This window comes from Cyprinodon tularosa, unplaced genomic scaffold (genome assembly GCF_016077235.1).
Source record: "Cyprinodon tularosa strain WSP-4 unplaced genomic scaffold, ASM1607723v1 ctg359, whole genome shotgun sequence".
Taxonomy (NCBI): domain Eukaryota; kingdom Metazoa; phylum Chordata; class Actinopteri; order Cyprinodontiformes; family Cyprinodontidae; genus Cyprinodon; species Cyprinodon tularosa.
In genome coordinates, this window is record NW_024039073.1 from 3,103 (window position 1) to 510,475 (window position 507,373).

The following is a 507,373-nucleotide window of genomic DNA, read 5'->3' on the forward strand; positions in this document are numbered from 1 at the left end:
ATGAAATCTCAGCTGAGTACAAAACATAGAGAAGAAAACAAGAAAGGGAAAAAGAAGAGAGGGACTAAACACAGAACAAATAATGTATGTTTATTCTACTAAAATTTCTGTATCTGTATAATGGGTTTGTTTTATGTCTTCTCAATTCACAGGGCCCCCTGCCTGTTTTGGCCCGGGCCCCCAAATTTCCTAAATCCGCCTCTGAATGTGAGATGGCTTCTTCATACTTTCTAACAGCAGGAGGAAAATTCTACCGTTGCCGTGGTAACCATCCTAGTAACCAGGCGCTGGTTGATATTAACATCGCGCGCTCTGACCGTTAAGACATTTATCGGCACTTCGAATAGACTTTGGAGAAAAACACAACAGTTTTCTGTAACCTGTAATGGAAGAAGGCAAAATAATGTCCGACGTTATGGAGACGATGTAAGTAAATGACCTTAATATTTACTACAAGTTATGTGTTAAATGAAAATCTACTTAATTCATAGTATTTCATACAAACGTTTACCACATTACACTAAATTTATCGGAATGTTACATGTTTTGGCAAAACAGTTTGGGTACCTTTCATTTTTACTTATTCACATTTATGGGAACCTAAAAAGATGAGTAACAGTGAAAGATGGAGGTTTGTAACTGGCACATTGAAACAGATTCACCGTTATTAAAGCAGAATAACGTCTGCTAGCCCTTAGCTAAATGAGGGCAAAGCTAAGGACGAAGCAGCATTTTAAAACATTTAGATTAGTTTGGCTCTACGTCAGGAACTCGAAGAGGTCACAGCAGAAAAAGTTTGTTATTTGGAGCTGATATATAAACTCTTGGAGTGTTTAGTGAACTTATTAGGAGCATTTTAAGTGTAAGCTAACAGTAGCTAACAGAAGGTTGGTAGGGTTTTTCAAGAGAAAGGGGAGCCGTTAGACATTCCGGACGTACCTTCCTCCGCTGCAAGCTGGTCAAAATTAAAGCGCCAAAAAAGGAGGATTCTTGGATACAGTTATAAGAGCAAGAGCTAAGAAGTGACGGGCAGCACACGTGGGCTTGTTTTCAACGGAAGTTAAGTTGGAAAAAAAAAAAACTGGACAGGCATTACCCATAATGCACCGCAAGGACGCAGACCGAATGATGTGAAATAAACTTTACAGGGGGTTCAGGGTTTAAAAATATATGGTTTATATAAAGCAAGAATATCTAATTTAGTTTAAATTAAAAGAAAATACACGTAAGCCTTTAAAGGTTCCCATCCTCCCCAGTAATATTTAAAAAACACGGTTGTTTTACAGAAAGTTTGCAACCGTTCTCTATTTCAGTGATGTGTTTCTCTGTATTTATACTGAATAAAATTTTATAATAAAAATGTTTAAAAAATATTTTCAGATGATGAAATAATAGTGTTTTAAGTTAAACGGAGTATTTCTTCTCTGTGTGACGTCACAATAGGCTCACAGACTAGGCTGTGATTCAATTCGATTAAAAAATATATATTCGTCTTTAAAGGGCGTTAACCAAAATCATTCTCATCTGTCAATATTGCACCAAATCCCATTTTACATATTCTTTTAATAGTTCTCTAATTTTTTTCTAAATGCTTCTGATTTGCAAAGCATCCAAGCATTGACTCTAATTAATCACATAAAGGCAGGATCTGATCATATTCTCCTTTCATTTCTGGGAAATCTTTAGGAAATTACAGTAGAAGAAGCATTTCTGTGAAGAACGTTAACTGGAATGCATTGGCTAAAAAAACACATTGATTGGTAAAAGGATTTGATCCTGAATCCACAACAACAGCTGATACCAATCATGGCTTTAAAGAGTTTAAAATATTTTAAAATCTGTTTTATGGATTTTAGAGGCCTAGGAGGTTTTGACCAGCAGAAAGATTTACTCCTCTTTATTGTGAATCTACTGACTGGATTTGATGATGTTTAGTAATATTAGTACGGAAGAGGATTTGGGCCACTGGGGGAAAAAAAAAGTTAACCGATTTTTAGATATTATTTCAGTTTAATATTGGGGAAAAAGTCAGAATTCTGACTTTAATCTTAGAATTCTGATTTGTTTCTCAGAATTCTGACTTTTGTTTCTCAGAATTCTGGGATTAAAGTCAGAATTCCAAGAAAAAAGTCTGAATTCTGAGATTAAAGTCAGAATTCTGACTTTTTTCTTAGAATTCTGATTTTAATCTTAGAACTCTGATTCGTTTCTCAGAATTCTGACTTTTTTCTCAGAATTCTGGGATTAAAGTCAGAATTCCGAGAAAAAAGTCTGAATTCTGAGATTAAAGTCACAATTCTGAGATTAAAGTCAGAATTCTGACTTTAATCTCAGAATTCTGAATTTTTTTCTCAGAATTCTGACTTTAATCTCAGAATTCAATTTTTTTTCTTAGAATTCTGATTTCAATCTTAGAATTCTGATTTGTTTCTCAGAATTCTGAGGGTTTTTTTCCCTCAGAATTAACGTCAGAACTCCAAGAAAAAAGTCTGAATTCTGAGATTAAAGGCACAATTTTAAGATTAAAGTCAGAATTCTGAGAAAAAAATTCAGAATTCTGAAATTAAAGTCAGAATTCTGAGATTAAAGTCAGAATTCTGAGAAAAAAAGTCAACATTTTGAGATTAAAGTCAGAATTCTGACTTTTCCTCATATCATAATGAAATAAAATTAAAAAAAATCTGTTCACTTTTTTTTTTTTTTTCAGTGGCCCTAATCCTCTCCCGTATACTAGCGATAATATATTCCCCATGTACATTTTAAAAAGCCGATTGTTATAGAAATTGTGAATCGGGAGGACCGGAAGTGAGAGTGAAATTGACGCCTCCAATGAATGGGCCAGCAGCAGTAGCCAATAGGAGCAGAGATGGTCATCTATAAATTTCCATCTGCAGTCAGGCTGCTCGGAGAGCTGCTGGGAGGTCGCTGCTGTTGTCTTTGCTCTTCAGTCAGAACCATAGGGATCTTACTGTCAACTAATAATAATAATAGCAGTAGCATCCAAGTCCAAACACAACAGGTAGGAGAATCCGTTTGATTTTATTTCTAAAACCAAGGATAAACTTGTCTTTTATCTCTTTATGAGGAATCTCAGAGCGCCGCTTACTTTGAATATTTGTAAAAAATATGTGTTATGCGGTTAATGTAAAAAAGTAGTTGTAATAATCAGGATGTGGAATCATATGTTAAACTGCACATATTTGGATGTGATTGAAGGAAAACCCATCCTAGTCTAGCCTTGAGCTGTAAACTTGAGACGGTCTGTGTCGCTGCTCTTCACCGCCTCTCCCCTCCATCACCCGCCCAGGGAAAAGCCATGCCTTTCGGAAACACGCACAACAAGATGAAGCTGAAATTTTCCTCCGAGCAGGAATACCCGGACCTCAGCAAACACAACAATCACATGGCAAAGGTCCTGACTCCTGCCATCTACGAGCAGCTCAGGAGCAAAGAGACGCCCAGTGGATTTACTCTGGATGATGTCATTCAGACTGGGGTTGATAACCCAGGTAAACCAATCTATTTAAAACATTTCTGTGCCTATCGAGGTTAATTGGCGGTGCTGTGTGCCCCCTGCAGGGAGCATTATCACCAGTTCTTGGACTATGACCTCAGTGAGATAACGTAGAGCCAATGGTGTGCCGTTTAATCCTAGCTGCCATCTTCCATTGATTGCATGCATAATTCCATAACACTTATTCATTACAGCAAATGCCAAACAGATGTTACAATTTATGAAAAGCAGCTGTTTGTAGATTCCAGCTGCTTATAGGCGAATGATGTCACCCTGTGTAAGACTTAGATCTCCATAGTGTAGAAAGGCTGCCCTTATCTTTAGATCCTGTTTCTGATTAGCTCTGTCAAAATGACCAGGTTGACCCAGAAATGGTCAACAGCTGAGGAGGACTTTCCAGATCTCAGTAAACACAACAACTTCATGGCTAAGGTGTTGAATCTGGAAATGTACAAGCGGCTGAGAGGAAGGATGACGCCAAACGGCTTCACCATTGATGGTGTCATTCAGACAGGGGTTGATAATCCTGGTACAGTAACAGTTGAACCCTTAGGACTGATCAAACACTTTTAGTTGGACACAATAGAACCTTTTATACTGTATAAGATTTTTTTTTTGTTTTGCATCCTTTATCTTTAGGTCACCCTTTTATTATGACTGTGGGCTGTGTGGCTGGGGATGAGGAGACATATGAGGTGTTCAAAGAGCTGCTGGACCCTGTGATTGAGCACAGACATGGAGGATACAAACCCACAGACAAGCACAAGACTGATCTCAACCCAGAGAACCTGAAGGTACTTCAGAGCTGCTGCTCAATGTGAAAAATGGATTTGCTGGGTGTAACTGATTTTAACAGATGTGGCCTGTTTGCCACATCAGGGTGGTGACGACCTGGACCCCAATTATGTTCTGAGTTCCCGAGTCAGAACAGGACGGAGCATACGTGGTTTCTGTCTGCCACCACACTGCAGCCGTGGAGAGAGGCGGGCTGTGGAGAAGCTCTCTGTTGAAGGTAAACTGGAGAGAGAATCTTATTGTCAGGATGGTATGAACCTACAGTATAGAGGAAGCAGTCACTGTCAAACACACAGGAATCCAGGAATGCTCACTGCAGTAGAACTGGCTGAGATTTAATGTTGAAAGTGGACTGCCCTCTAGTGGGAGCAGTTTGAACATGCACTGACCAGATTAACACCTCATAACTTTAGGTGTGACATGAGAACCTTTTACCTTTAAAATAAACAAAAGAATTAACCTTTGGTATGCTTGAAGACTTGTATACAGGTCTGATTTTATAAGCCCTAATCTGAGCCCATTGTTTCATTTGATTTTGGATGTTTTTCTAATCTAACGGCAGCTCTGGACTCTCTGAGTGGAGACCTGAAGGGGAAATACTTCGCCCTGAAGAACATGACTGAAGCGGAGCAGCAGCAGCTCATTGATGATCACTTCCTTTTTGATAAGCCGGTGTCTCCCCTGCTGCTCGCCTCCGGAATGGCCCGTGACTGGCCAGATGCTAGAGGGATCTGGTAAGCCTTCCCGTTATGCCTTCAGTGTGTAAACTCTGCAATCAGCCAGATATCAGATCCAGCTAAAGCCCCCTGGATCAGCAGGCAACAGGTTCATTTATTCATTGTTTAAAATCAAAGTGGCACTAGAGACTGCACAGTGGTAGTCTGCAGTCATGCTGACACTATGAGGGTTTTATGAGTTATTTCAGCCTGGAGCCTTTCTGCGTGGAGCTAGCATGTTCTATGATTTCTAACTGATTCCTACCACCGATCAAAGCACAATAGTTAGCTCATATGTCGGCCCATATAGCGGTTTTATGCTCTGTGTCATTAGCCATTTGGCAGCTACTCAGCAAAAACGATCTAGAATTAAGTAAAACATTTTGAAATTAAGTGTATTTACTCATAATTTGAGTAGGTAAATAGGATGAATTGCCAATGGAATGAGATCTTTTACTCTTAAAATAAGATAATTGGATATTATCCACTTGAAATAAGACGATACAATTCCTTTTTTTTTTTTTTATGTAAATTGTCCTGTTCCACTGGCAAATAGTCTAATTTAAGTCCCCAATTCAAGAAAAAAATGCACTCATTTTCAGAAAAAATAACTTCTTTAGATCTACTTTTTTGGCATTGTAATTCTATTGAGGAGTCTGTTACCATCACATGGGTGCAATGAATGTATTCACAGCCATTTTATTTCAAATGAAATGATTTCTGAGGATGGGGAAATCAAAAGACTCTGAGGCCTGTAAGGTAGACAGAGAAAGGTGTTAGATTAACTCTCGACAATCTTTCCTTACAGTCGCTCATTTTGTTGCTCAGTACTGACAGAATTCTGAATGACGATGAAACAAGCGTTCTAAACAGGGTTCTGCAGTCTGTATCTCAGATGAGCTGGGGTGATGCAGGAGAGCAGTAAGTCGAGGAGCGTCTAAAGCGATTAAAGCATCTTCGACAACGCAGCCAGGGGTTTCCGCCCCTGAGGCTAATTGATGCTGAAGCTTAGTGAAATACACCAGTTCCAAGAACTGCCTGTTTTGGTAAAATCCTAAATCATTATCTTGAAAATAAGTTTCACTGCTGCTCATTATTTTGACTATGAATTCAGATAAAGGCTGTGATTTGAGGGTCTAGCCCTGCTCCTCAGGTGTTTCACTGCCTCCACACCTGACCCGAATGAAAAGGTGATCAACAGGCTTTTGCAGCATTTGATGGATGCCAAGGAGATAATGCAGTCATCTTTACGCAGCTTAAGGATCAGCAGAACTTCACATGATCCAAACTCTGGTTCACATTGTTTAGATATTTGCACATATAACGCCACCATCGTCTATTAGTAAAAGCAATAAAATTGCTGACCGGTTATAGCATTGATCATTCAAAACTAATTCAGCAGGTACCATGTTTCAATTCTGACAACGCTGCAAGTTCAGTTAATATTTTACCATTTATTACAGAGTTTAATGTTTTCTTTAAAATTTGTCTTTTTTTTTCTGATCTGTTTATCTTTAGGCACAACGATAACAAGACATTCCTTGTGTGGGTGAACGAGGAAGACCATCTGCGTGTGATTTCTATGCAGAAAGGCGGCAATATGAAAGAAGTGTTCTCTCGCTTTTGCACAGGTCTCACCAAGGTCAGTGGGAAAGTTCAGAACCGACGCCTCAGATGGCTTTTTATCAGGAGAAATGATGAATTCCTCCCTGTTCACAGATCGAGGCTCTGTTTAAAGACAGGGGCCATGCATTCATGTGGAACGAACACCTGGGTTACATTCTGACCTGCCCCTCCAACCTGGGCACTGGGCTGCGCGCAGGAGTGCACGTGAAGCTGCCTAACATGAGCAAACACGCCAAGTTTGAGGAGGTTCTAAAGAAAATGAGGCTTCAGAAACGTGGGACTGGTAAGAGCCCCACCCCCCAGTTCTTTACAAACTAATATTACTGTGCACCCCCATACAGTACATCAGACTAACATCTGTCCCCTCTCAGGTGGCGTAGACACGGCTGCCGTCGGCGGAATCTTCGACATTTCCAACGCGGACAGACTGGGCTTCTCTGAGGTGGAGCTGGTGCAGATGGTGGTTGATGGGATCAAACTGCTGGTGGAGATGGAGAAGAGGCTGGAGAAAGGCCAGTCCATTGATGACCTGATGCCTGCCCAGAAGTAAAGCAGCCTGAAGCACAGTGCCCCCCCCCCCTCCATTTTGTTCCTACCTTCCCTCTAAACTCCACCCAGTGAAGGATTGACTGCACTTCATGTTTCTGTGTGAACATCTGTATTTAAGATCTGAAATGTAATAAAAATGGTTTGGTTCAAGTAGGAATTTGTAATTATTAACCGTAAAGACTTTAACAGCGCTTAAGATCTGCCTGAGCTGAAAGGGTCCCAAAGTTACTGGATGTTTGAATTAAAACTTTTATGGAACATTTCTGAGGATGAACGTGACTGAAATTAAAAGCAAAATCACTCAGATATTAAAACAAAACTATAATTTCCATGAAAGTTAATGATTCTGGTTTGCAAACTGAAAACGTCAAATTAAGTCACTATGATTATTGCAAATGGCCAGAGTTCTTTAACGCCTCAAATGTTTCACTAAAAACTTTGGGCATAAATCTGCAGACAAGCTGCCTTAACATCAACCAATCAACATGGCTGAGATTCAAGGGGAGGTGAAGGACTTCTAATCACTCCCTCAGATAAATCTTTTTTTCTTTCCTTAAAATCACTGATTTCCTGTAGACCATGATTCCTTTAACAGGTTTTAAACATGACTTTTGTTAAAATGACTCTTTAGCCTTATCAATCCTATAATCATGTTCTGCTTCAGATGTTTTGTGCATTTTCCAGCCTCTGGGTGCACATTGTGGTAGTTGGCCACATCTGGGACGCTTCCTGTTTTCTCCAGATGTAGCTCTCACCATAGTTTACTTTTGAAAGGATTTAAGGTCTGTTGAGCAACTTGTTAGGAATTTCTAGATTCTTCAAGTTTTGGTGCCATTTAGTGGAAAAACTTGATTTGATAGTGAAGTTTATAAATAGCTTTTTGATCTGAACTATATCCCTTCCAAATATAAAATTCACATTCAGGCTCTTTAACAAGATATGCATCCCCAAAGAAAACAAGGTTAAAGGTTAATCATATTGGAAAAGAGTTTCTATACACAGGATTGAAAAAATAAAAATGTCAGGTTGAAATTTGCTTAACCCTTTAATTTGATAGTTTAGCCATTGAGCTACAAGTCATTAAGGGCTTATCTTTAGCTTCCTCCAGAGGGGATGACAGGGTGACCAAATATCTAGTAATTTTATCAGATTATGCTTTTTAATTGAAGCATAATCTGACTTGATGTACGGTTTAAAAGCAGAGGATCAAACTCATTTAAAGGTGTGCTCATCTTAAAACAAAAATGACTAAAACTTGTCTGCTGGTTCCGGTCCAAACACTAGCGATGAGACTGCGTAAGTTGACAGATGCTTTAATGGAGACATGAGTGAACCTTAACCATGTGGGCGTTAACACGGACTACCCATAATCTCTAATTTTTAAACAAAATACAAAAGAAAAAAGTGTTGCAGTGAAGCCATCTGGAAAGCAAGATACAGTATTTACAAAAAAAAAAAAAGGGATACTTTAACCATGAGAAACAAAAGGTGAAATAAATAAGACCAGAATTGCTTTTTTTTTTCTTCTTTTTTTCACATTCACAGCATGACAAATCATATTTAACTCGGTAATGGCGACCCCCAGCGGTCAAAACAGATATTAGTAGATAATTCAGTAATTATTGCCAAAAAGCCTTTATCTATACATTATAATATTCAATACAGACTGTGTTTTGTTTAAAAAAGGAGACATTTGGAAACTGCTACTTGGATGATTGTACAGCTTAAATACCTCAATATATATTTTTAATGTATACTTAAGTCCTTTTGTTCATAGTTTTAACTCGTTGGCAATTTTGGAAGCAATGTTTTTAAAAGCGATTGATGTCCCAGATATCCTTTTGAAGCGGACGCCGTTAAGGGAGAGACGTGGCAGCTTGCAGACCTCCATCTCCCACTGGACCAGGTTTTCAGCCTGCCCGTCTCCATGGACGCAAAGAAGCAGGAAACTCTCTTGCTGTTCGTAGTCGCAGTTGTTGGCGTCGAGCACCTTACGAATCTCCCTCATGATGTCGCAGGGCTCCATGGAGCTGGTGGTTCTCATACTCCAAGTGAATCTGAGGGAGCGGGGTTTACCGTCTTTAATTTCCCCTTTTTGATCCCCAGGTACATGGCGACTGTTGGGAGAAAAACAAGGACAGGTTTGCTTAGATTAACAGGATCATTTTTGCCTTTTATAACGTTGAATCAGAACCTGAGATTCTTCATCTCAGTTTACTGTCGGGTCAGATTCGGGTTGCAGCACAAAGCCTTACCTTGACAAAATGTAGTGAAGTTTTTTACTTCATGGAAATAAAGATTTGTGTCTGTTTGGCACTTATAACAACTTATTAAAGTTTAAGGCAAAGTTAAATCACTTTTTTTTTTAATATAATTTTAAATTAGTGAGAGTTTTACTACATTTTGTCTGACTTCCAAACAAAGGGGAAGTAAAAGCAAAAGAAAAGACTGAAGCCATCTTTGAAAAACCCAGAAGATCACTGCAGCTGGCTTTACTCTACAAACATCCCAACACCGACAGTTAAGCCCAAAATTATTCAAACACTGACCCACTTATAAAATTACTAGTTTAAAATAGGAAATAACAGCATAAATGACAATATAACCAAATCAAAGGAATACTTTGATTTTTGAATACTGTCCCTCAGTAATGAATAAATAACTCCAGCAGCATTTCAGCATCCATCTCTTGCCATTTTTAGCTTCCTCCACAGATTGAAGGGGACTCTAGCTCCGTGCCTTCGAGATGTTAACATTCTTCCTTTCAGAAAAAACTGATTACTTAAAATCTAAATCTGAAAGGTACATTAATTATTAGCCCTTTAACTGGATTCTATCTCATCCTTTAAACACATTTTTCTTACAGCATAATTTGTGTTTTTTTAAAAGACATTTAACATTGCCACCAGTTCAGCTGCGTCTTGGAGAGATTCTATATCCTAACATTTAATGAAGTAAAGATGAGAAAAATGCAAACCATATCTGAAGGTATTTATCATGCATTAAGCTCACTACAGCCGGTAAGATTAAAGTTAATATTCTGATTGCTCAATCTCACAATAACTGAGAAAAAATACTTTTGACCATCATGCAGTTTCATAAAATATTGACTTTTAATCTGTTGGCAGTTGCAGTTTCAGTGCATAACTTTAAGATCACCTGTCTGCTATTTCTGACATTTGAATATTAAAATTAGCCAAATATTAAAGATAAACGAGACAAAGCAGAATAATGAAAAACTCAGTATAAGAACTACAAAAAAAAATCAAATGAGATTCTAAACTCAACCGTCGCATCATGACCAATAGACTCAACAGACTCACCTGTTTGGATTATATTATTATAATCTACTATTGGATTATATATCTAATATTAGTTCAATGTTTAACACATTTTCTCTTGTGTTGCTTTAGAGCTCTTGTTCTTATCTTGAGTGGTGCTACATAATTTAAATCTACATAAATTAAAAATTAATTTATTCCCAGTCATCCAGGTCATAGTCATTCCAAAAAAGAAAAAACAAAACAATCCACTTGACTTTGTTTCCAAGTTTGAAGAAGTTTCGCTTCCCATCCAGGAGTTCGAGGCTTTATAGAGTAACCCAACAAAGCCTTGATTTGGCTTAGAAAACATGCAGATTAAACTGGACGAATTGGGTCGCCCCTTTGGAATGGGGGTCGTTTGGCTTCTTTATTAGCCTGCAATGCCCCATACCCTGCAGGCTAACAAAGAGGCCAAACGACCCCCATTCCAAAGGGGTTGACCCGTTTGTCCAGTTTAATTTGCATGTTTTCTAAACCAAAACAAGGCTTTGATGGGTTACTCTATAAAGCCTCGAACTCGACGCTATTCCTGACATTTTGAATTGAAAAAGCTTCCTGGATGGGAAGCGAAACATCTTCAAACTTGGAAACAAAGTCCCGTGGATTGCTTTGTTTTTTTACTTTTTTGGAATTAAATCTGAATCTTTTCCACCTATAACAAGCTTGAGGAGGAAAACTCTATATAAAGATTTATAAAAGGTATAAACATTCTCTATTTCACATATAAAATGTAAAAACTTAAATTACAACAATTATAAAAATGCTAACCTTTTCTGCTTTTTTTTCCCCATTTTAAAAATCTAAGCGGTCCTCAATAGTTTTCTGGGTTTTTCATAGATTGAGGAAGACTTGCAGCTAATTTATTGGTAAACTTCACATTTTTTGACCGACATGCAGTGTTAACAGAGCAGCACCTTTATGAAGCCATGCAACCAAAACGCATTGATAGCACAGCCGACTCAATCCGAGGCACAGCTTTAATAACAAGGTGCTGCAAGACATTCAGACATTCAGCGAGGCCAGTCAGAGGGAATCCAACACATATCCAGGTAAAGCAACTTGGATCTGATGCTGCAGACAGACAGACGGAGGCCTGCGCCCCCATAAAGATAGCAGGAGATACACAGGAAGCAGCGGGAGAGGGGGGGCAGGTATCCTCACCTTGAGCCCTCAAGTCTCCCGTTTCTCTCAAACTCGGATGAGACTCTGAGACGCCATGAGAAGATTCGACAGGAAGGCATGGCAGAGTCGGTGGACAGGGGGACAAAAGATTAAAAAAGAAGAAAAAAAATGTGGATTGTGTTCAACAACAAAAAAACAAAACATTTTTAAACATTTTCAGTGAATGGTGCGAAGAGAAAGTGAAGGAACGTGGAGGACGGTGTGAGCCACCACCGGAAACAAAAAAAAAGAGAGAAATGGAAAAGCAGGCTTCCATTAACATCGGTGGGAAATGAAAGTAAGGATTGTTGAACTCAAACCAAGAAAACACAGAAAACACAGCAGAAATGTTTCAACCCAAAACAGCAGCAACCAAGCAGGTGGGATGAAAGTAAAGGCAGAGAAGCTGCTAAAATCTCTCCAACAAGATCAGATTATCGCCGGATTTTAATGGGATTGGGATTAAAAATGAGCCGACTATTCTAAACGTGGGTAAAAAGTAGCAGATTTAGGAATAATTGGAAAAGTCGGCGAGCAGATGAAGACTTTTTGGTGGAGGGAGACTCGTCAGGTTCGCAGACAGCAAACACTCACAGAAACACAAAGTTCACAGTCAGCGAGTCGAATGTTCAACAACATTCTGTTCCTGTGACTAAAGCTGAACTCCCGGAACACAAACGCTCCGACATCTCATCCACAGGAAGGAGGAAAAGACTGCCGCTCCATTTTTTTTACCGTACATTTAGTTTGAGCAGCTTTTCATTGAATAACTTTAAAAAGACAACAGACTTTAACACGTCCATGATAAAAATAAAACAAAAAAACAGCTGCGATTTTAATTCATTTGATTTCTGTTTTTATTAAGACCAAATGTGTTTTATTGGTCCGATTGTCATATTTGCTTTAACTTAAGTAGAAAATCACGATAATAAATAAAATGGCTTAAAAACATTGATCTGAGTGTATATAATGTTTTTCTCACTGATGCACCTTAGATGCTTAAATGTTCTTATTCTTTTTAATGTTTTGTGAGATATTTAGTCATGATGCTCCAGGAACCTCAGCTGGTTAAAGAATCAATGCTTCAGCCATTTCTCACATTAACTGCCTCGGAGAGGTTACTGCTACCAGGATCCAGAACATTCATCAGAGTGACAATGGTAAGAAGATTCAACTTTAATGGTTTGCAGTATGACTGAGATGTAAAACGAGGTCGGAGGAAGCACAGAGGCTGGAGGTGAACAGGGCGCTTTAGTTTGGCCAGTGTAGGAACCTGATCTGCTCGGGCCCCCGCCCCTTCTTATGACGTCAACATATGGCAACCCAATTTGGACAAACTGCGTTGCACCCGTTTCTTAAAGATCAAATCTCTTTTTGATTCCCAACATATTACCTGCATTTGCTTTTATTTTACATTTAATTGGCCGTCTAAAGTAGCCGAAAGTAGAATTAAAGCACTGTCTTCTAAGACTGAGCTCTGCCATTTACCCAGAGATGGGAAGTAACGAAGTACAAATACTTTGTCACTGTACTCAAGTAGATTTTTCTGATATTTTTACTTTACTACTTATTTTTATGGCGACTTTTTACTTCTACTCCTTACATTTTTACAAAAATATCTGTAGTTTCTACTCCTTACATTTTAAAAATTGGCTCGTTACTTTAGTTTTGAATCATTTCAATGGAGTTACCGTTATTATTTTTCACGTCGTCAATACCAAATTCAATCTAATTGGATGGGAATCCACGTTGCATTTGACGCACCACTACAAGATGAATCGACAGATTCGGCGGTATTCATTCACGGCAAATCATTGCAGCTTGGTGGCGGTGGCGTTAGCATAGTAGCATGGACGACGAGATGATTGAAAATGAACACAACGGAGATCTAGTCCTATTGGCAGACATCCATTTAAAATGTAGGCAACGGCATGAAAAAAGTGGTTTCTACTTTTACTTTTATACTTTAAGTAAATTTACAAGCCTGTACTTTGTTACTTTTACTTGAGTAAAGAAGTTTAATCAGTACTTCCACTTTTACCAGAGTATTTTTTAACACAAGTATCTGTACTTTTACTCAAGTACGGAAAGTGAGTACTTTTGCCATCTCTGCATTTACCAAAGTGATAAAAAAAAGTTTCAGCTTATTTTAATTATTTTTATTAAGATCTGAGGGCAGAGGACAAATGGGACATCTTAAAAATGATTTACGTAGAGATTTTAGACGAATAAAACAGTTATTCTACTTATAGGAAATGAGCGGTTGTTGACACAAATGTAAAAGTAGTGTTGCTTAATGTGGCTAACTAATCGAGCTAAAAGAGGCTAACCTGTTAGCTACTGAGCACAGCGCTAACCAGCTCTCCCCCTTTATATCATGCTCTAACAGTTGCTTTGTTCACCATAAACAGATTCTTTTTCAGTTTTGTTATCGATCAGGTAAAACTTCTTCGGTCATTAGACACGCTAACGCTACAGATGCTCCCGACTCTGCACAGTGAGGCTGCTTGATGTTAGCGTTTTCTAGGAAACCACAATGTTAGACATCATGTAGCATCACTGGCATAAGCAGGACCCGAGCAGATCTGGCAGCTACACCGGCGTTAGCTGCTTTACCTTTCATAGCTCAGCAGTTTGGTTTGTTTCGGCCAGTAGACGTTACTTTGCGCCCCACCATAGGGATAACATGTTAGTACGGTGGAATAGATAACGAGAAGGCTACAGGTGTTGAGCTTAGTTCATGTGTCCATCTTGTTAGCGGACCAGTGTCGCGCAAACTAAAATACAAAAATACATTTGATTAAAGTTTTTTTTTTTTTTTGATAAAACTTTTTACATAAGGAGGAGGCGGTTTTATGGAATGGAAATTTCAATAAATTTAAAATAAAGCGGAAGGCAGTAGGAAGACGATGGTGTAGTGTCTTCATTTATGGAGTGATTTCCATCAAAACACCCGGTAAAATTAGGTGTTTTTTGGTCTCAGCCTGATGTCCAGTGTTTAGCTAAATTTCTATTACAAACATGCCTCAATATAACGTTGCCTCAGAAAGGTTTAAGATTAAGAAAAAAAAAAAAGAAAAAAAACATGGATCTGAAATGGGCCATAAATCACACATTAGTGAATCTGTAATATTTATTTTTAGACTTTTGGTTATAGTCTTTAATTTCTTTTCTACTCTTTGTACACTTTTTCTCACAAAACCTTTACATCAAAAACGGATTAAAAAGCAGTTTTCTTGTGGTCTTACTTCAACGTCTCAATGTTTGAATAATGTAAACAAAAAAAAGCCTCCACTGAGCTTCCTGCTCCTCTGACAGCACCGGCTCCCTTCATGCACTTACAGCGTAGAGGAAACAAGACGTGTAAAGGACTCAGAGACTCGGAACCATTAACATTTAAAGAGGACAAGTGAACAGACGGGACGGACAGCAGGTCCCCAGGCAGTCAGAAAGGCGCAGAGAAAAACACTACATGAGGAGCAACGTCTGAAAACCAGACTTTTTTTTTTTGCCATTTCCTGAGGGACAAATTGAGAGATTGAAACAGCCCTTACTCTAGATCTCCATCCTCCTACAACTCTCTATCTTCTGCTCGAGAATCTGAAAGAAAGAAATCCGAATCTGAGGAAACTGAAACACGACAAAAAAGAAGGAAAGAATATTAAAATGGATGGCAGGAGAACAGGCCAAAAAAGAATAACAAAGCATGAGAGGGCGATGAGAAAAGGAAAAAAAGAAAGAATCAGAGAAACTGAAGGGCAGAAGACTTACTAAGGGTCTTTCCTCCCCGGGTAGAAGGGTTGGCAGGCCCTGTTTTGGCTATCTGCCGTTTGGCCGGGTCAATACTGACCCTGAGCAGAGAGGAAGAGCAGCAAGAGGTCAAAGTTAAGGACACAAGAAGGTAAGAAAGACAAAAACACAGAAGCTGTGAGGAGAGGAGTGAAGGTGGGAGCAGGAGGTGATTCAACCTAAAACGTCCTGAGGAGGAAAAAAAAGGATGAGAACTCACTGATTAAGGCCCAAGATGTGAAGAGTGGGACGGAGACTCAGAGCTGACGAAATTTAGTAAAAGGTTATCAGACAAGTCGAACTGTGGAAGGGGTGAAACAGTGACGCGTCCACGCAGGACAGACTTTCAGACCTTTTACTACATTTTTTCATCTTGGAGGCTCCAGAGAAATGAGAACATAAAAAGTGAGAAGTGAAATGAAAAGAGGACAGACAAACAAAAATCCCTGGATGATGATGAAGTTAGCAGATTGATATGAAATCAGCCACCAGGGGGTGCAATAAACCCCAGGACAGCCCCTGGTTTGATCCGGAGCTCAACAGTAGCTGAACTGGTGCAGATAATGGGACTAAATACTGTATGCCAAACATGACAATAGAACCGGTGTCCTGTCAGATGAGCATACCCCGTCAGACCAGCATACCCATGGTCAATATCTGTTTATCCCTTTAGTTCTGTATGGAAAATGGACTTAAAGCTACCTCAAGGGGCATATATCCCTTTATTCATGTACAAAAAAATGATTTAATTACTTACTTTTTGGTGTTTTTTGAAGCGTATGCCGTTCTCACCTTCCATTGTTTTGTTTTTTTGTACATGACTAAAGGGATACACGCCCATTGAGGTAGTTTAAAGTCTTTTTTTCACACAAAACTAAAGGGATAAACGCAAAGCTGACGTCTTGCGCATGCGTATTGACTACGGGTATGCTGGTCTGATGGGGTATGCTCATCTGACAGAACACCGGTTACAGAACTGAAAAGTTCCTGATCAGACCTACGATCCAAACTGTGAAACACGGACCCTGACCCACAAAGGCTCGTCTTCCTTCTCACCTGCAATCACCTTGTGGTCAAATGTTGGATGGTGGAACTGGTACACTAGTGCCTACATGACTTTACAGCAGAACGTAGGACAGACGGGATAAGAATAGGGGCCAATGTGGAACAGTTTGATCAGAACTGGATTATCCTCAAGCTGAGGGTTCTGCAGCAATTAGAATGTTGTGCATGCAAAAATCGTCCCATGAAGCCTCAGCTAAACCCCTCACTAGTGCTGTCCAACAGAACTAAACCAACAAAATCCTGTTTAATTTGGGAGAAGTTATATTCCTCAAAAACAGCCAATTCTAAAGTAATTCTGACAGCAGATATTTTATAGATTATACTCGTTAGATGTAATATTTCTAAAACTGGGCTCGGAGCAAAACTGTGTCCAAAGATCCGAACATCCCGTCTGTATTTGTACCCCTTGACCTCTTTTTTTGTCCCATTTTATTTGATAGACAAACAAAAGAAATGGTACATTTTTAAGAGGAACCAAGAATAAAATGGTTTCCATGATTCTGGCATGGATTTTCTTAGGCCCCCAAAGGCCCCCGATTCTGTCACATTAGGTCCCACCACGCATTCACAGGATGATCAGTCCCAGAAATTCCCCAGCACTGGAAATACGATCTAGAAATACGTAAAAATTTCTTAAATTTAGTGTATTTACCCTTAATCTGAGTAGGTAAATTAGACTATTTTCCAATGGGATGAGTATTTTTACTCTTAAAATAAAATACTTAGATAAAATGCACTTGAAATAAGACAATGCAATTGCGTTTTCTTATTTTATATGTAAATTGTCTTGTTCCATTGAATAAATGTCCCTTTTACATTCTCAATCCAAGAACAAATGCACTTATTTTAAGAAAAAATGACTTATCTAGATTTAGATTTTTTCCAGCGTGAACGTTAATCTGCGTTCGCTGCTATGAAGCTGTTTACCTATAAGTGTTCTGTACTGCTGAGCTCCTGCCACGGGGAAAGTGCAGTGTTTATTGAAAGTGTGTCTGAGTCCTCTTCGCATGCTGGACCAACTTAAATGGGGACCAACCGGGCTGGTTTAACTTTGTATGGTTTTCCTCACAACCGCGTCCCTCTTCCTTTCTAACTCATGACCCCACCATCCAATTGCTGTCTAGGTCCGTCCAAACGGTCTTGGTCTGCCTCAGTCTGAGCTAGTTGCAAAGTTGCAGAATCGAGCGCTTTGACCAGCTCCATGCAGCCATCAGGCGCCAAATCATGTCTGGTGTGATCTGGCCTTTATTCTTTTTAAGTTCTCTGCTTTAAACCATCAGCTTTGCGCCCCTAATAAAGTCTTCCATGGAAAAGGTCTAGACAGAGGTCTGGGTTTTGACTAGGCCATTCCAGCACACATTCCAGCCGAGTCATTGTTCTGCAAACCTCCATACTAGTGCTCAAGTCTCTGTTTTCTTTCAGGACTGCTCTAATCATCTGCCCACAGCATGACGCTGCCACTAACGGGTATCACCATGAGGGATGTTTGTTCAGGGAGATAAGCCATGTCAATTCTCAATTTTTAATGCCGTTTAATTTCACTGCAAAATGTTCCCTCCAGCTTCGATATTGTATGGAGAATAAATCACAACCATGGATTCCAGGTGACCAATGAAAACAACTGGTTCAATTCGATTTTTTTAAAGGGGCATCAAAGTAGAGGGGTCTCAACAGAAATGCATCCCATGGTGGACAATATTTTTATTTGTAAAGCATTTTGATTAATGTGCATCATCATTCTCATTGGAAATACAAACAATTTGGCACAAGGTTATCACATAAAACTAAAAGAGTTTAAGAAGAGTGAATGATTAAACATAAAATACTCTGATATTTAACCTGATCAAAACAACTGACTGACAGGAAAAATCTATAAAAATGAGGAAGACTTCAATCCCGGTGTAAAAACGATGATTATTGCAGCATTTCAGCCTCAGACCAGCTGTTTCCGCAAACGCAGGACTTTGAAAGAGCAGTTATTGATTGGAGAGTTGAGTACACATGGGATCCTTTTAGTCACAACCTAATATTTACTTTATTAGTGCTGGATAGATTTCCTAAGTCGATTCAACTCAATTCATCTGATTGCTTTTGATTTCAGCAGAACTAATGCTGCCAATAATCCACAAATGACTAACTTGGAGCACTAGTTAAATATAAATATTTACATTCAACATTGAATGCTGTGCAGCAACATTAATCATACAGCTTTATTTAACATGACCTGACCAAAACAAAAATGGCGCCTATGTGACAACAAACACACTAAATTAAAGACATTCACACTGGTTCCTTCAAGTGTCAGACAAAGTTTTGTTCAAATGAAAAAAAGGGGATATGAGAGCCTAATGAAACGATATTCGGTCATTTAAAGGAGTTTAATGATTGATTTGATTTGTTGAAATCCAGCCATAAAGCTGCTAATGGTACCATAGTACATCCAAGAAGAGCAGCTCTGCCTGCAGATGTAAACTACATGTTCCGTTTTACAGGGAGGGGCCTTTATGAAGAGAAGGGAAACATTAAGAAACGACAAGGATTTGATGTTGGTGGATTCGAATATAGAGAAAAACCAACAAACCTTTACAGAAAAGAAATAATCCTTATCAGAAAGGTTAAGAAAAAAGATGTTGCTGATGTTTCGTTTTTCTATTAAATCTATCCGAGTATAGGATTGTTTCTGTATACAGCAAATAGTGCAGCAGAAAACTGTTTAAAGCACTCGTCTGTTAGGGACCCCATGCATGCTGACGAGCGATTAGTGACAAGCTGCTTTGTTGTTGCTGTTGGTTCATCAGCTGATTGGTTGGCTCTTCCAATCAGCCTTCAGCCACTCAGACTAACGGCAGCCACACAGAGCATTTACACACATGGCTTCCCTCTGATTAACGCCAAACTGAGGACAAACAGGTTTTTATTTAGAGGATTCCCAGGAACATTTTTTTGCTGTCTTTCTGCAGAACAGTCCGTTCTCTCAAGAACCAAAATGGAAAACGGCCTAAATCTGTTTGAAAGCCATGTGTGTAGATGCGCCCAAAAAAAAAAAAGAATAGTGTTAGTTTGGTGCCAGCAGCCCCACTTAAAAAACAGAAGAAGAATCACAGCTTCTCAGTGAGACTGATCTGGTTATTGTTGGTGCAGAACGGAGTACAGTGCAGGAGTCCTACCTTTTGGCAAACCTGAATGACATGTTTCTACAACAAAGTCAGACAAAGAAACAGTGAAAATGGTGAAAGAGAAAAAGGGGGGGGCATGAAGAGGCTGAGTGAATGAACAAAAAATGTGGTGATTGGAATCAGTGGTTGGATCAGTGAGGAATCATTTCCTCCTGCTCCGTCTAATGATTTCACTTCCTGGTGGGAGTGACGTCGCTGACCTGGCTGCTGCTTCCACTGCTTCTTCACTCAGAAGCAGCAGTTAGTTTTTATAAAAACAAACGTGGTTACGCCTTTCTCACTCTTTAAAACAGGCACAATGTCTGGATGCAGTTCTTTAACATTATTAAGGGCTCGGCACACAGGAGGCGAAGTCCTTTCATAGCTTATGGAAGCAACAACCGTGATCCTCCGCCGTCCTCCGGCCAGGTCGGCCTGGATGCGTACATGTGGGCTCGCTACACACAAGTTCAAAACGTTCCTGCTTTATTGCCAGCACAAAGCACTACAATCAATCAGCAAGCTGCAGTCTGCGGGACATTTAAGCCTCGTGAATCTTCCCTGTTCCAATATGTCCTCATCCTTGTTGCCTCGGCTGTCAGAATCCGTCTAACTTGTTAACCAATCAAATCTCTGGGAGACGAGTGACTGAAAAGCGTGATTCCAAACATTGCTGCCATTACAGCGCCCTGTGTGTCGGGTCTCACAAGGTGCAGATGACTCCCATCTATTGCTGCTGTTTGTCTCTGAGTGTCGAGCTCATTTGTAATTTGGACAGAAACCTCAAAGCAAAGATCTTCTCAGTGATCTTCAGCCCCGTTTCCAGCCAATAAGGAGGGTTTATATTCAGCTGATGAATTGAACGAGGAATTGAACAAGGAATTTCCTAACTGCCAGGACGCCAAATAAAGGAAACCCGTTGGTGAGTGTACAATGTAGAGCCTTGCCAAAAATACTAACACCCTTTTAGGTTTGTCACATATTCTTACAGCAGTTCATTGTAGCGTTTGCTAAGAACAACTACATCTTATAAAACTAAAAAAATCTAAAAACTGTTGTCCATCCCATTTACTTTGACACCCTGAATAATCTACAGAGCTTAGTGTTAGTCAACAGTCCACCTGTATGTGGTTTCATCTCAGTTGTTTTGTAAAAGCTTAATGCTACGTTCAGGCCGCACGTGCTAGAGGCAGCAGAAGAAGCCAGTTTACATGCAAAGAAAATGGTTGACGTGCATCAAGGCGCAGCAAAAGGTCCTGCAGAGGGCCATGATCTTCTGAGGATCTGACGTGTGCAACACGGCTGCTGGAGTTGAACTCCAGCAGTTAAAAAATTGAACGTTTGCTGCTCGACGTGCCACATCAACCAATCAGAGAAGCTGATCTGGGAGCTGGCAGGGAGACAGACAAAGCACTGCTGATGCAGAGCGCTATGATCACTCCGCTAAAACAGTTTATTAATGTCTAAATTAACTTTAAATGTCGAAACCTGCCAGCAAAATATGTTTGATATAATTATTCTGGTGCCTGCAGTTTGGATTACGTATGTGAAAAATGCCTTCCAGCCGCCGTGAACAGTAGCGGAAAACCACAAAGAGGCGAGCGGGTCACAGGCTGCTGTTAAATGGGATTCCCGGTGAAAGCGCACCGCCGGTATGTGGGGGTCTGAGCGGCTCTGTCAGCGGAACAATATTTGAAGGCAGGATGGTAAACTGGATGAACTGACAGCACAGATGAAGTTTTCAGGTGGACTTTCTCAATTAAAAACATATTAAAAAGACTTTTTACCCACTGATCACAGAAAATATAGCTGCCATTGTTCCAGGCAAAGAAAGGATATGGTAGCTCCGCCCAACGCGCAACAGACCCACAGCAAAGATGCTTCAGCCGTGCGTCAGAACTAAACTTGTACAAGCATCAAAATGAAGCAGCACGTGCGTTTTGCTGCTTCTGCTGCGTGCGGTCTGAATGTAGCATTAAAAGGTTCGTTAGAGAAAAAAAATAAGCAAACAGCAACGCTAGGACTGAGGGACAAAGCAGTCAAGTCGCTGTAGGGGTTTAAAGTAGATTTAGCTTCTAAAACAATATCCTAATCTTTGAACATCTCTCAGTGCAGATGGGTCCATCTCTTCAACTGAAAACTATGAAACGAGTAAATGAATTAGAGAAGGAGCCGCAAGGCCTCTGGTGACTCTGGAAGAGTTGTAGAGTCTCAGCTCTTCTTGTCCTCCAGAAGTATGTCTTTTATGGTAGAGAGACAGTTCATCCATCTAATCTGATTTAATTTTCCTTATTTATAGAAAACAGATAAGTTTTTTTCTTCCTTCCACTTTATAAAGATGTCCTAGTTTGTTTTGTCGTGATATAAAATCCCACTAAAACTCACTGAAGGTCACAGCGAAAATGTATGAACAAGTGGAGGGGTGTGAATACTAATGCAAGGCACCATACATTTTATCATAAAACTATTTCCAGCGGACGCTCCGTTTCCATCTGCATCCAGGTTGATCTATTGAAACCTTTGATGGGTCGATATTGATGCTCTGATTCTCAGTCTTTGGTTTTTAATCATATAAACTGAAGCTCCTTCAGAAGTCAAGACTTGCAGCAGTCAACCAGGCAGCGACGCATATGATCAGATTTATTGTAAATATTTGAAAAGCAATCACAATAATAAGAACTGTTAAGGGTTCCCTCACCATTGATACTGGCAGGATAATATGCTCAAAAATCACATGCGGTTATTGTCTGCAAAAAGGGTTAGAAATAAATCCTCCATTTCTCCTAAACATTCAAGTTGCTAAGAAACACTTCAAAACATGTAGAAGCAGAAACGTGGATTAAAACCACCCGCTGGAAAATCTGAGTACGATCACCTACCTGCGGGTGAGTTTGGAGGTGAGCTTGGTGAACAGGTTGCTTGTTCCACGGCTGCGGGTTTGGGACAGAGGGGTGGCGTCGTGGGAAAGGGTGGGGGAGGCCGGCGGCCCGTTGTACGTGGCCGTGCGGCGGTCTCTCAGCTGGCCGCCGTGGAAGGTGCTGCGGCCAGATGTGCCCCGGGGGAAACGGAGGCGGTCGGGCGTGGTTGCATTGCTGATGCTGTGAGTTGACGCCACTGGGTTCTTCTGACCCCCTGGGGAAACTGCAACACTGTGGAAGGAGGGAGAGAAATCAGTCTGAGGAGGTTACAGATTAGGCCGTGTTCATGTTTTACCAGAGGATAGCAGACGATGTGGGTCATGTCCAAAATAAACACTCCATCCATTTAGTGGAGGCCTGGTACCAACATCTAAAAACCAACCTACCTGCATCAACCTTCTCATTTTAGGTAAGACTGCAGCTTATTTCTACTACATGGATTTTCAATTTGGTTTTGTGAAAATGGTGACTGTTATTCTAACTGCATTACACCTCAATTTTTGGCCTTTCTCAGTTTATAAAAAACATTAACATTAAATCCCTGAACCTGTGATGTTGGGTCACAAAACGAAAATCTTCAGAGCTTCCCGCCATAAACATAAATCCATAAATGAGCAACAATGAAGGGGAGACTTGCTGCGGCTCGGACTGAAGGTTGGGGAAGGCAGGAGAGATGAGAGTCGGCCACCCGGTAGGAGGCGAACAGAAAGGGGGGAGTCCAGGCAGAGAGGAGGAGGGCTGAGAGCTCAGAGCTGAAAACTGAGGTGAGGAGCAGAGGTGGTTAATGTTTACTGCAGAAGCAGGGGATCGTCTGAGGAACGGTGGGATCATGGAACATTAGCCCAGGGGTGTAAGCTTTGATCAGCTGGTTCCACAGTCTGGGTTGATATTTTCTCTACTTAATCACAGAGATTAAGCCAAATTTAGAAAAATCTGAATTCTCCGTTGGATCAACATTAGAATCCATGTTTTTCTCTCCTCCTACCGTGAGCAGCTGCTTTCTTGTTTCAAAGCAGGTGTGAAATAACAGCCCATGTTAAACAGGAGTCTACAATCATTAAAGAAGGAAAAGTGATTTTAAACTGCAAACATTTATAAATTATTCCATAGAAAGAATCTGACTTTATATTTATATTAAAGCTGCTCACCATACGCTCAGTACTATAGCACCTTTACTGGTCTGACAAAAAGAAAATATACATTTATTTCCTACTAACCAAAGAAATTATCTGAAAACTGTGCAAATTTCAATCAGAAGAATTTTTACCTTTATTTTATGAACATATAGGATTAAAGGTATCCTGGCCTAAACAAGAAATACTTCTGCTACAAAAACATATTTTTCATATTTAACTAAGGAATAATCAAAAAAGGAATCCAATTTAAAGAAGCTGAGGTTTTGAACTTAAACAGTCTTATTTGTGAGATCTTAAAGTTCTCCAGTTTTAGGAAAAGCAATAAATGCTAGACAGTTTCTTTAGGTTGTTTAGATCATAAAGCCAGCTCCTTCAGACTCCAGGCTGAACAGTCTACTGGCCTGCAGAAACCTGCATGGCCTGGGAAAAGAAAGTCCTACAGAAACCAAAGCTGATGCTGCACGGTGTCATGCGTAAGGGGAGTCGCATACGCTGGAAGAAATGCGTTAAAGTGACCTTCTGATACCTGCTGCTCTGATCAATGCTGTGAGCAGCGATTGGATCGTTACCTCACAGGATATTAAAGGCTGTCATTCTGGAAATGGGGGGTATCAGCACACTGGACTAGATGTCAAAGTTTAGGTGCATGTAGAAATAGACACTTTCAGCAATATAATGCAAAAATGAGTCACATGAGTGAAAGCTGATTACAGTCAGCAGGTTGGATTTGCTGACGTTCCAGTTGTCTGGGACAACTGGGCAGCAGTGGAAGATCTTTACGTGTTTGGAGCAGAGAACAAATAGTCTGAGCTACGTCTCTGCCAAGCATAAAAAGGCACAGATCTTTTTAGTGATGTTTCAAATGATGCCATGAGGCAAACATTTTAGAGCCGCATGAACAATGTTCTGGTTTACTCAGTTTTCTTTAGAAATGAAGTATTGCATTAGTTGCAGGGTCACCGTGTTAAGCTGGCTGCATGTGAGGGTTAGCGAGGGCAGAACGGGGTCTGATGCATGAAGGAGACAGACAGGGGGGGACTGGAGGCCCTGCTGTCTTACTTGGCCGGGCAGTGGTCCAGAGCGTAGTAGGAGTGGGGCAGGGTGGCCCAATCTGCCTGAGAAGCGTACAAAGGGTTGAAGGTTTGATACCTCTGCTGTACCGAACTGGACGAGGCACCGAACACGACGGCCGCAAAGGCAGAAGAGGGGCTAGTGGCGCAAGCCATCTCAGTCATGCTGGGCATGCCCAAACCAGGAAGGAGGGGGGAAGAAAAAGGCCCAATCACAAACAGGCAGAAAAAAAACAAACATGAGAAATGGTGAAAATAAAAACAAGAAAAGGAGGAACGGAAGAAGAAAAAATTCAAGCAAAAGATCTGACATTTGTGATGGGAGGTTTGACCAAATCTGTTGTTTCTTCCAAGATGAAGCTCTCACCTGTTCTCCTTCCCGTTAGGGATGACAGAGAGGCGGTCTGCGTTATTTCTGTCGCTGCAGACGTACGTGTTCCTCCTGGTCATGCCTGCTGAAGCAGAGTTATTCTGCAAAGGAAAAAACAAAACAAACAAAGACGTTTGAAATTTCACCAGCAAAGGTCTCCATTGTGAAGTGGTTTAAGCCTTAGGCTATGGTGCTGGTTTGAATCCCAGGAAGGGCATCCAGCATAAAAACCTAGTCTGTAAGCAAAGTTTTATTAACTTTATGAGGCGACTCCTGAATACTGGAGCAGCTAAACGAAACAAACCAATTTAAGCAGAAAATTTTTTTAAAAATAAATCCCTGCCATCAGGATCCACCTCAGTTGTAACTGAAACATTTAGCAAAACTTCAAAAAATAATAATTAAAAAAGTATTTTTGATGATTTTTAACAGTATTTTTTTTTTTACTTTATTTTTTATTAAAAAGAATATAAACATTCCTTGACAACATCACGATGATCCTGCACAAGGCAGGAAAAAATCCCCAAAAAGAAAAACCCTTTGGGCCCACAAAGCTTACATGACTGAAAATAAATAGTAAATAAATAAGTGGGCATTTAAGACATTACAGCATACTGTCGGAATCACCTCAGTTGGAGAGGTATCTTGTTTTGGGCAGCCACCTCTTTACAAAAACATCAGATCTTAGTTGTAGTTGAGCAGTTAAAGCCTCCATTCCATACACCTCCCCCAGCTTCCATTTCCTGATGTTTGTTTTCGAGGGAGGGAAATTTGGATTTCCAGGAATCTTCATAGCCCTTGAGAGAGCCACTGTTGCTCTTATTCCCTTTTGGACTGTAGACCATACTTTTAAGGTGTGTTTCAACCATAATTTTTTAATTTAAATCCCTTTTGGGACTGCTTATTTAGAAACACAAGAGTGGATAAAGGTATTGCTGATAACAAATTCTGCTCTGTGTTTACCCATCCTGAATCTATCATCTTTGTATGCTTGCCCAGCATATTAAAGGCTGATGTCAGAATCCCAGCTTAAACAGGAACAGAATTCTAAGAAACCATTTTCTTCTCACTCAGGCAGCCGTCTTTGCTTAAAGTACAAATAAAACTAATGGACTGGGTTAAAACGGCTTCCTTTCAGAATCAGAATTACTTTATTAATCCCCAGCAGGAAATCCTTTTCTTGCAGTGCAACCATACAGAATAGAGAAAAATAAGATTGTAATTACAATCCAATGACATGAGCTCTCTGAGGAGGATATAAAGTGGCTCTTTTAAAAAAAAGAAATGTATTCCGACTGCTGGATATAAAAGAGGAGAGAAATTAGTGCAGTTTCTCTTCAAACAGCCATGAAATTGATAGTATTTTTTGGCAGACATTTTCAAACCATCTTGTAGTTACAGAGGAGGTACATAGTCGGCCCTTTCTGAAAAGACTGTGGGTTACTTACGCTCGGACCGGTGGTGGCCCCTTTCTTTCGGTCAGGGATGTCGGCCTTGTTGGGGTTGTTGGCGCTGCCCAGCAGAGGGCTGGAAGGCTGACCGCCTCGGCTGCCGGCGCTGCTTGGCTTCCGAATCGGAGCCCCGCCCTCCTCCTTCACACTGTTGTCCCCTGTGGTGGTCTGGCTTCTCTTTGGATGCGCCATCCCTGATGGTACGTTCTGACCAACTAATGAGGGAAACAGAAGACAAAATGGGTTTCTTTGAGAATTCTGACAATATTTTGCAAAAGTTTTCAGTGAAATGTTCAGGCTAGAAACACAAACTGGCACTAACAATTTCTTGAGGCATTTTTCAAAAATGATTATATTATATAATTATTATAATTCAAATATCTTAATCTAAACTTTTCCACTCCAGCTCTGGCTGCGTTCAGAGTCTCTGTCCTGATGGAAGAAGAACCTCCATGTAATTTACTTTGCATTTAACTCGATCCTTCTTCCTATTGACCAGATTCTTTCTACTTCTGATACAAACAGCCTCTGCTCCCCATTATACTTAAAACGTGTGGGAAATAAAATATATTACTTTAAAGCAACATGTTAAACATTACACACTTTTTAGACAGATTATACCATGCTGTCGAGTAAACCTTTAATTAACCAAATATAAACTTGTCTGCCAGTTTTAAAGTGATTCTAAAAAGAAAAAAAGAACTGATTGACAATGAATAAAAACCTCTAGAAAGTAAAATGTTTATTTATTTCATAAACCAGCAGCATTTTTTTATTTCTTCCTTTATAGGTTAGAAAACAATCAAAGCTGAAATCAAAGTTAACAGCTGTGACACCAAGGCAGCTCAGTTGTGCCAACACTGCAGAAAGTGAACTCAAATAACATTTTATTTGAGTAGAAAATTATCTGCAAATGGAAAATGATTTTTGCACTTTATCCTAAGAGCAGTATATCTACTTATCTAATGCTAGGGACCAGGACCTGCTCAAACAAAGGCAGAGAAGAACAATTTCTTTAAGAAGTTTTTTACTTCTATTTAGACCAATTTGTGTTTTGCAGAACTTTGGTCTTAGGTTAAGACAAATGGAAGAAACTAAAAGGAAAATCATGGAAGATGTATTGAAAGCCTTGTTCTCATTAAAGCTGTTGGTTGGATATATCTAAAGAAGGAGAAGGGTGTAATAACCCTTTAATAATCAGAACAGCCGTTAACCCACACAGCCCAGGACAAGTCCACATCTCAGACGGGTAAAGCTGAGCTAAAAGCAGAGGATGAGGGACGCTTGGCTACCTTATGGTTAGCATGCTGATAGACTGACATTTATAACTGACATGTTCTGCTTCTTTAGGGAAACTAGTCATAGTCAGTTGTCCAAAAGAAGCAGCTCAGGATTTTGCTTTATAGACCAAATTTCCATTAAGTTCTCCTCCTGATCTTTCAAGACTTTCCCTTATCCTTCTGCTACTCCACTCTATTCTACATGGTTTGGTTCCTCTTCCTACTGATTCATTATTAGGAAGGGGCCAGTTAACACAACGGTGTTCAAACATAAAGGATGATTCCTTTAAACCCTTAGGTTATATCCAACAGCAGGAAGCTTTATTTTACCAAGTGGAATTGAGTGAAAAGTGGGCAAAACAAATGCCTAAAATGTGCAATTATAAGTAACCTTTTTCTAGAGCAAAACGAAATGTAATTATTAGCTAATTAAATAAATAAGAAAGTTAACTATTCAGGATACAAAAAAAATCGTTTCATTCATGCATTGCAAGTTTTCAATACTTTTTGTTTGTAAGCATGTTCAGATTATGCACAAAATGTTATGGTCAAAACCTGAAGCAGTTGGGGCTTTACAGCAGGATTGTATATGTATTGACCTGAGCTGCTGCAGCACCTGGCTGATGCAGCTGTGGACACGCCTGGTCATGCCAGTCAAATTCAAAGCATCAACCTCAACCCGTTGGTCCGGTCTTAATTATAACTTCATCTAGTAAAGACAGAACATCCTGACAAAATGCTGAGTTTCTTGCGCCATCAGAGAGCTTACAACCTGCACAGTTTTTCTGCAGGTGAGAACAAGCCCAAGTTAAACTGTTCCTGCAGCTTGAGGTGCTTTGCTCAGGTGAGAGCTCTATGGCTGCTGCACCGTCTCCATGTTTAAACTGTGGAGGAACCGCTGCCTGAACGAGGAGAAAATGGTGAAAGGGCGAAACAGTCGGTATAGCAGCTTTAAAGATGCTGTGTCAGCAGCATAAACACAAAAGCGTATGAACTTCCAAGGGAGGATTAGGAGAGCCCACCTGCCCCCACCCATCTTCACCACCTTCTACAAAAGCACCATAGAGAGCGTTCTGAGCAGCTGTCTCACTGTGTGGTGTGGAGGCTTCAGCGCCGCAGACTGGAAGAATGTAAGAAGAGTGGTGAGAACAGCAGAGAAGATCACCACGACTCTTCTTCCCTCCAATAAAGACATTTCATCCCAGCGCTGTGTGTCCAGAGCCCGTAACATTATAAATGACCAGTCACACCCCCAACATGGACCTTCTTCCCCACCGCCATCAGACAGCTGAATGTTGTAAAAACTAAATCATGTCACAGACTCTGCAATAAACTGACCATACCAATGTGTTTCTCCCACAATGTTTACATTTGATCACTGCTGCACTTTCAGAAAAGGGAAATGTCATGAGAGCTGTAAAATGTAATTCCGTTTTGTTTATCTGTGTATACAAAATGACAATAAATGTTGTCTAAGTAAAGGAATTGCAGGTGGGCTACTTCGCCAATACTGCAGTGGGTAATAGGAAGAAACTAACAATAGTAAAAGATTGTATGTAACTTAACAATAAAGCTGTATTTCTTTGTAAAGATTGTAAAAGGAAAATAAATTCTTGGCCATAGATGGAGGGGACTGGTTCAGGCCCCCCCTCTAATCTTGCCTGGCACCACTGACCCTGTTGTTCCTGGTGTATATCACATTTTTAAAGGCATGCATCATTTTTATCTTCATAACAAGGTTATTGATTTGTTAAACCTTTAAAGACAAAGATCCTAATCACAGGTGGGAGAGGGAAGTAGATCCACTAAGAGTATTGACACCCCCTGATTTACCAGTTCTCTGAGGCAGTGATATTTTCATTTACCTGATGCTCAACATTAGAGCCCAGAGTTGAGAAAATGAACTGTAGTCTGCTCACCTTGTTCACTGTACCGCCTTTGCTTGTGGTTGGAGGAGACGCTCCTCTGCACTTTGAGGTGGGACGGTGACTGTCCATTCAGCTCACTGCTAGGTCTTGGTTTGGCCAGAGACAGATTGCTGCTGGAGGCAGAGTCACTGGGCTCCAGCTAAGATTTAAAACATTTATCACAAGTAAAGACATGCAGAACAGATAATACTTATCAGTAAGGAGCCAAATGAGAAATAAAGCTGTGTGTTTGTACCTCAGAGGCTTTCCTGCCCAGCAACAAGTAAGTGGCTGTGACCTCATCATACTTCATCTTGGCCAGAGAATCCTGGATCTCATCCAGGTTATAGCCCATACCCACCATCACATCTGCATGAAAGAAAAACATCAAGGGATTCATTTACAAAAAAAATAAAAATAAAAAAATCTGCCGTTTAAAAGGTAAACTTTGGTTTTCCAATAAAAAAAATTCAAAAAGCAGAATTTTATACTTAAAGGGAAAATGTTAAAAATAAGAGCTGGGCTACAACTTGTTTTTAATCATCATTTTGACTCGGACCAACCATTACGCTGCAAAAATTCGGCCAATTTGTAAAAATGATGTTGGCCACTCATCATATCTACCTCATCATAGATCTGAAAATCCCCCACTGTCAATGCTGTGAATTTTATATCTGCAAGCAGGTATTTCTATGTTTCTCTTATATTTTCTTATATTTTATCGTTTCAGGCGGAATCATTACTTTTTCGCAAGATTTTAAATACGCTCCGCAAGACTTTAATACAAATGAACACTGCTCTAAATGAATGTATAAAATGAGAGAATACAGGACAAGTTTGACTTATTAAACATTCTGGTATGGGTGGCATTTTGAGGTACAATGTTTTTGTATTTGTTGGCTCTGTGCAGCTAGCTGTATTCTGTAAACCCTTTGTGGAAAACAGAAAAAACAAGACTCTAAAAATCACATTCAAGTTTGTTTTTTGTGACCAACTGTAGAAAACTTCATAGGGTATGAAGGACGGCACAGTAGCAAAGGTGTAAAATGCATCCTTCATGGATCGCCGATGTGTTCAGATGTCCTGCCAATGTACTCTATGTCCCATAGGCTGTTAGCATAAGCAGTGGTAAAGCAAAATACTCTTTATATTTATACTCTTTGGGGTAATACATGCTCAAACTGCAGGTTAACTACACCAGGAAACTATCAGTGGATTTGCTCTCAGTAAAATCAGCCTTCCTGTGTGTCCAGAAAGAAGAAAGGAGCGAGCTCTGCTTCTCTAACCAGGCAGATCTGGATCTGCCATCTTCCTTGGCTTGATCTCATTTTTCTCACTTTCATCCTCCAGCTCCTCTCACACATCAGATTCTTTCTCAGCTTCACAGTTCATCTCAGCTGTAAAGCTGCGAGTTGCTGACTTTGAAAAAAGGGGCTTGTGAAAACTATTCAACAAATTTGATATGATAAAAGAATAGATATTTTAACAAAATAAACCCAACAAAAAAAAGGTTCTTTTTTCATGTGTTTTACTAAAATCAGACACAAGGAGACATCTTGCCATATGCATTAAAGCTCCTCACCGTTAAAGGGGAATTTTAAAGTCCTCTATGCACTGACCTCATTTTTACCCAAACCTTCACGAATAAAAAGTCCTGGTCTGGGGGAAGGATAACCCTCAGATTGTTAAGAAGTTGAGTATTGAAACAGAAGCACAAAAATCAAAGGGAGAGGTGAAAACTGATGAAAACTTCATATATCACAATATCTGAGGAGCATTGCTGTACCTGGAGACAATGCCTGAATTCTGGACATCAAGTTAAACTCCTGCTGGCTTTTACCAAAAAGGTGGAAGTTAAACAGATACTATTCAGTTAGATGTTATGCAATAGTTCCTATTTGGTTCATCTAAGTATTCCATTTGTAACTGATGAAATCAATTTAGCTGAGATTACAATTTAGCTTAAAAAAAGAAAAACGTTATCAGTTTAACTTTTATGTCTCACATTAGGGCAGAAGAAAACATAATTTTTCAGTCTCTTCTCCGGTGGAAACAACTTCCCATCTTAATCCATGAGGCAGACAACCTGTCAACTTTCAAAACTTAAAACTTTCTTTTTTTGACAAAGCTGATAGAGTGGCTCAGGTTGTCCAAAGCCATTTCTACAGTTATACTGCTATAGGCTTAGACTGCTAGAAGACCACTTCCCTCCTCACTTTTCTACATTCCACTCCTATTCTCTAATTCTGCTTTTTTATTTAGATAAATCTCTAACTTTATTTATTTTTTATTTTTTTTTCCACATCATAACACCTTCATCTGGTCTGGAGCTGTTTAGCTCTGACATGACCCTGAAGGAGGCTTCAGCTGGGATGCTGCTGCCATCAACAACTATAATTTTAGATGATAGGACTAAACACTGAAAAACAAGGCCCACTTTGGTTCTCTTCTAGATATGGGCTCAGCTTGTACTTTGACCAACTATGAACCATCTTCTTTCCCTCTGACTCGAAAACTGGCTTCATCAGCTTAACCGTCTTTCCTGGACAAACAAACCTATGGAGCTAGTTTACCATTACCGTCTTTAACATAGAAAGCATATATGGATCAGTGCTTCAATGTTCCTTTGGTATGTCTGCTTCATTTAAAGGAATTTTTCATTTCCACTGTCACTGTGTGCATGCTCAGAGCAAGGGATTGCTGCAGAGTCAATGACATAATGCCAGCAAATGTCGACTGTCGCCATATGCTCATCCAGGAGGAGCGAATCCTGCAAAGTTAATGACTGGGTGCAATCAGCTGTGTTTCTTTAAATAGAAAAATGTAATCTGTCTGAATGATCTAATAGAATCAACTCCTTAATCTGAACTGAATTTAAATCAAATTGTGAATTATTCTAAATTTTGATTAGTGAGTAAAATATTTTCACCCCTACATATATAGACAATATCTCTAGCTGTAAAATTCGGAGTATGATCAGTATTCAGGAAGTGTAACCCTTAGCTTTCTTCCTCTTGGTGATGGCCAGTACACACTGACATGTTTATGTACAGCCAACCACAGCTGCTGTTATGTAAGAGCTTCCCCTTCTATTTCCAGCTTCTATGCAGGATGTAATGGGAAGGCTTCTGTCCTTCTCTGCATGCAGCAGCGCGGCTTGTGTTCATTTATTCATCATCATGTTTCATCTCTTCTTTTTCAGCCCTTTAGCAATGAAAAATGAACGCCCTCTCGATTTGAAGCGATAACTTTACACATTTAAACACGTTCAAGCTGGACAGTAACCAGAGCCAATACGAATTAAAGTCTCACTTTAAAACCCAGCAGAGCAGCATTTGTTTGTCAGCATGGCTTACCTATTCTCTTCTGATCCGTGATGTCAAGTTCTGGTTCAGTGTACGGCTTCAGCTCGTCCTCTTCAAATCCAGAATTGATCCATCGATCCTTCATGATTTGCTAAAAATCAAAGGGAGACAGCTGTAGTCTGATTCATTGCATATTCATAAAGATTACATATATTTTTTTACATGCAAATAGTAAAATATTGTGACTGTACCCATAAATACACATTTAATCTGTCTTTTTGATGCATTTGACATTTTACTAAAACCTTTGCAGAAACACAGATGTGGCATCAATCACATTCAGATGAGATAAGTAAAAATCTGCATCTATATTGAACTCAGATGGATCCCATTAGGAAGCAGCGTTAACTTTAATTCCAGGTAATCAATGGCTCTCTGGGGTTTTGATAAGGGAATATCCCAATCAACCCGTTCAGCTTCTGACGTAACTGTCCCAGTTAAGGTCAATGAAGCCACATCCAGAGGAGACAGACTGACATCCAACAATCACACCAGCTACAAATGCATTTGTTCTTTTACAACAAGCTCCACAAAATTCTTCAAGACTCCTTCACTGAAATATAAACAACGTCTTTATGAAACAAAGGAAATCTGCCCAGTATGTTTCTGCCTGGGTTGATGTGATAGTTACTCAAGATTTTGTTTTGTTTTTGTCCGTTTTTCATCAGATGATGCATATGTGCTTTACTTTGCATCTCTCAGATGATCCAGCAGAGAAGCTGAAAAATTTGCAGCAGGAAAAAACACTTTGAAACCTTCATAGTTATAAAAGTGAAGTTACACTTATTGGTATCACTAAAGTAAATCTTAGGGTCAAGAGAAGTTCATGATATTTGCTGTTAAAATTTAAACATATTTTACTTTCAGAGCTGTATTGTCTGACATTCATGATCAGTGCATTGGCTTACGAAAATTAAACCCTGCAAATATATTAAATATATGCTGGAAACACAAAATGCTGTTTTTCTGTTGTAATAATTTAAGCTTATTTCATCAAGCACTGAGGATTAACATGTGGTGGTCTGAAGTCATTTCTATTTTTTTTCTCAGATGATCAGATGTAAAAAATATGTAAAAATCTAAATCTTATTTCAACTTTACAAAATAAATGATCCAAATTTTTGAAATATTATACAAAATTTTATTCTATTTGGGGGAAAGGAAGTAAAACTTCATTTTTATAAACTTGATGACTGGGGCTTGGTTGGGAGATGAGTCATTTAAAGTTGTGGGTTCGATTCCAGCTTTTTCTAATCACATATTGAAGTGACTCCTGTGTTTGGGGGAATTCTAGAGAAGTCGCTGCTTCAACACATCTGATCCCAAAAGAGCTTATCAGCAGAGGAAGACTGAGTTTAAGTTCACCAACTTTTCAGACTCTGAAAATAATGGTGCCACAGACGGATGCCCTACAAATACACAATTTCGTTCATCATCATAGTTTGAGGGAATAGTTTTTTTTTTTTAAACAGATTTCTTTGTTACATTTAATCTTTTTAAATGCTTTTTAATTATCCAAGGGGAATTTAATTATTAAATTGTGTATTTTATAATTCACTTGTGTATTTACTGTAATATTGGATCAATTTAAATATAAAGTAGCATGTAAAATTTAAAATCTACCAATTCCATCGTACATTTATTTATTTTGCGATAAGTTTTTCTTTCTACATAACTTCACAATAAGCATGTTTTTTGTTGCTAACATTTGGTGTTGGAAGCTGAAGGATGATTTTTTTCACAGTGGTAACAGCGATGGGCTCAAAGGTTTAATCATGACATTTAAACTGAACATTTCTGTAGCAGAAAATTTCACCAAACTGCTGGATCCTCCAGTAACTGTTAACAGAACAAATTAAAGCCCAAACATTTTCCAGATTTAAAGCAACAGTAACACTGATGTATGGTGGCAACCCTTGGTCTGTGTTTGAGCTTGCAGCATAAAACTATTCTTCAAAAATCAGTCCGATATAAAGGAAGGAGCAGACTGCACAAACAAATTCAGGTTGGAAAGATAACAGAAGAACTGAGATGTATTATTCATATATACAACATCCAAAAGGAGGAGGAGTGTGGGCCAGAGAGACACAGAAAACAGGACACTGTGGGCGTTAGAGGAGATGATGCATGGGCAGAGAGGAGGAGGGGGGGTAAGATGGCATTCTGCAACGTGCTACAGGGAGAGGATTAAGAGCTAGGTAGGATATTTACATTTTCTGCGTCCACCCTCACCTCGAGAGTACCACGCTTAGCAGGGTTGAGGACCAGGAAGCGTTTAAGGAGGTTCTCACAGTCCGTGGACATGTAGAAAGGGATGCGATACTTTCCTCTGAGAACGCGTTCACGAAGCTCCTGCACAAAACAAATGGAGGCGGTTAAAAAAAATAAAAAATAAATGAAAATATTAAAATCCATCTGGCTTCAAATAAAAAAAATTAACTCCTCAAATAGATCATCTAGACCAGACTGAATTTATTATAAGATACTATAGCATGCTGTAAATAACAATGATCTATTAGACACTCCACACTCTGTTCACAGCATGAAACTCAATATAATTAAAAAATATGCAGTTTAAAAATGATTATAAAAGCCTGAAAGTCAAGGAGTTTTGAACCCAGCAGAAGGATTAAAATAGATTTGATGAATAATTGTCCATTAGACCGTCTATGGAGAGACATACCATGAGACACACACTATGTGAGGGGATCTCAGCTCAGGTATTCTATTTATAAACCCTTTCATCGAGCTTTAAAAGCATCAGGATAATTTCTGACAGCCTGCTGGGAAAACATCAGAACATCAATTCTACTGCATCAGGCACGAATCCTGTTTCTAAATCAGTGACAAGGTTTGTAGACTCTGTGTGCTGCGATGGTTCAGATACATTTCCAATACTAAGAGGTGAGGTCAGCAGCAGAGAAGCTCAAATCCAGCGTGGTTTATCAAGAAAATCTAAAAAAAAACAAAGTAAACTGATACCCAAGATGTGCTGTGCTTTAATAACAGAATGAAATCAGATAAACATTTTTAGCAGGCTGCCCTAAGAACAAAGGAAGCATTAGACACAATCTTAGATCTCCATTAGCTGAAGTGGTGCAAAAAAGAAAAACCCAACCTAGGCTATTTGACCATGAAGCCAGTAATGAAAGCTTGAGGTCAGTCGCAGCATGAAAATCCTACCTTGAGATTCTGTCCATCAAAGGGCAGGGAGCCGCTGACCAACGTGTACAGGATGACCCCCAGACTCCAGACATCCACCTCCGGCCCGTCGTACTTCTTTCCCTGGAACAGCTCCGGCGCTGCGTACGGCGGAGAGCCGCAGAAAGTATCCAGCTTGTTGCCCAAAGTAAACTCGTTGCTGAAGCCAAAATCGGCTATCTTTATGTTCATGTCTGCGTCTAGCAGCAAGTTCTCCGCCTTTAGATTAAATGAAAAGGAAAAACATTAAATGCTGCCCCTCTTTATAAAACACTATATTTCAGTTTTTTCTTAAACAAACACAAAAAAATTACCACAAATTAATCTAACTTTCAACTTCAAAATTTCTCAATTTTTCTACAACTCTGTAAACAGATCTAAATGAGCACTGATCATCCTGGCTGTACCATCAAGATCCCTGTGCAGAAATAGAATAATAAAAGCTATAAAAAACCAAAGTCAGGGGAAGTAGATGAAGGAAGACACTTTTTAAAAGGAAACCATTTTGATTGAAAGGTTTTCCAGCTGTTCCATCAAGCTGCTGGAAGAGTGAGAGAGAGCTGAAGGCTTTCCACTGAAATGCATAAAGAGAAGCTGCCATGTTTGATCCTTTTGAGCTTTAACCAGTCTTAACCAATGATGCACCATCTACAAAGACACAGCTGCTTACAATAAAGTGGCCTCGTTTTTTTGTTTAATTTTTAATGACATTATATAAAGAGCTGCATTTTTCAAGAAACTAGTTTGCCTTCAGCTTAATTTCTCCTTTGTCCATCTTTATAATACACACCCAGGGACGTATCCAATCAGTGACCATCTTAAGTGACTGAGATCTATTTGTGGCTTTAAGCTCTTTTTGTGCAATTCCAGACAAGGAATCAGGACAAATGTGGTTGAGGAATCTAAACCTGAAGCTACAACCGACGGTCCTGTTATAAATCAGCTAAAGGGTCAGGCCCTCAACTCAGGCTCTGGATGATCAGCTGACAAAAATCAGTCATGACTTAAGGTTCCACATGTAATAAATTACAATAAGTCAGTGAATGACATCCAACTGTAATATCAGACTGCAATCTAATCCTATAGCAGAAAATAGCCACTTATACTCAAAAACAATTATCTCACTCTCAGCAGATTCAGATCGACCAAGTTGTGTTTCTATCTTTCATCGGATTACAGTTGCATGAATCAAAGATTGCTCTGGTCCACAGTCAACAACACCCGCCGTTGCTAATTTATGCACCCCTGGCAGCAAATGCTTTTACAATACAAACAATTCAAGTTTAATCCAAGTTTTCAAAGAGAAATTATAATCCAGAAAAAGCTGTATCTGAAAATCAGAGCGAACTAGACATGAGTCACAAACATCTTAAAGCTGGACCTCTAAATAAAACTAGAGTTTTCAGGTTAACAATTCCCCTGAAATACTGTTTGTCATCCTTTATCTGCATTCCCATTTCTCTTTAAGACTATGACCATCAAATTACATGTTGGAGACAAAATGTCCAGTGAGCATAACAGACTGGATTTGCTTAGAAGTTCATGCAAATCTTTCCTCAATGCAGAAATACAGTCATCAGGAAAATTAGAACACCTTTAAAGGGATAGTTCGGTATTTTTGACATGAATCTGTATGGCATCCCCATCACCAGTGGCATGCAATCACACTGACTTACCCCTGGCAGCGTCCTGTGAGCAGAGTTATCGTCCAGTTTTGGTCAAGCCGAAAGTAGTCCGTCAGGTTTTTAGGAACAGCGAAATAAAACTTTTCTCTTCCCAAAACATTATGTGTTCAAAAGAGCGATATTTTTGCATCCCAAAAACTTTGTAGTGGAAAAAGTCACACGTCGTTATCACTTGGTCCTATTTTCTCTCTGTTCGTATCAGTGCGCGCCGTCATTCAGACAGCGAGAACCTGACAACAGCCATGTCTCCCTCCGCCCAGCTAGGCGGAGGAAGACATGGCACATAATGTTTTGGGAAGAGAAAAGTTTTATTTCGCTGTTCCTACTTTCGGCTTGACCAAAACTGGACGATAACTCTGCTCACAGGACGCTGCCAGGGGTAAGTCAGTGTGATTGCATGCCACTGGTGATGGGGATGCCATACAGACTCATGTCAAAAATACCGAACTATCCCTTTACAGGTGCTGGTCATAAAATTAGAATATCATGAAAAAGTAGATTGATTTCAGTAATTCCATTTAAAAAGTGAAACTTGTATATTATATTCATACATTACATACAAACTCATATATTTCAGATGTTTATTTTGTTTAATTTTGATGATTACAAATGACAACAAATGAAAATCTCAAATTCATCATATCAGAAAATTAGAATATTACTGAAGACCAATAAAAACAAAGGATTTATAGAAATGTTGGCCAACTGAAAAGTATGAACATGAAAAGTATGAGCATGTACAGCACTCAGTATTTAGTTGGGCCTCCTTTGGCCTGTATTACTGCAGCAATGCGGCGTGGCATGGAGTCGATCAGTCTGTGGCACTGCTCAGGTGTTATGATAGCCCAGGTTGCTCTAATAGTGGCTTTTAGCTCTTCTGAATTGTTGGGTCTGGTGTATTGCATCTTCTTCTTCACAATACCCCATAGATTTTCTATGGGGTTAAGGTCAGGAGAGTTTGCTGGCCAATTAAGAACAGGGATACCATGGTCCTTCAACCAGGTACTGGTAGCTTTGGCACTGTGTGCAGGTGCCAAGTCCTGTTGGAAAATGAAATCTGCATCTCCAAAAAGTTGGTCAGCTGCAGGAAGCATGAAGTGCTCTAAAACTTCCTGGTATGTGGCTGCGTTGACCCTGGACCTCAGAAAACACAATGGACCAACACCAGCAGATGACATGGCACCCCAAACCATCACTGACTGTGGAAACTTTACACTGGACTTCAAGCAACGTGGATGAAGTGCCTCTCTTCTTTTCCTCCAGACTCTGGGACCTTGATTTCCAAAGGAAATGCAAAATTTACTTTCATCAGAGAACATGACTTTGGACCACTCACCAGCAGTCCAGTCCTGTTTCTCTTTAGCCCAGGCAAGACGCTTCTGACGCTGTCTGTGGTTCAAGAGTGGCTTGACACAAGGAATGCGACAGCAGAAACCCATGTCTTTCATACGTCTGTGTGTGGTGGTTCTTGAAGCACTCACTCCAGCTGCAGTCCACTCTTTGTGAATCTCCCCCACATTTTTGAATGGGTTTTGTTTCACAATCCTCTCCAGGGTGCGGTTATCTCTCTTGCTTGTACACTTTTTTCGACCACATCTTTTCCTTCCCTTCGCCTCTCTATTAATGTGCTTGGACACTGAGCTCTGTGAACAGCCAGCCTCTTTAGCGATGACCTTTTGTGTCTTGCCCTCCTTGTGCAAGGTGTCGATGGTCGTCTTTTGGACAACTGTCAAGTCAGCAGTCTTCCCCATGATTGTGTAGCCTATAGAACTAGACTGAAAGACCATTTAAAGGCTTTTGCAGGTGGTTTGAGTTAATTAGCTGATTAGAGTGTGGCACCAGGGGCCATCAATTTTGAACCTTTTCACAATATTCTAATTTTCTGATATGATGAATTTGAGATTTTCATTTGTTGTCATTTGTAATCATCAAAATTAAACAAAATAAACATCTGAAATATATGAGTTTGTATGTAATGTATGAATATAATATACAAGTTTCACTTTTTAAATGGAATTACTGAAATCAATCTACTTTTTCATGATATTCTAATTTTATGACCAGCACCTGTAATATCCTGTTTTTGTTTAACTTACTGGGATATTTACTACCTAAACTGGAAAAACAAGTAGAAATAAGTTAAAATTTTATTTTTATTTATTACCCTTAATTTGAGTAGGTCAATTAGATAGTTTGCCAATGGAATGAGTATTTTTACTCTTTTTAATAAGATAATTAGATAAAATGCACTTGAAATAAGACAATGCAATTGTGTTTTCTTATCTTAAATGTAAATTGTCTTGTTCCATTGGAAAAATGTCTACTTTTCCTCCTCAATCCAAGAACAAATGAACTTATTTTAAGAAAGATTTTCTTTCCAGTGTAAAATGGCTAAAATTGGATAAAAGTTAATCAGGCACCCATGAGTAGATCATCCTTTCTAACAAAGTTCGCCCTGAAAGAGTGAGAAAAACCGGCACGTTGACACTGAAATGAGCCTGAGGCTTTCAGACAGAAAGCTGTAAGAGTTTAGCATTTTTAAATGGAATTAGTTAAGGTTCCAGTATGATCCGAAATCAGCCTTTTTTTTACTGTATGAAGAAAAAACTAGAGGAGGATAAAGTTAAGGATATCAGAGCAATATCGCAATAATCGCAGACTGGAAGATGCTAAACTCGATCTACTACCCTTCAGTAACAATAGGACATATAGCACGGCTCTTCCTACAGTTACAATGTAAAAAAGGAAAAAAAAATGTTCTTAAATTTAACTTGTTTTGAGCAGGTCAGACTATTTGTCAATTGAATAAGATAATTGACATTGAAAATAAGAAAAAAAACTAATCTTAGAGGGGTGTATGTTGTCTGATTTTCTTGTTTCAAGTACAAAAATACTAATTTTATTGCCACATCAGCTCTTTACCTGCTCAAGTCAAAATTAATTGTGAAAAAAACGTATGATCAGAATGAGAGGAGTGGCAGCCTAGTGGTTAGGGCATTGAGCTTGGGTCCCAGAGGTTCTGAGTTCAAGCCCCACTCCCACAGACTGCCACTCTGGGTCCCTGAGCAAAGATCCTGAACCCCACACTGCACCCTAAGAGCAACACAATGGCAGCCCACTGCTCCCAAAAGGAGATGAGTTAAATGCAGAGTTCATTTCATTGCTCTGTACTTGTGAGCTGTAAGCTGTAAGTTTACACAAGTTTATATTTTTATGGGATGTCTGCAACATTTGGTGTCCAACAAAGCCATCCAGAACAGACTAAATCCCACCAGACAGTTTAAAATTGAATTAATTGACATCAATCCAACACAGCTTTTAAGAGAAAAAACAAGACCTGGTCAGCTGGGTTGTTTCTTTTAACTATGACGCTGCTGCTTTTATCATATCTTATTGTTTTTACCTGTACAGAGTCCTTGAGTGTTTTAAAAGGCAATTGAATAATAAAAAAAAAAATGTGTTAAACATCACTGAATCCTCTTTGAACTTTACTGAATCAGATTAGACTTCAGGAAAATGAAGTGAACTGTGCAACATGACAGTGACCAAGAACTAGCTTAGATTATAGATACTGATAAACCAGGTGGGCTTTAAGTCCAGGAATCCATGCAGTGGGTGATTTATTGCTCCCTTTACTCAGACTGACTGCTGGTGGGCGGATGGAAGCTTCTTAAACCAGATGGGATGACAGAAACCATTAGAGGCTGGGGTATCCTAACTTCATCCACACTTCCTTGATCTTTTGTTAAACTTGAGGAGGATATCCCACAACTGTATTCCCTGTGCATTTAGAGAAGGCAGAGCAGCCTCCTGTTTCATCAGCTGTTCATGGATCACTGATGATGCTCCACAGAGGAGAGGATTCAGCAGAGCACAAATGCTCAGCGTCTTTTGGCTGAATGACATCCACAGATACACCGTTTTAAATCACCAAAGATGAATATTTAAACAAGGGGAGCACAAAGGGAGTGGCACAGCAGCGAAGGACACGTGAGGAAGGCCAGAATCGACTGAATGCGTACAGACCCCCCCCCGGCTGAAGTGCAGTGATCCAATTCAGAAACGGGAGTGGGACTGGAGAAAAGCCGTCAGCATGCAGGTTTTTGGTATGAAGGCGTGGTGAGTTTGAGTTATAAAACTGAACACGCAGGAATGACGTCTGCTCACTACACTCTGACCTTTTCTACAAAATGAGTCAGACATAATTAGCCTGCATGGGGGGCACTATTTTTAAGCTCTACTACTGTTGAAGTGCATTTTCTAATCATTCATCTCTAAGAATTAGTATCCTGCTTTTAAGGAATATATCAATATGATCAGATAGATTTCAACTTTGCATTCAATTCTGTAAAAACTGGCAGTTTTTTTGTTTGTTTTTTTACGTGGCCTTTCTGGACTCACCTTCAGGTCTCTGTGAACAATGTGCTTCTGGTGGCAGTACTGCACAGCTGATACAATCTGTAGAGGAGGGAGAGGAGCAGCAATCAGCACAGTGTTGTCATGTTTTCAGACAGAGATAAAGGATGTGGTAGAGAGTGCGATGTGGTCGACGCCAACAGGAAAGATAAAACGCATAGAGGGAGGAGCTTAAGACACAAGAAAGGTGAGAAAATATGTTTTCCTACAGGCAGTAGCTGCTCATCACTGTAAAAGGATTGCAAGCGAACTGTATTCAAGCTGCTTGAACATTTTCATTACTATTAAACTTTAATGGATTGTTCTGGGTGTTCATAGGCGAAACTGACATAACTGTGCCGAACTGTAAGCAGAGGGAAAATAAACCAACCAGAATTTATAAACATTCAAATCTATCATGTTTGTTAAAGCTCTAAAAAGGCATCCTGAGTCACTATGCTTTCACTCACACAGCAGGACTTAATGATCAATTCAGGTTGATTCAGAAGTATTTTGCTCTGAGGAGGTTGGTTCTTTTTAGTTTTATCAAAAATGGTGCTTTTAAAGGGGCAACATTTTCACTTTTTTGTATCAAACGTATTATTTAAGAACAAGACTTTACTAATGGCAAAAAAAGACTAAGGAAGCAGAAAAGGATGATGTATTTAATGATTTATTGTATCGGTTATGTAATGAAGACAGAAATGATGAAAAGTTATTTTCAACCATGACATTCGCTAAACAAAGCTTGCTGCTCATTTTAATAAAAACCAAGCTGTTACTGAAATAAACAAACATTCTTATTGGCCGCTTGTTTACGATAGCATCTACTTTATTTTTTTCATGCTCTCCATGTGTTTTTATTTAGCACTTATCTGATTTACTATGTAGCCCTTTTGGATTTGTATAAATATAAAGTGTATTACAAATCCAATGTATTATTATTACTATTTAAACCACATAGGACATTTGCCCTTCTTTTGTAAAAAATAATGATCAGATTTGATCAACCTGGGGTGAAAAAGTGGAATTTGGGTGGTATTTTCCTGCAGTGGGAACATGACCTACTTTAACTTATGCCCCATTTACACTAGCCCTCTGAAACCGATCCATGCCGAGTTCGGACCGAGCTTAGATCAGTTAACCGTGCAGTGCTTGATTCTTACGACCATTTACACACCACATTAGCACGGTTCATCGACTTCTATCTGCGCTCCAGGATACAACGGCTTTCAAGGCGGGAATTACACAAACAAAAATGGCGCCGCCCATAACATAGAGGAACTTCCGCGCCTAAATAGCATCGTCTGCCCAAATTTCAACGAGAGCCTCTGTTTTAGCATCATCCCAGGTCGCACAGCACTTTGTTGATGCTATTTATTGTTAAAATGCTGAGAAGAAGCTTGTGCCGTAAACAGGTGAAGAGGTCTGAACTGCAAAACTGGACGCGCCGGAAAACCCGCGAAATTAGTCAGCTGACTGTTAATAGGAGATGACGCATAAGAAAAATCAACCTAGACTCTCTTCACACTTTTGTTATGGATGTTCAGTTATCATACAAAAATCCTGGATTGGCTTGTTATCCCTGCTCATATTTCCATCGTGATGGAAGCTTGTCTGTATGAAGTAATTATCACTTTCCTTTCCAAATAAAATAAAAAAAAAATAGATTTGTCTGTGCTCTTTGTTATCACAGAACCGAGCCCTACTGATGATCTGGTACTAGATTTAGCATGGTACGGTTGTGTCTGCCACGGTCCAGTTCAGTTGCGTTTCATTTACACTCAGTTATCTTGGCTAACGTCCTCGGACTGTTCTTGGCATGGTTTCAAAAGGGGCTCAAAGCTGGTCTTTAGAAGTTAGTCTCCATTGGATTTCATCTGAGAGGGAAAGTTTTAAAAAATGTCTGATTAAAAAATAATTAAATAAAGATTAAATTGATAGCATATATGCTGCTGGGAGGTGAACTTGGTGCCTCAGTCTAAAGTCTCATTTAGCCTCTAGCAGGCCTTAGTCCTAGGAGAGACTCCCCTGTGTCTTTTGAAGAAAAGAAGTCCCGTCAAATGATGCTGAATCACCGTTTCTCACAATGAAGAGCAAAACACTTTCTACACAGGCCAGAAAGAGATCTTTGGCTGCATAGACCAACATCTTCTGCATATTTGCCATGTGACACGCATGAATGGTGAAAACCTGATGAGGCTTTTATTTACACGGCCTAACCCTCCCTGACCCTTTGTTTACTCCATCGAGTAAACAAAGCAAAATCAGGAATCGGAAAGGTGAAATAACTTTTTTTTTGTTTTTTTTCCACATGGGCATTGTCACTTTAATCTTAAATTTAAAATAATTGTTGACTGCAGATGTGTCTAGTAGCTCTCATTGATTCTGCTTGTAAAGCGGGGAGAATGGCGCTAGGCTTTCCGCACCGTGACTTCACTGCTGGAAGATGTCAGGAGTGAGGTGTTACTATATTTGGTCTGGCCGCTCCCAGACTCCGTGATCTCAACGAAAAATATCGTTTTCATTTTTTTTTTACTGATTTACGCTGAATTAATTAAATCACGTAAATAAATCAAGATTATTCCTTGCTGACCGGACTTTTCCTAACATGCAATAGATTTATTTTTTTTACTTTGTACCCACTTTTAGTCTTTATAAAACCAGCAAAAGGAAAGCTTGTCGAACTGGTTTTCATGAATGTTTCATTAATGACGTCGCTGGGTTTATTCAGTTAGGCTCTGGGCCAGTTTCTTCTCTTTGTGGAGCCGTGTTATGGGTAAGAACTGTTTAAACATCTCTGTTCTGCCTGCCGTCCTCTGAGACAGGCTGCAGAACAGGGTGATGTCTGAAGCAGAGTCTAGAGCAGAGGTGTGAAACCAGAACACTGCAGGGGAGGAAAGTTAGATACCTGTCTAAATTTAGCTCTGGCCTCTTTTTCCTTCATTCTCCCGTGTGCAACCAGGTAGTCAAACACCTCACCTGTGAAAACAGACAAAAAACAAAACAAAAAAATCAGAAACTGTTTGATGAAAAGTAGAAAAGGATGGAGATGAAATCAAAGGAATTATGACTGCTAAAGCTGAGGAGATAAAAATAACTTTTTTATGCAGCTGGCATGTGCATGTTTGAGGGCATTTCTTGAGCTTACTGACGCGAGCTAACTGATGCGTCCTCCAAACTGAGCCCCCCCCCCTGAAGGCACAAAGCTGCTGCAGAGTTCCAGAAGCAGACGCTTCTCCTCTTCACACATCTACACACCCACTGCACCGCAAAATACGACCAAATTTCAGCTGCACCGGTTTGTATGTCTGACGATCAGTAAAGGCCCAAACGTGAACTACAGAACCTGCCAAGAGGTTCCTTCCTGGATGCTTGAAACATGAATTAAGCCCTCTTCTCGCCCATAGATGACCTGCAGAGGCGATCAGTGTGTGTTTTTGTGCTGGAAAGCTTAAAAATCTGTGAGCTCTGACTCAAAGCCAAAAACAGTGAGCTAGCTAACACCAAAATAAAGCAGGCCAGCTGAAAAGATCATCAAGGGGGATTCAAGGAGAGAAAAGTTAGCAAAAAAAGGGTGATAACTGGTACCAGTATGCACAAATCTATAAAATTAACATGCTGCCATGTAATTTAACATGCAGGATGTAACCTATATTAAATCTTGAACACACTAAACTTTTGGGTCTGAGCTCAAGGATCCAAGGAAAAAACTATTTACAGATACGGCAGGCTGCCTTTTCCTGCCCCACATCTCGAAAATAAAGAATGTGAACAAGTTGTTTGAGAATCAGAAACCATTTTAATAAAGTAACCATATTCTGCAGCTGCCAGTCATTAGGTGAACATGTTGGGACTGAGATTTCTGCTCACACCTTAAGACTAAACCTTGTTGGAGGGTTTTCTTTTGTGAGCAGCTTACTCCAAGGCAAATCACAGATTGTCAATTGGATTGAGGTTTGACTTTGACTCGGCCACTCCACGCTGTGAGCGTTCCTCTTACTCCATGTATGTGTTTGTTCAGCAGTATGCTGCAGGTCATTGCCCTGCAGGAAGGTGAACCTTTGTCCAGGTCTCACTGGCAGACTGACGGCTGTTGGTCATGAATATTTGTCTATTTGTCACTCTCCATTTTCCACTCAGCTAAAACCAGTTTCTGCTTCAGAAAAAAACTCCCCACAGCATGATGCTGCCGCCACCATGCTTCATGGTGTGGATGGAATTGTTTGGGTGATGGGATGTTCAGGGTTAAAGTCAGAGCTCCTCCCTCATTCATTTGAAGAGCAGTCCAACCTGCCCTGTTATTTCTAACACTAATGTACAGCCTTTTCCCCCATAAAGCTCAACTGTACCTGACTGTAACTGTACCTGTACAGACTATACGGCGATGATTCCCCACCCTGTTCCTCAGGGACCCCTGCCCTGCACGTGTTAGATGCATCTCTGCTCCCGCACACCCGATCCAAATGTTTGATCTTCCTCTGCATGCCATCAAGTGCTGCAGAAGCCTGTTTTTCACCCCTTTGTTTACGTTAATGGCGTGGCATCAAGGTGAAACCCAAAACAAGTTCATAGCACCACAAATGACAGGCCAGGAACATTTGACTCTTATTCCTGATACTCAGGTCCTGCAATGATTTTAAAATTCTGATCAAAGTTGCCATCTTGTTATGCTTTTGGCACTTATTAATTCCTTCTCAGTCAAATCAAAGATGCTGTTGCACAGCATGGGCTTTCATTGTTGCATTATCAATTGCAGACACTTGAATTAAAACATACTTTAACAATAAAAAGGAAAAGAAATAATGCAAAAATGAAAATCTCTCTTACAGAGAACCCTGGGGTGCTCTGGGTGCAGACTAAATGCTTTGGGCAATATTTATAAAATGACTAAAAAAGGTTTGTTGGTAAATTATACTTTAACAGTTTGGGAGCACGACACTAAGTTTGTGAACTTTGTGTGAGCGGTGTAGCTTCTCCTTTACATTAAAGACCTCTTGGAGCAAAGCAGGAGCAACAAGAACAGATTTTTTTTAGGGAGAAAGAAAAAAAGCAGGAATTTAACCAAAATCATTCGTTTTGCTTCAATCTTGTTTGAAAACCTTTAAAACGCTGAATTCATGTTATCCATCTGTCTGAGAAAATAATGATGAAATGCAGCTCAGTGAGCGGAACAAAGGTCTAAGGCTCTGGAATCAGGAAGGTTTAATACAGAACACATCATGTAAGACATGCAGTTTACTTTAGAGGCAAATCCTGCTGATATGGAAGATATTTCTTTTTATATATTTAATGAAGCAATTTAAGGTTGAAACGCTTATGTAAACATTTAGTCTCACCTCCACTGGCATACTCCATCACAAGGTAAAGTGTCCTCTCAGTTTCAATCACCTCGAACAGCTTGACTACAGACAGAAGGAAAAATAATGAATTCAATCATATTGAGAAACAGGCACAGAATGAGGAAATGAATTCATGAACACGAACAAGAAGAACACAGAATAAAAAGATGTCGCGCAGGCCTTGTGTGTGGGGGTGTGTGGTGATAATGGAAGCATTGCATAGAGGAGGGGGAAAAAAAAATCAAACATCAGAAGTAAAAATGTTTTTAATGCTTCTGATAAAAGCCTGCGTAGAAAACGGCTAAGAGTTCTGCTAAATATAGAAAAGGTGGGATATTAAAAAAAACGGAGATGAGGAGGGAAGGCTTTTTTTCATCATAACCCTTCTCATCCCACCGATGAAATTATGAAGCGAGCAGAAAGGAAATCAATGATTAATCATCATAGAATCTCATTAATGATTCAAAACTATCACTGAGCCAAAGACTCAGAGAGAGAGATTGCTGCTACTCCTATATCGATAGTCTTTCATTTATCTTCTCTTTGCTTTTCCTTTCAACCTTCCTTCCATGTTGGAGGCGATACTCATATCCCCTTAACATGCAAATCCTTTGATTGACCCAGAGGCTTTGCTCTGATCCAGCTGCAGCTGCAGTAACACAGCTGTGCACAATTACTGATTTTTACTGGGTAGAAAAAAAAAAAAGACTTGATCATTGCTCACTTTGGCTTGACAGAAAGATGCCAGATCTGCTTTGGTCCTGCGCATGCCAGTGACGCTACGCTACATGATTGGCTGTACGTTGCCACATGATGTAAAACATCAAACCGAGTCGGCATTAGCATGACCAATGAAGTTTTACCAGATCAGTAACAAAACTGAAACAAACCTGTCTATGGTGAACAAAGTAGCTGTTAGACCATGATATAAAGAGGGAGAGCTGGGTATGCTGTGGTTAGCTGTGCTCAGTAGCTAACAGATTAGCCTCTTTTAGCTTTGTCAGTTAGCCATATTAGGCTACGCTACTTTTAAATTCGTGTCAAAACAACCGTTTGTTTTCTACAAGTAGAATAACTGTTTTATTTGTCTAAAATCTCTACTAAAGTCATTTTTTACGATGTCCCATTTGTCGTCCTCTGCTCTCAGATCTTAATAAAAAGAATAAAAATAAGCAGAGACTTTTTTATTGGAACCTTGTTAAATGGCAGAGCTCAGTCTAAGCACACAGTACTGTCCTTCAAGACAATGATTGTTTTCTACTTTAAATATATAGGTGATATATAGATATGTTAACACCAAAAGAGATTTGATCCTTAAGAAACGGGTGCAATAGAGTTTGTCCGAGTGGAGTTGCCATATGTTGACGTCATAAGATGGGGCAGGACCCCGAACAGATCTGGTTCTTACAGCGGCCGTCTGAAAATCCTTCACCTGCCTGCAAAGCACTCTGTGACCGAGTCTGAAGAGTTTAACAGTTTTCACAGAGCTTTTCTCATGTTTATGTGCAAACAACAAGAAAAATATGTTTAAAGGCTCATTAAAAGTCAGTTTTGGTCTAATTTCAACGCTGGCAAGAATTCTGATATAAACAAAATATAACTACAAGGGGTTGGAATTTAATTGCATTTAAAATATAATTGCAATTTAACAAAATGTCATTTTTAAATTGCGCAGCCACCCAATCTTAGTAACAATACATTAAAGAGTAAGACACTACATTTCTATCTCCAGCCTTCCTTTGGGTGTAGTATGTACACCTAAAGTAGATTTGCTGCCACAAAGAAGGGAAAAGAAAGTTGCAACTAGAATGTAGATCCATGCACGCAAGTAGAAGTAGGCGACTTTCCACACGGAGGTCATTGTAAAGTCTAGGAACATAAAGTCTAACTAAGCTTTTAAAGTCATGAAAAAAAATAAAACCTTAGGAGTGAAACATCTACAGGCTGCTGATGAGTCCAAAGAAAATTTAAATAAAAATCTCAATTTTGGTTGAACATAAACTCAATTTAGATCTTTGTTAAGATCATTCAGCCCCAATAAGTAGAAAGGTTTATTAGGAATTAAGTAAAATCATTGTATTTTATCTTTATCATAAAGGAACCTACAGATTGCATTTGGAGTTTTGTTGACTCAGACATGATTGTTTAGGTGAACCCAGATTTGTATTGACTATGACACAAATAAATATTCCAATAAGGATTTCCTTCAGAGCTAATTATATAGAAATGCTGATTATTATGAATATTTACTGATCTCTGACATAAGATCAAAATCTTATAATCATTTGATGATGATGATCTTTTCATTTGTCCAAAAATGGCAAAACTTTGCTTTATGTCACACCCATTTTTCAGTCATTAGAGAAGCTAAAAGCGTGCCCATGGTAACAGGGCTAGGAGGATTGTTTATTGGGGTTCTTAAATCTTATTTTATCAGATGAGTTAAAGAGTCGCCCAAACAGGTTAAAATCTGCATTATTTAGTGAAATCATGTTAACTTGAAAAAATGATGATAATTTCAATTTTCTATAAATGCACACAACATCTGGATTTCTGGACCATTTCAATGTAATCTTTCAGAGTTTTGTCAGAGATCCACTTACCGATGTTGGGATGATTTAAGATCTTCATTATTCTGACTTCCCTGAAAAGCTGCAAATAACAGAGAAAAATCCAGTTAGACTCCATATTGATGAAACCAGGCCTGGAACAAAAACACCAAAACACTTAGTGGGTATTTTGCTTTTCTGATAAAGTGCTAAACCAGTTTAAATATACCTTTAACTAGAATCACCAGAAATCTCAATTCAATTAAATTCAGTTTATTTCTATAGCGCCAATTCACAAAACACATCATCTCAAGGCACTTTACAGTTCAACCAGATCATCCAGTCAAGTTGATTCAAAGTTTTCTATCTAAGGAAAACCAGCTGACTCATTGATTCACTGATTCTAATGCAATTCTTAACATCCCTCACAAATCTGAGAGCCATATAAACCAGATGGTATTCATATTCCCCAAGACACCAAATAAAACGCAGCTGATTAAACATTTATTCACTGTTAATCTTTTTTAGATTATTAAATTGCCCTTTAATCAGATAAATGTATAAAATCTATAAAAACCTTTAAGGTTTGTGATATTTTATTGAGTGAGCCTGCAGTATTGGATGGGTTAAGCTTTTTAAGCAAATACGTCAACATTCAGGGTAAGTAGTAAAGCAAACGCAGCAAAAAGTGTTTCCCCATTCAGCCATACAGCCAAGCAGCACTGCAGCATGAATTATTGACCAGCTGTTAACTAAACTAATGCACCGCCATTCCATGAAAATCTAAAAAGGTTTACATTTTTTATGAGGTCCTGCCCACCATGATGTGGTCAGGCGTGCTGATGAACGAACCAGTGCAAAGGAAGCTGGAAGACCCATTGAGGAGGGGAAAAAAAGACAAAAAAAAAAGGTTTTAAATGGATGAACAAAAGGTTTCTGCTTCTTTTGGCTGTCAAACAGGAGATAATAAGTACGCATTTTTGGGGACTTTCAAACAGACGATTGTTTCTTCTAGTAATTTGATGTTTGCAGAGCAGCACCAGGTTGCTGTCAAACTAGGGGTGGAACGGTTTATGAAAACCGTCCGATTCGATTCGCGTGTGTTGCATTCGGTTCATGCGAAATGTTCTTTAAAGAAGATTTTTTTTTAATCAAATTAAATCAGAAGAAACTAAAACTTTCCTACTTCATTCTGGATAGAGCATTTGACAGACATTTTCGTTTTTAATGTTTCGATGCAAAATCTTTATATATTTTATTACAAGTTTGCTATAATTACTGCTATAAGTTGGCTTCTCTGTCAGCTAATGGCATGTTTTAGAGTCTCTATACTCCAGTTAACGATTAATTGATTACTAAATTAGTTGATTATTTCAATAATCGATGAATCACGATTAATCCGATTGTTTTATTTTATTTTAGTTGCCTTTAAAAATTGTGAGGAAGGTAAAAGTCTGACAAGTAAAGCTGATCTAAATGCAAAGTACGGACAAAAAGCCAATGTGACAGACTTTCATGTCATGTTTAAGTCCCAAAGCAGACAAGATCTGAAGCTCCACCCCTGAGCAAAGGAAACAGTGTGTTTCCCTGTGATCCAAAGCTGAAATGAATTCTGCATTTAGTTTGGAAACCAAGGTCCCAGAGTTTGAAGGGGATCTGAGTTGCCATGCAGTCAGGTTTTGCTGGTTTCAGTCTGCTACATTTGATCAAGTCAGAAGTTAGGACAGCTGTTTACAAGGACATTTTAGATGCATTCCTGCTTCTCTCTTCCAATAAGCTTCAAAATGCTGCTTTTTTTTTCCCCTCACCTGGCCAAGGCACCAAAAGCACTCAAATCTGTTTTATGTCCAGAATAACACGGACAGACTGGCCAGCAAACCTGCCTGTACCCACAGACTGCTGATGGCTTATCATCAAGAAGAAGATTAAAGACACCAGAGCTAACAGAGATGAGATACGGCAGCCTGTGCTTTCTGAACACCTCAGCAGAGCTGCAGGCTGATTTCCTTCATGCCACGCAGCACAGATCTATTTTAGATTAAATGTAGGGCTACAAATCACCATTATTTTGCTAATCGATTAATCAGTCGATAATTTTTTTCCGATTAATTGATTAATAATCAGAAAGCAAAAGGTTTCTGAAAGATGATTAATTACAGAATTAGCATTTAGTTCTGAGCTTTATATAGTAGTCTTCAAACTTGGAAACCAAGTCCACTGGATTGCTTTATAACTTTATGACCCGGATGAATGAGAATCTTCACCAGCATAATATTCACCAGCAATGATCTGTTAATTAAAATCTAATCTAATCCCTAATATTATCAAGCACTGAATGAGTTCACAGTGCATACATCCTATGTTTCTGTATGAAAACAGAACATTATATATAGTATTTCAGCATTTCCCCACATTCTGACCCTGAGGAAATCCCAAAGGACTTGGAAATGTGTCTTCTATCTGAGCTATATCATTCAGAGAACGGTAGAAAGGATGGCAAAAAGTGCTGGCAGGGGGGCTGAGCAACAGGCAGAGGTCTACTGACAGATTCAAACTCACAAATGTTCTGGGACGCCTTCTGTCCAAGTTCTGCCTAAAAGGCTGACAGATGGCGATGAACGGCGGGGGCTGTTTTCATATTCAGTGATGCTTCAAACATCAGGTTGCCTTAAAGTATAAACAAGTCCAATTTCAATTTCTGGGCAATATGCGATCTGTGATGCATTCTGACCCCAACAGGCTGTAAAGAGTTTAGATCCTGGGGAAAAGGTTTGTTTCTGTCAATAAAATGATTAATAATTTACATGAGAGGGGTCTTGATGCAGACCTGCACTCTTAGGACGCATCTTTGCAGACCTGCACAATGCGCTCTCCTGCACCTTCAGGACCGGTAGTTTATTCTGGATGTTTCAAGAGGAGCCTTCAAGAATGGCTCACATATGCCTCCAGATTTTATTTGAAGACATTTTTTTGCAAGGTGAGTTCACACTTAAATGTTCCTTTTCCCTAATTTTCCCAACTTATAGACCATGTTTCATCAAAAAAAAATTTTAAACGCAGCACATCATGTTGTGAAATCTGTTTCGACAATAAAAATACTTCCAAAAAAATTACATAAATTTGAGATTTTAAAGTTGTGTCTCCTGTCTACCGTTTTCTCTGGTGTCATGAGAAAAAAAACTGAAGTTATTGGCTATTTTGTTCATTTATCTAGGTATTCACGATTTCACTGTGAGAATGAAAAGCTAATTAAATAGAAATCACACAGCCTCCATTGGCAAATCTATGTGGTCCAACAGCAAAGGTAAGAACGGCACAAAGAATACTAAAAGAATAAAGAATATATAATGTAATACTTGCAAACACGTATAAGAGACGTCGTTATAGAACAACAACGTTAATGTTATTTTGAAATTATCCATACATATATCTCATTACACACATGAATAGACAAAAACATTTCAAATTTGAAAGACCAGGGAAATAAACACATAAATGTCAAATATGTCTGGTATACAAGCTTTTACGTTTACTTCACTTTTACTTTGAAAGGCTTTGAATAAACTTACAGATCTGACAACGTAGGAGACCTCACAGTGCAGGTCTGCAACTACAGGTCCCGACAGTGCAGGACGGCAGCTAGACTCATGATTTACATAGAGACACACAGATGTATCTGGGCCTGTTTGACCATTCAGATGCAATAGAACTGAAGTTTTAAACTTTTAAAACTTAGTTACAAATGGGCTCTTTTTTTAGTTTACACCATGAAAGTTGTAAGGAAGCAGCTGTTCCGACCGTTGCATTTCCGAATTCTTCCGAGAATAAAGTGAATGTGATTGGTTGCTTATCAAGGGGGCGGGATTGTTGTGGTGGAAGGTTCACAAGCAAGTTTGGTTGTGTCCGGTTTGTCGGAACCATCTTGCTAACCAGTTAGCAACTTAGTGCTAGTAGGTTGCCAATGGGAAATTACATTGGTACCAAATAGCACTAAATTGGTGACCTAGAAACGACACTGTCAAGGGACGCTATGGACAGCAGGAACATGCAAGAGAAGTAGAGTTTTGTGTCAGAGGTCGTTGATGAGTCTCCTCCGTCATACATTTTTTTATTTAGGGGAGGAAAGCGGGGACGAAGATGTTGTGGAAGAGGACGCCAGGGCGGCAGAAGCTTGGTTTGGTGTTGAAGGCTTCCAGCCGTACATGTTTGAGCCCTTGCCTCGCAACACTGCCAGTTCTGTTAGCTCTACGCCTGCTGAAGACACAGACGTCCATCCCACTGAACACTGGGATGGAACTCAATGGTAAAAGAAAGGATTCTTATTTCAACCTTTGCGTATATTAGCTGCGACATATAAATCAAGAGGCTATGTCCGAAAAAATTTGATTAACAGATGACCGATTGGCCGAATTTCAGTGTACAAGCTGACTTATAACAGACTGGCCTGCATAAAATACCGGAAAAAAAAAATACATATATGATTTTAAGATTTTTTTTTATAGAAATGTTCAAACTTTTTGGACAATATGATAAAGAGTACATTTATATACATGTTTAAACCAGTAAGGTTTGTTATTTAAATACGTCTTCCCTATGACTTTAAAAATGTACATGAACTGTGTTTGCTTGTTTATTTATTTTTATTTTTCAGGGCATAAAGTAGCTTTAAGTTATAAGGGAGTTTCTTCCTGTTAAAAGGGAGTTTTTCCTGTCTGCTGGCGCTACAAACATGCTTAGGGTGAGAGATTCCCTTTGAGTCGATGAGTCGATCCAATCAACTGGTTTTCCTTAGAAAACTGTAAAGTGCATTGAGAACTTGTTGTGAATTGGTGCGATATAAATTAAATGAATTGAATTAAATATCTGGTAGTTATGAAACAGCCCATTTTTATTTTATTTTCAACATTTTTTTTTTAACTGTACTAGCCTCTGTGTGACAAATATGACCTGATGATGGATATCATCTGTGGTTAGTTGTGCTCACAGTATGATAGTTGCAGGAGCTACTGTAAGGCATCAGATATGAGAAACAACCCGTCTGCAAAATTACAGGATGATGCAAGAGTGTTAAAATGGTTCAACAGACGGAGCAGAAGATTTGAAGAGCAAAACAACAACCTTATTTTATCAGGGTGATTTCAAAGTCAGGACAAATCTTCCATGTTCCAAAGCGAACCAGTAGAGCGAGTCCGACCGGATCAAACTGGTCAATCGAGTCCAACAACTTTCTTTAGCAGTCTGTTAGCTCTTGTTCTGTACTGGAAGAGTTTAGCGTGTCTTTGACTTTGTCTATGATCCAGAGACAAATTTAAGCAGCTTTAAATCCACTCAAATACATTTTAAAGTACATCTATCCCCCATTTAGGAAGTATAACCTGTTCTACTTTATTTCCTCATCATAAAACTCTTATCAATACTTTCATACATAAAGTAGAGATAGTTAACTAGGACCCATTTAATGTGTCGGCTATTTTAAACCAAACTTTAGTCTTTTGGTTAACGGAAGATTCAGGGTTCTCTAAACCAAACCTTTAGAGTAATAATTTTCCTTTTTTGTGCAGTCAGGTCAGGTTTAAACAGCCGACAGCGAGTCCTCCCTTCTTTTACCGCTGCTGAGTTTTACAGGTAAAAACCTGTTTTTTATTATTGTGCAAAAGTTGAGCTTCAGAAAGGGGTGGATGTCAGCTGACGTATGGCTTCATTCTCGGAGAAGAAAAAGTCAAGGCTATGTTAAAAAAAATAAACAATGCAGGAGAATAAATAAACATTCTTCTGAGTTATCAAGGAAATGATCTTTTAGCTGGTTTGCGGCTGTTCTTTTAACAGGAAGTGCAGTCCATCTCTGATGAACTTCGCTTCCACTTCAAAGGTTTGACAAGTTGGTTATTGTTGAGGTTCGTCAGTTCATGGCTTTTCACTTCTTTTCTTCTGCAAAGTTCACAGAGAAGCATGATGCGCTGTATTAGCTTTAAACGGCCTGGAAAGGCTGGCTGCCTGATTGTTCTGTCAGTTTCAATCTGATGCAACTTCATCTGTGAACTCTGGTTTTAGTTGGGCTTTAAGCAATCAGAAGGTATGACCCGTCGTGCACGTAAAGCCCTGTAGAAACTTACAGCTCACCACTTGCTTCCTTTATCACTCAGCAGCAACCTTGAGTTTCTGCACAAAACACTTGAGGTCATATAGCAGAACAGGAAGACCTGCTGTAAACACTGGCTGTGCACTGATGTACCTCTGAGTGCAGGGAGATTTTTTTTATGATGGAACTTGATAACCAATGCTTCCAGAAACGATTTAACTTAGATGGAAAACCGACTACCTGAACTGGTCTCATGGTGACGGCCAGAGAAATGACAAATGGAAAAAGTTCGGCTTCCTCTGCCTGTAACTCCATCTGATCCGAGGTTTTCTCCAGAAATTAGTCTGAGGTGGTTCTGTGCTTCACCAGGAGAAACTTTCCGCTGCCAACAAAGACCTCAAGCTTACTAAGAGAAAGAAAACATGCTGCTCTGACGGATACTGAGAAGGCCCGTTTCTTTTAGGCAAATCCCATTGTTTACAAAAGTCTGAGCACAGCCTGGATCTTCCCAGCACGCAGATCAAAACCTAAATGGGACCGATTTTGGGGGTGGGGGAGTTAGGGGAGGTCCCAGTAAACTGGTTTCATGCGTTACTGATGGTAAATAGATGTTTTGGAAAGAGGTCAGCAGGATGAAGCAAAGTCACAACATTAAAGTGAAACTAGGTCACAGACCAGAACCAGTCCTCCAGATGCAGTTAAGCTCAGCTCATCTGACTATGATACATGTTAGGATCTGTATAAGGCACCTTTAGGAGAAATAACAAAACAAAGATGATGTCATCATCAGTGGATTGTTGTTTCTTTTTTTTGGAATGATGTCATTGAGTGGCGGCCTAGTGGTTGGGGTATTATGCTTGGAATCAAAAGGTTCTGAGTTCCCACAGACTGCCACTCTGGATCCCTGAGCAAGACCCTTAACCCCACACTGCTCCCCAGGTGCCGCACAATGGCAGCCCACTGCTCCCCAAGGGGATGGGTTAAATGCAGAGAGTGAATTCTGTTGCTCTGTACTTGTGACAATAAAAAAGCTGGAAATGAAGGGGATGTATTAATACAAAAGCATAAAAAATAAGCATGTGCACTCGCTAAACTAAAGGGCTGGTTATACTCTCGCAGCAGCGTGTCGCAGTGAGCTTGTCGCAAGTATGACGCGGACATTTTATTGTTATGCGCAATATTGAAGCGTGGTCTGCGCAAGAGGGACTATAACAAACTAGCTGTGGGTCTGGATACGGCCGAGGCGGTGAGGAAGTGGGGGCAAGTTTGTCCGACAATGGAGTGACATGAGGACCAAAAAGAGCGGGGATCCAGGTGGAAAAAAGAGATGCTCATAGTGTAGAGCAGGCATCCCCAAACTCGGTCCTCAAGGCCCCCTGTCCTGCAGGTTTTAGAGGTTTCCTTGCTCCAGCACAGCTGATTTTAATTGAAAGCTGATTAACAGGCTTTTGGTCTACTGAAATCATTATAACCAGCTGTGCTGAAGCAGAGAAACCTCTAAAACCTGCAGAACAGGGGGAATTGAGGACCAAGTTTGGGGATGCCTGGTGTAGAGTGTAAGAAGCTTTGGTCAAGTCCTCTGACTTGAAAACGTTGTATGCAACCACATTGAGTTTGGTGTATAAACTGTCCAGTAACATGAATCTGTACCTTTGAGAAAACCCTTAGAATTCCTCCAATTCATAGAGCGCACATTAATAGACAAATGTAGAGCGTGGTGAGGAGGACCTTCTCATGAGCATAACAGTTTCGTAAGCAGAGAAAATGCAGAAACCGAAAAAGATCCACTCCCTAAAGAGTGGAGTAAATGAGCACAGCAACCTCTTTAATCATAAAATTATTAATATGGATCTCTTTGGAAATATTAGCTGAAGTGTAACAATAAAAAAAAAAATACAGACTTCTAAGTGTGAAACGTTCACTGCATTAATGCTTCTTTTCCCCCATTGTATTAACAAACATGCAGACTATAGTCGGTTAGTGGCACTGGATTTAATTTAATGGTTGAAGAATGGGGACAAACAGCTGCACGTCACACCATTCACATTTTAAATGTGATTAAAAAATCTAATCCATCTCCTTTTTTTTTTCCATTGTTATTCATCACTACTACTGTTACGCTTTGAGTCATAACATAAAACCCCATTAAATCCACTGAAATCTGCAAGTTTTACATGACAAAATGGGGAAAACTTTAAAGTGCACTGAGCTCTTCTGCAAGACAAAGTCCACAGTTCTCATAATCTCAGAAAGCCAAAAACATGTTGACTAAAAGGTTCAAAAGCTCCCACACCGGGCTCAGTTTGGTACTAATTACTGCTTTGATGTGTTTTCTATAAAGGCAGCTTTTACATCAAGCCCCTCAAATAAGATGGGAACGTTTGTCTTAATTTATCAAGTTATGGATTATCTTCATCCTAACAGAATAAAGAACATCCAAGTGTGGACTCACTCTACACAAAGAAGCAAAATGTATATTTTCTTTTTTGTCAGTCAACCTTTTTTTCCACCATAAAAAGTACTAGAATTAGATCTTTGTGGTTAGAAACGTTTAACCTTTGTAGGGGGAATCGTGCTGATTTGCATTCAACATTTAGTGGGTTTAATGTTACCAACTGTGCTAATATTGGCTTAATGTTAGCTTACGTCAGATATAAATAGCAGGGCATCACAGACATTAATGGGTCAACATGGGGAAATTCATTCCCAACGACGACTGCATTTCAGCTGGAGTTACATAATGCTCCTGTAGAGCAGCTGGATCAAAACCACAGACATCTGCCTCTTTTAGGGTGAACCTGTGACCCGATAAATCAAAATACTAATAACAGCAGCTATATAAGGATGAAACTTTTTTTTTTTTGACTGGATCAAGACAGTTTTTTTATTTTTTTTATATTAGCACCGAACAGTTAATCGTTTTGGTTTCTGATCAATGTAGGTTAAGTGTTGTTTAAAACTTCAGGAGCGAATCGAGGCTGACAGACTTTAGCTTAAAGCCTCCTCTGTTTACATTTCATTAAACCTTTGCACTCCCTTCTTGACCCTTGACATTGATCAACACCCCAGCTTCAAATGACAGATGTGTCATCTCAGAATATTCAACCCACTGGCAAAAAGAAAAAATAATGTCCTCTTGTCCTCTATGAGCCTTCAAAGCATTTACATGGTCACATCAGTTCAGTCCAACTCAGGTTGGCCGTTTCTGATCCATCACAGCCCATTCTGACATTCAGCCATGTGCTATGATGGATTTAGGGATTAAATCAGATTCCATGAAATTATTACTAACAAAAGTTTGCTTAAGTACAGAATAAATAGGTTAGATAACCACAGGCCTGTTTGAATGTTAAGTACATTTTTGAAGAAGAAGGTAAATAAGCTGGTTGCAAGTTGAATTAATCCAGTTGTAGTGATTTTGAAAACAACTATGACGTGTAAAGAGAAATGAAAGGTAGCATTTAGAATGCTGCTTAACAACAGACACAAAATCTAAATATTTTATTCCACTTTTTGCATAGCTGGAGACTATGGCAGCATCTCCTCAAAAAGCTGAACTAAGATTTTAAGCTGCATTAAAATACAGAAACAGAAATTCTGTAGAACATGGGGCTAAGGAGACTGCTCGACATGCCCTATAATCAATACTATGACGCTAATTAATAAAAAAAATAAAAACTAGGGCTGCAACAATTACCGGTTTTTGGCCGATAACCGATTCATGATCTTTACAATGCCGACTCAGATTTTGACCAATAAAGATTTCTTTTAGAACTGACACCGCCAGTTGTTGTAAGAAGATATTTCAATCGTATCCTACTGGAAAAAAAAAATAAAAATTATTGCACATGAAACTAAAACTTCTGAAATAACTAAATATAAATGAAATTCTAAGGCACTGACAGTTGGTGGTTTTCAGAAGTTTACAGAGGTAGATCAGATTGGATTTACATCCAAGTATCGGCCGATCACCGATCCCCCAAATTTAAGAAAATCGAGGACGATCAATCGACTGGACGATAAATCAGTGCACCTCTATAAAATAATATTTAATAATTTTTTCCACCTCTAGTAATAATGTTAAATATGTTATCAGCATCGGCCCCTCTTGCACTTTTTTACATTTGGAAACAAACAAAACCGACATCTGAGACCTTTTTATTTAGGTGGAATTCTATGTTCAAGCCCTGATCCACAAAAACAAAAAAAACGTTCCCCTCTAACCACGGTGGGTTAGAGGGGAAAATCTAATTTCTGCTAAATCCAAACTAGGGCTGGACCATTAACCATTAAATACATTTGCAATAAGAAAAAAAAAGAAAAGGTACAACTTCTGAATCGCATTTTATTTTCCATATCACATTTAACAATAGACCAACTCTCTCACTCCAGCCTTTTAGGACGAAATTGTTTTACCTCTGAAGTTTTGAATCAGTTTTTGTCAGTTTTCAATGATGTGTGAGTGCGATTCTTTTTGTTTTTTTTAACATAAAAAAAATCTTGTGGAAAGATCATTTTATACAAGAATTGATATCTCTTAGGAAAAAGCAGCTTGTCAATAAATCATTAGATTAATTTATTATTCTACTGATTAAACATGAGTGACTGTTTATAAACCTTGGGATTAAAACCGGCATAAACTACTCAGCTGATTCACTCTGAGGATGGATTACTTTCATCTCCCCAAAAATAGGAGAAAAATAATAAGAAAACAGAAACATCAGGTTTGCATCTAGATAAACATGATTTCAAGTATTCAAACATGGCTTATTGGAGGATCAACATGCCCCGCTTCCTTAGAATACACATTAAAATATGTCAAATACTTTGTGGAACAGCGGGAAGAATAATTTAACACTTTTAGAAGTGAAAAAGCAGTAACCTAAAAAACAAGGACCGACATAAAAGCATCACGCTCTGTGTTTCAGCGGCATTATGACTCAGTGTATTTGTGTCGGCGTGGTGTCACAGCGAACGCCAAAGGGCCCGGGGCCCCGAGCTACAAAGGCAACAATCAATAGAGCTTTGGAAAAACCGATGGAAAAGCACTGAGAGACGAGGGGCAGAGAGGAGCTGAGAGGCGGGGCCAGCTGAACATCAACATCAGCCGCTTTCCGCCGCACATCTCTGTGACGGTTTGAAAACCAAGAGTCCGAGCTGCACTGATTTCACCCAATCCTTCAGGAGTCAAACAGGCCTAACACAACATAAGACTGCCTTCATAAGGAGTATAAAACCTAAAAGATTGACCAGAGCTCATTTTTAACTCACCGACTGTTTTTCACCAACAAGCAAACAAGGATCATCATGGTGTGTAAAATGAAAAAAGATGCACCTCCTCCACATATCTAATTTATTATATATGACAGAGTATTAGGGCCAGGCTGGGTTCTTTTAAATTCTATTAAAGTTGTAATGTCACGAGAATAAAGTCTTATTATGAGAATAAAGATGAAAAATGACATGAGTGAAGTCATCATACCACCACCCGTTTCGGAAAGAAAGTTTCGAGGTCCGACCTGCATGAGACGGCCAGAAACACCAAACAGCAACCTGAGTCCACCTTGACATTCTGCCCGATTTGATGCCGGTGCTAAAAGATTTCACTTTGACCAAACGTTGCCAAAGTATAACTTCAATGATGCTCGACATTCCTCATTTTAGTGAAGAAGGTGCTTTTTGTAAGAATTGTCATACAATACAACTTTATTCCCATAGCGCTACGACCCTATTCCCGTAGCGCTACGACCCTATTCCCGTAGCGCTACGACCCTATTCCCGTAGCGCTACGACCCTATTCCCGTAGCGCTACGACCCTATTCCCGTAGCGCTACGACCCTATTCCCGTAGTGCTACGACCCTATTCCCGTAGCTCCAAGACTTTATTCCCGTAATGTTGCGACTATTCTCGTTGCGACTTTATTCCTGTAATTCTGGGACTTTATTCCTGTAATTTTAGGACTTTATTCCTCTAATTTTAGGACTAATCTCGTTGCGACTTTATTCCTGTAATTTTAGGACTATTCTCGCTGTGACTTTATTCTCGAAATAAAAAATAACTTAATAAATGTCTAGCCTGGGCCTAATGCTCCGTCATAATTATACTTTCAAAAGTATTTAGACACATTTTCTAATGTTAAAAACAGAAATATTAACGTCTGTCATTGGGATGTTTAGACCAAATTTAAAGAGTCATATTTATATGACGTGCATTTATTCTAATAAATCCAGCTCTACTGCGATTCCCTAACAGGTTTGTTCATAGAAGATTAGAGAAGAAAGGCAAAGACTGAGGAAAAGGTTAGAGGTCAGTTTTTTCAGCATCGTGAGGTTATAATGAATCTCAGCATCCACAGAGCTGTGTGGGTAAACTAAAAACCATGCAACCCTCATAAGGTACATCCTCCAGAGTTCCTCACCCCTGCTGTGGAACATGGTAATGGCAGCATAATGCTTAGGTTAGAGAAGATGGGAATGGGGCCAAATATGATGCGATGCTGGAAGAAAAATGGCAAGAAGCCAAAGAGGACTTCATAATGGGAAGAACATAAAGCCTGAAGTTGTAACCAATGCCAAAAAATGTGAATTTACCAAGTAGGGTTGTCACGATACTAAACTTTTCAACTCGATACCGATACTAAGGAAAATATTCGATACTCGATACCATTTTCGTTACCACAAGGATAAAAACAAAGAATCCGAAATTCTACAGAAATATTTTCATTAATAAATAAAATACAGTAAAGGTTGTATGCTGTGCACTATATTAAGCAAGCTTGATAAAAAAACTTATAAAATTAAAATTAAGTGTTCCTTCCTTGGCTATGCTTTGCACACATAACAATGAAACTAGCCAAACCGGTTAAGAAACAAAAATAATTCTCAGCAGCTGCAGTTCTTACAAAAAAAAAAGTCTGAAACTGAAAACTGCGTAGAATTATTCAATCACACAGTGTTCAGAAAGTTTATTGTCCTCTATTCTGCACTCTAGATGAATGACTGCTTAGGTGCCACTGGTGGTGCGACTGTATCGATACTTTTAAAAACGAGTATTGTATCCGGATACAACTTTTCAGTATCGATACTTTTGACAACCCTATTACCAAGAAACACAAAACCCATTTGGTTGCAAAACTACCCATGAAGAAAATAGTTAAATTGCTTTTTTTTTTTCTTTTTTTTTTTTTTAAGTTATGGATTTCAAAGTCTTGGTATAATTTCTTTATTGATTTGTTTCCCTGGTCATCTGTTGGTCAGTGCCCCACATGCTCTTTTTTAAACCCCCACTTTTCCTTAGATAGAAAACTTTTAATCAATTTGACTGTAGGATCTGGTGAACTGTAAAGTGCCATAAGATGGCATGTTGTGAATTGGCGCTATATATACACTATATTGCCAAAAGTATTTGCTCACCCATCCAAATTATTGGAATCAGGTGTTCCAATCACTTCCATGGCCACAGGTGTATAAATTCAAGCACCTAGGCATGCAGACTGTTTTTACAAACATTTGTGAAAGAATGGGTCGCTCTCAGGAGCTCAGTGAATTCCAGCGTGGAACTGTGATAGGATGCCACCTGTGCAACAAATCCAGTCGTGAAATTTCCTCGCTCCTAAATATTCCACAGTCAACTGTCAGCTGTATTATAAGAAAATGGAAGTGTTTGGGAACGACAGCAACTCAGCCACGAAGTGGTAGGCCACGTAAACTGACGGAGCGGGGTCAGCGGATGCTGACGCGCATAGTGCGAAGAGGTCGCCAACTTTCTGCAGAGTCAATCACTACAGACCTCCAAACTTCATGTAGCTCAAGAACAGTGCGCAGAGAGCTTCATGGAATGGGTTTCCATGGGCGAGCAGCTGCATCCAAGCCATACATCACCAAGTGCAATGCAAAGCGTCGGATGCGGTGGTGTAAAGCACGCCGCCACTGGACTCTAGAGCAGTGGAGACGCGTTCTCTGGAGTGACGAATCGCGCTTCTCCATCTGGCAATCTGATGGACGGGTCTGGGTTTGGCGGTTGCCAGGAGAACGGTACTTGTCTGACTGCATTGTGCCAAGTGTAAAGTTTGGTGGAGGGGGGATTATGGTGTGGGGTTGTTTTTCAGGAGCTGGGCTTGGCCCCTTAGTTCCAGTGAAAGGAACTCTGAATGCTTCAGCATACCAAGACATTTTGGACAATTCCATGCTCCCAACTTTGTGGGAACAGTTTGGAGCTGGCCCCTTCCTCTTCCAACATGACTGTGCACCAGTGCACAAAGCAAGGTCCATAAAGACATGGATGACAGAGTCTGGTGTGGATGAACTTGACTGGCCTGCACAGAGTCCTGACCTCAACCCGATAGAACACCTTTGGGATGAATTAGAGCGGAGACTGAGAGCCAGGCCTTCTCGTCCAACATCAGTGTGCGACCTCACAAATGCGCTTCTGGAAGAATGGTCAAAAATTCCCATAAACACACTCCTAAACCTTGTGGACAGCCTTCCCAGAAGAGTTGAAGCTGTTCTAGCTGCAAAGGGTGGACCGACGTCATATTGAACCCTATGGATTAGGAACGGGATGTCACTTAAGCTCATATGTGAGTCAAGGCAGGTGAGCAAATACTTTTGGCAATATAGTGTATATAAACAGATTGAATTGAATTAACAAATTTCTTTATTGGTTTGTTTCCTGGTCATTTGTTGTCAAGTGCCCTTAATGAACTTTTTTAAACCCCTACTGGTTGAAGCAGTTGCTTCTACTGCTGTGTTTCTCTTCTGAAATATGGCAATGAATTTCTTTATTTCAACTTTTTGTAAAACTAATTGCCCTCTGGGACATGAATAAAGCTCATTCTGATTTGACATTCATCCTGGTTTATACTTAATTTGAAAAATAACTAACACTAGAAACACCAAAAATAGTTAAATAAGAGGAATGGCAGACGGAACTATCAGATTAGGCTCTAACCGGAACCCTCCACTGGACGAGACAGAAAAACCAAAGTTCCAAAGCCTTCACACCGGCCCAGAAGAACTTGCTCCACAAACAATTCAGAGGAAAGAGATTCTGCTTAAAAAGAGACAATACAGTAAATTACCTTCTGAAGGCTGTTTGGGTTCAGCTGGGTCTTGTCTATTATCTTAATAGCCACCTGTAGAAAAAGAAAAAAAAAAAGGAAACTTGGATAAACAGGAGGAGGTGGAAAAGCAGAATACTTTTGTAATTAAAAACAACAGGCACAAAGGAGAGCTCAGAAAAGGAAGGAAACTTTTACTGAATTTAGAGGCCTTCTGAAAACATAACCGGTGTATAAGGACACCATGAGCTGCTTGTTGGGGTCTTAAAAGCTAAAATAATCATTTTCAGCAGCAGCCTTGCTGGAGTTACTGTATCAGGTTCACTCAGAGCCCTGGATGTGTCGACGGATCGGAGACAACAAACGCTCTGAGAGCAGTTCGCGCAACACTAACAGAGTCTGCCAAATGTTGCAGAACTTCCAGAAAAGTGACAGCACTCATGTTTAATCCAGAACCATCGGCAATAAAAGAACAAAGATTACAGACCTACGGCTGGCAGAGACAGAGTTATGTCTCAGTTACAGACGGGTCGCTATCTAAGGTCCAATAGCCGTTTAAATCACACCATTACAGCATGAACTCAGTGGGAGTCGGATAAAGGAACTCCTGTTTGTTTACGGAAAGTTTTACACCAAGCGTCATTTTTCCCTATTCGGTGTTTGACTCATGGATTCAAGCAAACAGATACACACATCCCAAATTCTGGAATTACCAACATTACATTTTTACGTTCATTTTCAATATAGACAATTCTGGTTCCAAATTTCTAATTGTTTTAATAATTCAATTTCTAGATTATTAATGTAACTTAAACATCAATCTCTTCTGCTTTCTAAATTATTCTTTACATTCATTATTTCACTTTCAATTTATTTTTGATTGAAATAAGAAAATATATTTAAATTACAGGTTGACTTTTGATGAGAAAACTTTGGGACTAAATTTTTATATTTAATCAAAGCTTGAATTCTATATAATACATTTATAAATGCTTACATCTGCCCACCAATATACTGCATAATGCAAGTAACCTCCAGTTAATTCTTTTTTCAGCTTTTTATTTTGACAATAAAACCTCTCGTTCTTACTTCTCTGCCGGTGAGGATGTGCCGGGCGAGTTTGACTTTGGCGAAGTTTCCTTTGCCGATGGTCTTGAGCAGCCGGTAGTTTCCGACATGAGGCTGCTGCGACTCGTCCGAGCTGCGGGATCGCATGCCGGTCCGACCCGAGCGTGTGCTAAGCTCCTGGCGCCCATTGCTATGAGACGTGTGCTGTGGAGAGAAGAAGCGAGTTAGACAAAGTCGGCACATTCAGATATTACATTGGACCATCTTTATACAGCAAGTATGAATCAGGAAAAGGTCAAATTATTATCTTTATTATTTGTGGTTTTTAGGGAGATTAATGACCAGGGACATTAAATCATCAAAGCATCTCCATTTACACATAGCAGCAGTGAATCGTCACTTATAACGGCTTTAGATTCTACCAGCAAAATTGTTTTTATGACCAGAGCCGGACCATTCTCAACCTGCGCAGCCCAGATCGCTGACCAACCGAAAGGAAACTCAAAATTCCGGTCAGTGAATGCACCATACTTGGAGCTAACATTTCATGCTGAACTCAACAATCTTTGGTTGTTATGAAACAACTCAAATTGAGCCATTTCTATGATCCCTAAGGTGTAAAAACAAATTCAACTGAAAACTAGAGTGTAAGAAGGTAATTAAGAAAGAAATATCTGGTTTATTCAACCTGTGGAAGAGAGCAGATGAAGAAAATAGAGAAAATAATTTGATTAATTGCTTACTAAAACAACTAAAAGCTGCAACTCTAGTTTAATTTAATTAACTCAGCTATCTTCAGTAATCAGCAGTACTATAGAAATGTAAGTATTCTCTACTCATTAGTTACAGACTGTGTTAATGAACTAAAAGTGTTCTGTAGCTTTTCTTAAAACTACACATCACTTGTAATTAGAGATGTCCCGATCCAGGTTTTTGCACTTCCGATCCGATACCGATATTGTTTTTGGACTTCCGATCCGATACCGATACTGGCCGATACCAGCCTATCCGAGCATGTATTTAAGTTTAAGTTAAAATATTTAGCCTTAGGTGTAAGACTCATGTTGAAAAGGGTTTTAGTACTCTTGATAACATCTAGCCAGCTAAATTAGGTGAGATTGAATAAAACACTATGCTTGGTAACAACAAACTTACCTTTTTATTAAGAGATAAACACAAACTGGACAAAATTATGAATAGCAATCTGAAATTGCACAGTGAGCAGTAAAACCGTAAACAGTTAAAGGTGCAAGTATTACTGTAAGTTTTAATAAAAATGCAAAACAGGGGAACACTGGCGCAAAATAGTGGAATGGATCGTTTCAATCGGCCAAACTGGAAAATACGGACCGGATTTTTTTTTTAAAACTGGATCGGCAGTCTGGATCGGCATTTTACATGCTTTGCCGATACGCATTTTTTTGCCAATATCGGCGTCCCGATCCGATCCACGTATCGGATCGGGACAAGCCTACTTGTAATGGCCTCTTTACAGCAGCATGAACACAAGAATCATCATGTCAAACACATTTCTCACGTTGCTATTGTGCTTCTCAGCACCAATGTGAGCGATATTCGTATCGTAAAGCACTGTTTAGAGAGCGATAATCGTTGGCCTGGGTTATGAAGGTGCATTTTTTTTTATGCTAATGTAATATTTAGACAGTTGAGCAGAGTCTCACGGCAGCAGATGCAGACACCCTGGATACATGACATTTTCTAAAATGCTAAAAGTCCAAATGGTCCAAAAAGAAGAAAATAGGTTGCATGTTTGCATTTTAACATTGACAAATATCATCACCATTGTAAGGTTTCCTTATGTCATTCAGCTGTAATCAAACGTATAGTAGAGAAATGTCCCCTTATATAGTATATCCACCTCTAATTCGCCTCGGATGTGCTTCATTTGATGCACAGCATTCAAAGCTGATGTAATGAAGCCATTTTTTCCCCACAACAAAGAAAACAAACTTGTTTGGATGATTTTTTTAACCCTTAAGTCTGAGATAAGTTTACAGCAACGCTCTAATGTTTCAGACAGAACGTCGGTGTTGCTTTTAATTAGACAACAGTCCCAGTTATTCACACTGGATAGGGTTGTGTGAAAGACAACCAGAACACGTCCATTATGCTGCCTTATGTCAACTTTTTGTCAGTGGATAAAAATACACTAATGATTAAAATTCCCTTTTATTTGTTAAAATAATTAAAAAGTTATTTTGTCTCTTGGTTCCTCTTAGGAAGAATGACACTGCTAAATGCTACAGGGAGACCTGAGGCGCATTTAGTTAAATCTGCTTTAATGGAAAGGCATGTGTGTCTGAATTAAAGTTAAGGGTCAATCAATTAATCAGTCTGGGTAAACAAGGCACCATCATGTAACCGCTGAGCCGACAGCCACAATGAGCACACCTCTGGGAAACTTGATGGTTATTCAATCTTGGCTCCAATCATTCATATTTAGGCTCTGGTGTTTTGGTGTCAGTCCCAATGTTTTAAGGCTGTGTGTTAGAAGAAAAAAAATCCTTCACACAATTTATGGATGCAGACAAAAAAGGAAATAAGAGAAAAGGAAACGACATAAATCTGCCAATTAGCTTTATCATGCTACCTTAAAAGAAAGAGCTCACGCTGCAAAAACAATATAAAAAAAATCTTAAATAAAGGTATTTACCCTCAATTTAAGTAGGTAAATAGGATGATTTGCCAATATAATGAGTATTTTTCTATTTTTCCTTTAGACAATGCAATTGTTTTTTCTTATTTAAAATGTAAATGTTCTTATTCCATTCGCAAAGTGTCTCACTTTCCAACTTAATTCAAGAAAAAAAAAAATCACTTATTTTAAGAAAAAATTACTTATTTAGATCTAATTTTTTGCAGTGTACAGTTTGAACAAACCCACCAGCTGCTCTGTTTTGTTAGCATCCATCCTTTTGACATTAAAAATAAAAAAATCAGAACAGATACTCTTTGTGTTTCGGTATCGATCAGCCAACCAACCCCTGATCAATAGAGGAGGGAGTCTCTGCCCCGCCCGCAGCTGACCCCCTCCTACCTAACCTAATTAGCTCTACAAACACTGAAGCTGTGTTCAAACCTGGTATTAACATGCGTCTACAGGAACCACGTCCCATTTACCTGATTTCAATGCTAATCAACAAACAGGGTTGTCACAAAGTGGGCTGAACAGCAAACTGGATTTTCTTTGCTGAGAGTCACTGATTCATTCAGTCAATTAAACTGTGTTAATATTCAGATCACCACAAATAAGATTCACTTGATCTGCATTTTAGTGGCGTTTGCTACTGAAGCCTTGATGAATCTAGAAATGACAGAGGATGACTTTTATGCAACTTAGGAGAGCTCAGCAGTTTTACCTCCAAAAAAACAGGTTAACAGAAATTAAATTGCTGGCTTTTATTGGGCAAATGATGCAGCGTGAAGCGAGTTTACATTTAATTAATTTCGATACAGAATCTTCTGCAAATCTAAACCAGTTAAATCAAAGAGTTTAAGGCCTTTATGAGCACTGTGATTTTAAATTAAAGATACATAAACGGAAATAAATAACTTGTTTGACAGCTGAAGTTAAAGTATTTTTACTGAGGTTTTGTTCATGTCAGACCTTGTTAAGCTGACATACTTTCCTAGAAGAGCTGCAGGTCGATAAACCGGCAGCTCCGGCTCATTTCACATCAGTGAACACATTTCAAACAAACTTATCGGATGGTTTTTTAGTTAATTTAATAACAGAACAGTTCTTATTGTTATTATACTGAAAGGCCTAAAATCAATTAAATGTTCCTCCTGAGCCACCATACACCCCAAAACAGACAAAACACAAAATCTTTAGACAAGAATATATCTTAAAATTTAAAAAGGAAATAAATCATTTTAAGAGGACGCTTTAAAGGCTGATGTGTTTTTTATTTTTATTTTTTATTTTAATGAATTGAGATAAATGGTTAAAATGCTTAAGTCTCAGAAATAATTTCATTTAACTACATATTTTGTTAAAAAAAACAAAAAGTTGCCTCCATTTATTTATTTTTTGACCAGGACACCTGGTGAAAAAATAATTAAAGTGACAGCCAGCTGGTACAGATTATTTCCTGGAGTTATTTGGCAAAGTTGGTAAAAGAAAACCCAAGTAAAGAATAAATATGACGTATTAGGCCTCAAATTAGAGATGATTAATGTATTTAATTTAATTAATAAGCAGTATCGACCACATTTCATAAGAGAAAAATCAGCACAAAAGTATCGGTGGGAGAATCAGGACATATTAATTAAAGATCTACAATTTACATTCAAAACCAATAAGGAAAATCTGGATGTATTTATGAATATTTAAGGCAGTGTACTGATGTTAAATAAAAACTGTTATACAACTGATATTTCTCTGACAGCGATTTCCAAATTAAAACTCATCCTTTACTGTATCTCAGGACAAACTGCCCTCCGGTTTTTCCATTACTGCAGACTAAATGCGTCAGGCAGCCTAAGGAGGGGGAAAGAAACCATTCCTACGCTAAAAGTCAGAATTCAACATTCCTAAGTATGTTCACACCTTGACGTGTGATCAGATCTCTAAGGATGGTTATCAGCACTACATCCGTTCTGTCTTTGTGATAAGGCGAGAAATCGCAATAATACAACAGAAACTTCCCAAAAAAGAATCTTTAAATACATACAGCAAATTAAATAAAAGTTATATAGGATAAAAATAACTTTGAAGGACCTGCAGTTCTAGCCTAAATCAAAATAGGGAAAGATTTAACTCGTTACTGAAAATGTCAAAAAATCTATTCTTTAAAGCAAACTAGACCAAAATAAGGTCAGATTAACCCTGAACTTAACAGCCAGATGGTTTCTGAGTCGGTACAGGATTATTTCTGGTGTTCATACTGTCCAATATCACTGAAAACAAATAAATTACTCTTATAGGATAAGGTCACTGTTCTAAATTAAAGGAAAAAAGAAATGAGTGATTAAACAAAGAAAACTTGCTGCGGCTACAGCTTCAATAATGTCTAATTCTAACATACGACACAAAAAGTTTTCCCAAAAGCGCTCCGGTTTCATTTTCCAGCTCGTAACTTCCTGATAGGAGACTGAACAAAACAAACAACATTCCTTGTTAAAAGTCCTTCCTTTCTTTGGGAGAAGTTACTCACAAAGCTGCGGTGCCTCCTGGCTCCCTGGGATCCTGTCATGCCTCAGTCCTCTGCCACACCAATGATGTCCAACAATACCAGACCTCCCAACTCTCAGAGCCCCAGTAACCACACAGGAGGAGAAAGGAGCTCCTGCCCAGTCAAGCCCACGGCAGACACACCCAAACCAGAAACTGGCCGACACACTTTCAAAATAAAAGCTGCCTCAGCCGTGTTGAGAACATGGAGTCCTGTGTTTCTTTCTCACTCCCACCATCTAAAAAAAAAAACCGCTTGAATGAACTTCTAGCTTAGTTGACTAAAAAGACTGGCAAACAAATCATTAGTTCTCACTGAATCAATTATTCTGTGCTGTTCTGTTTGTGCTCAGAGCGTTATCTCCCGCTGACTCTGTGCTGCTACCAACAGGAGTCATAAGACCGGCCAGGTCACGTGTAAATATTGTCTGCTTGCAGCCACAGAAAAGGAAGAATAAAATAAAGCAAACCTAGAAAGACTTTAAGGATTTCTACAGCAGCTCATTGGTCGGTTTCCAATGAAGGGGAAAATAAAAAACACTGGAAATGAAAAGGAAAAGGGAGCTTTGGAATTAAGACAAATTACACATTTGACTTCCTTAAAACAATTAATGTATTTGTGTTTATGATCAAACACAAAGCTAAAAAGTGACTTGTTTTGGAGGTTTTTTTTTTGCCTTCAAGTTTTTTATTATACCAAACTACAAATAAACTGCAAATAAAATGACTTCAGGCAGTTAGAGGCATTTCTGTCTCACCTTTTTTTGGTGAAAGACCAAAATATGTGAATAACAATCAGTTTAATTATACAGTGCCGATACACAACATTCATCAGATTTAATCAGACAGACTGAAGGTTTTCCATCTAAGGGAAATCCAGCTGATTGCATCCAATAATTGTCGGTGCAGGTTTCTCTCCTCCTCTGGGAGCATGTAGAGACCGTAGATATATGCATGCATTGTGATTCTTTAGCAATCTCTCACAAAAAGCACGCATGTAGGGACATTAGAGAGGAAAACCTCTTAAAAGGAAGAGAACCAGGCTCAGGGTGAGCGGCCTTCTGCCGACTGAGGTGGTGACAGAAACAGACGTATCACAGGAACATAGTAGTACTGATCTATGAATGCATTCTATATTAGAAAAGGGAAGATTAAGCCATCTCTTTAGGAGGCTCTGTCTAGGAAGGAAACAGTGAAGCTGATGTGCTCCGAATTTTTTCAAATTAATAAGAATGAAAGAGAGCACATCCAGGTAGTCACAGTAAAACTTGAGCCACAGCTATGCCTAGGAGAGAAACGGGACCAAACACTGAAGAACAGGCCCAACTATCATCCCTCTTTGTTTCTCAGCCAAACAGATGATGCTTACATTAAACATTAGCCTACCTCCAACTGGGGCGTTAGGACATGGAAAAAAAAATGCTTCGATGCTGGCCACACCACCTCAGCCCTGGCTCTATGTTAGGCGTTTCTGTTAGAAAGTCAAGCTCTGCAGCAATTCAGATTTTTGGAGGTTCGAACAGATCGTGCTGCTCCGTAGTTAGCTCTGCCCATCATCATATAATCACCTCAACTTTATTTACAAAGCCGTTTCAAACAACCACAGCTGCTAGAAAAGGCTATACGTGTCAGGTAAAGTTCAAATTACATAAAAACAACACAGAAGTTTAAAGGAAGAAAACAACTATAACAAAATAAAACCATATGAAAACAATTAAACAAACAAACGCAAAACCAGAGAGAGTCATGCTGTGTTAAAAGCCAAAGAATAAAAATAGGTTTAAAGACGAGTTTTAAAAGTAGACAGTGAAGATGATTGTCTAATGAGGAGGGGGAGCTCATTCCACAAATTTTGGAGCAGCAAGTGGAAAAAGCTCCGTTTCCTCTGAGCTTCCGTTTGGACCTCGGTACCTGCAGGAGCAGCAGGTCAGCTGATCTGAGGAACCGAGTGGGAGCAATGGAAGCTTCTCCATCCCAAGACACCCCAAGGACAGAGTGATGGTAAATTAGGTTTACTGACAGTTAAAGGTTTAACCAACAGTGTTATATTTTGCATGCTCCTACCCCATAATAGGCCAGTTTTGGTCTTCTCTGACCAAAACATTTTTAATTTCACATTTCTGGTGCACTGCACATGGCTTCTTGCAAATGGGTCTTCTAATGGCTTTCCACCCACCACCTCTACATACGGCCAGATTTGTAAATAATAGTTCAAACATCTACAGATCGTTCCACCTTAATGGTGAATCTCCTTTTTAGTTACCGTGGGCCTGTTGGATGCTTCTCTGATTCATACTGTCCTATCCCAGCCTCTATGGCTACGTTCACACTGCAGGCCTTTATGCTCAATTCCGATTTTTTTGTTAAAATGTGAACTGTATTCATACAACCCAAGTGTCCTGCATGCGCAGTAGAGGACGTAATGATGTCACAGGCCAGCGTACGCTGTGCTTACGGAAGTAAACATGGATGGTAGTGCTGGGGCGAATCTAGTGATCTTTCCCAACCTTAAAAACTCCCTCTTTTTATTATGGTTAAACATAAATACTGCTCTCAGCATTATCATGTCATGTTTGTTGTTTTTCTTGCCGCTTCTACATAGCAAGATGCAAAATAGGGACCTTTGTCGGGTATCAATGGCGTTCAGGTCGGATTAATTCGACCTGGCCGTTCAGACACATGTTGGTAAAAACGCATTGGGGAAAAAAAATAATAAAAAATCGGATCTGTGTTGTTCAGACCGTCATGAAAAGATCAGATCCAAGTTGCATATGGGTAAAAATCGGATTTAGGTCACTTCAGGCTGCTCAACGTAGCCTAAGTTTACACCCGACCATGACAGCCATAGATGTACAAATTTCTCGTTCTTTTGGCCAAAACAGTCAAATCAAAAGTACTCAAGGGCCAAAAAAATACAATAAAAAATGTTTTTTCCTTTTTTTTTTTTTTTTTTTAAGTATTTTGTAAAGGACTGTATTATTCTTTTTTTTTTTTTTTTAAACCAGCACTATAAATTGTCACCATCTAATATTTTAAACAAAAAAAAGGTGGATTTTCTGTGGAGCAGGATGTGTAAAGCAAAGTGGATCATAACCCTTGCATATTTGTTTGAGCCAGATAAAAAAAAAATGGTTCAGAAAATGCTTTCTGTATTTGGTAAATTTAAATAGATATTATATATATTTTTTTACTGTTAAATATCTTTAAAGTGGCCTTTTTATCTGACTGACACTTCATTAATTCGGCACTGATGTATCTATAGGCTTTATCTTTATTTTCCTGAATTTATTTTTGGGGCGGAAGTTCCCGCGCTGTTTGGCGCTGATTTTTTTAGGATAATCGGCATCCAGTTCAAATCAGACACCAATAGCAAAGCCACGTAAGGTTAAAAAAGTAAAAGCAAAAAAAAAACTTGTTAAGTATGAGCACGAAATACGAGAACAAGCAGAAGGGTGCTGCAGTTTGATGGTTTGGCCACAGGTGGCAGTATCATTTAAGAACTCTGCAATGCCTCAAAGGAACTGACTTAAAATCAAGTGCTGGTTCAAAAAAAGTTAGAAAATGTGTAAAAATATAGTATAGATTTGGTCTTTTTTTACTGTGAAAGTGCTTGAAAGAGCATGTAAAACAGAATAAGTTCAAGTTGAACAGTTCAATTTGGGCATTTATTCGATGATTCTCATGTGTTCATTCTAATGTTCATGTTGCTCTGAAAAAATCATAAATTAGCTGGGTTTACACCCATGATAAAATTACTCCTGGGTGAATCACATGCATTAAATATTTGACAACTAAAGAGTAATGGATAAACTGCTTTGTTTAAAGGTGCCAGAGTAAAAGGTGTTGAATACAAATATATAAAAGACTTCTCACATTTCTATTTGTAGAAAAACAAATGAAGCATAATTTCCCTCCAAGTTAAAAGGCAATATTTGTAAAAAAAAAAATAGAATAAGAATTTTTTTTTTTATGTAAAGCATGACACATTCTTCAAGCAAGATCATTCTGGATGGATTAAATAATTCATAGAGATGTCAGTTAATAAATTTAATATACCATCCCCTATCAAACGAATTAAATAACTATACTTGAAACTATTTCAACTGCTTTACTTTAATTTTGAAACTACTTTCCGGAAGCACAAATGTTGGTTTCATCAAAGCCAGCTTGACAGGTTTGTTTCTCACAGGGGGATTCAAACAGTCACGAAGGGGTGGGGTAAAGGGGGCTCTATCTGGAAGCTGATTGGATTGAACTTTTGAGTGATAGGTCCGCCAGCCAATGGCCACCCGATACATAAACTACTGTTGCCTGCCAGAATCAGCAGGCAAAGTACTTTAGTTTTGTTCGTGTTCAGGCCTAAATATCCCGAGTGGACTCTTGCAACAAAAAAAGACTAATTATTCGGAAGCATGAATAACATGAAGCTTGGACTAAATAAAACACATCTATAGGAGCTGATTTGACGAAGAACTTATACTTGTTTACGGTTTCCAATGAAATTATAATTCGCACAGTGGGTTTATTTTCTATAGCGTATTCAAACAACAAAAACGATGGAGTCATTTATTGGCAAATTTGAGAAATAAGAAACATCCTGATTAAAAAGCCATTCTACTTACACTTTCCGTCACCTTCTCGTTGACCGTTGGTAAAGGAGTTTTTGTTGACATCATTTATTCGGTCTTCCCTGACCAGCGAGGTCAAAAACACCCTCCGTCCTGAATCCAAACCCAAGAAAAAAAGGTTCTTATTGCTTTGCTGTTCAGGTCTCTGAGGAAAAACAGGCTCAGCATGGATCGTGACAATTTTCACCCCCAGACCGGACGTGTTACAGCCTGAGATATTCCGCGACGTAAAATAAAACACTTGTATTTAGTGTTAAATCCACAGATTAAACATGATCCTACTGTAACCTTTGTTCAACTCGACAAGTAAATTGCAGCCCGTTTTTCCGTTCGGGCTTCAGTCAGTGAAGCTAACTAAACTATCATGAAGGAGATGTCGGACGTCACTTCCAAAAATCACCAGTCTTTTTTTTTTCATCCCAACAAAAAAAAAAAAAAAAATGCCTCGCTTTACAAAAACGACATGGCCTCAAGTGGTTTCGACGGTTGATTGGCAGTCGATTTTAAAGGGTCTGGATGACCGAAACGCTTTCCTTTTGCTCGGTTTCTTCCATCTCCAGCGGCCAAAGTGAAGCGGGTCTGTCTGCTTTAGGTGGGACCAAAATGGCTACTCAGCGGCTGGGCTGGATTAAGATGCGTTCACGGACATCTCGATTTCTGGGATATCAGAAAATCTAAGATTTGATTATGATAAAAGATTATATCCTATGTTGCCTTCACTATGAAATGTACATAATCATAAAAAAAGCGAATCATTTTTTTTTATAAAGCCACATTTAATAGATTTGTTTCTGAAATGTTCTCACCTGTCACTTGGGGAGATTGCTGCAACCATATAAAGTAAAACACAAAAACCATACAATCAAAAAAGTCTGATCACTTGCCATCTATGATGTCACTTAGGAAGAGTGCAAGAAGCTTTATTTTTACAGCCTTCTTTTTAATGTAACACAATCAAAATTTACAAAACAAAACAGTGAAAATTTTAACTAGGCCTTTGCCATGTTGGTCTATGTAGCACACTGAAGTTAAAGTAAGTTACATCAATTTTATAGAAGAAAGAAAGAAAGAAAGAAAGAAAGAAAGAAAGAAAGAAAGAAAGAAAGAAAGAAAGAAAGAAAGAAAGAAAGAAAGAAAGAAAGAAAGAAAGAAAGAAAGAAAGAAAACACACCAACTTAAGGGAAGGATATTATACAGTTCATTTTTACATTTAATTTTTGCTTTTGTTCTGACAGCTTATTTATTATGCATATTTTAAAAGGCAAACACATTTCAATTGGTTTAATGAAGTTTATCTCACATTTAAAATGTAGCATTCATTCACAAAAAAAACAAAAAAAAAAACAATCAATGGTCCAAATTCATGTTTAGAAAATAGGTGCTTTATAACTGGTATACATTTTTAACCATCTTCATTAGAGCAAAAGTTAAAATATTCATTAGTTGATGGTGATAGCACACTGATAACTAACCAATCCAACTGACCTGCAGTGGGATCTGTTTGTCAAATAGCTAAATTGATTTGAAATTATACTCTTTGATGGAGCTGACTGCAAAAAGGAAGTGACACCATATTTAATGCCGGTTCCATAAGTTCTGGATTAATAAAGGAAAGGAATAAACAGCAAATCTCTAGGTTTTTCACTGCCTACCACAGAGTATTAACTGATTATTTCTATGTCCAAGCTCGGATAAATCAATGATTGCACTATTCCAAATCAAAGTTAGGTAAATGGAATCGAGCATGAGTATCAGAATCAACCAAAATGCTAAACTTTAGTAAACCCAAACCAGGAAATCAACTTTGATCATAGACTGCTCAAATCATAATTTGCAGTTCAAACTTTAAAGCACGATTGTATATAAATTATATACAATCGTGCTTTAAAAAATGAGAAAGGCCAATTGTGATGGTGCAATATGCTTTAAATGTTGAGAGTGTGATGACCCTGGTGTAAGCAGTTCATGGAGTTCAACAGAGGGTGTTGGGGGGATTGCGACCTCTGAAGCGCCTCCCTGAGGATAAGAGTTTGAGAGGTCTCTGAGCAGCATGTGTGGGGTCAGCAGAGATGTGCAATGCTCTTACAGTGGGACTAGACATGTCACAGATGAATGGAATTTCAGTCCCAGTGATCCTCTCTGCAGACCTATTTGCTCTTTGCAGTTTGAACCCACCATGTTTGTCGATGAGACAAAGCACACAGATAGATGTACACTGAACAGTCTGAATGATGACCCTGTAGGAGAGGACAGCGGCAGCTCCCTGCTATCAATATCCTGTCCAATAATTTTCTACTCTTCCATTTTAAAAGTAAAATATCCTGATCAACAATGGCAAAATTTTTAATATAAACTAAGAAACTGTTCAGTTCAGTTTGGCTGTGAGAAATATCAGCTGTGCTGCTGCCATCAACACCTCTGTTTATTGATGTTCGAGATCTGCCTGTTTTTCAGTGTAGTCCTGTTTCTCTGACTGTGACTGGCTGGATGTGCTCTCTTTAACCTGGCTGTGTGTTTCCTGGACGGAGGCGCCTCTTACAGTTGCCTTTTGTATCCATCTCCTTGAACCCCAGTGGGCCTCCGCAGATGGCCGTTCACACTGAGCCTGGTTCTGCTGGAGGTTTCTTCCTGTTCAAAGGGAGTTTTTCCTCTCCACTGTCGCAACAGGCATGATTAGTGTGAGGGATTGCCTTCGAGTCAATGAGTCGATGCAATCAACTGGTTTTCCTTAGATAGAAAACTTTGAATCAGTTTGACTGGATGACCTGGTGAACTGTAAAGTACATTGAGACGACATGTGTTGTGAATTGGCGCTATATAAATAAACTGAATTGATTTGAACTCGAAAACTCAGTTGAATTATATTTGCTATCAGTGCTAATATTGGCCACCTCTATTAATATAAAATAACTACTTCTAATAACTACAGCTTCTTTATGTCATTTTCTCCAATGTTGTTACCCCATCAGATGATAATAGAAGAGTTCACATAAAAAAAAAATTATTTGGTATTTTCCTTTCATTTTCCTTCTAAACTTTCCTTGGTTAAAAAAAAACAAAACAAAAAAAAAAAAAAAAACCCTAAAGTACTGACAGCTGATTAACTGTTTGAAAGGGTGCAATCAGAGAGAATATTAAGTTAAGTGCAGTTTATTTTGTTGTAAGGACTGAAAATAAAGTAATTGATACAATTAAGAGCAATAAATAGAAAATATTTTAATTATCTGAATTCATTCATTAAATTAAAAACTATAAAATTATTTTTACATTGTAAATACTTATTTATGATAGAAAAGAGGAAAAACTTTCAGTTAAAATGTACACATTTTACTGTATATTACCTTCACGTCCATGTTATAAAAGTATCAGAAGATAAAAGTACCTTTAAAACTAGAATGATTGTGTAAGAAAAGGATACTAATTTTAGTAAAACATTAAATGTGTTTTTTCTTTACTCAGTTAAGTTAATAAGTATGTAGAGCAGCAAAAACTTGTTTACTTAAGAGTATTGATGCTTCATGAAAATATAATTTAAGTAAATGTACATTGCAGAAAACCACTAAAAGTATCCTTTTGTTTAAAATGATACTTACATAAATGTAACTACCACCTTAGGAAAAATCTGATAAATTCCAAGTTTTGTTTGTTAAAATTGAACCATTGGTGAAATGCAAAACGGAATCAGGAATCTTTCTACATGCAGTCTGGAGGTGCAAATACATTTTACCATTGTGGAAAACAGTAATATATCACAGTGGAAAGTGAATAGGTGAGGAGATACTCATGTCACCCAGACTATGGTTCACTGGGGAACCAAACAGTGATGGCTGAGAAACTAAAACACCAAAGTAAGGTGATACAGGTGGGGGTGTCACAGCTGCTGCAGTAATCCTCAGATAGACGAATCCCAATCCGCTCGGAATGTTAAAAGCTGGTTGGAATTAATGTTGGAAATAGTTTCATATTAACAAATTTTAGCCAAATTAAAAGAATATCTTAGAACAAACTTGATGGTCACTCATGCTGAGCCTGGTTCTGCTGGAGGTTTCTTCCTGTTAAAAGGGAGTTTTTCCTCTCAACCTTCGCTACAAGCATGCTTAGTGTGAGGGATTGCTGAAGAGTCGGAGTCGATGGAATCAATTTCTTTTCCTTAGATAGAAAACTCTGAATCAATTTGACTGTATGATCTGGCGTGTTGTGAATTGGCGCTATAGAAATAAACTTAATTGAAAATGTTATGCTCTTAATTTGATATGCGCTGACCTCGCTGTTTTCTATTTTGTTTTTACACATTTTTTGTTTTTGTTGTATTTTTTTAATTTTTCTTTCTCTACTTATTCTGAAACAAATAAAAACCTCAATAAAAAAAAGTTTAACCTTGGTGAGATTGAAGTTATTCACAAAGCACCTGAGGCCTAAGAAAGCTCTTTAATTAGAAAATAATACTGAGATTGACCTGCAGTGAGCCAAAGAGTCTTATGAAGGAAAGAAACAGAGAGAGCTGATTGGTCAATTCACCATGTAAACAGTGAAGCTAATGAGCCTAAACATTTTAGTATTTATATAATAACTAATGTGGAGATTAGATAAACCTGATCAACCGAATAATGCTGCATTCATTAGTTTAAGAAGCAGGATGAATTAAAGGTGTGTCTCTAGTGATGTCATTTAATTGAGGATAAACAAATATCTTATCCTAAAACTATTTAATATGGAGGAACTTCAATTTATATAATTCAGTTTAGTTTATTTCTATAGTGCCAACTTACAACACTTGTCATCTCAAGGCATTTTACAATTCCAACAGATCATCCAGTCAAATTGATTCAAAGTTTTCGAAGGAAAACCAGTTGATTGCATCGACTCATTGACTTGAATGCAATCCAAAACACTAAGCATGCTTGTAGCGACAGTGGAGAGGAAAAACTCCCTTTTAACAAGGAGGAAATCTCCAGCAGAATGAGGCTCAGTGTGAGCGGCTATCTGCCAAAGTCGACTGGAGTTCAAGGAGACAATCTTTTAAATCGCTCTAAAAACGTTTTAAAAGATATCAAAAGTATTGTTTTATATCATAGCAGTTTTTTTTTTTTGAATGCAGATGGCAGGGTAAATAGGACCTACTTAGTTTTAAATATAAAAGAAATAGTAATCCAAGATGCAAATCCCTACATCCTATATTCATCATTAGATTTTACTGCTGGGGTTGGTTTCGTCAGTCTTTTATCCGACGGCACTTGAACGCCTCCTGAGCATGTTTAGCTGAACGAGCGGAAACTGACTGACCCCGGTCCCACAGGACTACAAAGTACCGAGGACTGGCACCAGCCAGCAGGAAATGGTTGTTTGCTTCAAAGGAAAACGCATGCACTGCTCTTCACTCCCAGCATTGGGAAGGAGAGGCCTTTTGTTATTTTATATATTTACATTTTTGTATCTGAGGTTTAGTTGTACTGTTGATTTGATTCCTTTACTGTAGGACTCCCTAGAGCTACAAGCCACTCTATAACGTTTCATGCTGAGTTTTCATTAGTTATAAAAGCATTTATAGAATATAAATTAAAATCACACAAAACTAGACTTGGCCATTTGTTTCCTCCCTAGAAATGTTCTCAATTTGTGCAATGACCAAAATACAGGTGTTATTTTCAAACATTTAACCAAAAAAATCACTTTTAAAAACATGCAATGTGGAGCCATTTCTAGAGCTGCTCTACCAGTGACTGATGGTAGCAGCTTTGCTATCATGTAGAAAATCAAAACCATTGAAATGACACGTATAATGCATTCAGTAATACAGCTTCTTAATGGCTCTCATTACCTTCTCTGAATTTAGAATTAAAAATTAAGCGACTTTCAATAGTTCCTCATTGCTATTTAAGTTCAAACCATTTTTTATCAAAAACATTCAGGAATAATCCCAAACTTCCCAGTCCATACAAAAGTTAGGATTTCCTTTGAAGCATCACCACAACAGAAGACATTTTCAACACTATACCCACTGATCAGTCCAGCATGATGGATAGCAAAACATTCTTTATTGACTGCAAAAATACAGGGAACTCCAAACAAAGAAAGAAAAAGTGCAGTGAAAAAGATCCCATAACACCCCCTTGATTAAAATCCCCCAATCGACTTCATTTAATGAACTCAACACATTGCAGAATTACAGAGTTATTGTGTAGCAGGTGAAGCACTTTACTATATCATGCCATTAAGCCAAAGGGGTTTGCAGAGGGCGGGGAGGGAAAAGGAATCAATAAGGGAAAAGCTGAGCTCTATAGGTTTTACAGGGCTGTTAGTCGAAGCCACAACGCAAGAGGAAAAGCAGCAGCATCCGAGTCTTAGATTGCATCAATGTCGATGTCGTCCTCTTCTTTCTCTGGCGTCTCTGGTTTCACGGTCTCCACTTTGAGCTCTCGGGCAGATTGTGAATACACCACCTGTTGGAAGAAAACACCAAAACTTTTTACCACACTGTCTAAACCACTTTCAACACACTATGCATCAATTCACTGTCTGCACCCACATTTAGTATCCATGTAATACTCCCTTTCTACTGGCATAAATATCCAGTACTGGACACCATCATCCAGTACACAATCAACTAAAACATGAAAAACAGCCAAAGGGTAAAATGACCGGGAGGCTTTTCAATTACCAAACTTTACTTGAATGGATTTCTGTGGACCTGCATAAAAACTGGAAACAATCACCTTTAAACATCACATGTAGCCCCCCCCCATCCCAAAAAAAAAAATTTTAATCAAGTGGCAGCTTGGAGTGTTGAGGTTTTGTCAAAAGAAAGCTAAGCCATACTTCAACGTTTTCATCGTCTTCCTCTTCATCCTCCTCTTCACTGCCCTCGCTCTCTTCCTCTGCCTCCTTCAGCCATTTGACAAAAGGAGCAGCCTTGGCGTGGATCTCTTTGGCAAGTTCCTTGGAGACGTACTTCTTGGAAACCTTAAATTTTTAAACAAAAGCGGGTCAGAAATATCCCATACAAGAAAAGGATTAAAGCACAACCATAGTTCCACCTCTCTGAGGCGCACAGGCCCATTTCCTACAGCCTTCATTGACACGAGTAGAAACAGTGAGCACTCATCACACTAACCCTTTCAGCCCAGGCAAAGATGACATCCTCTTCCAGCAGGTCAGCATCATACAAGTCTTTGAGGATGATGGCGACGCGTGGCAACAGCTGAACCTGGTGGAGCTTCACGACACACTCAAAGCCTCCCAGAAGATACTTCTGAGCTTTCTTGTTGTTGTGGCAGAACTGAAGGAAATTAAATGACCAAAAAACAAAAAAAAGATTTATAAAAATTAATGCTCAAAAACAAAGTAAATATTTTTAAATCCAACATGACCAGGATATTTTTTTTAATAGCTTAAAATATCGAATTCCTGTGACTGATTGTGATGCACAGTCTGACATTTTTAATCACCTGCCTAGGAAGAAGTTCATTCATAACTCCAGGAGTACAGAAAACAGAGTGCCTTCAATGAATCCCATTGATAACCACTAGGTGGAAGCACATTCTGAAACTTTTCAAAACCCCAAGGTAACAGTAAAAGCCAATGCACAGGTCCTCACAGGGATATATTCAACTCCTCAACATTACCACTGTGTTCAGATTAAGTCCTTTAATTTACCTTCCCTTCATCCATTATTGCTGCTCCATTGATAAACCTTTTGGGATAATTACTAATGAACAGTTAAAGATCTCTGAATTAAAAAAGCTGCCGATTGGGAGTGGTGGCCTGGTGGTTAGAGCATAGAGCTTGCAATCCTGAGTTTCTGAGTTCACTCTGGCTCTCTGAGCAAGACCCTTAACCTCATACGGATCTTCAAGGGGATGGGTTAAATGCAGAGGTAAATTTCTCCAACGTGAGATCAATAAAGTTCAATTATTATTAATACAGCCTTACACTAGACTCAGAGAATAACCTAAAGAACTGACCTCATCTTTGAGTAACTAAATTTGAACCAACATTACAGACGGAGCAACCAGATCTTCAAACAGAAAAAGAAAGAAAGTCCAGAAGCAGAGAAGCTACGACTCTGCCTCATCTAACAAGTGAGGTGGAGTCGTTTAAACTGCTCCTGGTAAACCGTGTTAAAACAGAGCTTCAACAACATAATGTCTGAATCACACAGAAAAATAATCGTGCTGATTTCAGGCCGTTTTTAGGTCTGTTGTGTTTGCAGTGTGGCTTTACACCAAAGATGTTCTATCCATTATTTTCGTTGTCAGATGTGAGGTCTCGTGGATTTTATCATTTTTCATATTAGGACTAATGTTTCATGAGAGTTTAAACAGCAACATACCCTCAGGAAGTGGCGCTTGTACTTCTTGATCTGGTCACGGATGTTCTCGTTGAAGAGGAGCTCACTGAGGATGAGCGGCCCCATGGCCTTTACATCCAGACGCTCTGCCTCTGCCAAGATTTCTTTATCGGCACCATCAATGGTTCCACTCTCCTTCTTTTGCTATTATAAAAAATAATAAAACATGATGAACTGCTGCCAATAAAAGGCATTTTTTATTAATCCAGCTAAAATCTATAGTCAGAGTGGTCTTACTTTCACAAAGCTGTAGAACAAATTGACCCTCTCCTCCAGAGGTTTCTCCAGGTCCTCACTGAGTGTGAGATTCTTGGCATGGTCACTAATCTCTTCCATTCGACGCCTCTGTGCCTCCTCAGTCGTCTCCTCTGCCCAGTCCTCGTCGTCATCGTCTCTATCCTGGGTACAGAACGAAAGAAAAGCAAAAAATGATTGATAATAAACGAGATCAGCATCCCAGAGGAATGCTCAAACTATGGTTTTGCTGCTGAAAATGTTATCAAGTTGGCTTCTGACCAAAGTTTTATTTTTATTTACAGCATTTGTGTTCAAAGATCTTGTAAGTAGCGCTTCGACCTTTACACCAGAGCTATTATCCGTTAGCTCTGCTTTCCACTTAAGGGGCCAAATGTTCTGCACAAGCCTAAAGTAAAGAGTGGCAGGATGTTGCAAAGGGAGAAGGTACAGGTGGGTCATCTCATCCGTCATAAAAGGTATCAGATCCCTTCCCAACAGAGGGGATGAAGGTGAGGCGACAACCATGCCAACAAACACAAATCAGGGCTGACGGAGCAGGGGATTTCAGAACTGGAGAGGTCCTTCAGGAAAGCCTGCTAAACCCCAGGTGAACTCAAGGGTCATCAGACCGTTTCAGGCTATACAATTTTCACTGCTCCCGTAAAGATCAATACGAATTGCCCATATCAGTTAGAACTTTGATTTCATCAGCGTTTGCCTTTTTTTTTAATGTCATTTTAAATAAATAAAATGTTTGTTTTTTTTTCTGTTGCAAAAGTTATTTTTTTGTGAATATTACACAACTGTGGGACACTGGAGAAGAATTCCATTTCATTTTTCCAAACATAGTCATTGCATCGCTATTACACTGCAAAGCTTCTAAACCTTCACTTGTATGTTTCTTCATTTCTAACATGATCTTCGGTTTTTGATTTATTCATCTTCTAAAACGGTCATGTTGAGGACAGCAAACGCACCACAGCCTCAGGGGCGTCGATGTTGTCCTGGTTTCCAGCCTCGCCGCTGCCAGAGCCATTTTCCTTGTCCTTCTTGCGGTTCTTCTTTTCTTTCTCTTTCTTAACAGATGCAGAACCGCTATCATTGCTCTCTGTAGTTGGGAGGGGGAAAAAAAATCAAAATAAAACAGGGAACAGGTTTGAGACAAGGATTTCCTTATAACTGTTCATCCTGTGAGCTAAATGTGAACAGCTTACCAGGTGGGTTTTTGAGAATGAACGTGCAGAGTTTGTGTCTGGTGTCTAGCATGCCGCGGTATCCACAGGCCTTACAGGAGTTGCCGATTGTTTGTTTCTTAGGATTGACATGCTGTAAAGATGACAAGACGATCATGTAACGGGATAAAATTGGGACATACTTGTGCATACAGTGCTTCGACTGTTCTTAAATTTGAACTAATTCCCAGCTTTCCATTTGACGCCCCTCTAAATGCTCTTTAAAGTAGCAGGAAGTCACCTACCAGGTCAGTTTCAGGGTTGTCACACTCGGGACACAGCACAAATTTTCTGATGAACCCATCAAGCATATCCTGCAACTTGTTCGCCTCATGGGATCCGTTGACAATGTAACGATCGTTTTTGGTATCAAACTGGGTCTGAGCACCGAGTTCACAACCAAAAAACTTGGTCGGATCTGCAGAGAGACAAGGCCAGTGAAATAGGAGTTATTTGAATTATTCCCATTATAAACAGCTAAATATATACATTTGTTTAATTCTAACCAGTTACTCTACTGAAACAGATGTTTTTGCAATATTTTACTTAATATTGAGACGATATTGAATGAGCTTAAACCCTATTTTACGCAGTACTCTATCATCATTATGTCCTCTAAACTCTTCTTGAGCTTTCTGATGGAATTCACCAAGATCCACATTCCCTGTCAGTTAATCTGACAAAAAAAAAATATACCTGGAAATGAGAGTGAGACCAAATCTAACCCAGCAAACATTGTGAAAAGACTATCCTTAACTTTGTTTAAGAATAAACTTTAATATTTATATAATGATCACAGTACAGTTTCTCAGAAAATTGCTGTTAACATTGTTAAGTTTACTTCTGACATTTGGTTTAAGTGACAATTACTTGGGATAATTTATATTTTTCCCAAATTTCACTTAAACCAACTCAAAACTAGATTAATTTCTCCATTTAATTTAAAATTTAGACCTGTGGGCTTAGGGATTTTAAATGCTGTATTAAACCGCTTTAAATAAAGGATGAACAATATTGTGATTTTGGCCGATATTCGATATGCCGATATTTTAAAACTCATGTAGCCGATAACCAATATCGATACCGATGTTAAAGCTGGACAAAAATAAGCAGTCATTGAAAATAGCAGTTTTGTTATCCATTTCTGACACTTTGAAAAAATAATATACTCAAATATATTTTCATATGCTGATATCAAATAGATTTTTAAAAACGTGGTATCGATCTATTTTACTTTCAAAATCTCGTGAAATTTCATCGTTCTGTTACAAACTCTCGTGATATTTTTCAAATTCTTGTGAGATTTTGTTAGTAAAATGGATCGATACCGCGTCAATATGTCAACATATAAAAATATGGCAAAATTCGGGGGATTTCGTAGCATAACGATGACATATAGCAATATTTCATTAGTAAAAGAGATTGATATGGTGTTTTTAAATGGCAATATATCAGCATATGAAGATATTGTGATCCAATGTGATTTCTGAACAATTAGTTGATATTTGGATGAGTTTGGTGATTTTCCCCCCTGTTCGGGTGAAGTAAGGTAACATAATGGATTGTTTTGAGGGTTCGATAAGAACATTTCTAAGACATCTATATAACAAAGGTCTACAGCTTTTGTTTTAGCAATTAATGTATCAATAATTTTATAAAAATGCTCTTTCCGTAATTTTGTCATCTTCCTTCGTTTGCGCCTTAAACTACAGAGGAAGGACTTTATTTCAGCAGTGAGTTTCTCATCCAATATTAATTAAGTAATTTTTCCATCATTTGAGACCATTTGTTATCCTTTTACCAAAAGCAGCATTAAAATACCCCTGTAACATAATCAGACAAAATAAGGTCTGCAAACCCCATTTAACATTACTAGCCCCAAATATATACTCACACGTTGGAGGCCTGTTCAAAGCCTTTGCAACATCAACCATGTTGACAATGACCGTCTTGATTCCATTCCCTTTGCCTTCAACCTTAAAACAAAAAAAGAAACAGAACAGGAAAGACGAATAATTTTTTTTTACTGGAATTAACAGCACAGCTGCAATATTTCTGTAGTGGCTTTGGAACAGCTGTATGCTAAAATCAGGATAAACTGATGAATACCTTGGCAATCAGACGGGGCATTTTGTAGCGATAGAACTGGTCTGACACACTGCGGTTGACATTGACAGACATTTTGGCTGGATGTTTGTACTATCAGTAAGATAAAAGGATCTTGGTTGGGGATTTTTCGGGATCTTCTGTCTGGAAAAGAGGGGATGACATAAACGACTGCAAGCGTGCTCGTTCTCTGACATGAAAAATGTCGTGCCGCTATGGCCGCAAGCTCCTTGCTTGAAGGCTAGATTTCCACCACACAGGTTCCAACGGCTGCGCAACAGCTCTGAAAGAAGAGAGGAACAGGCATAAATATTTTATAAAGATAACCAGTCCTCTGCTCTAAATAACCTGACTGAACAATCAACATATGAAGGAAGCAGTAAAAGGCATAGTTTGAATTACATTCGGTTTTGGTGCAAACAAGCTCATAAGGAGCAGTTTAAAACAAAAATGACATAAGTGCTCATCTTAATACATCAAGGTCTATTTTTAGGAAGATCAAAAAAAAAAAAAAAAAAAAAAAAAAAGGATTTCATTATTTGTCATCAATTTTATAAAGAACAGTGTGTGTGTGTGTGTGTGTGTGGGGTGGGGGTTGGAGACTTTAAAACTTAAGAATTTAATGTTTAATTGAATTAAATCTAGAAGTATGTAGTTACCCCTAATTATTAATGGGTTTTTTTCCACTTGGGCTCCAGATTCTTAGTTTTTTCTCTACCAAATAATCCATAATGGCTCTAAGCACATCTCCAACTACCATTTCCTGAAGCTAAGGCAGTCTGTCTTTCATTACAGGGTGAACTGATTAATCCAGGTGTGTCTGGCCAATGCCTTCATGGTTGAGGTCAGGCACACCTGGATTAATCAGTTCATCTAGTAGAGAAAGGCAGCTCCTAGGATTTATTTTCTACCAACGCCATCTAAGAAAATGTAAAGAAACCAGTAGTTATAACTCCCTAAGCTCAATACAAACACTTAAAACTATATTTCAGGAAATGTAACAGTTTAGTTTATTTTCTTCATAAATCAATCTATGATCAGGGTTTATACAGGAATGAGTAACTAATGCTTTTTAATGCTCTCAGACATTATTTAGATGCCATCAACAAGTACACATGACTCATATAATATATATATATATATATATAAATAAATTTCCCCCCCAATTCTCCAGCTTTTTCTCCTCTTCAAGCTTCTTTTCCTAACATACAGCTTTACGATCAACCCGAAGCAGTTCCACGAAAACACGTTATATCTGATGAAATTGTTTTTAGAAACAGTTTAGTTTTTTTTTTACATTTCAAATGCCACGATAATCACATTTAATTCATTTTAATGCCAATTAAGGCCTTAATTAAAAAACTTAAACCTGTATGATGAATGTTTTGTAGCTATATGCAAACAAAAAATTATTAAATCCTTGAAGAAAGATTGCTTAAGAGAACATGAAAATAATTTTTTACAGAATGAAGATTAAAACGTCACAATAAATGTAAAAAAACAAATAGAAAACCGTAACAAAGGCAGGCATTTTAAATGAAAAAGTAAACCAAACCCTTGTGACATTCAGCCTAAACCCCTCTTTGTGACAACAATAATGGATTTGTGTAAGCCTTTTGTTTTTTAATGTTGGGGCCTCTTTGCGTTTGACATGTCAGGCCTTCTGCTTTAATAGGTCAAAAACACGAGGCCTGTCAGCTGGCAGACAAGCATAGCTCCACTGATAGCATCAGCGGAGATCAGTCGGAACTGGTTTCAACCTGACAACTCACTATTCTTAAGTGGAGAAAAAAAATCAAATTCCTCCCGTTAAAGTCAAGTGGTTTCCCAAAAATCAGAGATCAAACATTTCCAATGAGGGCTAGCAGCTAGCCAAGCTGGCGTCTTGGTGCAGAGTGCGTCATAAAGTCACTGCACACGAGTGACGAGACCAGGAGAAGCCATTTTGAAAAGTGGAGGAGAGGAGCGGGAGCATTGCTCAATATTTCATTAAAAGCTAATCATATATGGCACTGTGATAAAAACCGTAGAGATTAACTTACACAAAACTACAAATAGTTAAAGTCGAGCCCACAACTTACCGTTTCTGCAAAACAAAGACATAAACACAACGCTGATCGTCCAAATGCCGCAGTGAACCGTGGTCGATAGCTGGTGCTGTATCGATAGCGGCAGCAGGGAATCTGAGATATATAGTTTTTTCAAAGCTTAAACACCCTGAGGCGTCCAAACGGTGCTGGTTCAGAGACAGAGGGGAGCTTTCTGGAACGTCCTCGGTGTCCGGGAACCTTTTATGAGAGAAAACAACCAATGACCATTAACAGCGGACTGAAGTGACAGCAGCTGCGACAATGAGCTACATTGTCTTCTCAATATTATTCATTAAACATTTCTATAGTTCATCTGACTAAGAATGGTTCTTTATTTTAAATAAAGGGAGCAGTGGAAAAATGTAGTCTAGTCGGAGCCCATGGTTTCAGACAACACATGGGTTAAGGCTAACGTAATAATTTAGTAAAGTCTATAAAATACAAAATAATATACGTCTTTAACAATAAGTTAATACAGCAGGATTTTTTCAGCCGGTAATGTCGGAGTCCGTTATCGCTTACCGAAATACACTCGTTACCCAAACGAAAGGCCAACTGACGCCACGCAGCTAAAGCTAACGCTGTTAGCCGAACGACGTCGACGCCATTCAGAGCAGATAACTGGGATTAACCCACCGCTCACGACGCCGTGTAGCTAGCTTCAGTGTTTAAGTAGCATTGTACGCAATAAAATCAAATCTAAAAACGGACTAATAGAGAAGATTGGTAGACGGTAATATATTCATCATACCTCTCGAATGTTCTGCGACATGCAGCTTCGCCTCTTATGTCGACAGTCGATTTTTTTTTCAACCGACAAACGTTAATAGTCGAAATGGATTTAGCATCATCCGGTATTTTTTCTTCGCAGTAAAAGCCTACTAAAAAATAAATATATACATATACCTCTGACGCATTTGGTCTATATTTGATATCATCAAAAACATCAGAGTACTAAGATAGGTAAACAGAGATAGAAGTTTTTCAAACTATTAATAAAATAAGAAAAGGTAAAATTAAGCTGGAGTTGTGATCATCAATCTGAACGGCACTTGTACGATTTGCGTGGGATTTATTTTGAAAGGATAAGAGGAAGTAGTATCTAGCTTAATTGCGTTTGTCATCCGTTTGGTGTTTACATAGATGTTAAACAAGTAGATGTCGTCTGTATTAGTCACCATGCTAGCAAGCGTTCGTCAAAATCGGCGCCATCTTGTGCTGGGGTGCCCACCACTGATTTCTATGTATTCATTCCTGAAACAGCAGCAAAGCAGCAGAGGACTACCCAGAAAAAACAAAAAAGAAACTCTAAACAATATCTGCTTTAAGAAGAGCATTTTTATTTAAAATCAAATAGATAAATACTTTTAAGAATGTATTAATGAATCAAAAAAAAAAAAAAAGAAAAGAAAAGAAGAAATTATGCGAAGTAAATATATGAGAAGAACAAGAAGTGTTACACTTCACAGACAAAAATGAATATTCTCTATTATGGAGGATAAATTTATTGCAAATAGTACATTTTATTTATTTATTAATTACCAAATGTGGTCCAAAAACACCTTAGAGACTATTCTGTCTCGCTGAATTCAGTTAATCGGGTTTGCTAGGTGTTAATGACATATAATTTTAATGTCATATACAGCTATATTTAGTTGATTACAATATGATTGGTTGTGAGATTAAAAATACCTTTTTGGAAATGAAATGTAATCAGGTAAGAAACATCTTTCACCATGCCCTTAATTTACTCAAATCCTTTTTAATGGGTCTATGTTAATATTCAAATACAAACTGTTTTTATAAAACAGACGTATAGGTTTGAAAACAGAAGTAAAATTTGATTCATTTAGAAAATAAGTAACTGTATATATATTTTAAACAATATTTAGATATACTGAATATGGTTCATGAAAACTGGACAAAGGATTGACCCTGTTTTACCACCAAGCTATTCAATAAATACTCTGAACTCAGACACAGAATCTAAACCAACCCTTTCTTTTTATTTGTGTATAAAATAGACAAATAAATAAAGAAATAAACAAATATGCAATAAGGGATGTCACAATAAACAAGTATACTCAGGAGAAAAGACAAACACACTGACAAACATCTATCTATCTATCTATCTATCTATCTATCTATCTATCTATCTATCTATCTATCTATCTATCATGTATATATATATATATATATATATATATATATATATATATATATATATATATATATATATATATATATATATATATATATATATATATATATATATATATATATATATATATATATAAAGTCTAATCAGCTTAAACTATTGCGACCCCCCATACAGTGCCTCCGTTGACCCCCCTAGGGGTGGTGGACCCCCTGTTGAGGACCTCAATTTTTAGTTGGGAACAGATTAATATGTTTTGTGTGCATTTTAGGATTTAATAGTATTTAATAGAAAACATTAAAGTCTGGCTTTAAAAAAAAATAATTTTCAATTTAGAATCTAAACCAACCCATTGTTGTTTTATGTATGCATCATACCTTCAGGATAGAGCCCGAAATGATGCGTACAGAAATGCCACTCACAATATGGCGGAATTATTAAGTCCACTTCCGCGACGCTCCTACGTCTACTTACGTAACGTGCGTAGGCGCTTCCGCAACCGGACTAGCAACTAAACAGCAACAGACAAGATGGTAAGTATGAAATGTCGAAAGGAGCAGCATTTCCGTCATTCAGTGGGCCTACTCTTCCCTTGGTTTATTATAGTAAAGCCCTTTTCAAAGTACAGAGGGTGAAGTTGCGTCCTTGCGTCATTCTAACGTTTAGTTTTAGGATACTTCTACTTTAGCTCGATTAAAAGATGGATCGACGATCACATGACATCTGGAGTTTTTTGTACAGTAGAAATCTAATGGTCCAGTTTTAGTTATCCATTTACAAACAGTTTATTTGCACGATGCCTTCTTATTTAGATATACTTGCTGTATTTTTTTTTTTATCGCAGCAGTTTTTCTCTATATTTTTAACCAAGTAGATTAGCGCTAAAACGGCTAGCCAGCTAAAGGCTGCATTTTGTTGCTTCTAGCATGTGAACACATACTGTACCTTGCCAATAGTAGACATATAACCTACGGAAGGTGTCTTCCTGTTTTATTTATGAACTCCTCCATCATTCATTCATGATTCCTTTTCATTTTCAGGCTGTAATTGTTTTCACTTTTTAACAGAGCCAGCCCAGGAGCTTAAAGCAAAGCTTCATTTTGTGGCATCAGCTTCCAATGATGCTGCCTCAATAATCTTGCCTTTAAAATGTAAATTCTTGATTACTTGTGCATTTATTATGAATTTTTTCTTCCATATCCCAAAATATTCAATTCACATAATTTATTAAACAAATTGTTATTTCTCAGGCTGTACTATATTAAACACTGGAACTCCAATAGGCCTTCTTTATGCTCTAGCTGCTGAGGCTTAAAGGAAAAGTCCGCTTATAGTCAGGATTCACACTTTTTAAAGGTAGTTTAAATATGAGATTATTAAATACTTTTTCATTAATGATAAGTGTTTTAATTAAGAGTAATTTAATTTGAATGTACTTTACTGGACACATCCATGTTTGTCAAAGAACACTACTGCCACCTACTGGTTTGTGACGTCACGTTGCAGTATCGGCTGCTGATCAAGTCCCAGTGCTGTATTTGGTGTTTGTCACAACACGCTATTATCTAAGTCATCTTGAAAATATTCTTTTTTGAAAAGTTTGCCACATATTACGTGTTTTTTCCTCTGGCCAGAAGTTCGATGGCAAATCCTCCCTCTTCAAGTTGGCAATCCAATGACGAACCCGTGGTGGAGGATCATGTATCACAAAGATGAAATAACTAATGCTTTTAGCCAATGTATTACAACATCTAACTGCCATGCACGTGGGCATTGTCAGTTTACCTATAGCTCTGGTGAATTATAATGATAAAGTCCTCTGGAAATCTAAAATAATTGTTGATTGTAGATGTGTCTAGTAGTTCCCATTGAATTTGCTTGTAAAGTGGGGAGAATGGTGCTAGGCTTACCGCACTGTGACTAGCCTGATAAACTAGACTAAATGTGAGATTAAATGTGTAATTTAGTCTGGCCCCGATGAATCGGAAGATTGCTGATGAGAACAACCTGTTGTTTTTCAAACCATGTCTATGCCTATTGGCCAACGCTCTGACCAATGAGCTCAACTGACTGTGACGTAGGAAGTGCGACAGGAAGCTGGTGGGGGAGTGTAATCAAACAGACTGTTGATAAAACGGTGAATATGTCCTTCTTACAAATGAATGAGCATAGAGCCTCTTCCTGCTCACGCTTCAACAAAAATCCCAAATCTAATCCTTCCGAAACTGATTCCAAAGGGGAGTTAAAAGAGTTCAATAATTGTTGCCATCTTCCTTGTTGCGCTTTCTCCTGCATTGTTCAGCTTTGTCATCACGCCCTCAAAGCCCCGCCCGCTTTGCATCCAAAAAAAAAAAAAAAAATCTCTGAGTTGTGATTGGCCCGCCAGTTCTAGGGCCTGGGGCATTGATCAAGGCTAGGCCGCTTGCAGGCAAAAATGATTTTGGCCGCTGGGGCTAGTTTACTAGGCTACACCGTGACGTCACTGCCGGAAGATGTCAGGAATGAGGTGTTACTATATTTGGGGAAAAAATGTCAGGTCCCGGACTGAGAGATCGCAACGAAAATTATTACTTTTATTTCGTTACTGATTAACTCTAAATTAATGAAATCGCCATGAGCCTATTAGTTTTTGGTATAGATAATGATCCATTTACTATTCCTTGCTGACTGGACTTTTCCTTTAATAAATGGAATAAAGTGGGGGGGAATAGTTTTTTTATCAGATGCTTTAAGGAAAGATCCCGGGAATGTTCTGCACCATGTACTTTTATTTTATGTTTTGATGTTTGATTAGTTGTTTTACAATGAGGAACATAATCATTTATTCACCAAACTACTTTGAAGTCTCAATATGAATTAAACGTACATAATCGGCAGAAATAAATAATGGACTAGCAACATCTTGAATAAAATAAAACAGCAATTTGAAGTTTGACATCTGTTGTGCCTTGGGCTGGCTCTGTTTATTTATTGAGTTTAATTTTTTTTTAAATGTGTCTGCATGATTATTTGTACTAAACCTCAGCAAACGATCAGATTAGCTTCAGCACATAATTTTGCCTCGGCTTACACCCAGGTTCCTATGTTTATTTCAGCTTAGCATGATCACTAACTGTCAGCTATTAACAGATGTCTGGATCACTTTGCCATTTTGTTTTTGATTTTTCATTTATTTGTCTTTGAATTATTCATTAATTAATCTGCTGACTTAATCCATTCACTTTTTAATTTGTTCCAACTTTTCTTCTGTTTATTTTTTTTACCCCAATCTTTGAACACGTCCTGTGTTGTTGTACACTTGCACCTCCTCCTCTCTTCCCTACTTTCCCCCTCCACTCACCTCACCTCCCACCTCCACCTCTCTGTCCCTGTCTCCAAACATCCAGGCTGGTCACCGGGTAAGTCTGCTCGCTTTATGCTGGATTCTTGTTTTTCTGATCATCCTTCTGCTTTGCGCTCTAACTGGGGATGGAATTGCGAATTGGTGTACATCTGACATTTTTTTTTGCCTTTTAGCACAATTAGCTGCTGCTATTTCATCAGCTGCTATGAAGCTAACTTATGCTGACATAGACTTGATTTGGTCTGGTGTGTTATTTCAAACATGTAATCCAGACAAAAAAGTGTTGCTACTCCTAGTAAAGATGTTTAAATGGCTTTAAGATAAATTAATCTCCCCCAAAAAACCCTCTGTATCCCACCTGCATTAATTATTGCCACTCACAGGCCAGTTTATTTTAGCCACCGGTCACTTTGCTGGAAAAGGAATCCTACATTCATACAAAAAGGCAGAAATGTAAGGGAGGTAAATAAAATCTATTAGAAGATATTTTCATGGTTAGATGGGAGTCATGACAACACAACTTTACCAGGGTGCCAACAAATTTGCCTGCATCTGGAAAAAAAAAAACATAGCTAGATAAGAAAACAAACCAGATATTAAACTAAACTGAAGGTTAAAGATCCTTAAATAGAAAACTTTCTGACCTGTTTAATCAAACGCTTTATTACCGTGAGGTCCGAAATTTGAAAAGTGCAATATCGGATGAACATCATGATGGCAGGAGTACAGGAGTTTTTGCTCCAATGCTTTCGCCAGGTCAAATAAGGTTACAGATGCTAGCGGCTGAAATCCGCTCCATCAGTACGGTGATCTTGATAGGAAGGAGACCCAAAGCAGATACAGGGCCAACTGGATGGGGTCATTAAAATAGATTTGATCTCCTCCACAATCCAATCTTTGGCAAACATTATAAAATCATGCATGACTCCACCAACTACTACTAACCTGGAAAACAGAGACGGCTTTCACAAAGGTGGGCCCCATTTCTGCTTTCGGAGGATTTAGGAGAAAAAGTAGCACCTTGATGTTTTGGATAAAATGTTCTTTAGTAACTTAATCAGCATCTCTGTTGAAGGAGTTTTGCAGCCATACACCTGGAGCATAAAGACATTTCTTAAGAGTTGCTTATTTATGCTCATGTATATAACAAACAATTTCGAACCTGCAACACTTTTTCTAAAGAGAGACAACAATTAATATGTTTAACTTTGAGAGCTGCGTTCAGATCAGACTGTTTAAAGCTGGAGGCTGCAACCTTTCCAATCCAAAGAACCATATCTATACATTAGATCAGCTAAGTGAAACTCATGTAGAACTATAAACATCACACGTACTAAACTAATGCTGCTTTTAATGTCACTTCTTTTTTTATATTTTAAAAATAAAGAATAAAATAAGTTATAAATATAAAATGACAAACGATGCATTTATCAGGATGTTAATTATGATGTTTAATGATATAAAAAAACAAAACAAGTTTTCAAATTGAACAAAAATATGACCACCTCCATTTGCATTCTGCTCTGGATAGACCGAGCTATTCTTACATTACAAAAAAAAAAGTAACTGCATTTTAATTGTTTTTACATTGTAAAACAATGTTTGATTAAGAGCAAATTTGAAAGGTTCATAGATCTGCATGTGGCTCCAAAACCAACGATTGCAGATCCTTGATATAGGAAAAAAAGTAGGCCATATTTAGCAGACAGACGGTCCAGAAATTTTAGAGAATAAATCATGTACCGCTCCGCATAACAACAGGTTTTCTTCACATTTTAGTCATTTCATGCCCTGACTTTATGTCGTAATGAAACAAGGCTGTGTGCTGTTTAGCCCCGACCTTCTATTAATTCAAACCTGCCATCAGACTGATTCTTTGAAGTGATTTTTGCATGTTTTGCTTATTGTCTGCAGTAAAATAATGGTTTCTGCATCAAATTATTAATATCTACCTGCTAGAGGTTGTTCGGTTTTCCGGTTTTATCAGGAGGCATCATTGTCACCTTTCAAGAAGATTAACAGATTAACAATGAGAGACAAGTCGAGACCAAAGTGGGGGTTTCACCATCTGATTATAACTCATTGTTTATGCAAATGCTGTTTGATGATGCCGGAGGGAGCCAGCTTGTTTACATTGGCTGATTCTGTACAGAGAGCCTAAAAGAAATTGCACAGCAGGTTCTGATAAATGCTTATGCAGAATTAGAACCAAAATATGGAACCTGAACTTTAATAGAATTATGTTTAGTTAAAACACTGAGAATTTTGCTTGTTGTACCAATTTATTTATGTATTAGAAGTACTTATATCTAGAAGCAGTTTCCACATACCTAATTACTCTGGATTTTTGCTTAATGAAGATGTCAAGAGATTTATTTACTGGTGGTAAGATATTGATTTTAAATTAAATCTCCAACTAAAAAGGCCCTGAACTATCCTTCTTTATCCACTTTGCTTATATGTGTTTATCATTTCTTGTTTTGGATAGAAATATACGTCTTTTTTGCTGAGTTTCTGAAGTCCAGCTGTGCATTTTCTGTTGATTCCTATTTCTTCTTTGGGCTTTTTAAAAACTCAATAAAAATATATCAATTAGAGGCCAGCTGGAATTCAGACACATTATTGTTCAGAACTGTTCTTGTAAATGTTGCTGATTTGAAAGCTTTCAGTCAGGTGTTTATTCGCTTTAATTGGTTAAGATACTTTTATATTTCTCATGTTCTTTTAAAAAATAGCTGAAGAAAGTAACCCTAACTAATGAAGGTGTGGGGCGGTTATTGTGGCTATTATTTCCTGCTCCTGGATTGACCTCTGGCACCATGCAGGGCTCTGTTCTCTGGGTTTTTTTTTATTTCACAGCTTGTTTTTGGGTGACTAACTGTTTTTTGTGTGTCTGTGCAATGTTATTAGTTGGTTTTGGTGTTAGGTGACCTGCACATTCCCCACCGATGCAACACGCTGCCAGCTAAGTTCAAGAAGCTGTTGGTACCGGGGAAGATCCAGCACATCCTCTGCACGGGAAACCTTTGCACCAAGGAGAGTTATGACTACCTGAAAACTCTTGCCGGCGATGTCCACATAGTACGGGGAGACTTTGATGAGGTCTGTACTTTAATTAAACCACATTGATTAGAAGAACTTCATGATAAAATTGATCTAAAAATAAATCAAATAAATGGCTTGAAGAGAAACAGGAACATTAACAGAGAGTAAAGTTCATGCTTTTAAAAAAGACCTTCCCTCCACAAAATACATTTTATTCCCTTATAATCACAGACATTCTACGTATTGGGATTTTACACCCTAAATGCCCAAAAAATCTCCTTTTCCTTTAAAACTTTGGCTTAGTCTGATTGGACTGAGAGCTTCTATGAGCATCAGAGATTTTTTAGGCATTTTTGAAATTCTAAGTTTGATTTAAATCCTGGACCTTTCTAATTTATACACTTTGTTCCATTCCTTCCTAGCTTAGGGAGACTTCCCTTAGCGTCTTAGCACCACCTCTGTTTAACTGTGAGGATGAGGAGTTTAGGGTCATTGTAGCCCCTCTTAAAAACAATATTTTAAAATAAAAATAAGATTAATAGGGGTGCCCAAACCTTTTGATATGACTGTAAAACTGATCTGAAAATAAAATCCAAAATGAAAAATTGGAGAAAAAAAAAAGAAATTTAAAGAAACAAAATGTAAAACATGAATTGCATCAGAGAAAAAGCAAAGTTGCTTGCTAATGTTTTATTAAAATGATATTCAAACATAAATCTCATGATTGCTTTTTTCTTTTTCAGAATTTTATGTACAAAACGTGTTTTTTTTTCAAATTTCCACAAAACATTTTTTTGCAAAGTTCACTTATCACTTCTGTAAATAACAGAGGGAGACAATATTTAATTGATTTCAGAGTTTTTTCTGGTTAAATTTGAGCTCTTTACTTGATTTTCACTTAAAATCAAAGCTCAGAGGCTAAACACTGCTCATGATCTCCTTCGTTTCCATGTTGTTTTCACAGAACCTGAACTACCCAGAGCAGAAGGTGGTCACAGTGGGCCAGTTCAAAATTGGTCTCATCCACGGCCACCAGGTCATCCCTTGGGGCGACATGGCCAGCCTGGCGCTGCTCCAGAGACAGCTGGATGTTGACATCCTCATCTCGGGACACACACACAAGTTTGAGGCTTTCGAGAACGAAAACAAGTTTTACATCAACCCCGGCTCTGCTACCGGGGCCTACAACGCACTGGAAAGGTAACTGTGATTAGACCTCTAATATATGTGAAACCTACTTATTTTTTATTTTATTTTTTTTAAAGAATCTGGTCCAAAATTGAAAACGTCCCTCTTTTTTTACATTATTTTATCCAGTATCTTGGGATCAGTTCCAACATTCAGGTTGAAACCATATAAGTTAGACAGTGGATCCAGTTGGTGTTAGAAAATTTACACATTTATCTCAGTCATCCATTAAAAATTGACATGACCCTAAAGTCTGACAGATGTCAGAGGTTGGCTCTGTGTCATGCTGCTGCGCTACAGAGCTAAGAGGAATTACTGCAATTATTTGGGCTTCTTTTTGCGATGCGATGGATTAAAAAGAAAAGGCAGCTGTAAAGGAGTCTGTCTCAACCCCAGTTAAAGTATAATGTGACTTGGATCTCTACTGAACCCAGTTAGCACATAATCTGGCTTAGAAAATCCTAATACCAAACCCTAATTACTATAGAAATAGATTAAACCACATTAAATGTTAAATTTAGAGATAATAGCTCTAAAATGTAACATAGATATTAATAAACCAGGTTCTATTACCTGCATTTTTCCATTGTAGCTGTTAATCTTTTAGGTGTAACATATCTAATGTTTTGTGTGTTTCAGAAACATTATCCCTTCTTTTGTACTAATGGACATCCAAGCATCCACAGTGGTGACATATGTATATCAGCTGATCGTAGACGATGTCAAGGTGGAGAGAATCGAATATAAGAAATCCTAAAGGAGGTGTACGGAGGAGGAATGTCAGAAGAGGAGCTCTGTGTATCGTTTCATTCCTGTCCAACAGGGGGCAGCACCTCCCTCAGTTCACCACAGTGTTAATGCTGTAGCAAACTGTGTATTATATTGTTTATATGTCATCTGCATTAACTTTTATGCGAGCTACCAATAGAGAATACAACCATGTCATGTATTGCTATAAAAAAAAAAAGTAATGTTTTTTGTTTGAAATTTTGCTTTTCACAATTATTAAATCCTGTACATGTGGCCAACAAGCCTGTAGGTTTTTGTGGTATGCCTTATTCATTCACTTCCACAATAAAATTGGAACTTCCTCCAATTGTCTGGTGTTTTTTTTTTTTTTTTACATTTTCCCCAGAAATTACAGTGAAGGGTTACAAGAATGAATTATTTGTGGACGTTTAATGATCAATTTGAGCTTTTGTCCTCAGGTTCATCGAGGATGCAACAGGCAAAGTTTTTTAGCAGTAGGAATTGAATGTAGATTTGAATTTAATGTAGGTGTTGCTCTAATCCATTTATTGTAAATATTGAACATAAAAACTCCAACTGATCAAGCAACTGATGAGCCCCCACCCCGTGTGCTCTGAAGTTTCTGGAAAAGTCAAAATAATTAAATGTATTGGAGAAAGTAATGGTCCTCAGGGATTCAAGTATTCCGCCTCTGGGCCGGATTTCTGTCTTGTAGCAATTGCTTGTCGGTAAAAAAAAAAAAAAATCACTCGCATAAATTTATATTTAAATAAAAGACAATCAAAGGCCCTCTTACAGTATGTTTGTCAGCCAATGGTACTAAAGGAGTGCTCTATATATAGATATCTATATCTACAAGATATTTTTTAGTGACTATTTTTTCAAGGAATGTTGTGCTCTACTGATGTTTGACAGTTTTAGAAAATACAATCCATGTTATGTTTAGAATTATTGCTGCTTCTTATGAATAATAAGCTGAGTGAATCTAAGGACCCAAGACGTATTGCTCCGCTTTCATATTAAGGCTTTAAAGAAATAAATTGCTGCCGTATTCCTTTTAACCCATTCATCTTAGAAAGCTTCTTTTTCCTATTTAATCTGCAGTGATGGTTTTTAGCAATGCAATTATGTGAACACAAACCTGCAGCAGGATTTATCTCCTACTTCTCCACCCTTGGCCTCAGTCTTAGTCACTGTTGTATTCTGGCTGCATGAGAGGGCTAATCTTATTTAAAGAAGAAATAAAACAAAATGCCACAGGTTCTTTTGTTGTACTAAGAACATTTAAATATATATTTTTTTACCTTACATGAAAATAAAAATACATTTTGCATCAGATGTTTCTCCTCTCTGTGCTTGATGGAGATTCTACTGCAAACCTGATTGTTTATTATCTGACATATTGTCAACGTGTGTGTAAAATAGGCAAGGCAAACAATTACACTATGGTTTGCTGGAAGCAAAGAAGCCATTTATGAATAATATTCCCAAGAAAATCCTGGAATAAGAGTAGTTCTGGTATCTAACCGTTAGGCCAAGATGCCATGGATCACAGTTGTGGGTGCTATAATTAAAAAGCAGGTTTATCGCTGACATTTTGGTGTGTCCAAATACCTTATTTATATATATAAAACAAAAAAAGTAAATTCCTTTATTGTTTCACTCTTCGTATTTGGGGAGCAGTGGGCTGCCATTGCATGGCTTTGTTGTTTTTAAGGGATGTCGGCAGATGATGTGGAGGATGTGATGATCAGATGGAGCTTCAGCAAAGGAATAACCATCCTTTGGACTTCAGCACATTTCCACAGTGTCTTGATTTGATCAGATGCAGTTTATTGGTGCCGGTAATGATTAGACAGAGTGGATGCTGTTAAAAGTTCATGTTCTTTAAAACTTGCTTTATGTTTTACATTATGCAGCATTTCCAAACATCTACTGGGGCATCCTCGCTGTGAATCATAGTTAGCTTCTGCTTCTCAAACAGGAAGGAGGCATATTCTGTTTTTAAATGGTATTTGACATCTCTATTCATGGGTGATTATCAGTGTTTCACATTTTTATTCTATTCATTTTATTTTTTCATTTATTTGGTAGCACAATGAGTTTTCTGTTTTATCATATTTTTATATTTTTTATAATGTGTAGGAAAACCCACAGCTTCAGTTTATTCAGTCAGTACTTAATACAGCAGGGACAATAAATTATTTGAATATATTTTTTTGTTATTTATATATATATTTACTTTCTATAGAAAATTAATTCTTAATTAAAAGTTATTCAAAATTGAGACCAGCCCTGGTCTTCAGGTTATTTTCCAACCGGTAAATTATGGAACCAGAAATATTTCAGGCTTTGCTGAAGGAGGTAGATCTGAAGGTAAGCTGGAGCAGAGCTTTAAACCATGGACATCTAAGTTTACAGGAGGACAAGCCATAGTATTCCCCATGCTTGTATGGAAAGAGCATCAGAAATTGCTTTAAAAATGGTAATATTCCTTCTGTATGTTTTTCTTTACGTGTAGAACATTCTCGCACAGCTGTAGACATGTCTACATTAAAAAGTGCTGTTTATTCCAGATGTGATGTTGCCAGAAGCCAATTGCACTATTTAATTTATACACCTGATTTTGAAGGTAGTCGATTTCAACTCTGCTGTATTTTCTGTTATTGTAACAACAAGCTATATATATAAATTAACTATAAAAAAAGAACAGTAAGCCAGTAGAATAAATGAAACATGGACATTAATGAATAGTAATAGTTTATTCCTATACATTTTTTGTTGACTGTTTCTTTTTATTAAAGGTTCCTTTTGGATCTGGATTCCTGGAGGTTGTTCCTTCATCCCAGGACTTCTTTACTAACAGCACCACAGACGCTCCTATGAACATCCTTGTTTTGGACAATTTTAATTTTGAGTGCACTCAAGGGTAGTTTCCATTTTGGACTTTGAACTGAGTTTATTTTTATTTTCCCTGAGATCTTAGAGGAAGGTTCAGTCATTTCCATGTTCCTATTGTAATTGATGTTGTTGATATTCATTAATCTTATACTAATTCAGATTTTTTATTGGAGTGTGGATTTGATGCGGGACAATTAAGATGTATGAATCAGTGTGTGAATGGATGCGGGAGTGACTGAATGTAGTGTAAAGCACTTTGGTCAAGTCTCCTGACTTGAAAAAGCGTTATATCAGTACAGGCCATTTATCATTTACCATTATTGCAGTTCACACAGGAGATTACATATTTGGAAATGTGATCAACCACGCAAAAGAATTGGATTACACAAAAAAATTAGAACAAGGGCCGAGGTTCCAGATGTTGATTTTAAGCTGCTTTATTTATTCCAAAACCAGTTAAATGTGAGTTTAGGATCATCAATCCATTTAAATCCATTTCCCCTTTTTGTCTGATAGAATATAGAGCCGGAAATATTAAGCTGTTTGCCTTTGGATTCGCTAAACATTTAGTTCCTACTAATGCTTTATTTTTACATTCATCTTTAATTATCCTCCCATTTTTGTTTGTTGGCTTAGTGTTGATGTGTCACAGATTGTCTATAAGGTAAATAAAATCAGAAGAACTGCAGGAGGAACGTCTCACTGTCCTTTCGTAGAGCTAATTTGTTCCGACACCGCAAGGTGACAAGAAAACATTCAGTTAAAATGAGCTGTCAGGTCAGTCCCCCCCGACAGAGAAATAATAAAAAACCTGCTTAAGCGCTGTACTATAGTCATAACTCTTGCTCAAGTTGACTTCAGTTTGGTTTATTTATAAAGAACAAATTTACAAAAAAGACAAACAGATCTTGTTCACGCAACATGCATCAAACCTTTATTATAGTGAGAAATAACAGGTGACAGAATCATACTTTAACAGAAACAGACCCGGTAGGGGGATTTATTATAATTCAGTCTTGTAAAACAGAAGGAAATGTAATCTAAAGGCAATTAACATGACAGCTTTAATACAGAAACAAGTAACAGAAATCAACACAAACAATATCAAATTAATCACAGACATCTGGTTAGATCCTATTTACAACATCATAAAGATAAATCCAGTTTAATATGGCGTTTAGAGGAACGTCTTTAATCCAAGGAAGCTCAGCCAATCACATCCAATCGTTCATTTTGCAGCAGTCCCTCCTCCTGAGCAATGAAGCGGTGACAGCAGAGGAAAACTAGCTTTAAGCAGGAAGCAGGAAGTTCCATGTCAGCGCCCTTCCACTGTGGCCGAGTGGGTCTTTAACGAGACAGCAGACGTCCAACAAACAGAGGCTCCGGTCCAAGGAGAAGCTGAAATTATGTGGAAAAGAAGAACAGGAGTTAGTTAAATGTCTGTGACATTTAAACACATAAACACAGGGAGAGGCGTAAATTAACCTAGAGAAGAGGAAAAAGCACAGGGAGAACCTAAAGTTAACAGCAGCGATAACTGTAGAAAATAGATGCTTGGAGAAAATGCTGCTGATTTGTTGGAGTCTTCATTCGGTTTTATCAGGGTAGTTTCTCTGCTTTAATAAGTTGTAAAAAAAAACCTTCAAAGTTCAACCAGGGCGAAATCCTCCCATATTGGATTAGAAGCTGCTTCTTAAAGTCGTAGGGAAGCGGCTGTTCCAACCGTTGCATTTCTGAATTCTCCCGAGTGGTGCACAACGTTACACAGGGGAATGTCGGCCTAGTGGTTAGGGCATAGAGCTTTGAATCCTGAGGTTGTGAGTCTGATCCCCCACTCCTACAGACTGCCACTCTGGGTCCCTGAGCAAGACCCTGCTCCCCAGGCGCCGCACAATGGCAGCCCACTGCTCCCCAAGGGGGTGGGTTAAATGAAGATAATTAATTTAGTTGCTGTACTTGTGACAGTTGAATTCTATTCTAAAGTAAATGTGATTGGCCGATTATCAAGAGGGCGGGATTGTTGTGGCGGAAGGTTTGCAAGCAAGTTTAATTGTGGCCAGTGTCTCGGAAGCATCTTGCTAACCAGTTAGCAACTTAGTGCTAGTAGGTTCCCAATGAGAAATTACATTGGGAACAAGTAGCACTTAATTGGTGACTTAGAAACGACACTGTCAAGGAACGCTATGGACAGCAGAAACATGCAAGAGGAGGAGAGTTTTGTGTCAGAGGTCATGGATAAGTTTCCTCCGTCACACATTTTTTATTTAGAGGAGGAAAGTGGGGACGAAGATGTTGTGGAAAAGGACACCAGGGCGGCAGAAGCTTGGTTTGGTATAGAAGGCTTACAGCCGTACATGTTTGAGCCCTTGCCTCGCAACGCTACCAGTTCTGTTAGCTCTACGCCTGCTGAAGACACAGACGTCCATCCCCGTGAACACTGGGACGGATTTCAAGGAATGACTCTTATTTCAACTGTTGCATATATTAGCTGCGACATATGAATCAAGATGCTATGACCAAAAAAATTTGATTGAGCGATGACCGTTGACATATGAATGGCTGAATTTATGTGTTCAGAATGACGTATAACTAACTGGCCTGCATAAGATAATTCTAAGACAGGATTTGTTTTTTTAAATAGAAATTTTCTAAATTTTGGGACAATATGGTCTGATAAAGAGTACATTAATATACATGTTTAAGCCAGAATTATTTTAAATTTAAATAAGATTTCCATACACCTGGGTAACCAATTAAAAATCAGTGTTGTCCGAATAAAGAAAATCATCAACCACTAAAGGTCCGGAGACATTTTTAATTATAATCTGTTATCTTAAACAGAATTTAACACAGAAATAAAATGAGGTTTTTATGCATCCGTGTTATACATTGAACTTTTAAATAAAAAATATAAAAGAAAATAGAAAATTGTTCCATTCTAAATTCTAAAGTGTTTTTTGAAGTAAAGAACAAAAATCATTCAGTTTTGGCATAGAGACAATTTCCTGTCATATTAAATTAAGCGTTCATTTCCGCATGTTTTGCGCCTGAATTTAATAATAATATAGCGCATGCTCTCCTTGACCTCAGAGAAAGTATGAGTGGAGGATGACAAGAGGAACAGCGGAGGCTGTAGGCTTTGCTTTGCGCAGGAGGTCTGGAGCGGAGATGGACGATGTGGGATTTCGGGGTTAAACACTGTTGTCGGACAACATACAGTAATTTATAAATGTTTTAAATCAGGTTGGGTCCAGATTAGCCAGCAGGTGGGTCTGGATCCGAACCGCGGTCCTCTAATCCGCTTTTACTGTTTATCTGTGGTCTAATGGAAAAGTCAGAACTTCTGGTTCTGGTAAAGGTTTGGTTACAGAGATACAAATTTAGGTGAACATCTATTTAAGATGAAAAGATAATGATTAAAGGTTAGACCACCTTGATGGGATAATAATAATAATTGAACTTTATTGATCTCACATTGGAGAAATTAACCTCTGCATTTAATCCCCATTTGGGTCTGTTTCAAGTGTCTTCACTAATACTGATTAACATCTGGAAGCAATAAAGGTTTGTTACCTTCTCTCACTGGGTGTAGCAGACTGATGGTTTAGCTGCAGGGTCTTCACCGTCTTTCAGTCCAGGACACCAGAATGCTGGAGACAAATAGAGGAGCCATGTTTCTCCTCCTTAGCGGTCTATGTACTCCATCTTCTTCTTCAGCTCCTTCATCAATGAAATCAAAGCGTCATCAGAGTCTTAAACTGTCTGCATGTGATGCCTCTCTAGTCAGACAACAACCAACATACCTCCAAACACGTGTGGATGGACTCTGTTCCAATGCTATCCGGCTGCTAGAACACTGCTTCCATGTTCAACCCGCTTTCCCTGCAAAAAGAAGCCAAATTAATCTGCAGAATTTCCTCAACACCAACTTTAAATCTGGGGCAGGATGTTGTTTTCATAGTAATCTTGGTCTTTCTGTGTTTTACTAACTGTTTTTAATGGTCTGGAAAGCTTGAGTTCATGTTAATAAAGGCTTACTCCACATGTTTTCTGTTCCAGTCTTTCTCTGTCCCGTCCTCAGGTGGGGACAGGGAAACTCCTCACCATCCTGGATGTCCCGGTTCCTCACAGGAGCTCTGCTTTTGGACGTCCAAGGTATCTGAACAGACATGAAAAAACTAAGTGAGGCAACCTGAAATGTTGACTTTAATGATGGATTATTGTTTCTCCATACTGGACATGCTCTCACTTTTTGTAAAGGTCAGCAGATCAGGTGATCCTCCTCTGGTTAGGTCGCTGTAGATCTCATCAGCATCTTCTGAAGGCCCAAACCTTGTAGCGGCTCGGTCCAACATAGGATTCAAAAAACAGAAGAGATCCACTGCGGTCAGAATAGGCCTTGAACATATGGAGGTTTCTTTCCCTCAAACTAGGCCTGAAAACTAACTGACCAGAGGAACATCTAGAACATCTAGAACTAGATCAATTCACAGCTGAAAGCAGTCCTCTGCCTCAAACTGGTTTGCAATCAAGTATTCCCACCAAGTATCATCTCTTTGCCTTCTAACCAACATCACAGAGACCATTTCAACTGATGAACTGGTCTCTGGGTCTCTCAAGTCCTTAGAGTCTGCTCAGATGTCTGTGCTAAAGGAAAATCTTAACATCTAAAACTTATATCAAAATCTAGCAGCGGGGTAAAGAAAAGCCATGGAGCAAGTCGCCACCTAAGGCATCCCTAGACCTGCCAGACTCCTTAACATCTAAGAAACTAAATCTAGCAGCGGGGTAAAGAAAAGCCACGGAGCAAGTCGCTACCTAAGGCATCCCTAGACCTGCCAGATGTAAAAACCATCAATAAATTCTATCTATGTGTGACTGTTTCCAGTCTTTCAGCCTTTCCACCTTCACTCATCATCAAATCAGCAAGAAAATACATCCAGCTTCTCTTACAAGATGATCCAAAGGAAGATGGTGAAGGTTTGGTTCCTCTGCTAAATCCTCATCTTCTCTTCATCATTAGAAGTAGTTGAAGGAGTTAAAGGAAGGTTCTTGATGATATGATTTTCTCAAACATCCCTCTCATGACATGGCCTCTTCCCAGGGAGCTCCTCTTCAGGATCTTCCTCTCTTCTCCTCCTCCTGGAGACGCGGTCTTCTTGGCACTCCTCTGGCTCCTCGTGGTTCCATGGGAATCTTAAGACGGGGGAAATCCTCTGGGTGGACCGCAGATGTGGTGGAAGGTGGTCCTCGTCTTCATCATCTTCCTCGTCTTCCTCTCTTCTCCTCTTCCTGGAGACGTGGACCTCTTGGCACTCCGGGGACTCCTCTGGCTCCTCGTGGTTCCATGGGAATCTTAAGTCGGGGGAAATCCTCTGGGTGGACTGCAGATGTGGTGGAAGGTGGTCCTCCTCTTCATCATCTTCATCCTCAGAGCTTGTGGTGTCATACCCGGAGAACTCACTAGACACCTCAGGAGACTCGCCAGAAAAAGACCTAACCTCCTCAGCCTCAACCTCTACATCCTCAAAATCCTGCATCTCCAGCTCCTCATTCTCCTCTACAACTTGTGCTTCGACCTCTGCCTCCTCCTCATCCTCCACTTCATCTACATTCTCAGCAACAGCTTCCTCCTCCTCCTCATCCTCCAATTCATCTACATCATCAGCAACAGCTTCCTCCTCCTCATCCTCCCCATAATCTACATAAACAGCAACAGCTTCCTCCTCCTCCTCTTCATCCGCATCATCAGCAACAGCTTCCTCCTCCTCCTCCTCCTCCTCCTCCTCCTCCTCCTCCTCCTCCTCCTCCTCCTCCTCCTCCTCCTCCTCCTCCTCTATCACCTCCTCCGCAATCGGGTACAAGTCTCTCCTCCTCCTCAACCTCCTCATCCTTATCCTCAGTCTTCTAAAGATAATATTATTACGGTAATTGAAATTACCCTGATCCTGGATCCAGAACCGGGGCTCTGGGGCAGGATCAGATGGAAGCAGGGCTTTTGGAGCTGTGAGGAAAAACATTAGACCAGGAACATTAATTAAGGAACATAAAATAGAAAAATAAATAAATGCTTTATTTTAGGTTGCAGGATGTGCCTGTGTGAGTTTGTCAGGTTTAAGTAGATTTAATCAATAAGAACATCGATCTGTTAGCTGAAAAAAAAAAAAAAAAAGGACCATATTTCTGATTTAACCATCCCACCGAGGACCAATTGTTGTAAAGGGAGGACATTTTGCTGGTCCTCACCAGCTATCTTGCTGAAAAAACTACAATATCTTTCAAATCACAAGTCTACCATTAAATTGTAAGTTTGTTTTACATGTAAATATTTATTTCACCGTTTAATAGAGTTTAGAATTTATTTTCAGAATATTATCAATAAATAAATGGTCCATTTATTTAGTTTATTTCTACTACATTTCCTGCAATTAGACTCTGCTCCCCCTAGGGGGCATGCACCCCCCTTTGGGAACTACTAACCTAGAGTATGCATTTAGATTAGTTCAGATTAAAGGACATTTTAAATAGTCAGGAAACATTTTTTTCCATTAAACCCATACTACTAAATTAGAAATAGATTTGAACCCTAACCCTAACCCTGGCTGATTTAGTTATATAATCATAAATCTTTGAAGTTTATTTACTATAAGCAGAAAATGATCCTAATTAACAGAATAAGGGCTTAAAAACAGGCTTTAAATCTCAGATCTATAATTTTTGCAGAATCAGAACCTCAGCTTATCTAACTTTTATGCAAAATGTTAAATGCAAAATGTTTACATATTTTTTACAATCTTGTCATAAGTCCTGCTTGAAGTGTGTTGCTCTGTCGGCTAAAAGCACATTTTAGTGGCCCTATACTCCAGTTAATGATTATTCAATTACTAAATTAGTTTACGAATATTTAAATGATTGATTAATATGATTAATATTTTCAGCCCTAGATAAAATACATGAAATGGGCTACACAGAGTAACTACAGCCCATTTGTAAAACTTGTATAGTGAAGTTAATATTTTAAATGTCAGTGTCAGTTCCTATTATGGTTCCAGTGCACACGTAAATATAATACATTTATTTACCGTCCCTTGAATGCATTATTTTGCATGATCCATAGAGCGCATATTAGATAAAAAAAATAAGGGTGGGTTAACCTCTGCACAATTCTATATCTTCATAAGAAAACAGGATAAATCCACATATAAAAGACACATTTGGACTATGTTTGGTTAAATAGGCACTGTCTTAGTCGCTGGTAAGTTTAAATGCAAACTTTTTTAAAGTGAAAAAACGTCCTAATTCCACATTCATTAGAGCCAGTGATGCTTTAAACATGGATAAACAGCATAAATATTAAACGACTTATAAAGGACATTTAACATGATATATTATCAAGCCAAACTGTTTATTTTTAAGATTTGTATGAATGTAGCAAGAAATGCTGCTGTTCTCTTTGAACAAAATGTGCCCTGATGCTCACATTAAGCATATTTTTGCAAAGGACCAATGTCATCAGACCAATAGTGTCCCTAACAAAGTTGAAATCAAACCTAAGCCCTTGCCATAAAAAGTTGCTTAATGCATTCTACTAAGGTATCCATGGAGACCAATATGTTTACCACAGCATGTTTTAAAAATTTAAAAAATACCGTCCTTTTCAAGTTCCAATGTATTCAAAAAAAACGTTTTATCCTAAAATATATATTTTTTGTACTTTTTCAATCATTTCCACATTAAATTCATCAAACATTATTCTCTGAAACCAAAATTTGTTTTTGTTTTTTTTTGGTATCATTATATCTCATACTCAAAAATATCCTTTTTTTTCTTTTTTTAAATACAAAAAATAAACAGTTTGGCTTGATAATATATCATGTTAAATGTCCTTTATAAGTCGTTTTATATTTATTTGATGTCATTTCACCAACATATCCATATAGAGCTAACATATTTTCAGGGCATTTTTTAAAAATCATAGCCCTATCCCATGTAGTTTTTAAACATTTCACATAAAATTCAACAAAGATGTTTCTCCTAAACACAAATTGTTTTTTTTCCGTATCTCTGTAAAAATTAAGTCGACTAAAAACACTTTTGATCTCTGAGATGTCACAGATGCTAGCAGTCACAACTTCATGAATTTTTAAAAATGTCTTATAATTTTTTACGTTACATTTTTTTTTTAAATTAACATAACAAAAGAGTAAACATAAACCTTCCAGGTGATTCTCCAAACAGGTGTCCTCCTCCGATGGGATAGTCATCTTTGGCAGGTATCAAAGCGCAGACTGCAGCAAGTTCAACCTCCAGGTTAGAAAGTAGCGGTCAAAAATGGCAGCGACGTTTAGAGACGCGCTCCGTTTCCGTGGCAGCGGGTGAGCGTGCGCACGCACGCACGTGCGCGCGCGCGTAGAGAAGAACAGCTAAAAGTGAGTTCAGCACTTAATAAGGCAGAGAAACGATTTGTAAAGCTCACTTGCTGCTTTCTAAAGTTTTCTACCATAGTTTGAAATATTGTTCAATAAAATTTGAATTTGGAAAGAAATTTAATTCTGAATGAGAGAGGTGCTTTCTTCCAATTGCCGTTCCGATTTGCGTCCGTGTACACGTCCATTCAGATCTATGGAGTAAAATAATCTCCACTGTGGTGGACGAAGTATTCAATAGTAGTACTTGATACTATTAGTAAAATCTTATTCAACTACAATTAAAGGAAGAGTCCGGTCGGCAAGGAATAATCAATGGATCATTATTTATAACTAAAACTAATACATTTGCAGTGATTTAATGAATTTAGCGTTAATCAGTATATATATATATATATATTTGTTGCGATAACTTAGTCTGAGGGTGGCCATTTTTGCCCAACACCTCACTCTCAGTAACACCTCACTCCTGACATCTTCAGTTACGTCACGGTGCGGTAAGCCAAGAGCCATTCTTCCCACTTTACAAGCAAAGTCAATAGGAACTACTAGACACATCTGCAATCAACAACAATTATTGAAGATTTCCAGAGGACTTCACCATTGAAATTCACCAGAGCTATAGTTAAACTGACAATGCCCACGTCCAGGAAAGTTGGATTTTGCAATACATCGGGTAAAAGTGAATCAAAAATTAGTCATTTCACCTTTGGGATTCACAATCCTCCACAGACGGGTTCGTCGTTGGATTGCCAACTTGAAGAGGGAGGATTTGCCATCGAACCTCTGGCCAGAGAAAAAAACATGTTGCCAATGTAGCCAACACAAACACCAGATACAGCACTGGGACTTGATCAACAGCTGATACCGCACTGTGACGTCACAAACCAGTAGGTGGCAGTAGTGTTCTTTGACAAACATGGATGTCTCCAGTAAAGCACAATGAAATCAAAATTACTCTTAATTAAAAATACTTATCATTTATTGAACAGTATGTAATAATTAAATATCTAAAGTACTTTCAGAAGTTTGAATTCTGAATATGAGCTGACTTTTCCTTTAAAAATCACTCGGTCAAACATCTACTCAAGTTGAAGTATTGAAGTACTCAGTTTTCAAAATATTCCAACACATTCTCACTCCCAACTCTTGACATTTGGACTCTTGCTCAGGCTCTCTCTGCGTCCCATACCAACGCAATGGGTAGAACTTTCAATATTTGACGCGCAGGGCGCTCCAATTGACTGTTATAGCCCTATATGGAACGAGGAGGATGGGTCCATTATAATTTTCTGAAAGGTATAAAAGAGTGTATCCCCAGGTTACATCCAATTAAATATGAAAATGTTGTTTCCCTTTTTTTCTGAATTTTATACCTTGATTTTACCTTCCACTTTGAATTAATCTATTTTTTCCTTTCTTTTTGTTGTTTTAACAAAAACATGGTTTTACATGGAAAAAAATGGACAAATAAATCAAATGTTCTAATATCAGCACTTTTCTGTATACATTTCAGAGCGATTTTAAATAACTTTATAACTTTCAGAAACCCCTTGATGTAATGATGCGTAGAACCACCTGCTGCTCATTCTACACCACCTGTAAAGGACTTCAGCATAAGAATGCCATAAAAAATAAAGAAAGCTCTCATTTAAAAACAAAGCAAAAATAAAACAGGAGAGTCTTGATTCTCCTTAAACGTTGACTATTGAACAGAGGTTTAATGTTGAATCTATTACCACAAACAAACTACAACTCTGATTTGAGATGTCATCTGAACAACTTGGTCACATGGTTACAGCTAACGCTATAGGGTAACATAACATCTGCCCTGACTTTCTCTCATTAAAACAGTGGCGTCCAAATGAAGTCATGAAGGCTGCTATCTTGCATTTTGAAATTGCATTTCAAGAAAAAAAAACAGAAACAGTGGATTACCAAACTTAGCTGAGCCAAAAGTAACTATTTAACAGCAGCTTCCTAGAAATTGAGTGAAGTAGAAAGTATAAAATTTGACGTCGAAGTGTAGTGGAGTGAAAGTTATAAGTACCCCACCAAAAAAAAAAAAAAAGTAAAGTAAAAATGCTCAAAAACATACTTAAGTACAGTAATCAAGTAAATGTACTTTATTACTTTCCTCCACTGGATATAACGTGGTCTGGACATAGTTACCCCTTTTTAATCATTCTGCTTCATTCTATCTCTATTTTCCCGCTCTGCAGAATCTGTTAGTTCAATCTCTAACGTTCTGCTTTCTCTGCTTTTTTCATAGTAGCTTCATCTGCTCTGTTCCTGTTTGGCTGTGACTCCATCCTGGAGAGAAATATCAGCTGAGCTGCTGCCATCAACACCTCTCTTTATAGATGTTGGAGATCGACCTGTTTTCCAGTGTAGTCCTGTTTCTCCGACTGTGACTGACTGGATGTGTTCTCTTTATTGGAGCTCGTCTGCCTGGCTGTGTGTTTCCTGGATGGGGCCGCCTTTTACAGTTACCTCTTGTATCTCTGCTTCTGTCTACTTTGACCCCAGTGGGCCTCGGCAGATGGCCGCTCACACTGAGCCTGGTTCTGCTGGAGGTTTCTTCCTGTTAAAAGGGAGTTTTCCTCTCCGCTGTCGCTACACGCATGCTTAGTGTGAGAGATTGCCTTTGAGTCAATAAGTCGATGCAATCAACTGGTTTTCTTTAGATTGAAAACTTTTTTGACTTGTGTTTTGAATTGGCACTATATAAATAAACTGAATTGAATTGTATTAATTCAGTGATTTATCAGAACCTCTGTATATAAAGCATTAGGACTGAAGCGCTGCTTTGTCTGCAGTGATGTAGCCTGGGAAACCGCAGCACCTTATATTGATGGTCTTGTCTCTGACTCAACCACATATGGACTCACTCTTGAACACTGAGACTCAGGCTTTTATGTAAAGACTAAAGCTCTGGAAATATGATATTCTTTTTTTGATGTGAAATGGGAAATTTCAAGCTGTCTCTCACTTTAAATGTGACTTGAGATGCATGAATCAATTTGATAAACAATTATCCTAAATTAACAATATATTTGATTGTTGTTTATTACACATTTATATTTTATTCCCACGTGCACAAAACACATACTTTATTATCCAATTTACAAATAAGTTATTCTTATGCTTGACATATTGATTTAGTTTTGTAAAGTTATCTGCAGCTGACTTTCATTATATGTTTTAGAGAAGTTGTTTAAAAGTTTACATTTTACGTCTGATTTGAAGAAATATTTAATAAAAAATAGAATATTTTAGCAATGAGTGCATTTATTAAAGCTCAGTGTTTAATATTTTGTCGTTTTTATGGTATTATTGATCTTTCAATTTGAGAAGAAATTTTTATTATTTTTACATTTTATTGAGATGTTGAATAAGAGGCTTTGGTCACAGTCTCAGCTAAGATGGTTTGAATAAAACACTTGTTCTATTAATCTTTATCTTTGGCAAACATAACTGCTTTTATTTATTTCATTTTTATAGAAAACATTATTCCTCAGTATGAGTGTCACACCTTATATTTTATGCCCATTATATGCCACTGCTAGAGAACTGACATTATTGTTAATCTAATGTCTGCACTAAAGGATATCCACTCACCTCAGCATAATAAAAGCTTAAAGTGGCTCCAAAAGCAGATTAGATCAACCTCTTTTTTTGTTTATGGTTTAGGGAGGTCATATTTAAATGTCAAATCATTCTGAATGAACCTGTTTATTCGAGAAAACCACCGTGAAAAAGTATCGGAGGGACACGACCGCTCCCAGCTTCCGTATTGAACTGAATTGTGCTATAAAAATAAACATGCCTTGCCCTATTTCAAACAAAAATCTTCTTATTTAATCTGAAATTTATCAGCATCAACAAAAGGATTGCAGTGTACTGGCCCCTGGTGGCCCCTGTAATGAACCGCCCATGTGCACTGGAAAAAAAAAAATGTTTTTTTTTTCTTAAAATAAGCTTAAAAATATTCATTCCATTGGCAAACTATCTCATCTATCTACTCAAATTCAGGGTGAATACACTTAATTTAAGAAATGTGCACTTATTTCTAGATGTTTTTTTCCAGTGTGTGTAGTTTTCCTCTGGTCACCTAGTGATTCCTACTTGAAAATGTAAATAATTTTTTATTCAACTAAAATAAATAAATAAATAAATAAATAAAAGTTTACCTCTGGTCACGTGGTAGGCTTTGCGCATGCGCGGCTCGGAGTAAATATGGCCGCTGGAGCCATCGGCTTGTAGAGCAGCAGAGACCAAAACAGCCGCTGATTGCTGCAGAAACCACCCACTGCCAGCCGCTGCCGATTGGGCCAGGATGTCTGTGGCCAACGCAAAGCACACTGTTCTGGATCCGGTAAGAGTGGACCTACATGAAGCGCCGCAGCTGCTTTAATCTATTTATAATCTCAGCTGCTTTAATCTATGTATAATCTGCGCTCAGGGTGTTAGATCTGGGATGTTGCGCAGAGGTGATGCTGTCAGTTTAGGTGCATGCAGAGGTTTCACCTTCAGCCTGCTCCTCAGGTGATCCCATACACTGGTCCCATACCTGGAGGCCTGCAGCCAGGGGAGATCATCATCATCCAGGGTGCTGTGCCACTAGATGCTGACAGGTGAGACTCCTCATCACCCCTGTAGGTCTGCCTGATGTGTCAAAGATCTGTTTAGGTTCATTCATACAAGATGTTTAAAACTCTACAGAAATTACATTTTTCTTTCTTTAAATCTTCATTCAGCAAAGATCCATTAAGATCCGGATCACAAATGAGATCTGGTCAAGAGTGGGGGTGTGGTGGTGGCCAACAGACCAACCAGAACTAAATGAAATATTGAAGAAACTTGAATTAACAGAAAATTTGAGCTATGAATTTATAATTCCTCCTGCTGTTTCTATTGTAATAAGTAAATTCCTATTTTATGCACACTTAATTTATGGACATTCAATTGGCTAAAATCACTCTTCAGTATTTGATTGCAAGGAAAATGGTAATAACCCTAAGTAATTACTTCACATTTTAACCATAAGAGATTCCAGCTTTAAGGGGTGCTCTTAACCCTTTATAGGGCAAGTTACAGTTTTTGGTCGCTTGCATACCCCTTGGAGCCACCTGTCCCTGAGTAAAGTCTAGAAGCACAAGATCTATCTCCAGCCATTCAGCATAGATACTGCTACATGGCTGCATATCTTATTTTGGCATTTGACCAATTAGATGAGCCCTTGGATAATATATTACCTACTGTTAATTAAGTTAACAAGTCAAGAAAAAAAGTTTAAAGTTAATTGAAAAGTTAAAAAGTTAACAAGCCTTGTAAACTATTATATCTAGGTTTATAAACTAAAAAATTAAAGTGCCAGTATCAGCATTAATACCTCTAAGGTTAGGTTGTACCAAAAAAAAAAAATTTGTTTCTTTCACATTTTTTTATTAATTTCTTATAGAAGCACTTTTGTTATTTTACTTAATATATTCGGGCAAGTTGGCATTTCTTGTTTTTACATAGACATTCATTTTTTGCCATTAATATATCCATATTTTTTAATGTTACAAAGGTAATAAGGTCTTGTCCTGGATCCCAATAACACTATTGGCTTGAAATTATGATTTTCAAAGCATTTAACTGAGTGGCCTATAAAGAGTTAATGTTTACATGCTTCATCTTTGATTATGATCATATTTTTTGGGCTTTTGTGATCTATTTTTTTTAAATTAATTGCAGATATGGATTTCCTGTAAATCAAACACATATCAATTCATTACATGTAGAATAGAAAATATAATGGGCCGTTAATTCTGTTGATTTTATGACTATTTTCAGTTTTCTAAATACTCCATAAAGGACTTTTCCAGTGTGTAAACATCCACAGATCTTATTTCAGCTCTTCGGTGTTGTCTTTTATTGATGTCAGAAACAGAGCAGCAGCTGCAGAAAACAGTAGTTGCTAAATGCTTGCTGTTTTAAAACAAACAGTAAAACTCTGAGCCTCAGTTTTTTTTTTTTTTTTTATATGTTGAGTGGTGGCCTAGTAATTAGAGTTTAGTGCTGGGAATCCTGAGGTTGTCAGTTCAAATCCCATTCCCATAGACTGACACTCTGATCGCTGAGCAAGACCCTTAACCCCTGATAATTCTCCGGGTGCCCCACAATGGCAGCTCACTGCTCCCCAAGGGGATGGGTTAAATGCAGAGGTAAATTTCTCCAATGTGAGATCAATAAAAGTTGAATCATTATTATGAGTTTTGAATGTCTGTATCCGTCTGACCAGGTTTTTAATTGAACCATCTCCAGGTTTCAGGTGGAGCTGTCATGCGGTTGCAGCACCAAACCCCGCTCGGACGTCGCCCTCCACTTCAGCCCTCGTTTCAGCGACGCCCCCCGTGTGGTGTGCAACTCCCTTCTTCAGGAGGAGTGGGGTACAGAGGAAGCTCTCCACCAGCTGCCCTACAAACGCGGTGCCCCATTCGAGACCATCATTCTAGTGCACAAGAATGGTTTTAAGGTGAACCAACCTGACCTTCCTTCAACTTTACAAACAGAAGCTTATTGTGTTTATGGCTTTCCCTGCAGGTGGCAGTAAATGGGAATCACCTGCTGGAATACAAACACAGAATTCCTCTGATCAGGGTCGACACCTTTTCTATTTCTGGGAATGTCAGGGTCCACGCAATTGGCTACATCCCAAACTCAGTAATTACATTTCTGTTTCTAATTTTCACACCTTTTCCCTTTTTTTTTTTTTTTTTTAATTCTAAATCATTTCTAAAAACCTCCTGTTTTTTTTTTCCATTAGGCAATATATTCAGAATCAGGTGATTTGGTGAGTTTCCTCTTCGATTTTTAGCACCAGATTTTTTCCTAATTTCTTAAGATGCAGTAAAAACGACAGATTACACCTCCTGAATGCACTTGGAGAAAAACCGACTTTGTTACAGTTAACATCTTGGTTTCAGGGTCTTCCTTACAAAGGCAGTATACTCAACGGACTGAGCCCAGGGCAGCATATCACCATTAAAGGACAGGTCAGCCTGTATCCTCACAGGTAATCACATTTTCAGATTTTTCACACTACAACTGATAACTTCAGTGTTTTACTGGTAATATATGATGAACACAAAGTAGTGCACAATTGTGCAGAGTAATTACTGTTGGTTTAAAACACTAAAATAAAGCTTGCATAAAATCCATCTTACATTGAAGTTAACTTCAGATAGGTGTTGCCAGATAGAGTCAAGGTTTAAAAACCGCCACATCACACAACAACCCGCCCAAATTACTATATTGTTATATTAAGTGTGTGAACATGAACACACTTTAGTACAACTTAATTAAACATTACATGTCAAATCGCTACAATCCAACAAAATCTTCCCAGAGTTGTGAGATGAAGCTTCAAGAGGCATTGAAACCTCTGATCTCTATTGATTTATTGTTGGTAGTACAGGGTTTAAGTAAAGCCACCAGCCGCCATATTGGTACTCCCTAGTTTGACGAGTCGCAGTGTAAACAGTATGCGCTGAAGCATCGAACAAAGATGATGATCTCATTTTCATGGAGACTTAAGACTTTAAAATTAAGATAAATTCATCACTTTGACAAACACTGGCTGTTTCATTTCATAAGTAGATTACTTTAACTTATAATAAAAAATAGACACATCTCATTGCATAGTCCTTATGAAGTCAGTGGAGTCTATAAATCATGTAATATAACTTATTATACAAATCCATCACAATAAAATGTATGTATTAATGGAGCATAATAATACAGATGTGCCAAAAGTGCTAAATTGATTATGTACATGTAAAATACATTGTTATGGTAATCCATTAATTCAATTCAGTTTATTCATATAGCACTAATTCACAACACGTCATCTCAAATTGATTCAAAGTTTTCTATCTAAGGAAAACCAGTTGATTGCATCGACTCATTGACTCTAAGGCAATCCCTCACACTAAGCATGCTTGTAGCGACAGTGGAGAGGAAAAACTCCCTTTTAAAAGGAAGAAACTTCTAGCAGAACCAGGCTCAGTGTGAGCGGCCATCTGCTGAGGCCGACTAGGGTTCAAGGAGACCGAAGCTGAGGTATAAATAGCAGCTGTAAAAGGCGGCCCAGTCCAGGAAACACAGCCAGGCAGACAAGCTCTTAGTTTTTTTGCTCTTAGTTACAACAAGAATCTGATCATTTCAAAAACATTATATATACAGGTATGTATGCACATATTGACCTGTGTAACGTCTTCCTATAGCGGGCAAACTGCTTGTTTTTTCAGCCAAATGCTGCTGCACATCTTGGCATTTTTACTGCTGTCTCTGTAGGAGTGGGGAGTACCAGCATGGAGGACGGTGGCTTCCCTTTTTCGGGCAATCAGCAATTCAGTGAATAAATAGAGATCACCATTTGGCCAAATTGCTTCAACAATCGCCACAATTCATGAAGCTTCATGTGAACATGTTATGCACTCTTTTTTTACCCCCCATTTAAGTTTCTTTGAAACTGTTAATGATTGGGGTGTATAATAAAATCTTTTGGACGTTTTTTTTTTTTTTTAATGTAAAATTTCTTAGAGAGCAATCTTTTAAGGTTCACTGTTTTTCTGACATTTTATTCAAATAAGCTCAAGCAGACAGCGAAAGTGTTTGTGCCTATTGGGCAAAAATTAGCAAAATGAAAGGTCATTTTTTTATTCAAACGATAGTTTTTTTCCATAGTTTTGTGTTCAACCAATCTTTTGGTTAAACCAACCAATATACTTTGGCAGCGTTTTTACCCAAACTATATTTATACAAGGGCAAATGAATACAAAGTAGTCAAATTAGCCAAAATACTTCATAAGTATTATCACAACTTTCAAAACTCTAAAATGGGAAACTACACACTGGAAAGCAATACTATTTAACAGTAATGTTACAGCTGTAACCAGTGCTTTGCTCAGATTTTGATCATTACATTGTTTATTCTTACCAAAATAGTTTTAACCAACTAGATTGGTTGTTTTTCCAGCCAATCCATTCTTAGAATCTATCCAAACTCTATCCAGCTGACTGCAACTCTCCTACAAACTCCCACATCTTCACTGAACACTGAGGAGGTTTAAGTGGATTTTGAAGTTCCGGGCGAGCTGAACCACTCCCCTAAGCGGTCACATGGTATGGCGGGGTACGAGGCTTCGGACGTCATCCATTTTGGCTCCTCCCCCAAATGAAGCAAGTTTCGATATGCTGTTCGCGGAAACGCACCGTCCTTTACTCGACACACGAAGCCTCGGCTCATCTCGTAACATCACTACACGTAGACCAGTCCTCTTTTTACGTTTAGAAGACAAACTACGATCAGTTCGCACACAAAAATATGCTAAGCTTACTTTAACATAGCTAAAAATAATTACATTTATTTTGGTTGATTTTTTGAACTCATACCTTTAACGCTTATTAGATTGTTGGCTGGAACATTGAACATCTGAACTTTTCCTCCAATGAACTATAATACAGTCCATTGTGATTTGTGATCAGTAGCTGGTTGAATGAAACCTCCTCAATAACTGTTGCTGATGTCCATCCATTCCGTGTTAGTCCAGTTAGCACATGCGTTAAACTTCTGGACTCGTCTTTAAGTTCGACTGGTGCATTTGATATAGGGAGGGTGGAGAGTCTAATTGCACCGAGCTCTGATCCCGAAAGCAGCGGTTTCCTCCAGCATCTCAAAGATTCCTCTTCCAACCAGAACGCATCGATCATCAGCACTAGGTTTATCACACCAGATCCACCTGCTGCTAAAACTAGCATAATCTGTGGCGCCACTACACAATAAGAATAATTGTCTTGATGCCAAAAACAGAGCCCAATGGATTTTTGCTTTCACAAGTGGAGCAGTACAGCTATCGCCATAGTGTTCTGTTTGATTTATGCATATAAATAGCTTTATTATAATTCATGCAGGGAGTTTTACAGATTATATGGACATTGCAACGTAAGTACAACTGGAAAAACACACAAAAAAGAGAAAAGATGAAAGAAAATTCTGTTCTCTGTTGTAAACACCCTGTGAGATGCCAATCAGTGACGGAGAAAGGTCAGGGGAGGCTTTGCTATGAACCAGTAATGAAGAATGATAATGAATAGGTTAACTCAAAAAACGGCGATCTGACTCAAAATGAAAACTGCCCAATCTGGCAACGCTTCTAGGGATTAGAGGTTTAATCCAGTTTATCGCTCCGTTGATTGTATTGCAACTCAATTATTTCTCTACAATAGACTGTTTTTTGATGCTTCCGAGTATTTTTCTTGTGTGCTTCTAAAACTAATATCCATTAAATGATGTCATTCCTTAAAGGACGTTTGCTCGTGTTTCAGTTTCTCAGTCAACCTGTGCAACAGCCAAACAGAGAATGTTGCTCTCCATCTGAACCCCCGGATGAAGTCGGGGGTCTTCATCAGGAATTCGTACCTGGACGGATCCTGGGGTCAGGAGGAGCGGGAGCTGCCCTTCTTTCCCTTTTCAGCGGGTGAATACTTTGAGGTAGGAGCAACAAGTTAAGTTTTCCCTGCTGTTCTTATCTTTAACCCAAGAGCTACAGTCAGTCACATGAAATGGAACTGACAAAGAATATAAGAAGATCAGAGCTGCGTTCAGAAAAACCATCTGTATATAATCTTTCTCCAGATCCTCCTCCTCTGTCAGCCCCACCAGTTTAAGCTGGCGGTCAACGGCTCCCACTTGTTGGAGTTTAGGCACCGGATGCAGGACCTGAGCAGCATCGACCAGCTGGAGATTATGGGAGACCTGGAGCTCAGTGATGTGAAGCTGTGGTGATAACATTATGCTCTGGTTGGCTGGAACTCGGTTAGCTTCCGGTTACCCTGAACATGGAGGCTGCTTCCAGCCTCAACTAATCTGGCGCCGTGACGGCAGTCAGTGGGTTTAGTCTTCATGGTCCTTAATGGACACAATCTATTTTTTTTTTTCCCTTTCTTGTTCTCTGAATCTGAGCCGTTTTCCAGGCTTTTCATGTAAAACAGGGAAAAATGTAAATTTAAGCACTTAACTCGACTTTGCTTATAATATTAATTATACGCAAGTCTTAAAATGAAGCAATGTTGAACATTAACAAACATCTGTTCAACTGAAAGAGCCGATCTCTTTTTTTGCACCATTAATGTGCATGATTGTATTTTACATTTCATATCAGTATTATATCAGAAATATGTATTTTCTAACTTATAAAAGGTCTGTAACCTTAAACTTTTTAAATCATGTTTTTCCTCCAATTCCTGGTCATCTGAAGGTTCAGCAGATATTGAATCATGTCTTAAGGTGTAAATATTCCATACCCTCACAAATATCTGCAGTCAAAATATAAAGATTTAATAATTCTATGTACTGCGTTCTGTAGTAGCTCTCTATTCATGTTTTGATAAATAAAAGATGAATGTCTCACTAAGATTTTGTAGACCTTCTTGGTTTTGATTTCAAACAAAAAAAAACAAGATTTTCTTTGATTGTTTTCGTTTTCTAATAAACATCTTCCCCGTATCTGCTTGTTAAATACTATACTGCAGTTTATTGTTTACTACCTTATTTTTTCAATTTTCAAACCTCATTAGTAGAGATGTACGCTCTATTTTTAATTCCCTACAAATCAGATGAAAGTTAGGATGAATGGAAGGAAGAAACCGAAGGACGCACAGAAGGAAATGAGGAAAGGAAACGATTGATTGAAAAGCATCGACTTTAGGCAACATTTTAAGACTTCTGTCCTTTTTGTTTAAAATATCAATATGAATTAAGATCAGGCTTTAAATACTGAATACAGAAATTAGGTGATTTTCTGGATATCCTGTTTAAATTTGGCCTTGATTCTTTTCACAAAGGCAGTGCCAATTAATTTACCACAGTGATTTATGCTGCACAGCTAACCTGCTCCAGACCAGGCTTAGTTAATCCAGACGCCTCATCAGTTCAGTTCTTCAGTTGGTTTAACATCACGGTAGCCTGTAGCTTTACGAATTCTGTAATTTGCTGTCGATATTGTTACTGTTTGATGTTTTTGTAAACTGCTGTTGCTTTAAGTTCCGCCTTTAATAGACTATTGTTGTGTTGAAGGGATTAGAGAAAAGGCTGATAAGGAAGCAGGGATGTTAGGCGCAGCGGTAGAGGGTCGACCCATATGCAGTGACTCTTCCAGTCTGAGTCCTGGCCTGGTGACCTTCGCCGCTCCTCTTCCTCCTCTCTCCAATCCCGTTTCCCGTCTTCCTACTTTCAAAAAATACAAAAATAAAGCCAACTGCAGCCTAAAAATGAAAGCAAGGATGCTGTTCTCAAAATCGGGCCATACAAGTCACCCAAAATGCATCTTCCTCTGAAATGGCCTGACTATTTTAACTGCTCCCCACAGTTGCCTGGATGATAAGTTTAATGCATTTCTATGGAGAACATCTGCTACCTTTGCAAACAGCTGGGTTCTAAAATACAGCACCACAGAGTCTAACCGTTATACAAATGATCTGTGTGGAGCTCCAGCTTTTCCCTGCTGGTTTGTTACTGTATGCAGAAAGAGATGCTGGAAATCTTAGCAAGTATTTGTTGAAGGATCAGAAAAGCACATTTGGCATCAAAAGATCAATACGCACATCTTCATAACCTTCCTCAACCACAGAGGAATGAACTGCATAAGCAGGGACTCTACAGTATTGCAGGTAGTATGGATTAGGCTACACGGAATTAAAGAAAGAAAAATTGGACAACTTTTTAAAAATGTTTGATAAAGGATTCCTTAATGTTACTGGATGGCACACATTAAGACATAACGCCATGAAGGAGATTTTGTTTAACATTCAGGTCAGAGTGGGTTATAGTTAGGCCTACTGTCTAAGATGTTTTGCTTAAGGATGCTCACTGCATCCTCAGCAACAATCCTTCCCTGGATCCCTTCTAGAACAGACCAAGCTTTTTTTTTTTTTTTTTATATCTAGGATATATTTAAGATCATCAAATATGTATGAAGACTCCAAGTCATTTGCACATTAAAATCAACATCCATCCATTTTCCGCTATCCCAGGTCGTCAGACCATCGCAGACATTCAAATCAGAATTTTATATTTAATTTATAGATCATTTAAGCAATGGATATCAGCTTGTCCCTTTCTAAGTTTCCATGCCATATGAATCTTTATATATATTAAGGATTTGATCCGGTCCCCATTTTAAGTTAAAAACCGGACACAAAAAAGTTATTAAAATCTACTTTCTTACAAAATTGGCTTCCACTGTTTATTTTTAAGGTACAAATAGTTCATAAAAAGTGACTAACTATTTAAGTTTCTGCTTTAAGTTGAGATAATTAGGAGGAAAAGCATTTAGTGGATACAAACTCAGCTCTTACCTGCAGTACTTCTGTTAAACCACAGTGAGGCAGCAGAGAGTAAATAATGCAGCTCACCAAGCATTGCCACATCTTGGTGTTTTAAAGTTTACAGAAAACTTTAAAGACACCTGCAAGCATCAAGGAGAGATCTATGGAGAGATTTATATGCACAACGACGTGGTAAAAAGTGTTTTATTAACATCCACAGGAAATATAATTTGTAAGAGTTGTAACTATGGTACAGTACAACAGTCTCTGATTTCTTTAACATAGAAATAGCAGAATGATATGCAACATATTGACAAACCATCACAATGCTGAGAATAAAGGCAGGAGACGCGGTCTGATCAGCAACAGGCAAGTCGGTTTAATCTGTTTCTCAAAAGGCCGGTTTGATCCAGTGGCAGAAATGCAGCTCTCTGACCTGAAGTTTTAAAACTTTTCTTTAGTTTTTGCTCGACATGGCTTACGGACATAGATACCACACTTTGAAATGCAAACTCCAGTTTGCAGATCACCAAGTTAAAGTTGCTTAATCTTCCCTTGAAGTAGAAAAAAACCCTATCAGCTTATTGGGCTGTGATACGTGAACCGTAACTCGTCTCTTGCAGCAACATCATGGCAACAGGTTTCCCTTCAGTTCAGTTAGGTTCCAGTTTCTAGCAGCTGGAGTCTGTATTGAAGGGGGTAGTCAATCAAAAACAAATGAGCTCAGGAGAGTTTAAAGTCTCCAGAAGGTGTTGGGTTTGTATCCGCCGCTGTCAGACAGAGCTAAGCTTTACCAGCCCCCTCACTGAGTCCTCATGGAGCGAGTCCTGGCTGGCAGGGTTGTAGAAGCCAGCCTGCACAGTGTGGCTGTGTCCCAGCGGGCTGCCGCAGTGAAGCATACCAGGTGGTGAGGGCACCTCCTCTGGGGTGAGATAGTGGTGGTGGGGCGCCTGCTCCTGCAGGGGGTAGGTGTGGTTTAGTGTGTGTCCGTGGATTGGCAGCACGTCGGCAGCCTCTTGGCAGCTTAGGCTGGGGGTGGATGTAGGCGGGGTAGGCTGGCCGAGGGGGAACGTAGAGCAGGGGCCGCCCAGGGTGAGGGAGGCGCGTGCGGGCAGAGACGTCCCGTTCTCAGTGGAAGATGTTATGATGACCGGCTCGCTGGTCTGCTGCTGGAGGAGGGGGGTGGCTGCCGCCTGCAAAACGAATTTGGTGCTCTGAATGCATTGGTCTTGATCACACTGAGGACAAACAACAACAAAATGCAAGAGGGGAGGGAGGGGGGAGGTAATTGGATGAGAGGGAGGAAGAGAGAGAAATGTTAGTAGCATTGTTAGAAACGCAGAGAACAAAGAGAACCTGATTAACCAACCTTATTAAATCAGTGAATTAAACACAGAAACTCGGAGTAAATTAGTCTTTAAAACTTGGGAACCGGGTTAGGACTTGGTCCCTTATTTCAGCTACAGACAGATTTGCTTCAACCCAGAAAACCAGTCATCACCAGAGTGTGATGACTGAACAAAGTCATCAATAAGAAGGATGAAAACCTCTTTCACTTCCCAAACACCTTCTGACTAAAACAGCAACAACATCTCACCTGTGTCTTAACAGCACTGACCTAAAAAAGAGCAGATGACACCAGTGACTCAAACATAACTTGACCAACATAAAAAAAAAAGATAATTTATGTTAAAACCTATGACCGAGTATTAGAGCAAGCCTGGAGATTTTTCTATTTCCAGAATAAAGTCGTAACATGAGAATAAAGTTACAACAAGAATAATCATAAGATTAAGAGAATCAAGTCGTAAAATTAAGAAAAGTCATAAAATTAAGAGCATAAAGTCATAATATGAGAATAAAGTTGCAAGAAGAATAGTATAAAATTACAAGAATAAAGTCGTAACATTATGAGAATAAAGTCATAAAATTATGAGAACAAAGTGGCAACGGGAATAAAGTCATAAATTAAGAGAATAAAGTCATAAATTAAGAGAATAAAGCCATAAAATTATGAGAACAAAGTGGCAACGTGAATAAAGCCATAAATTAAGAAAATAAAGTCATAAATTTATGAGAACAAAGTGGCAACGGGAATTAAGTCATAAAATTAAGAGAATAAAGTCATAAATTAAGAGAATAAAGTAATAAAATTAAGAGAACAAAGTGGCAACGAGAATAAATTCATAAAATTAAGAGAATAAAGTGGCAACGAGAATTAAGTCATAAAATTAAGAGAATAAAGTCATAAATTAAGAGAATAAAGTATTAACATTATGAGAATAAAGTCATAAATTAAGAGAATAAAGTCGTAACATTATGAGAATAAAGTCATAAATTAAGAGAATAAAGTCATAACATTATGAGAATAAAGTCATAAAATTATGAGAACAAAGTGGCAACGAGAATTAAGTCATAAAATTAAGAGAATAAAGTCATAAATTAAGAGAATAAAGTCATAACATTATGAGAATAAAGTCATAAAATTATGAGAACAAAGTGGCAACGGGAATTAAGTCATAAAATTAAGAGAATAAAGTAATAAATTAAGAGAATAAAGTCATAAATTAAGAGAATAAAGTCATAAAATTAAGAGAACAAAGTGGCAACGAGAATAAAGTCATAAAATTAAGAGAATAAAGTGGCAACGAGAATAAAGCCATAAATTAAGAGAATAAAGTCATAAATTAAGAGAATAAAGTCGTAACATTATGAGAATAAAGTCATAAAATTATGAGAACAAAGTGGCAACGAGAATTAAGTCATAAAATTAAGAGAATAAAGTCATAAAATTAAGAGAATAAAGTCTTAAAATAACAAGAATAAAGTCATATTTTATGACAAAACTTACAAAAAGCACTTTCTTCCCTAAAACGAGGAATGTCGAGCATCATGTGAAGTTACACTTTGGCAACGGTTTGACAAATAAGGAAATTTTAGCACAGCAGCATCAAATATGGCAGAATGCCAAAGTGGACGACTTCATTCTCATAATAAGAAAAATCTCTAGCCTGGCCCCAATACTACGTCGTACAAACCAGCCTCATCAGCAAAGAACTACATTTATCAGGTTGTCATGTTACAACCAAACACCTCGGTTACCGGTGCCTCTGCACCCTTTGGTAGAAGGTTAAAAACAAACAGCATGCAGAGGTCAGTTTTACTTTCTTTAGCAACAATCGTAACAACGTCTATCCGCAATTTCCATCGGAATAAATCAACAGAACAATCAGAAAGAAGAATAAACAGAAGAGCCTGAAAGCGCCGCTGATGCAGAACAAGGGATGTTTTGCTTTGCTAACATTGCAGCCATGATGGCACAACAAAACATCTATATTTAAGAACTTAAGCTTCTATTTCGGGTTCTACTCCCCCCCTTCGCCTTCGCTTTGTTTCCATCAGTTTAACCCAGCAACCTTGGAGAACAGCACTGCAATGCAAGGCTACAACATGTAAACAATTTGTTAGCTTATTTTTTGGACTTAGTCATTTGTTGCTTCAGTTGAATATTCTGTTTACCTGCAGGAATTCTGACATAGATGCTAGCTGCCCTGGTCGCCACTTAAGGGCAATGGATGAGAAGAGAATCAAAGCAGCTTATCGTAAATATTTTAATTCTGAAAACGATTATTCATTAAATCCATAATTGAATAAGACTAATAGCAGAAGTGCTGTCACTACCCCATCCGTCCCGGAAGCACGATCCGTCCTGCGCGAAGAGAATAACTCCTGCGTAGGCAATACTTTGTTTTTCTTACTTTTTTATTCTTTTGTGTTTTTCGGGCAGCGGGTTCCTTTACCATATTATTGAATTTGTGTGAATATTGCATTTTCTAAAAAAAAAAAAAAAAAGGCCTTGCGGGGGCCAGGGCAGAGAGCATCTCAGCAGCACTGCCACTTCTGTTCCCTTCGAAGGATTATTCTCCCTGGCAGTTAATATAGTTCATAAGAAGAGGGCTTGAGCTCCAGAAATGTCAACAGGCTAGTATGTCTCAGCAACTGGCTGAAAGAGAAGAAGTAATAAGTTAAATGTATCCTAAGGGCCAGTTGGGCAGTTATTTATCAAATGGGAAGAATTGGAGGTCAATCACTGTCACTTTGTTAGTGGATCACTTTAGTTGGACTGAATTTGACTTCATTTCTGTCTGATCTTTTTGCCAACATTTAAACTGTTGATAAATCAACGAAGTGTTTTTAAGCCTCAGAGGCTTTTTGTCCTGAATGTACTTGAAAATGTTGCGTTTAAAAAAGCAGTGTTATAGTCTAACAGAATTTCAGAGATTGGCTTTCCTATATATATATATATATATATATATATATATATGAAATAAACAAACAATATCCGTGTGGAAAAAGTTACTTCTCTCTGTTTCCAAGTCAGGTATTTATATGCGATTAAAATGCGATTAATTTCAATTAATTATTTTCACAGCCATGTGATTAATGCAATTAAAAAATTTTATTTAGTCCCACCCCTATTTAAAATGTTATATCTCATAACGATTAAGGGTGAAGCCTAAAACCTCCTCTCAGCTATTCTCGATGGGAGATAAAAATTTTCTGGAGTCTGGCCTGAATTAACTGAGCGATTCTAATAAGAAAGAAAGAATTCATGTAACTGAAGAAAGTAAACTGGGCGTAGACACGAAAAAAAAGGTCTGTGGTTTAACAATTCTCATGGTGCAACAATCAAGAAGGAAACCGTGGTTGACACTTTGGTAGAGAGAGGAAGAGGAAGAGGAAAGAAGGAGGGTTTAAACTGTATCACGACATAAAACGGCAAGTTTCATCTCCTCTAACTCTGAGAGAGCAGATCTATAGATCTGATCTAATAAGAGGCTGGAATCGATGTTAAGAAGAACATTACCCCTACTACAATCCCAAACACAGAGGTTTGTTATCAAGGTGTGACGTGCCTTCAAATGATCCATTGTTACCATAGCAACAGCTTAAAAGGCCTCTGCATGGCAGACTGTCAGGTTTCTAAGCACAAGGAAGCAGGGCTTTCATCAGGAAACAAATGGAAGCCTCTCGAAGCATTCAAATCAAACTTAACGTGCAACAATAAAGCAAGTCAAGGATTGTGCTTAGGTCGCTTGTTCACGACAATGCCTGTGCGTTACGTCACAGAAGAGGAGGGTGGTCTCCGAGACTGATAGGAACTCCAGCAATGTGACGCGTGTCTTAGAGCGGGAACAGCTACAGCACACAGATGGCCGTTATTTCGGGATGTGTTAACGGAGGGGAATGCTCCTTCAGCTTGCAGCACAGCAGAGAGTGACGGCTTCAGGACATTCAGACGGATTCACTAGAGAAGGGCGATGAGGTCAAGACTGGGTGAGAACAAGTAGGAGGACTGTGCTACATGGGGACCAGTGAAAATGAAGTGAGAAGGCCTTAAACGGAGCATGCAATGTGTGAGGTAAACACTGAACAAAAGCAGACGGGCTGCCTCAGAGTGACACAGAGGTCAACGCTGCGTCGCTCTGAACACCAACTGTTTGCTCCCAGGGTGAGACGCTTCAGAGAAAAATGAACTCATCCTTCAGCTCGTCTCTAAACAATCTGAACATTTTCAGCGTGAAACAAAAAAATAAATGCTCAGCACTGTTTCTGTTGACCCAATTTACAGGCAACACTGATCTTCACCTACTCAGCTGAAATTATTGCTGACTTGTTCACTAGAAAATGGAGCAAAACCATCAATTTAAAACCGGAGAGAAAAAAACAGCTGGATTTACTCTCAGATGTCAGGAACACAGATGTATGGAGCTTGTTCTGTAGCGGGTTTGAAAACTATTTACCATATATGGACAAAAAGCCCAACTCATCTTGGTTTGCTTTGGGGAAAGAAAAAAAAAACTACTTTTCTACGGTTGTAAGGAGCCCCCACCCCCATTTCCTGTTTTAGCCTGTAAGGATCACCAAATAATATAGGTTTAATAAATGGCAGAATAATTAAATACTTTGTTTTTTGTTATGACTTTTGAAGCTTTTGATCAAATTATCCAGAACATTTAATTTAAAGACATTCTTCTTAGTGATGTCATCAAAAAATTAACCTAATATATAATCTAAAATACCTGGAAAAGACTTGTGATTCCCAAGAATTTGTTAATCCTCCAGATATCATAAACTAGTATGAAAAGGTTTATCCTCAGTTGTGTTTTTCTAATTCTACAATATTAGTTTCCCCATCGAAACCATTCATACATTTTCTTAAATTATATCATACTTTGCAACTTAACATTCAGAAACCTCAGAGTATTTTGATAGGATGCTTGTGAGAACCTAACATAGAAAGGCATCATTTTGAATTGAGAGAAAACTGATGAATTGTTTCAATGTTATTTAAAAAATAAAAACATCTGAAAAATTTGGGCTCCTATGCTCCTATTACTATGACCCTTTTGGTTGTCTCTATGATTAGTGCTCTATCTGTTGTGCGTTCTCATGTGCTTGTTTACTCATGAAACATCCTCAGCCTCAGCCCTAGTACTGTTCCAATTCACAAGAACAGCAGACCGAGAACGGACAAAGTCCCCGAATGTTGTTCTTGCCCCTCCCCATTTACCCAGCATGCATCAGAGCAGACTTGTCCGTTGTTGAGATTGACAGCTGTCCCAGCATGCACTGCGGCAGCAGCAGCTTTCAATGGAGGACTCACAGAGCTCAGGGTGTTAAGTTAAAAGTTCTCTTTTCTGTTGCTGTTGCTCAGTAAACATACGTTTTAAGATCATTTTAAGGGAGAATATAATAATTTAAAGCGTCACTATATGGTCCATTTACTGATTTAGTGCGCTATTAAAAAGAAAATTTCAGAAGTTGAGAGGACCGCTGCAACCAGCAGCCAGGGCTAACCGCAGCCCGTCTGCAGCAGCCCTCTCTCAGCATAGCATAGTCTGAAGGCCAGTTTTTTGTTTTATTTGGCAAAATGTTAATTTGATTTGTGTTTATCTGGCTCTCTTAATTATTATTCCCTCACTAAATGCAAAAAGTTACAATTTATTATTATCTAGAGACTATTAATAACAGGAGGTGAAATGCAGCTCCAAACGAGCCGGGAATATGGTGACGTCATCAGTACACTTTTGTTCCAATTGACCCATATTTATGGCGCACTCTCCCGTTTTCCCAGAGTTCATACTTTTCTGTGTTCTTCTCGAGAAAGTACTTGGCGAGGACACGAGTCCGTACTCGCGTTCTAGCTAATTAAGAAACGGCCTTTATTTAAGGGGGTCACATTAAAGGTTTGATAATTTTGCACATTTTACATTTCGTTTTTTTTTTTGTAAAACTCTGAAACTCTGAAAACAACTATCCCTTTTTTTTTATTTCCAGCACTGATGTATCGGCTGCTTCATTAAAGGTCCATTGGGAAAACAAATTTTTATGCACTGCTGAAGAACATAAAATAGGTTGAAGGGGTATGAATACTTTTGGAAGGAACTCTAACCCTTCGACTATGGAATCTCAAATCTGCATTTTTACTTTTAACAGCTCATTTCGAAGCGGCGTGAGGAGCCCCAGGTGTGATTCTTACCATGTGGCTTTGCTGGGACTGGGTGGCACCGTACATCGTGATGCCGTTGGTCGGAGCCGCCAGCTGTGGTGCGTCTGCTTCGACATAACGTCGTCTGTCAATTAGACTGTGGAGAAACGTGACAAAGGAAAAGTTGTGAGGCTTTATTAACAAAAAACACAGCAAACATTGTTACCGGGCAACCAGAATTCAACATCCAACATATCAAGTGATCTGCAATCTGGGAAAACAATAAGGTTAAATAAATGGTCCTTTCTGTGGAAAGAAACGTGCAGCAGTTCAACTGACCCCGCATGCTTCAATGCATAAAGCTGTGAACCAACTCTATTATTCAAGTCTTGACCATGACAGCGACAGAGTGAGAGCAGACCTCCATATTTCTACTAACACAGATCCATAAAATCAGAACTTGGTGATAAATGACTGCGGTCCTGCAGTGAAGCAGCAGAGTGAATCATTGTTTCTGTCCCATCGTTAATGCTGCAGAGCCCTGACGCAGCTGCTCAGACAGCAACCTGCTGAACTCTGGCGTTCGTTGGCTCATGTGAAGCGCTAATAGGCTAAATACAGCAAAAAGGGGCAATTTTTCAGCCAGATTGATCAGATACAGAACAAGCATGCAAACAGAGAGGTGTTTGACGAGTTCCAGTGGTGCTGAGATGGTTTCATGCAAAAACGGTTTCTAAGCATCAAAAACAAACCAAAAGGAAAGCACAGTAGCAGCCTGTGTTGCCAGGAACAGCATAAACTCGTGTGTTTAAACACATCACTCAGGGTCTCTGCAGAGAACAGCATGTATGAGCTATCTCTATAGTTATGCTGCTATAGGCTTAGACTTTTGGAGGACATAGGGACCCCCATTTCATCATTCTGCTTCATACTCTCTCTGTTCTCCTATTCTGCAGAATCTGTTAGTTCAATCTCTAACCTTCTGCTCTCTCTGCTTTTCCTCAGAGTAGCTTTGCCTCGTCTGTTCCTGTTTGGCTGTGACGTCATCCTGGAAAAAAACATCAGCTGTGCTGCTTCTATCAACACCCTTGTTAATAGATGTTGGAGATCGGCCTGTTTTCCAGTGTGGTCCTGTTTCTCTGACCGTGACTGAGTGGATGTGCTCTCTTCGTCCTCTGGCATGGGAGCTGCCTTGGAGCTCGTCTGCCTGGCTGTGTGTTTCCTGGACGGGGCCGCCTTTTACAGCTGCTTTTTGTATCTCTGCTTCTGTCTCCTTGAACCCCAGTCGGCCTCGGCAGATGGCCGCTCACACTGAGCCTGGTTCTGCTGGAGGTTTCTTCCTGTTAAAAGGGAGTTTTTCCTCTCCACTGTCGCTACAAGCATGCTTAGTGTGGGGGATTGTATTTGAGTCAATGAGTCAATGCAATCAACTGGTTTTCCTTAGATAGAAAACTTTGTATCAATTTGACTGTATGATCTGGTTGAACTGTAAAGTGCCTTGAGATGACATGTGTTGTGAATTTGGCGCTATATAAATAAACTGAATTGAATTATGAGGCTTTCTCTGTCTTTGCATGTGACAGACGACACTGCTGGCTTGGGCCGTAGGCGTGCTGAGACATGTTGAGGGTAATGCAGGATCCAGCTGCACGGTGGCAGCAGACACAGATGCCCAGATGGCAGCCACCTGTGCTCTGAGGAACTTCCTCACCACCCACAGGAATCAGTCCTGCAGATTTATTGCTGTAGATGGCCAGAGGACAGTGCAGCCAAATGGTTTAATAGGAAAGCGTCTAAAAACCTTAAAAAGAGTTTTTCTAAGTTTGCATCATAAAGTAGGCGTCTCTCCATACATTTATGTGACAATTATGATCAATAGACCTAAAAAAATGATGGAAGTGTTAAAACTTTATCTCAATCAACTAGGGCAACTAGTTTTTTTTTTTTTTTTAAGCAAACGGAAGCTTTTTCAACTCCAGGTTTTAGTTACCATAAATCAGCACTAACTGCATCAATAACCATATCTATCTTTACTTGACAAACATAAACTCCATCTACAGACTTGATTACTTTTTTTAGTTTATGTGCTTGTTTAAAGTTTGGTTCCAAAAGTAATATTACACAATTGCTAATTTCAGCCATGAATTTGATTTCATTTCCCCCACTTTAAATATTTTTTTTTACAAAGTATATCTCCATTTCAAACATCAAATTGAACACAGTATTAGAAGTAATTATGCAGGAACCTGAAAATGTACCAAAAAAACAAATTTCCTTTACTTGTTGTAGTTTATAGATCAACACTTCAAAACTCAAAGTTTGGATGTGGAAAAAGAGACAGAAAAAGAAAAGAGACAGAATTAAATGCAAATGATCAGCTGATATTATTAGGTTACAGGGCAAAACCCCTCAAACACTAAAGCTTTAAAGAAATGGGAACTGATCAAATGACTATTACTGTTTAGTCACATGGAGAGGAGCATATAGCTGTGACAACTGGGCAGTACATAACCAGAAAAGGGGGGGAATCTTTTATATCTAAGAGGCTTTGATCTTGGATGTTTTAAAAATAACCCTGAAATTGTTTAGTCTCTCGCCGAGTCGTCTCTGCTAAGTTTAGAAAGATGCAGCCAGCAAAATCATTCGAAGCAGCTCCACATATCAAAGAGTCTTAATGAACCGTTTGATCGTCAACATTTGGAGAAAACAGAAAATTACTATGATGGAAAATAAAGCCAGAAGGAAGTAATTATTTCTGCGAAGGTTAAAAAAAAAAAGACAAAATAAAAATGAGAAGGATTACAGATCTGTGTGAAAACACAGAGTCAGACCGAACTTCTTCATATGCTGCCTACAAAAAGGAGTTTGTTTTTATTTTACAGCTGGAAACTGTGTATGTGCTGCACAACATGGACATCAGGAAACTAGTAAAAGTAAAAACACGTGAACACGCTCGTCGTACCTCGGTGGAAGGGGTCCACATAGCGCTGCACAGCAGTTGGTGAATATATTTCCATAGCTGTAAGGGTTATAGTTGTCCTTCCCTCTTTTAGAAGACCAGGAACCCTTTATCTGGAAGACATGCCACATCGTAAGCAACTTCTAGTCTGGTCTAAACAGAAAACTCTGACACTGAAGGTGGTGGAGGAGACAGGGTTGAGATGAACATCTTTGACATGGTTAGGAGGATGCATGGAGCAGCAGCACTGACTGTTCCAGCTCTGGTCTAAGTTGAAAAGCCTGGAGCCTACAGATGTTGTTCATGTCAAGTAATAAACGTAGGATTTATTTAGACGTCCAGATGTATTCAATCTGTGAAAAAAAACTGTAAACATCTAATAATCTATAAAACTAAAATATGTTTTACAGGCCTCAACATGAAACATCTGGTTCCTATTATAACCGGCCATATTCAGCTAAATAATACTTTAATAATAATCCTAATTTTGTGAAATGAATTAATATTTTTACTTTTATCATGCTAATTTCTTCCTAGTGTTTGCAGATGGTGAATTGATCAGTGAGAAGATCTGTGCAATGAATGTTTCTACGTTACCATTAAATCTATTATTTAACTTGATTAAATAAATAAAAGCACCCAAAGACCTTAACCTGTTAATTTGCAGCCCTCAGGGGCGTCTAGGATAGAGATCGACTGATGCAGCTTTTTTTAAGGCCGATAATTTTGACATTAGTCTAACTGACCACCGATACGTGCTGCTTATTTTTTGAAGGACCATCTCTTGGAGCTTGCATTCCTTATTTCGCCTCCATTTACATGATACAAATGTTGGACACGGTTCAACAAAAACAACTTTTATCAACAAACTAAAAGGTTTTGGACCTGAAATGTTTTCTAAACTTCTTCCAAAACTCCTTTTTAAACTATAATATTTTCTATTACATATGCCAAATGTCAGCGATCATTTTTCATTTCAGTTTAAAATAAAGATTTTTAAAAATTCATAAATAAGCGGTGGACATCAGGTGGAGGGTGCAGCAATGCATTTTCTCTATATGATTTAAAGACATGGCTGCTGAATGCACGAATGAAAAAGCAAAAGCATAAAAGTAACGGCCTAAACTGAAACAAGAAGAAAAAAAACCAAAACTGTAATATTGCCTAAATCTCTGCCGGTATTTTGTAGGATCAGCATATCTCGTCAGACCAGCCAACCTATAGACAATATGCATGCGCAAAATGTCAGATTTGTGTTTATCCCTTTAGTTTTGTATGAAAAATACCCTTTAAATTACCTCAACAGGCATGTTTCCCTTTACACATGTACAACAACCCCCCAATTTAAGTTCAGATCATCATACACTAAAAAAAAAACAACCCATAAAGTAATTAAATTGTTTTTTTGTACATGAGTAAAGGAATAAACGCCCATTGAGGTAGGTTAAAGTGCATTTTAGTACAAAACTAAATAGATAAACTAAAGGGATAAACGGGTTTTGACAATGGGTATGCTGGTCTGACCTGGTATGATGCATCGGTCCGACTCTATCCAGAGAACACATTTAGGAACAACTGCTTTTAACTTATACAATCTTTAATTAAAAATAAAATAAAGAAAACTGAACATCCATACTTACATCTTCATTGGTGGTCTGATTGGAGCTGATCAGGTATGTATGGAAGCCTGAGAGGCCCACTATGGACCAGACCGAGAAGAAACACACCACCACCTCCAGCACAGTGATGCCATCAAGGTTAAAGAATCATTTTCTACTCTGCTATGGACAACAAGGTTAAAAGCTCATTGACTGGTACATAATAGACCCATATTGAGCCAAGATGGACTATAAACATGCAGCAGTAGCAGCAGGTATACTGAGCCCCAGCCTGAGGGCCGCTCCGCTGCCAACACTTCTAAGCAAGCAGTTCATTTAGGTACAACTCATTTCATCTGCTGATTTGAAAACAAAAAAAAAGCATACAGGACACTTGGGATAAATCTAACAGAGGTCAAACAATGACCTCTTTGAACATACCGCTTAAAGTGTCTAAAACTGTTTTATGCTCTACAAAAGACTTTAGAGTCAGATCATAACGCTTCATTATTCATGGTCTCAAAGAAATGTCTTGGGGTTATTCAGATAGAGAAGCTCTACTCAGAAATCATTCATAAACTCACATAATCTTTAATCTCAGTTTTCACCCATCAGCATCTTTCTTGTAAACGAGGTCAAAGCGCATCAGCTATGCAAAGGACTGCGGTGATGTTATCAAAGGAAATGTTTCCTTTATGAAAGACTGGAAGGACACAGGACATTATCAGCTTAGCTTGGCACACATTCCTCTGGCAGAAACAAAGTTATCTCACTCAGGCACAGAGAAATGCCAGAGTGGAGCTGTGTCTGAAGTCATTTGGTTTTGTATATCATTAAGAGAGAATCATTCGTACTACAGCCAAGATCAGATGTAAGGGCATCTTTTACATGAGAAAAGTATAAATAAAAGCTTCTCATCTTTTAACAGACTGTTCTAAACAGACCGGGGGTATTTTATTGCTCTGATTTAAAGCTAAAACAACCTTTTATAATCCTCCCACTAGACTGCTTGCTAAGTTTTAATCAACAGAGCAATGATTTACAGCTAAAGGCCAATCTGAAGGGTATGAAAGTAGACGCTGCTGCAACAAAACATCCAAGTAGATTGGATCCCTCAGAGCTTAATACATTATATCAGGTTGAGACAACTGGCCGTCTTTCCATGCATGCGTCACAGAAAATGAACCGTATACTTTCACCATCTCATCCTGCTGCACTCATAAGGTCTAACGCTAATATTATCTTCAGAGAGAAAGGCAGATAAAATGAAAGTTATTTGATAATGGAAGGAAAATAGTGCTCACGCAGGCTGTGTAAAGATAAAAAGTTATTAGTAATAAAATCCAACCTCTTAATGACTTGACTTAAATAACGTTTCAAGACTAGATGACTAAGAATCTTCACCAGCATTTCAAGGAACCTAAAGGTGTAAGCAAATGGCTAAATGTTGTAGAACTGAAACATAAACAAAGCCTCATACCAGGAAAATGTGTGTACTGTTCACAACTCCTGATTGCAATAAGTGTTTCCCTCAGCATTCTTTGAAAATGTCTTTGCTTAGTGAAATTAACATCTTATTTCACATGTGGCATCCTAAAAAATGGATCTAGAGATTCCGAAAGTTTTAAATAACACAATAATCTGGCGGTCATATAAAAAAATGTTGACTTTACTCAAATCTAAATGTGAACTTGGCTTTTACACATAGACATAAATGAAAGTTTAATCCAAATCAAGATCATGTTGATAATGAGACTCAATCTAACAATGAAGAAATACCTCAGAACCATTTAAGGACACTAGTTTAAACTTGGTTAAAAAAGATAATTTGTGTAATTTTTTCTTTCACTTTCTTTGCATTTAATTCAATTTATTTATATAGTGCCAATTCACAACACATGTCATCTCAAGGCACTTTACAATTCAACCAGAACGTACAGTCAAATTGATTCAAAGTTTTCCATTTAAAGAGAACCAGTTGATTGCATGGACTCCTTGACTCAAAGGCGGTACCTCACACTAAGCATGCATGCAGCGAAGGTGGAGAGGAAAAACTCCCTTTTAACATGAAGAAACCTCCAGCAGAACCAGGCTCAGTGTGAGCGGCCATCTGCCGAGGCCGACTGGGGTTCAAGGAGACTTTTGTGTGCAGCTTTCCATTCTTTGCAAGTAAAGCCATGGTATCTACATCGATAGTGTTTGGGATCCCTTCTGGCCAGAAAAGGTGTCCAACTGAGGGACAGGAGTGGAGGAAAACTGCAGCCTGAATATATATCTCTGCACCAATGTCCTCGTACTCAAAGCTGACCAAAATATTGTAACGCTGTCATTTTATATTTTAACCTTTCAAAGAAACAAAAAAACCTAAGAATTAAGGAGAATGTACTTTGGCAGTATTTCAGGTACAGCATATTGTGAAGTTATATTACTTCCTGCAGCAATTCGAGAGGTTGATACCTGAACATAAGATCTTGGCTGCATGTCTTCCCACTTTTCTCTCTCTGCATTTATTCTGATAAACCATACTGTGTCCATCTGAACTCAGACCTTCCAAATACAAAGTAGGAAATTGAAACAGATTTTCCCAGAGAGTAGCTGGGTTTAAAAGTAATCTGAGTTTTGTGCTTGACGAAGTGCATCAACCAACAAAAGCTGATCTTGAAGCTAGCTGGCAGACAGACACTGTATCCAAGCCACGTTTCTCTCCTCTAAAACCAGGTAAAATGAAAGAGAAAATCCTGACAGATTTGTACCTTCTGAAGCAGCCTCTAAAAGCTGTAAGAGAAATAATGATGGTGGGGCTCACCAGAATGAAGCATGAATCATTTTACACCATTTAACGGCGACTGGGATGCACTTCATGCAGCAGCTATAAGCACTCAACAAGCATTTTAAATGATCACCTAAAAAGAGCCTATTTGTGTTGTATTATGAAGCAGATCAAGTTTAAAATCAAAAATTCTCCCAATGCTGGGATGAAATGATGAGAGAAAAGCAGAGGCCTAATGCAAAGCACTTGATGCACAATAAAAAATACACAATACCAGTAAGCATGGCGGATAATGAGGCACTTTTTTACTTTCCTTTAACAGCTACCATAACCATCCTTTTAGAAGCAGAGTTGCATTAAATTTACCATCCAACTCATTGACAAAAGGTGGCATTTTAAGTTTGACCCATGGACACAATGGAACACTAACATTTCAAGATATTAATAAAAAATAATAATAGTTTATATGCAAAAAAAAAAACTGTCAGTGTAAATGTGGCAACAGTGGTTGTAGTGGACGTTTATTAACAATAAAAAATGAAATGTGTATGTTTCTATATCATTTCAATATTAATGGTAGGCAACATCAATATATATGTTGTATAATTAAATTAATGTATGTATATATTTATAATTAAAAAGAGTAAGTTTTATTTAGCTAAACTTCCCAAAACTTACTAAAGGAATCCTGACAGAGAATCCTATGAACCAGCATGCAATATAAAGAAAATGCAGAAATAATAATTCATAGTCCATCCTGTCAGTCCTATAAAGCACATATTGATGAGTTACCGCTGATAAGAGTTTTACAAAAGGATATCTTGCAGGACTATCTTTCAGCGCACTGAGAAACCCTTTTTGATGCGAACCTGCAAAAACAGAAAAAAAAATTTTCAATTAGATATTTCATGCTATCGTTTTTCTGAAACACACCATATCTTCTCTGATCTTTTTTTTGGTTTCAAATCATCATTTTAATGAGGCAAAGATGACCTAAGATTATACAAGAACTGCCAATCAATCAGCATTAATGTGGAGGATTGTTAGCCTGCTCTTCTAATTCACTCACAACGTTTTCCGTTTGTGGATTCAGTCAGTCTGTGATTTGCCGAAAACCCAAATCCTTTCAAATTACTTCATAAATAGAGATGAATATCAAAAACTTTATTTCCCTGTTCTTCAATAAATCTGGATAAAAAGCACAATGCTGCTTTTTGACATATTTAAGCCTACTTCACATTGTCAGACAGGTTCTTCTAAATGATGCTAGCAGTAATCATGGATGGGCATTGATCTCAGCTGTTAATTGAAAAAAAAGAAAATAGTTACCGGTAATTAAAATGAGTTTGGTTGGTTGGACATCTTTTTTACCTTTATAAATAATGGTAAAATTTGCTTGATAATCTGAAAGCTACAAACCCAACAACATATGATATTTATAAGGGGTCAATTACTTTTTTACAGCATTATGTTACAACTGAGAAGGCATTTAAAGCCTCCATTTAGAGCAAAGTGTGTCCCTTACATGATAGTTTTAGTTAAAGGGTGGAGAAACTGAGAAAAACACCAACAAGACTACAGATTTGGCAGCTTTAGGAACTAAGCAGATACTTGGGTAATGTTAAAACATCTAGTATTATGCTACAACCTATGATTTGGGGATAATGAAGTAGTTCTTCACATAACAGAACATTTTAAGGCCGAGCTGTAAATCATGTGATCCAGTGGGAAGCATCAGTACCAAATTATGTCAAAATGAGCCCACTTACAGATCTATAAGGGGTTTTATTATCCGCTAATATGCTCATATTTCTTTCCTCAGAGCAGCAACACACAGCAAAGTGTCACGTTAAATCAAAAAACCAAAAGGACTTCTAGCTGAGTCGGTCCACCGGCTGTTCCCAGCTAGAGGGACGATACTGAGCCAGAACTCTGCAGCATTTCACACCGCCCACTTACAACCTGCTGGCTAGAAATACACCGAGAGCATGTGTCTGCGCTCTGCCAATAAGCTACTTACTTAAAATGATGTGTGTGATGACAAAGGCAAAGATGAAGATGGTGAGGAAGGAGAGAGAGAGGATGAACATGTAGAAGAAACGGTAGTTCCTCCTCCCCACACAGTTCCCCACCCACGGACAGTGGTGGTCAAAACGCTCTGCAAGGAAAGAGGAAGATCAGGAAGTTACTGTTGATACAAAGAAGACTCCTGTCAGCCATCCCTAGCTGAAAATCAGATGATGCACAGTTATATAACACTTCCTGAGAATTGTTGTTCTTTGAGCCAAAGCTCTGCTCTAAATAGATCTTTTCTGACTGGAGAAAAATATTTGAAAAGGGAAGCCCGTTCTTGGCTGCAAGGGAGAAGGAAGAACAAGGATTTAAGAGTTGGTCCAACTTTTACCCCCTATCCTTCTATTGTTCTTTTTGCCTAAAAGGATTGTATTCATGTGGCTTGTTTGTTAAAGAAAAGCCTCATTTGATATGATAAAAAAATAAAAGAAAAGGAAAAAAAACCAGGGTTAACGAAGTGCAATACATGGAAGGTGCTTTCAAAGAATTTCTTGCTGGTTTAGAAGAATTTAGAATATAAAGGTCAAGTTTTAAAGACAGGTTCTGTCTGCAGGTGGATACAAGTATAAAATGTAATTAAAAAGAAAAAAAAAATCAATAAAAGGAACTCCATCAGAAGGACGAATACTTTACCTCTCCATTGAATTAAAAGTTGTACATTAACCCTATTTTGTAGAATTGATTTAATAAAGGATGGGGGAACCTTTTTTAAAGACGGTAGGAAATGGTTCAAATTAAAATTTGGTTTAATCAACAAACCAGCTGATGAGAGTAAAGTTTATTATGATATAATAGGATAATGTAATATAAAATATTTGCTACTGATTACTAATATAAATCTATACTTCTGATTTAATAAGAAAAATGATTACTTTCATCTAAAAGCACATAAAAGTTACTATTAAAATTGATAGAACTGTTTGTCAAAGCTAAAAGAATTAGGGCTGAAGCGATTAATTAGAAAAATGGTGATTAATCAATTACTGAAGGATCATCTAATTAGGTCATGCAATTGAATGGTTATCTAGAGTAATTGCGCACAATTACAAACTAAAAATATGTATAAAACATGAAATATACATAATAATTCTATTAAAGATTAAATATATTCCTATATCTATACATATTAATAAAGAAATTATATATATATATTTTTCTTTTTCATATATATTTTGCCATTTGCAATTCATTTAAAATGTGCAATAAACGATTGTTCATTAAGAAATGTTAATTTACAGATTAATAATTAATAAAATAATCAATAGGTGCAGCCTTAAGAAGAATATTTATGTTACAGCATTATTGCTGGTTTTAAATTTGCTAAAGGATCAAAGATCGTGAAGCACAAGGGAATCCAAAGCACAAATAAAAAGATTTACTAACAACTAACTAACTAACTGACCTTTAATTGATAAGCAACCTACTTAACTGCTGTTGTAGCAAAGATTTGCTAATTTAAAATCTGAGGAAACAAAGTAAAACCAACAAGAGAAAAAACCCCCAAAACATTTCATCAAAATTGTTGTTCAGCAACAATGTGAGAAAAACATGCTTATAATATGTGGTTCAGAAAATCGCCCAAAATGTTCATTTGGAACCAGCTTAAAAGATGCGACTGATCTGATCTTCAAAGCAAAACTTGAGTGGAAGCGGAAACTAGTTAGAGGAAAACAATCCCTCTGGGTTTTGGAAAAATTGGGAGAAAAAAAATCATCCTCCAAACTGCTCTATCATAAAAGCTATTACAAAAGGCAGACTGGGATAGCTAGTAAAGATTAAATATAACTCTTTAAAAAACAAACCAGGATGGATAAAAAAACAACCTTTTATTCCCCTTATTTTACAGATTTCTCGGAAGATTTTATTTAATGCCCACAAACAACACAGTTTAGCCTGTGGGGGAAGACTACTCACTGCGCTCAGCTATTAAATTAATTAATTAAAACATTAGTTAAACCCATAACTAGCTTAGTTAGTGAAATGACCAGCTTTTCTCCACACTGATCAATTCCTGACTCAAAGTTGTCTCTAGCTGTAGCCCCAACCGGAATATAACCACTGTTTACCAGCGGTCTTTATTCTGGAATATTGAACAAAACTAGAGCAAATGAAGCCTTTATAGACAGATTCTTCTTCTGTTTTACTCTGGGAGCGCTATACATTTTATGTTAATATAATATCAAAGTCGGTAAGCAAAAGAGGAACAGCTAATAAGCTGCTCTGTGGCTATATCCCTGTGATCAGTGGTTTTAAAAAGGAAACCAACAACTCTAAATAGCCCCATAATAAGGCAATAAATTCGTATTTATTTGCCAGTACAGTTATGCATTTGTTTTCTCCTTACGTAACGAAACAAAGCCCCCAAAGGGATAATTACAGCTTGAAATGTCCTCAAACTAAACACATCAAAAGAGCAATAAAGTACCATTAAAATCAATTATTCAATCCTGGGCCTCAGACAAGCAGCAGTATTTGGCCTGGCTTAAAACACAGATAGTTGCCTGTTTAATCCACACAGGAAAGTGTGTGTGTGGGTTATATTTCTGTGCTGTTCCAGGCCTCTTCAATCACACCCAAAGGGATTAAAGAACCAGGGAATCTTCACTGTTATCCAGGACAGGGACCAGGGAAGGGATTTCCTTTCTGGCTTCTGTCTTATTTAACAGCATGTTATCAACTTTGGCTGTTAGAAAACCCATCAGACAAACCCAAAAACACACACAGGGTTTACCGTTGGTTGGAACTGAGAAATAATTTTAAATTGGAAATAAAATAATCCTGCTTGTTCATAAGGTTAATCATTTAGGGATGCATAAACTGATAGTTAAAACTAATGTTACAAATATGAGATGCTTTAAAACAAAAGTGCGATTTATGTGGAGTTAATTTTGATGGCATTCGACGGACTATTGTTTTAGTAGATTTTAAGTGATACAGTCAAGAGAGCCATGTTTATTTTATAGTCAATAATTTAAAATGAGAAAAGTTCTAATGTACAGAGAAAGTTAAAAACTAAACTGCATTTATAGCTTATAAATATCTCAGCATCAGCAGGTCAGAATAAAGGACATCCACTCAAACTTCTCTTTTCTATTGCCAAGCCAGACAACTTTTCATTGCTTTTGACCCAGAGGATGTGCTGTTCAGGATTTCTATACCAATTTAAAAATAGTTTGTCTGAATTACCCTGAGGAGACAGCTGCATGTCTGTTTTCTGTTTACTTCGTCTTTGGCCTCAGATTTCTGAAGGGATTTTAAGCTCAAGCTCTGTGCTGCTTATTCCAACTCAGTTCTCACTGAAGTCCTAAAGCAGGAGTAACCAATTAAAAATCAGTGTTGTCCGAATAAAGAAAATCATCAACCAATAAAGGTCCTGAGACCTTTAATTATAATCTGTTACTTTAAACAGCATTTAACACTGAAATAAAATATAGGCGTTTATGCATCCATGTTTTACATAAAATTTTTAAATAAAAAATATCCGAAAATTTTTTTTTTTTTACATCTGAATTGTGTTTGAAGCACAGAAACAACAACCTTTCAGTTTGGTATAGAGACAACTTCCTGACTGACTTTTTTTCTAAAACACCTGAACTGACTGTTTTTTCTTTCTTTTTTATGTCCTAATGAGAGCAGTAGGCTTTATGCTGCCCTGCAAGGCTTTAAACCTGGGTTTGAATGGAAACAAAGCCATTCTAAGGCTACGTTCACACTGCAGGCCTTAATGCTCAATTCCGATTTTTTTGTGAAATCGGATTTTTTTGCGTGTCCGTTCAAACTTCCAAGTATATGCGACTTGTATGTGATCTACTGTGTGAACTGAAAGCGTTCAACCGAAGTGTCCCGCATGCGCACTGGAGGACGCGATGACGTCACATGTAGCAAGCGTCCTCAGTGTTTGCGGAAGTAAACATGACTCGTAATACCGCAGCGTATATTGCGTTCTTTAAGTTCTTCTCCAACAGGAGCAGGCACATTACGAACAAAATCTTTTTAAGAAGATCAAAAAGAAAGACCCTCCCCCGGTTCCGGTAAGACCCTTCGAGTTTGGTCTGAATCGAGCTATCTTTCCAAATATGAATTGTCAGCAACCTCACCTTCTCTCCATTGACTGCTCTCTGTGTTATCTTCCGCCATGGTTGTTAGTTTTTCCCGCCTCCGCTTAGTAGGACGCAGTTTAGTAGCGTTTAGTAACATTTGTCAAGTATCAATGACGTGTAGGTCGGATGAATGCGACCTGGCCGTACAGACACAGGTCGCATTTGAAAAGATCAGATCTGTGTCGTTCAGACTGTCATAAAAAGATCAGATACAGGTCACATATGGGCAAAAAAAATTGGAATTGGGTCACTTCAGGCTGCAGTGTGAACGTAGCCTAAAGCACATATCAAGGTGCTCATTCGTGAGCCTGGATCAATATTTATTTTTGATTATGTTTATGGAGGAGAATCCTGCTTTACAGCAGCAGGTTGAGCCAAACATACTCAAAATATGCAGGGTCATCTTTGAGCACACCATTTCACTTTTTTTTCACCAGTTCACAGCAGTTCTTCTAGCAGTCCACACTTTCTCTACTATCTTTTTCTCATGGTCTTCTTCTTTCCTATTGCCCGGCTTGCCACAGGTTTGCCAGCTGTGTCTAAAAGTAGCAGCAGCACCCAGACTGACAGCAGCTCATTGGCTAATTTGTATCACGTGTAGCCTGGTGCCGGACACTCTGAATGGCTTTACCGTACAAACAGGAGAAGCGGAGCAAGTAAAGTTTAGACACTGTCGTCGGACAACATACGGTAATTTATAAATGTTTTAAATCAGGTTGAGTCCGAATTAGCCACCGGTTGGTTTCGAATCCGGACCGTGGTCCACTAATCAGTGACCTCTGCCCTATTGAATACATCTCAGTTTTATTTTACTCGCATCAAACATTTTACCAATTCTAATTTACTTATTATAATAACAGTCATGAAATGTAGCTACTTACCTTCAGATGTGGTTAAATATTTATCAGTTTTCCATAGACTTAAACTAAAATTATGATTTTCTTTAAGGGATCAGCCCCAATTAAAAGCTTTTACCTATATCAATTATGTTAGTTATAAATGATGTATCCAGAAATCTTCTGTAGTATTTTTAAAAAGAACAAAAACATAAGGAATTTTTTGGCAGTAAAAACAGAAATGAGCAAATCTATAGAAAAAAAAATGTTTCGTCTTTGCACAGGTAAAATAATTTTAAGTCACTTTATGTTTTATTGTTCTATACGGCATTACATGCATTTCTAATGTGGAGTGGAAGATGATCCTCTTGTTATAAACATTTTAAACTAGCCTGCAAGTTATTCCTATGAATAGATTTAAAGCTAATTTTAGAGGTTGTCACACCCCTCCCACTGGCAGGATGAATTATCTATTTTTGGGGCGGACTCTAGTTTCATTTCCTTCCAGCTTCGGCAGGAGGTCTCTTCCTGTTAAGGGGGAGTTTACTTTTTTCGCTGTAACCAAATTGCCTGTTCAGGATGAGGGATTTCTGCAAACCAACAACTCATTGAAATGAACTCTCCACTGTCCCTACACTCTCATCCATAACTGGATGTTTTAGAGTCAGTGGATCAATGCAGTGTGCTGGGACTCTTGCCAATTATATTATAAGTGCAGTGTTCAATAGGTAGGATCAAATGTAAAGAATAAACTGACTGTATTTCTTTATATAAATTAATGCTTTTGGGTAGAAAGTCTTCACACATTTCTCATGACACAATTTTAAATTTCACAAAATGTAAATTTCAGTGTTATCTGAGGCTTTTGTTTCAATCTTAACAGAGAACAATACATACAAACTCTATAACTATTATGTTACGTGTCTTTTTTCAGTGTTGTTTCAGTTAATCCATTGCAAACTCTTGGCATTCAAGCTGTGAATCTACCGCTTTGCTTTTTGATCTATTTTCTGTTGAGGAAGTCCTTCTACGAAACAAACAGCCTGCAATGGTTGTTTGTCTTTTTGACATGGTTCCTTTCGCTTACAATATGCATAAAAGACAACTCAGTGTAGCATTTCCTGCTCCTTCCTTCCTTTCTGGTAGCCTGCATATACTCTGTCCGATTACCGTGTTTTCATAATTTTCTACATCTATAGTGCAAACGGTTTCAGCCATATCTGGCAGTAAAACAGAAAATAAAACACAACGCTGACTAAAAATGGGGCACGCATCAGAGAGGCTTTTAGATATCTATTTTTTAATATGTAATACTGATAGACCAATTTTAATGTGTTTAACCATTTCCAGGATGAATGTTTTTTTCTTTACAATCCGAAAAAAGCATAATACAAGATTAATTTTCTACATTTTGACAGAGAAAATAAAAAGGCTGGAAATCTGTTTTCTCAAAAAAGGAAAGTTCAGGATCAAAAGTTAAAGGAGCATTGCTCTAACTTATACCTTGCTGCTTAGATTAAACAGCTTTTTTTCAAAATAATTACAAACGTTGGTCACCATAAACTTGGATAAAAAAAGGCATGCATTACTAAAACTTCCAGTAATTTACAAAAAAATGCAATAACTCACCCACACAGTTGTCACAAAGGCTGCAGTGGGAGGCACGTGGTGGTCTGAAGATTTTGCACGTAAAGCAATACTTCAACTTGACCGTCTGGCCATTGATGACGACCTCTTTGGTCCTGGGAGGAGGTCTGTAGCCTGTGCTGCCATTAGCCACATCTTAGCATCAGCGGAGAGGGAGGAAACCAAAGAGAGGCATAAGAATGTGTGCAGAGGTTCCAATTTATCAGTAAATGCTTGAAACAATGCGTGCTGTGAATATTTTGGTGAGATACAATGCCTACTTTTTCAGTACATATGACATGCAGAGATCAGCTGATGGCTTGCAGATAGACAATAATAATGACAATAGACTCTCTGATTTGACACATTTAAAATGAGTGATGAGGTGGTTTTTGTATCTTAAGAATGCTGTGTAGATATGTTCCAGAAGAACTGCTTCAGGAACATCTATCTGAAAGGTCAACTGGGGGAAGAACTAAAAGGCAGTGGAAACATTTCATCTCAAAGCCCCCAGTGAGCTGGCGATCTATGTTCAGGCTGTTTTGAGGGATGGTTTCTCCTTTATAGCTTATACTAAGGAGTAAACTGATTCTCTGGCTGTTAAAAAATGGAAAGTTGGTTGAGGTAATATTAACTTATTTAGAAACTTAAAAAGACATTATATAATTCCAACGATATAATTCCTACACTAAAATGAAGATAAGCAGAAGGCAAAACTGTAGCAAGCTGTTTTAATGGTTATAGTAGGAAACAAGAAAGCAGTGATGAGAAGCTAAACTATAAGCGTGAGGGATGATAGTAATTTTTTATGAGATAGAAAGTGAAGCGTGTATCTGAACAGTGCTGTGCCTGCTCAGAGTACCCTTACACAGGGAGGAGGAAATGGTTTGTGTAGGAAGATAATTTTGAGATCAGGGTGAAGCCGGCATCTTCGGAGTGGTGTGCGCTAGAGGGAGGAATTTAGGGACAGCAAAGATTATGTGGGTGTTTGACATTTCTAAAAGAGAGTAGTGGAAATGCAGCTCCTATTGAATGTGGCCCTATAATGATCAATGCCGACGGTTAGCTCTCCTCGTTCTTCAGTTCGGTTAGCCTGCCCTACCAGCCTTCAGGGAGAAAATGATGATAAAGCTTAGAGAAAATTGGGAGTTATTTGCTTTCACAGCCCTAACAGGGAGTTATGACTATGTTTAGCTTATGATAAAAGAAATCTACAACTTAGACAGTTATAAAAGCAATTCCAGTGATGAGTTTATTACATTTATTATCTTTTTTTCCCTGCCTCTACTATATTTTTACTACAAAAAAAAAATAAAAAAATCAAGCATATTCTGAACAAAGACCTCAGCACGCATGCAACATTTGTGGCTGCCAGAGACTGAACATGTCTTGGAGCGTCTCCCAGATCTGAGTGAGACTTGGCTTCTGTTTTCCGGCACCAGAGAACCTCAAATCTGAGCGCTGATGTTGGTGTGAAAAAGGTCTGCTGCCCGTAGCTGGACTTGAGGTTGCGATTGCGGTCTGAATGTAGCATTTATGTCTGCAACAGAATGCAATGCTCTCAACTAGAGCTGGGCGATATGGCGATATATATCGTGAGGACGAGAGAAACATGTCTATCGTGACCTTTCTCCTCTATTTTTTCTATCGTGATAAACTTTTTTATTATTATTATTACTGCTAATATATATTTTAATATAATTTGTTAATATAACATTTTGCGTTTTTGCTATGCAAACTCTAAGTGTATATAACGAAAAAAAAAGAGAATAAAAAGATAATGTGTAGAGAACGTGGTTTTGCGGCTTTGCACCACACGTTTGCGACATTACTGACGGAGAGAGCCCGCGAAATTTCTTTCTGGCTTGAAAAAAAATGAATGATGGACACCCAAGAAGATGTTACCACAGCAGCGGTTACAGAGTCCAAAACGGTTGCCAGGTCACAGACACAACAAACACCACTTTTGCCCAAAAGGGGAGGCAGCTCGGTTGTTTGGTTATATTTCGGATTTCAGCCATCTGATAAAGAACAAACGCAGCCGATATGTAAACTGTGCAGCAAAGCCGTTCCAGCGGCTGATGCAAATACTTCCGGCCTCTTTTACCACCTGAAGAAAAATCATGAACAAGAACACGGGAAACTACAACCACTCCGATCAAAACAAACAAGGGATGAAAATACAGGAAGCACTAGAAAGAAATTCTCACAGCCGAAGCTTAAGGAAGCATTCGCCCAAGGATCACAATATGAGAAGACGTCTCAGCGACACAAGTAGATCACAGGTGCTATTTCACGCTATATCTGTAAATACACATTTCTTCTTAAATAGGCGAGGCGCCTCCTAGTGGAAAACAAGGTAAGTGAAAGACAAGAGAAAAACCTGGCCTTGGAATTTTATAAAATGTCAATAACAAACGAATATTAAATGATTAATTACTGCAGCGCAATAGCCAAGATTCTATACTGTTCACTGTCATGGCCGCAAATTGCATAACTGGTGTTCTTGGTTTGGGGTTGGGATTCTCATATTAGGAAACAAGATGATGGGTAAAAAATAGGCGATGAAAGATTTTTTTCAACCCTGTCCATCTGACGGAATATGAAAACATAAAATGCAACATCAGTTGTGGTATATCGTGATATATATCGTTATCGTGATATAAAATAATCCATATCGTGATATAGTTTTTTTTCCATATCGCCCAGCCCTACTCTCAACTGAAAACTCACTCATTGCGCAACATCTGATTGCACTTGTATGATTTATACCACCTTTCTTTTTCATTGAGTTTCCCCAGTGTGAAGTACCGCCGCGCAAACAAAGCATTCCCAACCTAACTTAGTAGGGACCGAACAGAAATACAAAGAGGGGTTCTTATTATGATGATTTGACAAAACCCTCTAAACACCATAGAGAGAGCAGAATCAATATTAACTAAGGCCCAAAAGATCTCATTAAACCCTCAATACCCCCTTGATGTTGATCCAATGGTTTGTCCTGGCTGCGCAAGCATTATGCTCACAAACTCTTCCCCCTTGGCCACGCCTCTTGTCCAAACAGGAAGAAGCTATTTCCTCAAACCAGGTAACTCAAAACAACAACAAAAACAAGGAGAAACATACCTAACAGCACATTTAAAAACTAGACAGTGGCATTATGTTCACACATGACAATATCAATGGATTACATTTCTGAAATATCTATGATTACCTGCAAAACAAATGAGGTGTGTGTGTGGACTGTTTTGTTAATGTGTGGCAAATGCCATCACAGCCAGTATAACATTAGATTTTTGTTTTTTAAACCTTGTGAGTAGAGCTTTTCATGATGAGGGAAGCAGCAAAAAAGCTTCTGCTGCTTTATGATTAATGCTTGTACACTTTAAGGTCAGACGCGTCCCAAGAGCAGCTTTGACGCTCCTGAAGGGCGTTCAATAAAGTGTGTCCAGCTGCGTCTGATGCTTCTGCTGCTCCTTTGTTCAATGGCAGAGAGCGGCTTTGCTATATTTGCTATTAAAAGTTGGTAAAATGCAGTTTTAATAAATTTAAAACTTGTAAATTAGCTGCTTCTGCTGCTTCTAGTGCGTGCCGTCTGAACATAGCATTGGTCCTTCATACTGAGCATCCAATCGGATAAAAAAAAAGATGACTTCAGTATAAAGAACAGAAGACTGTTCTTAGCTTTGATAAATTAATACATTTTTGCATTAACATTCCTAATTCAGTGCATAATTGCTGTTTAGGACTTCATCTCGGTCCACATATGTTTATTTTCAGTTGATCAGCTCTACAGGTAAAGCTCTATTATCATGCATTTCTCTTCTCCTTCCCCAGACAGCAGATCTGTCATCCACAACATTCCCTTTTAAATTCATATTTTTCATGTTTCTGTCACAACAAACCCAACAACAGAGAGGAAAGATGAAAAAAAAAAATTTTTTTTCCTCATGCACCTAATACCATAGAATGGCTAAGAGAGAATCAGCTCTCTGGTCAGATAACAGGAGGGAGCATTGATCTGTATCCGTTTCTAGTGAAAAGTGGAAAACTTTTAGTTGCACCTGGTTTGATTTTGTAAAATACTCCTCTTAAAGGAACACTTTTGCTATCCGATTGTTAATCGACTAATTAAAACAATTAACAGATTAATCCATTTGCAAAACAATATTTATTTGCAGCCATAGTATTCATGTTGACAATCTCCACATGGATGAAGCTCAGCATCAGAAACGAGATTCCAGGTTTAAAAGTGACATATTTCTAACAAAGAACAAGACATTGCTCTTTAAATACTACAAGAATTAATCTTACATTTGTTTCACAAAGCTTACAGCAGAGGTCAAGCACATAATGACTTTGCTTTCATTTCAGATTTTAACCCACACTGTGGACCTATCCTACTGCAAGGAACCAAGACCCCTGATAATAGAAATCCAGCTGTTGTTGAAGCATAACTTGGTTTTCCGATAAAATATCCTGATTAAAGTCTGCATTTAAGGATGTGTGGACTGGCAGGAGATTTTTTCAGTATTGATTCTTGTGGCTGTATAAATGCTATAAATAAAACTATACCAATTAGGTTAAATATAGCAAGAATATTTGCTCAGTTTTTAGTGTTTTTTATTATTGCACAAAAGGAAAAATTGTTCAGTTCATCATACAATAAATATAACAAGCTGAAATCATCTGATTCATTCATCTTCAATATTTACAAACAGCCAAATATCTCTTCTCATATGCAACAGGTAGAGGCTGGTTACATGGGGCTCCTTCGCTCTGGGATGGAGTCACTTAAGCACCTATTCAACATCTCATTAAAGCACCTTTTTAACAATTGGAAACAAAGGAATCCCCTCTATACTTTGCTTTGAGCCACTATGACTAAAAAGTAGTTTCTAATTGCAGTGATTATACATCAGGAGCATAGAAATAAAGCCGTTAGCTCTGAAGGTCATCATTGCTTTGTAAAGGCAAGCGGTCAAAGGAGGAAAGAGTTCACATTAATGATAAATCATGACTGAACAGGACAGATTATTGCTCAATAAAACTCCATGTAATTTTCAGTTACTTTGAGACTTTCTTGATTGCATAAAGTCATGTTTACCGCACTGGAAACATAATGAATGTTTGTTTAACCTCCTACACACCATCTTAAAATAAAAAAAAAAATAAATCTGTAATTTTCCTTCTTTTTTTAAGTTTTTGAAATAGCTACAGGAAGCCCCGAGGTGGGCATCAAAGAGTTGCATGCGGCTCTGGAGCCGTGGGTTGCCAGCGCCCTTTATAGACCAATCATTTCCTCTTGCAAACCAAAACTCTAATTGCAGGAGAAAAGAAAACTGAATCTGTACAGAAAATCAAAGTTCCGACACTTTCCAGGGTAAAGAAAGAAGCATGCGGCATCATCAGACCTCATCTCTGCTTCAGAGAGGACTTTGAATCAGACAGGTGAAAAATCATATTATTCTTTCCAACCCAGAAACATTGGGAAGCCAGATATACAAAGACTTATAATTCCAAAGAGTAATCAAAGCAGCTTGATTTATTTATTCTTGAGAGGCCTTATACAGTACTTGCCACCTTTCCTCTAACCATGCTTTTACATACAGTATATATTTTTTTCGCCTTGCAAACATGTCCTATTTGATTCTAAGAGTGGTATGGTATATATTAAACCACCCACTCAAACGTGACGCTGAAAGTGTTTGGCAGACAGCAGAGTTATCGAGTTTCCCTCATGGGGTATGGACTGTGGGAGACCTAAATGTCCCTGTACTGTTCACAGATTAGGTCCAAAGCTGCTTCATCAACAGATCGATACGATATGTGTTAAACCCGAGCCTTGTGGCACTTTGTTTTGAAAACAATGTTATCCATTTACAGGGCAGATATATCGCTAAATCACAAACAAGTGGGACACAGATGACTAAATCCGCTCAAAGCAGTTCATACTAAAGAAGCAAAGGCTGGTTGATAAGAATTGTACATCCTCAACATTCAGGGTTTTATTGTGACACATCACAATAAATCAACGGTGTTGCACACAAACCATTTGCTGTGCATGTGTATTAAGCAGAGAAGGGAAACCCTGATTGATGTTTTTAATGGTATATTTTACAGTCGGAATAGGATTTTATTTACAAAACCAACATCAAACAAAGGAACTTGAAGCTCATTTATTAGCAACTGGCAACAATGATGTCTATAATGGCTATAACTATGTTTTCTCTATAAATCCATCTGCTTAAAAAACGAGTAAAGAGATGATAAATAAAGACCAACCCATACTAGGATTACATATAAATTAAGAACTTAAAAAGAAATATTTGTTTATGTTGGCTGATTATACTGTAAGACAGCTGATTCAAATATCCGACATAAGATATTTATTGCAGGTTATTAGTAAGCCAAAGGCTGCCTGTCTCATAGTGTGACATAACACAGCAGCTTTGGAGCCACAGCCCAAGATTTTTACTTGATATTCTTACAAACATCACCTTTTGTCTGCGATGGCCAAAACTCTCACAGAGTATTATGTTTCTACATTATTGGTACCAATAAAAAGGCTAAACCACACACAAAAAGACTCATTAAAGCAATTTCATTTTTCTGAGAAACAATCATGCACTTTAGTGGTTTGATTTGGAACCAGATTTACTGTGTTAGTAATTTTACAAATAGAGGCATAATAGTAAAAAAAAAAAAAATTACTAAATCATAGCGACTCAGATGAAAGACGTGCAAATTTCAAGCACATTTCTTTGCCTGGTCAATCTCCATTAGTGAAGAACAGAATTCTTATTACTAGTTAACAATTTTAAGAAGTTTAAAATATACAAAGAGCATAAGCTAAATTACTATGCCGAGGATTAATCATGTTTAAAACTCATGTCTGAGTATTTTTAGATGAATTATTTTTATGTAAAAAAAAAAAAAAAAAAAACCTGACCTCACCCTGAGACAAAACAACCTGTGTTAAGCGTGTGGGTCGCAGTTAACCCTTTAAAGCCTGATCCAAGAATAAAACAAAACAGAAAATTACTTTTTTTGGTTTGAATTCCTTATTTGCCCTTTTAACAAAATATGTAAAAAGAAAAAACAGAAACACATTTTTGATATTAATAATTTATTACTATGCGATAAGTCAAGATTATTTTTTGTTTAGTCTTCTACTGGCTGTTATCAGGTATATCTGATTGTGTACAATAGGATTTTGAGCAAAGTTTTTACCATTAAATATGCAAAAGGTTTCAGAAACCGTATGTATCAAATACGATACATTTAGCATTATAGGGTTAATGCAGACCGGCCCCCACCTCCCACAGACACTCTGCTGCACCTCTCCTAAACTATAGGTGACCACAGACAGTGCCGCAGATGGCGCAGAGAGAAGAGAAAGGAGGCCTCTGATTGCTCAGTTCTACATCCGTTCTAAACCAAGCGTATTTCCTGTTTGGTACTAGAGACTGACATTTTTTCGGGAATCCCATGGGTCACGGGATTCCCGTGGGATTCCCGTGGGATGGGAGTCAGTATTAGTAACGATCACGGGATTGGGACGGTACAGGATTAAACATTAACGGGAGCAGACAGGAGCGGGAGCAAACCAATAGTAACTTCCGCTCTGAGTTTTTCACCCGCGCTGAAAAACAACAAGAATGGGAGTGGTGCAGGAGCGGGAGTCATTCTGAATGGGAGCGGGATGGGAGTGGGAGTAATTTCACCAGGAGTGGGACGGGACAGGATTTAGATTTCTACTCTGGCCGGGGATCGGGACGGGACACCATTTTTTTCTGTGGGAGTGGGACAGGACAGGAGTGAAAATCCACTCCTGTGTCAGTCTCTATTTGGTACCAAATGGCAGAAACTCTGGCTGTAGTGCTGTCCACAATTCCTTGCACACCTCGGACACCATCCCAGACAACGTACAGGATGCTAGTTTGTAGCTCTGTGTGACGGTTTGTTGGTTTGCCCTCAAAGCCATAACACGCAGTGCCACGGCCGGTCGTTTGGGAACACTCACGGGTGAACTGTGTCGTCTGACGTTGTAGACGGCAAACAAGCTCGTCAAACCTACACATGCACACCCATAATCGTCTCTCTTGCGTTTTGGCGTGGAATAACATAACGCAGACTTCAAAATTGGGCATAAATCCAAAATATCTGCGTCAAGCTCACTGCGGCACACTGCTGCGGGAGGATAACCAGCCCTTTAAAGTGGAGACTGTGATTCAGGTCTTCTCCTCCAACATTAGTGTCTGAATAAAAAAAAGTGTTTCTGTGAGATTGGTCAAACTCCCACGGACACATTCTTAAATAATTAAAAACTTTCCCAAAAAGTTTAAACAGTAACCCTTTGGTTAAAGACCGAAGATCCTTTAGTTCAAAGATCATCATTGTGAATGGATCTAAGATAATACTTTGGGCAGTATAGTAAAGGTTTATAAAATGTATCAGGGTTTTATCTTACAACTAAAATTCTGAATCACATCTAAATAAAAAAACAACAAAAAATAATAAAATGGAGGAGAGATTAGATGCTCAACCTGTGGACGGATGCCTTAATCTTTAACACCCTGAAATAAAGGCCAGTGGCGCCTAAAAAAACCCAAAACAAAACATGACAGTACGGGAAAAAACTGTAAATCTGCAATAATCTAAGGTTTTCCTTGCTCTATAACTGACTTTAGGTTTCCATTGAAAGATGCAAATTCTCTGTGATGAAGTGATGCTGTAAGTTGGAGAGAAGGAAATGGAAAAAAACAAACTAGGAGGATGAGAAACGACCAAGTGCGTGCTCGGAATTGAGGGTGGAAAAAAAAAAATATCAGCACTTTTCAAGCAAGGTTTTCCAACAATTCTTTACTATATTTCTTATTCAGAATACATTTATAACATATATGATATAGTGATATATTGATCATATCTGTGGCTCATTTTCAGGAATCATGACAAACATTAGCCTATATGTAAAGCAGTTGGATAAATATTAATTCATAAAAATCCTACAAATAAGATCCAATTTAAGACATCTGAATCCAATCCCAATTTGAAGTTAACAAAAAACGGTATCCGAAAACTCAAATATTAAAAGAATCCTAAAGCCTTTAGATTTATTTCAGTGCTATAATTTGATTCCTTCATTATTAAAAAATGAACGAACATATTAAGGCATAACGTGGTACTGCTCTATAAGGCTACTTCTGCCCACAGCTTCAGGTTTTCTGCACTCCAGTTTTCCTCTAAAGGCATTAAAGTCTCCTAATGAGATTAATTAAGCCAACCCAGAGTTTGTTTAATGAGGCCCTAATGAATACCAGAGGAGGATGACGGCAGAGAAACAGTTGTTTCTCATTCCAAACAAAGCTCTTAAGGTATAAACAAAACTTTAAGACGGCCAAACTAGTGAGCTGAGCAGCGATAATCCCTTTACCGTCTGGGCAGCCGAGCACTTATAACTAAACCAGCTCTGATGTTTGAATCGTGACGTGAACCACCCACTTAATCAGAGAAATCAGTCGAATAAATGTAGAAGATCCCCAAGAAGAACTTAATAGAGAAAGATGAAGGTCAAGAGGAAGGAAATTTCATCTAAAAGTTACAGATACAGACAGATGTTTGGAGAATGTACTAGAAGTTTTACAGACCGTCTGTTACATAAATGATCTACGATCGGCAACAGCTTACAAAACAATTCAGCAAACCACAATAAATCCAAGAAAGGAAAGTCAAGAGGCGGATGGATCGTTGCTTTTACTGAAAACAAATTGCAGCACTCTGGTTAATTTACTGTAAAAGGAACTTTCCGATATTAAAAGTATATTTACCATCTTTGTATGCCAGGAAAAAAAATCTCTAATGTCAAAATCCATCTTTGCTTTACATTATCCTGACCCAGTGACAACAACAAATACAAATTCAGTTTACTTTCAGGATCCACCAACTTTTCTTTAAAACTTAAAGGCATTTCAAATGGGCTGATGTCATGCAAACAAACATGGCTACCCGGTCACTGAATCAACTGACAGATGCTTTTCCAACTATTCATCCTTTGTTTCATGTCAAATCCAACTGGAGAGTTTGTAGAAGTCCTGTTTTTTTTTATTTTATTCATTTTTCAATCAACCTTGTATTCTTATTTATGATTGAACATAAACGGCTCCTGGGCATCTCTTAGTGGACTATGAGCATTTCATTTACACTTCTTACCTTCCTGCTCATTGTGCAAGGCGGTGAGATAAATATGGGCCTTGTTCTACCTGTGACCAAGTGAGGGACCTCTGTGTCGTGACATATTTCCATCACAGGAAAAGAGGAAGTAACCTATTCCAAATTATGGGTTTCCAAGAATTAGAGATCAAATTCAGCCCAATATTTTAATTAAAGGCACACTAGGGGCACTAGACCTGTATGTGCCCGTATTTCTCTTCTACTAAACATTGAAAAGTCCACATTGTGCCTTTAAATACATTTTGAGGGGAATGCTAAGTGTGCTGTTAACTGTGAAAGGGGTATTATTCCATGTTAGGAATCATTTCCTAAAATACGATTTTTTTCCAATGAATCAATTTACTGCTGATTTACACCTCATCTAGTTAATGCGTCAGAAAGGAAGTAAACAACCACACAAAAGCTCAATACATATGGAAAAGCAAAAAACCACATGAGCATAAGGGCCACCAACATTTTTAACGTAAAGCTTTTAATTCCTCTTACCTATTTGCCTCTCCAGGTCCGCTGCCTCGTCAGGGGTGGCCCTTGGCAGGACACCTGGGTCACTGAAGCTAGTTCTCAGCAGTGTCCCCAGTACAAACAAAAACAAAGCTCCTCCGATGACCGGGATAATGGGGGTCAACTCCTTTGCCAGGTATTGGCAGCTGAGGAAAACAAAAAACAGATCATGAAGAAAGAGAAACAGCAAAACGCTCACAGGAATTTAAAACTAAAGAAAAAACCTCCAGTCCTGCTAAAGATTAGGAGCTTACCGTTTCTGAACATTTAGCTCTTTTTCCGCCCTATCTCAACATGACCCCAGAACAAAAGGGCAAAACTAGGAGACGACTAAAAAAAAGATGATCCATACAAGGCAGTCACTTCGAAGCATCGCCTTATTTGTTTGTTTCACATAATTTGATAAAATATCCAACAGATACATTTCTGAGAAAAAAAGTTAACATCTCTTAAACCTTCAAGCATTTCACCATGTCACAATCCAATCCCATTTCTAGGACTGCATGTAGGGATGTCCCATATCAGCCTGCACCTAAAGTGTACGATATTGGCATGCTGATAAAAACATAATGCCCCTGTCTAAAGTTTATGGTTAATAATAAATTAGTCAGTTTTTTTAAATACCAATTGTTTTTGGCTACTGTTCTCTGAGTTACATCATTTGGTCAAAACCTTCTAATATTGGACACTATGATTTGTGCTGATATGATATCGGGTCAGTAGTGCATCAGTCAGTTCTTAAATTAGCAATAGCTGGAAATGAAAAAATTCAATAGCGACATGGATACTTTGTTACATGGGGCTGCCACATAAGGACAACACACATTTAAAAATGTATTGTTTTTCTACTTTCACAATCATGTACTTTTCATTTTGGTCTGTAACATTAAATCCTAACAAAATAAGTAGAACTTTGGGGTTTCTTCATGACAATTGAAAAAATGAAAGAGCTTTTATTTCCATAAGACACATAAAGCCATATTAAGGGGTCCCCAAAGATGTCTGCTTGTGACCAAAAACATAAAAATGCAATATACTGGTGACCCCCTATAAAAAAAGATTTCATTGTAAATTTCATTTACTTATTCAATTCAGCATCTTAAGTATATTTTTAACTATGTATTAGTGCATTTAACAATTTTATAGTATTTTCAAAATTTTAACCATATATGAAATAATGATCCATCCATCTTCTTCCGCTTTATCCCTCCTCACAATGGGACATGCCTGGAACACCTCCTGAGGGAGGCGTTCAAAACAGATGCCCGAGCCACCTCAGCTGGCTCCTTTCAATGTGGAGGAGCAACGCCTCTACTCCGAGCTCCTTCTGGGTAACTGAGCTCCTCACCCGATCTCGAAGGCTGCGCCCAGCCACCCAGCAAAGGAAACTCATTTCGGCCGCTTGTATTCGCGATCTTATCATTAAACAGATCTCATGACCATAGGTGAGCGTGGGAACGTAGATCGATCGGTACATCGAGAGCTTTGTCCCCACTTCCCCAATGTCACACTGATTAAATAACTAACTAGATATCATTAAGTCTACTTATTTCATTGGCTTTTTTTTTATTTCATTAAATATTGTGGTCCTCCATATAATACGGAGATAAAACACACAAAGACCCACGGAGCGTCTAAGTAACTGATTGATGAAGATAGTACCCAAAATTCCTGCATCCAAGTTAATACTTACCTTAATGTTATTAACCCAGCATCAAATATAATCCTAACATCTGCACTAATATTTTCTGAGCTGTTAAACCCCATCTGAGTGGAAATATAAACAAACAGGTCTGGGACATCAGCAGGGGACTGTAGCAGGACAACACAGTGTAGCAAAACCTTTTTTTATTACTTTATTTCTATGTTATAGAGTGACTTTTCTCAAATAGCCTCCGTCTCTTACAGCTTTCCAATCCAGACTTCTGATGGCAAGTAGCAGGACATTCCAATCAAGATTTTAAGACCAGACAATATTTAGGGTTTTAAAGTGATATGAAGCCGCTAATGATGGATGAATTTCATTACAATTGTGAGAAAGAAGAGGCTAAACAAATATTTTTCTAGATTTTAAGAGGGTAAGCATCTAAAGCGGTGACAAAACAGACTTTGGCTATTTGCTTTTAAAGAGGAGGCAGGGAGGGTAAAAAAAAAAGGCTTGTAAAATGTTAACCTCTGTCTTTAAAAAACATAAATCAATAAAACGTTCTGTTCTTTTCACTGAGTCAAAGTCAAAGTTAAAGCAGAGATACCGTCTGAGCTAATCTGTTAGTTATTATGAGTAAAAACAGCAGCTGATCCACTGATCCTAGGTCTGTTTTAGAATAATCAGCCCAGTCAATGACAGAAGAAAAGCTAAACATTGTGGTATAGAGTGGCACAAGATAGAATCTAAAGCCAATGTGGATGGGAGGTCAATAATATAAAAGATATTATAGAAATTGCAGCTATTTCTCTAACCAGCTCATTCCTGCTGGTTTCACTGTGGGTTTAACTCTTGGTTCAACTTCCATCACAGAACAGTGATGGGTTGGTTATATTCTCTGCAGCAGTGTGTCGCAGTGAGCTGGTTGCAGATATCTTTGATTATGGTCTGTGCAATGTTATTCCATGCTACAACGCTAGAGGTACAATCATGAACTAGCTGTGGGACTAGATATGGCAGAGGTGGTGAGGAAGCGAGGCAAGTTTGTGCAACAAAAGAGGAAACATGAGGGACAAAAAGAGCGGGGATCCAGGTGGAAAAACGGTCCAAGCGTTCTCACACACCTCGCTCTTCTAGCTGGTCCATCTTTACGAGTTGTTTTCCACAATGGCGGTCATACAAACAAAACAAGCCGGTAAGGTATCAAACAGGAAATATGCATAGTGTAGAGCGGATGTAGATTTGACCAATCAGAGGCCTCCTGTGTGCGGCACTGTCTGTGGTTACCTATAATTTTGGAGAGGTGCAGCACAGGGTCTGCGGAGGGGGCGTAGGTGCATTTGCATTCACAGTTACACAAACGCAGATCACCTGGTTTCTGGCTTCCTTTAACAGTAAAGCTGTTAGTATAGCATACAGCAAACCATACAGAAGTAGCCATTTAAAATGTCCCCACTTTCCTTGATAGGTCCTTGGCTGGTCTCCTACAATTCCCTTTTAAATATCAATATTTGCACTAAAATATTTTTCTATCATGATTTGTGGACATTAAGATCTAAAGAAATGCATCATCTCCTTGTCAGAACCTGTAATTTAATGAAAGGGTGGAGTCAGAGTAAAAAAATATGCAGGAGGGGGTCACTCCAATAGCTGGAAGTTGGAGGGCCAATTCTAATGGCTACTACTGCAGGATGGACAATTTATTTAAAGTTGATACTTTTGGGTCTGCTTTAATAGTCCTGCACAACATTTCAGTACTTGTTGAGCTGCACATTTAATCAAACACATCATGTTTGTTTGTTAGAGAAGTCCTTCTAATGAGGATTCACAAATCACAGAAAATTTTGTAAAGTTAACTCAATGGTGGATAAACAAAAGAAAATAAAGTTAGATGTTCCCTTTCCTTGACAGTGAAGCTAGAAACAAGAACCAGTGATGTGTGGTGTTTAGGGTCTAACTCAGCTCCATGTCTAGGGTTAAACAAGGTCCCAAACATAACCAATCTCTTCACTGTGTGGCTCCACTTAGAACTTTCTCGGTTTTTCAGAGCTAATACATCAAAGGTAATTGAGTTAAAGCAGCTTAATAAGCTAATATACATAAACAAAGGCAATTTCTTCATGTAGCCCTCAAAGTCTATGAAGAATAAAAGCCCAACTGCTTTACCCATGTCAAATATTTACAGTAATCTTCCTCATGTTTTAAACAGTAATTGCTCTTAGTGGGATAATCTGTAAAGTGAAGCGTCTCAGACAAAAACAGGTCCTTTAAAGTAATTCTGGAAACACGCATAATTGCTTTCAGGGTGCTGTTGCTGGGTACTCTGTTAATATACAGTATATATATCCCTTTGAGCGAGAAAGGGCAATCTCTGGTTTGAGACGATTAATGTGAAGAGCAAGATTTACTTGTGAATTGAGATGGCAGGATGTAGTGTTCACCCACATGTCAGCACAGATAATGAGAAAAGAGACTCCAATAAATAAATGCATTAAATTATAAATTACTTAAATAACTAAGTTGAACCTTTCACTTTCTCAGCACATGTAATGTGATAGGTGACGAGTGAACAAGACTACAAATCTTACCCTTTAATTAGAACTTTGCCTTTTATATTTATTTAGCTGGACAACTCAATGTAGAGTGGTGAATCTTGCAACTAGTTACTACAAGTAACTAGTTCTGTGAAACTGGTTAAATGCAGGAGCACCAGTTGCAAACAACATTGCAGCTTTGAGGTATTTCAGCTTTAAGTCCCTTTTTGTCCCCCCTCTTTCAAAAAAAAAATAAAAACTCTACCATTAGTATTAAATATTATCTTGCTTTTCATTGTCTGACAAGAACAGTTAAAATATTGTGTTAATAAACTTTGAAAAATGTTTCTATGGTTAGAAACTTGCCTGTTGGAGTAATAAAAGTTGGGCGATCAGGTTTCTGGATGGTTAGAGCGTTTCTGGGAGAACAACTCTTCAAATATTTCCTTCTCTAATCATTAACATTAAGAGCTCATTAGATGATGTCAGAGATTTAACTTATCACCCAATATTCAGCGTATCGCACTGTTACTATAAGTTTACAGTTTTTTAAATCATATCTAGAGAATTTGTGATACTTAAACACCCTATTTTATGCCACAATGTAAAGCTTCCTAAAAATTAGCGTACGTTTGTGATTTTTAGCACAAAACCCAGACAGAATTTGGTATTCCTACCATCTAACCTTCAGAAAACAATTCTACAGTGAGTGCTGCGCATTCAGTTCAAAGAATGGGCGAGAGGACACAGATAAAAACTATACTTCAAAACTCACCTGCAGGGAAACTGGTTAGAATTTAAGTGCCACAAGCATATTTTCTTCACATGCAATGTCTCAATGAGCCAGACAGCTCTAATGTGATGTACATTTTATCCACACTGGCAGTAGCGAAATTTCAGACTGACTGAACACTAAAACCCCTAGAAAATAGGGGTATATCCATAAACCTGTAGCCTCCTACGAATTTGAATGAAAAGGTATGTTTAGGCACTGCAGGTATACAAAAACCAGTCCAGTTCAGTACAACATTAATCTTCATCTGTCAGTGAACAGTAACATCAAAGAATAAAACCTTTTTGAAGGGATTATTTTTCATTATAAGAAATGAAGGGATAAAATAAAGACAAAAGTTACATTGTTTTTATTTGCTTCAAAGCAAATCTTATATTTACAGAGACTCTGGAGGCAATGTTGCTAGGAGACGGATAGCAAGCAATGTCAGACATGCTAAGTTTCAAAAGGGGATGTGGTTACCCTGGAAACAGCCACATGAGTGAGCTGAAGCCTCGGAGAAAGAACATAAAAAGGAGCAGCAGACTTTCAACTAGACTGACTAATGAAATTTATTAGAGAAACAAACTGAGGAATAAAACCACTGGGGCCGTTCAAAACTGAGCCCAAACTGAGAGACAGAGAGAGGACAAGGTAAAGACAACTACCTGGGGGGGGGGTGAACGATCGGACCAAGTCAGGGAAGCATTTGCTGCAGCATCTTAAATCATCCGAGTCTCCCTTTATGTGAAGTGGCTCTGCTTTACAAAATTCTGTCAACTTCTGCTCTACCTGTTAGGTCTGTTCAATAAAATACTGTCAGAACCTGAATAACAATATAAAAATATCCTGGTGACATGTTGAAAATGCGTTTTTGAAATAAGATGCAAAAGAAGAAGACAGCCTTATATTACTACAGAATAGTTATTATAGTGTTTTGCAGTGGTTTGAATGGACAATTTCCAGTTCTACTTAGGAAATCCCCTAATGTCCTTTGTCAGATGTAACCTCAGTGCAGCCCTTCTGGCATTTTAAATGTTATTTTTGTATTAGTTTTGCTTAGGTTTTGTTTAGAGAAACAGTCTAATGTAAAAAGAAAAAACAAAACAAAATAATAATAATAATAATAAAAAACACAAGCAATTAGAAACAAAGTCCAGCTAAGTCCCATTGCTGACACTATTTTGGTATTAAAAGATCACCTTGAATTCTTCTTACTACATTGTGAAGGCTTACAAAAACTAAAATAATTTGGACATTACCTAATTTAAAAGGAATTTAAAATTGAGGACAAGTAGGAAGAAATCACAGGCCAAATGTGAGTAAGTGTAATAATGAGCTAATAAATTTAATTACCCAGAAGCCACAAGGGATTGGGTTTGTTATTTAAACTGGAGAACAGCTGATCTGTCAGGGAGAGCGCAGCACCAGAACCTCTTCACCCTGTCAGATTTTCTCCATGACCTGCATAGACAGCGATCTGCTTGGCCTCCTTTGAACAGCGGGGTGGGAGATTTCTGAATTGTTGCCACGATTTCCAGAGAAGCTGCTCTGGGAGTCGTGCTATGAGTACGAGCAGAAGAGTTCTGTGTTTTGGCCACAGGTGGGCGCATCATTAGAAATAGTCGGATTGTCTGAAGATCAGGATCAAGCCACTATGTGTCTGATCAGTAAACGAACCATATCGCCATACAAACAAGATATTTTTAAATGTTGAAGCTATTAACTTTTAGTATCCATTGATTTAAAAATAAAGTCTGAGGAGAATAAACTGTTAAAAGCCCCTCTAAGTGTTTGTGTTGTTGATAACAGGAATGTTAAAGGAATCACATAAAATATCTTGAGTGTGGTTGTCAAATCTTTGTGCTCATATCTTTGGTAAGGCCCACAGAAGCAACAGTTAGTACAGCTTCTTTGCTAAGGCTAATCAGTAATCAGACAAGCTAAGGGATACTAAACATTACAAATCTGGTACATCCCCTCTGTTTAAAATGAGAAAAACTGTTATACACAGACTACTGTCTCAAACACAGGATGGGGCGTCACCTCTGCTTTTTAAACAAATATACTTTGATTAAAGTAAACATGTTGCCTAAAACCATATTTCCTTACTTTAATGTGTTTCAGTAAGTCATTGGCTGCTGCACGGCCCATGTACTGTGATACCGGGTATCAGGACTGGACCTGCCCAATAATCTACATGCTGGTCAACCTGTTTTGTGTTGCTATTTTGATTCAGAGTTTTATCAGACATGACAGTCTCTTTAGAAATTAGTTCTGATCTCGGTCTAAAGCTGGCTTTTTAATGCAGTTTGATCACACATGGTTTTGATCAAGCAGTTTGCGCAGTACTAGTGATGTTTAGTCATCATGTCCAGCTTGATGTCCAGCAAACTCCACCCACTGACACGAAGATGACATGGTGGTTGCCAACAGATGGAAGAGTTGATTCCTTCATGCTATCGTCTCAATCCTCATCGTCATGCAGGGGACCAAAAAATCTAGCCTGGTCAGCCAGGCCAACAGCGACCCTAAAGATTCCCCATTACAAGGGAGTGGACCTGTTTTTTTTTTGGTTCAATTTGCATGTTTTCTAAGCCATAACAAGGCCTTGGTTTGGGCCACCATATAAGCCTGGAACTGAACGCTACTCCAGACATTTTGAATTGAGAAAGCTTTCTGGATGGGAAGCGAAAAGCCTTCAAACTTGGAAAACAAAGTCCAGTGGTTTATTTTTATTTTATTTTTTTACTTTATTGGACTAAAAGATGGAATTACCAGCTCTGATGAAATGACTGATAGCCGATGTCTGTAACTGCGCTTTCTAAATGCGGCAACTGTTCATCTTGGGTTCTTCTTGCATGAGGGAAGGTGAGGCTTATTGTCATTGTTTAGAAGAAACTTTAATCAAGGTTTTCCCAAGACAACATTTCCACACATGGACCTTCAAGTGGTTTGGACTCGACTTAATAATAACTCGAAAACGGAATGGCAGTAGGTGTATCTTAGGTTGTAAAAACATTCAATACGGCACAATTTAGTGTTGGAGGAGCATGTGCATTTTGAAGCATTGTTACATGAGGAAAAAAAAAATTAAGACATATTAAAACCAATATTAAGACTAAAACACAATTATAGAATTGTCTCAAATCTGATTTTTTAAATTCAAGAATAAACCCCTGTGGAAACTCTGGAGAAAATAGCAACAGGACCTAAAACTAGACTGCAAAATGGACCAAGGTAAACTAGGATAAACTTTGGCAGATCTGAGGAGCAAACGTTATGCTTCAGTTCACTAGAATCTCATAACTGATCATTTAATCAGCTCCAAATGTCAACAAGTTTGTCCAGACCCATCTGGGAGGAATTTCATCTCAGCGTAATTCAATCAAATAAAACTTGCTTCACACTAAACTGTTTCTGGGCTGTCCTTACAACGTCCCCGGAGATAAACAGATTTTCATCCTATGGAAACTCATGATCAATGATCCTTTGCTTTTTTTAAAAGTCTAACAAAGTTAACTTGATACTTATACATTTTTTTAAGAAGAGTGCAAGATAAGAGATGTCAAAATAAACGGTGGCTAGGGCTAGTTAACTTGAAATGTATTAAAATGTCTGTGAGGTCTTTCAGGGTAAAGTCCCATTAATCATCAGGGTTTTACAGAAACAAAGGCTTTCTCTGCTTGAGCTTATATTACATTTTGATTGCGTTTGATGGCAGACGAAAGCAGAATACAAAGCCCCTCTTAGCTGCAGGCCTATTCATTTGTCTGCAAAACAAGTGAACATGACATGCTTCTGCAAACAGCTGCATTTTTTTTCACTCAGACTCTAAAATAGCGCACACTGATTTTCTACCATTTTTGAGACAGAAGCCACTGATGTATTTTGAAACATCTGTGAAACTTAAATCAGCTTTTTTCCAGAAACCTTCAAAATCTGGGAATGTAACTATTTAGTTAGTCATGCACTCAATCCCCCCCTGGAGCAACGGCTGAATGTAGTTCAGAGGAGGATTTTGACAGACTGAGAGCCGATGGTGGCATCTTAGTGTTTACGTTACATTACTCCAGAATAATCAACATCTGGCTCAATTGTTAATAAAGTTTCACACCATCAGCCATTTTCTGCTCATCTGTGAAACCATACATCTTACAAAGCAAAGGCCAAATCCTGATTAGTGCTGTACTGGCAGCAGAGGAATGCTTTCTTGTTTCTGTTTGCCTGACATGGGTGTGACTGTTTGAGTTATGTGGAGAAAAAAAACAGTTTTGCAACTATTTGACCGACAACACTAAAAAAAGCTGACTTATTGTATTGAACCAACATGCAGCAAACCCCTTTTCACTTGTTATAGCATTCTCTACTAAAACAACCAATGTGGAAGACAAGAAAGTCCTAATTGAGTCAATGTTTGCAAAGGTGGGAGTGATGGTATTCACGCGATGCCTCGGTTATTCATTATATTGACTCTTTGTTGTGCTGCAGTGTTTCTTTTACTATCAATGGAAGAAATTACTCCTTCAAAAGAGCTACACCTGTATGTACTTTTAATGTGTTTTAAAGGCAAACTTGGATAAAAACTGTAGGGAAAGCCAATGAGGAGACAGAGGGCAAGTATGACATGTGGTTAGATTTTTTTTTTAATAACCTCAGAAGAATCTCAGCTGCAAAGGTTAACCAAAGCAAACCAGTCAAACACGGAAAAAAACAATGTCTATCCACATTTCAAAAACACGGTTAATCAACACTAACTGGTTCTGTTAAAGTTTGTTTGTTTTAGTCACCTTTATGCGAGTGCCTGATGGTAATTATAACAGGATTGCTGTAAATCTGCATCATTCAGGCAGAGGAGAAGTAGAATAGACGGGGGAAAATAGCTGCTGACTTGCTGTGACATTTTGTAAATGTTTTATGCAGCTGTCAACCTTTTTGTTAAGTTGCAGCAGAAAAAAACATTACCTACAAACTATTAATAAAACCAGGCTGTTTGTCTTGAACACCCAGTCATACAGAGAAGATAAATGACTGATTCCTGTTGTTTTTCATGCACGCATCTCTTCCTGAATGAAGCACATCAGACAGGCATAATAAACAATGTAGAGTGCCCAAGGGGCTCCATAAAGACGCTGCTCCAGTATTTGGTCATTTATTTAAAAAAGGCAAGCAAAAATACGCAACACTACATTTAAACTTTAAGGCTTTCTTGCACCATGTAAATCACTGCTAACCAAAAAGAGCCTATAAAGCCGGGCAAACACTGTACGATATTTTTCAATCGTTGTTCGCAGCTACAGCTCACACTGTACGATGAAACCGCAGGGTTTAAAAGTTAACAGCTCATGCTGTATGTTCTCATACTGTGCGACCCAATGCTTTGAGTAAAGTGAAATGCGCTGCCTTGGCAATTTGTGCAATTTTGTACTGAAATCCCTAAAAAGAAAAGGCAACGACGTATTTGGGCAAAGACATGGCTGAGCAAACGTGGCTACTACGGTCTGTCAATTTACAGAAAGAACTCCGCTCGCACCCCCGCCATGCTTCTGTTTTTTCGTCTGAGAGGAAGAAGAGGAATCCTTGTTTGCACATGCACACTGAGCGACTTGCCAAAGACCACCTTACAATGACCGACATGTTTGATTTTCTCCCGACCTTACAATTCGTGAGGTGGTGGTGAGACTGATCGCCGCTCATCACCCTCGTACACTACACAGGATGCATGATCAGGCTGAAAGTCGGCCTAATAGAAAAATTCTCGAACGACCGGAGAATCAGCCCGAAAATGGCACACAAAAAAAAAAAAAAATCGTACAGTGTATGCAGGGCTTAAGTCAAATATTGCTACTTATCTCTGAGACAAATCCACTCTAGTCTACCCACAAATCTAGAACAAAATACGTAGAACATGTCTGTGCTGTTGTCATGGTCTTGGACTACTTTACTGCTTCAGGATCTTGATCAGTTGTTGTCTTATAAAGGACAACAATTCAAGCTTTCCCATTAAAAATCCTAAAGTAGAATCTCCTCCCATCATCTTAAGCTTGGGCTCATTGAGGAAATGAGGCCAAAGCTTCATCCAAAGGACTGTGACAACTCCATCTCAGCATAGCTCTAAAGCATGGGTGGGAAATTCCAGGTCTATCTGTGATCCAACACACCTGATTTATCTCCTCAGTATGCAGTTGGTTCCTGCAGTCCTCTCAATCATCTATTTACTTGATTCAGGTGCGTTGAACCAGAGGCACATCTAAAAGTTGCAGGATACCGGCCCTCAGGAACTGGAATTGCCCACCCTTGCAAAGTAACAGATTTTGAATGGCCTAGTCAAAGCCAGACTAATTTCTCTGGGATGCTGTGGCATGACCTTGCACAGACTTAACAAGACAAGAGGTCTTTAACTGTCCCACCATTGTTAGGGGTGGCACAAGCTGATCCCTGGTTTGGGGACAACCAGTTTTTTCCACACTAGCTTGGATAGCTCTCAGTTAGGATCCAGTCGCCATTTAAAAACTGCCTTTTCTATTTGTTTACGTTTCTTTGATGACAAACTTCCTTTATGATCTGAAACACTGAGGTTTAACCAAACAAAGGTAAAAAGTAAGGTACGGTGCAAATTTACCTACAAATACCTTTTACAATTATTGCAGGCCTGCCATCCATATTTCTGGTGAAATGTCAGCGAGCAAAAGAACCAGAAACAGGCAATTATTCCATGTTTTTTCCATCCAGAAGAAACAGTTTCTTCCAGTTTCTTCTGGAACAAACTTGGAAGGTCAGATTTACTGGAAAGTTTTGTTTCTTTTGGTAAATATTTTGCCTTAAGCAGGCCCAAATCCTGTAATAACTTTAAGGTGGGGTTCAATATCTATAAACCAGGGTGGTTTGGGGGGCATGAAAAGCAGAAGAAATTAAAGAAAAAGAAAACCAAGTGGTGTAATCTGAGTGTACAAGAAAGTGTTTTCCTATCATTTAAAGGCTATTGGTAAATGATCACTTATGTATTTAATATGTAATTTCCTGATGGGTATTCCCTGCTGGACTTCTCCTTATGTAGCCTGGTGGATATAATGAGATGACTTATCAATGTAACAATCATAGTTTTTCAAAATGTGATCTATTACCAGGACTTTCTTCCAGTTTCTTCCACTTGTCTGGAAGAAACTCAACTCTGAACATTACTAATAAAAGCCAACATGACTAAGTTAGTACAACTCCCAACACATACTCTAAAACCTCGCTCCATTACTGATCTGTGACCAGCGCTAGCTGGCTAGATCCTGTGTATTACAGCCAAGTCTAAACCAAAGCATATGATAAACATAATGCTTTGCATCACTTGGTTACCTCAAACCAATTAATGGAAACACATTCAATTTACATTTTTTATTTTCAAAACGTCTAACAAAACGTCCACATTACAGTTGGATAGAAACAGGGCTGCTAACTGTGGGGCCACAGTGTCTTCCTGACAGTCGCACGTCTTTAGTTATTCAACTTTCCTCCTCATCACCAGCTGAGATGAAAGACAAATGGTCAGACACAAATAATGAGAAAAGCTGACCACCAGTCCAATTAGAGAGATTTATGGGGCAGCTTCTCACATCGGAGAAACAAGAGAGGAGCACATGTATTGAGTAACAGAGTTGTTGTGTCAGCAAAAGCAAAATACTGGAGGTAATTCACCAAGATAGTGTGAATGTGCAAACAGAGAAGCATACAATCTTTTAAACAGACAGACAACCTCACAAAATATCCTAACCCAGAACTAATGGATTCTGAAACAAAACAGACAATGGTAAATTATTCCTGCAGTAATTATAATTTAATTTTCCATGTTTTGCTTTTTTAGATCAACAGTTGTCATTGTTCTAATTATTTTTAGTTTTGATAAAGCTTATAGTTCGAGTGGCTCAGGTTATCCTGAGCTATCTCTATAGTTATGCTGCTATAAGCTTAGACTTCTGGAGGACATAGGCACCCCTATTTCATCATTCTGCTTCATTCTATCTTGATTCTCCAACTATTCAGAATCTGTTAGTTCAATCTCTATTGTTCTGGCCGCTCTGCTTTTTCTCATAGTAGCTCTGTGACTACATCTTGGAGAGAAATATAAGCTGTGCTGATGCCATCAACATCTTTGTTTATAGATGTTGGAGATCAGCCTGTTTTCCAGTGTAGTCCTGTTTCTCTGACTGTGACTGGCTGGATGTGCTCTCTTCATCCTCTGACATGGGAGCTGGCTCGGAGCTCGTCTGCCTGACTGTGTGTTTCCTGGATGGGGCCGCCTTTTACAGTTGCCTTTTGTATCTCTGCTTCTGTCTCCTTGAACCCCAGTCGGCTTTGGCAGACGGCCGCTCACACCGAGCCTGGTTCTGCTGGAGGTTTCTTCCTGTTAACAGGGAGTTTTTCCTCTCCACTGTCGCTACAAGCATGCTTAGTATGAGGGATTAAGTTTGAGTCAATGAGCCGATGCAATCAACTGGTTTTCCTTAGATAGAAAACTTTGAATCAATTTGACTGTATGATATGGTGAACTGCAAAGTGCCTTGAGATGAGCCTTGATGCCTTCAGTTGTGAATTGGCGCTATAGAAATAAACTGAATTGAATTAAATTCCATTATTTAGATAATACTTGGGATGCAATTTTCAGCAGATTTCACAGATTAAATTATACCAACAAAATAATATACCATCAAAATAATATGTTAATATTCTAATAGAGGAGCAGCATATTTCCTGTGACAATCTGCAAAATGGCTGTGATCAGTAATTTCAGGTCCCAGCTTTGGCGAGATAGTCCTTCTAGGGCGGAAGTGATTATTCAATTATTAAAATAATCGTCAATTAAGTTAGCAATCAATTAATCTTTAACTGGAGGGACTCCAAAACACGCTGAAAGAGTGGCCCACTTAGAGCAGTAAGTATATCAAAATTTTAAAAAATATACATAGAAATTTTTCATTTAAGATAAAAAAAAAAAAAACTTTTCATCTGTCAGGATGCTCTATCAAGAACTCCTCAAGAAGAAACCTTTTAGTTTCACCTGGTTTAATTGGTAAAAAAATCTTCTTGAAGGAACCTTTGGCTATCCGATTATTAATCAATAAAATAATCGACATAATTGATTTGGAAAATAACCGTTAATTGCAACCCTAATCCATTAGCAAATTGTCATCTTAAATCAGAAATAATCAGAACATCTAATTTTTTAACATTAACTAAACCCCAAAATTTGACCAAAAGTCTAAACCAGCCTCGAAATCACCAGAACAAGAAGATTCATACCTATTAGATATTTTTTCACCCTAAAAATGCAACTAAAGATCAGAAATACACGTTTCCCAACTTGGAATCATTTAAATTGTTCTTCAAACCTCAGCCTCAGTGAAGTTTTATGAGACATATGGGAAAGAAAGCAACATATGAAACAACAAACCACATGGGCATCTGGAGGAGGAACAAGAAACAGAATAATAAACAGACCAGGGTTTATTGTGCAAGGCTTGAGCACCCCTTAGACAGAGACAAAGAAAACAGCTACAAGAGAGACCGTAAATGTCTGCATCCCTGAAATGTGTTTTTGCAGAATGTGATCCACTGGAGATGAAAAACATTCTGCAAAAGATATCGCGGTAAAGTGAATGAAGAGCTGCAATCCACCGTGCTGTCAACTAGTGAATGAGCTTAGGAAAACTCAACTAATCGAAACACATTACAGTTAATGACAACATAAGCCAATGTGCAGGTCTGCTGACCATCGTCCTGTCTGATGAATGTCTCCTTTCAGCTAATGGGAGAGGGGTGGGGAAGTCAGGAGGACTCAGGCAGCCTTAAGGGAAGGCTGCTTGAACAGGGCGGACAATGCTTAGCTGAAATGTAGTTTTGTGGTTACATGGTGTTCCTGTAAATTGTCCCTGTGTAGTCACAGTCAACATAATACTGAAGGAGGATTCCTGCTCTCGGGACTCTACACAGTAGGAAGTAAGACATCTGGGGAAGAGCAGGAGACGCATATGACACGGTTTGGATGCAGGGTTCAATCAGATTGAAAAAGATATTCTAGTAAATCTGTCTCCCGTTTTATATACGTGTTTTATGTTAAAGTGAGTTTAGCCTCAGCCCCTGCAGCACCACAGCATGGTGCCCTTTGATCATGTGCTCTGTTCACATTGACGCTGAAGTGACAAAGCACAAAAGCTGAAAAGGTCCACAGGTCACAGCTGATAGATGTACACCACTGAGGTGGAGAGACTTTAAACACAGGGCACACAACGCAGACAGGCAGCAATGAAATTCAAAGGTTAGACCTATAGACTGAGCTCCACACCCAACTACAGCAGTATAGTATGAGATTTATCCATTAGCTGCATACCAGACAGTAGAGCTACACAACATGAGGAAATATTTCCCCGACTAATTTCGGTATTTTCTAGCGTAGCACCAAGACAGATACCAGTATCGGGCGGGGCCCCGATCCAGCACAATGCCAATACTGTGGGTGTTATTGGTATCGGCGAGTACCAACAAATAGGACACTGATACCCTTTTGGGAGCCAAAAGTTTATTTAACTATTGTCACCCATTCTAAATAGGCAATAAAAAGTTCTACTGGATTCACTTTGTATTAGTTTTTCTTTCCCCTGCTTCACAAAGGTAGGCAGCAGCTTGAAAAAGCCATGATGGCAAAAAAAAAAAATGGCATCGGCACATCACAAATTTTGCTCAATTCCATCTTTAACACTTTAGTTATTACAATAATAATAAATAATTGGAGAAATTTACCTCTGCGTTTAACCCATCCCCTTGGAGAGCAGTGGGCCGCCATTGTACAGTGCTCAGGGAGCAGTGTGGGGTTAAGGGTTTTGCTCAGGAACCCAGAGTGCAGGCTGTTGGGATCGAAATAGTTACTCTATCCCAGTAGAAAAGGGGTCTGCAACTTTTTATATCCAAAGAGCCATTTTTCCCTGAGTCCAATCAAGTAAAATTTGTTCAGAGCTGCTAAATATAACATGACTTTGAAAAAAAAGAAACCTTTTTTTAATCTTGTATAGGTAGTTAGTTGCCATCTTAAACAATCAACAATTCATGTATTTTTAGCTTTTAAAATAATATTAAAACACATAATTTCCTAGCTAATATAAAGAAAAATGTCTCTTAAAACATATTTCTGGTTATTTTAAATCTCATTCTTTTCTGTCTTATAAAAAACGCGAAAGCTGTTAATACTGGTATTTATTTTAATACATTATTTAGCTCTTTATATACATTTACCCACTATTAAGAGCCACTGGAGAGGGTCCAAAGAGCTACATATGGCTCTGGAGCCACAGGTTGCAGACCACTGACTAGACCAACACTCGCCCCATATAAACAAAGTATATAAACATATACTTGGTGTTGGTTTCCATGGAAACAGGGCAAACATTATTTATCTGCTTGAATTAATGGTGCTTGAAATACAATAACTTTCCAGAGATTGAATCCAAGCCTTCCACAGTGAAAAGGAGATAACTGACGCTGATATTCAAACACTGATATGGATTCAATGAATCCTGCAGCGCTACTAGAAACCAACATGAGCTTTAAGACAGTGCTTTATATAGAAAGATATAAAAAGATTCAGGTTTTGGGTATAAACGGCATCAAGAAAAATGTGTAAACTGGATAACTTAAACAGCCAGGATCAAAGAGAACACTTCCAATGTGTTGCAGTTTTTAATCTCCAAATCAAAACTTCTGATTTCATCAAATCAGAAAAACAGCAATGAATTTCAAAAGTAAAAACCTACAGAGGATCCACTTTATCTTTTAACTTGTTTGCATTATTCAGGATAAATAAATTACTTACACTGAGCTTTACAGGTCACTAATCAGATTAGTTCATGCAGCCCAACAAAATATGAGCGACAAAACGATTACATTCAATACACAGATAGCCTTAGCAAGCCTGCCATGCCAAAGTGATTTGCCAATAATAAATACTCTGCACTGCAAATCTAATCTAGATATAGTCGTTGATCTAAAGAATCCAAAAGCTGCATCCTCTCACTCCCCTAAGTTAATTAGCATCTAATCAGATGTAAGTGATCATCAGAAAATCTGCTTTACCTCTTTAACTTGTAACCCTCGTCTACATGTCGGATTCACAGGACTAGCAGCAGCAGCAGAGGAGATTTTCTAATTACAGTTTCAAGAATCGGCCAGAAGCTGTGGAACAAACTGCATTCTGTCACTAACATCAAGGCAACAGATGAACTGAGGTATGATGTCTTTAATTCTTTACAATGAGAGTCTTACACGTAAAGTAATAGTAAAGCTAATCTGCAGTTCTCCACTATTGATTTCACTCTTGGTAACAGTAATTATATCAACACTTCCAACCAAAGACTGTTAGTAGTAATCAGGGTTCATCTGTACACAAATTGGAGTTTTTATTAAGTTTAATTCCGTAACTTATGTAGAAAAGGGAATAATTTGAGAGGCTGTTTGAGTTTTAAGTTTAGAGACAAAAAAAAAAAAAAAATACAGGAGAAAGACTTTAAATGCATTAGGGGCTCTAAAGTTTCACAAATACATCTGAATATATCGTAGGATAGGGGTGTGGGGAAAAAATCATTTTGGCGATATATCGTGATTTTCGGCTGCCTGATATAATATCGATATTTCTGTTTCTGGTATCGATTTAAAAAAATAAACAAAATCTCGCTACCTAAAACTGAGGGGAAGTGGGCTACCTCTGCACCGCCACTCTGTCAGATGACGCTATGGAGCCGTTTTGCTTTGCGAAGCTGCACCATATCTGTAGGGCCCTATAATTTCCGCGATCACGGAATCGCGGACGGAATCGCGGAATTGGCAAATTAACGCGGAATCTAGTGTAAACGCGGAATTTCTGCATTTGAAATGAAACTCTGTTTTTGTGTGGGAGAAGAATGTACGTCAGGGGGAAATGCACACCGGAGGATGCAAATCTCGGCGACAACCCCTCCCGCTCCGTCATTTCCGCTCACCCTCCCCCATCAAAACATTGAAAAAATGGCGAAGCGGCTCTCCACAGCTCCGCTTTCGCCAAAAAATTTTAGAAACACGACGCTAAGCCCTGAGTACAGAGCCGAGCAGTTCCCTCGTGACTTTTACGTGTCAGGTGAACTATTATTTTTCAAGTTTTGCCAACATTCCATCGATTGGAAGCACAAAAATACATACCGTACATAAAACGGAAAAAAATTAATTTTCAAAAATTAAAACGGAATTTGGGAAAAAATAAAACTGATTTTATAGGGCCCTATATCTGTAGTGGAGGCAATCACAGTGGAAGACGTGGACTGACTCAGACCCCAAAGAACATGGATACCAAAATAACTAAATCATCAATATCTTCTGATGAACATACACAGCACTGGCTTTTTTATCTATACATTTAAGTTTGATAAGGAAAAAATATTACAATATTTTGATAATATCGTATCGAAACACCCATGGTGATACTCACCACATTACTAATACGCTCTAAAATAAAAAATAAAGCATTCTCTATTGGTGAAATGAGTCACTGTGATAAACACCGACCAATTGTGCAACAATTCTCATGACAAAGCAGGACTCTAACAAAGACAGGGGTTTCTGAGATGTCAGAGTGATGAGCTAACCACTGGAGAAAGACTGCACACCATCAATAAAGTGATGGCAGCACATAGGCTGTTATCCACATACTGCTTCATGCAATCCACTCACAGAGGAAAGATGAGGAGTAGCAAACAGAAGAGCACACTATATGTTTATTAGCACTTTTTTTAGTGGTAAAAGAGAGAAAACTCGAGTACAATAAGTACAGAAAGGTTGGTTGGCTTAGAACTTGAAAAAAAATAAATAAAAGAAAGAATCTTTTTTTTGTTGGATGACTCTCTTATTTTTCCATTTTCAAATTAGGTCAAATCTAAGACCGCTATAGAGCAAAGGTTAAACCGCGACTTAACATGAACTGCTCTCTCACCGCTTTGTGGTCTATTGCTGCGCTAAAGAGAAAACATGGTGGTAAAAGTGGAATAGAGAGAATAGGAGCCTTACTTCTCAACGTCTAAAGTTTGACATCGCTACTTTTAATCTTCCACCCATACCTTAAAAAACCCCCGACTATAAGTGTAAAAAACACGTTGATCTGTCAAATAAAGCCTGGAAATTAATACTATCATAGAATTAAAAAAAGTAGGGCTTTGAAAAGGCCATTAGCAGGATAACAGACCCTACGCCTTCCACTATATCTGCTTAATTATCTCTACATAGATATAGCAGACAGGGGAAGTTTTTGTCTTTGTAAAGTAAGAAAAAAAAAATTGTAAAAATTACAAAATGCACAATGTTATCAGCATGTTATCGAAATCGTATTAGCATTTGGACTAAATAGTTGATATCAGCAATTCCACCAATGTAAAGCACCGATAGGCACTGCATTTGTAACCAAAAAAAGTGAGCAGAATATCTGCAGCACCAGCGAGTCACGAGCATCCAACTAAAGTCTGCCACTTGAGAAATACTGAAGGACATGAAAAGAAAAGGCTAGTGTGCATGTTTTTTTTGTTTTAAGTTTCAGAAACAGATGCCCAAATCCAACAACAAATATTTCATTTGATCTAAAAGCACCAATTCTTTTAAAATCATTCATAATTTAAGGTATGGCCTTCAAGTTATAAAAGCACAACATCTCAAAAACAAAACGCTTGGATTTATTTGATTTCCAAACTATACAGGTGCTGGTCATAAAATTAGAATATCATGAAAAAGTAGATTGATTTCAGTAATTCCATTTAAAAAGTGAAACTTGTATATTATATTCATACATTACATACAAACTCATATATTTCAGATGTTTATTTTGTTTAATTTTGATGATTACAAATGACAACAAATGAAAATCTCAAATTCATCATATCAGAAAATTAGAATATTACTGAAGACCAATAAAAACAAAGGATTTATAGAAATGTTGGCCAACTGAAAAGTATGAACATGAAAAGTATGAGCATGTACAGCACTCAGTATTTAGTTGGGCCTCCTTTGGCCTGTATTACTGCAGCAATGCGGCGTGGCATGGAGTCGATCAGTCTGTGGCACTGCTCAGGTGTTATGATAGCTCAGGTTGCTCTAATAGTGGCTTTTAGCTATTCTGAATTGTTGGGTCTGGTGTATTGCATCTTCTTCTTCACAATACCCCATAGATTTTCTATGGGGTTAAGGTCAGGAGAGTTTGCTGGCCAATTAAGAACAGGGATACCATGGTCCTTCAACCAGGTACTGGTAGCTTTGGCACTGTGTGCAGGTGCCAAGTCCTGTTGGAAAATGAAATCTGCATCTCCAAAAAGTTGGTCAGCTGCAGGAAGCATGAAGTGCTCTAAAACTTCCTGGTATGTGGCTGCGTTGACCCTGGACCTCAGAAAACACAATGGACCAACACCAGCAGATGACATGGCACCCCAAACCATCACTGACTGTGGAAACTTTACACTGGACTTCAAGCAACGTGGATGAAGTGCCTCTCTTCTTTTCCTCCAGACTCTGGGACCTTGATTTCCAAAGAAAATGCAAAATTTACTTTCATCAGAGAACATGACTTTGGACCACTCACCAGCAGTCCAGTCCTGTTTCTCTTTAGCCCAGGCAAGACGCTTCTGACGCTGTCTGTGGTTCAAGAGTGGCTTGACACAAGGAATGCGACAGCAGAAATCCATGTCTTTCATACGTCTGTGTGTGGTGGTTCTTGAAGCACTCACTCCAGCTGCAGTCCACTCTTTGTGAATCTCCCCCACATTTTTGAATGGGTTTTGTTTCACAATCCTCTCCAGGGTGCGGTTATCTCTCTTGCTTGTACACTTTTTTCGACCACATCTTTTCCTTCCCTTCGCCTCTCTATTAATGTGCTTGGACACTGAGCTCTGTGAACAGCCAGCCTCTTTAGCGATGACCTTTTGTGTCTTGCCCTCCTTGTGCAAGGTGTCGATGGTCGTCTTTTGGACAACTGTCAAGTCAGCAGTCTTCCCCATGATTGTGTAGCCTATAGAACTAGACTGAAAGACCATTTAAAGGCTTTTGCAGGTGGTTTGAGTTAATTAGCTGATTAGAGTGTGGCACCAGGGGCCATCAATTTTGAACCTTTTCACAATATTCTAATTTTCTGATATGATGAATTTGAGATTTTCATTTGTTGTCATTTGTAATCATCAAAATTAAACAAAATAAACATCTGAAATATATGAGTTTGTATGTAATGTATGAATATAATATACAAGTTTCACTTTTTAAATGGAATTACTGAAATCAATCTACTTTTTCATGATATTCTAATTTTATGACCAGCACCTGTAAGCAGCTTTGGCACACAATACCGTAATAGAAAGAGTTTCGGAAATGCACATATCTTCTTAAATCAATCATTTCCTCCCTGCTTTTAGTATTAATGAAATAGTTCAGCTCTTAGGTTTCTTACACTTAAATGTTTGCAGATAAAACTGAAATAAAAAATGCTGGACTTTCTTCATAAACTTTGATAGCAGAAACACTCACAGCAGTGTGTACTGACAGAATACTAAATTAAAGTTACATTTTAATATGCCGCCATAAGGATTCATTTATTTTATATGAAATAAGTATGAAGGATCTTCTTTAGCAAAAAAACAAACAAAGATGTCCACAATTTAAAAACAAAGACTTATTCAAATCATGACAACAAAATTGATCCATACTGATTTAAACTCAGTTGATTTCATCTGCTTATGGTCAAAGAAAAGGTTTATTTTTGTTATTATTTTATCAAAGTTCAGTCATTCCTTGAGATTTTTTCACCTCAGATTCCCTCGGAAGAAGAAGGGTTGCTTATGAAAAGCTTTCATGAAAAAAGTTATTTGGGACAAACTTGCACAACACTTAAGTCGTAAGTCTTTGTTTTAGGGCTGCAACAACGAATCGATAAAAATCGACTTTTAAAAGCGTTGGCAACGAATTTAATCATCGATTAGTTGTGTCGCGCGATTAATGCGTCATCCGCGGCCGCCGTCATCCGGGGGAAGAAAAAGAAAAAATGGCGGAGCGAGTCAGCGCCGCAGTTGCAGTGTTGCCAACTCAGCGACTTTTCAGACCCCTCCAGCGACTATTTTTCAAAAAAGCGACTAGCGACAAACCTGGCGACTTTTTACGGTGTCACTGGCGGCTTTTGCCTGCCGTGGGGCGCCTCCCCCATCCCAACGCCTTTCTCCCTCTCCCACAGGAATCCCTCTCAGCGCGGCAGTCAGAGCCGCAGGATTTTAGTGAGGAGTTTACCCTCAGCGTCCAGACTGCAAATGAAGCGCGCATGCCAACATAAAGTTGGCTACTTATTTTACTTTTAATTTCATTTAAATTTGTTTAAGCAGCGTTTATATTTTCTTTATAAATAAATTAACTTGTAAATTATGAGGGCAAGGCTTTTAAAGTTTAAATCTTCTGGCAAAAATAAAGAAAAGAAGATCCTGCAATTTATGGAAGTAAAGCAGAATAAAATCCAGCAAGATCAGTAATATGTCAATTAATTATCTGCCACATTCCCATGTAAATATCTGTCTTTGGAGGATGTGTTTTTTTACCACCCCTAGTTCTCTCATTTTTATTCCAAATACAATTTATAATTTGAATCACAGGGCTATTTTTATCTCTATGGTTCAGTATTTTCTCAAGCAGCAACTTTAACTGCTATACTTTCCTGTCTTAAAAGGCAGAACTCTTCTAGTCTAAAAAAAACTTATTTGTTGAAATGGGGGGACCTATTGTTTGAACCCCTTAGGGGCTTTAAAAAACAAAAATGCCTGTCTCTTTTTGCGCTTTATGAAACAAAGTAGCCTATATTTTGTGGATGTACAGCTACATTTCTCATGTAAGTTTGCGTAGTTTTTACACAAACATTTATTTTTCATATTGTACCAGTACAGTTAATGAGCAACCTGTACTTGTGTGCTTGTTTGTTCTGTCTAAAATGTTTATTTTGGAATAAAGAGGTTAATATAATTTTTTTTTTGTCCGATTCATCGATTAATCGAAAAAATAATCGGCCGATTCATCGATTTTTAAAATAATCGTTAGTTGCAGCCCTACTTTGTTTCAGACAGGGGCGTCAAAAGTATTAAAGTTTATTACTCAAGTATAATTAGAAATCCTTCTGTTTAAAAACACTAATAGTATCAACTGAAGCATTTTACTCAAGTAAAAGTGTAAAAGTACCATTTTTAAAACTACTTAAAAGCACAAAAGTTAAAGTAATGCAGGCAAAACTTTATGGACAGATTCTTTACAGCACTATCCTATTAAAAGAACAATTTTATACGATTCTGGATGATAACTTCCTTATACTTTCGTAGTTTTATAACTAATGTTAAAACTTTTGATCATCTTGAAAAACTATCTATTTTGGTATTTGATGCAGCACTGAGTCCAACCACAGAGAAATTGATTGGCTGGATAAATATATATATATTTTAATGGTTTTTCTTTCTTTTTTTAATTCCAACCAGCCTTAACGAAAATGAGCTTAAATGAAACAAAAACTGTTTAAAATGTAAGGAGTTGAAGCAAAAAATTGTCTAAAAATAATTACTTCAATTAAGTAATAAAGTATAGATAGCCAAAATTTCTACTTAAATAAGGTAACAAAGTATTTGTAATTTATTACTGGACACCTCTGGTTTTAGAGGACATTTCAATCTAGCTTTTATAGTAGATTGTAAACATCATTTGAATTCTAATGCTGCCCACCCCCATTTTCACAAACTTGGAAAAAAAAAACATATACCATAGGCATGTTATGAAATCAAATGCTTATCCGTCATCTTAACCTTGTAGGCTAAATCTTGATGTCTCCCTGAATCTGGTCAAATAAGGGGAAATACAGCCACTCAAGACCCAAACGATTGAGATAAGTGATTTGTTTGCAACCAGGGGTGGATTTAGGAAATTTAGGGCCCTAGACAAAGACAGGCAGGGGGCCCTCTTAATTGAGAACACAACACATAAAACAGAATAGACATACATCATTAGTTCTACGTTTTGTCCCTCTCTTTTTTTCCCTTTTCTTGTTCTTTTCCTCTCTATTTTTTGTACTCAGCTGACTTCTCATGCTGTCTCCAAAGGAATTAAGGAATTTTTTTCAAGCACTAAACTCACTTAGCCGACTGATCCTTCATGTATTTCCAAAAAAGGTGACAGAAAAATTTAAAGACACAGTCCTTCTTTTCACTGTACACAAGCCATGATCTGCTCTGTTCTCCATTTTTCATTTGGATGAAATAATAGCTGCATGAATCATGACAGCAGACAAGACAGGAGAGCAGGAGCCGGGGTTACCAATCTACTTGATCTGGAGAGCAGAGTTCGCTGCTTCTGATATGTAGTCACCAAAGTCTCCAGTAGCAGAAAATAAGTTGCTAGATTTGGCGCTTTGAAATAAAAGTGTTAGAGATGTCTGAAAAGTAGCTAAATATGGCGACTAAAGCTCTAAGTTGGCAACACTGCTCTTCGCACAGTTTGTTTTCAAATGTTTTGCTGCTGTCTGTTTAGACCTTTCTGAACATCTGGAGCAAATGGACTGATCCAATGTGGTGAGCTGAGGGGGGGCTGAGACACTTAATATTATAAGCATTCTGATGGCATTTTAGCGAAAGGATTTTCATCAAAAACATAATGTGCACAAATAAGGAATAGTTGTATTAACCATACATGTAAACAGAGTTTTATGGGGCCCCAAGGAACTTGGCATCCGAGACTCAAACCCCCCTAATCCAAGCTGTCATCTTCCACAGGCATCCCAGATGTGATACTAATACTTACTCAAAGGTGAAAAACAGCCCACAGGTTACAAGGATGAGGACCAGTGTGAGGTAGAAAACCCCAGTCTGTTTGGCCATCATAATCCTTCCATCACAGTAAAATTTATTCCGCCCCGGGAAGGCCTCCCATTTCTTCCTCTTTGGGCTCCTCTTCTTGTGCGGGGTCTCCATCGGCGTAGAGCTGCGAGTGCTAATCTGACTGTACTCGCACTCTCTCATGGACTCCCCAATATGCATCAATTTCAGCGGTTAAAACAAAACAAAAATAAATCCAGAGCCAGGGCTGCCTCTGTAGAAGAGAGAAAAACAATAAGTTTAGTTCAAATTACAGGAAAGAATGAGAGTAAAGTTTGAGTGAAGCTTACTTCCTGTTATTAACAAATATCTGTGCTAACCTGAACGTTAAAGTTTAGCTTTCAGTGTCTCCGTGACAGTTAATAAGAGCAATATTAGTAAAAACAACTGAAGAAAACCTAACATTAAGTAATAAATGATGTATATCTAAAGTTTACCATGTATTTCAGTAGAAAGCGAGCTTGCTAGGTCCAGCCAACTGAATAAATAAAGTCTAGCTAACAGGCTAATGTGGCTAACAAGTTAAGAATATAGATTTAAGTTTATAGAAGCTGGTGCTTTTCATGTTAGCGCCATTTCAGTTCAAACTTGACTAAAAGCTTACAATAAACTCTTTGGATTTTGTTTTTTTTGGCTAAAAAAGGGGGAAATTACAAGGTTTTAGTTTAGTTTTCGGCGGCGCTGTCAACCACGGATCATTAACAGACAGCGAGGCTTCGCATCCCGGCTGCCCGCTGAATCGATGCCTTACCCGGCGGGGGAAAGTGACACTGGCCGTCGTCGGTAGGGGTGTCGTCTCCTAGCTTCTCTCGTCGTTATCCCGGTTTGTTTCGAGCCGAAGCGAGGGAGACCATTTTTGGAAGTTTAGGGGTGAACGGATGAGTTGAAAATGATCTCGTCACAGGGGGAGAACTTCGCTCGTCTTTTTTTTTTCCTGAAAGGGGAAGGAAAATCCAGAGAAAGCGCCCTCAGAGGAGCTCCAGCATCCTGCACGTCAGTCAGGAAAGACGAGTCAATCGAGAGCTAGCAGCCATATGGCAGAGCGGCTCATGCCAGGATCGAAGAGACATCGTCATAAATGCGTGTCTTCTTGAAATTTTTGAAAATTTAATAGAAGGGGCGGAAAAGTTTCAGCTTCCACAGGAGAGCTTCTTGCCAGGACAGGAGAGTCCTCCACCCTCCATCAATCCCCCGTCCTCACACAGCGATGCCAGCCTAGCAAAAAACAAACATGAAGAGGGGAGCAGAGAGCAGCTCCGCCGCCTGCTCCGCCCCCTTCAGCCGAGGCTGAAACCAGGAGCTGCAGAGACAGGAAGCTCCGTTTAAAGGGTTCCCAAACCGGGGTGCGGGGACCATAGAGGGTCAACCCAAGGCAATGGTGTAACAACACAACTTTCACTAAGTTCACACTGCAGCCTGAAGGGACCCAAATCAGATTTTTTTGCCCATTTGCGACCTGGATCTGATCTTTTCATGGCAGTCTGAACAACACACAATTTTTTCCAATCGGACCCAGGCCGCTTGGCTGTGGTCCTGAATCCGATACGAATCTGATCTTTTTAAATGCGACCTGTGTCTGAACAGCCAGGTCGGATTCATCAGACCTGAACGTCATTAATACTTTCAGACAAAGGTCACTATTCTGCGTCTTGCTACTCAGAAGCGGCAAGAAAAACAACTATGGCAGATGATGATGCGGAGAGCAGTATTTATGTTTAAATATATTGAAAAGATTGAGTTTTTATGGTTGGTTAATGTAGTGTCAGGTGGGTTTTAGAGTAGTTTTTTGGACCATTACATCTGCCAAGACATGTAATAGTCCGCATTTGTGTAGGGGGGCAACCAGGTATCAGTGGCGGGGCCCCTAAGAGGTCGGGGACCCCTAAGCAACTGCAGTCTCTGCTTACTGATAGTTACACCATTGACCCAAGGAGAGATATGTACTGCAGTGGTGTCAAAAGAACACACATTTGTTACTTAAAGGGGAACGCCGTTTTTTTTGTTTTTGTTTTTTTTACATGAGGCCCTTGATTTTACGTTATTGCATCATGTTCTATTCACCCATATGAGTTTTGTGTCATGTGGAGCTGTTCTGAAGATATTCCATGAGGTTATATCGAAGTAACGTCTTCCTTTGGGCGATCGACTTGAAGGCACAAACTAAACTGTTCATAATTTATCATTTATGGTAAGCCAGCATTCATAACATGTAGGCAAATCACTGTCCCCAAGATATCCGGGGTTATATTTTTTATATTTATATTTTTAAAAAGCAAAGCGGAGTGTGTGTGCCGTCATCTACGCGCCTGTCATTCATTCTTCCTGTCCACTGAACTGCTGCTAGTTTTACTCACATGCCTGGAAGATGTCTAGTGCTACTATCACAGATGAGCTCGCTCTTGAAATGGAATTGAACGATTCAGATTAGCTAGCCGAATATATAAGAGGTAGAGGGTAGCCACCTGTGGCCCGGGCTGCCTGTCACAACTCCAGTCCGGATGAGTGATGTAATATATATATGATGTAATAACGTAAAAATAAGGGCCCAATGAAAAAAAAAAAAAAACGGCGTTCCCCTTTAAGTAGAAGTATAGATACTGCAGTTTAAAAACACTGGTAAAAGTTGAAGTATCAACTTGACCTCTTTACTCAAGTAAAAGTGAAAAAGTATGTGCTCCAAAAACTACTTAAAGTGGAGGTCTTCAACAGGGGGTCCGCAACCCCTAGGGGGTCCACGGAGGTACTGCATGGGGGTCTCGAAAGTTTTCATTGATTACTTTTTTTTATATTCCCCCCTGCAATATTTTCCAGTAATTGAAATGTCTTTAAATACACATTAACATGAATTCAACACACTGTAGTAAACAGATAAATGGAGGCAGAAGATGTCTTTCAGTCATCAATGCACACATTCAGCAACACACAGGAGCTCTTTCAACACCGTTTCATTCACAACACCTGTCCCATCAATGAGAAATCAGAATCGGAAATACTTTAATAATCCCAGGGAGAAATTACTTTCTTACATTACTCCGTCTGTAATAGAGTGACTATAGGACCAGTTTGATATAACACAATTTCACACCATATATATAATTAGGCGGTCTACGCTCCATCTCACCATCAGTTTGGGGGTCCTTGGCCTGGAAAACGTTGAAGAACCCTGACTTAAAGTATAAGTAACCTTTAAAAAAAACAGCCAGATGCCACTATATGAATTGAAAGCTCAATTTTTTGACTAAATCCTTTGAGATAGGGCCAAGGATGAGGAAGGTCTTGTTGGTCTCCGTCTCCCGATACGCTCTGCCCAGTGTAACATTTCAGACATTTCAACATCTTTCTCTGAATCCAACATTGTTGCATGGCATAGACAATTCGAGTTTGCAGTTTGAAGAACACCTGCTTGCTTCTGATGATTTCCTTTAGCTAACCAATGAGTGTTTGCGTTCTATGACTCATCCAATTATACAGTTTTGTGGATGGAGCCAATGATCTGCAGTGGATTCCCACATGACGGGAAATAAATATTTATAAACATTAAACCGAAGCCAAGAGTAACGAGGGACCTTTGTTTTAAAAATCCAAGGAAAGTACAGATACTTGTGTGAAAATCTAATGAGTAGAAGTCAGAAGTAGGAAGAAAAATAAGTAATGGAGTAAAGTATAGATACCTAAAAAGTGTACTTAAGTAGAGTAACAAAGTATTTGTACTTCATTACTTGACACCTCTGATATGCTGTGTTCTAATTTATGGGCTGTGTCTTCTAAGGTCCCGGTCTACCTGGACTGGATCCTTCGAAGTCCTTGAAAATAGGAGACCGGAAGAGTTTTGGCTGTGGATTCAAACAGGTCCAGCCTTTAGCAATTTTTACCACTGCTAAACACTGAACTATTCAAAACTATTTCTTTTTAATTTTATCTTTCTTTTTTTTATTTTAAAGTAAACAAAGACTACACTCATGAGAATCCAGAGGAGTCAAGGAATAAAGATGACAACCACATGGGGCGGCATGAACAAATAAAAGAAGATGTAATGATAGAAACCTTACCTTAGTTAAATAAATTTCAGCTGTCATTTTTGCACATCTCTGATGTTGCTGCTATTTCTGCTATAACGCTATTTCATTTGAATTTCATTTTGAATTGAAAAAGCTTCCTGGATGGGAAGCAAAACATCTTCAAACTTGGAAACAAAGTCCAGTGGATTGTTTTTTAACCTTTTTGGAATCAACTCAACATCATTCCCCCCATATGCAAAATAACACTCAATGTTTACTAATTAACTGATGCAACATTACCCATTGTTATTTGCTTCAACTCTATCAGGTGTCTTTTAAATACAGAAACATTTTAAATGGTTTTAATTTAATGTTCAGGCTGTTTAGAAATACATCTTTCCATCACATTTTATATCTGTTCCTTTTAAGTTGTATTTGTGTTCTCCTTTTAAAAGACTGTTTTTAATTTTGTTTTGACAGACAGTTTTTCTTTGTAATCAGTTTTGCGTTGAGTCGTTGCAAATTATTTTTTACAAGGAACAGAGGCGATAAGAAAGCACTTTATGAGACCCCCAGACCCTTGAATAAAATAATCTATATTATACAATATAAAATACAAGATTTAAAACTAACAACAGTAATCGGCAGGATATATATATATATTTTTTTGATTAAAAGAAGCTATCCATGTGAGCGTGATCAAAAAGCAAAAGGGTTTTTGTCATAATTGATTAATTAGTCTAAAGAGTTAACAAGAAATCCAAGATACTTTTAAGGTATTAATAGATGATGCCATAGAATGCTCCACCAACCATCTACAGTTACTATTAGAGGGCTAATTTTGATTTGATGTGCCTGTTGAAATGATGGTCACCAGGAAGCAAGATTATTGAAAAGCTAGAAAGAGACAAAATTGTTCAATAAATGGGGCTCTGTGTTTGTCTTACTTGCAGAGTTTCTCTGAAAACAAGTATGCAGTGTTGCTAGGATATAACTCACGCTCTGCTGGTCCGTCAGTTTCAGGTTCCCAATGAATCAGTTTCCTGTTCAGCTTCGGAATGCCTTACCAGCCTACATTCACTGTGCTTTCTGTCCTCTTTCCAACACCTACATAGACACTGTCACATTTGCCCACCTCCTTATTTTTTTTTTTCAAAGTCACCCAGGCAGTCCACCTCATTCTCTCCCACAGCTCTGCAGTTATCCATGGTCCCTGTAGAAAAGTCTGGCAGCTATTCATTTAATCTGAAAAAGCTTTGTTATACAGAGTAAACTAGCAAGCAAATTTGAAGTAATTGCAAATTAAATCTAGTTTTTATTTCTTTGTTATTTGAGCGTGCAAATATGTACAAAAGCATGCCAAACTTAGAAGCTCAGAAGCTACAAGAGCTTAAACGTAAACATTATAAGACATTCATCTGTAGCACATAACTGACAAGTGAAAGTTGATATTATCATTCAGTAGTCTAGTTGTAAAAAAAAAAAAAAAAAAAGAAAGAAAGAAGGGGGATGGCGTAATTCTTTTTTTTGGAAGTACACATAGCCTAATTAATATAGTTTATTAACCTAAAGCAATATGCATGGTATGGTTGTTACATGTGAGGTACGCTGGTCATTGACCTTGACCAAGGCACCTTACAGTACAGCTGCAGTCGGTCCTTGGACTGGCATGGCTATCACCACCCCTACATAGTTAGAGACAAATGCAGAGGACAAATTTCCCTCTGGAATCAACTTTATAGTCATGGTAGGCCACTTCTTTGATTTTATTTATCCTGAGCTATCTCTATAGTTATGCTGCTATAAGCTTAGACTTCTGCAGGACATAGGGACCCCGATTTCATCATTCTGCTTCATTCTATCTCGATTCTCCCACTCTGCAGAATCTATTAGTTCAATCTCTAACGTTTTGCTCTCTCTGCTTTTTCTCATAGTAGCTTTGCCTCGTCTGTTCCTGTTTGGCTGTGACTCCATCCTAGAGAGAAATATCAGCTGTGCTGTTGTTTAAAGATATTGGTGTAATCCTGTTTCTCTGACTGTGACTGGCTGGATGTGCTCTCTTCATCCTCTGATATGGGATCTGGCTCGGAGCTCGTCTGCCTGGCTGTGTGTTTCCTGGATGGATCCGCCTTTGACAGTTGCTTTTTGTATCTCTGCTTCTGTCTCCTTGAACCCCAGTCGGCCTCAGCAGAGGGTCGCTCACTCTGAGCCTGGTTCTGCTGGAGATTTCTTCCTGTTAAAAGGGAGTTTTTCCTCTCCACTGTCGCTACAAGCATGCTTAGTGTGAGGGATTGCTTTTGAGTCAATGAGTCGAAGGAATCAACTGGTTTTCCTTTGAATCAATGTGACTGTATGATCTGGTGAACTGTAAAGTGCCTTGAGATGACGTGTTGTGAAATGGCGCTATATAAATACACTGAACTGAATTGATTTGAATTCTTATTTTGCTCAAATGCCATTGTGGCCAAATGCCCGCCAAATGTTGAAAGGTTATTATTATTGCCATTACTGTTAATATGTAGTAGAGATTTTACACATTTTGTAATAAAATGTCACAAATAAAAGTAAAAAATTGTGAATACCTTGCCGGGTAGACCATAAATCAGAGAAATCTTATATCTTAGACAGGAATTTAGCCCTCTTCATGATGTATTTTTAGCCTTTAATTTAATTTATTTTTTAGCATTCATCCATCAGTTAATAAAGGCAAGTATTCAAATATTTTGGTAATAGGCTCAGCTTAATTTACAAACCACACAAATACTGCTTATGATCATGAATCTGCATGGAGAACCAGTCAGACATTTACTGGTAGGAGTGTGAAGCAAAAAGTCACAATTTCAACAATATGTAAAAGAACGTGCAAACATGGTAGCATGCTCAAAGCTGATGTACTAACCAAAGTAAACAAGAGGTTTGTGTCTCTCAAATAAAAGAAGCAGCAGGCACAAAGATTTAGAGTGACCCACCAAACAACAGGTGTCATTAAGACGCTGTTTTTTTAGGCTAAATCTGCTCGGTCTGTCATAGTCTTGATTTAGTCCAGAAATAGCCTAGTTGATGAAAATTGGGCTGTGTTTGGTTGGTCTGATTTTCCAATAATAGAGTGAAAATTACGGCTTTTCCCCTTTCACTTACGAACTAAATGTTGAAGTTGTTGTGACGTAAATCAAGTCGCCTTTTCAATGTCTTTTCAACCAATTTTTGCTGAGTAGGCAGCGCCTTAAGTAATACTTGAAGTGTTTGAGTCCAGCTGTATAAGCAGACCAACATACCTCAGCTTATGTTTCATCAGTTTTGAAATGGAGGGTTTGCAGTTTCTCCATCTAGTGTATATTTAGCTCATTTGAAAGTCAGGTGCAAACTTGCCTGGAAAAATGTCTGTAAGCGTTGTGGTGAAAAGGAGGCAAAGGTGCAATTACAGACAAGAGAGAGAGATTAGTAAGTCTGTGTCCACATATTTAAACAGTATTAAAGCAGAAGAGAAAAATCGTCGATTAAGCAAAGCTAATTGTTGCCCTCAAACACTGCATATTCTTTAGTCTGATTTATCGTTCCAGGTCACCTACAGAGGCATCTCCCAGTTTTTTCCTTTGCTGCTCAGCAGCTGACTTTGTGGTTTGCTCTGAAACTACACATGTTGGGGTTTACTTTTAAGCAAACATTACTTTGGAGCAAATTGCTTTTTTACAGAATCTAATTCATGCAACAAATTGTAGCACTGATGGATATGATGGTGCTATTTTCATATTTCTGTGTACTGATCAGTGTTATTTATTAAATAAATAGCTTCCCTCTGTATGTCTACTGCTCACACATCTGTGGTGCTTAAAACAAACTACTTTAACCCGTCTTCCTTGTTATTCAGGTTAAGGAATGATGATCGCTGGTGATAAAATAATGTAACAGTTTTGTGTTTTGTTTTGCTTTTTTGTTTTGTCATTTGAGGACTTCTGCTGGTAAACCAACCCCTTTTCACCTTCTTTTTTTAAACAAAACACTTTAATATAACCCTTAAATAGGACACACAAGTTCCTAATTTAAATAGATCAGAATTTTGCAACTGTTATCTGTTAGTCATTGTAGATTGCTTGCAACACACCACTTATTGCACATGAAATGTTTTATTTTCACAATTTAGCTCTCACCATTTAGGACTTTGCAGATCAGAGCTTAGTCTGTTTAAAAGCTTTAGAAGCTCTTGATGGTTGCTAATGATCACCTGGCCCTTCATACTAATGCTTTTAGACTGAGATTTGTTAAGCAGTGTCAGGTTAATGGCAGTAGAAGTGTTTTCCATGCACATGCATCAAGCTCAGTGCAGGAACACAAGTGTAAAATGTTTTTCAAGGCCGTATCACAAGTAAGTTAATCAGCTCTTGGTGAACACATGACTGCAACCATTTTACTTTATTATATAGGGAGATCAGGCTCTTCTTTTTATCTAAAACATTGTCCCCAAGCAGGTTCGCTTCTGGACTTGGTGGACCTGTCTTCCTTACAGCCACCTCATCTATCCTGTCAGAGCTCTATGACTCAGCCTTTCATAGCAGTAAGGGTAGTTTTCCACGTATCATTGGCTTCCAAGACTTCATAACAACACAGGAACTCACATTATACAATATACTTCTTTTTTATGTGCAGATACACACAAGAGAAAATAGTACAGGTTGTCCAAACAGATGCCCGGAAGCAAAGACATTTATTTTTCTCCACAGTGTAAATCAACTCTCAAATTAGCTCTAAATTTAGTAGAAAGAGTCTGCAAATTGTGATTAAAGGAGGATAAGTGATTGCAAGCCTTTTTAATCTAGCAGCCTGACTAGATCACAGCCTGTGAGCAGACTTTCCATCGTTTGCATGGCCAGCAGCAAAAATATTAAAGTATCATTAAAAGGCAGCTTTAAATTAGCTTGGCTTGATGTCTGTATCTCCCTGGGCTTAGGGAGAGCAATCTGTAGATGCCAACCTCCAACAAAAGCAGGAGACATTTCTAAGAAAATTTATAACTTTATGATAAAATGAGCATTTTCCCAAAATATTAGGATATTTGAACATTAAAGCGCTGTGTATCATTAGCAATATAAGCTGATGTGAGGGTCAGATAACAATTAAGTTACCTTGCAGAAGTATTCTTCTCCATTAGACACTTTTTGTAACCAAAAATCACACATACATCTATGTGTATGTTTTTTTGTTTGTTATTTTATGTAACAGACAGTCATGAAGTAGCGCAGCATATACTTTTGATGTGAAGGAAAGAGCATTTAAAAGCTTTAGGGTTCATTTTTATTCTAAGGTGTTTAACTGCCTTTATTCACTTTAAATAAAATAAAATTTGTAATTACTTTAGGTTTCAAAACACTATAAATTATATAAAGATGCTTATAAAAAGCAGCTATCCAATCTAGTCTATCAGCCATTTTAATATTTAAATATTCTATATTATATATTAATAAATATTATGTTATAAAATATAATATTTTGTGTATATCTTTCTGAATGTTCATTTTTTCCTACTTGAAGATGAATCAATTTCATGTATTTGTCAACTACAAATCTGTCTTCTTCCACCCAGCCTGATCAACCTTAATGTTCCTGCTGAATAAATCATTCCCCCAGCATGATGCTGCCACTGCTTTTTCAGAATGAGCATGGTTTGTACAAGAACATTTTGTACAAGAACATTTTCCACCACATCTTTTTATATAAGTTAAAGAATTTATTTTAAGTTGACGAGGGAATCTTCCAACACATTTACTGTGTCCCTGATATAGCCTTCAGGTAGGTGGAAAGTTTAGATTTAGCTAAAAGAAAAATAAAATGTGGAGAATAAACGTCTTGCCTTAATTCAGATTTTATATATCCATACAAAAAACAACAATCCAGATGAATCCTTTAGTTTTAACTTCATAGTTTGCATGACTATGTGCTAATTTATCACTAAAAACTCCCTCAAAGCACAATGGATTGTTTTACTCATGGCTGTGATTGTTTTACTAGTTATCTGATTTAATTAAATAGATTCATTATGAGACTGAACTGAGTCTTTTGTTTGCTCTAACCATGAGGATTACGATCATTCCACTCTGTTCTAAGAAGGATATCTAAATTAGAATAGAAACAGCTCTGTTGTTATATTTATAGTGCAACTCATTGCCATGAACATTCTAACCAAGTTTTAATGAAACTTGACCACAAAAATATCATCTTTTTCATTTCTGCAGCAAAAGCTGGATTAACCATGACAACAGAGCAAATTAAAATACTGTAATTAAAGTAGCATAACAGGACCATGAAGCTTATTATTAATATCCAGATTGTTTGAGTCGATTAACATTAGCAGTTCTATTCATGCGGATGATTGAAAAAAAAATAAAAAAATACAAAAAAACACAACTACTTATTTAAGATAGAGGCTGAAAAGGGAAAATCATTAAGTTTTTTTTTCCCGATGCGCCCACCACATATCTGTGTTGCTTTTCTTAAGAAAAACTATTAAAATTATACAATTAAATCAAGTTGTATGCTGAAAAAAATGATTCAGTATGGTTAATATTATCATCATTATTCTTACAGTGCCTTACAAAATGTATTTATCTTCTTAGAGCATTTTTTTGTTAAATGATCAAACTTCAACCTTTTTAATCAAATATCATTTGTGATATACCTTCTGTGAAATACAAATTGAAATAAAGATAATTTATTACAGTATTTTTACAATTTATTATAGAGAATAAATCTGAATGGTTGAATTTACATGTTTTTTTTAGCACATAAGAGGCCAACATTGAAGGAACATTTTTGCTGAAACTTAAATATTTGGGGCTTGCTCTATACTCTATCAACTAATCTTGGCCCTTTTAACCAGTCACACCCTATTCTGTCTCACTTGAAAGCAGTATGGAAGAAAATGTCAAAATTTTTTAGATTTGACCCCCACCTCAACCGGTCTGCTGGTATTTGGCATAACCCCAAACTCTGCATAGCAAAGTCACCATTTTTTTGGAAGACCTGGTATCAGAAAGGTATAAAAGTGTTGGGTGATTTATACGACAACAGTGTATTGAAATCTTTTGAAAAAACTCGCACAAGACTTTAATCTACCCCGGCAGGATTTTTGGAAATATTTGCAATTACGACATTTGATGGTAAATACATTTGACTCACCCACAAAGCCCCCCTTGTGCTGTGATACTCTGGAGCACATTAAAAATGTTTTTGGACGCGGACACGAGGCCTCAGTCTATTATAAAATGTTATTGTCATCCTCAGATCTCAATATGCTGTCCCTTAAAAGAGCCTGGGAAACTGATTTGAATCTTGTTTTACAGAGGAGGAGTGGAATAAAATTCTTGGGAATATGACAAAGTTGTCACGAGAACTACGTTCTAGATTGGTCCAATTTAAAATCCTGAACCGCATATACTGGACACCTTCTAGATTGCATAAAGTGGGATTAGCAGACTCTGATGCCTGTTGGAAGTGCCAGCATGATAGTGGCACACTTTTGCACATGCTCTGGGGATGTCCTAAAGTTCAGGTGTATTGGTCCTCTGTTCACACTGTTGTGGAGGGGGTAGTTGGTCAGGGCATTCCTTTTACTAGCAAGCTTTATGTACTGGGAGATCCCAGATCCTTCAGTTTTGAATTACTTGCCTTCCTCTCTTGCACAGTGGGTACAGACAGCCATCATGCTGGGGAGAAAACTTTTAGTGAGGGAGTGGAAGGCCCCATCAACACCTACTTTCACCCAGTGGCACACCGCACTTGGACAACTGGCAGCATTTGAAAGATTATCATACAGACTGTTAAATAGAGTAGATGATTATAATAACAAATGGGCCCCCTACTTTTCCTACACCGATCAATGACGTTTCTAGCTCAGATCAACCTTAATCACTAATGTCTGCTGTAACCTTGGATAAGTGCATTGTTGGCATCTTTATTTTTTCTACTTTATTTTATTTTATGGTTTGTTTTGCTTTATATTGTTTGTTCTCAGTGCTCGCATACCCAATTGGTATAATGTGCAACATGGTATACTTTGTATGTTTTATTTTGTTAAAATCTAAATAAAGTTCAAGTCATAAAAAAAAAAAAAAAATATTTGGGGCTTATTGTGTCAGTATACAGAAAATCTTTCCTCATAATTTCAATAAACGTTTGGTCTGGGCTTTTAATGTTGCATTTTCAATTCAATGCAGTTTATTTATATTTATTTATTTTAACATTAATAAGTTTTATCTAAAGCAATCCAGTTTAAATCTCACTAATTTTTAGTGTTCTGTTGTGCTGGTCTCAAGTCTTTTGCAGCCCATATCAGGTTCTCTTCCATAGCTGCCTTTCATTGTCTCTATTAAATCATTCAATAATCAATCAATCAATCAATCAATCAATCAATCAATCAATCAATCAATCAATCAATCAATCAATCAATCAATCAATCAATCAATCAGTGAGTTAACCAATCAACAAATTGTCCAACTTTTGTTATTCCAATTGCCAATGATGGGAAGAACAGATTTTCCTGTGTCGGTATTTAGGATAGATTTTCAAAAACTAATCCTTTCTCAAACTCCGTTCTTGTATTATCTATTCCTTTGGGCTAAATTAAACCTTTAGATCTTTATCAATTAGAATAAACACTCTTTTTTTCCATGTGGTTTACAGCAAGAAGCCACTTTGTGTTGAAAAAAAAAAAAAAAAAAAAAACACACAGCATAGGAGATCCTAAATACTTCTTGTTACCTTCACTTTAAAAACCAGTTGTCCTTAATAAGACACTTGAAAAAAAGGCAATAAATTGCATCTGAAGTAAGCAGTCGATTTCTGTTTATTGGCCTAAGATTGTCAGGACATAATGCAACGTCTCCAGTGCTTAACGATCATACATTTATTTGTGACATGTGCAGCACAGAGTATAAATGTGTTTACAGAAGGAAAAGACAAGAAGTCATATGAAAAAAGGCAAATTTTACAATGAGCTCTCAGGATATTCTTTTGACAATTCTTTTCATGTGGGTTTTTATTTTTTTTTGTAAAGTTAAAAAATATTTCCATTAATGTGAATGGAGAACAAAAAGAAATACGTTCTGTTTTTTATGTAGTGGTAGTTATTCTCTCACCTTGGCACTTTCACATTTTAATTACCAAAGCGATTGTTTTCTCAGCTATAATACAATGCATACAAGATTCTTTTTTATTTTTTTTTTTACATTGAAACATTGGGTACATCTGGGATGTTCAAATATCTGACCCAATAAACAAAATATGTATAATAACATTAAGAAATTTGAACAACAATAAAATAATTTGTTATAATAGCCTGAAACCCCCCTCTGCCTTGATGCACGATAGAGACCAAAAGAGTCGTGTGCGTCCATTGCACAAAGTTTTAAATACACACTGATGATAAACACAGACATAACACACATGTTTGGCTAAACACAAAGATCATCAGTGAAATCATTGAGGCTATGACTGATAAATTAGAAAGTGTGTTTGTGACAGATGCTAAGCTCCTTTGTTATTTGGCTGGTGCAATGCTGCCTCACCATGGCCTGAAGCTTGCACTGCAGCTACTTGAACTTTCACATCCTCCCATTTTTCAAAAAAGAAAGAGACAACTTGCTCTGGTCCTATTGCACAATTTATCTTCCAGCGACGAAGAGAAAAGCATCTCAATTTTAAAAGTTTATGTTTTGATTTCCCCCCTGCCCTTCCTCCACACAGCTGTTGGCAAAAATGTTCAAACAACTGTACAGTGTCACGTCTTAAATAAATATTTTTTTTTTATCAACAAAAATGTTGAGGAGCATGTTCATATTTATAAAACTGAAAAAAAAAAAAGCTCATTAACTTTCAAAGAAACATGCATTTCAGCACCAACATCTGGTGGCAGCTTTGGCTGAAAAGGTAAACAACAGAAAAACAAAAATAAATCATCAATCACCAGCAGGTATTAAATATTTGTATTAAAATGACCTTTCATGTCCCTAACCTGTTTTTCTTCAACAGGGCTCAGAGGCTATACATATATAGACACAATTAATGCAGATATTTCTTTTTAAAAAAAATCCCACAAACATGTTCTGTCATTTTGATAAATAAAAATAGAAAACCACAGATATCTCTTCAGCCGTACTGTGTGCCATCTGAGTCCTGTCATAATTTTCCTAAGTGAAAGAGAACTTGGCAAACAATGGCGACCACTCCTGTGTTGAGCACTGAGGATATGGAGATGTCTAATAATCTGCTTTCGTACAGTACAAACTCTTTCTTGTTCTCTTCCACTTTAGCCATGGCCAACAGACCCTTAGCTGCCCGGCACATCATGTTTACACTGGGTGGGTCCATTGGAGGGGGTCCCATGTGTAGCAAACTGTGAGGGTTCTGCTGGTACTGCGCCATACTGACACCATCCTCCAAGAAGGCTACCAGGTTACCCACACTAGCCTTCTGCAAGGCGATGGCTCGTGCTGCAGTGGGGTCTCCCTGTGCCAGGTGTGAGATAACAGCCACCGCCATCTCTCTGTACACCTGCGCCTTCCTCTGACCAACATATCGGACCAAGACAGCAAAGAGTTTTTCCTGTCTGCTGAAAGGTGGCGTGGCCAGTAAGAGGTCCACGTTGCCATCCTGGATGCTAAGCTTGCAGAGGCATTCCAGCACCAGCCTCTGGGGAGTGAGCTGAGAGTGCGGAGCTCCTGACGGGAACGGGTCCTGGGCTTCAGCTGAGGGACAAACCATCCAGTGAAGAAGGCCATCCAGGATTGGGAGGCAAATGGTGTCCGAATAGGTTGATAGATCAAGGTGTCCTGCAACATTGGCAAGTGTGACCATGGCATTCTCCCTGAGCAGACACAGGCACTCCCACCACCACTCCTGTTTGCCACTAGACAGTCCCTGCTCCTGTTGTACGTCCCTCTGGTAGCTTGGTGCTGACCGGTTCCTCTCTGGGTGAACGTGGTGCAGCAAAAGCAGCCTGCCCAGGAGGAGAACGAGGGCAGGATGGTGAGACATTTCCATGTCGTTCCCAGGGATAAAGGACAGACTCCGGACGATGTTGGAAACACAAAGGCACCTCTTAGAGAGAGAGTCCTGCCAGGAGGAAGTTGTGCAGAGTGGAGCTTCGTCCAGGCACCGAGGTTCATCCTCCAGAAGGGTAATATGGTCATCCTCTCCGTCCAGATGTACCCTGAATGGGTAAGATGGCAATGATCGAGCAGGGTGGGCATATGACAGGGCGTCAACCCTGGCACACAAAACATCGTCAATAGTTGCAGTGATATGTTTCAGTGGTTTCCTGTTTCCCTCTTTTATCTTGTTTTCTGCTTGGCTTTCATCCAATGTTCTTGTACCATCCCTGGCTGAGGGATCAGTTCGCAGTTCAAAGTGTGTCTGAATGTGTGCAGTGGAGTCACCTCCACCCGCCTGCCAGTGTAACAGCCCACTGTCAAACTCAGAGACATACCCCAAGCGCTCCGTTATGTCTTCAATCATGTCATCTTTGTGCACAATCTTGATTGGGAGTTTATCATATTTACTGGCTTGTTTAGGTTTGGATTCTGAAACCGCTGGAAGCCCACCTGGAAATTCTTTTTTAATTTCATGTGCGTCCACTACTTCCAATTCTTTTCCTTCTTGCTCTTTATTCAGGTTCTCTTTATTCTTGGTTGTATTGGGATCCTGCTTCCTATTCCGCACCTCAGCCTTCTCTTCAGTGACAGGTAGTCTTTTCTCATCTGTATCGCCTGTTTGCTTCTCCTGAATTTCTGCTGCTGGAGATGTTTTAGGTCCAGTTAGGATTGCAGAGTCTGCTTCCTTGTCATGGGTAGTGTCTTCATTTTGCATTGAACCAGTATCTAGTTGGCTTTTGGGAATTATTGTGCGAACCTCAAATTCTTCCAAGATTCCGAAAATCTCAATCAGGCAGCGTCGGAAGTGCTCAACGATTAACTCAAGGAATCCTGGCAGCTGGTCAAAGAAAGATAGAAGAAAATCAGCGAAGAAGGCACAATCTTGTGTCTATGACAAATAAAGTATAGTTCTATCATAATAAAAATGCAAACTATGGTATCTAAACTAAAGCCGAACTTTAATTTAACAGCAATGATACTCTAATGATAAACTGTCTTTAGATCAGAGTTTAAAAAGATTGTAAATCGACTTAATCGTTTATGATGTAATCCAATTATTCTGGTAATGCATAAATAAGGCTGTGAACTGGCATCTGCTTATTTTAAAATGGACTAGCCCTTATCTGTGATCACCGAGCTGAAACTCAAAAAATATATCTTAATCTAATCGGCAAGTGGACTATACTGAGCTTCCAGGTCTGGATGACAACAATACTCTTTAACTATGAATTTAGGTATCTGTAAATGAGGTATTTAAACACAGAGTCAATGTAAGCAAATGCTCACATGAGACTGTGATTTCTTGAACATGTTTGTATTTATTTGGCTATTAAACACCTAGAGAGAGCGAGGATTTCTGCAGATAACAGAAAGGCTTGAATCTATGGAAACGTCTTGTTTTATGATTTATCATTCATTTAAATTTGATAAATACTGGAATTGCATATTTTAGCAGCCCTTAAGAATCCACACATTCTGGAACAAGAGGTCCTGAAGTGGAGTTCAGCATTCACACTAGACTTTTAAGATAATCTTCAGGAATCTAAATTTGATAAACAATTCAGAATGGTGAAACATATTTATGCTGAAAATGTAGAGATAAAAGCACAAGTAAATGGATAAAACGTCTGCTCATCCATTTTTGTGTGATCTTGTATTTTCTTTTGGAAAGAGAAAAATATATTTTATTTAGTTGTCATCTTCTCCAAGTCTCTTCCACTATTATTTTGTGGGTCACATTGAGGTGCTGCTTTGGAATATGCAGCCCAAAATCTGTAACTGCAGCGATTACTAAATAGTAATTCAAAATGATATAGTTTCAAATGTCAGCTCTGTGATAAGTTATAGATAAGGCCAGTTTTAGATAAAAAATGATCTTTTTTCTAATGTAATTAATTAATATTCTTCTTCCGATATATATTTTGAAACAGCACAAAAATCTTTACTTGAAGGTGAAGTTTTACAAAAACAATAACAAATAAAACAATCTGAAATCAGAACCTTTGTGGTCATCATGTGGCTTGTAGTGATTTTACCTGAGAAAGATTGAAGGAGGCCACTGTACTGTCATCATACAGCAGGATGTTGATGGTGTCTAAAGCCCATGTGCTTTCTGCCAGTAGGCCGGACTTCAGAGACATCATAACGCGCCAGGCTTCAGGCGTCCCTGGAATCCAGACAATAGGAATTAAAGGTATGCAGTGATCAATGAGAAGCAGAAAATGAGGTAATTTCAACAATCAATGAAATGTCTTACCACAGTCCTTTGATGTGAGCTTGCGTTTTGGCTTGAGGATTGGCATTGTGGCTTCTACTGACCCTGGAGGGTAGTTAAGGTCCCTCCTCAGATGAGGAGGAAACTGACACATTGGTCCACTGGCTTGTGAGCCCATCATGGCCATCCCTGGCTTAGGCATCTTCATGGGGGACATGAAAGGGGCTTTACTGGGTGACATTCGAGATTCCATCGAGCGCTGAAAGGCCCCTGGGCTGGGCGCTCGAGGCAAGTGGTTGGTCATGGATGGAGGGTTGGAATAGGATGAATGGCGTGATGACATGGAGGCCATGCCGCCTGAGGATGACATGTAGGGAAGCTGACGGTGCCACTGGTCCTGTGCGGAGCGACCTTCCATGTCATCCCTGCAGACAGAGCCATACGGCTGCATTTGGGACGTTGGCCCCTGTCTGCCGTGGTAGGGATAGCTTAGATCTGTTCTCGAAGGCCACATGTTTGGTCCCTCAGCAGCATGGTTAGAGGTTGGCCCCCCACCCATCATACTGTGCTGGTTCTGGCCAGATGGAGCCATTCGGTCTCGATGGTAGGGGTAAGGGAACTGTCCTTGGATGGGTCTAGACTCAGGGCCTGAGTACCCACCCCCGTAGTGATTGTACACATCTGGCTGCTGGTTGGTGTACTGCATGGCGTACATTTCAGTCTCATGTCTTTTGGGCGGGGGACCGTACATTCCATCCAACTGTCGCTTGTAGCCCTGATTGAGCAAAGTCCTTGTTAGTACACAGAAAAAAAACACACAGGCCCAATCCTGAAATAAATGCCATTAACGTTAAAATAGCTTTGGATATATGTAAGGTTTTCAGAAATGTAAGCACATTTAGACAAGTGGTTTTTACTTTACTCTCTTTTCTAAACTCTGGAGAATCTGTTAGTTCAATCTCTAACATTATGCTCTCTCTGCTTTTGCTCATAGTAGCTCAAACTGAGCCTGGTTCTGCTGGAGGTTTTTTGCTGTTAAAAGGGAGTTTTTCCTCTCCACTGTTGCTACAAGCATGCTTAGTGTAAGGGGTTGCATTCGAGTCAATAAGTCGATCAACTGGTTTTCCTTAGATATAAAACTTTGACTCAATTTGACTGTATGATCTGGTTGAACTGTAAAGTGCCTGGAGATGACATGTGTTGTGAATTGGTGCTATAGAAATAAACTGAAATTAATTGAATTAAACCTTCAAGTCACACAGAAAGATATTTCTTCAGCTGTACTACTGAGGCATTTAAAATACTCCTGTCTGTTTTTGCCATGGATTTTCTGCACCATTTAGTCTGATCCTTGTTAAAACCGAGCTCTTCAAGAGAAAAACGATATTTTAAAAATATTTGGAGTACTAGGTCATCTAGAGATTAACAAAAAGTATGACCGACTGGCAGACCTTACTTATACCAAATAGTACTTTCTGTGCTGGAAGACCTTAACTCTAGAGCTCTTCATATCTGTTCAGCCTTGCCCTGATAGTGATCCGGAAAAAGTATATAACATAAACCGTTTATGATCTTTACCTCCATAAAAGTACATTTTAAATGGAGAATAAAACAACATGGTCTTTTTGCATAAGTCTCTCAAAGGGTACTGTTTAAACCTTTTTTTTTTTTTTTCGTTCCTAGATCTCATCTAGGGTGGTTGATGAAGTATTTTGTTTTCTCCTATAACACAATTATAGTCTTGAAATGTCACCGCTGCAAAGGGCCAATTCATGCACACTGGATCTTGGCAACAGTACAACAGCAAAAACAGCACAAATTCCTTTTTTTATGTACTACAGTATGTCAAAGAATATATATATATATCTTTTAAATTTTACTGTCAGACTTTCCAAAACAGCCAACACTAAATAATTAAATACAGTATTCTGTATTTCATGACTTTACATTATTAATTCATAAGCTACTCCAAACCTTTCTTGTCAAAGTTGTCCAGATTTTGGCTAAAAAGTTTAACACTCTTTTATGGCAGTATCACATTTCAGGAGGCATGAAGACAGTGAACTTGGGTATGAAATAGCAGCTAACAGTGCTGTGTCTCACCTGTTGCTGTGGGTACATCCCAGATGGATGCATCCCATACGGCATGCTGGGATACTGCTGCCCATAGCCGTCATGTCTGAAATACAGAAGTCAAAGCAAAGTTCTCATCTATTGACAGACTGTAAGTCTTAAATAAGAAATTACTGCTAAATCCACAATAAAGCTGCTGACCTCTGCTGTGAAGAGTATCTGCTGGGAGAATAAATGTTGCCTTCACTATTCGAGTGTCCCATGTTGTTTTGACCTCCAGGAGGCCCCATGGTTCCCTCCATCCCCATCATATGGTCAGGTCTAAGAATTAAACAAGACTACAAGTCATGCTTAACAGACCACCTACATTTATGCAAAATACAGTTGAGAAATTCAAAGCCTCAAACTTTGAATGTATAGGTAGTTTTATTTATTTGGTTATTTCTACCTGTCTGGCTGCCTTTCCAGACACATCTTAAAAGAGAATTTGACGCTATTTCTAATATTTTCACTACAAAAATGATCTAGAAATTTACCCTTACTTTGACTAGGTAAATAAAATGATTTGCCAATGGAATGATTATTTTGAGTATTTTTACTTTAAAAAAATAGATAATATGCTCTTGAAATAAGAAAATGCAATTATTTTGTTATTTTAAATGGAAATTGGCAAAGTGTCTCACTTACTCCCTCAATTCAAGACGAAATGCACTTATTTTAAGAAAAAATGAATTATTTAGATTTCAATTTTCTGGAGTGTTGAAATGAAAACGTTTCCTGGATGAAAAGCGAATTCTCTTCAAACTTGGAATCAAAGTCCAGTGGATTGTTTTTTAAACTTTTTTTGGAATAATAATAATAATGACTGTATGATAAAATCTGCCCAACACTGGCTGGTTAATGTCTGTGATTGTGCGATTTTACCTGCGGTCATAGCCTGGTCCATATGGATACTGGGAGCGCTGGCTCATGCTCAGGCCTGATGGGGCCCGACTGTACAAGTCCTGCATACCTCCACTGGACATCTGGCTTGGTATATATGGATCAGCTCCTGCCACTGCAAGAATATAAAGCAGTAAAATAAAAAGAAATGTTATAATAATACCATTAATCTACCACTAGAGGGCAGCATCCCTCTATGAATACTCCCCAGTCCATCTTATTAGCCCTATTGTTCTGTGTGTTGTTATGCAGCTGCCATCAACCATATTATTCATTCAGACTTCATTCTCCTCATTTTTTAGAGGAGCTGCCATTTCTTTCCAGGAAAATCTACATTTTTCTTCTGAACACTAAAACACAGGTTGGTCAAAACAGGTGCATCTCAGCAGGATTCAAGGGATTAAAGGTTTGAAGAAGGAAAAACTGCAATAAAATGCAATGAGTGGAATAATGGAGACAAAGACTAAGTAACAAGATCTCATGATAGCTCATGTTTTTGATAAAAGGGATGAGTGATGCTGCAAACAATCCCTTTATTTATTTGTTTAATAAAACACACACATATATCCTGATCTGAGGAGACATGGCGATTTAATAATGAATTAGACCAACAAGGCAGAAAAAAGAGCAATGGCTCCAAGACTAGTGATTAACTTTGCCAAAGAGGTGTGCATGTTTACAGAAAGTTTAAGGGTAAAGTTTTAAAATGTCAAACATCTGTTTTTTAAATTCCATCCATCACAAGTAACATTTGAAATCAGTTAAAGTTTTGTGTCTAAATAACACAACCTGAGGTTCAAAAAATGTAAAAAAATATGAAAGTGTGTAACCAAATCGTAATATAGATTTTTTTGGTACAACATCGTCCATCCCACTCACTCTTCCTCATCCCTGCGAAGGGGTCCTTAGCATCATACTGCATCCTCATCATCATGTCAGGCATGCCGAGGGCCTGCTGGTACGGAGCTGAGGGGGGCAGGCTGCCTGTTCGCTTCTGAAAGGCTGGGTCGCTCACCTCAGAGAAGGGGTCCTGCACGCTTACACTGCTCCTGGACAATACAGGAGAACAAAAATTAGGAATTTAATTTCTTGATAGTTGAATGAATAACATATGATAGACTTAAAAAGAATGTCTTTTTCACCTTACATGCAGTTAAAATCACTGTTTTTATGGCTAAAGTGTTACTCATTCCAAACTGAGACCAATATTTAAAAAAATATTTTCCATTAAGTGTCTTTAACGACCGTAAAAAAAAATATGTTAAAGCACAACTTAAGAGAGGCTATCTTCTACAGCTGAGTGGCCTGTGGGGAGAGCAGGAGGGCAGGGGGTAAGTCTGCTTGTCTCCCCCCCAGCACAGCCATCTCATGTTTGAGTTTACCCCCATTGATAAGAGTATCCCTTTGCCCTCAGACTGTTGTTTCAGCATACAGGTTGAAGGGCAGCACGGTGTACCAGGCCTTCTTAGCGTCCTTGGGGGGGTTTGGGTTAGGGATACCATCATTCTACTGGTAGACTTTAACAGCCATCAGGGAAAGAACAGTGACACCTGGAGGGGCGTGACTGGGACGAACGGTGTTTCATTATTGGACTTCTGTGCAAGTCATGTACAATCCATAATCAACACCATGTTCAGACATAAGTATGTCCATCAGTGCACCAGGACACCCTAAGCTTGAAGTTGATGGTCAACTTTGTAGTCGCATCTTTTGACCCTCGAACAAATGTCCTGGAGACTCGGATAGGGAGAGGGGTGGAGCTCTCCACCCATCACCAAGGAGTGGTAACATCTGGTTCTTGTTTAACTCCCACCTCTGGGTGAGCTTCTCACAGATTCTGGGGAGGCTGCCGGGGCTGCCTACAGGGCTGCCCATAGGTGTGGTCGAGCCAGCAATCCCAAAACCCGGTGGGGGACAGAAGCAGTAACGGATGATGTCAAGCTGGAGAAGGAGTCCTGACGCAGCAAGCAGGTATTGGGAGGCCGAGCGTGTTGCCAAGGCAAAAACTCTGGCCTGGGAGGAGTTTGGAGAGACCATGGAGAAAGACTGCCGGCTAGCCTTAAAAGGATTCTGGCAAATCCTCACCTATGGTCTTAAAATCTGGATCATGACCGAAAAAACGAGATATCGTATACAAGCTCAATATTGAAGCGTAGTCTGCGCTATACGCTGTGGTTCTAGATACGGCCGAGGCGGAGAGGAAGAAGTAGGGGCAAATTTGTCTGACATCGGAGGGACATCAGGGCGAAAAAGAGCCCCAGCTTTCTCGTGCACCTCGGTCTTCTAGCACCTCGTCGTTTTGTTCACTGCGACAACTACTCAGAAAACATAGTTTCCGAGTATAAATCAGCCTTTAGAGAGGGTGAGGAGCTTTCCATTTAGGAGAGGCTCAGAGTAGAGCCACTACTCCTCCATATCGAGAGGAGGTGTCTAAGTAGAGGGAAATTTGTTGAGACTGCTGCCCCTGCGACCCGGTCTCAGATAAAGCGGAAAACTACAAATACGACTACAGTGTTAAAAATCTCAAAGATGTTTTTTACTAAATACTCAAAATATGCCATTCCATATGGCTAGCACTGATTTTCAGAGGCGAAAGTAAAACGTCAGCTTTGACTCTTCCCACAACTGTTGCAGATAGCTTTCAAGGTTTTAATTAAAACAAGCTCTGATAAAGTAATTAAAGTTAAGATTATAGAATCATTTAGATAAACATCTTTCTTATTTTAAGGAGCAGAGATTTGGACGTTTGCCACCAGTAATTAAATAACTGAATAACCTAGGAACTTTTACATGGTAAACAAACATCTCAAACAGAGACAAATATCTCTGTGTAGAAACATGTTCATGTTTTATGCATTACTATTTTCCATTTTTCAATGAAGTCTTATTTTGCTGGTTTTAATTATTTGCTTTGTAAAAACAGATTTCCTGATTAACTTCTTAATTCTAATGAAGCCTTACTTTTTTGATAGTTTTAACTCTGTTTATTTGTATCATCAATTTTACAGGTTTATTTCTTAAACACCTTGTTGGGGTCTTGGCCAGTGATCTAGCTTTTGGCTAGAGGTCTACAGACAGAATAAAGAGCTCTTACAAATATAAGTATTTTCCCTGCTCAAATGCATTTGACATAAATAAATACGGTAATACATGAGCAAAAACAGCTATACCCGGCTGCTACGAATGGGGAGTTAAGAGTTTGCTAGATATCAGGAAACTGAAGGTATTAGTCCATATATGCTGTTTTATTTATTAGAAGATTCCAGTTCTGACTGTTATGAAAGATGTTGGATTAGGAAATTATGTGTCTACTGTCTGTATAGAAAATGAATAAACTTGTTAGTAATGTTTACCACAATAATCAGGCAACTCTTTAACATAAAATTAGACATGATGGTGAAAACTGCAGAGCTGTGTAACAGAGACGCGTAATTGACGTAATTGATCCTAAACACTCTTGCTAAGGCTTTTGTACCTAAATGTATATGACTAATTCAGCTAAAGATCTACATATTAACACTAAATTTGGGAGTTTTCTTTTTGAATATTCACTTGGACACAACTGTCATTTATATCTAGATGATCACATTGAAATAAGTTGAAAAACTGATTATATTATATTCTATATTGTGCAATAAAACGAAGGAAAAGAAAACAGTATTAGGGTTTAAAAATTAGATAACATATGCTTTAATGATTCTTATGTAGGGTTAATTTGTAGATACCTCCGTCCAATAACCTGGGGGATTTTACTTTGCAGATTGTCAGAAATAATTTATAGTTACATTTTACACATTTGTTATTTTCAGGTATTCCAGAAAGTAGATCAGCATTTTGTAATTAGAGCAGGCTAAAATCAGTATCTGCATTCCGAAAGTCTCACATTGGTTCATCTCATTTAATGCTAACTACCCATAAATTTACTGGAAACATAAACTACTTAGTTAGCTATGAATAAATATACCTGTTGGGGGGCAGTGGAGTGACTTGTCCCAGTGGGGTGGTGGCTGGTGTAGGGGGTTTCAGGTCACCTGCTGTCTCTGCTGCAGAGCTGCTGCCAGATGACTGAGGCGTCTGTGGACCTTGGAGGGAGCCACCTGAGTTGGCTGGGAGACAAGAGAGGCATTATTACTAAACCTGAAGGATTCCCTGACTTCTCCCTCAAACTGCTGCAGATTGAGGCGGCCGGGCTCCATGCGGTCCTCTGCTGCGATACGGAGGCTGGTTTGAGTTAAAGCAGACAATGTGAGATTTTATCACAGCAAGGTGCTGTATCTGGGAGATAACTTTGGGCTTATGTCCAAAGCACTCAGACTGATGCCCAACATGAGAACTGAGCCATGGCAAAGGCTCCACGTAAAAACAGGGAGGACGGAAACAGAGACATGAAGCAAAGACGCAGCAAGGAGGGGAGAGGAGAAAAATTCTAGGTCATCTAAGAGCAGAGCATCACGTTATTCAAAGCTGAAGCTGTCCTTCAGTGCCTTGCAAAAGTATTTAACATAATCACACTTCAAAATTTCACTTAAAGATGCTAACATTGCTGTGAGGGATTGCCTTGCAGTCAGTGAGTCGATGCAATCAACTGGTTTTCCTTCACCGAAAAAGATAATGCAACAGTTTTTGGCATTTACTTCGTATTCAGTTACTTTAACACAATTGTTTTATATTAGTGGGGTAGGACATAAAACAATTAAGTTAAATACTAAATATGATTAAGCAAATGCCAAAAGTGGGTGCATTATTTTTTTTATGTGTTGGATAGAAAACTCTGAATCAGTTAGACTTTATGATCTGGTTGCGTTGTAAATTAGCACTATAGCAATAAACTCAGTTGAACTGAATAGATCATAAGAGCTGCCAGGAAAATGTACAACTCCTAAGGGCTACAAGCATACATTTTTATTCAACATTTTCTCATTATCAGTTTTTATGAAATCATACGAAAAGTTATGCACCCTTTTTCGTACGTTTTGGACGTTTTTCCTAAAAAAAAAAACATCAGCGCGCATGCGCTGGCAGACAGAAAAAAAAGCAGATCCGCGGACGGACGTAAAACTGGGAAAAACAGTGCAATCATCACTTATTCATGTCTCTAACTACGTTGCTCGCTGTTTTATATCTTAGGGTTAGGGTTAGGGCTAATTGTAATTTATATTCTAGATTCATTAATGGTGCGTCAGATGCGCATGCGCATACGACGAAAAAAACGTCCAAAACGTACAAAATTACGGTGCATAACTTTTTGTACGATTTCATACGCACTCATAATGAGAATAGGTTTTATTTGGGAACAAACCCCGAAAAAGGTCACAGAGGGCATTAACAATAAACGTTTAAGAAAAACTACCAGCAGCTCCCTAAATCCTGAATAGTTATAGCACTGATTGAAAAAAAAAAACCCCAAAATTAAACTAAATTGGAGATCCAGACAGGGGTAAAAACTGGTTAAGGGTTCTATTTCCTTATTACACCTCATTTAATTCAATTCCTAATTCAGATGACTGGAAAATTATAACCTAGTGGTGCTACAGCAACCCCAACCCCCAGCCAGATAAAACCAAGTGATACAAATTCCCAGAATGAATGGAAAATGAAACCCTGTTGAGCAAAAAGATGACAAAGACACTGAGGGAATAGGAAAGTTTCCTAATGAGCGTTTAGTGTAAAAAGTCTTTTTTTTCCACTGGAATAGCCTTAGCAGCCTCTCCCTGTACCACGTTTCCTTAAGAAAAAAAAAAAAGTCCCTCGTAAGACTTAAGCTTTAAAAATTCATGGTAATTCTGAATTATTCAACAATACCGGCTGCCTCTACATCACAGGAGACAGATAGGGGAGAGACAGACTGAGGGGTAGATGGTGTCCCATGATGATGAGCAGAGGTGAGAAAAGAGGGCACAGACGGGTCACTGAGCTCTTTTTGGGCTATCCCGGTGTCAGACCGAATGAATATGCAGACGCATGCCCACGTGGAGGAGAGGGAAACAGTCCAGAGGTCAGCCAAGGTTAAAAGGTTTGTCATTCTTCAAGAGCAGACCAGTCGACTGCATAGAAAGGTGGAGGGGAGAGGTGGAAAGGAGAATGAACTGAAATGCCCTCTGCTCCACATTTAGCTGGAGAAAAAAAGCTGGCAGACGAGAGGGGGAAGTAGCGTGTACGCGTGAAAGTCTGGATGTGTGTCAGTGACATAATCCAGGGATGGGGGGGGGGTTAAGGAGGAGTACAAAAAAAAAAGAAGGAAAATCAGTCAGCTGAGCTGCTTTTGTGAATGAGAGGTGATGTAGAGGTCGAGTTTGTTTACATTCTGCTTTCCAGCCTTCATTAATCACTCCACCCTCCCCGCCACCAGCTTCACACAAACACACTCAGACCCCAGCCCTCCGGCCAGGCTCCCTCAGTGACATCACACAACTGTCAGTCTATATTTAGTCTGGTAGGGTGTCAGGAGCAGTCTGAAGTAAACAGAGGGATTTCTATTCTAAAGCTTATATATATAAAAAAAAACTTTCCTTAAAAGGTTTAAATGTTGATATTTACAGAAATTAAAGGTTGGAACTCCTTAAATGAAAAAAAAAAAATCTAAAAGTAAGTAGTAATAACAGATTATAGTTGAGTTAGTAACCTTAGACTGCTAAACAGGGCGGCTGGAAGTACTTTTGAACAGAACGTCTTTGTTTTTTGAATTACTTATTGAATCGGTAAATGGACCATATAGTGACGCTTAAAAGTATAATGTTCTCGCCTCAAATGATCTTAAAACGTACTTTTATTGAACAACAACAGCAAAGGATACTTTTAACTTCATACGCTGAGCTCTGTTAACGCTCCATTGAAAGCTGCAGCTATCGCAGTGCATGCTGGGATAGCTGTCAATCTCAAGAACGGGCAAGTCTGCTCTAATGCATGTAAAGAGGGAGGGACAAGAACTACAGGGACTTTGTCTGTTCTCTGTCTTGTGGTCTTGTGAATTGGAGCAGTACTGGGGCTGAGGCTGATGACGTTTCACAAATACGTAAGCACATGAGAACGCACAAGTACACAAGTTGAGAAACGGCCTTAGATACATTTGAATTTGCACACTAATACTTAAGGGTTTGTGTCCTGAAGGCTTTAGATGCTGCAGCACATGTGACCCACATATGAACTCGTTAGCAGGACTCTGAAAAGCTTGGTTACATGCTAGTGAATCAGTTCAGACGTTTGCTTCAGGTATGTTGGGAAACTGACCCTGACCTTCAAGGAGATGGAGACCTCTCTGTGTGTAGAGTTGGCTTAATCAATCTTTCTTTGCTGACCTTTTTATTGCTTGTGCAAAACCCCAAATGGTCAACATCAGGTATCTCTGCCCTGGCAGTGCTAGAACCTTTTGCCTTCTCAGATAAGGGTAACTGTATTATTATGTAATGCTGTTTTAATCTGGTCTGCTTTAACAGAATTTCCATCCATCCTTTACTTTGCAAACATAGCAGCTTGGCTTCAGATTTCAGACACAGCTGTGAGGATCACGGATAAAATCTTGTGTGATGAACAGCACCTGTTATCTGGCCGCTGACAGATGGGAGGGAGTCTTTAAAAAACGAAAAAGAAAAGAAGTGCAACACTCTGTTATCAGGACTCACCTGGCGAGGGCGGCTGGATCTTGACCTGCTTCCTGCTGTCCCCTTCAGTCAAGCTGCCGCCGCTGTTGCTGTCTGTTGGCGGCTCCTCTCCTCTCTCCATTTTACACTCATAGGCAAACAGATACTGGATGTACTGCTTCTTCAGCGTGCTGGCAGAGCTGCTGGATGTACCGACATTCAGGGTGCCGGACAGCTCGCGCCACTTCTTGTTCTTGTTCACCTGACAGATTGAGGGAATCAAGCAATGATGTTAGTGATCTCATTTCAATAATAAAAAAAAAACAATCCTAACATTGTTGCACAGTTTTGACATGTTGGGTTTAATTTGAGGAATAAAAATTATTTTGAAAACATCACATCCCAAGGATGAACCTCACAGCATACTGGAATTCTTTAGATGCTCTTATTCCAGATGAGTTTCTTCCAGTAAGTAGGAAAAACATATTTACTCTCGCAGCCAAATTAAAGATTTTCTGCATTTTCGCTTTGGAAGAAAATTACTTGGCATCATTTGGTATGAGATGGAGTGCAAGGTAAACTCAGCTTTATTGATCTTCACTCTAGCTTTTCTTTCAGATTCAAAATCTTTTGTGAAGCATTTAAAAAAGAATGCATGTTGTTATAGACGCCCCACGCTTTCAAATACATTCTGTATATAAAGACGTTTTATTTGGATTCCCTGCAAATTTGGCTTGAGGGAAGAATAAAAAAAAACTCATGCAAATGAGAGGATTACAAAGACTTTAATGCTTAAAGGCCAAATATTTGCCACTAAGTGCTATTTTGAGTTTAAACTGTTCCCTTAATCTGTAATATTATTCCATAAATTCTGCTGTGAGGCTGTTTACCATAGCAAGGCCTCCGATATCCCGAACAGCAACATACAGCTTCCAGAGATCCAGCGGCTTCTTTCCCACAACAGGGAGCTGTGAAACAGGCGTTCCCCGTTCCTCCATGAAGGTTAGGTAGCGCTCCACCCAAGATCTCCTTTCTGGCTCTGAACCAAGGTCATAGAGTCGGCTGACTCGCTCCCCACTGATGGAGGAGTTAGGAGTGGCTTTCTGCAGAGATACACACACAGTAGTGTAAAAATTGTTTTTTTTTTAATAAGATTTTATGGATATCATATAAATTCAAAACAATCCAAACTTTTCCTAAAAGGCTTTAGTGTATTCTATTTAATTCATATAGACCCACACAAAGTAGTTCAGGGGTTCATATAGATAAAAAGGAGAGAAAACTGATACTTTGATTATAAAAAAAAGTCCAGAAGAGCTGCACAGATCTTTAGCTCAGCTGGATGACTGTCTGCTGGTCAACTGATAAAAAAAATCTGGCTTTAATGGAAGAACAGCATAAAAATTCTGTCTTAGAAATTAAAAAAGCTACTAATTTCAATTGCAATTTACAAAAAAGCCAAGGTTGGATAAAACCAGCTTTATGGATGCCATTACATGCACAATTACATGAATGGTAAAAAAAATAACACCACACCTAGACTCAGTATCCACATGATAAAACATGGTAGTAGCCGCAGCATGCTAAGGGAGGGCTTTCTTTTACCTGATATTTACTCAAAACACAAAGCTAGAGCTTAATTAACATTGTCTAAAGCAAAGCATATTTGTTTGTTGGATTGGCTTAGTCAAAGTCCAAATATTAATCTAATTAATGATTTGAGAGACCAGGTCTAGACATCAATCAATCAATCAATCAATCAATCAATCAATCAATCAATCAATCAATCAATCAATCAATCAATCAATCAATCAATCAATCAATCAATCAATCAATCAATCAATCAATCAATCAACTTTTTTGTCAACTACACTTTACATTGCAATCGAGATTTCAGTTTCAGTACAAACCGTCATCTCTTGACATCTGGTAAAGAAATACCCCTGAAGATTTGCAGATCTAACATCAGATCTATAATCACAAAAGGTGTTTTTTTTTTTTATAAATGTTTGTCTTTCTGGGGGTTGAAAAAACTTCTATTATTCTTTTTTTTATTAAAAAAGATGTGTCTTTTTCCTTCTAGTTCATCATTCTTAACACTACTCTGTTATGCTCTTAAACAGGAAACTATCAAAACACAAAAGAGCTCAAGGCATCTTAATAATTTTGTGAGCCACTGCATAAAACCCACCATCATGTTGTATTACCCGATGTACAGTTTGCAGTTTATTTTTCTCCTGCTGTCTTCTGCTAAAACAACCCACTCACCCAGTCAGGGTCATTAAAAATTCATCTGTTATTTACACATTGTGAAGTGGACCCCTGGTTGAACAAACTAGCAAAACTAAACACTTTTTTTCTCAGATTAATTTGTCCAGTGTGCAAGCTGTGTTTATTTCAAAGCTCATTCACAACAATTTTCTCCCCCTCAAATTTAAAGACCAGGCTTTAAAAGCCAACCTCTGATTTAAAAGCTCTTTAAATTAATAGTTAGACAATATTTAAACAAACAAATAAATGTGATTTCTAATTCTTACGGGACTGGAGGGGGTCTTCAGAGGCCAAGGTGGACTACTGATGCTATCGCTGTCATCTCCGTGGTAGGAAGACAGGCTGGCAGGACTGGGTGAAAGAGGGGAGGGTACGGGCAGGGTGCTGCCTGGAGTAGCTGGCTGGGACACACTGCTGTTGTTATTGTTCATGTAACCATCCTGCAGCTGTTGGAGAGACATTAATAAGACTTTAGAGCAAAAAAATATATATTTTATTCACCTATCTTCTGCAGTTTCATCTGAAATACAGTTTATAGTTTATCCAAGAAGTTCTGCCACTTCTATATTCAGATATACCAGAAGAGTATCTGCAAAATCAAGTTTTTATCTTTAATAAAATTCACAAATAAACATTTTATTTTTCTTTCTCTTTGGGATGATTAAAGTAAGTCAGGTAGTTTATTTATGATGTGATTTATTATTACACTATAGTGAAGAAGACCTACTAGTTTTTAATCAGAAACAATGTGAGAGTAAAAAAAAGATTTGTGCATGCACAGATGTATTTAGAAACATGACATTTACCCACAATTATAAATAAGACCTGTCCAATGTTCACATTAAGGCTTGCTTATGACATGCAGTGTGTTTTGTATCTGAATACAAGGCTAATTTCAAATCAATTTAATTAAAATTATTTCTATAGCGCCAATTCACAAGACATTATCTAAAGGCACTTTACAATTCAACCAGATCATCAAGTCAAATTGATTCAAAGTTTTCTATCTAAGGAAAACCAGTTGATTGCATCGACTCATTGACTGGAAGGCAATCCCTCACAGTAAGCATGCTTGTAGCGACAGTGGAGAGGAAAAACTCCCTTTTAACAGGAAGAAACCTCCAGCAGAACCAGGCTCAGTGTGAGCGGCCATCTGCCGAGGCCGACTGGGGTTCAAGGAGAATAAAAACTAATGCTCTGCTATACATACGATACACACGATTTGAAATGCCTTTGATTTTCATAAACATCCTTAAAACCTGTTTATTTCAATTTTATCACCCAGGGAAGATAATCAGCTATAAGGTTTGAATGACTAAGACTTTTTTTCATAACAACAGATTTGGACCTTAAAACAAACATGACAAGTTGAAAACATGGAATAAAGCAGATTTACATCCTGTTTGAATGTGAGTTGTTTTCATTAAACAAAAGTTTAAAAATTAAACAATTAATCAAACTTATACTTGTGGAATTTTCTGCAGTTTTGAACTAATCATTAAATTTTTAGGTGTTCTGTAACACGCATGCCAGAAATCTATTTCGCAAAACAAATTACATTAAAAAACAATCATACTTTAATGTCCCTTTGACCATTGTAAGAGAAAAGAAAAAATCTGTTTTACAACTTTTACAAAGTTTTAGTTAGAAAAAAAAAATAGGCTGCAAACAGCTTATTTTTATATACTCTTATGACCAAAAACCCTAAAGCATTTCCATTTGAAAATAATTTAATAAATCTAGTGGACATTTCCTTCTCTATAGTCTGCTCTTGTTGGCATTTAATTACAGGATATGCATGAGAAATAATCAGTTTTATTAATAATTGAAACAGCATTTCCACCTTTTAAAAAACTAAGTAATGCAAGGTCAAAATGGTAATAATTTTACATAATCTCATCTAGATGACCTACCTAATGACATATACAGTTTCATTTTCATTCAGCATAAATGTATAAATACAGTTTTCAGCTGCCAGTGTTAGAATTCAGTGTAATATTATACAAATTAGCTACTGCTTTAACATAACAGGCAAGATCAAGTTTGAGCTTTTTATGGTTTTATTTCTATACATAAGGAGTCATTATGCAGAAACCCTTTCAAAAATATTCAAGTTGAATTTGCTTTTTAACAGTTGCCAGTTTGTTGTAACTATAGAGAATAGTTAATAGGAAATAGTCATATAAAGGAGCATCGGAGTAAAAACAAATGAATACATCAGATCCTGCATAAATGTGAGATTGCTCAAATATGAAAAGTTTATGAATAATTTTGCCAGTCGCAGTTAAAGTAGATCAAATGATAGAAAGCTCTTCACAGTGTGTGTAAGTGTGTGAGTATTGGTGAATCAGTGTGGGTGTGCGTGGAAGTCAGTGTGTGCGCGCGTGAGAGAGAATCTGCAAAACTGGGAACAACAGCTTACAAGAGCTTCTTGTCTGTGTTCAGAACGCACATGTCAGCAAAACCTTATCTTTTTGCCCCTCTCTTTTTGAATCGAACTCGTTTTCTCTCTCTTGGCAGACAGATCATCTCTTTTGGGAGCACTGGAGGTCTTTCTGGCTGCTCCGTCTGCCTTAAATAATTCAAAAGGCCCTACTACCGTAATCAGCAAAAGAAAAGACAGGGATTTGGAGGGAAAATGCGTGTAGTGGTTGTGATGGAGGCGTGAGTGTGTATGTGTGCTGAAGATGAGTTGTTAGGCAAAAACAAGAGTGGTGGAGGGCCAGAAAAGAGCAAAGAGCAAAGTTTTGTTGTTGCTGAGCTGAGCTAAGCTGCTATAGTGGGTCAAAATAAGAAGTCGTCATTGTATGTAAAGACACGTGTGCATGAGTTAAATGAGGCAGAGGGGGAACTTTGCATGTTTGGTAACTAAAACTCAGAAAGTGTGTCTTCTTTTAGCGTGCACGCATGTATACTGCACATGCCAAATCCGCCTCCTTGTCTCTTTGCCTCCCTCTTTATTGCAACTCTAGCTGCCAAAACATCAGCAACTAAAGAGTGCTGCAGGCGAAAACAAAGCGAGGGAAACATTAAGATTGGTAAATGTTAAACAAATCATTAAATATGAGGAGAAAACAACAGAGAAAGAGCCCACTGAGCTGAGGCAGCATATGCTGATCAGATTTGGTTTGCTTCATTTACATCAAAGAAGCTAAACCAAATGATAAAAAAAGAAATAAAATCAAAGAAGTAAATGAACTGAAAAGACGGATCTGGGGGAGAGGATGGTTACCTTTGGTTTGTGTGGTTCGTTGTTTTGGCCGCTGTCATCTTTGACATCCAATCTCAGTTTATTTTCTGGGCTCATTATGCTTTCTCCTGAGAGGCCCATTGCTCCTTTAAACAAAAGGAAACAAAACATGAACAAAAACAATTAAAACTAAATCTTTAAACTAAATTCACAGCATAGATTCTTTTTTGAATATGTCCCACTTTAACTTTTTTACGTTAAAGGTATGGGGGTGGATGTTCTTTGGCCGGATGGATGATCAAAGTGGCTCTCCTAACTGTCAGTCATTCTGGTGATATGTTTCTGTGCATGCGCACTTTCAGGTGTATATGTGTGGTGAGCTACGGTTTCAGCCAATCATTGAAGCTCGCCTTTCTCACTGAAGTTCTTTGAATATGGCTGAGGGTTGTAAGAATAAAAGTGTCTACAAAGCGTATGAGAAGAAGAGAAAAGGATCATAATAGAGAAAAAAGACCAGAGTGTTTTTGGAAGATTCTTTCACGCGATGGCGTGCACTGAAATCACAGGTCGGGCTTCCCATTGATGCACGACGGTTGCACAGTTTGCAAAGTTAGTTTGCTATTTGGATATATTCATTTCACATCACTGCTAGTAAAAGTTATCTATCTCCAGGGAAGATACGTTTTTTATTTATTAGTAATAGTATTTAGTTATATGGTGGCCACAGATCCTTATTTACCCTGCAAACATGCCAAAATTTACACTGCAGCACACACACATATAAGCATGTCATGATTGTTTTTACTTTACCAGTAGTCTTATTTGCAGGGAAACGTTTTATATGTAAATATGTGTGAGATGAGATCCACACAAGCAACAGTCTTATCATTGCGTCCCCGCACCTCCTTGATCTTTCACGTGTTTAATAAATTTAACAGTTTATGTCTGCAGAAAAAGTTTGCAGTTTTTCTTTGGAAAGTCGAGTCTTAATTTCTGTCGGACAGGTTACCCGGGAGCCACATCGCCCTGCAGCTTGGTTAAGGTGAGCATCCACATCGGAAACAATATTCAAGCAGCCCTGATTCAGTTTCATATTGGGGGATATCACCAAATATGACCGTTCTCATTCAAACAAACTCTAAACCACATAGCATGCCAAATTTTACGCACGTGCTCGGCCTCAGTTAGCTGTCTTTTTCTTTGCATGCACAATTTTATGTGGTGAGATACGGTTACAGCCAGTCATTAAATCTCACCTTTCTCACAGCGGTTTTTTGGAAAAGGCTGAGGGTCGTGTGAGAAAAAGTGTCTACAAAGTGCGTAAGAACAAGAAAAAGGCCTCGGAATAGAGGAAACAAGCCCAGAGTGCTTTTGAGAGATTATTTCACATGATGGTGTACGCTGAAATCACAGGATGGGCTTTCGACTGATGCCTCGGTTGCAAAGTTTCTACTCGACAGGTAAAGTTTAGCATGCTATTTGAAAAAATCAATTTCACATCACTACCAGTAAAAGGAGGAGAAATATGCTCGTGTAAACTGTGGCACATGTTTAATAGGCGTTTCCTCTCAGGAGAGAGTACAGGGTTTAGTGTGTGCATTTTTTTAAAGTGCAGAGGGCGGGTCTTATCAAGTAATAACCAAAATTGATAAATAACAGAAAATGTTCTTTGTGGCTCATTGTGATATTTAATAACAGAACAAAACAAATTTTTATGAGAAAAAGAAATGTTTTTTTTCACCATCTTTCACAGAAAAATCCCAAAAGGCATAAAAAAAAAACAAAACAAAAAATTATTGAATTTAAAATTAGATTTAGCATTTAGGAAACAAGGAACAAGTAATGGAGCGATGAAAAAAAAATGTTGTAACTTAACAACAGGTTGTACAGAAACATTAAACCATAAACGTAACACTGTTTATCTCTTTTTTTTTTCTGATTTTCCCATCAGTTTAATTTATTAACATTAACAATTCAGGCTGTTGATTTCATCCACATTTAAGTTACTTGCAAAAGTTTTCATGCTCCTCTGACAGTTTAGATTTGTTCCTATTCTAGAATGACAAAATTCAATGTAGTTTTGAGATATAACAAATCCAACAATAAATATATATATTTTTTTTTTTTCATTAGTTTTGTGTTTTCCAAAACAGAAAAAAATAGAAAATCGTACACTGTGTTGCCTATCATCTTACATGACTATGGCATACAAAGCAGCCCTGGCATTTTTCCATCTACACCAGCTCACTTATCGAACCAAGCTGTGCTGAAACTTGGATACCTCTAAAACCCGCAGGACAGGGGCCCTCGAGGGCCGACTTAGGGCCTCTGGTTAAGATTAAAGACATTTTTAGTTCAAATCTACAACTGAAATATTGTGGCACATAAAAATGAAGGTCCAAAGATGATTTTCATCCAGACTGAGTGCGGATAGAATACAAATTGGAAAGTGAGAAAATAGGATATTGCATAACTTAAAGAAATTGTAGTTTAATTACAGGATAAAGGAGGCGGTACAAAGCAATAACTCAGGGAGACTTTTCCTTCTACTTTACAAAACACTTAGTCGAAATCAATTGGATAATCTGATAAAAATAAATTATATAAAATATATTATAAATTAGATAAATTGGGCAATTATATAAATATTAAAATAAACAAAAGAAACATCTTAGCCCAAAACCATATAACCAGATGATGTTGAAAATGACTTAATCTGTGTAGATGGTGTATATACCTGAAGGCGGGGTACCGTAACCGGGACCTTGGCCGTTTCCTGTGGTCGAACTGTTGTTACTTGTTGGCTGACTGTAGGAGCCAGCGCTCACCTGATTGATGCCAGGGCCTTGGTAGCTTCCCTGCCTACAACACACGCCAGGGAAAAAATAAAATCCTTATTAGATTTAGTAGACATAAATCAAGTTAGTCACAATGTAATGACAGGCTGTGGAGAGATGCTGGTAGCAGAGGAACAGAAGTCACATAATGACAGAGATGCTATTTGGCAGTCTGTCATTGCCGCCCTCCTTTGCTGCTTTAGGAAAACACTCAGCGCCGCGTACATCTGAAAGCCGCGCTCTAAAGACATAGCATATCTCTGATCAAACAAACAGCTCTTCTGAAAGATTTAGAACGAGCACGTAGCATCAGGAAAGAAAAACAAAAATCTCTCTACTTGCCTCTTCCACTAATCCCCCCCCCCCCCATCTCCCTGAAGCCATAATTTAACTAATTAAGGTGTGCTTTTGGAGAGGATCTTGTTATTTGTTGCCATGGTGGCAGCAGAAATCAATGCTGCTTGCTCGACCCCCCCCTCGCTCAGGGAGCTCATCACACACTGTTGTGAGTGACATCAGAGGGGTCTTATCTGCAGAAGGCTAGCCTTCCAGAAGGTAAACACATGTTTGGTTGTATTTCTCCTGCTGATTAAAGATTATCTCCTGGATGACCATGTAAGAGAGACATAGAACCGCTTTGCAAGATGAGAACAAATGTAATATGATGAAGAAAGAAAATGATTCAGATCGAAGGTAAAGGAAAAACATGAAAGCACCCAGTTTGGCTCAATCCAGATTTAAACGTCAGTTAACTCTGTCCTTACCCGCATTCTTTCTTTTAAAACACAGACACATCATGTAATACCACATGTTGGAAACGACACACATTGCCGGAGAGGAGGGATCGGTTTGGTAAACCTCCACATAATCTCATCTCACAGATGTAATTAGTCATACAGCAGGGCGGATGATACATATGTAATCCCTCTATGGAGGCCGAGGTGCACAGGGGAGCTCCATGGCAAAGAAACAAGCGAACCAAATCCACGCTTATCTGTCCCTGTTTTCTTGTAACGACAGGAAGGTGCAGGTGGTGATGAGGGGGTTTATCCTCCTTCGATGCTACCTACGTCTTCCCTAAAAACCTTTGCATGAATCAAAGACAAAAAAATGTAATAAAATTACCTCTTGATTGTCATGTTCTTATAAGGCATCTGGTGTGCATGCTCACAGAACTAGAAAGTTTTTAAATTCAAGAAAATGTTCAATAATCTCACCTACAATGACTTAAAAAAGTTCTCATGTGAATAATGAATAATACAATTGATCAACAACAACAACAACATCAGTGGTTGGTGGGTTTTTAACTGTGGCACTCTTCTGTTATGACTAATTCATGTCATAAAAAAGCCCATTAGAAAGCACTTGATGGAGGCACTGCACAGCGTTTAATCACGCTTAATATATGCATGTGCCGCTATCAGGGCTTGGGGGGTGGGGGGGTGCAGGGGTGATGTGCAAGGGAAGGGGGGATGGCATAGAGCATCCATCTTGCTCTTGGGCACCTTTGCACAGGCAAAGAAAAGTATCCTGCTGCCACAGAGAAAAAAGAAGTGAGGAAAAAAAGGAACCCAAGTAAATTGAAGGGAGGGAGACAAGGAAGCCTGAGTGGTGGATTCATGAGTCCCTTAAGGACCAAAACAAAACCCGCATTTTAAGCTCGCCAACCTGCAGCCCAAAGACATTGCTGTTACTGTGGAGGAATTAAACAGTCGGTGTAAAGAGTACTGCATGTTTTCATTTGTCTCCTAAGAGGATTTTATGGAAGACAATGAAGAAAAAAAGTATCCTAAAATGTCCAGTTCCCTGGACCATTGTTATATGTGCTGAAGGATGCTGTAAATGAGAAAAATGCAAACCCTGTGGCTGTCAAACGTTTTAGTCATAAATGTATGTGCATTGTTGTTAATGACAGCAGTTGCAAATTAGTTTCTTATCAAAGTGTTCGTCAATACTAATGAAATGTGTTGCAATTCAACCCAAAAGCTGGAAAAATATAAAATATACATAGGGATATAGATAAATTATTTTTCCTACTAGTGAATGAAATTCCAACATTTAATTTTTTCAGAAAACATGAATATTTTACTTTTCCGATAAAAGATATTTTGTATACATATATGGGTGCTTCCTGAGGAAAGTCATGTTATTCTACACTGATCTAACTTTATCGGATCTCCTTAAGCATGAATTACTGTATCAGTGGAGTATTGCATCAGAGTGAATCATCACACAGATTCTGATCATATTAAAATCTATTCTCTGTGGGATTTAGGCAAGGGTGTAACTTTGTAATGAAAGTTGGTGGAGACACTAAGGGTGGTGGCTGATGGACCTACAGTTACTTAAAGTTTCTTTAATTTCAGCAAAATGAGCACAAAAGTATATTTATTGACTGCTTTCCTATTGTTGAGAAAACATAAAAAACGTAATACACTGATATGATATTTATATTTATAGATAGTGAGAGAGATTTTACTACATTTTATATTTATATATATATACATATATATATAAAATGCACAAAAATCTATTAAAAAATGCATATATATATATATATATATATATATATATATATATATATATATATATATATATATATATATATATATATATATATATATATATATATATATATATATATATATCGAGAATCAAGAATCCACTTTTCGTATTTCATTTTCAGAGTTTTTTAAAGTGTTTAACAGAGACGTTAGCACCTCGACGTCGGAGTACACAGAGTGAAGCGAAAAGACTACAACTGTGTAAACAGGCTCCATTTCCGTTTCCGGTGGCAGCGGAATATTGACTATTCCTACAGACCTCAATGGGATTTACAAAATGCTAAATAAAACACTACAGGAACGTTTTTTCTTTACGAAACTTTTTTTGGAACGTCATTGAACAGCGCTGACGACCCGGTGAGTAGCATATTTTAAAAAAAGAACGTTTAAGGTTGTTTTAAGGACATTATGCAAGCCATTCTAAAGCAGCCAGGGGGTGATTCTAAATGAGCCAAAAAGCAGAGACAGGACCAATTGTCAAAATTTTGGTGTCGATCATTCGATTTCATCCTGGACACTACAGAAAATGGGCTTAAAGTGTAAAAAACCGAACTTCTCCTTTAACTGAGATAAAGTTCATCAGCAAAAAGATAAAAAAGTGCTCCAATTTTTGTCTGGTCCAGTTTCTTGTGAATCTGCAGTTTTTCCTTCCACTTAACCTTCCATTATGTGTCCATTTAACCCCTTTAAGCAGCCAGCTGTTATAGAAATCACTTTTTTTTGGCCTCCACCCTTTGTTGAGAATATAATTCACTGTAAGGTAAACATCTACCATGTCAGCAGTCTTCAGCGTGTTCAGTGTAAGCTAAAAATCCCTTTCTAACTGTCTTATGTAATGCTGTTATCTGTTAAGGAACTTAATTTGGTGGTTTTATGTTTATCAAATTCATACATTCATTTTTCTGCATTTCATGTATTGCTTCTACACCTTTAAGTTTTGTGTTCTTTCCTGTTTCTCTATTATTATTTCCACTCACAAACAGAGGCAGTTGTTGCTTTCCTTTTACTATGTAGTCCATGTGTGAAGGGCATTTGAGAAGGCCACTCTGCATCCACAGGGAGAGTGTGTGTGTGTGAGCACTGAAGTGTGTTTTAGCATGTCCTTGTGTTAGCGCAGGGTGGATGCTGTTGCCAAGGGGATGCCATGGTTACGAGGTGCCAGCCAACCAGCTGACGGTTCCTCTCTAGAAGTGGCAGTGCCTTTGTCCTTCATTCGTAACGACAGGGCCGTGCAGCGATGCCTCGCAGTGCTGCTAACCGGACGAGACAACCGAAGCATTGGGACTGCAGGAAGGCTGGGAGGCCCCTGCCCATCGATCCCCTCTGCTCAGTGCGTGTTTAAGTGGAAGGAAAAAAAAAAAAAAAGAAGCAGCAAGAAGCCCCTGGATGGAGTGGATCGGCTGGAGGCCATGAATTATATATGGACCCAATCTGTTCTCAGGGCAGCTCAAGCCCCAAACTCCTGACTCAACTCGCCACGCACGCTTTGCAACACAGATAAACATCCAGACGGTGGACCAGAATAAACCCAACACACACATGCTAGCAAACTAAAAGTACAGCTTTTAACATATTAAATCCAGAGAAAAGCTACATCCCCCACCTCCCTTCAAACATCAAACAGCTCAGGATGGATGGATGAAGGAGAAGCCATTTATTTTGCCCATCTAATGAAAGCAGAGCGCTCTGCAGCGCTGCCAAGACTGCGAGCGACAAAGCGCCACAGGCAGCATCTTCCGTTCTTGACATTCAAGCGCTGCTCTTATTTATTTAGTAAATTTACTTACTAAGGAGGTCAGAAATGAATTATTTGGCAAGGATTTGCCTGGAAGCACTTTCCTCTCCTCTCCTCATTCCTCTTCCAACATTTTTTCCTCCCTTCAATTTCCTTTTTATTTATGGCTCTTTTTTTTTAACTCCTGCTTTACTAAGTGCTTATTTTTACTACAGCTTGCCTGTTCCCATAGCTCGAGGAACTTTTTTACAGAGTGTCGCCAGTAGCGTTGGGAAGTCGTTTGCGGAGCCAATTCCACCCTCTGAAGCTGCTGCCAAGAAAAAGCTTATACCTTTTAAGACTTTGTCTTTCTCTCTGTTTTCCAAAAAACATCAATTTCCAGCTGCCTAAAACCAGCTTTCTTCCACACATGCTTATAACTCTTCCTCATTAACGCCACTTACAAAAAACACAGACAGTTTGTCCAAAAGTTCAACAATAAATACACTGTAGGAATGTTGGATCAGTGGGATGCATTTCAGTAAATCAGAATATTATCAGTTAGTTTATTTCAGAATTTAGATAAAAAAAGGTAAAATTATTTCAAACAGAATATGTTTTAAGGGTTTATCAAATCCTTTTCATTTTGGATTGTAACCAATTCCTTACTTACAAAAGATTAGATGTCACAATAAACGCAAGATTTACAGTATAGAAATGTAATGTTTGGTAAAAACTTTTGGGAGGACAGCTTTTTCCAGCTCACAATCACTGCTACCCTTCATAAGGCTTTTAAACCACAAAATGTAATCAAAAAACAAGAGGAATTTTTATACCATGCAGTCAACGGAAAGCTAAGTGAAAGGAAAAACTGTAAACAGAAGGTGTAAAGTTATAGTGATAACTGTAGCCTTGAGAGGATTGGGAAGCAGAGTCCAGTCAGGAATTTGAGGAGATGCCCTTTCTGAACACAGATCCTGCCTATGAGCAAAAATGAGGTTTACGTCTTAGATCATTTACAGACAGAACTAATGTCAGGATTACACATTTTACCTATTTTATGCTCCTTATGTTCCTAACAGAGCACTTTGCTCTCAATCTGCAAGTTTACTAGTGTTTCCTAGAATTTCTAAAAGCATAATGGGAGGCAAAGGTTTTAGTTTTCAGGCTCCTCTCCTGTGGAACCAACTACCAGTTTTAGTCCGTGAGGCAGACACCCTGTCTACTTTTAAGGCTAGGCTTAAAACTTAATTTTTTGTTAAAGCTCATAGTAAGAGTAGCTCAGGTTATCCTGAGCTATCTCTATAGTTATGCTGCTATATTCTTAGACTGCTGGAGGACATAGGGACCCCTTTTTCATAATTCTGCTTCATTCTATCTTGATTGTCCCACTCTGTGGAATCTATTAGTTAAATCTCTAATGCTCTGCTTTTTCTCATAGTAGCTTTGCCTTGTCTGTTGCTGTCTGGCTGTGACTCCATCCTGGAGAGAAATATCAGCTGTGCTGCTGCCATCAACACCTTTGTTTATAGATGTTTGAGATCGGCCTGTTTTTCAGTGTGGTCCTGTTTCTCTGACTGTGACTGGCTGGATGTGCTCTCTTCATCATCTGACATGTGAGCTGGCTCGGAGCTCTTCTGCCTGGCTGTGTGTTCCCTGGCCGCCTTTTACAGTTACCTTTTGTATCTGTGCTGTCTCCTTGAACCCCAGTCAGCCTCGGCAGATGGCTGCTCATACTGAGCCTGGATCTGCTGGAGGTTTCTTCCTGTTAAAAGAGAGTTTTTCCTCTCCACTGTCGCTACAAGCATGCTTAGTGTTAGGGACTGCTTTCAAGTCAATGAGTCGATGCAATCAACTGGTTTTCCTTAGATAGAAAACTGTATAATTGCCTTGAGATGACGTTTTGTAAATTGGCACTATATAAATAAACAGAATTTAATTGAGGCTGTTGTCAATCAAAGGAAATCAGGGAAAAAGCTTACCTTGTGAATGTAATTTTTGTCCCCTGTACTTTTTAAAATGTCCGTTATTGTCCCCTGCACGTTTTGCTGCCCAATAACAACGTTACACTATAGTACAGAGACAATGGTCGAGCACTACGACCAAGAAGAAAGCCTTAACTCAAGCTAAAGCCCACTTCCCTGAGTTTAGACCGCCCACAAGCTCCTGATCGGCCCATCTTTTTTTTCTTGTGTGATTGGCTGTCACCGCTGTCACTCCTGAGTAGCTCACCTTACAAACATCTGATGGGCCAGTGAATCGGGTCTGTGATTGGATGATCAAACACCCTGAAGTTAATTATATTAAAAAATATTTGCTTCCTGCCCCCACTTCTGAAATAAATATTTTATCAATGGCTTATATGTTACTCAATATATGTCTAAATATGATCTTGCATCAGGTTTCAGTTAGAAGCATGGCTGAGCTCCCTGGACTGGACCTGTTAATAGAATAGATATGGAGGCGCCTCATGATAAACAATGGGTACCTGAATATCAAACACGGTAATTCTAGCCTTCCCTCCTCCTCTGTATTAAGCCACGAATTCCATGCTACCAAATTACACATAACATATACTGTAATAATGCAAATGTCTAAAAGAAAAATTGTATTTAAAACATGAAAGAAACTAATGGTTATATTTTAAGGGGATTAGCTGGAGCCATAACACCTTCCGTAAACATGAACTGCGTACAGTAAGCTTGTTGGTTGTGATGGTTATTATACAGGTAAATAATAATAATATTAATTAAAATGAGACAGAAATTATCTTTGGAATCAATTTGAGGTCAATTGATTTTAAGGATAGCAGGGTTGACCTGTATATCTGACCCTGAATCAGTTGTTTCCAATGAAAAGCACATTTTAGCTCCGGTTGCTAGGGAACAGGTTTACATGCCTCCTTATAAGAATACATCTAAAAAGTTTATTTCACTCCTTCAGAATATTTTATGCCTAAATCAGTTTTACGGTCTGTTTCTTTTAGATTTAGGAGGACAAAACAGATGAGCAAACTTACATTAATAGCTAGTTTAAGTTTAATTAATTTAGCACAGTCACATTAACTTATATGGAAATGTTTAAAGATACCCACATGTTAAAGGGTATAGAGCAGGTTTGGATTGGGATCAAGGTCTTATTATCTAATGTTGCTAGAAATGTTAAACAATTATAAACAGCCACTCTTCCTGGTCATGTCTTTGGGCAGCCTCAGGAATGTTTGGATATCTGGGCGGTGGCGAGGCTGCCACGCCTGCAGCAGTAGGGCCTGACATGCAAAATCCACAGGAAGCTTGTAGTTTAGATAGAGCGCCTAAATCTGTGAAGTATGTTTGATTTAGTCTGGTTAGCTTTTGGAGGATCCTGTGGGAGAAAGCAGCACCCTCGAGTTTTAGCTATTGTCCATCCATCCATCCATTTTCCGTCACACTTAACCCTGGACAGCTGGCCAGTCCATTGCAGGTTTAAGCTGCTAATTTTACATAAATACCTACGAATAAACTAAGAATAATAAAAATGGAACTTTATTAATCTCACACTGGAGAAATTCACCTCTGTATTTGACCTTGGGAAGCAGTGGGCTGCCATTGTGCGGCGCCCTGGGAGCAGTGTGGGGTTAAGGTTCTTGCTCAAGAACCCGGAGTGGAGGCTGTGGGGATTAAACCGTGTACTCGCAACCTTCTCAGAGCAAAAGCGCACTGCTCTAACCACTAGGCCAACACTCCCCCACAAAAATTATACAATTTTCAACAGTTTGTTTGAACAACAGGACTATTTTTTCCTGGTTCACAAGTCTGCACCGGCCAACACGCCCTCCTCCTTTAGCTGAATCAAACCGATCAACAAATAAAGGTAAAGCAGTCTTGTGGCGGGGGCGAGACTGACACGGCTCAGGAGGGAACAAAAACACTCCACACGCCACAACTAATGAAGATTTAATCCGGGCCCACGCCTGCAGCCCTGGGATGCCAGAAGTGGTCTTCCTCTGCTCATTTCAAATTCTTTTCACTTTGTGTAATGAAGTCAAAGTGTGTTTAGTAATGTTTTGAGGGTGTGTGCGATTCAGGAGGGGACACAGAGGCAGCAATGGATTATAGGTAGACATGAAGAAAAGGAGAGGGAAGAAGAAAAGATCTGCTTATGATATTTAACTAACTAGGCTCTAATTTGGAAGTTTTGTAGCTCTGGCAGCTTGGGGTTGATTCATCAAAGGTGGAAAAAAAAAAGGAACAGACATGTGCTACGACTAACAAGTTGTTTCACAGACAGCTAAAGAACTGAGTCTGAATGTTTCACAGTGTTGCAGAGATCTGGAAACACAAACGGGTGCTGGAGCCTTTTTAACTGCAGGTTTTTCGGAGGCCAATTTTCTCCTGATCTCTCTCAGATGTGTAAAGTGGGATCTGACGAAGGAAAAACATAACAAGGCCGTGTTGCAGACGGCAGAGAACAAAAAGCAAATTGGAGAGAAGAAAGGCCGAGGGAGATGAAACAGACTGGGTAGGATAATAGAGCTGCACAAAGATGAAGAGGCCGATACAGTTGGGAGAGTTGGTGAAAAAGAGAGAAACAGGTGGGAGGAGAGAAGGAAGAAACAGACAAGGAAGGATAAAAGAGGGCGAATGAGAGACACTGGGCAAGGCGAACGTCGAGGGTGAGGCAGACAGACACCAAGATAAAAAGTTTTCAGCAAAAATGTCCACTACAACAGTTCTCTTTGTCTTATCATTTTTAAATAAGTCAGAAATTCACTTTATGCCAGAGTCCTAATTCCTGTTTGGATTTCAGACAAAAGCAGTGGCAGAAGTACAGCTTATATAAAGTTTTAAACAAATTAATGCTGGCAAGCTAATCTAGCCCTCTAGCTTGTTCATTGTTGTTGGATGTGTCATCATACAGTGCCTTGCAAAATATTCACGTCCTTGGAAACATTTCTCATGTCACTTTACTAGCACAGACATCAGTAAACATCTTTGGGATTTTATATTATAGACCAACAAAGCGGTAAATAGAAGGAATTAGTTGAAAAATTACTATATAATTTTTTTATTCTATTTATAACAATAAAAGGTGCAAAGCCGATTTGAATTAATCAACACACTGATTGCAATTTTGAATAGTTAAAGTAACACTTTAAGAGTGCATTTAGTCCCACTCGGAATTAGTGTTAAATTAGAACTCTACGTAGTGTATATTTTACTCCAGTTGTTGTTGTAATAACTCTAAAAGAGTCAATGTACTTTGTAACTGCATATTTAACACTGTGTAATTTACTGTATACGGCTAAAGGTCTACATTCTTTGGACATCTAGAAACCGAAAACAGCTTCGGTATTGAAGGTCTTGCTGCAGGTTTTCAATTGGGATTTAAGTCTTGATTTTGTCTAGACCATTTTAGCAATTTTATATTCTGGATTTAGTAGTCATTACCTTGAATTCTAGAGTGTGAAATTGGCTCGATTTGTTTTTATGTGGGTTATTTGTTCAAACCAAAAAAAGATCACAAGGGCATGATTTTGCTCCTCTTCTCCGCCTGGATTTACATAATTTTTTAGAAGGGTGCTGATTTACTGTAAGCCCAACTTGTGATTTCCAACAATCAGGATGCATTCAGTAAGTTTTGCTGCTTATATAACTTTTTACCTTTTGTGCAAGCGACCACGAAATGATGGCAAATAAATAATGGAAAGTTGGTAATGTTGCAAACACTGCATACACATTAACACACATACACACAGCTCACATTGTCTTGTGCACTTCTACCAGCAAAAAGGGTAGCTACGGTAAATGAGCTCGATTTACTTATTTTTCTCCTGAAATTGATTAAATATAATTCGAATGACCAATTCAAATAAACTGAAGAAGTTGCACTTTTTCACTTCCACTTCACTATTATTCACAACTTTCTGCTTTTTCCACTTTTGCTACAAACATGCTTAGTGTGAGGTATTGCCTTCTTATCAATGAGTCGATGCAATTAGCTGGTTTTCCTTACATAGAAAACTTAGAATTAATCTGACTGTATGATCTGGCTGAGTTGTAAAGTGAGATGATATGTGTTGTAAACTACTATATAAATAAAGTGAATTGAATTTTATATTTGATAAAATTAAATCAAAATATATATTTTTTGTGTTTCTATAACAAAAAAGTTATCAAGTTAAATAATTCTGTAAATTACTAATATTCTCCAGCTTCTTGAATATAAGCTTGAATTGAATAAACACTTTGACAACTAGGAAAGCTTTGATTATGGAAAAGATTTCAGAACAGAAAGGACGAGGTCTTTTTTTTACTCCGGGTCAGTCAACACAGAATAAAAATAAACTCAACTTCGGAAATCTTTGATGTTGATAATAAATCAAAATAGCTGATTTTTCAGGTAATAGGGTTTGAATTAGAGAAAATGAGCCTTGCTCCACAGTGAGCGACACCGCTCTGGTTTCTTGGTGCAGAGACTGACAGCCAGCCTCATTGGGCTCAGCAGTGGGGATCATGTCATGTCACTTCTTATTGACAGCCCAGCCATCTCCTAATGGCTTGTTCAACAATTGCATTGCTGCCTGGGTACATAAGTATGTGTGTCTGTGTGAGAGGCAGTAGACCCCCTGATGCACATAATTAATCATACATACGTACCATCAGACTCCCCCAACCCTCCCCGGAATGCACTGCTGTTCCAGCAAGTGAACAGAAACCTAAAACAGTGCTAACACTGCGCTCTGCACAAGCGCTCTAAAGTGATTTGCTTCTTATGATGCTGATAACTGCTGTGAAGATGCAAATTAAAATAGTTGAGCAATTGATCTATGCGTTTTGACATTTTATGATTGTTGGAAAACCGACACAACATTTGATGAGAAGGAGCATCATTTTCATGTTTATATAATTTTCTAAAAAAAATATTTATGCTGCTGTCAATGTAAAAGAGGGAGGGTTTGAATTCTATAAAGGATAATTTTGCATTTTAAAATCAATTAGCAGATAACTCTTGTGGTGTATTAATTTAGTATAAATCCAGATTAGCTGATCACAGAGGCTGAGGCTAATGTTTAGTGTGACAGCAGTCAAGACTAATGCATGACTTCTACCATCTTAGAACAATTCTAATTTTTAAAATGTAATAGTAATTTATTCTAATGGTTTTAATGGACTTTTAAGATTGCATCCTGTATACAGCGTGGCCATTTATGAAGATTTTAATGGATATTTAAATGGGAAGGAGTGCTGTGCCAGTGATGTTTTCTGAAAACACAGAGGACACAACAAGCTAAGCTTTTCTATTCTTCACACAATTTAAAACAGGATCTTCAGTTCTAAACCCTCTTACATTTAATGCAGGCAGTTCCTAATACAGGAAATGCTTAACATACTTTTCAAAGAGGATGGTTTTTAGTAGAGCACCACCTCCTGCCACAGTTTTCAATCATGTAATCATCAACTTCTCTTTAATAAAACAGTATGACAATTATCAGACTGGAGCTGTTTAGGACGATAGGCTCTACTTCGAAAAAGTTGGACCTGGGACCATCTTATTTAAGTCTTATGCTTATCTCATAAGTATTATCAGCCATTTAAACTCTACCTGTAAGCTTCAGTGACACAGTTTCTATTCACTAAATGCTCTTATTGCTTAAGATCCAAGCTGTTTTGCATAATAAGCACTTATAATAATAAAGGAGCGTAAGGCAGTAAAACTTTTTTTTTTCCATAAACAGTAATCACTCGACCATCTAAGAATAACGTTCAATGCTCACAGTCTAAGTGCTGTGAATAGGTAAAATTATTACTGGCTAACAAAAAAAACTATGCTGGTGAGAATCGTTAATCTTTATGAGCACAGACAGAGTGTCTACATGGAATAACAGGAGATTTGTTCACATTTGAATGTGTCATTGTGAGAAGATTTCCACCAAATTAGCATTTTATCTGCATGCTAAAGCTACAGTGTGTAATAATTGCATGGATTTACTGACAGTAATGAAATATATTATACATAAGTAAAATACATATGTTATTTATTATAATCTCTGAACTTAAAGTCTCAATATTTATGTTTATATTGCTTAGAAATTACTATGCATTATTACATTGGAGCAGGTCGCTCTAATCTGCTGTCTAACCATTAGATGCCACTAAAAATTGCACATTGTAGCTTTTAAAAATAAAGAATCTGTGGTATTTGGACGTAGATGGACATCAAACTAAAAACTGTATGTTGATGGGTGTATTTATGTGCATCTTACACCCTAAGCCTAACCCTAACCATAACCCTGCAAAGTTGCATTTTTCTATGTGTACTAATTGGGGAATTATTGTTGGAGACAGGCTTCAGATCATAAACAACAAAGGGAAGTTACAACTGAAATCTGATTCGGTTTCAACAGAACATCAGCTAAACTGCTCTCATGATGGATTATTACGAAAAAAGCCCCACAAATTACCAGGAATGAGGAAGTCTTCACAGGCGACAGTTATGTTTTCACAGGTTCCCTTGAGCAGGGTTCAGAGAAAGTTTACTGCCCACACAGTCCCTCAAGAAATCTCTTTCTCTGGCATCACATGCATTCAATCAAGGCACCAGCACTGATGGAAGAATTAAACCCCTTTAATAAAACTTTTTTAAAGCAATATTGTGTTTTGTTTGTGTGTCTTCTGGACCTTGGTGTCAGTTTCATCTCAGGTGGTCTCACAGTTACAGCATATTAGTACCTTTTCTTCTCTCGGGTTGAATATACTGTGTCCACAACACACTTCCCTGTGAAAAGCCAATACCTGCATCTTTTTTATATATCTTTTGCAATAAATTGTCTCTAAAATTCAGATATCAAGGACTTTATGAGATATGTTCAGATAAGTTCTTAAATGGCCCCTAGAGGAGTGAAAGGAGAGAGAGCTGAACAAGGCCTTGATTTTACTAAAATATTTGCTGACTATTTCTGCTGCATTGACTAGGTTCTCACTGCTGTAGTCAAAAAATATGAACATTCATTTTAGAATTAGGTGCAAATGAAATGGATTATCACTCTAATCTTATATTTCAATCTATAACTAAATGTAAAGAGCTGCTTAAAAGTCTATATTTGTTGTTTTTCTGCTTACAATATGCATGTCATAAAGACATCTACTACAGGTGTAGATAATTTTTTATATTTTCTTACATACCTGTTGCACAGCAATGAGCAAAGACTCGTCTATATTCATATTTTCTAGGTTGCCTTTGCAACTTAGAAAATGTGATATTGTTGCAGATTGAAATGTCAGATGTCTCTTTTCTGGTGCACATCTAATTTACTTAGATCTAGACAACTTTTATCATCATTTTGTATACACAGAGTGTATACAAAACAAAATTTTATTTTGTACAGCTTTCATGAAATTTCCATTTCTTGGAGTGCAGTAGTAATCAAATGTAAACAAAGTGGGAGAAAACATGTGGTGCAAAAACAATTCATTGATATATAATTTCAGAGCATTAAAATGCTCTGAGCTTCCATTTCAATGCATTTTTTTTAATTTAGAACTTTTTATTATTTAGACCATCATGGGCCCCTGAAACGCCAGACTATGCATTTTTTCCCAACCTCTACACGTCTAACTTCATCCTCCACAGGGCCACTAAATGTAGTGTAGATGTGTGTAACATGAAAATGATTTGTAATAAAACTAAACGGATTTATGTGTATTCACAGCAAGTCATTACAACTTGCTCAGACACATGGAGAATTTGATGCTCCAGGTGCAACAAAAAATCAAACCCTGGTCCTTGGCATCACAGGCAAAGACTTAAACTACTACTGTATAATACAGGAAATAAATGTATTGAATAAGTTGATTTTAATTTTAGCGTTGATCTGCATCTGGGACAATCAAATTAAGCTTTTATATTCACTGATTGCCAGAGCCAGTCATTATGATACATTATGAGACTTTAAACTTTAAACTCTGGAGGGCCTGCCTGACACAACTAGGAGTGAAACCCAGGCCCCGAAGTATATTCATACCGGTTAATGTGAAGATAACTGTCTTAAGTTCACATTCAGCAATCATAAAAGCCTAGAAGTGGCATTGAACCATCTGAAAGGGCTACAAACATGACATAAAAAAACATGTCTACAGCAAAAAGATTTGGATTTAAAGCGGTGCAAGAGGCAGGACTTTGTCCTGCAACCAAAGGGTCATGAGTTCAAACCCCAGCTCTGATCCTATCAGATGTTGCCTCGGGCAGGATTGCTTTGCCTGCTGATGGTGGTCAGAGGACCTGTTGATAACTGCGTTTGGTAGCCTCACTTCTGTCAGCGAGCCCCAGGACAGCTGTGGCTATAATCTAGCTCACTACCATCAGTGTGTGAAGCTCAGTAGGGTCCCTGGACTCAATACAGTGCTATACTGTACAAGTACAGGTGATGTTGAGGCTAAAATCAGATGATTGGTGGATGTTGAGGAAAAAATTTTTATATTTCATTTTGCACTTTCATAGGGTGTTGACATGTCTTTGTGCAGTGGTCATCTTCTGGCATTTTTTCTCAGGCTTTCTGCAGCTGTTCTAGAAGTCAGCTTAAAATCTGACTAAGAAACTAAATCAAAAGTAGCAACAAAGTACCCAAAGTCTTAATTATAAGGGAACACACCTCTTAAGATACAACGTATGAAGACAAAAGCTTATTTTCAGCTTGTTTAATTTCTAATAATGTCATTGTAAAAAAAACTAAAGATTTTTTAGTATTGCTTTCTGGCCCTGTAATACTCTCACCTGTTGTGAACGGAGTTGGCTACCACTCCTTCCTGTGGCTTGCGATTAGATGGAGGACCCATTCCTGGCCCAGCTGGTTGTGGCATGCTGGGAGAAGTGGGACCCATAACTGGGTAGGTCCTGTTCTGGCCTCCAGGGCCGTGGCTCCTTCCTCCAGGGCCTTGACCATGCATTGGGCTAGTAGCATTCATACCCATACTGTTGCAATGACCGCTGTAGCTGCTTCCTGTTGATCCGATGTAGTTAGAGGGGCGAGGGTAGTTACCTAGATAATACAGATAGGACAAGCAACTTTTAAAAAATGGGACATTTTTTAAAAAGAATAAATCAATTTATAAATTCATGTTCAGACTGGATGGATCGGTGAAATCCCTAAACCATAGAAGTTATAAAGGCTTAATAAATCTGGAGGGGTACTGTACTGTCAGTTTTTCCTTTATATGGAAAATTATGGCACAAATAACAATGTTTCAGCACTTTGAATGATAAAGAATGAGAAAAAAAAATTAAGATATGGAAAAAATTATAATGCATGACCTCTTAAAATACTATGTGTGCAAGAAAAGGAAGAAAAAAAAACACATTTAGGATGTGTTTCTGATGACATTTTTCTCCACCGCAGCTTGGTGGATAGCCTTGGGAACAATTTCCAAGCTTAAGGCTGACTTTGTGAAACACTTGAGAGGAGCTCTAATCTGCAGTAAATGCTTTCTTGCTGCCCTGGAGTGCCACGCGACCAAGATGCCAGAAGCTTTCCTAAGGCACACTTAAACCCTTCCATTTTGGCTTTAAAACCTCAGCTTACTTCCAACTGAGACACACAAGGAAGAACCGTGCTGGCAAATACAATTATATACAGCACAGCATAGAAAAGCACTACCTTTACCACACGTTCACATACAGTCCACCAGCTATAATGTTATTTGAAGGGATTTAATATTAACGGAGCATAATCAAAGGCCTCAGGTCGGATAAGATCAAAATAAAACTTTTTGGGCCTGTAAGCAAATTGGGCCAATGACTATTTTGTGTTTTCAGATATGCAATTATATACTAATCTCTTTGCGACAACAATCCAGCCGAATTGTGTCATTAAAGTATTAAAATGTATTAAAAATGCTAAGAATAAATGTATTCTATGCATTTTACTTTGTCATGAAATCCAAACCAGATGCAATAAAATTTGTGACCAAAGGTGAAAAATTCATAGAGTTTGGATATTAAGGCAAGGCACTGAGCATTCTGGCGCATTTATAAACCCCTGCTATAATGTGTGGGTGCTCCTAAAGGGCAGAGTATTTCCTCTGCAGGCACTGAGCTGTTTCCACAATAATACTCCCTATTCATGACAAATCCCCTGCAAAAACAGAAATGAAAAATGTGGCATCTCCCATTGTAACGGGGGCTATTTATTTTGATTTTATTAAGGGTGCTTTAGTTGGGCCTCACTGCATAATCCCCTGAGAATATGTCTGGAAAAGGGGATCAAGTCCCTTTAAAACCTTGAAGGCTTTTCTGCATGCTCTAACGGGAAGAAGTTAAATGACAATATTCCACGCAGGAGGGGGAGAAAAAACAACTGTGAAAATGGAAATGGCTTCCCACAGTCTCAGAGTCGCTACAGCGGAAAAAAAGGACTATCCACATGACATAAGCCTGTGAGGCCTTGCAAAGAGGCAGAAGCAGCAGAAGGTGGGAAAGGAAGCAGAGGAGCAGAGAGGAAAATGCGGGGAAGAAAAAAAATAAACTTTCAGAGCCTGGAGATTTAGAGTCGACGGAAAAAAAGTCTTTTTCATAAAACTCGACCATTCCACATAATTTTGTCCGAAAATTGTAATGTCTACTTGGGGCTGGGGGAGCTGAGTACGGCTGACACCTGTTATGTATTCTAGGGCCAGGATGAGGAACCATAGAGAAAGAAAGGATTTCAGCTAACGAACTAGCTGGTGGTGGTGGGGGGGTATGGAATAAAGTAAATGAGGGAGCAACTTCTCAACTGTGAATTAAATAATGACACATTTCCAACTTTTAATTGCCAAATGTGGAAATTCTGGGAATGCAACCTCGCTTAGCTCAGCTTGATGGAATTTTGTATAGGAATGAGGTCCCACTCAGTGACCTTTCTCAGCCCTGAGACCCATGGCTGCCTGCCACTCATTCACCATCACCCTGCAGTTTCTGGAGTCTGCGACTGGATGAGGCTCCAGGAAAACCTCCTGGGGAGTTGTTTATATCATAAAGCCCCATTTGGACAATCTGTTTTTCTTTTTTGGCAGATAATCTAAAGAAACAAATGACAGAAAACTGGAAACCAGTGTTTGGAAGTGTCCATTAGTGTGTTGTCAAGTTTTATTGCTTATCATGAGACTAAAGTTTGTCTGAAATTAGCGTGCAGAACTTGACCCGCTGTTATAACAGGGGGTCAAGGTTAATCTAAGGCTCCCCAATGGGGTCTCTCTTAGTGATTTCTTTGCTAAAGGACTGTCAGAATGCCAGAAACCCATGACGACAAGCTCAGCCTTTAAACTAGACAATGTTGTTAATAAAGTTTTTGCAAAGATTTTTAATTAGATGTTCTATTAGACTGTTTTATATCTGAAAACGAAGTCTAACCACTTGTGGAAGTAAAGTTCTAGTTATTTAAGGAAAGAGTTAAAGCTACATTGCATTTAAAATTTACGCTATAGGAGTTTTATTAGACATTGACTGTGCTATTCTCACATGCATACTGAATTCCTTGGCCGTCATATGCTGGTCAGAGCGCGAAGCTTTCTCTCTGAAATGGCTCATGGTGTGATGATGTTATTCGTGTAATTGTTCAACTTTATTCTATTAGTTTTATGACTTTATTCTCGTAAATGTATGACTATTCTCGTAATTTTGCAATTTTATTCTTGTAATATTACGACTTTATTCTCATAATATTGCGACTTTATTCTCATAATGTTATGACTTTATTCTCGTATTTGAAAAAAAAATCTCTTGCCTGGCTCTAATACTCCTTCGTAATAATGAATTAGATTAATATGAGGTAATTTTAAATTCAAACTGCTTTTTATTTGTAAAAATAGATTTAAAAATCAAATGACTGTATTTAAAAGTTAGAATGTGCTTAATTCAAATTGAAATACTGAATTTGTCATTTTGTGGTCAGGTATTAGCTGCAGCAATCATATACTTGACCCATTAGGTGCAGACCAAAGGGTGAGCAAAGAGAATGCTAATCGATGTGTTTGTACTGGCTAGCTGGCCTAAAGCAGCACTGAATACCTGCAATAATCTTCCCAAAGGGTGACGGCGTCACCACTGCAGATGGGGGCAGGAAGTGTTCTGCTTGCAGGATAACAACCAGTTTGTACTGTACAGCCATGCGCTGGGTATGGCTGTACAGTACAAACTAAGAAAATGAAAACGTTTTCTTTCAGGTTCTGAAAGTTGCAACCCACAAAGGGAAGAAATGAAAAAAAAAAAAAACTGACAGAAACCAGACCTACAGTAGTTAAAAAAAAGACCCTCCGTCTTAACACATGCTGTAAACCAAACTCAGTATAAATTAACGGAACCAAGATACAGTATCATGTCTTATTTGCACATTTTTGTGTTCTATTTTCTTAGTCTGTTTTTCTATAACACTCCTCCGTATTCAGAACCTTTCAGAGAGAGTATTGGCGATATAGGAGGAGAAGGAAAATGCACAGTTGCTTGGTTCACAATTACACGGAAATTCTCAACGTGGTCATGGGTTTGGTGGACGCTCCGTCTTGCGCTGAGTTTTTATCCCTGCAGTCCCACAGGAGAGCCGGAGTGTGACCAAGGAGATTACAGTCTCCTGCTTCTCTCAGCACACCGGAGCGGCCAGCACTAACAGCCGAGGCAGTCTTACGGGGAGGAAGGTACGACATGCCCTCAGGACAAATGAACTTCCATCAGTAAGGAGAGGAACTCAGATAGCTACATGCCTGAGACGCCGAGTGCAGAAGCCTGTACAGGCTGAGCACTAATGAAGGGAATATCATCCTTTTCCTCTCCTACTTTTCATAGCTGTTGTTGAAGGTGGATAATATTAGTGGAAGACATCGGTAAGAGCAATTTAAGTTACCCTTAAAATGAGTCACACTGACTTTTTGTTACAACATGCTCGGATGGAAGGATGACCTTTTTTGCAGCATCTCTTATTGCCTGAGGACCCACATCCTCAGACAGCCACCTCAGCACCTTCCCCAGCAGGGTTTCTAAGCCACAGCGGGGCTGGGGTTCACCTTGGGGCAACTGAGCTCCTCAAACTGTCAATTTCCTCCCAAGACTTAACGGCTCCTCAAGGCACTGGCTTGAGTCATGAGTTTTTCTTTTTTTTCATTCTGTGGGCTGATTTAAATTGAGGCTAAGGCTTAAAAGTCCTGTCTGCAGCATGGTCATTACCAGCAGAGAGCCTTAACACCCTAGAGGTGGGGAAGGCAGTGGAGAGAGAAAAAGCTGAGCTGAGACAGACTCTCCATAATGGTGTAATGTTCTTCTCTGCCGTCTGATTATGAGTCTGCTGTTGTCAACACGCCGGCTCTCAAACACGTCTAAGTGCATGTCTTTTCAAACAGCTGTTGCAGACATTTGATTCCTAAGGGGAGTCTGACGTCAACCTAAACAGATCAGCTTGAGTTTGGATGAAGAGGGCTTTCAAAGCACTGGCGTAAACATTTAGTAGCTTCAACAATGTTTGGATTTGCTGAGTTGAATTCAAACTGCTGGCGCTATAAAACAGCAAGAAAAGGGGAAAGGAGAAATATTTTTGGCAAGCCTGATTTCATATATCATACTGTTATAGACTTATCTATTGACAGATGCATAAACAATAGCATAACCTTGAGGCACTTAATTAAAAAGCATATTTCATAAAGTAGAAAATCAAAAAATCTGGAAAGTATTGAAACATAAACCTGTCAACAAGTAAATTAAATATACTTTTCAGAATCAGAAAGAGCATTTTAAACAGGAGGCATGGCCATGTATGGTGAATAATGATATTCCTGTCTGAAAGCCTGTCAGTTTCAGATAGAGAACGTATGGCATCTTATTGAAAGATTGATGGAGCGCCTTTGCTATAAAAGAGCCAGAAAACATGGGTTAGCTTTGGTTATATCTCTACCAGCTAAAAGGAGGTATATATACATATATATATTTTTTTTTTTTCTTTAGTTTTTACAGCACTAGTGGCTTTTTTTTGTTGGACAGTTGGCTGCCAGTTTTGGGTACTCTAGCCAAGCTGAGTTTTGCTGAGTCAAACTGAGTTTTTGTCAACCTGAGTCTTTACATTGTTTTTGGTCTTTGCCTTTCGGCAGGAAGTCATCTTGCAAACTGGATTCTTTGGACCTTCTCTCCCTGGAAGGATCAAGGATGAGCTTCAAACTGAGCTGAGGAAACAAACCAGAGGTTTGGATCCACTTTTCCCCGAGGAAACGTTTGAACTTTACACTGAGTAAGGGATTCATCTCCACAACAGTCCGTTCAAGTAAGCAAGGAAATCTGAGTGGCAGTCAGTCTTTCTCCGTTCATCTACAAACAACCGCATTCTGGATAACCCTGTCCGCCCTCCACCGTATGAGACAAACATCGGAACACATTCCTCACCTGCTGGAGTCTAAGAGTCAACCTAATCTCTGGAAACGTGAGTCTGCCAACCTTTTCTCCTCTTCAAGTTCGAGAATCAATTCTCTCACTGAACCTGAACTAATCGCAGTCTCTTCCCCTCACCTTTCAGTTCCGTTTGAGCAGTGTTCAGAGCAACACTGGAATCTCCACAAAACTTCTCAATAAACCTGTTAAACTTTTTCCCTTGTCTCTCTAGACTGGTTTATCTGCATGTGGGTCCGAGCTCTTGATAAAGTCATGAAAGATTCAAACCAAGGTTTGCCACATCGAGGGCTAAGGCCACTGTACATGGGTCATGTGCGCTAACCATTGCACCACCGAAGCACGCCCGAAAAACATTTTTTGTCTTTTTTTGCCTAAGGGTTACCATTTTTATATTGCACCAATTCAGCAATGTCAAGTCTTAAAAAGGACAGGTTGCAGCTGTGTAAAGCTAACTTCTTATTTAACTTTTCTATGTACAAGGAGCAGATGGATATGGTATTATAACTGTATTCCTATTAATTTTGCACACTTAAAAAAAAACCAATGTCTTTACTTGATGACATGATATACTTTTTTTTTGCTTCTTGAAGGCTGAATAAATTGTTAGGGTGATCTGGATTCACCTATGGCCTAAGAATCGAAGGATTCTGTAAAAGTCAAAACTAAAAGTTTTTATGACAAAGACTAACTATTCTAGTGGAAGAGCTGATTGAATATACTATAATGGAGATACTGTATGCATGTGTGGGCATTAGAAGAGCTATGTTGGTGAGAGTTGCACAGGATTGACAATCTCTGACGTTAAATGTGCTAGAACTTCCCTCAGATGAACCATCTAATAAATGATCACTCTCCGCCTTAAACTTGCTCTATTTTAGGATACGGAAATCAATATATTGTGAGTTACAAGCATGGACACAGCTAAAAAAAGTTTTAAAAATGTTGTTATACAACTTTTAAATAAGCTCTGTTCGAGTTGTTATCATTAATAAAAAAAAGCAGCCTCATCCCCCTTTAGAGTTACAAATCATGATTTATTTAATATTTTTGCAAACAGTCCTTCTCTGTATGTCTGTACTGAAAATGTTATATCACACAAAAATGAGAACTCAAACTCCCTACGTGCAGAAGAGCCAATAATGAAAAAAAAAAAAAATATATAAAAAAATCAGCAGAGCAGAGTTCAGGGACTTGGAGCGAGATTCAGCTCAGGCTAATTTGTTAGTGGAGCGGAGAGAGGGAAGAGAAGCAGATGGAGCTGTCATTAGGAACAATGACCAGCAGCTGTCTGCCCTGTTCAACACACACTCACCCCTGACCTGGCCCTGAAATCCCTTTGAATCCTGTGAAATATAACTAGAACTGAGTTTATAACAAGGTAAAGATAAAAACATCTAAATCACTCTGAAAAACAGATTCCTTCACTCAATGCAATGAGGAATTTGGCATTTTTACTCCTTTAAAGGAGTGTATGTTTTGTTAAAAAACTCAAACTTCTAAACTATTGGAATTTTATTGTCTCTGTTTTATCAGCAGAGCATTTAATTCACGTAAATGAAAAGCTGAGGACAGTAGTCTCAGGGTGTCCCAGTACAACTTTTCCATTTCTGATGCAGCTTTTAGTAATGAGCGATATCTACATTGAACCGATAAGATATCCGCATGAATCATATATACTATCACTCATTTTTTACTGTGGAATGTTAGCAAAGGCTTGATGAAGTGATATTACTCAAATAGAGAAAAACAGCACGTATTAGAAAAACTGACCCATTTATTATAAACTAATTGGCTAAATTAACTTTAACCAGAACTGTATGAAAACAAATGATTTCTGTCAGCATCTTTACATCGAATATTTTAGATGCATGCTGACATATTTTTTTTATGGGGAGTGGCAGCTTTCTTGTAAGGGCATTGTGCTTGGAATCCTGAGGTTCTGAGTATGAGCCCCACTCCCACAGGCTTCCACTCTGGGTCCCTGAGCCAGACCCCTAACCCCACACTGCTCCCTTGGCGCCGCACAAAGGCAGCCTACTGCTCCCCATGGGTAAATGCAGAAAGTTAATTTTGTTGCTCTGTACTTGTGACAGTTTAATGAAAATAAAACGCTGAAAAAAACATCCTGATATCTATATATATATATATATTTAAATCTGACTAATTTACAATATCAGTACTGGATAGGGAGATTCATATAAAAGACCCAAAATAATAATAAGATTTAGGGAAGGAGTAATCTGGCTCCTATCAGATCTTATCAGGTGCCTTCAGCCAGTTTAATCTATCCTTGTTCTAATCATATGAACACATATACAGACATGAGGAAAGCATATTGGTTCCTATCAGGCTTTAAAATGCTTTAGCTACAATCCTAGACAAAAAGCTGATCATGATTATATTGCATATTTGTTTAATTAACAAAGGTTAGGCCACAATGAAGATGGTAGGTCCAGAATAAACTAAATAAAACCTTTTTTTTATTAAATATTTAAAGGCAGTCCCATGGTGCTAATTAAAAAATGTACTTGGTCTTTAAGAAGTGGAACTAAACTTCAGTTTAGCTTTTTTTTAAAGATATGTTTTCTTTTTTTTATTGTTATTTATGTCATGGTATGTGAGTTTGCTGTCTGAAAACATTATGATTAGCCCCCCCTCCAAAAAAAACAAAACAACTGATGACACTTTATTAGAAATACATCTGATTATTCCAATGTAGAAATCTATTTTAAATGTGTAGAATGTGTGCACTCTGATGAGGAGACATTCGCTTCTGTCATCCAACTGAGATTTCACGCTCATCTGCTTAGAGAGCTCCTTCCAGGCAAGTCCGCCTCGCCGTCGCTCTCTGCTTCCTTAATTTTTCTATTTCTCTTTGCTTACTGGGCTGGCAGCCCAGCCAAAGTCACATTAAGAGATAAGAGTGGGAGGAGAAGGGAGACCAAATACCAAATGCATTAGGGCTATTAATCAACATTAACAAATGTAAGGGAGCGGCTGCAAATTTGGGAAAACACAAGCATGGACGGGTGCATTTATCAAGGTGACACTTTAAAACTCACATTAACCAAAAAAGAAATATCACAATGTTTCTTGTGGTTTGCTGCAAGGGGCAAAAAATAAAGTGCAACAGCAGATGTCAGCATTTGTTTGATGGTCGGCTGTAGCATGTTGTAATGCCAACTGAATAATGCCTAATCACAGAGGTTTTTTCATTTTTTTATTTTATTTCCTGGATTGTAATAGGTTTCTTTTTTTCTTCACACTGGCCGGAAATGGTTTTACAAATGCTTGATGTGAATATTTCTTTGTCAAAGCACATCAAACAGGATGTTTTCTACTAAATACTGCATGAAGATCTGCTGGGAAGACAGCATGAAGCATTTAGAAGCTCACATGCATTGATGGAAAATTACATGATCACCTCTCTTTTCTTTAGTGTGCTGTCTTAAAGGTATATTAGCTGAAAAAAAAAAAAAACCCAAAACAATAATATATAACTTTATGCTGTATTTTTTTCTTTCTGATGTCTATCTACATTTATTGAAGGAACTTCAGATAAAACATACTTTGAAATAAAGCATCCTTATAAAGCCACGATTTGTTCCGATAATGTGCATTTTTATAAACATTGATCTAAGATGGAGAACTTTTTCTGGTGTTTTAATGAAATGTTTGCATCAAAACATCATGTTATAAGAGGACCACTAAGTAGGAACATAAATTATAAAAAAAAAAACTTGGTGCTGCAACGGCTTCCCGAGTGTTTTTCAAGCTGATTTAGAACCAAGGAAATTGGGAGGGAGCTGTTATTGGGATCCTCTGTAAACTACAGTAGGAATGTCACATCAAGGGAATCAGGGCGGAGCTAAACTTCTAATACTGTGGCTTCTGTCAGCACAGATAATTCAAGACCCAACTATTACGATACTGCAAAGCTTTATAATAAGCATTTAGTTGCATGTTTTTAAATCGATTTACAAAAGTAATTAAAACTTCAAAGATCCAAATCTGATTTCAAAACAAGGTCTAACATTTGAAAGTGCAAGTGATGGGTGGATCCGCTCAAAGTAATTAGTTTACAATTTACGATTAAATGAAAATTCACTTCTTTTCAACCTCATTCGCACAGTAAAGCATAATCAGCTCTCTAAACTTATCAGATGTTTATTCTTAAGCTTTGCCTTCACAAATAAAGAGCCTTTATTTATACAAACGTGATGAATGAAATAAAATATACGTTAAACATGAAAACAAAACTAAGTCAAAAATGACTGTTTGCGTATGGAAAATATCTCTGTCTGCCTTCAAGCAGCTGAATAAACCACGTTACATTATTTTTATATTTTTCCAATTCAAACTTTATAAGAATATATAAAACTAAATAGCAAATATTTTGGGATTTTTTTTTTTATGCTAGTGAATCCTGACAGTCACCCCTCCTTATTTTGTAAACTTAAAATGGATGAGCCTCATGCAAAAGTGAAGAAATCTTAAACTTCTTACATCAGTATTACATGATCTGCAATGTTTGATTGATTCAACCTGATCAAGCCTATTGAAGACAGACTAATATTTTCCCTCTAAGTTGCTTTAGTCTGTTTCTCACCAGCAGTCGTGTTCAGTGTGTTTGTTTTGGTTTAACTGTGATCTAATATTTCAAATATTTTAAATGGGACAGCTGATATAAAATCAGCATCACACAAACAAACATCTTTTCTGTTGCAAAACATCAGAGTAATCAAACAAGTTTTGTATGAGTCTTTGATTTTTGGTAAATCTGTTATATCAAAAGCAAAATTTCAAAATCTGCGATATTCAACATGATTGCATTTAAAATTTTAGGATTAAAGAGCTATTTTCTCTAATAAGGTCACGGACAAATTCTGCCTGAGAGATCAGATCAAGATCAGTGTCTGAACTTAAAGAATCTTTGCTATAAACCTTCAAAAAGTCTTCTTCTTTTCTTTATGTCTGAAATCTCAGCAGGACCTGAAATTGTAACTCAGTGGATAAACCTTGTGACAAGTTGGCTGGACTCGTCTCTTCTGAGCTCCCTCATAATCATATCATGAAGAGGGCCAAGAGGTCTGTCCAGGTTTCAAGTGCCTCATGAATAATCAGAGAGTCACATTGGATTTTAATGCCTACTGTGAGGCCCTCCACACGAGAGGATAGATGGCTGTACCTTGCTGTGTGTGTGAGAGAGTGTGTATGAGAACACGGATGATGGAAATGTCTGAAAATCCTTTTGTGTTCCTAATTAGCAACCTTTCTGACACAGCTGACATTGCAGAGGGAGAGAGGGTTCGAAAGCCCTCAAAAAAAGACAAGTTTGGCTTTTTTGTGCCTGAAACCTCTCTGACTAGATGATGTGAGGCTCTCATCCTCCTAACATGACCGGTCGGAAAGTTGAAGCAGCTCAGGTGGAAGTCATGACATGAGAGGTTGGTTTTAGCTCAGTTCAATCCTTGACAGGAATCCATTCTATGCATTTTGAAGTCGTAGCTCAAAATGTGGACTTTTTTTTTCAGTGGATGTGGATTTAATACTGCAAGACTTTTACTTGTTAACATTTTTGATAAGATAACTTGTGTTCAGCACCTTTGTCAGCTAAGTAATAAATTATAATATACGACCATTTTATTTGTACTATAATAAAAATGTCATTTTACTTTAACAGGAACAATCAATCATCAAGAATATGTTAAAATCTGAATGTAAAAAAATTGAAATATCTGCAGATGGGAAGATTTCCAAACCTTGGTGTCCGTACTGAGGTCCTTGAGGTCCATAGGGACCCGTGGGGCCACTCTGTGAATACGGACCCATGCTGGGATACATTGATCCCCCCTGTGAGGGGTGGGGAGACATAGGAGGTCCGGACTGGGGAGGTGCAAACTGGGATCCAGGCTGGTTCCTTTGCATGTTGGACATGAAACCTAAGAAAAAAACAAAAATAATTAAATGACAAAAAAAAGCCCTTTGCTTCCAAAAAGGGAAAATAGATTAGATAGATTTTATCTTTAAGTCTGTCAGGTATTTGTGTAAAAACAGCTGGAAAGTCATTGTGTCAAGAGCTATGTTATTTAATACTGTTTGAGTGACATTGGGTTTAGCATCTAGTAGAAGTTTTGGCCAATGCCTGCTGCAAACTGAAGGTGCTCTGCATGTCCTGCTCTGCTGCATGTTGACAGCAATGTGGTGCTGACCCTGATATGTTGGCTATGTAATAGGGACCAAATGTGGTAGGTGTTTAGGTTTATGCTGCAATAAATAAAGATAAAAAAAATATCTATTTTTATTCTTTCTTAAAAACAACCCAAACTGTTTGTTAGTATTGTCAGAGTGCAAAAAGCCTAAATATAACAATTGACTGACATAGCTTATATAGAAAACATAAAGTATTGAAATATAAACAATTATATATATATATATATATATATATATATATATATATATATATATATATATATATATATGCATTTATCTTTAGGACAATAAAATAGTAAGAAACAAAAAATGTAAATGTTTTCCATATTTTAGAAAAAAAAACTGAATTTTGGCTTAAAGAGAAGATGCCTTTCTGACTGTAGGAGAGAGGATATTCTTCTTTTTATTTAGCATCTTTCACTACGATAAGAGGATCTGATCCCTAACCTCTCTGTTACCTACTGTTACTCATATATATACACTTCATATAAATGAAACAGGTATTTGGAAAAAGGAGCAGGCTGACATCTAAATGGATCCTTGGACACATAAACAGACAAAGCATACAGTGAGTGCTATTGCTGACAAAAGCTGAGTTTAAGTACACACCTGGCCTTAGAGATGCATATAACAATAAAAGCTGAGTGGACATGTAAAAGTTTTGCTCTGGGTTAAAACCCACAGCAGAGCTGGTGATTCGACCATGGCTACTGTGTTATTCTAATCTGCTCTGTCAATAGGCGTGTTAAAGCCTCTCAGGCCCCAACTTGCCTGCACCATTCGAATTGACATTTTGCAGCGATCCTTGCCTGGGCTTTGCTCTTTCAAGCTACTACGTTCCTGCTTCTTTTTTAGAGTACTGAAAGGTCTGCCAATTCGCCACAAATGGAGAAAGGTCGCTGGGCGGCCATTGAGGGAGAAAAGTGCCAGTGTGGGTGTAGAAATGTGTGTGCATGCCAGCACGGTGTTGCAGATTAGGTGTAAATGGATTGGGTTTGCTCGGCTGTATACTTGGACAGCCATCCGCTTTGTTGAATGGGCGCGCGCAGGCTGACTCTTTAGTGGGTTTGGGGGAAACAACGGAAAGCTGACACTTGTGTAATTCCTTGTTTCTGCTCGAGAGCAGGGATATTGGAAAGGGAGGCAGAAGTTTTAAAATGTTCTGAAGTTTATTGCTGTGCATATGGATATACATATTTGCTTTCCGAGTGCGCGTGTGAGTGGGAGATAAAGATAGAGAGCAATAAATACTCTGCTTGAGTTTTTTTGTACTGCAAAGAGACGCAGGCCTAAGCAGAAAGTGTTTCAGCGAGAGAGAACGTGTGTGTGGGAGGAAAAGACAGAGGGAAAAGAGCGATTGGGGCCTGAAAGTGCTTAGGCTGCGAGTGCTGGGTTTAAGGAGCGAGGACATTATTGTAATGTTTTGCTTCCATTAGGGTAAGGGGATTCTGGTAGAGGAGGAGAAAAAAATACTGAGGGTAATACTGCACTTTAAATTGCCTGGAAAATGGATGGGGAGAGGAACATTGTGCAGACAGTGCTAAAAGCAAATAACACATTCAAGGATTTTTCTCCTCATCTCTCTCTCTCTGTGCTACGTTCCCCCTTCGCACACTAACACAGACCGTTCTCTTGTTCTGGCACAGACGCTCTTAGCTGGACAAGAGTGAGCACGCGAGAAAAAAAGTAGGAGAGGGAAAAAAGGGACGGTCAGTGGATTTATCGAAATGAAGAGCGGAGAGAGGCTCTTAGGGAGGCCAGCACTTGAGCAAAGTGTGGAGTAGAGAGCGTATGGAGGGTGGGGGTAAATCTGAGCATGGCAAAAAACAGCATAAACAACAGCCGACCCTGTTAACCGTGCTGAGCTTTCCTGGACTCAGCTGGGGGGGAGGCAGGGGAAGTTTGAGGTTTACAGGCATTAGAGAGCAGCATTAAATCTCCAACTTGATTTCATCAGTGCCCCACTCTCTCCCTCTGTCTTCATCCATCCACTCCCTCTGTCTCTCCGTGATTTTAACTGCTCTTTGGTGGGTGATGGAGAGGGACTCTTACAGTCATTCCATTAAGGTCTCTTTCTAGTCATTCAGGCTTTTTGCAGGGTTTTGTGAAAACAAAAACAAATAAGAATTGCAAGATTTACTCATTTTGCTTTTTTTTTGAGGACCTAAAAAGTGTTTTCAAATCCTGAAAACTAACTAGAGTTTTATTAGAGCAGAGGTGCTCACGTCCAGCCCTCAAGAGCTACCATCTCTTACATGCATCTCCTGTTTAACACAGCTGAATCTAAAGTCTTGGTGTAGGCTTACATTTTTACATTGGGATCAATTCAACAAATAATCAATAACAGCTTTCCAAATATTCATCCTGGACGTTTACCTGCATTATCAGGCCACAACACCTGATTGTTTAATTATCTTTGCCTGAGCCAAAGGAAGGAGAAAACATTTGACTGTAGAGTGGATCTACAAGAGAGATAGTATCTCTTGAAGTAATAGTTTGAGGAATGCATAACTGCAGGATAGGTAAGAACTGGCTAAATAAACACTTATTACATGACAAAACAAAACAAAGCTCACACAGGATAACCCACAAATATAAAGTAGGCTATCACATCACAATAAAATAATGGTTGTAACTGCAGCACAACATGAAATATATCTAGATGCTCTCAAAAATGTAGCTTTTTTAACTACCGTATAAGTCATTATCTACTGTGGTCAGTCAGAGGCAGAGCTCTCTTAAACCCCCCACATAGTGTTGGCATGTTATGTCTTCATGCTTGTAATCTCAGAGATTTATTATGACTTTCTCCCTTTTCCCTGATTATCTCATCATATAAAGCTTAACTTTGTAAGTTTAAATGTTAGTGGCAAACTTTCTCAGCTAATGTCATATTATGGTATCCAGGTTTAAAACAAGGTTCAAGTCTGAATCCAGAGGTTCAAGTCTGGATTCAGACTTGAACCTCCAAAAGCATTTAAAGACAATTACAGGGTCGGCTTTCTATCACCTGAAGAACATTTCCAGGATTAAAGGACTAATGTCTCAGCATGATCTGGAAAAACTAATCCATGCGTTTATTTTTAGTCGAATCTATTACTGCAACGGTGTTTTCACAGGTCTGCCTAAAAAGTGGATCAGACAGCTGCAGCTGATCCAGAACGCTGCTGCCCGTGTCCTCACTAAGACTAAGAAAGTAGAGCACATCACCCCAGTTCTAAAGTCCTTACACTGGCTCCCTGTATCTCAGAGAATAGACTTTAAAATACTTCTGTTAGTCTATAGATCCCTGAATGGCTTAGCAACTAAATACATCACAGACTTGCTATCAGTGTATCAACCCTCCAGACCACTCAGGTCTTCTGGCTCCAGCCTGCTCTGCATACCTAGAACCAGAACTAAACATGGAGAAGCAGCATTTAGTTCCTATGCTCCACTTATCTGGAACAAACTTCCAGAAAACTGTAAAAGTGCGGAAAGCCTGAGTTCCTTTAAATCAAGACTAAAAACACATTTGTTTAGGATTGCCTTCGACTGTTCTAGTTAAACAGTTCAACTAAAACATATTTTCTTTAAATTAATCATTTCAAAAGCATTACCATTAGTATAATAATAAAGAATATACATACAAAATAAAAGATAACTTTCCTTTTTGGGGAGCAGAAAGGCAATTCAGGTTTTGTTCCACCTGTGAACCAAAAGACCTCGCATAGGAACGTGAGGCTCTCTCTAAGAGTGAGAGGAAGGTTGTAGGTGCCACCAGAAGGTACTTAATTTTACAGAGACATCGGTAATCTAGAGTGGGATCCCCCCAGTTATCCAGGTTGGCACCATAGGATTGGTGTGTATCGGGCAGAGTTAAATTGCATATCGGGCAGAGTTAAATTAACTGTAGATAATGGGAAAGGTTTTGCAGTTCTATGGTAGTAGAACAAAAGGCAAGGTTCTGGGGAATTGTCAACTACCCAAGGAGAAATTTTTTATCAAATGCTAACAGCTTTAAAGATAATTAGAAATCAAATACTGGAAAATTAGCTCAAACAAAGTCCTCTTCTTCTCCATAAAAAAAAAAAACAATCATCAAATAAATAAATGTAATCTAACAAAAACTTCCAACTGTTTTTTTCCTACTTGCTTTGATTCTGTTTTATCTTCCTGTATTTTAATCATGTAAAGCACTTTGCATTGTCTTTGTACTGAATTGTGCTATACAAATAAATTTGCCTTGCCTTGCCTTGCCTATCGACTGGGTTTTTGGCTGCATTTTGCTTCATTTCTTTTCTTATCTTTTTGTGTATTTCTCACTTTCAGACATAGAAATGAATCTTTTATAACCTACGATTCTAAAGAAGAAAAAGTTGAAAAAACAACCATACACGCCCATTAAGTTTATGTTGCCATAAAGAGTTTTCTACGGCCTCTTATCTTCACGCAGCCCCGTGTGGTGTGGAATGGAACAAAACATATTGTTTCCATTTAAAACCTTTCCCTTGCAGTGAACAAGTAAAGCACAAACATAGCATTGCATGTACTGGGCCTATTGAGGATTGGTCTGCACGTTTAGCTAAAATAAAAAAAAAGTTCCATGACAAGATGCATGCCCAAATACAACATTCCCTCTTACTATATATATATAGACCTACCTCTCTCCTGAGTCATGGGGGAGCGTGTGACTGGCAGATGGGATGCATCTGGTCCATTTCCAGAGCTCAGTGGGGCCACAGCTGGACCTGCAAGGCAACATGAAGTTTAGTTAAGGGATTGGATTCATGCGATGAGTTATCTATTGTTATAATCTTGTCCTTGAAACAAATACTGTCTTGGGAAAAGAACACTTTATATGTGAGCCATTTTCCCTTGTTTGTTTTTTAAAGTGAGGTTGAACGTAAATTGATTTTCACTTTGTTTTCTTCTACCCAGCTTGGAAGAAAAGAATAATGGAAGAAATCATGGAATCACGTTTGTTTTCTGCTGCACAAAAGATAAACCTTACCAACATTTTGTTTTTGTAAATTAAGGGGCAAAGAAATCATAAAGGTTTGGATACCAAGGCTTTTATGTGCCAACACACAAAGTTGATTGGCACCAACCATGAAGCAAATGACAATTCAACTCTAGTAAGACATATCAAGACATTGGCCCCAATGTCGCCTTTTTGTGTAATCGTTAAAACTAGAAGGACCCACCAATATAAAAACACAGCCAACTGAGGATCATTGATCAGGTTTGCTGTGAAGGTCTTTGGGCTGTGACTGTTCCATTGAAATCCAATAGTGAGTTAAGGGTCTGATTAGGACAATGGCAGACAGAGAGTAAGGTGGATTGATTTGGCCTAAAGGAAGGAAAGAGATGGCGAATTAACCTTTATCTCTAAATTCAAGCACTGAAAGAAAAAGGATGAATAAGGACAAAAGGATTTCAGGTGTATCTAAAAATATAAAGTTATAAAAATTTTTTTTATTATTATGTATATTATTTATGCAGTATTTCTACTTACAAATTAAAACTCACGTTGAAGTACTTATTTGTATTTATTTTAATGAATGTGGCTTAAAACTCATAAATAGAGTTTATTGGGAGGAGTGAAAAAGTGTACAATGTGGTTAAATTGTCTCTGGAAAGTGCTTTGAGATGACGTGTTGTGAATTGGCACCTTAAATAATAGCAATACGTAAAAGAATTGGTTTGTCAATTCAGGCTGAAATGGAGTTGAGCAACCTTTGGCTCTGCTGGGGTCAGACTCCAGCTTTCGTGTGGTATGTATTTTATCCTTTCTGTTATCCAGGGGATTATAAGAAAAAACATGTTTAATAACTATATCTTAGTAAATTTAGTGGCTTCTAAAAAATAATTACGTCTATGGTCTAATTTTCTGTGAGAGACATTAAAGTAAAAGATACAAAAACTGTTTTGTTCAGACTGCAAACATTATGGTGTAAAAGGATGTATTTCAGGCAACTAGTGTGGCTACTCAAAGATACATGGCAAAAAACCTTTGTAAAAACAGTCTGCCCTTAAAGAACAGTTCTACTGGCCTTTGTGAAATTCTCAGGAGTGAATAAATGTGTGTGCCTCAGGCCCCAAGCAGGGCTTTGTAGCAAAAACCTCTTCAACAAGCAGTCTGCCCTTTTCAAGCAGTCCTACTTGCCTCAGAGAAATCTCAGGGTGCAAACAGGAGTGTTGCTAAATCCCAAAGCACAACTTTTCAAATACTTCCTAAAATGAGTATTGAATCTTTACTGACATGTTGCTTTGCTGGTGTTGCCAAAATTTGACATCTTTGCATGAGAAAAAAAAGTTAAAGATAGAACTATGCAGAAACAAGAGTGTATAAAAGAAATAATAATTTGAATATTTGACTTGCCCTTTTAATTAACAAGTCGTTAAAGCTTTTTTTCATTAAAATGAGTGTAATGTTATTATGGGATAACTTTATGTTGCTGGTAGTGTCTGCTACAGTATGTGGGCAACAGTTTAAAAAGTTGAAAAAACTGTGGTGTTATGGTGCTGAGGGTCATGATTTTGGCACTGATGGCTGGCCTAATTGCTCACTCCATTCACCTGTCTAACTCTGCCTGGTTGTTCAGTATTGCTAATCTGATCCACCTGCTGCTGCTTCTATTTATACGCCTCAGTCCCAGCCATCGTGGCCAGATTACTGATGCTCCTGCTTTGGTGCTCATTCTTGAGGGCCAGCGGAGAGCGAGTTTTTTAGCGTCCCGTAGTGTTTCTGATTTCCTGATCTGATCAGAAATCGGGAGACATCTACTGCAATCAAGTAACTGGACCAACGCTGTCTGGCAATTAAGTAGTCTAATAAGTGGACTTTGCATCAGAAACAAGTACATCGAATGCAGATACTGTATGAGTAATTGAACTGAATTGAGAACTGTCTGACATGCATCTCGAGGAACTGGGAACAGATACATAGACAAAAACTTAAGGATATAATTACCGACTCCATGTTTTATCTGTATTACACATTATATTGATTAATTGAAACTGAAGAATTGAGGATGACAATTTACTAAATATTAAGATACTGGAAACTAAAAGACAGTTATGTTCTTAGTTAAAGACTGTTCATGTTTTGCCTAATTTGTGAGTATTATTGTAAGAAATTCTATGTTTTATGTATTATCAGGCCGAGAGCTATGATAGAAATGAAAGTCAAGAGTTCAGCTCACTTATTGCAACCTTCACAAAGAGAGTGGCAATACAAAACGGTTCGTCTGACTCTATGTGTATTAATGTATATATGTAGTTTAATTTAGTTGTTTTGTGTAAGTCGTTTTGCTTCAATATAAATTCTAACTATGAATTTAAAAAAAAAACATGATCTTCGCTGTTACATAAATTTTAATTGCCCATATTATCATATGCAGTCTTAGAAATAAATTAAGTGATTTAATAAACATATTGCAAATAATAATTTACAATATTGACAGTGTCTGAAACTCATGTTGACTCTACATTAGATGATTTAACTTTAATGATAAATGCATACAACATATTTAGGAAAGAGAGAAATATATATGGAGGAGGAGTTGCTATCTATATAAAAAATCATATACCTGTTCAAGTGATGCCAAACTTAATGCATTCTGGTATTGAAACAATTTAGTTAAAAGTTAGTCTGAAACATCTAAAACCAATACTTATAGGGTGCTGTTACAGACCTCTAAATGCTAGTAGTGAATATTTGGATCAAATATGTGATATGTTAGATCATGCTAGTAGTAGGAACCTGGAAATTTACTTAATGGGTGATTTCAACATAGACTTGAGTTCTTCTGACTGTCCTTGGAAAAACAAATGAATGTGCACATCAATAGCATGTGGATTATCACAGATAATCAATAAACCAACAAGAATGTGTATAAAAAAAGGATGGCACTCGATCAGCTTCCTGTATTGACCATATGTTTATAAATTGACTAAAAGTGTTCTCAAATAGCTTATCCGTGCCCGTTGGTTTTAGTGACCACAATCTTCTTGCAATTGTAAGAAAAACAAAAGTTCCTAAAATGTGTCCAAAAACAGTAATGAAAATGTAATTTAGAAGTTTTAACAATTTACAATAAAAAGATAATATAAGAAATACAAACTGTTCAGAGGTGATATTACAAATGGATCCAGAGAAGGCATTTCAGCTTTTTGATCAAACCTTAATGAGCATCGTAGAAAATCATGCACCAATTAAAAAGTTTACTGTTTGAAATATTTACACCCCGTGGTTAGATCAAGAATTAAAAGATCTTATGAAAGAGAGAGATCTAGACAAAAAAGCAGCAATCATATCTAAATTTAAAAGTGGACTGGCAAATATATTGTAAACCTAGAAATGTTGTAACTGAGGTAAAAAAAAAAAAAGAAAAAAATAAATTTTACTATACTTAAAAAATTATAGAATTTAAACATGATAATAAACAATTATGGAATACAGTGAATAATATATTAAGAGGAAACAATAAATCAATTCCAGCTTATTTAGAACATGAAGGTGAATTTTATATAAGAGATGTAACGAAGCATCTTAATGATTATTTATTTAAACAATGAAACAAACTAAACTATACCACACAGCTATGCAACACAAATGTATCAAATACACTAATAAATAAGATGATGGAGGGTAAAACATGTAGTTTTAAATTCAAGAGTGTAAGTGTTTCTAAAGTGGAATTACTTCTGATGAATTGTAAAAACAAACCACCTGGTGTTGACTAACTTGATCATATGTTGCTTTTTTTAATAGTTGCAATCATTGCTCCTATTATTGCTCATCGAATTAATATGTGTTTTATGAATAATATATATTTGCAAGAATGGAAAATATGTAAAGTAGTGCCAATACCTAAAAATAAGAAAATGCCCCTTCAAATAAAAATAATGGAAATAATTGTTAATGAACATATTCAGTCTTATTTTAAGAACAATGATTACAAATGTTCAACATGCATATAGAGAAAAACACTCAACAGCCAGTGCTCTGACTCAGATGGTTGATGACTGGTTCAAGGATATGGAGGAGAGGAAAATAATAGGTGTTGTAATACTTGATTTCACTGCAGCGTTTGATATCATTCACCATGAATTACTGCTTAAAAAACTGGGGTATTATGGTTTTTCACAAACTGCATTGTTGTGGATGAAAAGTTATTTGTCAGATAGAAGAAAACTAGTTTATTTCGATGGCACTTTTTAGAAGGTAAGGGCTGTGGAACATGGGCCGCTCCTATACACAATCTTTACATATGACACCTCAAATGTCTGTGTTACTCCCTTTTATTTCTTTATTTTTTTATTCCTTATTTTTTATTTTGTTTTTCATACATGTACACGTGCACCTTAATCCTTATTTATTTTGATATACTTTATATTATTGTTTATTCTTAATGCACCTTTTTCCTCCTTGTTTTGCACCTTCTTTAAGTACTATGCCAATATGTGACCAGTGAATTTCTCTGCTGTGAGATCGATAAAGCTCATCTAATCTAATCTAATCTACCAATGATCTTGTTTCTGTTTTAGATACTGTAAAGCAAGCATCTCAAAGTTTGCAGATGATTTTATTATATATTAGCAGCAACTAATATTAGTGAGTTAAATACAAAACTACAAAGAGAGCTACAGTTAGTGGTGGACTGGGCAAGGAGCAATAAACTGGTTCTCAATGTATCTAAAACTATCTCTTTAGTGGTTGGAACTCCTTTTTCTTTACTTTTCAAACCAAAACTTGAACTCAGCATAGAGCTAAATCATGTTGATCAAAGAGAAGAGGCTAAACCTTTAGGAGTGATAACTAAAAATGGGTAATACTTTATCGGTTATTAAAAGATGTTAAAAGATGTACTTGTTAAACAAGTACTTGATGCTTGGTGGTTTGGTCAAATACTTCATGAATTAATATAAAGAAGATACAAATAATTCAGAACAAAGCAGCCAGGTTGCTCTCTAATGTGGGTTTGGATTAAAGTTGATAAAATGCATGATAAGGTTTTATGGTTAAAAGTTAAAAATAGATCAGTGTATTCAGTAATGGTATTTTTATATAACGTTATGACAAATAAAACATCTTTAATTTATACAAAACTATCCTTTTAGTATTGATACACATCATTATCCAATGAGACATTACAGTAGAAGGCAGTAGGAGGTAATTTTATTTGACCCAAAGTTAAAAGTAAATCAATTCAATATTCAGTTACAGGAGGTACAGAGCAATGTATGAGTGGAATTAACTATCAAACAACAAAACACTCTATGGTTTCAAACTTCACTTAACATATATTACCTTCAAAGAAATGTAAATAATTAATGCTAATTTAATTAAGAGATCCTGTTGTAGGGTTCTTGTTAGCTTGTTCTTTGATATAGATCTATTTGGAGTACCAGTATTTCATTTTAATTATGTTATTTCTGTTCTTATCATTATTTTAGTGATCAATGGCGTTAAATGTTAATATGTATTAATTTTTTTGTAAATGTCTTGTGCGTATAGTGTGTCAAGTGATGTAATAAATTGTATTGTCACATGGAAGATTGGTGGACCCCAGGATGAATAGCTTTTTAGCATTTTAGCTCATGCTGAAGCTAATGGGGGATCCACTGCCCACAGGCTGGATCCTACCTTGTTCTATGGAGATGAACTGAACAGTTAAACCAGGTTAGTGACTCATATGGATTATCATCCTTCGTCAGATTATCTTGGTCACTAATCTATAGATCCCCAGTCCTCTCTGAGTTATTAAACAACGCTTTGAATGATCCCACTGTCTGTTTCGTCTTAAATACTGGGTCCTTCTGCCCCGCATTATGACACTGAGAAGCTACTAATGCAATGTCCCTGTCAGAGGGAGTCTATAACAAATCTAAAGTTGCTTTTAGATTGTCCTGCCTCTATCTTGACCAAATCCCCCAAAAGTAAATATATGCTTTTACATCTTTTTTGATCATATTCTAATATGATGCTTCATTTTTGTAGGGGATGTAATTAAGCATTTCATTAATTAACTAAAGCACATGCATAATTATTACATACAGTAGGAAGTATTTGCTGGCCAATCAAGTACATTGATACTACGGTTATTAAACCAGATTATTTTGATATCAGCATCTCTATTAAGGTTCTCAGCAGAGGGAGACAAGTATATCTTTAGTTTCTTTACATATAGCAGCGCATACTTCCCTAAAAACAATTAACCAATGTAATTAAATGATGGTGCTCCCTGAATTATCACTTGGAAACTTAACACTAAATTTTGATCAACTTGGATTTTGTACCTTTGCAAACTTTCTGCAGACTGCAGATTTTATCATTACCTTGAAGCACAGAGTGTAGCTGTAGTCCATGTTTTAAGATTGTTCCAGAAATTCTCAAATAGACTTTGCCTCACGATCCTCTCAAGGCTGCTTTTATTCCTTTTGTTTTTTTATTGCATTTTGCCTTCCATTTAACTTTCCATTTAAATGCATATAAAACCGCTCTGTGAGAATTCAGCTTTTGAGCATATGCCTTCTGATTTTGCTTACAGTATTGATCGGTGAAAGTTGAGGGTGCCAATACAAGTTTGCTAGCTAACTGTCAGGAGTCTTTTCCAGGATCATGCAGGCTGATAAATAAAATTTTAGCATTTAAATTATATATTTTATTATATATATATCTGAAGTAAAAGTCAATAATCACAGAAGTTGAATTTGGGGTGTTTAACTGCTTTTAACAGAAGACTGTCTTTAAACAAATAAACCTCTCAGTGATATTTTAATTAGTTTAAATGTTCTTATATTGTAAATGTTTGGAGTAGACTTTTTTTTTTCAATATGTATTTAAAAAAATACAACTTGCGGGATGTGAAAGTATTTATTATGCATCAAGATATGCACCTAAAGTAAGAGCTGTGAACAGTTAGAGTGCAATAATAACACAAGCTTATTGTTCTGCTGTCATCAGAACTCAATAAATACAAAGGCCTTTTCCCATAAAGGACACCGTTAACATTATTCAATCACTTACTAAAATCTATGCTATTTCAAGAACTGTGTTTACATGTACGAGTTTTGTATGTTGTGTGTGTGAGTGTGTCTGTCCACACTAGAAGCAGTACATGACTGGAGGTGACACACTCTCCATATAAACAAACCCAATTAAGTCAACATAATTGCTTTGCATAAAAATGCATAAACAACATTTCCATCTATCCGCCGCCTACTCACACTCAGGCACGCAAAAAACAACATGCACAGACGTAAAAAGTAATTGCACAAACAAGTGTAAATAAACACAGAAGAGCACACAAGGAAGCACATGTAAGAGCACAGAGGCACATACGACGTGTACTGAAATGTTCGCAGACGCACAAAGGCCCCCTGCATCACACTTGAATAGTTCCAGCGGCACTGCTTCAAAGAGGGAATATTCGATTAGTTAGTCTGTCACCATGTTGCAGGAGAGAATGGGAGACATTAGTATGCGAACACTGAAGCAAAAGTGAGATAAAACAAGAAACATTGGCAACAAGCTTTTATGTGCGTCTGCACCGGCAATGGAAAAATATTCTAATGCACTGCTTATGCAAAAGTAATAATTCCTTACAAAACATAGGCCTGCATTAACAAAAAAAAGTTAAAAGTAAAGAAAATTAGTAAGTACCATTGGTTTTATATCCTATTTGACCTTATTCATCTGGTTGAATTATAATTTGGATTTCATAAATACAGTCAAATCAATTTCCATTCAAACTTAGAGGCAGTTGAAAACTAAAATAAATGTCAAGGCAAAAAAACATACATGCAAGCATCTTTTAAAAGGTGTTATGACATTTTAGGAAGCCTATATAAGATGAGGAAATATTCACTTTTTTATTAAACATTTTATTAAAATTTATATGAAACACATCTTAATGGTAGCCAGATATAGTCAGAGGAAATATATAATACAGATTCAAAATAGAGGAAATTAAAGGAAAAAAATATACCAGCATCAGGAAATAAATTATTCGCCCAGTAGCTGATAACTGGTTGCACTGCAAAAAATTTAAATCTTAAAAAGTCATTTTTTCTTAAAATAAGTGCATTTTGTCTTGAATTGAGGAGGTAAGTGAGACACTTTGCCAATGGAACAAGTCAATTTACATTTAAAATAAGAAAAAACAGTTGCATTGTCTTATTTCAAGTGCATATTATCTAATTATCTTATTCTAAGAGTAAAAATACTAATTTCATTGGCAGATCATCCTGTTTAACTACTGAAATTAAAGGTAAATACACTTAATTTAAGAAATGTTTTACTTATTTCTAGATCGTTTTTGCAGTGTGTGCAACAGTTGCTGTTAATTATTTAAAGAAAGCTTGCAAAAAGTCTGTTACATCATTGTAGAATAATTTTTTAGATTAAAAACAAATCCTGAAATATCTTAAACCATCAAAAACCTGCTTCAGGATATATCCTGTCAACTGGATTTAAGTCCAGACTTTGACTAGGCCAATTGAAAACCTTTCTTTGAATGATTTTTGTTTTTGGTTATTTAGGAGATGAAGTTTACATATATTTGAAATAAATCATTGTCTTGATGCACAATTTTAGTGTATTTAAGCTTATTAAGACCACAAAGCAGTGTAGCAAAGATCCCTCTGAATTTTCTGGTTGAAAGAATTGAAGTATTTTTAATGGAGGTCTGAACCTGGGGTTTTAAATGACTTCAACATAACAAAATAACTTCTCAATACTAATGTTTTTAAAACTGCTCTGAGGAAAATTCTAATCTTTGTTAATTATTCACCAGCAATGGTGAATATAGTTCAGCACAAAATAACTGTGTATAGCCAATCACACAGGACATTTAACATAGACAACGGATTTTAAGAGGGATTGAAATTATTAAATAAATACAGTACAATGGATAAAATGCAATATTGTGAAGTGTAATGCAAACTATGACTCATCCTTTTAGTGCTATTACAATAAAGCCCTTTTAGAAAAAAAAAACCTTAATATCTATGTATTAAGTAACTGCATAACCCATCTTTTGTAGACTAACACCCATTCAAAGGTCAATCCATGACTATCCCATACTTTTATTTGTACCTGCATTCTGATAAGACGCACGTGATGATCACCAATCACCAAACTGCGTCTTTCAACACACTGTCACTCCTATTAAGTCATTGATTGTTAAAAATATTTGACTCTTTAACCAACATGTTAGGGCTGCACGGTGAGGCCGTAGGCACCACTGTGGCCTTGCAGTGAGAATATTCTGGGTCTGATTCCCGGCTCGGGATCTCTCTGGATGGAGTTTGCATGTTACCCCCTTGCATGCGTGGGTTCAACACCATGATGGGATAAGGCAGAGGGAGGAAGACTGCCCATTTGCTGACAGCTGCCAAAGCAAACTGGTGTCAAGAAATTATGTCAACAAGAAATATTTTAATAAACTGATATTTGAATTTCAAAGTTTACAGCTTCAACTTCAATTAATTTGTGCTGATGGAGAGGGATGCTAAATAAAACTATTAAAGGACTTAGCTCATGCAAAATAATCATTCTCTGAGGTTTTATCTACTGTATAAGGCTTTCATCCAAATCATGCAAAAAGTTATGTTTCACTTGATTCATGAATCTCTGAGTAATCATTGGGAGTTCTGCTATCTGAAGAGCATCCCCTTCCCTGTCCTGTGAATAACCATGAAAGAAAGCCCCCCCCCCCCCCCCCCCCCCCCCCCCCCCCCCACCACCACCAGAGAGTACTTACCTTAACCCAGTGGTTCTCAAACTTTTTCTGTCATTCCCCACTTTGGACAAGGGGGAATTTTCAAGCCCCGCCTGTCCCCATTGCCCCAACACAATGCTAATGAAATATGCAACAATCTTAAAATGTTCCAATTTTATTGAAGTAACAAGTAGTATCTAAATACAAACTATCTACATCAAATAACAGCAAGCTAAAAAATAAAGAAAATAAAAATGCAGCTGTGTCAAAATTTGTATCAAGCTCAAAGATGGAAAAAATTTAAGTGCCACTCTGCAATCTGTTAATAAAAGAAAAGAAGTGAAATCCATCTGGCAATACAGGTCTATTTATCCCTGCATTAGTGGCTGCAATGAGCCTGTTTTGCATTGCACAGTTTCTCAAAACGGGGGTGCAGGCTTGATACTGCCACTCTCAAGTCATGCTCAATGTTCAGCTGAGATCTGTATTTTGTTTTCAGTGAAGCAACAGCTGAAAAGCCCATCTCACAGAGATATGATGTGGCAAAGGGAAGAAGAATGCACAAAGCTCTCTGCCCGATCAGTGGAAACTCCCTCCAAACCAGAATTCACTAAGAGTCTGAGCATTAAACCTGAGCCTCAGGGTGGAGTCAGACGTCATGTCAATAAACTGGTCCTCCTCAGCAGACCTATAATCAGCAGGTGCTGCAGACAGAATAGGAAAAAATACTTACTTTATTTTTCATTGCATAATAAACTAATAAAATATTTCAAATTCAGTTATTTATGATCAACCTGCGCCGTCAATCTCGGCGCATGTGCGCTTTATTTGCAGTCTGGACGCTGAGGGTAAACATGCTGTGTCTCTGACTGCAGCGCTGAGAGGGACTCCTCTGGAGTCTGAAATATAGCGACAAAGTCTCTGAGTTGGCAACACTGGGGCGTGAAAGTTTATTCCGTTACAAATAATATGCCGACGTCACGTCAATTATTATTTTGGCACTTCAGTTCCAGGTGAAATTTTTCTCATATCTAATGTTATTTTAATTAGACTGCATGTAGGCTAGTAATGATTACTTTGTGGGTTTGATTGGTCTAAAAAGCGGCAACATATAAGAACAGTTTGCTCTCACACGTTCTACATTTATAGTCACACAACACACACACACACACACCAGAACTTGGCGCGCCCCACCTGTCACGTCTCAATTCCCCACCAGTGGGTCGCGCCACACACTTTGAGAACCGCGGCCTTAACCCCACTTTGCCCACACAGGTTAAGGTCATGATTAGAAAGACAGAGCCAGATGACTATGGCTTAAAATTGAGAGAAATTGTTGTATCAGCTAATCTGCTATGGACAGCAACCTCTTTTTTTAGTTAAAGTCATGAAAATCTGTCTTTTGGCCTCAAGAAGCATCAGACTTTGTTCAGCCTTCAGGAGTGGTGTGATATGACGATGTCATGTAATGGGCGACACACAGATGAGGAGAGACAGCTTTGCACAGAAGGCATGTGTCTGTTTTAAAGGAAGAAAACAGCTAAATTTCACAACAAATACATTCTCAGGTTGTGCTAAAGGCATTAATTGATCATATATTTGAATGCAGGTGACTCTGAAAGGCTTAAAAGCATAATAAAGGATCTATAATCTTACTGACAAAAAAGATTGTTTCATAAATATTTACTTTTGTTGTGATATCAACATCGACTTAGGATTATGCACCAAAAGAATAAAAGGTTGAAGTCACGTGACACGGAACATAGCTCTTGCCAGATATCATAGTTGCTCTGTGATAGGGCTGACGAATTGCTTCTTAGTGGCATTACAGCCCAAAAAAAAAAAAAATAAACAAAACAAACGGAAAGCCAAGGTGAAGATTGGTCAAAGTTTTGAGCGTTTTGTGGTGACTTAAGGAAGCAAAGGGGATGAAAAAGTATGCAGTGGCTGTCGCTTTCATTCTGCACAGTTAAGTTAAATCTTTGCTAATGCTGACCAAAGATTAGGAATTGGTCTACAGTACAAATGCTGTCCTAATAGGCTCCATCACAGTATAAAAGAAGTAGGTTCTGCAAATATACAAATGAGAAAAGCCAAGAAGTTGAAATACAGTACAAAATTACTTATACTCAGTTATGGGCCAGGTCTCTAATTTAGAATATGAGACACTTGCAAGAGGAGTGGAGAACAAATTTCAGATTGGACTTTCTAGATCTAGACTATCTCGTGATTGTGCAAAACTGATTGACCAGCTGAGTTGTTTTTGTGTTTGATATTGGTTTTGATTTGTAATTATACATACAGGGTACATGCAACGAATTTTTGTAGATCAGATGGAGGGTTGGCATGAACCGCTGCAAATATGCGCACAGCCACTAGTGTCTGGCCTAAACAGCATGTCTGTATTGGTCGGGGAAACCTGGGTTCCCGGAGGAAACCTATGCAGATATGGGGAAAACATCAAATGACACAGAAAGGCCTCTGCAGAGTCCAGGACTCAAAACAGGGGCCATCTAGCTGTTAAGCAAAAGTACTATCCTATGTGCCACTGTACCATCCTCCAGAAAAACATTATGTTTAAGGACAGCAACCACGTAAGAATGCATGACAACCTTGAGCGTGACTTGCAAACATGGATAATAAATAAATACAGCGAGGATAGATGTGGAGATTAATAAGGAAAATTAGAAGAATGTTGAGAAATAACTAAGGTTGATTAATGTTAAAATTGTGGTGATGCTACTGTCTCTATAAGATAGATGCTAGATGACCTGTGTCTGATGATTGATTGTTGTTGTTCATCCTTTAAAAAAGAAAATTAAAAACACTCCACTGGAATTTGCTTCCAAGTTTGAAGACGTTTCGCTTCCCATTGAGGAGGATTTTTTCTATTCAAAAAAGTTAAAAAGCTCCCTGGATGGGAAGCGAACATCTTCAAACTTGGAAACAAAGTCCAATTGATTTTTTTTTTGTTTTTTTGGAATGACTATGACCTGGATGACTGAAATTCTTCACCAGCATATTTTTATCCTTTAACCTTAAATACAAGGCTTTATTAAGCAGAAAAAGGAGGGTAGACCTATGAAGGAGTATGCAACAAAATGTTGGTTTGTGCCTCATCCCGTAGATTCTAATGTGGTTTTTCAGAGTGTATATTTCACTCTGCTGCAGTTTTATGCAGCATGTGTTTTTTTGCACCACTGACTGAAGAAGCCGTGAGCGTATAGTAAAGGGTCATGGCAACCTGTTGCCACAGGGAAAGATTTAGCTGCAGTTTGTGATCAGATGGGGAGGTACTGGGGATGAAGGATGCCGGCAGTGGTTTGCTGAACCTTTTAACTGTAGAAGGCAGCCCCACGATAAGGGCTAGGCTTTGTGTGTGTGTGTGTGTGTGTGTGTGTACTGCGTGTGCAGTGATACATACCAGCCACCCGCTACGCTGTCAGAATCTGTTTGCTGGGAAGGCAGACAAGGAGTGGCAGCATTTTGCACATTGTGTTTGTGAGTTTCCGACCTCTATGATCCACTAATGCCTCCACAAAACCATGTAACTAAAAACAAATTACTGCAAGGAGTTATTTATGCAAGCTTATATGTGAGACAACCAAAGGGGAAACAGCATAAAAAAAAGTAAAAAAAAAAAAAAAAAAAAATGTAATTCTGCTTATTCTAATTTATGCACAACAAAAAAAAAGACCAAAAAGCAAAATAAAAAAATGGATAAATAAATGTTGAGGCCATTTTCAATACAGTACTAGTAGCAGCTGTTCTTACATCAATTATATTGATGATTGCAGCTATTTAAAGAAACATAATTATAGGCTCTATAAACCTAAAAACATAATTCATTCCAATGCAGCTACTAAGTGAAAATTTGCACATATGGTGTTTAACACATGTTAACTCTTCTGTGTTCTGCTGTGTTCAATTAAGAACTATTCTTAATTGGGACCTCATTGTGTCAAACTTTACTTTCACTACTGTGTTGATCTAGCTCGTTCTGTATGAGTGGAACACACTAACGTTTTATTTTTAATTTAATTCTTTTTTCAACTTGATGGATTTTAAGTTGGGCTCAAAATTTAGAAACAGTTGCAGATCTGGAATAAATGTGGGTGTAACAGAAAAGCCCAGTGATGAACAATGCAAATTGGGGAACTTATTTATTGAGATAAGGGTGTGTAAGAATAATTAAAACAAAACAAATGAGCTAAATAAAGAGGTGTGAAACAGATGTCGTAGAGTGAGAGCAGGAAAACTAAAGGAAGAAGACTAATTCCCTTATAGACCAAAATACATATAAAAAGCCGAAAAATAAGAGAATACACAAAAATGCAGAGAGGAAAGAAAAATTAAAAAATAAGAAAGAACTAATATGAAAAAAATGACAACAATAAACTTCTTACCTAACAATAATTTACAATAAAATGACCAGGAAAGAAGCATAAGCACCTGAAGACCTAAACAATCTATAGTTTTCAATATATATCTTTGCATGTAACCTGACATATTAGCTGTAATGACACAAAATTCACATCTATCAAATGTTACCTTGTCTGATAGGATGACTGTTATAGACAAGTGTAATTTAATGTATTATTGATATAATGTAAACATTTTTGTACATTTTTAAGGTTGCTTTACAACTATTTATGTTAATCTTACTTTTTTCTATTGTGCTCCTGTTTGAAAATGTTATTTTTTCCTTGAATGATTATTTTGCTTGTTTTTTTCTTTTTTCTTTTTCTTTTTCTAACAATACCAGTGTTGCCACAGGAGCTTTAAAATAATTAACACATGTAACAATCAGTGGAGTGATAATATTTTTCATCTCCTTTGCATCACACTAGATTTTTATTTCCATTTGCACCTTTTAAAACAGCCAGCTGTAAACAGAAACATTAAAAAACAAGCATTTTGGAAATAAAAAATAAACCGAAACAAGTTTTTGTCAATCATGAATGGATACATATTTAGAAAAATACTATTTTCTTTTTGATCCGATTCAAATACATTTTTCTAGTTATCTTTATATCTGAAATTAATCTGTTAGAATTGCCTGTACATGACAGAAAAAAGTAATGGCTTTTTAAAAAATGCATCATCCATTTGGAGCTGTTTTCTCTGGATATAAGACAGCTGGATTAAAATGAATGGGAATTTGTTGCCTCTACTTGATGCTCCATGCTAAAAATCTTATGCACATTTTTCATTCCAGAGAACTGTTGAGAAAACAAAGAGTTACCTTTGAAGATTCATTTTCATCATGTCTCAAATGCAAAATGTGGTGCACTTCAAAGCCAAAGGAGTGAACGTGTGGTCTTACTTTTATTTTGTTTCAAAGCCCTGGAGAAATGAGCTATCTTAAACTATAGATATAAAACTGAGGTAGAATAACTTTCCATATATCTGACCATTTAATCACGCAAAAGCAGTCCAACTGCATTCACCTCAGTGTGGTCATGCAAAGGTATGTTTTTTCTAAGTATTTCTCACAAAAAGCACAGGAGCCTTGAGCAATAAGGGCGTTTTGAATAAAGTGAGATAAGTATGGTGGGTGCTAATAGACTGGCACAAAAGACAGAGAAAAGGCTGCTTCAGCACCATCTCCTAATTCAAGCCTCGGGGAATACATGCGCACACACCTGCACCACCCAACAAACACACACGTTGAGGTAAACCCCTCCCATTGGCCATGTCTTTAGGGGCAAGAGGCAGACAAACAGTGGGCTCCAATAAGGGTGGTTTAGATCTCAATGGGTGCGAGTCAATGCTTCTCCAAGCCGGGGGCTAATGTTAACTCTCCCTGTGGGGGATGAACATAGGCCTGCAGTGACTCGCAAAAACAAGCGCTCTCCCAAGATCCTCATTACTTCCAACGCTGAGTAGCAACTGTAAGTAAAGAAAAACTGCAGCTTAAGCTAAAAACAGTGGGAGAGGGAGCAATGGAGCGAGAGAAAGCATGAAAATAGGTGTCGAGGAGGGAAAATAATTGCACACTGTGCTCCGGTTAGGGTTTTCCAGTCCGACAGAGTTAGAATGGGATTCTTCTAAACGGCTAACGCAGCAGGCATGCTCCTTTTACCCTGCTATTTTGGCCAACAGTGTGCTTTGTGCACATAATGCCTACAGGGATAGCATTTTGCTGTCTCACTTCGTTCAGAAAGTAAGCGAAAGAGGGGTGAAAAAATGGTTGGATGGCAGCGTGGGTGGTGGGGGAAGAAGACGAAAAAGGAGGACACAAGGAGAAAGGAAAAAAGAGCTGGAGGAGAGATGGGAAGGAATGAGAGAAAAGCATAGAGGCGAAGATGTGGATGGAAAAATTCAGCCTTGTTCCTCGGTGGGAGGCCTGCACCACAGCAATGCTCTGAGCGAATAAAGCAGAGACAAACAGTGATGGGAAAGGCATGAGAGTGGGGACGAGGGAATCCAAGACACAAGAGGGAACATAAGCGAAAGCAAATGCGCTGAAAATAATGAGGGAAAAGAGGAGGATGGAGACAGCCAGAGGCTGTGTTCCCACCATGCAGCCTCTTAGGGAGTGGTGTGACAAGAAAAGTTGCCATGTTCCACACACCAAGGGCTATAAAGCACATACCTCCCACCAATACCCCCACACCAAATCACGTGTGTCTGTAAACTTTATAAAGAAGCAATGGAGGAAAAAGCAGACTCTTAGTGGTATTTTCTGAGGCAGTAAAAACATGATTTCTCAGTAATAAAACCATTAGCAAGCATTGTTTACAAATGGTCTTGCTTTAATTTAAACCAAATTCTTTGGTAATCAACATTTGACCTCTGATCACAGGCTGTTTTGAAATGGGGCAAGTAGTTCACCATGCAGGGTGCTAATATTAGGAGAAAGCACCCATATAATAAAACATAGCAAATGTTGTGAATGAGTTTTCTGATTTCTAATCTCATGCCCAGTCAACCAAATGAGTACTGCTGTAGAGAAGGTCCAACTAGTGTAGGAAAGTAAGGCTCAAGATGCTGCATGGATCTTTCGGTAAGTCAAATAGCATCATTGTTTTCTGTAAATAAAACATATAAGTATCTCATTATACTTGTTACAAAAGCAAAATCAATTGAAGCTCTAATAATTTAACACTTTTAATCCCTTTCAGCTAGTGAGATAACTCCATCCATCCATTTTCTGTCACGCTTTTCCCAAATGGGGTCACAAGGGGTGCTGGTGCCTTATCTTCAGGTGTCTACAGGCGAGAGGCGGGGTACACCCTGGACAGGTCGCCAGTCCATCGCCGGGCATCACAGAGACAAGCAACCATTCACACACTCATATCTAAGGAGAATTTAGAGAAGCAAATTAACATAACAATCATGTTTTTGGACTGTGGGAGGAAGCCGAAGTACCCAGAGAGAACTCACGCATGCTCAGGGAGAACATGCAAACTCCAGGCAGAAAGACCCCGGGCTAGAAATTGAACCCAGAACCTTCTTGCTGCAAGGCAGCAGTGCTACCCACTGTGCCTCTGAGCAAGGTACTTAAATAGATTTAATTAGATATATTCTAAAAACTGCTAAATAAACTGAAGAGAGAGTAAAGTAAAAACTTTTTTTTGGTGAAGCAAACTGTAAATTAAAGCCAATTTAAAGCTTTGGTTAAGGAAGTGGTTTTTACTTATTAAGAAGAAGAAGTCTAGCCTTTTCCCCTACCATTCTTCCCTTCACTCCCCTCCACTTTCTCTGACCTCTCTATCCTTTTCTGGGCCCCGGAAGCTCTTGAAGCGAAGCACAGATAAACAGCTTAAACTCTCCAGAGTGCCCACCCGCAAGCTCCATTCACCTTATTAGAGGAAAATAAAAACTTGGAGGGGAGGTAAAAAATGGAATGGAGGAAAAATAGGATAGAGGAGATAGATAAGAGAGACCAGGCAGGCCAATGTTAACTGGACCTCCAAGGACTTTGGTTTGAAAGAGAGAAAGAATGAGAAAAATAGAAGGAACTGAGGAGTATTTGTGATCTTCTGCAGCAAAAATAGGCTTGAATGTGGAGGAGCGAGAAAGTCCTCTGTGGAAATACAATGTAGAGAAAATATTCTGGCTTTGTTTTTAAATAAGCAGACACAGAAATATAAAACTAGAACCACATGCTGCCCATAGATTTTAGGTAAGGAATGCTTATTTTCATTTACATTCATGTTTGGGACTAAAAAAAGGACATTTTTGATATCCCATCAACAAATCACAATTTTCAATAATCTTTACAATTAATATATGTAAACTATAGAAATACCTTTTGAGCAATAATCTGCTCTAGCATGCTTTTAACATTAAAAAATACATAAAAGTGCTTAAAATATCACGCAAATACTGGAGGCACCTGAGGCCGGCATTTATTCTAATCTTTCTGTCAAGAAGTGGAACCCACCCAACTCAGGGTCAAGGTACAGACAAGTAAGACACAAACCCTCATCCATGAGATGTCAAGGTGATGGTTTAATAAATGCTTTAATGCTGTTCTAAACAGAACCTCAAATCTAAAATTCCTATTGCAAATCTTTGTTCATATACAGATCAAACTCTTCTGAAACTGAAACCACAGTCCTCAAACATATGGTTTATAAATGTTCTGTATTAGTCAATCTTTCCTAAAATAATAATACCTGTTATTCATGCGTAATAAATATTTTTTTAACTCCCTTAAAGAAGAAAAATTGTTAAGTGCATCTTTTTAACCCTTTATATTATTATCATCACCAACTCATTTGATGACAGCTGTGTTTGCATGAAGTTTGATGTTAGATGCATCAGACTCAACCTGCTAATGGATACAACTATGGCTCAGTTTTTGAGAGCTGACAGCTCTGCTGCGTTTTGACAGAAGTTGATGTTGCTCTGACAGACAGTTGCTGTAGATATCTTGTCTAACCAGAGGATGCATGCAAGTAAACTTGAAACTACACACCTCTGCAAATCTATTGTGCTTGTGAACTTTCCAAACACATTGCGTTGTGCAGTAGGACTGAACTAAGTCTCGTCTTTCTTCTGGAGCTAACAGAAACCAATAGCAGATCTATCCAAATGAGAGACACAAATCTTTCTTCATTGTCCTTTATGCCTTCACAGTTGGAAACGATATTCTGAGGATGCTCTGAATTGCTTGACAGACAATAAGAGGTGTGTGTATGTGATTGTGTGCACATATAAGATGGTGGATGAGGAGGGGGTTGAGCAATGTGATTTCAGCTCGACTGTCACAAATCTAGCGCAACAGGAAAATCAATTTGGCCCTGTGTGTGCCTTTTTGGCTCCGGGAGAGAATCCAAATAGCAAGGAAAGGCTCTGGATAATGTTACAGTGTATTGGATTTGCTTCATGGATAGACTGACAGGGTGGGGGCGAGGGGGATGCAGAAAGAGGAGGAGAAGTGAGGAGACGAGGGAATCACAGGCTCTCTGTGGCGCTCCGACAAGATAGATTTGTGCAAGTGTATGGGTGTACGATAGGCTGGCACTCTGTCAACATACCCCTATTTAACACTCTCACGGTGCAGCTCTCTCACACGCACAAAAACACCACTGTCACTCAACCATGTGAGCATACATACAGAAGTAATTCATATGAACAACAATATATATGAAGTGTCAAAGCATGAAATAGATTTTCACAGGTATATGTGCTGCTCTGTATGCTCCCTCTGCTTGTCTTGGCTGGTATTTTCCACTCTGCCCGTGTACATTTGTTTGACAGCCAGGTGAAAACATGACATAATGAAATTGCTCTCCTCTGACCGCTGTCAAGGGGAACGGATGTGCTCATCCATGTGACGTGTCACATCACTCCCGTGAGGGAACCTGACTGCTAGCAGACACAAACATGATGCATATGGATGTGAGCGAGGAACTATACAGAGTTTCAAATGGAAAACTTTCTCCTCTTCAAACCTTTATAAAGTGTGATTATGGAAGCCTTAGGAGAAGAACTGGAAAATTCATTTGACTATAATTTTCTGGCAGAATCTAAACTCACAGGAAAACAACAGGCAATTCCATCTTTTAAAACTTCTCAGTGCCAAAATCATTAGCATTCCTGCTGTTAATCTGACCGTCCTTTTACTCTTTAAACACCAAATTATTTCTGTTTGTCTTGGATAAACACTTTCCTTTGCCCACTTCACAAGTTTTCCATTGGGTTTAGATCCAGGGCACTAAATGGTGAAATAGGAGGGTCGATTTTTTTTTTCTTGAGGGATTTTTATATATTTTTTTAACCACTCCATTTAAATGACTGTCATACCTAAAGACAATTTTTTTGTGTTCAGAAGAAGCCAACTGGATTTCTATTGCTACACTGCAAAAAATCAAAATCTTGATAAGTCATTTTTTCTTAAAATAAGTATATTTCTTCTTGAATTGAGGAGATAAAAGAGACATTTTGCCAATGGAACAAGATAATTTACACTTAAAATAAGAAAACACGATTGCATTGTCTAATTAAAAGTGACTATTATCTAATTATCTTATTTTAAGAGTAAAAACACTGATTCCATTGGCAAACCAACTCATTTACCTACTCAAATCAAGGGTAAATACACTGAATTTAAGACATTTTTACTTATTTCTAGATCGTTTTTCAAGTGTGGCATTAAAAAAATAGCTGGGCCTTCTAACAAAACATTATCAGCTCCTGACATGAGGGTTTTTTTAAAGGCATTTTTTTATTTCCTTTATTTAACCAGGTAAACCCCATTGAGATCTGGATCTCATTTTCAAGGGGGGGCTGGGCAGAGATCTGCAATACACTGCAAACTGGTAACAAAAAAAAATAAAATAAAAATAAATACATATGCACAAAATATAAAACAATAAAAACAATTTAAAAGCAGTGACACTGTTTCATAGAAGCTTGTTGTCTATCTTTAAGAACCGCTCGAAATAAGTCCAATGAAATAGTGTCTGACATCTTGAACTCAGACTGGAGCTGTAGGAGTCAACACACTCAATGCTTTCCTTCCTTTATCACTTCGAACATGAGGAACTTGTAGAAGAATAAAGACATTGGAGCGTAAAAATGTGAACTACTAGATCTATGCAAAAGAGAGCTTAAATAAACTCACCCCTTAATTTATGCTAGACAAGGATTAAGCTATTCCATTGCCATATTATTGATGACAATTTAAAGAAAAATAGATACTAATGATGTTTATTCCTTATTTTAAGATCTGTCCCTAGAAGTGTTCTCACCACAATCTATAGCGTATCTTCTAGATGAACGATTTCCACTGTTGGCCTTAAGATACCGAATATATTACAAATAGGCAAAGTGTAAATGCATGATACCTAAAAATAACCTAAAATACAGTATCAAAGTCGTTTCATGCCAATTTAGTGTTGCCCACAGATTTTCTGATTGCGCTCTGATTTATTTTACAGCTCTGCACTAAAACTATCTGGAGTGTTTGCTTCTGAAAAGCTCTGACTTGGCTTCTAATAGCAAACAGCATTCACTGTGTTTTCTGCTGGATTCTGGATCCAAGCAACATGGCAAGGCTGTAGTCTGCATAAGAAAAACCTGGCATCAAGTTACATTAAAAGAATGAAGCAAAACTATTATGACCGATTCCCCTCGACACTGGAGGTCACACAACCCTTTAATAAAGCAACAAAACTCGCTGGCCATTTCTCAAACACACAGACACTTGACTTTTTATGTAAGATTCCATCTGATTGGACGATCTGGGCTGATATATTAAAGTGTATGACGCTCCCGTTAAGGAACACACATTACACCTGTGTGTAAATATGTTTTGGAGTAATGTGCCGTGCCCAAAACTCTAAGTTTAGTAGAAGCATTACAGTAAAATGACAAATAAATGCAGTTGCCATGAAAATACACAGTGGAGCTTAAGAAATCGCACCTTTTTGCATTTGTGAGAGTAGGATATTATGAAGCAATAATAAATATTTGTGCCAAGTCTAGAATATATTCTTGTCCCACCTTTTTTTGCACAAGAAACAATTTTGTATTCAGTATCAAAAAAACACTATTATCATATTCTAATTTCTTTGCACTTATACGGTAGTCTGGCAAAACTATCCAAAAATGATCATGTGGTGACATTTATGGCAGTTATAATTAAGTCCAATTGGGGGAAAAAAATCGAAATACCAAAAAATGTCAATGAAAACAACCGATTCTGACAGCAGTTGAGGTGCAGAATCAATTTAAGAAACAACCTGAAATACCAATTTCTCCACTGACAGCCGGCTAAATGGAGCAGAATGAAGAGCTGCTGGAAAGGCTGTGTTTTGACTTTTTTTTTTGACTGCAGCTCAAACTGCAGCAGATGAGGTCTTCACACAATTTTAATATCTTATTATTCGTTGTCATCGTCTGAATTTTTTATTTCTTTTTTTTACAGGACACAACTAGGTTTAATAGCCCAAAAAGCAATCACACACAGTGTGCAAAAACTCTCGCCTGTACTCAGAGGAAAGTAAAGCTTCAACATCAACAGATACGTCCCTACTTTTGACAAAGTGTTACGAATTGATGCATTTGTAATCAGGTGGGTGATAACCACATCAGTTCTCCTCTATCTCTCCAAAGCTGGCTTCTTCTCGATCTAATTGAAACTGATTGTAGTACATCAGTGAAATCATGCCAGATGTTACTAACTGCTTCCTGCTTTATCATCACTTATTTATATACCTAAAAATGTTTTCTTATTAATCGTGTCCAAACGATCAGTTTCGCCTCCTGTCTTTATTTTGATTCTTGTCATGATTCTTGGCAAGAGTGCCTGAAATAAAAAAAAAACAACTTGCTGTCCCAGTTTTTCATTAGCGTCAATCACTTGTGTAAGAGACTGAGGGGGGGAGAGGAAGAGCAGGAGGAGAAGGTGAAGGAGTTGGAGTTTGGATCTCACTCCAGACACTTTGCCCCTCCTTGTCGAAGTGACTGGCAGGTCGTAGACAGGCTGATGAGCCGGTCAGCTGCTCATTCTCTGGCAGGATGTCATGAAGGCCACACACACATAAGGGTGTAGCAGGAAAAGCAAGAGTTCATTTACATACAACGCTCACTGTTTATTTATCTAAATGTTTTAGCCTCAGGAGAAAATCCGAAACTCTGCCTATTGTCTGATAGTCCTGTTACTTTTTTTTATTTTTTAGAAAAGGCTACAAATCTGAGGAGAAATCAAACCGTAAGTCTGTCATAACAAAATAACACTCCACGTAGCAAGAAAATATGAAGATACAGTGCCTTGCAGGACTTAATACCTACAGTCTTTATATCCCGTCTCTTTTCAACTGGAACCACTAAATAGATTTCAATGCAATTTCACGGTTACCTTTAGGAGCTGCCAAAATGAATTTCACCAATTTGAGAGAATAAAACAAGCCCATTGTAGCTCTAGGAGGCTTCAAAGACTTACAGCTCAGTTTTGAGCTGGGACTACTGTATGCATGACTCTGTGAGTAGGCCATTATGGTAGAGCATCATTAAGAAAGTGATTAATGTAAGAAATCTTGTTAGCCCAGTGTGATTGTTTGCTGGTATCCATGTAGGAAACACAGGAAATGTGGAATATTTTATGATTCTGGCCATTCTGACTGCTAGATCCCCTTTTGAGATCTGCTGCACCAGTTGAACGAGCATGACGATCGCCATCATTCCTTTGACCTGTTTTCCCCGCTTTAAACATAGGAGCCCCTCAGTTAGTCTGCACCAAAAGCCTTTATGTGAGAGAATGTAGACGTCAAGCATACTTTGCCCGCCTTGTCTGTCTATAACTTCTTTATATTTTTCTTAATTCCCGTGCCATGCTCTTGCGTAGCAACTCAATGGTTTCTGATTTCTGGACCAAGACCATGTCTATGAACCCTTAACTGTCTGAAATATAGTTTTCAAGCTTTAGTAATCCACCATCCTGGTTCTGTCAGACGTTAATGACCCAAGCCTGGACATTTTGATTTGTCTCTTGCTTCTAGAAACATCTGTCTGTTTAATGTGCCTCCTGTTACCGATTCTCGTACCTGGATTCTGGATTCCCCTCTAGTCTAGCCCTTCTGGAAACCTCTGCCCTGTGGAATGCCTCTATGTGCATGACCCCTGACTGACTACAACCCCTCTGCTGGCTTTAGCCCTGTCTGGCATCTGTCCAGCAATCATCCATACAGAGTCTCTAGTATCATTCATTAGAGCCAGAGTAACCTCCTGGGTTCTGAGAATGTTAGTGGCTTTCATTCAGTGTTCCCTAAACACTACTGAGATATGCTTCCCTCCTCAGAGTGATTTTAGTTATTGCAACACTATTTTACTATTTAGAAGGTTCTTTAAATACTTACAACTTGTGTTAGCTAAATTTCGGGTCTTCAGATTCTGTCCATGCATCTAACTATGCCTGCGTTTTGCTGCATAATTGAGTCCTCTGGCTCTGGCATTTTTAAAGAACGGAGTTCAAGTAAAATGAAATAAAATTCTTGACATATGTATGACAAAAGCATGCTATTTCCTGCATGACGGTCGGTAGGAGCATCATAATGCTCTAAACTAAAGTTATTTTATTTTTATTTTTCCACTAAATGTGGAAACCTAGTTGAGACATACCTATAGAGACTTGCAGCCTTGTTGCCTTAAAAGGTGGTTCTGAAATTTTTTGACTGAGAGGATTGATTGAGAATGCAAGCCTCACAATTAAGATTTTAATTTGCAACAGATGCTGAATACCGTTTTCTATTTTCCTCCTTCATAAATATACAGTAGGTCTGGCATGAGTGGTTTGACTTGAAAGGTGGATCAGACATGTCACAGCAGGTATTTTTCATTAGCTGTCAAATCCAATACATCTTTCCTGACTTCACTGACTCAGGGATGCTCTGACCTTCTTTCTTTTGCTTTTCTAGCAGCACTTTCCTAAAAAAAATCCTAAAGAAACTTTCGGTAGGAACTTAGAACACAACATTTGAAATGTGGCTTTGTTTCTGGTGTCAAGGCCACATTCCAGTATTAAAATAAAACCAAAACCAAACTATAGCTCCCATGCTTACTTTTTAATCAAGTTAAACCAGAAAATTAAAATACATTTGGATCAAAGAGAAACTGTACCTGGAGCTGTGGTGTTAGCAGGGGGTCCACTGGCAGGAGAAATTGGTCCTGAGCCTGAACGAGACTGCTGGGACTGAGTGGAGCCCACAGGGGATCCCACTGGAGAGGGAGAGAGCCCACTCCTCTGGCCAGAGAGGTGAGGTGAGGCGTGTGGAGAAAAGGGGGACTGCCTCTGGTTACTGGCGCCTCCTGGCTCCCCTTGGCTACTACTACTACTACTGCTGCCATTGGAGGATCCACCAGCACCGACTGCCGAGCCCAGTCTGGCCTCTGTCCCTGTAGGGAGGTCATCAATTGAGCCAGAGAGATCCTGGAAGAGAAGCAGAGACTTGCAGTGAGTGTTTGTGAAGCTCATCCAAGCATTTGATGAGAGCTGACAAGCAGCAGGTGGCAGATTTAGGTTTAGGCTCAAGCACGCACATAATTTTCTCAGAGCCCGTTATGTCATAAAGAAGAAGCGACTCTGCAAATATAATGGGAAAAAGATTAAATATGCGGTTAATAATTGTCAGACACATTTGAACTTTACAGCTTTCATTTTAATGTGTGTAAATTAAAGCTGACTTTTACACGACCCTCAACACCCTTAAGAAAATATCTTTATAGTTCTAGTGACACTGGTAGGAAATCCCAAACATGCCAAAGAACAAACTGCCTAAGCTGTGGTGGTAAAGATAAATTGTAATGGTCTTTCCTTCAGACCAAGGGTGAGTTCATATTACGGTTTCAATTCCCTGTGGTGAGCGATGGGCCCCATATTTCTGTGTGTGTGTGTGTGTGTGTCTAAGTGTTTGTGCACTAAAGAGGTAGTCCCCCGTTCTAAAACGATTTCAGGAAATCCTCTAATAATACCACTGACATGCCGCTGACTGCATAAAAGTGAGGAGTGCTGAAAGAAGCTAAGAGTGAAGTGATGGAGCAGACCGCATATGAAGTGATGAGACGAATTTTTATGTCTGTCCACCAACCAAACAACCCACATATATTCTCGAAGAAGTGAGGCTGTGGCTCAGATGTGTGCGCCTATGAGGAGAAGTCACCTGTGAATGACCCCTGTTATTCTGGTTGGTGCCCACTTAAGGAAAAAAGTGGAAGAGCTGCGAGTAAATGCCAGCTGATCCTAGCAGCTATACCAGAGCCCATGGACTCTTCAGTCCCATTCCACCTGAGCCCTAACCAATCACTGTCAACAAAGATTGTCCCTCAGTGTGACTGATGGGGAAGAACTGTGAGAGAAAAATATGTGATTCTAGCCAGAAAAGTCAGAATATTTTTTGTGAAATACAGTGGTGCTTTTAATACTCATCATACAATCTGTTTTAACTAATAAGGGTTCCAACCTTTGGAATTCTATCTTTACATGATTGTATTGTTTTTTTTTTTAAGTGCTATTATGAATTTACTTTTTCAGTGGCATCCCGCAAGGCTGATATCATAGTCCCTCTCTATATTGTTCACTACATGAATGACAGGCAAATAAATTACATAATTGAACTTGCAGAAAAAATTATTGGGCATATTAAAGAAATCAAGATTACAGCCTACTGAGATAGACACCTATCACAGAGGTTCTTGGAGTGAAGGGATATGATAAAAGAGGTCTTCCACAATTTCCATTTGCTTGTTTTGAAATACATATAATGAAATAATGATGTTTTAAACAGTTAAAGGTGTACAGAGGAGATGGTTTCACTTATCAGCTTACTAGTTAATATTGATGCCGAATAGTGTTATATTTACTCCATACTGTGAGAATATCGCTGAAGTTCATTCTTTATTGAAATTAAATATTTTTACTCAACAAATTATTTTTCTCATTATCTTAATTCTCTTTATATTGATCAGATTTTTCTTATAGCTTTTATTGGCTGTGTAAATCAACCTAATGATGATGAAGCTGAAACCCTGCATAAATAAAAAATAATGATTCTATTTTATTAAAAGCTGACATCTGATAAATAGTTTAAAGAAAAACCTGGATTAATCTAAAGAATCTGGTTGCTTGAATTGATATCAACAAAAATATTATCTCTGTCATACTATCAGTTTAGGGTTGAAACAACAAGCATTTTTTATGTGATATCAGCTAAATAAGGAGACAGGAAACTCCCATCCCTTCTTCCCATATCTGGTCCCTAGATAAGCCGGTAGAGCAGACAATCAAGTCAGTGTGGCAGTCCAACCACGCCTGATTTTTTTGGTTAATGCAATCTCAACTATGACACCCAGAACTTTTGTTTTTTTAACAATGTTCCGTGAATGCCCACCTGCTTCGTTTGCCTGTCAGTCTTTCGCCTGGCATTATGTACCTTTGCTCCATTGGGCACAAAATCCACTTTCTTTCTTTTCTCTAACCCATGATTTTATTCCCTACTTCAACCAATCAAGTCGTCCTTTGCACAAAGCTGACTAGCGTCATGTGCTGCCTCCACCAATGGGGCTGAATGTTATTATTTGTCCCACTGTCTGCTTCAGGAGGATGCTCTTTGACACGGAGGGTTTACTGTGAGAGCCAGTGTGACCGCAGCTTTCCCAAAAACACCAGGAGCCTGCAGAATGTGCAGCTAGGTTGTTAACCTGCAGGCTAATTGTGTGAATGGATCGGAATAATTGCATTTCACCTAATTGGGTGCTGTTGCCAGCTTTTCCTGTGGCAGTTTAGGGGTGGCAAAATGTGTACCAGTAATTCGTTTAGAGGCTGTTAGGCTCATTTGGATTATACACACACTTGAGCACAGCTGTGGGGCCCAAGACCAAAAAATAGTGGTGCTGGTTAACATGCAGAGGTGGGGACTCTTAATGCTCATAGACTTGAAATTGTACATTCCCCAAAGACAGTGAGGAATGATGCATATCCAAACATAGGGTTTAAATATTGTTGGTGGCCATGGAGCATTGTTGGCTCTGGTTCCATATAAGGAATTAAAGGCAGCTAACCAGCTCACGGCAGATCTCAGGACCAAACGCCCAACAATCTGGGCCCCATATCCAAAGTGGCCCAAATCCAATTTGTTTGGCTCTGGGCTGCAAATTGCTCTGTGCATTGAGTCTCCAAATAGCTGTCAACCACTCCCGCTTGCCGCCCTCTATCACTTAATTTGCTCCTAGAGCATGTAATTGTCATAATAAGAAAAATATTGAGGTGATAATAACCAGTTACTTTGAGATGCCCCCCTCACCACTACCAGCAGATTCAAATCACATAGACACATACATATTCACATTTTCGCACACACACACTGGGTCAACTACACATTTCACACAACATTGGAGAGGCAGTCGTTTGTGACCCTTCACCTCACTGGTGTTAGTGCTCCTCTGTCTGTGTGCGGGAGTGTGACAGGAACCCAGGCGGCTAGGCTGTCATGGCAAGACATGCTTGAGCACTGATGTGGCCGAGGGGACAGATGAGGCTTTTTACACACATGTATCCTACCCTCACTCATGCTACACACACGCACACACCTCCACACTCTAAGGCATCAGTGTGAAGCAGGGAGCTGTCACATCCAGCAGACTCGGCTCCTTCTCCCCTGACCACGGTACTGATGCTGTCTCCTCACACAGCACACTGGGAATTAATCAAAGTTGCTATGCTAGTAGGAAAGGAGTTAGTGTGTGCGCGGATGCACAAGTGGTTCTTGGTCTAGACAGGGAGGAGCCAATGACTACAGCTTCCTACAGGCTCCAGGAGGAGGGAGTGACTGAGACTTCCCTTGTCTTGCATTTCCAACATCAAATGTCTATTTTCCCGTTTCGATCTGTCTGTCCCAGTCAGAGGCGTTAAATGGCTCAGAGCTGTGCAGCAGATGACTAGCCGGCCAACAGGAGCCTGAAGGACAAATGTAAATACAGCCATTGAGGACTATGAGGGCGCAGCCCTTCAGCCTAATCACACTTTTTACTGCACGAAACTGAAAAACTGCCATTTGCTATTATTTTTTCTAGGCACATCACAAATGTAATCAAGCTATTTCTGCACTATATGGGGGGTGTTGGCCTAGGGATTAGAGCAGTGCGCTTGTGCTCTGAGAAGGTTGTAAGTACCCAGTTCGATCCCCACTGCCTGCACTTTGGATTCCTTCACAAAACCCTTAAACCCACACTGCTCCCCGGGCGCTGCACAATGTCAGCCCACAGCTCCCCAAGACAAAAAAAAAAAAAAAGCCTCAGTATTTGCAGTGATCCAACAATATGTACGGTAAGTTTTTGTATCTGCCACATTAACACAATGTCTCCAGGGATTCACGAAAAGATCAAATCTGTAAGACATCCTAGTATAGGATACATTTTCTATATTGTACACACCTATAAAGTAGCAAATTTTCTGTTAAACTTAACATGATTAAAATGAAAAGAAATAACACTGTACTCTTTGTGTAATCAAGCTATATTATGACTTTTACTACTGAAATGAGTGATAAAAAAATAAGTTTTTCCAAACAAAGAATTATTTCAGATGTTTGTACAAACCAAGCTGCTCTGTGAACATTTAAGAGGTCGTAAAGAGAACACTAAACTAAAAACCAAAGAAAACAGATGATTAGAATTACATTTAAAGCTGGATTAGATTGTAAAACCAGCTCCAAACTTTTCAAAATGCACCGTCTATCTAAACTGGCAGGTCAAGCAAAAAGAGAAAAGCAACAGAGTCTGATGATAATTCTGGAGGAGTTTCACAGATCCAGAGCTCAGGTGAAACAATGATTTTTTAGGGCTTTATCGGTTTATACTCTACAAATCTTGTCTTTAAAGTGGTCAAAAGAAATCCACAACTAAAGGAAACTCTTAAGACATCCCACTTGAACACATCCCCACAGTGCAATTTTGACACCATCAAATTGTGGGGATTTTTTCCCCCCACAGGGACAGGAAATCCCTTCATAAAAGAAAGATGGAAGTAATTACAGAAAAACCATGGAAGAAAACATGCGTGACATTTAGACTTACTGAGAGACCTTCCATTAAACATACAGCAAACGTTACAATGTTTCATCATTTCATATTTGTGTGTAAGAATGACCTAATCAATATACAGACCTTAATTATTACGGACTATGTATGAAATCTGTATGAAGACAAAAATATCGTTGTCTGCAGATGCCCTCTATCCAGTCTGGTTAAGCTGGATCTGTTTTAAAAAGGGTTAACGCGTCTCCAACTAAACCAGTAGAAACATACCTCTCATTGACCTGTTGGTGTATTGAATATAGTTCCTGAAAACAATCCTGCCAAAGTATTTATTGTAACATCTCTGGCATTTATGTATTGGAGAAGAAATATAAATTAACAAGCAGAACTTTTACACAGATTAGCAAAGTCTAACTGAAAGCTTTGTTCATGCATAGTTTTTGCTTTTGAACTGCAATCATAATTTCTTTTCACATTTTTTGTATTTTTTTCAGGTCAAGATGGAACTAATAAAAAATATTAGACACATTTACGTACAGCTTCAACTATTTGGCAGGAATCTTAAGCAAAATGACAATAATTATAGTGTTTGAAACTGGTTCTAACCTTACCTAGGACAGACGAAGATCTCAGAAACCTGGTTACTATCTTAAAACAGTTGAATCCATAACAATATCTCACTGCATAAAACACTTTGCTCCTGAAAGTAATGCAATATACATTAAAAAAACACCTCAGAGAGCTCAGCAGACAGTTTTATTCTCTCTTTTTCTTCTCTGGGTAAATATAATGATATAAAATGTAATTAACTCCAGTAGCTATCGTTTGTAGGCCTAAGGGATGGGTCTTCTCTTGGCAGCTCTGTGCTCATTTATCGGCTCCGGCCGTTGTACTTTCTATTTTTATAGTGCACTGGAGACAGCAAGGAAATGCTATTACGAAGACGTTATTCTTTAAATTCTTTCCCCCAAACCGTCCATTGAGGCAAAAACCAAATGAAATGCTGTGTAAATGAATCCAAATGGTTTGGTGGATGCTTCTCTGTGTGTTTGTTTTAAAGAGGGTTTTAATGCAATGCCCCATGCAAGGCCTGACTGTAATACCCGTCAATAATTGCCATTAAGCAAAGAAAAGAGACTAAAAGACTTTGTGGAATAGACGTTTTTTCTTTCAACACACAGTTATAATTTCTTTCAACATGTCAATCAGCTGGAATGTTTACACAGACTGAGGATGATGATGATGATAATTAGCATTCAAAATGATGCGAACTTAAAAAGATGATGGTTATTTCAACTAAGACATCTTCTTTGAAATCTGTCTGAAAAACAACACTACAGTTTGTCTTTCTATGGCTTACACACAGCCAACCCTACTCACACATTTTCTCTCTAACTCACTCTGTACATACTCACACACACATATAATATATAATTGTAGCATCCATTGATATATATATATATATATATATATATATATATATATATATATATATATATATATATATATATATATATATATATATATATATATATATATATATATATATATATATATATATATATATATGGTCTCCACTCAGAAACACAGTTTAGGGAGCATTTTCTGCAAACAGAGATGAGATGCTTGGTGTGCTTGCCAAAAAGCATCTCAACAGGGGATCAAGCGTGTTGGGGTGCCAACCCGTGAACCTTAGCATTTTTCACTGAGCTTCAAAAATGAATGTTTCAGTTTCAAGTGCCTCGAGATTTTAAACTCCATTAATGGCTGAAATGTATAAGTCTCCTACTGAGAAATACAACATAAGGGGGCTACATGTCAGAGTGTTACACCACAGTCATGCTGCTATTCCACACTAAGTGCTACAAACTAAAAGCACCGTGTGAGTTCAGTATAAATGAAATAAACCAGTTTGACATGTTCTATACATGAGGACAAAGAGAAACAATTTACTGGAAAAGAATGACTGTTAGTGTGCAGTAGCTCAATTCTTCCTAAAGCCTGAATGTTATGAAAACACATTTTGACCATTCACAGTCCCCCAACAAAGAAGATCATGGGATGCTACATTTTTCCTATGAATTACATTTAAAAATGTTTTAAATTATCTTAAAAAAAGATCAGCTCTGTCAGCACCTATGCAGGTACAGTTTTTTTTTAATCCTTTCTGCATCTGCACCATTTGTAAAGCCAAGACCTTTTTATGATCCTGCTGCTTTTTAGAGATCAATGGTTAGAACTTGCAACCAGTGTGGCGTGGTGAAAGGCAAACAAAGCTGCAGGTATCTCTCGGATTGTTCCATTTTTTTCTCCAAATCCTAAAAATATAAATCACACCAAGGAACGCTGATGACAGAGTATGTGGGATTTCAGGGTTAGAGAGCTCTGCTCTAATGGATGTCAGTTCCTGTTTGGTTCCTCAATACTCAATCAGCTCCTCCCAACTGAAACATGTCCACCATAGAAAGATTCCATTATTGTGTTTCTGGTTCTATCATTTCATCAATACAACAAAACTTAAACCTTGAGGTGAAGCGGCGCCCAGTGAAGTGGCGCACGATGAAGCTGCGTGCGATGGGAGCGTTTACAACTCGTCCATCACCTCATGCTACTATGTGACATTTGCTCCAGGATAAACATTTAATCCTGAATGCTTATTATATATTTAGTCCTTTTCTATAGTGGGATAATACACTTAGAGCCCATGTTGCAATAAGAGGCATATATAAGACTTTTACATTTTTGCGGCTCCAGACAGATTTATTTTTTGTTTTTTGGTCCAATATGGCTCTTTGAGCAGTTTGGGTTGCCGACCCCTGACCTAGATGAAGCTTTTTCAATGGGAATGTGGGGTTTTATAGTCACACACCTTGTTGGCTCCGTTAAGGATGCAGAGTTTGCAGCAAATGGAAATCCACACTGGTACGTGTGTTTATACTACCGTTTAATGTTCTGTGATTGTTTTAAGCAGGCTGAGCTCCTTCCAGTTAAACATTTATACAGATATCATCAATACCCAATGTAAAATGGACTAGGTTGTCTGAAGTTTAGAAAAGAGTGAATTGTTTTAAATGTTCATATGTTAAATAGAGAAGCTACTTTGCTCTCTTTTTAGTAAAAACTTCTTCTTGAATTGTTTACTGCTGAGAATCAGGTTTTGCTGAAAAGATGGTGATGCAAACTGGAGCCATCTTAAATCTGTCTACTGGCATTTATTTTGGGTAATTTTGAGGGATGATGAACTTGTATGATCACAAACAAATTCATCTTACTAAATCTGACTGTCTAATTGGTACCCTACACTTAAATCAGGCTTATCCCCTTTACAGGGTCCACTTTATGAATCGAGATCCAATTTTATGTATAAAGAACATAAAAAAAAACAAAATCAAAACAGAATAAAGACAATAAAGTCAACTTACAGTTGTTCTAACACTTTTCTTTAAATAATTGTTTCAAAAGAGACTTAAAAACAAAAAGCAATATGTTTATTTTTTAAAGGGAATTTGTTCCGAAGTTTGGCAGCAAAAACAGAAAAAAAGTTCTATTTCTAATTTTTCCATTCAAAACTAGTTTAAGTAGTTGGACTTAAAGCAAAGTAGCACATAACACATTTAAGTTACTTTAAGTTACTTTTTTTCTACATTCAACTAAAGGTCAAAAATAAAAAAAATATAAAAAAATGTTTTTCAGTGTAGTCCTGTTTCTCTGACTTTGACTGGCTGGATGTGCTTTCTTCATCCTCTGACATGGGAGTTGGCTCGGAGCTCGTCTGCCTGGCAGACAGTTTATTTTGTATCTCTAACTTCTGTCTCCTTGAACCAACCCCGCCCGCCTGTTAAAAGGGAGTTTTTCCTCTCCACTGTTGCTACAAGCATGCTTAGTGTGAGGGATTGTCTTCGAGTCAGTGAGCTCATGCAATCGGGCTTTTCAGAGATAGAAATCTTTGAATCAGTTTGACTGGATGATCTGGTGAACTATAAAGTGCCTTGAGATGACATGTGTCGTGAAGTTGCGCTATAGAAATAAACTGAATTGAATTGAATTAAAGAAACTGCAGCTTATTTCAATTGGGTCAAACCTACACCATGCCGCCCTTTTAATGACTACAACAAACTGCAAACTTTAATCTGCAAATGAAAACATTTCTATTCATTTCTACCGAAGTTCAATTTGGTTCCTAATGCTCAAACCGTCTGCTCACTCTATTTGTTCTGCTTGTATTGGTTCCGCTAATGTTTTTATTTATGGCATTGCAGCATGACATTGCCGTCCACCCACCCCTTCCTCCTCACCTCTCCACTCACCCAAGAGGGGGCTGAAAAATACTACATGGCACAGAAAGAGAGAGAGTATACATATATGTGTGTGTGTGAAAGAGAGAGGGATGGAAGGAGAAAAGGAAAATAAAGAAATAAATAAAGGGCCCAAATTCCTCATTTCTAATTCATCTGCTCGTTCAGCTTAACCTCTCTCTCCTCAGCAATTAAAGCGCACGCCACATCCTTCACGCTGCGTACAGCCGAGGCTAAATAATGCAGGGGGCATCCAGCGCCCGCATCCTTTATCATCCCAAATGACAGCCATTTGCATATCTCCCCAGTCAATTAGAGCGCGGCGGAATAATCAGCCCATAATTGGGGGAGAGCGTCGGTAATCACCCGCCCTGGCACACCGACAGGGCCATTGGAGAAGTTGAGGTGGTGGTGTTCTGGGAGAGGGGGGTGTGTAGGGCTAAATTCATGTGTGTGTGTGTGTGTGTGTGTGTCACAGGAAAGACAGCTCACGAAGTGCAGAGCCGTCCAAACAACCATTCTAACTTTCCCTGCTTCGCTCCTGCTCTCTGTTACACTAATTTTCAAATATTTGCAGCCGTTTGACTCTTGCAGATTATTTCTATGGGATATTTTTCATTCAAATGGGTCCGGCAGTCATTTTTATAGCATTTAAGTGATTCATGAGAGACATGCTTCATTACAGTTGCCCTTCACTCTGAAAATATGACCAATGATAATGCTTTCCTATTTCTATAAAAAATAAATAGCAGTATTCATTACTGATCCTGCACAGCATTTAAAGGCTTAAAATTATAAAAGTTAATAACAGGGTTATTCTGATCCCCCCCCCAACCAAAAAAACTAGTAAACTTTTAGACAACAACTGTATTTATTTTTATCATAAATGCATTGTTTGTGACAAGGTTGTCGTCAGAGGTACCTGCTTGACTGTGCATGTAGGCAACACTTGGTCAGCTACACTATATTGCCAAAAGTATTTGCTCACCTGCCTTGACTCACATATGAGCTTAAGTGACATCCCGTTCCTAATCCATAGGGTTCAATATGACGTCGGTCCACCCTTTGCAGCTAGAACAGCTTCAACTCTTCTGGGAAGGCTGTCCACAAGGTTTAGGAGTGTGTTTATGGGAATTTTTGACCATTCTTCCAGAAGCGCATTTGTGAGGTCGCACACTGATGTTGGACGAGAAGGCCTGGCTCTCAGTCTCCGCTCTAATTCATCCCAAAGGTGTTCTATCGGGTTGAGGTCAGGACTCTGTGCAGGCCAGTCAAGTTCATCCACACCAGACTCTGTCATCCATGTCTTTATGGACCTTGCTTTGTGCACTGGTGCACAGTCATGTTGGAAGAGGAAGGGGCCAGCTCCAAACTGTTCCCACAAAGTTGGGAGCATGGAATTGTCCAAAATGTCTTGGTATGCTGAAGCATTCAGAGTTCCTTTCACTGGAACTAAGGGGCCAAGCCCAGCTCCTGAAAAACAACCCCACACCATAATCCCCCCTCCACCAAACTTTACACTTGGCACAATGCAGTCAGACAAGTACCGTTCTCCTGGCAACCGCCAAACCCAGACCCGTCCATCAGATTGCCAGATGGAGAAGCGCGATTCGTCACTCCAGAGAACGCGTCTCCACTGCTCTAGAGTCCAGTGGCGGCGTGCTTTACACCACCGCATCCGACGCTTTGCATTGCACTTGGTGATGTATGGCTTGGATGCAGCTGCTCGCCCATGGAAACCCATTCCATGAAGCTCTCTGCGCACTGTTCTTGAGCTACATGAAGTTTGGAGGTCTGTAGTGATTGACTCTGCAGAAAGTTGCCGACCTCTTCGCACTATGCGCGTCAGCATCCGCTGACCCCGCTCCGTCAGTTTACGTGGCCTACCACTTCGTGGCTGAGTTGCTGTCGTTCCCAAACACTTCCATTTTCTTATAATACAGCTGACAGTTGACTGTGGAATATTTAGGAGCGAGGAAATTTCACGACTGGATTTGTTGCACAGGTGGCATCCTATCACAGTTCCACGCTGGAATTCACTGAGCTCCTGAGAGCGACCCATTCTTTCACAAATGTTTGTAAAAACAGTCTGCATGCCTAGGTGCTTGAATTTATACACCTGTGGCCATGGAAGTGATTGGAACACCTGATTCCAATAATTTGGATGGGTGAGCAAATACTTTTGGCAATATAGTGTACGTCTGAGCTAGTTTCCAAACTAATACGGTGGATAAAAAACCAAAGTCCTCCAAAATAAAGGTCTTCCAGCTGGGTGAATCTAAATGGGCATTTTTCAAGCACTTTTTAAAAGTCAGTTTGCGTTTTTCTTGACTAAATAGATGTTTAAGAAAATGTTTGGACCAATGTTTATGTCTTTCATCTAATATTTTATTGTGTTGATAATCTAAATGAATCCATCCATCCATATTCTGAGACGCTTTATCCCAAGTGGGGTCGCGATGGCTGCCTACCTCCACCTCCCTACGGGCGAGAGGCGGAGTACACCCTGCACAGGTCGCCAGTCCATTGCAGATCTAAATTAATAATTTTCTTTATTTATTCATCTAAATGAATAAATATGAGAAATGCATAAATATAATAAAAAAACATCTTATTATTTAAATTCAGCTTTTGTTATTCTTTAATTTAGTGTAACATATCGGACACAGAGGTTTTTCTATTGTGTAAGTTCCTAAATAATAAATAAATAGTTACATTATTTATTTATTTCATTCATAAAATGTTTGAGTGCTACATCTTCTTTAACTGCACTTCATATTGAGACAATATAGAAGTTCATAGTGCAAATCAATCATTAGAACTTAAATTTATATCATTTGATGATCTTATTATGCAAGTGATGAACTTCTAAAGATTTCCCAAAGATGAAAGTTTTATTTAGGCTTGATGCTGCATCAAATGTGTATTATTGTGTTTGCAATGATAAAACACATTGTTTGCAAGTTTCCTGTGAGCCCGTTTAAAATCATAGAGTCCTGCTTTTATACGACAACAAAAATAGTGTTAAGAACAGCCTAGAAGAAGAGGAGAAGTGCACTTTAACACCTACGGGGGAGAAAAGCCTCACTTGTCCCCGATTAGACTGGAACAACCAGCGCCGTTTTAGGGGCAGCTTTGAAGTGCGATGGCTGCACAGCCTCTGTTTTCCCACTGAAAGAGAAACAGTGCTTTTTTGTAAAACAACATTTCCTTTAATACACTCTAACCTCCTATCCTCAGATGCTCTGGTGCCGTCCTCTGAACATGACAAATAAAAGGGGCGAGTTGAGAGAGGAAGAAAAGAGCTGGCTTGACAGTGATGGGTGCGGTGAAGGGGAGCGTGTCAAGGAAGATCAGAAGAAACCCAGGCAAGGTTAGTTCCCATCTGCAGCTCCATCCTTTACTGTCTCCCCAGCTGCTTTCTTTCTCTTCCTCATGCTTTTGTATTGACTTTACCCAATCCAGTTCAGTGCTGGCCAGCTCTGCCCCTCTGCAGTTTTAGTCTTATTTCTGTTTTGGAGAGATGAAACACAGGCTGTTTACTCCTTTTTGAGAGGAGTAGAGGTAAGAGACTAAAGGAATTGGAAAGGGAGGGAGGCAAGGACAGTGCAGGGAATGACAGTGATGGTACGTCTTGACGTAACCAATGCGGTGAACTTCAGTCTGTTACAAACAAAGGGGCAAAAAGACCAGCGCTGAGGCGAAGCAGTTGAAACACAAGCAAAAAAAAAACTGCTTCTTTTGAAAAGAAAAGTTTACAGAGTTGTGAGCATTTTGAAGCATCCCTCGCTGTCCACAGGGGGAGGAAACATTGATTTTCTTTTTACTGCTGCTTTTTTTTTTTTTTTAAGGGGTGTCTTTCCCTGTCAAAGCCCCATTCCAACACCCTCCCGGGATCTGTGGCGTTTCCTGCCAGCCGGACTGCCCTGTTCTGCAGAGACTTATGCATCACTGTCAAACTGACTCCAATCAAAAAGGGGGAGTGGGAGAGGATACGGGGAGAGAGAAGGGAATGGGGGAGGCTGGCTTGATCAGAGCAAGGCAAGGCGCTTCTCCCCCATTAGACGTTCCGCCTGTCAGGGCGTCCGCTTCGGTAATCCATCAGCATGAGCTGCTGATCAATAATGGGAGTGGGGAAATTTTAAGATTTATCTTATCCTCATTTGTCTGCATTAGAAATACAAAAACACAAAAATAAAAACTGAATGCTTCCTCTGTCATTTAACTACAGGGAAAGAATTGCATAAGATAACTTTCACCACACTAATTTAGTCTTTACAGATTTTAGTCTTTAACTTATGAATCACAGCTATTTCCTCAGCCTTAGTAGAGCACTACAGGGATTAGTTAGCATCGTCTCATCACTAAAAGAACAACAGCAATGTTTATGAAGTAATGTCTTCTAAGGCACCATCCGGGTTCTTACAGCATCAAAGAGCAGAGTAAGAGTCTTCACCAGTCAGGTCAAACATCTTTAATGACAGCACATCCCTGTAAGCATCTCAGTGTGTCTTATGAAGGAACATGTTTTAACAGTAACCTTTCATGCATGTTACTGTACACACATCAGGCGGAAGTGTAATGACAGATTATTGGAGCCCAAAGCTGGATATTTAGAAAAATATCAGTACTTTTGAATAAATCTTTGACCTGATTAACAGATGTAGGTGTGGGTTGTTTGCATTGGACTATTGGGGATGTCTTTAAAAACACCCAGAAAGATCAAACCTGAAATTTTACCAAATTCCAGTTGACATTTATGAAGCTTTTACTCTGTTTCTGAAAATGGAAAAGAGAGAAATAGCAATACTTCTTTCATCTAAATACCACCTTAGAATAAATGTGACATAAAAACAGAGGCGTCGAAAGTATTATTGTTTATTACTCATGTAGGAGTAGAAATACTACTGTTTAAAAACACTTAGAGTGTCAACTTAAGCTCTTTACTCATGTAAAAAGGTAAAAGTAATGCACTGGAAAAATGTTTCTTTATGGCACTACCCTATTAAAGGAACAATTTTCTACAATAACTTAATTATACTTAAGTTTCTAGTAACTAGCAGTAGTAGTTAGTGGTAACTAATGGTAAAAGTGTTATATCAAACTTTGCATCATTTTGAGAAAACGATTTATTTTGGTATGTGGTGAACAAGTTGGTGCAGCACTGAATCCAACCACTATGAAATGTATTGTCTGGATGATAAAAATTGTTTTAATGGCTTTTATTATTTTTTTTTTAATACCAACAGGTCATAATGAAAAGTATTATTTTTAAAATGTAAGAAGTAGAAAGTAGAAACAATTTCAGAAAAATGTAAAGAGCAGAATTAAAAGTTTTCTAAAACATAATTACTCCAGTAAAGTATAGATCGGCAACATTTCTACTTAAGTAAGGTAATGATTTATTTGTTCTTTGTTACTTCACACCTCTTCATAAAAATATATGAACTATTCAACCCTGGATTTTAATTTTCTATAAGAATGAATAAAATAAAGTTGTGTGAATAAAATTAACTCATATAGTGCTTTTCAGGCAAAACACCTAAATCCCTTCCCCATAGAGCCTTATACACACAGTCATATCCACACACATTAGTACAACAAGCAGATCGGTTGGTAGTATTAAGAGTCTTTTACCAAAAACATTGACGCCTTGCGGGGCATTGTTAGGTTTATTCTTTATACATCATGTGCATTGTTACTTTGTTAGCCAGATTAGACAGAGTAGATGACCTCCTAACACCCAGTGTCATCCACCAGGTGAAGGAAGGCCTTTTTCTCTGTCTAATCTGGCGAAAAAAGTAACAATGCACATGATGTATAAAGAATTCACCTAACACATGTATGCATCTGTTGTTGCACATGTCTAAACAGCTGAGAGTTGACTTTGCTCACTTTTCAGACATAAAATACTTTAGTCAGTCATGGTGCGGGAATTAAAATGTTACCTCACATCACTGAAATCAAAGAAATGCTCTTTTAAAAGCAAGTTAAAAAACAATGAGTGTAATATTTGTTAAGCAGCTGACTGCAGGCCAGCTTCTCAACTAATTGTTACACAACAAAGGGAAGAAGAACAGCATATATAAATAAAATGCATGTATACAGTAGTAGCCATTTATTATTTCTCCACTTTCCTTAATTGGCCCTTGGCTGATCCTCTCCAATTCCTTATTAAGCATCAATCTTTTTACTAAAACAATCTTTCTGCCATGATTTGTGGACATTAATATCTAAAGAGAAGCTTCAACTTCTGGTCGGACCCTGTAATTCAGTGAAAGGGTGGATTATGAGTAAAAATATGCACGCCCAGGAGAAGGACAGTGGCTGGAAGTTGGAGGGGATTTTGCAGGGAGTTGCAGGGAGTGTGCTGCCATTCGGCTGGCGTTTGACTGGGATGAACCATTTTGAACGGCTGCTATATCAATTAATAGTGTTTTATATCTTACACTGTTTAGGCGGAGTTTAGAATAACTCGAGTTTTAACCCTTTTTAATGAATACTTTGAGATGCAATTGAGAGATTTTTACTCAAGGTTTTCATAAAGTAAGGCTTCATTCGAGCCCAAGCTTGTGGTATATCCTCATTTCATGTTGAACGAGTCAAGCATGCCAAACCCACACAAACGAGCAGCAGCGCTCTCAGGACAGGCCCTTCCCCATCAACGTCAGACTGCATTTCAGAAAGCTCAAACAAACTTTTTAACGGTGAAAACAAATTGGGCTCGCCATCAAAGGGACTTTTCAAAACCACACAATTTCTCTCTGCCAGTTCAAAAGGATGCTGGTTGGTATAAACAAGCATGGAGAATTCACAGCGCAAGAGATATTGTAGGAGGTACAAACGGCTGGAGCTTCGCCACAACAAAGGCAGGGGAGAGCGAATGGAGGGGTCGTAATTCATCAAACACTCAACAAAGGCAAGTGTGACTGACTGGCTATGACGGAAAAATATGAAACAAAAAAATAACTTCTCCATTAATTGGCAAAGGTTTTTTTTTTTTTTCCTCAAATCTCCCTCATTGTTTTTCTACCTCAGTGTTCCTGCTTGATCTCTTCACTCCACCTGCTTCATTGCCTTTTCTTATTTTCTTTCTTTATTCAGTTTCAAGGAGAAAAACATCAGAAGAAAGACAGAAGGTTAAAGAAAAGAATGGAAAATTTTTGTAGAAGGAGAAAATCTCTGTGTCCTTTATTGGCTGATATTTCTTAAAAAACAGGCAACTGGGCAGGCGTAGGGCCTTGCTAGGCATACCATCTTACCATCTACCTCAGGCAAAATCTCATTTGTCAAGGATTCAGCAGAAAACCAGAGGATAGAAGGCACGAAATCGAAAGAGAGCGGCAGCAGCAGCCGATCCCAGCCCGCCCCTCTGCCGAGCCGTCATTAGATATGCACAAGACAAACTGCTGACACAAAGTCACACAGCGCACCGAGCGGGGGCTGCTGGGTAGGCAGGAGGAATCCATCCTTCTATCCCTCCACCTGTCTATCGACATCCCTGGCTCTCCCTTGTCTGCCTCCGGTTTTCGCAATTACAATCAAACGGCAGCATCCAGGCCCCGAAGCACTGACTGACGGGTTGGATTAACCGAGATGTAGAGAGGCCTTGAGACGATTTGTGTGTGTGTGTCTCTCTTTGCCTGTCAGCTACTTTGTTAGTGTGTGTGTGTTGTCTCACCATCAGCGCTGATGTGTGTGTTTCTGGGCTCAGTTGATTCAGTTTGCATATTGTGAGTTTATGTAAATGACAGGGAAGGTGCTATGTATGGATAAAAATCACGATACATCATACATTTTAATTCAACCCCACTACATAGACACTTTGATAAAAAAAAAAATGCAGAAAAATGTGTGACCCCTGCAGCATCTTAATGATATTTGACAAATGAAAAGTATGGATGAATACATTTTGTTAAAAAAAAAATAGCCCCTCCTTCGGTCAGCTGATACTTTGCAGGATGCTCTAAGAGGTAATTTTCAAAACAATCTGCATCCTAGATTTTGAAGATACAACATGGGAGAAATGTCATAAAAAGTGACAAAACAACCAAATCTAAAACTCTGACAACAAGAAAAAAAACAAAAACCCAAAGCTGTCAGAAATGAAAAAAAAGAAGGAACAAGTGCATCCATGTTCAGAATTATCTCTGCTGCTACGCTGCCACAATCCAGCAGGCAAACCAACAACCGAAGAAAAAAAACGTTCCTTAGAAGCCAGCGAGTAAAGTGTGAGGAACAAAAACACGTCAATCTGCATCGTCCAAAAAAGAATCAGAGCTGCTCCGCTGTGTCCTCTGAGAGATCGTCACTTTAACTCTTCCCTGCTCGACGTCGACGTCATCCATCAGAAGATGACAAATATGACATGACAGCTCTGCTCTGGAAGCTGCAGACGGAAGACTACTTACAGCTAGCAAAGTCTGCACGAAGGGGAAATTCTTGGATAGGGCATTTTTTAATGGGCGAGATGTTCTGAAAAAAGGATGAGGAGGCTTAAGAAGGCTTTTTGGCATTGCAGAGTTGTAATGTAGAATTCATTAAGCTCTTCATTTTGGAAATTCATTAATTCATTAACACAGAAAGTCCTTTGGTATTAAAAAGTAAAGTAAGTCAGAAAAACACCCAACAACTTAATTACTGATTTACATCAACTGCCAAAATACTAATCTATTTTCTTTTAATTTAATTTTGATAATGTCTTGTCTTGGCGCCTTAAGTAAACAATAGGAATGGTCCTGTTCCCTTCCAGGGTAGATTTAAGCTAAAACAGCAGATCCCTGCTTCACCATTCTTCAGGATCAAGCAACAAAATGAACATAAACCAACAATTATGAAAGAGGACAATAGGAAAAGGAAACAATTTAGCAGATAAAGCAATATGTACACCCACAGCTCAAACAAAGAAAACAGGAGCTAAACCACAATGCGAGTGAAAAGCATCCAAACGAACAGTAAATGCCGGCCCATTGCTGGACTACATGCACATCCTGCTGTGAATAAGCCTTTTTCTCCATTTCTGGGAAAACCTGCAGATACTTGCCCAAAAACCCGCACTGATTTTCGATTCACACCTCGTAAACACGTCGTTTTGTATATTCACACGTGTATTTGAGCTGGAAAGTCCCGATGGAAGCCATTTTTCCAGAGGAAAGAAAACCACAGAACTAGCTGGTAGCCAAAGTATAAAGAAGATAATCATAAAAATTTTTCCTTTGCAGTGTTGCTGAGGTTAAAAGTTAATCTCATGATATTTAAGAAAAGAGGCCAAATCCATCATTTGCTGCTTTTAAGGTGACTAAAAAAGCTTGAACATATTTCTTTTTATATGAAAGAAAGCGAGAGTTAAAAACACAGATAGTCATGTTTTATAAATATTTTGCACCTATTTTCCTCTTTCCTAGCTGATACTGAATTGGGCTAATTTTTTTTCTTCTTTTAAATCTAATCGTTTATGAATAAGATCAATTCAGATATTCTTTTTCTAGTGACTATAACACTTATAGATAAGTACAACATATTTTTGATAGAGTTAATAATTTTGTATTTAACAGAAAATGTGGAAATTTCAAAAAGATCTCCTTTTATGCACTAAAGTATTATGAAATGTATTATAGACTGTAAGTAGTGGGAGGTATTGATAAAAATAATAATAAGAGAAAAACAAGTTGAGGCTTAACAGTTTTTTTTCTGGCCAAATCTTAATTTAAAACTACATCCGGTGAGATAGAAGCTAATAAAATCAGTCATGGTGTTTTTTCTAAGTGTTGTACAGCAAAATAAAAATATAGGATAAAATCACTGTAATTAAAGCTTTAAAGAATCAAAACACAATTAAAAACACTGAAATAAACAATTGCTTGGCTAATGTAACAATGACTGTTCTACTAAACTGCAGGCTGGCTACCTCAGCTGGTAATAAAAAAACGAAGAATATTTTTTCTTTTAAGTTTTTAAACAAAAGCAATCAGGTCTCATTATACCTTCTGGATTTAAATACTGTGATGAACCAAGTATTTCTACTCATACGTTATCAAACTATGGCAATCCTATTCCAGCCTATGCCACCCCATGTGCATGTGTGTACATTTGTGTGATGTAAGCACGGCAAAGAGAGAGGTGACAGCGGCGCGGGGCTGATCTAATAAAAGCGGAAGATGAAACGCTGTCAGAAGCAGCGGCGAGAAGCTCACACGCCAGCGACGTTTGGTAAAACACACACGTGTCTCATCCCAGAATGTCTCACACAGAAACTCTCCTTCTTTCTCACACACACACAGATTTTGACACACATATCTGCGTGATAGACAGTTTCATAGTGTGGTAGCTGAGGTGTTGGCCTATAAAAAGCAGTGCTGATATGATTTAATGGGCAAGTTCTTATTATAAGACTGTCGCTGGGCCCGGCGTAATCTGGCTACTGCTCCAGGGCACAGCGCTGAGACACATGCACTACAATACTCCACAGCAGATAATATTGCTATGTGCTACATTGCTATTATAAGATAGAGCCATTTGCCACCCTGATACAGCGCGCCGTGCATGAGACTGTCATTTGGGAAGGAGTGATTTATGACTGCAAGACACGAGAATAAAGATAGATTATTTTTATTCATGTGTCTTTAGAGGCTGACTTCATTCCTCTGTTGTTTGCACTGCACTTATTTTTACTCTGAATCAAAGTGGGATTGACTTCATTGCAGAACACACAGAAAAGCACACATGGAATTTATATAATCCCTGCAGAACCTGGACCAAACACTCATAAAAGAAGAGGTGCAAGATGTGAGTGTGACACTGATTCCGAATCTGCGCTTAATGGAACAAGATTTCTCCCTAAATTGTCTTCCAGTTTTTTTTTCTCTCCTTTTTTTGCAGAGACAAAATTGCTATTAATTATGAATAGCAGAGGAGCTGTCTTAAAATATATGACATATCTGCTGGGGTATTAGACACTGTGGTGATATTGCCTCTCCTGCCACTTTTAATACCAGCACCCTGGTTCCAATCACGGCCTAATAATGGCTCCTCATCATGAGGTGTGTGTGTGTGTGTGGCAGTGGTTGCTGCGGCAGCAGTGGGGGGTGGTGCTTCAATTTCACTACTTAAGAGCCACAGATGACACCTTGTAAAAAGTTAATTTCATTTTAGACATTTTCCAGAATAGGGTTGTAAATTTAAGCTCTCGAGGTGCACCATCAGGCCATCAGCTCTGATAATTGAGATATTGAATAATTAGGTGGAAAAAAATGTATTACAAGGATAGATGCAAAGCAGATGGAGGGGAAAAATGAGAAAATTTTAACCGACAAATATGACAGAAAGACGGATCATATTTCTGTTTATTGTTCCCTGGATGTAGTAGCAAAGATTAACAGGAGATGGCGTAAGAGATGATATGAGTTCAGGATGAAACAATGTTACTGAGCCTTTCTTAATATGATCCTAACTGCTGAGGAGCCCAGTTTCTAACACAACCCTGACTTAAAGTACAAAAAAAAAGAAAGAAAAAGATTGTTTAGATGTTAATTTCTGAAGTAAAAAAAGACTCCCTTTTTGCTAATTCACACATCATGTTTACAAGGTTTTGCAGGGACATTTTAACACCTTAGGGAGAAAAGAAGAAATGTACTGATGATTACGCATACTGAAATCAGCAGCACAAAAATTCAGTCTCTCAGGCATTTATAATACAGGAAAATAGTAATGAAATGAGTAATGAAAATAGTGCAGCGTGGCATAGAGGTGTCAGACAAGGTTGCTATAATAGTGACAGCATTTTATCTGCATTGATAAAATGATGTCTCATCTTCCTTTCAGTTATATTCTATATGGGGATCAGATCAGGTTTGTCCAGTCAAGCTCAGTGATACAGGGAAGATCGAACCAGCATCTGTACCTTAACTAATGTGGGCAGGTGCCAAGTGTTGCTGGAATATAAAACCAGTGTAAAGCTAGTCTGGACTAGATAGACTTCAGTGGACTAATATTAGTAGTTGAAATGGCTTTATAGAAACTTGTTTCTATGGCGTCTCCGCTCCTGATTTCCAGATTATATAAGGGAATTGAACTTGTGTCTTTGTCACAGTCTAAAGATTTTCATTCTCTCCAAACTCTTGAATGGGATTAACTTTAGAATCCTTTCAAAGGTTTTTCTTCCACTCAACTTTCCAATTAAATAAGCCCTCTGTAAACAGACAGTTTCTATAGCAACAAACATTTGCGGCTTAAAATGTGATTGACTTTTTAATAGACAAGACAATTAAGGCAAAACATAGTTCTAAAGTAAAAACAAACATAACTTACTAGTATTATGTAATATTCTAAGCTGTGTTTTAGGTCAATCATTAAAAAAGTAACATTTAACGGTTGCTATATGTCTCTCTGTTTAAATAACCAGTTTTGTTTACTTTTTGTGTAAAATTACTCAAACTAGTTATTAATAAATTTTTTGACATAACGTGATTTCTTCTCATTTTCTTTGTATTGATGCATTTCCTTTCGAATCATGCATTTTACATAAAACATCCATGCCACTGAAAGAAAGCACCATCTTAATGCATGGTCTATGGTCATTAAATGACAAGAGAAAATCTCCTTTATTCTGGAGTCTTTTTGTGGTGTGCTGTGCCGTTCCCACCTCCTCTTTCCTTGAGTCTATTATTTCCCAGACGGCTCTGTTTTAATGTAAAAACGGGAACAAAGGGAAATGCTGCCAGAGCTATCTTTAAACCGCTTTAATTTTTTTCCTGTCAGATGAGATTGATTTCGGCGAAAGAAGAAAGAAGGAAGGTTTTCCACCTGGTTCCCCCCACTCACAAACACACCATCCTCGCTTTTTCCTGTTACTCCCTGTCCCCCCCACCCACCCCACCTTTCTCTCTCATGGCCTCTGTCTTAATTTCACAGGGGAATCATTTGACAGATATTGCCCTTGAAGAGGCAGCCTGTGCCTCACCACTGAGAGCAATGGAGGGGGGGTGGTGAGGTTGTAGTAGGGGGTAGTGATGGAGGAGAGGAAGCCACAGAGTGAGAGTGATGGGGAGAGCAAAGGAAGAGAGGAAGAAAGGGAGGGAGAGCAGAGTAAAAAGTTATTAAGTGGAAGTGAAAATGCAGCGCAGCCAAAAAGGTTAAGTCTGGAATAGGAAATTAAAACTTGCATCGCTTTTGGCTTTAAATAGATTTGGTTTCATTACGGGCGCCAAGGCCAGTTAGAGTCAAATCCCTCTGGAGAGAGGGAGGGAAGGAAGGAGAGGAGGAGGAAGAGAGATGGTGAGATGGAGGGAGAATACGGAACAATGCAGGAGTGGAAGGAGGCAGACTATCATGCAGTTCACATTCGTTTTCAATCTCAGCCTGTTTTTCCCAAACCCCGTTTCACAGTCAAGCGAAAGCCAGTCCTACATACCATTACTGATTTAGTACTTAGACTTTAAGTGGAACCTAAGGCTACCATGGAGCCTGAATACAAAGAATGTAAAGGCCATTGGCAGACAGGTGTGTTTTCAGTCTCTTACTATCTTATTTTCACTGATGCTTTTTATAATTTGATGACTCACATTAATGCCTAAATGCAGGAATTCATTCAATGTTCTGGTTATTTCTACATGTTGCTTCTATAAGCCTGGACAAAGAGCAAACACGTGCCTTATAGCAGGTCCACGTATCCTAAAATTAGCTCATACAAAAGCACAGAGTTTTCCCATTACACCTCAGGATAGCTCGATGGGACCTAGCTTCAGTTTGGTGGCCTTTCATACAAACGCTTCGCTCTGATTACACAGACTGACCCTCTCACAGCTCTTATTTATTGCCTTTGTTGTCTCCAAGGAAATGGCACAATAGAGAGAAGCTCTATAGAATGAAAGAGGATTGATGAAAGTAAAGTATGGAAGGACAGGAACAAGAAAAAAGAAAACAGCAAACGGAAACAAAACAAAATTGAGATATAAGCATGAAGAGGCAGGGGAATAAATGTAGAGATCTTAAAGAAGATGGGAGGAGGTTATAATCTCTTTAGAGATCTTTATCTTCTCTCAGCTCTAGCCAGCCAAGTAAACAAGGCCATGCATACATGAATATATAATTGGAATGACCATCAAGGTTTGGAAAGTAAACTGTAGGCATAACTATCTTAAAATGTACAAACCAGATCATAGCAGAGAACTGTGAGTGCTGATAGTGCATCATCCTAATCACAGCCAGATCATTAAAATCTTAGACATCAGAACATAAGCATCTGTAAAAAATCTGATGTTTCATCCTTCTTATTGTATATGAGTGATTACACTGGTTATCAGCTAGATAATTTGCAGAATAGTGTGAAAGACAGAAACAAGATTCAACTGTATTCATAAACATATACAATTACACAATAACACAGTTATTACTATTGCTTTCAACAGTGTGCTGGGATGTCTCAAAATCTCTTTATCTTTCTGTAGATAAGCAACATCGCTCACTGATTCATACAAAGAACAGTAAGTTTGGTAGTTAACCTCATCCAAATCTACCGGAGATGTCTGAAACAGAGAAGTGTCTTCTCCGGTTTCATTTCTTTTTCTTTGTTTGCTTTCTTCAAATGAAGATCAGGAGTGCAAATCAGTTTTCTTACAATGTTATATCAAATTGTTTGAATGATGATACTACATTTGACAAGTTCATCAAGTCTGTCATAATAAAGTTGCTGTTAAATCTAATTCACATTAAATCAAAGGTATTGTGGAGGATCTTTGCGATGCATGCATGTGCACTTAAAAAAATAATGCACATGCACAACCCTGTACCCGCTTCTCAGACGGAACGCCTATTAAACGTGTGCAAGAGCATGCATGAGCCTATTTCTCCTTGTGCACGCTCTGTTTAAAAGTTGCTGTTTGTATTTAAAATTTTCCACTGTAAGACTCCCCAGCGGTGAATGAAAATGGCGACGAGCCTTATGTAAGGCCTTATGTAAACATATCACCAGAATTATTGACAATTAGGATGATTTTGTTGGTCCACATCCTCCACTGTACCTTTAATATGATGAGATATCATCTTGCCAACTTGCACAATTATCTATATATTGTATGTTAAAACATGTCAGAAATTATAACAGTTTATTAGGTATTCCAAAAAAAGTTAAGAAACAATCCACTGGAATTTATTTCCAAGTTTGAAGATGTTTCACTTCCCATCCAGGAGGCTTTTACAATTCAAAATGTCAGGAATAGCGTTGAGTTCGAGGTTTTTTAACTTTTATTGCAATACCTGGATGACTGAGATTCTTCACCAGCATTATTAGGCATTTTAATAAAAAAGCATTTAAATAATAGAAAAAAAAGAAAAGAAAATAGAAATGATAAAATATCACCTGTCCATATAGATTTTGTCTTGTGAATTTCAAAATAAAGGCAAATGTTAAAACTGAAGATGTGGATTGATGTTTCCCTTTTGCATCAGTGTAATTGGATTATTTAAACAATGTGGATGTATGGTAACACCACTGCTTAAGATCCTGGTTTTATCTGTCTAATATAGTCAGATATAATCACATGGACTAATAAAAAAAAAAACAGCCAGGCCATTTCCTTAACGTAAAATAGACACAAAAACTATGGGGAAACTGTGGGAAAATGAGATCAATTTTGATCATAAAGAAGTCACACAGATGCACCCAGTGATAGGATATAATGCGTCTCCAACAAGCTAGTTGTTGCTGAACAGCAGACAGAGAGTGCTGCAAGGAAGGACTAGACACTCTTTGGGATCAGCCTTGAAGGTGCAGGTCCAATCCGCTGGCTCTGATTGGCCAACTGAAGTCATTCAGTCGGAAAATCATTGTTAAATAAAAAGGTATTATTATATAATAAAAAACTGATAAAATTAAATAAAGATGCCTCAAAAATAATTTATATTATTGGCATACATTTTAAATGAAATTATTTTTATTACTAGGAAATTTATTTAATATCAATGAACTGAGATTTTTATTTGCATTCTGTATTTTTATAATTTCATTTTACAATATTTTATATTTTTTCTTTTTTAGGTCAGGGACACCTTTTAATAATATCCTTTAATAATGAGATCAACCTGTTGTTTTGATGTGTGACATAAATGAATCACTTAAATATAATATAAAATCTCTTTGAATATAGGAAAGACTATTAAAAATGTGTTAATACATCTTTATTAGCTGTGAAAAAGAATTTACACATGTGTGAATGTGTCTTCATGTTTTTTATCGTGACATCAAGCATTTTCTGTGCATATTCTGTAGTGTGTAGAGATGATTATGGCTTATTGGCCAACACTGTATAAAACATCTTTCCCAAGAAGCTGGAAGGAAAGTGATCACAGCAATGTTGCATAAAGACCAGAGGAACTATTCTCATTGAGCAAACATCAGAAAGAGGAAGATGAGGGGAGGGAGAAACCAAAAAAAGCTGACGGCTCCAGGTGGCTTTGGTGAACGCCCAAAATGACTCACTTTTTAAAACGTCCCCCTCAATCACAAGTTTACCCTTGGATTTAAATTCCTATGAGGCTTAGCTGAATCCTACTAAATAGAAATAAACAATTACTTCTCTAATTTCAGGTTTACACCACTCTGATGTTAATAGAATTATAACAAATGATGTTAAGGACAAATCAGCAGTTTTGGTTAATCCAGACAACAGGCCCAATGTGCCAACGTGGGACAGAGGCTGGCAGGTGTTTCTCCCATACGGCTGAATGTGCACAGACGGCTTCCTGACGAACATTTCCATCTTACTTTGAAAAATCTGTTGCACCCTTGGGGCGTAATTTACATCATAGCTCTGCCTCTGTGAGTCGTGCTGATACACAAATAAAAGGGACAGTACATTTCATACTTAACATTCATGTTGTTTAAACAGGGGCGCCACCAGGAATTTGGGGCCCCATGAAAGACATTGATATTTATTTTTAATTATTTTTATTGCAATATTTCTACAAAGGAGAAATATCAGAACATGAAAAAGTTAAACATACATTAACTTTAAACTGAAAATATATTCCTATTAGGTTTCACTATAACTTTATTAAAGGACAGCTTATTTTTAATGCTGGCCCTGAGAGCTTGTTTTTTTATTAACCTGTACATGTAATGACAAAACATGTATTTTTCATGTGATGCTTCAGGCTGCTCATGAAAATGATCAAGATTTAAAGATGTCTGTAAATTGGTATAATATAATATTTTAATGGTATAAAAATCTATTCATATATTCAGTATTTTCATGCTTTGTTTAGCTGTTTACTGCTAAAAACTGACGAAAATGATGGAGAACACAAAGATAATTTATTTCACTCATGGATTTTCTTTCAATATTTGAAAAATCTAGCGGGACAAATCTTTTCTTATTATTTTGGGGCCCCCTCAGTCAGGGGCCCTTAGAATCCCCCATACGGCGACCATGTTTTTAAAAGACATGCAGTTTCTTTTTTGTTCATCAGGAATTTTCCAACACCAGCAACACAGCTTAGGGAAGATGACTTTTGAAGCTTTAAATCACTTCTATTATTCAGAGTGATCAAGCATTGTTGTGCCTTATTTTTATATATTATGTAAACACTTTTATTGTTTAACGGATTTTAACAATATACAGTCGTCAGCTTTAACAATTGTTTTCTTTGTGTCAATTTTCTGTCATCTGGGTCATCGCAACCACAAAACAAGCTTCATTTGGAGGCAGTTTTGCTTTTTTTTTTTTTTTTTTTTTTTTTACAAAAAGAATTAAACTATAATATAAGTGAATCTGACTGGATTCATGTTATTCCATATTTTGCTGTATGGATCTGATCCATGTGTCTTGTGTGGTACCTTGATGTGGCAGCTGTTATGTAATACAAATTGAATTCATTGAATTTTGACATGAATGTGATCCTACCACAGAGTGGAACGAGCCTCCAAAAACGAACAAGAATCTGCTAAAATCAGTGCTGGCAGGCTGTTGGCCCATATTCTGATCAGTGCATCTGAAGGTTAAAATCAGATTTTGTACTGATACTTTGTATACAAAAGCTTAAATAGTGTTTTTTCAAAAACAAGTCTAATATCGATATTGAAGTCTAACATCACAGGATATTTCTTCCATCAAATCTAAAAATGTTTACCTTCTTTTATACACACTCAGAATATAAATAATTTAAACTGAGGACAAAGGCTCCAGTTTGTAAGGTTTTTTTTTATCTACCCAAAATCTGTTTTTGAGGCTGAACCACTAAAGAAAAAACTTAGCTTATTCTGGCAACACAAACACACACATTACAACAACATGCTCCACCTATTCACTTACTAAGTGCTTCTATCATCTCCTGGCATCAGCATGAAGGCCTACGACAAACTCTGAGTGCACAGCTTTTGATTTACGTCTAGAAAACGTCTATTGTTGCTCTAAAAAGGGGGAAAGTGCAAGGATATTGTATGTTTAGTGTGTGCAAAAAAAAAAAAAATGTCACTAAAATCTGTTGAGAAATGAGAAAATAGAAGTAGAGAGATAAAAGAACATGAAATAAATTATAGCAAGAGAGTCCTGAGGGGAGCCTGATAAGACAGAAAACTAAATCAAATGTTTTTTAACTAAAGTAGCCAAATGAACAGGAAACAAAAGATATGAAAGAGCAAGAAAAATAAAATGTCATATCAACAGGCTTACTAAAGGCTCATTACAGTTCAACATTCACTGTATGAATTATACAGCAGCTTGCCCCATAATGCTTCCGCAAACAAATGCAACAAAACCACAATCATCGTTGCTTGGCGCTTCGAATGTATCACTTTGCAAGACAGGCCATACAGAGAGCAAATGCATTATGGGAAATGATTTGGGTCTCTGGGTGACCATGGAAGCTTGTAGCCTGCAGACGCCGTTGTTTTCTGCTAACGGCGTCATCAACAAAAGTGTGAGCAGACTTCCTTAGCCACGCGCTCTGACTGAATCATCGGACTGAGCAGTTCGTGTTCATGAATACTGACAGAGTGTGCATGCGGTATTAAATTCAAGCATGTTTATTTAATGTAGGTGTGGATGTGTGTGTGTGTGTGGCATGTGTTGCACTTGACTGGATAGTCATACATCTGTATGCACCTCCGGTTCCTTATTCCCTATTCTTCTGCGCAGTGTTTCCTCTCTATGCGGCGTTGTGATGAAGTCCGTCGCAGGGTCCCCGACCCAATATCCAACGTCTAATAAACTAATACATCATTAATGAGAGAGAAGGAGAGAGAGGAAGGCAGGAAGGGAGGGATGAACCGACTCCACAGACTGGCTGCAGCAAGCTATTGCTCCACAGCTCAATAGGCTTTCTAACAAGGCTCTGTCCTTGAGAGAGGCTGCATACTAAGAACTTACTCCATCGGCCGCCACGTTGAGCAAGGGGAATTCATAAATAGAGGACAGAGAGGAAGGGAGGGTGAGAGGAAGGGAGATAGAGGAGAAAAGATGAGAGAGAGAGATTCTGGGAAATAGGAAGGAGGGAGAGGAAGAGAATAAGGAAGGTTGATGAATCGTGCTCTGCTTTAATTGTCCTTTCCTTATCACACTGTTTACTCTGGGTCAGACTGTCTAACCAACTCACATGATCGATAACTGTTTTTTTGGTCTGTTTACTAAATATGTTAGATTGTAGTTCTCCGAATATGTCAAAGACAGGATTCCCCCTGGGTATAAAGGGTAGTAAAAACAAGGAACACCACAAACAGTGAGGGATGCCGGTGATATATCCTTGCAGATAGAGCATAAACACATATTAAAAATCCTCAGATACAAACAAAGACACAATTTAAGCATCCAAGAAGCGAGAAAAGAGAAAGAGGAGGGCTAAAGAGCACTGATCAATCGAGGAAAGTTCGGAATCAGACAATTTTTCCTCACTGTAAAACAAGTAAAATAATAAAGATGTTAATTCTCTATTTATCAAAGGCATCAAAAGCAAGAACTTCAACTATTTTTGGACAATACAATGGTGTGCACGATTTATCAATGGCAAAATCTTTTATTTTTCTTCTATATTTGAATTATAACAAAATAAACATGTTTTTTTTGTTCTCCTCAGTGGGTTGAATTAGTCGAATATTATAGGATGCCAAAACAGTTCAAAATGAACTTAAAAAAAAGGTATTGTTACATGTTTACAGAGAACCACTCCTTCCATGTATGCACGGCACACACAACAATGTGCCCTCTCTAAGCTAATACTGCTGCCGGCCTCATTTGAATAGAGATAATTGAAAATCAGACTTGTTTATCGGGCTAAATAGAATGACAGACACTCACAAAAGGAGGCAGAGTGAGCAAGCTTAGGGAACATTAGCATAATAGTTATGGCTGAGTGATTCCTGTTAGGCCTGAGAGGTAAATGCGAGAAGTTCACCTCAAAAGCCTAAAAACATGGCGTTGTTCTCAGGCTTTTCTTTTTAAGAATCACACACTGGCATTTAACTAAGGTTTGGGTGATAAACAAGATGCAATTAAAAGAGGAGAAAAGGGAAGCACAGAGGATGATACAAGAACTCGAGAGATGTTTGGGAGACTGTCCAAGAGTTTCATTATCTTTGATGCAAATGATCAGACCCCATAATTAGGCCTCTCATAACATGCACTCATTCCTTCCTTCTGTGATCAACGAAGCACAGTGGGGAAGAGAATCCGGCCCCTCTTATGGCAATATGGTTCTGGCATGGCTGAACGCAGAGCTGTTCCTTTTTCAATAAACTAGTTTCTGATTAGAGCCAACTCAAACTGTTTAAAAAAGTTTTCAGAAACAGGAGCTTTATAAAAGCGAAAAAGGGATGTTCACTGTTGTGTTCATTGCTTAACAACTTTATAAACTGTACTTTGGGTCAAATACAGCTGTCCAGGGAACACTTATCATCTCCCACTTTTTGAAGTGTAGTATTTTGTTCCCCACATTTTTTGGACACAAAAAAACAAAAAAACTACAACTGACTACAAATCTTTTTTTAATTTAGTACAATTTCTAACCAACCTAGGCAAACAAAGAAGTAAAGAAATCTTCTTAGAAAGTACATAATTTATGAGACTTTAATTCCATTCAGAGTATTTATTTAGCGCAAATTCACAACACGTCATCTCAAGTCACTTTTCAATTCAAACAGTTAAAACAGTGAGAAGACTTTCTATATTTGTTGTTTTGGTTTGATTAGGCTTTATAGAGGAGTGTTGGCCTAGTGGGTTAGAGCAGTGCGCTTGTGCTCTGAGAAGGTTGCGAGTATCATGTTGATCCCCACAGCCTGCACTCTGGGCCCCTGAGCAAGACCCTTAACCCCAAACTGCTCCCCGAGCGCCGCACAATGGCAGCCCACTGCTCCCCAAGGGGTTGGATGAGATTTATCGAGTTAATTTCTCCAATGTGAGATCAATAAAGTTCAATTATTAATAACTATTATTTATTGTTAATATTTCATTAGAGTCAGCCAACTGACACATCACAACGGAATGTGCAATCTCCTTAAAAATGAATCTGTATAAAGGGCAGATTCAGAGCAAAATGGGGTGAACTGACTGGCAAAGGGAGAAACTTAACCAAAGATTTTTTGAATTTTGTCTACATTACCACAAAAACAGATGCTGTTCTGAATTTCAGTAACAAAATTAAATGAAGGAAAATATATATAATGCTTTAGTACGTACATGAGGATAATCTTACAATCTTTTCAGTTCCTCCTATTTATTTTTATTTTTTCTTTATAAATATTCCTACAGCAGTTCTTTATTTTGTGGTCCATCTAAAGAGAGTCCTAAATAAATCAGCACGTTTTCAGTTTTTTTTGTTCATAAATGCGTTAAAAGTACCAACTGGTTTTGATCGGTAAGTTCAATAACTTTCTTTTTAAAACACCAGCAACCACTGTCCACTTTAACTAAGACGAATAAAACAAATGATTCTTCAGTCAGATCCTAAAGAGAAACATAATTTTGATATCAACCAGGAAGGATCTAATCAGTATATCTGAGTCAAAGGCGGATCGATTTCACAGCAGAATGAAACGAGATGTATACAAATACGCGTGTATGTGTTATAATCCTTAAAATATCTGAATAATACAAAATTATAATTAGAAGATTAAATTTCCAAGAAAACCAGAGCTCAATATACAGCAAAAAAAGCCTGATTATGCTTTCTCTATTTTTTGATGTTTTATGCAGAGACCAGGGGCGGATCTAGAAAAATATTTATGGGGTGGCGAGAGGGGGGCAGGAATTTTTTTAGGGGTGGCAACATATGGCATTTGTTTACAGGTGCTGGTCATAAAATTAGAATATCATGAAAAAGTAGATTGATTTCAGTAATTCCATTTAAAAAGTGAAACTTGTATATTATATTCATACATTACATACAAACTCATATATTTCAGATGTTTAGTTTGTTTAATTTTGATGATTACAAATGACAACAAATGAAAATCTCAAATTCATCATATCAGAAAATTAGAATATTACTGAAGACCAATAAAAACAAAGGATTTATAGAAATGTTGGCCAACTGAAAAGTATGAACATGAAAAGTATGAGCATGTACAGCACTCAGTATTTAGTTGGGCCTCCTTTGGCCTGTATTACTGCAGCAATGCGGCGTGGCATGGAGTCGATCAGTCTGTGGCACTGCTCAGGTGTTATGATAGCCCAGGTTGCTCTAATAGTGGCTTTTAGCTCTTCTGAATTGTTGGGTCTGGTGTATTGCATCTTCTTCTTCACAATACTCCATAGATTTTCTATGGGGTTAAGGTCAGGAGAGTTTGCTGGCCAATTAAGAACAGGGATACCATGGTCCTTCAACCAGGTACTGGTAGCTTTGGCACTGTGTGCAGGTGCCAAGTCCTGTTGGAAAATGAAATCTGCATCTCCAAAAAGTTGGTCAGCTGCAGGAAGCATGAAGTGCTCTAAAACTTCCTGGTATGTGGCTGCGTTGACCCTGGACCTCAGAAAACACAATGGACCAACACCAGCAGATGACATGGCACCCCAAACCATCACTGACTGTGGAAACTTTACACTGGACTTCAAGCAACGTGGATGAAGTGCCTCTCTTCTTTTCCTCCAGACTCTGGGACCTTGATTTCCAAAGGAAATGCAAAATTTACTTTCATCAGAGAACATGACTTTGGACCACTCACCAGCAGTCCAGTCCTGTTTCTCTTTAGCCCAGGCAAGACGCTTCTGACGCTGTCTGTGGTTCAAGAGTGGCTTGACACAAGGAATGCGACAGCAGAAACCCATGTCTTTCATACGTCTGTGTGTGGTGGTTCTTGAAGCACTCACTCCAGCTGCAGTCCACTCTTTGTGAATCTCCCCCACATTTTTGAATGGGTTTTGTTTCACAATCCTCTCCAGGGTGCGGTTATCTCTCTTGCTTGTACACTTTTTTCGACCACATCTTTTCCTTCCCTTCGCCTCTCTATTAATGTGCTTGGACACTGAGCTCTGTGAACAGCCAGCCTCTTTAGCGATGACCTTTTGTGTCTTGCCCTCCTTGTGCAAGGTGTCGATGGTCGTCTTTTGGACAACTGTCAAGTCAGCAGTCTTCCCCATGATTGTGTAGCCTATAGAACTAGACTGAAAGACCATTTAAAGGCTTTTGCAGGTGGTTTGAGTTAATTAGCTGATTAGAGTGTGGCACCAGAGGCCATCAATTTTGAACCTTTTCACAATATTCTAATTTTCTGATATGATGAATTTGAGATTTTCATTTGTTGTCATTTGTAATCATCAAAATTAAACAAAATAAACATCTGAAATATATGAGTTTGTATGTAATGTATGAATATAATATACAAGTTTCACTTTTTAAATGGAATTACTGAAATCAATCTACTTTTTCATGATATTCTAATTTTATGACCAGCACCTGTACACTGAATTTAATCACAGTTATCACAGTTTGGTGAGATTAGTATGTACAGTAGTAGTGTTTCATGTGAAACAGTTCATATTAATAATACATCGTACAATGTGATCTCACTTAATAGGAGATAGAAGAATGATAACACTACTTCTAGAGGGGCCTTATGACAGGAAAGGTATTAAAGTAAGACACACGTGCTGAGTCGCAGATGTGTGAGATTGACTGTCAGAGAGGCAGCTTTGCAGCATTTGCACAAGAAGAAACTATAGAAAGAAAAAGTTCCCCATCAGAGATCTATGGACTGAGCTGGAATAAAGTGAGCACAGCTACACAGTAGAAATAAACGGGTCAAGGCACCCAAACAAGGTACTGGACATCCATGTAATGTTTACTCTGAACACACATTTACCACATTTCTTCCTCAGTAACTTGACATACAGCAGTTACGGCAACATGAAAGGGACATTTCATGCATGTAGATCTGCTGTAGATAGAGCTGTATATGGAGGACCAACTCTGCCATATTTAAAAATAAATACAGAAATAAATAAATGCTCAATAAATAAATAAGCATACAATTAATTGCCACCAAAAATACAATCAACAAATAAATGTAGTTAGAAATTATATTATAATGGCAGGCAGAAATGTTAAAAGGGCAGGCAGAAAGAAATAGCGGCGAAGAAATAACTAGGGTAAAAAAAATACAAAGGAAGAATAAAACAGACAAAAATATAATAACATGCACATAAATAAATGCTTAAAAATATAAGTAATTAAAAAATGAAGTTGAAGATAATAAATGACAAAAAAATAAATAAGGTAAATATTAAAAAGGCAAAGAAATAAAAACAGTTATATACCTTTATGACTAGCTGTATAATTTAATTTCTACTTACATTCATTTGTTGTTTGTATTTTTGGTGGCAATTAATTGTATGCTTATTTATTTATTAAGCATTTATTTATTTCTGTATTTATTTTTAAATATGGCAGAGTTGGTCCTCCATACTGCTGTATCAACAAATCAACAAAAAGGCGGGTTCTGTATGTTACATCAAAATCTCCACAAATCTGAAAAGAAGCAACATAAAAATACATTTTGCTTGTGAGTAGGTTCATACGGGTCATTTCTGGATAGTTTCATATTATATATACAAAAAAAGAAACAACACTGCTTCATATTAAGCAGGATTCACACCAGTATCACATTTTTAACTTTTAACACTTTTGGTTTTATTAAAGGAAATATCAGATTTTCTCAGGTGTCAAAACAAAATGTAACAGCTCTGTAAAGGCTCACCAGAGAGCATAACATAAAGTTAACATGACTATAACAGCTGAATGCGGCGATTTCCATGTTGCTCAGCAAAACGCTTCACAACTAGATCCAATGCCTTTGTGCGTTTTGATTTGAGTGAAACCAAACTTGATCGTCTCTTTTCTGTCATAGTTGACCGCAAATATGTCTTTATGAGCCTGAGACGTCAGGCCTAACATCATAGTTAGAGAAATAACGTTCTGCAACCTGATTTTTATCATCTCAAAATCAGCATTGCAGCTATGCTAGCAACATTGTGCTTTCATTATGATTTCATTTCTCCATAGATAGTTAATCAGTTTTTACCTGTTTCATCCCCCATGTCTCATCTCCCCATGACCCCTGGCTCCCTCGCTTTGCCCCATTCGGTTTTCAAAACAATCAGTCTCAGTCGCTCTCGCGTCATCTCGTGCTGCATTCACTGCAGTCCGACATTGGAAATTAGTGGTCGTAATTCTCAAATGATCCATAATTTATAAGCCTCGCCACCCCTACCGCCAACTGGGGTGGCAGCAGGGGTGGCAAGGCTGTCATTTAGGGTGGCAGTTGCCACCCTATGCCACCCCAGTAGATCCGCCTATGGCAGAGACGAAATAAACAATATTGTGACTAGGTACAAAAATACGACAGACTTTCACCCAAAGATGCACCAGTATTTCTAATATTCCCTAATTACTTGTTGTTTAAATGATAAAGAGGGAAATTCAGCTGAGAGGAGAAGTCGAAGTGCCTCAGGACAGACCTGAGAAGATACAAAGCTGCCTATGGCCAAACAAATTACAGCTATTCAAGAAAGAATTGACGACACATGGAAGGAAAAAACCAGTCAACGGTTTCTCCTTCTAAATCCTGTAGCTTAACTGGAAATGATGGTATGTTAGGATACATGACAACAGTGGAAAATTGGAAACTTGGCGAGACACAACAGAGATAAAGAGATACGGAAACAGCAAAAGAAGCACATTTAACATGACAGCCAGAGTATTTTCCTGCTTTTCATAGGGGTTTATTCACCTGAAAAACAGTTGTTGTTTTGATAATATTTACCAAAAAAAGAGGAAGAAGGACCAATAGTGTAGCATTTGATAGGCAGCAACATTTCCCAACTCTTGTCCTCTATTATCTTCCACTGAAGCATAAACCTCAGCATCTTCTCCTCACAGTGTTTCACCCGGGGCCAAAACTTCTGGGCTCCCGATCTGATGAGCGCTATCTGTTAATGAACATTTGCATGTGCGACTCATTAGCATAATCAATGCCCCGGCCTCAGCAGTGCCAAAAAAAGCTACACTACATGTTCTGCTTCATTTGTGGGCAATTTTTATTTAATTTAGAAAAGGGATAGAGGACATAAAAATTAGTTTCAAGGTCTGCAAGACACAGCTAGATGCTTTTTTTTTATATTAGACTGCAGACACTCAAAGCCATGTTTATATTAATTAAAATATGGCGTACACAGGGGTGTGATAAGGAGGCTTTCCTTGACAGCATAATCTGTGGCATCTGTGCTGATAGAAAAGGTCTTTATTGTGCTAAACAGTCTTTCCTACTTTAGAGTCATATACCACACTTGCATCCAAGTCAAGTAAAGTTGTTCATGTAAAATATTTGCAGCAGAGATCATCTTACTTATTCTTTAAGGACTTTCATTTAATAATTTACAGCAAAATAGAAAAAAAAAACATGAATGCTTTTTTTTCTTGTTTCTGACTGATGTCTTGTTGGATTTATCCAGAAAGTTGAGCTCAGAGCATCATTTGACCTTTCTATGCCTGAATAAGCCTGTTCATATGTTCGACTACACCCTACACAGGAATATTGAGGAAAAAGAAAGACACACAGGTTTTTTTTATCTGCTTTATATGTGCAGAAGAAAAAAGATTGATGCCCTTTTTAACCCTGCAATTTGTCAATGGTCGGATTAGTTTCTGATCACTGGGACTATAGAAAGGATTGCAGCATTCCTTCTGTGTTCTTATCCCTCACATGTAGAGTTAATTGGCTTAAAATAGAGCTTCAATCAAAACAAAGTGTTGATGAAAGTGTTGTGGATGTGACAGATTCATAACACAAAGAAAGTTACAGTGTGCATGAAAGCAAAGATAGCAAATCAAATGAAAATCACGTTGTTTTGATGTAATGTCCTGGCTCACTGCCCATGTGTCCGTTAGAGCCCTTGAGAGGTAAAAGTCAAGCTTCCCGTTTTCCAAGTGAGATGGGATCATTAATGAGAAAAGAGCGGTGGAGATAGATGAATTGAAAGTATTCTTAATTTTTTTAGAGGCCCCCCTCCCATTGTTTTTCATTTCAAATTTGTGTAGTAAGCATCACATTAGCAAAATGAAAGCAAAATGATGCGCTGAGTGTCGTAATCTAAAACGGGTGTTGTGAAAATGTCTTCAGCCACATTTACTCTGATCCATACAAATAAACTCTATAAATTCATTTTTTTTTTTTTACAAACCTTGTTTACTGAACCAAGAGCATCATGAGGAAAAGAGCTGACAGGCCAAAGATAAAAACAATTCTAAGCCTAGGAGGTCAGGCTACAAAACTATATCCCAGACTTTCAACATCTCACAGAGCACCATTCAGTGTGTCAAAAACGGAAATAGCATGAGTCAATAATCACAGAAGTAGCTAAGAGGTGTGAGGCACCTCTTGAGGAGGGCAGAATGCCAACCTGTTTACCTGTATCATTATGTTTCATGCCCTGTAGGGAACCAAACAAGCATAGAAGTGTTCTAGTCAGCCAATGTATAAGGATAATTTGTTTCCTTTTTTGTTAGATTTTGTTTTTTTTATTTAAAGATTTATTTAAAAATAAAATCCTCTTCTCCTAAATTGGCCAGCTGCATGTCAGGGTCTTAAATTGACAGCTGCGGCTTATATGGCTGATGAGTGGCAGTCCAGGTAGGAGACGCTGTCTGACGCTGATGCAGGTAGGCTTCTAGCCGATCGTATGCCTCTAGCAAGCGTCTACAATACTGTCTTCCACTCATATGCCTCTCAGCTTTTAGATGCATCATTGTGGATTAAAACCTTCATCGGATCACAAGGTTTGACAAGTGGGAACTGGTGAGCCTCCTAGAAATTGTTTGGATTAAATGTTTAAATCGTAAGTATTTTGAATTGTAAAACACTATCATTGTATGATAAAATGAAATGATCGATTTCGTTTTTGTTTTTTTGTTTTTTTGTTGTTTAATGACAGCAGTGGGCTTTAGGCTGACCTGCAAGGCTTTAAACCTGGGTTTGATTGGCGACAAAGCTATTCTCAATCACATATCAAGGTGCTCAATTGACATTTATTTTTGATTCTGTTCATGGTGGAGAATCCTGCTTCACAGCAGCAGGTTGAGCCCAAACATACTCAAAATGTGCAGGGTCATCTTTGAACACACCATTGCACTTTTCTGTCACCAGTTCACCGTGGTCCTTCCAGCAGTCCACACTTTCTCTGCTTTATTTTTATCATTCTTCTCCTTCATCCCCATCACCCGGCTTGCCACAGGTTTGCCTGCTGTGTCTAAAAGTAGCTAACAGCAGCAACCCAGACTGACAGCTCATTGGCTAGTTTGTTTCACGTGCAACCTGGTGCCAGACGCTCTGAATAGCTTTACCATATTAACAGGACAAGTGGTACAAGTGACGTTTAGACACTGTCATTGGACAACATGCGGTAATTTATAAATGTTTTAAATAAGGTTGGGTCCGAATTAGCAAGCAGGTGGATCCTGATCCGGACCGCGGACCGGTAAGCTGAACCCTGATCGATCGCAATTATTAGTAGACCTGGAAAAAATAAGATTCAGCTTCTCCATCCCGTCTATATGAGCTTGAGCTGTTTTGCAACGAAGGATGGGTAAAGGTTTTAGTCTCTAGATGTTATAAGCTGATAGACTAGTGGTTGTAACTGCAGGGAAAGGCTCTGATGCAGAAATTGTTCAAAATACAAATAACTGGATGTAAATATAAGAGGGAATGACATGTAAAGCTAAAGAGAAAATTGTCTCCTGATAATACAGAATAGTAAAAACAGTTTTGTATAACTATAAGAATATTTCAAGAAAGATTTGAAGCATGTATGACAACCAAAACACAACACAAAGACTAAAGATTCTGTTTAGTCACTGAGATGCCTTAAAGGAAAACATGTTGATTAGGTAAAGGGTGAGGGCAAATTGAGTGACTGAGAGAATGGACAAAGAATAAAAAAAGAGGTTGATAGTGCTTAAACTCGTTTGGGAATAGGGGGGTGGAGCAGATGAGCGAAAAAGAAAAAAAGGAGAGAAGGAAATTAGGAACCATAGGAGAGGGTAATTTGGTTCCCTCTTCCCCAGATCTAATATGTGTAACTGTGACTGATTTTGTGTCCTAAACCAGGACGCCTAGACCGTGGAAAAGGGCACCAAACTTTTCCACTTGCCTGAGGGAGATGAACCAGGAGGGTAAAGGGTAAAATAACATGTCAGCTCTGAAGAAAAGAAGCAATAGAAGCAATTCTAGAAATGGTGGGTGGATATTCCCAGAGCTTTTGTATTATTGCCAGGATGTTGGACAAAGCAAATATCAAACACAGTGCAGTAAAATCTCTGAAGGTTGCTAGCAAATGTATGTGTGTGCCTGTGTGCACTGGATGAAAGGAAGAGGACTCCACATCAATTCGCAAAATTTTCACACCGCAGCAGGAACCTGCTGACTAAAACGCATCAGAATATCAGAGTGTTATTCTGCAAGTGTGTGGTAGTCTAAGTGCGTCCTGTTTGTTGACTTTCACTGTGGCAGAGCTCAGGGTAGCTTTTTGCTTTTTCCCAGCTCACAGAGTGGAAAAAAGACTTGGAAGAAATGGTAAATTCTACTATTAAGACATCCAAAATCTCCCTTTTTTCCACTGCAGGGCAATACCCAGTATGCTATAAGAGACTAATACCTACCAAAGTGAGGCACGCAGCTATAGCCAAGGTCCTGTATTCCCCATTAGCTTATTGATTTGAAACGGAGAGAGAAAGGATTTAGAGGAAGATCTTTCCATGGCTGATGGCTCATGGCAAGGTCAGTGATGCAACATCGCTTTAAAAGATACAAATAGTGTTGTTTTCTCTCAGACCAGCATATTTTCAGCTGGTAGTTACTGCACATATTAAATTAATGCAAGAAAAGAAGAAAACTGCAAATGTTTCCACCTGATGAACCAACAACAGAAAAACGAAATAAACTACAATCCTATAATACATAAGATCCTAGTAGGGTAGAAAATATTCTTATTGTTGTCCCACAGAGGGGAAATTCAGGAGTCAGTGGTGAAGCAAGTGCAGTAAGCAATGACAGCATACATAATAGCAAGAAGTATAAAAGGGATTTTTTTTAACCAAAGAGGCTTCTTCAGCTCTTTTTGTCCATCAGCTTAAGCTAAGCAAGAACACAGACAATTTGCTTTTTTTATCAATTGCATTGATTAAAAAAATTACTCCCAAAGAAAAGTTTGGCTTTGCACAAACTGTACTCTAACTGCTTATCAAAAGTAGATTGTTCCTAAAACATTTTAAATGTATTATGCCTTTGAAGATGGATTTTAGGTGTCTATGGGGGTATTTAGCTCATGATAGGAATTTTTGATTCAGACAGGAAAAAGATATTAATTAAAAAAAATTACAATTTTTTTTTTTTTAAACAATCCACTGGACTTTGTTGCCAAGTTTGAAGATGTTTCACTTCCAATCCAGGAAGCATTTTTAATTCAAATGTCAGGAAAGCAATGAGTTGGAGGTTTTATACAGTAGCCAATCAATACCTTGTATTCGTTTTGAAAAGATGTAAACTGAACCGGACGAAGGGGTCCACTCCTTGGAATGGAGTGGACCCCTTCTTTTGGTGGAATGGCTTCTTTTGTTAGCCTGCAACGCCCCATACCCGTCTAAGTCTCTGAAAGGGGGCTCATAAAAGGGAATTGTTGGCCTGGCTGAATAGGCGAGGTCTTCTGCTCCCCTGCACAGGAGTTGGGGTTGCGATGATGGCTGGCATTGGAGGTTTTTGCCTTCTTTACGTAGACAAACTTGGTGCCTTGTTTTCCAGGGTGAATAAATCACCAAGCCGTCCAATTTATGTAAAAGAAAGCCTTGATTTTTGGATCAGGCTACCTTCTTCCAATGCATAAGGGTCCCCTTACTATATGCTCCCCATGTGTCCACTGTTGATGTTTACTGTAGTAGACAGTGGTCTTTATTCACTCTCAGACTTTTCTGCAAAAATGCATGCATCTTTACTTTACAAGCATGACACTATCTATAGAAATTGCACCTATAGGTATATCTAAGATAGGGTGACCAGACGTCCTCTTTTTCCCGGACATGTCCTACTTTTAATACCTAAAAAAATGTCAGGGGGGAATTTCAAAATCGTCCGGGATTTTGGACGACTACAGTGCAGCAGAACCAAGCTGTGAGCTCCGGGGCTGGTCCGGGAACTTCGGTGGACTTGGGGAGGGAACCAGCGGGGGACGGAGCGACCGAACCCGACCTGGTGACGGTAGCCGTGCCCCGGGGAAGCACGGTAAGGCAGGCAGGTAAAGCAGGCAGGTACTGTTACTGGGTCGCTCCGTCCCTGGCTGGCTCCGGACCCAGACCAGCCCCGGAGCTCAAGGCTCGGTTCGAATGCCCGGTCCGGTCCAGTCAGCGGCCCACCAGCCCCCCACCCCTGCAAAAAAGGTGTCAGAAACCAAAATCTGGTAACCCTAATTTGAGAGAAGCACCCTAGCGAGTAAAAGATAGAAAAGAAAGATACAAGATGCATGTTGACTAATCTTATTTGTTTATTGAAAAGTTTATGAAAAAGATTCTTCAGAATGATGTGTCAAAAATAAAGTAACTTAGATTCAATGCAAGACATAATGACGTCTTAAGACTGTGAACGCATCCTGCAGCAATACTGACGGGTGAAAGAAAAGCTTGTTTTCAGGTCCTCCATCAAGACTGTGTGCGATACTTAGAGCGGTAGGAAAAAGCTGAAATGGACACAAGCTGCCCAAATTATATACCTCAAAGATCTATGGAAACATTTTACAAAATTGCAGAGTGGAGACACCACCCATCAAATCTGAGACACGATAAATAGTTTGCTCAGGAAGAGGGGAGCTAAACTACTTTTGTCAGGTGGAAATTTCTCATTGATGGGAACTGAGATGACTTAATAGCAGTGATTGCTACAAAAAGTGCTGCCATGAAACCAATCTTTTTCTTTTCATGTAATTCTCCTTTTTTAATATCAAGAAATGTTTAGTTGATCAAATATACTGAGCTAGCCATTTTATATTGTAAGATATTACCAACAACAATGCCTCTTCACTGTACGGTTGCATTCCTCTGCTTTTCACAGGAGTTTATTCACCTGAAAAACAGGTGTTGTCATGAGACTATTACCAAAACAAGTCACAATAGAAAGAACCGATAGTGTAGCATTTGATAGGCAGTTGCATTCCTCTATGTGCCATCCAAAATATACCAAATCAGGCCACATCTTCTACTTCCCTGACAGACAGGCTCCTCTCACTCATCCTCAAGAGATGAAAATCCTCCACATTCCTAATCCACACTGCCACATGATGGCCCTATCTTTAATGCAGCCCCAGCAAGTGTCCCTCGTAGCCACTCTATCCAACCCACAATGCCTTTGCAGTGTCAAATCACAGGGTCGTCCAACCGTAGACCTTTGAAGAGCGCAGAAATGGCAGCATTTAGGCATCTGCTGTGAATAACATGGAGGTGCATGCATGGAGTGTGTATGGTAAAATGTGGTAAATATTCAGTGTGCCAAAGATGAGTAGCCATGCGTGGCTCCTAGATAAGGCCTGTTACGAGCCCCTTAGAGGGACAAGCAGAGCAGGAGGAGGAACATCTGAAAAGGCATGTTCCTCAGTAGTAATCTGCAGGGCCCTTTTATTCACACAGCCAGCATTCATTTGGATCACTCTTTACTTCCCTCTCTTTTCTTCTTTGCCTTTTTTTTCCAACCTCATCCTTCTGTCACTCACACAGAGAGGAAATACATTCACACTCTTGTAGCTCTACTTTTTACTTTTTGGTTCAAAGAGAAACCACTATGTGATCACTTCCTGTCAGTATACAGTGCCTTTCTAAAGTATTACACCCCTTCCTATGACACTATAACTACAAATGCAGATCTATGGTTATGTTTGGATCTAAAACATTCACTCAAATTTCAAAATTTATGAGAGGAGATGTTTAAAAGTCACTTAACCACATCTGTCTGTCACACATCATTTTTTAAATCCATCAGTTTGTTTGTGTTCCACTTTTCAGTTAGGCACATTAAAACCTTACAAAAAGCTGAAGGTTGTTTCGTTTTGACATGAGAAAAATGACGAAAGAATTAGAAATACCTTTCCAAAGTTCAGAATAATAAAAAAAAAATCATGAGTTGTAAATCATTTCCTTGTGATATTAAACCTTTTGCAGAAAAAGTAACAATAAAGCTTTCACAATGGTTCTATTGCTAACAATAAATGCATGCATGTATGGCTTTCCAGATGATAAAATATGGTGAACTGACTCTATTGGTTGTTTTAATCAACTTAATAGACTTGTAGGGGATGTAAAAACAGCAATAAACCAAACAGAGGAAATCACTCACCTACATGATGAAGGTGCAACCCAAACAGCAGCGACAAAGACATAGAGCAAGAGAGAAAGGCCATAATTATAATGCGATCAGCACTATGATTTCACTGTAATTACTCTTATATTCCATAGCATTTGCATAAATTTACTCCCATGTAAAAACATGCAATTCATTAATTTTACATGCCTGCATTTACAAGAGGCATTTTGGATTTAATTACACATATATTCCCGGGAACGTTTTCCAGCTCTGGTGACACTTTGTAGCGTAGTTGTGAGTATGCGTGTGTGCGTGCATGTTTGTTTGAGAGATGTTAAGTTTAAGTGTTTGTTGGATCATTAGCGCTTTTGAGATTCACAGTAGATTTCACAGCCTTATAATGGCTGTGTTTGCACATGATGTAGTAAAAGAGGCAGAAGTGGGAGACAATTAGGGATATTACTCTAGGAAAATTTGTGTGTGTGGGGGGGGGGGACTGGAAAAAGCACAAACTCATTCAAAGAACGAACAATGTTTCACAAAAGTATTCACACCATGGCAGTTTTCTGATGTTTTGTCACTTGATGACCACAAAATGTTATGTATTTTATATATATAAAAAGAAAAGTTGGCTGTGCATTCATCATCTAAAACGTCGGTGCATGGGACACAGATATGAAATTTTAGAGCTACAGTGTGTAGCTTTTAGCCACTACAGGGGCTAGATCTGTAACTTCTAGGCTCAGCCACCCTGCAAGGAACTGGAAACAAAGTAAAAACCACCTCTCTCAGTGTTTTGGAATCTAGTAGCGGACCACTTTGGACCAGCTATGTAGTCTGCTATGTAGTAGTTTAAGTTTGACTTGAGTCTTAGGACCGAATCCAACGTGATTCATGAAAAGTATCTTGCATGAAACCTTTGTCAAGCAGCAGACATATTCATATACAGGCCTAAAACGACTGCATTAAAGAGGACTTGGCAGTAGGTCAGGATGAAATATAAGAACATTTTGGCCGATTTGTACAAATGACTTGTACTTATGAAAAAAAAAAGCACCAACACATATGTTTAATTCTCTTACTAATGTTATCTGATAAAACATAGGGTCTGGCCCAGCACAGCAGCAGCAAAACAAAATCATTTAAATCATTTTGCACACTTATATCAGCTTCAATGCAGACCAGGTGTGGTTACTAAGACGATGCTGATCCACAAAGTATTTTGAAAAGAAGGAAGTTTGGCTGGACAGCATAGCGGTTTCTGAATAATACAGAAAAAAGTCACTGGGATTTCAAAATAAAATCAACCAACCAGCATATGATAGGGAATCAAAAAAGAAAAAACTGTAGTCCACCTGTCTAAAAATTTGTTTCATGATGTGCAGCTTAATTCCTGCAACATTGGAGAATCTCTCCTTAATTAAGTAAATTATTCTGTGACTGGGGAAGGTTATAAAATGTATATCCTATCATATTTCTGTTGGACTGGGAAATAATGTCTTTTCTTGTTTTTAGGATCTCCTTCTGCATACAGGAACATCCCACAAGGGGAACATCTGAGCCCAACACAGATAAACTGCGTATCAGTAAAGGAATGGCCCTGTTCTATGCGGTGCTTTTGGGACCCAGCAGTCTGCAAAGGGAGCAGATGTTATTAGGAAAGCGGTAGCACTCATGCAGGTAATTGTCGTGAACAACTCAAATGTGGGCATGCCATTGTAAAGGAAAGACACATGTTTCAGTTACTTTTTTTTCCCTTTCTTTATGGATAATTTCTTTCTCCAATTCTTTGTTCATATCAATCGTCTAATTAATTTTTTTCTTTCAAACTTTAAAAGGAAATCTTCAAAAATACAATAAAATGATAGCAACGTCCACATAAAAATATAAAGCTATTTCACCAAATGATACATTATTTAATGTAAGCTGATAAAAAATAACGAAAATCAGATAAGAAAACTGAATCATATTGATTTATGTCCAGTGTGACACTCACAGAAAACACAACAGGATAAACTAAGACTGGTTTGCACAAAAGAAATTACTAACTTAGGTATTAATGCTTTTAAGCCCAGATAAATCAAGAAAAATCCATCTTTAATCCTTTAACCTGGTTTTATGAAAAGGAACTTTTTTTAGCCTACAGGGAAATACTAAAAAAATGAACATCTAAACATACCATTTCATATAAATGGCAGCATCATTATGTGTAGATGCTGTTTTTAAATAGCAGAACAGGGAGATTGGTCAGAAATGGTGAAAAACTGGAAGAACTGCAGGGCAGTACTGGAAGAAAAAATTTTTAGCGTCTATGTAAAAAGACTTAACACTTGGCTGAGGGTTCACCTTCAAAAGATACAGCCAGAACTACCATGGAGAATCTGTGGCAAAACCTAACAATTTCTTGGACAACTTTATTAAAGACAAAAGGGAAACAGTTAGCATCCCCAAATGTCCAAATTGACAGAAACAATCCAAGCTGCAGGTGTATATAAAGGAGGATGAATAAAAAATGCTGAAACACTCAGATTTCTGTTTTAAATTTAGTAAACCATCTGTAATTTTCTCTCCAAAAATAAGCAATAATTCTGATAATCTATCAAAGTAACAGCAAAACACAAGTTTTGGGCTGTAATCAAACGCAGTAGAAGAAGGGGTTAGGAGTACCTTGAGTTACTGTAAATGCTTATTAAGCAAATAGAAAGACAGAAAGGCAGAAGATGCCAAAGAAAAGAAAGGGATGAATTCTGGCTCAGTGATTGGCTGCTGTGATGACAGTCACTAATTTAGACCAATCATTTCACTATGTCTTCTATCATTACCTGCACCCTGGACGTATAAGCACATACATCCCTCTTCTGTGTCATTCCAGCAGAGCCATTCAGACTGAACGTTTTTGCTCCACACCTCCTCTCCTCTTCCATCTTTCAATCTTCCTCTTCCCATTTTAATTACCCAGAAAGATGGCAAAGAGTCTTTGTGAGAAATTAGCGAAGGAAAATGAAGTGCATGCACTGAGGCAGGGAGGCAGCAAAAGGGGGGAGATGATGTGAAAGGTAAAGAATGGAGGGAGGAGGTTTGTAGCGTCAGATAAGATGATAAACAATCTAACCCTTTAAGTGAATTGGAATAGGAGAAGGTTTTAAAATGGATAAGGGAGGAAGGTTGATTTTTATCAAAAAGACCAAGAGGTCAATCAGGTTAAACTTCAATGCAACAGCCAATGCAACATTCAGGAAATCACTCTAATGGCGTTAAGGAACGAGAGAGATGCATTTTAGCTTTTAATTAAATTTATTTTTGTTGGTTTGCATGTCCACAGGGATCCTCTATTATGTCCTTCTTCTGCAGTCTGTCCCTGGGCGAATGTGTTCCTCCAAGCCACTCTGCTATCTCCTAAATCCTCTGGATTTCCATCGGCACATCTGTGTTTTAGCCAAGCGTGTAACTTACACGCATGCACGCATACAGACACGCAGCAGCAGGAAGGAAGCAAAGCAGAAAGGGGAATGGGGACATGATTTCAAAAGCGCTGAAATGAAATCCTCCAGAGTGGAGATCACAGACACTCTAAAAAAGGAAAAAGATGAAAGCGAAGTCGCTTTCTTTCGGAGCTTTTCTAACACAAAAAACATCTCTTTTTTGGAAGGTAAAAACTCCACCATCAGCGTTTGAAAGCTCTCCCCGAATCATACTTTTATACTTTCTTTTTGTTGGTCCTCTAACTCTTGTGTAGGAAAATGCTCCACCACTCTTAACACCCCAAAGACATTTTAATAATTCTCCCACTTGCCATCCATTTTTTTCCATCATCAACCAGGCGGCCTGCTTCCTTTCCTTACTCATCTGCAGTTTTAAAAAGTTGTCCTTAAAATGCAAGGACACATTTCTTCTCCCCACTGTCTCTGGTTCTCCTTCAGTCTGTCTCCCTTTTTTATTTCTGAAGGGAGTGGGGGACATAATGCAACTGAGAAAAAGAACAAGATAATCATTGTTTAAAGGAGGGGAAAATGGCTGAAGCGTTGTATTGTAAGCAACCGGATGGTGAAATAAAACAGGACCACAGCAAATAAAGTGAAGGTGAGAGATTTCTGACAGCATTTGATAACAGAAAAGGGTTTGTGAGATAAGTAGTAAGACAAAAAAGGGGCACAGAGAAAAAAGAGGTCAGAGGAAAGTATAGCTAAGAAATAAAAAGCATCTCCTGTAACCTGTTTCCATGCCTGCAAACAACAGGCGCCGTCTTTCATTTATTGACTTATTCGAATCAATGTGATGTTAGATGAAAACCGTTTCCCCAGAGAGAAAACAAGAGAACCAATCAGTGCTCTTTGAAGGGAAAAAGAATGAAGGAATCATCTTCCTGCACAAGACAAAATAAAACTGTCAAAGAAACAGAAAATATCAACAAATCCGTTCTTTCTTTTAGAAAACAGAAAACAATAAATTAATTGACTTTATCAACTACTTCTTCAAATGTCCACTAGATTAAGGAAAAATATTTCCTTTATTGTTAATGCTAGAAAGCAGTAGAATATATATGCACCTTTTGTATTATTTTATTTATATTTTCACATTTTCTGATGGCTTCTTTATGTCACCATGCTTTTTTGTCTTGAATTGGGAAAGTGAGAAACTTTGCCAGTGGAACAAGAGACATTTACATTTAAAATAAGAAAAAAACAATGGCATTGTCTTATATCAAGTGCATTTTATCTAATTATCTTATTTTAAGAGTAAAAATACTCATTCCATTGGCAAATCATCTTATTTACCTACTCAAATTAAGGGGAAGATAAACTAAATTTAAGAAATGTTAACTTATTTGTAGATCATTTTTGCAGTATACTGGATATATTATGACTGTTTCTAACCTAGAGTTAGCTAGAGGTGCTAGAGTGCTACTGCAGAAAAAGTATAGCCTGCATTATAGGTACGTATAGTTTTAACCATATCCTCTGTATAAAAAGACCTTTTAGATTTCTTAAGATTCAATTCAATGCAGTTAATTTATAAAGCACCAATTCACATCACAGTTCATCTCAAGGCCCTTTACAGTTCAAAAGATCACACAGTCAAATTAATTCAAGGTTTTCTATCTAAGGGAAACCAGTTAAAGGCTGCTTGGTGACGCAGAGGGTAGCACTGCTGCCTTGCAGCAAGAAGGTTCTGGTTTCGATTCCCCTTTCTGAATAGAGTTTGCATGTTCTCCCTGAGCATGTGTGGGTTCTCTCTTGGTACTCCAACTTCCTCCCAGTCCAAAAACATGACTGTTAGGTTAATTGGCTTCTCTAAGTTCTCATTAGGTGTGAGTGTGTGCGTGAATGGTTGTTTGTCTCTGTGTTGCCCTGCGATGGACTGGCGACCTGTCCAGGGTGTACCCCACCTCTCGCCTGTAGACAGCTGGAGATAGGCACCTGCACCCCTTGATTCAAAGTTGTCTTTCTAAGGAAAACCAGTTGATTGCATTGACTCAAATTCAATCCCTCACACTAAGCATACTTGTATCAACAGTGGAGAGGAAAACTCCCTTTCAACAGAAACCACCAGCAGAACTAGGCTCAGTGTGAGCGGCCATCTGCTGAGGCCGACTGGGGTTCAAGGAGACAGAAGCAGAGATACAAAAGGCAACTGTAAAAGGCGGCCCCATCCAGGAAACACACAGGCAGGCAGATGAGCTCCGAGACAACTCCCATGTCAGAGGATGAAGAGAGCACCTCCAGCCAGTCACAGTCAGAGAAACAGGACTACACTGGAAAAAACAGGCCAGTCTCCAACATCTATAAACAAAGGTGTTGATGGCAGCAGAATAGTTGATATTTCTCTCCAGCATGGTGTCACAGCCAAACAAAAAAGATTAAAAAAACTGTTTTTAATCATAACTACCATCATTAAGGGAGGAGTCCCCCCCCCCCCCCCCCCCCCCCCCCCCCCAAATACCTTCAAACAACACTGGGGCTCTAGATTTTAAAACGTCCGGGTTTATCACCCCAGAAGGCCACAGGGAATGTTTCACTGTCACAAAACTTAACATTCTCCCTCCATGTTTTACAGTCCGATAGTAGAACACTTTGGACCAATTGATTGAGAATTCATGGGGTCACTTGTAAAAGACAACACCAAAATAATCCCCTGCATTAAATTCAACAGAAATATATCTGACCCTGCAGGTGTCATATCTGATTTGTTTAGTTATTGCTCATGTTGAAGCGGAGCCCAGATTGCTGTAAAGAGGCGCTCCGGGTGACCTGACTCATTCAGTAACGGGTCAAAACCTCTGAATTTTATACTGGGTTTTTTTCAGTTGGACTATGATCAGAGCAGACCACTCCTTATCATGGCCTTTGTTGTCCTTTACCCACTTTGCAATTAATTTGCTTGCATGGCCAATCATTCCTCAATTAAAAGACTTATTTGTGACGAAGCTTTTACATCTTTGCCAATGTTGACCTCAACCTATTGTTTCTTCCTTTTGATTATGTAAGTGCATCTTCCTCCAGCGGTTCTTGAATTGTCATGTTTAAAGACAATCAAGTTTAAAAACGGTCTGATTCCATTCAACAGGTAATTTTGTGGCGCATCAACAGAAAAAACTAACAGTTCAAAGAAGAAAGAGGGTAAAAAATGAATTTTCTAAATAAAAAGGATACCAGGAACACTATCGTTTTTCCCACTGAAAGAATTCAAATCAAGGTTGTTGTTGACTATGTCAACTGCATAATAGAGCGAAAACAAAATGGCAATTCAGTCCGATTATCATACTAAAGAAACTGAGAACAAAGTTTCAATTATTTAATTTAGAGCATCAATAGGGATTAAGAGGCGAAAAATTGCACACAGAAATTCAAAGGCTGAGAGGGAAAAAACAAACAGGAAGAGACAAAGAAGAAAAGAAAAATGATAATCAAGAGAGTATAAAAGGCACAGCAAGACAGTATTAAGGAATTAAGGCTGCAAATTTATGTGCAGACTGCAGTGTGATGGTTGTTCTATCTGAACACAGCTGGAAACTCAGCGGATTGGCGTCCTTCATTATGCAGCAGAGGTACGGCTGACTGAGGGACCAGCCTGTTTATACAGCTAAACCAAAATGCAAAGTCGGCGCCAGTCCCTCCACCTGACATGCATGCAGCCGTGCACACAAAGATTAAAGCACTTAACTCATAAGCTTTCATTTACAAATGAACCTTCACAAACCCCCTCACAGCAAAGCTACGTATCCAGCTAAACCACTGTCACAGCTCCACATTTTTACAGATAAGCAGGTTAACTGTTTTACCGAGGTTAATGTAAGCAGAAATGCGCTGTGCAGTGTTTACCTCTGATAAATACACACACTTTCAGATGAAATGCAAATGCACACCCCACCCCCACACAGAGACTCGCAGAATTAAATGTGACAGAAAAGACAGCTGAAACATCACGGATATGTTTTCTTTTATTCTTTGTTCGTTAATTAAAGGAGGAAGGGAAGGGCCAAACAAGCCAGCAAAGAAATAAAAGAAAAAGACTGCATGTCGGAAACTAAATGAAAAACCTTACAGCAAAGTCGGACATCATTAAGAAGGATAAACACAACAAACTGCCAACGCCGAATCACAGTTTCTTCTCATAAAGCTGATTACAGTAAATAGGTGCACATCTGAACCTGTGCCGCCTCTTTTTTGACAGTGACAGATTTCTTTTTTTTTTTTGCTTTAAATGTACAGATAATTTCCCAAGGAGCTTAAGAAACAAATAGACACGCTCGGAAAAACTTCAAAGATGCCCATGCTCTCTTACTTGCACAGCAAGATGGAGAATATGCAACATAAAGTGTGATGTCTTCAAGACAAGCTCAAAACACTCAACGCACACAAATGATAAAATTATGGCTCATGATACTCTTAAAGAGCAAACGACAAACATATTCCGAAAAAAACTGCAGGATTGAGAGATTCTGCTTTGAAGGAAGGAAGGAAGGAAGGAAGGAAGGCCCGTCCACAAAGGAGCAACCAACACAAGGAAGAAAGAATGAAAAGAAGGAACAACATTGGAAAGACCAAATGTAAGGAAGACACATTAGAGGAAGGTGAAACAAAGAAGACAATGAATGACAGATAGAGGCGATGAAAGACAAAAGGAGGAAGGGACGAGAACAAGGAAGTACAAAATGAAGTAAGAACAAAGTCCCAAAACGCAAATACTTTTCCAAACCACTTTTTCATTTTCTTTATGAATGCAGACCCTGAAAAAACTACAATTCCAAACTGTATAGGAATCCTGTAAAGCACCTGGTTGCCAAGGATAATAAAACGTATTACTTAAAAGTTGAGTGGAAGGAAAAAGTCTAGTAGAAAGATAATGCAAAACCAAGAGGGCAAGCTGAACCAATTAAAAGGATTATTAAGAAAAGTCCTTACTTTAGGGGGGATAAAATAAAAAGTGTAAACTACCAGTGGAGTCAGAGGTTGAATGGAAAGTTGAAAACAAACTGCCTTTCAATTGGAAATAAAAAAAATCTAAAGAAGAGTCAAACGTCTATCAAAAGACTGTAGGTTATAAGAAGAACATATGTACTGTGAAGAGGGTCCGTTTATTTTTCTTTCAAGCTGGTTACTGTAACGGGCGCCATGAGAAGCACCTCGGGTCCGTTGGGTCCTGGCAGATTAAAAGCTGCTGTTGTCTGATCTTCAGAGAGTGGGGGTGAACTTCTGAGCATTGAGGTGTTGTCTCTTTACCACCTCTGGTTTTTCAGGTTAGGGTATATACATGGTATAAACCTACATGGCTCCTTTATTAGGAACAAACAAATGGGACCTGTAATTGTTCAATAAAAAACATTTTAATTAGACTGTTTCCTCATTTGTTCTCTCTTTAAATATTAAAGCCATACTTTAACAGTAATAACATTATTTATTTTCTATATTCCTCTTTTATAATCTTATATTCTTAAAAACATTCTTGTATTGTTTGTACTATCTGGAAAGTACAATTATCAAATATGATATGTATGGTGAAAGTAATCCATAAAAAATATGAGTTACATTTTTCTGATCACATTTTTGATAACATTTTTAATAAATTATATTATTGCATCTGCCTTTTACAATCTTTGTTTTTGTTTTTCTAGAAAACTTTAGTTTTCTAGGTGAAAAATATATTTAACTTTAAATACTCAGATTTACATTGAAATACATGTTCTATGTTATTTGTCTATTTAGACTGATAAAACAACTAGAAATAAGAGTTCAATCCCCCTAAACATGTTACAAAACTGATTTATAAAGACAGAAATGAATCAGCTAGAATCCATTTTTTTCCAATGGATGTTGTTTTCTTCAAAAAATAACTTTCTGCTTTGTTTACATATCCTAATCCCTTAGATATCACAGGCTGTGTGGTTGTGGTTTAGTGCGTTTCTACTGGCGGATGCTTCTAATGAGCGATCCTTCGCTTCCAGCGCTCCCAGTATCAAACGTCTCCTTCCACTCCACTCGTTTACCCGGGGACTGATTCTCTATGAAGTCAAAGCTCCTGCTTGTTCCAGTGCTGCGGCTTCAAACGCCGACGTGCCTTTTGGGGCTTCTCACATATCTGCTCTCTTCCTTTTTCCTCTCCCCCTTTTCTTCCTATTTTTCTCTACTTTTTGTTTCCCTTTTCAAGTCTTCCCAGGTGTCTTTGTCTTCTCCCCCTTTCTTCTTTCAAGTCAAGACAGGTGGGAGCAAACAGGCTCGCAGTATCCCTCTCCTTTTTATCCTCTTCTTTTCTCTCTGTGGCTGCTCTCCCTCTATCTCTCTCTTTCTATCTCTCTGTTCCACCAAATTGAGCTGGGAAAACTCCTTGATCTACCATTTTCAAGGAGAGAAGCTGACTTTGTTGGGTTTTTTTTTGCACACAAAAACAAATCCTAGTGGCTGTGGCCTGCTATGCATGCAATGTCTTTAAAAAGGGATAATATGGTAACATGCCAGCTTTTTTACACATTAAAAACAATGATCCAACAAAAATGAACAGTAACCCATCTCAAAAAGGTATGGTTGTGCCAATAGTCCTGGATTTCGGTTCTATATATATATAGAATCCGGGAATAATCTGGATCTAAGTGTATTCTGATTACCCGATCCTGAACTGTTCTGCCTTTGGACCTCTGAGCCTACCTGTTCTGATCTGTTTGCCTGACCTGTCTTTGGACTGCTGTTGGATTCTGCCTGTTTAACAAACCTACAACTAATTCATGACATCGCCATGGATTTCCCTTTGGTGCCTCTTCGAATCTCTGATCTCCTAGCCCGAACTCCTGAGCATCTCTTCGACACCACTTCGCTCTCTGGATTGTCTTGCCTTCCTTCATCTGCTCGAATCTGATCTCCTGCCTGTTCTCCGGCCTCCGGGACTTCAACGTCTGGGACTCTTTGGGCAGCATCCACCGCTGGAACCAACCCCGTCCTCTGGGCACGAACTGAACTTTGAGATCAGAGGGTCATGCCTTAGACGCACTAGCTGTTCACTGCAGATCTGTTACTTTTAATAAATGATTTTTTTGAGATATCAAAGTGTCTGTCTGCTTTGAAAACTGAGTTCCTCTGTTCTGAGCCTTGACAAGATGATTTTATTTTTTAGCATCACAGTGAGACCAAGAAAAATAGAAATCGACATAAGAATGATTTTATGAGAGGAACCTTAAAGTTTAAAACAAAAGACACAAAAAAAATGGTGGCGTTAATTAAAGACGGGATAAAATATCCTCCTAGTCTGGTAGAACATAACATTCTGCATGGTACAGTGGACAGATATTGTTAAGTAAAGATATGAGATGCTGACTTCAAACCTCTTATCTCCATGCAAATTATGTTTTGATTGGAAGGATGAAGCAAAAAAAAATTTAAATATAAGAAACAATCATTCAGATAACAATATCAAATATGATCCCATTTGCTTTATAAGTAAAAAATAGTTTTCCTTATTTTCTTTTGTTATTCTTGTGGGATTTCTGTCCTGATCTTGTTTGAATCAAACTGTGATCTTGGGCAGACGGTTAATGACTCAGAAGATGGGAAATAGTGCAGAAAACCAAGGAGCAACAACTGCATTGGGAGAGCCCTCAGTGATGGTCACAGAAAGCTGTTATCCACAACATCAATGCTTTCATGTTTAATTCAGGTGATTTAGTAAATTGAGTTTGTCATCTGGACAGAATTATATATATATATATATATATATATATATATATATATATATATATATATATATATATATATATATATATATATATATATATATATATATATATATATATATATATATATATATATATATATATTAGGGCTGGGCGATAATTCAATAACGATATATATCGATCGATAGACGTGTGGCGCAATAGAAAAAAAGAGGGTCGATAAAAGTTCGATAAAAAAGAAACGTAGTTTTCCTTCCTTCTCATTGTAGCCTAGCATGTAGGTTTATGCTAGTCACTGCTTCCTCCCAACCAATCACAATCGCGGACCCAGGCACGCCGTCACCAAGCGCCGCCCTCTCAAACCACAACACAGAGCACATGAAGATGCAGCAAGGAGAGGCGGAGGAAATTGTTTCAAAGAAAGGTTTTTGTAGTTCGGCAGTTTGGCAGTATTTCGGTCATGGCAAGTCGGACCAAAAACAAACCACAGTCATCTGGAAAATGTGTCGGGAACCAGTGAAAACCAGTCTGATAACGAAACCAACTTTTTTTTTTTCATCTCAGCCGCTCACAGCCGCAGGAGTACGAGCTGTTTAGGCCCCGGTGCGGCTCTCCTCCGAGGAATCTTCGGAAAATATATATATATTTTCAGTTCTGGGCAGTTTCCCACATAGTCCTAACAATTGAGATAAAAATGCTGAGGGGCCAGCAACTTCAAAGTGATAACTCAGGTTAAAGCAGGAAACGGGGGCGGCGGTGGGGGGGCATTTATTTATTTGTTATATTTATTTTGGTCACTTTTCTGGTCACTTTAGTTTATTCTTTGTCAGTATTTAATAACATAACTCAGGTCTCTTAAGTTATTTTTCTTCAAAACAATTCTGTTATGGTTAAAAAAGTTGGTTAAATAAAGATTTAATTCGAAGTCTGTGTTTGTGTTTTTTATTAAAATTAAATCATTTAGCAATATTATAAAAAGTCCAGGCAGAGCTGCACATAAAATATGGTTTCAAATCTTTTCAATAATTATCGATATCGATCAATATGCATTTTTTTTTATCGATAAGCTTTTTTTCTATATCGCCCAGCCCTAATATATATATATATATATATATATATATATATATATATATATATATATATATATATATATATATATATATATATATATATATATATATATATATACATACATATGACAACCTCATTTGCATATTGTCTTTATTCATCATGACTGAGCCTTTTCATGTACAATTATTAGGAAAGAATTTGGTGTTCAAAGCTGGTAGAAACATAAACCTGTAAAATCGCCAACTGTGACTGCAGCAACAGGTGCCTCTATAAAGTACAGATGTAGGGAAGCTTAATTCATGTGCTGCAGTGACAGACTTGGATACATCACAAAGGTCTAATGCAGCTTTTATTGCTTACTGCAGTGTGTGCTCTCCTGGAGCAGTTCTGCACCCCGCACACAGCCCCATGCAGGCTCACACAACTTTTGAGTTGTCCAGATGTTACTCACATGGTCAAGTTAACTTTTTGCTGAATTCATTAGTGTACACCAGACTATTCAGACAGCTATTTTTTTTAAAAACATTTTTACAAAATTATATGTATTTGCAATGAATCAAAATATGAAAGATAAGTAAATAGTAAAGTCTTATCAACAAATCAAATTTTATGAATTGTAATTTTTTTACACTATTTACCAAATTCTTTGTTCTGCTTATTTTGCATAAAGTCCACTACACATCACCCCCCTTTCTTTACAGATAAACAGAACTTGTGTTAAAAACCCTGAATTTGAAGCAAGGCATATTTCCAAGTTCAAAAATGAGCAACATATTGCTGCATGGTTTATCTTAGTCTTTGAACTGATGAATAGAAACAGGATCTGATAAATGAATAAATTCAAGATATTTTTCTTTTCTACCGTATTTATATTTACTATGCAAAAGCTAAGAAATCCTTCTAAAGGAAATTCTGTTTAAGCCATGAAGAAGAATCTCTGAAACGGGCCACATTTAATAATAAAACAATCCGAGGAAAGCTATAATTGAACAGTGAGTGGTCAAAGAGCAGATTTGGTCCTCAAGGAGGACTGAGTTAATTTATGAGTAAAAATCCTATTACTACTTGTCTGGTGGCACAAAGCCATTAAAAATAAACAGAGGGGAAAAACATCAGCTTTAAATGAAATACAGTGTGTGAGCGAGAAAAGACTTTCCTTCCCTTTTTTATTACTCCCTTCTTAAATCATCCCAATTACATAGCTAATTTTAGCCTCCAGTTTTTCTTTGTACCTTTCCAACGAATGCGGCTCAACACAAAGGGGCTTAGTATAACAGGCAGAGGTCTAACTTTCTCACATCTAAAAAAAAATTATGCACGTTTATGTGTGTGTGCGAGTGAAACACAAAGAAAAAGACCAAGAGATGTAACAACGTGCTTTCCCCCAAAAATGTGTGAGAGACGTGAAGACGACAGCTTGCATGAAAATCCCCACATTTGTGATCGAGCGAGTGAGCCTGGTGCATTATGTTGTGGCATGTTTCAGAGCATACACAACTGCCAAAATGTCATTCCAGTAACACAACGATCATCAAAGCCCACGCTATCTATCCTAAAGACCATCTAGTGATATTCATAAAGAGCATAGCAGATAACAGCCTTGTCATGTTAGCTTCTCTATAATCCAGACGTGCAAGCTTTCATCTCAACCAGCTTGTGTGTGTGTGTGTTAGTGTGAGAGAGATACAGAGAGAAGATGATCATATATGCTCCTGTTGTTAAAGCCTTTTTCTCAGACTTCAGAGTAATGTTAAAATAACAGTGCACCAGCAGGGGACAACACAGCATCATCTAGCGTTGCAGTCAAGACCACACCAACCGAGACCCAGGAATACCAAGACAAGGCCAAGACCTATAGAGGCCAAGCCCAAGAAAAAGGCCTTTAGAGACCAAGACCAATATATTTAGAAGCCAAGACAAGGGCCAAGGCATTTATAGGCAGAGACCAAGACAAGACTAAGACCTTTAGACACCAAGAACAAGACCTTCAGAGGCAGAGACCAAGACCAAGACATTTAGAGCCCAAGACCAAGAACAAGACATTTAGAGGCCAAGAACAAGACAGTTAGAGGCTGAGACCAAGACCAAGACTAAGACATTTAGAGTCCAAGACCAAGAACAAGACATTTAGAGCCCAAGAACAAGACATTTAGAGGCTGAGACCAAGACCAAGAGTAAGACATTTAGAAGCCGAGACCAAGACAAGACCAAAACATTTAGAGGTCGAGACAAGGACCTTATATGGTCTTGTTCTTGGTCTTAGCCTCTAAAGATCTTGGCCTTGTCTCGGTACTCCTTGGTCTTGGTTAGTGTGGTCTAGACTACAACACTAGCACTATCACCAGAATAACTTTGAAACCATTCCACATGTTTGCACACTTTGCCAACATACACACCTAAATTGATCAAGCATACAAAGACCACCGCAGGCATGTATAGCCTGAACAAGCAGTGTTTCCAGCAGATGTAGTAAAGTCATTTGAGGTAGTTGAGCTATTGCAGCACAGCCTGAAACTAATTACCTTTGGGAAACCAACATCACACTAGTAGCAAAACTAGGTAGGCTACATGTGTGTTAGAGTGTGTTGTTTGACACAAGAAACAACAAGATTCTTGACAGTTGAAATTTTTGTAGTTCTATAGCCTCAAACATATATAGAAGATGGCAGTCAATGTCTTGATTTTTAAATCCATTAAAGTCTGTAACTCAATGACATTGTCAAAGTTTAAAAAGTGCCTTGAAATGACGTGTTGTGATTTGGCACTCTATTAATAAACTCAATTGAAATTGAACATTTATCTACTTTCTTCTTCAACAGAATAATGTATTTTACCTAATAACCAAACCAGTTGTTTAAGTGCGGGTTTCTGGGTTAGCAATAAAACTAAAAAGGTTTATTTGATGTTTTTATTTCTAACAGAATGATAGCATACTATGTCCTACTTGGTGATGATACTGTTTGGTGTAGACCATATTACTGTTTTGGCTTATTTAGGCAGCAGGGGACTAAAAAAGAGCACACCATGAGGCAGATCAAAAACGTACAACAAGAGTTTTACTCTTGTGTTCCATTTCAACGTTCAACTTCGAATATATCCGGATCCGGAGGTTATGGAAAAAAAAGTTTTCTTACCTTCTGTAATCGTTGTTTTGCAAATCACTAAAACCCTGTTTTAAAGTGACTGGTTGTTTCATATATTGCGATGTATTAAACAGAACTAGGAACCTTATTAAAATGAGTAGACAAAGACATAACAAATTATAGATTAATTAATCAATAAATTAAGAATGACTGAAAATTTACGCTTAGAGGGTAGCCCTACAAGTCTTGATATCTTGTCATTTACATGAAGATACATGAAAAAAAGGAAGTAAAGTTACAAGACTACCATTTGAGTGAGATATATATGTCTTTTTAAAACTGTGTTTTTCCTACTCTATGGCTCTATCAGTGGAGCATTTTCCATAAGAGATAATTAGCAGAAACATCCAACTCAGTAAAATCAATAGCTTGTTACTATGGCCTAATGTAGTTTGCTGAGAAAGCTGAAAAAGACATAATGCATACAAAGCGGATGAGCTTCAGTCAGGACCAGTGGTTAAGCATTGCCTTTTCTCCACTGCCATTCAAAAGCCTGGGGTCTCTGAAAGCTTGGCAATGGTTTCCATATACATCTACCCTGATATTTTCACTTTCACTGGGCGTTACTTTGGCCCTATGACATAGCTAGGACTTTATAGATTTCACCAGGGCTTTTAAGGGGTGGGGCTTCATGCAGCTGCAGTGCTGTGTTCCACCATGACAAACTAAAAATATAAATGTTTCTTTCTATATACCTTTAGTTTTTATTAAATAGGTTTCTCTGTCTTCATTCTGTGTCAAAGCCTGGGTCTTCACAATTAATATCCATAACTTTGGTCAGTCGACTATTACCAATTATAATTTTAGCACCCTGACCCTAACCCTAATGCTGCGTTCACACCGGGGGCAGCTGGCGCGACAGAAGCAGCGAGTTTACATGCAAAGTCAATGGTTGACGCGCGTCAAGGCGCAGCAAAATGTCCCGCGGCGCGTTTCGAGCAGCAAGCGCAGCGCGTCTGAGCAGCCGAAGCAGCGCGTCGGGCGCGTTTTGGCATCTGACGCGCGCGACGCGCCGCAAACGCGCTGCTGCTCGAGATGGAAAAATTTAATTTTTGCTGCTCGACGCGCCGCGTCAACCAATCAGAGAAGCTGATCTGGGAGCTGGCTGGGAGAGAGACACAGCGCTGATGACACAGACTGCTCTGATCACTTCTCTTAAACAGTTTATTAAAGCATAATTAACTTAAAATATATACATCTGCCGGCAGAATATGTTCGCTTTTATTATTCTGGTGCCTGCAGACCGGATTATTTAGATGAAAAACACCTACCAGCCACAGCGGTAAACCGCGAGGAGGCGACCCGGCCAGAGGCTGCTGATGAATGGATTCCTTCTGTCGGCGCACCGCTGGTATGTGGGGGTCTGAGCGGCTCCGACAGAAATAATATTGGGAGGCAGGATTGTAATCTGGATGAACTGACTGCACTGATGAAGTTTTCAGGTGTATTTTCTCACTTAAAAACATATTAAAACTACTTTATTCCCACTGATCACAGCAAATATAGCTGCAAGGCAGAGAAAAGGATAGTGAAGCTCCGCCCAACGCGTGTCAGAGCCACTTTTGGACCGCGCAGCGAGAGCAGCAAAGCTGCTTCAGACGCGCGTCAGAATTCACTGGTACAAGCAGCAAAAATGAAGCAGCAGACGCGATTTTGCTGCTTTTGCTGCCCCCGGTGTGAACGCAGCATAAGATATAAAACAGCAAGAAACGTAGTTAGAGACATGAATAAGTGATGATTGCACTGTTTTTCCCAGTTTTACGTCCGTCCGCGGATCTGCTTTTTTTTTCTGTCTGCCAGCGCATTCGCACTGATGTGGTTTTTTGAGGAAAAACGTCCAAAACGTACGAAATAGTGTGCATAACTTTTCGTACGATTTCATACGAACTGATAATGAGAATATGTTGCAATGCTGAAGTGTTTAATGCATTAAAAACAGTGATGCTTATAAGTGTAAGTTAAAGCAAAGTCTAATTTTAACCACCTCCTGTAAACATATAGTAAAAAGAGAAAGTATTTTGAAAAAGCGACTGGACAGGTTTAAAAGAAGGTAAGTGCTGCTCAGGACAACAAATCAAGCAACCACCGCTGATCTATCCAACCAAAAAAACTTCCTTTCAGATTAACTGTTGTTCGTTTGTGATTCACTCTTTAACTTGAAAACCTTTATAATATTTCTGTCTGATTGTCATTTGAATTTTGTCAGAGGTTTACTTGAATGTTTAGTTTAGTGGGTTTCAATGGAATATAAATAAACTGGGTTTGTTATATTATCAAAGGTCTGAGCAACTGAGCTAGTTAGAGTGCTTCATGTTATCCTGAGCTATCTCTATTATGCTGCTATAGGCTTAGACTTCTGGAGGACATAGGGACCCCTATTTCATCATTCTGCTTCATTCTATCTCTATTCTCCCACTCAGCTTGGTAACACTTCTTACATCGAAAGTTAAAAATCCAGTCCAAAATTATTAATAGCTCAAGGACAATAAAAACACAACTTGGACTGTGGAGATCTCTTATGAATGCACCTCAGGTTGGCCACTGTCTACATTTTAAGGGCCCAAGCTTCAAAGAATCCGGTTATGAACACTAAAATGAATAAACAAAAAATGTGTTTGAAAAGTTTTTAAATATCTTGTTAATTTTTGGTACAATGATGAACACAAAGCTTAATGTTTCAGAACTGATTATTTAGAGAAAGGTCCAAGTTTCAGCGAGTATATCCACCTGTATTACCTGGATTATTTAATGATGGTAACTGACAAATAAGGACTCAAAACAGCATTTAAACTAGAGGCAAATGTTCATTTAACCTATATACTTGTTCCTTTCATAGAAAAAATATGTGCATAATACAAATAAAATGCCCCTTATATTACATTTGCTTATAGTCAAATGAAAAATGTATGACTCCCAGTGATTTACAAAACAGCAGATCAATATAAAAGTGATTTTTTTTCTTTATTTTATGCCTTTAGCAGAGGAGCTGACAAAACAGTTAAATATGCTGGTATACATAATCCGTGTCCATTTGCAAGATGTAGATACAATTATAAAAGTCTCATTTAATGTGTGAAAGGTTGGAAATCCATATTTACTCCAAACTTGTCTTTGTAAATGTTAAAATAGTAGCCCGGAAGTCAACGCCTCATTGTTTATTGGAACAAAGTAGCTTCTCACAACATGAAAAAGGTGCTAAAGTGTTTTTACTTCATACTTTACTTCTATGGTTCCATCAGGGAAATGAGCCGAATTCCTGCTTTTAATGACGAGTTATAAAAAAGGTCAAAGGGTTGCCAGTAATCAATGCATAATCACATGAGAGATCAATATTGATGTAGGGTGGTCTGCTGAAGCTATATTGTTTTCGAGGTAAAGTCAGTTTTCAACCGACAATGGCAGATAGTGAGAGGCAGAGCTGCACTGACTAGTCTGTTATTTCTTCAGTCACAAATGATAGTGTCTTTTGTAGCTTTCCATCACTCGCTGCTATATGAGGAGTTACTGAAAAAGGAAGAGTCATGGCAGAAAGACATATTCGAGTAGGTTTTCCAGGATGATTATTACAAATATGCTGAGACTAGCTACATTGAGCACCACTAAAGGTTGCCTTAATGCCTGCAGGAAAATGTGATTTAGGACATCTAAGTGATAAAGATGTGGACCGTTTTCATCTCACATTATCACTTTTAATCAGATTTACAAGCGATTCTGTACCACTTCAAGTGACCTTTTATTAGCTACTGAACGCACCCTCAGATGACCTTCCCTTGCAGCTCCAAATAGCCTTGTAGCTAGTGGTCCACTTGTGAGTTTGCAAAAATACATAAAATAGACCCACAACAAAAACACACACTAGCAGTTGGATTTGTCCTTCCACTTCCACACGCACAAACACACCCCCACACATACCACACTACACCAACAGCGCAGCATCACTCTGTTTACGCCTTTGTTTTCCCAGTTCTACGTTTTCCTCGGCTGAAGGCTTGAAAGATATTACCAATGCAGTCCACTTCATTAGCATGAGAACAAAAAACAAACAAAAAAAAACAGCAAGGAGAACACATTATCACTTCAGAGAGTGAGAAAGACCGAGAGCTGTCTTTCCGTTTCATTACAAAGTTGTTGCATTCTGAAATTTTCTGCCATCTCACATGGATTTGGAGTTTTCTGCAGCAGACTGAGGAGGTGCAGCAGAAGGAGACAGAGATACAAATGACATGGATGTAAAATATACTCACAGGTCAAAAGCACAAGCATGACTCAGATTAAATGTTCAAATTTAAATAAAAAAATTAATTCATCTTTACAAAATGATCAACGTCAAAGATGATTTTCTTTCTTAACGTCTCAACCAATATCATTCAGCCTTTATTAATGGCCCCAATAATAGTGATTCAGATATTTCATTACAAAAGGCTACATTTCTATGCCTGACAGCAATAATCAGTGTGACCCAATATGATAAACCTACATTGGGGATGAAAAAAACCCGTATTATTCTCAAACAGCAGATTTAAGGCATAGCTGGAAAATATGTTTTCTTTCTTTTAAGCTGCTCGTTGGAAACATAATTTCCTGCTTTAGCTACACATAAATATTCTCCATTTGCTCAGGTTTGAAACTTTGTTTTTTAATTATAAATGACAGCAGAACTCAAATAGGTGGACCAAAAACGTTTGGTATCAATAGGCATACATAATGCATACAATCTTATTCTGGTACACCAAGTAGATGCTTGACAAAATTAAAATCTTTTTTTGACTCCATTAAAATCAAGATATTTTTAGGTTAACTGGGTTTTTTTTTTACAGAATGAAACAGCAGGTATGATCTCTTATATTTTGGTCAACAGTAAGCACTTCTTTCCTTAATCTTCTTTTTTAACATGTAAAAAGGCACAATAGTTGATATATTTACAAATATGATGATGCACGTATACCCAATTTACAACTTATTTGAAAAGACAAATAGACCTGCAAATACCAGACATTAACCATTTTATTTAAAAGTTACTTCATCATGAATGCACATGACTATGAGGCCTTAAAGCAGACCAAGAAGCAAAAGCTTTAAGGACTACCATTCTGAGAGTAATTATTCTCTCTTTTCTCATTCCTCATTCTGCAGCCTGCAGGGAGGTGCATCAGCAGAGGAGAAAGAAATATAGAGCAGAAACGAAAGTAGCACTCCAGAAAAAAAAGCTATTTGGAGCTGGTTGACCTCTAGGTCATCTGGTTGGCTGGCTTCCTGGTTAAAGGGGATTGGTGGGAAATAGAAGCAGCACCTGTTAGCCAATTGCAAAGCGGCGGATAGAAATCAATGAAGTTCCACAGAAAATGTCAGCAGGGACTGACCTTTTGGAGACTACAGCCTCCTGAGACAGAGACGAGAAGTAGGAGGAGAAGGACAGGAAATAAGAAGGAGATGAGGTCAAAATAAAAAATAAAAAAACAGGATTGAAAAAACAAAAAGTAGAATTGAGAAATGGGAGGAAAGAGGAGAAATTAGAAAAGACAGAGAAATAGATAAAGGACTTATGGAAATATATTTAAGAAAATAAGTTAATGCAAAGAGTCTTACTTTCACGACCATAGGTGGTTATAGACTGTAAAACTGGTCTTGGCTCCTGCACAATCAATATATCAATTTGAGATAATATGCATTGCCGCAAAAATTGTATCTGATTAGTCCCATGGACAAATTAAATGTTTGAAATGTGCAGGTTAACTTTAACAAGGATTATTGGAGTTTTATTGAGACTCCAAAGGTGTGGGAAGCTTTTTTGGCTCCCTAAATATAATAACTAATGAACTATTTCATTTTTTTTTCTGTGTCCTCATAAAAAAAACAAAAACAAAAAACACTGGCCTAACTTTGACCCCCCCCCCTGTAAAATTGGTCTAAAACTGTCTCTAATTATGACAGTAGAACATGCATGCATATTAACAATAACAAATGTACTATTTTCTATTTTTTTTATTTAGACTGCTGTTGTTTTGATAGAAAACAGACCTGTAAACTGATTAAACTCAAAATGATTTGAGATAAGAGATAAATAATAAAAAAGATTTCCAAATAAATCAAGTGGCTACAAATCTGTAAAGAAAATATACATTTCATTCTTTGTTTCTGTGTGAAGATTTGACATTTGTTTACTAAATAAAGAAAAATGAGATTTGTGAGGCAAGTTGAGTGAAAATCATTGGTGAAAAAAACAGAAAAAGAGAGGAGAAAGAAAAAGACAGGTTGACCTTTAATGTCTCCATCCCTGCTGCTTCCCCATCTCGGCACCTGTGGACCCGGGAGGAGCGAGTCAAATTGACAGAGAAGGGAGAACACATGCTTCCTATCTGAGCCTCTCATGATGTTGATATTTCCTTTTCTGCTTTCTTACTTGCCTCCTTGAAAATTTTTACAGAATCTGAGACATGACCATCAGGTTTGATGAACATCTCCTTAAAAAATACAGAGCAATCTCTATTTTTAGTAGTTTCTGTGCATAACACATTTCACAACTGAATATTAATTCAGTTACCAGAAATGTTACCAATAGTTACAACATACTTATGCTAAAACTTCTTATCATGGTGCCTTTTACTCTTGCTGGCAAACTGAAAAACACAGATTACGCAGATGTAGACGATGCTTATAAGTAATGTTCTCTCAGAGCTGTGTGCAAGTTCAGCCGTGCACTGCATCTTCATTCACCAAATATAGCACATCTTTGCAGCACGGACAATAAAAGCCGAGCAGAACTATAAAAAATAATAATACACCAAGTTATTTTGTAGCATTTTTCAATTGTGGTGCTCCATGCACCAGGTGGTGATTGGAGCAGGCCTCTGATTGAAGGGCAGGTAGACACCTTTAGAAATAAACGGGCAGCTGGAAGAATGTGCTTCTTTTTTCTTCCTGCTGCATGTCAGCTGTTTGCGTGGCTGGGTTTTTGAGATCTTCTTATCCGAGATTGAAAGTGGCATTTTTCAATCCAAGTGGCTGGGATTTGGTTGTGGTTTGGGCACTTCACCTCCTGTCTGTTACTACAGTGATGGTGCTCTGCTGGCGTTATCAGCTAAACTTGGAGTCCTTTGTGGTTCTGGCTCCTGGACTTTGGGCAGCTTTTCAACTGCATCTGTCTCTGCTTTGCTGACAGCCAGTCTGATGATTGGACTCTGCGTGTCTCCCCTGCTTCTGCTGTAATGGGGTGCATGAATTGATATTAAGAGCTTGTTTCACTATTTGTAGTTTGTTTGATTTATTGCTTAATTTTTGCATTTAATTTATTTGCTTTGGTGCATTTCTTTAATTTACTGTTCAGTTTCTGTTTTGGTGATATTATTGATTGGCCTGATTTTTGTATGATTGCATTTTTTGTTGTCTCATGCCCCCCTCCTTCATTAGGTGCATATTAATATGTCTGAAGCTTGTGATTTTTTGTAAAACAACACATTTAATGAACTCCGTCTGTAGTTAATGTGCATTTGTGAACCTGTGATTTAAATTTTTTTTGTAATAGCATTTTCCCACACTGTAGCATCATGGATTGATGAATTTTTGGGACTTTATGTGTAAGTTCAGCCACATGCAAAATTAGAGGGAATATTGCTTTTAAAGAAAATCAAGCTCTGTCAAGTGGAGCGCTTCCACTTTAAATAATGTATGTATATTGGAGGGAAATTTACAGTTTTCCACAGCATCAGAACTTGTCATGTTACTTTCCCTCACAAATCCCTTTCATTTCACTTTTGAGGATCTACTAACAATCTGGAAACTACATTTTCATCCACTATAAGTGCTCCCTATTATTCAGTTGAGCTGCAGTAGTATACATGTGATGATATTTTTAAGTTTTACATGCCCCCCAAAAAATATACATGTGGGCCTAAAATAATTCAGATTAAGTTATAAAGTAATCTTATCAAAAAATGGCATACCAGAGGGTAATATAAACATTTAGCCCTGCCAGAATTCCCCACCTGATCTGACAGAGAATCTGGGGAGGTAGATAAAGTCGGGGTAACAACCTCAAAGACGGGATAGTTATCCCTACATATAAATCTTATAAATGACCAAAAGAACCATAAATAAGGATTTAAATTTTTTCTTAAATCGATACACTTCTTAAAATCTCCCTGTTGAAGATCAAATGTCAATGACTAAAGAGCGACTCCCCCTGTCGTCACATCCCTGGGACAGAGGTTACTTTAGCAGCTGACTCCCACTCTTGCCTGTGGCTTTCAGGCCTTGATTGGGGGGACACACACCGATTTTCAACTGAGGCTACGCATGTAGCCACCAAATCCAATGCGGAAGGGTGAGTGTGTTCGCTGGCTATATCAGATTAACCCTGCCTACGTTTCAGAAAGAGCTGAACATAGTGTCGTCTTTCCGGCATTTCAACAAAAGTTAAATGCAGTGTATGTGAACCCGCCTGCTGAATTAGATGAGAAAACTAACCAGTTCATGTCTACCCACGGAAAACAGCCGAGCCCAATTGCTGTTTGCCAAGGAGCTGCTAGAAGCCGCTGACCCGTTCCTGCTGCAATTTATGCAATGAAATTTGCATTTACTGTCTGAAAAGCTGTACTACACTAAATTTTGTACAACATACAAAATGACAATAAAAGTTGTCTAAGTCCAAGTGCCCAACTGGTTCTGCCGGTGGTTACCCACTGGTTGATTACATTTAATATCTCTGAATCAGGGTTATTCACAATAATTTTAAAGGACACATTGAATGCATTGAACATTTATTGATTTAGTTATTTTATGCAATGAATGATTTATTACTCAGGGCAGATCCACTCTCCTTTGGTTAACACTTGACTGAACAGAGACAATTTCTTCGGTTGGTGATTAATAACTCTGCTGATAGCCATAGTCGGAACTGGTGTGGGCAACTGGATCCAGGAGTCCAACTTTTATTTAAAACACTAAGATTCTGGTAAGTAAGCAAATTAGAGTTATAACCATTTAACTAATAACAATTAATTAGTTTTACCCTTGATTTATAAGACCTATTAATTTCCTATAACTTCCAGTTCTAGTTATTTACTATATTCTTAATATTCAGGTAAAATTGCACAACATCCACACATCCTTTTTGTAGACATCTGTGTCATTTCCTAACAGAAAAAAGTCCCAATATTTTCTAATGACATCATGTCATCCCATTTCAGTGAAGTTATCTACATTAATCTGAATGGGAAGATGGCAGCAACAAGTAGGGGAGGGAAATACTCAATTCAGTGTAAAAAAAAACTCTAATCATTCTGCTATACTACCTTACATATAAGGAACGACTTTAAATCATAAAATCATAAAAAAAAATCTGAATGAAATGTTAACAGTAATCTCTAAAAAATGCTAACCAGCTCAAGCCTACAGCTCAAGCAGGTGCACTTTGGAAAGGCCTTCAAAATAACACTAGTCTAATGCTTCACTTTAATCCAAGTACATGTCCCTTGATTAGAATCCTCATGTGGAAAATGGATCATCGCTGTTCATTCTGTCCTGAGCACCAACAGGAAGGTAAGAGGTCATCGACAAATGAAAACTGTTCTGCACCATTCTCCGTGTTCCGATAACGGCAAGCCCATTCACCTTCCCTTCTGTCACTCCGTCTCTACATCGACCTTGTCTCATCGCTCCCCTCCTCTTCAGCCTCTCTTCTCTGTTCCAGGTTGTTTTTAATTGGGAAGCGGCTTGATGGAGGAAAGGACCAGCACTCCTCTAAGCCTGGCTGCTCTTTGATGAGAAAAGGAGAGTGCAGCAGAGAGACTCTCTTCTTTTTTTCCCATCAGAAAGCATACTACCACTCCCAACACACACACACTCTCCTTTTTCTCAAACATGCACACTCACAAGACGGCATTTCTCTTTGAACTGAGCGCTACAGTGCGTTCAAAGTGTAGGCGAAGGCAAAAATACGGGGGGGAGAGAAGGACACTTCAAGGTGAATTTGATTTCCACTTTGTTTTAAACCACACACACAAATACACGTGCTGCCCAAGCCCAGCCTGCATGCAAGCACAAGCTTGCTGAGCTACCTCAGAGAAGCCACTGAGTATATACTTTGTCTCATACATATTTATACATTTTCCTCATAACAGAGGATCACCTTTAAACTTTTCTCTTCTGCAAACAGTCTGTTTGTATATGTGTGCCAGTGTTTACAGAGTATGCATATTGAGTGTGTAGGAGCAGAATGACTCATGCAAAGTTGAATTAAAGTGTGCTATTGGACAAAGTAACAACAACAGTTACACTGCAGCTTTAACCCCCAGTGTGTTTCTTTGGGTCCGGTCAATTAAACCAATCAAGTCAAGTGCAATTCGCCCACTGTGTTGCATATTGATAAGGTTGCAAGTGCAATGGGGCGATCAAGGCCAAACGGCAACGATCCCTGCGTGCACTTCAGCCGCCAACGCCAACCGAAAACCAGGACATAAACACTTTACACCACTTAGCTCCACCACACTCCATATAAAACCATGCAATAGCTGGGCTGACAGAATGACAAATATTGCCTTCCATCCAGAACGAATGAGGTAATGACAAAAGAAGAAGAAGAAGAAGAAAAAAGAATCAACGGCTCATTAGAAAGATAAAAACGCCCTGAAGGCCCAAAGGGGGGAGAAAAGGGGGTGGGAGCAAGAAATGAAAAAGAAGAGGGTGAAAGAGAGTTGAGAGACGACAAATCATAACAGCTGTAACTCAATTCAGTGGCACTGCTAGAGATGGCTTTCTTCATCTCTTTCCTTCTCCCCTCATCTCGTTGTCTGTCTCTCGCTCCCTCTCTGCCTGCTATGCCTTCATGGTAATTTTTTCCCGCCAACCAATAAGCCATTATGTGGAAGTAATATGATTGCTAATGGATGCACCGACCTGGGAGGAAGCAAACAGCACGCCATTAGCCCAAATGCTATACAAAGCTATCAGAAGACTTTCAAACTTTTTCAGTAGAGTTTGTGTGTGTGCCTGTGGATGTGTGTGTGTGTGGAAGCTGAAGTTAGTTTAGATAAACAGATGTTTGTCTTTGCTCATATTGAAAGCCTTGACATAATCATATAAGAAATAATCATTAGAAGGAAAGATATGGATAGAATTTTGTAATGCTGGATTTGTAATTTTTTGTAATTAGTAAATAACATTTTGTGAATAATTTCAGGTATACTTGTAAATCTGTTAAAAAAAGAAATATAAATACTTCGAAATAATTGTTATTATTAAAGATACACAAATTCTGATGTTTACAAATTCAAAAAGGTTCCTATGCATACAAACCAATAAAAAATACCCCTTACAAATGAGTCCCCCCATACCTTAGTGAGGTCTAGAAGCACAAGATCTATACCCAGCAGTACAGCAAAGATACTGCTACATGGCTGCACATCTTATTTCGGAATTTGACTAATTAGAAAAAGTAAAAAAAAAAAAGTAAAAGGCTAATTGAAAAGTTAATAAGTAAAGTTAAAAATTAACAATTATATTTAGGTTTATAAACTAAAAAATGTAAGTGCCAGTATCAGTGTTAATGCCTCTAAGGATATGTTGTACAAAGAAATGTGTTTCTTTCACTCTCAGTGTTTTTCATGAATTTCTTATAGAAGCACTTTTGTTATTTTTCTCAATATATTCGGGCAAGTTGGTGTTTCTTGTTATAACATTGACATTCCTTTTTGCCATCAAAATATCAATTCTTTGTACATTACAAAGGTAAAAAGTCCTGGATTCCAATAACCCTATTGTCTTGACATTTTGATTTTCAAAGTATTTCACTGAATTCCCTACAAAAGGTTAAATTCATGTACAAAAATCACATGAAATACAAAACAACAGTTACACACTGATAAGGTTATAAGAACATAAAGTTTTCTGAGACACATTTCACGTTTTTAGAGAGCTTTAGAGGTGCCTTTAAATGCTGTTGGAAAGCTGGGTCATCTGAGTTTTGTTCAGTTTTTTTTCCCACAGTTTATTTTTCGCCAAACTGGCAAAGATAATTTTCTGTTAAAAAGGGGAAGCATCAGCATCCCTTAGTCATACAACAACATCTTCTTTTTTACTAGTATAAGGTGTTGTTCCATTTAAATTGTTCTCTATACACAAAATGTTATTTACAAATTACATAAATTACAAATCTAGCATAACAGACACAAATCTATTTTGAAGCAAAATTCTTCTCATAGTCAAGAGATTTTTAAAATTGTCACATCATCTCACATTTGCATGTTTCTGGTACGAAAATTGGACTTAGGTTCCAGCTCAATAAGCTTAACATTCAAGAAAGCAAAGAGAAACAGATGAAGCTGAATTAAATGCGGCTAGCAGTGTAACAGTGCAAGGAAAGAAAGAAACTGTTTCAGAGCCTGGTGTTCCTGCTCTGGATGTCCCTCAGCTTCCTAACTGAGGCTGGAACAGTGTGTGTGCCGGATGGGTGGAGTCCTTCACAATGTGGGGTGCCTCCCCCTGCATCTTGATGCGTAGAGGTCACAGGTGGAGGGAAGGCTGCTCCCTTCTTCCCTCTGTGATGCCTTAACCTCCCTCTGCAGAGCCATCCTCCCAGCAGCCGTGCAGGGGCCATGATCTCTCTTCACCACGCAACGATTTAAGTTACCCCGGACTGAGCTCCTGAGACCAGCTCTAGGCAAGTTCTTGGGAAGAAGAGATGCTGATTGGCTCTCCTGACCTGACAGGTAGTGTTGGCACTCCCAGTGAGCTCATTGGACAAATGCATGCCCAGATACCTGTAGCCAGACACCACGTCCACAGCTGCTCCTCTGATTACTGTCTCTGCAGCAGGTTTTAAACCTCTTCTCTGTATTTGGACTCGTCATTGTTTGTGATGCTTTCCTGTACTGGCGTGTCATCTGCAAACTTCACTACAGGAGAGCAGTTTGCAGATGACACACCAGTGAAGTCATATGTCAGCAGAGTAAACAGGAGGGAGCATACACAGGCCACGAGGACTGGGTCTGATGTAGAAGGAGACGTTGTGAAAATGACATGGATGAAAATTAGCAGGTGGGTTGGTCTATTTAGCGTGGGCGGGTATAAGTGATAGATTTATTTGTAATATTAATTAAACATGTTAATTCCTGCTTAAAATAAAGCTTTAAGTAAAGTTTTCTCGGTTGTTTTTAAAAAAAATAGAACACAAACATAAAAAAAAAAAAGAAAAAAACACACAGCAGAAGTGTAGTTTTAGTAAAACACAACAACTTCAAGAGTCTTGGCAGCCTACTTGACTAATTTCCTTTTTTTTCTCCAAACATTTAAAGAATGTTGTTTGGAAATATTAATGTGATTAATATGCTTAAATTGACTCGAAAATGTATGACTGAATTAAAAGTGGGAATTTTAATTTTATGGAATCTGCCAGGTTTAAATAAAAAAATTACATCGGCCCATTCCAATCAAAAATTTTAAAACAATTCCTTTTAAGAAGAAAAATCAGTTATTAGAAAAACAAAACTTACAAACACAAAGAGTAGAGAACACAAAAATCCTATTAAAACAAGATGCTTTCTCTTAGCTGAAGGGATAGTGTTGTGGCACTTTTGCCGAGAGGTGATGGGATTATTTTAACAAAACAAAAACACTGAAAACACACAAACACACAGTATTGGCAGAGAGAGTTTTGTGCTACTTGGGGGTCACGGGTTACTGATTTGTGCAGGGTCCAGCCACACATTCTCATACAGCAAAAGGATTTGTCCAAATCAGACAGATGGTCCTGCACTTCCAAACAGAGCAACAGGGAAAATGTTGCCATTGGTGACCCTTATGCTGCTTAGGCATGTTTGTCACTGTTATAAAGGCAAATTTTACACCATGGTTGCCTTAGTCCCAGAGAAAGCCTTTTTAGTAATAAACTGGCAGAACGGGAGTATACAACAGGGATGAAGACAGAAATCTTTAGCACTTTAGTAGCTCTTGTTTTTTCTCTTCTAATCACAGTCAAAGGATCTTCTCTCCACATCCGTTATTCTTTTTTACTCTGACTCTTTGGTCTTCTGACACCTCTTTATTTCTTCCCCCACAACATCCTAACTGTCATTTCTATCCCTCTTCTTTTGTCCTTTCATATCCACTAACCCCCAGCCATTAAAGCTGCGGCAAAGTAAACAACCACACCTCAGATTTAAAGCATAAACTGCCGGGACTAACACTTTGTAACATGAACAATTAACACAGAGCCGAACCAGCCTTGACATGAGCCCAGAGATCAATTGCATACACACAGGGCAAAAGCTTGTGCACACACAAATGCACACAAGAGTGCCAATAAATAAATAAATATATAAAAGAAAAAACATGCAGACAGAAAAACATTCTGGCGGCTTTCCAGACAGAGTCTTGTTGCCGGTGTCTATAAAGCCCCAAGCACCATATCGACAACTGTAATAACTGTGGTTGGCAGGAGAGAGCAGATTACAGCAGCAATAATAGGGCCAAAGTACACACAGGTACACACACACAAACACAGAGAAATATATAACTTTTCATCAAGAAACTTGTCTGTTTATCACTAGTACAGCTGCAGATATATCTCTAGATTATTAATGCCTTAATACAGATGCTGCAAATAATACAGCAATGATATAGCAAAGGTATATATTAGACATGGTGGTGTGAAAATCTTCAGATATTCTTCTACTGATGTCTGAAAATCATGTAAACAATAAAGAACAGAACTACTGAGCAAGTCTACAGTGTCTTGCAAAACTGTTTTTACCTGACCCATCTATTGTCTACACCAATTTATCCTTAAAGGCTCCCAGTGATACAACCCTGTACAAAAATACCCATACCAACTAGCAATAAATCCGCCATTCATATTTCTTTTTTTTTTTTTTTTCACAAATGAATAACTTTTATTTTAGAGTCACGGTATGTTTATACAAGATAATAATATTAATATAATGTGACTTTTCTAGAGAATCATTATACATAGTTATTTTATAAAGGGTTTCCACAGTTTTACATAATTTCAGAATTCCCTGACTTTTAACTAACTCAGGATTAGTTTTCCCTGACAAAATAAATGCAGCAACAAGACAATAATAATAACATAACAAGTCACCAATTTAACATGTTTAGCTCTATAACATTTAAATGCACCTCTCCAATGTCTAAGAGAAAAAAATTTAATGAGCATTTTTTAATGTATGACCTGCAACAACAAAAATGGCATATTTTATTAACTCCTGCTTAAAATTGTTCCAGATAAAGGTCATGTAACGGACGGGTTGTGAAGGAGGCCTGAACATCCTCTATCACATGCTGGGTTGTAAAAGAGACCTGAACAGCCTCTATCATATGTTTCTTCTAAACATGTATTCTTGGAACAATTCAATTGTAAAACAACCACATGCTTTTTTTTAACATATGTGCTGAGGTTTAAAGTAAGATCCTTTTCTTTCCCCTTTTCCCTTTAGTTAAACCTCAGCTGATGTAATTAGGGACATCCCCTTTTCTTCAATAAATGGCGGGCAGAAAGCTGAAGACTGCAGAGTGGGTTGGAGATTTGTAAACTCTGCAGTCTCCTTCCTATTTTCGCGAGTAACTAAATTAATTGTCTCTGTGCTTTCTTTCCCTGTATGTATGTATGATGTTTTAGGTGCTTAGACCTGACAGTACCCGATCTGCTCTAGGTACCCGACCTGCTCTAGGTAGCAGATCTAGGAAGCAGATCTGCTCTAGGTACCCGACCTGCTCTAGGTAGCAGATCTAGGTAGCAGATCTGCTCTAGGTACCGGATCTCCTCGGATTCTGCTTCATGCCAGTGACATTATGCTACCTGATTGGCTGAACGTTGCAACATGATGTAAAACATTGTGGTTGCCCAGGCAACGATAATAGCATCACGCAGCATCAGTTTGCCGAGTCAGGAGCATCTGTAGTGTTGGCATTGCTAATGAGGTTTTACCTGACTGATAACAAAACTGAAAACAAAGTGTGAAAAAAGTAAAACTGCACGACCATGATATAAATGGGGAGAGCTGAATAGCAATGTGGCTAGCCGTGCTCAGTAGCTAACAGGTAAGCCTCTCATAGCTGGGTCAGTTAGCCATATTAAGCTACACTATTTTTAAATTCATGTCAACAAGAACCATTTTTTTTCTACAAGTAGGTGTAACTGTTTGTCTAAAATTTTTACGAAATTCAGTTTTTAAGATGTTCCATTTGTATTCTTCTGCCCTCAGATCTTAATAAAAAGAAAAAGATAAGCTGAGACTTTTTTGTCACCTTGTTAATGTTGTATATAAATGATGTGCTTTAAGCTTGTTGCTTTCAAATGTTTAAAATTAGTTCTAGTTTTAAAAAAGTAGAAAAACTGATGGTTAGTGGAGGTGATTTTTCTGCAGCAGAATACTTTATTTGAAATGAATTTGATATGAAAGCACCCAAAGCTTTCATGCAGACGCCTTAGAGAATTTGATATAAGCTAGCCTGATGACACCAAATGCTGCAGCACTAAAGAGAGCAGAGCCTCTTCATTTAGCTTAAAGATGATAGGCTGTTGTTAACATATGAAGACACAATCTAATCCAAGGCATCTTATGCCATTTATTCAAACTTTGACATAATATGTAAAAAATTTAAAATGTGTGACCTCAGGAGATTTATCCACTATATTCACATGGGTGGAATGTTAAATGTACACCTTTTTGTACTTTTTCTGTAAACCAACAGACCACAATGACTAAAACTAGCATTTAAATGGACAATAAAACTTGAAACTAGCTGTTAATACAGAGAGACCTGAAGCTCGAAGCAGATTTTTATTGCGCCTATTATTAAATTGGCAATATTGCACAAAAATAAAAATTGATCGGAAAACTGTTTGGTACTAATCTGACGCTCAGATAATACCCCTAAATAAAAAAAAAAAAATCCAAGAAGTTTAAATGTGGCATGAACAATAAAGAAATTAAATCATTAAATCATTAAATGCAGTGTAGAGACTATGACTCCTTCCTTTAGCTGACAGAGCGACCCACTTAGAGCAGTAATTATACCAAAGTTGCAAAAAAATATATAAATATTATGTTTTTTAGATTTTTTTTAAGCCTGCTCTACTATTTTAATATGCTCTACCCAGAACTCCTAACGTGGAAAGTTTTAGTTTCACTTGGTTTACATTTCATTGCTTTGTACTTGTGACAGTGTAATGACAATAAAAGTAAATCCTATTTTATTATTTTACCAGCCCTTTAGCCGTTCACTTTTTGGCAGAACATCACTGTTTGGCACGACAAATGAGAAGCATCAGTGTGCAGAGGAAGGCCAAACTTGGAGCTAAGCGAGAGCAATGATGCATTTCTGCACAAGCACAGCTGGAAGAGCAAAGTTGGTCTGGAAACGGAAAATTCCGGAATACTTTCACCCATGCTGCAGCTCCCACCCAATCCCCGCCACCCCCCCCCCCCCGCCAGAACCCCCCACCCCCCACCGTTTGTTTTGACTCCGCCCACGCAGAATGTTCAGCATTCTAAGTGGGCGGGCATTATGATGTCATAACATATCATACATAGAAGACAGCCCAGTCATAAGCCAGTTTGTGTTTCAGAGCAGTTTGATCGAGAGCTAGTTCCCCACACAGGAAAACATTTTTGGAAAACATTTTAGAGATTCATTTTAAGTCTTCAAAATGCTTTCAAATATTTACAAAGACGATATGGACTGGGAGAATAACTCCAGTGGGATCCCCTCTCCTCAAAGATACCCATACCTTTGGTCCGAATTATGCCCAGAACCCAGTACTGTGACACCCCAACTCTACTCTAAAACCTCTGATCTACAAGATTATTCAATGACCTTCTTGACTGCTGGTGGTACACAGCCAACTGATTGTGGGAGATTGTGTGAAAAAGTATTCTTGGAGAATCCTTTTGTTTTGGAAACAGAAATAAGCAAATACTGCGTCGTGGCAAATCTGGGCGAAGGAGGAACAGCAAAAATTTTTGAAGGTATAAACCAAGAAACCGGAGAGATTGTTGCAATAAAAAGAGCAACATATTTCTGCGAAATTGACATAACTGAGGAAAAAAAGGTTTTAAAGAAAATCAAAGCTCTTGGTTCGGACAACTACAACATAGTCAAGTTTTATGAAGATTTTATCTACAAAAGAAAACAATACCTGGTGTTTCAAAAGCTGGATATCGATTTAGACAGTTTTACAGAACATATTGTAGGTGGTGGACTACATTTGAGTGATATTCGAGTTATTGCTCAACAGGTTCTGGTGGCTTTAAATTTTCTACATAGAAATGGAATGGCGCATAGAGATCTCAAGCCTGACAACATAATGCTGGTAGACCGCTCGTCACTTAAAGTAAAATTAATCGATGTGGGTTTCACTGAGGAGATAGATAAAATGGAAAATATGAGGTGTAATCCTCTGCTGTACATGCCTCCAGAGGAAATTATGCTCATAAAGCCGGATGCCAGTGTGGATATGTGGTGTCTAGCCCTCACTTTGATCTTTCTCTACATTGGAGAACACCTGTTCGAGTATGACGGCATGGAAGAAACATTGGCAGCAATTGTTAAAATGTTGGGTGAACCACATTGTAGTTATACTTGTTCCTCTGCTTGTGAAAACGATTTCAGGGATTATGATCCCGTGTTGAAGCTAAAGTCTTTGGATGACCTGATGAAAATCCGACCACCAACACAAGACCCCATTGAAAGGGAGGATTTACTAAGTTTCATCGACCTTCTAAAACAAATGCTAGTTACTACACCACAGGAGCGTATTACATCAGCAGCCGCACTTGAACACAGCTTTATTACAATGAACCACTTGTCGGACTTTAAAAGCAACAGTTCTTATGCTCATGAGGCCTACGAGGCCATGAGATATTACACATTTTTGACGGCAGAAAGGTTGGGACTCACATCATTACATCCCAAAGGAATTCTATCCAATTTTGATGAATTTCCGACCAACAACTCTGAAGCTCAAAGCTCCTCTTCTGACAACATTTACAGTGTCACTTCAGGCAACTACGACTCACCCAAAGATAATTTCTTTCCTGCTAAGACCGGAGAAATCCCAGAAAGCTTGCCCGTGCACTCATATCACAGGACCTCATCAAATTGGTCCAGCGGAAACAGCTCTCCTCAAAGATACCCATACCTTTGGTCCGAATTATGCTCAGAACCCAGTACTGTGACACCCCAACTCTACTCTAAAACCTCTGGTCTACAAGATTATTCAATGACCTTCTTGACTGCTGGTGGTACACAGCCAACTGATTGCAGGAGACCGTGTGAAAAATTCTCGGAGAATGATTTTGTTTTGGAATCAGAAACAAGCAAATACTGCGTTGTGGCAAATCTGGGCGAAGGAGGAACAGCAAAAATCTTCGAAGGTATAAACCAAGAAACCGGAGAGATTGTTGCAATAAAAACAGCAACAGATGTCTGGGAAATTGACATAACCGAGGAAAAAAAGGTCTTAAGGAAAATCAAAGCGCTTGGTTCGGACAACAACAACATAGTCAAGTTTTATGAAGATTTTAACTACAAAGCAAAACAATACCTGGTGTTTGAAAAGCTGGATATCGATTTAGACAGTTTTACAGAACATATTGTAGGTGGTGGACTACATTTGAGTGATATTCGAGTTATTGCTCAACAGGTTCTGGTAGCTTTAAATTTTCTACATAGAAATGGAATGGCGCATAGAGATCTCAAGCCTAACAACATAATGCTGGTAGACCGCTCGTCACTTAAAGTAAAATTAATCGATGTGGGTTTCACTCAGGAGATAGATAAAATGGAAAATATTAGGTGTAATCCTCTGCTGTACATGCCTCCAGAGGAAATTATGCTCATAAAGCCAGATGCCAGTGTGGATATGTGGTGTCTAGCCCTCACTTTGATCTTTCTCTACATTGGAGAACACCTGTTCGAGTATGACGGCATGGAAGAAACATTGGCAGCAATTGTTAAAATGTTGGGTGAACCACATTGTAGTTATACTTGTTCCTCTGCTTGTGAAAACGATTTCAGGGATTATGATCCCGTGTTGAAGCTAAATTCTTTGTATGACCTGATGAAAATCCGACCACCAACACAAGACCCCATTGAAAGGGAGGATTTACTAAGTTTCATCGACCTTCTAAAACAAATGCTAGTTACTACACCACAGGAGCGTATTACATCAGCAGCCGCACTTGAACACAGCTTTATTACAATGAACCACTTGTCGGACTTTAACAGCAACAGTTCTTATGCTCATGAGGCCTACGAGGCCATGAGATATTACACATTTTTGACGGCAGAAAGGTTGGGACTCACATCATTACATCCCAAAGGAATTCTATCCAGTTTTGATGAATTTCCGACCAACAACTCTGAAGCTCAAAGCTCCTCTTCTGACAACATTTACAGTGTTACTTCAGGCAACTACGACTCACCCAAAGATAATTTCTTTCCTGCTAAGACCGGAGAAATCCCAGAAAGCTTGCCCGTGCACTCATATCACAGGACCTCATCAAATTGGTCCAGCGGAAACAGCTCTCCTCAAAGATACCCATACCTTTGGTCCGAATTATGCTCAGAACCCAGTACTGTGACACCCCAACTCTACTCTAAAACCTCTGGTCTACAAGATTATTCAATGACCTTCTTGACTGCTGGTGGTACACAGCCAACTGATTGCGGGAGACCATGTGAAAAATTCTCGGAGAATGATTTTGTTTTGGAATCAGAAAAAAGCAAATACTGCGTTGTGGCAAATCTTGGCGAAGGAGGAACAGCAAAAATCTTTGAAGGTATAAACCAAGAAACCGGAGAGATTGTTGCAATAAAAACAGCAACAGATGTCTGGGAAATTGACATAACCGAGGAAAAAAAGGTCTTAAGGAAAATCAAAGTGCTTGGTTCGGACAACTACAACATAGTCAAGTTTTATGAAGATTTTAACTACAAAGCAAAACAATACCTGGTGTTTGAAAAGCTGGATATCGATTTAGACAGTTTTACAGAACATATTGTAGGTGGTGGACTACATTTGAGTGATATTCGAGTTATTGCTCAACAGGTTCTGGTAGCTTTAAATTTTCTACATAGAAATGGAATGGCGCATAGAGATCTCAAGCCTAACAACATAATGCTGGTAGACCGCTCGTCACTTAAAGTAAAATTAATCGATGTGGGTTTCACTGAGGAGATAGATAAAATGGAAAATATTAGGTGTAATCCTCTGCTTTACATGCCTCCAGAAGAAATTATGCTCATAAAGCCAGATGCAAGTGTGGATATGTGGTGTCTAGCCCTCACTTTGATCTTTCTCTACATTGGAGAACACCTGTTCGAGTATGACGGCATGGAAGAAACATTGGCAGCAATTGTTAAAATGTTGGGTGAACCACATTGTAGTTATACTTGTTCCTCTGCTTGTGAAAACGATTTCAGGGATTATGATCCCGAGTTGAAGCTAAATTCTTTGTATGACCTGATGAAAATCCGACCACCAACACAAGACCCCATTGAATGGGAGGATTTACTAAGTTTTATCGACCTTCTAAAACAAATGCTAGTTACTACACCACGGGAGCGTATTACATCAGCAGCCGCACTTGAGCACAGCTTTATTACAATGAATCACTTGTCGGACTTTAAAAGCAACAGTTCTTATGCTCATGAGGCCTACGAGGCAATGAGATATTACACATTTTTTAAGGCAAATTGGTCCAGCGAAAACGGCTCTCCGCAAAGATACCCATACCTTTGGTCCGAATTATGCCCAGAACCCCCTACTGTGACACCCCAACTCTACTCTAAAACCTCTGATCTACAAGATTATTCAATGACCTTCTTGACTGCTGCTGGTACACAGCCAACTGATTGTGGGAGATTGTGTGAAAAAGTATTCTTGGAGAATCCTTTTGTTTTGGAAACAGAAATAAGCAAATACTGCGTCGTGGCAAATCTGGGCGAAGGAGGAACAGCAAAAATTTTTGAAGGTATAAACCAAGAAACCGGAGAGATTGTTGCAATAAAAAGAGCAACATATTTCTGCGAAATCGACATAACTGAGGAAAAAAAGGTTTTAAAGAAAATCAAAGCTCTTGGTTCGGACAACTACAACATAGTCAAGTTTTATGAAGATTTTATCTACAAAAGAAAACAATACCTGGTGTTTCAAAAGCTGGATATCGATTTAGACAGTTTTACAGAACATATTGTCGGTGGTGGACTACATTTGAGTGATATTCGAGTTATTGCTCAACAGGTTCTGGTGGCTTTAAATTTTCTACATAGAAATGGAATGGCGCATAGAGATCTCAAGCCTAACAACATAATGCTGGTAGACCGCTCGTCACTTAAAGTAAAATTAATCGATGTGGGTTTCACTGAGGAGATAGATAAAATGGAAAATATTAGGTGTAATCCTCTGCTGTACATGCCTCCTGAGGAAATTATGCTCATAAAGCCGGATGCCAGTGTGGATATGTGGTGTCTAGCCCTCACTTTGATCTTTCTCTACATTGGAGAACACCTGTTCGAGTATGATGGCATGGAAGAAACATTGGCAGCAATTGTTAAAATGTTGGGTGAACCACATTGTAGTTATACTTGTTCCTCTGCTTGTGAAAACGATTTCAGGGATTATGATCCCGTGTTGAAGCTAAAGTCTTTGGATGACCTGATGAAAATCCGACCACCAACACAAGACCCCATTGAAAGGGAGGATTTACTAAGTTTCATCGACCTTCTAAAACAAATGCTAGTTACTACACCACGGGAGCGTATTACATCAGCAGCCGCACTTGAACACAGCTTTATTACAATGAACCACTTGTCGGACTTTAACAGCAACAGTTCTTATGCTCATGAGGCCTACGAGGCAATGAGATATTACACATTTTTGACGGCAGAAAGGTTGGGACTCACATCATTACATCCCAAAGGAATTCTATCCAATTTTGATGAATTTCCGACCAACAACTCTGAAGCTCAAAGCTCCTCTTCTGACAACATTTACAGTGTCACTTCAGGCAACTATGACTCACCCAAAGATAATTTCTTTCCTGCTAAGCCCGGAGAAATCTCAGAAAGCTTGCCCGTGCACTCATATCACAGGACCTCATCAAATTGGTCCAGCGGGATCTCCTCTCCTCAAAGCTACCCATACCTTTGGTCCGAAATATGCTCAGAACCCAGTACTGTGACACCCCAACTCTGCTCTAAAACCTCTTCAGGCAACAATGACTCACCCAAAGATAATTTCTTTCATGCTAAGACCGGAGAAATGTCATCAGTTAGGGTCTCTGACCAGGAACAAGCATCGCCAACCAGTTCCAGATGTGTGGTAATAAACAACCAATGCGACTCTAAGGAGCCGCTCTTAAAAGAATATGAAAAAACCAGATCGTCACATCAAGATATCAATACCTTAACAAGCTTTGATGATCCCTCACAGGTAGTTAAAGTTAAAACCAAAAATAATTTTTGGAAGAGAATAAGGACATTTTTCTCCAACCTAAACTGTTGTGGCCTTCGTTCCCCAAAAAGCAACCTTACTGAAAATTAAAAGGAGTTAATGGATTAACTTAAATCCATTAATCCCTCTCTTCTTTCTTCTCTCTTCCTTTCCTTCACCTCCTAATAATCCCTTCTTTTCTTCAACCCTTACTCCCTTCACCCCCCATTCCTCCTTCCCTTCATCCTATCATCCCTTTATCTCTTTCTACCTTTTTCCCCTAAAACCTTTAAACTCATTAAGTTTTGCCCTATCTTTGTCCATGTGTGGGTTTTCCCTGGGTACCCCAGTTTTCTCCCACCTAAAAAAAACAAAAAACATAGAAAATCAAAATAATTTAAATCAAAAATGTTACTGAATATGTGTTCCCTCTTTTCTAGTCTGTATGAAAGACACTGAGAAACAATCATAAACAAAAACATTTTTTAACAGCGATACTAAATTAGTTGAAGTTTTGTCCATCTATTCTAAAATATTAAGATGGATGATGTGATAATAATTAGTGTATAAAGTTTGGCCCTATCCTTGTCCATGTGTGGGTTTTCCCTGGGTACTCCAGTTTTCTCCCACCTAAAAAAAAAAAAAAAACATAGAAAATCAAAATAATTTAAATCAAAAATTTTACTGAACATGTGTTCCCTCTTTTCTAGTCTGTTTGAAAGATACTGAGAAACAAACAAACAAACAAAACAACGACTTCATTTATGCTAAATTTAACAGCGATACTAAATTCATATTTCTACTAGGGGAGAAAACCAAGGTTAAAAAAGTCTCAAACTGATATTGGTTTCATGGTATTAAAAATCAGAAAAGTTGGAGAGTCCCTTTTTCAATTCACTATTTCACTATATCAACAGATTTTGATTTCCCCTTTAACTTTGACCAGCTGTGAATGATCCCCACAACCATCAGACTGCAGATTCTTCTAAGATTGCTGCATATTTGCTTTATTTCCTACATGGAATCTGGACTTCTTATGGGTGATTTTAAACAATGGCTTTCTTCTTGCACTATTACAGTAGTAGCCATTAAAAATTTCCCCACTTTCCTTGATGGGTCCTTGGCTGGTACCCCTTCACTTCCTTTTTTAAATATCAATATTTATACTAAAATATTCTTTCTGTCATGATTTATGGTCACTAAGATCTAAAGAGAAGCTTCATCTCCTGGTTAGACCCTGTATATTCAGTGAAAGGGTGGAGTCAGAGTAAAAAAATATGCAAGAGGGGGTCACTCCAGTGGCTGGAAGTCGGAGGGACGTTGGCTGCCATTCGGCTGCTGTTTGACTGGGAAGGGCCATTTTGAATGACTGCTACTGTACATAAGGGTAAATAGTATCCTTTCCCTCCTGAGTCATGGATGGCTGCAGTTCCTCCAAAGTTACTATGGTTCTCTAGGCTTCTAAGTCGATGGCTTCCTTGAGTGGCCTGTCAGATGTTCACATTACTGATACATTTTTACGTGGTTCTTGATTAATGTGGAAGTAATTGTTTTTCAGGTTATACTCTACCTCTAAAGAGACCTTCATGTCTTCCTACTCCAAAATTCAATCTGTAAAGGCCGATCAGTTCGAAATAAAAGAGGGCCACGTGGGAGTGAAAGGTACAGACTGTGATTGGGGTCAAAACTAAAAGTTGCTCTGGTCAAGAGGAAGCAACAGTGGGCTGGAGAGACTAACAAAATATGATGTTATCATAAGCGCATTGTTCTGGCGGGGGAAATCGGCTTACTAAGTGCAGTTGTTGGGTATTCAAACATCGTGCTGAATTTACATAAACTGATATCATATTAGGGTAAGATGCCTCTGAAAGATTACAATACACTCTCCCCACTTCTCTCTCATTTATTCTCCACATCTCTTACAATTATCTCTACGACCGTCTTCCACCTCTGCATCGTGTCAGCCTTTCTTATTGCCCTTCTCTCTGTACCTTTTTTCCTTCCTTCTCTCTAAACCCCCCAACCAAGGAGAAGCAATTTGCAGCAGCAATCCGTCGCTAATTCTCGCTCAGTGTTCATGAAAAATGTATAGCAGCCTGGCTGTGGGAGATGCAGATTGGTGCTAGGCCCTCAGCAAGAGCCTGCCTCTGCATTAATGGAACATTATACTCACACTTTTTATCCCTCTCTGCTACATCTATCTTTCCATCCACCCATCTTCATGGTTTTAAAAAGAACTTAAAAGAAAATTTGAATTCAGTGGATTATTAGCAGCTTAAACAACACAAACGCTGCTATCTGCAATCTAAACAACTCTGCATGATCATGCCTGCGCCTGAGTGTTTTTTGTGTTTGTGCTTGCATTTGCCTGCAAGCATGATGTAAAGCTAACTAAACCTTTTTAAAGATAAGAGGAATAAAAGATTTATCTAAATCTTTTAAAGTTCCAACATGAATCTTGAGTCCAGCTGTGAAACGAGTTTTTGTGTGTGCTTCTTCTATTGGTACAAGCTCACAGTCAGGGCTGTGGATGCACTGGGATGTTTAAAGTGCACGTATCTTATGAGGGTAGATTAAAGACGCCGCTGTAACGCCATCAGGACTAGTCACAGTGTGGATCATGCATAATAAACCTCCCAAAGAGTTTCCACGCACACACATATATACATCCTGTCACCATGGCAACAGCAGTGATGCTGCCCCTCTTAACTTCAAAGTCAGATGTAATTTCAGCCTCCAATCAGACAGAGGGAGACATAGTGAAGGCCGACCATCCCCTCCATCCTATTCCTGAGCTGACTCTAATGCTCCACCGCCTCTCAGCTGGGATTCAGCTCTACACAACAAACCAGGAAATAAGGATGACTTTTAATTCAAGACACAATACAGAAATTAATGATGAGAAAAGAAACAAAACATTTTTTTTTTTTTTTTGGCTCTTATCTTTAATCTATAATAGCAACTCAACACTATTGTCTTGCTGAATACACTGAATGGAAAACTGAAATATCCAAATTAAAAGAAGTATTTTCTTTTATTTCAAAAACAGTGCTTGGATTTACACACACAGACATAAACATGTTTTAGGAATTTTAACGGAATTTAAAGTTCTTCTGACGGAGAAAGAACTGATTTCCAGTGAAATAAACTCATATATTTTTTTCTAAACATTATTTTCATTTTCCATACTTACACAGACTTATATAACAGTTAAATACAATTCCAGACGGCATAGGACTGCCAGTCATTTTCATTTACAAAAACTACACAAAGCGCTGCTCATATGGCCCATCACTGTAATTCTGTTTATTTGTCTTGATGGGATTCAACACCAAGGAGCTACAGCTGCTTCTATCTTTTGTCCTTAATTTGAACCAGTCTTCCAAATAAGCTTCTGAGAAAACACAAGAGCTTCAGAATGGGAGCTGATGGCCAAAAAGAGGGAACATTTCTGTCCTTTTAGGGTCCGTCTTGCCTTCCTCATCCTCCCTCCTTATCTCCCTTAATGTGCCTCCATCTACGTAGGAGAGCTCGGTGGAGAGGCGTCGGTGGAGCCACTTCGCTGTTTTCTTAACCAAGTTCATTCTTCTCCATTTTCTACTTGCTCTGAAATCATTCCCTGATATAACTGGACTGCGCGCCTGTGTGAGAACGAGGAGGTGTGTAAAAACACTACTTAGAGAAGCACATGGGTTTACAGTTTGCACTTTAGTTTTGCTGTGTTGGGCTTCAGTCTGTCAAGGGTGGTTGAATATTACTATGGTGAGCTCTTCAGCTGAACAGTTTCTCCCTCCCTCCCACATCTTTGTAACCTCTGCTGCTCAGCCTTGTGTTACCAGTTTGCTTTAACAACCAACATTGGTCAGCGTAGTTCCTGGCGGGTAGAACAGCATGTAGCCATCGCATTTTGCCAACTAAAACTCCTGCAGGCGAAAGAAAAAAAATATTCCTATTAAAATAAAATAAAAATGCTGAAGAGTGCTGGTAGGGAGTCAGCGTCCTGTTAAAGGACATATTGGCAGCTCAAATGGTTATTACTGTAAATGGAAAAAAAACATCTTTTATTTAAGTATTTCATATGCCACTTTATAGCCAAATAAATTATACACATTCCATGTTTATAGAAAAGGAGCAAACTAACATACATGTATTCATTTTTTTTTATTAACACGGACAGATACCCTAAACCAGGGGTAACCAATTAAATATCAGCAGGATCCGAATAAAGAAAGGTCCGGAGACATTTTAAATTATAATCCGTTACTTTAAACAGAATTTAAGACTGAAATAAAATTAGTTTATTTATGCTTCCATGTTATACATTGAATTTCTATATAAAAAAGAACATTTTTCCATTTTCAAATCTAAAGCGCAGAGCCTCTGCCCTAAACCAACCCAATTACAGTACAAAGTTGCTCATTATTTCATCATAAGGTAATCTTAGAAGAATACATATAGCTATATAATTATGTTTTCATCTAAGAGTAAGCTTAGTAAAAGTATTACAAAGAAACTCAAACAAAGGAAATCATGGGATTAGATTGGCTGCAGACAATTACTTAATTATACTCCAAATATTTCCAAATTATTTACAAAATTAATAATATATCCCGATTAATTGTATTATATCTTATAATAGACAATTGATTGAAAATGTATTTATATTTAATGGTTTGTTGATGATCTGCACAGTTTTTGTTTTGCTGGTTTGTTTTTATAAGAGAGAGACACATTTTATGGTTGTGACAAGCTAAAGTATGGAAAAAGTTTCTTCTGGTTTATAATAAATACAAACAAGTCCAAAATAGTTTCTTTTGAGATCAGGTGGAATTGTGTAATTTAGCCTCTAAGCATCTTCTGTATATGATTTTTGATTCTTTAATTATATAATTTCCTTTTTTACAGGAGTCACATACTACTGTCTGCATTAATCACTATGTGTATTCCATTAACCTTAACCAAGTATTTATACTTGTACATGATTTTTAAATTAACTAAGGAAGGAAGAAATTAATTTGGATCATGGTAATAAAACCAAAGCCTTAAAACGCCTTGAAAAGTGTGGTGTCATTTAAAGATGAAATATTTTCTCCCTACAAATCGATCCCACTACCTGTTCCTCTGTGTGTTTGGGCCCTAGGGAAAGGCACATTGAGCCTTGGCAAAAAAATATAAACATCTTTCAGCTGCCTAGAAAAACAACACACTACATGAAACTTTATGCAGGCGGTAAATGATTCATAAGAAGCACATGAAAACAGTCCTGACACACAAGCTGTAAAATAACCCGTCTGCATTATACATGAAGACACAGACCTCTGATTTGCTGTGTCATGAAATGTGAGTCTGCGGTGAACCAGGGAGGAGGTGAGAACACAGATGTGAGCAGTCGTACTTCACTGTGAAAATATCTTCCATTTATCTATAACAGATCCTATATACTTTGAAATCTGAACAATTGGTTTTCATCATTTCTTTTCTCTAAATGCGTTCATTTTCCATAGTTTTATTTTTTTGGTATACTTAATAGAAGTGAATCAATTTGAAGTCAGGAGACGGTCTTCAGGGCTGGAGAGATTTTAGCAATTTATCTCAAATGAATCATTGCATGTTTAATAGAGTCTACCTTTTTAAAGCTGTGCTTTAAAGAAGCATAATTATCAAACAGTATTTTTGTTCAGGTTAAGGTAGTTAACCATTCATAATGAACATTAACACTAATGAGAAAATTAAAGAGCATTACCTACAACTAACACCATAGCTACTAAATGGTTTTAGAACAGTAGTTTCTGTTTTAAACCCAAATTTTTTAAACCATATTACACATTTTATGTTTTTACATTTATTTTCCACTTAGAGAATCTCAAAGTGATCAATTTTTAGTTGAAACACATAAAACAATTCAAGAAATATGATAAATTAAAAATAGCTGAAATTGTCTGATGGGAGGTTGTCTTCTCTCTTGGTTTCTATCAGTTACTTCTACCATTATAAAGTGCCAGTAATTCATATATTAGTATTCAATATATGGTCTACTGGCTGCAGTTCACTGGTCCTATTCTCAGAGCTGCTATGGCAGCAGGAGCTGGAACATGTTGTCTTCTTTAGTTTATGCTCTCAGTTCTAAGAATAGGCATTGAGAAAAGACCCATCTTTGAGTTAGCTTCTCTTTCATAACATGCAATTACAGCTGTTTATATATATCTATATAATAGGCGGACATACTTGCATGCAAACATAAGTAAACACAAAATATTTGCATTTTTTTTTTTACATTTCTTAGCTTTTCTGAAAGCTCTAATGTGGCTGAATCTAACCGTGTTGGATGACATTATTCTGCGCTGCCTGCTGGCCATGTCTGCCAGCCTGGGGACTCTAAAATAAAACTCAGCAGTGGGAAGAGGCAAGGGCAAGCACATACTGTATAGGCAGGCTGACTGACATGCTCTGACAGAGCACACAAACACACACAATGTGTGAAAGCGCTCACAGAGGACAGAATGTGCATCAAAGTGCAGGCTGAATGGCCACTAAGATGGCTCTGTGTGAGTGTGTGGTAGTAGTGAAAGACAGGGGAGGGCAGCAGGCCTCTCCAGCTGTGCCCTGTCAATCTTTTATGACCTCACACTCAGGAAAAACAGAGGAGTCGAAGGTGGAGAGGTGTGAAAGAAGAGGCACAGATTATGTTTCTGAATTTATTCCTTTTGTCTGATGGAAAATAAGTCAAGGAGGGGCAAAGAGGCTCAGAAAGACATACAAGAAAGTCTTGTCACTGTTTGCGTGTGCATGTGTGCATGTGCACTGCTGAAACCCCACAGTCTGAATTCAGCATCTCTCACCCTGAACAAGTGACAAAGATAACCACGTTTCACTTCAACGCTTCACGCCCCCCCCTCGCCTCCGCTCCCTGCTTCCTCACCTCGCTCTCCCACCCCCAGCTCTCACTCTGTCTTTCCACATGGCTGGCCATCCTCTCCCATGTCCCAGAGGATGGGAGGCTGTGCAGCAGCTTGGCAGGCTGTCAGGGGAGCGCAGGAGAGCTGGGAACATACAGTGACTGGAACAGGAGTGAGACGGAGCACTGGGGTAGAGGTGGGGGGTTCTGAAACCCTGTGTCATCACCTCGCTGAAGCAGAGGAAGAAGCAGTTTAGCCCAGAATCTTAAAGGGATAGTTTAGGATTCTATTAATCAAGACCAAGTTAAACTGAGAGCTGCACAGCTTTGAAAAAACCTTAAATGCTTTAAATTCGCCTTAATCGTTTTGAAACTTTGGATAAGTAAGCAATAATTTCACACTGAACATTAAGTATTTTTTTTATGTTATTTTCCCACCAAATGTATTGACTTCACTTTGTAGGTTGTAAATAAATGAAAGTGCATTACGTTAGATATTCGATCTTACATATTTTGTAACTGTTTATGAAAATTTTTTTTTAATAACATTACACCTTTATTTTTGTTTACAAAAATGGGGAAGAAAATTTTTTTGGAAGTTTTATTGGTCCTTAACCTGCCTATTGTTGTACTTAAATTAATAATCATGGAGACAGTAGCATAATATAATAACTAACGACAAGACATGGTTGAGAACAATAGGTAGTAAATGTAAATTATATTACTACTATCTAATTTTGAGTTTTTTTTTTTTCAAAGTTGCAACTGGTCGATAAATGAATCCAGCTTGAGGTAAAATATTACACGCTAATAACCTATCAGTAGAACCTCACTGTCTATTTAAGTCAATGTATAAAAAGGAATGTGCAGAGAAAAGGAGCTTGGATCTTTCACCCACATACAAATAATCAGTCCCAAACACAGCTGGAAATAACAAGGCAGTAGACGACGGGGCACCCGGTGCCAATCACAAGCTCTTGCACCGACATAATGCCAGCAAACCAACATGTTACCGTTATTGACCCACAATTGCACACATCCTGGGGAATCAGAGCAATTTCGAAAATGGCACCACTCAGCCGAGAAAAGCATGATTCCAGCAATTCCCTGTGCAATTTAAGTAGTGATTTCTGATGAATGGCATGAAAAGAGAAGCAATCAAATAAGACTCTTACTAAAGTTATGACCTTTGACTGGGGAAACAAAATCAAATTTGTAATGATTTCCATATAAAATCAAAGCAAAAGTGCTGGCAACGGGTTACCAGTAGAGCAAGGGAATACATGAGATTTAATAGCAAAGTTTTAAACATTTCTCTATTTGAAGTCAGGCTTTTTTTGGACACCCACCTAATTACACACCTCTGCTGGTGTAAATGAACCCATTCAGAAAGACCAGAGACATCATCACAATCAATCATGTTTATAGGAATGAAGCTGAATATAGACCTAATATGGGCTTCATATGTGACCCACGTGGGCCAATCAAATACAACCTATATCAGCAAAACCAAGACAGGGTAGCTCTATATTTCTAAGTTCAACCTGACGTCAGAATAATCTATTTTAAACAGGAAATCGCATCTCCAAATAACAGATTTAACAGATTTTATCCTCTATAAAGCTTACATAGAACACTAATACATAAAGTCAGTTATTTAACAAGCAGACCAGTTATCTAACATGGGTATCTTGTGTACATTTTAGTTGGTATTTGCAAACCTAATACTATAGTTGAAATAAAACTCAACTCAGAGTTCTACTGCATTTTGCTCCATATTTATTTATTTATTTTGCACTGCTCTGCACCTTCCATATTAATGCCTTTTGAACCATGTTTTTGAACTGGTTTTCCTGTTTATCTACACTGATCAATGCTGCACTTTATACATGGAAATGTTCACTTCATTGCTAAGTTGCTCATTTACTGTTGAAAAGCTATATGCACCTACATTTTTGTTATGTTTATACTCTGTGTATACACAATGAGAATAAAGTTTCTCTAAGTCTAAGTCTACCAAATAATATTGAAAGAATAAATCTTAAAAACAATATTGGCATATACATTATTTTCAGAGTAGAAAAGGTCTATCAAACTTTTCTGATGCTAAAACTTCCTTTTGATTCATGCCCTCTAAAACTGGAAATATTTTATAAAATGAGGATGCAATCACACCATTTCAAAAACTTTTATTCTCTATGACTGTAAACAATGTATTGAAGTTATGTGTTACTGCCTACTGCAACACTGAAAAACTATATAATGAGCACAAAATAAAAAAGAAAACACAGGGAAGTGCTGGGTCTTTATTTTCACCCTCAAAATCAATATCAACAGCACTTTTGTCCAAGCAATTATTCACCAATTATGGTGTTTGATTTATGGGAGACTGCAACCTAAATGGAAGACATGCGGACTGACCGAAGTTGAAGCCATAGCTAGAAGAAATAGCTTGAAGACGGAGCCATTGGGGAAACTTTCATAGTGGCTATAGGTTTTTGTAGAAAAAGAAAAAAGTATTTTCTTTGACAGGGAATTTTGTTTATAACTCAAAATAACTTCTGCCGTCATGGTTTTACTGCTATCTAGACATTTCTCCTGTATGTTTATTTACATACAGGGGAAAAGTCTGCAGATTTACATTTTTTCCATTGAGTTCAAGCCAAATGTTGCGGATAATATCAAAGTCCACATGGTGCTTGATGTGTAACATTAGCTTGAATTGACTTTAAAGGAATAGTACACCCAAAACATGATTAGCCTTCATTTTCTACTCACCCCCATGCTGAACAACACTCTGGAGTACTTTTTTGATATCTCAAATGCATCTGGAGATCTGGGAGGCTTCTTGCTGTCTGCTGACATTCAAATAATGGAGGTCTATGGTGACCGAGACAGAAAGGTCCATAAAAGTCCACAAAAAACGTGTCAATATTCCTCCATACTGCTCGTCCAATGTATTCCAAGTGTCCTGAGTGGGTAGCATCCAGAATTTACTCGAAACGAAGTCATTTAGAATGTTTTTAGAGCATAAACAGTAGTGTATAGGATTTCCTGAAAGCGCGCGCCGGCGCGTTCATGACGCTACGGAAGCCGGCAGACCAAGCCAGATGAAAGTACGCATTCAGCGTCTGCTCTGCCAATAATGCAAGCGTAGAAGAAGAAATGTGCTGTTTACCTGTGCAAAGAAAGAAACAACAAAAGAAAAATGTCTGAGGACTTCAGTGTTGAGGAAGAGCATGAGTTCTTTGCCGAGCTGAATGCGCTGGTTTGGTCTGCCGGCTTCCGTAGCGTTGGGAGCGCGCATGTGCGCGCTTTCAGGAAATCCTATACACTACTGTTTATGCTCTAAAAACATTCTAAATGACTTCGTTTCGAGTAAATTCTGGATGCTACCCACTCAGGACACTTGGAATACATTGGAAGAGCAGTATGGAGGAATATTGACACGTTTTTTGTGGACTTTTATGGAACTTTCTGTCTCGGTCACCATAGACCTCCATTATTTGAATGTCAGCAGACAGCAAGAAGCCTCCCAGATCTCCAAATGCATTTGAGATATCAAAAAAGTACTCCAGAGTGTTGTTCAGCATGGGGGTGAGTAGAAAATGAAGGCTAATCATGTTTTGGGTGTACTATTCCTTTAAGGACCAAACAACGTCTTGCTGTGTGTAAACTAACCACCAACAGTAACTGCCTGTGACCTCATTCATCAATGCTTTTATGAAAAAAATAAGACATGGTGAGAAAACATGAAATATTCTGATACCGCCCCGTAAAAAGCCAGGACCAAACTATAAACAAGGAACCAAATAGCCCAATAAAAACAATGAATTCCAGAATGCACAACATTTAACAATGTTAAATTAAATCTAGAGAAGAAGGAGTTTTACCAAATTATCATAGATTAGTGTTAATCACTCTTTTTTTCCCATTTGAGCTCGCCAACACATGAGCAGAAATGTGTTGATGTCATCAGACTGGTAAAATTTTCTAAGAAAAATTGGGTCAAAAGTGAAGCAAAATCTGCTATTTGTGCGTCTGTTGCCTGTAAACATGGACAAACTGCCTAAACTTGACTGCATGAGCTCCAAAAAAAATTTGCATGATAGATGCTCTTAGAAAAGACATCCCTAATTACATCAACAAATTAGTTTAGTGAATGTCACCAATCTAGTGACCCTTAAAACATCTGAACTGGGACTTAAAGTAGTTTGCTACTAAAGGCCTGTTGTTTGGAAGGATGTTTGAGTTTATTTTGTTAATCAATGTAGGGTTTGCTGTTTAAGAAAACCAGTGCACAAATCCCATATTTAGTAATAACACAAAGTTTAAAACACAAGTTATAAAAAAGGAAGAATAAAAGCTATTAACATAGAAATTGTTCTGGCTATCATGTGGTCCTCTGACTTGGTAACCCTTCCTGGTTTTAAACGCTGATTTTGATACTGATTAACTTAAGCAATTCATAGCCAAACCCAAACCTTCTCCTCTGCACAACACCTCTCTGAATCAGTTTGTCATAAACGGGTCATCACCATGGTGATGAATTATAGACAGACTGAGTTTACCATGCGCTCTTAACTCATCGTGAGTTAGGTCTGCATGCTACAGACAGCATCTTTACCAACACCCTCGTTTTCCTGAATAAATCCATTTATTGATTTTATGTACTCAGATCCAAACCAAATAAGCACCTTATTTGGTGCTTTTGTCTTAGATGGGCATAGCAGTTACACCTCGATTCGCTAGTTCACTATTCCAACTGTAACATCATTGCTCAACAGCCTTCTTTGAGGGGCCTAATCAAAAGGGTAAAATAGCTATGATATTCCTATGATGATATATGCTCTTTAATGTGAGCAGTATACTAAATTAACTTATTTTAAATCAGAATTATGCCAAATCATAATTACACAGTAATGTAAACATTATGTTTTGAAAGGCATGAGAGACATGATTGACTCTTTGGTCGATCTTCAAAAATTCCCGCCTGATCACAGAGCAGACTCATCCTAAAACCAAAACATGACACTTCGCCGACCCGCTCTCCCTTGCTCCTGGCAGAGAGAGAGAGAGAGAGGGAGGAGGGGAGAAAGGATGACAGCAGCTTTAGATCTGACATCAAACGCCGACGAAACAGTGAGAAAGGGAGAGAGGGAGAAAAAAAGGTTACATCTCCTCCGTGACAGCTTGCTAGAAGAGCCTCACAAAATGCCGAGCAATTTCTCCCTCCTGCTCTCCATCCCCGTCTATCTATCCTAACACCCACCCCCCCACATCTCTGTGTGTCTCTCATCAAAACTTGCTGCCGATTAGGATCTCTGCGAGCCACGCGCTTCGGGATGAGACGTGAAAACACACAGAGAACCCAAAGGGCTAGAATGCCAGGATTAAAGCGGTGAGGGAATAACGGGGTGATAGTGGCACCGGTTCAAATAGATCGGCCGCCGCGACTGCAGTGGCTCCTCGCCTCGTTCTTGTTCTCTCTCGCTCCGGATTCACACATTGATATATCAAGGCCATTTCTCATTATAGCATGAGAAGGCGAAAGAGCTTTCATGGAGTTGCTTTGGAGGGGGAGACGTGGGGTGGGAGAGAGGGTAAAGAGTGTGGGAGATATAGAATGAAAGAAAAAAGGAGAAAAACCAAGATGAAGCCAGATGATACACTATTAGCACGTCAGAAAGAAAAAAAAAGAAGCAAGTGTGTCTTACTGCTACTGTGGAATCCCTTGACAAATGACAGATAAGTCGACACTGATTAGAAACAAAGAAAAGTCAACTATCAATGTATGGTGAGATGACCGGCGTGCACAGACTTTAGAAGAACCAGTATGAGGGGAATTTCACAGCCTAATTGGAGTTCGCACACTTAATTTCGTTTTTTTCTTGCAGTTTATTCTTACTCCTGGGGCTTCTCCGAAGTGTCTGGTAAATTAAACTGCACGCACCTCAAGCAGTGCCAATATTTGCGACCATTTGGAAATGTCTATTTGTTGGGAGACAAATTATGGCGTAAAAAAGCAATTAGTGAAGCCAAAAAAAGCCAGAGAAAACCCTCATACAGATCAAGCTGGTCACACAATTACTCCTCCAGTCAAGCTGCTCCAGGATTTTTTAAAAACTCAGCCAAACACTGAGAGGTTGCCGCATGTGGGTTCAAGTGTGCTCAGAAGGAATGTCTTCGGCTGGTGCATATGCTTGTCTGTGCATGTGGGTGTGTGTGTCTGCATTAGAGTGGATGTATGGTGTTGTTAAAGTGGCCTTTCTGCCTTTGGCATGAACACCAGTCAAAACACAGACGTAGAACCCTGAAATGAGCAGTCAAATCCTTAGAGATGTCAGACAAAGAAGCGGGTCAGAGGGTGAGCAGAGGATTCTGATTAAATGAAAGAGCTTAAAGCCAACAAAACATTGCAAAGTCAGATAGAAATATATTACATATTGTGTAAGGGAAAAAATATGTTCTTTTTCTATTTTTATAATTCAAAACGTATTTGTATCATTTGAAAGTTTTTTTTGTACATTTTAGGTTGCGCATGGCAGAAAACTCACCGGCAGACTGGAAGGGCGGTCCTGAGGAACTCCATCCTCATTGTTGGTCTTTCCAGAGTTCCCTTGAACAGGTCCTCTAATGTTGTAGTTTTCTTGCTGAGCATCCTAACAAGATAGACAAAAATAATACAAATCAAAAACGAAAAGTCTTTTCAACCAATATTACTATTGCGATTTCACTGCGATTTTTCTTTGCACTAACCACAAGCACTGAGCCGTTTCATGCCAGGGTTTTAGTTTTTTTACATGATTGTCCAGCGAAATGAAAAAGTGAAAAAGTTCTTCTATTGTCCAGCACAAATCTGCGTGATAGTCACTGATCTCTATTCATTCACTGGATTGCTCATTGCCTGAAAAAAAGTGAAGCCACCGTCCGGCATGTTAGTTCTCCCCGCTCCCATGGAGATGCGTAATAAAAATGCCTACTTGTGTAGCATTTGACTGCAAAAACAAGCAGTTTGCTGGCTGTAATTTGTAATGTAATGTATGCAATATAATTTAGAGTCAGTGGATGTACTAACAAAGAAAAGCCATATAAACGCCAATGTATTCTACAGTTAGTTTGTAGCGTAACAGTCTGGCTATCTCGGACTTGAAGACATTGACTGAGTTGGCCATTGACATTGTGTCTAACATTAGAAAATAGAAAGTAGAGTAAAGAAAAAGTAATTCACTGTGAAATGTCAATATAGTAATTCTTTATTAAATGGATGACTCTGTCGTTTTTCTAGTCAAATCAAACGTTTTTAAAGGCTAACGCACAGAGTATAAAAGTATATTCCATCATTCATACACAATTTGCAAACACGAACATTATATGTCATTAACAGACATGTACGTATAATTCAGTCTTGATGTAAAATTTTGAAATTATATGTAACATGTTACAACAATACATTATAAATGTAGCACTTTTGGCACTTCAGTATTATTATGCTAAATTAACAGATTCATTTTATTGTGATGGATTTGAATAATTTGCTTTATTACATGATTTATAGATTTCATTGACTTCATAATGACTATGCAATGTGATGTGCCTATTTTTTTTAATATAGGTTAGAGTAATCTACTTATGCTGTGAAACAGCCAGTGTGTGTCAACTTGATGAATTTATTTTTATTTTAAAAGTCTTAAGTCCCCATGAAAATTAAAACATCAACTTTGTCTGATGCTGTAGCTCACATATTGTTTCCATTACGACCAGCCTAACTAGGGAGTACCAATATGGCGGCCGGTGGCTTCACTTACACCCCGTACTACCAACGGGCGATCAGCAATCCAGTGAATGAATAGAGATCTGTGGTGATAGCTGCAAACCACTTTAAGTGTATTACCGCCACCTAAAGGGCTGGAGGGAGATATTTATCATTTTAATGTTGTTTAATCTAATGTGAATAAAATTAAGTGTCTGCAATTTGAACATTGGGTTTGCGAAATTGCAAAAAAGTTGCAAATGCAATTAAGTGACCAGCCCTAGTATGTCTAATGAGAAAGAGAAATGAAATTTGCAGAATGGTTTATTTTTGGTTGTTATTATTGGCCAGTGAGCGCCAAATCTTTCTCGGGAAACAGACTCAAATTTAGTTTCTACGGCATGCTGACTAAATTCTCTGTGGTTATGAAGCTACAAAACAGTGACAGAGAGCAAGACCTTCAGCAAATACAGAAAGGCTTCATGAAGAGCAAAATATTGTCAGTTTCACACCTCAAGGGGTCCACCTCTCTATCATAGAACATGTTGAAATTTATAAATAAGGTACAGTAAGGAGCTTCTTGACTAAATGCCCACCGAGACGGTTTAACAGTTACAAGTGCCGATCTTTAATTAATGGTGTTAAAGAAAGGTTAAAACCAGCAACCGTGCAACAACTGCTTTTTTTTTCAATGACTGCTTTCACACACACAGTTGGGAGTATCTCAGTCTCTTCATATGAGCAACTCATGACTGTTCTTGTGTGTTTTTAGTTTTACATTACAAAAATCTATATCAGCTCAAATCTGTAGTCAGGATAAAGCAAAGAAAACATGCTGAGTGTCTACACAGACTGAGGATCTTTCCAGATAATTGGCATAACTCCACATCCTTGCAAATATGATTACAGCTCTAAAATAATCTGTAAAATCTTTGTACATTTATTCTGTAGAGAAGAAAAGCTAATTCAAAGAAAAATAAGTTTTAGTGAGATCACTGTTGCAACAATTGTTCAGCCTCCTGATTACTCCTATATAAAGAATGTAACAGTGAACCGTTTTTTCAGGTCCACTTCACTTTTGTAGGACAAGAGTCTCTTGAAGCTTTTAATTAATAATTCATGATCACTCTGTTCCCTTAGCATAGATATCCTGTCACAGGTCTATTTCTCCTAAAATACTTCTTTAAATGGGAAAGAAGAGAACATTATGCAGGAATAGGCTGGATATTCTATGAAATGTTCGTGTTTTCCTCTGATAGCTCATTTTTGGGTTGTTTGACGATTTTGTTTTCCTACCAGACATCAGCGACTTCATAAATACAGCATGTCAACACCACAAGGTGCTAATAAAACTGGAGCTCCCAAGCTGTGTTAAAAGTGATGAAGGGATAGAATAAACTGTTAGAGATTCGTGGGTTTACAAGGCTGTAATAGACTCTGGCGTTCCTGGTAAGACGGAGTCACAACACAAACGACACACTGTATGGAGAAATACACAGAAATAACATCCAAACACACACACACATACATCAGCCGAGCAATTCATTTTGACCAAATCCAGCCTAACCACCCACTAATCCTCCAAACATGCACATTCACATACAAACCCACATCAAGACACACACTCAGCCCCATTGTTCAATCCAAGTCATTTTCTTTCCCTCTGTAATCACAAGCCTATCTAGTGTAAACCAATTTTCTCTCCATTGTCGGAGGTGCTGCCCTCTCTCGCTCCCTCCGTCAGCATCTCTCCCTCCTTCCCTCTGCCTCTTCTTTTCATTCACCATGAAGGTCGTTCCTCCATCATGTAAAGTGTCGGCAGCACAATAGCAACTTGTTAAAGAGCTCTGAGTGGAGGGATTAGTGATAACTGATCAGCGAGTCACAGCGAGAGATCACACACAGCCGCTCGCACACACAAATGGATTCAACACGCACACGTAAAACCATGTGTTTATGTGAAACACACAGCTCAAAATCCATTCCTCCCCTCCAGTTTGATTTCTTATCCATGAAGTGATTACGTTGTAGTAGGTGGGCAATATTTCTGTCAGCTAGGTGATATCATTTTATAGCAGGAGATAATCCTTACAGCAGGAGATGTATCATGTGAAAACTGGTCTATTATTAACTGTAAAACCATTTTAGCTCCAGGATCTGTATGAATGATGTAGGACCTTTGGGGAGTTCATTCCATTTTCTTATACAGTCCTTTACAAACTTAATTAATAGCCACTTATAAGTAGAAATTGCATTCCCCCAATCATTACTCGTAATTAAGTCAAAGTGTCCATGAAATCAAATCTTATGTGCATGTGCTTTTATTTACGCTCAGGGCTTTATATCACCGCTATATATTTTTTTTTTAAAGTGTAAAGTAGTCTGACTGAAGGGTATCTCTCAAGCATAAAACATTCATCTTAACTTAGCTGCTATTATTTCAGTTATAACAACACATCAAAAGCAATCAAATGCTTCAAGAATGTTTTATGTGCCTTTGCCTTGTGTACTGAAAACTATATAAAAAAAAAATATAGTTCACTGAAAACTAACTTTGTAGACTGTTGCATTGTCATTACATGTCATTATTTGAATTTATGAGGTAAAGTACTTCTATAATGAGCCGTTGCTGGTATCCAAATTGAAAGGAAAAGTATGTGAGTTCCTATAATTCAAAACATTTCATACGTTTATCTTTAAAACATCATCCCACCGCAAAGAAACTCTCACTGGATCCTGTTTTAAGCATATATTATGCACTTATTCACTATTTTCACTGAACTGCAAAATTAAAACTAGAAATTATGAAATTTTGTTTGAGAAATATGAAATTTTAAATCTGTGTTACATTACACTAATTACAAGAATTATATATATTTTGAATTTTAAATTTCATTGATCATCACACAAAATATTACATAACTGCTATAATCAACTTTGTTTTGGGTTTTTTTCTCTTGCATTTGGCACAGTTTCTCCATCCTTATATGAGCCATTCTCAATCATCCTCATTACTTCTTTTAATTCTTTTCTTTTCCTATAGTAAGTGGACCTTTGTACTGTAGTTACCTATGTCAGATCTAAGAACCTCTGGTGCACTGTTTCTCTCTTTGGCTAAGTCTTTTTACTTGTTAGTTGTCGCTGCCATTGATATTGGGTATGATTTATTTACGTTGTACTGAAAGTTTATCTGAAAGAGGTCCCCTTGCCACCTCCTGTCTGCATGTTAAGTGATAAAGAGGCATTTCTGCAAAATGATCAATTTGAAATCATCTAGGCTTCATTTTTATAACTTTTTACCATTGTTTACATGCAGTTCTGATGATTAGTTTCTGTCTTTCTCTTTTGTCATTTTGTGTCTGGCTTAGTTGTTTTTTTTTAATTTCTTGTTATATTTTGGTGCACTAATTTCTGTTCTCATTTCAGACTACTTCACTTCCTGGGATTCCTCTTCAATCAGCCTTCCTGACATTGCTCACCTCGGTCATGTTGCCAATTGCCTCGCCTATTTCAACCTCTCCCTCTGCAGCCTTCTTTGCCAGGTCGTCTTTGTCACCTGTGTTAAGCGTTCCAGCGTTTATTCTACCTTTCCTAGCAGATAAGCTAGTTGCTCTACTTGTTTTTTGACCAGCCTTTGTTTTTTTGTGATTTTTGCCAGTTGCTCCTACGCATTGTGCAGAAGTGCATTCAATGATTTTTTTCCCCTGAAAAATTAAAAAAGAACTGAATAGTGGGGAAAAAGTGTAAAAAAACAAAAAACAAAGATTATTTGATTTCTTTTTTATTTCAGAAAAAAAAGCATATATAAAAGCAAAAACAAGGGGTGAACAATTTAGTAGCTAGAAGATGTGGCTCAGTTAGAGCAGTAGGTATTCAGGTAGAGGTGGGTGGGCCTGAGACTTGCTAAACAGCAGGACCACAACATAGAGGATGGTTTATTTTTTAGATTTACACAGGGAGCTATGTTGGCCTCTGTGTCAAGCCAGTAGGCAAGCTGTATTTATGTGTGCACACAAACATCATAGATGCATGCCCAACATCATTGCTTTTATTACATGGCTGGATGTGTTTGAACCAGAAAGCCTGCGTAGACACAAACACACCTCCACAGGTAAATAAAGGCAGGAGGTAGAGAGGACAGGAAGAAGTGTGGTGGCCTTCTGATGAGTGGAAGCACATGTGGATGATCCATGGACAAAAACGCACACGGAGGGAACTGAGAGTAGAAAGGAGGCTGCTGAGTCAAGTTCAATATTTACACAGGCCTGAGTCTCTAGTGTTTGTGTGTAGGGCTGTGTATGTGTGTGTGTGTGTGTGTGTATCAGTACTCTGGGGGTTTTAAGTGGGTCAACGTGAGGTTAGCCTTTTACTACTGTTTACGCTCATGTTCTTACATCATAACAGTTAAATGTATCATGAACAGAGAAAATGGGGGATACAAAAAGAGATGAGAGAAGACTTTAAAATGTTAGATGCAAAAGAAACAGATATTGGGAATCCCTGAGTGGGGAAAAAAAAAAGATTCAAACTAAATTGGAAAAAGTGAGAGTAAAAAAAAACCATCAAAACCAAATGAAGGAGTATAGTGAGTGTGTTCTTTTATTTGAGCCTTTTTTTATGTCCATTGTCTCAAAATCCCATTTCCTAGCTAATTTAGAAGCCTCTAAAATACACTCCACTCCATACCTAAAGCCTAAGGCCACAGCTAATCCTGTCTTCATGCACACACATTCGCAGCGACACTCATTCATCCTCAGTGCTTTTGAAAAGACTTCATCTTGGCATAGTGGAAGGGAATGAAGGATATTGAAGGAAAGTGTTTGAAGTACATGAGGGAATGCAGGAATCAAACTGTGAGTTAAATGCTATTAGACAGCTGTGTGGAAAGGCTGTGTAATATTAGATTTGATTGAATAGATGACTGCTGAATGTGGTGTAATATATATAGAGCCGGAGAGATTTTATGCAGAAGTAAATCAATATTCCACCAGCAACTCAAATCAGGCACAAGTGAGCGAGTCAGGCAGCAGGCAGAAATGTGTTGCTCTTCCTTACAGATGGTTGTTTTTATTGGATTCAAAAACTTCAGCAAACCTCCTTTGAAACATACTTTTTATCATCACCCATCTTTCAAGCTAACTGTTTGAGCATTGCTCAGATTTTCTTGCAGCAAGTTAGCATATGTGGACACAGTTATATGTCAAACAAGCAGCTTCATATTTTCCTTTTTCAGTGTTCTTTGGCTTGTTGCCATCCGCGCTTCCTGATGAGGGAGCCAGGTGAGGCGCTCGACATGCTCTGCTTGTTTCAATTCGTTTTCTTGGAACAGAAGAGCAGAAAAACTGGCAGTTGTTGATATCAGCCCATGACAAACAGGAAGGAACGAAAATAACCAAAATTCCCTGATGTTAAGCTAATTTTTGACTGGCATGAGACTACATCTTTTGTCTTCTGACACTAAGTATTAGATGTGACTGAAAGAAACAACACTTTTGCAGCATATGTGTAATTTTTAATTTTGTAGCTTTTAAATTTGAATCCCTGGTGCACAACCTTATTCTGCTCTGAGCACTTTTTCTTTGGTAAGCTTAGTATGCAAAACTTTGCGCTATTGTCACAATACTTCCTCATTTTGCTTAATTTCAGAATATCTTTAATTCTTGCAGATCAAAGTAACGCAATTTTCTATAATTGACCTGCCTTTGTTAAAAGAAAGCAACAAATTCATACATAAATACATTACATAAATAAGATAATAAATAAGTTCTTAGTTTAAAATTAGTCCAAGGAAATCCATGTTAAAACAGCTAAAAAGAGTTTGGTTAGGTAGTGAGTGCTCACACTTTGAAAATATTATTGACATATTTTTCTCTGGAAAATCCCGTTTCAGCAAGCAAGCAACAGAAACTGTTGATGTTTAATTAGTTTTTTTTACAAAATGCAAGAAAGAAATCAAAACCAGATTTATGAATAAAGGTTCTTCAGAGAATGCAAGAAAAGCAAGCCTTGTGTGGAGAACTTTTTTGACGTTGTTCGCTGGCTGTCTTGCTTCACATGGTCACGTGTTGTGAGGACAGCACAATAATCTCTGATGGTTGAAGGATTTCCGTTTTACACCTTTCTTCTTAAATGAATTTTCCAATTGTAATCTTTGGAATATCTTTCACTTTCTCTCTATATGTCTTCGTCAGCACCGCATCAATCCTTTCTTTCCGCATCTCTTCCTGCCTCCACTGCTCCTTTCATGATTAGCAAACAAATTAGTAATCTCTCTTTCCCTTCACCTTGGCAGATGCAAATCTCCACCAAATACCATGCTAATGCTATTAATATTCATTAAAAATTAAGTTTAATTGCATCTCTTTAAGAAAGGTAACCACACACACACTACCTAATCTCACATACATCTTACATACAGTGCCTTTCCAAACTAATCATATGATTCAAACTTCACATTTTGACACAGACTTACTGGAATTTTATCAAAGGAAAGAAAACATGATGTATATTAGCAGTGTGGAAGAAAATGTATACATCACAACAGCTTAGTTAAGGGCAGTTTAAAGTAGGATTAGGGTAGATTTGGGGTACATTAGGGTACATTTTACAACACGCTAATCGAACCATCATCTTAAAATGGAAAAAGCATTGCACTACATACTATATCAAGACCGGAGCATCATTATCACCTGAAAGCTAATTAAAAACAAAGAAGTAGCTGAGATGCTGCAGTAGGAAAAATTTCTGATAGGACAAATTTGAGCATTTTACTATATTTCTGCAAGTCCCCCTTGCAGTTTACCAAAAAAACCTTGTATGGGACATAACATAAATGTTGAAGAAGATACTGGGGTCACGTGGAAGCTGGTTAGTTTGTGAGACGACTCCTAAAACTAAGAGCAAGCCTCACTTTTCACCAGGAAATGACTGCAACCGTACCTTAGGAGATATATTAATATATACTTAAAGTAAATAAATCTTAACTTATGAGGCTCAGTTGTCAGATAAAAACCATATTTATAAAAAAAACAAACCTTTAAGCAGATATCAGATATATTTCTGTAATTAAAATTGTGCATGTCTGCAATCGTTTAATGTAGTATTCTGTATGCTGTTTTTCATGGGTTACAAGTAGAAAATTATCATAATAACCATAAACAAATGCAATGAAATGGGTTCTTGATGTGCAGAGCTGACCTTTCTAAAAAAAAACATGGATAATGTCCCTTCACTGTTAAGTAAGTACAGCTGTCTCATCAAACATTTGGTTTTCCTTAGATAGAAACCAATCTGACTGTGTGATCTGGCTGAATAGTCTCTGTAAAGTGTCTTGAGATGACATGTTGTGAATAAATATACAAATAAACTGAATTGAATTTAATTGAATATGCCACTTATATAAAAGCTGACTGCAACAAAACAAAGATTTCCTCACCTAATAATCAGGATTCCTCTAATGTCCAAGTTAACTATTAACAACTACAGAATTATATAAATAAAAGTCTTTGAAAAAAGTTTCCTAATGGGTCTTTATTCTCTGTCATTACCATATAAATGCATATAAATACTTGTTTAACTTTTTATCGGCAAAGCTGTTGACAAGAGAAATGTGCTAAAATCATTTCTGAACAAAAAACATAATACAAAACAGCTTTTTCCCATTAAGAAGGGGTGGGGAGGGGGGACATCCATATTCAACAGCCTGCTTCGGTTCAGACGTGCAGATACTCACACAATCACACACCAATCAGCCTGAAATGAGCAAACTGATTTCAGCTTCTTTCTACAACTACAAAAAAAAGGTCCTGGCTCTAACATGTTGTATTTCTAACCCCTTTATGAATGTTTTTAATACTACTTTTAAATTCTGATTTTTGCAAACACATTACGTTGTGAATCAGCCTTTAAAACAATCTGATCAACTGTCGCCTCATGTAACCGGAAAAGCTTACCGTTAGATGGAGGAAAGATGTGTACAACACCTTTATCTGTGTTGATATATTTTTAACACTGATTCGTGTCTGTGAGGATGTGTGTGAGTTTGCACATATTCTTTGCATTATCTTAATAGCTCCATTTGTAGCAGAGCCTGTTCTAGAGGTTGGTCCTTCAGATTTGATTCTATCTCAGCAATCCTCCTGACCTTTAGCTCCAAGAGACAAGAAAGGTCCAGAGATCCGACACAAGATCCACACTCACACATAACCACTAACCACTACAATAGTTTTTTTATTATAAGGAGAAATACACAAACTCAGAGGGAAATTAATATGCACAAATTGACTTCACATACTCCTCTGCATTTGTACAGGCTTTCCCTCAGGGATGATGTCAGATGGAGCTAACATTGCCGAGGTTTCGCTTTTATTCTTCTACACAAGGCAATCACATAAAATCCCATTTTCACTTCACACGGGCTTTGCAAGTCCCTGTCACGACCAGTCCTACTGCCCGTTCACTTCAACTCACTTTGGCACACCATGAGAACTGGTTTTACACCCACAGGACTTTTGCCTGAGAACTGAAAGACGACGGCAGTTTTGCAGGCGTGACTTTGACTGTGACACATTTTTTTGGGGGTACTGTCTGTTTCTCTTTCAGTCTGTGAAGTCTGCATCCAGGAACAAATGTAGCGGCATTTCCTAACAAATGGCAGCTAAATGAGGCCCCTAGGGTGCCGCTTCACTATCACCCCCCACCACACACACACACACACGCAGATATTTTTGAGCCATTATGATTGTCCTAACCGTTCCAAAACACCTCTCACGTTCTTGTTCATTTGCATTTGAATTGCAGCTCTGCAGTTAAAAACAAACATAAATCAAAAAAAAAAAAAGAAAGAAAGAAAAGGAAAAAAAGACTATGGAAAATCCTGGCTGAGCAATTAGCAAATGTCAGTCAATGTTAAGGTAAAAAGAGCTAAAATAAAACCATTGTGTAGAGAAACAATATCACACATGCACACACTACAACACGCAGTGTTGTTATTGCATACATAATATATATATATATATATATATATATATATATATATATATATATATATATATATATATATATATATATATATATATATATATGAACGTGTATATTTTTGTTTCACATTTAGTTTTTGGTTTAAAAACTCATCAAGTTTAAGTGCTAATATGTGTTGGCCAATCAGAATGCAGCAGGCCCAGGGTTGCCGTGGCGATACGCGAGGACATTTAGAGGACTCCGATAAACTCTGCCATTTAAAAGGTTATGACAATTAACGCGGCTCTCCGCAAATTACCACTGCCAGACCTTTACCCACGGACGTCTCTCTCCCTCTTATCACCTCGCGCCCAGCCTCGCTCCCTCTCTCTGCCTCCTCCTCACTATCTAACCATATGCCCTCCATTTTCACAGCCTGTCCTCCCTTTCTCCCCCTCTCTGCCACCCTCAACCCACCCGGCCCTCCCTGCACCCACCCCCCCCCTTCCACCCAGCAGCACTTTTATTATCCCGTTAATTAACAGACTCCTTCACTTAATATTCAAATGCTGACCAATTAATGACATTGAACTTTGGGCACTCCCCCTCCACACATAACCACCTGCAAACCTTTGTTTCAGTCCTATTCGACTGCCCCTACTTAAACACACACACACACACACACACACACACACACACACACACACACACACACACACACACACTCCTTCCTGTCTCTCATTTCCTCTGTTTTGTCCCTTTAGCCTTCTTCACTATTGCCAAGATGATCTCCTATGTCTGTGTGATTGAAAGTGTGTGTGTGCGGTGAGGGGTGGCTGAAGCAGCAGAGCAAGTATATGACGAGGGGGTAATAAAGCCAGAGGGGTGGGTCGAAGTAAGGCACGATGGCCTTTTAATTAACCTGGTGTGATTAAAAGTGGGGGTGGGTGGATGGGGTGAGGGAAGGGGCCTGCTGCTGCAGCCAGTTGGGGGGCTAAAAGTGACAGACAGGAAATGGGAAATAACACCAGAAATAATGAGAGTTTTGGAAGTCATACAACTGATGCACTAAAATGTAGGCATCCTATGGTTTTTACACAGATTTAGTCACTGCTATACAACTAAGATTAAGTTAAATCAAGGATTTATATGATCCTTGTTTTAATATCCATTAAAATTTTATTTTTTAAGCGCAAAATCAGAGTTTCTGAATGATCATGAAATAAAATACATCCAGAGGTAAAAATAGCTTTACTGTACAGTGAGTGTTATCTATTTTGCTTTAACTTCAATGTCTAAGATCATCAAACGAGTTTCAATATAAAGTAAAAATAATTACTGTAAATCCAAATTCTCTTTTCAAATTATATTTTTATTTAGTAAAAGAAAAAGCTCATTTTCACACCCAGCTGTATTTGAAAGAGTGATTACTGCTAAAACCAGGCTAAGCTGCAACTTTGGCAATGAATTTTTAGAAGATTTAAAAGATTTTTACACTGTAGTTTCAGTAGAATCTTGGTCCTGTTTCCCAAGCAAAATTGTTTTAATTCAGCTAGAGAACAATGTTTGAAACAGAATGCAATCTGTCACTGCCAGAGAAAGGGATCCAGTCTCTTTTTCATGGATGATGGATGGAAGTTATGTACATTTCTGAAGACCTGGAGGTCAGACACAGGAAGAGTAATGCAGATCTGTTATCTTCAAAATAAGAGAGGAGGCTGTCTGGATGCATGAACAAATCCTACATGCATTCAGTGTGTATTGCAGCACGGCACAATTTGAGATGGATGACAGAGAAGTCAGGAAAGGTCGACCATGTGAACTAAGGCTAATGCTACTGTAACTAAGTCAGCATGTTTAACTTGTCACTCAGGAATAACTATTTTAAGCAATAGTCTCCTTAAAATTAGCAGGCGAGCCAAAGACTTAATCCAAGATTTTTTACTCAAAGGTGATTGATGTGTCTACTTTGTCAAAAGCATTTACATAGAAGGTGAATTGAGACACAACTTGGGAAACTACACAATGAGAGCCTAGAACTTTTACACTGAGCTCTTCAAACAACAGATATTTTAACATGCTTGGTCCATTATGCTTTCATATAGTAATTTGGGACTTAATTAAAGTGCAATTGTTTAGCTTGATCACCGTCAACACCTGCTTGAATCATTTAAAAACATTCTTAATAGGCCATAAATGACGCAGTCATGTGCATAAGATCCTCGTATATGTGCCTTGTCAGATCTCCGAAATAGACAATATTCACGCAATTTTTCCTGGAAAGATATTCTGTTTGCAGTTATTTTTTATTTTTTTCCAAAACAGGTAAAAAAAATAAAATACAGCAGTGATGATAAAAAAATTTAATGTGCCCCATTTTCAATTTTTAAGTTTGGCAACTTATGATGCACCCGCTTTACTGCATGTATAAAAAATAAAAAAAATATGGTGCTGCAAATCATATTAAATTATGCATGAATGAAAGGTGCTGCACCAGTAAACGCGCTTTGTCTGATTTTCTTGTCAGCTTGTACCTGTTATAAAAATTGCAAAAAAAAAACAGCTTATATCTGTGCAAGTCCCTGCAAAGTGAGCATGTCCCCTCCAATCAGCTCAGAGTTCATCTATGCTAAAGCACCGGTCCCTGGGGCACATTCTCAGACAGGAAGAGGAAATGGTAAAAGTCAATAGAGCAGTTGGGATCCATTTCCAAAGAAAAGTGAAAAAAAAAAAAAATAGCTGAGTGCTTTTTTTTCCCAAAGACCAGCAGTGAAAATCTAACCTCAAACTCAAAAACCCCATTTGATGTGCCACAGATTCTAAACAACGCCAGAACAAGGTACGGCTAAATTCTGTTAAACATTATGTGCCTATAAATATCAGTTTAACAGACTGTTTCTCAATGAAAATTAAATGGTGTGTGCTCCAAGGAAAAGCTGATCAAAGGCAAAACAACATTACAAGTGTAGGTCTGGCAGGTGGCCAAAGTAATTCGCTTCTCTCCTCTCTTTAGTCCACAGAGCCAGCTCTGCTGTATAGGCCATAAAATATCATCTTCCTGATATTACAAACCTCTCAAAAACAATCAAATTATCCTTCCGTTAAAATGTATCCAAAGCCAACATAGAGAACAGTCACAAATTTTACATATAAAATATTTGTATTCAGGGTGTTTTTGTCAAAAGATACATCATGTATGAATTTATTTGCAATTTTAAAGGTTCTTTAAAAATCAATATATCCTGCCCTGATTGATAAAAAGTCAGAAACAGATTAGAAACAGAGTAATCCCCATCAGTTGCTCTGAAAAGAGTAAGAAATTCAATTTTAAAGCCTTGGGACTCAAATAAGAGCCAAATTACGATGGAGAAAACAAAAATTGTAACTAAAAATACTCTGAAAGTGCTATTAATAGTTTATCTGTACAGTCCAAATTGAAAAACATTTAAAGCACTAGATAGCAAAAGAAGAATTCATCCTTTAAATGAGCAAAATAGTCTCTGAGGAAGAGCTTCAAAGACAAAACCTCATCGTACAAATCTCCATGTCATGGTTCCTAAGAATACTGTGATCATTTTGGTTATAATAATATGCAGACTTAATGACAGTGATAGAAAACTAACTTAATATGAGCATCATACCTACAGTAAAACATGGTGGTGGAAGTGCCATGATCTGGGGCTGCTTTGGTTCTTTGCTCTGCTCTCCAACCGATTATCTTTAAGGAGATTTTCAAAAATCCAAATTAAATCAAGTAATTTGGTTGACATATTTAACGTTTTTAATTGTAACATGTTGTGACATTACCTAAACCTTCAAAATAGGAGAGTTAGAACATTCTGAAAGAAGACAGGGCCAAAGCTCCAAACACTGATAACGTGACTCATTGCCAGTTCTCACAAATATTTGATGGCAGTGGTTGCAGCAACAGGTAGGGGAACACATTATTATGCTTTAGGGGCAATGATTTAGTTACAAAGTACTTCCCTGGTTTAAACAGATTTTTCCCCTTAATGGATTAAATCATTTTTTTGAAAGCATTTTTTTTTTAAACTATCATGTTTTTTGTGTTTCATATGATGATTGGGAACTTTTTTCATAAAAGAGGCTGTGAAAAACTACAAGAAAGCAAATAGTTTTCTTAGCCCATGAGATGGTTTACACTGTCATATATCTAGTAAATGGTTAGAATTTTGTTATGTTCACCTGGACTTTTGTTATTATCTAAAAACTTGCTCTAATATTAGATAAAAAGCATTTATTTGTGTTCGTCCAGTATACTATGGTGTCCAAACAGAATAAATTAGATGATATAGAACTATTATATTAATTTCTACATTTTACAGAACTCTGAATTGTGAATTGCAATAGAAGAGGACGTCTGTAAGGAGAGAAGACATTATGCACAGCACTGTAGTTGGATTATGTCAGTCATGCTGGTGAATGTTCTCAGTCATCCAGGTCATAGTCATTCCAAAAAAGTTAAAAAACAATCTACTGGACCCTGTTTCCAAGTTTGAAGATGTTTCACTTCCCATCCAGGGGGCGTTTTTAATTCAAAATGTCAGAAAAAGCATTGAGCTCAAGGCTTTACTATGACCTGGAAGGGTGAGAATCTTCACCAGCATATTGCATTCCTGTTGTGCTACTGCATAAAGCCTTAAACTCAAAGCTATTTCTGACATTTTGAATTGAAAAAGCTTCCTGGATGTGAAATGAAACGTCTTCAAACTTGGAATTTGTTTTTTTTTTGGAATTATGTTGGTTACTTAAATAAATATCCACACTCTCTTTGTCCATCACCATTTCAAAAATATCTGCTTTACTCAACCAGTCAAGTGTTTTGATATCCAGCAGTTTACCATCATCTGCCTTTAAGCTGTTACATACATTTTCATTTTCTGTATAAATACTGATGTCAAAGAAAATTTTCTTTTTAAAATCCTGCTTTGCTTCTTGCAATCAGATGAGGTCACAATAGGGCAACACAATCAAAGAAGGAAGGCATTTTCGCTCCATTTTGCTACAAAAACAGCAAATAGTGGTTGTTGTACAGCAAACTATGTGTCAAAGGCAGCTGGAATGGTTCCATCAGCAGGAGGATGTCCTCTGGCTGGGGTTAATGGCTGTGGAGTAGGGGGAAAACGAACTGCTGAGAGCGCCGGAAAAACAAAATAAAGAACTTTTCAGCTTGGATTTCTCAGAGTAATGTAGGGTCAGAAAACATGGGTCAAAACCACAATGACATCGTAATCTGGCGTGTGCTTGCAATTGTGCACGGGTGCGTGTGTGTAATCCGTTCTGTGCGGCTCACATCATGTTTCATTTCAGCCTAGAAATCACAGGCAAAGGTCACCATTTGACCTTTTCACAGCTCAGAATTGCGGCACCACGCCTGCCTGATTAGTGTATGCACAGACACAAGCAGAAACACACATGTCAACGCTGAATAGGACAAATACACTGTTTCAGAGCAGAAAAATACAACTAATAATACCACACTCAAAGCATCTTTTTGCACAGACAAAAAGCATCTTTTTGCCCAAACTTTCAGACGTGAGCTTTTTTAATCCTTTTTAATTACATTTTGATAATTTCTGGTATTTATTTCCGATAAAATCCTCAATAAATGAACAATTTAGGAACCCAGTACTATTGTACTGGCAGGCGTATCATGTATAAAATCTCCCTTTTTGATGAACTATTATTTGAATTTAGTCATTATTTTAGTGTAGGAATCAACGTTTAGATTTAGAGACAAATATTGGGCTTTTTATTTTCTGTCAAAAATGTTCTGGTCTACATTTCCTTTTCCACAAAACGTGCCTGAAGTCTAGGAGGAGGTGGACAACTGATTGGTAAGTCAGATCATAAACTAGAAAAACTGGAAAGAAGGAAATCCAGATCTTATTTAGTTAAAGAAAAGGTGCAAATTTATTGGCATTCAGATAGAAGCAAGGGTTTCATACATATCGCCTGCTGAGCTTCCGGGGCTGAAAACGCTTTATAGCTGTAATGTATACCACAGGAAGGGTTTCTTGATTATAGGTAAACGCAGCAGGATGCAGCTCCGATGCAAATGTGGATTTTGATTGAAATAAAAAAATTCTGCACATGCATTACAATGAGAAACAACAGGAAGTCTGTTCCTTAGGCTCCTCAGAGGTTGGCATAGTAACCAATCAGTAATCTACCAGCACAGGTGGAATGAGACTCGGGCCAATCAGTGTGTTCGGGCTGAACTACCTGGTGTATAAATGTCAACGTGGGTGAATTGGCCCCGTATCATCAGCAATGATGAAAACACACCATTACTGTCGGAGAATGTCAATGTGGCCATAGATCCTACCCTCTGCTTGTTAGAGTGAATAATGTTTACTCAATAGGGTGTATGGTTTGTGTGCGTGTGTGTGCATTAGGTGAGGAAAGAAGAGTAAGAGACAAAACGACTTTGGCTGAATAGTAGGTAAATAACTGTGCTAAGATTTATAGTTTCCTTCTTGTGACTACCTGCCTTTGTGATTGTGGTGGATGTTGCTGTGGTTGTTTATGTTAACTGACAATTGCCACTTATAAAAATACTTTTTTTTCTTACCTTTCTGTTAATTAAAATTCCTTCAGCATCAGCTTATATAGTATAAAACTAAACTATATATGTAATTATAAAATACATTTTGGACAAAAACTGAACATGCAACAAAATATTGTAAGGATGGGCCTAAAAACAAAAACACCACATTCCTTTTATGTGAGTACTGGACTCCATTACTATAGATCCCAAATTATGATAAATTCTTGTTACATAATCAAAATCAGCAAAGTATGAACTTGAAAACAGGTAATTTTGTTCTGGTTTAACACTTGGCAAGTAGACGTTTTACTGTACTGTACACATAATCACTTTCATTGTTAAGTAAATATAAAGCAATGAGGAGTTTCAAAAGGTATTTTGTATCGATGGACTAAAATGAAAGCAGTTTTCCTGGAACAAATCTGATCTGAAGCTGTCGATCGAATTGAAAGCTGTTTACAAGAATTTTTTCAACAAGTCTGAGTCAGGTCTAAAGGCTCTAATGAGGTTTATATCACGATATTACACTGGAAACATCCTGCCTAGACATTGACATGTAGCAGGTAATACTGTTCTTTTTTTTGTTGTATATTTTGTACTTTTATCTTATATTTATTCGATCTATAGGTATTTTACTAAATCATTCAGATCAATGAACCAGTTGGGAGTTGAGTTTTATTTTTTGGCAAATTTGTAAAAATATCAAACTCAAAAATGTTTACATCAGCATTGTGATAGCTTAAAGCTCATTTTGTTCTTTTTACATACTGGCACTTGTCATGCATTTGCAGTAATGTGCAATGGGAAATGTGGACTGTCAAAGCCAATATTTACTGACTTTAACAAGCTTTATCAGGTTTAATGCTTATACAGCCAGAATAAAATAAAAACTCAAGCTTACTTCTCTGGACAAGGCTGTTAAAGTTTACCCTGTTTCCACTTTTGCCTAATCTGATCTCTTCTTTCCTGCCTAATTCTGTTGCAGTCTTGCCGATCTTGTTCCTTTTTCTTCTCCCGTTCATTTTTATTCTCCTCTGTAATGACTCGGTGCCGGGGCTATGGCCCGCAGTTGTTCCATACAGCCTACCAGATCCCTCTTGCTTAAGAGAGGATGAGAAACACATTGGCAGCCTTCACTTAACTCCAAAAACACGACTCGTTGAACTCCAGCTACAGGCTGGAAATGTTTCACAGAAAAGCAGCTGGAAACTTGGAAGGAGAAGTCTCGATCTGTATCTGCACTCCAGACCCTTTGTTGTTTTGAGAATTGGGTTTACATGTGATGGACATTTGTGCATACGAAATTTCCAACATGTGTGGAAGCACTGAGACAGGCCCGAATTGAATCATGTACTATATAATGTATTATATACATGTGTACGTTCTTTTCAACTATGTTTTGACCTTTTATGGTAAAAACGCCGATCTTGGAAGGACCAGCCTTCTTTATTGAATTAAAAACACAGTTTTGATGAGTTCAGATAAGATATTTAACTTTGGTTATGTCAGGCATCACATAGTATGATAACCTTGATTATAAATACAAACATAATATGACATTTCTACAAATGGATTACTAATATTTTACTTGAATGTGATTTTGTTTAATAAAAAGGAAACCTATACAACTACAGCTGTAAAAAAAAAGTGTACATGTAAATAATTAAAGTTAAAAAAATATTTTGTAATTGAGATTTTCAAGAGATATTTTATCCAAAAGTATATTTTCCAATAGTTACCATGAATGAAAGTCCAATCTCTAATGAAGCAAATTCACATTAGAATTCATACCATCTAGTCTGTATATAAGACTACCTTGCTGTAGAGGTTCTTAAGAGGATTTGAACACATAATATCAAAAAGAGTGTTTTTTTTCTAACACACTATACAAAAAGTTGATGTAACATATTTGGAGAATGAATGGGTATATTATCTACCCCATCAAAACATAGTTATGCATTTATGTTCAAAGAAAAGAAACTGGAAAAGCTACTGCCAATCAGAGTTTATGTTCACATTCTAAATGATTCAAACTAAAAGTGCTTTTATTTTGAAAGTTGTGCTAACTGATGCTTCCTATGACAGTAGTAAACCCTAAATACTTTCACCTACAACCATAACAACATGATGAAAAATATCTGGGATTTTAAAGCAGTGTCTTATTAAACCCCTTTAAACCTAAACATTAGTAAATAGTCATTGTATTATAAATGTTCGATTCATTTCAGAGTGTGGCATAAATTAACAGAGTAAGGTATTCCATTGATGTGACGTCAAGCAAGGATAGGAACACCAGCCTATGAAATACTTTCATTTTTATGTAATAGCATAGGGGGAGATGATCATGGCTAGAACCTACATCTTTATCTTACTAATGAAGGTGCAGAGTGTAGGAGAGTACCTGCTGTGGAAGGGGTCGAGGTTGCAGGAAGGAACTCTGGGATGGGCCTGTGGGAGTTTGTTGAGGAGGACTGAAATACGGAGGGGTTCCCTGCTGCCCTCCCTGCTGCTCCCTGCTGAATCCCCCCATCGACTGCTGCCCATATGGTGCAACTTGCTGAAAATAAGAAAAAGAAAATTATTAGAGGGTTGATGCAATTCAGTTCTCATCATCTTTATCAAAAAGCATTTATTTGGATTCAGTTTTTTGCGAATGTCACAACTCTCACACCAAGAAAAGTCAGAACCTATAGGAGGTGATGTAGATGTGCTCAAATCATATGTTTTTGAGTTTCTAACCCCCTAAAGGAGATCCGATTCTGTCATAGAAAAAAAGGAAAACATTTTCAGAAAGAATAAAAAAAATATGCATAAACTGTTTTCTAATTTCACTAATTGTCCTTTAGCCACAAGCTCTAAAAGAGGTCAAGCAGAGACCCCTCTCCCATCAGTCCTCCACCTAATGAATTCTTACTGTAGACGCTTCGAACTTTATGTCCAGTAGTTTGCCAAATGTATCCACCTCTTTACATTATCTCTGACTCGGTCAGCTCGCAGATGAGTTCCAAAGTGCTGGATATTACTGCAGGCCCGTCCCAGGCCGTAACCTTAATGAGGGACACATGGGTGAGTGGGAACATCTCATGAAAGAGCAAAAAAGAAGAAAAACTAACTTACAAGCGTGAATCCATGCCAAGCAGCAATGTCGCATTACATGGTAGATTTTAGAGGAAAAAAAAGCGAAGACAGAGTGCATACAACAAGCTGGCATAAATACAAATGTAGTCTTAATCCCCTCCTGCTGTTTGTTATGGCTGCAGACAGGGCCAGGTGTTCCTTACTGTAGCATGGATTTCCCTGTTTACACATTTATGACTACACATTTACACAAAGAGCCAATAAAAGATTATGAAACAGCATTTACTACTGACAGCACTTTCAGAGTGACATTTCTGTCTCATCATATCATGACGCTCTACCACAGAATAGCAAAATATACAAAAAGCTGTAATTCGAGGGCATCTGTCAAGCTTGTTGTCCATTTCCAGTGCTTGACTTACCCTTACATCTTCCTTTGCAGAAAAAACAACATCTCATAAAACAAAAATGCTTAAGCTTAGAATGATTTATTTCTCAATGACTGCGTTATGGGGCCCTCTGACATGACGTAACTACCACACTATACAACTATGTCAGATAAGGGCATGCACACAGAGCAGAGGCTTTGTGAGAGAGAAACCCTTCTAACATAAAAGGATATGATGAAACTCAAAGATGGTGGAGAACCTAGTGAAATCTGATCTGGTGACAGCAGGGAACCAGTGAGATTAATAAATCTGAATCAGGGTTTGTCTTCCACTGACTGGGCTCAGAGAAAAGAAATATTCTCTCAATGCTTTTGACTCTTTCAATAGTAGTGATTGGACAGTGCTAAATATTTTTCACTTCAGTGGAAATCTGATTAGAAAGGACAGGTTTACATGTGTGTCTGTGTGAGAGTGTGCATTGGGTCAATGAGACGGACAGACAGGGGGAGATCAGTTTGACCGGCAAAGAGGTTAACAGCATGGCCCTGCTCATGCCAACAGCACTACTTGATCCAGTACCAGCAGTCAGAACTGCACACACATTCTTACTTCACAGCCAAAAAATATAATCTCAATAAGTCATTTTTTTCTTATAATAAGAGTATGTTTTCTTGAATTCAGGAGGTAAATGAGACACTTTGCCAAAGGAACAAGACAATTTACATTTAAGATAAGAAAGAACAATTGCATTGTCTTATTTCAAGTGCATAATATCTAAGGCTACGTTCACACTGCAGGCCTTAATGCTCAATTCCGATTTTTTTGTGAAATCGGATTTTTTTGCGTGTCCGTTGACACTTCCAAGTATATGCGACTTGTATGTGATCTACTGTGTGAACTAAAAGTGTTCAACCGAAGTGTCCCGCATGCGCACTCGAGGACGCGATGACGTCACATGTAGCAAGCGTCCTCAGTGTTTGCGGAAGTAAACATGACTCGTAGTACCGCAGCGCATATTGCGTTCTTTAAGTTATTCTCCAACAGGAGCAGGCACATTACGAACGGAATCTTTTTAAGAAGATCAAAAAGAAAGACCCGGTTCCGGTAAGACCCTTCGAGTTTGGTCTGAATCGAGCTATCTTTCCAAATATAAATTAAGTCAGCAACCTCACTTTCTCTCCATTGACTGCTCTCTGTGTTATCTTCTGCCATGGTTGTTAGTTTTTCCCACCTCCGCTTAGTAGGACGCAGATTAGTAACGTTTAGTAACATTTGTCAAGTATCAATGACGTGTAGGTCGGATGAATGCGACCTGGCCGTACAGACACAGGTCGCATTTGAAAAGATCAGATACGTATTGGATTCAGGACCACATATCCAAGTGGCCTGGGTCGCATTTGAAAAAATCCGATCTGTGTCGTTCAGACTGTCATAAAAAGATCAGATACAGGTCACATATGGGCAAAAAAAATCGGAATTGGGTCACTTCAGGCTGCAGTGTGAACGTAGCCTAATTGTCTTATTTTGAGAGTAAAAATAGTAATTCCATTGGCAAAGGTTAATAACACCTGTTTTAAGACATTTTTAGTAATTTTTAGATAATTTTTGCAGTGTAGGCTACTATCTGATGCCTTAATCCTTGAATGAATGCAGAAAGATTTACCATTGCGCAATCACAGTGTCACAAATTCATATCATTTGACGTGTATTGAAGCTCCTTCAGTAAAAGTGAAGCAGCCTTGTGCAGATACTGGTGTTTACAGTGCTGTAACATGCTGGGTTTCAACAGGAGCACCACTGTTCCAGGATTGTTGAAGATTAGGTCACCTTGGAGATAGAGACCCAAAATCCAAGGGTGGGTTACTTTTTCCACAGATATACAGATACAGGAAGACATGTGGACAGACTGGGACCAATATTAGAAGAAAATCTATGGAGCCGGAGAGACAAAGAAATAGAAACAAGAAGCACTTAAAGTGAAATCAAGTTGTGGGTGGCCCACATACCCAGGAGTTGACTGAAATTTTCCAATTTGCAGCTTGACATATGGATGATAAACAGAGAGTCTGAATTAAAAACAAAAATGAAAGAAATTAATAGTGTGCTGCATATTTTTTATTCAACCGTCTTCAGAAAATACTTCATTATAGCAAATATTCACCCTTTACAGGTAGTAGTTTGGTGTATCTTTCTACGAATGTTTTACCTTAATTCATTACAACATTCTTTGCAAAACATTTCAAGCTCTGGCATCACATCTTCTGTAGCTTCAAACAGTTTTATCTCCAGTTAGGGGTTTAAGATCCAACTCTATTAACATCAACTTTGACCGGCTTTTCTAGGATCATTTCAGAATGAAGTACAGAAACTTGAATTTCACCTACCTAACCACAGCACCATCTCTACCCTAAATGGCTGATGAACAAAATGAAATGGGACAATTATGAGCTTTCTGGCAATAGTAGTTTTCTTATTTGTGCTACTTTTCCATAAGGACCAGAGTTTTAAAACACACAACAAATCATTGAATCTCCCCAGAATCTACGGTTATCTTCACTCTTTTTTTTAATTACTGCTTACTGTGTCAGACCCTGTAGTTAGGGTGGTAAGTAGTGTTGTATTCAAGACCACACCAACTGAGACCAAGGAGTTTCAAGACCATGCCAAGACCTTTTGAGGCAGAGAACAACACCAAGACCAAGACTAAATGAGGTCTTGGCCTCTAAAGGTCTTGGACTTGTCTTGGTCTCCACTGCTGTGGTCTTGACTACAGCACTACTGGAAAGCCATGTGCCATAAAACTTTTTTTTATTAAATGAGGGCTAGAACATTTCTTCATAGGTTGTTTCATAATAAAATTATGTTTTAACTTTAGAACTTTATATCTATCTGGTCTGTCTGATTTCTTTATTGGTCGTCAGGTATATAACACAAACAACTTTATTTTATATTCATAAAATTTTTAAAACCCACATATAATTAATTTTATCACAAACTCCCATTACTACACTATTTTGGTCAATTACATGATTTCCCATTACAACACTCTGAATTGGTTTAATCATAACAGAACAACAAGGGGCATTATTGCTTTTGCAAGGTATTGTATTTAACTACTATTCCATAGATCTTGCTTTTAACACTATATAGTACAGTCTAATTTAGTTGTATTTCATAGTGGGACCAACAGTTTTTCTTAAGCTGTTTAGTGCAGATTCAACTGCATGTATACCATCACCGTATTCAAAAGGAATGGGTGGCAAAATTGGAACTGTAGCATGTAGACAATCAAATAAGACATAAAAACAGAGAGATATAAAAAGAGAGAAATAGCAAACCCTGTCATTCAGTCAAAGAAGCACAGAGGCAGTAGGGAGACTGGAAACTGGAGGTCTAACGAGTAGCAACCTGCCAAAGTGGCTTTGGATTGGAAAAAAAAGAGTTATTCAGATGCAGGTTCTGTTTGATCGCTAGGGCAGACTGCATAAATGCACTGTACCTGCTGAGCACACACCAACTCAATGAAACCTGATGCTCTTTGACTGGGAATATGTTTAGTGATAAACAGACTTACTGAGCTGCTGGCTGCACCAATAAAAATAACTGCTGGAAAGAGAAAATAAGACCATTTTCTGCCTTTTGCTTTCACTCAGGTGCGGGGAAGCAGACTAAATAACAGTTTGATTTATCCAGAGTGTCTTGGCAGGCACATTGTGTCAGATAAATGTCTGTAATGAAATGACAGCAGATGTGAAGTGCTGTGGGGAGAAATGACGCAGGATAGACGTCCTGTGAAGCAAATAATTCGCAGTAAACTGCTGCAACGGTGTGATGAAAACAAAAGCCTTGGTGGCATATTAAGTTCCAAAAAGCACAAACAAACTGAGAATAACTCAATCAAAAATCAATCAAAGCAAGAGTTGTATGAAAAGGAAGGCAATAAAGTTTCACTTCTGCAAAAGCCATGCTAACTCTCATTCAAGCAGGCAGTGTGTGTGACGTTCAAGGAGAAGTGCAAGTTCCTTAAATCAGCCGTTAAAAAGCCTTGCACAGAACAAGGTGCTGCTTGTAATTCAATTGGGCCGATGAGTAACGGCCAGAAATCTTCATAATTCTGTCAAAGCACCGATACGGCTGACTGGTGACTGGGCCAGAGGTTGGCCAAGTTTTGAGTGACAGATGGGCTCAGCCAACCAGAGAGCTTAGCAGTGGCATCACACTGACCCCTGAAAGCCTTCACACACACATACTGACAGGCCTGACAGTCACACACATCACCAATGCATCACATTTTAACATTTACATGCCAGTGAGGGGCACTGGTAAGAAATGTTACTCCGTCACTGACGTGGTATCCTTAGTCTTTTTCACATTTTATCTCAGTAAAATCGTAAATACTGATCTATTTCACAGAATCTGTATGATGGACCAAAACAAAAGCAGTGCATACTTTTGGAATGAAAAGAGTACAGATTTTTAACACCATTTTAACAACCAGTTTGTTAAAATTAGGTTTAGGTTAATTGGCTTCCCGAAATTGCCCTTTGGTGTTAGTGTGTGTGTGTGAATGGTTGTTTGTCCTGTCTGTCTCTGTGTTGCTCAGCGATGGACCGGCGGATACCCCGCCTCTTGCCCTTAGACAGCTGGAAGTAGGCACCAGAATCCCTTGTGACCCCACTTGGGATAAGCGTGATGGAAATTGGACTGCAAAGTGTTCTAAAACATATGAAGGTGAGGACATCTGCATGTGCCAAAAATTTAACGAGATAATGTTTCTTTTTAAAACCCCGTGAGGTGGGACGTTTACCTTGCAAGCAAGATGACTTGCCACGAGATTTGTAAATGCACAAACTCCCGAAAAATACATCATACCAGAAGGCAAAAGATATGTTAGCCTCAATACAGACATGTTTCAGACCACTGAAATGAAGTTACGTGTATGACTTCAACGTGTCAACCAGAAGCACAAGGTTAAAGCAAAACAAATATGCCCCATGCCGTTTTTTTCTGGAATACCCTGTATATAGACCTTCTACGCAGAGGATTAGGGGCGGCAGCTGAAAGACAGCTAGGGACATCATGAGGTCCCTATGCTAACTGCACAGGCAACAGGAAGCATACTGCATCCTGCTTCTAGTTCCTTACCAGCAATAGCCAGATAGCAATTATTATGGTGACTATGGAGGCACTTCAGCCGTGGCCTAAGTGTTTGAGGTATTTGGAACTTCTCTGGCTTCTAATCAACACGAGTTATCACGTTAGGAGGTGATCTCTGCAAAAAGTAATTTGCCTTTAAACAAAAACATTAAACAATATTTGTTTGTATGATCTGGTGAACTGTAAAGTGCCTTGAGATGATGAGTGTTGGGAATTGGCGCTATATAAATAAACTGAATTCAATTGTTCTTATCCGACAGATCGCCCATAAATTTTCCATGTCTCTTATATGGTTTGTGGCAACCTCTAAATGGGATATCTTAATTTTTTTATGAGTATGCATGTCAATAATAGCTTTCTTGGGACAAATTGGCTCAGATTTGTCGATTACAAAAGCTATCCTGGCTGTTGACCCAATGAATTAAGGTGACAGGCCATGTGTTGATAGGTTTACAGCTGTGCCATACCCTGTCTATTAAACCGTGAGACATTGAGAAATTGGGTTATCACTTTATAACGTAACCCCACATTAAACATCCCCATAACTTCTCCCTGACTGCTCTACAGTCTTCATGATGCTGTTTGTTCACTAATGTTATTAAAGCTCTGGTTACCTCACAGTACAGATGTATCAATATTGAGATACTGAACTGGATTAGTTGGTGGGGTTTAGGGGTATTGAAGTAAAGGGGGCAAAAGCAATTAGACCCCTGACTTGAAAATTTTAGTTGTAAAGAAAAGGAAGAAAGAAAAGGAGCAGATCCTCATCCTTCCAATTCAAAGTTATATAATACTTGTGATTTTGCAATCCAAGAAAATAGAGTTTCGGTTGATGTGGTTACATGACAACATTTCCAACAGCTACTTAGGCATTCACACTTTTGCAAGACACTATAACTGCATAAAAAATGTCTTCTGAATTGGCAGTTACTAAAAGATGGCATGAAAACAGTCACGATACAACAGCAGGGTAGATTTTTAGAGAGACAGAGATGGACTGATAGGCATGAAGAAAGATAGAGGATGGGTGTTACCTACTGAGATACTTAAAGGGAGAGATAAGGCGATGTTTCACACGATAAAGACAGAGAGGGAGAGACGGATAAAGACAGCAATGCAGAAAGATTTGTGGAGGGAACAGAGCGACAGAGACAAGATATAAAAGATGAGTTTTGGATAAAGGATATAGATCACAGTACAGTGTTAAGCAACTGAGCAACAGTTCTTTTTTTATCATATTCACTGAAATCTATGTGGTAACAATGAAAGAGATAGCCAGTTATATCTTTCTGGGTTTTTTTTTTTTTACCACTTTTTTAAATTCATTAATGCTTCAGATTATTTTAAAATGCTTTAATACAAACAATAAGCTACATTCAAATTGTTGTAAACTGAGCACATCACAATTAAGTTTACAGCTGCTGATAAATCAAAGCACAGACCCAACAACAGATATCAAAGCGGATGTTTCAGTAAAGGTAAGGCAGCGGTGAAAAGGTAAGACAGAAGTGGCAGTGTTGACAGATGTGTCAGTCATGAGAATGAAAAAGTGTCCCGCTATCAAAATAACTCTTGACAACAGTGGCAGCTGGCTCACCTTTCTTTTCTCTACAACTTCTTCACTGCAAGAGGTTGAAGCATTTATATAACACAATAATGACAACTTTTAGTTGACCTGCCGTTTGTGTTGTGTCCTTGTTCTCTCACTGTAATTCCTAAAAGTTTCTGCTTCAATAAAAAAAGCATTTTAAATGTTAACAGATTTAAGACCAACTGGATTACCTGAGTTTTATATCTTGTTGTTTTTTGTCCGAAATAAACATAGAGATTAAAACTGCAGCAATATTAAAAAGTTTGCTTTTTGGACTGAATTTAATGCTTCATTAAATTTTTAGTTAAAAGGCATTAGGGTTTAAAATTATATAAATGTACATATTTTCAATGTGATTTAAGGCAGATAAAAACTTTGAATTTCACCCATCTGGCACATTTAAAGGCGGACAACAGAAGCTGCAATAAAATAGATGAAGTTATACTGTATCTTATAGAACATTAAAGTGGTAAGGCATGTTGTTAATAGAAGTTAGTAAATTACTAACAGAAAAGACGATGTAGTGGTTTTAACTTTAACTTTTATGAAACACTGATTATAAATCCAGATAAAATACAAAGATATAAGTAAAAAAAAAAAAAAAAAAAAAAAAAAAAATATATATATATATATATATATATATATATATATATATATATATATATATATATATATATATATATATATATATATATATATATATGTATATATGTGTGTATATAAAAATAAAGAATGAGCATGTAGACGTCAACATGTAGAAAAACAATACACATAGATTTAACGATACAGTAGATAATACAGTTTGGCCCTGTTATACCACATAACGTCTCATACATTAAATACAGAAGGTTCGTCATTAACACTTATTAGCAGCAGCAACAAAAAACTAAATAAATATCAATTAAAACATTAAATTAAATATACTTGAATTGTATTACTCAGATGTCAATAACAACAGTACTTTTTAAAATATATGTTAACCTTAGTTTCCCTGGGATTCAGGAGGCTTGAGACTTACTGTAAATGCATGGCATCTCTTACTGTTTGACTAGTTAGCTAAAAGTTTAGACATTTATTTCATATTAAAACAAAAGAAAACAGGACAGTGATGTCCCCAAAATTCACATAAGTTCCACAATGTTTCCTCAATTTACTCATGTTTAGACACATATAAACCTTATTTACCATCAAGCAATGCAGTTAAGCTTTAAATTATTCATACACCATTCAGGCTTAGATTCATGGGTTTTCACAATTGACCTTTGCTGATGATGACTCTTCGAGTTAATCGAGTCGATGGAATCAACTGGTTTTCCTTAGATAGAAAACTTTGAATCAATTTGACTGTATGATGATGTAAGGTGCTGTGAAGAGGGGCTATATCAATAAACTGAATTGAATTGAATTGATGAGATCCAATTCTTTGAGCAAAAAAAGTCCTAATAGCCACCTCCCAATTTTTTTCCAAAGATTTTCAGCCTCTGGCTGGGCCACTTCAAAACGTTAGTGTTACATCCACTCCAAGAAACATGCAGGTGAAATAAAAAGGTTACTTAAAACTTCAATCTGAAATGGATACAGTATAAATAATTTTAGGCTTGACCGTCTAGTATAAACAGGATAAAGCCTTAAAATAAATGTAGATCAGAAGCAAAAATGAGAGAAATCGTAATTAAATTCATTTAAATCAGCGAAATTGAAAAGGAAAACATATTCAGTATTTTTTTAGGCTGTTTTTGGTCATGAGATCACTGCATCACGGTAAATATTCTGCACACTTATAAATTGTAAATGAAGGTGAGTATGATAATGACACATGAAGCGCCAGAGGACAGGTCAGCTTCAACAGGCTTATGATTAAACATAAGGAAAAGAAAGAGGAGATGCATCATTGTTCTTGTCATCCCCTCGTATCTCTCTCCCAAGGTGAAGGCAAGTCCCGTCTCTCTGTCTTTTATCTGTCTCTCTCACCTTCCCCCTTCTCATACATCGAAGGCCTTTGACACCACAGGGATGAGCTGCCCTTGGAGGAGAGGAAGAACGCAGGACAGACGGAGCGACATGCACCGTGCATTCTGACGTGGAAGCCGACTAAATAACGGACTGCTTTGTGAAGGCAGAACTCAATAAACAAGCACACATCCAGATAAGGCTGACATAAAAAGAAATAAATTGTTGCACAGAATTCTAGACGATCCGTTTTTTTTTTTTTCAGAAGAAGCACAAAGTGCTAAATAAAAGCAAGCGGCTGTCTTTTCAGCAATTGTGACTTACTGACCTTTTGATAACATCAAATAAAGCAGACAGCGAGTAAAAGTGAGCAGATAGTGTGACTACAAACCTACATAAAAACATGCTTGATATTTATATGCATTTTTTTTCACTGCAAATTCTTTTCTAAAGGCTTTCAAAACAACTTCCATTATTCTCCGTTTCTTTCTACTTAAGCAGAAGAAACAAAAACGGCTTCTTGCTGCTGTTCCAGACTGAAGCATGATGGAGACATTTGCAGAAGCAAAAAAGGTTAATGTGTTCTCTAATGTGTGTGTGAAAAGTTATTTATTTTTGTTTTGGGCTTTTTTTTATTTTAGTGAGTGGCTCTGGGCTTTACACCACCAGCTCTAAATGTTCTTCGCATACTAAACCCCTGACCTCAATCTAAGGGCAAGCAAGACTGAAGAGAGTAAGGAAATTGAGAAAAAAGCACAACAAGGTGGGGAAAAAAAGCCACACGTGATTCTGTAACAGGGACAAAAATGGTTGTGCTGGAGAAAAAAAGGAGTGGATGAAAAGAAAATGGTCCGGCTGTCGATACTCAATGCAAGAATGCGCTAAAATGTGTAAACGACTAATCTCAGTTTTCAGAGAAGACGTTTTACACAGGAACCTAAAGCAAAACCACAATTACTGTTGAGAGACGGAAAATAATCACCATTACCAAGAAAATAAGGCTTGTGACACATGTAAACATCACAATGAAGCACTAAAACATCTATCAGACTAATCATTTCTGCAGCACGGCTCAGTTTTTACCTCTCGCTGCGATGACAAGCTCCAGGTTGTGTAGAAGTCGTATCAATTATATCTAAGCAACAAAAAAGGGAGGGTGGGAGCCGGTTGGAGCACACTTTTTCACCATCAGAGGCCACCGTTAGTTCAGGAGATTATGTTTGAATTTTAGTTCTCCAGCTGTGAAGCTGTCTCCAGGTGGATGCTGATATGCTGAGATGCTTCTGTTTTGAGTTGAATAACAGTGACCTGTTCAGCGCTCTGTTAAAGATGAAACCGTGAAACAGTGGCAGGTGCTTGGTTTGATGAAAGGGTTCATGGAGGGGGGATACATTTCAGATGTTTTCCCACATGGCTGATTTTCAGCCTGATTAGCAATGACCCATGACCTTTTTGATGAAAAAAAATATTAAAAAAGGTATTTTACTAAAGAAAAAAATATATTTTTTCCATAACATTAATGTGGTCCATTTAGACAGCAAAAGAGCAAGGGGGAAAACTTGCAGATAAAAGAAGGGCTGAACAAAGAATAACAATAATTGATTTATTTCTATCTATTTAAGCCTTAAGGTTGAATAAATCACAGGATGTTGTGGATCAAAAAATGTTGATTAAAGACTTTTGAAATCGTCCTGCTAAGGTATCCTTCTTCCATATTACAGTAATACACTGCAAAAATGACCTAGAAATAAGTCAAAATGTCTTAAATTAAGTGCATTTACCCTTAATTTGAGTAGGTAAATAGGATGATTTGCCAAATTAATGAGAATTTTTACTCTTAAAATCAGATAATTAGATAAAATGCACTTGAAATAAGATGATACAATTGTTTTTTTCTTATTTTAAATGTAAATAGTATTGTTCCATTGGCAAAGTGTCTTACTTACATTAACAATTCAAGAAAATATGCACTTATTTTAAGAAAAAATGACTTGAACTTTGCATGTACAAGTACACCCTGACAAACAATTACAGGTGCTTGGCTCCAGGTACTCAGAGATTCACTTCCATACAGAAAGCCCACACAGAGTACATGTCAGACTTAATAATATTACTTTAGCGATAGTTTCAAGGTGTTGATTTATTGTATGTCTCGTACCGTGTCTTTCGGTTGTGCTGTTCTTTTTTCATCTCGTTACAGGTGATGAAGCAGACTGAAAATGTTTTGTCATTGTCTCCTTTCTCTTCTTTCTTTCATCTTTTCTCTTTCTTTTTTCCTTTTCTTCTTCTGTTTTTCTGCTCTATTTACATTGCAGTGTCCATATAAACTCCCTGCATAATTATAATAAAGCAATTTGTATGCATAAAACAAGTGGAGCTATATGGCAATTGCCATACTGCTACACTTGTGAAAGTAAAATCTGTTGGGCTCTTTTTGGCATCAAGACAATTATTCTTATTGCCACATTGCCAGACAGGACACTGTAAAAAAAAAAAAAAAAGAAAAAGAAAAAAGAAAAAAAAAAAGACTTATCTAGATTTTGACTTTTTCCAGTGTAGCCATTCAAAATGTCCACTCTGTCCTTGATGCGCCCTTGGTTGGTCATTAAACATTATTCTTTGTAATACGGTAAATATTCTTTCTGTCATGATTTTTGGACATTAAGATCTAAAGAGAAGCATCATCTCCTGATCAAACCCTGTAATTCAGTAAAAGGGTGGAGTCAGAGTAAAAAAATATGCAAGAGGAGGTCACTCCACTGGGTGGAAGTTGGAGGGGATTTTGCTGGGAGTTGCAGAGAAGCGGGCTTCCATTCAGCTGGCGTTTGACTGGGAAGGGCTATTTTGAATGACTGCTACTGTAATATGAGACAATTTTTTTCTAGTTAAGCTTGCCAGTCATAATTAGAAATATATCTAATTCAAAAACATAGGAAAATGATGTCACTGAGCCCAAAGAGTAAAACATTAGACATAATTTAAAGTATTTTATACCGATTTACAATGCGACTAGCTTTTATGAAGGCTAATATTGCAAAAGAATGAGTGTATATTTACTCAGACTAACTAAGCATATTTACTTAGTTAGTCTGGTGTAAAGTTAAAAAAGTAAAGCTTAGATTCCTCCTTTTTTCCACAAACATCAATGATCAGTTTTTAATCAATAATGGAAGATTCCTTCAGTGGTTTCAATTGTGGCAACACCAAACTCATGCTAATCTATGCTGTCTCCAATCTGTTTATACATCAATTGTGTGTCAATAAACTCAAATGAACAAACCAAGATGCCAGACCTGCCTTGACCTCAGGAAAAATAAAAATCTCTCTCTAATCTGGATGTAAACTGAGAAGAATTCTCGTCGAGCCAATTAGAGCAGCGACTAATCCCCTTCTAACTCAGGAAAGATGCAAAGCATCCTTTTTTTTCTCAGCTCTCCTCTTGGCTCCCTTCGTTTCGCTCCACTTTCATCTCGGTGCTTTTATCTTATCAAACAGGCCCGTATGGAGCGACACAAACACAAAGAGCTAAGTCCTGATCTTTCAGAAACACACAGTTTGTGATGTTTTGTATCTCTTACCTGGTTTTAACCATAAATTACATTAAATTGCAACTTTAAATCCATTTTCCCAGCAATAACAACAGTGGTTGTAGTTATGAACCTAATGCATCAGGAATATCTGACAGCATTAGATGTAAAATATCTGCTACATTGAATACAATCCATGTATAACTAACTTTAACATATAATTTATTCTGATGAGAGAACAAGCTATTTATTAGTTCATGTTCCTGAGTGTTTTTTCATGCTCTCTATGCCTTATAATTGATAGCATCACTTAAACCAGTAATATGAATGATGGGTGGGTCGGGGGTGGGGTGGGTGCGGGGGATCCTCCGTTTATCCAGTTAATGGCTGCAGTGAATAGGCCCTATGCTGTGTTTGATTGGATGAGGGCCACCACAAAGTAGTAAAGTAATAAAAGTTACAAATTGGAGCTGGCTATTAGAGCCATTGATGTCCGTAAGGGTAGCTGGCTAATTAATTGATCATGAAACTCCATCTATTCTGCAGTCAGAGATGAACCTTCAATTAATCAGTGTTTCTCCATCATCGTCCTACAGTTCTTCTTCCCTGTTGTCTGTTTGCACACAACAGTTTATCTGCTGTAGTACAAATCTCTATTTAGTTGCTGTGTACCATGAGTTAAAAAGGGCAGAGAGAAGTAAGAGTGTCAGAAGAGGTGAGAGAAGAGACTGGAGTGGTCCATTTTGCAGCCCCTTCTCCTCCACTACCTCCATCTTTTCTGGCAGAGAAGCTGATTTATTGGGGCTTCCCAGTCATCCGTCAGTGCAAGCAATGCAGGCTGCATTAACCCCAGAGGCAACCCCACCACCCAGGTCCCCTAAGTGCTTCCAAGACCCCCCCCCCCATTCAAGCACTGTTATAAATTGGGCATCTACAGTAGCTCTTTAAGCTCAATAGCCCACAAGATGAGGTCTGGTCAAACAAAGAATTTCAAGGCCTTTTGTCTACATTTAAGCAAAGAGTTAATATATCCAGCTTGTTTGGGCATTTTTTCACCCATTTTTCACGTCTGTAAAAAAAACGTGAAAAATTGCTTCCCTTTGACAAAACAGCTTCTTTGTTGTGCATTTAGGCTCCACAAACTCAGGTTTAGGTTCCTGTCCAGTCCTGCATCTCACATGTCCAATTGTTTGAAACCTTTTACTCATATCTCTGTCTGCATACATGGGTAAGTTTTAAGCAATACTATTTTCTTCAGTCATATTGTGACTTTTAACATACATCAGCCTTAGCAGATCCTTAGTTTTTTCCTTTTGAGGAATGTGCTTCTCTAATATATGCACAAAGCCATAAATGGTAATTTTCACATTTTGCTAAACAAACACACTAATATATTTGTTGCTTTGGTGGTGTTCTATGAGACAGACTTCCACAAACAACACCTTTTTAAGATATAAAAGTCTTTTTTTTTAATGTAAACTCTTTAATCTTGTACCTAGGTCTGTGCAGAGCAGCTATCAGCATTAAATGACACTCAAGTGGACTCTAATAAGAAAATATGTTTTCTTAAGGATTTTACTTTCTTAAGGCAAATTCATTGGCTTTAATTCAGTGGTATCATCAAGGGGCTAAATATATGCCCACATCAAACAGTAACAGTTTTAAAGACGTTTTCAACATACTGTTTTTATCCCATATAACAAACCATTCCGTTTTACCCTGATCAAGTTCAAGAAACTAACATTAAAAAACAAAAAGCAACTGTAGTGGAAATAATTGTGGGTAGGGCCGGCACGGTATATGTATTCGTACCGAACCGTTACGCTACGGGGGTCACAGTGCGGCACAAGCATTTCCATGCACAATACACATGGTACTGAAGATTAATATTAGAATTTCCTTCAGGACCCATTCAACCACTACCACCTGCAAGCTCCGATTGGTCCGTAGACATGCTGGATTGGTCTAGATAGTAAACGCCACCCTAAAATACAAACTACACTCTGTGGGAAAGTACCGCTGTTGGGTTGTGTTGTTGCGAGAGAGTGCTAACAATGGCGAGTGGCAAAGAATTAGAAGACCCACCATCATCATTCAAATCAGATGTGTGGGATAACTTCGGGTTCCCTGTCAGTTATAATAGCGATGGAGAGCGAGTGGTTGACCAAACAAAGACGGTCTGTCGGTGTTGTTCGACACCTGTTCATTACGGGAGTGGGAACACTTCAAATATGTTGACACATATCAAATGACACCACCCAGATATCCCTATCACCGGCACAAGACGGAAGAAAAGTGTTCAATTACGTCTCCCAAATGTTTTGCAACAACCCCTTGATACGAATCCATACCGAGGTACGTATCGAACCGTGAGTTTTTGTACCGTTCCACCCCTAATTGTGTGACATTATTTATTTAAATAAAAAAATATTTTATTGTGGAATTATTTTGTTCTTACCTGAATAAAAACATTCAAAATAAAGGTTAGCAATTCTTTTTTATTTATTTATATAGAATTTTTTAAAGAATATTTGATGGGTAATAACACATTTTACCATAATCTCCTTAAAAGCTTTTCACCGTTGATACACGTATGTAAGGAGGAGTTATTTTTGTTTTACTGCTAATTTAGAGACATTATGAAGAAAGTTGAAAAATGTAAAAATAAATAAATTATAAACTTATAAACTCTTTTCGCCTCCATCTGTGTTACTGGGCAGAGCCAAACCAGTCTGTTAAAGGCCCTCTAGAACTGGCATGTTGTTCTAATGCCTTTAAAGTGGTGTTGCATGTGGATCCTAAGCGGCAGCCATTACTTTGAAAGGCAGATTAGTGTGTTACAAAAACTGAAGCCACATACAGTCAGTAAATGTGGAAACTTGAAAAAATATTATGTTTTACCCCAATTTCCTTAAAAGCATTGTCTTTGTTCTCTCTTTCTTTCTGTCTATTGTTGTAAACTGAAGGAATACCAGAAATTCAGCGTTATCATTAAGAGATAACATAGTGTATGATTGCAAACCTCTAATCCATGAACAATTATAACAGCCGTTATGCCCTCAATTCAGATTGGCCTAGATCCCAATCATTCTAATTAAGCACCTGTGGAGAAAATACTGAATTTTTGCCAAAGGATTGATGCTGCTGCTGCTGTCTGTGTCTGTTCAGGTGAAGACAGCTCACCTTTAAGTACCTTGGATTTTAATAAAATGTTAATTAAGAATCCCAGATGGACTGGAGAAATCAAAGCATCTAGTGTCTAAATCCTAAAATTACAGCTAAATTTAGCGGAAAGTTACTACTACAACACTAGACTAAAAATAATTTTTTTACAGTCGCCATCACTACAGTTTGTAACAGGCCTTCTCTAACAGCATAGACTTTAAATTGTTGGAAAACAAAAGGGTACTCGTATAAAAGGGAGATCTTTAATCAAAGTTACTGCTAAACCCTTAAATTCACATCAAAGCTCCTTCATGCAAGTTTCTGTGGCTACTTATGCTAAGTTGATGGTTGCATCTAATGTGTTTGTACTTTAATGTAAAGCATCTGCAACAATCAAACATATTTTGACACGCCAAGTAAATATAACCAGAAAGAAGAGACATCTTTGAATGCCTAGTGTGCAGGAATGTACACAGCTGCCTGCCAACTGAAAGGGAAACAGACACCAGTCAAGCATAACATTATAACCGATCACAGGGAAAGTAACACAGCTTACAATGTTATAAAAAAAACAGATTTTGCAGTTATAATACATATTTAGAAAGTTCTGCTTGCCATTGTCCAAAGGTTGAAAGTCGACTTTGAGATAAGCTCAAAAGGGGAGAAAAACTAATGACGAGTAAACTTTTATTGAAATGTCTTCAACTTCAAGAAAAAGAACAAAAGTTAACAACTGTGCCTTCATCACACTGATCGCCACTCAATTTGGACAATTATGTGTAACTTATATTAAATTCTGGGGGAAATAATCAAATGTGTGTGAGTGCTTACACCATAATGACCTGTTTGAAGAATGTAAGTTAGGGTTTTATTGAAACAGCATTGAGCATTAGCATTGAAACAGCAGTTTTGGAAGTCCCCCATGATACTCACTTGAATAAAAATAATGGACTTGTTTCTGTCCCCCTCAAACACCAGACATTATTTAGACAAGGGTTATTAGGCTAAATCTGAATCATATGAAGGGCTTACTATAAGGGTTTTAAGAACTTGATGACTTGGAAACTTCAGCTACTTTACAAATGGGAGAAAAATGAAACACAATTCCAGCCGTTGAGATTTTGGTCTGGTGTTTGGGGTGCCTCTGTGCTAAATCTGTTTGGTCTGTCACAGTCTGGATTTAGTCCAGAAATAGTTGATGAACATTGGGTTGTGTTTGGTCAGGCTGAGTTTGTCCCATTTTTCCAAAAATAGACAAGGAATAGACGTTGCAAACCCCGTTTTAAAAGTCTTTTCAACGATCAGAAAATGACGGCTTTTCACCTTGCTGTTTTTAAATGTAAATATTATTGTCGGCTTTTTAACCAATGTTTGCTCACTGGGGTACTTCTCCTGTTCCCCCCCCAAACACCAGATGTAATTTAGAAGTTGGCTTTTAGGCTAAATCTGGTTGGTTCGTCATAGTCTTGATTTAGTCCAGAAATGTGTTTGGTTGGTCTGATTTTGTCCCACTTTAGTCCAATAATAGATGTTGAGAAGATGTTGAAAACCCAATTTTCAACATCTTTATAACGATCAGAAAATTACAACTTTTTACCTTTCACTTTTCAACAAAATGTAGACATCATCATGGACGTAAATCATGTCGTCTTATCAACCAATTCCTGCTCAGTAGGTTAGACCTTAGTGCTGTACTTGATGCAGTCCATTACAATATTCTTTATAAGAAATGCTTGAATAACACCAGGTTGGTTTAAGTCTTATTTTTATGACAAATTTCAGTTTATACATGTCAATAATAAATCTTCTCAAAGCTCAAGGCTACTTGAAGGGTGACCAGATGGAACAGTCAAGCATTTTCACTTCTGTCCCTCAAAGCAATCCCCTGCATTTCACTTGGTCGAATTGGAAAAAAAGTAAAAAAAAATATATAGATTTATATTCACAGGTGTTTTTCCTAAATGTGAAAAAATAAAGGTGGAGTCATTGTAATGGAGATGTGCCAGTGTCCCATGAAGATGTCGTGATCTGCTGTGGTAGCTGGCCTTAATTACTCATGCCTTTCACCTGCTTCACTCTTTCCAGCTCCTAATTATCATTCATCTCATCCACCTGCCAGTTTGCCTTATATTGGGCTCAGTTCCAGCTATCACGGCCAGATCATTGGATGTTCTTTTCTCCAGGATCGGCTTCCTGCAAATCCTCCAGAGCTGCAGCTCCAGGGACACTCTGGGTGACGTGCACCGCATCAGCTTTCAGCTCAACTGCTGGATCACACCCCCTTCAAGGGTGATGGACTGAACTGCTAAACCAGGTAAGTGACTCACTGAGATCAACATCTTCTGTTAGATGATCGTGGTCACTAACCTGTGTTTCTCCGACAGAGTGTCTGATATTGAGCGTTCCCCGCCCCCCTCCTGAAGCATCCATGAGCCGCAGATCCTAGCAGCTCTTCTTTAGTTTTGTTTGCTTTTATTTTAATACACGTTTTGAACTTTCCTACTGACTGTCTCACCCTGAACACTGGGTCCATCTGTTCCGGTTTATGACAGAAGAGACCTAGCTGCACATGATGATCAAAACAGATGAAGGATTTTAATACAAAATATGATTGAAACTAAAGAAAAAAACAACAGACTATAAAACAGTTTATCATTTGTTGAAGCCAGTGACAGGTAAATTTCAGCAAACACTAATAGTGACTCACATAAGATACAAACAGCTGAAAATGTCTGTCTTGCAATCTCCTTCATAAGCATTCACACATTTGTTTTTGTTGACCTCTGGTCATGCTGGTTACTTATGCAGTACCACAGGTATCAGTGCTAGAGCCAATTCTCATCATTATATACATGCTACCAACTGATATTATCAGATGATGTAAGATTCATTTCCACTGTCATACAGATGATACTTAGCTACAGTATATATGTCCTTAAATCCGGATTAAACTAACTCATTATATACTGTAGACTACAAACACAACATAAAAACCTGGATGACTTAAAATGTGGTTCTTTTAATTCAGACAAAACAGAAGTTACTGCCTTTGAACTGGAGTATTTGATAATAAGAAGCTTCTTCGTCGATAACTTCACCTGAATGGCATTTAATGGTCCGCAGATCGTAACATAAAATCCTTGGGGTTATTTTATATCAGTATTTGACATTCAAATCCCATATTAAGAATTTTCAGAATATCCAGAAGTTTATAGCTCTGGGAATAGATGTCCCAAAAAATCCTTACCTTACATGAGTGATGCTGAATAACTAAACCATGCATTTCTTACTTCAAGGCTAGACTATAATTCTTTATAATCAGAAAATCAAAAAAATGGACTCAGAAGACTTTAGTTCATTTAAAACGCTGCAGCAAGAGTCCTGATAAAATTAGGTATCATATTTCTACTATTTTAGTTTTTCTGCAGTGGTTCCCTATTACATCTATAATACAATTTAAACTCCGCCTTCTGTAGATAATTCCCCAATAACCAAGCCTTTCTTAATCTGAATTACTATAGCTTGATATGCACCTAACAGAAATCATAGCTTTCTGTCGGCAGACACTCGTGGTTCCTAAAATTTATAAATTTTGGGAGGTCGAAATTTCATTTTTCAGGCTCCTCTCTTGTGGAACCACCTTCCAGTTTTAATCCATGAGGTAGACACCGTGACTATTTTTAAGACTAAACCTAAAACTTATTTAAGAGTGGCTTAGATTTATCCTAAGATATTTCAAAGCTTCTATAGGATAAGGCTGCTGGAGAACATTTAGTCCACTTTTTTCTCACTCTTTTCCTAATCATAGTTACTACATTTGGCCTGGTGCTTTGTTTAGTTGAAACACCATCGTGGAGGGATGCATCAGCTGGGCTGCTGCTGTCAAGAGCTTGAATAATAAATGATAGAGTGGGGCCTGTTTTCCGTGTTTAGTTGTTTTTATCTTAGATATAGCTACGGGCTTGACTTTTACTGCGATTAAATGTCTATGCTCTCTTTCACTCTTTGGACTTGAGAATTGACTCAGACTTTGTCTTGTTAAAGTTTTCCTTCCTAGACAAAGCCACCTATAGAGCTAGTGTATCTTTACCGCATCTAACATGGAAAGTTTTTATGGATCAGTGCTTCTATGTCCTTTATGCATGCCTGCTTCTGTGTTCTTGCTCCCTCAGTCAGCCTCGACAGAAGGCCGCTCACACTGAGCCTGGTTCCACTGGAGGTTTCTTCCCGTCACTCTGTCTTCTTGCTGCATGCATGCTCAGTGTGAGGGACTGCTGCAGAATCGACAACATAAGCTAATGTCTACTGTCACAACATGCTGATCCCAGAGGACCGAATCCGACAAAGTTAGTAACTCGATGCGATCAGGTTCTTTCTTTAGACAGACTTCAGAGACAATAACATTAAAAATGTTGAAAGAAAATTTATAGATAACAAGTTATAGTTATAATACAGTATAGTGTGAAAAAAGTGCACTTAGTTGAGCTGCTTAAAACTCATGTCTTGACTTTTTCATAGATATTCTTTTTTATATATTTTTAATTATAAAATATCCATGTTTTGCTACAAATATAAGTAAATATAACGAGTTTGCTAATTAATGCAATTTCAACATTTCATTAGAAAAATAATTAGTAAAATATGGGATCAGTCTTTTTTACCAAAATTTTTAAAAGTACAATTCATGTCACTCAAGAGCCTTAGTTCTTCCAACATTTCTGAAAGAATGCTCTCACTGGGAGGCACTGCCCGGAGGATAGAAATTGCGGGGGGGATGTTGAGATCAGGTGTGGTCCTGGTTGTGATTAACAATGACGTAGTGACACAAACATGGTTAACAAAGAAACTCTGGTGAGCACAGTTTTGCAAAGGTGGAGTTGTAAGGCTGAGGATTTCTCTCACTTCTTTTACTAGAGACAGAGGAAATGGGGGGGAGAGAGAATACATCGAATATAACCTAATCTAATCTTAAGCAATGTAATGCAAACATTCTGAATTTGACTCACTCACCCCATGTCGGATGAGTGAAACCAAAAGTGAAACTCGCAGAATGACCTGCCAGATATATAGTTAATCAAACAACAATCAGGTCACCTTGGGGTCATTTTTTAGTTGAAAAGAAACTGGGAAATCTTATGGAAGTCACAGCAAAGGTTATGCACCCATTGAAGCAGAAACACGTCCACACCCTTAATCTAATAAATAAACTATTCCACAGCAACACCGAAACTTTAAAGATAGAACAGGAAAGGATGATGCACAAAAACTGTGAAAATCGATATTGGAAAACTCCACAAGTTGATTTTGACCAAGCATGTAAAGAAAAAAACTAAAATTTTGCAAACCAGATTTACAGAAACTTGAACCAATAATACTTTTAACATGCATGCATAAGAGATCCGCAAATGTTCTTTATCTATTCACACACTAGGCGTAGAGTAAATAATTTTTAATGTACAATTTCAATGTTAAAGAAAACTAAAGTACATTTAAAACCATAATATTGCACAATTGTTGGATGGGTTTTCACTGATGGCTTTTTCAGTAATAAAGATTTCATACAAGATAAATAAAGTGTAAACAAATCTATGGGCTATCTTTTGAGGGGTTGAAGAGGTTTTGTGTTCTTCTATCTGTGTGTGTGTAGTGAACAAGTGGCAGGTCAGCTGCATTTCCACTTGACTTTAAATGCTTGGCTTCTATTAAGTTCGCTCAGCGTGTAAGGAACAAAGATCCAACACTGGTAATGGTTTCTGCCTGATTGGTTGACACATTCACCTTCCTCCTCCACACACAAACCCACACATACACCTTCCTTCTTCTATTTCTCCCTCTCCTCTATTTCCCAGGATATCTTTCTTCTCCCACCTTCTCCAACTTCATCACTGCCCCCTGCCCTCCCTTCCCTTTCACATCAAACACTAATGTTTCCTTCAAATGCCTTTTCCTCTCCGTCTGCCAAAGCTGACATCACAGGAAATTACGCTCAGAAATGGCAACACTTTATTTCCTTTTTCACCTTCATTCCAGTTTCCCACACAGATTTTTTATTTGTCTGACCTACAATTCCTATAAGCACCTGCCTTCCTTTTCAACTGTCTTTGATTGATCTTATCTTATTATTATTGATATTCAACAGATCTTATTCTCATATCACCCATACAACAAAAAACATGTTTCTTTGCAGCATATATCTGTTAAGTTAGTGTAAAAATCCAGGTTCTTGAATGAAATGTTTAAATTCTAGCATCAGTCACTGGCAGCATGGCACCATTCTTATAATTACTGCTAGAAGCAAAGGCAACCATCAGGGGTCATTTCCAACTAAAAGTCTGTCCCAACTGCCAGAAGTCAGTCTCCTCCACCCAAAAGTGTACCTTAAATTTGCCCTAAGTCTTTCCAAACTGCTGTAAGTCTGTCCCAAGCAACAGCTATCAGTTTTTAACCTTAAAGTCAAGAACACTTATGTCATGCAGGAGAACAATGATCTAATGCACACCAGGAAATACACTAGGGGTGTAAATAATAATCGTTTTGTATCGATGCATCGATCCAAAAGCCGACGATCCGATGCATCGACACGTCCGCAAGATAATCGATTAATGTTTTTTTTTTCTCCCTCCGGTCTATTTTTATCCATTTGCTCCTGGGCGTAACTCTCCTCCCGTGCTGCGGTGCCGCTAAACCTATTTTGCCCTCCTACCGCGCTTCCTGGTTATACTCTTACAGCAGTGTGTTGCAGTGAGCTTCACACATACATTTTTAAATTATGCTCAGTATTGAAGCGTGGTCTGAGCTACACGCTGTGGGTCTAGATACGGCCGAGGCGGCGAGGAAGTGGGGGCGAGTTTAGTCCGACGACGGAGGGAAAAAAGAGCGGAGATTCAGCTGGAAAAAGGCTCCCAGCGTTCTCGCGCACCTCGCTCTTCTAGCGGGTCAAACTTCACGAGTTGTTTTCCGCAATTTCGGTCATAAAAACAAAACAAGCCGGCCTCCTGTCTGGTGCACTGTTTGCGGTCAGCTACAATCTGGGAGAGGAGCAGCGGAGCGTCTCTCAAGGGGCGGTGACGTCAACACTCTGGAGCCTTCTTCTTCTTCTTTTTTTTAATGGCGGTTGGCAAACAACTTATAGGTGCATTACCGCCACCTTCCAGAATGGAGTATGGACCAGACAAACTATTATATTCTCCCTAAAATACCCGTTCTTAGAAAATTAAAAATACTACCAAAAACTACGTCCCCAGATTACCTTTGAAACAATTCCCTTATATCTAGTTTATTTTTATTCCTGTCTAACTCTCTACACAACATCTCTCTTTCCTGAGTATATTTATTAAATTCTAAAAAAATATGTTGGACAGTTTCTTTGGAGCCGAGGTATTGCATTGAACTCATTACACTGATATTGTGCAGTATTTTTACAGTATTTTTTGATGCAACTTTTCTACTTCTGTTATTTGCTGTTGTTTCTAAAGAAAATGCATAACGATATTACAGCTTTCATTGATTTATTTCAAACTTGAAACTTTGTTTAGCCTGTAAGGTGTAAAAAAAAAAATAAAATAAAATTAAAAAAATTTTTACCGATTAATCGATTAATCGAATCGAATCGAATCGAATCGTGGTGTATTCTTAAGTATCGAAAATAATCGAATCGTTGGGTCAGGAAATCGATACTGAATCGAATCGCCATGATGGATGTGATTTACACCCCTAAAATACACCTCTAAGTGGTTACAAAAAAACCCAAAATGAACTTTTTGGTTCAGTCTAATCTAAAGTCTGGATTTAAATCTACTGAGATGCTGCCATACAGTATAACCTTAAAGGAGAATTCCGGTTTTTAACACTTTTAGCCCATTTTCTGTAGTGTCCAGGATGAAATCGAATGATCGACGGCAAAATTTTGACAATTGGTCCTGTCTCTGCTTTTTGGCTCATGCAGAATCACCCCCTGGCTGCTTCAGAATGGTTTCCATAGTGCATGTCCGATAATGTCCTTAAAACAACCTTAAACGTTCTTTTTTTTAAATATGCTACTCACCGGGTCGTCAGCGCTGTTCAATGACGTTCCAAAAAAAGTTTCGTAAAGAAAAAACGTTCCTGTAGTGTTTTATTTAGCATTTTGTAAATCCCATTGAGTTCTGTAGGAATAGTCAATATTCCGCTGCCACCGGAAACGGAAATGGGGCCTGTTTACACAGTTGTAGTCTTTTCGCTTCACTCTGTGTACTCCGACGTCGAGAATCAAGAATCCACCTTTCGTATTCCATTTTCAGAGTTTTTTAAAGTGTTTAACAGAGACATTAGCACCTCGACGTCGGAGTACACAGAGTGAAGCGAAAAGACTACAACTGTGTAAACAGGCCCCATTTCCGTTTCCGGTGGCAGGGGAATATTGACTATTCCAACAGAACTCAATGGGATTTACAAAATGCTAAATAAAACACTACAGGAACGTTTTTTCTTTACGAAACTTTTTTTGGAACGTCATTGAACAGCGCTGACGACCCGGTGAGTAGCATATTTTAAAAAAAGAACGTTTAAGGTTGTTTTAAGGACATTATCGGACATGCACAATGGAAGCCATTCTGAAGCAGCCAGGGGGGGATTCTGCATGAGCCAAAAAGCAGAGACAGGACCAATTGTCAAAATTTTGCCGTCGATCATTCGATTTCATCCTGGACACTACAGAAAATGGGCTAAAAGTGTTAAAAACCGGAATTCTCCTTTAAACACGCTTTTCATGCTGGAAAACCACTGCAAATAAAAGTGATTTAAAACGCCAAAGATGTAAAAAAAATACTCAACAATTATTGTAATAGTCATTAGGGTAATATCTTCTTTATTAACAGATCTGGATAATTGTTTTATTTGACAAAATAAAGCATTATTTTAGTTTGTATTTGTTTGTTCGTTTTTTTGCTTTTCTACTAATTCAAATTATCTTAGGGCTGCCATTAATGATTATATTGCTAAGCGATTAATCTGTTGATTGCTATTTTAAATAATTGATTAATAATTAAAAGGTAAGAGGTTCCTTAAAGATTATTTACCAAATGTAAACCTAACATTAAAATAAAAACCTACACTCCTTATGGGTTTTGGATATTAATATATATTAATGGACATAAATAAGTTTTTCATCTGAAATGGAAAATGTTTCTATGTTGTTATTTTTTTTATTTATTTATTTATTTTTTTTTTTACAATTTTTGTTTCATTACTGCTCTGAGTTGGTTGCTCTGTCAGCTAGACTCTCGATTAATTGATTAAAAAATTAGTTGATGGTTATTATTTTAATAATTGATTAATCACAATTGTTTTGATTATTTGTTTCAGCCCAAAATTCTCTAACTTACTCTTGATTGATCTTTCAAAAACTAAGCAATAAAAAGGCCTATACAACCGTCGATGCTGTAGTTACTGAAAAATACAAAAAAAAAACAACTTCATCCAAAGAGTACGGACCACTGCAAGGCAAATAAACAACACTCATAAACGAGTCACTTCAAAAAGTAGATACTTTTTAAAATAAAATTCTTTAAAATGGACTCATCAATGTAATTCATTCATTTAATATGAACACTATGTTTTTTAACACTACTTTATTCAGTCCAGTCCAGTGAATGATTTATAATAAATAAAAATACTAAATATAACAGCTATTCAAAAAAACATATATTAACCAAAGCTGAGAGTTCATGACCGCTGTGAACAAAAACAAACACGATCTATTAACTCAGCCAGTTAGGGTACAGGCGGACTGCAAATAAAAGCAGTGTCATACCTGCTCACTACATTTATTTTTACATAAATTGCGGATATCCTTTCCCTTGACTTTCTTCTCCTTAAAGCTGAATGTGTGTCAACAACAGAAACGTTGTGGATGTATTTGTTTTTCCCTAATTGCTCCTGCTCATTCTTCGGGGGCTTCCTGCCCAAAGCATACCTTTCCTAATCATAATCAAGTTAACAGTCCTTAAACCCCAAAATTAACTAGATAATAATGCTGGGTTGATAAACTTTACTTAGTTTTTTATGTCTTAGGCTGTATCATATTGATATATCCAGATGTGACAGGAGAGTGTCTGTAAAACATTTAAACCAGGGTCATCTCTGTAATTGAGAAGCAAAGATGTAAACGAGGAGGTTCTACATGACTGATAAATCTAGTCAATGAAATATTACCAAGCAGAGCTTATTCTTAATAAGTTAGGTTTAATTTTAGTACGGTTCGATCAGAGCAATCAAAGGCTGTATAATAGGGCCTTTTGTTCCGCTGCCTAAACCCCTACCTACACACAGACGGAGACTCCGTCCCAGAGAAATCACAGACAAACATGCTTGCCTTTGTTGACGTCATGTTGCCTGGCAACAACTCAGCATGCCCGGCTGTGACAAGCTGGGGTTTCAGCCCTGAAGTGTGATGCATCATGGGGGGTAGTGTGTGCTGTGCCTTACATCACCCACATTCCTCCTTGCTGATGCAGCTGCAGCCAAGATCAGCATTTGCAGCCGATTTTGGAAAAGTTTCACAACATCCAGGCTTAAGAAAGAGGGCAAGAGGGCCTATTGTTCCTCTTTCAGATTCAGCTGCAGTTCTTTTTGTCCTAACCGCATTTCAGTGCCTCTTTTGACACGTAATTAACAGTTACTTCAGGAACTGACATGGTGTGCTTTCTGCAGCACGCAGTATTTTGGAACATTCATTTCCCGGACCTCTCCTCTGCTGCCTGATCAGACCCCTGACCGCTTTTTCTGTAGGTGAGCCTCATTACGCTCATCTGAGAGGGTGGAATTAAACCTCCTCCTCCGAACTCATTACCGCGAGCTAGATTTCACCGGCTGCAGATAGGCAATGCGGTGGTACTGCTTTTAAAGCCAGAGCCAGATAATTAGAAACTTTAGAAGCACAGTTCCCATGGATATAGCCAGAGTGAACAACTAATTCTATTTGAACTAATTACATTCCATAACGCTAGGCAGTGATTGCTACCCCGACCACAGCCTCCCCTATGAAATGGGCTGGAGGATTTCATCACAAAATAGTACCACGGATGTATTTTCCTGTGTCTCTGACAAACTGTACGTCTTTGTGAACTGGTATTACTCTCAGAGCTCAGCATGTCTTCACATATACACCCCCGCTTGCTCCCAACTGTGTGTATTTCACAACTTGAAACCCCTTATTGAGCTCAGTAATGATCATTTTGGGAGCGCGTTGTCATCACAGAAATGCGTCAGAGGGGGGTTTGGACCTAAAGCAATGAAGTCTGAGATTTGAAGTGACTGAGTTGGGACTGCATTGAAGTTACCAACCATAACAAGACATTCAACACAGAGAGAGTTTAACAGAAATATTAGGATCTTGAAATAGAAAAATCCATTTGCAGAAATAAGCTCAGTTCGAAGGTTTAATTCAGTTCAATTCATTTTATTTATATAGAGCCAATTCACAACACATGTCATCTCAAGACATTTTACAAATAAACCAGATCATACTGTCAAATTGATTCAAAGTTTTCTATCTAAGGAAAACCAGTTGATTGCATCAACACATTGACTCAAAGGCAATCTCTCACACTAAGCATGCTTGTAGCGACAGTGGAGAGGAAAAACTCCCTTTTAACAGGAAGAAACCTCCAACAGAACCAGGCTCAGTGTGAGCGGCCATCTGCCTAGGCTGACTGGGGTTCAAGGAGACAGAAGCAGACATACAGAAAGAAACAGAGATACAGTATAATAGGTTTAAAAGGTTATAATCAAATAATATTTTACAACAGCTCTGAGATTAAAAAAACTTAAAATACACATGTCCGTAATTAATATCGTTGTCGGAACTCGGTCTGATATCAGCCAAACAAAAAATATCGTCCTTCATCTAAAACCTGCAATATAGGAAATATAATAGAATCACGTAACTTCAGCCTAATTGTGTTTAAAGTTTATGTAACCCATCGGTTTAAAAGTCATGACTGTTGTTCTTTATTTTATAATATCATTTGATCAAGAGTTTTCTAACATTCAACTACAAAATTGTATGTATGTATTGATGCTATATAATACATATATATATATATATATATATATATATATATATATATATATATATATATATATATATATATATATATATATATATATATATATATATATATATATATATAAATTATATGCGCATTATATATATAATGTTGATACTCAAAGCTGCAGTATCATATCGAGAATGAAAATATTGTAAGCGAAATTCCATTTGTTCTTGGCTCTACTTAAGCTACGTAGTATCTTCAGTCTTTTATCTGGATTTGTACTAAATCTATACACCAAAAAAGTTATCCTTCTACTCAAGGTGTTGACTGGTTATAGTCCTTTAATAACAGAGTCTTTAGAGTTTTGACCTATTCCTTTCACAATCTAATAGAAAATATTACATGATGATGTTGATTTTTATTTCCCCTTTATTTGACCTGATATTGCTTTACCATATTTCAATGTTAACAACAATTGTAAAAAATAAATAAATCAATAAATGTGTAAGAGTATTCTTCCCCACTACATGTTTATTGATGTCTGAGAATATTTTAGACAAAACAGGAAGCCTTTCAATGCATACACTTTTTTTTATTTATCCTGTTTCTGCAGCATTGCCGTGTGTCAGCTAAGCCACCCCAGTAAGAGGCCTGTAAGTCCAGACCAACTGACCCTGGCAAGCTAAATATAGCACCCGATGACAGTGGTGAAAACTACAAACTACCCCCTGAACCACACTGATGAAGCTATATTTCTCTATACACATTCACACACCACATGTGAAACCTAATTCTGCCAGAATCGACTCACACAATATAATTGGAACCCCTGTAGTGGAAATTGGATTTACCTGGACTCAGCACAGCAGAAACAAACATCTTTGTGTTACAGGCCTACCGTGCTGCTAAGAGACAACAGAGTGGGCAGACAGACATGCAGTAAGCCATACATTGAAGAATGTATGATTAAATGCAGATTGAATCAGAAATATACAGACATACATTTAAAAGCACACAAGAACAGAAAATGCTTCAACGTATGTGGAGACAGGTGAACCATCAATCACAACAGGAAAGGGTGGGAATTTCAAAGCAATTGATTGAAGAACAGGAGCAAAACAACAGCAGCCTGGGATGCAGGACATGCTGCCTGATCTCTTAGAGTACATCAAATGTTCAAGGCATGAACAGGATGTCCGATTGAAACATCTCTCTTAACTCGAGGAATAACAACTGGTATCAAAGAGATCTGGAATTATAACAAAAACACTCTAGGTATGATTCTCATGTCATGATAACGCTGAATAAAGACTAATTGCACAGAAGTATGTACCATAAATGCACCACCTGAAAAGCAGAGATTACTCCAATTGCTCCTGAAATAACATTTTAGTGTATTTAAAAAAATGTGTTGGTAAATAGATTTAAATGAAAATCATTAATATTTGTTAATTCATGAAAGTTGCTTAGTTATTTTTGTTTTTCTTGAGAACTTACTTTTCTTAGCTGTTTATTAAAGAGCAGCAGAACCAGCTAACCAGCTGACATACCTGGTTTATGTGTATCTGCTTAGGTAGAAAATCTGTTGTTGGCTTCCATTATAGTAGTAAAGATTGGTTCTTTAACATCCACATAGGCAGTTTCTGATTTTTTTACGGCCAGAAATATTTTCTCTCAGTCAAACTTGCTAGAATTATTTTTTTTTTATGCCAGCTGACCAGATGAGTGCAAGACAGATGAGGAGGGGGCAAAAGTCTTTATTCTGAGCTCCTCGCAGATAGAAAAACAACTTTAACGCATCCTCTGGCATCTTATAGAATAGAATAGAATAGAATAGAAAATCCCTTCATTTTCCAGCAATGGGGAAATTCTGGTGTTTACAGCAGCAAAAATATTATAGAAAAAAATGGTCACACAAATGTGGACCTTAGAAAAGTGTATAAGAATACTTTTTTAAAGGTAATCCCACCTTTCTAATTTACACAGCTCAATCGGCGGGACTTTCAGTCAGTTAACATACCTGCTGTTGAGGGTATTGCATGCCAGTCATCCCCAATTGGCTCCTCCCCTGCATGCTCAATGGATATCGATGTGGAGAAGGTGATGCATATGGCTGGCTTGAGGGGTAGCTCGCACCCCCTGGCTGTTGGGGACTGGAGTATGGATTGTTTGTCATTCCATACATCTGTGAGCGCTTCATACCAATGAAGTCCATGGCGGGAACCTGTGGAGGGAAAGAAAATAGGTTTCTTTAGATCAGATTTGCCAAAGCATCTCCATTTTCCTTCCTCGGTGTCTCCGGGACTGGATTAAACTCTTATTCTCAAATAAGTGAAGCTCATTCAGCAAACAGAACAAGTCAATTTAGGCCTTAAACATGTACATTAAATCAATTAAATGTCTGGCAGCCAATTAAATACCCATTATGACAATAATAAGCAATAAAAGGTGACAGATAAAAAAAAATCATGTCAAGATTTGGAACAATTAAAAAATGTCATGCTTCAGCTTTGGATCTGGTAATAAAACAAGAAGTAAGTACAGGCTTTAAGCACATTGCTCGAGCTTAGTTTCTTATAATAAGAAGTGCTTCAAAAAAGGAAAAGAAATTCAAAGGGAAGAAAGAAAGTGTTTCCAGGGCTTTTTTATCCCGTTGTGTAGGACGAATTTTAGGGTTTGTTTGGCGTCTCTGTAAGCTGGAAAATTCCTGTATAGTGCATTGGGCTAATGCTAATCCGCCACCAGTAGTTTGTCAGTCTGCAGGGAAGATAAAGTGACATTCCTCTGCCTTTCCTTTCTCCTTTCATGCTCTCTTCCTTTTGTCTCTGAAGTATCTTGAGTGATTTATGACATTTTGCTGTCTCACTGTTTCTTATACACACACTTTCTCCTCTCTTCTCTCTAACTAACCGCCTTTTCTTCCTACTCCGTCTCCACCCTCCTCTTCTGGTTCCTCTGTTTTCCCCCGACTCAATATCACCCCGTCTACTGTAGAGGAGAAATTGCAGCTGCCTCATATTGCCAGGCTAATATTGAGAAGACATGTCAGGGGAAGGGAGCACTTAATACAGCTGGTTACGAGTAGATGGCCAAGGTGCTCCACTATTTTAAAAGGTTTTGCCTACTGAGCCATGTGCATGGGATAGTATGGGATATCTCTAAAGTAAAAGGAGGATGGAGAAAGAGAGACTAATTTTGAAACGGTTAGAGTGAGGAGAGTGAGAGAGGCTGGAGTGTTCATGAGTGTTCATGAGTGTCTGAAATTATTTCACAGCATGGAGGTGTATGAGCGGGTGCGAGGAGGGTTATCCTGTCACGGTTCACATAATCGGGACTTCAGTAGTTAGATGTGACATTTAATTAGATGCTGGTACACGGTTCTGGTTGAAATCATAAGGTGCTTCTTTCTATTTCAACCTTATTTCCGTGTGAAGCTATTAATGAAGGAATAATGCGAGGAACTGGTACCAAATCCAGAGCTTGCTTTGCAGCACATTCTGGTTGTTTCCATTTAGAAGATGAAGAGCTGCTGGTAAACATGCAGCACCATCTCTTTTCCTTCATCAGGGTTCAAGTACTTATTTTGCATAAGGTTGATTTAAAGCATAACTAAACATTAGAACACGAAGCTGAGATGTTAATGACGAGTTAAAATATTTTGAAGAAAAGATTGTGCATGTAGGTCAGTTCATCATACACAACGTTTAAAGTGCTTTATTTAAATGGAAACCAAAAACACCTCCAGCAGGTTTAATCATAAATATTTTCATCTTTTAAATATATGTTCTGCTTCAATTAGGCTTTATTGTTTATGTCTGAGCAATTTTATGAGGTCCAACCAGAGACATTCAAAGCAAACATTTGACCTAAGTTGATTTTCTCTAAACCAGTGATAATTAAGTAATAATTGGGCCTGCTGCTCTTTAGGTCTGAAATCACATAGCAATTCCTAAATGTCATGAGTTAGCTTAGTTTGAAGCGAGCATAATCCTTTACCGTACGTTAAAAGATGAATTTTTAAACTAATACATCTGAATTAGTTGAGTTAATAACATCATAAAAGAGTCATTGTGGGTCAGTCAGTTGTACTCACGCGCCGTCAAAATAGCATTCTTCAATTGTTTTGATGAAAACCTCCAATGATAAACACCATCAGGATTTTTAATGCCACCCTTTACTTTAATAAACTGAACTGAGGATATAACCTATAGCTTTAGTTTCACTAAATAGAGTTGAAAGGTAAACCAAAGATGATTTAAAGAAGAATTTTTAAATTAGTCTGGTGAGGTTATGGGTTGTTAGACAATAAGTACCTTTCTTTTTCTTATAAACGCCTTGCAGAATCATTACATACCCTGGAATTTAAATCTTTGTATATAACATATGTAGATTAATAGCCTTGAAATGCTCTAATCTGACATATAACTTTTTATAAGTGTACATCTTTAAGGTGGCTGCCTGGCTGTGGAGCGACTGGTCCTATAGAGCGAGGAGGAGGGAATGGAGGACAATTAATGATATGATTTTCTCTTCAAAAAAAGAAGATGTAATACATAATCATGAAAAAAGAAAATCTGATTAGAGTTGTAAATGTCACATGTGTAAAAACATTGCAAAAGTTACAGAAATAAAATATCTTTTCTCTGATTATCACAATTAAATCAACGATGTGCGACCTGTTATTCATTTTTGAATTTGTTCACAAGAATGAAATCCCTCTAGTATTTTTAACTTTCGTCGTTGGAGACCAGCTAATAAAGCATCAGTTTATGAGCGCTAAAAGCAGTTTGGAGGCAGCATAAAAATAAATGTTTGAATTAAAGAGTGAAGGAGCAGAATGAAACTAATTTGATATAGAAACGCTAAAAAAACAGCCATCTGACACGACTGCTGGTTATATTAAAGTAAAGCACACAGGAGAATAAAAGCATTATTTCTTGAATAATAATAAAAGAAAACATGTTAACGTTTTACCCAAAAGAATGAAGTCGAAGTAAATTCTTTTCATATTTGTAAAAGGTCATCGTACTATTCATATTCGCCGGTAAATCTTCAGTTAGACACTAGAGGTAATTGCTAAACAAATATTTTGCTCTATTTTGGGGCTCCCAAAATAGTGCTGGCCTCAAAGTGCTTGAAATAATGTTAAACTAACTGAAAGCAAAAGAGGTGATTTATTCAGTGGTGAATTGTGTTGACAAACAGATGCTGATCATCTGTTTCTAATGGAGCAAAATGGTATTTTGAATGAGCAAAGGGGAAATCATGACCTGTTCAAACTGTAAAAAACCCCAGGAGGCAGACAGCCAAACACTCTTCAGTTTCCATGGCGCTTTGCAACATGATATGGGAAGAAAATAACCCCCCGCTTCCAAACTCCATCCAGTTCACTAGTTCATCTCAAGAGGTCCTTAGTTTGCCAATAAAACGCTGAGCGCAACACAAGTAAATCCCCTCATGCAGCTGCCAAGCATGCACACATGCTTACGAAAAAAGCCATTAAATGCTGCACTTAGGAAGGTACTGAAGAGAAAAAACAAGCAGAGTTTGGGGAGCAGAAGAGTGGATTTAACACAGACATGTTAGAAGCAGAATATTCAGCTCTTACAGTGTGTCTCCCATCTCCACACCGAGTTCTCAACCACTTTCACAGGGAACTCATAGATATAAGAGTCACAGTAAAGTTATATTTTATATACCGATCCATTTCCCTCAAAAAGAGGAACAGTGAAAAAATCTCATGTCAAGTTCCACTATGTTGGACTTCAGCTTATTGCAGTCATGTTTTCCGAGATATTTCGCTTACACCACTGAGCACACAAAAAACGACAACAGTTCTTGACAAACTGAAACATATTTTTTTCACCTCTTACCTAGAGAGGAATGACAGCTCCTCGCTTTCGAGAAAAAAACTGCGAGTGTGATGCACAGGGAAGCATGTTTAGAGCCAGGGGGGAACTGCCGATTAAAAAGGGAAACTACACAGAAGTAGTTTTTTGCTTTCATAAAATGTTTTTGTTTTTCACTCTTGTCATCTGGGCATGCCAATCAACGCAGGAGAGAAAGTAAAAAGAGCCGTGGGAGACAATAGTAATTCAGCTGCTAAATTTAAAATTCAATTTATGAACTCCTCTCTATTCTTGTGAGCATTTCTTTTTCCCTCCAATCTTTCTTCCAAAACAAAGCCATTAAAAGAGAACATGGGTGAAATTACAGTTGAGTGAAACCTGCTAAATTGGTTTTCAGAGCTCAATCGACAACATTTTTTTTTATGTTGTGAAAATGATTTTCCTCCCCTCTCCCTTTAATGTGCTAAGTTGTTAATCAGGAGAAAGCAAAATGTTTGACGCAAAACGGGTGGGAAATACGGATTATGAGACACACACTGGGATCAAAGACACATAAAACTATATTGGTAAACGGTTATTATTCCAGTCCTGTTTTAAATGAGGAAATTCCTTGGGGGTTGGAGCGGAGGGGTTGTAAGGTTATTGCTCCTTTTATCAGCTTTGGTGAACAACTTTTTAGTGCAGGCCTAAGATGCATGTTACAGCCAAAATCTTCCCTGTGTTATATGTATTAATGTATTAAAATATTCCTACAAATAAAAACAAAAGCAATTCATTTAGTTTTGTTCATGGTAATAAAAAAAAAAAATCTTTTTTATCAATTATATTTTTGTCATACATTCGCTCATAACCCAGTTTATTCTGATACCCATTAAAAAAAAACCAGTGTAAAAAAACAAAAGGTTCCCTCACTAGAGTTCACCTGTGTTTGATGTAATCTCAGTGAAAATACAGATGTTTTTTGAAGGTTTCAGATGTGTTATAGAGGACATTAGTGAGCCCAAAAAAAAAAAAACTAAGAAAAAACAGAAACAAAGGATTTGAGATATATATTGAATCGCAGTTGAGATTATACAGGTGCTGGTCATAAAATTAGAATATCATGAAAAAGTAGATTGATTTCAGTAATTCCATTTAAAAAGTGAAACTTGTATATTATATTCATACATTACATACAAACTCATATATTTCAGATGTTTATTTTGTTTAATTTTGATGATTACAAATGACAACAAATGAAAATCTCAAATTCATCATATCAGTAAATTAGAATATTACTGAAGACCAATAAAAACAAAGGATTTATAGAAATGTTGGCGAACTGAAAAGTATGAACATGAAAAGTATGAGCATGTACAGCACTCAGTATTTAGTTGGGCCTCCTTTGGCCTGTAATACTGCAGCAATGCGGCGTGGCATGGAGTCGATCAGTCTGTGGCACTGCTCAGGTGTTATGATAGCCCAGGTTGCTCTAATAGTGGCTTTTAGCTCTTCTGAATTGTTGGGTCTGGTGTATTGCATCTTCTTCTTCACAATACCCCATAGATTTTCTATGGGGTTAAGGTCAGGAGAGTTTGCTGGCCAATTAAGAACAGGGATACCATGGTCCTTCAACCAGGTACTGGTAGCTTTGGCACTGTGTGCAGGTGCCAAGTCCTGTTGGAAAATGAAATCTGCATCTCCAAAAAGTTGGTCAGCTGCAGGAAGCATGAAGTGCTCTAAAACTTCCTGGAATGTGGCTGCGTTGACCCTGGACCTCAGAAAACACAATGGACCAACACCAGCAGATGACATGGCACCCCAAACCATCACTGACTGTGGAACTTTACACTGGACTTCAAGCAACGTGGATGAAGTGCCTCTCTTCTTTTCCTCCAGACTCTGGGACCTTGATTTCCAAAGGAAATGCAAAATTTACTTTCATCAGAGAACATGACTTTGGACCACTCACCAGCAGTCCAGTCCTGTTTCTCTTTAGCCCAGGCAAGACGCTTCTGACGCTGTCTGTGGTTCAAGAGTGGCTTGACACAAGGAATGCGACAGCAGAAACCCATGTCTTTCATACGTCTGTGTGTGGTGGTTCTTGAAGCACTCACTCCAGCTGCAGTCCACTCTTTGTGAATCTCCCCCACATTTTTGAATGGGTTTTGTTTCACAATCCTCTCCAGGGTGCGGTTATCTCTCTTGCTTGTACACTTTTTTCGACCACATCTTTTCCTTCCCTTCGCCTCTCTATTAATGTGCTTGGACACTGAGCTCTGTGAACAGCCAGCCTCTTTAGCGATGACCTTTTGTGTCTTGCCCTCCTTGTGCAAGGTGTCGATGGTCGTCTTTTGGACAACTGTCAAGTCAGCAGTCTTCCCCATGATTGTGTAGCCTATAGAACTAGACTGAAAGACCATTTAAAGGCTTTTGCAGGTGGTTTGAGTTAATTAGCTGATTAGAGTGTGGCACCAGGGGCCATCAATTTTGAACCTTTTCACAATATTCTAATTTTCTGATATGATGAATTTGAGATTTTCATTTGTTGTCATTTGTAATCATCAAAATTAAACAAAATAAACATCTGAAATATATGAGTTTGTATGTAATGTATGAATATAATATACAAGTTTCACTTTTTAAGTGGAATTACTGAAATCAATCTACTTTTTCATGATATTCTAATTTTATGACCAGCACCTGTACTGTCAGATTCTCAAACAACTGCCTGCAAAATACGGTATATAAATACTCTATAGCAGGGGCGCTATACAGTTTGTACAATTTGGGGCCCTAGGCAAAATCAGGCAGGGGGCCCTCTGAATTGAGAAGACAACACATAAAACAGACCCATAATATAGATACAGAAATTGTGATAGAATAGACATCCATTATTTGTTCTATGTTCTTTATCTCTCTTCTTTTCCCTTTTCTTGTCGTTTTCCTCTCTATGTTTTGTACTCAGCTGACTTTTCATGATCTTCTTATCTGTTCTCCATTTTTCATTTGATGAAATAATAGCTGCATGAATCCTGACAGCAGACAAGATAGAGGAGAGCAGGAGGCGAGGTTACCAATCTACTTGCTCTGGAGAACAGAGTTCACTGCTTTTATATGTTGTTGCCAAAGTCTCCAGTAGCAGAAAAAAGTCTCCAGATTTGGCACTAGGGGCTTTTTTGAAATAAAAGTGCTAGAGGAGTCTGAAAAGTCGCTAAATATAGCTAAGAGCTATGTTGGCAACACTGCTCTTCCGCGTTCCGATGGCATTTTAGTGAAAGGATTTTTATCAAAAACATAATTAATGTGCACAAATAAGGAATAGCTGTATGAACTATACATGTAAACAGAGTTTTAAGGGCCCCCCCCGACCTTGGGGCCCTAGGCAACTGCCTAGTATTGCCTAATGGTAAATCCCCCCCCAGTTAAAATTCCAAAGATACATTTTCTTCACGCAAACATATGTATTGATCGTTAAATGGACCTTCACTACTCTAAAACTGAATAATTCAATGGTAGGATGATGAAGGAAAATTTGTTGTTATTGTCAGCAAAATGTTAAGCAATATTATTTCAATTAATGATTTTCCTGACATTGCACAATCCTGCTACACTTATAAAGATAAGACTTTATTAGTTTAAACTGACAAGCAGGGTAACAGGGGTATGACTCAGAGAAGCAGTCAAATAGTCACTCTGGAGGAGCTGCAGAGATTTAAAGCTCAGTAAGAAGAATCTTTGAGGCTGATTTATACTCAGAAACCATCTAGACCTACAGCTAGTTCATGATTGTCCCTCTTGTGTTGTGGCATAAATCAAAAATATCTGCAGTAGGTTCACTGTGACACACTGCCGCAGGAGGATAACCAGCCCATTAGAGAGGACAACTCCTAGTTTTCCTCCATCCTAAAGCTTTATGCTGCTGAATATTTGAGCCAAAGCTGCAATAGAATGGTTTAGATCAAAGCATATCTATGTACTGGAAGGGTCCAAGAAAGTTCAGAACTACATTTAATTAAAACTCTGAGGGAGAACTGGAAAAAGATAACAAAAAATGCTCTCCATCCAATTTTGTCTGAGCGTGAGATATTTGAAGCAAACTGAACAAATATTTCAGCCACAAGATGTTTAAAAGTGCCAAAAACTATTGGATGAGTGTTTATACAAATGTGCTGCTCTTTAGATCTTAATTTGTGAAAAAGCCACAAAAAAAATAATAAAGCAATCATTAGTTCTTTCCCTTTTCCTCCTGAAAACCTTTCAGGTTAAGGAAATGCTGAAACACTCGTACTGTATAATTTTGCAAGGCACTGTTCAGATTGTAAAAGTAAGTCTCAGTTTTGAGCAATCCATTTTCTACAGCGAAATAAAAAGCATAGACTCACTAACATATCCACAGATGAATAGTGGGCTAAAAAACTCTGCCTTCAGGGCTGAAGTTTCACCACATAGGTTTTATGTTTCTTTGGAAAAAAACTGAACAGCTCGGCTGTGTCTATACAAACAATGATGCAATAAAAGATGTTCCTTCATATGTTCTTTATAGGTTACAAGCAGCTTTATTGAGAAAGAGCTACTTCTGAAATTGGCTGAACCCCAAAAGAGCAATTCAGCAAACTATTTTGATCTTTTATTTCACCAGGTGGTTTAACTCTGACTGCTACAAGATTTTTTCCTTCTCTGTCGGCCGGGTGATCATTTCTGAAATAAGATTCAAGGAAAGTTATTTTAAATAATAATGTAAAAATATCTCAAAACGGCATTTTAGCCTTCCACTTTCTGCAAAAGGGCATTTGGGCCTTTTTGTGACTTTATAGTGATATGAAGCCATAAAAAGTGAAACAAATCTATCTTTTGGCACTAAATGATCTCTGCAGACTCCCAGGAGTTTTGTGAAATAAAGAGAAGGCACAACATTTCCCATAAAATAAAATTATTTATTTTTTCTGGACACTGGTCAGAATTTAATATATATGTATTCGTACTTTATTTCCTCTTCTTTATCAATCAAAACCTGAATGGTGCCTAAATAGAGCTCCAGACTGGATCAGAATGCAGCGGATCCCACAATAAAACCGTTTAGTATGTGTGCATGCTAGAAGAAACAAATACAGATAATTATTGTCAACAGACCCTTTTTATCCTCTCTGCTGCACTTGTCCCTGGAGACTCTAGTGCTGTAGCCAGAGTCTGTAGGGAGAAATAGCACCGTGTTCCTTTTCCGAACTGCAAGGTCTTCTGATACTCCTGCCTCTACTACCAATCTGCAGCGTTCAGAAGTAAAACCCCATGCTATTGACAAATAAATATGAAATATAAAAACAGGAGATTAAGATAAAGGAGGTGGCAGAGGAAGGTTTAGCAAGATGTGGAGACACTGCAGCCTACAGATCGGCCTCCAAACTAATGTGTGCAAATTCCCTCGCTCCTGCTGACTAAGATTAGAAAAATTAATTTCATGGATGCAGAGACAATACCGATGTCATCAAGCAGAGAGCAGAGAAGCTACGCACTGTTAACTCCTCCCTGCCCGGCCTCTGTGAGGAATAGATCCCTTATTAGTGTTGGTTCATCACTTCATTCTGCTGTCAAGAATCCACAAACTAAATACTCAATACCAACAAGAAAACATACATCTTAGCTTTTGCAGACCTGTCACATAAATCTATATAACCCTGGGAAAATAGAAGACTTTCTGTGTGCATGTTGACATCCCTATGTGTCTGCTTTATTTCCAAGTGCAGCAAACTCTGTAAATTATGTCTTGGAACTGAATCCGATCCCTCATCTCAGCACGAATGCCTTGTTAGTAAAGGACTCATAAGGAATGACAGTGTGAAGAGTAGCAGCGATCCGCGGGGAGACAGAAAGAGCCAAATTACATCTCTTCAGCCCAACATGCCTAGATGACACGGGCAGCAAGGCATGACAAGTGGCTGGCACTGGGAAGATAGATGCAGAAAAGGCAGGTGAATTGTTTACATACGCTGTGCATGATTTCCAATGAGGCTGTGAGCTGAGAGAGGAAAATGCAGACAAAGAGAAGCCAGATAAGGTGTTATTGTTAGGCAGTCTTTTGTGTTCGGCGCAAAGCTTCATAATTGCTCTGTCTCTCCAGCGTCGTCCTTCGGAGCTGCTGATCGCCGTGCCCTCTGTGTTTGACACTGATACTTACACATCAATCAAAACACGCGCTGCGAAAATCATCGAGCTGCAACCCCCCCAGCCGCTTGCATCGGTTACCGGGTGTTCGGTTCGTCACGGGCCAAACAAAGACGTCATTAACGGGAGCGAGGAGGAGGGAATGGAGGAGAAGGAAGGATAGAAGAGGAAGAGAGGGAAAGGGTGGAGGAGGGAACGAGAGGCTGCTTCATCTGTCTCAAGTGAGATTGGGGTCACAGGGTCGCCGGAGCCCTTTTCCTTTGCTGAAACTAGGAGCTAAAGAGGCGCCCGGGCGAGGAAGAAGTAAAACAAAAAAGAAATGGAAAAAACTCTGAAAACGAGATGTGGATGACACGCCTGCGACACGCCATTAGAGAATAAAAACAAATAAAATGCAATCGTGTGCAAACAGTTGAGGAAGCACGTGTGAAAGGAGCCACATTGTGAATTTGGCAGTCAAATCTCCTGTCTGGATGCAGTTTTCCCAGATGGAATTCATTCAGAATTCCACTGAAGGAAGGAGTGGACGAAAATACATAAACAATGCATTAAATCTAAGTAGACCGCAAAGCTCTGATGTTTTACTTGTTTATTTAGAAATGAAAATGCAAAATCCTTAAACATGAATTGTTCCTGTACTTTTTTAAACTATATGTGATTTTTTTTTTTTTATCTAAGGAAGGACTTGGTTCGGTGAGGAAATTTAGATTGAAAGCAGCACTTTAAGAGTAAAAATCCCCCAAAACTAATAACCATCTGAGAGCAGTGTAACGAGGAAAACATCCACTCCGAATACCTCAGCTGAGGAACCTAAAAAAAATTGCTGTTAGACAGCTGGGGGAGACAAAAAAAGAAAGAAAAGGTTGGGGGGGTATAACAATTATATAATAACAATAACGCCACAAACCACAAAGAGCAAGAGAGGCTGTTGCCTTTTTTCATGTATTATTGTTCTTAAATAAAAAAAGGAAAATATCTTTTTGTTCCAGTTTGATTAATTTAGAAACCACCACTTAATCTGCTTCAAAATGCCACAAGATTAAACGTATATCCAGATAATCAAATCAATCATTTATATACAGTCATGCATGGTTATGCATGTAATAAAATACAGTTTAGATTGGCTATTAATAAAAGTTATCTGTAAAAGTAATGTATCTATTATTCATACATTATTATCTTTATTGAATATTAAGTAAAATACATTGATTTTACCCACTTCACTTGTCCTATTGCCCGGAGGAAATTCCTTATATTAAAAATAAATACAGGATTTGAAATGAGAAAAATTTAATTTTTAGATAACTGCCAACAATTTTCTGTGTACATTTTTATTAGTAGCTACCAACACTTTTTAGTTTAAGTAAAAAAAAAAAGTAAATAATCGCTAAACAGCAAGACGAACAGAAATGATACTAAAAGGTCCTGAGGGGCCGCTGACTGTCATCCATTAGTCTTCCTTTAAGAACAAAGCTTAACGAGCTCCTAGGGCAGAGAGGCTGCCCACTGAAGAAGGAGCAGCTGCACAAATTCTGAACATGGGAGGATGTAAAGCAAATAGCAAACCTCCCCCTCTTTGCTTGGCTTTCGTCTTGATTTCATTTGGCAATCATGAGAAACATTGCAGCAATTCCAGATTAGCCGGAAAAGGGAAGTTGTCAAATGATTTTATTCCTGTCATGCAGTAGCAGAGTTTTCCCACGAATCCATGGATTTGCATGAACTGTTTTTCATTTTGGAGCACTGCCCAGTCCCTCTGGGTGTAACCATCTATATTTCTCATGCTAGTGATCCATCACTTTAAAAACACAAACAACATTCATCCCGACCTTCCTCCTCAGGCTTATATTAGATACTCATTAATAGTCACCTGAAACAATTTGAACCTGATTGATTTCATTATCGGACTCAGCATGACACTCAAGGCTCCCCTGCCTCTGATAGCTCAGCTGGAAATTTACAAAGTTAATAAAAAAAAAAATGAATTTCATATAAGTTTTCCTGCTCTGCTCAACTGGCGTAAAGAGACGCAGAGGGCGTCCTCTTGAAGCGCAGCAGCAGAGATGTTGAGCACGAATGGGAAACACAGCGGGTTAGAGGTTTGAACATTGTGATTGTGTGTTAGTGTGTAGCTATTACAGAGAAGGTAATAGCCTGCAAAGGTAGACTTGTTTCCTCTACTAACCCTCACATACCAGTATCGCTTCACCTTCTAACCTTCCTGCAGATTCTCAAGCACACACTCCCAATCTTGTTTTTTTCCCCACGGTTCCATAAAACGGTCAAGCCAGCAGCAGATGTGGCCTTAATCTTCTCCTGTAATGAATGTGTCTCCTTGCCCTCGATACCTGCTGTGAAGGCCTCTCTAGAATTGGTCTTCTGGACTGAGGTTATGGGCCCTGGAAATAAGCTTTTCTTCTCCCCCCCATCAGCAGCCCCCCTTCAGGTCACCCTCTGGGAGGCCCTGGGCTCCAGGATCCCAGGCCAAGCCTCCCATCTCCTAGGCCGTGACTGGGAATCAATCACCGAAGTTGGATAGAATCATGGGGTGGGGTTGAGGGGTCCGATCAATGAGAGGCTCCAGGCCTGCGGTAGCCTTGATGCACGGCCTGGCTGCACATGCACACCTCTAACTCAAAGGGAACTCAACAATTTACTCCTATTATTACCAAGCCCCAGGGTAGCTATGTTTACGGTGGATCATATGAATAACACCACTGGGAAACTGCAGCAATTTATTATATTTCAGCACCATCATATATAAAATGTAAATAAATACCATGTAACCAGTTGTTATAAATGAAATGAGCATTTATTGGACGCATTAGTTTACACTAGAAATGAAACCAAAAACAGAACTATTGTATTTTTATCAGATATATACTTTGTCGGCTGTTTTCATCCATCTCATGTATTTATTAAATGCAAAATTTGCAGAGCTGCAAAAATAAATCAGCTGGTGAGAAGAAACATACACCCGTAAGGTTGACCTGGGAAGCAGACAGCTCAAAAATAAAAAATGCAATACCTAAAAACCGTCAGGTTGGGTTGGCAGCACTCTTAAGTATGAATGCTCTGGATGAAGAATAAAAAGTAACCGTTTTAGTACATTTAAGTTTAGAACAATTTAAAAGAAAGCTGTAAAAAGAAGGAGACGATGTGTAAAAGGAAACTGAAATGTAAAGACAGGTCTACACCTGTGTTTGGTAGAGGCACTAAAAGCGTGAGGAAAAGTAGATAACAAGAAGGCTGAGCTAAGCACAGAAAAGTGACCATATTTTATTCTATTAGGTTTCAGCTTTTCTATGGATCATGCTCAGTTTGGAGATGTTGGAAATATCAGAGAAATAGGAACCATAATATTTTTCATAAGAATGCACAATGAGGCTGCTGTTCTAATGCTGCTACCAACTACTAATTGTTTACACAAAATTTAAACATTTAAACTTTTTAGCTGCAAATGTTTATTTATTTAGTTAGTTAGTTCGTTAGTTATTGTTATAAAAACAGTAAAACCCTGTTTTAAGAAAATGTATTTGATTTATTCATATTCAGAAATGCTTGATGTTTATTGACACCTAATGCAAATCCAGGGACCAAGAAAGGAATTTACATGTCATCCCGTTATGTAGAGGTGCATTCAGGAGCACAGCAATGCAAAGCGATGCAACAGACATGCTTCTAGAGATGCAAGTGGCATGACTATGGCAGCAAGAGAGCACTTGCAGTGAATGGGCTTCTACAGTTAAGAAGTGTGAATGAGAGAAACAGAGACAAAGCTTTTTTAATCAAAATGGAAGATAGAATAAATATGTTGATATAGAATAAGGTAAGTAATGCTCTTAAGAGTTTTGTGGCTTTTAAACAAGCTATTGTAATTTAGTCCTTAAAAAGACTCTTTCCTCTTCTTTTTGTAGCTCCAGAGCTGCCCTGGCCTTCCGCTGCCTCTGCCCAGCTGAGATCCTCTCTGTCTGACATTTTCCTGTCATACTGTCCTATGGCTGGGCGATATGGCTTAAATAACTCATCTCTAATTTCTTCTGACTAAATCTTATTGGTCTTTTTTTCTCTGTTAAATTTCAAGACGAAAGAAAAGGCAAATTATATAGATCACATCCAAAGACCTAATTTCTATGTCAATCCTCTCCTCTGGGAGGTGACATCATTGAAAAGACTATGAAATGTAAGTTTTTTTAATCAATTATGTTTCACAACAAACAATGCAAATAAATAATAGTTGATCAACTGTGCTTTTAAGAACAAAAAGTGATGATTTGATGTCACTCTGAGCTGTGAAAACAAAATAATTACATTAGTGGGGAAAAAATTCATCCATCCATCTATCCATTTTCCATCACGCTTATCTCCCACTGTCTACGGTCGAGAGGCGGGGTACACCCAGGACAGGTCGCCACTCCATCGCAGGGCACAGAGACAAACAGGAAATACAACCATTCACGCACACACTCACACCTAAGGGGATTTTAGAGAAGCCAATTAACCTAACAGTCATCTTTTTGGACTGTGGGAGGAAGCTGGAGTACCCAGAGAGAACCCACACATGCTCAGGGAGAACATGCAAACTCCATGCAGAAACCACCATGACTCGTTCCCTAAAGTCCAAGCATGTTTCTACTAATGCGACATATCGCAGTAAAGCTAAGTGTTTTTTTTATTAGTCATCCTCACAATGCTAAATGCTAATTGCTAACATAGGATGCAAAAAGGATATTTACAGTAAAATATCATCTCTATAATGCTTTGCCTGTGTTTTAAAATAGAAATCAAATCCAACTTCACTGTGGATCTTATTTAACTCGCACTGTGTGACATCACCTCTAATGTAACGACTGACCACTTATGATAAGAAAGAAAGCAAAACAACCACATTAATTTAAACGTTGCTCTAATATGCTAATTATTTAAAAGAAATTAGCAAACAGAAGTAGAGATAAAACATCTACTATAAAATTCTGAGTTGTTTATATGTCAATTATTTCAGGATTGTTTAAATGTCATTTCCCTGAGATAAATGTGATACTTCCAGTAAGTCAAAAACTGTGAGGTATGGGGGGTTACCTGTAGCTTAAAGTACAAAAACAAATGTCTGTGTGTGAATAAACATGAAATTACACACAGATTTGGTAGTCTGACAAACTGTAAATGCGCAGCATGTCTGTGAACGTCTGCCAGTATGAGTAAAACATGCATTGTGTGTTTGTGCGAGATCAGTGTGAACCATCTGTGTCCAGATGTTGCGTAGAGAGCAGGCTGCGCGGACAGCCAGACAGTTGGCAGGCCTTCTGACAGGCCTGTGTTCTTTATTGATAGAAGGATCACAGAGACAGAAGAGTCAGTCGTGCTTAGCTGGACCACAATATTGTCCTCTCTGCTGTTATTCATCTCTGCCAGCCCGGGAGAAAATGGGATGTTCTGAGCCAAGTCTCTAGCTGTCAGATCTGGGCCAAATAAAGAGCTGAGCAGGTTTCAAACATTTGGAAAACAGCTAAAGGAACGTTTGATTTGTCATCCAGATGCAGGCAGATTCTCATATGTAATTTCTTACAAAGCAGTTTCAAAACAAAGGAACCTCAAGTGCAGAGCCAAGTTCACTGAGGCGAGCGACAAGGGCCAACATGCTGGAGTGGTCAAACTAGTTTGGAGTACTTTGAAAAGTCCCACTGTTCCGGAACTTTCTACATATAATTCTTACACAAAAGGTTTAGTCTGTGCTTTTATACAAAAACAAATATATTGATAGTTTGGATAATATCTAAAAAATGAAAATAAAAATAAAATAAAAAACCAAGAACATCAGTGCACAACACCTTTTATCTTTTTTTAAACTTTTATAAAAGACATCTGTGGAGTGTTTTGCTTCTACCGCTGCCAAGCTGTCTCCTGACCCTGCATCTTGTATCATCTTTTTAACAGACTCCATCCAGGGTTATGGAGCTGGGCCGACATTTATAGAGCGTAGAAGCTTTGATCCAGCAAGTTCTATTGCCTTTAGCTTTGCAGGGGTCAGTCAAGAGCAGCAATGTGGGGAGAAGTGTGATTGAAATCATGTTGTGCAGCTTGGTTTAAGATAAGTCTCAGTTACAAGGATTGACTTGATGTTTGTTTCTATTAAAGCTACCAGAGGTGCATCTTATGTTAATTAATACAACTTTACGCTCATAATTAAAGCAAAGCAATGAATAGATTTTCAAAGTAGGATTTTACAAAAGTTTTTAAAAGCATTCTGGATATAATTATGACAATTCTTCTTTGGGTATTTATAATAGGATGCCATTATATTATGTGGGTGACATAATAAGAGACAAACAAATGATCAGCTGGGGTTAGTAAGCACTTTTTAAAGATGAATATAAAAAAATAAATAAATAAAAAAAAAGAGATGTATAAATCTGGATCCATGATATCAAAAGGGGGTCAGAAAATCAAGCAGATCAGTCGGTATTAGTCAAGTGCTTTGAAGGATAAAAATAATTAAAAACATGCAGGACAAAAAAGAAAACAATAACAGATGTTGCAAAGTACAAAGTATTAAAAAGCATGCTTCAAAAACAAAGTGGACATTTGAAAAAAAACTATAAGTAATACACTAGTGCTGAAACAATTAATCGGATTAATCGATTGCTTAAATAAACATCTAACCCTAACTTATGTAGTAAGCGATTAATCATTAATTGGAGTATAAAGACTCAGAAACATGTCTCTAGCTGACAGAGCAACCCACTTAGAGCAATGATTATACCAGAATTCTTTTTTTTAAATGTCCAGTAATATGCTTTACCCCAAACTCCTAAAGTGGAAAAATTTAGTTTCGCTTGGTTTAATTCTGCAAAAAATCTTCTTTAAGGATCCTTTTGCAATCTGTTTAAATAATCAGTTATTCAAAAAAATAATCGACAAATTAAAGGTATAGTGAAGGATGATCTTTTTCCAGGTGGATTATCCAAATAATGGTCCTCCTAATTGTCAATCATTCTGGCTGTCCTACGTGCTCGTCCCCATTTTCACTTATCGGAGGATGAGTCTGACTTAGTGGAAACATTTCAAATTTTCTTTTGGAAAGTAAGCTTGTATGTTGCAAACAGCAACTTTTAAACTATGTCTGTGGAAGGTTCTATATAAATAAACATTAGTTACTTACTATACCTTTAATCAATTAGCAAAATAATCGTTAATTGCAGCCAAACAATACACTGATCACCTGAATTTGGTAAATACCTTTACAGGAAGTATTTAAATAAAAACAGGTACACTGCCAAAAATGTATAAAAAATGAGTAAAAATATCTTAAATTGGGTGTAATTACTCTTAATTTGAGGAGGTAAATAAGATGGTTTGCCAATGGAAGGTTTTTTACTCTTAAAATAAGATAATTAGATATTATGCATTTGAAATAAGACAATGCAATTGTTCTTTCTTATTTTAAATGTAAATTGTCTTATTCCATCGGCAAAGTGTCTCACTTACCTCCTTAATTCAAGAAAAAATGCACTCATTTTAAGAAAAAAAATGACTTATTGAGATAAAATTTTTCTGCTGTGTAAAAAAAATAAATAAATAACAGGACACCCAAAAAAAAAAGTAGTTAAGTTGCTTTCTGCCTTGTGTGATCTCTTTAGTTGTTTTTATGTTAATACGGCTGTTTTCATGAAGGGTAGATTTGACCTTAACTTAATTATAATTTGCAACGAAACATCAAAACAAACAGAAAACTTGCAATGCTGCGTTGCTCAAACAACATCTAGAGACTGACTGATTTTATAGACAAGTCATACTTGTAGCTTTAAGGCTATGCTGAAAGAAATTGCACAAGATAGAGTCCAAAATGTGAGTAAGAGTAAAACAAAGCAGTAAATCTAAGGAGGCCAAACCCAAAATGTTATCAGCCATAATAATAGCTCTCATTTCTGTCATCTCTTTTTCATCAAACACCACTTTCCCATATACAAATTATTCATGCCAACAGCTAGATGTATTCATACCATCCTGTTTACTTTATTATCACACTTTTATTCAGCTTTTTTTCTCCACATATTTGTTTACAAGAAGAAAAGCCTACTCTGACAGAATTATCCCCTCTTCACAACAAAAAATAAATCACAGCGCTTGCACACACATCATTCAAACACAAAGAGCACGGCTAAATTATAGATGGCCCCTCTCTCCCCAAATATGCATTTCATTAGCATTTCCTTTGCCTGTTGTTTTCCCTTTTTTTCTTGAATGCCTGCACACGTTACCCTGTGTGTGTGAGTGTGACAGCAGAATGAGAGCAGACTTGAAGGGAAGCAGGACGTGTCCTCTTTGCCAAGGCTAATTTAGGATTCAATTACAATACCTTTTAGAAAGCGTTGACTTCACAATTAATTATTTTAAAATTAGCCTGACACTAATGGGCTGGCCACTGATGCCAGCTAGAGTGAAACTGGACATTTAAAGTAAAATATGTTTACATAGCTTACAGTCTTTCTTCTTCTCTCCAAACTTCTATTCTTAGAAGAAGAAATGAATCTTCTATGCTCTCTGCAAGCCTCGGTCCTTCCTTTGTTCTGACCTCTCTTTTCAGTCTGTTCAACCATCCCTTTTGTTTCCTTCTGATGCACTCTGATTGCCTCTCTGATATTGCCCCTTGTCTTGCAACTGATCTAGACTGTTTTTTAAAAGTCACCAGGGCTTTCTACCACTTCTTCCTGCAGCTCCAACAGAAATGAAGGCCAATGAGTCCTGCACAAATGTCCGGGCACTCAAACAAATGCACCATGGCTGCCTGTCGTAAGCCAACAAACTCCTCTTGCTCCCTCTATCCCATGTGATTGGAGCCAAGTAAAGCATTCTAACTCCCACTTTGTCTCCAATGCTTCTGTGGCTGATTTTCCTCCCACCAGCACCCCCAACCGACCCTGTATTTTTTTTCTTCCTGTTGCAAAAATAAATGTCATCATCCATCCCTTTTTCTCCCCCTGCCACTACTCCCACCATCCCCTTTAGGCAAAACCCAGCAGAACCCCCCCTTCTCTCCTCCCATTCTGTTTATTTAAATATTTGATATGCAAGCAGTCTTGAAAGAAATGTCAGAGGAGGAAAAGGAAATGAATATGAAGGATGTGGGGAACAAGGCCATTACTGGTAATGATTTCTATTATATACACTGCCCTCAAAGCATTATATCCCACCCCCCCACACACACACGTACGCAGACACACCCACACATAAACACTACTATACAGCTACGAGCAATGATAGAGAAATATAGACATAGCAGCATGTAAAAAAGGCCTTTACAGGCATGCAGGTAGGGACAGCTCCACAAACACGACAAGACACTTGTTCAGCTAGTAGTATGGAAAATAGTCCCTTCCATGCACAATTTACTTCTTATACATTGTATACTCCTCCAGACATCCATTTACCAGGCATGGCAATTTCAGTGGATTTGAAGCACTTTGCCAAATACTTAGAAAAAATATCTTACAAATGCTTTCTTTCTGTGTGAAAGTGTTTCTGTGTGTTCCTAGGTAAATTGAATATTACTTTAGTGAAGTGCAAGAATTTTTCCATGCAGCTTCACAACTCAGACAATTTGGAAGAGGTTGTGCCGTCTTGTAGGGAGGCACTGAAGAGCTGTCTTGTCAGATGTGGCAATGATATGGGCAGCACCCAGGAGATTTCTCAGTAAAGACACTTGTCTTTTGTCCAGGTTGCACTGAATTATATATATATATATATATATATATATATATATATACATACACACACCTTTTTTATGTGTACTTTAAGACCTAATAACATCTAAACTTGTTAACTGGCCACCCCAAAATCATAAAAAACTATTTTGTAATACTTGAAAAAACTTAAAGTAAATCAGCTGCTGTTCTTTAACCCAGGGGAGGGTCTAGTCTCCCATATAATACTACTGTAATGGTGGACAGTGGCGTTATATTTTGCAATATTAGGTTGCTAATATTAGGCACCTACAGGGCTAAAACTACTTTTTCCCTTCTCACCTCAACATATAAAGCGACTCTCTTAATCGCCTCTGCAAAAGAGAATGGCAAAGGGAAAGAACAGGGTAGTTCCTCTGAAGACACACCAGACACAACAGGCCACACTTTGCTCAGGCATCCTTGGAAACCTTGTTGGTGCAGGAAACACGTTGTGTCTGAATGAAGCTGTGCAACAACCTGAGAAAGTAAGTCTAGTTGGGCACCTTTTCTTCTCCATCACAGCACAAACCACACCTGTCAGTGCAGTGCAGAATGTGGCTGAGATGCTGCAGGTCCTTGCGACTAGTCTGAGTATCATGTGAGGAGTATCATGTATTTGTCAGTTTGGTGCCACATTTTAAACAGTTTTGGTAAGAAAAATCTCTCCTGATGAGAAGCACTTTACCACCAATGTGAGGAAAAGTAAGACATTGGCATAAACGTGTGGATTTGCATGAACCTGTCAAAGCTTGGTCCACCGTGAGTATTTAGGGGGCAGCATTATTTCATGTTGTTCAAACATACTATTCTGTTTCCTATTGCATCAATTAAAATCTTTGCAATAAAATAGAGGTAACAACTGGGTACAGATGTGAAGAAAAAATGTGTAAATCTTTTATAAGATAGGTAGCAAAAAGAAATGCACCATAATTAACACAGGTTTTGCCACGAAGAAAAAGAATAGGAAGGCAAAGTACACAACTATACTTTCCTTGTTGTTTTATTACCGAACAACCTTGAATTATAACTTGATGCTGATATACTAAATCACCATAAAAAATCATATTAAAGTCAAAAGTACAATGTTCATTAGCACTTACAGTTTTTGGCATTTTGGGGCGGCAGAAGGGGAAAGTGGCTCCCATCAAGGGTTAAAAGTCAAAGTGAGGTGATGCTAGTTATTGACCTCATCAACTCTAAGTGCCAGGTTCCTATGCATTTCTTTTCCATGTTAATGATTAAGTGAGAACAGATATTTTGCACATTCTCATACAAATGCACATTATTTCAGTACTTTTATAGCTAGACTTCCTTCACACACAAGCCCCCTGCACCTTCCTGCTCCCTCCAGAGTCCAGGTCAGGGTGCCCTCCAGAGTGCTTCACAATCTCTGCTGTTAATTACCAGTAATTGGCCCTGCTCGTCTGCTCCCCTCTGCTATAATGGAACCATTCATCTTTACTACCTAATGAGTAGGAACTACAGACAACCATCAAGGTCACCAACAACTTGCATCCAAAAGACAGAAGCTTAGAAACACTCTGAGGGAGAAATGGAGGAGGTTGTTTTACCTTTTAAAATACAAAGGAGAAAAACATGAATTTGAACTTATTTCCACTCATGACGAGGCTGTTTATTTTTTATTTTTTGATGTGCTCCATGATTTAAAGAAAAAGTACAGAAATGCCAGGAAGGCGTGGGAGTCTACAAAAAAACCACAACACAGGCTTGGAGTTTCAAAAGACACACCAATAAAATAAAGTTATGTGAGCAAAACCAACATTTTTTTTTTCTCAGAATACTGTCGACTGTTGAAGCTAGGCTAATTTGCAAATATTCAAAAAAAAAAAATTCTGGCAAAAAAAAAAAAAAAGATGAGCCTTCCTATCTGGCTTGGGCACAATACATGGACATTATTATCAAAACAGTCGCTGCGGCAGTCGGCAAAGCCTCAGTGGGTGAGAGGGCAACATGTTAGCATGTTTCAACCACCATCAAACATCTAATTAACACTGAATGTTTTAAATATTAGACCAGCGGCGTCTTTGTGTTCAGTGGCGGTGATCTAAAAAAAAAAAAAAACATGCTACTGCTGGAAAGTATTAAATAAACATTCAAAGCATTGCTGAAACACATTGAACACCCTTAAAAAGTCCTAAAAAGGCATAAAAAAAATATGTTTTTATTGCGGTAGCATAACTAAAAAGTTCTGGATCTAAAAAAGCTCAGAACATCTAACCTCTAACTGAAGTATTTTTAGTCAATTGTTTTTTTGCTTTTTTTCCCCCTTAGCTCTCTCCTTTCAACTCAAAAACATGTTTTCTATGGGATTTCAAGTCTGGGAGCCACTTCAGCCATTGACACGGACATTAATTTGTTTGCATCATGTGAAGCATTTCTATGTGTATTTGTTCTTCCAGATGACTGTGCTGTTAAATTTACCAGTGATGACACTGTTTAAGTTGCCTGTTAAAGCAAACAGATTTATATTTAAGTTGTGCTGCTTGAAGGTTTTATGATGCCACTCATGGTAACAAGGTTCAGTTAGAAGAGAAACTGAAACTTAGGAATTGATTTCTTTTCCACAGATTTTTCACATTTTTTAAACACCATATCTCATGTAACTTTTCTTGCTAAAAACCTTAATCCCACCAGAGTAATAAAACAGAATGGATAAAATACAGTAGATAGAAGGAATGTCAAAAAAAAACTTCATGCATTTATTTGCTTTGGATCACTTTTACTTTGTACTTTTGAAAGGGGATCAAAATGCATGGACATCCTCAGGCAGCAAATCTCGCTATTTGAAGTTCTACCACACAAGTGCTCAGTAATTTTGTACATTTTTCTGAAGAATTGTGTGATGCTGTTAACTTCTTGTTCTGTTCAGCAGATTAGCTGTATCACAGCGATTGTTTCAGTTGGTTGATCAGGGTTTAATAAAGCGAATATTTTGGTTAGAGTGCCCACTAATTTTAATTACACTCTACGCTTATGTGTTCAAGCCTGTCACGGTTTGGTTTTGTTCAAGTTTTATTTTGAGTTTTCATTTATGTTATTTTGATTCTTGTATTCTAGGTATTTTTGATTGTATTTGAGTTCTTGGATATTTCCTGTTTGCCCTCTTGCGTCAGTCTCCTTTTCCTAGGCTCCCTTCTTGCTTCTGTTCACACCTGCTCCCAATCTGCTACTTAGCCTGGTCTTTTTTTTTCTCTCTGCCATATATTCTCCCCCGAAAACCAAAACCATGACAAAGTCTTTATTTCTATTAGCTATGATGATTCTCCAGTTACAGCAAACAAAAATACAAAGTATGTTTATTCTGCTGAAAGCTTATTTTTAAAAGGGGTATATTTAATCTGACAAACATGCTTTGTTGTGTCTGTACACTGGTACTGTCTTTCACCTACTCTCTCAGCCCCATTGCTTTTCCTAAGGCTTATCAGTGTTGTTTATAATTATTATGTTTAGATTATAATTTTTTTTGTAAGTTAGGTCCTTAGCTCTGAAAGTAAATGATTTCAAACCTAGATAATCCCAGGGAGTGCTGAAGTCCTGAAAACAATTAGCATAGTCATACACTTCATTAGGATTCATTTCGTAGTGAAAAGAGAACTATGTTTTTGGGTGTAACAGTTTGTTCGGTGTGAAAAACAGGTTGGATGACCTTTCACATCCACTCCAAAGAAGCTACAAATCAAAAGCCTTTATTATGGAATGACTACCAAACAATTGCTCGGCAGAGACAGAACCATCACGATAGGGAAGGTCAAATAATTGTCTAGAGTTTAGTTCAAACTATGTATAAACTAAACATATCAATTGCACTTAAAATACACTTGAATTTTAACTTTTCATAATAACATTTCACAACTAACAGCTCATAAAAATGATGTATTTAGCAATATATTTGCTTTACCATCTATGCTCAGAGCCTTTGCCTTTAAATCTGATAAATCAAATCTGGGGTCGTCCGCGTGACGCGAGACTCAGAGGAATGGGAGCGATTTCAAAAGAAGGTAATATTCACAGGTCTGGCAGCTGCATCTGTTTAAGCTCAATAAAGTCTGCAAGCTTCTCTGAAAATGTTTGTCAGAAATCAAGGTTGTTATTATTCTTTAGGTTCGTTGTTTATCTTACTTTATCTTACTGATTCTTTCCATTTAGTACTTTTTAATTCAATAAATTTTTTTTTAATCGCTGTAATCTGAAGTGGTAAAATACTTATAACATACAATATATTACTTTATATTCACATCACTTTGAATGCAGTGCTATAAAATACATAAAAATAATTGATAAGACAGTTTAGATATTAGTTAATTTTCATGCCTTTGGGTTAATATGTCCTTACTTTAAAGTGGAAATTAGTTTATATAGGGCCTTGAATGCCCCTCTTGCCCAGTATCTCCATGGTGTCTAAAAACGGTTCTGGTCACAGAAATAACATCTAATGGATGCTTTGTGACCCTTACATGCCATTCTTTGCTGCCAACAGTGACCCCTTAAGACTTTTAGCCATCCTTACCATCGTACACACTCAATATGGTGCCAAGACAAATTTGGATCCTAATCCGACCTGTTGGCCAGGGGCAAAAAAAATGTGCCTGCATGTCACGCCATATTTTCACACCTGACAAGTAGAAAAACAAGAATTCGAAGGTTTGAGATCCTAAATGTAAGTAAAAGTAAGGAACGATTTAACAAAGGCTTCAGTTTTATTTCTGTCAGGGAGCACTGAAGTTATTTTCGCAAGATCGATTATATCTTGCCGCTGTATTTTCCTTCACTCCCTAAATAAATAAATGCACCTGAACAAAAGGTTGTTCTAATATTTAGGTGTTAGATAATGCCACAGTAATTACAGCTGAATTTATTTGTAGGATTCATAAATATATGTATAAATAAGTCACCTTAAATCTCTCCTTCATTTTTACAATCCACTGTATATATCTGGATGCACTGTATATACTTCCTGCACCTCCTTCCATCCATTAATCCATTTTCTGACACTTTTTATCCAAAGCGGGGGTCGCGAGAGCTGCTGGTGCGTTCCTCCAGCTGTCTACAGGTGAGAGGCGTGGTACACCCTGAAACAGGTCGCCAGTCCATCGCAGAACAACATGAACTTTTTGTGCATCTCCTGTTTATTTGTAAAAGCTGATCTCACAAGTGAATTTCTCCATTGTGAGATCAGCAACGTTCTATTCTATTCTAAATCACTCTCACAGTATTGCCCCAAATTACAGGTCAAGTAGATAGGTCAGATAGGATAATAGCTTTTACACTAAAGCATGAGCAAGGTAAGATGTAGGTCTCAACCTAAACCAGACTTTTAGCAGGAGGTTTTTCTGTAGAAAACTGTCATTTGGCTTCACGCAGCGCTGTGGAAGCAGGAACAGGCACGTGCTCCTGCAGAGATGTGGCGATCAGCCCAGCACGGCTGCATTTGTGAATGGGAAGGTCTTCTATGGATTATGTTAATGTGGTATTCCACACTCCCCTCTGGCATGTGTCTGACAGTACAGTAACCTTTGCATGTTTAGCCAACAGTAACAATGGATGTTCATTGAGCAGGGAGGGGGAAGCTCACATAGCCAGGTTCACACAGACACAAGCTTAAACGTGCAAGCAAACAACTGAGTCTATGATCTGGATTGACATCATTTGAAGGATAATATCTTTAAAATAAAAGACATGTATCCTCCAGAATAAAGTTCAACCTTGTTGTCAGTGTCTGTTCCAGTTCATCCAGCGTTTGCCACAGGAGTGGCTGGAATGTTAGTTGTCGGCAGTGTTGCAGGAAAAAAAGGTACATTTTATTATCTAAGATAACCTCTGCAACAAACCGCATTATAATGTAACCTCAAAGCTTGCATTCAGCATCACCAGTACAAGCTGTGAAATATGCACGTGTGTTTCCGCTCTGCAGGAGGATGTGGTTGCAAGTTGTTCCCAAAATTGTTCCGTTGAAATGTATCTAAATGAAGCATTTTTCAGCCAGAAGTGACCATAACTGTCCTGTTGTGACCAGTGGCAGTAAATTTGGGGACACCCCTCTTCACACAAACAAGCAGCAAGCTCCAGTGGATTTTGGAAAAGGTTTAATGGTAAAACCTTAAGGAGGATGAGAAAATCTTGTGGTCGAGGACAATATAAGGCAGGATATAAAGATACATGGGTCAGTATGAGATTCACTGTTTAGTAACTGACACATTTACATAACAGCTTTAAACAAAAATAGGCAATATGAATAATTTAGCTGCTGCTTCTTCAGTTTCCACTATAACTGTCATGTAAAATAAATAAACTGCTTTTACTGATTAGATTTTTCACAAATGGTGGAAACTTGCAGTCAACAGTTATTTCTTATCCCAGTTTCAAATATCCGTTGCAGCTTTTCTGCTCCTCTGAGAGAGAAAAAAAGGTGAGCCCAGCAGTGTCTGTGTGCTGCGTTTATTTGATTGCTGGAGGTCATCTGAGGTGTCTATGCTCGCTACAGGCGCAGGCCTGCTGGTCTAAGGAAGAGCTGCTTTACTTTTACCTTTTGGCTTACATGGCTGGGGTTAAAATCACCCAACGCTGATCTGGACTCAACAGTTTAATAAACACGTTTATATATGCTGATCATAAAAACTGTATTTTATCACTTAAAATACCTGTTTTTTTTTATTTTGAAGATTACTATTGGCTTAGCACGGGATGTGACTCCACCAAACGAGTACTGACGTAAGCAGTTCTACCCTCCTGCACAACGTGGTTCTCTTAGGTACTGACAATGAATTAAATGAGTTCCTCACAATTGAAAATGAAATAAAATCATAATTTTATTTATTATAAAAAAGTCTGAAAGCATTAAATTTGGATTAAAACAAGTCTGCATCATCTGTCCAGTCCTGCATAATGATTGGACATTAATTTGTGTCAGTCACTGACATGACCTAAAATATTTTTAACATTAAATTTGTAGAGAGAGATAAAAGGAAAATAAATCCATAAAAATTGGACAGAAAATTAGTTCCGCTTGTATTTCTAATCTAAAATAATTATTTGGAATTTATTTTGTGTCAGCTAGTTACAAACACTCCAGATTAATTTTATTAATCTGGAGTGTTTGGATATATATTAAAGGTTTCACTGTAGACGGAAGAAGGGAGCAGCAGGAATGATTCTCCGAGTCATCTAAGGGCTGCTTTCCTTCTCTAAAGAACCTTCCTCTATTTTCCCCCAGTTCCTCTATCTCTGCTGAGGACTGTGATGAAGGATCCACTGCTCTGCCACAAAACTATCATTGCAAGTTTACTCTTTTCACAGTTTTTATTTTTGTTTTTTTGCTGTGTCAGTGTGCTGCGGTTAATCACAGCCACATATCTTCCCCCTCATACGTGTTAAGGTCGGGATAGGGCCAGTTGTGGGGTTGGGGAAAGTGCAGGCCACAGCCACTTGTCCCCATGACCACAAAACCAAAAAAAACTTTAATATCTTTTTTTTCCCTAATGCTGCCTGCAAAGTTTAATTGGGAAGTGACATTTGTCAGAGTTCCTCAGAAATCTGCAGCACTTCATGTGACTTGGCTCAAATAAAAAATGTATTTCTACATCTCCTTATAAATAACTGCTAAGTTTATTTAGTCATTTTATATCTATATTTTAAAATCTCTCTGAAAATGTATTTAGTTATATATTATCATGCATTAATCTAGCATTACATCCTCTTTTTATCTTGTGTTTCTCATAGTTTAGGTCAGTTGGCCTTTATGATATATCACAGCAATTTCTAGGAAATATCCTGGATGTAAATATAGCTTTTTGGAACCATGATCAAAGTTTTTTTTAAATTGCAGAATATAAAAAAAAATTACAAAAACTATAACCATATAGCCTAAAGCTCTGCAGAGGGGAAGCTTAAGCAAATGACAAGCTCTCTAAATTTATTAAAGAAATGTCTTTGTTTTGTGTTGAAGCCTGTTCTTAACTTGAGGGGAAGAAATACTAGTGAATAACTCTTTGGGAGTCAATAGCCGATTAAAACATTTCACCCAGTATTAACCACGTCCTCTTTATTTCTCTGACCAATATAAGGTGTTTAAAAACATGCTGTGGAAAGATCACAAATCCCAATTCTAAGAAAAGAACGACTGTATTCTTTTCTTGAAGCATTGGGAGGGAGAGCAATTTTCTAAGTGCTCGCTAAAGACAGCAAATAAACAAAATAACTAACGCTCTGGAAAACCAGGGATATTCATACATACTTTCTTTTCCTTCTTCCTCTCCTCTGAAGAGACTGCGTGTAAACCAACACATTATTGCTCTCTACAGGTGTATAAGTCTGATTGGAATGTGGCTGTTGGCTTATCCATATTAGCCTATAGAACACCTACAGTAAAAATGTTGAAATAGAACAGAATAGAATAGAAAATCCCTTTATTGTGGGGAAATTCTGTTTACAGCAGCAAAAAGATTTTAGAAAAAATAGTCACACAAATGTGGACCTTAGAAAAATGTATAAGAATAACATAACAGTGAAGAGTTAAAAGATAAACAATAAAATACTGTGCTGTAAAGTGTTTTAACAATATAAAACTGTGCACCTGGAGGATAAATAACCAATATCCAGCTATGGACATTTTTGCAGTAATGGATATTTGAAAATAGCAGCAACATCAGAGATGTGCAAAATCAAAGCAGCATGTTAAAGTAAAGTAAAAATGTAAAAAAACAAATGAGTAAAAGTAAATTTAGACGTCTGAACAACAGAAAAGAACAATGGATTATCATTATCAGTACTTCTTTCTAACAAACAGAATTATTCTGATTTCTAATTAATGAAAATTAATAGACAGAAATTAAATTAACAGATAAGAACTACCAAACATTTGTGTAATGCAAACATATATATATATGGAAATTTATTTTTCCAAAAAAAAAAACTCCTTTGTTTTTTATTTTTCTCCTCCCTCCCTCACATTGATGTTTCTGATTGGATGGAGCTAAAAACAGCTGACATAAAATTAACACAAGATGAAAGTAATTAAATACTCTCTTCTGGGCATTAACACACTAACATTTCACTCTAGGGCAAGTAATGAGAGCGCAGCGTAGCGCGATATATATATAAAAACTCTTTTGTTAGTCAGCTAATAATAGACAAGCTTCCATCCAGTAATGCAACTGACCTGGTATTTTAGTAATTTCCAAAGTCTGAATTAATTGGTGCTTTGCGGAATGCACAGGCAGATCAGGGATAACCCAGCCTGCCAATTACCTACACGGTCTCCCTGTTTCATCCATGAAGATGAAAAACATTGCACAGAGGCCTTATCGGACGCAACAGAGCAAATTAAAAAATGCACTCTATCGCTAATCAGCACAGCGCTGTCTGGCTAAGACTGAGACGTAAACAGAACAGCATACACAAAGACCAGTGGGAGGGGGTAAGAGAGCTGGGCTGCATCGCGCTGACAGCAGGGGGGCTTCAGCGTGATATTTCTGCCGCAGACTACATAGAAGAGATGCACAGAAAGGAAAACATAAAGAAAAAAAGTGAGACATTTCCTGACCAGATATAGTTGGCTATCTATCGAATGCAGAACATGATCCGTAAATTAAATTCCTGCAGCCACAGTCATGCACATCACTACAGGTGCTGGTCATAAAATTAGAATATCATGAAAAAGTAGATTGATTTCAGTAATTCCATTTAAAAAGTGAAACTTGTATATTATATTCATACATTACATACAAACTCATATATTTCAGGTGTTTATTTTGTTTAATTTTGATGATTACAAATGACAACAAATGAAAATCTCAAATTCATCATATCAGAAAATTAGAATATTGTGAAAAGGTTCAAAATTGATGGCCCCTGGTGCCACACTCTAATCAGCTAATTAACTCAAACCACCTGCAAAAGCCTTTAAATGGTCTTTCAGTCTAGTTCTATAGGCTACACAATCATGGGGAAGACTGCTGACTTGACAGTTGTCCAAAAGACGACCATCGACACCTTGCACAAGGAGGGCAAGACACAAAAGGTCATCGCTAAAGAGGCTGGCTGTTCACAGAGCTCAGTGTCCAAGCACATTAATAGAGAGGCGAAGGGAAGGAAAAGATGTGGTCGAAAAAAGTGTACAAGCAAGAGAGATAACCGCACCCTGGAGAGGATTGTGAAACAAAACCCATTCAAAAATGTGGGGGAGATTCACAAAGAGTGGACTGCAGCTGGAGTGAGTGCTTCAAGAACCACCACACACAGACGTATGAAAGACATGGGTTTCTGCTGTCGCATTCCTTGTGTCAAGCCACTCTTGAACCACAGACAGCGTCAGAAGCGTCTTGCCTGGGCTAAAGAGAAACAGGACTGGACTGCTGGTGAGTGGTCCAAAGTCATGTTCTCTGATGAAAGTAAATTTTGCATTTCCTTTGGAAATCAAGGTCCCAGAGTCTGGAGGAAAAGAAGAGAGGCACTTCATCCACGTTGCTTGAAGTCCAGTGTAAAGTTTCCACAGTCAGTGATGGTTTTTGGGTGCCATGTCATCTGCTGGTGTTGGTCCATTGTGTTTTCTGAGGTCCAGGGTCAACGCAGCCACATACCAGGAAGTTTTAGAGCACTTCATGCTTCCTGCAGCTGACCAACTTTTTGGAGATGCAGATTTCATTTTCCAACAGGACTTGGCACCTGCACACAGTGCCAAAGCTACCAGTACCTGGTTGAAGGACCATGGTATCCCTGTTCTTAATTGGCCAGCAAACTCTCCTGACCTTAACCCCATAGAAAATCTATGGGGTATTGTGAAGAAGAAGATGCAATACACCAGACCCAACAATTCAGAAGAGCTAAAAGCCACTATTAGAGCAACCTGGGCTATCATAACACCTGAGCAGTGCCACAGACTGATCGACTCCATGCCACGCCGCATTGCTGCAGTAATACAGGCCAAAGGAGGCCCAACTAAATACTGAGTGCTGTACATGCTCATACTTTTCATGTTCATACTTTTCAGTTGGCCAACATTTCTATAAATCCTTTGTTTTTATTGGTCTTCAGTAATATTCTAATTTTCTGATATGATGAATTTGAGATTTTCATTTGTTGTCATTTGTAATCATCAAAATTAAACAAAATAAACATCTGAAATATATGAGTTTGTATGTAATGTATGAATATAATATACAAGTTTCACTTTTTAAATGGAATTACTGAAATCAATCTACTTTTTCATGATATTCTAATTTTATGACCAGCACCTGTATGCACGAGGCTCCCTGAGATAGCTGCATAATACAAAGTGACATTGATGCATTGCTCCCATTATAAAGTCTTTGTTCATATCACACTAATAATTCATAAGAGAGAAATGTAAACAGTATGCGCTGCAGAGCACTGCGAGCAGGGATCATTTCAAGGTAAGCACATTACCAGGAATGGGATTGGGACTAGTCTTTGATATGAAGCTCCACTGAGCTTTAATTTCAATTCTATTCACAAAACACAGAGCAAAATTGTGATAAATTAGAAGGAATCATAAATGCTCATTCATTTTCATTTTATTGGGTCAGATTTTAAAAGAGTTGCTGTTGTAATTATCTAAGCAACAACACTATTTCTCTCTCATTAGGTTCTCATTATTATCTGCTAATTACTTTTACTGTTTTGAGTCTAGCTCTGATTAGCTTATAGCAGACGGATCCTTATTACAAGAAATGTTTTGTTTATGATGCAGAGTGAAAGAAGTCATTAAGATTGCACATATGGTGTTAGAGTGGATCACTGCTGTAGAGGTGAATGCTGCAAGTAAGAGAAACAAAACAGACAGAGAGACTTAAAGCAACCAGATTTAAAGCTTAACTACAAGGCTGTTTTAAAATATGCATGTACAAATTATTACTTATATGAGAAGAAGGAGGTTAAAAAAAGGCGTATTTAGAAAGAAATCCCCATCCGTGCCTATTAATATCAGCTAATGACGTCCTTTAAATAGGTTTCCTATTACCAAATGATTACATGTCATGATGGATAAAACCTAAGACCTCTGTCAAGACCTTAGCAACTTTATTGTAACGAAATATACTGATGTCATTGGTGGAAGACGCATTTGGGTCTTAATTCAGCAGTAGAAAGAACATCCTTTCATAACGACTAAGTGCCCCTTGCATGATTTCTGAGAAAAATACATTAAAAGAAAGATCTGAAGAATGCTCTGCTCCCATTAAGCATACGTAATGAGCTTCTAAAAGGTATAGAATCTGAATAAACGATAGGTACTAAACTCAACCCTACTGAGATGTAAGGAAGCTCACCACACCAGACTCCACTGCTGAACATGTTGACGCTTATTCAGATTGCTGCTGGACATTTAGACGAGCTACTAGCTTCAAGAATCTAGTCTGGTTAGAGGAAACCAGAATTAAGGATGACGCTTCATAAACCATGTTTGGAGGAGGAATGATGCTGCACAACATGCCAAAAACACCACACTGATACTTAAGTTTAAAAGAATCTGACGTTTGTACTTTAAAAAAGTCTCTCTTTTGACTGGCTGATCTAATTTACATTTTAATAAATATAAGTATTGCCTATTAATGCTGTCATTCCTCTTTGACAGAATCATTTGAATGATTCTTTAATTAATTATTTAGATGATTGAGCTACTTAGGCGATTATTCAGTATTTTGTGTGTTTTTGTGCCAATAGTGTGATCAGAAACTGTTTTTCTGAGAAAACATGTTTAATACTTATTTTCCAAATTGCATGCTGTCAAATAAGCCATCCGTCCCTGAGGTGGGCTGCTGTTGAACAGACAAGTGTAGCAGTTCTGTTTTCATTCTGATGAGTGGCCACAGAAGTGAGTGCATTGGAAGCGAGGGAGGCGGTGTAAATGAGGGATGCTCGTTTTGCTCACAGCAAGCTCCTGAGGAGAGTTAGTGGGGAGGGAAATTGAATTTAAAAAACAATTCCAAGAGTGGTGGTGGGGGTCTGTGTCAACAGGTGACAGAGCTTTTTTCGCTTCAACCAAATTTGCTCTGAAGTGAAGCGCAGTCATATCAGTGAGCCAATTTGGAAGCAGTATTATGCACTACACATCTCGGCTTCTTTTTTTTTTTTTTTTTTTTTTTTTTTTTACACATACCCTGTCAGCAGCGTACAGCAGAACAGTGCTCCAGCTCTCAACATGAATTAAACATAGAGGTGTTAGGAGCAGAGATATACTGCTCCTGCAATGTTACTGGAGTTTGGAAAAAACACCAACCGCCTATCCTTAAGAGGACAAAAAAGAAGCACTAACAGTAGTGTAGTTTTCTTTTAATTACCTGCACTTTAAAACAGGCATCTTAACATCAGAATCAGCTTCTGATAGTCATAATGCAAAAGAGTTCAAATGTGCTCCGTTTCTAGGTATAATTTGATACAATCAATATAACAGCAAACCCTCCAACCCTTAAAGCATTCACCTCAATTTCCCAGCACCCAACACAAATTGCCTTTGATTGAAACGATGTAGGCTAATGAACTACTTTTGTTTCCACGGGAGGGAGACAGAATAAGCTGCGCTCAGACTCCTTGCCCTCCAGCTGCCCAGATGTGCTATCCAGCAGCGCGCATAATTTGTTGCAAGAAAAACAACTGCAGAGTGGGGCTCTTCTTAGGAAGGACGTTGCCCTGTTTCGCCTCTGATTTTTAAAACACTTTTAATGCACACATTTGAGGAGAAGAAGCTTGAGAAATGCCTCCTGTATTTTTTTATGTATTCAATCGTTAACTACTGGTTCTGATCATATTTTATGGTAAGAACACATATTTAGAAAGAAAATTAACAATATTATGAAATTATATATGCTTAATTAAAAAAGGCTAATGTAAGATGTAATGTCATCTAAATAGCGGTGTATGGATACCAGAAACATATAAATAATACATTAATCTATTTAAGACTTTTATTTAATTTAGTTTTAAAGCATATATGTGGCAACACCGAAAAAATCAAACCTATTTTTTTTGGTGCACCAGTATTAATTGTTCTCATCAGGCCATCCTGGATGTAAACTTTGCAAATATCTGTGTATGAATGAGCAGGGATGTGAATCAATATGGTTGTTTGGGAAAATGAAGGGAGGATTTCCCATTTTCTCTAAGATATTCAGCCTGATGGATGGAGACTCACTGCAGAAGGTGCATATGACCTTAAGCAGATGATAGGTCAATGGCAGTGAATGTGGCATTTTCATTACAGACAAGAATGGGGGGATTTTTAGTGACTGATTTATCACTAATACAATATAAACAGTTTTAAAATATAGGGGGGGAAAAAGAAAAACGTGAATGCAACATCATTAAGGCGCACAGGTCCTGTTTCTGTTTGTGTTTTTGAATAAATTCTGCCTATAGGGACCAGAGGAAGCCAATCAAATGGCAGCCTGTGGCTCTAAGAGCCATTTATCCACACTATCCAAACTGTGAGCAGAACTCTATGGGAGGAAGCGCAGTGTGGATGCGCGCCTTCTCCACAAGGCGGAAGAGCGCACGGAGAGATGGAAGAAGGTCCTCCAGTTTTGATTTGACTTCTCGAAACAAGAAAAAGTCCCTTAACCATATATTTGAAGGTTTTGAGGAGGGTTTCTCCAGAATCCTGCGCGTTCTTCCATGAACGCACTCAGCGCTGCGCGTCCTCGGCAGGGGCGTTTGGCAACGTGTCTGACAGCACGTTCCCTGAGTTTACGCCTGTGCAATAACACTGCAATAACATAAGAACAGCTTATGCGGAAACCGATTAAAGATTCAAACGAAGGATATTTTCCTTTTTCTAACTGACTAATTAGGCTGTAGAGAAAAAAAAAAAAGAAAAAAAAAATGAAAAAGTCCGAACTCCAGCGGTTCTGCAGGATGCAGATTAATCTGAACTCAAGTAAACTGATTCTGTTGTTTTGATTTTAGCTCAAGCAGGAACCTGAACTTGTGGAACTCACCTGTGTTCTGCTGAGGCCATGCCCTCCGCTCCCTGCGTTCATGGAGAGCGGGTGGTTCCGCTGCTGCGCTCCCCAGTGCGCAGTGCTGGTTCCATAGTGGGGGGTCACGTCCTTCCCCAACGCCATGCCTGCCTGCTGTTGAGGGGTCGGTGCCCCGAAATCTTGATAAGCACCTCCGTAACCCCGCATCATTGGGCTTGGGGACGTAAGCAGCTGATTGAGAGTCGGCGTGGCCCCTGAGGGCCCCTGCTGCTGATGCTGGGCTTGCCCTGGGTACTTCTGAAACCCACCTGAGGCAGGGGACTTGCCGTGGCTCGCAGAGGAGTTGCTGCCCATCATGATGTTGCCTGGCTGCCTGCATCCGGAGGGGCCCATCATCCCGTAGGCCCCGCCGCCATAACCCGCCCGGTACGCAGGATACTGGCCGTACTGGCTGTTGTGGTAACCCCCTTCGTGGGAGTTTTCCACGGAGTGCGTAACCCCCGTCCCACTGCTTTGTTGTTGGTCATAACACGGCCTTGAAGGATAATAGCTGTTATTAAACTCAGAGTTGTTGGTAGGGGGCCCCAAGTTGGATTCAAACCTGGAGGCCACCATCCTCTCCATGGGTTTACAGGTGAGGTCCCCCTCACCTTTCCCCGGGCCGTGATGTTGCTGGGAGTCCTCCTGCCCCACCAACAGGTTCTCCTTCCCACCGTGCTGCTGGTGCTCCACACTTCTGTCCCCGCGGGGGGCCTGTCCGTTGTTAGTGTTACTTTGTCGCTGTTGGTGTGGCGCAAACTGGCCGAACTGCGGCGGCTGAGACTGAGGCGCATCCGCGCTCCCCGCACATTTCAGTTTGTGGTTCGCAGTCAGAGTCGTTTCCATTGGAGAAGTGTTTGAATTGGACGCCGAGAGGTTAATCCCGGCCTTGTCGTGGCCGTCCGGAGAGGAAGTTGAATGGACCATGGTGCCGAGCTCGCCTCTGCGGTGATGATCTACATTATTCAGAGTTCCATCGCCGGCTGCCAGCATCTGTCCGCTCCGCTGCGCGTTCCCTCCTCCTCCCCCGGCTTTTCCAGAATTCAGCTCCGGAGCCAAAGCGCCTGATAATTTCTTATTTTTATTATTAGTTCTGGTCAGAGCCGATGCCACTTGCGCAGCCATGGTCACTCCAACATCTCAGCGCACAGTGACAGCAAGCCCCGACCAGTCTTGCGCGCAGAAAATGACAACGGGGGGAAGGGGAAAACACAAGCTGAGGGATGAAAAAACAAAACCACGAGAATTCTATCTTTTTTTTCCTATAGCGCAGGTTTTTCTAAGGTGAAACGTTGCGGCTTCATGTTGAAAGTTTCTCTCCCAGCTTTAAATGAAACTTTTTTCTTCCACCCCTCTCCGCCTCTCCTCCATCCCCGGTTCTCTGTAATGTGTAGCAGCGTCTCCAGGAGCCTTGTGGCCAAGCATGGCATGAAAGAGAGCGGGCTCTACCAGCTTATCCACCTCCAGGGCTCCGGCGCTCCTCTTACGGAAAACCTGGACTGGAATAGGGAGCCATTACGCACAACATATACGCTGATTCTTCATATTCACACCTCTTTCAACAGTTAAATTATAATAATGCTAATATTAAAGATACAAAATAGAGGGATTTGAAATAATGAGAGTTTATTAGTATAATTTTAAGGTTTTAACCATTTTATTAGGAGCTCATGGGGTCGAGACGCATTCACCTTCCCTTGGGCGCACTGTATTTTTTTTTTTCTTCAAAACTTTAAAGACTGTCGTGTTACCAAATCACAACCCGACTCTGCTTTAACCACACCCCTCACAAATAAACATTAATAAACACAGAAATTATTTTTTTTTTGCGCGTCACCACTCCATTATCCAGATCTGCTTTTCCCTCTCCTCTCTGTCCCTCAGTTCAAGCCAGTTTCTCTGCAGCCCCGATCAGGGGACATGCAGCCAAGCAGTGTGCAATCAAGCTGCCATCGGAATAAGAATGTAATCACACTGTATAGCATCTGTAAATCAGTTTGCATCCAGAACATGTTTCAATCACATTCTTGTTGTCATGTGAATTGTAGGGTTGTCATGTGACCAAAACAAGCAAAACGCAATGCAATTTGAAGTCCAGAAAATCATTTCAGTCTATTATTTTAGATTATAGATAAACAGGACCTGGCAGGTTATTTTACAATGATGCCAATGAAGGGCCAGAGAGGGGAAACAGCCTCTGGTTGTGCATTTAGAAGAACTACTATTCTAAGTCAAGTTTGCATAAGTTTAATCAAGTCAGAGGGCTTTTTTTTTGTCTATCTGCGGAGCACTTCTTGTAAATATCAGTCACCCACTCACAAATATATTGAAATCAATATAATACTGGTGGGCTTCTTTATTGGATTTCACGTTTGATGTGTTGAAGGCATTTTCCCCGCAGAGCTGACAAAAGTCAGATATATAATGGTCAACAGCTGCCCAGCACGTAAAAATAGCTATGTATATAATTTAAATCTGAAACATGCTGCAGTTGCTTCCATATAACCATGCAAAGTGTGATTTTCTTATACAACAAATTAATAAAAATGCAGTTCCGTTTGATATTGATGAGGTCACTTAAAAAAAAGTGGGCAGTTCTGGAGAAAATAAAGCTGCATGGGTTGAGTGGATGGAGTGGGAGGATTGTACAGGTGTCTAGTCATATGGTCAATGTCATCCACTAAGTTAGGAAAGTTAGTTCTAATGAAGCTGGCTGTTTGTAGTGCATAATAATGGGAAGTTTGGTGGAGGGAAAACATGTGATGGAAAATGCACAATAACTGGGAAAACTACACTCTTGAAAGATAAAGCAAACTTAACTGAAGAGATCAGGATTTAAAGGAAAAGTCCATTCATATTTAGAATTCAAACTTCTGAAAGTACTTTAAATATACAATTATTACACACTGTTCAATAAATGACAGGTGTTTTAATTAATAGTTTTTTTATTTGAATGTGCTTTACTGGAGGCATCCATGTTAGAGAAATCCTCCCTCTTCAAGTTGGCAATCCGTTGTAGATCATGAATCGCAAAGGTGAAATAACTATTTTTTTTTTCACTTTTACCCGATGTATTCCAACATCCAACAACCATGCAACCATGTCAGTTTAACTATAGCTCTGGTGAATTTCAATGGTGAAGTCCTCTCTAAATCTTAAACATTTCTTTTGATTGCAGATGTGTCTAGTAACTCCCATTGATTTTGCTTATAAAGCGGGGAGAAAGGCACTAGGCTTACCGCACCGTGACGTCACTGCCGGAAGATGTCAGGAGTGAGGTGTTACTATATTTGGACAAAAATGGCCGCTCCAAGACTCAGTCATTGCGATGAAAAATCACTGTTTTAATTTTTTCACTGATTAACGCTAAATTCATTAAATCGCCACAAACGTATTTGTTTCAGGTGTAGATAATGATCCATTGAATATTCCTTGCTGCCTGGACTTTACCTTTAAAAACAGTAGACTTGTGCCCAATTCCTGCTCTGTGCCTCAAAACATAAATTTTTTAACTTTTTTTGGAAATCCACGAGATGCATTCATCATTTTTCTTGCATTTTTATTCTTCCCCTCTGACAGGTTAATGCAAATCTGAAATTCTGTCTTGGTTATCCATTGCTAATCCCCCCCAAAATTGGAAATCACCTTGTCACTATACAACCAAATGTAAACACAGAATTGCAATTAGAATATTTTATTCCCTATGTTGAGTCTTATATAAATAGATGACTGCATTTCCTCTGATAAGATTTTGACTTTTTTCAAAGAGTGGCTTCTCTGAACATCTAATAGAGGAAAAAATAACCGCAGGCTGCTGTGTTAGACCACACAAAACCAAAGTCTACATGATATTCTATCCCATCAATGGTATTTCAAACATGAATGTAAAATAGTGCTTAGTAAAGAAGCCAGAGTGTCTGTCGGGACTTGAATGAGCAGAGGGTCTGCTTTAATGAGATCAGATGCATTTGATCAACAGAGGGAGCTGCAGATGAAAGAAGGGATTGAGGTGGTGGGGGTGGGATGGGGGGCTTTTTTAAGGGGTTAGAAGAGAGCCATGATAATTATGATTAGTGACTGTGGCTGTAAGAAATGAGTGGAGATCGTTCTGTGGGTAGTAGAGGTAAAACGGATAGCCACTATTGACATGTATGATTATTATGGGTTGAGGTGGACATTATGAAATCATTTTAGCTTCATGTCACAATTTACTTCCCTTTTGTGAGTTCAGTGTTGTCCAGGATGATTTACAAGAGACCACGTCCATGACAATGGGAAGACCCCTGCTGGAGAAACTATGTAGTTACAACCAAAAGGGTTCAAAAACTGAACATAAAGGGCAGATCTGAGTGTTGGGTTTCCCATCTCTCCTGTTGTATAATTCCTTGATCCTACTTTTCTAACTTTGCTGGTGTTCTAAGCAAATGTACAGATTTCATGGAAAACAATGGGAGCTGTGCTTGTAAAATAAGCTACATGTGTGGATATTCTTTTACTAATTTTCATAAGTTAGATTTATCTATACACTCACACTTAGTTATTAGCTGTGGTAATTTCATATATTAAAACATTGCCTTTTATTTTAATTTTTCTTTTTATTTGCTTTTTTTGCCCTGAATTTAATTCCTTTTATTTTTTGCCAGGCCGTATTTTGAATCAGACACTGTAACTTATCAATTGAAAGGTACCATACCTTTTTCTTATTATTATTATTATCATCAATGTTATTATTATTAATAATATTTTTGTTGTGCAATAAACATTGAATAGATCAACATTTAGTTTCACTGTTGTTAAAAAATGATGAATGAGTAGAAATCATATCTTAAAAATACAACAGAAATATATTTATGTTCATATAGTAAACTCAATTAAATTTAATTCAGTTTATTTATATAGCACCAATTCACAACACATGTCATCCCACAGCACTTTACAATTTAACCACATAATAAAGTTCAAATTAATTTAAAGTTTTCTATCTAAGGAATACCAGTCGATTGCATTGATTGATTAACTTGGAGGCAATCTCTCACACTAAGCATGCTTGTAGCAACAGTGGAGTGGAAAAACTCCCTTTTAACATAATATAAATAAAAACCACCAATTAAAACCAATCAGGCCAAACAAAAAATGTTAAGATAAAAAAGTAATGCAAGATAGAAATCACCTCTCAAAGCCATTTATATCAAGATATAGGGAAGATAAAATGATAAGAATTGAAATGGATTTTTATCATATTTTAATCAAATAAATCAGTTGAATCGTAAAAAAATGATGACATAACAGACATGTCATGAAATGATGAATTAAGCTAATGTTTAATGTAACTTTGGTTCTTTATATAAAAAAGCAAAGAGCAATGTTCTTTTGTTGAAATTTATTAGAGTTTCTTTAAAATCATAAGATTAAATTGGATTAAATGGAGCATCGTGCAGAATTCATAACTGTTTGATAAAAAAAAATCTTATTATGTCAGGGTGAACTGATGTTTTTAAGCTCAGCCTTATTATTTCAACAGACAGGAAAGCATGCTTTAATTTTATTCTCACTGCAAAAAATATAAATATCAAATGCATATCATTGCAGAACATAAAAACTTTATTCCTCCTTTTTTTAAGAAGAACTGACTCATGAGACAAATAAAACTGACAATGACAATCCAGAAAACCGTTCACTACTCCTTTATGAGGCCATATGGCAGAGAATAAAGGAAATGACCCTCTTATGGTCCAACTACTGACTCTATGGTGTTAATCCTATACCATAAACCGACCAGATGGTTGTTTAACTACAGGGTACACCATGGGTGTCACAGCAGTCTATCTACATGAGAGTATGAAGCAGAAATCAGACAAGTGATGGAAAAGAAAAATTGTGCATCACTAAAAGACTAATTGAGTTGGTTTCAAGCTGAATGTAGACATTTAAGTCAAATTCACATCATAGCTGCACTCTTAATAATGTAAACATGAAATATCTGGTTCTCATCAGTTCCCTAGATCAAAGCCTTGGCCTGATTTGCTAAAGCTACGCTAGCGCTGACAGTAACGGGACCTGGGGTATTAGCATATTCTATGATGGCGCCCAGCTTTTCAAGCCGTTGCCTCGGTTGCAGCGCTGGGTGTGCCGCGCTGTGGCTTTGCAGCTCTAATTTCTCCTTTCTCACTCATTAAAAAAGCCCACTGTTCTCCTATTAATATACAGACACACTGATCTGTTTGAAAGCAGAGGATGTGTGTGTGTGTGTGTGTTGGGGGGGTATGCGTATGTTTGGGAAGGAGGGAGGTGGAGGAGGGCAATGGCTCAGCGCATTTGCATTTATGTTTAATTTATAACCTTCAGGGGCCCCCTGATGCAGCAAGATTGAAACAATAACTCCAGACAAACACAGAGAAGAGTGGAGGAGGAGCCTGAGGAGAGTGGATGGAATTAAAAATATACAGATTTGAGGTGGTATGTGTTTTGGAAATGTGTGTGTGTGTGTGTGTGTGTGTGTGCGCGTTGGGAGGGGGGGGGGGGCGTGCTGAGGATGCTGTTGCTGTATGTGCTGCTTGCACTTACATTTCTATGAGGATTGGTCTTGCTCATCTGCATCGGAGAGTATCTGTGATGCACACACATACACACTGACAGAGAGGCAGAGGTCTGCAATCCGCAAGGGGATAACATGCCACGGTGAGTGTCTGTCAGGAGCAGAGCTGGAGCCTGTTCTGGGGGAGTCTATAGGGATCTCCCCCTTTGCAGCACAGCAGACAGTAGCAGCAGCACAAGCTTGGCCAAGCACAGTAAGTGGGTCAACCCAAAACGCACACACATATACACAAACAAGCCCGGATGCACACATGCTCAGCTTAGATATATGCAGCCCTAATGTCAAAGAGTGGGCGTGTTTGCAAGAAAATAGAGAATGCACAGATGAATGTGTGCATGAGAGACAATATAGGAGTTTACTTTGCGTTAGTAATCTTGGAGGGTGCAGGAAGTGGAGGGGGGGTATTCAAGATGAAGGTTATGGCTGCATGGTAGAGGAAAGGGGTGTAGCTGAGACAAAACGTGGCCAGTTTTTGTAAGCATACCATGTGAAAGTGCATCAAATTGATCCATAGTCTTTTCATTTCAGGCTTGGGTAAATAACAGCATTTGCATTGATCATTCTACACAAGCAGGCAACAATGGTCTCGGGTAGCTTTCGTGTTTTTATTTGTGTGTGGATGTGTGTGAGCATGCCTGCTAGCAAAACACATCTCTTATTTCTCTGCCGCTCCTTGAGGAGTCCGGGGCCTCAGCAGAGCTCTACAGACGGCCATGATGGATAAAATGTTTTCAACAACACTTCAGAAGAGTGGATGCTATTGTGTCCGCCTATATACCAAAACACAGAATCACAGAATTCCCAGGACACCACATGCTCTATTTATGTGTTATGAAAAACATGACTCAAAAGAAAATCGGAAAACAGTCCTGCTCCACTTTCACTGTCAGCTATCATGTGAAGTGTGAAGAGGAGGAAGAGGATGAGAGTGAGAAACGGGGGGGGAGAAGAGTAGAGGGCTTTTTTTAATCTACAGATCCTTTCCTGATAGTGACAGGGGACTGGGCTCTCAGAAACCCCTCAACCCTGCATCCCTCCTCCCCCTGATGCCTGTCACTGCTACCCTCTCCCTCTTTTCTCCCCCTGACTGAAGGAGTGTGTGAAGTGTCCCCCGAGAGGCACTGACTCAAAGACGGTATTTACAAGATCCACACTGAGCCCACTTTTAACTGCCTGTGAAGAACTTCTCCCACCGCCTTTGATGTGCCAACCTAATGGGGAAGAGCTCGCCGGCAGTCATTGCATATGTTAGCGAGGCAACGAGAGCTAATCCGCTAGCATTGCGAGGTAGAATCGTGCTGCTTGGAGTAAATTAGGTCTTCAAATGCTGTATAGCTTTGGTGCATTGCTGTGTTTGGAAAATTTCCCCCACTGGCAAACAGTCCCTGACGTAAGCCATCAACTTTTACAGCATGAGAGCAGAAGTAAAAAAAATACTTTAACTTAATTTACAGTGGACTTATCATGTTCATAAGTTGGTAGATGATCTAATAGGACAACAACCAAAGCAGAGGGGATCCATCCATTTTCCCTGACGCTTAATCCCAGCTGGGGTTGCTGATGCCTATCTCCTGAGAGACAGGTCACCAGTTCATTGCAGGGCAACACAGAGAGAAACAGGACAAACAACCACTCCCACTCACCTAAGGTGAATTTAGTGAAGCCAATTAACCTAAAGAGCATGTTTTCAGACTGTGGGAGGAAGCTGGAGTATCCAGAGAGAACCCACACATGCTCAGGGAGAACATGCAAACTGCATGCAGAAAGACCCCGGGCCGGGTATCGAACCCAGAACCTTCTTGCTGGAAGGCAGTAATGCTACCCACTACCCACTAGCAAAGAGGGATCCTGATACACTTTTAGGCTTGCTTACAAATGTAAATGAAAAGCAACTTAATATCAGAATGGAAAACTCTTTTACAAAAGAAAACATTTCAATAATACACTTATGTTTAATTGTATATTGAATGTTAACACATTTTTGGTTGAGTTACTTCAAATCAGCTAAGAAATTTCTGAACTTTAATTTGAAAATATGAAACATAATGCAAAAAGTAACACATGATGCCCCTGAATAAGGGTACTTCAAACACAGAAAAAAAAAAAAAAAAAAAAAACTGAGACATTCTGGAGCCTTTAGAAATGAGAAGGTAGAAGTGAGAAACTTTCAAGAGAGGCCAGTCTACCATAAAGATATACTCTCAGCATATCATAGTAGAATTCAGTATGCCTAAACCAGATATAACTTGCTAGTTTAGAGTTCATTATACACTAGCAGCCATTCAAAATGGCTGTTCCTAGTCAAAAGCCAGCCGAATGACAACCCACTTCCTGCATCTCCCAGCAAAATCCCCTCCAACTACCAGCCACTGGAGTGATCCCCTCTTGCATACTGTATCATTTTACTCTGACTCCAACCTTTCACTGAATTACAGGGTCTGACCAGGTGATGGCACTTCTCTTTATATCTTAATGTCCACAAGTCATGACAGAAAGAATTTTTTTCTACAAATACTGATGTTTTAAAAGCAATTGTAGGGAACCAGCCAAGGGCCCATCAAGGAAAGTGGAGACATTTTGAATGGCTGCTACTGAATAAAATAATCAGCAATAAAATGGATGTTATACATACAGCTATTGTTCTCAATGGTAGAGTTTCAAGGCAAATAAGCCCTGCTGACCAAAAGGCTTAACAGGCTTGCCAAAATGTCCTGTTGATAATTAGGGAAATCCTTAATGAATGACAAGACACTTTTGAAACTTCTCTAAAACTTTATTTTCAGTCACATCTAGCATGTGACTGACAGTGCTAAATAAAAAAAGATCATACTGAATATCAAATATGGTGATGGGTTGCTTTGGTGTGGTAGGACCAAGATTGGAAACATAGGGCCCAAATTATGTAGCAGTGATTCAAAAGACCTATTGCATGTTTTTGCAACCTTACTTAATTTTTTTACACGGAGCCAAGTTAGAGGTGCTGTCCCCATGAAAAATAACAGCCTAATCAGAGCATTGTGTATTCTCCCTCCTCTCTCTAACTTTGTCTGATATCAAACTTTGTAAGTATGGTTAAATAGCAAAAGGTGTGTCTCAATAAGCTGGAATGTGAGAGCTAATTAATTTTTTTGTTATTAAATTCAAACATATTTTATCTTGACTTAAAATGAGACAGAAACAAAGTTAAAATCTCAGATATAGACTAATTTAACCATAAGGAAAACTGCAAAAGAAGCTGTTCGTGGATATCTGCATCTAAGCATATTGAGCGTAGTGATGGAAAGTTCAGGTAAGGAAAAATAATGACATAAAGCTCAGCCTTGAGAGAACTGAGGTGCAAAGCACATTGAAGACCTTAGAGAAGATTTATATTTTTTCTCTTTTTGTAGACATCTGCTTAGAGTTTTCAACTATAACTTATAATGTATTTTTATGGGTTATCCATCATTACACCCTCATAGACTCATACCTGAATAAGCAGGAAACTTGAAGGCTCTCGAAACAGTAAGCTCTTGAAAAATCATTTACTGTTGTCAGACTTTATGACAATAAATGACAAAGATACCCAGATATTGTATTTTAATCATAATAAATCTGTTTTCTGTTTAGAAATCCATCGTTTGGGTACCTCTGGTCTAAGGTCAGACAACCCCTTTTTTATTTGTATGACATTATCCAACAGAAACACACAAAACAAACTTATTGGATAATCTGCAGAGGAAAAAACACTGATGCTCATCCAAATAAGTTTTAGCTTTAACAAGGGTTGGAAGAAAAACTGATTTCATAACAAACAGGCATTTGGAATGATTTTAAATTAGGCTAATTAGGTTTGTGTTTTGTTTGTTGCTCAGGAGCCGTGATCAAAGTGATATTTCACCAATTTGTGTCAGCTTGGGAGCAGAGGAGAAAGAAAGTTCGGAGAACGTTCGGAGAACGTTGCCTATTAAATCTCCTCAGGTTTGGCGCACCGTTGCGTTAGGGACGGCAATCAAAACAAGAGAGTTATGAATAATAAACAGTGTTGATCAGAATGAAACAAAACAGTGAATTTGTGCAATAATAGTGGCTTAATTTGTACAGGACTCAGTTCAGGTCTTTGAAAGATTCATTGTGGGTTAAGTCAGCACTCAGGTTGAGTGGCAGGAGAGAAACGGAAGAAATTCGGATGGTTTGACCCAGGAGCACAAAGTCTGAGAGCAGCAGGCTGTTTTGATCTTATCTAATATTTATGTATAACTTCTTTGATATTTCCTTCGCTCCATGAAACAGTCCGCTTTTACAGTGTTACACAATGATGTCTTAGAGGGGCAATGATGAAGATCAAACGGGGTCGGAGCTCAGGATACAAAATGCACCCCCCTCTCTTTCTCTCTCTCTACACAGCCTGTGAGGAAAGTCAGCAGGCTATCAAATGCTCTCTGATTGAAATACATGCTCCACTAGACTGCAGCATACACTCTGATCATATTTGTATTTGTGTCTTTGTCAAAGGAATATGGACGCAAAAGGAAAAATGCTTTTACCATTTCAGTATATGTATTTTTGTCTATTCAAACTGTGATCCTGCAGGAAGACCTATTTTGGAGTCTTTCAAATTCACAACTGCCACAGAACCAATCAAGGCTGTTTGGATCAGTAATGGCCTCAGTTGCTTTTCACTATCTCTCCACAAAAGTCAAGTGGTCTCAACATGTTATTTGCCCAAAGTGGCCTTGTTCCAAGGCTCTATTGTTAGCCTAATGGAGGCAAGATGACACTAAGACTCTAATTATGGACGCCACCGATCAGCCCTGATAATATTGAGAGTAAAGTGGGTAATTTGTGGCTGTTGTGTTGAAGGGCTGAGGGTGGGTATAGAAAAAAGGGAGAGAGCAGGTAGGGGTGGCGAAGCAAAGAGGGGAGATGGGAGAAGTTGTTTTCTTGTGTCATCGCCTCATCGTCCGTCACCCTAATCATTCCCACCGAGCGGAGAGCTGAGATGTGGACACAGCCAGAGAATATTAATGGAGTGTATGACATTATGGTTCCTGCCCATTCAAAAAGAATGTTCTATTACATTATGAGCCATCAACAGGTGATATCTCATTGCAGGCTAGATTCAGTAGAGTATACTCCTCTTTCATAAAGTGACTGCATGTCGCAGATCAAGTGGCCATTTCTTATGTTGAATACAGATAAGGAACATAAAGCAGACTGATCAATGCCTTATTTGTTGCTAAGCTTAGGGAAGACACTGATATCCAAAAGCCTTCAGTCAGATCTGATTTATTTGTACAGTTTTGGGGTCGGAGAAACATATGAAACATTTCATGATGATAGAAAACTAAGAAAATACTAAATACAACAATTTGACAAGGAAAGTTTTTCCCAAAGAGATTCCAGCTCAAGATTGTCAGGGTTTGATTGAGGTTTTGAGAACCCAAATTCAGAGGCATTGAGGCAGAGGTGAGTTCTTTTAGTTTTAATGGAGTTCTCAAAATGTAACACGGGCAGGAATCCAAAAATCTAACACAAAAACGCAAACAATCCAGAACCATGGAGACATTAGGGAAAAAATGCACATGGAGCCAAGGAAAGATGAGGAAAGAGAACTGAGGAACTGGACAGGGAGAGTATTTAAGTGAGACTGAACAAAGACAGGACTAATGAGCTGATTGGGAGCAGGTGTGAAGAGAACTCAATTTCTCAATATATCCAGAAAATACCAATAAAACTAGAAAAAAAAGAAAAGCATGGATCAAACCTTGGAGAAAGCTTTCTCAGCTGAGATTAAGCTAATCCAGCAGCAAAAAGTACAGCATCATAATAAGCCCTGCATATAAGGAAAGGCAAGTCAATCAAGTTTATGTCTTTGGTATTATAGTGAAGCTGAGATTTGATTTAATTTGTTTTTATTGACAATCCCAAAACCATCTATCCAAATCTTGTTTTTGTAACATAAATCCCCAAACAATATTTAATTGTTTAATCTAATATCTAATCAAATTTTTTTTAAAGAAAGTTCAGCTTTTATCTTAAACTCAGTCTAAGGTAAACAACATATCCTGATAAATGAAATGCAGTGGCAGTAATGGCAAGATAGACACCAAAGCAACACAGCAACTTTGTGCCTATTCTGTCAACACCCTAAATCAAAGAGCCTTTTTCTCTTGAGTGATCTGTCCAAACAATTAAAATGGAACCTCTTTGTACCATCACACTTAACATGTCAGACAGAAAAATGAAAGGAGTCTCGTGTATTGCCTTGACGCCTCCTGTGACAAGCCCCAAGGAGAGAGCAGCACACCACAGAAATGACGGCACTGTTCAAATTTTAAATATGTTTTGACACAAAATCAAAAGTTGCTCCCCATAATGGGGCAGAGCTTCTCCCTCCTTTTCCTGTGTGATCACTTATTAGACCCTGAGGTAAAGCAAGCAGAAATACTGACACCTGAATATTCTCTTTGCACTTTCTTTGACATTTTTTAGCAGATCTGGGAATCATTTCACAATGTGAGATATCATTTCTTACTAAGATTTAGGCTCTGATCTCTCCCCATCTGAGGCTCATGAAAAGCCACCAATGATCAATGAGGATTCCTGTGTGAGTTGCTGGGTTTTTATCTGCTTCTGGTGTCCAGAGCTACGTCTGCTGCTGTTCACATTCTGATGATTACAATAAAGAATATTTTGACAGTTTGACAGTGAATAGAGAGCTGTTTCTAACCACCCAGATACCCAGCTTCCTTCATTCAAAGTGTGAACATTAGAACATAGGAAATCTATAGATGCTACCTGAGACCTTTTGGTCATAACACAGTGGAGCCACATGTGGAGGATGCGTTTTTGTTCCCTGTAACAATAATAGACTGAAGAGCTTTAAACATAATGGGAAAAAGAAAGTCATTCACTGCACTCTGAATAATCCGGCAGATGAAATTCCTAATCTTCCTCCAAACAGCAGAGTTTTTTTTTTTTCAAACAAGACCCTAATTATGCCCAGCTACAAATTAGTATGTTTAATGCAACAAAAAATGTTTAATAAAGAATAAAGGCAAAGGCTGCAGAAAACAAAAGGCAACTTGGTAATGAGATTATCTCCGCCAGACGCCCAGCATACATCATTGTAGTTCAGACAAATGGGGGAGATTAAGAGTCACATTCAAAACAGCCTAATCCACCAACGACTGCAGATATGATTGCTTTCTATTGTGATTGGTGAGAGAGTGTGGTTGGATTTATCTGGAATCCCGAGGAGTCCTTAAAGTACAGTTGTACATGAGGCTCAGAGCCAGTTGAAGATTAGTTGAATCCATCTGTGATAAGCTTCTACAGTTTGGCCACAAACCGAGATAAACAGAAATCTGGAGACCAGACGTCGTAATACACATTCAGCAAGTATAGATTACACTCTATAGATCCGGAGTTTACATTTAAAATCAAGGTAAATTCTAAGATACACAATTATTTTAGAAATGGCTTTAAGATGTGTAGTAAAGCCCCTGTTGATTTCCATAGCTTCTAGTGATTTTTGTTGCAGGTGTTGCTGCCCTGAGAACTGTTTCTCTAAGGACTATAACCCACTCCTTCATCCCTGACCTTCCCCTTTAGCTCCTGACAAGGTCAAACATCTCCCATTAGAGAAAACCAGGCCTCGCCTTTTTACCCTGGAAGTATCTGAGTCCTACATCGTGAAGGTCAGGGGCTGCATAATGAACTGGAAAATGTCAGTTATATTACTTCTCGTTTAAATGGCGGATTTTCCGGCACCGGGAACAAGGGTGATATTTACCCCCTCTTTTTTCCGCCTGTGCGGGCCCAGAGCAAAGAGTCCTCTTAATCCAACAGAGGGTGTGAAATTGAGTCGTAAGTGTAAAGGGATGTGATGTTCTGCTGCGTCACACTGCACTACTTCTTCAGCAAGAACACATTGAAGAGGAAAAACTTCAATACCCTCTCACTCAAGTTTTTAGCCAGTCCTCTGAAAAATTATCACTTGGAAGCAAAACTGATAACCAGGATAATAAGTGTAGTGACTTGCAAAAGTATCCTTTTCATTTTTTATGAATACTATAACAAACTTTAATGCATTTTACCTTATTTATGCAACTGACAAACAAGGTGTTGGAGTGAGAAAAATTATGAAAGCATCAAGCCTCATTTACTCTGATGCAATTAAACAAATTCACCAGTGTCCAAATTTGTAAATATAGTTCACTTGTAATGTAATGTAAAAATAATTCCAGAACCCTGGTGAAAAGCATGCCACAAACATGGACGTTATAGAAAAATAGAAAGAATGGCAATGGTCAAAGGTCATTAGAAGTCCTGCTTAAAGCTAAACTATTAAATGTGTTGAGGACGTTGCAACCAGTTGATTGCATTGACTCATTTAGTTTGAAGCCAATCCCTCACACTAAGCATGCTTGTAGCGATAGTGGAGAGGCAAAACATCCTTTTAACAGGAAGAAACTTCCAGCAGAACCAGGCTCAGTGTGAGTGGCCATCTGCTGAGGCCGGCTGGGGTTCTAGGGGACAGAAGCAGAGATACAAAAGGCAGCCCCGTCCAGGGGGCCTGGGGCTGTCAAAAGGCGGCCCCGTCCAGGAAACACACAGCCAGACAGGATTTTAAATTCTATTTTGGATTTAACAGCAGACAAGCTTCGAGGCAGCTCTTTTGTCAGAGGATGAAGAGAGCACATCCAGCCAGTCACAGTCAGAGAAAGAGAACTACACGGAAAAACAGGCCAATCTCCAACATCTATAAACAAAGGTGTTGATGGCAGCAGGACAGCTGATATTTCTCTTCAGGATAAAGTCACAGCCAAACAGGAACTGACCAGATGAAGCTATTATGGGAAAAAGCAGAGAGAGCATAACATTAGAGATTGAAATAACGGATTCTGCAGAGTGGGAAAATAGAGATGAAACAGAATGATGAAATAGGGGTCCCTATGTCCTCCAGAAGTCTAAGCCTATAGAAGCATAACTGTAGAGATAGCTCAGTATAACCTGAGCCACTCTATAAGCTTTTATCAAAACGGAATGTTTTAAGCCTACCTTTAAAAGTAGACAGGGTGTCTGCCTCACGGACTAAAACCGGTAGTTGGTTCCACAGGAGAGGAGGCCTGATAACTAAAAGATCTGCCTCCCATTCTACTTTTACAAATTCTAGGAACCACTAGTAAACCTGCTTATTGAGAGTGAAGTGCTCTTTTAGGAACATAAGGAACAATCGTATCTCTGATATAAGATGGACTTGACCATTTAAGGTTGTAAATGTGAAAAGGAGTATTTTTAATTCTATTCTGGATTTAACAGGAGGCCAATGAAGAGAAGCTAGGATAGGAGAGATATGATCTTTCTTTTTAATTTTCATCCGAACTCTGGCTGTTGCATTTTGGATCAGCTTTTAACTGCAGTTTGTAGACTTCCTGATAGTAAAGAATTACAAAAGTCCAGCCTTGAAATAATAAATGCATGGAGTAGTTTGTCAGCATCACCCCTGGTCAGGATATTTCTAAATCTTGCTATATTGCGAAAATGAAAGAAGAAAATTCTAGAAACCTTATTGATATTGGATATAAATGACATGTACAATACAATGGAACATCTCCATATAGCGGGGACAGGGTTCAAGTGTCAAAGATACTCAATACATACGACTGTCACATTAATATGTACAAATATTCCATTCAACCATTGATTTTGGTTGGCTTATTCAGTGATACAGGACGGCTTCCTGCCGAAGAACAAAGACAAAGCAAGTTTAGACTCAGAGAGACAAGCCTAAGGTTAGACTCTGTTAATCTAATTTTGGCTAGAGTACCCAATACTGGCAAACACTCTGGCATTGAGGTAGTGACAGCCCACTGCTCAAATACTCCTCTGGTAAAGAACCAACGAGCCGCAGGTGTGCAAGGAGGCCCAACGAATACAGAGCAACATCTGGTGGTGGAGAGAAGAAAAACACAAAAACAACCCACACAAACTGGAATCCTAACAAAAAATGGTGGTCACATAAGCTGTCTAACTAACTTCACTAAACTCGGGAGATTTTGCAAACCAGTATTACCAAACATTTCAGCTTCTAGGTGTGCAGAGCTTGTAGAGGAATAAAGCAAGCAAGTGCAAATTTGATTTATTTTTAAAGGGTCGTTCTACAAAAAAATTATTATAGATTATGTTAGAATATAGAAATGTTCTCCAACTTCACAATCTGGTACTAGTTTGTGTCTGACCATTATATAAAGCCCCATTAAATTACATAAAATCAAACTATAAAGTTTGAGCATGAATACTTTAAAACGCACTGCGAGATGCTTCAGGTTACCAAAATATGCCTCACTGGCTGAGTAGTTTCTAATTATTTGTCTGATTATTCATATTTGTCAATAGATTTACAAACAGGCAGCAATGTTAGCAGCCACGTGCAGTAGAAGTGACAGCAGCGTGATGACAAAAGGGCATCCAAAGGAGAATTTTAATAATGATTCCTCTAAAACAATTTCCATTAATTTTCACCCCCTCTCACCAGGGAGTAATATCTACATGCCTGGGGCAGGTTTAAATTATATAGTCTGCCAGAGAAAAAGAGACAAAGACTCCCCAGTGTCCAGCAGCTCTCATCAGCACAGGAAGAGTCAAGGAACACCCAGGAGACAGCGCCACAATAATGAAGGCTGCGCTATTAGCGCCGCATCAAAACTTGAGATGGTTAAAAGTGGACGGGCATTGTTTGGAATGAAACACCCCACAGGAGGCATGCAGGCTGTGGCTGGGCTTCCTTGCTCTTTGACTCATGTTGAGAAACATTACCTCAAATGGACAGCTCAGCCAGATTGTAGCTTTATCTACTCTGCCTGCTGCATAGCTAACAGTCAATGTCAAAGGTAGGACGTGAATAATACCATCATTTCATATTCCGATTCCCTGCCAGGGAATATGTCACTTGGACATCAGGTCACAAACCCAGCCGGCGCGTGAAGGTAGAGCCGGGGCCTCCAGCTTCGCTGAGAGGAGAGGGAAGGCAGCCAGCTAATGTCACGCATACCAGCCTCAGGGATGATCTCATTTTCCCTCCTGAAGTTATTCCGCGGCCAAGCTGGCGTCCCCGGCCTTCCCGGCTTACGTGAGAGCACTTTGATCGATGACACCGGGCAGGTCTCCAAGGAACGGGCACACCTGGCAAACTGTCAGTGGATGCAGGTTTTAAGAGAGGGCAAAGAGGGTATGACGAGGTTGCAGACGCTCGGGGAAATCTCTAAAAATGAGCCCACTGTGTGTGTTTAACATTAGGAACCCTTGGGAGAACAATGAAGCTTTAAACCAGTTTGTTTAATCAACATTTTACCAAATTCTTCCCAAAATGTTATTCTACTAGAAAGAATAACTGCATTTCTAACATTATCCCTAAATTAAAGATTTATATAACTATAAATAGCATAATAAATTGGTAAATATTAAATGTAGTAAAATAAGCAATGTCAAAGATTTATATAATATTTATTTTATTTTTTTCAGTGAATACTAAAAAAACTAATAAATAAAATGGTCATCACCATGTTTTTTCCCTAAATGTAGCTACTACCTAATACACTTCCCAGTAGTCTTTTGAAAAATATCTCTTTATTAGTTATATGGATAATAGATAGATCGATATATAAGTAAACAATATTTCAAAAGTGTACAACAAATGTAATTGGCTTATTAAACAATTAAGAATAGTGCTGCCAAGTTAATAAATATGAACGTTGATATCACCTAATAGCTATAAAAGTACTAAAAATATATATTTGTTTTTAAAAGAATGTGATATTATTCTTGGATTATTATTTTTATGTAGTCAACTGAGGTTTTTAAATAGTCAAAAGATTTTAGCAAAAATACTTTAGATTAAAACAGCACAGTTAAATATAAACAATCAGTTATTAAAACAAAAATGAGAATTTTGTCCACAATTTTAAATCAATAGATATTTCAACTAATCTATCAAAAGAAGTCACTTGTGGCAAAAGAAAAAACAATAAGTTTTTGGTATAATTCTGGCTGACATTTATCCACTATTTATGGGAGAACTATACCAGTGACATTCAAAGCCACAAGGGCAAGTTTAAGTATCTGTGGATCAGGTTGCCTCAGACTTTGTCCCAAGAGAATGAACTCAACCACCAGGCTTTCATCAATGAACCTTAACCCCATACAGGGTGAGGTGCCTTCTCCGCCACACTGGGCGACATCAGATATCCCCATTTCATTGTCTTCATTAAGGCTATTTGAATTGTCATTGTATGACCTCTATCACCCAGAGCCTATTTGGGAGATCCTACCAGAGGCATTTAAATCCCAACAACATAGCTCCTGAGATTATCCGGACACTGAACACCAAGTTAAGGTGCCCTGGTAGTGACTCCACTTTTTGGTGACATGGTGTTTATCACACTCAACAAGGACCAGAGGAAGCAAGGGAAAGAGCTGTCTCAGGAGATTAGAAAAAAAAAAAAAAAGACCATAAGACCATCTCCAAGCAGCTCTATGTTCCTGTGACTAAAGGTGCACATAATATTCAAAATTGAAGATCCATGAGATTAAAGCTGACCTCTCTGGACGTGACCGCAGGAGGAAAATTAGCGACATTGTTGTAAACTGTCAGTAAGCTATGTGTGAGGCTAATGTCATCTGTTTCGGGACTTCATCCTTTTTCTCACAGTCCACGGTGAGCATTTGCCTTATTGGAGTGAAACTGTTGTTCCAAAAGGTTCCAGTCAAGCCATGTTTTATAAGCAAAAGGCTTAGATGCAACATAACATGACAATTTAAGGGTGTAGTACATTGTGGGAATGTTTTATCCTACATTCACAAAATCCAAAATTAATATTAAGCTGTGCACTGAACTTTAGTTTTTGAAATAAATGTAACTTATCTGTTTTATTAACACACACCTTAAAAAAAGAAGATTTAGGCCTGAACTGAATAGGATACAGATGTGGATGATGAACATGAATCAACTCGTAGTTTTATTTTTGATCTAACAAACATTTTCGGTCTATAGTAGCAAAACTGTCTTTAAAATAATTCTACCAACAATAAATTATTGCTCCAGTTTTTGTTCAAAATATTTGTTCTTATATTTTTATGTATCAAAATGTAATTAATAAAATTTCAACAAACAACTAGATGTATTTAGCATCTCTCACTTGTCACTTTAAATAGACCCAATACTCAATTCAATTCAGTTTATTTTTATAGCGCCAATTTACCACACATGTCATCTCAAGGCACTTTACAGTTCATCCAGATCATACAGTCAAATTTATTCAGTTTTCTATGTAAGGAAAACCAGTTGATTGCATCAGCTAATTGACTTGAAGACAATCCCTCACACTAAGCATGCTTGTAGCAACAGTGGAGAGGAAAAACTCCCCTTTAACAGGAAGAAACCTCCAGCAGAACCAGGCTCAGTGTGAGCGGCCATCTGCCGAGGCCGACTGGGGTTCAAGGAGACAGAAGCAGAGATACAGAAAGAAGCAGAGATACAAAAGAACTTTTCAAGCTGCTCCACAGGCGGCCCCATCCAGGAAACACACAGTCAGGCAGACGAGCTCCAAGCCAGCTCCCATGTCAGAGGATGAAAGAGAGCACATCCAGCCAGTCACAGTCAGAAAAACAGGACTACACTGAAAAATAGGCTGAGCTCAAACATCTATAAACAAAGGTGTTGATGGCAGCAGCACAGCTGATATTTCCTTTCAGGATGGTTTTAGGAAAAGTTTCTTTTCAATAAAACTTTTCTAATATCCTGTTTCTCGCCTGCTCCATGGGGTTGGATGTCTCATTTGCAAGTGAGGATATGGAGGAGAGACGGATGTCCAGCAGCCTGTCCGTCAGTGAAAGTCACAGGGGAGAGGGTGTGCCTGAACTTGAAGGAGTGTGCATGTGTGCTGATTAATATAGAGAGGGCAGGGCAGTGCTCAGGCTGGGGCTGTCAGAAGGAGGCAGAGAGAGGACACTTCTATTCAGTGCCGCTCAGGGAAAAGTCTGCTGTAGGAGAGGGTAATGAGCCAGAAACGGGCTGAGAGACGAGAAGGCAAGACTAAGAGGAGGAGAGTCAGAAGAGGAGGTACAAGGACAGGGTGACACACTCCAATGCTGACCTCACACATACCCTTACCCCCTTCACTCAGCTTCACCTTACCATCCCTTTGCCACTCTCACAGGAAGCCAAGCACCACTACAATACTTATTTCTTCCTGTATTTTTTTCTTCTGCATATTTCTATTTTCTGTTCAGCTCTGCATCATATAGTTACCTAAAAATTACATTTGTATGTGTTTAAGTAAGAATATACTGGGCTTTAGCAACATAAGGGGAAATTTAAATGTTTTATTGTTCTTATAGTTTATTCAGTAGGCACAGGGACAGACAAAGGCTTCCAGAGCAGTATTGCAGCATTTAACTTTGATACAACTTGATTATTCATATCTTTGATAAATACAGTAAATGGTGTTATCATTGTTTGAATATTTGAATGATTTTATACAGAACTGGATGATTAAATGTGATTCATTTTGAATTGAAAACTTATATTCAGCTATTTTAATAAACAATTATAAATTCATATTTTGCAGCAATTTAGGTATATATCGCATCTTTTTACCTTTTTTTCAATCAGGCAGATAGTGGGTGTGGGAATGCCCTGCTAAAATAGGCAAATGGTCTGCAGCTGAGTTGCTGTGTAGCATCACCAATCAGCTTTAGGGTCTGTTTCAAAAGATTTTCACCTATTTCATGATGAACTGTTGTGGAATAACTGATTTTCAATCATGGTCCATATTTCGTTGCCATAGATGACTGGTAAATTAAGAACTTTTCATTTTGCCAACCAATAATGTAAAATATGAAAAAGAAAACAGTTTAAAAGTTAAACAGTACAGTAAAGACAAAAGACACATGCAATATAAAAACATCCCAGTTATAATTAAAAGACATATATTTGGGAGGAAAGGGGAAATGTTAATAAAAGAAAAAGAAAAACAGCAGCTAGAATATAGAAAGTTGCAGCAACTGCACTAGTAAACATTATTGCAAAAAAGGACTTACCTAGCTGTAAAGAAACTGGGATATTTGTCATTAATATATGTACAGATAAGGCATAATGAATAAAACACCTACTGATCAGGAAGATAATTTCACTAAAGGAGGCACTGGTAGAAATTGCCCAGCAACGCTATTTTTCTAGAATTGAGTTTTTCTTTAATGATAAACTTCATCCTTGGTTTTACTGGATGTTAGTCTTGCATTCATTATTATCACAACATTTTAAAATGTCTGTGGGTTCAACAGTTGCTTATAAACTTCTTTAGATTTATTGAGTTGTTTTGAACATATGTTTTAACAGGAAAAAAAATAAAACCTTTTCAGCTTTCAAAAACAGCTGATTGAAGTGGAGTAGCTAAAGTAAAGAAATTTGAATTTCCTAACCAATTAATTATATTAACAAACACATTTATTTTCATCTCAAATAAATAATAGATCATATTTGGCCAATTAGGACTACTTTTGTTATTTTACTATCATAATTTTAAGCAAATAAGATGTATAGGATTCCTGAAAACTTCATTCTCAGACCCTTTATTTTTATTTTATTTTTTTTACAAAATCACCATATTCCCTCACAGAAGGAACTACATGTCTTACAGTATCAGCTGATGACATCAAACTTGATGCTTCTGTGTCGCTAAATAACCATTTTTCTATTCATTAGTGAATTATTCAGAATCAGCAAAATGCAGCTCAGACCTCACACAGACAACTCATGCAAAACTTAAGGAATTACTGTTGAGATATGAATTATGTAGACCCCAATCTTTACACCACTGTTCTCCTTACACAGTGGTCCCTAGAGAGAACTCTTAAACCATCTCACCATTTAAGGATATTTAGGGTTCCTCTCTGTCCCTCATTCTCTATGGGACAAAGATAAATTACATGTAAAACTAAAGCAGAGTTAACCTGTATACAGAATACCATGTGTTGTAATAAACTTGCACTTGCCTTTTTCCTTCTTTTCATCATTTGCTCCACTGCCCCCAAGTGGCTAAAAAGTTTTAGCAGAATTTCACCCTGAATGGAAATTTTTCAAAGTGCCTCACATTTGAAGCAGAAATGACTGTTTGAGCTCGTTAAGCATTCAGCCAAAATGGCAACTAACAGGACAACAGAAAAGTCTTTGCCTTTTCAGAGTTGCCAAAAGGAAAGAGAACAAATACTCTCACACAGGTGGGGATTAACATGGCTAGTCACAGTTATGACACGGTCACAAAGTCAAGGCCATGTCATGCTTTGCCAGATTATTACCACACAGATAGAGTTTTGTTTTTTAGAGCTGCTTAGGTCCATGACTTGAATATGAGATCGAGCTGTGTAGAGAGGATGCATTCACCAAGGCTTATGAGCTATAGCTGGCCACAAGGGGTGAGGGGCAGGAAATAACATGAGCAATTTCATAAATGGAAGGGAGAGGCTGTGACTTCCTAAATTGTCTGTGAAAGACAGAGGGGGTGGGGGGGGCGGCAAGTCAGAGGGAGATGGGGAAAGGAGACGACAGAGATAGAGAGAGAGATGGAGGGAGGTGAGAGTGACGCAAAGTGTGAAAGGGATGGAAGGGAGACGAGTGGAGGAGAGGGGGTTGGCGGTAAATGGATGTGAGAGGGAAAGGGAGGCAGGGACAAAGTGCGAAAGAGAGAGAGCTGAAAAGATGCAGAGGGCAGATTTCCCACCAGCTGAGTGAGCACCTCTATTACCCTTTCTCTCCTCCCTTCTGCCTTTTCCACCCCTTCTCTATCTCGGTGTCCTATCAGCCTCAGTGTGGCATCCTCTCACATCAGATTAGCTCCAGCCCTGAGAGACAGCTCAAACTCCTCTGTCAAAGTTATTTAAAACATATCCAACACTGAGGCCTCACTCCAATTCTGCTTCCTCCTACCATCCCTTCTCCCTCCCTGCTGTCCTTGTCATGGCCCGAAATTTGGCAGCCTTGCTGGAATGCACATCTCCCCATGGCGTTGAAAGTCACTATCAATCAAAGCTAAGGGCATGGTGGAGGACCTAGGTGTAGCAGATAGCGTGGGGCAAACTGCATGAGACCCACACAAGTTGCACAACCTTAATGTCCAACGTTTTTTTGTGTATACATTTAGACAAATGTCCTTTGCCAAACAATAAACATGTTTCTACATGCCATAATCATTTTTATTTAATCTAACAATTTTTGTTTTACTAATTTGGAAATCTAGAAAGTTAAAATAATCTAGAATTATCGTCGCTGATGTTAAATCATGAATACAAACCTATAACTCATTCAGTGGTATAATTAGACTGTTCTAGAAAAAAAAAATACATGTTCCCTTTTTCCCATTTTGTGTCCAAAATGACCTTGCTCTAGCAAATTCTCCAAAGTCTTTCTGTAATTAGTTGAGCCATCCCTTGAGCCATCACCTCCCACAGGAGCTTAAGCCTCTTTTTGATCTCCTTTTTCTCTTAATCTGTGTGTGTTTACCACAGCTCATGATCAACGGAAAGGTCCTCACTACAAAAGGACATAGATTTTGCCAAACCAATACTGCATTGCAGTCTATCTTGGGAGGTTCTGATAAACCTGCATTCATTAAGAAACCTAAGAGGTAATACAGAGTTTGTTTAATTAGTGTGACATAGCAAGGACAGCAGCAGCTGTTCAGTCCATGGGTGTGGAGAGAGTGGAGACCTCATCTGACCCTCCAATGTCCGTCTGATATTGGAATTATATTTAACAGTAGAATCTTGTTAAGATAATTACATAATGAGGAAACTGTGCTTGTATTTAAACAGTTAATGCGTTCTTAACAGTTCATGGAGCCCTGATATAAACCTGTAGCAGTTTCCTATTCAGCAGCTGAGATTTAATTCAGACCCCCTTTCTAATGCTCATTTGGTTGGGCCGTCTGAATGCAGGATTAGTTAGTAACCAGAGCTGTACTTTTAAAGAAACCACATGGAGTCAGACGTTGAATAAATGATTAGAACTGACAAGAGGTATATCTGAATTGGATAGATATTTAAATTATTAAAAAAAGATAATGGTCAGTGGTTAGTCTAGGTCTTGTATGTCCCACCAATATATTATAGCAAACGCTAAATAAAGCAAAACTAAAACAACATTTTATTTACATTAACCAAAAGCATCCCTTGACGAAAATCCTTGAACTATAAAGGGCTGGTTATACTCCCGCAGCAGTTTGTCACAGTGAGCTTGTCGCAGGTATGACGCAGACATTTTTGATTTATGCTCAGTATTGGTCTGTTCTATGTTCCACGCCACCATGCAAAAGGGGACAATCACGATACAGCTGCAAGTCTAGATACGGCAGAGGTGGTGGGGAAGTTTGTGTAAAGTTTCTGCAAAATTGTGCTTTATTTTCCTTCCTTGCCTTATCCTGTACTCAGTGTTTCTTATGGGCTTTCTATAAGCTGCTTTCTCTCTCTATCTACCTTGATTGGTTAGGTAAAGCCAGGCAGACTTTCCAGTCGTGCAAGAGTTTTTTTTAATCGGGCCGACTTTCAGCTTGATTGTGCGTGGTACATCGTGTAGTGTACAGGCGGTAACGAGGAGCGATCGACCCCTCACGACCACCTCCCGATCAGGAATCGTGAGGTCAGGAGAAGATCAAACATGTTTGAAATTCAGTCGGCTGTCGTGGGCAATGGGTCAGTGGGAATGCGCAAACAAGGATTCCTCCTCTTCTTCCTCCTCTCAGATGAAAACACAGATGCATAGATGAACGTAGTAGCTACATTTGCTCAGCCATGTCTTTGTCCAAATACGTCGTCCCTTTTTCTTTTTAGGGCTTTCAGCACAAAATTGCACAAATTGCCAAGGCAGCGCCTCTCACTCTAGTGAGCTTCATATTCCTCTTCTACTCGTTTGGCTTCCGACTAGACGAGTCCGAGTAGCGCCATCTCACTGTGGAGTCCAACGTGGTTTTTAGTAGTGTTATCGGTATCGGCAAGTACCAACAAATAGGGCACCGACACCATTTTGAGAGCCAAAAGTTTGTTCAACTATTGTCACCCATTCCAGGTAGGCAATAAAAAGTTCTACTGGATTAACTTTGTATTAGTCTTTTTCCTGCTTCACAAAGGTTGGTTGTAGCTTGACAAAGCCATGATGGCAATTATTTTACATCCAAGTAGTATGTAGTTCTTTATATATACACACACACAGCAATCTCAAACAGATGGTATCGTATGGTATCGGTATCGGCCAATACTGGACAGCCAGGTATCGGGTATGGATATCGGGGCCAAAAGATGGCATCGGTGCAACACTAGTTTTTAGACATACAGAGTGAGCAGGTAGATCACATCAGAGCGTCGTGTTGCACAGTGTTAGAACATACATCGTGAGCTGTGAACTCACACTGTACACTGTGCATTGTGAGCTGTATCTGCATGCAAAAATCGCAGCCTGTAATTTTTAAAGGAGTAGTTGTGGTGGAAATCTACGTCTGACTCAGTATGGAACTCTTTCCATTTCTTTTACTCCTGTTCTAGTGCTGAATACAGCCAACTTCATGAGGCCATGATAATTCTTAGACTGAATCAGTTCGATTACTTATATGAGCAGCAGTAAACAGTAGTTTTATTATGTCTTTTTTTCTTTTTGCTTAAATGTTAGTGAGGAATTTGTTGTTAGGTTTATTAAAAGTTCATTAAAAGTTTTGGTTATGCTATTTACAATCACTGATTTTTTTATTTGAAGTTAAAAAACCAATGTCTATAGAATTAACCCCTTCATCATGAGCAGTATTCATCAGACTGACTTATGAACATTTGCTTGTATGAAAGTAGCCTAAAATCTTCTCAAATGTTTCTAGGCTCATATTGTATTTTATGGTATTTTCTTCAAAGAACAACATTACAGTTCAGTAAATGTCATGTTTGCCACATAAAGGCATGACTGTGCCCAGTAAGCTATGTGCCTCCTGTGAGTAAGATGACCCAGACACACTCTAAGGCATTGTGATCGGAAAAGCTGGTTTGGCATGGCCCAGTCTGTTTTCTGACAGAGTCAGTGCTTGAGCTCTCTTGTCATGGTCTTGCTGATGAATGGCCTCCATTGCATAAAAAAAGGGAAAAAATGGGCAAGGGAGCCCTTGGAGGATCAATACGGACACATGGGACGACCTGCTTCGCATGTTAAAAACCCAGCACTGTTGTCTTCCCTGCTGTCTTCTGCATCGCTGACGGACAAACCTCTGGGAGCAAGTGGGCGGGGAGCTGAGGTTGTAGAGGGAGGGCATGTGCGTGCATGTGATGGTGCATGTGTTCAACATGAAGTGTGTCAGCAGGTTTCTGGAGGGACTGGCTTGTCAGCAAACTCAAGGTCAACACCAACGAGCCAAGATGCACACAGAAACACAGAACTCTGCTAATCCACCCACTGTTGATTCTATGAAAGAGGCCATACTGTGACATGGTTATTCAGAGGTGTCTAAAGCGATGGATATCCTATTAATGATCCCAAAACAATGACTAGACTAATGAGCTTATAATGGGAATATTGAATGCATGAGAATTGGATTGGGGCCTCGTGCGAACCAAGAAGGAGAACGTTGAATGGGAGCCACTGCTCAAAGGCTAGAGGGCTAGAAGCCTGAAATGAATACAAACTGCAAGGAGCAAAGCTTAGAGATGGAGGGGTAGAGTTGCATAGTGGGCTCCACAGTCAGCCCAAATCAATACATCCCTATCCTCATTTGGGTCTGAGATATACAAGGGCATCACAATTCTCTGAGCATAAATAAAACATTTTATCTTAAAAAACAGACAAAACAGATATTACATGGATGAGGTTAGTGCACACAGCTGTAATTTAGCATTTAACAGTGAATTAACAATGAATCCAAAAATGTTAAGGAGTGAACTAAAACAAGAACAACACCCTCTGAAAGGCTAAAACTAAAAGAAGGAATCACAGTCCATTTGCTCTGTTTTATTGTAGCCCCATTGCTTTCAGGGCAGTCCTTATACGTGATTTGATTTCATTTGGACAGCCTTATTTTCCTCTTGATCTCACACATTAAGGACATTGCAACTCACTAGAGCAGTAAACAGCAGGAGGAAGGCCAGAGCAATAGGACGGATTGGCACGCAGCTGTTGGGACCGGGAGGGTCAGCGCTTTAAATCTGTAGCTCTGTCCAGTTAAATCTGCCAGCCTGTACTTCAGAGACACTCACATATAAAAGCCTGAAAGTCTTCGAAAATGTTGGAAGGTAAGAAAAAAAAAACATTAAAGGAAGATGATAGAGGCATTTTACTAGAATAATGTGCATTGAGTTGATGAGCACAGTGTTTAGCATTAGTATTCCTACCCACTGAACAAAATAAAATAGTGCAACATTGTTAGTTTGACTTCAGCCTGGACTTTAACTTGGCCATTCTTATATATTACATTTTTAATTAAAAGCTTTGGTTGGTTAGGGTTGCTGTCCAGGTCAACCTCTGACCCCTCTGGAATATTTAACAGACTTTTTCCAGGATTACTTTGTATTTCATTAACCTCCAAATCCATTTAAATCTGTACAGAATAATTTTACCTGCTGTAAAAAGAAGACCAGCTAGCTGCCACCAACATTTGTCACCATGCGCTAAAAAGCAAACAAGATGCTGGTGAAGATTTTGAGTCATCCAGGTCATAGTCATTACAAAAAAAAAAAAACAGTCCACTGGCCTTTGTTTCCAAGTTTAAAGGTTTAGGTTTCGTTTCCCATCCGAGAAGCTTTTTCAATTCAAATGCCAGAAATTGTGTTGAGTTGCTTTATACAGTAGCCCAACAAAGCCTTGTTTTTGCTTAGACAACATGCAAATTGAGACAGACGAATGGGTCCAGCCCTTTGGAATTGGGTCGTTTTGCCTGAGACAGGTATGGGGCAGTGTTAATTAATGCCATCTGGTCACTCAGTCTTCTCTGTCTTCTTCTATCTCCATCTTCTTTTCTTTGTAGCTGAATTCTGCCTGCTCTCTATTTTACTCTTCTAAGTAGATTTTTCTTCCTTCTCTTCAACTGTTCTTTCCATCAGATTTCCTATTTTCCTGCACTCTCATTCATTCTTCTTTCTATCAGTTTTCTAATCTTCTTCTTCTCATCTTCTATCAATCTTACACTAATCTAAAACAGGAACATTATACAATGAAAATCACTTCCAAAAACATATAATCTCATCATATTATGATTAGCATGATGATGGTGATATTTTTATTATTATTGTTGGTGTTATCTCACCTGATTAAATACTAAAAAGGCAAATAACCACAATATTTGGAGCTACAAAAAACAAACAAACAATAAATGAACATTAAACTGTTGGTTATCTCTTCCTCTGCCATTCTCAGATCATGCAGATCTTGTCTCATTCAGTTTTCCTTTTACTGCCTGGTTTTTTTTTAATGAGGAACTTTTATATATCCAACCTGAGTGGTAGAAAAGTAGAATTTGACTGTATGATCTGGTGAACTGTAAAGCACCTTGAGATGACATTTGTTGTGAATTGGCGCTATATAAATAAACTGAATTGAATAGATCTAAGCCTGGAAGTCTAAGCTCATTAATCACAACCATAATACAGCAAAACAACTTATAACTCTGCTTAAATAACTATCTATCTGAAGATATAAACTAAAGGTCACCAATCAGTTCTAAAAACATCTTTAAATGAACTCTTGTTGACTTCTGGAGAGCCACAGTACCAGATTAGCGCCTTACAATGAGTTTTCAATCAATCTGATTTGTTTTATTTGAGTCTATTTCCTCATGCTAGCTGCAGCCAATGGCCTGTCTTATTTTTTGTTGATTAGCTTGGTTTACGTTACATTTCTGGTCCTTATCTTTAGTAAAACAAAACAAATAAAAGCCCTATTTATTTTGTTTTAACCTGGGCACGAAACAAACATTTATAGCAATGAACCAATTAACACAGCCGCCATAACACAGGGCAGCTGCGATTGTGATAACGAACTTCCTCATCTGTTTTAAAAGTAATTCGCTCTGCTCCTCGTCTGTACGTTAACAGTTTTTCTGCGTGAAACATGCTCAAGCTCTACGTGAAAAATGTTCCCCCTCATTCATAAAACGGTAAAATCGGGGACATTTCCAGGGATAGATGGCCCAAAATGGGGACTGTCCCCAGAAATCTGGGACATCTGGTCTAGTGGACATCTAGTGGACTAAACTGCTCCCCTGATTGAAGCCCCTCCATTGCATGGTAGTTAGCGTCACTGGCCATACCTTTGCAGGTTTCCAGCTATCCTATACTATAACTTTTTCCTGTCCCAACCTCTTTGCGCAAGCTTGAAGATAAGCTTTAATAAAACAAAGCTTTAACTAAACAAACAAATAGCTTTAACCTCACCAAGAAATTTAAGTATCTATTTTTTGCACTGTAGTTGGGTAAAATTTGGCAAATTTCTTTGCTTTCTGTGTGAGCATGTCTGAGTGTGTGAAATGCTGAGGTAAGGAATGGCATGTTACCAGCAGCACATGTCTACTCACCGAGCAGCCAGCCAATTATCCCTCTTAATTATCTATTGACGAGATGGAATTGATGTTTTTGGAGCGCTGATTAGATAATCAGGAATGTTGGCCACAGTTATTCTCCTTGGCTGGTCTCAGTCATCCGTCCGATCTGGTCTCCTTGTTTCAGTAATTCACTCTCTTGCAAAGCATAGTCCCACAATAAGAACGATAATTCAGGATTAGAATGAAACGCTTTGGATGTGTTTCTTTATGTTTTAAAAACTATGAAAACTTTACCTCTTTAATGACTTCCTAACCTTTCTATGGTCATAAAAGGCATTTTTCTTTTGTTTTGTGTCATTTATTAACCTCCCTTTTCTGCTGCCAGACATAAAAATGCAATGGATATGTTTCCCAAGATGTGTGCAATAAAACAAAGGATATTGGTTGCATTATTTTCAGCCCTTTTGTCTTCTTATACCAGCAGCCTGTTTTCTTTAAACTCTTTCGTGGAGTGTTCTGGCACAGGCCCATGCAGCATCAGAACACAGGAGAGCAAAAGACACGAGTGACACTGATTGCGCCTTCTCTAATTAAACCCTACCTGACCTTAGTGTTGGGACATCATTAGTTCTCTCTTGTAATCATCACACAGCAGAAATTACATTCTGTTTGTGCCCATTTGCATTTCACAAGACTTCCTTTAACAATCAAAGCTGGATTGGGAAATTGAAAAAGGAGCCAAACAAAGCATGCGCTCTTAAGAAAACAGCTAGATTCAATTTCACAACACCAAAGAGCAATAGATGGCTGCTTAATATCGCAGTAGTATTTAGATTAAAGGTTAAACAGGCTGGCATTGAGAGGATAGACCTGTACTATTGCTATTCACATGTTCTTTATAGGGAGACGGGAAAAAAAATAAGCCCGGGCCAAGAAGTGGGTTCCCTGTGGAGAGTTTTGTTTCACTTCCATACCAGAGAAAAATGGAAGAGAAACATGGACACTAAAAATAAACCCATTCTAGATACAGAGAGCATATATTTCCCCACTTACATAAAGCACACTACACAGAAAGCACACGCCAGCAGAAAATAGAACCATCTATGTGAGGACGTACTTTACTGCGCAAGTGGCAGATTCTCCATCTGCATTGTCGTTGACAACAGGGTGGTGCTGAAGCAGAGTTTCTCTCACAGAGATAGTGTCAACATAGAAATCCTTGAACGTCACAGACATGAAAGAGAGACGTTTGAAAGTTCATATGCACAGTTTTGGCATTCAGACCAGTCGGAGGTGACTTTTATTTACCAGCAGCTCCGACCGTCTGCTCATACTAAATCTGACAATAACAGGACAGAAGATGCCGTATTGGAATGCCTTCAAATCATATTGATACCTCTGGCTCTCTGCTCATTTTTTCATCCAGTTAAAGACATTTGGAAATCCAGTATAATATCTGGAATTCTTCTCAAATCTATGAATATACAACCATAAACTGCTATATTTGGTGAACAATCAACACAGTCGATTGTTGTGTGCTTTATGAGTGCTTTAAAGTGAAAAAGAAAGAAAGACACGTTTCTATTTATTTGCTTTTAGTCTTCTACTGCAAAGAATTCAGTCCAATTGACTGTCTTTACAAATCTTCAACATTGCACATCTAGGAACTGTCATTGTTGTCAATCCTATCCTGCAAAATACATGTGCTGTTTATCGACCGCAGTCACACTGCATAACTCTGTCAAGATTAATTTCTAATTGTTGCAAGAGATTCTGAAATGGAAGGTCTACACTTTGACTGGAACATTTTAAAATATGAATTTTCTTTTACCTTAATTATTTCCTTAGAGCTCGGTGTGTTTATCGTCCTGATTCGGTGATAAACGGAAATCTAATTTGTGAATATTCATATACCAAGATTATAATTAGTAAAGCATTTCCACCAAACATATAGGGAACCAATTTCTCTGCCCTAAAAACATATTTTAGCATCTTTATCAAAAACTGCTTAATAAGTGGGGTGATTTTTTTGGGGTTCTGCCTAACTTATAATATTTCAAACAATGTTGAATAGGCAAGTCAACCACATCATTGCTTTCAAGCATTTATTAGTAATATCTTAGCAGAAATTTAAAAATAAGATTTAAATGATTAAAAAGAAATGCCAGAACGACCCTATGGTTCCTAAGCCAGGCAGCTTTCTCGATACAACTTTTATTTGAGATTCTGTCTGCAAACAAAAAAAGGCACCCCACTGAAGTCCAGCCCACTCTGGAAACACGTTTATCTTTGTGCTAGGGAACCAGGATTTCAAAATATTCCCCCACAAATTTCCACTGAGAAAGACTATCATTCTGCTCTTCTAATCCACAGACGCTGTTCCCATTCATCAGAAATATTTACAAGGCATGTAAAATGAAGCACTTTTAGGGGGAAATATTTTAGGCTTAGCTCAAAAAAAGTTACCCTACCAAAAAATAAGCGCTATATGTCAAATTGTGTAACATTTCAGTGCTTGGAATAATGAACTGCATTATGATCTCACGAAGTATAGAAACAAATTTGAATAAAATAAAACTATTGATGTGGTTAGGACATAGACCGTTTAATCCTGAGGTTCCGAAGTTTTAGCCCCACTCCCACAAACTGCCACTCCGGGTACCTGAGCAAGACCCTTAAGCCCCGGCCCACGATGGCAGCCCACTGCTTCCTTAGGGGATGGGTTAAATGCAGAAATTTCTCCAATGTGAGATCAATAAAATTCAATTATCATTAAATGTTATGGCTGAGGAAGAGCCATTATGAATAATAAACAATTAATAAGTTCAATGTTTTTTTTCTAAATACATGGGTAATTTGTATCTTTTATTAATAAAATATATGTACACCATTTGGTTAATCCCTTTCTGCATGTGATGTGAATGGCACAGCTCATAATGTATAGCTAATAACTGTTGGTTATTAGCTAAACAGATGATAAAAAAAACAAATTAGAACATGGAAAATGAAATCTGCTCAGTCACACAGAAAATTATCTTAATGTTTCCCATATTCTAATACCACTTCACAAGCCAGCAGGCTATAATTGCATACTAGGTTGAGAAATACCTGAATCACAAGAAAACTATTAAAAAGGTACATGAGATAAACAAATAGGTGAATTCACATATTTTTTAAAGTATTTTCTGATTTCAAATTCAGCTTGTGGAGGTGAGGTTTTCCTTCTTATTTTACCCTGATTAAGATAAAATCACTTAAAAATATTTGAGGAAATTAATCACATAAAGGAAAAAAACGTGATAAGAACAGCTAACAGGTTATTTGAACATGTGTTGTTCATCCTGCATAAAATAAAAAATAAATCTTACCATCAAAGAAGGACAAAATGCATTGTAGTACAGATTCCGCATTAAGGCAATTTAAAATACTGGAGACCACCCAACTTAGTGGTTGAACTTCCGTGTAACTTAATTTGACAAGATTAATTATACAATTAAATCCAAACTTCTTTCAATTATGTGGAGAAATGCCGCCTGCCTGCTGAGGCAGACCTTCCACCTTAGCCGAGGCGAGGTACCCGATAAGCATAATTTTAAACAGTAGCAGAAGAAATTGCTGCCTATTTTGTCGACAGGCTCGACTCAGCACATTATAGTTCTTAATTGCTGACAGACTTCGCAAACGTGCCCTTGACATGTAAAAGGGAAATGTTATTCCATTTACATGCACATTACCAAATGCGTAGAAGCTCCTTGCTGATTGACAGGACTATCCACTCAATCAAGTAACTTAATTGTGTGTCAATTGATTCTGTAATTACAATTGGCAGTCTTGCCACTTCTATTTCATTGATTCATCATCTGTGAAGAGCAAATGCTTAATGACATCATATGGTTTTAGCTCTAAGTCTGCAAATGCCATCTTTAAAAGGTAGTGCCACGGTGATTTAGGACACCAGACCTTTCCGGGCATTTCCTGTTTTAGACTCAGATCAGATCATGTTCATTCTATCTTATTAGAATACAAAGAGATATCCACAGTAGGTATTTCTATTTTAGCAAGTGTTAAGGATCCTTCTTTTTTAATGTTAAATATAAAAGCTGTATTTGCAGGGATCCTAATGCTTCATGAAATCACTTGAAGGGTGAAACTAGGTGAGCTTCCATCCAAATGCTATGACAAATTTTCAGCCATCTTTTGAAATGTACAAATTTTAAGCAAACTTTTAAAATGCACAAAAAAGAGAAGGAAAACTGGACATTTCTGTCTGTCAAAGGAAATTAACCAGGCCATGCAAAGCTTAATGTCGACATATACGTAGTTACATTATGCTTGGCTGTAATAAACAGGAAATAGATCTAGCAAACTAGTGCAGACCAAATACCAATAATGAACCAAGATTTTAATGTATATGTTTCAATCAGGTAAGTGGTGCATACTTTATTATATCAGCTGGTAACAGTGATGTGACATCCCGTCTGGATATCAAGAAAATAATGCAATACGAATGCTATGCCAAGAGCACAAACTGCACAGCTGCTTTTTCTATGTCCTTTTAGGTGCATCTAACTTTTTCTGGAAAATTCAAAAACCACCCCAAGTTAACTTAAAAAAACATTGTGTGAAATTTGGTATGTAGATTCAAAATTTTCTGTTTCAATCAAGCTCTTCAATTTAGTTTCAATTCAGTTTATTGATAAAGCCAATTTACAACACATGTCAACTCAAGACACCGTACAGATACAATTAAACCAGTTCATACAGTCAACTGATGCAAAGTTTTCTATCTAAGGAACTCCCAGCTAATGCATCAGCTAATTGAGTCGAAGGTAATCCTTCACACCAACCATGCTTGTAGTGACAGTGGTAAGAAAAACTCCATTTTAACAGAAGAAACCTCCAGCAGAACCAGGCTCAATGTGAGGCCGACTGGGGTTTATGGAGACAGAAGTTGACACACAGAAAGAAGCAGAGATAGCTAGCTCCACAGGCAGCCCAGATTTCTAATGCAATACTTCAAAATAAGCTTCAAAAATGTTGAAGGAACCCTGTATTGTTGTGTATGATGAATGAGTTCATCCTGCAATTTGAGGGTTAACAGTGTGGAATCCTTTCCCACCCTCATTGTCTACTGAAGGTGGTCAGAGATCATGGTGGTAGCCTCGCTGTATGGCAGCCTCGCTTCTCCTAGAATGTAAATGAGGGAATTTAGTGTATAGTGACTGGCGTCCCCTGACACGAAGAAGGTTGTAGTAAATGGCCTATACATGTATACACACATACATACATACATACATACATACATACATACATACATACATACATACATACATACATACATACATACATACATACATACATACATACATACATACATACACTCACCGGCCACTTTATTAGGTACACCTGTCCAACTGCTCGTTAACACTTAATTTCTAAGCAGCCAATCACACGGCGGCAATTCAGTGCATTTAGGCATGTAGACATGGTCAAGATAATCTCCTGCAGTTCAAACCGAGCATCAGTATGGGGAAGAAAGGAGATTTGAGTGACTTTGAACGTAGCATGATTGTTGGTGGCAGAAGGGCTGGTCTGAGTATTTCAGAAACTACTGATCTACTGGGATTTTCACGCACAACCATCTCTAGGGTTTACAGAGAATGGTCCAAAAAAGAAAAAACATCCAGTGAGCGGCAGTTGGGCGGAAATGCCTTGTTGATGCCAGAGGTCAGAGACTGGTTCGAGCTGATAGAAGGGCAACAGTGACTCAAATAACCACCCGTTACAACCAAGGTGGGCAGAAGAGCATCTCTGACTGCACAGTACATCGAAGTTTGAGGCAGATGGGCTACAGCAGCAGAAGACCACACCGGGTGCCACTCCTTTCAGCTAAGAACAGGAAACTGAGGCTACAATTTGCACAAGCTCATCGAAATTGGACAATAGAAGATTGGAAAAACGTTGCCTGGTCTGATGAGTCTCGATTTCTGCTGCGACATTCGGATGGGTCAGAATTTGGCGTCTACAACATGAAAGCATGGATCCATCCTGCCTTGTATCAACGGTTCAGGCTGGTGGTGGTGGTGTCATGGTGTGGGTAATATTTTCTTGGCACTCTTTGGGCCCCTTGGTACCAATTGAGCATCGTTGCAACGCCACAGCCTACCTGAGTATTGTTGCTGACCATGTCCATCCCTTTATGACCACAATGTACCCAACTTCTGATGGCTACTTTCAGCAGGATAATGCGCCATGTCATAAAGCTGGAATCATCTCAGACTGGTTTCTTGAACATGACAATGAGTTCACTGTACTCAAATGGCCTCCACAGTCACCAGATCTCAATCCAATAGAGCATCTTTAGGATGTGGTGGAACGGGAGATTCGCATCATGGATGTGCAGCCGACAAATCTGCGGCAACTGTGTGACGCCATCATGTCAATATGGACCAAACTAACTGAGGAATGCTTCCAGCACCTTGTTGAATCTATGCCACGAAGAATTGAGGCAGTTCTGAAGGCAAAAGGGGGTCCAACCTGTTACTAGCATGGGGTACCTAATAAAGTGGCCGGTGAGTGTACATACATACATACATACATACATACATACATACATACATACATACATACATACATACATACATACATACATACATACATACATACATACATACATACATACATACATACATACATACATACATACATACATACATACATACATACATACATACATATCTATATATACTGTATATGCATTATGCACACTGACGCAGGTATATTGATGCTATCTAACTAGCTGTTAGTTGAACTCTGCTCCTGTTCACAATAATATTGTACTTATTTGAACTGGAGGTTGGTGAATTTGAGCCTCAAAGGTTGAAGATAATTCAGTTGACCATTTACTCCATATAAGCTGCCAATTACAGATTTCCTCACAAAATGCCGCATAGATATACATTTTTTTCTGTTTAAGGTTCAGTTAAAGGGCAGGAATCAACCTATAATGTGTGCAGCTTTCATCAATATGAATGTAAACTTACATTGTCCTTTATGAAATACTGTACCCTTTTCAGCTACATTCGGATTTCTCTGAAAACCAGACGGTAAGGCCACTACTAACCCCCACTCATGTTCTTTTATTATTTATGTCAAGGCTATGAGCTGAACCAGCAGGACTGGATTACAAAGAGCAGGTGGGCTCATTCTCCTTGAGAAGCAGCCACTATCATCACCGTTCTCAGAGTGAGGGAGGAAAACTACCAGGGATAGGTGTAAAAGCTGTTTCAAAGACCTTCAAAATCCTACTTTCTACACTTACACCCTCTCTCTCCTTGTCATCATTGTGTTTGCCCTCCCTCTGTTCCCTTCAGAGGAGAGTGGGAAAAAAAGAAAGGGAATGGCATACTTGACCTTAATCTGCCCAGTAGTGAATTTCAGAGTGATGACATGCTACCTCTGAGGTAAAGGGCAATTGTTTCTCTCTACCTTGTCTGAGAGCCAATTTACAGGCATGAGGGACTTTTTCCAAAGCTATGGGGTGTTTGAGGGTCTCCAGCACTTTTTTTTTTTTACATTAATTCCTGGATCTTCTTCCTAGTTAAATACCATCAATAGCGCTAGTATTTCATAGACAAAATTAGCCAACCATTCATGTTTTTTTTTTACCTGATCAAAGTCAGAATGGATCCCAACAAAATCAGGTTATCTCTATTCTTAGAATGAGCCGGTAACAGCATGGCAAAAACTAAATAAGCTCCCCCAATTACATCATATACATTTTTATTGTCAGTCTCTAAAAACTGTGATACATTCCATCCATCCATCCAATTATCCATCCATCCATCCATCCATCCATCCATCCATCCATCCATCCATCCATCCATCCATCCATGGATCCTGCTTATTATCCATCAGGGTCAATGTGGGGCCAATGCATATCTCCATAATTAACAAAAGAAAACCTCAATAATAATGTCTTACCAGGCTTTGCAATGTTGTATCTCTTTGTAAGAATTTGTCATAATATTATTTTAGAAAGACTTAATGTTTTGTAGGAATTAAAGGAACCAAACTAGACTGGTAAAATTGTATTTATCTGACCGATTTCAGTTTATTCACATTAATGATAAATCTTCCCCATGCTCCAGGGTTACCTGTGGAGTACAACAGGGATCAGTGCTATGACCGATTCTCTTTACTATTTATATATATATTCTCTCATAGGTAGAATTATTAGACAGCATGGAATTAATTTCCACTGTAATGCTGATGATACTCAACTATATTTGTCTATAAATCCAGATGAAGCTAACCCATTACATAGATTACAGGCATGTCTTTAAAAACCTGGATGACTCTTAACTTTCTGCTTCTGAATGCAGACAAATTAGTCTTTGAAAAATATGCTGATTGGTCACTTACTTCATTTTGATGGTATTGAATTGATCTCAGATAATAAATAAAGATTCTTAGTGCTATTTTTTAACAGGACCTGTCATTTAAATCCCATATCCAAGAGGTTATTAGAATTTTCTTCTTTTATCTGCGGAATATTGCAAAAGTTAGAAATCTCCTGTCCAGGGGTGATGCTGAGAAACTAGTCCATGCATTTGTTAATTTAAGGCTGGACTATTGTAATTCTTTGCTATCAGGAAGTCCACAAACTGTAGTTAAAAGCCTTCAGCTGATCCAAAATGCTGCAGCCAGAGTTCTGATGAAAATTAAAAAGAAAGAGGATATCTCTCCTATCCTGGCTTCTCTTCATTGGCTTCCTGTTAAATCCAGAATAGAATTTAAAATTCTCCTTCTCATATAAAGCCTTAAACGGCCAAGCTCCATCTGATATCAGAGATTTGATTGTTCTTTATGTTCCTAACAGAGCACTTCGCTCTCAGTCTGCAGGTTTACTAGTGGTTCCTAGAATTTGTAAAAGTAGAATGGGAGGCAGATCTTTTAGTTTTCAGGCTCCTCTCCTGTGGAATCAACTATCAGTTTTAGTCCGTGAGGCAGACACCCTGTCTACTTTTAAGCATAGGCCTAAAACTTTCCCTTTAGATAAAGCTTACAGTTAGAGTGGCTCAGGTTATCCTGAGCTATCTCTATAGTTATGCTGCTATAGGCTTAGACTGCTGGAAGACATAGGGACCCCTTTTCCAACATTCTGCTTCATTCTATCTCTATTCTCCCACTCTGCAGAATCTGTTATTTAATTCTCTAACATTCTGCTCTCTCTGCTTTTTCTCATAGTAGCTTCATCTGGTCTGTTCCTGTTTAGCTGCGACCCCATTTTGAAGAGAAACATCAGCTGTGCTGCTGCTATCAACATCTATATAGTTGTTTGAGCTCGGCCTGTTTTTCAGTGCAGTTCTGTTTCTTTGACTGTGACTAACTACATGTGCTCTCTTTCATCCTCTGACATGGGAGCTGGCTCGGAGCTCGCCTGCCTGGCAGTGTCCTTCCTGGATGGGGCCGCCTTTGGAGCTGGCTTACAGTTGACTTTTGTAGCTCTGCTTCTGTCTCCTTGAACCCCAGTCGGCCTCGGCAGATGGCCGCTCACACTGAGCCTAGTTCTGCTGGAGGTTTCTTCCTGTTAAAAGGGAGTTTTTCCTCTCCACTGGCACTACAAGCATGCTCAGTGTGAGGGATTGCCTTTGAGTCAATGAGTCGATGCAATCAGCTGGTTTTCCTTAGATAAAAAACTTTGAATCAAACTGACTGTATGATCCGGTGAACTGTAAAGTGCCTTGAGATAATATGCGTTGTGAATTGGCGCTATATAAATAAACTGAATAGCACAGAATAATAATTTAAGGATTTCTCCTTTTTAAGCAGGTGATACAATCCAGCGTACAGAATATAGGATGATGTAAACAGGACAAGATAGGATGAACATAACAATCGTACAAGAAAACCTGTCAGAAGCTTCAAATGACTCAAGTGAGAAGGTAGACAAGACTGCACAAGTTTCTAGTAGAAAACATCTTAATATTTAGACGAGCTAAAAGTGATTCTTTTCTGGGCCAGAGCAAAAAGCTGTGTCTGTCAGGGTCATTGCCAACAAGCTGAAATATTAAATTTCTTACCAGATGGTTAAAAAACAGACTTTTCAGTGATAAAAACATAGGATACATTACTGGTTATTTAAAAACTTACCAATGTTAGCGGCATAAGTTCTTCAGGTAATCAGTGAGAGTGCAGAAACCCATAGCTGTGGAGAGTATTTTGCAGCATCTGGGTTTAAAACACACACATAAACCACCCTGCTTACATCACATACCCAGTGCATTTACAGATGTGCAAATTACATTAGTAAAGGTGGTTGTACAAAGCAATAACTATTGTGAGTTAAATAAATATGCACATCACAGCCAATGAATGTGTAATTGTAAACTAAATAAATAATCTTTCCACTTCACTTGTGTTGACCTATCGTATAAAATCCCATTAAAGTACCCTGAGTACCAAAGCAAGGAAAGAGGCTTATGTGATTGATTGTGTGAAGTTAACTCTTCCCGCATCCTCATAATGCAGAGAGAGAATACCCAAAACCCAAAAAATAATTACCCAAAACACACTAGTTGAATTTCTTTATCATGCAGTGCATTTTTTCCTGAATCTGTCACAAGTACATTAAGAAGTCTAAGAAGGATGCATATTTAAAAGTGGATAAAGGCAGAGATATTAACCACCAGACAAGCTTTTTTTTTTTTTTTTTTTTTTGCCCAGCCAGTGTGAAGCATGAATTAATAATTTGGAGCAAAGTTATTAACGTATTTGTTAACAGTTAATATTCCGTATGTGTCCCTGAGAGCATGACTTGTTAATAATCCTGAATTTTTAAACTTTAATGTTCTGGAAACAGTGGTGCTCAGCTGTAATTGATTCTGGAGTAATTACGATGGCTTTGTGGAAGGGTTGTCTGATTCACTTGGCCCTGGCGAGGAAGGGAAGACAGGAGGAAGATGCAGGTTTGTGTGCATCTCTTAACAGACAGGTCGACTGTGGTGGGAATAGCTTCTAGCCCTGAGCCATCCATCTTATAATTCTGTTGGGTTTTCAAACAGTTCATTCAACTTTTTCACACCTCCTGGATTTGTTAGTTAGACTGTGTCTCTCCCTGTCTTCGTATCACCACCATTCTTCTGAAATGGTCATGTTGTTCAGCAGTCACTTTGCCAACAACAGCAGGGAAACTCTATCCCAGCAGGGTGGCACTTAATCCATCAGGGTGGAGAGTTAATTACTCACACATCCATGAGCTGCTGAAGTGGAACAGGTTTGGCATGTTGTGCTGGTCGTCCTTTGAGGGAATCATCTCGCCAGCACATATGCAGGCATCCTGCATGACCACCGAGGTTTGCAAAACACTGGCTCTGGAAGGCAACTGCACCCCTGTTAAAATGCAAGGTCTATTTGCTATAAAAAAATGATAAATATATTAAAAAAAAAATTTTAATATGACATAAGCTGTTTAAGGGTAAACATCAAACGGATCTCAATACCAAAAGTCAAAGTTTCTAATATCCACAAACTGGTTTTTACCATTTTTCTACTTCTTCAGATTGTAGAATGAATGCTAAGATCAACTCTAGAGCAGCCACAATCACAGTCAGACATAGGTAAGTCGTTTCAGAGTTTTATTTTCTGGAAAACACAGAGAAACGGGTGCACCAGGGAGGCTCAGACTGGATCGTTCTGGGGGAAGAGACTTAGTAAGTATTGCGGCTTTAGGAGGAATCTTTGATATGAAAGAATGTTATGCAGTCCTTACAGTTTTCATTTGCGGGGATTTGTCCGGGGGGGAACCTGAGTTGTTATGGCAGAGTGGAAATCAAATCGGGAGGCAGTGACTCACTTCTCTTTCTCTGATTGGTGGACAGGCAGGTGAGCTCTTTGAATGGATCCAGGAGGCAGCGAGGGAGACGGAGTCGGAACAAGCGCGACTGGAACAAAGGAGGACAAGGAAGGTAAGTACACACCAAAAATATGAAAACAAATGGAGCTAGCAGGTAAGTTACCACGGTTTGGAAGTTAACCAACTGGCATCCATCCTAGGAAATCCACTTCTCTAAATACTGCCTCCTGATTGCAGCGAAGTGGCATCACATCCTGAGGAGAAAGGTAAGTCACAAGCACCCAACACAGAGACCCAACACAGGAACAAGTACCAGAAGTAGCATTAATGATCAAATATAGATTCACACAGTAAAAGAGGGAGAACGAAAAGGTCTCTGATACTGAGGAGAAGTGATGAGGGAGATGGAAACCAGGTGAGTGCAAGCAACTGAAACTTGGACGGCTGTGCAGAAAACATGATTATGGAGTTTTGGAAGTAGACTAATGGCCCATATACCAAACATTACAAATTTACAGGGGAAATCGGGTACAAATGGAATAAAATATGAATAAACAGAAAAAGTTACTAAAAACACATAAAAAAAAAATACTGAACTCTTATTAAAACAAACTCTAAGTCCATAGCGTCAAGACTCTATGACATGGTCTAAACTCAGTCCTCAAGGGCCTGCATGTCCTGCATTTTCTAGATATTTTTTCTGATTTAATGCATCTGATTTAGACATTTGTAGTTCAGCAAAAGTTTATTGGCCATCAATGTAAATCATGTATGCTGAAGCAGGGTAAACTCTAAAACATGCTAAACTTTGGCTCCCAATGCTGGAGCTGCTCTAAGAGGTGAATGATAACCCTAAGGGAACTGTAGACATTGTAGATAGTGGTGGTTATCCATGCACACATTTGGAGGAAGGTGGAAGTACGTTTTCCATGTTTTTTTTGTTTTGTTTTTTTATGAATTTCACAAGATATACCATATTTAATATATTTAATATAAGATTATTTATATATTGGTGGTTTTCAAATTATCCTTCATGAGTTCCTTTTCTAACACCATAAAAATGTGGTTATTTATAAGAGGTGTGCATTCAATTTTGTCAACTGTTCTTAGTATTCACTCTGAGAGCAGAAAAGACCAGGATAAAACAAGCACTCATGACAGATCCCCTGAACACCAAGTAAATACATGTGGTGTAGTGCGGGTGGTTGGATTCCCAATGCATCAGCGACACACATTGCTTCCAATGGGAACCACGAGCCAGGTGAAAAAATACAAATCCTTTACAAGATTAAGTCTTGATAGCCGGCCATACAAAAAAAAAACACAAACACACACAAAGAGAGTGTTTTCTGGAGCGGCGTAGCAGGCCATAGTCACAGCTGCTTTCTCCCGCCTCAGGAGGAATTGCTTCCATTTGGCCTGTCACTTTCGCCAAGGCTGCTGTGGCTTTTCTCATCTGTCAGAGAGCGGGGGCGATCCTCTGGCACTCAAGGCCGATCTGCAGCCACAGGCTAAGGGGAGGCCCACACATGCTCACTCTCCTCTGGTTCACAGGGGTCTTTTTTTATCCATTCGTTGGTGTGGAGACAACAGAAGCAAAAATGAAAGAAAATAATACCACTTTATCAAGGTCAAGTATACAGTTTAGCACTGTAATTTAGAGGTACAGGCATATCTCAGCAAGTCTGAATGATATTTCAGTTACATAATTTCAACTCAGCATGATGCCCTTATTTCAGCTATTACATTTGCACAATGGGACTCATGTATAATGTATATTAAAAACACAGAAAAAAAGAAGTCGTTTTAGAAAGGCTGTCTGTTTAAGTGCTGTGTCCAAGCTTATAAAGTTGAGTTGAAGGAAAAGGTTTGGCAAAATAAAGAACAGCTGTATCTAAAAAAATTTAATGCATGTAGATTTATACAATTAGATGATGATACCCAGCATTTATAGCTAATTTGTTGATATTAAACTCTAATTCATGTCACAGACTTTGCATCAAACTGACCATATCAATTCATTTTTGCATCAGTTTTTTTTTTCCACAATGTTTACATTTGATCACTGCTGGACTTTAAGAAAATGGAAACGTCATGAGAGCTGTATCTGCACTCTGTGTATACAAAATGACAATAAATGTGTCAGGATTTGGTTGAGGTTTGAGGAACCAAATGCAGAGGCAGGGAGGCTGTTGATTTAATAAAGTGAAAACAAACAACTGAGGCAGGAATACAAAAATCAAACATGAAATAAGTCCAAACAAAACAGAAACCATGGAGACATCAAGGGAGAAACTATCACGAGGAGGAAGACTCAGAGAGACGTAGTTGGAGGAATTTAGACAAGGAACCAGCACTGAAGAACTGCACAGAGTGAGTATTTATGGGAGACTGAAACAAAGAGAGGGCTAACGAGCAGATTGGGAGCAGGTGTGAACAGAGCAGAACAGGAAAGGAGCTAGGGAAAAAGGAGAACACAAGAGGGCAGCAGAGGGCAACAAATAAAACCTGGAAACTGATAATAACCAGAAAACACAACTAAATAAGAATTAAACTACAAAAACTAGAAAACATGGAGCAAAGTAAAACTGAATACTCAAAAGAAAACATAACAGAACCAGAACTGTGACAAAATGTTGTCTAAGTTAATGGCTTATAGATAATGGATTTATGCTGATTTTCTGATGGTCTTTTTTCGCTTCAATTAGATGTTTGTTTTTTTTCGGTGGTATGGAATTCTTATATGTATAATTCACACCAGGCATCTGATCTGCAGCTGGACCTACTGCCTTATAAAAAGATGCAGAAGAAGGTAGTTGTTGGAGGAGGATGGCGCCACTAGAGCCATGGCCGAAATATGGGTACCGGTATATCTCTTGTGGATACATCTGCCGCTGCCATGCTGTTTTCATAGTTATGGCTTAAACAATCATATTCATGTGCAGGTTGAACTATATTTATTATTTAATGGAAATAAAGCAACTGCAAAAATTTGCATGTTTAGATTTAGCAGAATATCGTCATTTGTGCGCACATTTGTAATAGAACCAAAGCTACTGATACACAGAGGACCAACCTCTACAGATGACATGGCTCTATAAGTAATTATTAAACATTTAATTTACTTTTTCCTGAAAAAGAGAACTCTGGACCAGTGGGCCACAGTTTAGTACATTTTTTTTTAGCTAAGGAAAAAGACTTCTGTCTTCTCTGATTTAGAAGTGGCTTAAAAAAGGGAATTGGATGATCACAGGTCATGCCCTGAATATGTGTGTAAAGGATGGCCCTTAAAGCACTGACTTCAACCTTAGTCCATACTCTCACAAATGCTTCTCATCCTCTCAATGCTAGCTGAATGTTCACCTTTACTCTACCACCACGTTTCCTTCCACTAAGCTTTCCAGAAATGTACTTAATATAAAAAGAACTGTATTTTTATAACAGAGCACTTGTTACCGTTGTTGTAAAAGCTCCACCGTTATGACTGCTGGACAACTGCCAAATCAGCCATTACCCTAACAGGGACAAACAACGAAAACATCTCTGCATTCATTTTTATATCTTTTTTTATTTTAATAACTGTAGAATATCTGTTTCTACTTTCCATTTTATGTTCTTTTGGTAAAAAAAGAAGGTAAAAACATTACATTAAAATACCTGTGAAATAGCGTCCAATAATTATATATACATGAAAGCTCTTTTAGTGCTTGATACAGCAGCACAATGACTTATTAAATCATAGAGGAAATTGGATTTGCAGTGTCCAGCACAGACATATAATATTCTTTGATTTCATCAGGCTCTATTTTGTCACAATTACACAAAACAACCCCTGCATTACTGTCTGCTGTACAAGGTTCTGGTGCTGAGCGTGCAGAGCAGTCCAATTAAACAACTGTCACACATGGCTTTGAGAGATATGTGGTGAACATGCTGTGCCAAAAACTAAGCCTATCATTAGAAGCTGCCTTCGCTTTGAGGTGCACACGTGCTTTCAAGTCTTCCTTTCAATCAGCCTCTGCTGTAGCCGACAGGTGATGGCTTCACTTGATTATTAGCTTGGCTTAAGTCTAGAAACAATCAATAACCAGCCATGTGCAAGATCTATATTAGAGTAAAAACGTGTTCCTGTGATCAAAAGATCAGTTCAAACAAGTCTGTTCCTGTGATAAACACATAAAATCAGTGCTTTCTTCATTCAGAAACACACACCAGTAAACTGATAAAACAAGGACCTAAAATAAAATAAAAATATCTAGATATTCTTATTTGGCTAGAATTTTACTATGAAACATAATTTAAGTTTATCAGTTAAAATACACCTTTTTAATAATACTTTCTTTTAAATCAACATATTTTATTATTACACTGAACATTGTTAGCTTTTTGATTTTTAACTTTAAATATAATAATTTTATTGATAAAAACAGGCATTGCTACGGCACTGTGCCTTACTGTATGTGCTGGGTAGTTAGTTTGTTTTGCCTGCCCTCTTTGTTCCTTCTTATGCACCTTTATCTCTGACATAGTCCCCCATTGTGTGATGCAGCACTGAGCCAACCCTAAGTTATTGATAATAGTATAATAATAGTATAATAATAGTAATAGTTTATAATTTTTTAATTGGATAAAAGTGCAGTCTGTACCGTGTGCACAGCCAATTAACAGTTATCAAATAATAGATGGTGATTTTTAGAAAGATACTGTGTATTCATGATTTACAAGTTCAGATTTTAGCATAAATGAATAGCAGTAGGGCTGCTCAGTGGCACAGTGGGTAGCACTGCTGCCTTGCAGCAAGAAGGTTCTGGGTTCGTGTCATGGTTTTGGTTATGTTATGCTTTACTTTGCTCCTTGTTTTCTAGTTTTTATTGGTTTAATTCATATTTTGTTGTATTTCTAGATTTATGTTGGTTCTCATGTTGTCCTCTGTTGCCCTCTTGTGTGTGTGTGTGTGTGTGTGTGTGTGTGTGTGTGTGTGTGTGTGTGTGTGTGTGTGTGTGTGTGTGTGTGTGTGTGTGTGTGTGTGTTCCTTTCCCCTTGGCTCCCTCGTTGTCTCTTCACACCTGCTCCTTGTCAGCTCGTTAGCCCTCCCTTTGTCTGTGTCAGCTATTTATGCTCTCCCTCTGCTCTCACTCTTGGTTGGTTCCTCTGTTGTTGCTGGTCCTGTCATCGCTGCAATCGTCTCCCCTCGTCTCTCCCTGGCTCCTTCTACGTGTTTTCCCTTGATGTCTCCATGGTTCTGGACTTTTACATTTTAGTTGGACTTTTGGACTGCCTTTGTCAACCTTTTTTTCATTAAAACTACAAGTATTCACCTCAGTCTCTCTGCCTCTGCATTTGGGTCCTCCAAACCACAACCAAGCCTGACAGTTCGATTCCCGGCCCAGGGTCTTTCTGCATGGAGTTTGCATCTGAGCATGCGTGGGTACTGTCCGGGTACTCCGGCTACCTCCCACAGTCCAAAAACATGATTGTTAGGTTAACTGGCTTCTCTAAATAGTCCTTAGGTGTGAGTGTGTGTGTGAATGGTTGTATGTCCGGTTTGTCTCTGTGTTGCCCTGCGATGGACTGGCGACCTGTCCAGGGTGGACTATTACTATATTACTATTCATCCATCCATTACTATGGATGGATGAATAGTAATAACAAATCTTACTTTAAAAGTTCAGAGAAAAATAAGTATCTTGACAACCAGAGCCATAATATGATGCTCATTACGGACAACTGACTCAGACTAAGAGCTAAAGCCTTGTAACAATCTAAATAAATCTAATAAAAAATAAATGAAATTACAACTAGAAGTTGTATAGCATTTTTTTCTCAAAGTCCACATTCAAATATATCATTTTGATTAACGTCACCATTACAGACCGCAAAAAATAAATAAAAAGAGTAGTTCTCTCAACCAGCATCTTCTGTCGAATTTTGATAAAAAATACAAAGGGCATCTGTTATATTGTTATTTCACATTATATTTGTAAACAAAAATGCATGATTTATAATGTAAAGGATTTTCATTTATAGTGCAAAAGAATGATTATGGATAAATACTAAGAGATCAGTCAACACATACAAGAGCCTGTTTTATTATCATCTTTACTGTTTATATTAAAGCTTCTACTAAATGAGAAAAATTATCTTTGAAAATGAAACATATTTAGTAGATTTCAATTTCTTCACATTCTAAATGTGCATTTCTTCTTTATTAGAGTTGCAATGGTGTTCCTCAACGAAATTTATCTATCATGCCTTATAATCATAAAAGCTTGCTTAGCATACAGCTTTGTGTTTGAAATATAAAATCTAGGGTTTTAAAAAATGTTTTACTCCTGAACTCCAACACAAATAAATAATTGTTCTGGGAACTAAAAGGAATTAGCAGAAAACCATAATTACATTTAATTCTTTATAACAGCTTTTAGTGTCTCTATCAGAAAACTTAAGGTCATATATTACCATTCAGTGTTTCTATTGTCATCTATTAAGCTATTAAACTATTGCCCATCTTGACTCAAACAAATGTAGAGAAACTGGTTCATGCATTTATAATCGGTAGACCTGCGATACAGTGAGGGTTCCCTGTGGAGCCACTGAAAATGATCACATTTCTCCATTATTATTAATGTTAGACTATAAAATTTAGAATTCAGTTCAAAATGCGTCTAAATATGGTTACATATAAGCCCTCAGTGGCCTCATACCAAACTTCCTGCAAGACTTAAATAAGCTCTCCTCTCTGAAGAAGCAGATTTATTCATATTTCCTACATTTGATCTGGAGGCTTTTGGTTTTCAGTCTGTCTGTTCAGCAATTACCTCTTGGTGTGAAACATGAACCCCCACCAAGCTTCTAAAACAAAGCGGTATCTCTTTACTGTAGCTCTTAAATGGTATTTATACTTTTATATTGGACATTTGACCGAATTGCCTCTGTTGTATTGTTTTACTATTTTTTTTTATTAAAGTTTTAACTATTTTATCACTTTTTATCAAATGCTTTGTAAACTGATAGCATCCATTTATTTGTTTTTCTAAAACTGTTGCTCTGTGTTTGAATAGAAACTGTTCTAAAGTGATGCTGCACTTTCTGCAAATGGGGGGTAACAAATTGCACCGCTGATAAGAACAGCATAAAACAAAAGAACACATAATGTAGTAACAACCCAGTTTGCATCAATCAGTGTTTTACCTTCAGCTTATAAATCACAGCAAAATAAATTCAGGAAAACATCCTTTGACTGATGGTCATAACTTTGTAAGTATTTCTGACAAACTTAATGTATTCCCAAGTTTAATTATTTCTTAATATTGACATTTCTAATTAAGCAGCATAATTGGAAAACCTGCATGTGAGCAGTGGCAATCACTTTCCATGGCCACTGAAAAATTAATATAGGAATTATTAATGAACACCGCCGCTTTTAATTGCTCGGCACCCACATTCATAATTGCTGCAGCATCCTCGATGAAGTGACATGATGACAAATGCAAGTGTCATGTCAGCGCTTTCCTACTTCATCTCGGGCCTCAATCAAAGCCAATCCATTTCACCTAGCTACCAACACTGAAACAAATTAAATTCCCATTTCATTTTCCACCTTCATTAATGCATCTTGTTTCCAAGGTTACAATAATTTAGCAACAGTGGAACAAACAAACTAAAAGAAGCTTGTGCTTTGATATTTTCTGAGTGGAGCTTTAGTAGAATAAAAAAAAAAGCCCAAACAAATCTGCACAGAGTTTAAATCCTGGAGGGTTTTGCACATGATTATCACAAAACAAGGCTTTTTCTTTTTTCATCTGAACAAACATTTTTAATGTTAGGCTTTAGAGGCTTATGGACGTAGAATTATGTTCATGGTTTAAACTTTTCCTCCCTGAATACAACAGAAGTGCATCCTTTATCTACACGCAGAAAGGACACAGCATTAACTTCACTATGTTATTATGTACGCCGTGTTTCCTCCTGCAGCGTGATGTGAAAAGGCAGACACAATGACCCCATTTGCCTGAGTGGCTATAGAGGAAAGGGGGGGTGACAGCGGTAAACATTGCACAAAGATAATGTTAGCTATACTGTTTCCCCTATGTGTGCTGCAGTTGGACAAATGTTGCGTTTTTGTTTTTTAAGCCACACTTTTTGCAGACATGTAAAGACAACAAAGATAAAGAGTCAAAAGAAAGGGAAGGCTGGAGGTGGTGCAGGCAATGATGAGTT

The 507,373-nt window shown here is 38.2% G+C and overlaps 8 protein-coding genes across 31 annotated transcripts; 3 read left to right on the plus strand and 5 right to left on the minus strand.

The window, feature by feature from the left end:
* The first annotated feature begins 2,851 nt into the window (after positions 1–2,851).
* Positions 2,852–7,353, plus strand: LOC119790239 (creatine kinase B-type). The gene is made up of 8 exons (XM_038295708.1): positions 2,852–3,019; positions 3,308–3,509; positions 4,154–4,308; positions 4,394–4,526; positions 4,872–5,043; positions 6,544–6,667; positions 6,745–6,934; positions 7,023–7,353. The coding sequence occupies exons 1-8, from the start codon at positions 2,867–2,869 to the stop codon at positions 7,199–7,201; spliced, it is 1,308 nt and encodes a 435-aa protein (XP_038151636.1). The 5' UTR covers positions 2,852–2,866; the 3' UTR covers positions 7,202–7,353.
* A 1,144-nt stretch (positions 7,354–8,497) lies between these two features.
* LOC119790237 (MAP/microtubule affinity-regulating kinase 3-like) lies at positions 8,498–77,011 on the minus strand. Of its 19 annotated transcripts, none has more exons than XR_005281693.1 (20): positions 76,388–77,011; positions 66,590–66,772; positions 65,522–65,575; positions 50,417–50,465; positions 47,811–47,876; positions 45,383–45,453; positions 42,478–42,534; positions 36,374–36,610; positions 35,402–35,542; positions 33,182–33,281; positions 30,082–30,194; positions 29,838–29,985; positions 26,636–26,853; positions 25,185–25,288; positions 22,573–22,842; positions 19,706–19,732; positions 15,456–15,535; positions 15,239–15,284; positions 11,685–11,729; positions 9,220–9,317 (listed from the first exon to the last, which is right to left on the minus strand). XR_005281693.1 is itself a non-coding variant. In XM_038295703.1 (19 exons), the coding sequence occupies exons 1-19, from the start codon at positions 76,439–76,441 to the stop codon at positions 9,241–9,243; spliced, it is 2,094 nt and encodes a 697-aa protein (XP_038151631.1). In that variant the 5' UTR covers positions 76,442–77,011; the 3' UTR covers positions 9,107–9,240. The 19 variants fall into 19 exon arrangements, 13 of the variants coding, with proteins under 13 accessions (XP_038151624.1, XP_038151622.1, XP_038151623.1 ...); XR_005281691.1 differs by having other exon boundaries at positions 15,239–15,314; XM_038295703.1 differs by lacking the exon at positions 15,239–15,284 and having other exon boundaries at positions 9,107–9,317.
* A 5,395-nt stretch (positions 77,012–82,406) lies between these two features.
* On the minus strand, positions 82,407–91,293 carry eif5 (eukaryotic translation initiation factor 5). Of its 2 annotated transcripts, none has more exons than XM_038295721.1 (12): positions 91,157–91,293; positions 90,397–90,603; positions 88,319–88,598; positions 88,104–88,185; positions 86,455–86,627; positions 86,192–86,303; positions 85,955–86,085; positions 84,978–85,139; positions 84,723–84,884; positions 83,505–83,669; positions 83,210–83,353; positions 82,407–82,833 (listed from the first exon to the last, which is right to left on the minus strand). In XM_038295721.1, the coding sequence occupies exons 3-12, from the start codon at positions 88,388–88,390 to the stop codon at positions 82,735–82,737; spliced, it is 1,302 nt and encodes a 433-aa protein (XP_038151649.1). In that variant the 5' UTR covers positions 88,391–88,598; positions 90,397–90,603; positions 91,157–91,293; the 3' UTR covers positions 82,407–82,734. The 2 variants fall into 2 exon arrangements, with proteins under 2 accessions (XP_038151649.1, XP_038151650.1); XM_038295722.1 differs by lacking the exon at positions 91,157–91,293 and adding an exon at positions 90,928–91,114.
* Positions 91,294–93,018: 1,725 nt separating this feature from the next.
* On the plus strand, positions 93,019–101,235 carry vps29 (VPS29 retromer complex component). 2 transcript variants are annotated; one of them, XM_038295723.1, is made up of 5 exons: positions 93,038–93,096; positions 95,950–95,961; positions 98,817–99,008; positions 99,916–100,151; positions 100,779–101,235. In XM_038295723.1, exons 1-5 carry the CDS (start codon positions 93,094–93,096, stop codon positions 100,894–100,896), a joined length of 561 nt encoding a protein of 186 aa, XP_038151651.1. In that variant the 5' UTR covers positions 93,038–93,093; the 3' UTR covers positions 100,897–101,235. The 2 variants fall into 2 exon arrangements, with proteins under 2 accessions (XP_038151652.1, XP_038151651.1); XM_038295724.1 differs by lacking the exon at positions 95,950–95,961 and having other exon boundaries at positions 93,019–93,096.
* A 3,406-nt stretch (positions 101,236–104,641) lies between these two features.
* LOC119790250 (nucleolin-like) lies at positions 104,642–109,547 on the minus strand. The gene is made up of 4 exons (XM_038295720.1): positions 107,829–109,547; positions 107,594–107,672; positions 107,364–107,510; positions 104,642–105,188 (listed from the first exon to the last, which is right to left on the minus strand). Exon 1 carries the CDS (start codon positions 109,328–109,330, stop codon positions 108,860–108,862), a length of 471 nt encoding a protein of 156 aa, XP_038151648.1. The 5' UTR covers positions 109,331–109,547; the 3' UTR covers positions 104,642–105,188; positions 107,364–107,510; positions 107,594–107,672; positions 107,829–108,859.
* Positions 109,548–116,432: 6,885 nt separating this feature from the next.
* LOC119790225 (galectin-8-like) lies at positions 116,433–123,683 on the plus strand. Its single transcript, XM_038295674.1, has 8 exons — positions 116,433–116,594; positions 116,765–116,853; positions 118,529–118,739; positions 118,808–118,927; positions 119,031–119,057; positions 119,191–119,279; positions 122,594–122,759; positions 122,904–123,683. The coding sequence occupies exons 1-8, from the start codon at positions 116,556–116,558 to the stop codon at positions 123,051–123,053; spliced, it is 891 nt and encodes a 296-aa protein (XP_038151602.1). The 5' UTR covers positions 116,433–116,555; the 3' UTR covers positions 123,054–123,683.
* Positions 123,684–125,783: 2,100 nt separating this feature from the next.
* Positions 125,784–185,753, minus strand: LOC119790242 (palmitoyltransferase ZDHHC14-like). 4 transcript variants are annotated; one of them, XM_038295712.1, is made up of 11 exons: positions 185,406–185,753; positions 184,581–184,868; positions 159,767–159,927; positions 149,051–149,203; positions 142,433–142,570; positions 141,233–141,281; positions 137,685–137,787; positions 136,048–136,157; positions 133,137–133,242; positions 127,191–127,211; positions 125,784–126,786 (listed from the first exon to the last, which is right to left on the minus strand). In XM_038295712.1, exons 2-11 carry the CDS (start codon positions 184,814–184,816, stop codon positions 126,367–126,369), a joined length of 1,497 nt encoding a protein of 498 aa, XP_038151640.1. In that variant the 5' UTR covers positions 184,817–184,868; positions 185,406–185,753; the 3' UTR covers positions 125,784–126,366. The 4 variants fall into 4 exon arrangements, with proteins under 4 accessions (XP_038151640.1, XP_038151638.1, XP_038151641.1 ...); XM_038295710.1 differs by having other exon boundaries at positions 125,784–126,831; XM_038295713.1 differs by lacking the exon at positions 127,191–127,211.
* An 11,717-nt stretch (positions 185,754–197,470) lies between these two features.
* LOC119790236 (AT-rich interactive domain-containing protein 1B-like) lies at positions 197,471–458,599 on the minus strand. Its single transcript, XM_038295693.1, has 21 exons — positions 457,141–458,599; positions 422,483–422,686; positions 391,975–392,130; positions 372,849–372,953; positions 277,556–277,865; positions 252,413–252,499; positions 247,319–247,498; positions 235,929–236,193; positions 220,799–220,923; positions 218,104–218,207; positions 215,138–215,317; positions 213,491–213,703; positions 212,643–212,862; positions 208,988–209,129; positions 205,903–206,072; positions 205,006–205,138; positions 204,283–204,402; positions 204,112–204,187; positions 202,051–202,783; positions 201,830–201,960; positions 197,471–200,631 (listed from the first exon to the last, which is right to left on the minus strand). The coding sequence occupies exons 1-21, from the start codon at positions 458,284–458,286 to the stop codon at positions 198,820–198,822; spliced, it is 6,612 nt and encodes a 2,203-aa protein (XP_038151621.1). The 5' UTR covers positions 458,287–458,599; the 3' UTR covers positions 197,471–198,819.
* Between the last annotated feature and the right edge of the window lie 48,774 nt (positions 458,600–507,373).

What these genes read in the sequence shown, in the direction of transcription:
- LOC119790225 (XM_038295674.1), top strand. Translation starts at nt 116,556, where the DNA reads ATGTCTGTGGCCAACGCAAAGCACACTGTTCTGGATCCG. An exon ending in TTGGCTACATCCCAAACTCA is followed by an intron (nt 118,928 to 119,030) that starts GTAATTACATTT and finishes TTTTTCCATTAG; the next exon opens with GCAATATATTCAGAATCAGG. An exon ending in ATTCAGAATCAGGTGATTTG is followed by an intron (nt 119,058 to 119,190) that starts GTGAGTTTCCTC and finishes TCTTGGTTTCAG; the next exon opens with GGTCTTCCTTACAAAGGCAG.
- LOC119790237 (XM_038295694.1), bottom strand. Translation starts at nt 76,441, where the DNA reads ATGATGTCAACAAAAACTCCTTTACCAACGGTCAACGAGAAGGTGACG. An exon ending in CACGGATCAGAAGAGAATAG is followed by an intron (nt 30,195 to 33,181) that starts GTAAGCCATGCT and finishes TCTTTCATGCAG; the next exon opens with ATGTGATGGTGGGTATGGGC. An exon ending in TCATTCAGGTTTGCCAAAAG is followed by an intron (nt 11,730 to 19,705) that starts GTAGGACTCCTG and finishes ATGGCGTCTCAG; the next exon opens with AGTCTCATCCGAGTTTGAGA.
- vps29 (XM_038295723.1), top strand. An exon ending in TACGGGGAGACTTTGATGAG is followed by an intron (nt 99,009 to 99,915) that starts GTCTGTACTTTA and finishes TTGTTTTCACAG; the next exon opens with AACCTGAACTACCCAGAGCA. An exon ending in GCCTACAACGCACTGGAAAG is followed by an intron (nt 100,152 to 100,778) that starts GTAACTGTGATT and finishes TGTGTGTTTCAG; the next exon opens with AAACATTATCCCTTCTTTTG.
- LOC119790239 (XM_038295708.1), top strand. Translation starts at nt 2,867, where the DNA reads ATGGTCATCTATAAATTTCCATCTGCAGTCAGGCTGCTCGGAGAGCTG. An exon ending in GGAGAAGCTCTCTGTTGAAG is followed by an intron (nt 4,527 to 4,871) that starts GTAAACTGGAGA and finishes ATCTAACGGCAG; the next exon opens with CTCTGGACTCTCTGAGTGGA. An exon ending in TTTGCACAGGTCTCACCAAG is followed by an intron (nt 6,668 to 6,744) that starts GTCAGTGGGAAA and finishes CCCTGTTCACAG; the next exon opens with ATCGAGGCTCTGTTTAAAGA.
- eif5 (XM_038295721.1), bottom strand. Translation starts at nt 88,390, where the DNA reads ATGTCTGTCAATGTCAACCGCAGTGTGTCAGACCAGTTCTATCGCTAC. An exon ending in ACAAGCGCCACTTCCTGAGG is followed by an intron (nt 83,670 to 84,722) that starts GTATGTTGCTGT and finishes AATTTCCTTCAG; the next exon opens with TTCTGCCACAACAACAAGAA. An exon ending in TCTTTGCCTGGGCTGAAAGG is followed by an intron (nt 83,354 to 83,504) that starts GTTAGTGTGATG and finishes TAAAAATTTAAG; the next exon opens with GTTTCCAAGAAGTACGTCTC.
- LOC119790242 (XM_038295710.1), bottom strand. Translation starts at nt 184,816, where the DNA reads ATGCATATTGGGGAGTCCATGAGAGAGTGCGAGTACAGTCAGATTAGC. An exon ending in GGGCTGTTTTTCACCTTTGA is followed by an intron (nt 159,928 to 184,580) that starts GTAAGTATTAGT and finishes TGTTTTCCTCAG; the next exon opens with CTGCCAATACCTGGCAAAGG. An exon ending in ATCAGACCACCAATGAAGAT is followed by an intron (nt 136,158 to 137,684) that starts GTAAGTATGGAT and finishes CATGTCTTCCAG; the next exon opens with ATAAAGGGTTCCTGGTCTTC.
- LOC119790236 (XM_038295693.1), bottom strand. Translation starts at nt 458,286, where the DNA reads ATGGCTGCGCAAGTGGCATCGGCTCTGACCAGAACTAATAATAAAAAT. An exon ending in CCCCATGACTCAGGAGAGAG is followed by an intron (nt 247,499 to 252,412) that starts GTAGGTCTATAT and finishes TTTTTTTCTTAG; the next exon opens with GTTTCATGTCCAACATGCAA. An exon ending in GGACCAGGCTATGACCGCAG is followed by an intron (nt 204,403 to 205,005) that starts GTAAAATCGCAC and finishes TTTAATTCTTAG; the next exon opens with ACCTGACCATATGATGGGGA.
- LOC119790250 (XM_038295720.1), bottom strand. Translation starts at nt 109,330, where the DNA reads ATGCAGGATTTTGAGGATGTAGAGGTTGAGGCTGAGGAGGTTAGGTCT.